This window comes from Fistularia commersonii, chromosome 14, assembly GCF_037954325.1.
Source record: "Fistularia commersonii isolate RoL2024-O1a breed Wild chromosome 14, RoL_Fcom_v1.0, whole genome shotgun sequence".
In the NCBI taxonomy this organism is placed as follows: Eukaryota; Metazoa; Chordata; class Actinopteri; order Syngnathiformes; family Fistulariidae; genus Fistularia; species Fistularia commersonii.
Window position 1 is genome coordinate 13282391 of NC_141297.1, and position 492565 is coordinate 13774955.

The window sequence follows — 492565 nt, forward strand, 5'->3', positions numbered from 1 at the left end:
TGTCAGTGGTGCTAAGTGAGTCTCCTCAGAATTACTCGCTCCATCATCTGAGTTGTTCTGCCTTAGCAACAAGAAAAAAAAAAGAAACAGGTTCCAATATTCCAGTTGATTTGCCATGTTTTTATTTGACACCTTAAAGCCTTTAATTCAACTGCCAAAACATACAGTAGTTTGCTGGTATACTTTATTTTATGTAGTAAACACTTACAGTATATCTTGATTGAATGAGGTGGATAATTACTATAATTTTGTTTATTATGGATGTATTTATTTTCATTTTGTATTTTTTTTCTTCTGTTTATTCTTTCAAGTACAGATTCAACACAGGTGCATTGTGACATTTGAAAGTACTGAAAGGAAAGCATTTAAATAGCTACATCTTCACTCAGCAAAGGCACATGAAGATAGGAAACAATCACTATATTCAGGACACTGGTGGTTGAGGGCTGGACCTCTCAGTTGAGACTTCAGAATTTTTCCAAGGGTAAAGGAGGTGAAGGGAGGCAGTGGATTGTGGCATCTTAGCTCTTAGAGATCCCTTCAACTCCAAGATGTATCTTTTTTTTAGTGCACTTTTTGCCATTACTCTTATCACATTTCTTTGCTGTTGAAGGAAACCTATGCGCTCCTCTTCAAACTTACTTCACCACACAAAACTGAAAGCAATCACTGTCTTCCTCCTGAGCAGCTGCAGCAGTTTGGCACCTTCTGCTCAATCATCAGGTTCCAGCGCTCCGCTCAGCCCGCAAGATGTAGCACTGTGGAGCCGACAGTATCCTGCTGGTGATCCCATGCAAACAGCGGTTTCTTACTGCTGCATGCATGGAGCCAGACAATGGCGAATAATCAGCTCGCTTCTACAGGCGCTAAATACGAGGGAAGGAAATGATGTGCACTGCGTTGCTTGCACTGTGGTCGATGTTACAAAGGCACACAGTTTGGATATCAGTGAGGGAAAATTTAGTTAGCAGAGCAAAACAAAAAGCAGAAGAGAGAAGATGATACAAAGAGTAGGGTTTTTTGGAGGTAAATAATTGGATGTGGCGATCCCTGAAGGAACCAGCTGAAAGGAAAAGAAGAAGCTAAATGCAGAGTGAGAAGCAGTGAGAAGTGGTTGGCGTGGGCTTCTTAAATCCAGTTTAATAAGTGATTAGGAGTAGATTTAAACAAACTTAGGTGGAGGATTAAGCTGTTTTATAAACTGAACGTCGTTTTCAAAGAACAATATTAAAACAATTATGGCTTGAAGGTCAACCCGAAGAGGGAGATCCAGAGCAGTATTATCAATTAATTTGAACCTTGCAGGGCTTGGAAGTTGTTTATAAATAAATATTCTCAGTGAATAAATAAAGAACGTCTTAGATGAAAACAAAATGCAAGACTTTTATCCAAGTGGAAACACTCATAACTGCCAGATAGATAAAGGGTAGTTTTCCATCCGTGATGGAAATAAAGAAATGACCTCAAATTTAAGAGGTCAGACAGAGATGTAACATCATGCATACATGGTTCTGCTTTTTCAGCGAATCTGTAGTTCTTCATATTTATTTTAGTGACATTACTCTCAGGAAAACTCTCGCTGGTTGCAATCAGAGGCTCACCCTACCACTTTTGTTATTTTATCCTCATATTTAGCATAGGTTGTGTCCAATGTTTATTTAAGTACTTTTTTTGCAGAAAATACCAGAGACACGGTAAGTGTGGTATTTCAAGCTATACATCATCATTTGATTAATCATTAAAATAAAGCTCTGTAGATGGCCAGTATTTCAGCTTTTTTTACAGCCCCAAACATGTGCTCACACATGATCCTCTTAATATCAACACAGAATCTGGTGTTGAGGGACTCCACAAAGTTTCACATTGTGGGAAATAGCGTTCTTTTCATCTTTTCCCTCTGTAAACATCATCAGATTGTGCATCCTCTCTCTGGGCAATGGGACACCTGTGATGCATCATATGTATTTACATATCACTGCTCCCTTAAATCAGTACCCTGCTTGCTAAAAATAAATACCTCAGAGCCAGACGAATGAAGGAAAATGGATATCAAGTCTTGAAATAAACACATATACTAGGGCAGGGTGGAGGGGAGAGGCAGGCGCCGCTCGCAGTGCTCTGTGTTGCATGGGAAGACCCCCCAGAGGCCGAGGGCATCTGGAAAAAGGGGAAAGAACATCAGGCCCCGTCTGTTGAAAATGCACGCTCAGATGAGGATTGAGCATAAATATTTCCACCAAGAGAAATGGGAGAATGTTATCACATGGCAAGGGTTTATACACATACACTCAGCACACACATGCTTGAAAATGCATACAGTGTGGCATGCATTTACACAGAGTAAACAGATGGATGTCATTAGCTGTACCTGGTAACATGAGGTTTGTTATATCATACAAATATGTTTAGAAAGTTAACGTTGGAGTTAAATTCATTTCCACACAGCTGTATATGTAAAATGTAATTCTTCCACAAGTTTGTTCCATGCTTCAAAGTACTGCGCAAGACAAACAGAAATACTCGAGTACTTTGATGTGTGTCTGATTTTTTTGCTGAAAAGAAAGTCTAATCGCCACAGCAGAATCGCATTTGATACACGTGGAATGGCTGAGGTAGAATATATCTTCACAAAAAGTCCATTCTCAATTATTATGACCTGGAAGCCTGATTGTATTTGCCGAACATTTGATCAAAATAAGCTTCAAAGTTCATGTGGAATTTAAAACAGTCCTGCTTCTTAGCAAGAGGACAATTCGATTGAAATCAGTGAACATGAAAACAGTCAAATTCCACACTGTTTAATTAAGCGTCCTTATCCAATATGTAATAAATGCCCTTGTAAAAATGAATTTTGCTATTAGAAAATCCTTTTTTAGTCCCGAGGTGGGGTCAAGTGCATGTTTGTTTCGTAACTGTCACTAAAACCAGTCGTCAGGAAACAATTCAATGATTCCACATGAGATTTTCAATCAAGTTTGTTTATTCAGTTGGAGGTCTGTGCACAAAAAGCAAAAACACAGGAAGAAGTATTCAAACTGGTAGGTAAAGGGCAGAGCCCAGAAATCCAGAAGCACAGGCCGCAAAAAATGAAGAACAAAACCAAAAAAAAAAAAAAAACATGAGGGGGAACATACTGGAACCCAGATACTTATTTACAACTGGAAAAGGCTCAGGCTGGCGTCCTTGTGTCGGCCCTGATTGCTGGTGATCCGGAGAGTGGACTTCAGTGAGTGACAGCCAGTTTGTGGAGTGCGCAAAGTGGGGAAACAGGACAGCTGCAAAGATATAAGTCCAGGTAAGAGAATCTGCAGAATGTGACAAAAGATACCATATATAGGATATTGGGATTTAGATCTGAAGTGGATGCGTGACAAGCATCCAACCTAAAAATTACTTCACTTAAAAAAATATCAACTATATAATGGCTTTCCAAATTTAAAATGGCAAGTTAAATCTAGACTAATTATTGAAAGTCATTCCAACTTAGTTAAAAGTTCTTCAACGCTTATTTTTCAGACACAGAAAAACTTCAGGCTTTACAAAATGTGACAGATTCATTCAACATATTTGAGTCCTTTTATATAATAAAATTAGATTTAATCATGTTTGTCAAGTTATTAGATACTAGGCTGTTCAAAGGCTTGTCTATAAAATTCTTGAGCATTTAATTACATTTACCAGGAGGAAAAAGACAGCAGTTAACAGACCACTGGATTGTCCCACATCATTACTGTTGCCCATTGCCTTTGTCTGAGACAATAAGATGTAATGAGTTATTTATCCATGGAAAAGATACAACAACAACACCATCACAGCACTGTTTTTGAAAAGCTCTACACCAAGTCAGAACTAAGAGAATATTTGTCTCTCCAAGGCTACCCAATTTCACTTATCTCACTGAGATAAGTACCATCCACATTTATACAAAGCGCCACATGCTGGCAATGGGGCTTGAGGTTCTTCACATCTTTCAAACAACATAATCTATCATGTGTGAATTGTTGAAGCAACAAGTGATAAGTATGGAACAATGTCATGATTATCAACTTGATACAGACTGTAGAACAGTGGTCTGACCAGAGAGGAATGAAAAATGAACAATGATGTTTCTGCAGTCAGTCACAGGAAATTCATGCTGAAAGAGACGAAAGAAGGACAGACGTGTCAAGTTAGAGCAAAGTTAGATGATAAAATAACTGAAAATCCTTGTTTGGGACTAACTTCACTTGTTTTAACAAGCTCTTACCTACAGTTGGAACCAAAGTCATTTGTTAGCACAAACCCCTTATGTTGGCATTCGGGGCTGTTAAATTTTCCATCACACAACAGACATTGATAATTGCAGAGTGCCGATATTCTATTATTTTTTTGTAAATTTCAACAAATAAAAAAAGTTGAATGTTATAATATCAGGGGAAATGCTATAGTTAAAAGTTTATGTATTTAGATTGTCTGTGATCATCTCCAGTATGATACAATCAAATACAGAGTTGGCCTTGTCTTGTTCTCATCTTTATCTTCAAGGAATCTCTTCTATTTTGGTGCAGCTACAATCAAATAATAGATAAATCATCTATCATTAATAATTAAATCATTATGAAGGTATGGAATGAACAGGAAGGGTACATGGCTTGAGTGAAATGAAATAAGTTAGGGTTTTGGTATCAGCTTTTAATTACCTGCTCTGATCAACAAGAAAAAAAACAACAAAAAACAAAACAAAACATGGAAACAAAAGGATCAGTCTCATGGGCATAGTACTATCCCCAAGCTGAAAATAAAACATTGGTCTAATATAAAGGTAACCCCCAATAAACAGGTAACCCCTTGTACACAGGGGAGCAGGAACACTGCAATCCCCATGTTCTGTCTTTTCATTTGACATGATTGTTAGGTGGTTATGGGTGAAATCCCCTTTATCTGACTCTGTGTTCTGGAGACAAAAATACTCAAGCATTCATATTTACAACACTTGGACATTGTACGTTTTCGTCTGACTACTCCATAATCATAGCAAATTTAATCAACTGCAAAGATTGTTACAACCATTCACCTCTTTTTACATTCATGGCACAGAATATTTTAATGCTTGAATTCTGCAATGGCAACATTCTGCATTTTGTTAGATCTCACAAAATGCTTCATAAATGATATGTACAGTTGGGCACAGAAGCGGGCCGTATTTGGACAGTGACACAAGTTTTGTCATTTTAGCTGTTTACGTAAACCTATTCAGGATACAATTGATAATCAATATGGGCTTAAAGTGCAGACTCTCGGCTGTAATTGAGAGTATTCACATTCACATTGGAGCAAGGGTTTAGGAATTACAGCTCTTTAATATGTAGCTGCCTCTTTTTCAAGGGACCAATAGTAACTGGACAACTGACTCGGAAGGCTCCTCCCTCGGTAACCTGTCAGCAATTAAGCACTTAAGAGGTCTGGAGTTGACTCCAGGTGTGGCATTTGAAGAAAAACCCCTTCACAACATCCACTCAAGTGAAGAGCACGCTCCAGGAAGTAGGTGCATCCATATCTAAGTCTACCATAAAGAGAAGACTTCAGTAGAGTAAATACAAAGGATTCACCATAAGGTGCAAACCATTAATCAGCCTCAAAAATAGAAAGGCCAGGGATTGACTTTGCAAAAAAACACCTGAAGAAGCCAGTTCTGGAACAGCATTCTTTGGAACATGAGACCAAGATCAACCTGTACCAGAATGATGGGAAGAAGAAAGTTTGGGGAAAAATTGGAACAGCTCATGAGCCAAAGAACACCACATCTTCTGTTAAACATAGTAGAGACAGTGTGATGGCACGGGGTCACTTGTGTTTCTTGATGATGTGACAAAAGACAGGAGCAGCCTGATGAATTCTGAAGTGTATAGGGATATACTTTCTGCTCGGATTTAGTCAAATGATGCAAAGTTGTGCTTCACAGTACAGATGGACGACAATGATCAGACACGTATTGCAAAAGCAGCCCCGGAGTTTTTTAAAGCGAAGGAGTGGCCATGGCCGAGTCACCAGATCTCAACCCAATCGAGCATGCATTTCACTTGCTCAAGACAAAATTTAAGGCAGAAAGACCCAAAAAACAAGCAACAACTGAAGTCAGCTGCAGTAAAGGCCTGGCAAAATGTCACAAAGGAGGAAACCCAGTGTTTGATCATGTCCATGAGTTCCAGACCTCGGGTCGGCAAAGGATTCTCAACAAAATATTGAAAAGTGATATTTTACCTTGGGTTATGTTTATTTGTCCAATTACTTTTGAGCCCCTGAAATGATGAGCATTTTTAAGAAAATAGCTACAATTCCTACATTTATAATCATATATTTTTGTTCAATCCCTTGAATTATAACTTAAAGTCTGCATTTCAGTTCTGTTGTAGTTGTTTCATTTCAAATCCAATGTGGTGGCACTTAGAGACCAATCATGAAGATTGTGTCTCTTTCCAAACATTTCTGGGCCTATTTATGATATAGGAAACACATAGTGCAGTGGAAGGAAGTGGCTAAAACATTAGATAAAACCAGTTGGTGTAAATCATTTTTGTTTGAATTAATCCAAATTATTTGGACCTGGTCAACCAAACCTTAGTAAGAAAGAATTACTCAGTTGACCTTCAGTTAGTGCTAATGTTTAGATGAATTCTGCAACTGCCAGAAAATTGATTTGTGCTCCTTCAGCCATGATGAATCATGTTTCCTATATCTAAAACCATTAGAGAAGATTTGGGCATAATACAATTGTAGCAAGTCATATCATAGATGTTGTCTTAATTTTCCAACCTTTTGTTGTGTCATTTCAAATTTTTTTTGTCATTAATTTTAAATGTACAAACATTGACAAACATGAGCTTTGAGGCGGCATGGTGCAGCGGGTAATGTGATTTTCCTCGGAACTAAACATTCCTGGTTCAACTCCTGGTTTCTCCTAGTGTGTCAAAATGTTGTTGAGCAGGACACTGAACCCCTAACTGGTGCCCCTAGATGGCAGCCAACTGCTCATGGTTCATCCATGATGGATGGAAATGCAAAGAAATTTGAAATGAAGTATAAATAATTATTAAATTGCTTGTCACAAAATGACTTTTTCTTTTAGCTTTTGAATATGTAACAAAGCTTACAATGAATACGATTTTTCTGTTCTTTTCTCTAGATTTTCAACTAACTGAAAATGAAAAATAATGACAAGCACTTGATCTGTTTAAAGCTTTCTACTTCATTCACCATTTGGAAAAGGCCCTGATATTACTAACTCTACTAATAGTACAAAGGAAGAGATGTATAAGGTAGAATATACTTAAACTCAAAGTAAAACTCTGTGACACAGGGAATGAGAACAGCATTCTGAAATACAGTAGTATCCTGCAGGGATAGAAGCTGCACATAGTATCATGAGGATTCTTGAAGGCCCTCATGGGCACAAGAAGATATGAAAGCCTCGGCAGCAGCCCCCGCTGTCACCCCCCACCCTTCCTCCAGGTCCATATTGCCCTGCTGCTGTCTCTGCTGCAGAAAGAGATGTACCTATTGTCCCTGGCATCCCAATCACAGCCCATATACCGGTGCCTGGGCCAAGCACACAAAGTGCTGCCTTGAAGGGACATAAACTGCTGCAGCAGAAGCTGCAACAGTTAAACAGATTTTCATAGCCCTGCCCTTTTGCCTGATCTCAAATAACAGCATTCCTACAGCAGCCAGAAACAGCTGAGGAAGTAAAACTCAAACGAAAATACCCTGTATTATAAGGCTAGTTGTGTTTATGGTTGCTGGTGGCTGTGCAGCAACAACCCACCCTCCTGCAACGTAAAATATATCATACAACAAAATCAATGGCAAAGTAATGGTGCTATGTATGAGGCTATGCACAGGTTGATGCAACTTCACACCTAAAAGGAAGAGTCAATGGCATTATGAGAATCAATGTGACTTTTGTCAAAAAGATTATTATAAATCAAATTCATTCCTCATCTGGTACAAAAAATATACACACATGCATAACAAGAGATCATAAAAGATGACCTTTAAATTTAGCAGGCACAGAAGGATTCTTAGAACCACAACTGCTGCAAAAAACCATATTGAGATACTAATGTTTAAAGTTGCAGTTCGAAACAAATGCAGAAGTCAAACCCAGACCACAACCAGTTACAGTGACAACCATGAGTCACACCGGCCCAGCCAAAAACCATTGCCTCTCCCAACGCTGCTTCACCATGCTTTTTAATTATATGGTATTATCCTAATTCTCCAGTTTAGGTAACATTAAAGATATTTGTAGTGAATGTCCTGCATTTTGTTTTTATATTGTAATTTCAGGAATTCTCAAGCATCCCTATCCACCTGGTATTCATGGTGCATGATGTAGTTCTTTGACTGGCCCATGAAAAACTGGTGAGCAGCCAGAAGCTCTGAGACCTAAAGCGCAACGATTGAAGTCCATCCCAGAAGGAGATTGCCTGAAGCTCATACCGGCGGACTCATAGCAAAGCTGGTAATAACTGCCGTCAGACCTAAACACGCAAATACAAATCTCGGTGAAAACACTGTTCACGTGATAGTGGTAGACGTAATATTTTGTGAAACAACAAGCATAGTTTTAAAAAATTGTAAAGGTTGTGTATACTGTATCAGTGGCTGAGTTAAGCAAATTTTATAATATTGGATTTCTTTTCACCTACATATGAGAAGCATTTGGCCTGAATCTGGGAACAGTGACATATAAACCTTTTTGCGTTTTGACTGAATCAATTTTATCGGGGCCCAATCAACAAGACCTGAGTAAGGAAAAGTTACCCAGTAGACCTCTGGTCAGTGCTGATGTTCAGAGGAATAATGCTCTGCAGCTTCAGGAGAATTGCTTTTTCCTTCTTTATCCTAGGATTTTTCCCATATCGAAAACCTTTAGAGAAGCATGCAATAAATCCTTTCTGTTTCATGATATGCAATCAAAATTTATGCTGTTTTTTACTTTTGCTTGTATAACAATGAATTACAATGCTCTTTTCTTTTCTTTACATTTTAATTAACTCAAAATCAAATCAAAATTTTGACATCTGTTTAAGCTGTTTGAAGTTTTGACAAGGCCCTGATACCACTAACTCTGGCATGTTTCTTTAAAAATGAATAGTCCTCATTCTGGGAAGGATTGGACTTCTTTTTTTTTAATTCTCACTATGTTCTTGTTGCACTTGCTTGCCCTCCCATCCTCTCTTGCAAAAGTGCCCTCTCTCCTTGCCTCTGACACAACAAACATCTTGCAATTATCATTACATTGACACAAATTGTAGAATTAAACAGCACAAACCCAAACACAGTGCTATTTATGTTAAAAAGTTGATCCTGGCACAGTATGAAGCCTAATCTTTAAAAACATAGTCTTTTCCAGGATAAATCCTTATGTGGCTAAGCAATGCTTATGTGGCAGATGAAGTACTTAATGTCAGATGCAACATTATTTTTCGAAGTATCTACTCACTGGAAGTATGCCATATGTTCATGCTCCTGCTCCAAGGGTAATGTTATCAAGTGACTAATGAGTGACTACTCCTGCAAGTGATGTCTGTCTGTGAGAATATATAGAGAAAATACAATCAAAACTCATGCTAACTTAAAGGTTTTTTGTTAGATATAAACTAAAGCGAAAGGTCAATTCTTCTCCATTCGGTTTTTACCTTCAGAGGTCGCCACAGTGAATCAACCTTCTCCGTCTAATTCGATTCTCTGTATCCTCCTCTCTCATACCAACTACCTTCATATCCTCTCACACTACGTCCATAAACCTTCTCGTTGGTCTTCCTCTCGACCTCCTGCCTGGCAGCTCCAATTCCAGCGTCCGTCCTCCAGTATATTCACTATCCCTCCTCTGTACATGACCGAACCATCTCAGTCTGGCTTCTCTGACCTTCTCTCCAAAACATCTAACATGTGTTCTCTGATAGTTTCATTCCTGATCCTATCCATCCTGGTCACTCCTTGAGAGAACCGTAGCATCTTCATCTCTGCGACCTCCAACTCTCCCTCCTGTCTTGGTCATTGTAACTTTTTCAAAGTCATACAGCATCACTGGTCTCACCGCTGTCTTGTACACCTTTCCTTTCATTCTGGCTGATAATCTTCTATCTCATAGGACCCCTGACACTTTTCTCCACCCATTCCAACCTGCTTGAACCCGTCTCTTCACCTATTTTCCACACTCTAAAGCCAAAGGTCAATAATGCCTGTATTTAACCAAGAAGTTAATCTCAAGCAAAGTCAGAATTTTTACCCGTAAGATTATATTATCATAAATACTTTTACTGCTCCCTCACTTTCGTACTCTAATCCTGCACTAAACCTCTCCCATGTGATTGCAACATCAGCTGTGGCCCACAAGCTAATTTGTATTTGAAAGCCTTGCATGACAAAAAATTAAGTCAACCAGCTGCCATGTCCATTCTGCATTATGGTTTATCCTGTTGAAAGATTTGAAATGAAATAAGAGGTAAATCACCTTCTATAAATCCCCAGTTACATTTTTCCATGTGTGAGGATAAGCAGTAAAACCAATTCATTAAAACAAAATGTTTTTTTCACCCTTTTTCTTCAAAAACATTACGCATGCTAGACTCACGTCCGTGTCTAAGATTACGTGACAATTTCTACACTGTTTCTTTTTCTGTTTACACCACCTGAAGTCAATCTGTTTATTCCACTTGTTTGACTTAACTGAAATAAACAATATCTTTTTTGATTGCTAATATAACAAACCATGGTGTGTTTGCTGGCCTCTTAATAGTCTCAAAGTACTAATGTAAAAAATCTGGATGTGAGCGTCATCCTCTTATATCATTTTTATACATTTAAATGGGAAATAGTCTGTTAAAAAAACAAATCATGACACGTGTGTTTAGATTCAAAGGAAGCCACTGGTGTCTGATTCATTCATTGTTTGTGAAGTGGCTCATAGATTGAAGCAACAGATTATAGCTCAAATACCTTTCCTCTTATATCTATCTGCATTTCATTACCTGCCACCCAAAAAACAGAGATGAAAAAAGTTAGTTTAAATTAACCCTAATGCTGGCAAGTTGAATGGAAATCTTACAAGCTTTTCTTTCAATCAGGTATGTTGGTTTTGAACAGAGTACATGCCAAACTGGAAGTTCAGCATTTTGTAATTAAAATTCCTCAGCGATTTAAAAGCAACCAACTGTAATCATGTTTTAAACTTAACACCCTAATCTTTCTTACATTTCAAAATATAGACATGGACTTTTTAATGCAAGTTTTATATGAAAACCTATAAATTCCACCTTTCATTGTTTAACATTTAATGTTTTTTTAATAAATATTCACCACAATCAAAAAGTCTGTGTTACTTTTTTAGTAACCCAATCTATGAAGAAAAAACTTCACACACATTCATGCTAAGGCGACATATTTGATTACTTTAATACCAATGTGTTGGCATTCTGTGACATGTGTTGACGTCTTCATTCTTTCCAAAAGTATGACAATAAACAATTTATAGATACATAGATATATTACATAAGTGTGTGTGTGTGTGTGTGTGTGTGTGTGTGTGTGTGTGTGTGTGTGTGTGTGTGTGTGTGTGTGTGTGTGTGTGTGTGTGTGTGTGTGTGTGTGTATGTGTGTGTTTGTGAATGTTATGAACTTTGTTTGTAATAGCTCTTTTGCTTTCCTGTCCAAAAAGTAATCATGGTGCATGACGTAGTTCTCCAACTGATCCATGAGCAGTCTGTCGGCAGCCAGAAGCTCCAGGGCCTGAGGCATAGTGATGGCCATTCCCAAAGCATGCACAAATTGTGCTCAGCCATAATTGCACAAGTGCAAATCTCTTAGATATGCTGTCTGTGAGTGGGTGCAGGGGGTAAATGGACAAACACACAGTAAACATACTGGAGAAGACACAGGGGGGTGGTATTGCGCTGCTGTTGTGCACCAGAAAACAACAGAATACTGTAAATGTTAAATTAACACTTCTTTTGAGTAATAGATAGATAACTTTATTTTTTACTATATCTATTGTCAAGCGAAAAATTGTTCTTACTCTGTCAGGGTTAGTTTCCTGCTTCTTATGCAAAACTTGACAATTAACATTCACATAGTCTTGTATGACTACAAAAGGGACTCTCAATGCATTTTTTTGCAGTTAATTGAATTTGCATATGAAAACAATACGAATAAATAATTCCAAACCCCAAGTGAATAAAAAAAAAGCAACAACACGCAATATTAAGAACAAATGTCATCTACCGAACTTGAGTAGAGATCTGTAAGAAGCCAGTGAGTAATTAAGCAGCAAACTAAACATTGAAAAAAAAAAACAAATTTAAACAAGAAAAATGTGTCAAGGACATTGTGAGACCACAGCAGAAAGATTTTCAAAGCCTTCAGAGCATGTGGCCTCTGGTCACTGGCCCAGTCACTCATGGTTAATGTGTACACAAATAGGACGTTACCATGTGAATAATGAGCTAACTTTAACAAAGACAGCTCACGATGGAAAGATGGTTATAGTTTCGTGAAAAATAATCTTGAGGCACCTACATTCTACTTGCTGAAGGAAACCTTCATGGCTGAAATATTTTGGATGTTAAATTCAAAGCTATGGATTCTGGGGCTGGTGCCACACTTGGCACTGACAATGGCCAAGACCTCAGGCTTGTTCAGAGCCAGTAAGCTCATCTCCATTCAACAATCCAGTGGAGGGGACACACCTGCTCATTCACATTACTGTGGTCTGCATTGTTGCTGGTCCAGAAAACGGCAGAAGAGGTCATCATGGCTTCAGATGCCCTTGAACCTTCCAGCTGCTAAGAACCACTTTACTACTCAGAACCTTTACTGAGGTCTAACTGGGATCTGAGCATTTCCTGTTCCTGAGACTGTCCAAACTGACATCCGCTTTTAGTTCCAGAAGTGCAGTCATTTCAATTTCCACAGCCTGTTACAATAGCCATGATTGAGGATTCCTCAAAATATATGATGAAACTGCATCCTTTCCACAGGATGAAATGGAGGTTTTCGGCCTCCATTAGTTCATATATGAAAATTGATCCACTTAAACTGCTTTTTCATTAAGCAGAGCCTTCATTTCAATTATGTGGCTTAGCTGTTGAATCGCTTAATTCTACCTGTAACATGAAATGATATCAACAGAGGGCACTGTCAATTTTTCTACCTTAGTTATACGTACATCCAAGTGTCTTGAAGTACATGACACTTGGTTTTGTATGTGTGTGTGTGTGTGTGTGTGTGTGTGTGTGTGTGTGTGCTGTGAATTGTGTGTGTAGTGAAATGAAATGAATTACGATTAATGATAATGAAATCATTGTGGGATTAGTTTTAGTTTTTATTATTTTAATAGTCCCAATCTCTGGTACACAGACAGAAATCTTTATTAGAAACCAAAGTCCAAAGAAAGCCCGCTGTAGAATGGCTATACTATAATTTCAAAAAGAGCCATGTTCAGGTTTGCCCAAAAGTGCTTTAATAATCAAGTGTTCAAATGTTTTGAAATAATGGATGGAATGGATTTTCAGTTATTGTACTGATCATACAGGAGTGTCCTGTAACTGTCACAGATTGGGATCTTGTCGTAATGCGCGTGAGAAGATTCAAGATTCAAAGTGTTTATTGTCCTACATACAGCATGGAAACTTGTTTCCCCATACAATGAAATACTTACTTTGCTATCCGCAGTGCATTTGGCCGGCATGCAACTGTGGAGTGAGCAAACACGTCTGCCACGTAGGGCGCCATGTTGTGTAAGAAAAGAGAGGAAAGAGGGAGGACAAGGGGGAAAGAGAGGGAAAAAAGCCAATCCCAAACTCGGCTCTTGTAGGGGGATGCAGTGTGGGATTAGGAAAAAAACACCTCAGCACATAAGCAACATAATAGGCCATTACAAATAAGACATTACAACAGTACTCAAGACTTGCATGTGTGGGAGGGGGGAGGATGTGGGGTTGGGGGTGGCCAGGTGTTGCAGCACAGACACTGGAGGCCATGCACGCTGCCCAACAGAGGTACTCGCACTGGCCTCAGTATGGGTTCGGGCTGACACTGTAATTTTCCATCTGCCTAAAGCCTTTCTGGCTCTCCTGGTGGTATTGATCCAATCGTCCGAATAAGGTGGTCAATTTCCATCCAGCCGAGTTGTCAACTTCTCCAAGTTGGCACCCATCCTTGAAAAACGTCCTGTCGACACCAGTGCTCACCTAGCATTTGAGTCTGAGTGTTGACAGCCCTGCAAATTCCGTCAAAAGTTTTGATAAATCAGGAAGCTTCTCGCTCTAAACAGCAGCATACCCCGCTATCATAATTCCAATTATGTGGTATGTCTTCAGCGTCCTCCACAGAATGGATCAACAGGCACACAATCCTCCATTTCCCCAGGATTCCAATGTGTATCTGGCTGTAAACATTACCCCGGGGAGAGGGGGTTCAATTTTACCTCGTCTTCTCATCGAGAAAATATGGTCATATACGTTAAAAGACAAGTTGATCAATTCCATTATGGTTTTCTGACAAAATGTGATGAGAGGCTCTGATGGTTTAGACAGAAACAGCACAAGACAAAGATCAGCAAGCAGGGCAGATAAGGGAAAGGAAGGGAGAGAGAGAAGCACCTGCTTTCAGTGAGAGCCAAAAGAAAAGACAAGTGAAAAGGTATGTTCATTAAAAGCAAAACACAAGCTGAAGTCTCCAAAGCAGTCAGCAAAGTGCAGAGTACAGGATAGGGTCACAAGGAAAACACTCCACGGAACAATACTGAGTTGCTGATACCAAGTTGCTCAGATAGCTGCTGATCGGCTTAAGGTCAGTGTTCTTGGGTGAGTCAAAGAGGCAGGGCAGCAGAAAAAGTACATAGACCAGGTGAGACTGTGACAGGTGTTATCATAACATCTCAAATAAAACAAAATTAATTAATCAATATGAAAATACAAACAATTTGACATAAAGTATTGAGGGCTGTAATGGAGGCCTATTCACATACAGTGATGGGTAAAAAAAAATATGTCTAAAATTGAAATGCTGCCAAGGTGGTGAAGTACTTAAATAATAACCTTTCACATTTTGAAGACTATCAGTTATCTGTGTGAAAAGGGGCAACTTGACAAAAATTGTATCTGTTCAGTTCAAAAGACTGAAGGGCACAAAAAATATGTCTTGATGGTGCGGCAGTTCAATACATAGTCTTTTTTTAATAAATCTGAAGCGCAGAGATGGACTGCATCAATTGAACATGGTCAACATGCCCTCAGAGAGTACTGACAAATATCCACTGCTTTTGTTTGTTTTTTTCTCATATTAACACACTGACTAACCCTATTTTTCCTAAATTGTATGCATTTTCTGAATAGTGCCTGGATGCCAATAGCTAAACTGTGACTGTGATCTTTATTTAATGCTTTGTTCTGCCATTTGCATGTCGTGCTGTGATTAAGGTCTACAATGTGATCAGTCAGATAAATACATTTATTAAGTTATGGTTTCTCACCTCTTGATTTTTTCATTGATAATTCCTTTGTTGATATATTGTCTAAGAAATAGTCTTTATTAAAACATAAATATGAAGGAGGTGCAGAGAATCAGCTATTTACTGTCAACATAGCCATGTCCACGTGTCTTCGCTGTGTGTGTAAAACCAGTTTCCCATATTTACTGTTCATCCAAACACACCTTGATTCACACTGAGAAAATATTGATGCACACTGTGAATTTCTTTTTAAAACCAGTGCCTCCTAAGAATGAAACTATATGCACTACCATGTTGGAACCTGAAAAAATAGAGTCCTGATAACATTTAGTTCGTGGTTGTTAACATATGTGAACATAACACTGTCATCTTGTGCATATTTAGACTATCAGCAACAACCCCCATTGGGTTATGACTTCCTGGTAGAATTTCAGACTGTCCCATCCAAAGGAATGTGGTTCTACGAATCCGCCTCTTACCATTCAAGTTAAGGTAAAGGCTGCTGCTGGTGCTTCGTTTCTCTTCATATTGCTCACTTTTTTTGTCTCTTCTGTTGTTGCTCAGCAGGAGAAAGAGAGAGAAGAGGAGAGAGGGAAAGCTTAAATAGGATGGACAAAAGGTTTGCATGAGAGAAAGATTGGAAGAGAAAAAGGAATTCTAATCATGTCTCTGTCCAAACCAGTGGAAATGCTCACTTATGAGCTGACATGTCCTATTTGCCTACAGCTCTATTCTGATCCGCTTGCTCTTCCCTGTGGACACAACTATTGCCGAGCGTGTATCTTCAAGACCACAGACATGACTGGGACAATGCCTTCACGGTGCCCAGAGTGTCGTGAAGAGTACCAAGGTATGGGCTCCCTGCAGAGAAACTTCAAACTTAGCAACATTATCGAAGGATACCGAGTGACAGCGCCGACGCTTGACAAGCCTCAAGAGACTCTGCAGAATGTGGAGGTTTACTGCGAACATTGTATAGATGAACAATGTTTGGCTGTGAAGACCTGCCTGAAGTGTGAGGTGTCTCTTTGCTCCAGACACCTTCAGCGACACCATGAGAAGGATTCATTCAAGAGTCACTCTCTGGTGGAACCCCTACTTGAACTAGGGATGAAGGTGTGCGAAATCCACCAGCGACCTCTTGATTACTTCTGCTCAAGTGACATGACCTTGTTGTGCAGTCTGTGCTTCACGGAGGGCCTTCATAATGATCATGACGTTCTCACCTTCAGCGTGGCTGAAGAGGAGATGAGGCGAGCACTGGAGACCCGCAACAAGGTAGACTTTCTAGTTCTATGAACAATAGTATTGTTTGTTTGCTGCAAACTGAACATTACTGGCTGGCAATCTCTCTTGTTGTCCTATAAAAATTATTGTTACATAAGATGTTTGTTATCTATGAACTTGAAAGTGATCATCACTAGTAGTGCATATTTACACAATAATTAATTTGAATAGTGTAAGACCATTTACGATGATAGGAAGTTTTTCATTTCAGCAAAATGGTCAGAATCCATTTTCCCTTGACTGTATCACTGATGTCAGTGAATGTCAATGTTCTTTCTGTAAGAGTGAAACTAAACTACACCTCATATGGCTGTTGCTGCGTTTCATCAGAACATTTTATTTCCTTATGTTTCAAAGAGACAGACATCTATCTATTGTGCTTTTTCTTTGTTTGTTTGTTTATTTTATTTTGACATCTATATTTCTCTATCATCACACCGGCTATATACCGGTTCTTGAAAATGGCTTCTGAATGCAATTTGGAAAGCAATGAAAAATTATGAAAATGTCAATTAAAGAAGTTTATATTGCCGCAGGGGGATGATAAGCTTATCAGCCATTTGATTCTGTGTCATGTGGCTCACTGAACCAACTAAGACAAGAATTCTCTTTCATGAGATCATTGCCCTCTGACTGGTTTAGTGAGGTGTCACAGTCACGTACAGGCTGCTCTAAATACATCTCTAATGAAGAATGTATTGCTCAAAAAAGGCTTGTCAACTTTCAGACTGCACTGTATAACCATCCAATGCCTTTGTACCTCCTTCATTTAGGTTCACAACTTAAAAACTGCATTTGTTTTCCTGTCGCTACAAGAAAAGAAGGGAAGCTATTGTACAAAACAAGTGTGTACTAATTAAATTCCTGTTTGCAGGTGATTTCCAACAAGTTGCAGATGACAGGGTGTCTCCTGCAGAAGACAGTAGATGATCAGGGGGCATCTGACGCTATTGGAGACAAGCTAGTCAACAGGGCTGTGACACTGGTGGATAGAATGGCTGAACTGCTGAACAGGTATTCTGCTGCACAAACACTAGCACTGACACAGCCTTATAATGCCCTCTAGGGGTGGGGAGGGTGCACATATTTGCTTGAACGTGCTTCTAAATGTACGGTTGTAGAAATTGAAATGGTAAAATTCATTTTTTTTAATAACTGTATTGAGAAGATACCCCAATGCTCAATATACAGATTCCAAGGGTTTCTGTGCGAAATATGTATCAGAGGAGGGCAATGCATGTCCAAAGTCAATCTTGATCTTGGTTTAGGGGTTTGAGGTTTTGATAAAAGGAACTTAAGGTGAAACCTCTGCTAAATCAGCAACCCACCCTCAAATTTGCTTAAATTAGAGACAAATATGAAAGCTAGGTTGTTGTTCATACTTGACTGTACCAGACTTCCAGCAATACTCAAAGAGCAGGACTGTGCAGGCAGTTGTTTGTATTAAATTGCATATGTGACATGCACCAAAAAATGTCCTTGTCAGTCTGCCAGAAAAGGTTTTAGTCTTTCATGAGGAAATGAATTATTAAAAAAATGTGTTACATAATACCGAGGTGATGCCTGTACTTTGAAGAAGTCATAAAATTATGAAATAATATGTTGGACATTTACTGGTTTTGGTTAACCCTTCTTTGGACATGACATGGACTTGCTGTGTTCAGGTACAAGGAGAAATTAAATGCATTGCTGGAGGAAGAGCAAAGCCAGCGCAAGAAGAGCTGGCAACTGGAACTGAGTATGCTGGAGAAACAACAGCAGAAGCTGCTAATGGCCCAACAATATGCCAAGCAGGCCCTTAATATTACTGACCCTTGCACCTTTATACACAGGTATATTCATTTCCTCTCATTTTTTTAATACAATTAGAATAAATCACAATGAACCAATGAAATAAATCAAGCTGTCACCCTAAAACTGTTCAAGGGGAATTTCAGATAAGATAAAAGCCCCTGTATTTATCTCAAGTATTCCCAGACTTTGTAAACACTTACCCTCTTAAACCCAAGACCTCAAATGGTGGGTAAAGAATATCATTTGAACCAAACATATGGAAAGGTATTTTATTTTGGATGAACTTCTATTCATATAATCTCTACAATCATCGTTGTTGGAATTATTTGATTTCTCAAACTAATGTTATGAACTAAAGCCACATCTTGTGAACCCCTAATATTAATTATACTGAATGATGTTTAGTTACAACCAAGACTACAAATATATCAAAGTGGACATAAAAGGTTGAGGGATTTCCATATTCATTACTACTTCTATCACTATTGTAACCTGTTTTTTCTGTTAAATTTGCATTGAAAACTATCCTCTACAGATTCCTTCATCACTCCTGTCAAACGTCATCTGCCTCCTGCTACTTTTTAATTCTTATCTTTTGTATCAAGCGCGTATATTTTCTTTCTTAGTTATTACCGTGTACACATTTCAGCAATCCACACCAGTAGCTTGCTTAGCACGAAGCCTTACCACGTCAGTTTGGTGTTACTCTTATTACTCAGAATCGAGGATAAACTGAATCAAATGAACTGCCCAGAGTACGCTATTACTTCCCATTCCATATTCCATGATATATTTCTGGACCATCAAAAAACCTGTTCTACAAAAATCTATTTAGATTCAAGAATGAACTGATCAGGATATTGAGATCAAATGATAAAGTTCATGGTAATTATGACCTCACATCTGTCATATTTTCAACTCTTGTCTCCAGGTTCGTGGTGATTGAACAGAAAATGAGAGAGGCTGCCTCTGCTGCTGTTCCATCCAACATCCCAATGAAGCCTCCAATCAACACCAAGCAACTCCATGCAAGGCTCAAAACCAAAGACTTCAGCTCAGAAATAACCCACCTCTTGGATTCTCTCAGAATCATCCTGAATCCTCTAGATCTCACCTTCAGTGCTTCCACAGCCCATCCCAACTTGATTGTCTCCAATGATCTTCACACAATCAAGTATAGCGCTGCCAAGCAGTCTTATCCTGACCACCCAGAGCGCTTTACAAGTGCACCACAGGTCCTTTGTACCCAGGGGTTCTCCAATGGAGAGCATGTATGGGTAGTGGAAGTGGGGGCCAACAGCATGTGGTCACTGGGTGTGTGTTACAAGAGCATCCCTCGCCGTGGTGACCACAGCCGTCTGGGTCACAATTCTGTGTCCTGGCGACTTCAGTGGAAAAATGGTAAGCTGACCGTGTGCCAGTCATCTTCCAATGCCGCTCTCGGGGAAATGACACCCCCTCCGACAAAGATTGAGATTGCGCTGGACTATGAAGGGGGAACTCTAACATTCCACAGCACCAAAGGGCGTAGGGAGCACCTCCACACATTCAGAGCTGCGTTCAGGGAGCCAGTTTACCCTGCTTTCAGCATTCACTCAAATACATCAGAGTCTTGGATCACACTGCAAAGTGGCATTTAAAGGCAGCCATTAATTATATATATTGTGTAACAATATGCATATAAATATGAAAATATTTTATTCATATCCAATGGTATTAATGCTATGGTTATAACCCAAGTAATCAGATACAAAATCAAAATAAATATACCAAAACTTTATATCACATTTTGTAAGCATTGTATTTTCTACTGCCTCAACAATAAAAAGTATAGATTTGAAAATGACATGATTTAAGTGCTTGGAAAGGAAAAGCGACCAAATGTTAATCATAAAACGCTGTAATATTTCTATGGCTTTTTTGATCCAGCATCCCACACGACTCTAGCTGTAGGATGAATAAATGGATGCCTGAGGGTTTTTTTTGGTCTCCTCTTTTACAAAGTCATTGTTCACTCTGAATGCTGTACTGAAATCATCATGTAATTTAAAATGAGGTTTTAACAAAACGCTTGATATATTTTTGTCATTTCTGTCAGATTATTACAAATCGATAAGTTCATTGTTTGTTTTTATTTTTCTTTGTTTCCTATCACACAACTTTAAATTTGTTTTCGTTTTCACATTATGTTTTACTTGTGTTATCTATACTACCATGTACTGAGTTTGAATCCTAAAATGACTTGTAGAAAAGGGTCAGTATTTTGTGTTTGTATGAAAATAAACTGTGATGGATTTTCAGGTGAATACTGACAAATTGTCATAATTGCCCTGATGGTATTTTTGCTGGGGAAGTTGTTGGGAGTATTATGGGTTGCGGGGTGTTACAGGCTGGCACATCTGACATCCTGATTGAAAAGGGGCTCCAGTAAGGTTGCCAGGTTAGCTTCTAAATATGTAACTACTTGTAATTCACCCAAATATAATGCGGTTATCCTTTCAAGTTAAATGTGAATTGCTGAATTAGTAGTTTATTACAACTAAAAATCAATAATATCATATTAAATTAACCTAATCGGGAGCCAAGCAAGATTTTCTTATTTTTTTCCATCATATTAATTCAATGGAATAAAAATTGAATTGGGGGATAACGGTTGGGGCTGGCAACCCCAGTCCAATCTGTCACAGATTTCTGTCATTGGTCTTAGGACGCAATATCCTATTTTACGTTTTTAAAATAAATGTTAAACGGCAACAATACGCTATACGAGCCATTACAAAAGTCCAGAAGAGATGGGTTCGGGAGAAAGTACGACCAGAAAAGTGTCATTCGGTGTGGACGATGAGGACCGAGTCAGGATTCTTCGTGGAGTCAAGGTAACGGTTGATGCTAATGTAGCTAGCGTTCATGATCAGCCAAGCTAGTGGTCAATGTAACCGTGGTTGCTGCTTTACTAGCTGATAAAATGTAGCTGTGAAGAAATAATGGACCCTAACAGTCCCACAGGAAATAACGTCAGGTGATATGACTTGTGCGATGTGCAGAGATACGAGGGTTGGGGCAGGTTCATGTACGACTCAGGGCAGGGTGCCCTTTTCTATGTGCCAGACTCCAAATGCATCATAATGTATGTGGGCTTACGTTTTGCATAATGATAAAGAGTATCTGAGAAATGATTAACACAGTTTTGAATTGCTCGGTGACTTGTGGTATATTCGGGTTACTTTGCATCCATCGTGCAGCGATGGCTATATCTAAAAGTACACTTTTTTCACGCTACTCTTCTAACGTAGCATTTGGCAAGAGCCCTGAGTACCCTGCAGGTAAGAGCTGAAACCGATCGTCATGTATGTGACTGTCTTCATAGTGCTTGCTTTTTGCAATTAATATATTTCAGACCTGTAAAAAAGAAGGTATAAACAGATGAATTATAGTTGTAAGGAGAATGAATATCCGGTTTGAGATTAATTTCAAGATTTCAAATAGAGATGTCATTCAGGTGTCAGAAAACGTCAATATTATTATTAATATTTTAAAATTATTATTAATGCTATTATTGTTGTTGTCATTGTTGTTGTTGTCATCGTTGTGGTTGTTGTGAAAGAGGTAGTAGAATAAGTTGTGTTGGTATTCAACACCTCTATTTTGATTAACCAGTGAAGTGAATTTAAAGCAGCATTTGATGTAGACAAAAAAACAGGATTTCCATCTATGCAAGACTCTCTGTCACGATGTAAACAACAGAACAGAGACAGTGGGAGTTAAACCAAGGGAAGCAAATACTTCAGGAATATAGATTGAGATGAGTTAAGTCTTTTGACATTTGGTACCTTTGCTTTTGTTATTCTGACAAGGCTTTGCATCCATAAAATTGTTCTATTGCTGAAACACACTGTCATTATATCATCACCATTGTTACAAGCAATGTATGCCAACTACCTTGATGCATTCCAAAATGAAGTCAGGAGTTAAGTATTTAGCTCATACAGGCAAATGATAATTAAAGATAGCAACACTTTTAATGCTGCCAAAGAACTGCATTTTGAGAGTCATGTCATATCTCATGTATATATGTGTATGCTTCTCTGTGTATGGGAACACTATCCATAGTGCATAATAATGTTATTTAAATGTCTGTAAAAGCTGATGTCCCACTGATTGTTTTATGAACCAGCCCTGCCTACAGATCCACATGTGAGTCATAGAAACAGTGAGTCAGATGCTGGCTGTGGTTTTGGGTGTAGCTGTGTTCAACCATTTCCCCGAACTCAGACATGTAAGGATCACAGAGTCAAGCGCCACTGATCCGCCTTGGCTGATTCATGTGTTTTACTGCAGGCCAAAGTGAGCCTGGAATTCGCAGCACAGCAAAGAAACTGAAAGTTTCATTTTTCTTCTGAGTAAAGGATACAGCGGATGAAATGGCCTACGGTGTGTTTGAAAAAAATATTGTCTTTGTTCCATTACAAATTATGCTATGCTCTCTTTACAGTTTGTCATTGAATTCACTTTTGGATATTTTCATTAAAATGCTGCAAACGTAATGGATCTTACTGGAAGTCAATCAGTCAACTGCTAACTCCACTTTCCACTAACATAATGCTTCTTACCTTCAACAAATCAAACAAACACCATTTTGACACGTGTGCACACACACACACACACACACACACACACACACACACACACACACACACACACACACACGCGCAATAACTCTTTGTTATGTAATAAGAGCACATGTTAGATGTTTTGGAGAGAAGGTTAGAGAAGCCAGACTGAGATAGTTTGGTCATGTACACAAAGGAGGGATAGTGAATATATTGGTAGACGGATGCCTGAATTGGAACTGCCAGGCAAGAGATCTCGGGGAAGACCAAAGATTTATGGACGTAGTGAGAAAGGATATGAAGTTAGTTGGTGTGAGAGGAGTATACAGAGAATCGGGTTAGATGGAAAAAGTTGATTTGCTGTGGCGATCCCTGAAGGGAAAAGCTGAAAGAGGAAGAAGAAGATGTAATAAGAACAATGACACAACTTCACAGCACAATGATTTTTTTAGACTGATGATTTTATTTTTTTGAGAAAGAGAGTTGCAATCGTAGTCACGTATGTTTTTTTAAAAAATAGAAAAAAAAAAAACATTCTGAAGAACTTTTGAGATTATTTTCTACACAACCCCGGGGTACATCTTTTTTATCCTCTAACTAACTGACTTGTGAATGTTCATCTTATTTTCTCTTGTACTGTACATGCTGCAAGCAGTTCTTAAAGTGTAAAGAATGCTTGTAGGACTACAGTACTTTTCATATGGTAAATGATCCAAATCATAGTTTTTCCCACCTTGTGGCATGTAAGAAGACACTAACAAACCCGATGATTTTAAGAACACTGTTGGTTCTATGTTTGTTTGTCTTTGACATTTTAAAATAGGCTGTGTGTCTATGTTTAGCTTTCAGAGGATGTTCTTCAACGGATGAGAGGGGTTGCCAACATCGCTCCTGAACATGTGGCGTCAGCCCCAACAAGTCCTCAGAAAGACCCTGGTATCCTTCTCCAACATTTCTTTCAGACTACTTGGAAGGTGCAGCTTGAGAGGTGTATTTAGATGTTAAGCAGTTTAAATTGATGCAGTCAGGCCTCAATTTAAAATGTAACTAAAAAAGGAAATGTGAGTCAAGCAGTTCAGTCTTTTAAATATCTGCTGATGTGTGAGTGTACTCATCAAATGATGACTGATCACTGGTATTTTCAGTAATGCCACACTGTGTACAAAGTGTAATTTATAATCATTGGACTAGGTTGACACTTGAGTGAGTGTTCCTGAAATTCAACATGTCAATAATGTTATATCCTGTAAATGTCTGCACTGCTATAATGACACTGGGCACCAAGAGTTATGCTAACATTAAGAGCAACAGGTCAGACTTGGGGAGTGCAACACAATATAGTCAGAATAGACAAACTTGCAAATCAGTCACTATTGACTGTTCTTTCAACTGAGGATCATATTTTTCAACTTTTTACCAAAACCCTGAATAAAAGCATTTTTTAGATTGAATTGTTTGATAAAATGTCATTTTAAACTTGTGTTTGCACCTGGCATGTTACTTCACAAAGTAATTGTATGAACCAACATATTGCATTAGGCCGGGAATTACCACACTCAGGGGTCTTGACTCTCAAACTATATCCTTTAGACCCCTATATTTGGTGAAGTGAGCTAATGATTTGAATAATAACAAAAAATGTATTTCAAACAACTGCTGTATTATTGCATATATCCCTAATCACTTCGGCAAATAAACTATTATAGATCTTGTCACGTATACATAATGTGTTATTTTTGAAAATGGTTTCCCAACTCTTTGTTTTCTGTTTTTTCCCACCTCTTGGGGTCAAGGACTGGGATCCTGAGTTACTTCAACTCTATAGTATGTCATGTTTCACCTATGTTTCTGCTCTTTCATCTGGAGGTGCCTCTCCCAATCCTGCCTCGAGCCCCAGACACCAGCTGAACCCCCAACAACCGCCCCAGAAGTTTGCCAACAAACCAACCCAGCAGGCAAAGGAAGAACATAGGAGGTTGGTTTGATTCAATAAATATGGAGGATGACCATAGACCTCTTTTTTAATTTGATGTGCAATCTTGAGAAATGATAACCAGGATATGGGTGATGTGTTTTTTCGCTGCAATGTTGCATAAATTATACCATTTGATTTTGTTCTGTACAGTAAAGTAATTTGATATCGCTCAGGAATTTCTTAAAGGAGCTCCTTCTACACCAAGAATGCTAAAAGCTGCTAGGCAACCTAGCAGAGAATATTCTAATATTTCACTGTGAGAAAAAGAAAAGTTAGACTGTTTGCAGGCTCAAATGGAAGAATGGACATGCCTATTAAGTGGTGTGCTTCTTAAGTAACTTTGGAGCCATGAATTATTTGATAGCACTTGGTATTGAATAACAGGGTAGCACAGTGGAGATTTAATGGAAGAAAAGAAGTGTAGTATATTTATAAATTTCTCGGAAAATCAATCATCAGCATCCTTTAAAAGAGGTTAAAGTAAGACTTTTATTATGATATGAGACTTTTATGGCTCCCTTAATATGAAAGGTGGAATTTAAAGCAGTTTAATCGGTTTAAACCAAAGCAAAGGCAGTGCTATAAAATAAATGTTTACAACAAAGTAATGGTACATTTTTTTTCTTTTTTATTTTGTTATCACTCAAGGCGATTAAAAGCCTTTTTTATTTTTCACTACCATCTGGGATGGTCTTTGTACCTCTCTGGTCTGATGTTTGTTATATGGTGCCCTCTTGTGGGATCAAACGTTAAATGCAATTTGACTTGAAGTGCCGTAACCCTTGCAGGTTTGAACGGCACCATAACACAGAGAAGGAGGACTCATCAAGAGAGGAGATGATTAAAGCAATGACACACACACACCAGGAGGTTGAGAAGACCAAACAACTGGTACACACACACACACACACACACACACACACACACACACACACACACACACACACACACACACACACACACACACACACACACAACACACACAAACACACACACCAGGCATTTCAACGAGGTCACAGATACATTATACAGCCAGAATATCTGGTGGGACAAGCGGGAAAGCAATAAAAAAACTGTCTTGACCATTCATTGTTTTAAATTGCAATTAAAGTTGGTTACAATGCAAACATTTTAACATGTGTACATATTTTACATTGAAATATGTCTCGTCAGTTTTAACGTGGTATGGGTTATGTGAGTCTAACAGCAGAGGGCAGTAGGGACCTGCAAGCTGAAAAGTAAAAGTAGGCAATATATAAAATTAATTAGAGGTTTACTGCTTCTATTACCACTACTACTATTTCTAATACAACTAATAATAACAATTATGATGATGACAATAATAATAATAAATTATCGAAAGTAGATGATATTCATTATAGATGAATATACTGCCCAGCCCTGGTTAAAACATAACATTTTAAAATTGTATTTTTATAGGACATGGATAACCTGATAAGTCAGGTAACTCTTTCTATTTTCAGAAAAAGCCTGCAGAATTGGCAAATCACATTCTTTTGCAAAGTAATCTTGTACTACATAACCCGTTAGGATAAAGACAAGTAGGCTTCGTTGTAGTCAATCGTGATCCCTTATGAATGCCAATGCCACCTCATTTTGTCATGTCACGTAAATAGATTATGTGATATGTCCTTCCACAGGGACACAAAGTGTGAATCGGGAAAGCTTTTCCATTTTTCCCACCGCCTCATTCTGCTCCTTCCTCCAATTACATCCCTGTTCTTTTTTCTGTCAACCTTTTCTGTAGTCTCACTTCTTTCCTTCCTTTAAGTCTTCTCCCCCACCTCTATCTCCACCTGTCTTTCACTCTTTCTATCCCAACCAATCACCCCCGCCCTTGTGCCCTGGAGACTGTATTATCAGTGCAATAAATTGCTCCCTGACTTTCCTGGAGCTGGAGATAGAGAGCTGCTTGCTTGGATGTAGTCGGAGGAGAGGGGAGAGCTTGTTTTACGCACCTTGTTTTCACGTGAGTCCCCCCCTCAACCTCCCACCTGCCTACCCTGTGTGATAAGACATGCTGTAGTGGCTGTCTTATCTGCACTCCAACACACTCCCACTGCTAACAGAACATTGCTGGAGGGACATCGTGAGCCGAATGACCAGTCAGGCAAGACTGGACCTCCTGATGCCTAGGGCTCCTTGTAATTACTATTTTTTGTGCTTTGAATACATATACACATGTACACTTGTGTGGACACGCATGTGAGTGTGGGTGTTTGTTTGGTAAGGTGTACATGTGTGGGTATGTGTATCAAATGTGCACTCCTCTTTAAACACAGATTCTGTTGTTTTCTCGTAGAATCCAAGGCTATGAGGGCTTGTCATCTGAAAGTCCTTATATGATGCAAACACTTGGTATTCTGCAAGACAAGATTGTTGAGATTAACTAAGACATAGCCTAAACATCTGTCTCACACGCTGTTCTCATGGCTCCCCACAGGGTCAGGTCTAGGCAGCTGCAGGACAATCCCACAGATAGCTCGATAAACTATCATAATCGTATCACCAGTGACCTCAAAAGAGACACATTAGGTCAACACTAAGTATAACACAGTTGCAGGGAAACCATAATTAACAGTAGAAAGAAAATTAAGATAAATATTCCAAAATTATATTTCTTCTTGATACAAAAAGTGCTAAAAATCAAATACATTTTACAAAAAAATAAAACACTAATAATGAATTTTGGAGAAAAAAAACGCACCTTGGAACAACCTTTGATAGACAGAGATGTCCAGTATGTGGCATATCACCAGATTGCCCAGCCCTAAATCAGACTTTCTTCTAGCTTAATTGTGTGAAGTTTATTCTTCTTTACAAGTCATAATCATTTACAATGTTGATGTAGACAAAGTGACTGAACATTTTTAGAAGACTTTGGATGAAGAATGAGGAGGAGGTGGGAGTGAAGGAGAAGGTGACTCACATCTCGAGTGGACCGAAGTGCTGAAGAGGAAGAAATCTGTGATGGTAGGAGAGGGAAATGCAGAATATTTTGGCAAATTATTAGGTGATGAAAGGATGTAAGAAAGGAATGTGATCTGTGGAGCTTCTCAATCATCCAGGTCATGGTGAATTCTTGTCAAAATCTTCCTGTCTTGGCAACTGGACTCTTCACTTGAAGACGTTTCACCCCGCATCTGACAAACTTCTTAAACTCTAATGACCTATGGGGAGACCTATATCACTGCCAAGTTTTTGGGCGGGTCTGTGGTGGCTTGTTATGTACATGGAAGAGTTGATCTGCAGAAAGTAGGTGTAAGGGGAGTTGTTATGCTAACAAAGGTGTAGTTCATTGGAACAAAAGAGCAATTTAGTGGGATTATCTGGACTGGAATGTGAAAAGGTAAAGCTAAATAAAAGAATAAAAGCTGTTGGATCGCATGACCTGAGGCTCATGAGGACGTTGCCGTGGGCTGGTTCTGGTGGTGGGTCTTTCCTAGTTGTTTGAAGGGTGCAGATGGGCCTGGTCTGTGCGTGCAAATCCGTCTTGGTATCGATCCCAGAACGGCATTATACATTTGTGAAAGGTTGTGTCTGAGGACCCCTCCTCTGTTAAGAGATGGTTTTTCTGTTTTGCAAAGTTGGCTTCTTTGACTCCTACGGACATTGCTGTCTTCAAACAAATAGCCCTTGTCCTTCAGATGTAGGTGGAGTCCTGTCCTGAAGTGGTGGCTCTCCTGTGTTGGGCCATCCGTTTGTGCAGAGGTAGTTTGGTCTCTCCAATGTAGACATCAAAAGGGTGGTGGGAGTTGAAAAGTAGATACTGGTCAGTGTATGTTCGTTTCCTGTAAATCTTGATTTCCGGGCTTTTGTCCTGTTGGATGTGAACAAAAGGCCAATAAGGGGAGTTGATCAGTCGATCGTGGTGAGGTCAGCTTCTACCTCATTCTTCTTGATCTTGACCCATTTGCCATCTACATACCTGAACCAGTGGGTTGGCAGTGTTCCCCTGAACAAAACCCCTACTCTTGCTCTCAATCTTAGTGGTTTCATACAATTTATTTCATTCTAATTTGTTTGACCATACTGGCAAAGTTCTGCAAATCCGGGATATGGTGTGTGGTGTTGTCAACCAAAGGTGACAATATCTTTGCCACATGTTTTGCGATGTTGTATGTGACAGAGTTGATGCTGCTGACAGTGGGTCTGAGAGGAGCTCCCTCCTTGTGAATCTTTAGGAGTCGGTCGATGCAAGGCATGGTTTCTCCTGGGTACAGTTGATAATGAAGTGTTTTGTCCATGGCCGTATCTTTTTCTAGATGCGGCCAATGAAGTGACCACTTCTTCTTGTATGATTGGTTGGGTCCCATTTCAGGGTTGCATATGTTGTTGTGTCCCTTAGGAGACTGGCCATCTTTGCTTTGTAATCCTTTTTACCCAGAACCACTTTACATCTCCCTTTGTCGGCTGGGAGGGTGGTGACACTCTCGTCTTTCTTAAGTGAGGAGAGCTCCATCTTCTCTTCAGGTGTCAGATTGGACGGGGTTGGTTTGGCACTGGAGAGTGCTGCTGAGACTGAGTTGGATATGCTGAGCTTCTGTATTGGAGATGTGGTTGTTGCGTATTGTTGTTTCCGTTGACGTGATTATAATAATTAATAAGGTCTACTGTTGGGTTCCGATCTGGTGTGACTGCAAAATTTAGACCCTTAGATAGGACGCCAATCTCGTCAGGGTTAAGTTGGCGGTTGGAAAGGTCGTAACCCAGTTCATGTTGTCACTTTTAGTGGTGTTGTCATTGCTGTTCCATGTAAGGGTTGTAATAGAATGAGTTCTGTTTAGTTTCTTCTGGAGAAAGCAGAATTTTCGTCTCTGTTTTTCCTTGCTAATGTTATGTTAAGCTGTCTGTGCCTTCTCTACAAATTTGTTAACCTCGTTCATGACCAAACCAGAAAGGAGTGGCGTTGTTTCTTCCCGTATCTGTGTAAGTTTGATTTCCAGGATGTCTATGATAAAGTATGTCTGTCTTGTCCTTTTTATTTAGAAGCTGTCGTTGGGTTCTCTGAAGGATGCATTCTGCTCTGAGTCCCTTAATAGAGGAAAGTAGACATAGGCTTTTTGGGGTGATCATCTGTTGCCTGCAACAAAGATTGAAGCGCAGATAGTACCTGTTGTCTTCAAGTCTCCTGGCTGTCTTTTCTCTTTTGCGCACAAGTTGATGGGTGGTCGTCCCAACTTGTGCAGCATCATTCAAGATGGCACTGGAAGATGGCAGCCTGTTGCAGCAGTTCCTATTCTTTTACTCTATCTCTTTATTTTCATGAGTTATTTATTTTCCTTTTCACTCTTCTTTCGCGAGTGGGACAAAATGCAGTTTCTCCAGTGCACTGTGTTGTTTACCACAGTGCTACCCCTGCCAGTACTGAGAAAAATGATAAAATACACCCAGGAGGAAGTTCTCCAAATGAGAACAGGAGCTAGACTCCCTGCAGCGCGCATCCCAGAGGAGCTATGGCGGTACACCCGCCGGGGGAGGAAAGCCGATGCAAAGGTGAGGGAGCGGATCGAGAGGGACGGGAGATGCAAGTTCTTTCTACCCTCGGTCATCATGGGGAACATGAGGTCACTCGCCAACAAATCCGACAAACTGGCAGACCTTGTTGACAGCCAGCATGTCTACGGGGAATGTAGCATGCTGTGCTCCACAGAGACCTGGCTACAGGTGGACATACCGGATAGTGCCATTGATCTGCCCAGCTTCATGCTGAAATGCGCGGACTGGTGAGGGGGGCGGAGTGGCAAGAAGAGAGGAGGAGGGCTTGCCATCTTTGTTAACGGGAAATGGTGCAACCCTGGTCATAACACCGTGAAAGTCTCTGCATGCACCCCCGATGTGGAGCTCATGGCGGTAGGACTTTGCGCCTACTACCTCCCACGTGAGTTTTCACACTCCACCCTGGTGCTCGTCTACATTCCACCATCTGCAGCCACAGCCAACGTCGGTGACGTCATCCACCTGGCGATCATGGAACAGCAGACATGGCACCCCAATGCTCTCATCCTGATCAGCAGGGACTTCAACCATGCCCCCCTCACTCCCGCTCTCTCCACCTTCACTCAATACGTAGTCTGTGCAATGAGAGTGAATAAAACCCTGGACCTCCTGTATGCCAACGTGAGGGATGCATAAAACTTTTCCCCTCTCCCCCCTCTGGGCGACTCAGACCATAACCTGGACAGTGCCTATACACTGGTGGTGAAGCAGTAGGTGGCCAGCATCAGGTTTGTGAAGATTAGGTCCAAAGCCACAGAGGAGGCATTGCAGGAGTGCTAAGATGTCACTGACTGGAGCCTTTTGTTCCAATGAATGACACTTCCATTAGCATAAGAACCCTCTTCTGCAGATGAACTTATCCACTTACATAACAAGCCACCATCATGTAGACCCGCCCAAAAACATGGCAGTTTTATTCGGAAGCTCCCCATAGGTCATCAGAACTGAAGACGCTTCCCGGATGAGGGGTGAAATGTCTTCAAGTCCAGTTGCGAAGACAAGAAGAATTTGACAGGAAAGTTTAATGTTTATATGGTTGGTGAAAACCAACCATATAAAGAATTCAGCTGACAAATTACAATACAATGCCCATATTAGCAAAAAAAGTCCTGACAATAGGCATTGTATTGCATCACCTAAAAAAAGTGAAAAATGTATATGAAAAAGAAACTAGAAACTTCTAAAATCATCAGAAATTTCCCTGACAATAATCAAAATATGAATGGAATAAAGCAACAAAATGCAAATATCAGCCAAAAAAATTTAAAATGAGCAAGAAATTACCCAAAATTCAAACTAAAAATGACATAAATTGTCAAGAAATGATCTGAATATTGGCAGAAATATGCATAGAAGTCACCAAGAAATTAGTAGACAAATAAAAATGTTTACGCAAAATCATCTGGTAAAGTGATAAGGCTGTTGGACAAGATGAATGCTAAAGTAGAACAAGCAGGATGATGAAGGGGGAATGACAGGATGACAGATTCCTGCAGAGGTGGTGCAGGAACAGTGCATCTTCTATTGAAATTAGATCAAAAAGATGAGAGTGAGAGGTAAATGTCATTTGTCAGATATGTCAACATGTAATCTGTAACAAGAGAGAGGAACAGAGGAGGAGCTGTATATTCATGTTCTATGATTAAAGAAATAACTGTTTCAGGAAATTGGAAGGAGGTCTGATTGTTGGGCTCTATAACACAATATCAGAGTGATTTAACTGTAGTTTGTATTTTTTAGATAAAAAATTTATACTTCATTTTATTTTAGATTAAAAGGACAACATCTAGACATGAATGATTCTTTGCTAATTTAGTTGACTGTCTAGTTTTTTAGGAATTAAGAGAAATAGATTATTTCCTTTGGGAAATGTACTTGATTTTTAAATTCATGGAAAAAAAATAAAATTTTCATTCAGCTGGGACAAATATATGTAAGAAAAATATAAATGTATATATCATGATAAAATAATAAAGTTACAAATAATTTTGAAAATGTTCAAGTTAAGACAGTTACACTATTTTTGTATTCATACTTAAGAAGATAACTTTATAGATACCATTTTTGAAAAATTAATATTCTGAAATAAATCTTTCCCATATTGCTGAGCTGTAGCTGGAGCGCAGATTGATGATGAAGGTGCATAGGCCCTCATTTATAAATGTGTGGCTGAGCACGCTGAGGAATCATTGTGGGGTGTCCGGGTAAAAAAAAACTAAAGTATCCTTGAATGTCGAACGGGTGAATTTTCCAAAGGTGACTAAACGCCTCCTGAGCACAAGGGCGCTGTGCTGAGTCACATGTATAAGGGAGGCAGACAATGTGTTGCCTCAGCTATGTGGTTGCCTCCTTTCTTTTCCTCCCTTTCACTCCCTCAGTCATTTCCTCCTGTCTTTTGTCCTTTTCCCAGTGAAGTGCCTCATCACGCCATTCCTTTGGCTCATCATCTTTACAGCCAAGGCCCTTGCCCAGTGTGCTGCGCCCTGTGAATAGTCTTTGTTAATAGCAAATCTTCTGCAGATTAATTTCAGAATGACGGAATGGAAAGAAAGGAAGCAAGTCGGACTATAGGGCTTTTCTGTATTCATAATATATTAAGGGCCTTTCGTGCTGCCTGTTGAATGCAATAAGGGTTAGAAGTTACATTAGCATACGGTAAATTTTGCCTCTGTCCCTGCAGAGCAGTAAGGAATCCTGTTTTATTAGTTACCCTTTAACTTCCACTTCTGGAGCTTCCTCCAGTGCCAATTGCAATCCATACTTTTGCTAGTCTTTAAAAAACTGACGAGAGGAGATGAATCATGTGCCCTGATGGAAAAGAGTAAAAATTGAGGTCCCTGTGTGCAGAAATTTTAGGGTGATACTTAAGCATCAGTATTCAGCTTCAGGCACTGTAACCACTGTCACCCTACTGCTGCTCAGAAAAATGAACAAATTCCTACACTGCAGGGTGATGAGGAAAAAAAATGGAGTGATACACAGAAATCCTTTTAGAGAGATTTTTTTTTTTTCCATTTTGATAGCACTTGTATTCCAATATTGTCCCACAGTACCACTGATCAGACCTCTCAGGCTTGGTATGTATATCTATTCCAGGTAGATAATACTCCTGTTTTTTTTTTAATATAGATTACAATATTTAAACTGCTCTTTGTTGTTGGCTCACATACAGAGAGGGTGTATCCAAATGCTTACTTTTTTGAAGGTACAATACTTGACCACCTTTGGTTCTAACAGGTAGTCTGAAGTCTTCATGAGTGTGTTCAAGGAGGGTTATTAGCAAAGCACTGATAAACAAACCTGAAGGTTTGCTCGCTTTCTCTCTATGAGTGAGGTTCAAAGGTGTACCACCAGGAGGAAAACATGTTCAATTTTAACACTCCAAGACCAATATTTTTTGTGAAGGAAAGTTTAAAAAAGGGAAAGTGTGATTGATGGAGTACACCGCAATGTTGCACCTGGTGTGGTCACTGGCTGTAGATTGCCGCAACCATGTCCTAGTACTCTGGCGTCAGAATGAACTTTGCAATTCTGAAGCTATATAATGATTTTACTCATTACTAGTCTCACCCTACCCTCCCTACATATTAGTTATGTAAATAGGGACTCAAGATGGGAAACAACCTAAATTTAATGTTTTTTGTGACTTATAGCAGAGTCAAAGACTTCACACCTCAGACTTACATGGTCAGAACCAAGCATTTACATCTGAAATAAGTTTTTAACCAAGCATTTGCATCTGAAATAAGTTTTTCAAGAGATAGGCCTCTGACAGGAATTTACCCAAAAACAGCTCCTCAAGACCAACATACAAAGTTGCTCAAGCAGGGTCTGCTACACATCTTGAAAAAATTACCGCTGTCTTGTGTTGAGGGTAGCAATGTGTCACGTTTGAGAGCACGAGCCTCTTCCACATGGCTCCTATTCTGATGTTTTGTACGCACATAAACCAAAATGCTCAAAAACAGACCTCTCTATGCGTTTCCGTCAATCATCACCTAAATCGTGTTTTCAGTCCTTAAAACAAGATATTTTCAAAAACCAGCTTTGCAGTAAGCTTTGATAAATGGATGTTTCCAGTTTTGTATGGCTAAGGAAGACAGACATTTTAGGTCAATTTCTTTTTCTTTTCTGACCATGCCTTGTGTGAGTGCAGCATTGTTTTGCTTGTGACTTCTCAGACTGACAGTTTTTGCATTTGAATTGTCAGAATATAAATTTCACCTCCGATCCTTGATGCCTTGTTGTCAGGCTCTGGCTGGTGTTCGTCTCCCAGTCATCTGCCAACAGGGAAGGTCAAGACACAGGGAGAGTGTCAAGAAATCTCCTGGGGAAAGGTGTGATAAATAGCAACATTTTGTTTTCCTGTAGTTTCTCTCTTTCCATGTCCCTTTACATAGCGAACATGCTTCCCCCTCCCTATGACACTAGATGGCAATAGCAGCTTACTTTACAGTCACTACAGTCTTGCGATATACCACTGAAAACATTCCTCAATTTCTCTCTCTTCATTCCCCTGTTATTCTGTCCTTCACTCTCTCTGTTACGAATGCAGAATATCGAGGTAGATGTCAAGTGTGAAATCCTTGCATTGGATTGCAGAACCAAATGTTACACTGTGGGGTCCCCATGATAATCCAATTTAAATAATCTCTCTCACAACAATGACCTTTCATCCCACTATTGCTATTTGAATCAGAATTAGTTCTAAAGTGTCTGCCTGATAAGGAACATTTCATTCTCATGTTCAAATTACTTGAGTCTTTAAAGGATTAGAACATGCCAAATGCTGTTGATGTTCTTTGTCTCGCCCACTTTTACTGGGATTGTAAAAATATTGCAGTTATTCACAGAGAGGAATTGGTTTTTATTCATATTGGTCACAAAATTAATGACAGGTATTGTGTGTTGTACATTGTGATTGTCCTCATGTGGCGCACAATGAATTCATCTAAGCTCAGAGAAAAGGGTCTACAGTGAAACTGTCTAAGAGCTGGTCTAAAGTTACCCAGCTCAAAAGCAAATGAAATATTGCACACGTCCTGTACCTGAGGTCCTTAGTCTAGAGCTTGTGATATATTCCTGCCACAAGTTTTGAACTTCTGTCTTTTAACCTCTTAGAGATGGTTAATCTTGCTGGGTTACTACACAGGTTATGGAAATGCTGCTCTAGTTTTTTGTTTTTATGATCCTCCTCCCAATTATTATGAAATGAGTCAAAAAGCTGCTGTGGAGAACACTTGTACTGCTGTATCCTTATTATCTGTGCCTTTCATTTCAATTTTTTATACAAATTGAAATGACTATCTTTACTGGTTTAACTACAAATTGAATACCCATCTCAACTTTGCATTCCATTTCATGGTAAACAGAAGTCTCAACACTCTGAATGACATGTATGGCCGTTTTTATTTTCTTTTGAGCCTGAAAAGACATTCACAAAAGTTATACTTTGTTCCCCTTTGAAGTTGTTCCTATAGCTTGTTACCTGTTCAGCTGTAAAGAGAAAGCCTGCGAGAAATGGTAACACTGACTGCTGTAACATTGCAAGATAATTGATATTGACAGAAGTCCTTCTGTGGTTAGTGTCTCAAATTTGCATGTACCTGTCATACTGGCCCAATGAACAATATTCAAAAACACTGAATCGTCTTTGACATATAGTGCCACAGTCATAGGTGTGGTCTGCTTGGTTCTTTGATAGCCTGGAGGAAGACTACCAGTCATACTGTTGAGTTGCTAATGTAAGCTCAGCAGGAGATTTGACTGACCTGCTTAAATGCATTGTCTCTCAGGATTTTTTACATTCTCTGCTTAAGTTTCCTCAGTACGAACTGAGTTGACCCATCATTCAGCTTGCATCGTGGAGTGTCCCGTTACATTTGCATTCACTGCCACCGTGGCTGGTGCCAGTCCAGACTGGTACCTGCAGCTGGCAGATAATTATTCTCAAGCCTGTAGCCATGACATCCGAGGAATACAACACCAACACTGTTTTCGAAGAGACCAAGCACCCAAACAATAAATCATTTAGCTAAATTTTGCAGATATGCCACCTTACGGTTCTGTCTTGAAATTGCCTTTTTCATTTTCATTTTTCTAATTATTCTGATACCACATACCATTAATGCCCGATTAACGTAATCTAGATTTTTATGTAACATTATATAGTGCATCGATGAATGATCATCTCACTTACTCTACTTTCATTGTTTTGAGTAAAATAGAAGGAAATTGTCTCTGTCTACATCTCTCCTGTCTCTTTTTTTGAAAGTCAATAAATGGATTTGATCCAAATAAATTAAACAAAAGATAATTCCTCCTAAACCAAAACAAAAATAGACAAGCTTCCCTTATTTCCATGTAATTCACTTATTGCATTTTGTAAGTTTTTTCTTAATTATAAAATTAAATGGATTTGCAGGGAAATGTAATTAATAGTAGCATAATACACAAATTCCCCCCCCTCCCCCCCAGTGGCTCTAGGGACCCAAGCAACTTTTTGTGTTTATATAACTGCAAACAGTGATACATTATTCACTTTCATGGAATGAAGAAGTCAAATACACATTCACACTGGACTCCACCTATGGATGGTTCACAAACATGTTGGAAATACCCTCACGCTGTGTGTATGCCCCACTTATGTTGTGTTTATTTGTACCCTCAGTTGAAATAAAGAGGCCTCCTGTATATATTTTGTTCACAGGAGGTATTCTGAGAAGCCGTCTTACTAGAATGAGCCAGATGTCTCAGTTTGGAGGAAGTTGCCTCTCTTGTTTGTATTTAAAGAATCTGTTGAATCTACAGCCATGTTTTTTTCCTTCTCTCTAACATGTTGTGGGAGCTGATCAGGTTGGGAAACGGGTGTGAGTGAAACAGCTGTGTTCATGCTTACACACACACACACACACACACACACACACACACACACACACACACACACACACACACACACACACACACACACACTCACGCATGCACACAATAGAAGCAGACTGAGGCAGATGGGGACAAGCTTCATTACAGCGCTACATATAAGCTGGTGAATTGCTTGATGTTTTATCATGTACTTCTCTGACTGCTTATTTAGTCAGACATATGGTAACTTACTGCTGTTAAGCCATTTAGATGAATGAAAAACAGGTTAAATTAGCTGTTTTGCGTAGCACACGGGTTTTGTCTTGAGTTTTAATGGATTTCAACCCTTAATGGAGCTTAAGGAATATCTCTGGATCTATGTAGAGATATTCTTTAACTTTGAATACGTACCTACTAGAGTACCTTACATACACACACACACCCACACATACACACACCCACACACACACACACACACACACACAATCTGACACTGACATGCACTGAGACTCACTTAGATTTGATACACACGGTTAACCAATTAATTATAGTTATTCAAATTGAAGAGGATGTGACAGAAAAAATGTAACTAGATATAAATAAATGAAAATAGACACAAAAAGGGGGTAAAGGGACAAGACACATTTGAAAATGAAGGGCTAGGCAGATGCAGGGGTGGCTGTGGAGGAAAAGAGGTGAATAGCGTGGGTGGAGGTTGTGATGGAGAAGTAGGCAAAGATAAGCCTCCAATTGTATCAATAATTGTGATCTGTAAGAATTAATCTGGTTCTGCATGTAAAGCTATTTGGTTTACTGTCTGTTCAAACATACATATGTAACCACCCAGAAAGTCTTCTGTGTTTGTCTTTAAGAACCCTTGCACTATGGTCATGACATCAGGTTCAAACAACTAGTTTCTCATGTCTTTAAAAACATGCTCAATGTGTGTGATATGCTTTTTTTTTATTTTCCTGGTTTAGTGCTCCACAGTTTTAGCTGCAGAGACTAGAGAAAGGTTGACAATCTGTGAAAGTAGCCTCTTCAATCTTTCCTGAAAATCAATATAAAAAACAGCAGTATATATAGTTTAAAAAAGACGCATGGAAAGCTTATCATGTCTGAGATTTATATAATGAATGACTTTACCATGCTGTCTCTTGAGTAAATTCACCAAGGGGCTCGTAATGAGGAGACACATAATTTCTACTGTGGGGGAGAAAGACACGGCTGGTATTTAATAAATACATTAATAGATGGACTTCAAATTACGAGCAAGCTATTGCCCCCTGAGGAAATACACGTAGGATGTACATGATAATATTCTGTAGCCTTTTTGCTTTATTTTTGGTCTATTAATGCTTTTCTGGTGCGTGTTTGAGTGGCAGCAGCTGGTGTGTTACTCTAAATAATTTCAACCTTTAGATAACATGGAAAAGGGAAAAAGAAAAAGATAAACTTCTGTAATTTAATGTCGTGAGCAGTTTGTGCTGCATCAAGTGAGAAACATGGAATAGGGCAGCCAGTTGTACATGATGGACACACCCATGGAGGCACAGTTGGACAATGATAATTTTGATTTTACCCATATAAAATTGGTTGCATGATAACATGTAAAGACAATGTGAACTGCCAGAGTTGATCAAAACTCCACAATTATTTGACATGTTGCCGGAATTTATGTGACGTGAGGGATTCAGTTTTTCTGAAAAATGTTCTCTAATTCAAGGTCTTGGTAAAAATTTTAGAAACAACTGTCCAAAATCTGTTCAGTTGTTTTTTTAGTTTATGGTCACCACCAGGATATCATTATTCTTTACTAATTTTTGTACCCATCAGTTTAGTCAAACCACTCATCGAAATGTAAATTTAGATGACTTGTAATTGTGATTCCCTGCGATTGACTGGCGACCAGTCCAGGGTGTATCCCTGCCCAATGACAGCTGGGATAGGTTCCAGCATCCCCCGTGACCCTGATTACAAGATGAGCGTCAGAAGATGGACAGATGGATGTAATTGTAATTGTAAATTTGTAAATTGTAAATTTCTTATGATTTCACACTTCTGAACTCCAGTCTATAGGTGTTCCTCGTGCAATACCGTGCTTGTGTTTTTTACTTTAGAGATGTGTCAAAATGCCTGCTGTGAAGACGGTCTGTTCTCTGCAGAGAGAAATACCCCGAATATAGCTCAGGCTTAGTCCAAGCTTGAAAGTCCATTATGACAGCAATGAGCAGACAGACACACAATAAACAAGGTTTGGGTTTGTTCTGAAAATATGTCATGTTTACAGAGCACAGTTCTGTCATTGCATCACTGATGTGCATCTCAGTGATGAAATTGGAAACCTCAAATCATGGGAATCTGTCCAGAGCTGATCGCTTTACCCCAAAAAACATGTTTTAAGATACAATTCGATTTAAAAATAAAAAAAAAATGCACTTAATTTAGAACAATAGCCCTGCCATCAGCTGGTGACCAGTCCAGGATGTATCCTCCCTCTTGCCCAATGAAAGTTGGGATAGGCTCCAGCATCTCTGTGACCCTATGAACAGGATAAGCAGTAGATAATGATTGAAAGAATTAATTTATACAGTTCATTTTTAATTGATGCAGTGTTGCAATGTTTTGGTTTTGCATGGTCGATCCCAGTGAAACGTGTTCTCATTACATGTAACATAATATATTGCAACAAATAAAGACATGAATCACGATTGTCAGTGAATAGATGGGACAGTGAATGTAAAATATTTAAAACTATTGATGAGTGGGATGGCATAGGGAAGAAGAAAGTGGATCAGTTGCCTATATCATCGTTCTTCTTTGTATAGCTGCTTGCTTGAAATTATCTGTCAGATTAGTCTTGAGAGGTAATTTATTGCCTTGCTTGAAGCTATGTGTTAAATAAATATAGGCAAGTAAATAAAGGGGTAGAAGGAGGTAATGGGAGTACCGACTGCTGCTGTTATCTGATTGAAACATGGCAGACACACTGCCCACAGGGTAAGAGAGAGCTGCATGAGTGTGTATATTCATAAGCGTTTATGTATCAATATCATCTTACAATACAGTACAGTTGTGTCAAATTTGCTTCATACCCATGTGTTTTTTATTTCAAGATCCCCCTCACCCATTCAAAAGCCTTGTAACATGAGCTAACATATGCTTTACCTTCAATGTAAATGAGTCGCCATTCAATCCCTGTTTATTTAACTCTACAGTTGTCATGGCTCTTCATCAGCTCTACCTCTGATCAATAGCAATTAAACCCAAGACCAGGGTGGGCACGTTAATTTCTACAGTTTTCGGGAGCATGCGCCTTCTGTGGTAGCTTCTGCACTTATGAATTATTCCATTCATAAAAAAGTTCTGTCTCAATCAAATGATCATCTGGTGCTGAGTTGGAAAAATTAAAGATTTAAAGCCCAACCAACGTTTTCACTGTGGTCATAGCTGCTTATCACCCACTCACCTTTTTAGTACATTTACCAGGTTTCATTTCATTTTGAACACTGGTATGGGCAGCCAAGTATTTTGGCATCCTACAATCAAAAAGGACAAAAGGATCTTATATTTCTGATCCCATTTTTTTTCTTGAACTGTTTTAATTTGCTTGTGATGATACCATTTTTTACGTCTTTGCGAAGTTGGAAACTCATGTCACTCTTTATTTCAAAACATTTACAGCAGATGAAGTCTCATATAGGGAACTAAATCATTTAGAATGTTTGCCAATTTATAACATTTGAGATGTTAATATAATAATTAATATAATTCTGTCAATTCTATTCAAGACATGTCTGACAAGAATCTTTTTACTTGTAAAAATTGTATGACTCATGGACTGTGGATACAGCCATCTCTATTCACAGTATTATTATCATTGAATATCTGCCTTGATGAGAAGATAGACTTAAATATGTTGTTGAGTATAAACTTACAACAACAATATCAAATAACTGCAAATAAACCCCTTTCTTTTCGCATCAAAAAAGACAGTGAAACTTTAATGCCTGAGACAACATCTCAAAATGTGTGTCACTTACCATTTGTGCATTTAAACTTGAAATGGCTTTAATATAACTTTGTTAATGTGGTCTTTCATAGTTTTTGTCATTATCAAAGAGAAATATAATCAGCAGTTTCTAATCAGAAGTGTCTTCTATAGTGTATGACATTCCTTCCCTGAGCATTTTTTTCACATGTAGTAATCATGCATCTATGCTCAACACATGCAAGGATGTCATTGCTTCACATTTCATGCAGACATAATTAATAATTATATGAATTAGAGGTGGTATTGGATCAAGTGTGGTATCATATCTTAATGTTAGGAATAACCTCCTACAATATTTTCATCACTCCATTTATATCAGGCAGGATTAACTATTGAATCCCTGCTCAGTTATATTTGTTAGTTGTATTTTTCCACCTGGTGCAGGCCCATTTTGTCTTCTTGCTGTGGAGTGTAAGATACATTTTGTTTTGCTGCCAGAGATTTGCTAGTCATGTTGTCATCTATTCCTAAAATAGCTTCAGTTAACAAGTGAAACAACATTGCAAAGAATGGGAACTGTCAAAACTTCATGTAGATCAGATTTTGTGCAATGAAATGTTTCCACAGGAAGTGTTCTCAACTCTTGTTCCAGCGTGTTAACTTATCCTCGTTGTTGTTTTGTTTCATCTGTCATTTTTTTTTTTCACAATTCAACCGTAAAATCTGTATTCTTTGTCTATTGCTTGTTCCCTGTTAATATTTCCCCCCTTTCTCACTTACTTTTTGTATACTATATATTCACACACTCTCTCTTTTTGCACCATCTAAATAGATATTTTGCAACTCTACATGTGTATTGAATTTATTAATATGCAAAAATTGCCTTGCCAAATCTCTGCTAAGCTTGCGTCTTGCAGATGCCACCCTCAACTATGCCTTTTCTTAATTGTAATTGTATTACAACAATTGCTCATGTTTGTTGTTAGATTACTGGGTAATCTAGTCATGTTTCTTGCAATTCTTATGTTCTCAGACTAAACACAAACTCCTCCTTAAAAGTTGATAGTAATTTTGTATCCTTGGGTGCTGTGTTTTTGGTAATATTAACAATATCAATATTACAGTATGATTGTAGGTTTGCTTGCTCAGTGTTTCGTGTCAGTCTGACTTCATGTATATTATCTGACCAGATATTTGTTTTTGTGACAAATTTGGTCAAATAAAATAACTTGCTTGCGTCCATCGTTATCCATTGTCTGTGGCGTTTAGTACTAAAGACGTGTTCTGAATTTATAATTAATTATTCAAAGCCATAAGTAGCAACAAGCAAAAAAAAAGTTCCACATAGATATAAAAAAATGTGTATTTTACCACCTGGAGTCTATTTCCTTGTACTGTGGGTTTGAATGATAGATTACAGGACAGTCTTGGCATGCGTCTTACCATGTTTTTGCAGGAAACTCTTTTGCCTCATCCCTCCATGGGTACATATGACTTTAAAAGAATACAATTTGCTATTCCCATGGCAAAGATATTGTAGCCTGAACAATGTGCCGGTTAATTTAGATACATCGGACTGTTTCAGCATCAGTCAAGATTGAGTTGAACCCAATTGCACTGTCTGATATATCACTGCAGTATTCAGGAGTGTAAGCTAGGGCTGCACAACTAAAGTCATGAAATATACAGCTAGTTGTTATGTTCCAAGTTCCATGTCATCTAGCTTGTATGTGAATGACAGACCCTGTGTATTGCCTCCACAGCGCACTTTCTGGATGAACGCATTTGGATTTTCCCTTCCTGCATAGACACTACATCTCTATCTGTGAAGTGAAGTACTGTAGGATTTGATAATGCGCTCAACCAAGAATTCAGCTTCATACACGATTCAAGGGTCATGGTTCAACGCACCCATGATATATAGGATTTTAACCAAGAAATAATGAAAATATTTATGCCCTTTTGTTTGTAGACATTTCATTTCAAGAGTTTGGGATTCTTTGATTCTTTCAGTTTCTGCATCCTTCTCTAAGCATAGCATTTGGAATAAAGAAATTCTTAAAACTTCAAAATGAATTTATATTTTAGCTTTTGATGCAGACCAGTGATCATAATTTAGTTGGCTCTGTGTCTGATCCTCTTTTTCAGCAGACCAGTGTACATTGTGAGATTTTTTTTATCACAATGCAGTGCAGATGCAGCTCTAATTGGTGCCCTATTATATTTTCTCATGGTGCTGATTTCAATCTAAACACATTCAAAGACAGAAGGGCAGAGAGATTCAGACAATGTCAGATTTCCCAACAGAGAGAGAAAAAAAAGAATGATTATCAGCATAGTTGTCTCAGTCAGCCTGTGTGTGTGGGTGTGTGTGTGTACCTGCGTGTGCGCGCTTGCTGCGTCCATGCATCAGGTGAGTGCGTCTGCTTGCGTGTGTAAGTGTAATGTCTTAGCTGGTTGGTTATTATCTACCATAGACTCGTCGGTCCCTGGAGGGACACCCAAAGAGTCCTCTGATTCACTTGCACCCCCTTCTCCCACTGCACATTAAAATGGAGGGCAGAGAAAGGAAGCATTTTATTTTGAATTTCAAGCTATTGTGTTTCTGCTTAATCCCTGTCAAACAGGGACTTGTCTAACATATTATATAAACATACGAACAATTTCAGTCCGGCTTCTCACCTGCATTAACATGCAACAGCTGATGTTTTCGCCCAACCGTGGAAGTGTCTTCCATATCAGAACCTCTTTTGGTTTTTGTCTCTCCTCACTTTAGGTCTGTTTATGATACACAGATGATCAGCCCTGAACTCATTTGGTGTTCAGCAGCCCTGATAATTATGATGAATCTTCCTCCCTGTGTGTTTCTATGTGCGTGTGTGTGCATATGTATGTGTGTTGACTTTCCTTAACTCGCTTTTTCTGTACTGATGATGCTGCCTTTTCCTGCCCTGTTGATATTAGTCAGACGTGGTATTTTAGCTCTTTAAAAATATTGATTGACATCAACTGACTGGACAGACCAGATGTGATTGATGCAGCATAATATAGTAAGCTTAAATTAAACATGACAAGCTGTCATTCTTTGTGACCATCTTTATGTTGCTGTTCATTGTATGGAAAAGTGGACCAGGAAGGTCCATCCTATAGGTCTTCCTTTGAGGATGGCTTTATTATCAATTTAAAAGGAATATAGTCTACTTTTGACCCTTTTTCTTAATTTTTCATTTTTAACGATTTATTTATTTAACACTTTCTTAGCTAAATGCCTTTAATTCTATTCCTGAATATGAGAAAATGCAATTTTGAAATCATGAAAACATTTCCTATCAATATCTAAATTGGAAAACAAAATAAAATAGGATAGGAATGATCAGGATATGACCATTGATAACTTAATCTCAATATAATAGAGGGATACTATTGAAATTTAACATTTGTTAATGCTTATCTCTGACAAACTCATACTACTCTAAATATGGCAGACTAAGTAATCTGGTCACAAAATGTGCTTTTTCAAGGTTGTCTTCTCTAATATATCAGTGTCCGGGTTATGTGACAGTTTTGCAAATTTGTGTATAAGTGACTCCTAAATAATTAGATCAATTTTCCATCTGAGGTAGCAGTTGAAAACTTCACATCCCAGCCGTCCCTTTGGCATCCCTGGCTTTAAGCTGAATCATTAATCCTTGCCATTCGCTGATGAATGTATTTAAGAGGGCAGGTGACTAGTATTAAAAACAAAGCAAATATCTATAGTTCAGTGTTGACATATTGGCAGGCCTTCTCAAATATTCTGCTATGAAGGTAAAAACCTTATAAATGGCATGATAAGCATTTGCTTGCAAATGGTTGAAGTTAAACACAATTAAAAATGTATTTTAACATCATACATTGCAAACAGATCTCGAGTAAATATGATATTGTCGACTCACGTGATATTTCCAGAGATAGGGCACTAAAGTTCAGGAAAAGACTGGACATTTTTGCTAAATATGTCGATAACTACAATTTTTTCTCATTATCCTTTAAAAGTCAAGACTTTCTGAGGCTTAGTTCATGCCAGATGAGCAGTGTGAAGGACCTTTAATATTTTTTTTTAATTTTTTTGATTTTTTGCACTGTATTATTATTAAATCTAGGTCATCCTTCACATCAGTTGTTTAGAGGGAAGCTGCAACAAGGTGTGGTACTCAGCCTGTGTTTTGTGAACCAACCCTTCAGTATAAGGGTGAGAAGCCATCGACAGAAATTTCATTTTTGAGTGAAAGATTCTTATATATTGCAGACAACATCTTCACGGTATCGGAACAACCCCAGGCAGCTGGAGGTCATGTCAGTGTCTGGTCTGGGCCGTTGGCAGTTTTTCAGTGTCAGTATTACAATGCACAGAAGGGACACAAAATAAACAAACCACTGGAGTCATGGACAGGAAGAGGGCTTGGTGTGATTTATTAAAAAATACTCCATTATCTGCAGAGGTATTTTTTGGTCCTTCCCTTAAGCCTCATCAGGTCAGACATCTACCTATTCTAAATTTAAAACTAATATCTTCTGAGATAATTTGTGTTATATATATATTTTTTATATTTAGAAGTAGCTTGTCTGTCAACTGCGGCCCAGCCCCAAATGAGGACAGGTACTACACAACTGTAATCTCTCAAACACTGAGCGCTTTTCGGTGAAATAAGAGTTTGGTTTATTGAGTGGTTTCATGGTTTCAATATCCAATATGCTAATTTTTGGCATTCTGTATTTTACTCTCCTCCCCTTTTTTTTTTTTTACTGGGGTTCCAATGTGTCTCCAGTGTTTTCCATTTTCCAGTATTCCAACCTCCTGCATGTTATAGACTGTGGGAGGAAAATGGTGGGTGAGCAAACTCAACACAGAAAAGCCCCCTGTGGGAATTGAACCAAGGGTCCTTTGTAATGTGGAAACCTTAACCACTGTGCTGCCCAATGATAGTTGTACATAAATATACTGTCAGCACAAAAAATATGCTCCCATATTTATATTCAGTCAACAATAATACAGAGCACATTTTGCTACATTCGTTAAATCTAAATGAAAATCAGTGCTTGATATTTATCTGTTTTTTGAGTAGAAATGTAAATTTTCGATGGATACTTCAACTCTCCGGCTTGGGTTTTGCATGAAATAATTCTAAGAGAAGGGTACTTCAGCTTCTTTGGGAATTTCTAACACTAAAGATTGAGCTGCATTTTTATATTATTTGTGATTCTCTCTCTCCCTGCTTCTTTTTCTATCTGCTTTTTTCTCATTTGCTCTCTTTCCTCTCCCTTCTTTTCAAAATGTCTAGTCTGCAGATGAGCTAGAGATGATGGTAAGCTTTATCATAACATTCAAAATGTGCTTTTCTTCACTTCTTTATCCATCCACCTGTTATACAGTACATATCTGTGTGTGTGTGTGTTGTGTGTGTGTGTGTGTGTGTGTGTGTGTGTGTGTGTGTGTGTATGTGTGTGTGTGTGTAAAATTATATTTGTCTACACATACACAAACAAATGCATACTTTCTGGTTTATTTGTGACATGATATTCACCAGGTAAAGCAGATATGGCCGTTTGTATGTCAGTCAAAATGTACTTATTAAATTAACTTATTTAATTTTTAATTATTTTTTGAGAACTTTGAAGTACAACATGTCAGTCAATCCTATCTCAATTTCCTCACACATACAATCCAAAAGCCTGCTAGGGCGAGTCGCTTGATTAATCAGCCCAACAATGTTGTTGGAGATGTTCTCTTGTATGGGACTTGAGGTCTCGAGTTGGGTTGGTTTTGAAAGTCCTGGTGTACAATTGCGCCAAGACTAAATTTGTGAATTGGCACCTATAGCTTTTATACTAGATCAGTCAAGGCCTGGTTTGCCAACAATTGGCAGTGGTGCATATTACCTACCTTCAGGATACCAGTGACAATTGGTCTACCGTGGGTCAAAGAAGGAGAGGAGGAAGGTGAGTTCAGAAGCAGAGAACAAAGGAAAGGCAAGAGTTGGTTGATATGCTGAGAGAGGAGGTGGCTATACTCTGTGTCCAGGAAGTCCAACTGGAGTGGAGAGGTGGCATGGACAGGAACTTAGGGGCAGATTTTAGGTTGCCATGGTACTGAAAGGAAGAGAACTGTAGTAGAAATGATCTTTAAGGTATGGTTTTTAGGACTGTTAGTTGGGATTGGAGGAGAAGGAAAATTCTCAATTGAGTAAGAGAGTGGTGAACAGTGCAGGTTTCATTGGACATGATGGGGCAGGCAATAGAGTTGATGAAGAAGTGATGGGCAGACAGTATCCAGGATAGGAGTCGGGGGACGGATGCTGTTGAGGTTTGAAAAACTCTGGATTATGCATGTGTTGGAGACTAACTACTCCTGGATGGCGATTTAGTTGTTTTCTTGCATGGGGTTGGGTTGGGGGATGACCACCTGGCACCTCCAATGTTACACCTCATCAGTTGTGCGCCCCTGCCTCATTGGGTATGTTGGCCTTTTATCACAATCTACCCTCAGCCGAGGCTGACCCAGTGCAGGCTGATTGGGCATGGGATATGAAACATAAAATTATATTGGAAGAAGGGAGAAATTATTTCAGGTTTTTTGTTTGAGTCAGATGGTAAATTTTGACCTGGTTTTCACCCTGCTTAACATCCTGATTTTAATTAATTTTGGTTATGACTGAAAAAGTAAACCTTCATTATGTTGAGAAAATGTCTAAATATTTTCTACTTTTACCTGTTCCATGTCCCTTCCAACAATTTTTTGCTCTCCTCTACATTCCCCGTCAGTAGATATGTCCCTTTGTTTAAGGTTATACACATAAATAACACTCTCAATTCACTATTGATACACATTGTGAAACCTGGAAAGTACATCTTTCATCCTTGCTCCCTGCCTCTTTTATCTTTTTTCTCCTCTATTCTTATCATGAAGTACTTTCCATTTCCTCCATCCACAAAGTAGCTCTTTTACACATGCTCTCTTTTATTTTTTACAGTTTTCTGTTGCACAGTGTGTTTACATGTGCATGTGTGCGCCCACTTGGCTGAACTCAAACACTAAGCTGTTTTTTTTTTTCGTTAACATGCACTCATTAGTCACCTAGTCCTAAATAAATTCCTAAAATATAATTCCTGCAGTGATTTGTCCGCTGGCATAAGCAAGGATAGGTGGGACTCTAAATGGGAGGCAGGTGACATGAAGATTTTCAAACAGAAGCAGTTTCTCAATTGTGACATTTTATATTTCTTCATCATGGGGTGCCGCACTAACACAGAATGGTCAAAGAGTGTCTTTTTTTGTCTCAGTCCAGTAGAGAGTCATCCCCTGAAACATATAGAACACTTAACAGATCAGATATACCTTTTTAGGTATGTGAATAAGAGCAATTAAATACTGTCAATAGAAATGCAAACATTACATCCTTGTGGACATAATTAAGCCCTTTCTATCAGTACCCATGATCCCCTTTATTTTTTTTTGTCCTGAATTGTTTATAATGATCATCCATGTGAGTTTTGACTGTTTCCGGGTATCAGTGTGTTTGGTAATTTGTTCTGCTGAATGGTAAAGGTCCAAATATTTTTTTCCTCAAGTGACATGTAGACATAATCTGGATTCATGTGGGAAATTTTCTCAATACAGGAAGAAGATACTACTTTTAATAGCATGATACACACAGAATACATACAAAATGAAGAGCCTCATATATAATATACCAAAATAGAGGCACACCTAGCTAAAGGGATTTTGTGTTTAATTGGGACTTGGCTTTTAATTTAATTTTACAGCAAGTGTGTGCACAGAGCAAGCTGCCTGTTAATGATGCTGGAATAAGTATTAATGATTCTGAATATGTTGAATCATCCAGCAGGCAGGCTGTCTGAACATTTAGTTAATTTATTGATATCTACATTATATCCCTCTTTAGTTTGTCAGCACTCCTTGTGGGTGCAGCTGCTCACAGAGTTGGAATGATTAATTGTCATTCAGTCATCATTTGTTTGTGATCAGACCCACATATGATTGTGCTGCCAAGAAACAGCATCCTCAGGTAGAAGATCATTCGAGGTACAAATTTAGTCTTATGATAATGCAGGAGGGTCTCTATGATTGAGTGTTGGAAATGATGACAAGTCTTAGCACAGTTTGATTCCATTACATGAGGCAGCCATTTTTCCTTACTTTCTTCTTCTTTTCACCAACTGAATCTCAGTTGTTCCACAGCAGCTTGTAAAAGAAAAAAAAATATTACTAGCAGTATATTTACAGTGTGGGAATCCTGCCCTGTGAATGTGCACCTTTAAACAATGCAGTCATTTGGCATTTTCCCCTGTGGAGCTAGAATGTTCTCAGGCTTTCCAATTGCCTCTGCCCAAACTATTTTGTGTTACTAGCTTCTCATTTCCATTTAACATTGTGCAATCATGTTTGAATTCAGTTCTACATTGTTTATACAGTTTGCATTTTTCTTCAGTACTGAGTAATCAAATAATTCTATGACTGCACAGGATACTTAAAAGCATTATTTTTAACATTTGCATTAGCCTGAAGAAATAGTACATTATGTCAAAAGTGAAAACTGTTTGAAAACGCAGTCAGCCCTTGCCCTCATTTTTACAACATGCCTGATCGGAAAGTCAGTTGGGTCTGTGACTTGCCTATGCAGTATTTTATTTGCCCCAGGCAAGTTGATAGATGACATGGAAAATGTAAATACTTATCCAATTAATTCAAGTTCATCCCAAGTGCATGTAGACAATTTTGAACAAGAGCTAGCTGGATGCTAGTGGGGTGTATCAGCATATCATTTCTATCATATTCTGTATCATCAGGGAAAAGATATACAGAGTTTTGAGAATGACACAACCATAGAAACATCTGGCAAACACCTAAAAACCCTGAAGGAACAGACATTGTGGAAGTGTCTTTCTCAAAACTTTTGGCCATGACTGTAGACTTTGTTACAAGGAGGATCTTTTCACATTAATCAATGAGAGTGAAAAATTTCTTTGAGGTCAAAAAATGATTAATTATTGTGTACAAGCATGTTCTGTGACATCACAAATGGCTTGAAAGGAAGTGCTGGTATAAGTGCATAATGGCATTGTGAAGACTCAATTCTTGCATGTTTCAGTGATCATATATTCTCTCATAAAGTATAAAGAATGGGTTTTATAAGATGATGGATAGATCAAACTTTTTTTTTGTCTCCCAGTGATACAAAAAAGAAAAGAAAAACAAAAAACAGAAAGAAACAAGCACAAACACACACTTTCCATACACAATATTTGACATGCCTCCATACATGTGAAGGAAACTTCAAAATTCAAGAACATTATTCTAATTAAATCTGATTTTATAAAGATGTATGTAATGCATCTCATGTGTCGACATTTTCACAGAATTGCTCATTGTTGATATGTATTTTCACCTTAGTTTTAATATGACAAGAATTGTTGAAGCCTCTGTAGACTTCACCAATCTTAACATATGCAGCCTTAATCCACTCTCCCCTATGTGTGTGTGTGTGTGTATGTGTGTGTGTGTGTGTGTGTGTGTGTGTGTGTGTGTGTGTCTCCTGCAGGTTCAGCAGCTACAAAAGAAAGATTCACAGCTGAAAGCACTGGATGCCTTCTACAAGGACCAACTGGCACAACTGGAGAAGATGGTACTTTTGCATTAAAACATTTGTGGAAAGAATGCAAATATTCATTAGAGACTTTCATAGACTCACAAAGTCATCAAAGAGCAACTCACACTGATGTAAGCAGACCCAAATGTGTCCAAAGTAACTTTAAATAGCCTTTGTACTGGAATTACATGCACAGAATAGTCAAAAACACCCCTACATATCTGTATCTGCAAATATATAAAGGGAGCAAGGGTTTTATCCAGCCTGTGAATCTCCAGAGAGCTCTTACATGTGCTTTCATTGCCTCTCATCCTTCAATCTTTCATCTGTCTGCTGGCATTTACAAGGCAGCCAAACCTTGGTCTTGTATAAGGCGTCACTAGCCGCGGTGACGACTGGTGGGCTCCCTGAAGGAGGGGCTCCCTCTATGTTCCCCTACTTTCCAGCATATTGCTATAAGATTTGGATTATGCACAATTTAAGAATACAAGTATCGTCCCATAATGTACCAAGCAGGTTTCATGCCAGTCACATTTCTGACAATATGTTCTTCACAAATGCCAAAAATTTATTTATTTATTTATTTATTTGTGGTGAAAGGTAGCTGTGTGGAGCACTTACTGTTCAGTGGTCCATCTTCAACAAAGACAGCGGTTGACTACATATTTTGATTAAGTGACCAGATAATTATTTTGGTGCAATAAGCATGATGTATATTATGATCTTTCTACAACATTTCTCAACAATGAACTTTAGCGAAGCAATACATTTTGAGTCTTAACAAGACTGGCCCAGCAACACACACGCAGAGGCATTAAACAACTTATACCGACTTTTAGTTAAGTAAGTTTCATCCAAAACACCTGGTGGTTATTCATCATCCTAAATAATAATGGCAGCTGGAGCCGACAGTGCAGGAGAGAAGCTACTCTGCTTCATCACATTAATAATAATGTAGTGCCTCCTCCTCTTTTTCACAGTCTCATGAAGGCTGTGTGATAAAGAAATAGACGATGAGTATCTGTATGTAATGATTTTAGTGTATACATGCATCATTGCAATGTAAACATTCTCCGCTTATATTTGCAAATTTGTTGTCATATTGATATCTAATATGATAATGTATTTTTTATATTTTATCTAGAGCACAGCAATATGCCATGTGAAATTCAACAAGGGTGTTGCTAATACATAAAGAAATTATCAAAGAACTAATTTGACTTAAAATTGGCTCCAAAAATATATAAGCAAAAACACAAGGCAAACAAACAGGAAACTCTTAGAAAAGGCAAATAAATGGTAAACACTTCCATTCATAACATAAGGCAAGAATCAGAATCAGAATGTCTTTATTACCAAACATACAATGTACACAGAAATTTGTCCGAGTAGAACAGTGCTATATAACAGGAAATTTAAAATTGAGGAAATTAGATATAAGAAAACTAAGTTTAAGAAGAAGAAAGGGGCAACATAGCGCAAGAGGTTACAGTGATTGTTCTTGGAACTTAACATTTCTGGTTTGATTCCTAGCTCCTCCTAGCCTGCCAAGTGTTGTTGAGCAAGACACTGAACCCCTAACTGCTCCTCTGGTCCCGCTAAGTGGCTGCCAACGGCTCATGGTTCATCCATGATGGATTCAATGCAGAAAGGAATTTCTTGCAAGGGATTAATAAAAGTATAATGAAAAATAAAATTAAATTAAATAGAAATGGGACTCACCAATAGTTAACTTAGTTAACTTGGCAATAAAAAGAATAAGTTGTGCTTTTGAGAATATATACAATCAAGAACAAGATAAATTGTAAATCAATTGTAATTAAAATTGTGCATTTAAAAGATTACTAATTTCATTTCAAGCTTGTTTATTTTGATTAATTTTTCCTCTTTGAAAGGGGTTTCCTTGATAAATTATTTGGATAAATCTGTAGTTTTAAATTAGCCTTTTTGTTCACATTTATACAGTCTGCTGAATAGTACAGCTTTCTGAAAAATGCTATTTCTCCTCTCACCTCTATACTCTATATAATGCTGTTTGTCATTAAATATTTCCAAAATTAGCATTTGTTTTGGCTTTCTAAACTGAACACCAAAATGGAGAGAATCCTGAGACCCCCATGAGGCTGCACATGGAATAACAAAAGCAGGGGGAGTCATATGGCCAAATGACAACAGCCACATCCCCCACCTGTATCTAGCCCCCCCCCCCCCTCCATAGGTGTTTGTGAGATGGGGGGCAAGAAAAGTGTAGTGGTGAAAAGCTCCAGCAGTCTTCCAGTTGGCAAATCATTAGTTTATCAGATGAAGGTATTACTTATTCATCCTTATCGCCCACATCCACAGTGTTTACCAGATGGAAGACCTAAACATCCTGAAAAGCAGGTTATCTGCATTCTGGTTTTGTTATGCACTTTGTTAATTCATACTCAAGTACTCCCTAATCCCTGCAATTGGTAATGAGTACAGGATTATTTATTTATCTTTCTATTCATTCGCACTGAATGGTAAGTATTGGGCAATGGGTAATTTGGAAACGGCATAGCAGTGTCAAAGCGGGTTTGTCTTTGATTGTTGTCCCAATGGTTGAGAGACGTGGTACATGAACGTGTGCATGTGGGTTAGTTGGGAGGGGACTGTGTGTTGCGTCTGCCATAAGCTAACATAAGCGGATAGAGTTCTCTGTGGCCACTGACTCGAGCAATAGGCTTTTTTCTGTTTGGTTAAATCTGAACTTTGAGGATTGTGAAACTATGCATGTCCAATCCAGGGTAGAAGTAAAGAAAGACAGACTTTCTTTACTTCCCTCTTCTCTCTATCCGTGTCTCTTGCCATTTTTTCTGCATCTCCTTTGTGAACTTCATATGTTCTTTCTTTCTCTCCTCTTTGCTTTTTTACTGTTTTGCAGTTTTTTTAATAATGTAAACCTCATTCTTTTTTAGTCATTCTCTCTGTCCTCCTTGATTTGTTTTTATTAGTTTGAACTGAATAATTAACTGTAATAAATTTGCCACAACAGTTTCTCATCCAGTGTTGGCACACACACACACACACACACACACAAACACACACACACACACACACACACTCACACACACACACACACACACACACAAAGGTCATAAAATGAGATTCCAGGTTATTTGTGAAAGCCTCATTACTAACAGGCTGTGGTTGCAGAGCCAGTTGAAGACTGGCAGGCTGGCATTCCGGTGGCAGAAGCAGTGTTTGCTGTTGGCCCCAGGATGTTTGGAGACGGACCACTATGTGGATTCTTGTGCAACACTGAGTGAGTGAGAGAGAGAGAAAGAGAGGGAGAGACAGAGACAGCGACAGAGAGCACCATGTGTGGCGTGTGTGTGTGTGTGTTTTGCATTTTTTGTGTAAATCCAGGTGCACTATGTGTACCCTTCATATGAATGTATGAATCTTGGTCAATATGCAGGGCTCAGTGTGTGTGCCAACTGCTGCAACCTAGTTTATTCTGTTTGACTGTTTAAAATTCCCATAATGCATACGCTTATTTCCATATAGTTCAAATAGTTAACACATTCTTTACTTGCTTTATTATGATGGAGTCTGACCCTTTTCAGTAATGTATGTTTGTGAGCGGATGTGTACCTTTTAAGATTTTTGTCAGTTTTCTGCTAAACTTATTCAGTTTCTCTATAACAACTTGCAGGAATTTAGCACAAACTTCCAATTTGGGTATAGAGCTGTCAATAAATGTCTTACATCTGAGTTTGTACTCAAATAATCAAATGAAATTTTTAAGAGTTTGAAAAAGTCAAATATGTAAAATTCTCAAGGGCTAATGTCAGTGGATTTTCATATAATATGAAAGGAGGTTGCATATAATTTTAATCTTTATTAAGCAAATATTTCAGTATTGACGCACAAAATAAAGTGGCACAGCAGTAAGCGCTTCAGCCTCACAGCATGAGGTACCATGGTTTGAGTCCCATAGGGGCCTTTCTGTATGGAGCTTGCATGCTCTCCTCGTGTCTGCAAGGTCCAGGGTATACCTCGCCTCTCTCTCAATGACAGCTGGGACAGGCTACAGCATCTCCGCGACCCAGAGTGCAGGATAAGCGGTAGATAGTGGATGGATGAATTTATTTCTCCAATATAATGGAATATATGTGTTTGGATGAGTATTTTTCTTTTTGTTTTGGCAATTTAGACATCTTTTTTTGGCTAGTCATCTGATGGATGCAAAATCATTGTTATGTCTCACACTGACTTACACTCATCTTTCTTATAGTCAGTGCTGCAGGGGAACATAGTTACAACATTGATGAATGTGAGTGACAAATATCAGCCTAATTCCTATTTTTCTGTCTCTTTGAGACACTGTGCAGTTGTAGAAGAGTATAGTATCATGCTGCTGGAAATAAAGTGAACAGAAGGAGATAATAATCCCTGCCTAAGTCTGACAGTTTGCGTGACATGCTGTCTGCAGGGCCTCCATGTACCACAACAGAAATATCTGTGCACCAAACCCACGAGCATAAAAGCTGCTACTCTCCAAATAGTAAGATTGCACTACCTTTGTTCATGGCTAAACAGAGCGGCAGAGGACTGCTATAAGACAGCAGGTGTGCCCAAGCGCTTTTACGTCCAAAATTTGATGTGCATTTATGACTATTTTTTAACTTTCCAGTACCTTCATATTCTGCCAACTGCCTACAGTTTTAATTAGTTAAGCTTTCAAGAGTGTGACACCAGACAACTAGCACCAAATGTTTCAATTTTTATGAATATCGGTGTCCATGCCCGGCGTTTATGAGGTGTTAAGCAGGTTTTTTTTTTTTATCTTAGGTATGCAAGATCATGGCACATATATGCCATGGCATTTTTTGACACTGATCATTGTTGCACACCACCTTTAACATATTACCGGTAGTTTCTCATATGAGGCTGGTATGTGCAATGATCAGTGTGCTTAAAATATTGTGCTACACACTCCACTTTTTTGCCGTATTGCATTTTCTTAAGGAATACACTTTAGGCTGAATAGACATCGAGTCAAAGTTTACTGCTTTCATCCAGTGAAAAACGATCAGCTCAGTATGCTGCTGTGAGTTCTCAGAAACTGTGAGTTCTCTGCTGATTAGATAAGCTTGTTAGCAGTTCCTCTGAGGCTGGAGACATTTTGAGGAGAAGTTTAATAATGCGTTAAGTTTACTAAACATTGTAGACATGGCTAATATTGCAGTTGCCTCATTATTTTGTAATTTGAAGTGTTTGTGTAAAGCCTTTAACAGAATTAAATACTTTCCAGACAGCTGAATGATTTTTGAAGATGAGGTGTCTCGGTGAAAATGCTGTTATATGGAGGAGACATAGTGCATCTTAAGACAGTGGGATCAATTTTATGAAGCCTTTTTTTTAGCATTGAGCATGTATCAATATTAGGTGTTAAATGCATTTATACTTTGCAGTTTTATTTAGATACCCGCCACTCATGATGAGGATATCTGAAGGAACATTCTTATATTTATGGGTCTAATATATGTCCTTTATGATTATAAATCCATCGTTTCTTTAAAAATAGATTAAAAAAAAAATATGCATGAATCTGACTCAGGGTCAGTGGCTTTCTGCCTCGACCAAATGAGCTGAGAGAGACAGTGATCTGAGGCAGGGGAAAGAGGAGTAGGGATATGAATGATGAAACTATACCATGGTGCAATTTTCAATAAGTAATGAAAATAAAGTACTGGTTAGATGTAATCAAGCAAAATTATTACTTGTAAAATGACACAAATACAGTCAGACAGTTGGATTCTGATCATGCCATCGCTCAACGGGGTATAATACGAGAATATAAATAATACGTAGAGTAAACCGTTTTAAAGAAGATAAGGATGAAAATAAGTGCTTGGATTTTGGATTTTTGATTGAAGTCTAGACTGAATAAAGCTTGTGAAAATATCATGCTAACAAGCACTAAAATGATGACGTGTGGCCACTGTGCTGCTGTCTATTTATTTTTGTACTTCAGACTCTGTCAGCTAAAACTGAGGGGTGTTCAAGCTAAAGGATTAAGGTTATTACTGACATCAAGCTTGTGGTTAATGATGTTGGACCCTGTGTAAAGCTCACACAGTATGTCATTTAAAATTGCCTGTTAGGAACTACAAACCTTGGTTACAAGATAGCAAAGTTACTTGCAATTTATACTGTATTAACTACAACCTTGCTTTTTACATTTTACCTATAACAACATGAAGACACATGTAGAGAAAAAAAAGTAGAAGTGGCATAATGTTGGAATCCTGGCAGAATGATATCAAATATATAATGATTTACTGCTTATTTTGGATTCATTAATGTGTAAGTATAAGACCTCACAAATATTCTTGGCCAAATCTAGTCAAGTATTTAAACCCACATATTCTTAGAGGGATTAGTCAAACCTTTTTTTAGACAGGTTTGACAGCCCTAAAAGTAGAATGTATTTATCTAAGCAAATGTAGCCTACATTATGAATCATAGTCACATCCCTCAAAGGAGACACTCATGAAGTACACACAAATATCCCTACATAGAATCTTATAGTTTGACTTCACATAAAATTCTCTGTGGCTCTGTGAGTATCTTTGCAACTATTGGGTTGGATAAATTTACCAAAGAATGACAAGAGAAAGAGATCGATATCAATGCGGCAATCTGAGATCATAAAATGTTAGTTGAATCAGACAAGTAACTGTCAGCAATACAAAATAGGCAGATGTTAAGTTTAACAAAAGTGAATTCCTTTTAAGGACTAAAGAAACTGTTGATGAACACATAATAGAAACAAAAAAACCTTCAATTTTTTTCATTTGCATACAGTTGCAAAGTAAACAATTTTCTGTCTCTACAAATGCTTGGTAATTGATCTATCAAGCTCTTACTGAGCTGCCCATTTTTATATCTACTTTAATCTCTTTTTCATACAACTATTCCATCAGTCGTATTGAAGATTCACATGCTTTATGCATCCTCTTTAGTTTACTATGGCTCAAAAGTCTTTACATTTAATGATTCAGGTGTCTGTGTTAATCAAGAAGGGCATGATTACACTGAAAAAAGGGCATTGTACTCTAAGGGATATTACAGAAATTGTAAGGCCATATCAACAATTTTGTAAATTCCAGATGGTCAGAGAATGCTAAGACCAAAAAACTAGCTGTTAAGAAAGTGTCCTTTGGAAAAAAGAAGCAAACAGAATTCAGAAGGCAAAGGTGTAAATTCTTAGCAAAGGACCCCCCCCCCAATAAATAAATAAATGAAATAAATAAATGAAATGAAAAAATCACAATGAACCAAACATGATTGGTGTTTATTTATTTATTCATACTCACCCCAATTTTTTTGTATTGTATGACCACAGACACCAAGCTATTTTGTTTGATGAATCTAGTCATGAGCTGGGTGGTTTTCAGGCTGTATTCAAATGATTGATTCATTCTACTCTAATCATTCTTTTTAAGACCTTAAAACACTTGATAGCCTTAACTTTGACACTTTATATTTTATCGTACTTCTTATTCTCCCTCCTACCTACTATTATCTATTATTGTTATGTTTTGCTTGAAACTCTGGCACAACAATTTCCTTCGGGATAAATAAAGCTGTTCTTATCTTATCTAATCTTATCTTATCTTATCTTATCTTTTCTTATCTTATCTTATCTTATCTTATCTTATCTTATCTTATCTTATCTTATCTTATCTTATCTTATCTTATGACCTGCACTTATAGCAGTAGTTTTCATGTAGAAGACAAAAGGAAGTGTTTTACAAACGGTAAGTTATTGAACAACTCTTTATTCTATATCAGGGGTTGGGAACCTTTTTGACTGGGTGAGCCATAAAAGCCAAATATTTCTAAATATATTTCACCGAGAGCCATACAGTATTTTTAAAGTATAATAAATGAAATATGTCTTACTTTTGATGCGACTTCTGGTGTGGAAAGGATTTGTTCGAAGTGCCGCTTGATATTTGACCGTTTCATTGATGCAATTTTATCATAACATATTACACATACCGCAGATCCAAATGCAAATTCCTCTGTCCACGCAGCCTGGAATGCACGGTAATCATCGTCTTTTTTTCTTTTTGCCATCTTTTCCGTTTCAAGGGTGTACACGGATAAACTAGTTGGCTATCTGATAAAATTTATTTCTTCCCCTTCACAATGACCCGGACATGCTCGGAATCCAATAGTTCCCGACCTAATTCACGGTGAATCGTGAAATTTATCTTCAAAACTTATTTCATGTTTACTTTAAAATGACACTGTATTATGAAGAAATATCACAAGTATTCTAAAATCAGTTCCAAACTGAATTTTTCTTTTTCAACTCAAAATTGCCTGGGAGCCATATGCTGTCACCGGAAGAGCCATAGGTTCCCAACCCCTGTTCTATGTCATGCATCTTTTTGCAGTTAATCCCAGTTCCAGTTTTAAGATGAATAGATTTAGCTATAAAACTTTTTACAATTTGTATCTTCTTTACAGATGACTGTAACCTGTTTCTTCTGTATGCAAGTCACCCAGAGGAAAGTCAACAGATGCATAAACCCCTCTAGTTTCCTGCATTAAATGAAATGTATTGATATTAATTTGGATTAGTTGTTTACTGTAAATTTAGTATTGAATTAAGTAATTTGTGAATTTTTGAATGACTTAACAGCTTCAAACCCGCTCATAACTGTTGAAATAAAAACAATCTGCCAGTACGTCGTATCTGATAATGAAGCAGTTTGCATTCCCCGAGCCAATGCTAACATCACAGATATTATCTGTGGGTCACCCGGCAGGTCATAAATCAGACCTTTTAGTGATTAGGATTAGGGCTTTATCACTTATTTATCACAATTCAAAGGTCACAATACAGCATCATCTGAGTTCATGGCAATTCAGTTCATATTTTGCTATGCAGTAAACTTCTGCTATATTTATACAGACATTTAAAATGAAAACATGCAATGTCCTTGTAAAGTGAGGCCACAGGTTTCTGGTGTTTGCTGAATATTTTTTCAGTATGACAAAAGTGACAAACTTCCTTTTTTTTCCATTTACATAATGAGTCCTTGTTTTGGCACTGAAACATGATGTACGGCACAAATATTTTGCATTATTCATTATGTAAGACAGTATGTTTCATTGAACACTGTAGTTTACAATGTAATTATTTCTTTTTTTTCACCTTTCTCCTCAACACAGATTCTGAACCACAGGTGTCGTATAAATCGCAGTGACGTTAAAGTGATTTGATGTATCTAATGAACAAATATGGGGAGCTGTTAAATTAATATAATAATGTCAATAAAATTATTATAAAGACTATTGAAAAATCAATGACATTGAAATGCCATTCTGATGATATTTCAAAGTCCTTACAATACTGACCACGTTAAACTTTGTGTTGTGAATAAGGAGATTCCTCATCCTGCGGCTCACAACAGCCAACCAATGAGTTTAACTAGTTTGGGTTTAGCTTAAGGATATATGCAAATAAATCCATGTCTGTATGAAGGTTTATCTAAATATGGTTTCAATATATATAGTTCTTTCACTCCCTGTGGACTTAAAGCATTTTACACTAGATTACATTCATCCATTCACACACACTCATACCTCTTGGATGGAAGCAGAGCTGTCATGCAAGGTGCTGATCAGGCCATAGAGACAAGCTGGGTTTCAGTGACTGCTCGATACAAACATGGTGCACAAACCATAATTTCACACAGCAATCAAGCAATATGTTGGGACTAGATGAGTGTCACATAGGAGCTGTAATAGGATTATCTTAGGTATATTCCAACCAGGTTTTTCCTGTTTTTACACTTTTTCTTTTCTCATATCCAGTGTCTACTTCAGATGCACTGTGGACTAAGGTTCATATTAGTGGCAAAACACGAGGTTGTCTCCCTTACTACTTACACATACATATTGTACACACAGTTTACATGAAGAGGACCATTCCATCCATTCCATCCTGATTTATCAGGAAAAATCCTTGCACACATGAAAAGACACAACTACACACATACATATCTTTTCCCCTTTTTCCTCATTCTTCTTACATTCTGAAATGTATTGAATTCCTTTTTTTTATGTTTTTTTTACACCCCTCCAAGCATTTCCTTTCCCTACTCTCTTTCCATGCCATTCTGCCTCTCAGCTGGTAAGGTTTGCTGGTTAAATATTTGGAGGGGATGCTGGATTCAGGAAGGCCTAAGCCAGGAGGATCAGCAGAGGAGAGGCTGCAGTTGTTGTGGATTAGCTGCTTGTGTTTTTTCTTTCTCTCTTTGTTTTTCCTCACTTTTTAAAATAATATTATTGCCTGCTTGCTGAGGGTTTGGTGCTTCCTTAGAAGGGGGCAAAGTCAGAAATTGAATTGTCTTGTAAAAGTAATACAGGCAGTTACTGCTGATCTTTAGGAATGATAAAAGAAACATATCTAACTTAACTGCATTACTGGATAATAATTCCCTAAATTGTTTCTTTCATATTTGTGAAAAATACTATGATGTTTATCTGTACATTGTTTTGCTGTAAAGATTTTGTTCAGGTAAATATAAGAAACAATTTAAAGTTGCAGATTCTACCCAACAGCTCAAGATTGAGATTGACTCATCGAGGAAAATTTAGACAGAGAAACCAAATTATAAATGAATCAATAAGCTTGATAACATTATACTAATAACTACCGTACTCTGAAGTTTCCTAGGTCTGATACTAATGTCTCACTTGAAATATCTGTAATTATTTAATATTTATCATGATTAGCAAATTAAGTACTTTTTCTCCCTTTGATAGAAATATGTCATACTAGGCATGGTGGTTCAGTGGTGAGGGCTTCCGTCTCACAGCAAGAAGGTTCTTGGTTTCCAAAAGGGGCCTTTCTGTGTGGAGTTTGCATGTTTACCACATGTTTGCATGGGTTTCCCCTGGGTTCCCCAGTTTTCTTGTACGATCCAAAAAAACATGGAGAAGGTTAATTTGAGACCCTAAATTGCACAAGTTTGTGAATGAGAGATTGAATTGAATAGTAGTATGTCACGATATATGGCTCTCTATGTCATCTGGCAACTGGTCCAAGATAAACCACTTTCACCCAATGACAGCAGGGATAGGCTCCTGCCCCCACATGGCCTTGACTGCAAAATAAGCATCATCCTGCAGATAATGAATTAATGAATTAATCAATGTCACACTGTCTGCTTAATTGTTGAAAACCATTTCAAATACATAATGTACAGTGCTTTTCAGTGCAGTGACGAGTTGTAGATGGAACCTAATACCTCAATGTTATTATATTTGGTCTAATTTTGACAAAATAAATTAATCAAGTAGTGGATGGATGCCATCGATGTATGACCCATCTGTGCCTGAAAGTGTGTATATGGCTTGCTGTCATCACACTTTAAATTTTGATGTTGTATTGAAAGAGTTCTTTTTAGGATGCATTTGTTTGGTTTGATTTGAGGTTTCGGGATAGATTTCGAAAGCAGCCTTTCTGTGTGGTGTTCATGTCGTCCCAGTGTCTGTCTGGCTTCTTTCAGAGTTCTTTTGTTTTGTCCCACAGTCCAAACATATGCTGTTGTTTAACTGATAATGCTGTATGTACAGATTTCCCCATGGGGATTAATAAAGCTAAAATTATTATCATTATCATTATTGTTATTGTTATTATTGTTATTAGAGGTGCAGGGAGGCTGGAGCCTGTCCCAGCTGTCATTGGGTGAGAGATGGGTTTTAATGTTGACCGGTTGCCAGTTGATCATAGGGCCACACATAGAGACAAACAACAACTTAATCTCATTCACACATCCAGCCAATTTTTCCAAATTACCTTCTGCATGTTTTTGGACTGTGGGAAGAAACAGGAGAACCCAGAGGAAACCCCTGCAGACACAGAGAAAAAATAAAAACTCTACAAAGGAAGCCCCCCTGTGGGAGTCAAACCAAGGTCCTTCATGCTATGAGAGGGAACAGCTAACCACCGTGCCGCTCAAATCCATGCATGTGCGGGGGGAAATTCAACATACCAAATCACTGGCTGCTCAAAAAAAGATAATACTTTGTTTGTGTCATTGTGCAGAATTTGGAGAGATACGTACAGAGCAAAAAGCAGTTCAACAAAGCTGCCACGAAGACAGAGGCAAGTGTGAGGTAAGAGATTGACACACTAAAACACATATCCTTAAACTATATTGCAGGTTTAAACTTTAAGCCATATTATTCCCTCAGGAAACGCATCCACCAACTAATATATTCTCACAGGCCTAGGGACAGCAGACTATTAGTGATAGACAAGGATCTGCTCTTTTCCTTTTTTTATATTGAATCTGTGTATTTGCTTGAGCAAACCTGACCATTATGATAAGAATTTTAATTGGCTCCTCCAGTTAAAGTTAAACAATAACTCCTTTCCCATCCCTTCCTCTCATTGTAAACTTAAATGAGCCACAGCCATGGAAAGGTAGCTAATTACTGCCGCTAGAGTGTGGGAGTCACCTCACGTTAGAAACCAGGCCATGACTTGGTATAAAATTTTGTATCACACCAGTAAGTGGACATCACTTCTACTAGACAAGTGACAAGATAATGAATGGAAATATTGAATAAATGAGTAGCAAAAAAAAAGGCATCCACACCCTGGCGCTTGGGGATTAATTTTCAGGTCATAGAATCCAGGAGTTTCAGTCACAGGACTTTCTCAAATAGCTTCTGTTTCAGTGGGAGTAGTTAAAGTAACATTTTCTTTTACATTTGTGAGAACATTTTCAGTACGCAAGGTTGGAAGATGCTGTGGACATTATGTATTTGATGTTTGAGGGGCTTGTGTATTAACTACATATGAAGAAGATAGTTTCAAGATAATTTTTCAGGATATTTACAAGGAGTCATATTTGTGCCAATGTTCGGAGTTTTGCTGAACAATATTTTGTGAACAAGATCTGTTTTGTGCAGGTTATCAACCCCGTGCTTCTATAGAGCTCACTCAGCTTTGCCTCTACACTCGCTTAAGCTGACAGTGTTACAAATATGTCACGACTTTAACCAGTCACTGACCTCAACAAAGTCAACAGGGTTAACAGCTTTGTATCCCATCAGTTTGCTTATAAAACAGCACAAGGATTATGGGAATTTCTCATGAATGATTTTCGGTGCTCGGTCCGGCTACAGAAGTACATGGTTAGGCTAGCTATTTTAGACAATGTCCTCTGCATCAGAGCCACATGTAAGTAGTTTGATTCCCCTAATCCTCCCAGTTGTGGAAGCAGCCTGTCTCCATACAAGGCAGCCAAGCAGGATGGCTTTCTCCAAATCAGTGATTGGTTGGAATTGTGAACTGTTGTAATGCTGTGCCAGGCAGGCAGACAGTGTTTAGAGAGGCACACACCAAAGGGAAACTGTTCAGCTTGAAGTGGAAATGTTGAGCAAGCGTAAAGCCAGAGATGGGCTTGGTCAAAGCAGATTTTTGCACACACATAAATGATTTTTGCATGCAAAATTATGATACTGCACAATCAGATAAGGGGTTTTATTACAACTCCATTGACTGAGATTGGCAGTGCAGTATGTGCTTCAGCTGATACTGAGTAGTAAATACAGTCCACTGATAATTTCAGTGGGCAGGATATTATTAAAAAACTGTATTAATCCCAGTTTAAAATAGATAAAGCTTTGAGAGTTCAACAGTGCAGATATCAGAGGCACTGGTCTACTGAACAGGGTTCCCATGGGTCCTAAAATGCCTTAAAGGCATTGAATTCATTTATCCAAATATCTCTAAATAATTGATATGATCACTTACTTTACAATTCACCCGAAGCATATCTTTTAATCTTTTGAGTGTCTGGGCTTCTGTGAACAGATACACTGTTTAGCAGCATTCTAGTATCGCACAAAACAGAGATGGTTTGGGAACACGATGGAAAGCCGAGTTGTGTCCTTTGAATTTGTCACCCTCTGAAGAGATGAGCAAAGTCCCTAATAGGAGAAGTGATCTTGAACTTAGACTATTTGTTTTTTTCAACACATTTATCAGCAGTTTTAGACCATTGGGACACCAGATTTACATGTTTACTGAACCAAGATCTTTCCCCTTTAAAGAAATTCACTCTCACAACACTTCATCATGATCATATGCTGAAGTTTGGATTTGACCTGTTGGAGTAAATAAGTTTGGATTAGCTTATTTGTGAAAATATGCATTGGTTATTTCTCTACAATGCAAGTAAAAGCTAACAAGTCTCAACATGTGAAACTGCTCTTACTTTGCATACAGTTTCAAGAAGCTGAGCTTGTCACCTTGGTCATCAAAGGTCAACTTAAATTGGATTTTTTTTCTGTCATTCTTATCTGGAGGACTCTTGCAATGATGTAGAAAAAATGACATGGTTAGATAAGGCATCTTTGGGAGAAGTGAATGTATAGTATCCACAAAGGGAAGAGTTCATGACTGAATGACTGACCCCTGGAGTGACAAGAGCACTTCATTGAGCACTTCATTGTATGGAAATGATGTAAATAGAAAAAAATGTATTGGCAAAATCAACCACTGAATGAAGAATGAGTGCCCAGACTTCAGTTATATACTCTATATATACACACACCCACTCTAAACCGTCTTAAGCCTGTAGCTCCGAGCTTGCCCAGATATATGCACAAATATACAAGTTATTTTGCTTTGTAGTTAGTGCACCATTTACACAGTACTCTAAAGAGACTTAACTCTTTTCAGCATTTCCGAAAATTGCTAGCATGCTTTTAATCTACAGTGATTCTAAAGACCAGGTTATTTTACCCTTGGGGGAAAATTGTACTGTAATACCTCTAATCCTCTGGTTGTGGGGATGATGTGTATGAATATTTCCATGTGTGTGTATAAGGAGGATATTTTAAATCCATAAGTATTTTATCAAGGAAGATAAAACCATTCAACCTTCCAAAGCCACAGTAAGTTCATGGTCAATTATATGCTCCTCTTACATGTTCATGAAATTACACTTTCTCTCACTCTGCAATCCAGTCTAACCTAAACCTCCTGGGAATCCAGCAGGGTTATTCTAATGAATGGATTATGGGTGAGGTTAGGGTGTTTATTTTGTGAGAAAAGGAGTTTTTTCTCTCTCCCTGCTTACAATTCACCCAACAGTTCACAACACTGAACTCTTAAAAAAAACATTTACAAAATGTAGGTACATTAGTTCTATTAAGATGAGCTTTGATTTTACATTTTATAATCTGTAAATAATGAAATTCATCAAAGTATGACATTCCCAATGATCATGGAGAGCTAATTGTCTGCACTTGATAGATTCTTATATATAATGTATGTACGGCAGCTGCTGTTTAGAAAGTACAAAGCAATTTGTGGGAAACTCCAGACACTGCTTTCATGTTTTAGTGGTTCAAGTAAACTTTCTGTCAAGTAACCACACAGAGTAGTGTGTACCAGCCACCCCATATATAGGCAGACACTATAATTCAGAAAAGACTATGGAGAGAAAAAGTTCCCTTTTGAAAGAATTATGGGCAATTAAAAAAAAAAAAAAAAAGAAACTAGAAAATTTAAAAATTAAATTGGTGCTCTACCTTGAGGGAAGATTGCCTTTTTCCATTCACTGGATCCCCATAACACTGTGCAGGGAGTGACTCATAACTCAAGGTTAGGTTCGAGTTGTTCTCTAAAAAACAAATAATGACAATAATGATGAAAATAAATAGTCAAAAGATAGAATTGACAACCTTTCTTTATGTTTAATCAGCTTTTAGTCCTCTATAAAATACCTCCCAAAAATATTTCCTGACCAAATTTCAACATACGAAACCTTCCAGAATCAATTGTCTAGCATTTTCCTTATCAGTGAATTTAGTGCTTAGTCTTAAATGTGCTAATAATCGAGTGTGGCTATGTGTTCAGGAAACAAATGTAAGTCCCCTGCAGACCTTGTTGTGTCCATGGAGTGTGCGCATGACAGAGAGAGAACAAGGGAGAGATGAAATGAGATGGAGGGTTGAGAGAGATATAGTGATGGGCTGAGAGAGAGGATGGCGAAGGACTAGTAGCATTCTAAAATGTCAAATGCCAGTGGAGCATGATAAAACAACTTCAATGACCTCCCTATCATTGTATTTGTCATTCTTTCACTGCCTCTCTCTCTTTCGCCCTGTGACTTTTTCTCTGGCTTTCTCTATCCAAGCCTTCAGATTTGCCAGCACAATTGTACATACCGTTCATACATACCAGATATTTGCTGCATACTGTATTGTTATTTCCACTCCGGATGAAGTTAAAATCAACAATAAGCCTGTAATGGTCATTTAACAAGTATTTCTGGCAAGATGGATACAGGGTCTGCAAAATGCGATGGCAAATTACGCTGACAAGGTTACATATATATATATATATATATATATATATATTTATACCAAACAGCCAAGTATCATTATCTTTTTCCTTTTTTAGAATTTGTTTTCTATATTTATTCCTCTCTACTTTGTCACCAACTATTCCTGAATGCCTTTTTTCCCAAACAAGTTTGTTTCGCGCTTAATTCTCCGTTATAATTATCTAACAACATATGTGATTTAAAATTCAGGGCTTTAAACCAGTCTTTCCTAGCTGAACATGGCACTGTGTGGCCATTTCAAGAGAACAGAAATGATAAGGCTGTGAGCTGAGGAGAGGAAGAAGTTGCCTCGGGACCATGGTTCTTTCTCGTTACAAATGGTTCCCCCTTGTGCCCAAATTGCTTGACAGTGCAGGTCGCAGCTGCATTTGCATTTTTGACCTAGGGGAATATTTTCAATTAACTTTGTCTTTCCTGATCAATCACAGGGAATAAATGTTAAAAAATGATTTCTTTGTCTTTTAAGACTTTCAAATGAACTCTTTTGAAATTGTTTTGAGAAATATATATATTTTTTATCTTAGTATATTAAATGTCTCAGATTTTTCTGTCTATCTATCTATTTATTTATTTATTTTTCAAAATAAAATTGTGTTTAGACTCACTGCTGTAAGCATGCGAACCACCTCTCTTTTCTCCTGTTACCAAACTGCTTATATAATTACTTAGTGGTCCCGGTTTGTCATCAAGCTGTATTTACATTATAAGAACACCCAGCATTCTGTCAAGACACAGCCCATAGTGTTGATTCCCTCTAACATCACCCTTCTCACATAGCTAAACACATTACAGTTTGGAACTGAAAGTCTCTCTTATTCTTACTCAGGAACAGCAAAGCATTTTGACGTCATTTTCTAATCATATCATCACCTACTAATTAATTTCTTTTCTCATGGATCTTTTTAATTCTATTTTACATGACCATTTTGGTCATGGAATCAATTATTTATTTCAATGTACAATAATTAACAACATGAAAGTTTGAGTCTGATGTTCCACATCCACAACCTTTGTGGTCTTTTGCTTTCTCAGTCCCAACTTCCCTGTAACATTTTCAAGGTATCATGTTTGGAAAGAAGGTATACTTGCAAATAAATAATTACATCAAGCAAGTAAACCAGGTGTAACATTACAAAGAGTACATTTTTATTACATTAAATTTATTTTGGATGAAACCATCTCCAGTTTTTTGGGAATTGGTTGAGTGTCACATTTGCCACTTCTATTGGTTATCAGTCACAAGTGAAGGGAGGGGGGACTCCTCAGCAGGCCCTTTTTGGCAGCGCACAGATCTGCAGGGATTTCCAAACCTGCCTAATGACTGCTTAGCCGTAGGATGTTTGCATTTGCCAAGTTGACAAGGTTTACCATACAGTGGATTTACAGACAGGTTGAGACAGACATGAAGGTTGAGCAGTTATCTTTTTAGTCCAGGTACATTTTGTAGGGGGGAGGGTGAAGAAGACCACTACTTCTCCAGAGCTGAAGGTAATAAATTGAATGTAAGATGGAGACAGAAGAGCAAGATGGCCACGTCAAACTACTCAGGTCAGTACTGGAGAAACTTTAACAAGGCCAGTTGTCTGTTACAGTAGTAGTGGAACTGGGCTTAATAGCTAGCTGTTGTCAGATCCCCTGGCCTCACAGATCACTCAGCAGTTAGACTGGAAGCGTTGACAAGACAAGTCCAGAATCCAAGTTGAAAGCTGGCAGTTGGAGGTAATTGCTCTGTGTTTCCAATAGAAAGGAAATCACGGAAGGGGGTGTCAGTGATGAGTAAGCTGGTGTAGGGTTAGAAGGGGGTGTCATCACTGAAGAGTAATTTTAAAATTATATGACTATTGGTATTCTCATGTCCATTGTTTGCTTCTTGAAATGGACAATTTAGAGGGGTATATCTCACTGCAATAAGTCATCCTGCCTAAGCAGTCAGAAACCAGTTTGCATTTTATGTTTACTAGATAATAGGCAACAAATTTATTCTCCAGTTTGGTTGATTTACGCTGTAATGTCGGTACAGCTTTATAAAATCTATAAATGAGGAGCTATCAAACTGCAGTGATGTTGCCCTTGATTTTATGAGGGACAGTGATGAGATGTTTTATGTTTCAAACATTGTCACAGTGGTGCACTGCGGCTCAAATCCTGGAAATGATAAAGACAGAAAAGAGGTATCATGAGAGCAATGTAGCAGTGGATGCAGAGGTTGAGGAAGGGGAATGGGGGACATAATGGAGGATAGATGAAGATGATGTCCCATTATTACATGGATTTGGATTTATTTTGCAGTTTCATACACGGGTGGCTGATGAAAAAAAGTAAGGTGACAGATAACAAAAGAAGGCATGATGATGATGATGATGATGATGATGATGATGATAGAAATATATATGTATATTTATTTCTATTTCACTTTCAAGGGATAGGACTCATCAAATTAATTGCCATGTTTGTTTTTACTGCAAGACCTCACAAAAATTATGTATAATGTTTCTGAGCCATGATGCAAAGTACAATACATACAATCTGGCTGGTCAGGTGCTGTGATAACCGGGTGTGGGTCTTTAATAACTTGGCAGGGAATGGAAGCTGAGCTATATGCTTTGCAGATCTGTGCTTAAACTGTGCATTGTTCCATATTGATTTTCTTCCATATAGAAACCAATGTCAACGTTTCAATTTCGATGTTATTTCATTGAAGTTTGTGGTGGCAGATCCAGCTATATCAATAGTGTCAGTTTTAGTGTTGATACTTTGTTTGTTCAAGTTAGATTGTTTTCTAACCAAAATCCAACCCCTTCTAGATGTCCACTTAATCATCCACCAAACCTCACCTGCTATCATCTTTGATATAGATATAGTATTAGCTTTTAAGCCCAACTTTGTCTTCTAACATTAACCTTATATTCAGTTTAAAATGAAGTGCAGCCAATAATCAAAATCTATGTGACTTCTGGTGCAGCTGGCTCTTGCAGCCAGCCCTACAGTATTCTTGGTTCCAGTTTCCAGTCAATTTTACAATGCAGTATTTCGTATTCTTTGACAGATGATTGAATTCAATATATTTTCAGAATCAGAATCTCTTTAATGGCCAAATGTAAAATGTATACAGGAATTTGGCATAGTATGTTAGTGCCTTGTAGCAGGAGATACACAAGTTTGTGTATACATACATAAAACTTGGGACCATTGAGAGGAATGAAGTATTCTACTCCAATGCATTTTGAAAGACAAAGTGGAACCAGAGTACATATATGACCCTACCTGCTGGTTACAGGTACGATAGGACTAGAGAGATGGGAGAGGACAAATGAATAAGCGTGCAGATACAAGATAGGGGGAAGAGAGGATATGTGCCCTCAGTCAATTGAAAAGCTGTCAGGGTACAGGTGCATACAAGCTACAAGCTAGAGATAAGAGGCAACTCTGTCTCTCGAGCTGTTTTCCTCTTCACCTACCCTGCCCTCCCTCCCTTGTTATCATCTCTCTTTCTCTTTACTTCAGCACAGCCCCCCACCCTTATTAATCAAACCCGTAATGGTAAAGTAATCTGGTCAGGAATTCCAACCCTCCAACTTGTCAAATTCTATTTCCTGCTGAAATAGATAAGGTTGGACCTGTTTACCTCGCAGTCATCTGTCCACCCTGCAGAGTGTTCTTGAAGTAAAACAAGAGCTCTTTTCTTTCTTCTCTGCAGAATAACTATTTCTCTGAAGTGCTAAATTGCAATAAGGATTATTTGACAGTTGTTGGTTAAACCTCTAATACATGCACTTGCTCTAAGGCATAAGTATTTCCTAGATGGATGGGCAATTATTTCTGAAAATATATTTACTGTTGATATGTAAGATTCATCACCAAATAACCATCATTCCCAAATAATCCTGACCCATATGACCCAAAAGAAGATGATATCCAGGGTCAAGTTTTTAAGAAGGATATTTATCATCACATCTGCTCTTGTATGGGAAATCACATGTCTGATATTGAACTCAACTTACTTACTTTTATTGTACGTTTTCCACAAATCGTTCTGTGAAATTTTTTTTTCAAATTGTTAATGAAAGGGACATATTTGAAGAAAGAGCAGAGGACTCTGAAAGTTCTGAAGGCAATGTTTTCCAATTACTCGATGAACTCCAGTTTGTCATTTATTTATCTCTGATTCTCGGATAATTACTCAAGGTACTTGATCATTTCTGAAACATTTTCTTCATAATTTTAAGGCTGTACAATTTTAATTAAACATCTGTAAATGCTTTTGAGTGCATTTGCCTAATGACAAACTACCAATATTCTATTTGAATCTTGTCACAGGAAAAGAAATATAGTGAAGGAATAATTGTGATCTGTGTGGAGAGTGATAGTCTTTTCACAGTTTTTGTTGTGAAACGAATCATGATGTGAAGTAGTTGTTTGCTGATACATATATTTTATCTGCTGAAAACACTGACACAGAATGGTGAGTGATGTGTTATTACTGTTTCTTGACTTACAGAAGTGACTTCTGCTCTTTATGAGCTTTACCCGAGACTCCGTGATGTCATTGTTTCAGCCAAGAAGTAGATCCAGTGTTTGACGACTCTACTAATGCGTGATAAAGCAGGCTGAGTTATTGCATGGGTCGTAAAGAAATGTATAAAAATAGGAAACATATTGTTAAATCAATGTGAGCTTACATGCTTTGTTCTCTCAGCGCTAGCAAGGAAATTACGTTAAAGGGAGGTTTGGGGAGCAGAGAGAAACATGCAACAAAGGTATGCATTTGGATTTAAACTAGATTAAAACCAGTAGCATAATTAAATAATTCCCTTTTGCATAATGCAGTTTAATGAAGAACATTTTTAAATAGTTTACTCACATAAAGACTAACCAGATGTCATTTAATTAAAATTATAGACTTGTAAGTAAGATGTTTTCACAAGCACAGTGATTCACACACATTTCTGAGCATGTATTGTTGCCCTGAAGTCAGTCAAAGTATTAGATTATATTTTCTTTCTTCCAGCACAGTGAGATGTTTACAAGATTTTCTAATTACTTGCCTGAAACGCAGTAGATACAAATACTTTGTAGTTGACAGGATAGAAATAAAATGGCATGTAGGACAATCAGTGCTTCATATGTAAAGCCAAAGCCATTAAGTAAAACACAAATCCCGTCACTCTAACACTGAGAGAGGCATGGTTTAGAGTTGATAAAGGCATCTCCCTTATCAGTCTTGTAGCTTCGCCATAAGGCTTTTGTAGTTGGTGGCATTTTTTTTGTGTCTTTTCCATTTTCCAATTTCTGTGCTTTCATTTTTATTTTCTATTTCTCTTTGTCTCCTTAAGCTGATCTGCATGGTCCAGAAGTCTGAGCCCTCGATGTTCTGTCTGCCTTCACTGTTGGAGATTAAAAATAATGTGCAGCACCATTAATTAAGCAACTAATCTTACTGTTTGTTGTGTTTTTTAATGTAAAAAAAAGAAAAAGAAACAGATGCATGTCCTGCTAGCACAGAATGAAATTCATTTTTTTAAAATGGCATCACTCATCATTTTGGACTTTCAGTTTAGCATAGTATGAGGATTGAGCTTTTGCTTTGCCGCTGATGAGTGAATTTTAGCCTTCATGCGTCTTGAATAAGCCCCAAATGCTATCAGGAGTCTTTTGGTTTCTTGATGAGTGCCATTTATTTCAAATTAAAGTAGAGTTCCTTATCTTTGATAGCCTCAAAAAGAGAGAGAAAGAGATAAAGATTGCTTTGGTGTCCTTCTCTCTATGCTGTAAATGTAATGAGAGCAGAAAAAAGTCGAGGGAGTTTAGGTGTGTGTGAGAAATGTAAGAAATTAGGCTGAACTGGAGAGAGACCGACACACCAAAAATGAAAGACGACAGATTAGACAGGCTGGATAAACTATTGGATTACTGTTGCTTGCTTGTGTGTGTGTGTGTGTGTGTGTGTGTGTGTGTGTGTGTGTGTGTGTGTGTGTGTGTGTGTGTGTGTGTGCGTGCATGCGTGCGTGCGTGCGTGCGAGCGCGCGCACCTAAATGTGTCAATATGCATATGCTGTAACTGAAAGGCAAGAATCAGGTCTCTGCGAATCAAAGCCAAAATGAACCTTTAATTTGGCACTCAATTAAATTTGGTGTCAAATGCTCTTTCCAGATTAATGTGTTGGCATATTGAGAGGTCCATTTGTGTATGTGCACAAATTGTCTCTTCTGTCATCATGTTTACTATGTGCCTAAATGCATGAGTGTGTGCATTTGTGTATGTGTATTATTATTATTTGTGTATTATGCTCCTCTGTACCTGTGTGGGCATCCATAACTTGCTTGTCTTTGCTTCAATCAGTCAGACTCCATTACAAAGGAGCACCCAGGCTGCAAGCCTGTCATAGTTAACAATCACACTGATAGACAGACAAAGACCAATTATAACACAACCCACATATCAAATTAAGTATGGCTAATTGAATCTCTCAAAGTACACTTTTCTGTTGTATTTGATCAGAATGATCCTGCCCACTCAATTAAAGGTGATTTAGCTCTAACTGCACGATATGCAGTGAAGCACACACCTTACGTTGTTAATAAGGTTGTAGTGGTTGTGGGTGAGACTGGGGAAATATGCAGCCTCTTTATTCTGTGACTAAATTTAACACTTTATTTCCTTAATGTACTTGTCTAACTATTTCAGATCTCACAATACTGAAGGTGTATGCCCTGGACTGCAAACCCAGATTCTGTCCTGTTACAAGGAGAACCAAGAGCAGACTCTAAGGTGTGCTGACCTAGCAAAGCAATACATGAGGTGTATTGATGCAGCAAGGAAGGTATGTGCTCTCTTAATTCTGCAATGGCCTAGAAAAAATCTATATTATGAATGGAAATAATTGTTGAGCACTCAAAAGAAGCTCTTTTGACTGCTTGTACTGGTCAAACATGTGGGGTCTTGCTAGATGTTTGTGCTTGAGCAATACAATAATACTACCAGTCGCTTTGATTTTGGGTTTACTCTGGTTAATTTTTGACAGTGTTTCTTTTTAGTTTTTCATTAGTTCTTGTTTGTTCCCTGACTTTTCAAAGCCACACAACTTCTGAGAAAAAATGGGCAGGTTGGTAGCAGTTATGCAGGTTTTGTTCTATTTATTCATCTTTTTTTTTTCCTCATTTTGGAAATTCAAATTGTTGAACTTCAATGGGGCACATAACATGTTGCTCAGATGCATTGCCGATGAAAAAGATCAGTGAAAAAATCTTCATTCCTCTGCTCCTCATAAAAATATCATTGGAGGAGAATGAAAAGCCCTAATACCTCCCCACCCTCCAACAGAGTGATGCTTTCTATACAGCTTTGCAAGGCGAGGTGGGTCAGAGCAAAAAAGTCATAGAGCTGTGAGGCAGAAGACTTCTCTGGGAGACGCAGTGAGACACAATTTTTCAGACACAATACTTAAACACATGACTACTGTTTGGTGTATAGAGTGGATATACAGTATATCATCACTCACCTGTTGGGCAGAAGACTCCAGTTTGGAAATTTTTAAGATAGTAGCCAGGACTAGTATAGAGTGCGTACCTAAAATTAAAAACATTTCTTCAGCATATTGGGTCAGTAGATTTAATCATCACTATCATAGTGTTACATGAATTAACATGCACAAAGAAAACTTAACAGTAGGAAAGTGAAAGAAATTCTTAAACAGTTTTACTATTGATAATCTCTGGCGCCCCTCACCTTTTGTTAGCAACTTTAATGGCTTAACCATCAGTTTCCCTCCTTTGTGATGAAATGTAGTTAACCTTGACTAAGTACCATCATCATCTGATTTGTTTTGTTCTAAAGATGATATTGATCTCATTCAAGTTTATTTTTTGACTGTAATAGGAAGAGAAATATGAAAAGGCAGTAAATCGTGACCTTGTGATGAAGGTGTGAGATGTCCTGAAACAGACACACACACACACACACACACACACACACGCACACACACACGCACGCATACACACACACATTGTATATAAAATCTGTAGTCCAAAGGCCATTAACTTAGCACACAAGGGTTCACTCTGTCCACTGCTGAAAAATAAAATACATTGTCTATCTTTTGTTTTTTTCTCTTAATGATTTTACCTATAATCAGTGACTTCTGAGATCTGTGTCATTATTAGTGTCTCAACTCCCTCCGTACAGAGCTAAGAAACAACACTAAAGCAAATCTTGGATAATTTTGAATGTTTGTGGTTTTCCTCCTGAAGCCAAATTAGATGAAACTGTTCAAACTAAAATGATACAATTTTACATCATAAAAGGGATTTGAGACTTAACAATCCAACTAAGACGGGAATATGTTATTATTTTCAGAGCAGTGCTGTGTGATGTAAATGAAGGCAATTCCTTTTTCATTCGCATCTTCTCAACATTATTGTGGAGGAGTTAAGTACAAAAAAGCCAGTTGATGGGATTTTGACTGCTGTCACTGGGTTTTATGCAGAGAAAATTCTTGTCATTAGAAACTACTTTTTCAGTGAGTGTCTGATGTAATGGTATGAAATCCAAGTTCCCCAGAACTACCTAGCTTGGTCTGCTACCTTTACTGAAAAAGCCCCCTTTTGGAAACCTAATTCTGTTCTCCTTTCACACCTGTTGTGTTAAGGTAGCTAGTGAGTTATTTTTCCCCTCTTGTTTTTGGATGATTGAAAATTATTAGTTACAGTAATGCTTTAATTAAATGTTTTTATATTTGGTACTTTAAGAGTAGGTGACCAATGGGAATAGATTAAATCAAGTTTTAGTGAATCTTACTGCAGGGAGTCATGAGAAAAAAATAACAGATATTGGGGCTTGTTGACTGTTGTCTTTTCTTTCCACTTTTGTCTTTATGAGTCAACTGAGGTTGAAAACTGAGTGATCTTGTCTCTTTCTTTTTCGCATTTACCTTTATATTTCCCCCCAGTTACTTATTCATGCACTCTGTAAAAATCTGTCCTTTGTACTCTGGTTTTCAGCATTTCCCATTACTCATTTGGACCTACTGTTGTATTATTCAAAAGCAGAGACATGGTCCTCAAGTATATGCATCACTGCATCAGCTTTAAGGTACAACTTCACAAAGAAACTTTGAGAGAATGTGTGAGAAGCATCAGTTAAAGAACTGAATAATGGAAAGTTACAGTTTCAAAGTTTAGAGGGGGCCTTTAAAGGTGAAGCTGCTTAACCTGTAGCTGAGCAGCTAAATGCCTGGCTTCTTTTTGCGGTGCCTTCCCTGGCATACATTAATACAGCATGAGGCAATCAGTTTGCTGACAAATACAGTAACTGTCATGCTTCAACTCTCTAGTGTAGGTTGATGCCATTTCCTTCGCAAAATTATATTATGTGTATATTATGTCCATGTGCAGACATGCATTATTGCCTGACAAGAACCTTGTATTAGATATTTAAGGAGTCTATCGCTTTTTGTGGAATTATTTGGTGGTAATAATGACTTTTCCAGAGTTTATGTAATTGTAAACAAAATCATAAGGACAATAACACTGGCAATAACTTGTAAGATTTCAGCAAAGTTGGACTAAAAATTAGATTGACATTACATGAAAATCAACATAAAAATGAACATATATGTTCAAAACAAAAAGTAATGGAAATTCATCATAAAAATTAAATGTAAAAGAACCTGTACAAGATTAAATGCCAATTAATGTGAAAAATCCACAGTTAACTAATGACTAGGACTAAATAAAACAACCAATTGTCCATATAATTGAAAGAATAATAAATACAATTAAAAAAGGTTGCCTTAAATTGAGCCATGTGCTCAGGTACTGTTCTGTTAAATTGTGTTTATTATTTGCCATGTAGGACAAAATTGACTTTCTATTTTTAAGTGGATTTATTTAAAAGTGGCTTATGATATGTATTTTTGTGTCCTCATTTCCCAGCAGTAATCTCTACTTTCATTAGTAGCTGCTTTTTTGTTTTTTACTGGAACATGCAGAAAGAAAGCACTCCTACACCCATAAGACTTTTTTGTATTCTTATATTTCTATAGTGAAAAAGCTTGGTGCCCCTATAAGGATGTGGGTACGGGGTGTCTGAAAGTTTCTTGTGCGCATTAGCTGATGTGAGATAACGAGGAGTGAAGTGAAGACTCTTTGAAGACTGTCTTAAAAAGAGAACAGCAGATCATACATAAAATGTAACGTGTGTGTTTGTGTATGTGCGCGTGAGTGTGTGTGTGGGTGTGTGTGTTTGTGTGTGTGTGAATAGCTTGCTATATCGCAGTCTGCTTTAACCTACACATCAAGGTCTTTCTGCTTGATAAGCCCCCAAGGCATCTCCCTGGCTTTCACCCCATCAATTTGAAAGTTTATAAAGTTCTTCCTCCATTTTGTGCTTTTTAAAAGCTGCCACAGTTAGTGACAGCATGGTGGTAGCATGGGTTTCTACTGCTCGTTCGAGTCACTCTGTGGCCAAATTCCCGGTTTACTGAGTTACCTAATATTATTTGAAGTATAACATCTGAAATTTGACATGCTTATTTAAGGACTTAAGATTATGTTATCCCTTAAAACCCATCAATCAATTGTCCACTGGCAGCATGTTTGGATTCATAAGGTTTTCATTTCTTTTTCTAAGCCTGAACGGTATCTAAGAGTTACTAAACTAAACTGCTTAGCACTCATAATATCCATATTGGATACAGTGCTTGCTGATACTGTTGATTCATAGCTTGTTATAGAAAGCTAGGAACAAGTCACAACAATTAGCAGTTAAGATTTAGTTGTAATTATGTAATGTAAGTTAGAATGTAATTATGTAATCATGTAAATTACATTTTATGGAAAAAAAAAGTTATAGGTCATTCTGCATGACACTAACTAACTAGTAGCATGGATGGAGATAACAGAGTGATGGTTTTGTGCCTTAATGCAGTTGACTAAATACTCAGAGACACTGTGATGTTAGAGTTTCTCATCCATTTCTCATTCGGGGACGTCGTGGGGCAGGAGGTAGAGTAATGGTCTTTGGAACTGAACATTCTTGGTCTGATTTCCGGCTCCTCCTAGTGTGTCGAAGTGCTGATGAGCAAGACACTGAACTACTAACTGCTCCCCTGGTGCTGGTCAACGACAGGCTACCCCTCATGGTTCATCCGTAATGGGTTAATTGCCGAAAACAAATTTCCCCACAGGGATTAATAAACAAAGGATAATTTATTATTACTAATTATTTGTCTTTTGAGGTAGCTTGACAGCAAGGAAGAGATTGAAAGTCTAATTTTGGGCTTGTTTGTGCCATTTTTTCACCTGTTTGGGCATATACATGTAACCTGATTTTTTAGTTGTTCATCAGTCTGTGTTTTTTAGTTGCAGTGTTGTTTGACATGAGTGATTAATTGAATTGTTTGGCCCCGGCACACTTGGCAGCACTAGTTAACTGGAAACACAGCACTCTCCAAAACACCACCCCCGTCTTTTCAGCATGGAGTGCAAATGGTGCTTCTTGACAGCATGTGACAGGTTAAGGAATCAAGGAATGAAGGAATGAACAAAGCGATGGTAGCTCTCTTTGAAATTGAAGTTCTTGTCCACTAGCTGATTGCTGATGGCATGGTCATCAACGATACATTCATATAGGCGTTTCCCCATCACTATACTCTGTACATCTGCCCTGAAACTCAGGGCAGATGAAGTGTTTTGAGTGTGGTGGGGATGTGGCCCGCAAATGAATGGCTTGTCCACATAGGAAACTGGAATTAGAGGGGGATCTGCTCACTGATGGCGGAACAGTGGTAGCATAGGTTGCCAACCCGGCTGGGGGAACTACTCTTGCCACGCCAATGAATATGCTGCCACCAAGCCAAATGCTGCTGAGCCCACCAGTGCCACATATCCAGTGAAACTAAGTCCTGGGCCTAAAAATAAGGTGTAAAGTGAGGAGTTACTGAAACCCCCCTTTTCATCGTAGAGCAGGATGTATCTTCCTTGAAAGCAGCAGAAGCGGGAAAAATTCGAAAGTGTTTCAAGATTTACGAATGATATAACTACTGTGGATAAGTTTGGGTTGGAAAACCAGATAAGCGAAGGATATAAGATGGGGTATGGCTCTGAGGTCAGATACTATTTTGTTTTGTGGAAGCAATAAGGACATGAAAGATCTTTACTCCTTAAAGGGCATTAAGGACTTTTAGACCTCCGATAAGAAGTTGAAGTTATTGATTACTTTTGTGTCAGAATATTTGAATTTATCAATGTCCCGAGCAAACTGGCAAATCCCAACCCTTTTGATAGAATGAAGCAATACCATTTAAAAACACATTACAGTTTCAAGGAAGTCAATGACAGGCAAAACTGCAAGGCAAGTTATTGAAAATCTTGAAAATTGAATCAAAAGTAGTGAGGAAGGACTGGGTGGAGAGCCAGATGTTGTCCAGAGTCCTTGCTGAAAGACACCAAACTTGAACTTGGCTCATTTCTCCAGGAGACGACAAAGGGAGCTCTGGTCAGGTCCCATTTTCTCCAAGGATATGGATGTCCCAAGTTCCTTTTATTTCAACCTCGAGAAATCTACCGCTTAGCGAATGCTAATACTTAGTTCTGAGTTACCTGGAGGCAGAGTCGGTTTCTACACTGACCTGTTTGGGGCAGTAGACTGTGATGTGGGAGCTACACAGATCTACTGAGGGACCTACTGACTCAGCCAGAAAGAGGGAACTGCTCTGGACAAGGAACTGACTTTTTAGGAACTTACCACTCACCAAATAGCTGCATTTGTTGACTTTTTAAACTGACAACCTGGGGGACTTTATTTCAGCTTGGGCATCACGTAGTATTTTGTGTTACATAAAAAAAACATGGTGAGTTGATGCTCTATTTTGAAGTTGATAACTGTGCCACTGAGCTAAACTAAGCGTTTTACGTTTTCCTTTAATGTGTCTTGTTTCATCCCAGTGTTTTAATAAAGGGATTTTTAAAACTCAAACTCTTTTTTTCTTTTAGTCTTTACAGTCCCTTTGAGTTTACTGTTTGATATCAGCATAAGCTTGATTGCTGTTCATGACCTCCAAATCTTCATTCTCACAATTTCCTTTCTGCCTTTATAATATCATGAAGTATGGAAGTGGCAGATAACTCTTATTATTCATTTTAAATTATTTAAAATGTAAATATTTGAGTTCAACAAACCATGGGGAAATGTCGCTGCTGTGATAATTCTACTGTGTCTGTTTAATAAAGCCAGATTTGGTTTCTGCCTCATCTGTAATGCATGATTTTATCTTAAAGAAAGTCACTGTGCTATGAGCCAGGGGAGAATGTGTTTTCCCTTTTGTTTTCATCTCCACCATAAGCAAAGCTGCTGATTGATGTGTTCTGTTTTAAGTTGGACTAGCCTGGACTGTGCAGAGACAGTAAGCCTGCTTTTTTAATCAGCATTAAGAATAGTAGATAAATAGCCATTACAAAATAACATTCCATACATTTAATCCTCCAGTATTAGATGAATGAAAAAATAATCTGTTCGAAAAAGCTATGGTTCTGGCTTTGATTTTGTTTTCTTATCAAGCATAAAACAAAACTCTGTGATGTTTTGTGATCAGCTGTGTAGGGGGTCAAAGGAATGGCCTGCACATCAGGATTGTCTTCCAGCTGGGTTAAACTACAGTCTTCATGTGTTTCTCTGTACATGCATGTGTGCTTGGTAGCAAATGAGGGCAGGATCCCCCAGACCCTGCAGAGATGCAACAAACAACCTCTATTCATTATCCTCTGGGAGGCTTGGTTTGACGGGGGCAGTGCAAGATGTAACACATACACTGGCCACACACTCTGTGGGATTCTCTAGTCATTCATCTGTGCTTTCAGATGCAAAGGCATGCAGCACAAACATACTTGCACTGCCTGGATGCTCAGTGCGATTTTAAGTAATTTAGCACCAATCTCAGAGAGACCCTGGCTGTGATGCTTTTCACTGTCAGAGGTTCAGCTCACAAAATGGAGAGATGAAACACCAGACAGACTGAAAAATTAGAGTAAGAAAAGAATTTTGTTAAGTGGAGGTTTAGAAAATGTGAGTGCAGACATACAGGTATAGGACTGACATGACTTAGGAATGAAAAGAACCTGAAAGAAACACAAAAAAACAGTTTGTCTTCTTTGAATCAGCTCAGTGACAGTTTACATCATAAACTGATTGAAGAAATTTGTTGTTACAGAAATTCACAAAAGAATGCCCTGTTTGGGGGCCTCTATGAATATATTACAAAGTGCATGTACAGGATAGTGGTTAAAAATCATATCCTAAATAATTTCTCAGACTTTGTTTTTGTGTGTGTGTGTGTGTGTGTGTGTGTGTGTGTGTGTGTGTGTGTATATACTCTCACTTACCTCTACTTTGCAGGCACTGATCTCATTCAGATTGCCTTGGGTATACAAGATGTAGTCCTGCTCCTACCTCCGCTGTTATAAGTTACTCTATGTTTTTGTCTTTTTTGGGAAAATGTATTCAATACAGCCATTTTCATTCTTTTTAAAAAGTCTACCACCATCTGTCCCTCTGCGTTCCTATCCTGGATACCAAGCCTGCCCATCACTTCTTTATCACCTCTGTTGCCTGCACCAACATTACAATTGAAGTCTGCACCAATTGCCACTCTCTCTTTTCTGGGGATATTCTTCATCAATTCATCTAACTCATCCCACCTGTGGAGCATAGCCACTAACAACATTTAACATCACACGTTCAATTTCAAGTTTCAGACTCATAAGTCTATTCGACATTCTTTTCACCAGCATCATGTTGACCAACTGTCTACCTTTTCCTGTCATTGCCCCAATATTCAAAGTCCCTACTCTCAGTCCCAGACTCTTGCCTTTCTTCTTCTCTCTCTGCTTCCGAACATGCCTTCCTCCTCTCATTTTGATGCAAAGTAGACCTATTCCCATTGGTATCCTGTAGGTTACCAGTTCCATTGGTGGTCGTTGTTAACCTGGACCTCGACTGATCCGGTATGAGATTCTTAGATTAAATTTGAATATTTGGTTTTGGCACAATATTTACGCCAGATGCCCTTCCTGACACAACTCTCTGCATTTATCTGGGCTTGGGACCAGCTCAGGGAGACACTTGGCCCGTGCCCCCCCGTAAGGCTGGGAAATTCTGGCAAACAATGTGATATTTCAATATCAATTTGTTGTGTTTTACTTATGTTAAATGTGTTTTACTTGAAATACAGTAACTCTCAAGAACATCTCTCAAAAAAATTACTGTTCAATCATTTTGTTATTTGTCTTATAATGTTATATTACTACTGATTTCTAAATTGCAGCAACAGATGAAGGTAGATCTGCTGCAAGACTAAAATCTGAGCAGCCACTTGAGACCTGGAACTTTAGATGTAGTTATTTTCCTTTTTGGAGAGGCCAAAGGGTGCTCACTCACTCACATCCAGATCTTTACTGTGCGGCACAGAAATAGCCTGCTTTGGGAGTTACCTACTATTACCATTTTTTTTTAACTACCAGACAGATTACAGAAGAGATGGACAGAAAGTTAGATTAGACAAGAAAAAAAAAGGGGGGGGCGGTTTGCTGTATAGTGATGATCAGAGAAAGTCATTCTCCAACTTTTTCGTTGCAGTCTCTGGGCAGCTTCTTTCATCTCGGAACTTGTGTATTTCCTTTTCTGTCCGAGTTTTCTGTATCATTCTTCCTTTTTTATCATTTGTGTTTTACTTTGGAATGTAAAAAAAAAATCAAATAACAATGTATGTCAGTCTTTCGATTCAGCATTCAAATCCTCCAGGATGTCAGACTTTCACTGGATCAAATCTACAAACTCTCAATACAAAGGTTTCCTATTATGTAGTGATAGCATTAGAGTACTGAGAATACATTGGAATTTAGCTGGGTCAAGGAAAGTACAGTAATGATGCACCTGAGTTTTAGGCCCTGCACATACGTCTTTCAGGAAATTACTGGTGCACTGGGGAAAACAAATGATACAGAAATAATAATAAAGAAAGAAGCTATGACTTCTTAAAACTTGCTGACACTGGTTTGCTGAAAAGATCTGTTCAATTATTTTCCAAATAAGCAGGCAAATCAGTACTGCTGTAATTGGCTGTGACCTTGCAGAAAGGAAAATTCAAAGACCTAAATAAAATAATTCTCTGAAGTATCAAACAACAAAAGCCAGTAAACATGTGCTATTTTTTTTTTCACATGTGGTTAAAGGCTGTCGTTTCTCTGTGGTCTCAGTTTAGGTTGCAATTCATTCAATTCAGTTGTATATGCCTCATTTTTACTCCTGTTTTAACTGCTTGATTTTACATCCCATGTCAGATTAAAATTTCAGAATGATGCAATATCAACCTCGGCGATGGACAGTATTTTACATCAAAGAGACGGTGGTCTGACATGTCTGGATTATGCTGTTATGTCATTTGTGTTCGGACCAAGAATAAGAATATTATCCGAAGATTCAGCATCAAGTGAGGCTGTGAGAGGGACTTTCATTGTCTGCAAATTACAGCTTTTTCACAGTCAGGCAAGCATAGATTTTTTTTTTCTTCTTTTTCATTGTTTTTATATCTTTAAAGGAAAACTTTAGATGCCCATTTCTAACCGATTCTTTCTATGACATATTTGTCTTTACTGATAATTTTACTCTGTTTATTATTGATTTTGTTTTCACACAAAAATGTTCCCTTTTAAAAGACTTTGATTCTTTTCAGAACACATAAATAAGAAGGCAGGGATAGAGAAAAAGGTTCATGAGTTTTGTATGCATTGTCAAAGAAAGACCCTATTGACAATAATGATAGTAAATACTGATAGTAAATCTTTCAGTTGCCAATCTGAATGCATGCTGACTTTCACAAAGCCGCTAAATCACAGCAGTACACCAGCTAATATTGATTTATTTCTGTTTGTATCTTCACTTTTATCTTACATTGAACAGGAGTCATGCTGGTACAAAGATCACATGGACCCAGTTTCTCTGTCTGCTGATGACAATATAGACACACAAGCTGAGAATAACATAAAGAAAGCACCAACCTCAAGGAATTGTGTTTAAGTTTAAAAATAGGAAACAGCAGGAAATAAGTTGACAAAGAAAAATTAATGTAAACTTGACATATCATTAGCAAAAGAAAGAAATGTGTGGAAAAGGTAGACACAATCAAGAACATTTTCAAGTAGTCAAAAAAAGCTTGGACAACACAATCGTGACGTTGAAGCAATGTGGATGAAAATAATTAAGAATAGGTGGTGGACAGTTGAAGAAAGTTGAGAAGATGATAAAATGTGAGATAAAGCACTGGTGTGAAAAGGATGGAAATACATTCATAGTGATTAGGGCAGGCACTGAAAATATTAGGGGTAATATTAGGAGTGTTGAAGGCGTAAAGAGATGAGGGAGAACATCCGAGTACTGGGAGATGAAAATGGAGAAAGAGACGATGGTTGGATACCGCAAGGAGAGAAGAGGTTACAGAGGATGAGTTACAGATGGACAGAAGATGTAAAGATGCAGAGACACAGAGAGAGTTGCCTGGCCCCACAGCAGTCAGCACTAATGAAGAAGAATGAGGGGATTGAGCTGCTTGCTAGACCTGCTACTGACCACACACATACACAGAACATCTCACACACACTTTCACTTGAGTATCCACTCATTTTTTTACACAAAATTTATGAAGCAAAAAATAGTCAAACTGCCTGGATGTGCATGAGTACATATATCCTCCAAACCAGGCTTATAGTCACAGCTTCTAAATTGATGCAGGTGGCTTTAATTGGTACTAAAGTCATGCTGAGTTTTCCATGTCCTTTTTAAAAGCCTAGAACTCTTCTACAAGGTTGACATACCACATTCCAAATTTCACATTTTTAAATCCTTTGACACTATTTGTGACTCTCTGCTGTAACCACTGTGACTTTCTACCCAGAGGAGAAAACAAGAATATAACGTTCTTGCTTGTCAATTTTACATTGTTTTTCAAAGGTGTTGAATTGATTTCTGGAGCTGTTAATCATTTGAGACAGGTTTGTCAGTTTCTTGTTTTTTTGCCCAACCCGAGTTGCGTTTGCGTCTCATTAGCTGTGACAGCCTACGTACGAGTAAGGAGAAAAAGAGACTTTAAAGGAGCCTTGAACTTTTAGTCTCCGTACCCCCAGCTCACTCTGTTGAATACAAGTTGAGATTTATTGCAATTCATTCCATAATGCTGCAGACTTTTTTTTTTCTCATCAATATAATGTTCCTGTTTGTGGTGACCTGTCCTTGCAAATAAAATATATTTTTTTTACAAATTTGACAATGCCACTGTGTGGGCTTACATAGAAAGTGCTGAATACATCTACGTTGTCACTTGCACTAGCAAAAAAATAATAAGACAGCAAAAAAATGTCAGATTTAGTCAAACACACATTTATAGCAGAGAATTATGCTTCATTATATTATATGTGAAGGGTCTCTACTGCTTGCTGAGTGACAAGTCTTGTACTTGAGGCCAGACAAATACAGATTCATGATTAAAATTGTATAAATGTATGATGCAAAAAAAAAAAAAAAAAAAACTATGCTCTTATGCCACAGTAAAAAGATTGCAATATGCATGACCTTCTTTTATAGAACCAATACTTGTGAAATTATCAGGATCTGACAAAGCCAGTCTGGTCTGGTGAAGACTGATGAAATGATGAGGCCCATCTGATGATAATCCTAAAAATGCAATATGTGGGCAAAACAGGGAAGAGTGTATATGAAAGAATGTTGCCGTTATCTTATCTAAAGAAAGATTGCTCCATCCAGCCACTTTGTGCACTGGCAGATCACATCCAGCTCGTGTCTATCCTAAGCCTGACTGTGATGACCGTCTAACTTGTTCATTCTTGTGACCCTTGCTGCTTCCCTGTGTTTTCATGATGTTTTAGACATCAAGAACAGTTGTACCAACTGTATCAAACTCGAAGTTTGTATCCTTACACTTACTTGTTGCTAATTCCACACTAGCTCCTTCCTTGTATTGCTGAGGCAAAAGGAACCTCGCCCTGATGATGACACTCTAACAATTCAAACTAAATGGTTTTCAATTAGCCATCAGTCCATAGAAAAGCCAGGCATCATATTAAAATCATTGCCCTCCTGCATCCTAGGTCCTGCTGTGGATATTTCCAGAATTTTTTTTTGAAGGAGTACCTAAACAGTTTCCCGGGATTTTCAAGATTTGGCTATGTGATAATTAAGCAGTTTCAATTTGTCATCTTCTTTTCGTCTTCTTCTCCTTTTGGCTTTTCCCTTCATTGGTCGCCACAGCACATCGACCTTCTCCATCTAACCCTGTTCTCTGTATCCTTCTGTCCCACACAACAACCTTCATATCCTCTTTCACTATGTCCATAAATCTTCCCTTTGGTCTTCCTCTAGACTTCCTGCCTGGCAGCTCCAATTCCAGCATCCATCTACCAATATATTCATTGTCCCTCCTTACATGACCGAATCATCTCAGTCTGGCTTCTCTGACCTTCTCTCCAGAACATCTTAAACATCCACCATGTGCTGTTCCTCTGATACTCATTCCTGATCCTATCCAACATGGTTACTCCCAAAGATAACCTTAGCATCTTCATCTCTGCAACCTCTAGCTCTGCCTCCTGTTTTTTCATCATTGTTACTGTATCTAAGCCATACCGCATTGCTGTTTTTTACCACTGTCTGTCTTGTACACCTTTCCTTTCATTCTGGCTGATAGTCTTCTATAGCATAGTACTCCTGACACTTTTCTCCACCCATTCCAACCTGCTTGAACCCATCTCTTTACCTTTTCCACACTCTCTGCCTCTCTGGACTGTTGACCCTAACTACCCGAAATCCTCCAACTTTTTGATCTCCACTGCCTTGAGCCTCACCATTCCACCCAGGTTCATCTCATTCATACACATATACTCTGTCTTGCTATGACCAACCTTCATTCCTCTCCTTTCCAGAGTATACCTCCACCTCTCTAGATTTTCCTCAACCTGTTCTCTGCTCTCACTTCAGATCATAATGTCATCTGCAAACATCAATTTGTCAACAAAGCAACAAAATAAAAAGCCTTACCAATAGTAAGCCTAGCCTTGCTGCTCAGTTATTGCTCGTGGGGGGCGGTCTCTAAATTTTTTCTGAACAGCAGTGGGATTGTGTTTGTCTGTCAGATTTTCAGTCTGCAAGTTTCTTTGTTTGGGCCTGAGTGAAGTAGTCCTGCACACCTTCTGGATGTTTAATGTTCAGCAGCAAAACCCGTGCATCTCAAACTTTAAACTTGTTTATCTCTTGTATTTCTTTGACATGGCGCATGAGCTGGGGCCTGACAGCTGAAAAGTGTTGACCTGAAATCTAATAAAGGCTGTTGAAACATAAATAAAAATATAAAAGAAATGTCAGCCCTTTATTGTCATTAATTTGTAGTGACGCTAAGTGCTAGGTAGTACCTCAACTGGAAAGCAAATAGTCACCAACACATTTATACACAATATTCATCCTCAAGATAAATACAAATATCAAATCTTTGTTGACATTGTTGAATTTCGCTGTCTGTAGTTGATGTTTCACCTCTGATTTGCCTTGTGTTTTTTTTTTAACTAAATTTAACTCAATTCATTTAACTACACTCACAAAAACATCTTATGGTACAGACTAGACTTCTCTCAGAGCACCTTAGAAGCAAGCAAAAAAGAAAAGAATGAAAAGCTAAGTTCTTCTCTATCCTAATAATGGCTGGTTCCTCTGCTATATCTGGTCTCGATGGCATTCCCTTGCTGGTCCCAAAAATCCATGTAGATTAACCAAACTCTGATCAGAATGAGCCTGGAAATTCCATATGTTGAATTATTTGTTGAGGTTAATATGAGGAACGTAGCTTGTCACATACGCTGTTCTCATGGCACTCCTCAGGGTCAGGTCCAGGCACCTGCAGAACATTCCCACACATAGTTGATAAACTATCAACGTCCAGCGAATCTTGTCCTAACAGGGACATATTGGAATGACACAAAGTACATCACAGTTAGAGCAGGCGAACAATGATTAACTGCAAGGCTAAAATTCCAGTAGAGAGAAAAGCTTACACCAATATTCCACAAAATACAAATTTTAATTTTGTCAGATTATCTATTTTTTGCTGTTTTAAGGTGGTGATGTTGCCATTGACGTGTGTTCATTTTTTTAGTCTTTTCTCATTGTTAATTTCTGTTCTTTCATCTGTCAATTTCTTTGTGATTCCTGCTTTTCTTTTACATCATCAGCTATCATCTTGTGTGTATGTTCCTCCAAAACTGTTTTTTCAATACTGCATCTTCCATTCCATTTTCCCTCCTATCTGTTTTTCTTTTTCTTTTTCTTTTTCTAAACCCCCTATTCTTTTCCTCAGCCACTTCCTTCATTTCTCTCTACTCCACAATTTAGTTATTGATTTCATTTTCATACTCTTAGCAGTTGTCCTCTATCTCAAACCATCAGTTGACGTTGGCTATTTCGCCTTTGTTGTTTGTCTGCCTTGTACTGTGTCTTCTTTTTGTGATATACATTCTCAGTGATGTGATGTATTACGGCTGGCTGTGCTTTTTACCTTTTTACCACTCAGACTTTTAAGTGTCGCAAAAAATGTGTTCAGACGAAAGGCAGACGGCTTTCAAAGAAAACTGCACCAAAGAAATCTTTGAAAAGAAACAATCGTAATCTACCTCCCCTTGTTGCAAAATCAATGAAGTAAACAAACAAACAAGAATTTTAACTCCTGGCACTCATGTGAACTTTCAGGGTTTGAAGGGTTCTTTATCGTAAATGTTTTTTTTTTATTTTATCAACCAACATTGTACCAGATATTAGCAGCTCTATTGATGAACAGGTTTCTGAATCAAAACTCTTTAACTTGATTCATGTCCGTTCATTCTTCATGAAAATGTAATGAAAATCAAAAAGATGTATTCATGGAATTCAAACAGGAATTGAAATATCTATTTATCAAAAGGTAAAAGGACAGGGAGCTGTGGCGAAGTATCAGTAAATATTTTCTCCTTGGAGCAGCCAAAACCATGTCAAAGTACTAGCTCACTAAGGTTCCACAAATTTATGACGTTTGTGAGTTTTCATTCAAGCAAAAGCTATTTTTCCCCTTTGTTCCTACAGTTTATTGTTTGAGACCCTCTGTTTGTCATTTCAGAGTGATGCTGTTGTTGAACAATGGCATTTTCAATGGGCTCAGTGATAGTTATGAAGCCACATATATAATCACATTATGATTAGTAATCATACAAACTTTAAAAAAAAAATCAAATTTAAGCAACTCTAGAATTTTTAGTTTATTGTTTGTAGCAGACCAATTATGTCTTATCTTAAGCTTACTATTTAGGAGGGAATGCCAACCAGAAATTACGCATCAAATGCTCAGTGATTAGTGGCAAGAACTTAGACAGCTAGCATGGCAGTACAAGCAGACATAGGGAGGAAGAAAAAGGCAAAGCTAGCAGACCTCTGCAACAGCTGAAGGAGGAATCCCCGACGCTTTGTCAAGTTGAATGTCACAGGAAGAGGGGAAAGAAGAGAGCCAAGAAGTGTGCTGCCCTTGTTGCAAGCCCTTCAACTTCACCAAGAACATGGTGGGAAACTGGCCTGCACCCAAGAAGAGGTTGACAAGTATCACATAGCAGTCTACAGTGACAATGCAAGGGAGCAGGATTTTGGCCACTGAAGCACCCTGATCACCCCAGCAGAACCCACATCAGCATTTTACATCAGGGACCCAATCCTGAGAGACGTTGAGGGAGTTGACAGAGCAGCTAGATCCAGCTCCAGTTTAGTTACAAACACTATTAATTCTATAGAGGTCCAGAGTTTGGGCTTCAGCAGGTAGGCTTTCAATACAAGCTTGAGTTAAGCCAATGGAGGAATCTAAAACCACAATAGACCAAGAGAGGAGAGAGAAAATTAACCGAGATCCAAAGGTCACGGAAGTGTCAGTTTATCACTGTTTCTTCTCTTTGATGACAAATATCTAATAGAATGAGAAAAAGTAGAGAGCCTTAGTTGACAGTGTACAATAACAAAGTGCATGATCAGTTTTCAATACTCAGGGCTGCTGTGCTTTGTCAGAATCAACCACCAGTCAGCCATAGCATATTGATCACGCACCTGATACCGTGGGGGGTCCCCCATTTGCCACCAAAATACTAGATATCTTTGAGGCATGGATTCTATCACCGCTCTGTCATGGACAATGGACATTGTGACCAGTCTGCAACAACATAGCTCTGTACATGAATGTTTTCCTCTCTTTGATTAATTTTGGAATGTAATGGCCACTGGAGGCCAGGACAATAGCTGTAGTTTTAGATGTACTGTCTGAATTATGTGATGTGGGAGCTTTAATGACAATTGCTCCTGCGATCTGATATCAATGCTTATTAAAACCCAGCTGAAGCAGTTACTATTTGCCTGCCGTTGCAGTGACTTGAAACTGGAAAAAGTTGATTCAAGCGTGACAACATAGTTTTGGAGTTGAGTGACCAAAAGAACACTAGGTGACAACACATGAGCCATATGAGTAAAAAGAAGAGAAAGACCGCATCATTTGCCACCAACTTTTCAGCGAAACACAAAAAAGTAAATTGTATTCCCGTCATAGTCACATCAACAAAAAAATGGCGTTTCCCACAAAAGTGCCTCGCAAAGGATGTCGCTGAAGAGGATTTGACATGTTTTCTGAGAATGTGACAACAAACTGAATGCATCTGGCTTGACAAGTCATTACAAATTACTACTTGTGATCACTTTTCCTCAGTGAGAAATAAGGGTACTCACCACTACCTCCAGAGAGAGGCATTTTCAACAAACTTTGTATGTCTCCCTGTAATCTGACCTTTTGGATTGCCACTATAGCCAGTGGCTTGCGCCAGTGGACCTCCCGCTCATTCCTTCTTTTCTACACTCTCTGCATGGGGCCCCAATTGTAATTCAACAAAGCCTTACATTGTGTTCCATTGAAAGCTACCACAGCTACAGAAACAGTTTACATGCACAACTCAGTTTTTCTATTCCTTTTTTATGATTATTGTTATATATTTTTTTATTTTACTGGGTGCATTGCACACCAATATTCCTGTCACCTTTTTTTTTTTTTACACACGCTCCGGCATGCTCAGGAAGAGGTTTTGTGGAACCACGGTCCCCAGCTGTGATAAGAGAGGACAACAGCAGGGTTTTCACTGGCTTTTGTTGGCTCAAAGCAGCCACAACATTATCGGAGTGGTCCACTTTGTACCAGCCTCCCTTTGTCACTCAATCCATCTGTCTCTTGATCTTGTCTTTCTTTTTCAGTGTTGAGACCTGCCTCTTTTTTGCGATTGCACCAGAATTCAGACCCTGTTCTGCGCAAGGGACTGTTTTTTTTTCTTTTCTACCCTTTTGTAAATAAATGAGTAAATACCATTGCGTTATAGTTTACTCCCAGTTTGGTTGGCATGTTTACTTTCCTATGAAATTTTTTTATAGGATTATATTTTTGATCATAGGAAGTACCGAACACCAGTAATACATTGTGCTTACAAAAATAGTGTGCCATTGTGCATGAGTATTTGTGACTATGTACAGTATGTGAGCTTGCTTGTGTGTGTACATGGGTTCATAGGTATAATGGAGAGAGTGCCCGTGGTCAGGGAAAAATGTTCTTCTCTGTCCGTTCCATCCAAGTAATGCAGTTCACTAAAGCTCAACCAGTGGTAGTTAAAGGATAATTACAGCCTCAGTGTCATTCAGTTGAGTTCAGTTGTCTATTTCATGTCTATGGTTTGCATATTTGCCTCCTCTCTGAGTTGCTGTATTGCTGTGAAACTTGCATTGAATTTTCCTTATTCTTTACAATTAGTTTCCCCAACAGAAAGGGATCATTGTGTATCTTAAATTACAGTAAAGAGCTATAAAATATCCAGCTTCACTTTCTTAGAAATCAACAATAATCAGCTGTGAGTAATGCAAATGTGAAATATCATCAACTTCAAAGTTCCCTGCTGTTATTTTCCTGTTATAGTACAGTAATAGACATATATATATCATATATATCATATATGATATATATATCATATATATATATATGATTATGATATTGAAATTCACGAGTATGATATTTCATATCAGTGATATTAAATTCATTTGTTAAAGTCTTGACTATGAACTTGCAGAAATCACAAAAACAGTCTTTTACAATGTCCTTTTTCTTATGCTCTGTGATTTAGTTTATTGATAGCAACCTATAAAAAAAGTCATAAAAAATGTACACAACTTTGGAAAAAGAAAACATTAAATTCACTGTTTCTGTGATATACTGTTTTTGTTTTTTTACAAAAAGATAGATCTAGAAATACTGATAATGAATTCAATTACTATGATTACATTGATTTGTGAAGGAGAGCAAACTGTAGTAAACGAATAGGACTGCTGTGTTTGACAGACTTTGCCAAAATATGGAGACCAAATTGTGTTTTAAAAAGCCTCCGGGAATTTAGAGAAAAAACTGGACTGCCTGGCAAGTGGAAAATAATAATTTAGCTTCTTATAAATCTTACATAACATATTTGTTGTTTCCAACCTCATAGGTACTGGGATTTGCCACTGCTTTCTGTTTTCCTCATTCTTAATTGAAAGTATTTGAATTTTTGACTGCTGGCTGGACAAACAAGCACTTCTTGTTAGGCTCTGAGGGATTCTGATGGCAATTTATTTCTTGCATGCAAAAACGAATAAATAAATCAATAAGGAAAATTAATTACTTGCTTCCCCATTGACTTTAACATTGATACCTGATTATTTAGATAATCTCAAATGAATTAGTGGTAGTGGGCAAAGCTTTGCAGTGCATATTCTCTCCCCTTTGTTGCACCAGCGGAGTGGTGAGGCCTATCAACCACTGAGTCTGGGAGCTCCAATTGCCTGCCAGTCATCAGATAAAATGGATTTCCAATTGTCTCAAGGCTCCCTGGCTAGGTCAGATGCAACAGAGAACAGGCAGACTTCTGCCTCTCCTCTGCTTCTCCTGACTTACTGTTTGTTATTTGTTTTTCTTATTCCATCGCCTACTGTGTTCTGGCCATGTCTCCACTGTTCTTTCTCTACCCACCTCACAGATTCTCTGTTCTGATGTTTCAGAGACACGTCAGTTGGAAGCAGCCGCATTGCAATAGCCCCGATAAGAGTATCTTCTCTGACTCTGTACAGAACGCTGTATCTTTCATGCTCTGCAAAGACTTTTTGTAGGAAAAGAATTTAGGGGACATTACTTCATTGGTGTGTTTGTATTAAAGTTGTGAGATGTTGCCTTTCCAAACACTCAAGGAGAAATCTGAAAATCAATTCAAAGTCAAAATATTATTACAGGTATTTCATTTCACTGCTTGTTTTATCACATTAACACAAGTCTAAATTGCCTCTGCCTGCTGTCCAAGTGATAGTAATAGAAAATGGTCACACAATTTCGAGAATATTCGTTTTATTTTAGCTGCTAACTTAAAAAGGGTCGATATGATTTCAAAACTTTGGACTGAATCAGGCCGTGTATGCACTGCTTTTATTTATTCATATATTCAACAATGAGCATCCTCCCAGTTTTTCAAACCTAAAGATTTTTGGTTCCCCTCTTGCATCATAAGATATCGCTCAGCTATTTGCACAGTTTCACATTTGAACCCCATTTTCACAGTCATGATTGGAGTGGAAGACTGTTGCTCAGCATGCACACTCAAGATTCTGGAAAATATTTGGCTTTTCTATTGGATATGATGCTCTTGAATGCAAATGTGAGCTGTACTAAATAGAAGATGACAATCTTGGATGATAGCTTCAACACAACTATTCTTCCTAACAATGTCATAGAGACAGCCTTCATCATGTTGTGCCATTAAAAGATGGCCAGAGACAAAAGTCTGACTGTCAGAAATTGGAACACTTTAATGGCCCCAGTTACCAACCAGCCGATAGTCATGAAGTATGAACTAATACACTGATCAATGAGACCTGTTACATTTAAGATGCTAAAAAGCATGTCTTGATGGGTTTGCATTTATGGTGCGTTTACATTTCTGTTAACAATTTGCGTCTCAATTTACCGTATGAGGATAAAAGAACGGTGACATTTGGATAAGATTACTTCTTGAATGAGGAGATATTAAGAGCAGAAGAATGGAACACTTTGGAAAGTAAAATAGTGGAGTGAGAATTGAGGAGAACACAGAAGAGGGTAATCATATTGATCACCCTGCTTTGAATTTCTTTGTGGTTATATGTGAACCTGCCCACCTCAAACACTCATATATCCAATGTGCATATGTTTATACACAGTCTTTCAGCCAATTGGCTTCAAGTTAATGTGCCCCAAACATTTGTCGATATGTCCAGACCTCTGTGTTCTATGGGTGCTGTGGTACTTTGGCACCAGGTGTCTATGCTGCCAAGGCACTGAAAACCACGATACACGAAATGATTTTGAAAGATTCATTAATTCATTTAGCAGAATTTCACTTGACCTCATAGCTTGAGCCACATTAATATACTGCACATGGCGATTGCAAGTTCTTGTTGAGCAAGAGCACTGCAAGATCAGACACCAGAGTACAAGGCTTTCAGATATTTGGATTATGCCATCGGAGCAGTATTCAGTAAACTTGTATATTTTTGGATTTTTTCCCTAACATACATGGGCAGTGGGTTTTCAGTGCTGTATTTCTTTAAAAGTCAAACAAAGAAGGGTTTTGTGTGTTTAAAGGTTTTCCTGACTTTTAATCTGCATGATAGGAAGAAAATAACTTAATAATTTCTTGATTCTATTACGAAGGGCTGGTTTGTGATTTGCATAACCCATCTTGTCAGGTCTGACGATGGCTAATACTTTATCTGTCTTAGTTATGGGCTTCATAGCTTCCTTTCATGAGGGAGACAAAAATTGCCACAGTGGGTAAATATAGTTGTTTGATAAAACAACAATTATTCCTTTTAGACATAGACATCCAAGTACAAATACTATTGCTACTACCACTACTAGTACCTATGATAATAATAATAACAATAAAACTACTACTACTGATAATAATAATAATAATGATAATAATAATAATAATAATAATAATAATAATAATGATAATAATGATAATAATAATGATAATAATAATAACAACAACAATAGTAATAATATTCTACCGTCTGTCCATCCATCCATCCTCTACCGCGTATTCTGCACTCATGGTGGCGAGGGATGCTGGAGCCCATCCGAGCTGTCATTGGGCAAGAGATGGGGTACACTCTTGACCGGTTGCCAGTCAATTGCAGGGCCAATAATAATAATAATTATAATGAAAAATATTCTATATTGTATATCAATTCTCATGATTTGGTGTCAGATTTGCTGTATTTTAACTGCCAATTTGTTTTATATAGATGTCATTTAAAGTGTGATCAAACCAGTCTGTGCTATTGAAATAGACTCCATTTCACATAAACTGACAGCACATTCTGAAGCCCTCTTATCTCAGAGATTCAGACACACATAATTTGTGAGTCACTCTCTATGCATATACATGAGTATTGTGTGTGATACTGTGTGACTGATGAAGAAGTCCAACTTAGGTCCATCCATGTTTCTCAGGCACAACAACTATCTCATGAAGCTTCATATTGCTGACTTTGACATAGAAGAAAGGTACCTAACACGGAACAGCAATGCACAACCAGTCTCACTAACAAGCTGCTATAAATCCCTCTTTTTGTGTCATTATGTTAGCCTTCTCCTCAATGTTTGTCAAAACGGATCTTCAAGTTGTCAAAGTTCTGTTCAAAGTGAAGGACTGCGACTTCGGTTGACAGATAGTCATGATATCAGAATCATCGTACAGTGTTTTTAGTGTTAATTCATCTCACCCATTTAATGAAAGGGCACATGACCTGAGTGATTTAGACAAGGTTGGAGCCTTTGTTGTCTCAGCTGCTGTGATGGTCTCAGTGACAAAGGGTTTCAAGAACCTTACTGATCTGTGTTTGAAAGTTGGACATTTCTCTCCTTGGATAAGTAGACCTTGCCGTTATCAAAGACAAAATGGGCTAACCTCTGAGGTCACAATGTCTTATGATTGGCATGACAGTACAGTGGTTAGGGCTTCTGCCTCATAACAAGAATATTGAAAGTGAATTCCCAACAGGGGAGCTTTCTTGGTTCTCCTGATTCCTCCCACAGCCCAAAACCATACAGTAGGTTTATTGGAAACCTCTCACCCTACGCTTTTCCTGACTATATGATAGGTGCAATAGACCGCAAGTGAAATAACTTTTTTCATCTCCTTGTTTCCTGTTCATACTTTTACTCAATATTTAAAATGAATCAATAAAATATTTTTTTATTATTATCTATTATAATCATAGTTATTCCAATTAGTTTATACAACCATTATTATTGTTGTTGCTGAAATCAGCAATAGCATTACATGTCACTGTCTGCATCATTTTCACCCTAACCCACTCAACCATTTTTATTTCAGCAATCATTTTGGACGTCTAAAGTATTACTATATAAATTGGGCCAGTACATGATCTACTTTGGAACAAGCTTAAAGTTGATGCTTTATCACCAATAAATGGACACCAGTCTGGGCCGGTATAGACTTGTCTTTTCATTATGAGACTCTCCATGTGCTGTGGCAGGATGAGGAATGACATTGGAGACGAAGGCAAGTTTAAACTTTTTTCCTTAACTCCTGAACCAAAGCTAACAAGTCCTGTCAGGTGAGAGGCACTGCCCGTAGTGTCCACCACAAAGCCAACCCCCGAACTCCGAAAAGGCACTCCTGGAAACAAATCAGTCTCTCACTGACGACTTGAGCTGCCTGCCGTAACGGTTGCGTTGTCTCCAAGCCAAATCAGCAGGAGAAACAGAACGTTGAACCTGTGGAGGCACTGCCGGGACCTTGAAGGAAGGTGACCCCGACAGGGAACCTGGGCCAGAAACACTACTTTATCCTCCACCCTGTGCGCCGGTCTCAGCCTGTCCAGTATTATCCGCCCCCTATGCCTGCCCATATCAAGTACAAACCCTTAGGGCTAGTCTCAAAAGCCCAAGATCGGAGAAATCTATATGGGGCTTGGAGATGTGAGCAGTGAGCATCATGCCGCCAAGAAACATAATGAGTTGACATGAGCTAGGCACAAAAAGCCAGTGTAAACAGTGGTGAATTAGGCTTGGAACGCGAGCACTGTTGGGCAAAAAATCTCACACTTTCGGTCACCACCCACAGTTCGTGTCCATAGGTGAGGGTGGGAATGTAGATCGACTGGTAAATTCAGAGCTTCGCCTTCTGGCTCGGCTCCCTCTTCATCACGACAGACAGGTACAGAGTCCGCATCACTGCTGATGCTTCACCAATCGGCCTGTTGATCTCCCGCTCCATCCTTCCCTCACTCCTGAAGGACCTCTTCCCCGACCAGGAGTGGGCATTCCACCCATTTCAGGTTGAGCACCATTGTCTCGGATGTGGAGGTGGTGATCATCATCCCAGCCGCTTCACATTTGTCTGAGAACCGTTCCAGTGAGAGCTGGAAGTCATGGCCTGATGAAGCCAACAGAACCACATCATCTGCAAAAAGCAGAGACTCGATCCTGCAACCACCAATCCACCATCCCCTCGTCGGCCTGGTTGCGCCTAGAAATTCTGTCCATAAAAGGTATGAACAGAATCAGTGACAAAGGGCAGCCCTGACAGAGTCCAACTCTCACCGGAAATGGGTCCGACTTACGACTGGCAATGCGGACCAAGCTCCAATACTGATCACACATGGACCAAAGAGCCCGTATGTCAGGGTTTATCACCCCATACTCCCGGAGCACCCCCCACAGGATTGTCCGTGGGACACAGTCGAATGTCTTCTCCAGATCCACAAAACACATGTCGACTTGTTGGGCAAACTCCCATGCCCCCTCGAGCCTGCCGAGGATATAGAGCTGGTCCACTATTCAACGATCAGGTTGAAAACCACACTACTCCTTCTGAATCCGAGGTTCAACAACTCGGCAGACTCTCTTCTCCAGCACCACTGAATAGACCTTGCCAGGGAGGCTGAGGAGTGTGATCCCCTGTAGTTGGAGCACACCCTCCAACTTCACACCCTCCAACCACACACCCTCCAACTACACCACAGTGGTCTGCCAGTCCAGCGGCACTGACCCCAACTCTCACGCTATGCGGCAGGGGCGTGTCAGCCCGGACAGCCCTATAGTATCCAGAGCCTTAAGGAAACCAGGGCGAACATTATCCACCCCTGGGGCCCTGCTACTGAAGAACTTTGTGACTGCTTCAGCAACTTCATCCCCGGAAATAGGTGTTTCTACTCCAGAGTCCCCCAGCTCTGCTTCCTCATTGGAAGGCATTTCAATGGGGTTGAGGAGGTCTTGGAAGTATGCCTGCCACCGATCTACAACATATCGAGTTGAGGTCAGCAGCGTCCCGCTCCAACTGTACACAGTGTTAACAAAGCACTGCTTGGTCCTCCTGAGCCGCCGGATGGTGGATCAGAATCTCCTTGATGTCCACCGGAAGTCGTTCTCCATGGTCTCCCCAAACTCCTCCCATGCCTGAGTTTTTCCCTCAGCAACCACCGAAACTGCATGCCGCTTGGCCTGCTAGTACATGTCAGCTGTCTCTGGAGCCTCACAAGTCAGAAAGGCCTGATAGGACTCCTTCTTTAGTTTGACAGCATCCCTCACTGTTGGAGTCCACCAGTGGGCTCGAGGGTTGCCTGACAGGCACCAACCACCTTCTGTCCACAGCACCAGTCTGCCGGCTCTACAATGGAAGCACAGAACATGGCCTATTCGGCCTTAATGTCCCCTGCTTCCCTCGGGACATGGTTGTAGTTGTGCTGGACGTGGGAGTTGAAACTCCTTCTGAGAGGGGACTCTGCTAGACGTCCCCAGCAGACCTTCATGTTACATTTGGGTCTGCCGGGTCTGACCAGCATTCTCCCCTACCATTGGAGCCAATAACAAAACAGTGCTCGGATCGAGGGGGGGCTTTCCTCCTGGTCATGCCCTTCCAAGTTGCACTGTCGTTGTATCATCCCAGTAGAGCGAGGAAGTCCCCGGTAGGAGCGCTCTCTAGCAGGGACACCAAGAAGTGTAGGTAAACTGAACTGTTGTTGGGTGCAAAGCCACAAACAACAGTCAGAACCCGTCCCCCCACCTGAAGGCAGAGGGAGGCTACCCTCTTGTCCACTGGGTTGAACCCCAACGTGCAGGTGCCGAGACGGGGGGCAATCAATATGCCCTCACCTGCCCAGTGCCTCTCACCAGGGGCAACTCCAGAATAAAAAAAGAGTCCAGCCCCTCACGAGGGGCCTGGTTCCAGATCCCACACTGCGCATTGAGGTGAGTCTGACTATATCCAGTCAGAATCTCTCAGCCTCGCACACCAGCTCAGGCTCCCTCCCTGCCAGAGAGGTAACATTCCATGTTCCAAGAGCCAACTTCTGCACCCGAGGATCGGACCCCCAAGGTCTCCCGGATCTGTTTGCCTTGGGTGACCCTTCCAGGGACATAAAGCCCCCGACAACATAGCTCCCAGGATCACTGGGATGCGCAAACCCCTCCACCACGGTAAGGTGGCAGCTCACGGAGGCGTCACTTCCTGGCTATTGTTAGTGTGTAACTCAACAGCAGTGCACAAGTCTATCCCTTCCAATGTTTAATGAAAATACAAAACTACTGAGAAAAACTGCCCTGCAAGCTATTTCATGGGTCTTTTAGATGGATAGAAGGCAACAGACCTTGATGATCTATTAAGATATTACAGTTAGATTTCTTCCTAATGTTCAGCTGTGCCACTCCTAAAAATAATAACGGGAACTGTAGCCTGAAAGAAATGTAAATAAATGGCAGCCAGCAGACTGTAGAAACTGTGGTGTATTCTACATGTCTCAAGTGAGGGTATTTTTTGGAGGTTTGGATTTTGTTTTTAACTGATCATAATGAGGAGTGGTTGTGTGGAGCTGTTTTCATTCTCCCTCAGTGAAAGTGTTAGATCCGATGTCTTTGAGCTATGCATCTTTTGTGTGTCCACCCTGACCACTTTGAGTAGGAAATTTCTAAACCCATCATCATGTGTTTGGCTGACATCAAATGGTAAACGAGATTTTTTCTGTCTTATGTCTTCATCCTGATAATGGTCTATATGATCTCTGATAGTATAATTTCATTATCGCGGAAAACAATCCAATTGATGAGAGAAGATCAATTCACTGTAATGATGCCTTGGGCAGATTGTGTCATACGGCATATACCGGTACACACAAATACACCCACTGTCTAATGACTCTGTAGCTGTCATATAATTATAGTTTAGTTTAATCAAAAGGCAGCCCCTAGTTAAGGGCAGAAATAAGAATACATTTAGCAAATGGATATCAAAACACAGACATAAAATTCAGTCATTTATACAAGTTTTTGTACTCCTACTGTAAATTACTTCACCCTAGTTTTTCTTAACATGCATGTATCATTATTATCTCCCCGCATATCAACATTTACCAAATTTGTCATGAGCAGAGGATATTATCCAAAGCCTGTTACGTTAAGTGGAGCAGAGCTGAGTGTTGAAACAAAATTTTCTTACTAGAATCAAGGCAGCGATGACATTTAAATTAACATCTGGTCATTCTGATGCTGAGACTGAGGAGATACACAGGATTTATGAAACCTTAGCAAACTCTCAGAGGTGATAGTGATGATAATGTTGGCAGTCTTGACAGTGATGATGATGATGTGAAGTCAATATTCACTCTTCCAGGGTGATTATTTTCTCTTACTTCGTAAAGGATTGCTGACCGGCAATATAACAATTCATATGTGACAGTCTTTCCAATGTCAAGTTGTGCATATGTCATATTTGTTTTTATTTTACCAAATCACTTACTTGAGGTTGAAAATTACGCTCAGTCCAACCCTCACATCTCTTGCACTATTTTGAATTGCAGCCTTTTATTGTCAATACTGAGGTTGTTGCTTTAACTATTGATTTTATGCCCCTGCCAATGGCAAACGTGAGCACACATCATCATGAATCATAAATATGGTATCTTCAAAAGCACTGTGAGGGGAATTTCTTCAGCAATGACACTTCTGTTTATTGCTTGGCACCCTTGATATTCGGAGGATTCACAAACTGCATCATAAACGAAAACCTCACTAAAAAGAGCTTTGTTAACCTTCGGGATAGATAAGAAAATAAAGAATAAAATAAAGGCTGCTGTGTGTTCCTCTTGGCAATAACAGAAAGGAGTTACAGCCAGAAGTTAAGTCCTACAGTTCTGATTGGTGCGACTGGTGGTTTAGACCTGCATAAACAGGCTGAACTTGCTCAATTCCCTCCATTACTGAGATAATCCCTGCCGTAAAAGCATTTCAATTGTCATGATGTGACATGAGAGTCAATTTATTCTATTCTTTTTTTGTCTCTTCTTTCACACAGAACTTACTGGTCAACCATGGATGAAGAGCAGCTGGAGAACTACTGATGAAGGCTTTACATTGGCTTTAAGATTGGCGACTGTCAGCGTCCTTGTTTGAATCATAAGGGAGTTAATTTGCTGTTAAGTTTGCGTTGTTTTCAAAACTTTACTAGTACGTTTTTTATTTGCAGCATCTGTTCAAGTTACTCTGAAAGAAAGGAGATGCTTGGTCTGAGTCGCTGCACTTTGGATTCAGTCATTTACAAGATCGGAGGAAGGCATTTCTAATGACTGAGCTGTAAAGATGCTTTCAGGCTCATCCATCCAACAGCTGAATGTGAAGTATGCTTTTAGTCCAAAACTTTTGTTAAAATGAAAAGGAAAAAAAAAAAACGATTTCAGGTGTTTGCTGAATTAAGTTGACTGAAAGAATAGCTTTTTGAGGTTGATTGGTTTTACATTTTTTGGATTCTGTATGTATTGTTTAAACACACAGGAAACAGCATAAGTTACCTGACTATGACCTTTATTCATCAAACGTTACATATCATTTGACTATATTAAACCATTCCTATTCATTCAGTATTTTAAATGTATTTATTTATTTATTATTGTACTAAAGAGCTGTTCATGGAGTGGGTGTTAAAACACAGTCTGCATTGCCAGTAATGAAAGGGCTGCCATAACACCCAACCCTGGAACCTGTCAGGATGTTCTGACAGTTGTATTTTTAGTGATAATGTCCGTGGACAATATTTTTTTCAGGAAAGATGTGTTTGCACAGCCTTATTTTACCAGGTGGTTTGATCCTCACGGTGCTTTTTTCCACAGCATCACAAGCTTCAAGTCTTGATAAAATGGTTCTGAAGAGTTGGCCGGCTGCACTATTGTCGGGGGAAAACCACCTTCTTCAGCACATTCAGAAAATATTATACATTGGGACAATAATTATTGAAAAATCGATCTGGATATTTAACTTTAAAAATATTCATTTTAACATTCAAAGTTGCAGAATAATGGAGGATCTGAAATACATCAGTAGAAAAACATAGCTGACAGCGATCTGTTGCATTAGATAATTGATGATGGATGGTTATGGAACTGGATATCAGTCACTATTCATATGTAAATTAACATAATTTAAATAAGTCAAGGTCACTATGGTCTTTTGCAGATAGGAAATATACACTCAAAGTATTAGGAGGCAATTTTTCAGTAATTGATTTAATAAAGATGCATGTCTATTTTATCACGAAAGGCCTAGAAAAGTAGGGGGAAAATTCTAAATTGTCTAAAGGCAAAGAAAAATTTAAATCAAATAAAATTAAAGTCGCATTGTATTTGGCCTTTGCAGTGATAAACTTGTAAAATGCAAGAGCTGGGTTTGGGTGGGCATCCAAATATTTCTATTTAATATTTCAAAATCAGTGCATGAGAAAGATCTTAGACAAATGGTTGAGACAGTGGGTTCTAGATTTCAGGACTAAGAAAGTTCTGAGGTAAACAGAGTATAGTTGTGCTTTATAGATGTAAAACACTTTTTTGTAAAACAAGGGGAATACACTATGTCATAGTGGTTAATGATTACCGGTACTTGGTTTTGAGTCATATAAACCTTGTCAGTTATCCAGCCTTTTTCCCAAGGAATTGTGTGATCATATGATGACCGACCTGTGTGATTGTTAGAGGTCCTGACTGGCTACCAACAGCAAGGATTCTCGGTTCTGTTTGTACAGCAGCGGAACCAGTCAGAAGTTCCATTGAAACCTAAAGATGACGGGTGGTGGAAAAGATGGTCCAATCTGCTGTGAAAAAGACTTGCTTATTTCCCTTTTTGTTTCAAAGCCAAAAAGACATGATGTTTTTCTGTGACAAATAAAAACCTAGTGGAGAGGAAAGCTGCCAACAGCTTTGATTCAATAACACTATTATTCTTCTTTTAGTAGTATTAGTAGTAGTTAATTAACTGGTTGTTATGAAAGGTTAAATTTCAAAATTTAGACATAATCAGCTCTAAATACTGCACCTTTTCCTATCGTTTCTATTCAAACTATACAGAAAAAAATAATGCTTGTGAAAGGTTGAATAATAGTCTCCATGACTGGACGCCTGCAGTTTTCCAGAGTTCCTGGGCCTCACCAGGAAAATTCCACTGAATTCAAAAACATCAAAAAAAAAAACCATCAACATCCATTTGTGAATGCGAATAAACAACTGGCTTAAATGCCATCCGCTGTGCGAGCATGTGTGTGGTCAACTCCTTTTTGAGAAGTAAAGAAAGCTTAAGGAGTTTACATTCAGCCCGATTGACATGGCCTTTGAGCAGCGTCAAGGTGTGCACATGTATGCATGAACTTACTTGACTGACTTGACCTGACAAGTTTTCATTAAGAGGCTCCATTCTCCGTGCTCGGGGTAACTTCTAGCCAACTTGTAGCTTTAACTGCTTTGGCGAGGGGTTGGTAATTGGCTGCTGTTCCTTACCCCACACACTCCTGCTCCTACACGCACACACACACACACACACACACCCAGATGCTCAAGCACACGCTAACACACTATTTGGACACCGGCGGCCAATCTTAATAAAAGAAATGACACGGTGTCTTGGAGGGAAGATGCTGGCACGCAGATGTTGCCACGGTAACGTCGGCGAGCGAGGTGCCGGGAGCTGGGAAGGCGGCAGGTTAGAGGAAGAGAAGTGATGAAGGCGCACGGCGCATTCAAATGCGTCCTCGCTCTCTCCCTGTTGATCCCGTGTCATACCCAATTACCACTGTGGTGAGGGAGTGGGGGTGTGCACGGGGGGCGGGGGGTCGGGGTAGGGAGGTGGGGGAGAGGCCTTGTAGAGAGATTATAGAAAGAGCGGTAGAGAAAAAAAGGACTATTTTGGTGGCAGCTCTGCGTGTACAGAGGTAAACACCCGTGCCCGTCATTAAGATTGTGACAGGAATGGTTCTGTGCAGCAGGAAGGATAGGTCAGCATGCATCGCAGAAGTGAGCGACTAAAAACGCACACAGACACACACGCACACCAGGGAAATCAATGGGTCTTTGTGTTATCTCTCCCCTTCATCAGATGATCAGAAACACTGACGTCTATTAGTCTGACACTCCATCTGCTCAACCTGTCTGTGTGTGTGTGAGTGTGTGTGTGTGTCTGCTCTGCAGAGGCCTTCCTCACTACATCCAGATTAAAGACTTCCACCTCGCTAATGCCATTAGAGGGATGAGAGACGGAGAGAAGGCGTTTCAGGGGAGGAGAGGGAGAGAGGGAAGGAGGGCAGGGAGAGAATCGTCTTCTTAACCTCTGTTGTCTGCCGGAGCCTCAGAATGTGCTGCGGGAGAACGATTTAATCCCTTTGTAGTTGCCCAGATTAATCCTCCAATTTATCACCGGCTTCTTATTTTTTCTGCCGGTCTGCGCTGTCATTTTCTTTCCCTTGTCATCCCTCTCCTCATCCCTCTTTTCTTTCTCTGTAATGCGTCTGGTACTGAGTGGCTTAATGCTACATAATGTGGCGACCTCCCTTTATCTGCCTATTGTCATTTTTTGCCTGGACAAAGGGTTCTTATTATGACGATTCAGTCAAGCTAAAATGGTACAGTGGTATGTGTGTGTGTGTGTGTGTGTGTGTGTGCGAGCAGGCATGCACATTGTTGGGGTTTCAGAACAGGGGAATAAGTCCAGTGAAAAAGCATTACACTGGATTTCAAAAGAACATTTTGTACAACAACCTCAACATGTAAGATTTGTGGCCTTTGTACAGCTTTTCAATTTGTACCAGATTTGGGAATCAAAGAATACCTCAGTGAAACAATAATAAGGGGCGTCAGTTTATAAGAATTAGGTGACGTGGCAACCCAATCTCTTGAGTTGTGCAAACTCAGACACATGTCTATGGCAAAGAAATCAGTTCTGTTTTTATGTGCATAGCAATGATGCCAAAATGGCTTTTACTGATATTTTACAATTTTATTTACAATTTCATTTAATTTTCTGACAATAATGTGATTTATTGCCACACCAAAACACATATACTGGTAATTTGAAGGTCATCACTCACACGCATTTTGGAATGTTGCTGACAGATATATTTTTCCATCTTGTGCTCTGTGTCTTTCATGCTTGACTTAAATTTGCAGAGAAAAAAAGCCTAGTCGCTGACATATTTGGTAAATATGTAGAGTTTATGGTCAGCGTTAGTTTGTAGAGGTTTTGCTCAAGGCAGGCTGGAAGGAGGCCCGCTCAACGATGACATCACAATTGAGCTTGTTGTGTTTCATTATTTTTAAACTGCGAGGGAAACACCCAGGACATTGTTGTTCTCACTTGTTAGCACAGGACACGTAGGAACCAAAAGACTGCGGACAAAGTCCTCTCTCAGTGACGTATCGCTGAGACGTCTTTTACTGGGTGTTTAACATGTTCTCAGGTAATTAAAAGCTCTGTGGAACATAGCCATTCTGATTTGTTTTTTCTTAATTATCACTTTGTAATGCAGATCCGTTTGATGGAAGTGAACCAAATCAGAAATATTGAACTGCTTCCCCCCCAGACTCAAAAGATCCAGAAAAAACACATGGTTTTGTTATTATTGTTCTGCACTTTCTGCATAGTGCACTGTGTAGAAATCCTGGAACAGTGGAGACATGTATCACACCCTCAGATCTGTCAGGATCAGTCACCTCTAAGCATGTGATGGACAGATGAGTGAACAGAGACCATCCTTCAGCTACGATCCTTGTCAAACGTTAACAAACCGTCCGTTGTTGGATGATGAAACAACGTCAGAGTATTTACGCCTGCACTGGCTGTCAGGTGGCTTTCACATTGTGAGGCAAAAATGTATGACCTGCTTGGCTCCCAATAAATGTTGTTTTGCAGTGTCCAGCTGCCTTGTTAAAACTGAACAAATGTCTCTGCTGAGTGTTTCTGGCTGAAAGGATGATGCCTCTAGAACCACATGCAGCACAACAGGGTCTCTCAGCTTCCATTAGTGCATGCGTTTTGTGATCTTTCTGTCTGCTCATTTAAATAACCAAATACAAAGGATGCAACAGATTAAATGTTTCACTGCAGAAAAATCAACACAGCAGTGTCTTGGTTTCAGAATGACTGTCTGTGTCTTAATTCAATTTTAATTTGGTCAGCAGCATTTTTAACACTGAATGATAAAAAGTTTAAAGTGCACTCAGAGAAAGCAGAGGCGATGGAGGAGGTTTGATTCTTCAGCGAAATGAAGAGAGTGTGTTGAAAATTCAATAAAATTGACACAAACAGCCCATATACTGACTTCAATAACAGCATAGCCAATGTCTTCATACTCCATTCTTAACTGAGCAGAGGATGAGGGACAGGAAAGCAGCTTTTTACTCAAAGTAATTACTCAGAAAGTAGCGATGGGCTATGCCACAATGAAAAACACACAATTTTGTGTTCCCCCTAAGAAATGATATATCTTGAGATTCTGTTTTGCAGGTGATCATTTAAGAATAATAGCAGAAATGGCCGCAGGATGTAGAAGTGAGGCGACTATGTTGGTTTATATGAAGTTTAGACCGCATCACCCGCTCCAGGTATGATGACATCCTTTGTTGTCCCTGTAAATGTGCATTTTGGGGAAAAAAACAACCACAAAATAAAGTTTGCATTTAAATTAAAGATATGGATGACATAATCCCTGTTCTATAGACATTTTTCAATTTATTTCTCACAGCCTCGAAAGAACAAAATGTTAGCTTTTGGCATCCAAAGTATGAAATAATGTTCAAATTTAGTTTCATCTTTAAGCCCTAGAGACTGGAAAGAAGTTTAAAGCTCTGGCAAAATGTCTCGTGTCCAACTCTGTGTTCACAGTGGCAATGTATAATCCCATTTTGTCTGTTTGCCTGCTCCTTCATCTGACAGTTAAAAATTGTGTCGCTGTTATTCTTGGCTTTTTATACATTTTGATTTTTTTACAGGTTTTACAAACCGCTGGATAAATAGTATATGTTGTTTGTTGATGTGAGAGAAGAGGATACAGAGGATAGGGTTAGAAGTTGATTTGCTTTGGCGACCCCTGAAGGGAGAAGAATAGAATAATGATGAAACAAAAGAATAATAGATCAGCATCACTACTTACAGTATGTGTGTGTGTGATACAGCCCATAAGAGTTCTTAACATAGCAAAATCATTGGCAAGTTTCACAGTCCAGCTGAATGGCTCTGGCTACCATTTTTATACCTGTTACATTTGTTTTTCTCAGAATATCCTCACATTGCCTTGGATAAACAGATTCAAGAGGAACAATCTTCTCCCCTATTTGGCTGGTTACTAAGGTGATTAGTCCAAATGGATGTTCAGATGACAGCAAGATGAAAAAACATAAAAAACAATCGGTGACAATACGAACATCATTCAAAGATTTTCAACTACACACAACAGGAGCTGCCTATTACAACAGGAGGAGGGTTCATTAAAAGGGAACATATAATTCATCCATCTATCCATCATCTGCCGCTTATCCTGCACTCAGGGTTGTGGGGGATGATGGAACCCATCCCAGCTGTCGTCTGGGGACAGGCGGGGTACACCCTGGACTGGTCCCCAGTCAATCGCAGGACCACATATGTATACAAACAATCATTCTCTCTGTCATTCATTCATTCACCCTCCCCCCCAAAAAGTCCTATCTAATCTATTTAACATCTAATGTTTGGTGAAAAATACTGAGAATGTGATAGGCATTTATTTGCTCTCATGGATTATTTATTTTTCTTTTATCGATCCATCCATCAATTATCTCCCGCTTTCCCTGCACCAGGGTTGCAGAAATGCTGAAGCTTATTCCAGCTGTCAGTGGGAGAGGCGAGGTACATCCTGGACTAGTCGCCATTCAATCTCAAGGCCACATATACAGACAGACTCTCTCGTTCAGTCATCTGGGTAATTAATTCAATTTATTTCTATTAACCTCTTGCATACTTTGGTATTGTTTTTGCTTGGTTTTGTCCTAGACAGAAGACAGACAAAGGACCAGACACTTACCCCTCTTAACAAAGGTAATAAAAAATATATAGGGAATTGCAAATCAATCAGTCTAATAAATTAGTGATATGCTTGGTTTGTTCTTTTCTTTTTTCAAAATGAATTCATTTGCATCAGCCTCTGGTTACATCAGCAATCATCACGACAAGTGACAGAAACCCGAACCACTTGAAATCACAATGTCATCAGCAGGTCCATTTAGTTGCTGTTCTAAAGGTTTCTATCTTCTAGAGACACTGCCCTTAGCTCAGCTTCTTTTGTGCCTTTTTAATGACACACCGGCTTCCATTAAGGCTCATAAACACTCAAATAGAACAAGGTATTTCGCAGGGTCCTGTACACCAGAAAAGCCCAGCCAGAGCTCATGCAAGCAGCTTCTATTCAGCCTAAGTGGCGGTGAAGTGCAGGAAATTTCTGCTGGACTTTTTCACAGTTGTACCCCCTGATCCCCAACCACTCATCTTTCCCTGCGCAGAAGTTAGCTCCTTTGTATATAAGGTATAAATTGGACATAAATGTTTGAAAATCTCTTCTCAGTTAAGAAAAAACAGGCTTCCTTAATTTGAAAATCAGTGCTATTATCTGGAGCCTCTGAAGGCGAACATGCAATTAAATAAAACAATGCAGACAACACAACAGGAAGAACTGCAGACTTGGAATCTGTAAACAATCTCAGCGTGACTTTTTTTCAATCAATGCAAGAGGATCACTCATTTAAAGCATTTTTGTGTCACTTTAACTTTAATATGGATTGCTGTAAAAACAGATTGGATTCCATCAGTCAGAATGATGTTTACCGAGTGTTTTGTCTTACTATTCAATCATGATCCTGAATGAATAAATGAGGCCCCCTTATCCTTGCATTTCCAAAGATTCACATTTTGCTTTTTTAATAAGCCTTGGAACTTATATAAAATCTATCTGCATTTACTTTTTCCTCCAGCAGGTCATAATAGAGGAATTTCACATTCAGAAAAAATAAATAAATAATGCTATTTTTCTACTTGTTTCAGTCTTACCATATAAAACAATGCATTGTCAGAGTTAAGCATTGAAGGAATAAATTTTATTTGGGCTGCTTGAAAAAGGGGGTTTATAAGCATGATCTCATTCATGTATTCATTCATTTCCAATTCCATGACCATGACTGGTCACATGTCAATCACAGGGTCACATACAGCGACGTAAAAGCATACACACTCTTATTCATATGTCTGACAATTTTGTTTGTCTCCTGAGAAAATTGCTCCAATATACCTCAAGTTTTGTAGTTGTAGTTTTTAGTTTTGCAGTTTTGTAAGAAACTTGAAATGTGCTTCACAAACACAGAAAACACATACAGACAGATTCTTGATATTAAAGTATTAGACATTTTGTGTCCAGCAGGTTAAATGTGATCTATAACTTTGATACAATCTTGACTTGCAAATATGAGAGTTGCGGCGGTGGCCCTGCAGGATCTTTGGACACCTTCTGCTTGGAACAGCCTCTGCTTTAAAAGGATAGAGGTGTTTTAGTTTTACTACAGAAACCCCTCTGTTCAGGTAAATGTGGCATCACTGGATAATAGTTTATTTTTTCAATACTTTCTTTTTCTTCGAAGTTTCACGTTGTTTATCATTTCAAAAGCTTCACAGGCTTGCAGACAATCTACAAAGTTTAGATGTTAACATACTGAGTGATTCTGTAAATAACTGTGAAATGTCATGTCTTATCAATGTTAGTGCTTCACAGACTCAGCTGCAAGACCACATGAGCCTCACAGCACCAAATGACGGCAGTGCATTGTTGATGCCTCGACGATGAGGTGACACTGTTTTAAGATACTGTGATTCTGCTCTGGGTCTTCGGGCATTTTACTGTTACACGGACCGAATGCTTCTTGGACTGTCAGAATAATCCCCTCATCACTGCAAAATCCTCCATCAGAGAGTTTTTCCTTTCTGATGAAAGTGCTTCTGCATATGCCTGCATATCAGAATAAATATCCATATAACTAGAACTTTAGCCTAGATCTTTAACCTTTATCTATCTATTTATCTATCTATCTATCTATCTATCTATCTATCTATCTATCTATCTATCTATCTATCTATCTATCTATCTATCTATCTATCCATCTATCTATCTATCTATCTATCTATCTATCTATCTATCTATCTATCTATCTATCTATCTATCTATCTATCTATCTATCTATCTATCTATCTATCTATCTATCTATCTATCTATCTATCTATCCAGTGACGTGCAATCAGTAGAGACAGGGGAGGCCAGGCCTCACCTGTCATCATGGAAAGAAAAAAATGCAAAATGAAAAAATGAATTAAATGGTTATATTTATTCAGTGATTTGTACTATAAAGTTATTTTCCACGTAGCTTCACCATTTTTAGTTTTTTTTTTTCAAAATCGCTAAAAAAATTCACATTTACCGTCTAAATATGAAGAAGACACTTACGATGTCAAAGCAGCCAGCTGAGCCCATTGTGGATTGCACAATGAGTATGTTAACTATGCTGGCATGCTATGCACTAAGACTGTATTGCTGCCTCTATGGATGTCACTATTAAAAAAACACTTTTAATATATGAACTAAATTTCCATAGTTTAGCTGATGTGTCTAATGTTTTTCGTCAACAACTGTTACGTGTTTCCTGTAATCATAAAACGACTGCGAAGAGACATTAAGTGAGGCAGGCAGTGACGGTGCCTCATGATGGGGGGGCACTGGTGATCCCAGGGATCCTTCTTACTACTCGGCAACAGAATAAGAGAATTAGCAATAGCAAGCTACTGTAAACAGTGAGCAAGTCAAGTGCAGACATCCAGTTATTTTTCCCCGATCTCATCGGGCTGTATAGCTCACAAACGGGGAGGGATGGATGTAAATCTCCTGGGCAGCTTCTCAACTTTTTGTCCCAGAAGGATCTCATTCAAACTGTTCCTGATGCGACAAAGTTGCTCCGGCCGGTGCTCACCGTACCGGCTAAGACAGCATCGGTGGAGCGCTTATTATCGGCACTGAAAAGACTCAAAACATACAGTCGGAACAGGACCGATCAAGGACGACTGTCTTCATTGGCATTGAGACAGAGAGACTTTTAAAACTGAAGAAAGATAAAGAAGGCTTCTACGAGGAAGTTATCGATGCTTCAGAAGGAGCGGCGCATGGACTTCATTTATTAGTAAAGGTAAGAGATAAAAACGTTTTTTTTACATGTGCTTTTTTCTATGCAACAGTTTGTATATGTACAGAATGCTGATATGATATTTTAATCAAAACACGTCAACTGCTGCCAATAAAATGGTGAATAAGTTACTCTGTAGTTTTCAAATGTTTGTAAATCTGACTGTCATGACGTCATTGCCTCACCAACCATGAACCTGATAGATAGACTATCTATCTATCTATCTATCTATCTATCTATCTATCTATCTATCTATCTATCTATCTATCTATCTATCTATCTATCTATCTGCTTCTAATCATTGACTGCATTATATCTGACTGTCAGAGCGGTAACCTCATATTTTGGATGGAATTGTTGCATTGCCGACTATGTTGAAGGTGTCGTTTTGTGTGTGAACAAGAAATAGTTTCTGAATAGTTGAAACTGCCATGCTGTTGTGTGAGCTACTCACGTTCACAAGTCCCTGCGCCTTTACATCATCTGATCAGATATCACAGGTGAAAAAGGCAAGTTGAACAGATAATTGCTGTGTGAAACAACTCAGCTCTGTTCTCTACCATGACAACCGGTGCACACCTCATTACAGAGCAAGGCTTTGCGTTGCATCACGTCATTACATGTGCACATGTGTGGGAGGATATGTGTTGGAATTGGGTGGAACAAAGACATAGTATCAAAAAAAAAAAAAGGGTAGGAGGTCATATTGTAGATAAAACCTGTTCTACATGGTCATTAACAATGTCTGTCTGTCCTGAACATCAAGTCCGACTCATGTCATTCACTTTGTGAATCTGGTTTCGGATGTAGATCGCTGATCATGTGTCATCCTAATTATTGTTCTGCAGGTTCCTTCTGATTAGAATATGCCTGATAAGCCCCAACCCGTTTCATGTTCACTTCACAATCTTCATAAAAAGCCATACACAATCCAAGGGCTCATCTTTTTTCAGTTAAAAGTTCAATGTATGCTTTATCAAAAGCAGTTCAAGTGAACCTCTTAAAACAATATGTTCATTGTTTGCTTAGCCGAAGCTCTTTGAAAGCTCCACTAATAGTATCATGTGGCTTGTGGGCCAGGCGCCATCAGTAGGAGAGGATGACCCATCCTCACAGCGTCATGGCTTGCTGATGAAAACTGCTCTGAGTTCTTGTGATTCTAAGAAATTAATCATTCTGATTCCACCAGCAATGCCTGTTTTGGTTTTCTTTTATCTTTTACTCTGCAAGTCTGTATTTTTGATTTAAGCCACAGTTTGTTATTCTCGAGGTGTAACTGTACACAAAAATTTGGTTTGTTATGTACCCTGGCTTTAAGGTCATGCTTTGGTATATTATCAGTGCAACTGGGTCAAGAAACAAAAAATGGTTCTGATTATCTTAAATTTTGAAAAAATTCGGTCATTTCTCAGCAAGCCTCTGCTAAATTTGCCAAACGAATGGAATTCAATAAAAAAAAAAAATATTCATAATAAATTAACAATCATTTAAAAATGCAGCGTTTAGAAAATTATCCCTATATCCCTATCATTACTTATAATGTGATTGGATTCAATTGAAAAGTGTGAGGCCTTTGTTTCCCCATTGTTGACCATCTCTCTCTCTGTTCTCTGATCATCTGCTCAGCGTTCATTGGTTTCACCTTTGTCTTGATAGTGCACTACTTCATGTGTATATAATCATCTCCCCTTCCTCCAATTCTCTGCTAGGTCATCAGGTTTGTCATGTTGGCAATGTGAAGGTCCTTGCGTTGCATGTTTACTGTGTCCTCGTTGTTCGCTGTGAGTCCAGTGTTTGCAGAATTCCAGTGTAGACTTGGATGTCATACAGAGGTTTGAGTTGGTGACTCTTTTCATCCCACCACATTCAGACAAACTGAGAAGGCCAGAATGACACGAAACGGCTTCAGTTCAATCATCAAAATAAATGAATGGACAAAAGGTTTCATTGTTCATCGTCTAAGGATATCTTCAATGATTCAAACAAAGTTTAAAAAAGGGTTGGGAGGCTACAATATGTTAATTTGACTACAGGCAACCACACGATAATGCAGGAAATAACCATACAGGACTGTCTTAGGAAATTAGAATATTGTGATAAAGTTCTTTATCTTCTGTAATGCAATTAAAAAAACAAAAATTACTTTTTCATGATATTCTAATATTTTGAGATAGGATTTTTGAGTTTTCTTAAGAAGTAAGCCATAATCAGCAATATTAAAGTAATAAAAGGCTAGCAATATTTCAGTTGATTTGTAATGAATCCAGAATGTATGATATTTTTGTTTTTGTAATTGCATTACAGAAGATAAAGAACTTTATCACAATATTCTAATTTTCTGAGACAGTCCTGTATATTAAACAAAACAAAAAAGAAAATTGAACGAGGACCTTTATGTGCTATTCATCTGTTTCAGATACTGTAACAAAAAGGTTGTGGAGATCCTTACTCATGTACTGCGACACACTGATTTCTGGAAAATCAATAAAAGATGTCTCTTGTCTCAACATAAATGAAGGTATATAAATGCTTGCATGCTCTGGGTACAGAACTAATCTGATTGGATAGTGGATAAAGAGCTGTTGTGCGTCTCAGCTCCCTTCAGAAATACCTCAGGATGTCCTCAGTTATTCGTTTTGACGCCTCATAATGGCTGCGGCAGATTTCATATTTTTCAAGGTAACACAGGCAACACCGTTCTTTGTCTGACGACCATTATGGAGACTAACAAATGCCCAGTGTCAGAAACCCTTCAAAATGTTCATCATTAAATGACCGGCTTCAGCAAGCACGGCCCGATCCTTGACTTCTCCAATGTCTCTGGCTCACACTGTGAATGTGTGACCCTGCGTCCACCGAGGACAGCTGATCACAATTGCATGCACTTTATCCTTGTGAGAAGCACTCTCCTAAATATGTTCTGGCAGGGTCTGTTGATTCTGCAATGACTCTCCAGGGTTGCTGGGCCTGTCCAAGCAGAAACACTTTTTCCCCGTCACTGTGTTATTGAAGCTTAAGAGATATTGTCAACTCTGGTGCCACTTTCTGCACAGGGATTGAAATCCAGAGAAAGCTGCTGTTGAAGGCACTGGATTTGCATATGATTAGTTACATTGAGTTACGGCAAGGAGGACTGTCCAAAAATGTTTTCATTTAACTAGGAAAGACAAAACTGTACTGATTCCAAGCTTTTAAATAAGGTGGCCAAGTGATTTGCTGTATTTACTGAGGTTTCACTTTTCATCAGTGTGAAATTTCAATATCTTGATACCTAGATCAACAGATTTGTAATATTCAATATAATATTGATATATGAATGAATGAAGGAAGGCTATAACATTAATATCAAAAAATGTTTTCATTCCATTATTTTTTAATTTTTAAATATAGCAATACAGTAATCCGTTTGCATTTTGTATTGCATTTCTATCGTATGTTACTGATTATTGAATTATTTGAACACCTTTAACATTGAGGTTTACATTTTATCTGCGTAAGTATTGTATGAATCACAAGATCACAAGAATCATGACCTGGCTATTCTGACCATATTTACAACTGATGGGCATCAAGCAGACTTTGCCATTTGCTAAAAATAAGAATAGGAATAAGAACAACTTTATTTATACTGAAGGAAATGTGAATCCTCACAGAGGATTCAGGAACACGACAGGATGAAGTCACAGCAACGGCGCCGTGGTATTATTGGAAATTAGTTACAGTCCATCATGTATCATTAATTGTCTTTTTTCTTGTTTTACACTGCAGTCAGCTAGGTGGAAATTCACATCCGTAATAGGCTTACTGACCACCCAGGAGGAAAGGAGGGCGAGGAGGTCATCTGCTCACTGGTAATGTGTTCAAACTGTTTCTTTCAGACAGAAGCTTTGCCTACAGTGATCGTGACTATCTTGATGTTTGTGTGACATAATGAGAAAGGCAAGGGAATCAGGAATGGAAAGACACAAGCACTCTTTAAACCCCTTTACAAGTTAGATCTAACACAACAGCAGCCCAGCCTACACATGTGTCGCTTTTCCAGTAAGTCCTTTTATACTGAGAGAAAGAGTAAGAAAAGAATGGCTGAGTTTGGTCAGCGGCAGAGCAATCTGAAGCAAAACAATCCAACAGACCAGCAGTTGCTTCTGTGCTTGCCATCCATATCCCTATCAGCTGACTCCTCTCCCTTGTGGAAACAGACCGACACGTTGCCCCCTTTGTTAGAGCTTGCCCTTTTCTCCAGTTATTTTATTTTATAAAGGAGTCTTTTAGCCTCATATGCATTAAAACAAACCTCTGCAGGCTTATTTTATTGAACTGTGATAGGAAATCAGCTAGGGAGTAGAAAAGGAGTAACACTTAATCATTCATGAATTCAGGTATGAATTAAAATCTTACTTATCACTGAATTTACACATAGATTCATCCCTAACAAGAAAGTGGAAGCATTTCATGAGAACCAAACAGTTTACCAATAAGTTGGTGGTCTTTCTCTCCGAAACAAAGGTCTTCGCAGAGATTCAGACCCTCCTGAAGATATTCAGGAGTTTTGGAGGTGATAGGACCATAAACTGACATAACTGATTGACTATAGAAATACATTCAAGAGGAAAATAATGATAAACCAGAGTTAGTGATGCACATCTGAAGCTTATTCAAATGATGCTATAATGGATTTGAAAATGTGTATTTAGCTCCTTTTCACCTTTTTTCCTGTAAGGAATTTACTATCAGTGGGAGCAGGGGAATTTAGGGGTAAAAATTAAAATAGGGTATAAACTAATTGGTTCCAAGGAATACATTGGACAGTGGCAGTGGCTTTGGATAGCTTTGGTAAGCTCCGGCAAATTGTTTGCTTTCTTTTGCTGTCAGAAGATGCATGAGTAGTGAAAAACAGCCCTATTTTATACCTGTTGCTAAGAGCAATGACACGATTGAATTAAATAGGTGTTGATGAGAGGCGTGGACATCTGTAGTCTTTATTTTTTAGTTTTAAAGGTTAGGGTGACAGGTACAGAAATTATGTTGTAGGTTATATTTCATCTGTGAAATATTTCTATATATAGAACGTTATATGTTGTTCTGTATAATGAAGCATAAAGTTAAGATAGAATATTCATAAGTGTTGTTGAAAATAAACTAAACATGTCATGAATTGAGATAAAAAAGTGATGATTAGATATTATTCGCTCTAACCTCTCACTCCAGCTATCACAACTAAAAACATTAAAAGCCCTATTTAATAGTATCACTTTGTGTATTTACTGGTTGCAGGTTTGGCTGATGATAAAATAAAATAAATAAATATGAATAAAAATGAATGAACGATGATGTGAAAAAATGAAATAAATAGTAATATGGATATATATATATTCTTTTTAATCTTACTATTTTTTTATTTATTTATTTTTTTCCTCCGAATAGCTATAGCCATGGAAATTAATTATAAATGTTCACAAAAGATTCAAGACTGGAGTGTGAGCATTGAATACAATGCTCTACAATCCAATATTCAATAGTTAATCATAAAAAGTAAGAAATATGAATTCTAAGTATTTTCCTTTTTTTCTTCTTGCGGTTGATGTGTCCCCCTTCCCATTATAACCACAGCCATCTGCGCGCAATGTTGGACTGATTAGCGAATTTTCTTCAAATGTACTATTTTCCTCGGGCAGTTAAATCACCGTAATTGCTTTAAGGATTAGTAAATCACAGTGCTTGTGCTAAATTTATCAATTAGCTTTTTCTCCACCCTGTATCCCACACACCATGCCGGAAAACGTCTGTATTTTACACTCAATGAGACTAGGGAATTCATTTGACTTAAAAAGAACAGAATATATGTCGTATATATTCCCAAATTCAAGTTCAGTTGGACCTTTAGTCATAGGTGAGAAAGGTGTCAGGAAAAATGTCTGAACCAAACAAACAGTAAAAGGCCTTTCACTTTGACAACACAGTGGTCAGATAATGTTAGGTTATGTCTCAGCTTTCAAGTACGACACAAATGGTGGTGAGACTGAAGTATAAGATGGGTGAGAAAAAGATAAGTTAAACCTCTACAGTCAAATGATAATTGTCACATCATCACAGTTAATCTACACAATTCTTTCGTCCCACGATCTGTGTTTACACATCCTGTAAATGTTTCTTATGTGACATGATCAGTACAAAATGTGTAATCATTGGGGTGCTGTGTTTATATGATAGTGCATGCAGCTTGTGAAACCTGCTATGTAATATATTTATGGTGCCAACAACCTGACTGGGTCAAATTTAATAAGACAATCGTTGAATAGAGTCTCTGCTCACCTATACCCTAAAAATCCATTATTAACAGTGAGCCAGGGGCCAGAACGTCTATTTATTTGCTACCAGCCATTCTCATACCCCCTCAAACTGCCCCCTGGACATGTCATTATTTACCCAATTATAACAAGACTGCATTTTTCATACTCCAACATCTACAGCTGTCCAACCAAGCCCTATTTAATGATGTATGACAGTATCTGCTTTGCCTCCCCCTATAGTACTCTGACTGACACACAAGTACTTGACACAATTCTGAGAGAAAGAACTCTCCAGCTGTATTTCTCAGACTCTATGTAAATGTGTGTATAATTTGTGCATTAGTGTGCGTATGTGTGTGTGTATGATTGTCTGTGTGCATAATGCAAGTGTACGTGTGCATGTGTGAGTGTGTAGTGGAGGTTTCACTGTTCTCTGTGTCCGCGAAAAGAACATACACACATACACATGCTCACACAATGCTCTAGGTGAAGATAAATATTTTAAAAATTGCCTGGATCCTCTTAAACTGTTAATCATCTTAGGCTTTACTGTGTTAAAACCCCATTTCAGACAAATATGCAAAATTAGGTTTTTGAAATAAAAGCCCTCTGGCAGTGTGGTATCCACTTCGGCCTCCTAAACTTCTGGGGGCAGCTTAATTGGGTCTACATCTTATTAAAACCTCATTGCATTTCTCTCTTGCTTTACAGGAGATTGCTATGGCAACAGGCCAGTGGGTAACGGCAGTGTAAGTCACAATTAGAGATATAAGAAAATATTTCTTCAAGCTGGAAACAACAAATCAACTTCAAAATCAAACTAAAGAGCATCCTTTTTTTGATTAATGTGTGAGAAATGTGTGAAAGGTTCCTCAATAGTAATGTCAATAATTTTAAAAAGTTTTGAATCACGTAATTTTATACTGGTCCAGTCATGGAATATAGCCCAAGGGAGCAAATTAAAGTCCTATTCAAATTTTTTCATCCAAAAATGTTGTTTTTAATGAATTTTCAGGATCAAGTTCTGCACAGTTATATCAAAAACTGGGAATGAAATGAACAAATATTCTCACACATATTTTAAAGATATTTTAATGATCAAAACTCCAGACATACACTTCAAGGGAACCCAATTCTACTCATCTTCCATAACATCTGACCAGAAAAGTTGCCATAGAATTTTAATTTTATTTATTTATTTATCTTACTTAAAATCTCAGACTTATCAATCAATGTTGAGGTTAAATCCTGCAACACAGATTTGGCAGACGGCACTTTCTTTCACATCAATAAAATACAGCGCAATTTTTTTTCCTGGGATACAGAATATGGCTTTTATTACTTGTGTATTGAAAGCCCCCCTAAAGCCAGAGAGGATATGTGATGATGTGAGAAGTTTCGTGCTAATTCATGCTTTTTTTTTTTTTTTTGCTTGTGTTGCCAAGCTATCTTTGGTAAAGAATTGGTAAAAAATTGTTGGCGGTAAAGGCTTTCAAATGACATTGTTTCTTAATATATAAATAAAGCTTTGAGGGATTAGCCACCCAATACTTAATATAAACTTAATATAAAGTTTGCCCAAGTCAGGCAACCTAAACTCCAATGCTTCATCAGCAATGATCCCTTTGTTTGAGAAGTCCCTCTGAGTTAACAAAGTACTTTACTCAGACATGAACATTTTGTAAATGTATACTCATCCCAATACCAAAAATATATTTTTCCACCAAACAGTTGGCACCAGACACTAGAATAGTTATCAAGTCTGTGTGCATTTTCACAAACAGAAACATGTATATGTGTTCTTTGTGAGATTCACAAAGCAATGAGTGCGTGTGATTCTGTTTTATAAATCCAAATCATTCTGTATTTGTTCACACGTACACAAGAACGACATCCACTCCCAGAAAACAACTATAAACAGAGGTCGATATGTTCCTAATGAGCTGATTTCCACACGAATCGTCATTGCCATTCATTTATTCCGCACACATGCAAGTGCAAGGGAACTGAGAAAGTACACGGTGAGAAAATTACAGTTAGAGAATTTCAGGAGTAATAACTTTTGGGGTTCTCAGTAGCGACAACGCTGACAACATAATTTCTGAAGGATAAAAAAAAAAAAAAGTAAATAAAAAAAAAAAAAAATTCAGTCAGTGCTGTCCTCTCAATTCGGGGTAAAGTAACAAACCAAAAAATAAAGGAATGCACACACATTTGAAAGTTAGCTGTTAATTTCCTAATGCTATTTCAGGTTCCAGCGCAGTGCTGCCGTCTCTGCTGTGATTACCAATAGTCGATGATATATAATGTATAATGTGATATACAATGGATTTAACAACTATGAATCAAACACAATGCATGAAAATGCATTACAGACACACTTTCCAATATAGCACAACATGCGATTGGAAAATGAGGCAACACTTTTAATAATATAATCATGGGGTGTAGGTTTTCCAATGATACAACCATTTTCCATTTCCTCTTTGCCTGCCCATACATTTATGTACACATAGATGAAGAGTTTGTTAGAATATTAATTATTTTACAATACCCGAGAAAAAAAAAACAAGATAAATTTGTACCCCTCAGTTAAATCACAGGGTTTGTAGACATTGGTTACAACAGACCAAACTTTTCTCAGGCATTGGTTTGATTGCAACTAATCAGAGTAACCAAACTGAATCAGAAGACTGTAACAGATGATGTGCTGTCAACAAATTCTATCTAGAAATCCAGAAAATACACATTTCTTCTTTGAAGGATTACAGTATTTTTCTATTTGTGTTTTAAAACCATCTGTACTGTATGGGTGTTTTAATTCCCCTCTGGCAAATGCCGCAGGTTTTTCTTTACAAAACAGCCTTATTGGTGTTTGGCAATTCCTTCCTGCTTAGAAATTTGTTCGTCCTCTCAGTAAACCCCACTGGCTGATATTACAGATTGTGATTGGCCTGGAATTTGCAAATTGCGTGACTCAAAATAAGGTTAGGTTTCAAGACAGACAGAACAGATATTTACACATTTGGACTAGACAAAAACAGCAGATTTATTTCTAAACCATCTACCCTGCATACAGGGTTGGGGTTTGCTGGAGCCAATCTTAGCTGACATTGTGCAAGAGTCAGGGTTTAACCTGGACCAGTTGCCTCTCCATCAGAGGTTCACATAGTGAGCCATCTGACCATTCACCCAGTGTGTGAGTGGACTGTGGGAGGAAACCAGAGATTCCAGAAGGAACCCACTGAGGCACTCACACAGATATGATTCAGACAGATATATTATTTGTTTTTGTTTCTGCATGAAATAGCATTATCATGAAGGGTCAGGGTTTAGAGTTTTAGTCTTTGAGGCTCAAACACTCTGGGCATTTTTTGAGTCCCACTGTGAGCAGCAACAATAATATTAAAACAGTCGAGAGAAAAACCATATGACCATAAAAACATGACTAGAATGATGTTCATATAGGGGACTCCGGCCATATATTGTGTCAATATATGACATGTACATGTGTACCTGCTGCAGAGCTCTTCATCACATCACAAAATTACAAACAAAAACTGAAATGTATCTAAAATATATAACTCAGTGACAATCCGCTTAGCTTCATTTAGCAGCTGTTTATGGAAACCAGCGTGCACATACACAAGATTAGTTCATGTGGAAACGATAGATGGCAGTCTTGTCTTTATGGTACAGCCTAGACACGCACACACACGCACGCACGCACGCACGCACGCCCACACACACACACACACGCACGCGCGCGCGCACACACACACCTTTGCGCACACATGCACGTGCACACAGACTATCACGAATTTGTCTTTCCTACCTGAAACTTTCTTATTTAAAAAACTGCAAATAAATCATGAAAAAATTACTGAAAAGGAGAATATTTTTGAATGAATTAAAGACTTTAACCTCAAGAAAAAATAATCTAGCTGATTAAAGGAAGTACTCACCATCCGAAAGTACTAAGGCATGCAGACATAATAACTTACCTGAGGCATCAAGTGGTCATTAATAACACCAGAATAAATTGCAGGGAACACATTTGAATTGCAATTACTAATTGATAAATTTGATTTTTTTTTCCTAATATATACCTTTTTCCTCCTCAAGGAACAGAGAGCTTGGAACAGAGAGAAACTCTCCTTATTTGTATGTGCTGCATTTAACTGTGCCACCTCACTGTTGTGGGATTTGATCAGATCCCTTATTACCAATCTGCTGCCCCTCTATACATTATTCATATTGATCTGACAGCAACTGAAAATGGTGCCTGGGGCTGCCAGAGGAGGCACGGAAAGAGTGGAATAGGCAGAGAGAGAGAGGGCGGACAAAGGTAGTGAAAGTAGATGGGAGGACAGAGACCAGTGGAGAGGTGAGAAACAAAACAGAGGAGGGTCAGAAAAGGTAGAGAAAAGGTAGAACTGGAAAGGATGAAAAAAAACTAAAGAGTGGGGGTTCGTGGAGGGAATGAGGGATTTGCTTAAAAGAGAGAAGGAGACAGGGTGCAGCAAAGGAAGAGTGGGAAGGTGATGTTGGTGGGAAGTCAGGAGGGGAAGAATGGAGAGAGGAAGAGATTGTGAAAAGAAGGGATTTGAAGAGGAAAAGGGAAGCAGAGCAGATGCCAGATATGGAGCACTGCTTCACTAATCTGTGCCTGTCATGCTCCGCATATGAAAGACCAAGTGATGACCACTGTGATTCACTACACTGGCAAACCAGCCAGTGGCCACAATTATGTGTGTGTGTGTGTGTGTGTGTATGTGTGTGTGTGTTTTTTTTTGACTCTCCGTTCAAAAAGGAGGGCTCTTTTAAACAGCAGATTTGCTCTGACATGATTCATGACCTGCCTCTGGGGGAGAACAACAGGGGGAAACACACATCTACAACCAAATGCTTAAAATGTAATGCTGTTCACCAAATGAGATACAATTTTTTTTTTCATACATTTTGTACCATGAAGGACTTTGGTCCAATGCAGCTTGAGCTATCCTTATAATCAAGCGGAAACTATTTCATTCATTTTCTCACTGAAGTCGATCACAGATGACAACATGTGTGACTGGATCTGGACCCGTAAGAACACGGTTACTATTGAGACACACACAAAAATACATACATGAGTTGGAAACATGTATACTGTCCAGGTTTGATTTATAAGTATACACACAAAAACTACAGCTGCGACTCACACCTCTCAAGCTTTGTATGTGTGTTTCGTGTGTGTGTATGTGCATTGTTACTGCCTCTTGTCAAATAGACTCCATAGCAGCATGTGGGGTGGAAAAAAAATTAGAACATCATTGGTGGAACAGGTAAGAGTGGGAGTTGTGCGTGTTGCAGAGAGCGATATTGTCCAGGTTTGATGGACTTTAATACAGGAGACAGGGTTTTAAACCGTTTGACTATTTTTTTGCTCACCATCATTCACCATTTTAATCCTCTTCTCTGTCCATCAACAGTGTTAATCCCAGTTTTCTTCAATCTGGGGCCAATTCTCCACACACAGCCTATAATTTGGAAAGATTGATAGGGGCAGAAATTAGATCGGTTGATCCTGTATTGAGAGAGAACCCTTTAGCCTCAACTGCTTGGTTTTGGGGGAAAAAAAAAAAAAAAAACTGCTTGGTTTTGCCACTAACATTGTCAGATTGTGTAAATTAGTGTTTAACATTGTAAAATAATCATCAAAAATATGATTGTTTTAGTTACAGAGTTCATTTTGTGCCAGTTGTGTTTATTAAAGGGGCAATATTTACCCCTTACAGTATCTTATAAATGATTCTCAAGGAGATAATATATACATTTCTATTTTATGTACTTTTATTTTTAGTCTTGAATATGTTATGCTTCTGCTTTTCTTGAATTATTTTAGGTGCTCTGCTAAATTTTGTAGTGATGTTGATGAAATCACATTTTCAATCTCATGGATAGTACATTTTTTTACATAGGAGAACAAAGGCTCAAAGGAGCTCAAGGCTTTGCAAATGAAACAGAACAAATGAAATGCAAAACCTATGGATTATCACTTTTATAAGGGCTGCTGGAAGGAGTTTTCCAAAGCCGCAGCCCAAGATAACTGCAGGCTTTCGACAGAGTTATTAATACCAATGAGTCAGTGGGTTCTGACTAAATGTTTTTATACTTTTGTGGCCAATATCAATATTATTTTATGAAAAAAAAAATTGAATAATCAAAGTGTTTCAAACAACTGAATGAACAGTGATGGCCTCTCCTGAATTAAAACCAGCTGTGCTTATTCTTATTAAAGGCTGACAATTCAGTTCGAGTTCATTGCCCTTTTACTTGTTATGAATTATTAATTGTAATTAATCTGATACACTTGAAGATTACATCCTTGCAGTTACTCTTAATTTGATTTTAAAATAACATTGGAAATCTAGTGCCAATAATGTCTATCCGTCCATCCATCCATCCATCCATCCATCCATCCATTACCTATCCCATATCCTACACTTAGGGTCACAGGGGATGCTGGAGCCTATCCAAGTTGTCCACCCTTTACTGGTCGCCAGTCAATTCAGGGCCACATATAGAGACAAGAGGCAAACAACCTATCACTCTCTCATTCACAGAATGTAATTTTCCAAATTTTTTTGTGCTAAGACTGTATCATTGCCAATCTGCAGCAATGACAATTTCCTGACTTCTTGCATGGTGCTTTATTCTTGTTGGATGCTCTAGACTTTACATTATTAAAAAAGTCAAAATATGAAACACTCAACTTTGATGGGTCAAGTAAGTGCATAATAATAAACAAAGCCAGAGTGAATGCTGAAAAACAGCAAGAAATTGTCAAGAAAACCCCCGAAGCCAACAGCGTACCATGATGCGGGGTCACAGCCAGGACATTTTTAGAATAACTCATACCACATTACAACCAGCAATGCGGACCATGTCCTGGCACCGATAAGTTGAGTCCACAAAAGGACTGAACTGCCTGTATTACAGGGTTTGGTATCTCATTCTCCCGCAGCACCCTCAAGGACACTCCCGAGGTTATAGAGCTGGTCCATGTTTCCACAGCTAGGACCTGGATCAGAGGTTCAATGACCCTCCTTTCCAGTGCCCCTGAGTAGACATTTCCAGGGAAGCCAAAGAGTGTGATCCCCTTTGTGTTGGAGCACACACTCCGATCACCACCCCAGTCTGCCAATCCAGTTTCCCAGTGGCGCTGTTCCCACCTTTAACGTGATGCTGTGGAGCCGTGTCAGAGAGAACAGTCCCAGAGCCATGATGGGCCCGCCCCGAGGAGCTTTCTGACTACCTTGGAAACAACTTCTTATTTTCCTTTGGGTTTTTCCCTTTAGGGGTCGCCACAGTGAATCAACTTTCTCCATCTAACCCTATTCTGTGTGTCCTCCTCTCTCACACCAACTCACTTCATATCCTCTCTCACTACATCCATAAATCTTCTCTTTGGTCTCCCTCAGGACCTCCTGCCTGGTAGCTCCAATTCCAGCATCCATCTACCGATATATTCACTATCCCTCCTCTGAACGTGGACGAACCATCTCAGTCTGGCTTCTCTGACCTTTTCTTCAAAACTTCTGACATGTGCTCTCCCTCTGATGGACTCATTCCTGATTCTATCCATTCTATCCTTGGCACTTTCAAAGAGAACCTCAACATCTTCATCTCTGACGTCTTTTCGTCATTGTCAATATTTGTAGATCACACAGCATTGCTGGTCTTACCACAGCATGTGTACACTTTTCCTTTCATTCTGGCTGATAGTCCTCTATTGCATAGTACCCCTGACACTTTTCTCCACCCATTCCAAGCTGCTTGGACCCATTTCTTTCCATCCATTCTGCACTCTCTGCTGTTCTGGTACAATGACCCCTAAATACTTGAAATCCTCCAACTTCTACTCCCTGTAGCCACACCGTTTCACCCAGGGTCCTCTCATTCACACACACACACACACACACACACACACACACACAAGGTTTTCCTCACTGTAATCTGCAAACATCATGGTCCATGGATTCCTGTCTTACATCGTCTGTCAGTCTGTCCATCACCACTGCAAACAAGAAAGGGCTCAGAGCAGATCCCTGATGAAGCCCAACCTCTACCTTGAACTTCTCTGTTACACCTACAACACAGCTCACCACTGTCTCATAGCTAGCATACATGTCCTGCACCAGCCTACCATACTTCTCTACCACTCCAGACTTCTATATCCAATACCAGAGTTCCTTTCTTGGCACCCTGTCATATGCTTTTTCTAGGTCTACAAAAGCGCAATGAAGCTCCCTTGGCATAACCTATACTGCTGTTCAAAAATGCTGACTTCTACTCTCAGTCTAGTTTCTACTACTTTTTCCCATAACTTCATTGTATGGCTCATCAACTTTATCCCTCTATAACTGGTGCAATTTTGCACATCCCCCTTATTCTTAAAAATGGCCACCATCACACTTCCTCTCCAATTCCTCAGGCATTTCTCACTCTAAGATCCTGTTGAGTAATCTAGCAAGAAACTCTTCCGCTGCCTCTCCTCAACACTTTCATACATCCACAGGACCATCATATATGATCAGGACCAACTGCCTTTCCTCCCTTCATCCTCTTCAATAACTTTCTCACTTCACTTTAACTAATCTCTGCTACTTTGTGATCTACAATAGTCACCTCCTCTACCCTTCCCTCTCTTTCATTTTCCTCATTAATTTCTTCTACAGCGCACCCTGGCCTTTTATCGTTTCCCACATTGCTTCCTCCATGACGGCGCCAGGATTTTGTTCATCCTGGGCCTCCTTTCAGGCAAGACCCAAACATAGGCTGAGCCCCAGTTCCAGGACCTATCCTGCTTTGGTTGCACCTTCAAGGAATTCTTACAGGAGTTCAAGCTGACCTTCGGCCAGGATCCTGCCCATACTGCCCAATCCCCAAAATCAGGGTCAACGAACTGTTTCCGACTTCCCGTTGAGTTTAGGACATTTGCTGCTGCGTCTGGGTGGAACTCTCCCTTGCTGAAGAACGCCTTTTTTCATGGCAACAACGAATCCTTGAAGGATAAATTAACCCCCTTGGGAGGTTAGCCAAATTTAGCCAAAAACCCTAACCATTCTCCTCCCAGCTCTTCCCTCCATCAAAGACACAGATACACCACTCTCAGTCCAGAACCAATGCAGGTCGGTTGGACCCACCTGTCTCCGGGGGAGCGGCAGTGGCAAATACTATCCAACCAGTGCCCCTACTGCGGATCCTCTGATCATTTTGTAGCCTCCTGTCCTGTTTGGACAAAGAGAGTGTTTGCAAGAAGATGCAGGAAGGTTGGTAGGCCAGCTCAGAACAGGTACCTCTCCTCGACTCATGCCCCCTGCTCCTCCTGTTCTTACAGCGACACTCTCGATCTCACTGCACTCATTGACTCTTGTTGCAGGCAGAATCTGATTGATCACTCTCTGGTCCAGCAGTCCAACAATGACACCATACCTCTATCCACACCATTGAATGTTAATGCTTAATGGCAAGCTCAAAGATACTCAGCAGGTGCTGAGTATCTGGTGCTAATCCGGACTGATCGAAAAAACCTAGCTTGCCCACAGTCAGCCAAGCGTCTTAATTCTCGCCAATCCCACTGGTCTCTTTTCTTTTCACAGTTCAACCTCTCCATCTCGTATGGTCCAGGTGCCCAAAACACGAAGCATCATGCTTTTTCCCGTCAGTTCTCCTCAGATGACACTGACAAGACTCCAGCTTCCATCCGTCTGCCCAACTGCACTGTTGGGGCTCTCTTGGATCATTGAAGATGTCGTCAACCAGGTGCACCAGATGGAACCAGACCCTGGCACTGATCCACTTGGCAAGACATGCATCCCCACCTCAGTCTGGACTTGTCTTATCCACTGGGCCCACTCTTCTAGGTTTTCTACCCATCCTGATATCAGCCGAACCATTGCCCGAATAAACCGTCTCTTCTGGTGGCCGTCCGTCTAGAAGGACGTCAAGGACTAGGTTCTAGCATGTCCGGTCTGGACCTGTAACAAGACTGCCCACTGATCACCCCCAGGACTCAACCTCTGACCATTCCAAAGAGACCCTGGTCAAATATATCGCCATTGAGTTTGTCACTGGTCTTCCCCTCTCTAATGGGATGACCACCATCCTCACCATCGTGGACCAGTTCTCCAAGGCGTATCAACTCGTTCCCCTCAGAAAGATCCCCTTAACCCTTCAGACAACTCAACTACTTGTCGAGCACGTTTAAATTTGAATATATTTTAGCATATTTGAATATTCTCACAATTCGTACATCTCCACTGCCACCGTTCTGTCCCCATTCAAGGGCTCCCTGGGTTACCAACCACCACTCTTTCCCACAGGTGAGCGAGAGATTGCTGCCACTTCAGTCCAACACCACATCTGTTGCTGCAGGTACATCTGGTCCACTGCCCTGGCTACGCTGCAGTGCACCTCCAAGCAAAATCGTTGGTTTGCTTACCGCAGGCAGACTCCTGCTCCCGTCTATTCGCCTGGGCAAAGAGTCTGGCTCTCTTCTCACAATATTCCCTGAAATCCACTCACGGAAGTTGGCCTTGAGATTTATTGGCCCATTTGACGTAGAATGCGTATTCAGCCCCTCTGCAATGTCCCTCAGCCTGCCTCCTAGCCTCCGGGTTCACCCTACCTTCCATGTATCCCAGGTCAAGCCTGTCCATGTTAGCACCTTGCAAACTTCATACTTACTGTACTGTAAAATGTTTTGACCCAAAAGTGACTTTCTTGAAACTAAAGGTTGAAATCCTTTAATTTCCACAGACCATCTTTCATGCTTAGATTGTTCTCATTTTCTGTCCTCCAAGCTGGATCCATGGTAGTTGTGTACATGTAAAAATGCCATTGCTCATGGTTGTTACACTGACTAATAGGCAGTTTTTTCTTCATAGCTTTCTGTGCAAAGAACCTTATCTTTTCAACTTGTTGACTTCTGATGTGTCTTGTGGAGGTGGACCCCAAAGGCAATTAGCAACACAAGAGAAATAAATAAAAACAAAGAAAGTAAGTACAACCAAGTGACTTTAAACAACTCGAAAGTTCAAACAGGCAAACCTAACTGACATTTGACATAAAATATAACTTCACTAATCACACAGGAGCTGATTGGGAAAGGAGCCAATGACCACTGAACATGGCACACAAGGGTTGGTTTTCAAAATAAAACAAACAACCTTGGTCCAAAAATTAAAAAAAAAAAAAAAAAAAAAATTGTTGTGATATTGGAATTCCATGCTACCACTGAGTATTCAAAAAGTATTCAAACAGGATTTTGCAACTGCCAACCCATCTGAAAGTGCTGAAATACAGTAGATGTCTGGTGTTGGGGAAGGTCAGTGTTATGTTTCGGTGTGTGTACGGACCCATATGCGACACCAGATGCCTCACCAACAGAGAGGGTTCAAGAATTATTTATGGTCTAGCAACAGATGAACAGTTACTCGAAAAACAGGGCAAGAGCAGGAGGCCTTGTCTGGTGCTGGCACCTGGAAGAGGGTAGACAGCTCGTCGCTATGGTGTGGAGGGGTGATTCTCCTCCACCTTAAGGGACAGCTTCAGCATGGGAGTCAGGTTTTTCACTGGATGTGTTTGGGTGCCTTGCCCAACTAGCCCAACAATGTTGTTAACAGAATCTAATTTCCAAAATGGCAGAAAAACCATGAAATCTGGCAATGCAGACTGTTCTTACAGTGAAGTTTCAGTATAGAATCCAGCTGTTAGCAAGCAGAGGATGGTAGCAAGGGATGCAGCAAGAAATGTTTATGCAGCAAGAAAATATCCACATTGAAGATAGTAGTGGTGCCAATTGAAACCACCACAAAAAAAAATTATGTTTTACATTAGGATAAACCCCACAGTGATGTTGAAAAACTTATAAGGATGAAATGTTTCAAACACAGAAAGCAGAGTAGCACTTGCCATTGTGCTTCACCATCTGACATTTAGGTGAAGTAGTTGTCGCATAACTGAGTGTCTCCACAGCAGCATGAGGAATTGTTTGTAGGAAACAAGTCCCTTCAAAAGAGAAGCATTTACCTCCCAAATGAAAAGATCCAGACTGTAACTAAAGACATTTGGGGTCAAATGTTTGAGCAGGAGTCACAGTGAGGCAGCAGCAGTGGCAGTCCTTGGATTGTGCCTTCCAGCAGCAGAAGGAGACCAAGAGTCATCTTTTATTTACGAAGTAAGAGCTGTAATAGTAGTCTGGATGGAAGCAGAGAGAATATCCTTCATCAAACTAAGAGGAAGATCTTCAGTCTGAGCAACTAAAAATTAACAGCAAGTCTACTTATCGGTCTTTGAAGAGATGAACAGTATGTAATGCTTCATATGGCGTGTGTGTGTGTGTGTGTGTGTGTGTGTGTGTGTGTGTGTGTGTGTGTGTGTGTGTGTGTGTGTGTGTGTGTGTGTGTGTGTGTGTGTGTGTGTGTGTGTGTGTGTGTGTGTCAGGCTTTCCTCCTGGTGTAGGGACATAAATATGCTTAAACATTATGCAGACGCCTTTTTTTTAGGGGGCAAGAAGCAAATCACTCTGCGATAAATCACCACCACCTTTGGTCGTACAGTATTAGATTTTACCTGATTCGTTACAACAACATTACCCAGTCCTTACCAATAACTACTATCATGACCTATGATGATTTATCAGTGATACATTATTTCAGAGTGTGGCTTGGTGACACAGTGTTTAGCATTTCTGCCTCACAGCCAGAAGGGCGTTGGTTCGATTCCAAAAGCGGACCTTTTCTGTGTTGACTTTGCATTCTCTCTCCATGTCGGTTTCCCCCCACAGTAGCCGGAGTAGAATAAGCAGCAGACAATGGATTTTTTTTAATGTTCAGATTCTTTAAAAATTCCTGGAAAAAAAATTATAATATTACCTAATGTTTGATATACAAGCAGATATTGTTCTATATTCATCTTGAATGTCTAATCTAATTTGTGCTTTTTTTAATAGAAATAACCTGGCCTTGGATATTGTTGTTTTCCCACTTCAGGCTGTACTTGCTCTGTTTGGTTCACAAAGCAAAATGCCAGTTATGTTTAAATTTTGCAACGTTTGTTGAGGCACATTTTCCCCAACGTCCAAAATCCAGTCTTAAACCCCCTGCTCAACCCCTATGATCTCTGTCCCCACATGCTACACTTCCAGTTTCTTCTTGCACAAAGTTGAGGATCACTCTGGTGTAAATGAGGGCATTGTTCCAGAAGGGGAAGACTGGCTCTGTGGAGAGGATTATCTATTGGTGTTGAGCTGCTGGATTCACTTCCTTCTGGTGTATGAGCTGGTCAGTGAGCTGCATCGCTGTAGTTGTTATTGTTTTTGCAGACAGAGGGGAATGGCTGGCAAAAAAAGGAAGTGAATACCACACAAAGTTCTGGAAAGACATAGGATAACATGTGAGGAAACTTGGCCAAATCTTTAATATTTAATTTTGTTTGGAAGGAACGAAAAGATAAGGTTGATAGGTTGGATAGAGAATCACTCGATCTGCAGAAACTGTTGTTGGATGCAGGTTCTAATGGAATGAGAAAAATGATTAGATATGCATTTTTAAAATAAAGCTTAACTTGCATCAGAAACCCAAGGACAGATATCTTCTGATATCTTCTCATAAGCAGCAGATGACCAAAGGCAGATGTTTAGTCTGACGCTTGGGGAAGAATATGACTCAGTGAAAGGTGAAATCTTAGTAAAGGTGCCAGACCATGTAATCTTCCATATGGCAAACAAAGAGCTTACATGATATATATATGAGATGAGATGAGATGAAAAGCAAAACAATCAAGAAAAGGTCACAATTGATGAATTCCAATGGATAATACCTGGGCTTAATGCAGTTTTACCTACCTGTCTTATTAACACAATATGAAAGCTAAACTGTTTCTTCTTCCTTCATCTATTTACCAAATCTATTATCTGTGTCTGTTGACAAAACATAAGCTAAATAAATAGCAAATCATATATGGTATCAGACCACAGTACCTTGAGATTTGGTTCAAATACTGACTCACAGTCAACAGTACTTCTGTAAGTGCTATATGTGAATATGACAGCTCTGGTAAAAGGAATCCCTTCAGAGTTGGGGTTTGATTGGGGGGCTGTTTTGAACAAGTGTCAGTCCTTGACCCTTCTAGATTAGGTGCTGGGTACAAATGGGTATGTTGGTAGGTGGTTGTTGACTTAGATACAGTGGGGCAAAAAAATGTTTGATACACTGCTGATTTTTCAGCTTTTCCCATTTGCAAAGGTCTGTTATTTTTAGGTACTATTAGGTACTTAAAAGTACTCTTCAACTGTAGTCTTCAACTGTGAGTTACACAATCTAAAACAAAAACATTGTATGATTTTTAAGTAATTAATTTGCTTTTTATTGCATGACTTAAGTATTTGATTCATCTGATAAAACAGAACTTAATATTTGGTAAAGAAACCTTTGTTGGCAATTACAGAGATCAGGCGTTTCCTGTTGTTCTTGACTAGGTTTGCACACACTGCAGCAGGGATTTTGGGCCACTCCTCCATAAAGATCTTCTCCAGACCCTTAAGGTTTCAGGGCAGTGGCTGGGGAATAGTGACTTTCAGCTCCCTCTAAAAATCTTTGGGTTCAGGTCTGGAGACTGGCTAGGTCACTCCAGGACCTTAAAAACTTGGCATCCCATTCCCTTTGCAGAAAAGCATCCATGAAGAATGATATTTTCCCCTCCACGCTTCATGGTTGGGGTGGTATTCCTGGGGTTGTACTTCTCCTTCTTCTTCCTCCAAACACGGCAAGTGGAGTGTACACCAAAAAGCTCTATTTTAGTCTCGTCAGACAACATGACCATCTTCCATTCCTCCTCTGGATCATCCAGATGGTCATTGGCAAACTTCATATGGGCCTGGACATGTGCTGAATTGAGCAGGGGGACCTTGCATGCGCTGCGGGATTTTAATCCATGATGGTTTAGTGTGTTACTAATGGTTTTCTTTGAGACTGTGGTCCCAGCTGTCTTCAGGTCATTGACCAGGTTCAGCCATGAAGTTTAATATTGTAGTTTAATACTAATTTTAACATTGTTAAAATTTACAGATACTCGGATTTAGTTGGAAATGGAAATGTAGTGATTTTAGATGCAATATCAGACAGGCATCAATGTTGACATCATACAGTCTTAAAATTTCATCCAGTGCAAGTGTTAGTTTTATAAAGAATTTGAGAATGTTTTTTTCTTAGTTTTGCTAAGGGACATTCTGACATTTGAAATTATAGTTGTCATAACAAATGAAAAAAAAAACATCAACCAAATATTGACATATCAAAACTGGTGGCTATGTGCCTCTAGGGAATTCTTGATTTAGCAGTAAAAAGCCTACAATAATTGTAAAAAGATATTTTATGTCCGAACGGTCAACTTCAGTTTTCTAAAAAAATATGCCACCCGGGAACATCTTGAGAGAATAATGGTTAGTTTTATTTATTCAAAAACATCTTGGTTTCTTTAAAAGTCAACAATATTTACTGTTGCTTGAATCTGTAAAAAACATGTACATAAAAACTGAAAGTGCACTTGACAATTCCTATAGATCATTACGTACTACGCCAGGGAATTGCAAATATATTTCGGCTGTTGTAGCTTAACAAGTTGCAGTACGAAGCAATGTCTTATACGTTATTTACTTTATCTTGTCCTGTGCAGATAACCCATTTCATTTTTTTAAGGACCATTAGAGACAGAATCAAAGACTGACCACAATCTGTGTTGTGTACACTCAGGCAAGAACAGCAATAGAACAGCTGTAAGAAACAACAAAAGCAATCATTATGGGAAGCTAACATCACTATCATTACTATGTTTTTTAATTCATATGCTATCAGTAGGAGCAGCTGCAGCGGTCTAATGCTGACAGGCAGCCACTGTTGTCCCAAGAAGAAATGAAAATGGAGAATTCCAATTATAATACTATGGGATTTAAAAGTGAACAGTTGTCCTAAAGTAGGAAGTTTTACAGTGGACTGCCAGATCCAGAGATACCCAGGACATTGTTAAAGTATATGAACTGTTACACGCTGGTAATGTTGGGCCCTCTTTGCTCCTCTCTGGAGAAGTAAGAAGAAAAACACGTGCAATCAGGAACTGATTATCAATTAATGTCAACAATGTATGCAAAACTGGTAATAACTATATTTGAAAAAAGAATTAAAAAAAAAAAAAAAAAGAATATTAAGAACAAAGAAGTAATAAAGTGAACACAGTTTATGAAATGGAAACTTATCAAATAAGTGATTTGAAATAAATATGGAAAATATAGACCAAGAGAAAAGATCCTAATATAGTGCACTGTGTTTGCATTTAATGTTTGCTGACTGACTGACTGAAATGCTGCTGAATTTTTCCCTCCATCTCTCCAGCCTGTCAGCGTTTTGACCGGGGCTGCTTCAGGTACTGAACTCTGCTGACACTGATGGTTGCACCATGCACATCCCAGGCACTCAGGCTGAAAACTCAACCTGGCATTTTCCTGGAGCTGAATGGGAGACAGGGGAGACAGAGCACTCTCGCACTGACAGGCAGGTCCAGAGCTTTACTTATGACAGAGTCATATCAAGGAAACCAGTGGCCGTAAAAATCCTGAGGAGCTAATGGTGCTTGGAAACAATTACAGCAAAAATGTATTCTCAATCTTTGCTCTAAACTGCTCATGTCCTCAATTTCTCTTGCATTGGAAGATATTATGATTTTCATTTGCAATAAGCAAATAGATCTTCTCCAGGCAGGAGGTGTGTGAAATCATCTTGTTTGATGGATCATGAAAAAAAACCTGCAAGCCGTTTGATCGCACGAGACTTGACACATTCTCCGAGGGAAGAAACCATTCAGTTTGATGTACAATTTCCTCTGTAACTAAAAATAAACAAAGAAGGGAGAACTGTTTAAGAAAGAAAAGTAACTTTACTGAAAGTAAGGAAAACTGAAAGCCTTAATCATAAAACTGTGTTTGCCAGCCAGCCATTCAAGGTCATGCACCGTATAGAAAAAAAATTACATTTATAATTATACTTCCTACAAATGTTCCATATGTACCTCACCTTCTCATTTCAGTTTGAGTCCGTTTTTGTGATTTTACTGAAGGAAGTATGGACTTTTCAGCAACATCTCAGAAGTTGATCCCCTCTGTTCATTGTCTTTCTTCTTTTTGGGGGGGTCATACTGAAGACCAAGCCAAACTGTGTCATAACAAGACCGCCCTGATTGAGTTAAAGTAAGGGGTCACAAAATCAGTTTTTGATTGTCTTGATTGAGAAATCAAGCAAAAGATGAACAACCTGGAACTGCAGCGCAGCGATCATTGATCACCGCCATTATCCAAACTGACAAGCGTCAAGCCCCACCTTACAGCTTTTAGAAGGCAGTTTTGAGTTCTCTACACCATAAAAGTCAGCACAAAATATATTCCAGATGTATTATTCCTGTTGCCAGATTTTACATTTCTCAGTCAGACATTTCTGTAAAATAAATCACCTTCATGTTGTTTTGAAACTAAATTATACAAGGGGAAATTGAATGTTAGTTACTCTTGGGGTGAATATGTCCAGGGATGAAGCTGTGCTTGTGAAGTTTAGTGAGGGATGCTAGATTTAAAGAAAGGCTTATTCCAGTGAAGTCAGCTATATATCCTTTGTTTTGGGGAAAGAACTCACAAAGTTTCCATTTCCTAAAGCCAAAATAAAGGTAACATAGACCTGTGACCCCAAAATCCCTAAAGCTGGTTCAAATATTTTGACGATGCATAAATGGACTCAAATGCATTTCCAGACATGTTCTACAGTGTAGTAGAGGTGATGGGGCAAGCGGGGGAAACAGGATCGGCACTTATTTTACCCCTGGGGGAGACTTCAGGTCTGGGTTAGGTGTCAGGAGAACACGTGTGAGATACATTGGCTTTTACTGGTTGCCACATGTTAAGATGAGACAGCAAGGCTGAGTCAGAGATGAAGGAGGAAAATGCGACTTTTTTCTATCTCTGAACAGGTGACCAAGCTGACAAACTCGACCAAGACAATTGTATATTCAGTCATCCGGGCATAAGAGCTGGCCTTGGTTGTCGTAAACTGTGACCCAGCAGTAAGTTGACCCCACACCTAACCCTCTAGACATAAATAGTGTCAGTCACCCAGTGATCTTTAGCGTTCACCTTCACATGCAATTTGACAAGTTGGGACTGGAAAGGCCCGGTGTTTATGATGGTCTGGCTGAACACTGTGGATGGGAAAGGATGCCATTAGACTAGTTTACATTACAGTACAGCATTCATTGATTCATTATCTACTGCTTATCCTGCACTTTGGGTTGCGGGGATGTTGGAGCATACCGCGGGTGTCATCGGGCGATAGGCAAGGTACCCCCTAGACCAGTCGCCGTTCAATTCTAGGACCACATATAGAGACAAACAACCATTCACTCTGTCGTCATTCATTCATTCATTGTCTATTCTTCTTGTAGTAAGGGTTCCAGGGATGCTCGCACCTATCCTAGTTGTGATTGGGCAAGAGGCTGGTAAACCCTGGACTTGATCCTAAGGAAACCCAGAAAGACACAGTTAGAAAACTGTACACAAGCCTGTTTGGATTCAATCAGGAATCTTCTTGCAGTGAAGGAGAACTGTTAATTTAATATTTGACACATTTTTGAAATCTAATTTGATATTTTGGAAGTCAACTCATGTACAACCTTTGGACAAAATTCCCCACTTTCATGATTCTTTCTTTTTAATATATAACAATACATGCCCATACTGAATTTACCAGCTCATTTTGATAGATGAAAAGTAAATCTCTTATCTATGAAAGTTCATGGTAGTTTCATGAACTAAATCAGGTTCTGAGGGTCAGGCCAAATTTATTTCACCTAATTCCTGAAGGCTAAAATCAACACAGTGTATTCACAGTGTGAACAGATAAACCCTTATCACCTGGTTTATATTGCAATCTTTATTTTTTTCATTGACATAAATAAAGAGGCTGCAAGATCCCTTGTACAATTCCCACAGGGAGCCTTTCTGTGTGGAGTTTGCATCTTCTCCCTCTGTCTGTGTGTGTTACCTTTGGATTCTCCAGAACATCCAGAATGTGGGAATGGCTGTTTGTTGTTTGTATGTGGCCCTGCAATCAACTGGCGACCAGTCCCTTTGACCCTAAGTGGAGGATAAGTGGTAGACAATGAATGACAAATATAAGTCTAATGAACTTGATGCTGAAAGAAAAAAATCTGCTCAATAGACAAAATCTTCAGCCAGACAGGTCCTTTAACTTTTATTTTATGAATTAGAAGATCTCTGAGTCATTGCTTTACTTCATATTTCATATTTTCCTTTTCCCTTTCCTTTTTCAAGACTTTCAAGTTAGTGCTGATCTTCCATTTTCATCTCCTCCTTTCCATGTTTGGTGTGGATTCTCTCTTTGTCTTTAACTTCAAACCCTCCTGCCTCTCCTGCACCCGATTTGGTCTTCCAGCACACCATCTCTCAGGAGTTAATCACAGCATCTCCATCTTGCCACAGGGGAAATCTCCATCACTACTCCTTACTTCATCTGGAATTAATGCAGGATGTTGCAGAAGGGTGGGAAGAATCTGAGCTGCCAAGAATGGATATTAGCACTTGTAGAGGGCAGAGAGAGAGAAGTATGTACAGTACATTCACTCAGTACAGTGCATCAATGCAAAATGGCACAGTACTGTAGTAATTCAATTCAGCAGTTTAAGAGAAAATATTACAGCATTTGGATGTGGAAGTTCTTTTCACAAGCAGCCATGGTGCTTTTAGAAAGGGAAAGAAATGGTGGCAACGCACAGAGGGCAGAATCTAGAAATTCATGTAAAGGCTTTCAGAAAAGCTGAAAGAGTGAATCAATGTAAAATGTAATAAATGTATGGGGTTGTCAATTTACATGTGTATGTACAAAGATAGAAAGTGTAAGGAAGAAGGTTAAATTTCAGCTATTTGGCCTTCTCCTTCTAACTTTTTCTTTTAATAATTTAGAAGCACAACCACTAGTCTTTTTCTTTTCCTTTCGCCTTTTCCCTTCAGGGATCGTCACGGCAAATCAACCTTCTCCATCTAACCCTATTCTCTGTATCCTCCTCTCTTACACCAACTACCTTTATATTCTCCCTCACTACGTCCATAAAACTTGTCTTTGGTCTTCCTCGAGACCTCCTGCCTGGCAGCTCCAACGCCAGCATCCCTCTACCAATACAATCACTATCCGTCCTCTGTACATGACCGAACCATCTCAGTCTGGCTTCTTTGACCTTATCTCTAAAAGATCTGTCCCTCTGATAGACGCATTCCTGATCCTATCCATCCAGGTCACCCCAAAAGAGAAACTTAGCATCTCCATCTAGGCGACCTCCAGCTCTGCCTCCTGTCTTTTCATCATTGTTAGTGTGTCTAGGCCTTACAGCATTGCTGTTTTTCACCACCCCCTGTCTTGTACACCTTTCCCTTCATTCTGGCTGATAGTCTTCTATTGCATAGTACCCCTGACACTTTTCTCCACCCATTCCAACCTACTTGAACCAATCTCTTCACCTCTTTTCCACACTCTCCATTGTACTGGACTATATACCCCACACACCTTGAATACCTGAATTCCTCCAACTTCTTGATCGCCACTCACTGTAGCCTCACGGTTTCACCCAGGTTCCTCTCATTCACACACATATACTCTGTCTTGCTTCGACTAACTTTCATTCCTCTCCTTTCCAGCTCATACCTCTACCTCTCTAGATTTTTCTCAACCTGTTCTATGCTCTCACTACAGATCACAATGTCATCTGCAAACATTATGGTCTATGTTACCCCTACAGCACACCACACCACTGTCTCAGACTTAGCATACATGTCCTGCACGAGTTGAAGATACTTCTCTGCCACTCCAGATTTCCTCAGACAATATCAGAGCTCTTCTCTTGGCACCCTGTCATAAGCTTTTTCTAGATCTACAAAAACAAAATGCAGCACCCTCTGGCCATCTCTGTACTTTTCTATTAGCATTCTTAAAGTAAATACTGCATCTGTAGTACTTTTTCAAGGAATGAAGCCATACTGCTGTTCACAAATGCTTACTTCTGCTCTCAGTCTAGTTTCCACTATTCTTTCCCATAATGTCATTGCTCATCAATTTTATCCCTCTATAGTTGCCGCAATTCAGCACATCCCCCCTTACTCTTAACACCTCGCACCATCACGCTTCGTCTCCATTCTTCAGGCACTCTCACTCTCTAAAATCCTGATGAATAATCGAGTCAGAAAATCTACCACTGCCTCTCCTTGACACTTTCACAGCTTCACGGGTATATCATCAGGACCACCTGCTTTTCCAGTCTTCATCCTCTTCAATGCCTTCCTCACTTCACTATTACTAATTTGTGCTACTTTGTGGTCTACGATAGTCACCCCTTCTAACCTTGCCTCTCTTTCATTTTCCCCATTCATCAGCTCTTCAAAGTACTATTTCCATCTTCCCATCACTCTTCTAGCATCTGTCAATGCGTTTCCCTCTTTAACCTTAATCACACGGACCTGTTATACATCCTTTCCATCATTATTTCTCTGTTTCACCAACCTGTATAGATCATTCTCACCCTCCTTACTATCCAACCGAGCATACAAGTTATCATACGCCCTTTGTTTTGCCTTTGCTACCTCTATCTTTACCTTACGTTGTATCACCCTGTACTCCTGTCTGTTCTCTTCAGTCCTCTCGGTGTCACACTTCTTCTTTGCTAACCACTTTCTCTGTATATACTCCTGTACTTCCTCATTCCACCACCAAGTCTCCTTATCTACTTTCCTTCCAGATGACACACCAAGCACTCTTCTACCTGTCTCCCTGATAACAATAGCTGTTGTGGTCCAATCATCTGGAAGCTCACCCTGACCACCCAGACCCTTTCTTAACTCCTCCCTGAAAACCATACAACACTCCTCCCTTTTCAGCTGCCACCCCTTTGTCGTCTTCATCTTCCTTGTCACCAGTCATCCTACAAACCACCATCCCACACTGTCTGGCTACACTCCCACCTACAACTACTTTGCAGCCACTGATCTCTTTCAGGTTACCTCGTCTATACAAGATGTAGTCTACCTGCTGCTCCTACCTCTGCTCTAAGTACCTCTGCTCATAAGTTAACCTATGTTCCTGTTTTTTTGGAAAAAGGTGTTCACTACATTCATTCCCTCCTTTTTGCAACACAATATATCCACCTTCCTTTTCTGCATCATGTCGACCAACTCTTGACTTTTTCTTGTCATAGTCCCGATATTCAAAGTCCCTACTCTCAGTCCCAGACTCTTGGCTTTCCTCTTCTCTCTCTGCTTCCGAACATGCCATCCTCCTATCCTTCTTTGACCTATTGTAGCCCAGTTTCCATTGGTACAGTGTAGGTCATCCGTACCAATGATGATCATTGTTAGCCTTGGCCTCCACTGATTTGGTATGAGATTATTAGGCTTGATTTGCATGTTTAGTTATAGCAAATGTTTTATGCAAAAGATTACTCCTGACACAACCCACTGTATTCATCCAGGCTTGGGACCACCTCAGGGGGACACTGGCCTGTGCCCCCCCTGTGGCTGGCTCAGGGAAACACTGGCCCGTGGTGCACTCAGGCTGAATTAATTTATAAGACAAATTAAGAGGCTGAATTATACCTAAATTGTTAGGGTTTGCCTTACAGCAGTCATGCACTGAGGACACAGTAATGGGCGGTCTGTTGCTGGACAATAAGTAAACTTGTTTTTTCTAACCCTCTCGATTGACGCAGTGTCTGGAGTTGCATTGGGGTTCGTATACACACTGTGAAACGTAACAAATCTTGACTATCAAATGGTAAACAGTTTTCAGAACAAAGGTAAGGGATATCATGGGATATCACTTTAATTTTATTTCCACATGCCCATAAGCCCAGTATTCTTCATCTGAGAAGCCAGGAAGATGATCATGGTCTTATTTTTATTGTGGTGATGCTTTTTCAGAACAGACAATTGCATTCACAGGCTTTTTGAAAATAAAACCTTAAACTTTTAGTGTCAGTGATGTAGCTTCAGGGAGGCACAAGTCAATGTCCCTCTGATCTGGTCCCAAGTCCAAACAAATACAAAGGATTGTATCAGGAAGGGCATCCGGCATAAAACTTGTGTCAAAACAAGATATGTGAACCGAATCAATGAATCTCACACTGCATTAGTCAAGACCCAGGTTAACAACGACGGCCACTGATGCCGATAATCTACAGGGTACCACTGGAAATCGGGCAACTGTGGGTTGAAGGAGAGGAGGGAGGCATGTGCAGAAGCAGGAAGAGAAGAGGAAAGGCAAGAGTCTAGGGCTGATATTGGGGACTTTAAATATTCGAATGTTGACAGGAAAAGCTAGAGAGTTGGTTTACATGATGCAGAGACGATGGTGGTAGACTTTGCAAAAATGATGGAAATAGCTGTCGTGAATACTTTTTTTTCCCAGAAAAGGCAGGTACATAGTGTAACTTATAAGAGCGGTGATGGAATGAGGAAGTACAGGAGTATATACAGAGAAAGTGGTTAGCAAAGAAGAAGTGTGACACTTAGAGGACTGAAGAGAACAGACAGGCGTACAGGGTGATACAACGTAAGGTAAAGATAGAGGTAGCAAAGGCAAAACAAAGGGCGTATGATAACTTGTATGCTCGGTTGGATAGTAAGGAGGGTTAGAATGATCTATACAGGTTGGTGAAACAGAGAGATAATGATGGAAAGGATGTACAACAGGTCCGTATGATGTGGTTTTCAGGGAGGAGTTGAGAAAGGCTCTCGGTGGTCAGGGAAGGAAAGACATAATGGAGACCCGGTGGTGGAATGAAGAACTGCAGGAGTATATCCAGAGAAAGTTGTTTGAAAAGAATTGGGGCACTGAGGGGACTGAAGAGAATAGACAGGAGGTAGAGGAGGTAGAGATAGAGGTTTCAAAGGGCAAACAAAGGTAGGAGAGAATGATTTTTATAGGCTGGTAAAACAGAGAGATGAAGATCGAAAGGATGTACAGCATGTTTGGGTGTTTTAGAATAGAGAGGGAAATGTATTGACAGATTTAGAAACGATGTGATGAAGAGATGGAAAGAATACTTTTAAGAGCACATGAATGATGAAAATGAAAGAGAGGGAAGGCTAGAAGAGATGACTATTGCGGACCACGAAATAGTAGAGATTAGTAAAGGTGAAGTGAGGATGGCATTGAAGAGGATGAAGAGTGGGAAGACAGTTTGCACTTGCCATACAATGAAGTTATGGAAAAGAGTAGTGAAAACTAGACTGTGAGCAGAAGTCAGCATTCGTGAGCAGCAGTATGGTTATGCCCAGAAAGATGCAGTCTATGCTTTGAGAACGCTCGTAATGAAGTACAGAGATGGCCAGAGGGAGCTGCATTGTGCTTTCGTAGACCACGAAAAAGCATACAAGGGAATGCTAAGAGAGAGCAGAGATGAAGATATTGAGGTTCTCTTTGGGAGTGATGAGGATGTTTGTTGTTTTGGAGATAAGGTCAAAGAGGCCAGTTTGAGATGATTCGGTCATCTACAGAGGAGGGATAGTAAATATATTGGTAGAGGGATGCTGGGATTGGAGCTGCGAGACAGGATGTCTATAGGAAGACCAAAGAGTAGAGTTATTGATGTATTGAAAGAGGACATGAAGTTAGTCTGTGTGAGAAGAGGATACAGAGAATAGGGTTAGACATTTTTTACATTTTTATTGTTGACTTTTTGTCCCTTGCCCTTTGCACCTCATCATTTATTTGAGAAAAACAAACAAAAAAAAAAACTCAAGTCATGCATTTGGGTTTTTATACCTGCTCAGTCGTGTCAATTGGACTGTGGCCTAGGCCTGAGAGAACAGAAAGCAAGTACATGTTCATTTTCAAAAGAGGTTGGACTAATTTTCAAAACTAAAGAGGAAATTGGTGTGCAGATTAACGAGTGTCTTAGATGTACCTGATTCGATGGTATGTCACATACTCAAAACAATTCCCAAGTGTGGTTACAAAAATGTTTAAGCAAGAAAAAGGCTGGGTAGACAATGATGTTAAATGGATATAACAGCCCAGTGGAGGTTCTACATCATCCAGGTCATGGTGAATTCTTGTCAAAATATGTTTGTTGTGGCAACTGGACTTGAATTTCTTCACTTAAAGATAATTTCACCCTTCATCCAAGAGGCTTCTTCAGTTGGAATGACCTGTAAGGAGTTTCTGAATGTAATCGCCAGGGTTTAGGGTGGGCCTAGGTTATGGTGGCTAGTTATTTAGATAGAAGAGTTGATGGCAGAAACTAGGTCTAAGGGGGCTGTCAGACTGACAAGGTCTTGTTCGCTGGGGACAAAGGAGCAACTTTGTGGGATTATCTGGATTGGAATGTGAAAAGCTAAAGCAAAGTAAAGCAAGCATGTAACTTCCACATGAGCCTGTGGAGGTTACATGTGGTTCTGGTGGGGAATCTTTCTTGGTTGTTCGAATGTTGCAGATGGGCCTTCTCTGTGTGTGCAAATCCGTTTTGGTATTGATCCCAGTACACTGTTATTTGTTTGTGAAAGGTTATGTCAGAGGCCCCCTCTTCTGTTCAAAAAAATTTTTTTTTTTTTTTGGACAAAGGTGGCTTCTTAGACCCCTTTCTTGGTTAATCTATCTTCTCTGGCTAGAATACAGACATTGCTGTCTTCAAACGAATGGCCCTTGTCCTTCAGGTGTAGGTAGACTGCAGAGTGTTGTCCTGAAGTGGTGGCTCTCCTGTGTTGGGCCATCCATTTTTCCAGAGGTTGTTTGGTCTCCCTGATGTAGACACCATCACAATCCTCAGTGCAAGTGACAGCATACACCACATCCTGGACCTTGTGCCTGGTTGTTTTGTCCTTGGGGTTAACCAGCTTTTGTCTCAGGGTGATATGGGGTTTGAAATTTACCAGTATATGGTGTTTGTTGCACACCCTTTAGAGTTCTTCCAAAACACCAGCAACATATGGTATGGTGATATTCTTTTGTTTGCTGTTTTCCTCCTGTTCTATGTTCCTGCATCTAGTTGTTTCCGATACGGCAAAGGCCCAATTAGGGGAGCCACAGGATCTTTCGGATTTCCTAATAGGCTGTACCTCGGTCCCGCTGCCTTTGGCAGTTGGTGAGATGTTCTTGGCCCAGCGGTGTAGAGTTCTGATTGCTCACAGTTTGTGCTTAAGGGGGTGGTGTGAGTCGAAAAGTAAATACTGGTTGCTGTGTGTTGGTTTCCTGTAAATCTTGATGTCATCAAGATGTATATTGTCATTTGATTGGGACAGACAAGGTCCGTTCAATAGATTGTTTCTCAGATAATGAAGGATTCAATAGTTAACTGGTTTGATTAGCACTGGCGCTTTAAGCCTGACAGTATTTTCATTAAATCCTGCTTGCAGAAAAAAAGAAAATAGGATTTCTCATGCTTATGGATGTTAATTATGTTGCTCGTAAGTACTTTTTTGCCTCTCAGTAAAATTCATACAGGCTGTCACAAATGTTGCTAGATGACTGCAACAACTCCTTTTCTAATAAAAGGAGTTCTTTTTTTTTTGCAATAGTGGTGCTGATTTGTAGACAAAACTGTTAAGATAATTTGCAGTCATTCAAATAATACTTTACAATAAAAGTAGTTTGTTTGTCCGTTGTGAGTGATATCAAACTGCTCACAAGCCTGCAAAGATATTTCCCAGGTTGAGGCCTTTTTGTCTGTTCTGAATATGCGTTTTTCAAAATTGTGTTCCCAGGTTTGTTTTGAGTGAATGAGAATGTTCTTTACCAGCTCTATACCATAGTGTTGTGGCACACAGCACATCGTACCAGATTTTGTCTCCCAATCTACCTGGAGAGTTTTCCCTGATATCATGTTTTTTGAGTCACTTTGAAAAAATATTGGTTGTCAATCATAACTCACACAGTCACAATACACATCATAAGATGAGGTCACAGCCCACATTATGAACACTCAACTTAGTTGTAATGTCAAAAATGTACGTAATGCTTGGAAAGACTCAACAGTCTTTCCAGTATCAGACCAGTAGTATTTGAGAACTCTGTTGATGCTGCAACCTCTCCTATATAGTTGTATGCAGCATCTTTAAAGTATTGTTTGCCGGAACAGTCTGTCTACCTTTTCACTGCTCAAGCGGACTAGAACTGAGCTTGACCCACATAATCAGATACAGGATGAATAATGAAAGCACTAACCCCAACCTAGCCATCCGCAGAGACAGCAGCCAACCTTTAGACCCGTCAAGGATCCTGTCAGCCAGCAAGCCCACCAATGCAGCTGACTTCAAGATCAACAAGCAGGCCTGTTGGTCAGAAATCCAGTCAGTCAAGCACTTCTTTCCGAGCGACACCACTCTCTCTTCACCCTCACTTGTCTGCAACACACCCCTGTGACCCCCCTGTACCGACCTTCACCAGCCACACTCCCACCCAGCACACCCCCATTTTCCCTTGTCTTCATCTTCCTCATGTGGAAAAAGGGCAAGCCTGTCAGAATAGTTTAGCCACAATGCATTGTTTTCTCTGAGGCACAAACAGGGTCAACTGACCCTGACTGTGTATTTACTGTCGGGAAGGAGAAGGGGAGATTCATGACCAAGAAGCTAACACTGAACCGCAGTGGAGTGGAACCAAAAGGAGTATTTCATAATCCAGATTTGTTCCTTTAATTTTAGGCCTTATTGACACTAGTTGTAAAGAACAGTTACAGAGTTACCGAATTAGATGAAACACTGAATAATGCATGGGTATAACAAAATGGGTGGGGGTGGGGTAAAAACGCATTACATTTAGGTCATAAATACTACTGGCACAATGAAAATTCCTTTCATGACTTCTGTACAAGACCGATAACTTTTTACACTGAGTGTGAAAGGGTACAACTAGAATTTATGTTCGGTCAATTTACTTATTAGTGCCAGGGCCGTTCAACAAGGATGTAAATGCTATTTTCATGTCAGCTTTCATCGTATGGTTCTGCCGTGTATCACAACTGCTATATCCTGTTTTCAGTCGTTGGGTTTCTGTCGTGCAATAAGTTTGGCAAAAATATGCATTAAATGAGGTTCCAGAGATAGTTTTAGTTCTTGTAGAGAGCTGGAGGATTGTGCAAAGACAAGTCACTTCCTTTTGTTTGTCTGGGTTGATGTGTATTTAACAATGATAAAGACTAATATTTGTGATACTGTCCTGGCCACATAAAAGAATGTGCTTCTTTCCTTAATCTTACAAAAAAATGAATGCAGCATGTCTATTTGTATATATTATTCATACCATACTGTATATATCATGTCTATACACTATGCTTATATCTTGTCTATTTATAATCCTGTGCATACTCCAGGCTGGGAGCTCTTACTGCAAAATGTCAACGTGCCTGCAAAATGACAATTAAAAATCTTGTATCTTGAATCTTGACAAAACTGATCAATTGCCATTTGATCACTTTGCAAGTAAATATTATTTGTATGCTTTTAGAGCGAGGTTGAGTGTGAGTATAAATATGAATGCGAATATAAATACAGATTATTAATCTTTAGATTTTTCAGAAATTGTGGGCTATGTATTAATTTTTAGCAATGAGCCAGGTTGAGGCATCATAATAATTTTATTAGGCAAAATAACTATTGTGTTTGATTCAATTAGAACTAAGGAAGTTTTTCCCCTACTTGCCAAAGCAGCATTACACGACATGAACATCATTAACAAGCAATGCAACTAACAATGTTCAAGGTTCAAAAGGTGGCGTTTTTTAAAATTCTATCTTTGATCAAATCTATAAAAAAAAACACAAGAACTCTAAATATTATCTCATTTCTTTTACTAATATTGAATTGTATAGAAAATATGGCTTCCTTTGAATTAATGGTCATTACCTAAAGCACTGTACTTCCTATTGGCACTGACCTGTGGCCATATTCTGATCAATGTGAACTGTGAATGTATTATTACAGGTAATGCACCATTGGATAGAAATTGCTCCTTCTTTGACTCCAGGAAGGAGGAAGTCAGAGGTTTAAGTGGGGTGGCTCTTAAACTTGTCTGGTTTGTATAGTTATGATTTGAATCAGTTCAAATTTACTTCATAGTTTGAAAAAGTGCCCAAGTACAAAAACATGGAATATTTAGATAGTATCTATCTTCCCATCTAAAATGGATGGGAAGAGCCTAAAGATTTTGTGCTTTTACAATCTTAAAAAACTCTCAGATTTAGAGATAAAAAATACTCCGGAATTGTTATATAACATCGATTACCTTTCGCATCCTTCAATGTCAAAATTCAGCTTCTGAAGATAGCTCTAATCCTGATATGTCATAACTGAGGGCAATTTTATTACTGTGATGGCTAATAATAAACACACTGCAGCTTAATTCTCTGTCCAACGTGCAATTGATTCTGTGCATCCGGCCATGCCGTGGCGCTAAACCGAGCTCAAGTCAGGCACATCGTAGTTAAATTGCATAAGAGGCTGAGCTGCCTTTTGGGCGAATTAAGCCCCTCTGTTTCCCTGCTGCTGACTTCCCCAATCCTTCCCTGCCTTGTTCACACTGTATCCTCCTACATACTCTTCCTTATGGTCCATCAATTGCTCTGTCCTGCTTGTAGCACTTTCTTTCCCTGATGCTGCCCGTCCCCTCCCTCCCCTTGTACAGTATGTACCCACACCAAGCCGTGCTAGGCTGGCTAGGCCTGCCTGCGCGCTGTGATAGCAACAGCTTTAATAAAAACACTGTTTGGGGGATGAGAATTGAATTTCATACTTGGACGCCTCAAAACTACATGTGTTTCTTTTTAATAAAGTAAGAAGTGTGAGCAGAGTGAGAGAGAATGAGAGCAGAGCAGAGCAGAAGCACTCAGCCAACAGAAGATAGGCAAAGGCTTTTCTCATTCCTCCTCTCATTCCTGCTTCCTTAAGCTTGGCCGTGTGCTTGTTGCACCAGGGGAGGATGGGGCATCTGCGTCGTCAATCAGAACATTTCCACACCTTTTAAAGATAAGGTTGAGTGTAGAACTATTTCATAAACAAGCTTTTAGATTTGTTCCTCTCTTCTTCTCATTTAATCTTACAACCAATTAGACCTGTTGAATCAAGTCTTCCACTGTCATTTTGTGTGCATTTTACTTAGTTCAGTAAGAAACGTAGTCTTTGTAAGGTTAATAGCTTGGAAACAATTGCAACATTATCTTTCATAAATATAATCTTCCCTTCTGGCTGCATTTTTTGCTTTTACAGCTGGGTCATAAATCTGTTGTAACGGGAAATAGACTCTCATGACGAAATGGGGACAACTATTCCAATAAATAGGAGTAAATATTGATCAGTCTCCTTGTTCTTTCCATTCTAAGATGTAAAAACCTATCATCTGACAATATCTGCTGTGATAACTACATGTCAAAAAATGTCCATGCATCAAAATGCTGATTGTTTGTTGAATTGCCATGAAATGCTATGTGTGTCAACCTTGTTTTGGTGGAGAAGCAATGTAAAAAACACATACACACATGCTTAGAAAACAAATTATCAGTTGCTTGCAAATGTCACTCAACTGCATCATGCCATCAAAATGCATTAAGCTGCAAAATGCATTCACCGTTTTGACCAAGAAATCGTTTTCATATCACAACTGAGTCTTTGCCCTTACCCAGTGGCTAAACAGTCAGGGCTCTGCGATTTATGCTTTTTCATCAGAACTGAAAAATACGTGTAAATAAACATGATACTGCCCTTCCTCCTTGTAATTAAAACAGGGTGGATTTATTTAAAATGCCTAACTTGTGTAGCCTGGCAACCAGAGAAGTTATTTCCCATGCAGATTAAATGGACCTGGTCCTATTCATTTCAATTATCAATTTTTGTGTTTTCTTGTGAATTCTGAGTTCACCACAATCAGTCTCTTGAGCAATACTAAATTTAAAAGAGAAGAGATAAAAAGTACTAATGGGGAAAATGCAAATACATGTGCCAATGTATTAAATTGACTTTGGATGGTATTTTTATGAAGTATGTTGTCGCCTACATTTTTCTTCACAATGACTAAACTGCATCAGATTGCAGTTCAAATGCATCCAAATGAATGTTTGCTAGGCAGCTGTTCGTCACATTCTTTGGTCATCTAAAGTGATAGTGACAGGATTATAACAAGACATGAGCAATGATGCCCTGTCTAAATTGAAATAATGGCAAGAAAAAGCCAAGACCTTTCTGTCATTTGACACTAAATGCTCAATTCATTGCAATAGTTATGGGAAATACTATGAAGTTTAAAAATGAGGTGTATTCACGATAAGTAATTATCAGTAGTATTAAGGCAGTATTAACATGCCTTACAGAACTAGAAGTTTGCCTTCTTTAGCAAATCTACAGCAAGATGGATGCAACTGGGTCTTGAGCTAGGGAACAATTGAAAATGTCACATCCAACTTTTTTGTGTTGAAACTTTAAAAGACAATGATTTAAAGAATAGAAATTGGCTCAGTTGGTAGAAGGGGTTTCTCCGCATCTAAAAGTTGGTGGCTTATCCTGGCTGCATGGCAAAGAGTTTTTGGGCAGTATTTTGACCCCTTAGTTGCTCCAAATGGAAGCTAGTGCTCTGGAACGCAGAAGGCAGCTCTTCCGGTGTGTGTGTGTGTGTGTGTTTGTGTGTGTGTGTGTGTGTGTGTGTGTGTGCATGTGTGTGTGTGTGCGTGCGTGTGTGTTTGTGTGTGAATAGGTGACTAAATTAATGTAATTCAGTGTAAAGTACTTCGAAACTACAAGGTGATGGAAGTGCTACATAAGTGGAAACAATTTACCATTTACAACTGCGAACAACTGTGCAAACAAAAGCTACAAATCTCATTCTGTGCCAGTGGAGTCAAAGGGAACTAATGTTCTGACCCTTTAATCCTCTAAAAAACAAACTGCAAAATAATAATTGTAACATTAAAAGTGCTTTACGATGCACAGGAAATGGATGCCCAGAGCAATATTACATTTTTAATCCCATCTTATGAACCCTGCAGGTAAGCACAAAAAAATCAATGGCAACACCTACTCAATTTGAAGGACTGTTATAAAGACTACTACAAAGCATCTATCCACCTTTTCATTGTATCCATTAAGGATTGTCTTCACTCTTTGAGTCAAGTTGACTGGCATGTACAATAAATGTAGGTCCAACCACAACTCGTAACCACTCTAGATTTTACCATAGTCTTACATGACAGGGAAACAGACTAACTGTCTGCCATAATGAAACATAGACAGAAGACCCTTAGAGATTTAAAGTGGCATCAATTCAGTTGTGCAAACCGCTCAATTATAACACATACCAGCACATAACGCTGTGTTAAGAGGTCATGGTCATTACAAACTTTTTCTGGTTAGATCATTTTGATACAATGATGAACTGAAATATCTAACCAAATGCCTTGGGGGCTTGGATGACCCAACCATCTGCAGAGACTTGAAAACATGTAGCATAATCCTTATGTGGCAAAAAAAAAAATTATCTCATGCATGAATAACACTCATACAGACAGAAAGACCATTAATTGCTCCTGGAGATTGTGTCTCTTTGGTGTTATTCATCACTGATGTAATACAAAGGAGAAAAAGTGGCTGAGATGAAGCATGTTTTAGAGGAAAATGGGTTAACACATAGAGAGAGAGAGTACACTGAACTTTGTGAGCCTCTGAAGAAGAAGAAACAAGACAAACTATTGATAGCAGGGGAATTCATTCTTACAGCTTTGAAAGCATCTTTCAAAATGCTCTGCTTACATTAAATGATGATCTATAAAATTTTCATCTGAATGCTGGTCTGCATCTCCCCACATTTTGATTAAATAATGTAACAAACAGCATCTACACAATGAGAAATATTGGAACTATCTCAATGGAAAGGCCCTGATGAGATCTGCTATGAGATTGTGTCTTGAGTGATTCATTTGAACACCCATAAAAATATTGCTTCACTAATTCCCCTACCACCACCATATTTTAGCTGTGTTTTTGTCAATTTTACCTGCATTTCTCTCCTTTTGTTGAAGTTGCTCTGTCACACATGGATATTTTCAACTGTCAATCGAAGTGAATGCTCCTGTGGCTCAGCAGTGATATTGTATGGGTTCCTGTTTGAAGCACTCTCTCTCTTTCTTTATTTTGCTCTGTCAAATAGCATCCCAAATATTACAACAGGGATTAAACCAAAAGACATTGAGATCAATAGGTTGCTTTATCTATATAGTCTTGAGCAAAAATAGGCTTGATGTTTGAGGCCTCTGTTTGAGCAAAACCATGCAATATATCCAAATTTGGATTGTATCATGAATAGAAACCGGCGTGTAAAACTTAAGACTTTCAATATTCTAATATTCCAAGTCTCACTGACAATTGGAATATTTTCGGGCTTGCTTTTTTATCATAAGTTTGAAAAGTCATATGAGTTCTATTAAAATGGCATAGTGTTTTCCAGACTGTAGATCTAAGTTTCGTTAATGCTTTAAAAAAAAAATCTAACTTATATACATTATAATTTTTTGTATGTACTTTTTTTCAGAAAAGACAGAAACATAGGGTAACTTAAAAGGGTGGAGATAGGAGCACGCAGGTAGACTACATCTTCTATAGACGAGGTAACCCAAAAGAGATCAGTGACTTCAAAGTAGTTGTAGGTGTGAGCATAGCCAGATGCACAGGATGGCGGTTTGTAGGATGACTCTGGTGACAAGGAAGATGAAGAGGACAAAGGTAGAGAAGAGGACAAAGTGGAGGAGTTGAGAAAGGCTCTGGGTGGTCAGGGAGAGCTTCCACATGATTGGACAACGACAATTGGTACTATCAAGGAGACAGGTAGGAGAGTACCTGGTGTGTCATCTGGAAGGAAAGTAGATAAGGAGACTTGGTGGTGGAATGAGGAAGTGCAGGAGCATATACAGAGAAAGCGGTTAGCAAAGAAGAAGTGGAACACTGAGAGGACTGAAGAGAACAGACAGGAGTACAGGGTGATTCAATGTAAGGTAAAGATAAAGGTAGTAAAGGCAAAACAAAGGGTACACGTAGACCTGTATGCTCGGTTGGGCAGTAAGGTGGGAGAGAATGATCTATACAGGTTGGTAAAACAGAGAGATAATGATGGAAAGGATGTACAACAGGTCTGGGTGATTAAGGATAGAGAGGGAAATGTATTGGCAGATGCTAGAAGAGTGATGGGAAGATGGAAAGAGAACTTTGAAGAACTGATGAATGGGGATAATGAAAGAGAGGCAAGGTTAGAAGAGGTGACTATTGTAGACCACAAAGTAGCAGAGATTAGTAAAAGTGAAGTGAGGAAGGGATTGAAGAGGATGAAGAGTGGAAAGGCACTTGGCCCTGATGATATACCTGTGGAGTTGTGAAAGTGTCTTGGAGAGGCAAGGGTAGAGTTTCTGACTAGATTATTTAACATGATCTTAGAGAGTGAAAAGATGCCTGAAGAACAGAGATGAAATGTGAAATGAATGTTGCCTATTCTTAAGAATAATGGGGATGTGCAGGATTGGACCAACTATAGAGGGATGAAGTTGATGAGCAATACTATGAAGTTATTGGAAAAAAGTAGTGGAAACTAGACCGAGAGCAGAAGTCGGCATTTGTGAACAGCAGTATGGCTTCATTCCTTGAAAAAGTACTACAGATGCAGTATTTGCTTTAAGAATGCTAACAGAGAAGTACAGGGAAGGCCAGAGGGAGCTGCATTTTGTTTTTGTAGACCTAGAAAGAGCATATGACAGGGTGCCAAGAGAAGAGCTCTGATATTGTCTGAGGAAGTCTGGAGTGGCAGAGAAGTATGTTAGACTGGTGCAGGACATGTATGCTAGCTGTGAGACAGTGGTGTGCTGTGCTTTAGGGGTAACAGAGAAGTTGAAGGTGGAGGTGGGACTCCATCAGGGATTAGCTCTGAGCCCCTACTTGTTTGCAGTGGTGATGGACAGGCTGGCAGATGAGGTTAGACAAGAATCTCCATGGACCATGATATTTGCAGATGACATTATGATCTGTAGTGAGAGCAGAGAACAGGTTAAGGAAAATCTCGAGAGGTAGAGGTATGAGCTGGAAAGTAGAGGAATGAAAGTTAGTCGCAGCAAGACAGAGTGTATGTGTGTGACTGAGAAGAACCCGAGCGGAGCGGTGAGGCTACAGGGAGTGGAGATCAAAGAAGTAGGAGGATTTCAGGTACTTGGGGTCAGAGCAACGGAGAGTGTGAAAAACAGGTGAAGAGACGGGTTCCAGCAGGTTGGAATGGGTGAAGAAAAGTGTCAGGGATACAATGCAATAGAAGACGGATGGTGGTAGACGGATGCTGGAATTGGAGCTGCCAGACAGGAGGTCTTGAGGAAGACCAAAGAAAAGATTTATGGGCATCGCGAGAGGATACAGAGAATAGAAGTTGATGGAGAAGGTTGATGTGCTGTGGCGACCCTTGAAGGGAAAAGACGAAAGGAGAAGAAGAAGAAGAAGAAAAGTCCCAATATTCAAAGTCCCCAATCTCAGCCCCGGACTCTTGTGAGCCGATTAGCGTCATAGCCCACAAGTTTTCTTTAGCGCATGCAGGAAACATATAACAAAAGAGAATTGCCATGACAGGATGATTCTAGAAGAGAGAAATTACGAAACTGAGTGTAGGTGTGTATTTCTGTATGTCTGGGATATCAGGTTATCATAGGAACATGCAGGCTTTAATAGAAAATGGCTGTGTTGTCTCCCACTGAATTTGAAATGTGGTGCAGGAAAACAGTTTTTAAAGGTTGCATGCCATCTCAGGCAGGAAAAAAAAAACCTCTTAGCCTGAATGTGCACTTCTGCGTGCACACACACACACACGTACACGTTCATAAACACACTATTTCTCTTGACTGTCCTTTTCACCATTGACCAAGACATCGGAGATGGATGAATAAATGAATGAAATGTGGTGTGATTTTAGCAACAACAAAAAACAGGGAGAAGATGAAGATGAGCCAAATTAAATAGAGGACGACAGTAAGCATAGGAATATTAGGAGATAGGATAGGAACAAGAGTAAGTGATTGTGAAAAGAGAGAAGGAAAAAGGAAAACGCTGAAAAATTGCAAATGCTCACTTGCAGCCTTGACTGACAGCCCAATCATCTTACCAGCACATCTTGAGGCGATGCCTGGCTGACTGTTATTAATTGAAATGTAATTGGAGGAGGGGGGGCATGCTCACATCTTATCCACATCAGAGCAATTAATAACACATTCACTCTCCTCCTCTCTCTTTTTTCCTTTCCTTACCACTTTTTCCCTGCTGATATTTCCAATGGTGACTAGAAATAAGAGAGGATGGAAGAAATAATTGAAAAGGGATAATTCCAAGAGGGGTGCTGGGGGAGAATGATAGAATTGGGTAAGGGGAATAATGTGTGCAACAATTCAGGAGGGCTGCCCAGGAGGGGATTCTTTTTCTTATTTTTTTTCAATTCTGTGAGGCATTTGAAATGGCTAAATATCTTGCTGCCGTCTTACGTCCAGTGCAGAGAAAGTGGGAAGAAATTAGGGTGAAGGGTTGCTGTGTTGGCCAAAGTACTTATCCGGGCTTTGGCAGCTCCACATACCCTAAAGTGTTGTTAATGTTGTATATTGTGTGGAAAGGTACATCGTACAATCTCAGGTGGATCAGTCTCATGATAAAGTTCGCCAGAGTGAATGAGCTTTAATGCCAATTTTAAACTTCAAATTCTCCCACGTTGTCTTATAGGAAATGATTAGTTCGCCCACAAATAAAACTTGGTTCATTATCTGATGCCTTTTGTGGTACACGTGAACTAGAGGATTAGTAGCATACCCGCCATTAGGGGTCATTTAAATCAAATAAGTGGAACAGCACAAAGAGCCTCTGTAAACAATTATTGTCCTTCTTCAACACATTTCATTTCAATAGAATGGCACAGGAGTTTGGCGTTTAGCACAAACAGCACAACTGCTCTGGGTTAACAAGGTCTTTCTATGTGAAGTTTACATGTCCTCCCTATACCGGCCTGGGTTCTTTTATGACCTGTATGTTCCTCCCACGGTACAAATACATGAGGTCAGTTTAATAAACTGTTCAATGTTCTTAGATGTATGTGTGTCCAGTGACTTGGCTGTGAGAAAAGAGTAGATTCAAAGGTACAACTGATCTGACCTGGGTGAAACCCTAGATCAATTGCAAATGCTGACTGCAGGTCATTTGACATAATTTTGCCCACAAAGCACTGTGGAGTTATACAACAAAACAGTGATGCAGATTCCAAATAAACAAATGATCCTGAAAAAAATGTAAGGAAAAGTATCCAAGTGTCTTAAGGGTCCTTGAATGGAAGTTAACTTGAAAACATATTGTAACATGTTGCCGTGAGACTTGCGTGAGAGTCCTCCCAGCATGCTTTGTTTTGGCAGTTACAAGCCTCCAATAGGGATTCCTCTACTGTATTTGCCCACTGCAACCCTGACTTACAACATTATCATATATGCCCCATTTCAGAAATATTAAGTGCATTAGTTGAACTCTCAAGTTATTTGCAAGCTTAGGCACTGAAATGGTATTAGAAGTTTACTTTTATTGTGGTTGTTCTCCTTTCATTCCTTGTTGCTTTGGCATAAAAAAGTAGTTTTTGATATAAAGTCACCTACATTGAGAAGGATAAATATAAAAACAAACTGAGAATGCTCTCCTAGAATTACTTCTTTATAATGTAAAGACCACTTTGATAAGACAAGCAATTGTGATAGCAATTTGAAGTGAAATGGCAGTGAGAGGTGCACAGAGGTACATTGAAATGCTGAACCTATTTTCAAGTCCTGCTTATGTCTATGCTGCCTTGGCCCTCCTTATTCACTCCAGTTCTGAAACCTTGGTGTGTGAATTTAATTTGAAATATGTTTGAAAAAGATGTGGGCGACTGAAAGACAGGACTCTTTGCATGTATCTCAGCAGATCAGAGTGGAGTTTCAAAAATACTTTTTCCAGCTAATTTAGTACAGTAAATAAACAGGTTTCTGAGGGAGGTCACTTTAAATCTTAACTGAAAATAAAAGAAGCTCTATTTGTAATGTGTGTGTGAGCACTAAGGATTTGTGAAGACAGAATACTTTTGTGAGGGTCCTGGAAAATGAAATGTGTAACCTTGGAAAAAAGTTAGGATGATTCAGTCTTTCCTAATTTCTGGTCTTTCTATTTGCCAAATCAATATTTACTCTCTCTCATAATTAGAAGGCACCTTTTCATAATTTCAAGAGATTGAAAGATTGTCCAGGGAAAAAAAACAAAATATAATTAATGGAGAAGAGTGGGGAAAGAGCAAGACATTTGTACTTATTGAAGTCACCTTCAGTAAAAAAACAAAACAAATGTATTTTCCTGCTGTTTCCCACAGTTAAAAGTTTGCTGTTCATTTTGGTAAATTGAGGATTCTAGGAGGTGGTAGGTTATACTTTATTATTAATATTAATTAAAAAACCAAACGAAAACAACAACACCAAAAAGTTTCCGTATTATATCAAATATTCCAGGTCAAATATCATAGACCTGCGTGATATAATGTGATAACATTACAAATCATGTTGCTTTTGTGTATCACAGATGGTTTTGCAAACCAACATAGAAAACTGAGCAAATAGTCTTCGTTAGGTGGAAAAACCTCCTATTCCTGGTGTGTAAATGTGGACAGAAGTTTTGAAAGGAAATGCTGAGGCTACCAGTGTCCCCATTATGTGAAAAAGGGATGTGTTGTGTCAGCTTTGCTGGACGTCAGGGTGTTACAGCTAACAGATTAATGGGTCAAGTCAAAATTTATTAAAATTGCACCAATTCATAAAAGAGTTGTTTCATTACACTTTACATGTTAAGTAATTCTAGACCATGCTATTTAAAATTATTTAATTTTCCCCCATGAGCAGAAACTTGGTGACAGCGGCAAGGAAAAATTGCCTTATACCTGGCAGAAACCTCGGCCAGATTTGAGCACAATGTGTGCAGCCTTCTGTGTGGATGTCATTGCGTGGATGTCACAATATTGCTAATTTAAATTGGTAAGGATTTGCGGAAATGGCACTGATACTGCCTAAATAAAAAATAAAAATTGTTGTGCATGTATTGTAAATTAGTTAGAGATACAACATTGGTGGAGTGATAGACACAGTATGGTATTTTCAATTACATTTTGAGTTAGATCTGCAGATAGGTTCTGTTATAACAGAGTACAATTATCAAAAAAAAAAAACCATCCAAGACATGTGAAACTTATATTCTCAATAAAAGATGACTAAAATACAACAGGATATTAACAAGGAGTCACATGTTTAACTGATCATTAATCAGCTGACGATTTTTACATCCCGGGCACACAAAGTGCACTTTGTCATTACTAACACAACACTCCTGTTTATTCCCTGTTTCTTTTGAATTTTTTCTCGTTATTGTTTATTGTTGTGTAATAATTTCATCCATCCATTACTCCAGTCCCAGCTTTCATTGGGGTTACACCCTGGACTGGTCACCAGTCAGAAGCAGGGCCACATATAGAGACAAACGACCATTCACTCTGTCATTCACATCTGGGCAATTATTAATGTATTCCATTTCCAAATTCCATATTCCAAAACCCATACGGAAAGATTCCATTCAGGGTCCTTCATGTTGTGAGGCGGAGGTGCTGCGCCCTTGTGCTGCCTGTGATTTAATTAAATAAGATATGTATTAAATCATGTAAATAACATTTATTTCAATTGCCTCCATAGCAGGTCTCCTCTTTTTTTTCAACTTTTTTTAATCATATATATTTAAAAAAAAACTTTCTATGAAACCAATAACTTTATAACATATATTGATTTTAATTCATATGATTTCATCCCGTTCAGTGTCAAAAAGATCATAGTGCTGTGAGACGTGAAGTGGGATTGCAAACATTACATTACATTACAATTATTTGGCAGACGCTTTTATCCAAAGCGACTTACAAAAAGTACAATTCAGTTCCCGAAGATCCAAAGTACCCGTAGTCGGAAGTCAGAAGTGACCACTCAACTAATTGGCCACCTCAGGGCCATATACAAACATACATTCATTTCATCGTTACTTTTATTTTTATTTATTTATTCTTTTGTAAAAAAAAAAAATTGTAAAAATTTGCAAAATGTAGTGCTGCAAAGACTTGAGCCTGAGACACCCTCATAGTACAGACCATCAGAGTAGACAGAAAACAGAGTATTCCATTATTAAAATGATTGAAGCTGTGCATTTCTGCTCGTCATTCAGCTACATATTTATTTATTAATAGTTTTGTCAACACTAGTTAAAGTGATTTTGCTGAATAGTCTGTAAATCCTTATATCCTATATGTATCTTTGATGTCTTATCTGCATGAATCTTTTGCTAAATGCTCCAAGCTTCATGTAGCCTTTCTAAAAGTAACGGATAGAGATGTTTCTAATGTTTAATAGTTATATGCCTACCATGGTGCTTGAAGGGGGAAACTCCGTTGACTTTGGATTTGTGTGTCTATCACTTAGTTTCAGCTAAAGCCACAGACTCGGCCCATATCGTAATATTCTAAATTATTCACCCTCGCCCCATTATTTATGGAGGTTCAAGGTCTCAACACCAACTTTAAACACTAGCCCACTCTACAATCCTTTATTTTCATTCCAATTCACTTCTGCCTCACTGGCATGAAAGCAAGAAGCAAGTGATGCTGATGTCATCTAATAATAGCATGGGTCGTTTTATAATCACAAGACTACAATTAACTTGAAATACACAATAAAGTACGTTGTCTTCAGCAATAACATCATATGAAAGCTTCTCTGGAATCTTGCCATTTGATCTTCCTCCTTTTTGACCCCCCTCATCAAATTTTACCTGCAAAGCATCACGTTTCATTAATGCTGCATTTTCCCCTTCAGTGACAGAAATAATGCAAAATCTAACTGTGACATGAATGAGAAACCTGTGATAATTTCCTTTGTCATTTACACATTCAACATTTTCTTCGGCTTCATGATGATATTTTTCCCTGAGACTTGCTGCCATGCAAGTTATTGCCTATAAACATTCGTTGTTTATTGTTTATAGGCATAGGAATTTGTATTAAGCATTTGGGTTCAAGTTGTAAGTTCCACAAATAAGTGGTTAAAGACTCGAAAGACTTTTGGATGCTTGTGTGTTGCCAGGGCAACAGAAACTACATGCAAAATTCAAGGCCAGTGAGAATGCATGTGAATTTCAGAGCTCAGCAGCTCATTTACAGGAGAATCTACTTTGAAGTTTGGATTTACTTCATGGTGCAGCAGAAAGATGTCACATGTAAAACGTGTTTGTGGCAATGGCCTTGGTGCCAAAGAGTGTATATCAGCGGCAAAGACCAAGGCTGTTGGAATGGGAGTCTACATGCTGCAACTGATGAATTGAAATTGCTGGGTTGGATGCAGGCGAAACAGCATAACATCGACTGCTTCAGCAATGAATGCAACTTCTTTGACAAACAGATGCAGAAGCTCTGTTACACTAGAGAAATGGCTCTGCAGGCACTTTACTTTAGCACTTCTGTCTGCCCCACTGTTGACCATATTTAATTAATTTTAATTTTTGAAATGGAGGAGGTTTTATGCTCACAGATCTATGGTTCTATGCCTTTTTGAATGCGTTTTATTCACTATTCAAAGCAAAAAGAGAATCTCAACTCTTTGTAAATTCATGTATTTTCTTCCAACTACAAGTAACATATCTCATTTCACCCAGACACCTAGGTAGTTCTTTAGCCTGTTTCTAAAGTGGTATGTAAGCTGACCTTCAGTTGGTTTATTGAGGTTTGCCAAAAACACACCCATGAATTAATATAGGGACCAGGAATAACCCCTCTTACTGGGTAAGTAGTGCAACCGTGATGTATTGCACCCTTAGACTAACACAATATGATTTTGCCAAGGCTTGAGTTTCTGAAAATATACTGCTTTAATTGCTTCGATCAATGTTCTTTGGGTATTCAAGGCAAAAAGATTGTCCTCACCTACAAGGACTTTGTTATGAGTAAATGTTGGGGATCGACAGGTACTGCATCCGGCACAGGCGGTAGCATTTTGCAATTTTTGTTGCAGCTGAGAGGTTCCAATCTGGGGCATATTTAAGTTTAATTGGGCAAAACTCTTAATCTCAGTTTCACATATGATGGTTAATAGAGTGCATCACTCCCACTCCTTTTTATGAACTAACGATACACTCCAGGCGTGACGTCATTGTTGGATGTAACTAGAGGGACAGATTTTCCTGACACTGTACAAACGCTATGAATCCTCCCCCTTCCAATATATCTCTTGTTTCTTCATTCATCCCCTCCTTCACCAGTCACTTGCTTTTTGCACCAAACACAATATTCTTCCATGTCTGTCAAATCCTGTCCTCCCAATCTCACCTGCATTATCTTCGCCCCCATCTTTACTCACAATTACGCCTCCCCCTTTTTTGCTCTTTTTCTGTCATTCTTCTGCGTCTCGCCTTCTGCTGTTTTTTCTCATATTCGTGTCTTATTCTTTCCTTTCATTTTGCTTCTCACACAACCCTGATCTCTGATCCCCCCTTCATCTCTTTTGTGTGTATCTCTTTCACCAGTACCCCCCCATCTCCGGGTCTCACTTGTCATTTACGCCTCCTCAGTGAGTACTATTACAGCATCACTTTGCATTTAGATAACCATCGCCTCGCCACCCCAAATTGGTGCGGAGAGCGGGTGGGGTGGGAAAAGGGGGTGGGGGTTGGTTTGAAGGGGAGTTGGGGAAGGGGGGGAAGTGGAAGGATTGGCCCTGGAGGGATGATATCAAGGTTCAAACTGAATTCTTCCCTGAGAAATAATTGCAGATGCTGAGGCTTTTGCACATAGTGACCTTCATATGGAATTTTTAGGGTGAAATGTAAACCAACAATTCAAGCATGAACAAACCTGCAAATTTGATCTGTAGGTTTTCCCATTAAACACCCGCTCTGTCACCATCCCTTTCACCAGAATTATGTCAAAACAAGTTGCACTATAATATCTGTATCATGGCAAATTATTTAAAACAGAGGAGCAATAAATGTGAATTTGGTGAAAAAAGTCCCCTCTTTTATCTGCTTGTGTAGCTCACGCTGTGTGTGTGATATGAACGCAAGCCAAAAATTAGTTTGCTGCTGAGTTCTTCTATATACTTTCATCCATACAAATTTATATGGATGAAACATAGGCAATATCTTATCAGTGCAGAGCTGCAGTTCGTTGACAATCACTCTTGAGGAATTCCTTCCAGCTGAAATTTCCAAATGAACTTTTAATCTCAACATTGAAATAGATGATCTGATGGCATTTATGTTTATATGCAGTAAAGTGTGTAATTAGAATAAATGTTTTAGAGTCTCTTGCAGCCTTGGTCCTTATTTCAACTCAGTGAGCCACAAGAATAAAGTGTATTTGGAATCAAAAAGAAACCTTTCATTAAAATATTTTCCCTCTAGCTGTTGTTTAATTCTGCAAAGCCAGAACTGCAATCCAGCTTGACTAATTTGCATTGTCGGTGTCATATGTGTTAAATCTCATTAATACTGATTGGGAAGTGTATAAGGTTAAATAAGCATTCTGTAGTCAAGATACATGGACATACAGTTTTCAGCCTTTTCTTTGGTCGAAGAAAAATACGACATTGAGAAAGAGCCCGACTACAAGCACAGACATCACATTTCTCTGTAGCCTTCAAGCTCAAGTCAAACAAAGATAAAACTATTGATAAATATTGGCTGCTGAGACCCAGATGATGAGAAAAAGACTTGTTAATATGTTAATATACCAGTGGCACAACTGTTCAATATGGTACATGAAATTTCATTTTGGTTTTGAAAAAAATACACAATTAAGGCTGAAACTGTGTGACTGATCAGTTCCTTAGGGCTGTGTTAAGACCCTGCAAGAACACAAAATTTGTCATATCAGAATTCTTAAATATGATTTTATACATGAGAGGAGGGACTGGGTTGTTTAATATTCTTGTCAAAAGACATCAAATTTCAAGACAGAAGAGTCTGAAGCGTTTCTTCAGTATTAAACACCGTTCATTCTGATTTACACCACCCTTGCCTGCATAGCCATTCAAAGGCAGTTATCCCTGGCTGGGTTTAATGCTAGGACTGAGGACACTAGGGTAAAAAAAATGCATACTCTGTCTCTGGGGACACTTTTATAAATATGAGATGGCTGGTGTTGTCAAACTGGGTTGGGCACTCTGGACTGCTCATTTACTATAAATAATGAACAAAGCACATGGGTCTTTTACTGGGAAAAAATGCCGGTGCTGGACTTCCGATGAAATTAAGTAGCTGCGTGTTTATTTTCACTTTTTTTTTTTGTTGGTATTATAGCAGAGACATGTATTCTGCTACTCGGACTGGTTGTTTTATTATCCATTCCTTAACTCTGATTCATTGTAGGTTTGGCCACTTGTTTCGACAGCAGTGTTAAGTGATTATTTATGACCTGAGGCATACTGTTCCAAACAAATCCACTCTCAAAGTGCAGCAGTGTTCATGCTACACTTTGCAATTTAGTGAACTTGTGTCAAAAATCATGTGACTCAAGTCCACATCTGTGCTATGCATATTAAGATTGAAAAAGCATTTTCATAACATAGTAAGATTTGATTGAGGTTGCATTGTACAAAAACAAAACAAGAAAAAGATCACAAGCACATAGGGAAGGCCCTCTTCAGATTGCCAGCACAAAATCATTTTGTCTTCGTCTATCAAGACCGCATCCGAATTAATGATAGAATGTTGTAGACTGCCAAAAAAGTAAAATTCAGATCGAAATTTTCTGCATACTCTGAATTTATGATTTCAGAATGTGTTCTCTGTCTCTCACACAGAAACACTTCCAGCAAAAATTCCAGAGTGATAGAATTGATGTTACCATGTAGCCATGCCAATTTAGCTAAACATCACAACTGAACATGGACAGTAGGACATTACAGAGAACAGCGTCAATTATGTAGTCTTTGACATCTCGGCTGTTTGGATGGTCTGATAATGAATCCCCACTGGGATGCTTCCTTGACCATCATGTCCTGCCTCATCAATATATCGTCAGAAGTTATTCATGTTGACATTACCACCATTGCAGAACCTGGACTATTTCTAAACACAACAAATGTGATCTATTGCTTGCAAATAACACAGAGAAAAATCGGATTTTAATATTTAACTTATTAACATACAGAGTTTACATGGCCAAAATGCAGCCTCAGGGCGGCACTGACCAGTGTCTCCCCTAGCTGGCCTCGGTGGGGCACGGAGCAGTGTCTCCCCGAGCCAGTCCTAAGCCCGGATAAATGCGGAGGGTTGCGTCAGGAAGGGCATCTGGTGTAAAACCTTTGCCAAACCTAAACATGCGCATCAACCATAATAACCAGATCATACCGGATCAGTCAAGGCCTGGGTTAACAATGACCGCCATTGGTACTGATGACCTAGAGGGAATCAATGGAAACTGGGCTACTGTAGATCAAAGAAGGAGAGGAAGAGGGCGTGTTTGGAAGCAGAGAGAGAAGAAGAAAGGCAAGAGTCTGAGTCTGAGAGTATGGACTTCGAATATTGTGGAAAGGTAGAGACTTGGTAGACCTGATGCAGAGAAGGAAGGCGGATATACCGAGTGTCCAGGAGACCAGGTGGAAAAGTAGTAAGGCTTAGAAGCTGAGGAACAGGCTTTAAGTTGTACTATCATGGTACTGACAAGAAGAGAAATGGATTAGGCGTTATCTTGAAGGAGGAGTTTGTTAGGGATGTTCTGGAGGTGAAAATAATGTCAGATAGACTTATGAAACTGGAAATTGAAGCTGTGATGCTCAATGCTGTTAGTGGCTATGCTCCGCTGGTGGGATGTGAGTTTGAGGGGAAGGAGAAGTTCTGGAATGAGTTAGATGAAGTGATGCAGAATATCCCCTGAGATGAGAGAGTAGTAATTGGTGCAGACTGCAATGGACATGTTGGTGCAGGCAATAGAGGGGTTGAAGAAGTGATGGGTAGATTTGGTAAACACTATAGGAATGCAGACAGATGGTGGTAGATTTTGCAAATGGATTGAAATGGCTTTAGTGAACATTTTTTTCCAGAAACGACAGGAACATGGGGTAACTTATAAGAGTGGCAGTCGGAGCACGTAGGTAGACTGCATCTTGTATAGACGAGGTAACCTGAAAGAGATCAGTGACTGCAAAGTAGTTGTAGGTGAGAGTGTAGCCAGACAGCATAGGATGGTGGTTTGTAGGATGTCTCTGGTGACAAGGAAGATGAAGAGGACAAAGGCAGAACAGAGGACAAAGTAGTGGAAGATTCAAATGGAGGAGTGTTTTATGGTTTTCAGGAAGGAGTTAAGAAAGGGTCTGGGTGGTCAGGGTGAGCTTCCAGATGATTGGACAACAACAGCTAGTGTTATCAGGGGACAGGTAGAAGAGTGCTTGGTGTGTCATCTGGAAGGAAAGTAGATAGAAAGTAGACTTGGTGGTGGAATGAGGAAGTGAAGGAGTGTATACAGAGAAAGCGGTTAGCAAAGAAGAAGTGGGACACTGAGAGGACTGAAGAGAACGCACAGGAGTACAGGGAGATACAACGTAAGGTAAAGATAGAGGTAGCAAAGGTAAAACAAAGGGAGTACAAAGACCTGTATGTTTGGTTGGATAGTAAGGAGGGAGAGAATGATCTATTAAGGTTGGCAAAACAGAGAGATAAAGATAGAAAGGATGTACAACAGGTCCGAGTGATTAAGGAAAGAAAGGCAAATGTATTGAAGGATGCTAGAAGAGTGATGGGAAGATGGAAAGAGTATTGTATAGGGAAATTTGGAGTGGCAGAGAAGTATGTTAGACTGGTGCAGGACATGTATGCTGTGAGACAGTGGCTCTGTAGGGGTAACAGAGAACTTAAAGGTGCAGGTGGGGCTCCATCAGGGATCAGCTCTGAGCCCCTTCTTGTTTGCAGTGGTGATGGGCAGGCTAACAGATGAGGTTAGACAGGAATCCCTTTAGACCATGATGTTTGCAGATGAAACAGAGAAAAGGGCTAGATGGAGAAAGTTGATGGAGGAAGTTGATGCACTCTGGCGACCCCTGAAGGGAAAAACCGAAAGGATAAAAAGAAGTTTAAGTGGCCAAAGTGAACCTTAACTATATTATCCAGATTTAGGTCCCTTCTGTTTGTGTGACTGTAGCCTATAGCTATAAAAAAGGCATCATTAATTCATACAACCAATATAAAGGTAAGATTATATATCACTATTTGATGACCTATGTGGAGAAAAGTCTCAAACTGTGCTTCAGTAGAGTCTTGGTCAAAGGAACATGTCTGATCAGAGCAAATAATGAACTCAGAGAGCAGGAAACTGTGCTGCTGAAATGAACACCATCTTTCCCCTCAAATTCATTTTTCCTCTCTCTTGGACGCAGTGTGAACAAAGCCAATTTCTTTGCTTTCACTCTTTCGATCATTTATTTGTGCCAATTTGTGCCACATGTACAGTTTCAAAGGTTGAAGGCCCCAAGCTTGCAGTAGCTTTAGTCCTTGCTGCTGATCATCACTGGCTAAGCTGTAATTAGAGATGCATCCAGAAGAGACAAAACGGAGTCGCCCTGAAGAGGTCTGGCCTTTTAGCCATTTGTGGCTGTGTGTGGTTACACCTGTGAGCAGTGTGCGTGGGCCTGCATTATGGGTGTGATGGAGATCAAGCAGGGACAAACCAGTACTAAGAAGCCTGGCTGTCCTTTGAGCTTCTTCACTAAAATAGTTTTTGCCACCCACTCTCTGTCTTTTCTTTTTCTTTCAGTCGCTCTGATTACCAGCATATACTCCCTTCCCTCTTTTTCTCATCTTCCCCTCCTGTCCTGCTTATGTCTTTTTTTCCCCCATCAACAGTGCTTTTCTCGCTGTTAGTAATGGCTGCTGCATTTGCTCACAGAATGAGTCAAACATCACAGGGATTGCTCTGATTTTTGTCTGTGATTAAAAAAAAAAAAAAGAAAATAATCCCAATAAATGAAACAAACTAATATTTAGCCCAAAGATAGGAAGAGAAAAAAATATATTCAGAACTCATCTCCAGAGAGTAAAATTGTTAGTCGATTTGATTTGTCTCTAAAATCTTAAAAAAAAAACCAAAAAAACACTTTCTTAAATTGTCTAATTACCTTCTTTTTCAGGCTGCTGTCTGTGGAGATTTTAATTATGATTTGGCATCAGCCAACCTTTATTGGATGAAATGGATACTATTGATCAAGGCTCTGCTGGAAGGTAGTGGAGATGGAGACAGATTAGAAGAAAATCGGACGACAAGGAAAGGAGAGATGGTGGAAGTGGTCAAACATTTTTATTCACACCAAGCTCAGCTACTTGCTGAAAAACCAAACACATGTCAAAGCAGAAGATTCACAGCTCTGCCTAATTATCAAAAAAGTAATAGTCCAACAGAACATTTACATTCAAATGGAACTAATAGGATTGACGGTTCCTCCGCTAGCTATCTTAGAGTTCAGCTTCCTGTTTGAAAAACCCTTTGCCATTTGATTTGACTTATGTATTACTGAAAATAAAATCAAAATGATGCAGTGTAGTTGTGGGAAAGGATTTCACAAGACCAATAGAATATCACTGTCAGTCGTATTGTAAGGAAATATTTTTATATAAATACCCGCAACATTTTTAATAATTGCAGATAACGCCAACTAACGCCAACTATTATAGCCAGATCTCTATTATATCAGATCTCATTAGATGCTCACCTCTTGTGTTTATCTTTATTTTTCTTTTACTTTGTAGCACTTTAAGAGCCACAACTTTTCTCATTGTTTTAGAGAGAAAATAGATACTGTTGCAGTCAATAACTACAAAAAAAATGTATTGAAAAAAATAAGAATTTTTGTTTTGATGTCCACACCTCTGTTTTGAAAGATCATCTTTCATCCACAGCTGCACAGCGGTGCAGTTCCCTGTGGTTGCCTCACAGAGGACTCACACAGTGAATCCACTGGGTGTCAAGGTCCTTCCTGTGTGGTGCATGTTCCCCTTTTGGCTTCTTGGTTTCTCCAAGGCCCTCCAGTGTCCACCTGCTGTCCAAATATAAAACTTGCAGTAATGTTATGACTCTGTTCCTAGTTGTGATGATAAAAGGTTGTCTGTCTCAATACCTGTATGTGGCCCAGTAATTGACAGGTGACCATTCGGGGTTAAACCGTGCCTTTTTCACAAAGACAGGTTCCTGCCCCCCTGCTGTACAGGGTTTTTCGTTTTAAACTCGAGACTTCACATTTTCAGGTACGTTAACTACTGAAGTTGAAGTTTGTTTACCCCTTAAAGTTCATGAACTTCTCCAGCAGAATGGCTCTATTGATGCCACAATTGTGTTTGGACAGTTTTCAGTTTTGAACTTTATTAACATGAGGTGTTTGGGTTGGTACTGTTTGCAAAATCTTTTTTCCTCTGTCATCTCCTACTCCCTGTTCATGATATTATTCCTTTAAAAAAGGAAAAGCATCATTTCTTTGTTTCCTACTCCCTTGGTGTTTACCTGTGACATCGTAGGTATGTTCTTGAGACCTGCCCATTAGTATTTCTACCATTCAGCTTCCTCCCCGTTTCTGTCTCCTGAAAGCACTTGGTTCACTTTGGTTCTGCCTGTTCAAATTTTTATGTCTGTGGAGTTCCCAGTCATCCAGGTCATGGTGAATTCCTGTTGTAACCTTCTTGTCGTGGCAACTGGACTTGAATTTCTTCACTTGAAGATGTTTACCCCTCATCCGAGAGGCTTCTTCAGTTCAAACCTGCTGCTTAAGGTGTTCTTTTCCTTCCGCAAGATAATATGGCTCCGCAATAAACAGCTGCCAATGATCAGTGAGTGTTAATACATTATCTCATCAATGAAAAGCAACGTACTTCCAAAGATAGCATGTTCTGACTGCCAATAAAAATAACCAGAGTCTGAATGTTTAAAATTCGTTCCATCAAAATACTGAAAGCAACCTGCAGCATGAAACATAGTGTTTGATAAATAAGTTGTGCTTGGAGTTACTTCTTTATTTCACTTTAAGTATCCATTATGGCTGATAAAATGAACACAGTGAACACAGATTTTTTTTTTTATTTCATTACTTCAGCTTCCCCACAAATTCCCAGCAATGGTTGGATTGTCCCTTAATACCCAACATCTTACTGGTTGCCAAGAAACTGACCTGAAATTCTCCCACTAAAGATGAGTCATTGTTGTCTGCAGTCAGTATATTAAGGTATAGTTTCTGTATTGAACACTATTTCTAAGAGGAGAGGGGTTAAAGATACAAACCTGTGTCCAGAGCAGGACTAGAGTGTCTCAAATTTGTTGTAGCTCACTTGACCAGCACATGTAATTAATTTTTGAAACTGTGATTTTTTTTTCTTCTTGATTGACTCAAATCCCAAGGAAAAATATGTGTTTTTTTGTCAACAGGAAAATACATCAAATGAATGTTGAATGAATAGAATAAATTTGTGTTTGGTGACTGGTCTGAGAAAACAAAAAAATCAAATTGCTTATTCAAATCATTTGCAATGGAGGAAAAGATTGAGAGTTCAGAAACTCTTTTGAATCAAGGAATTTACAAGTAGACATAGAGAGATATTTTTCAGGAACGCTTATGCAAGCAAATGTACCCAAAAACGTATTATGTTGCTGCATCTTGCAAGATGCTATTTTGTTCCGTTTGGATTTATTCCATTTCAGTTTAATAAAAAGACTGGTGGCTGATATTATAGCAGTCTCTACTCACTGTCATTTCCATTTAGTGGTGTAATTGTAAATAAATACTTGGTTGTGTACCCTCCAGTCAGTGATTATGATGACGCACACACAAATATAGTTATGTCTCATGTTTTCCTCCATTTCCTTTACCTTATTTTCATAACTCAAAAGAAAGTAAACTATGATTTATTGTCACCCCAAGATGTGGTAAACCTAATGAATCAACAATTTTAACTTTCACATGAAACGGAAGCTTTTCAACAAACACAAATCGTTACTGGAACATTTAGTTTAATGCAGAGTGTAATTGATAGAGATTCGAGCCGTACATGCAGAGTGAAGCAGGTGTGGTTGACTGGGAGTTTCTGGAATGAGAAATTAACCATGAGAGTTGTACTGCCATACTGGAGCCACATAGCAGTATGTGAGGTAGCGGTGGTAGACTTATACTGTACAGGCGCCTATATACTGTACAGGACTGTCTCAGAAACTTAGAATATTGTGATAAAGTTCTTTATCTTCTGTAATGCAATTAAAAAAAACAAAAATGTCATACATTCTTGATTCATGACAAATCAACTGAAGTATTGCAAGCCTTTTATTATTTCAATATTGCTGATTATGGCTTACATCTTAAGAAAACTCCAAAGTCCTATCTCAAAATGTTAGAATATCATGAAAAAGTATTTTTTTGTTTTTTTAAGTTGCATTACAGAAGATAAAGACCTTTATCACAATATCCTAATTTTCTGAGACAGTCCTGCATGAACAGTGAACAATAAGAGCGACTCTATCACCTGTATAGCCACATCTTTAATGTAGGCATAGCTACAACCCAGTCACCCAGGCTGGAAACTCTCGTGATCATGAACTTGGGCATGAATAATAATATTTTCAGATTCACCATAAGATGACAAAGGTGAGGGACCGAGGATAAGAGGAATGTGAAATGGGAGTGCAGAACTTGGGTAAACACTCTCATCCTTCATGGGACAAAGAAATTACTCTTTAATCGTAACAGTTTAATCCCCTTAATCATTTTTAGTATTCTTCAAATGCTTTTATTCAATATATTTCTTATGGCTGGCTGGTGTCTTACCTGTTTACTCATGTAGGTCATATCATGGTTTTCTGTTCTTGTTGAGACAGCCCATAGAAACCAAAAAGCAAAATGCTCAGTATGTCTCCAAGGTAGCAGAAGAAGAAGAGATGTTGAATTGTTACTGTAGTAATGTCACTCTTTCATTTTATTCATCTGGGAAGGATTCTACTTTTAAGTCTACAGTTGAATAAAGAACAGGGGACAGGCATGGGATAATGCTGCCTCCAACGCTGGTCTCAGTTTATTGTCTGTTCATAGGCAATGTAAACCTCACAAGTGAGAAATTCTCGCATCATATGCAGGAATGGAAATGTCAAAAGCAAAAGAGTTGTAGCCTATTGGCTGAACTATGGTCTTCACTGCGTTACAGTAAAATTCAAAAAAACTGGAAACCAATGATGATCTATCTATCTATCTATCTATCTATCTATCTATCTATCTATCTATCTATCTATCTATCTATCTATCTATCTATCTATCTATCTATCTATCTATCTATCTATCTATCTATCTATCTATCTATCTATCTATCTATCTATCTATCTATCTATCTATCTATCTATCTATCTATCTATCTATCTATCTCTCTATCTCTCTATCTCTCTCTCTCTCCATATATATATATATAATGCATTTATTTATTTACTTATACATATATATATATGTATATATACAATTTATTTATTTATTTATTTATTTTCCATCAGTTGAAGAATGGAAACTGAAAAATTCAAGTTGGTTATCTTGAATAAGAGTTATAAATTGCTAAATTTATCTGACATGTTGCATCTGTTACTAATTTGCTCAGCATATTTTTTTGTGAATTTAGTTTAAAAAGCAAAATACAATGTTTCTTCTGACACAGTCTTTTCTGAGCTTTCAAGTCAAAATTTCTTGTCACTTAAACTTTTTAAAATTTTGATTTTGCCATCTGCTTCAGTCCTACGAGGTACGAGACATTCCTTCTGTCTTTTAGTCTATTTAGAATCTATTTTCAAAGGGCCAAATTCATTTGATACTTTTTTCCATCTTCAAGATTCTTTGAGGCAAACGATTTTTTGAATTGAGAAGGAAAAGTTGATGTATCAGAGTGAAATGCTGCACTAAATTAGCCAGCCACAGCATCCAATGGTCTTTGGTGAATCATCAGACAAGGCCATTGATGCCGATACAGATGATTTATCAAGTTTCAAGGGAGCTGACCTTCAGCAGTGAATACTCTGAATGAATAGGCGTGAGCACAAGCACACACACACACATTCACACTGCGGTGGTAATAATAATACAAGAGCGACAGTCAAACTGAATAGGAGGAACGTTTCGAGAAGATCACCTCACCCTGCTATTCTCCTGTCAAGGATCATGAGAAACCCGGTACCGGGTCCAATGCTGCCACCTATGCGCGCCACGCGGCACTGCGTTTGGCCAGCCGTTTTACGCATTGGCACAACTAGGCGGCGCACTACTCCTCGTCTTCTCTCTCTCTCTCTCTCTCTCTTTCACTCGCTCTCCCTCTCCTTCTCTGCCAGGGGATGCCGGAGTCTGACCGCAGTTTCCCTCTCATTCATGCTGAGCGCTGCTCTCCTGTGCGCAGGAAACTGCAGAGCTGAGCTTTGGACGCGGAGCCGCCGCCGCCGCCGCCGCTGCTGCTGCTTGTCGAGCCCGCCGGGAATGGACTGGTCTTCTGCTACTACGCAGACATCTTTAAAGCATGCCAAGCAGGACAAACGAGGAGGACACTAAGATCGGTAAGTACATCTAAACTTTTTTTTTTTTTTTTGCAGCGGTTGTTCATCATCACGGAGCTTTTTTTTTTCTCTCCCCTCCCCTCGCATGACATTCCTCTCCTCCGAATCTTCCTTTCCTTCCCCTCTTTGTTTTCCCCGCCGATATTCTTCTTACTGTTTGACAACATGAACTTGACTGAAGGGAATAATCCTTTTTAAACCTTTGTTTTTGCGTGTCAAACTACCCTGCCGTGGTGTTGCTCACGCAGGGCGAAGTAGCCAGACTCACGCCGCGGATGGGGACGGACTGTCTTCCTCCTCACTTCACATCACTTCTTTCAAACAGAACTATTGAAGTTGTTGAGGATGAAGGATTACCTCTCTGCACTGATAGAAACTGCAAAATCTGTCCCGAAACAGGGTTTTTTAGATTGTGAACCCGTCCAGGTCACCTTAGGTCCAAATGTCCAACATAAAGGATTTTGGTTGATTTGAGATCACCATTAGGCTGCATTAAAAATAATGCGTTAGTGATACAATAACCACTGACAGGATGGATGTTAGGATGTTCTGTGAGATCAGGATTAGTAAAAATAAAAATGGTGCAATATAACTTTTACTTTTAACTGTATTTTACTTTAAGAGAAAACATCTCCCTTGTAAACTACACTTTTAGGCAATAGTTTGAAAGCGTGTGGGGACCTGTCGCGCACACATCTGGATGCAACATATGCAATGGAGTTTTTCCTGTAAACCTATGAGTTTAGGTGCTCCCACCCCCAGATATGGATATCTCAGTGCACGTCAGAGTATGTGATTGTAAGAATGTATGTTTGTGTATGTATGTGTGTGTGTGTCTACGGGTTTACGCCCTCTCCTCACTGCCCACACACACATAGAAACAAACATTCTCACACTCACACACACACAGAATCATCATTTTGGTGTCACATCCTCGTGCTCTGACAGTTTTGTGTCACCTTATGAATTTTTGACTTGAAATGCGTAGGTGAGGCAGACAGGCAAATTTTGAGCGACTACTGCTGCCAAAAGACCGGTTCGGCTGCCAAGTACATTGAACATTGAAAACAATCTTCTGAGGTTCTGTGTGTGTGTGCGTGTGTGTGTGTGCATTTGTGTCTGTGCGCTTGTGTACGTTAATGTGTGAGTGTGTGCGCATGTTAGAGTCACTGCATGCTCTGAACCCCCTCTCATCTCGTTCTCTCTCCCTTCTTATCTCTCCTGGGTTAAGTTGTGAAGATATGTGTACGTGTGTGAGTGTGTGTTCGTGACGATGAGAGCGCTTGGGATGAGATGCAAGGAGATTTAAGGGGAAGAAAGTCTGCCTCTCTCTTAAGTGTGTGCGTGTGTCATGACATGCCTTTGCTTGGATGCATGGATAAGACAGAAAGCCTAAGCATCACCTCCACTACGGGGCTCAGACGTGACATCCAAAGTGACTGCATGCACAATGTGGTAAAGCATATAGCATACAGTGATATATTCACTGCAGCGCGCATTAGTTCCTGTTACATCGGTTGACACGAAGTGATTATATTCAAATCCAACTGATGACGGTGAAGCTTGTGTTTTTACCTGCCTGCAACCTAATTACCTGGTTTATTCTTGGAATCATCTCTTTTTTTCTGATTGTGTATCCAGTATAATGTGGACAATGTGTGTATACTATAAAAATTTTTTAGCATTTTAGGAGGGAGGTTTTAAATGATGGGCAGCCTCGCAGCAAGAAGGACCCTGTTTCGATTCCTTCAAGGGGACCTTTCTGTGTGGAGTTTGCACGTTTTCCCCATATCTGCATGGGTGTCCTCTGGGTTCCTCTGGGTCCAAAACCATGCAGCAGGTTAATTGGAAAACGTGGGAAAATTTCCCTGAACGAGTGAGCGAGTGAATGATTGTCTTTCTGTATATGTGGGATTGGCAACCAGTCCAGGGTGTACCCCCGCTCTCACCCGATGACAGCTGGGATAGACTCCAGCATCCCCTGTGACCCTGAGTGCAGGATAAGTGGCAAGCAATGGATGAATGGATGGATGGTTTGGAAAGATGTCTTTTAAATTATGGTTGTATCACGGTTTTCTGCAGTATCTGCATCACAGAGTGCAACATCTTATTATAGAAACTAACAGCGTGTTGGTGAACATGGTAGCGTTCTAATAACTTCCACTGATAGATCTGCGTCAGCAGTTTAATTTGATTTTGAATTGTAAACATATTTCTGTAAAACACAATTGATGATATAGATGTATTTCGCTGAACATGGATCAGGGTTATTTAGGAGCTGACATCCTCTTAGACATCTTTTCACTCAAGTTGCTGTGGAAGTTTCTTGACAGTGACGCTTTGTTGTCACAAATTCAGCAACTGTCATAGTTAGTGTGTATGTGTGTGTATGTGTGTGTATGTGTGTGTTAGTGTGTGTTAGTGTGTGTGTGAGGAAGAGAGAGAGAGAGACAAAGAGAGAGAGAGCGAGAGGAGGAGGTTGGTGCTCCAGGACCTTGTCTGAGCAGAGAGCCACAGACAATCAACGTTGCCCCGCGGTGTGTGGGTGCGTGTGCCTGTGTGTGGGTGTGCGTGCTTGTTGAGCTGCTTCATACCTCCATTGCTTGTAATAAATAAACAGGGAGAGAAAGATGCAATAGAATGACAAAGCAGCACAGTTGTGAAGCAGTTTTGACTCACCTAGAGGAAGTGTGTGTAATTGGATGTAATAAATACACTGTTTAGCTGAGGGTGCCTTCAGAGGCTACATTTAAATGTTCAAGCAGCCCTGGCGGGAGCAGAAGCAGCAACTCAGCCATGATAGATACACACTCTCTCCTACTGGGCTGCTGACAAGTGGACTATTGGCTCATATCACATGGCAGAACACATTTTTTTTACTTAAACAAAACAAAATGTTCATGCATACGAATCAGTGTCTAGATCAGATAATGCAGTGCTGATTAGATAATATGAATCCATAAATCTGTAATGTAGTCAGAAAGTTTTGTGAGTGTTACCTTTTTCACACAATTATTAAAGGCTTTTATGTCACAAAATTAGAAATGAAGTGTGAAGCTACAGTCGGAATGTGTCAGGTAGATCGCTAATCAGGACTAAGAGTGGTCACTGTAACTTAGACCTTTGAGAAATGAAGTGTACATAAGTGTACAGCTGTAAAGTTTGTCAAATTTTTATATATCTATCGATTTATTTATTTATTTGTTTGTTTGTTTGTCTGTCTGTCTGTCTTTCTGTCTGTCTGTCTGTCTATTAAGAATGTATTTATATTTAATTTCTTGAGTGTAGTACAGCTTCTTACACTTGTGGGCAGGTTATTGCAGAATAGGACGTATGAAGATGGTTAAACATCTCAAGGAGGTTCTTGGGATTACTTGAACCTATGGAAAATATGAATCTAACATCACGCTTTATGGCTATTAAATTGGTTCTTGGCTGTCAACAAGACTATGAGGGATTTCAATAATTTCAGGTCAGATGTTAAGATATTTACCCACTTAAAACAGGCAAGAAGATAGAGGGACAATAGCAGGAAGTCTATTATTATTAGCAGCTTTAGAGATTTGATAACCCCTCAAGTACAATACAGTAGTCATTCATTTTTTATCATTTCATATTTGTTTCTGCTTGATTTTACCAAATCAGTATGCTTGACACCACTGAGGCTTGGCCACTTTGTCAGTATTTTCTTTTAATTAATTAATTAATTTTATTTTTGGGCCTGCTACAAAGTGTTTACAAATCCTAAATTCAAAACGGAGTGAGTAAAATAAAAGTGGGGACTGATGTGGGGTGGCAAGAGTGGGACAGCGTTGGAGCTTTTAAGTTTCCCTTTGATGCAGCCTCTGCAGTGAAAGGTTAAGGCAGATTAAAAAGGGCAGGCAGATTAAAATATTTCGTGTTGTAAGGGAAGAGACACTGATGCTGCACAGATGTGACAGGTAACTGCAAGACAGAGGTGGCAGCTAAAAATAGGACTTATGTAGAATTGTTTGATTGTCATTAGCATTCACTGTTGGATTTTTTTTTTTTAGAGGAGCGGCATGTGAGTGGGTGAGGGAGTTATTTCCATGTGAGATAATTCTGCTGTTGTTTTGTCAGCAATTAAAAGAATTTCAACATCCCATTTTCTTCCGCTGCCGCAGACTCTACAGCTTGTGTTTGTTGTCCCAAATGACTAATTTCTGCCTTATATCATGTGCTGCCTGAACAGTCAAGGCAGCAAAATAATATGCGTCTGTGTGTGTGTGTGTGTGTGTGTTTGTGTGTGTGTGTGTGTGTGTGTGTGGTAGCCATTTTTGATGTGTATCCAAACTAAGCCACATTGCTGAACTTTTATGTGTTTCTTTTGCAGCATTAGTCCAATTAGCCTATCAAATCACAAAAGGTGAGCAGTTATTAGAAGCATGAACATAAAGGAGTGAAATCATTAAGTTAGTTGGTAAGAGAAAAGAGGATACAAAGAATAGGGATAGATGGAGGAGGTTGAGTCGCTGAAGCGATCTCTGAAGGGAAAAGCCGAAATGACAAGAAGAAGAACTAAATCAAATGCAATTCCAAAGGGGCCACAAGCCAGTATTCTCCTCGAGTTGGTCCCAAGCCTGGATAAATGCAGATGGTTTTACAGAGAAGGGCATCGTCCCTAAAGATATATGCCAGACCAAACATGTGAATCAAGCCTTTGACTGTCATATTAGACCTGTCGAGACTTGGGGTGACAACCACCAGGGATAGTTATTCTTTCCTGGTTGAGAAGTTGAGGAGGAGTTATCTTGAAGGAGGAGTTTGTTGGGAATGTTCTGGGAATAAAGAGTGTTGGAAGGATGAGTCTGTAGCCCGATATTGAGGTTGTGTGAAGCTTGTCAAAATCTTCTCATAACAACTGGACTTCATTTTCTTCCCTTGAAGATGTTTCACCAGTCATCCGAGAGTCCGAGAGGTTTCTTCAGTTCGAATGGGCTGTGGCAAATTTCCAAGAAGAAGTTAATAGAAGATTCTAACAAGAATTGACCATGACCTGGATGATTGAGAACGTCAATAGACACGAGGGTGTGTGATGTACGGTTTTATTAGTGGTTATGCCCCACAGGAAGGTTGTGCATTAGAAGAGAAGGGAAATTCTGGAGCCAGTTAGATGATGTAATGCAGACATTTCCAGAGTGGCGAGAGAGTGGGAATTGGTGATGACTTCAATGGACATGTTGGTGCAGGCAACAGAAGTGATCAGTATGTGATGAGCAGGGACAGATGCCTGTGGACTGTACAAAAAAGATGGAAATGGCTGTAGTGAATACTTTTCTCTCTGAAGATACTCAACTGGACTGCATCTTAAATAGCTGATGTAATCTGAAGTAGATCGGTGAATGCAAAGTAGTGGTAGATGAGAATATAGCTAGACAGCACAGCATAGGGGTGTGTGGGATGATTCTGGTGGCAAGGCAGAAAAAAAGGACAGACAGCAAAGAACAGAACAGTGGAAGCTGTGTGGTTTTAAGGGCAGAGTTGACACAGCGATGGTCAGAAGGGAACTTCCAGATCACAGGACAACTGGAGCTAATGTGATCAGGGGGACAGGGAGGACAGAACTTAGTGTTTCATCTGGAAAGAAAGTAGATAAGTAGACAACTTGGCGGAATGAGGAAATGAACTACCATGCACAGAAAAAGAGGTTAGCTAAGAAACAGTGGGATACTGAGAGGACTGAAGGCATTTGATCCGAGTACCAGGAGATGCAGCATAAGGTGAAGGAGTGGCAAAAAGTGGCAAAAGCAAAGGGCATACGATGACTTGTATGCTTGGTTGAACAGTAAGGAGGGAGAGACTGTTAAACAGAGGGATAGAGATGGGAAGGATGTGCAGCAGATTTGGGTGATTATAGGTAGAGAGGGAAATGTATTGACAGGTCCCAGAAGTGTGATTGTGTGATTGGGCAGTTGGTCCTGATAATATGGCTGTTGAGATATGGAAGGGTCTGGAGAGTCTGGAGTTGGCAGTAGCGTATTTGATTAGGATGTTCATGTGGATTTTAGAGAGAGAGAGGATGCCTGACGAATGGAGATGTTTGATTTTGCCAATTCTTAAGAACAAACAACCTGCAGAATTATGGTAACTATAGAGGAATAAAGTTGATGATCCATTCAGTTGAGATATGGGAAAGAGTAGTGTCAGCTAGGCCGAGAGCAGAGGTGAGTGCTTGTAAGCAGCAGTATGGTTTTATGCTAAGAAAGAGTTCTACAGATGCAGTATTTGCTTTGGGAATGTTGGTAGAAAAAGCGGAGGAAGCTGCATTTTGCCTTTTAAGATTTACAAAAAGCAAAGGGCAGAGAGAGAACTGTGGTACTGTATGAGGAAATCTAGAGTGGCGGAGAAGTATGTTAGAGTGGTGCAGGACATTTAGGAGAGCTACCGTAGGTGAGACAAAGGAGGTGGAACAATATGAGGGATCAGCTTGTATGCCCTGGAAAGGAATGGAGGTTAGCCACAGCAATATTATGTGTGTGAATGGGAGGATCCAAGTAGAACATTGAGGCAAGGAGTAGAGTTAAAGCAAGTTTGGTTTGAGAAAAATGTCAGGTGTGATGTAGGAGAAGAGTATTCGCCTGAATAAATGGAAAGGTTTACAAGACTGTGGTGAAATCAGCGATGCTTTATGCTTTGGAGACTATGTCACTGAGGAAACAACCGGACACAGAGCGTAGATGAAAATGCTGATGTTCTCTGAGATTGAGGATGAATAGGAGTCCATCTTAGCGACAACACCTTAGATATTTTGGAGATAAAGTCAGAGAAGCCAAATTGAGATGGTTCGGACATGTGCAGAGGACAGGTAGTGAATATACTTATAGAAAGATGCTGAGGTTGGAATGGCAGGCAGGAGTACTGGAGACAGATCAAAGAGGAGATTTTGGGATGGAGTGAAAGAGGATATGGAGTTAGTCTGTTTGGGAGAAGAGGATACAGAGAAGGTTAGATGAATGCAGATGCTTTGCTGTAGGGACCACTGAGTGGAGGGAAAAGGAAAAGAATCAAATCTTTACCACTGGATATATTTTCACAAATTACAATTACAAATTACAAATTAAAAATTGCAGTGTTGTGGGAGTGATGAAATCAAGATAGCCTGAAAATATTGGAGAGAAGGGATTAGGAGAAACAGATGGCTGATCTTGGTCATCAGTGGCTGCAGTGACCCCTCAGGGTACTGAAATACCAGTTTCAGTACCCTGAAGGGTCACCATGCTACTAAGTACCAAAAAGGACTTGTTTTACATTGAACGACTGTTTGGAACAGCTCTGTTCTACGGATCTAGTTGTTTGCCGTGTCCTTTCTTACCATAAATCTCTGTCCCCAGGCAAGTCCTCGTGGCCAGGTGCCATATTTTGCAGAGAGCAGTCTAAATACTCTAAAGGTGAAATTGTGTATCATGATGACATAAAAATACACACCACATGTTTGTTTTAAAAAGATCCCTCTGAGGATTGTAGCTTTCAATAAGTGATATTAAAAGGACAAGATAGGGTAAGGATTTGGCCTTGTAGGGGCTCCTAATGGAGCTTTTTTCTTTAAAGTCTCCTTTTGAGGCATTTTTTTATTTTATTCTGTGAAGTGGAATGTCAAAATAAGATGTAGACAAGGATGGAACTCATATGATGCATTTAACTTGCCAATGTTCACCCTGGAGAAGGAAGGAAAGATGTCTAAATGGCAGAGGGTGGGTAAGAGTAAGTTGCATACTCAGTGATAAAGCAAATAATTATTAAGTACTAATGTGTGAAATGGAAATTAAGTGGATTTCTTTCACCTGGAAGAAGTAATGGAAAAACTTAAGTCAAGAGGAAGTAGTTGACTGATTTCATCAATTCGGTCATATATTAGTGGTGTATCTTTGAAGCAGAACAAAGGCATCGGTGCACAATGAAATCCAGCAAACACTATGAAATACTAGTGTCATATTGGCTCTGGCCTCTATTGTTTCCTTCTGTCAGGCTGAGGAGTAGGACAGGAAGAAAAATAACCACACGTAAAATGCTGCCGAAACGTTCACAAGGGACAATATCTGAGGAAGGGTTTAAAAAGATGAGAAATTGAAGGAAATGAGAATGGACGAAAAGAGAGCCATGAGCAGCGAACCAAAGAGATACTGACAATGTGACTCAGAGGGAAAGTGGAGGGATAGATGTTGTTTTTCAGACTGATTAGGTGTAAAAAAAAAAAGTGAAGACAGATGGACCTGTCCCTGCTACTTTTCGTTCCCAGGATGTTGTTAAAAGGACGGCTGCTAAGCTCACGTCAGTTTTTTTTTATGAGGTCCAGCACAATGTTTTTTCTTTTTTTTTTTTGCTGCTTGGTTATGAACCCTATCAACTTAGTGTACTTTGCAATAATTTCAAGGGTCTTTTTAAAGTTCTTATATCATTAATTTCAAGTAGTAGAAGGAAATGCAGTACCTTACTGAAAACAGTAACAGTAAGTCTAGGCTCAGCTGAAGCCCCATCATTTGACATAATACCTCCAGATGTTTCAGATAAGCCTGTCTGTAAAGATAGAAATATTGACAAAATGAAATAGTCGTTGGTAAAGATTTTAATTTTTGCTACATTAAAAATTAGTCCTGACTTTTCTTAAATGGTGACTGAAGAAATAAGAGCAATTACAAGGCTGTGTGTGCTGATGATTAAATATGATGTAAATTCATAATTGTTTTTTCCAATCACGCCGAATCGTGTTTGCAATGTGCTTCATTGTAAAGGTCAAGTCATTTTATATGCTTCCCCTCACTGTGATTAATATCTCATGAGTAATTCAACCAAGGAAGAGAGATGTAAATTTAGGCGCAAATTGCGTCTGTAGGGCTCTGAGGGTTAAGGCAGCAATAAACATACTTTATGATTTCTGTCTCTTGCCAAAAATGTCATGTACATTTTGATGGCTCATTGTTTCCAAGATGAAAAACTTGATTTATATTGATGAGTAAGAGTTTTCAGTTTAACTGCCCTAAAACAATGTTTTTTTTCTCCTTTTTCACTTTTGATTAGGCGCTTTAATAAGTAATTTCAAAGTACATTTTTACTTAGAACCCGTCCTTGAAATTTTCTGGCATTGATATATATATAAGGGCTGTCAAAGCATTGCATTTTTAATCAGATTAATCACAGGGCTGCTGTGTATTGATATAATGAGAATTAATATCCATTCATTATTAGTGTCATTTTAAGCAGGCAAAGTCACATACACACAGACACACACACACACACACACACACACACACACACAGACCACATGCTTTTTTTCCTTTTTTCAAATTAAAGAACAGATTTAGTGTCCAGATTGCAAAATTCCAAAAAATTAAAACATAAAACCGTATTTTTTCTTTTCTTTTTTTAATGAAAGTATCCATTTTATTGTTGCTCCCTTTTATCCAGCTGTTGAGACAGAGTTGAGTCAGTTATTTACGATAAGTTGGGCATCAGGGTCATTGAAGCACTTGCAGAGGATTCCGTAACTTATGCAAGCTTTTTGTTGATGTGGTACTTGAAGTTGGATGTTTTTTGGTGTAATGGAAACCCCCGTTTTTTGTTTTCTTTTTTCCCATCAAGAGAGTCAATGTCTTTAAAATCATTAATCTTTATTGAGTTGGGTCTGTCAGCAAATCGCATTGAAGTGCTAATGAAATTGCAATTGTCAGATTTTGAGTTATTGTATGCTGAGTGTATCATTTAAAATGGATTTATATTCATAATGGTAACTTGAGTTTCATAATCACATGAAGCCAGGACTTACTGTTTAATTTCGACATCTCTGAAACACCCCCAAAACAAAACAATATTGATTTCCATTGGAGCAGTCATCAATATGAAGAGCAATCCCAATAGAAAAAATAAAGATAAAATATCAAAATGAGCAAAACCGTGCTTTTGTGTCGTTAGTGCTTCGTGTCTTGCCAGTTTGGATGCTAGGGAAAGTTAAGTACAGACAGCAGCATTGATCCTGTGTTTTCCACATTTTGGCAAGGCATCCTGGCAGGTCCCACTTGGCCCTGCTGCAAGGAAACTGCAGCGAAATGACAGGAATGACTGTCAGTGCAGAAATGCTGAGTCAGTGAACACAGTGACACTCCTCTCATCATCCCACACACAACCACCCTTACTAACACACACAAGAACTGAGGTTCATTTCATTTTGTTGAGTGCCCGGTCCAACACAGACTTGTGTGTGTGATAGAGAGATGACTGTCTTTGAGAAAGAGGATTAGAAAGGTATGGGCAGAGTGTCCTCATGGGCCTCTTGGCTTGCAGCATGAATATTATATCCTTTAGGTTCAATATATGAAGAAAAAACAAATACCGACACTGTCTCTTGGTGCAGAGAGACTGTTGTCTTTGGTTTAACAAATCCACATTCTTCTGTTTTTGAAATTTTATCAGGAAATGAAAGCCTTAGTCCCACTCCATGGTTACGGACTTTTTGTCTACTGTGACAAATAGATCCTTCTCATGTTGAAAAACAGACCCTCTAAGCTCAGTTTAAGCCACCTAAACTGAAAATTGGACTCTGCTCTTTCTTCTTTGAAATTCTCTTGCATTCTGTCTTAAAGGAGAATAGAGCTGGAGGATATGGTTGATCAAACACAGAAATGGTGTAGTGTTTATAGTAAATGCTTCCATTCTGCCACAACAAAGCAAGCCTCTGGGTCAAAAAGATGTTAAAATTCATTTAAGGCACCTTAAGCTTTCCTGTTTGTGAGCTGTGGTACTCAGGCATATCCTTGGCTGATGCATTACCTCACCTGTTTCTTCCCTTATGGGATCATGATGTATAGGCAATGCAGAATGGAAATTTACCTTTTAAAAGATGCAAAAGGTTGCTGATGGACCAAAATTGGAGAGAAAGTGTTGTGTGTCAGAAGCAGCATTGACACAATTACAGGACAGCTTTTGTCTAGTGAGATGAATTTACCCAATGACCTCTGCCTAATAGGACTGCCTGTTATTAGGTTTTTTGGCCTATTTCTTTTTCCTTTCTCTGCCTCCTTTCTACCATTTTTGGATATTGTACATCATTTTGTCTGTTATTCTCTCCTCGTCTCTTTATTATACTTTACTTGCTCTATTTCAGTGCTGAGTGTGGAGCATATTACATACATAATATCTTTCATTCAACTGGGCATCTTTTTTCACCATGGTTGTTCATGCATGATGTCCATCGTCGTACTTCTCCAGGACAGAGTTGCATATAATTGTGTCAGCCTGTCATTAGCACAATTTGAATTTTTAGGTTGGGAGTTTGCAAAATTAAAATTTTGAAAGAATGTTACACACATACAACAGAGACCATTCTTATCGCAGCTAATAATTAATGCAGAGCGAACAGAGTGGTATGCTCAGACGTACCACTGGAGCAAAACTCATACAAATCTAAAATAAATAGATCAATCAAAACAATAGTAAAACAAACACATTTTGATACACTGCCATCAAGCTACTGTGCTAAAGGGTTTGTCAGTTGGATAAGGATATTCTTTTTGGTTCCGTGTATTCCTCTCACGAAACAACTGTGATTAAATAACAACCAAGTCATTTTTATTGGTTGTTGTATGAATGGGTTTGTGTTGAAACTAATGTTGGACAGCTGTTCAACAGCCATTAATGTTATCAGCCAGCAGGTTGTTTAATTTAAGACAGAATCATTGACAGGTATTTTGTTTTTGATACCACAATATTTTTATTTTATTTTATTAAATTTTTTCATCCTCTAACACATTTAATCTGGAAAAGGATCTGTCTTTTTAGATTTTTTTATGACTTGTCCTAAGTAGCCCCAATATCAGCAACATTTTTTTTTTTTTCTATAAAAATAATCAAGCATGTGATGCAGTGAGAGGGATGTTAAAATATTCCCTTGAGTGTTGAGGTAAAATGTTTACAGGTGTTTATTTTATTCCCAGTTATAGTGGATGTCTAGATGGCCGTCTACATGTAAACTCCACAAGCTGCTGATATTGCTGGCCGAGCATCATTTGCTCCAGCAGTTAGGCTGTTCCATTTCAGGTGAACAGTGAACCTGTTTAAAAGAAAAAACACTATAATCAATTGGATGATAAGTGTGTTTCCAGCATCTAGACAATTTGACTGTTAAGGAAAGAAGCATGTTTTTTTTTTTTTCTCCAAAAGAGCGTGGTGTTGCTAAATACATAAGTTTGCTGCAGACCCAGAATTAGTTAGTGGTTCAATCCCTGATATTCATATGAGTTATTGGACATCAAAATGACTTGGTTCTGGTTTAGCACTCCAACAACATGGTTTTTTTTACGCTAACCACACACAGCATTCTACTCTAAAGTAGTCTGCAGTTCTATGACCATCACATATTGCAACAGTAAAACCTCTTAAGCTCGATGACCACAAAGGAAATTTTGGCCTCGGACCACAGCCCTTTAGTCCATGCGACAAAATATAACTTAGTGCTTTGCATCATCTTCTGCCATTGAAGCATACCTTTTCATGCTTTCAGACTCCCCTTATCCTACTGTCAGTCACATCACCTGCACTTTTGGCTATTGCGCCATAATATGACTATTTTATCACTCCTTTTCTCACTGTCTGACTACTCTTATTGGTTTAAGATATCTCAGCAGGCTTACTTAATGAGGCTTTGCTGCAGGCAGCTACCTCTCTCTAATGAGAGAAATTGAGCCATTCACTGCATACATACAATCTTTTGCCCTGTGTGTGTGTGTGTTCTTTGCACTCTCTCTGCACAGCACACGGTCTTTCTCCCTCTCATTCTTTCTGTGTCTGCATACGCAGTTGGTGTGTCTTTGTATGTGGTTTAAAGAAAAATGTGGGCATGGGTTTGAGTCAGCGTGTTTCTGTGGGGAGCCACGAGGTTTGTTTTTGTGTGTGTGTGTGTGTGTGTGTGTGTGTGTGAGTAGGGCCGTGAGTGACTCCTCAAACACTATTTCAGTTTTTTTTTCCTTTAGTAAACCTGAGGAAGCTGAACAGATTCTGTGGCTGTTGAACACAACATTTCATTTTCCCTACTGTGTGCTGATGGAGTTGACTGGTTCACCGATGTACTCCTGCAGGAATTCAACTCATGTTTCTTCTTCTGTGGTGTCACAATATAAATTTCTACATCTCTGTGTGTTTCTCTACCTATATATATGTATACACGCACACACAGACACACTGTGGATATATATGTATATGTATATGTGTGTGTGTGTATATATATATATCCTATAAATAAATAAATATATATATATATATCCTATATATAAATATATACATATATATGTGTGTATATACAGTGGGGAAAACAAGTATTTGATACACTACTGATTTTTCACTTTTTCCACTTACAAAGGATGTAAAGGGCTGTGATTTTTATTATAGGTACTCTTCAACTGTGAGTGACAGAATCTGAAACAAAAATCCAGAAAATGACATTGTATGATTTTTAAATAAATAATTAGCTTCTTATTGCATGACATAGGTCTATGATCACCTAACAACCAGTAAGAATGGCAGCCCTCACAGTTTTTATTAATTCTAATTACTTTATAAGACCTTTAAGAAGCCCTCCTGTTCTCTACTCATTACCTAAATGAACTGAACCAGTTTGAACTCCTTGCATGTATAAAAGAAACCTGTCCACACAATCAATCAAACAAACTCCAACCTCTCCACAATGGCTAAGACCAGAGAGCTGTGTAAAGACATCAGGGATAAAATTGTAGACCTGCACAAGGCTTGGAGGGGCTACAGGACAACAGGCAAGCAGCTTGTTGAGAAGGCAACAACTATTGGCACGATTATTAGATAATGGAAGAAGTTCAAGATGGCGGTCAATTTCCCTCAGTCTGGGGGTCCATGCAATATCTCACCTGGGGCATCAATGATCGTGAGGAAGGTGAGGGAACAGCCGAGAACTACCCGGCTGGACCTGGTCAATGACCCAAGGAAACCATCATGGATCAGGTCCCACTGCTCAAGCCTGAGGTTTGTCAGTGACCATCTGGATGATCCAGAGGAGGAATGGAAGAAGGTCATGTGGTCTGATGAGACAAAATAGTTTTTTTTTCTAAACTCCACTCACCATGTTTGGAGGAAGAAGAAGGATGAGTACAACCCCAAGAATACAATTCCAACTGTGAAGCATGGAGATGGAAACATCATTCTTTGGGGATGCTTTTCTGCAAAGGGGATAGGATGACAGCACCGTATTTAGGGGAGGATGGGTGGGGCCATGTATCGCACAATCTTGGCGAACAACCTCCTTCCCTCAGTAAGTGGCCTTGAAGCTGGGTTGTGGCTGGGTCTTCCAGCATGACAATGACCCAAAACACACATCTGGGTCAACTAAGGAGTGGCTCTGTAAGAAGCATCTCAAGGTCCTGGAGTGGCCTAGCCAGTCTCCAGACCTGAACCCAATAAAAAATCTTTGGAGGGAGCTGAAAGTCCATATTGCCCAACCACTGCCCCAAAATCTTAAGGATCTGGAGAAGATCTGTATGGAGGAGTGGGCCAAAATCCCTGCTGCAGTGTGTACACCCCTTGTCAAGAACTAAAGGAAATGTCTGATTACTGTATTAGCCAACAGGTTTCTGCGCCAAATACTAAGTTATGTTTTTCTGATGTATCAAATACTTGTCATGCGATAAAATACAAAATAAATCACTTAAAAATCATACAATATGTTTTTCTGGAATTTTTGTTTAAGATTCCGTCACTCACAGTTGAAGAGTACCTAGGATTAAAATTACAGACCTCTACATGCTTTGTAAGTGGGAAAAGCTGAAAATTCAGCAGTGTATGAAATACTTGTTCTCCCCACTGTATTTGGTATAGTTGTTTTCCTGTTTTTGTTTGTGCGGTTTATTTATTTATTTTCCCTAATCAGCAGTCTCATAATTTTCAGAAACGGTGAAATGCTGCAATCAATTTTTGGCTTAAAGCACCTGATAACTTTGTGTTGATTAACTGACTGACGAGCCACAGACTTAATGAAGGCAAAGGATAGACTATCCTGGATTTGAAACTGTACAGCCAGTGCAGAGGTGGTTTAAATATGCTTTTTCTAAGGGCTGGCAGTGAGCAGCTCGGATAGTAGAGACAAACACAAGTTTGTGCTGAAGTCCATTAGAAGTCGTGTGAATTTATTTATCATATTCATTTCAGTGATGACATTTTCTGAGTTCTTAAGGTTTTATTTGAAATATATAATTTTAATGATTCGATTTTTCATAAAATAATCAATTAAACATCCTTTTAATAGAGTCATTAATAGTATACGGCTGCTATACCCCTGACCCTTCTGTCTGATGAAGGTAAGATAAATTCTGGTTCCTCAAGATTGTAACTGTCTTACCGATAAACCTGAGGCTACATAAATGAGAACATGACTTTACACTGGCTGTGTAGGCTAAGGAACTATAACTATATTTACCTGCTAAAGGTCTCTACAAATTAGTTGCCAAATAATAAATAAAATAATTATTACAGCCGGTGCTAATCACATCAATTTCTTATAACCCAAATTTTTTCTTTCTTTTTGTACATCGAAAAGACCTATGAGAGCAGAGATCTAATGGGCTTAGTTCTAAACCTTTGAGGAAACTCAACATTTCAGAAAAAATAACATTACAGTCAGATGTGTTCATTTCCATGAATTAACTAATAAACTAATGTTTAGCTATATATCTTTGCAATGGTGGATTCCAAGTCATTTCCGTAGGGAATGTAAACATACTGATTAGATATTTTCTCACATGTAGACTTTTCATGTCACCTATTACAATACATATACATGCCTGCGTTGCCCAAAACAATCAGTAGACCAATATGTTTTGGAATTATGTAGATGAAGTTGAAAATTATGCGACAAAAAGTAGATTTTTACGAACACTGAGACAAGAAAAGCCTTTGACACCTTAACGCTGTGGATCACTGCCCTTTCACATTGCCTATTGAAATTTCAAATGAAAAATGCGAGTATATGCATGAAAATCAGATATTAGCGGATAATATCAGCCTGCCAGCCTTTCATTTTCTAATAACTAATATCTTTTTCCTAGATAAAAACACTGTCCTATTTGCACTATCTTCCCAAAATCCTGAAAGAAATTGAGCTGTAATAAGAAATGTAACTGAAATCATTCATCACTGTCTGCTCAGATGTTGTAGTACATCAGCATTTTACCACCAAACACAGTTTGACTGTGTTGTATATCAGTGTGCTCATGTTTATGCTATATCCATGTCACTGTCACTGTGTATAATGAGTCTATTCCACACGTCTGATGTTTTGCCACAGCAGCAGAGGGGATTACTCTTGAGGCTACTGAGAGAAAGAGGGAGCAAAAAAGCATAAAAAAAGAGTTTGAATTGACCGTAAAGCTCTGCCACTCTGAAGGGATTAGAAGGGGTTAAACTGCAGGGCGCGATAAAGACTGGTATTTCTCTGTCACACACTTTGCTGCTGCTGTGAACAGGTCGGCGCCTGTGAGTGTGTGTGTGTGCGAGAGATGTACAAACACCCTGACCTACACAAACCACATTGTCGAGCTTGCAGACATGTGTATGTGTGTGTTTGGGGCTGTCTGTGCTTGTATGCTTTTGATGAAGCATGTGTGTGTGAATGTGCATGTGTGAGTGACCTATAACTATCATGGGGCAGGCAGGCAGTTCCAGAGCAGAGCAGCAGGGGATTACTGATGGGTTTTTCTCTGCATGCAGATGCTCAGAAGTGGAAAAAAAGATGTTGCATGGCAAGAAACACAGTGGAGGGAAAAGCAGGAAGAGAGATAGTGTGTGTGTTTGTGTGTGTGTGTGCATTTAATAGAAAGAGGGAAGGCTGTGTGAGTGTTGGTCCCTGCGCCATTTAAGAGTGACTTACTAGCTTATTTGGTCATCACTGGTGTTGTGCATGTGAAGATTGATCGTAAAAGTAGATTTATGGAGAAAGACATTCCAAGTTAACTCTTGCTTTTACAGTTAAATTATGATTCTTGGGCCACAAAATCACATTATTTTAACACCACGCAAAGAAAATCTTCAGTCTGGTTATGTTTGGTTCAAAATTGAACACTTTTTCTATCATACCTGCATGTCTCGTGTCATATCTTCATGACGACTAAGTCAGAAAATGTTTGCTAATTTTGCTGATTTTTCTCATTTGATGATCGATAAGTCCAATTTCAATGTGCCTACTCAACAATAGAACAGCGATACAAGTCATATTCAAAAGATCATCTTGTCATATTGTAATAGGGGTTCATTTTTGTCTTCTGTAAATGTGTTTACTACTGTGGTGTGGTATTTTAAATGTCTATACAGGTGACAACTTGATACAGTGACCATATGTTGGGAACCTGCAAGGTCACAATGTTTCAAATGAAAATTCCATATCAGTAGAAATAGTACTCTTTTTAAATTATGAAAAAGAACACATGGCCAAAGCTGATTGAACTCTCAAACAGCCGATTCAAGTTTTGTCCCCTGTGTCATGGCCTCCATGTTTGGTTTCTGGAAATGATTATAGTGCCAGACAGTCCAATCAGATAAAACTTAAAGAGCGACCACAGACAGTCATGGGCAGGGGTGAGAGGTCGCATTCCATTCTCTCTGATTGGATCCACTTTTCACACTGTTTCAGTGTAAACTGTCGCAGCTGTGTGAGGACACAATGAAGGCTGATGGATTGTAACAATTTCAAGAAGACGCTTGAATGGTGATGTGTCACTGATAGTCACATGCATAATGTGCACTTTATTCCCTTTTGATCATTCACATTCTACATCTGCTGTGGTTTATGACCAGCCAGAGTTTGCAGGACATACAGCATTTGTTCTCTATGTCCCTTACTTGCCAAAATGAACCATACCAGGGTAAGTCTGGACAAGGCTAATAGACCAATGGATTTTGATATGTTTGTCCTGGTTCAGTGTTCCTGGCACTTTGCTTCATGCTTGGAGTCACAGCACATTTTTTCCACATTTTGCAGGCTGGAAAACAAGAGGCTACTGGGCCAGAATCAGGCTGGGGTGTTCACTAGTGTGTGAACATACGCACACACACACAAGCAAGCCCGCACACATGCATACAAGGGCACACTGACACACACACACACAGGATATAAATGTCACATTAGAATCCATGTTACTTTTCAGGGTGTCTTATGTGTCTCTTTGAGTGTCTTAGAAACAAAACTATTGACTTTTTGGAAAGTGTCTGTCGGTAAGGCTTAACCATGAGAGAGGAGCCCCCTTGTTGAATTTTTTGAGTAGATTATGTGTTAACACATATGGTTGCTCATGACCTGCATACATAAGGTATGCCTGTTGGTGCTGTCCATGATAATGACAGTTAAAGACAGATTTTTTTTTTTTCGGAAAGCTCTGGCTAGATCAATTCTTCTTCTCTGCTCAAACATCTGGCTGTGTGTGTATGTGTGTGTGTGTGCATGGGTGTGCACTTAGGCCATTTAGCCACTCTAAAGGTCCCTGAGGGAAATGAACTGAGTTGGTGGGTTGGGGGGCGGCAGCTCAGCCAGATTAACAGATTTCAGCAACCTAAATGGACCTTGTTTTCACAATCTTTGGAGCTTCACTTCTTGTTTTCACACACAGTCATGCACTCAAGATTAGAATTGATATAATGAACAGCCCTAGTGTCTGTCACGGTTTACACTGTTAATCTTTAGGATATGTTATTTTGGGCAGATGTTGCTAATTCAGCGTGTTACATCCATCTTGCAAACCTGAATTCTTCTCCTTGGAATTCTCTCTTTTCAGCATGTTGTTGACATGGCATGATGTTTTCATGGGAAATATATCACCCTTGATTTTCTAGGCATTTATGGACCATTGCCTTGAATAATGACCATAATATGTTGATAATGACCATAATAATATGACCTATTTGTTCAATTTTAAGGAGAATGTATTTACATACCTTCTCTGTTTCTTGACCTTCTTTCTATTATTGAGTTAGTCTTTTGTTTTAAAAACATGGCATAATGTTCTGTGACAAATTTCCTACTTTGTACTTTGCACTTTTCTCTCTTCAAGCAAAAAATACTGGTCTGGTTGCCTGATTAACTCTTTTTAGATGGAAGCAGGGCTTTCAACTAGAAAGTGGTGACATTAAATGTGTTGATAGTTTTCTGTGCTCAGTGACAGAAATGTTCAAAAAGCTTATGGAGACAGGCAGAAGCAAATAAACATACTAAGCCTGTGAGGAGATAGTTGGCAAATGCCAAGCTCCAGAAAGTGGAAAAAGTGATGCATAATTTGATTGAAAAGTTTCCAAAATACTTGAAACTTAGGTTGCAAGGCTAACGGTGGAAGCGAATATTTCTCTTTCACTGGCAACAGCACCATATATACAGTACATTCTGTAAATCACAATATGGCCCCTTGTTTTGTGCCAAAAATATCCTGGCAAATGAAACCAAGACATCTTGCCAAGGCAGAACTGCTTTATGTGGAGACGTGTTTACTTGATCTACAAACTATTTAGAAAAGAGTGTAATATATACTTTACTGGGATGTTCGGCTTGAATGCGTGGATTAATTTTGTGCTTCGAAGGTCATTTTCAACAACTTCATGCCACAGCTGTTTTGAGGTTGGATTTCATTTGCTTTTCTACTTCATTTGGCGATATTCAAAAACATGAAAATGATTAAGCAATCACTCAGTCGCTATCTCTATCGTAAATTATGCATTTTCAATCATATGAAATTTGAATGCTTATTGTTGCCTATCTATATTCACTTTTTGAACATACTGTATGTTACAAATTTAAGTGTCAGTTTTCTTTAGTTTTAGTTAACAAGATTGCTTAGTCACACTGGAGCACAAAGAAAAAAAAATCGTAGAAAAAAATTGCGATTAAATAAGCTATGTAGGTTCACATTCTTTCAAAACTGCTATGAATGACATGCGTGAATTGGTTTAGACCCTCATAGGCTACTGATGAAGGACTTTTTTCTCAGAACAGCAGGGGTAGACCTAAAAAATACGGCCTCCAACTAAGTACTGACAAGGTTGTATTTCTTTGCCATTAGAATCCGGATTAGCTTCCTCATACTTTTTTGGGCTCAGTTGGAGAGGATACCTCTGCTATGGGCAACTTCCTCTGCCATGCCTTTGATTTGGTTTCACATTCATTAGTATGGGATCAGGGACATAAGGGGCAAGAGTGCTTTGAAGCTATTACTGACCAGCAGCCTGTTTACTGCTTCTACATGTTCTTTTCTTCAAGATCCCATAGGACAACTTGATTATGCCCGTAATGTGATGTATTTCTTGTCCAAACTGTATGACGGACCATGACATTAGACACGGAGCGATCACAATGTTGTGGCAGAGATCAGTGACACGGCCTGATTAAGTAGCTAGAGAGGTGTGACTGCTGGAAAAATAGAGGCTAGTGAGTCCATTAGTTAGACAAGTCCAGCATGCGGTCAACACTGAAAATTGAATTAACAATTTCCAAAATTCTTCAAGCTCCATTTCCAAAGACCTTTAAAACTGTATGACCATTGGTCATAAAATGATTTTATGGCCAAATATGAGAGTTAATGACTTTTCAAGATGGACTTAATAACCTTTTGAACACCCCAGAAAATCTTATCTGTGTATTTCAGCATCCCCTGAGTTAGGGATAGACAGTACGTTTACAGTATAAGATTGCTGCCTTGGAGATCATCCATCGAGACAGCTTTCTCTTCCTCCTTCTCCCGTCCAGAGATTTCTGTGCTCTCACGCCCTTTCTGACCCTCAGGCCCAGGGGTGTCCCCTCCAGCATGCCTGAAGGAAGATAGTTTAACAGCAGCATCAGGGGGACTGCTCCTCCGACTGAAACACAGTCTGACTGAATATTTATCCAGCAGCAGCAGGTCTCTGTCTTTGGTTGGATGATATGACACTGTTATTTGACTGTGGAACAGTAACTTAATTTTCCGATGTGCCCTTAGTATGAGTTTCACTGATGTTAGTACCACCTGAGGGGGTGGTTTTCAACGGCATGTAGCTACCATCACACTCTTTTACCACCTGGAATATGAGGTTTTAACTAAGGTATAATCTTTAAATCCGTTTTAGTTAAAATTTATAGCACATATTTAATATTTAAATAGGTACATGGTGCCACTTGATGCCAGCAAGGTAGAGTTGAGGTAGAGTTGGACCTTTTCAGGTTGAAAACGGACTCAAAATAACTCTCATAGCTCTACTGCCAATATTTAGAAGACACTTTCTTCAAGCAGTGGGACAGGAAAAAGGAGACTTTAATTTTTATGCAAGACAACGCTCCATCACATGCATCAAAGTACTCTACTGCGTGGCTGGCCAGTAAAAGCCTTAAAGATGAAAAACTAATGACATGGCCCCCTTCTTCACCTGACTTAAACCCTATTTTGAACTTTTGGGCCCTTCTGAAGCAGGAAATTGACAGAGAAGGTACAAAGTACACCTATCTGATCTGTGTCTGGGAGCTATGGTTGTCGCTGTACACAAAGTTGATTCTGACCAGATCAAGAAACTGACTCCTTATATGGAAGGCTTATGACTGTTATTGAAAAGAAGGGTGAGTTTATTAGTCATTGAGATTTTTTATTTTTTGAAATTTCAGAAATGTTTATCGTATTTGTAAACTTTGAGTGTGTTTTATTCTCACTTTAACATTTAAAAATAAACAAGGTAGATGGGAAAATCTTTGTTTTTCATTTAGTTGCATAATAATTCTGCACACTAATAGTTGCCTAATAATGGTGTACATATAGGTATCCTTTAATAAAGCCAAAACTTCACTTTTACTACTTAAATGTTCAGGTTTGAGAGTTTGTAAAAATTTTGGATTGACCAAGAGCACTGTAGCTCCATAATAATAAAATAAATCGTCAAAAAAAAACTTACTTAATATTCATGTACGCAGTGTATGATTGGAAATCTATGGTGCATTCCAATGAACAGCTAACATATTGGTTTTGGGATAATTCGCCCATTGCTTGAATATCAATCCGCACTATTGACCAAGTTTCAGTTGATATAACACACATAAACACTTTATACTTACAGCAATCTGGAGGTTAAGATTTTTATTACTGACACCATAAAAAAACCAAACTGTTACTTTAATTGGTGGGACTTCAAGTTTATATGGAGGCACGAGTGTGTTTGGACTTGGAAAGGACGAAAAAAAATTCCCAATTTCTTTCTCTTTAAGACATCTGTTTGAATTTACTGGTAAAACCATGTGTTTGTAGTGCTGTGATCTCAGTAAGTTTATCTCCCTGCCGTCCTGTCCTTAAAACAATTTAATGTCTTCAGGCAATAATCAGTTTATAAAAAAAAAAAAAAAGTGCTATAGGATGAGTAGAACACATGCAGGATGGCTCAGTTTGTCCCCCGTCTGGCCTTGCACCGTGGGTGGAATGCTGTCCGTTGCAAGACATGATAATCAGAACCAGATTCTGGAAACCAGAATTCTGTCCAATTGCAATTAGACCAAAGTGACGCCTCAAGAATGTGCCCTTTTCCTCCGTCTGTAACCTCATGTCAGAGATGTAGATCCAGATTTGATTAGCAATGGAATTGGAAGAGTTTCTTCGGTGCTTTTACGTCTCACCCCCTTGAGTAAAGGCAAATTAGACTTTCAGACCCCTATTTTACAATATATTGTCCCAAAGAAAGAGGTCTGTTGTTGCTTTAGGTTCAATGTGACTAATATTAATTCAATATGTCTCAAATGTAGATTGGGATGTCGCTGGTGTTGAGAGTGACAGAAAGTAGGAGAGACATTTATATGTTTAAGTGAAAACATTTCAACAGAATTGAATTATGTTAAATTGAGTTTTTCTCAATTCTAGTGCAGTGCCCTTGGACCCCCTTCCTTCCCCCTGGAGCACCTGGGTCTTATTGGAACCACTTTGACAAGTGCTCCATTAGAATATATTTAGACAGGAAGCCAGGCAGGGTTGCAGTATTCTCTGTGGATGCTGATCAAATAGCAGAGCACAGAAATTTATGTTTCAACATTTATTCAAGGAAGTGTAGGTGTTTTTCAGATTTTGTAACCTTTACAGAAGGGTGTTGCTTGAAGCTTTTCTTAAACAAAAGGTTATATGGAAGGAGGCTCCCCCTCGAGGCAAACCGTTTATGCTGTGGGAATCAGACAATGAAGTACAAATAATTCAAGCATAGGCTTTTAATGGTTTGATGGAATGTAGTCATGACTTCCAGGGAACAAACATTCAATCCCAGTGAAAAGGTATCATTGAGCTTGTTTGTTTGTGTGGGTGTGTTTGTGTGTGTGTGTGTTCCAGGCAACTGACTCCTTGCTTAGTGTTTATAAAACAGCATGGTTTTAGTTCAAATAGAAGCCTTAATAACATTAACTTTAGATTACTAAGGATTTATGGCCACCTGTCTTCCATGAAGGACTTTCTTGCAGAAAGTGTTCAAGGGATATTTTGCAAGCTTTCAAGACACGATTCATTTCTTGTATGAACAAAGATTATTGATTATTTTTAAGGTGCTAGTGGACCATAGCATTGCCAACCAGAGGGCTAGATCACCATATTGTCATAGCATTAAATGTAGTTTTGTTTTGTAGTTCTAACTACATTGGTCGTCTTTATTACTGCATTTTTTTTTACTGTTATGCAATTAGGATGGGAATTACACTGACAAAGGAAACATTTGAAAACAGGAGAAAAGAAGAAGGAGAAAAAGGATCAAATAATCACTTTTTATTCAAAGAGTGCCACAGTGTATGGGATTGGGGGATTAAAATTGTTAAATTATTCTTCTGTTATTATAGATTAATAATTATATACATACATATATATATATATCAGCGTTCCTTTGTTCCATTTTATGCAAGTGGTTATCAAAAATTTGTTGTACAGAACAAATTGAGGCAGATTCCTTTTAGTAATGGTTTTAGTGAAAAATCTTTTAGAGGTGTGTGGATTCAATCTGTCAGGGAGATGAAGGGTTAAGATGTGTGACAGGTTAAACATTCTGGATTTAGACAAGGTCTTCTTCATTTATTTTGAACTTCTGTGTGCTCTTTAATAAGAACTTTCATTTATTTTAAATATGCAAATGTAGCCTTTTCAGGCAGATTGATATGCATGGAGTGTGTTTGTGTGCATGTTTGTGTGTGTGTGTGTGACTTTATCAGGGTCCTCTGTTCATTAGTCCTGTGTAATTGTATTAGCAGTGTTGCTTGCGGGGCGGGAAGAAAATACTTGTGTGCAAAGGTTACATCAGAGTAGAGATGACATGCAGATAGATGACACACATGTTCATACCCAGTGTTCGAGAGATGTTGGAACCAACAAATATGCACACACACACTGTCTGCCGCAGTCAGGGCAAGTGAATCCACAGGCAAGGGTCGTAGATATAGTGCTGGGTTCGTGTCTCCTTGTGCGTTTCGATCCTCTTCAAGTCTGTGCACACCTTGTCGGCAGAGCCTCTGCCAGCTGGGTTAGTTTTAAAGCTGCATTTCTTTATCAGGATTTTCAGCTGGTCCTTGTATTGCCAGATGAGACCAGCAGAGTGGCGGCCAAGATGTAACTGGCTATAGAGAACTTTCTGTGGCAGGTGATCTTTGGGCATCCTGATGACATGGCCAACCCTGCGGCGCTTGTGCTTGCCGACTGTGGCCTCGATACTGACGCAGTTGGTCTTGCAGAGTATCTCCATGTGGGGTACGTGGCCCCTCCAGGATATAGCCAGGATGCATCACAGGCATCTGATATGGAAGGCCTCGAGCTAGTGTTAGTACTTATGTGTGGAGGTTGAGGTGTTTGTTCTGAAAAATCCACCGTCTGAGTCGCCCAGAAGAAGATGATGCTTGCTTAATCTAGTTTTGAAAATCCCTTTCCATGCTGTGGTCACTGGAGAGGAAGCTACTGAGGTATTGAAAAGATTCTGTAATTGCAAAGGGCTGGTCTGAGATGGTGAAGGTCGGTGGGTGGCACATTACCTCGGTCTTTGCTAAATTTACAGAGACACCCAGTCTGCCATAGCTGGTGAGTGGGCCACAACTGCACAGTCGTCTGCATACTGTAGCTTGATGGTGTGCTTGGAGGTTACTTTCGTGATAGCCTGAAGCCTTCTGATGTTAAAAGTTTTGAGGTCCACTGTAATTCCACTGTCTTTCTTGTTTTTTTTGTTTTTTTTTGCATAGCAGCAGTGTCACAGATAGCAGGAAGATATTAAAGTACTGGAGCAAGGACACATCTCTGACGCACACCAGTGCAGACCCTGAAAGAGGCAGTTTCCTGGCCTCCAGTCGTGACACGTGCCATCATCCAAGTGTGGAACTGTTAAAAGATTGTAACAAATTTTCTTGTAGTAGACGGTGTTGAAAGCCTTTGATAGGTCAATGAATGCCATGAAGAGGTCCTGATTTTGTTCTCTGAATTTCTTCTGAAATTGCCTTGCTGTAAAGACCATGTCCTCAGTGCCTCTGTTCTTTCTGAATCCACTCTGTGATTCAGGCAACAGCTGCTGTGATGTTATCCACTAGTCTGTGCGGCATGAATTTGGCCAGGGCGGCAACTGCAAGGAATTGAAATGCGATGGCTGTTGCCACAAATGGATTTATCTCCTTTGCCTTTGTATATGGTGATGTTTGCTTCCCTCCACTGTTGAGGGACTTTCTTGCTGCCAGACTTCTGCAATAAAGAGGTAGAGAGTGCGAGTGCAGAGGTATCTTCCATATTTGGAGATCTCTGCCGGGATGTTATCAGGGCCAGGGGCCTTGTTGTTGCTCAGTGATCTAACTGCATGTATAACCTCCTCCAAGGTTGGTGGGAGATCGAGGTCTTCATTAGTAGGGTGGTCAGGTAACTCATCCAACACTACGGTGTCTGTTGGGGAGGGCTGGTTCAGGGGGGGTTTTGCTCTTGATGATGAGCCTATGGTCTTTGAGGAGGGTTGTACCATCAGAAGCCTTGTTACCATGTGTGCCACGAGGAGGCCTGGCAGGAGTCTTGGTGATGGAGAGGCTTTGTACTGGCAGAAGAAGACTTATGTAGGAGTTGCTTCATCATTCACCACAAGGGCTAGCCAGCCGCAGGTCTGAAAGCGAGAGGTATCAAGCAGACATGAAGAAGGCTTGCACCTTCCTGCTAGCTACTGCACTTGATGCATCAGAACACACACACACACACACACACACACATACACAAAGCTCAGGCTGTATCTGCCCTGTGGCATGCATATTGTAGGTATTCGTGTGCGTAGGTGTGTGAAAGCCCAAATCAAGTGGCAGTGTTTAATCAAGTGTTATTTGCTTCCTCTGTAGGCTTGGCATCTACATTTATGCAGCAGATACACAGTTACATTATCTGGTGGGTGTCAGTGTGCATTTGCATGCATGTGTATGCTCTTATTCTGCTTCTTGTTTTGTTTTTTACATAGAATTTCATCTTATAATCAGATGAGTGACAGAATACAGAAGGATGTGCTTCAGAAATATAGCAGTTAACACATAATTGCTCTGGTGAGAGATTAGAGGAATGAACAGAAAGTAACCTGAAAATAACAGCTCTGTATTCTCCAGTCAATGGCTTACCTGATCAAGTAAGCCATTTCTTGTCTGTATTAAAACACTTAAAATACAATTGCATGATTGTGTATATATAGTTTATGCAAACATTTTTGGATAATGTCCACATTGTTAGGTTGATCTCCTTCCTGTAGTGGGTGGGTTGCAGAGCTAGGTGGTGAGCCCCAGCTGTTGAAGTTTGTTGATAAGCTGTTGCAGGATCGTATTGAACACTGATCTGAAGTGCAGGAACAACATTCTCACAGAAGTCTGTGGTGTCCAGGTGGGTAAGAACTGGGTGGAGAGCCAAGTGGATTGCATCCTCTGTGAACCCTCATTGGCCCGGTATGCACACTGGAAGTAGTCTAGGATAGGGGGAAGGATGGGTTTGATCCAGTATATGTCATTACAAGTCACTCAAAGTACTTCATGGTGATCAGAGTCAGTGCTACTGGGCGATAGTCATTGTAATTGGGTGTGGCAGGTTATTTGGTAGGATGATGGTGGACTTGAAACGTAATGGAACAGCCGACTGCCTCAGGGAAATGTCAAAGACGTCCGTAAAGATATTCTTAAGTTTCTGCGTGCAGTCCTTCAGTCCTTCAGCATCCAACCAGATGTTGTCTGGGCCTGCTGCCTTGCAGGTGTTGATGGTAGAGAGTGTTCTCTTTTCACTGGCAGCAGACAGTTGCAGGGCTTGGTCATGGGGAGGCGTGGGGTCTTCTTTGGATGTGTGTCCTTTTGTGCCTTAAACCGTCTAAAGAAGCTGTTGAGGTTGTTTCGCAGAGAGGTGTTGTCGCCGCAGAGCTGTGGCACAGGTTTGTAGTCCGTGAGGGTCTGGGTACTTTGAAGCAGCAAGTTATATTATTGATGTAGTTGTGGTTGGCTTTCCCTGATGCCACATGACAGGTAGGCTCTCGGTGCTCTCAGGCCAGTTTCATATCGGAAGGCTTTGTCTCTGGCCCTCAGCAGCATGTGAATGTCACCTGTCAGCCATGGCTTCAAGTTAGCTCAGGTGATGATGGTCTTTGCTCCTGAGTGGAATTCTTTAAGGTAAGAGTTCATAGCACACTTATCTCATGCTAGATGAAATCATTGCAGCGTTTGCCAGTCATCAATGCATCCTACAAGGGGTTTACAGTCCAACAACTGGGAAGTGCCTCCCTCGTTTTCCTTCATGGACCGGAGGAATTGACTTTCTCAAAATGTATGATATTTTTCCCAAACACCTTGATTTTATTTGCAAAAATAATTTATTTATGTATGAAGGGCTGATATACTCAGTGGCGATTGTTTAGTCCCGTTATTATTGGACAACTTGCCCGTTTGTATGCCTGCTATGGAGATTTTTTGAGGGTTTCTACCCTTTGTACTTCAGAGTGGAAGCAGTTTAATTAGCAGCAGTGTGATTATTTGTAACAGCTTAAAGGCAATGCTGAATTTTATTTGTGTCTTGTTGGTTGTGCCATTGTTTTTCCTTCAACCATATTCATATGTGTTGTTGTAGTGTGGAGTGTTTTTTTTCTCAACATGAAACAAGATATACAATTATTATTGCATTTTTAATGTTTAGTTATTAGTTAGTTATGTATTTTGTTTACTAGAGAAGCATCCAAGCCCTCTATTTCTTTTTGATTGCAGAGAATCTTTGCATTTCGTCATTTTTCTTGATTGCTAATTGATTGTTTGCTATTGGTTACTCCTTCGTCATTATTCTGTGGACCAAATTGTTGTTACAGGGTAGTGATTTGCGCATATTGTTTGATCAGCTGCATTCCATTCAACATGAAATGAACACATAATGTTTAAAAACAAAGGGACATCTGTGTCTTAGTGTCTTGTGTGTTGTAGCTGTGATGCTACACTGTAATTTGAGGAATATGACTAGGATATCATGCAGTATATCACACGTGCACAAACTTCCGCCATCCACAAAGCAGTATGAGTTTCAAGTGGTTGTCAGTATCCCCCAAGAGTCAGAGAGAGTGAGCAGCCATAAAAATTATCCAGCATTTGGCTCATGGCTGCTATTAACATTTTACTCTTGTACTTCACAGCCAAAGGATTTTTATTGTGATTAATCAGAAAGAGTTACTTTACCCTTGTAGAACCTCTTTAAAAGATTAAGACATGCTGTGTGTGTGTTCATAGCAGCAGTAGCAGCACTGAGGACCTACTAGTCCACTCCATCATATTAGGATGATACACGGAAGGTAAGCTCAATGTCAAAGTAAGCTGCTTATCGACAAATGTGTCAGTTAAATAGTAATTGTAAGCTTTGGCTGACAAAAAAAGGTCTGATTCAACCAAATATTTAGATAAACAAGTACTTTCATTTTCACTCATGTATTTATAGAGGACCACTGTCATAATTATTTGATTAAAGTTTTGGTTATCATTAATTGTGTGTTCCAGCTCTCTAGGATCAGGGCAACGTCAGATTGTAATGCCAGAAGGTGTCATTTTTTGAAATGGCTAACATTTATTGACATTGAAGGGACACATTTGGGGGGCATATCAAAGGGGTCTGATCATTTTTCACAAAATATAGGAAAAATGGTGAATGTCCTCCAAAGAACTGAATGGTAGGGAATACATGCAAATGCTATGCAAGAATAATGATGCCATTTCAAGTAACAGGTGGTAATATTGACAAGTAGTGCAAAGTAGGAAATCAGATAATGTAAATGTGAAGCAACAAATGTCAGTGTCACCGCACACTCACACTAACATCGTCTGAAGCATCCAGCAGGCGGTCAATTTCAATGAAGGCTGATGACAAAGGACCTCAGATGTCTCATTAGCAGCAATGAGTTGAAGATACTAACATTATGTAAATGAGCAAAACCAATTGCAGGCTGGTTCCTAGCAAACAGTTTTACATTGATAGTTGAAGATAAACTGCTCCTTGCAGTCTTTGGTTCCCTAGTGCTTTTCGACCGGCTACAGTATGTCACACTGTTTGTATCCCCATTGTATGAGCCTCTCTGATATTTGCCAGAACTTAACCAGTGGCCTACCTAATTTATTTTTTACCTAAATTGAGCCTTGAGTATCTGGAAGCTGTAAAAATATGTCCTATATAAAGGCATCCTCAACTTGTTAGGCATTTCTTAAAGTAAAAATTGTTGAATGGATAGTCCAAGCTTCCAGGTGAAGTTGCCTGCAAACCCAGCCCAATAGAAGTTTTAGCTAGTTTTATCCTTGCCCACATAGTAATACATAATCTGTTTACTTTCTTGAGCATCCCCATTACTTTGCATTATGCTTGCACTAGACAATAACATTTCTATTTGGTGCTCAGACACCATCGGATAATAAAAAATATCATTAAACTAGCTCCACTCAGTCACAAGCAGAACAGGTGTCACCAAATCAGTGTGTTTACATCCTCCTAATGTCGACTGAGTATTTGCACTGACAGCCCAGTTTATAGCTGCTGTTATAGCAGTGCTGTGACAATAAAAGAGGCTAGTATTGCAGCAGGATGATAAAGATAGAAGGTGATATTGTTCTTGCCTTCAGACATGAAACTAAAGCTTGCACTTGCTTTGCCATCCATTCATACACAGACATTCAGCAACGGTAGGGACCCCTGGATTTCTTTTGTCCTTGTGACAGGGTTTGTATACTCTGTCATTTTTTTCTCTTTGCATGTCCGCGCCAACACACTGATTTTTATGCAGTCTTCCCACTTTGACTTGCACTCAATTGGGTGTGCAGTTTTTTTTTCTTTTTTTGTTTTGTTTTCCTTCTTTCTATCTTGCCATCATCCATTGCTAACTCCCTCTCATTTTCTTAAACTGCAAAATTGCCATTCTATGGTTGTGAGTCAGCTATGATTATCTACGCCAAATTCCCCGATAAAGAACTGTGTTTCTGGGCCTATTCACGTGCTAAAAGCCCACTCTGAATGCCTTTAGCTGCAGGGTCCCCTGTATAAACACACATATGCACATGCAGTGATTTCAACACCCATCATGGGAACAATAAGTTCACAGCAATTTCTCATTTTTAATGTTGTGTCAACAAATGTAAGTCACTCTCTCTCATACAAAACATATGCACACACTATTGAACTACCACCAAGAGCATTTTTTTAACATTTAAACAAATGTGGCTAAGAATAAGATAATAGTAATGAGTTACTGGATAAGGAGAGAAATCATGGTCAAACATTTATAACTTGCAATTGTCAGCATAAAACCACATGTCATTTGTAAACTTTATTTTAAGCTTTTACTTTGAGGTAAATGACTTATATAAGAGTTTGCTGGTTTGATTATTTCTACCTTTAGACAGAATCACAGCAATACTTATTCGACATACATGAAAAATACATTTATATATAATGAATTTTGGGCCCGAGAAGTAAAAGGTGAAAGTGTTTAATAATGCCACGGACCCCTCCCTCACCTTAGATATTGCTGCAGATAATGTTGGTAGCCAGCTGCAATCTACTAAAAATACATCCCCATTCTATTTTTTGACAAAACCCACATCCATTTACAAAATAAGCTTAAGCTGGGCATTAAGTCAGTCATAAAATTGCCAAGTATCAAGGTGATTTCCAAAATAAAACACCATACAGACATTTAATTTTATAACACAAAGGCATGGTTGTGGGAGCCGCTGGCAAAAGGCCATGAATCCACTCGTCAGTAGAAAGTAACTGGAATCAACTCTAATAATCTAAAGTAGGGAATTGTAATACAACACATGAATTGAAACAGTTAATATAATTTAAATTCAAAAATCATTCTTCTCATGATAGAACAGAGCAGATGGGGAAATAAAAGAAATTTAATAAAATAAAGTATGTGCAGACAGAGAGCAATGGGAAAATTGGGTTAAATATGAATCTGAAGCAGAGGATGGAGGATGATAAAAATATTATGTTGTCATACAGGATATTACACTTGTTGGGTTCTCCCTCCACGGCCTTGGCTTTTTTAGTCCTTTTATGTCTTACCGTAGCCCAAAAAACTTCAGTCACCTCAATGAAACATTTTTTAGGTTTTCCTCAATGAACCGAATGTGAATGCCAGAGCACATGCTTGTACTGCATGTCTTTCTGTGTGGCTTTGTGATTGACATGAAGAATCATTGATGCGGTTAATGAAATAAATAACAGGAAATAGGAGTGTAGAATACAGGTTTCTTTTGACCTGAATTTTGGGGGTCTGTTGTTCTTGAAGTTGGAGAACAGATGTGTTTTTTTTTTGAATGGCTGGGAGATTCATCCCGCAATTATACAGCCCAGTTTAAAATTGTGAGTTCAACATGTAACCATGAATAGATTCAATCCTTCTACATGGTCTGACCAATTTGTCAGAAGCTATTAAACCCCCACCCTTACTATTAGCCTTTCTGTTGTTTTTGTTTATTTCTACTTGTGTGCAATTACTTTGAATGAGTGCCATGCCTTTACCGTCCTCCTGTTATTTAGAGGAGAAATAGGAGTGGTGGAAAACACACACACACATGCGCACACACACACACAAACATACTCCCAGGTAATGGAACTAAAAATTTGGCTCAACAAAGAGCTGGCAACACTTCCATGGACAAATGCTGCTATTGACATTTTCTGCAGATAAGAAATTCAGACAAAGCCATCATCTTTTGAACAACACTGATAACATGAATTATATGTATTTGTATTGTAGGTAAGTAGGTGGAGAGTTTCTGTGCTCATCTGGTGTAGAGAATGGCTTACTAACAGTCCTACACAAACATCAAACAAATTTACGATGCGGTAACCAACATTTTCTTTTTAAAGTATTTCAAACACAATATTTGAACCAAACTAAGGTATCATTAAGGCCTTTTCAAGCTTGTATGCCCCCCCAAATATTTCTGGACATTTACTGACTTGAAATTCAAATTATATCGTTATCATTGCTCTATTTATCAAATGTTTAAGTTATTTTATGATTTTAAGTTAAAAATGCGCATATATTCAGTCAATTCCAGGGCCTTAAATTGGCATATACAACCACTCACTGTTACACACACCAATGACAGTTCAGATTCTTTTAATAATCTATTTTATGGTCTGTGGGAGTAAAAAGGGAGAGAAAACCCATTCAGGCACAGGGAGAGCATGCAAGCTCCAAAGAGGAAGGGATCACAGGGAATGGAACCATGAAGTTTGTTGCTAATGAGGAGTGCTCACAATTCCACCACTATTTATGTTAATATATATTTTTTTTTGTTTTTTTTTGGGTTGAACTTCAAAAGTGAGGTGCGTATTAAATTCCAGTCCTATTTTACAGTAACCATGCTATGCAAGTATGCAATTCTGGCCATGGCATTTTGGTAACTTCAGTGAGGCTGTTTAACTTCCACAAATGACTTTATTGCTTCTGGTGTTTTGAGTCAGGATCATGGCTGACCCTATGACATTATAGGCCTACTTCTATAAAATTACTTGCCAATATTTTCATTGAGTTGATGACATTACAAATCAGACACACAACTAAAGAGCCGACCATGTCACATTTTGCGCGAGTGTTATTTTTGTGTAATTTAATACCACAAGCACATGTTTTACCTTCTACTTTCACTGAAATAGGGGAGATGGACTTGTGGTGAGTTATTGCCGAAAGAATTGCAGCTCAAGTGACTTGTCCTTCACAGGGTGTGAACATAAGCATACTACAGCTGTCAGGATTTTGCGTTATCTGAAAAAGCCTTGAATCCCTCGACTCTGGAGAGCTTGGAGACAGAATGAGCGTATTGTGGAGGAGTCTCAGTCAGATTACGAAATGATTAAGGCTCAGCCACTCAGCTCAGATCTTCACTGCTCAGTCTGAATGAGTGATGAATGACTTTTCCCTGCCGATTTGTGTGTGTGTGTGTGTGTGTGTGTGTGTGTGTGTGTGTGTGTGTGTGTGTGTGTGTGTGTGTGTGTGTGTGTGTGTGTGTGTGTGTGTGTGTGTGTGTGTGTGTGTGTGTGTGTGTGTGTGTGTGTGTGTGTGTGTGTGTTAGAATTTAGGCTGTCTGTGCATATCTGAATGTTGTTTTAGGTTGCATTTGTGTGTCTGTGGCTTTGTGCTTTCAAATATATGCATACTTCCCATGTGTATGAGCTCTTTCATTACGAAATAGAACTGCGTAATTATTTCCTCTCCAATAATCCTTCTTGTTGTACAAAAGAGTGGGTGTGTGGGTTCTTTGTTTGATAATGAGGCATTTCTGAATGAAAGACAGTCCCATAACTGTGAAAGGCTGATGTTAATCTGGCAACCATCTACCGATTTCTTTACGACTATGCACGTGTTGGTGGGTGAGCTCTTGCAGCTGTCTTGAGAGTCATTATGTCAGTTGTGGAATGCTACTGTAAATTACTGCATACAACATACCTCACTCAATCACTCACTCACTGATCAACAGACAGATAGATAGACACATACACAAACACACACACCAATTCTGATTGTCATTGATAGCATTTATTTATTTTGTCACATGCTCACATAACCTACAGGACACAATTTTTTTTCCCCCGTCTATGCCGGACTTGCTGCTGACAATTTTAACGTATCCCTTTGTCATTTGCATCTAAGAGACATCTAATATTATATGGCTAGTTTGTTTTTTCTCCCTGTAGCTGGAGGGTGTCCACCAACTGCAGTTGTATAACTCCTCAGTCTCCCCTGGAATAGTCTATTCGGGGGTGCTGGAGGGGAGGGTCTGACAGGTTGTTGAACTTCGGATTAAGGAGGAGTAACGTGGTTGTCGTCCTGGCTGTGAAACAGTGGACCAGCTTTTCACCCTCAGCTTGGTCCTTGAGGGCACATGGGAGTTTGCCCAACCAGCCTTTATGTGTTTTGTGGACCTGGAGGAGGCATTCGACTGTGCCTTGTGGGAAATCCTGTGGGGGAGTATTAGGCACAGAACACTAATACAGGCTGTTTGGTCCGTGTATGATCAGTGCAAGAGCATGATCTGCATTGCTGATTGTAAGTCAGACTCATTTCTGGTGAGGGTTGGTCTCTGCCAGGGCTGCCCTATGTCACAGATTCTGTTCGTAACTTTCATTGACAGAATTTCTAGGCAAAGCCAGGGTATTGTGTTGGATATCAAGTTTGGTGACTTCAGGATTGGGTCTCTACCTTTTGCGAATCATTTTTGGTTCTGTTGGCTTCAGCGAAACATGATCTCCAGCTCTTGCTCTAGGGGTTTGCAGCTGAATGTGAAGTTGTCGGAATGAGGATCAGTACCTCCGAATCTGAGACCATGGTTCTCAGCTGGAAGCGGGTGGAGTGCCCACTTCGGGTTGGGGAGGAGGTCCTGCCTCAAGTGGCGAAGTTCAGGTATCTTCTTCACGAGGTGCTGAAATGAGCTTTCTCTGCAGGACTCTGCTTTGGAGATTGGGTGAGGAGCTCGGATATCTGGGAAGGGCTCAGAGTAGAGTTGCAGCTCCTCCACATGAAGAAGAGTCAGATGTGGTGGAGGAGGCATCTGGTTAGGGTGCCTCCTGGAGAAACCCTTGGTCAGGTGCTCTGTGCATGCCCAATGGGGAGGAGGCCCAAGGGGAGACCCAGCTCGACTATGTCTCTTAGCTGGCCTGGGATTGCCTCAGCCCCCCCGAAGGAACTGAACCAAATGGTCAGGGAGAGGGAAGTCTTGGTCTCTGTTTCGGCAGCTGCCCTTGCGACTCGATCCCAGAAGAGCTGTTGACAATGGATGGATGGAGTATATATATATATATTACTGTTGTATCTGTTTTCTTTTCTATTTTGTCTGTGATTTGTATCCATTTTTGTTATATCCTATCACTTTCCATACATGATGTAATATCCTGTTTTGTCTCCTGCATGCTTTTTGACATTTCCTGTCCCATTTTTAGGAGGGTTTTGTGTTGAAAATCTTATTTTGGCTGCAGGCAGAGAAATAATCTTGTGATAGGAAAACTAAGACATAGCAACTTCAATTTCCTTCACTCTACCTCCGTACTATATGTTGTGTGAATGGCAAATTGAGGAACAGCTTTCCAAGGACCATCTTTGCTCTTAGTTCACCCTAGTTTCCCACTGCATTCTGTGACCCCATCTTTAAATGATCAACCTTTTTTTTTTGTTTTTGAGCACCAGAAATTATACAGCCCTGACAGTGTTACTAGCATTGCATCCTTTTTCTACCTGTAGATTAAATGAAAGCACACTTGGTGTGCAGTCAGTGGACAGGCATCTGAGGTGTTAACATCTTGTGGTGGACACAAGGGGCTGTCCCGATAGGACTGATGTTTGGGGTTTGGTTTATGTCCCTGGTGTAATCTGTTTCCTTGTTTTGGTTCAGGAATTAAGGACTAAAGTTTAAACCTGCTCTCGTCTCCGTTTTATTCCTCATGAAGGACATTGGTGACCCCATTTTGAACATGTCTGACTCAGGCACAATGTGTGAATCCACTTCGGTAACCTCGCACCAACTCCCACAGCTGGCTGTTTTCTCCGTGGTGGTGAAGATTCCGGAGTTCTTGCAGAGCAACTCGGCCTCCTGGTTCCAACATGTGGAAGTGCTTTTTCACCTGTGTGGACTAGCGGTACACACGGCGTGCCATGTAGCTGTTGCCCGATGAGGTCGATCCATCTCCCTTAAACAACTCCTGCTCTGGAGATACAATGTATGTGCTTGGCACAGGGGGATTAAAGTGGCTGTCCTTAGAACCGAAGATTCCTGGTTTGATTCCCGGTTCCTCCTAGCCTGTTGAAGTGTTGTTGAGCAACACATTGAACCCCTAACTGTTTCCCTGGTGCTATTCCTTAGCTGCCTTCTGCTCATGGTTCATCCATTAAGGGTTAAATGCAGCGGTCAAACCTCGCTGTTGTGCTGATGTTGTGCTCTATGTATCACTGTATGTGAGAAAGGCATTTCTTCTCCTTCCTTCAGGGACCCTGACAGTGCCTCCACAGGTTCAGTGTTCTGTTTCTCCTGCAGTTTTGGCTGGAGGATGACGCAGTCATTATAGCAGGCTGCTGCCATAATGCTATGTGAGAGACTACGGTAATTTATTTCCAGCAGTCCCTTCTGGGTATTAGGGGAAGGGGGCTGTGTGGTGGATACTAGGGGCAGTGCCTCTCACCTGATAGGATTGTATCGGGGGGGTGTGGTTTACTCCCTTGGTGTTTTCTGGATCAATGTGTTTTCTTGTTAGTTTTGGTTCAGGAGTTCAGGAATAAAGTTTGAAACTGCCTTTGTCAAAGTTCTTATTACTCATCCCTCCACAATCTGACATTTACTGTTTTTCTTGATTGAGGATTAGATCAGTATTAAAGATTTGTGATCTCAGCAGGACTGATGAGTTGCATCTCGTTGTAGTCATGGCCTGCTTCATTAATCACATCAAAATAATGGCTCTAAATGAATGTTTTTTTTGCATAAAAACCCCAACTCCCCACTCCCGACTGTATATCTCATCAATGAGGACTCATTTCCTGAAAAAAAGAGACAAATGTATTTGACAGACCTAATAATTGGAGATGGAGGCCGAAACCTGATATAGGAAAAGTAAAAAGAAAAATGGCTTCATGGCTTTATTGATAATGTTTATCTGGAACTGTTATATATAGGAGCTATCACACGGATTTCAAAATCTGACGCAGGGAGAAAAAAAATACAAATCCAACCTGTTAAGGGGAATTTGCAGTTCATGTCTCTTTCCACTCGAATCAGGTTTTGGATCTGTTGTCTCTACTCATATTTGATAGTAATCTCCTCACATTCAAGTATCTGTCTGCTTATCAGTCACTGTTCTTACATTTCTGCCACTCTCCTCTGTGATTTGAACATTGCTGACCGTCAAATGCAAAGGGCCTGGGTCCTAAGAACATAAAGGAATAGATCAGAGGAATTATAAATAGATTTGTTTGTGGTCCTGTCTCTAAATATACAATATTTCATCTTAATTCAATTGGATTTTGAAGTCTTTTGTGTTGATCTCTAATATTTCTCATGCTGCTGATCATGTGTACAGAGCTTAAGGGTGCCTTCATGTGATCAGTCTGAGATCTGACTGAATGAAAGCCAGTGTTTTGAAATGAATGTCAGGACTCTAAGGCTTGTTAAAGCGCTTTGATCAGATAGATCATGATCTGCCTGGATTTGCTAAGTTACTGGCAAACACAGTTCAAGTTCATACAACATTAACTTGAAACCACATTGGTTTTACAAATCCCACTGATCCAAGGTTCAACACCGTCCTTGACTTGAGAATATTGATTATGCTTGTGATTATGTATTAGGCTCATATGTTTTAATTAATAGGGTCAGAAAGAAAGTTGTTCTGGCCCATGAATGCCATTTTCTCACTCGTTGCATTTCTGCTGGAAAAAAAGGTGGTAAAATGGAAAGCCTGTATGTATGTATGTATGTATATATATATGTACACACACACACACACACACACACACACACACACACACACACACACACACACAGTGGAATAAAAAAGTATTTAGTCAGCCACCAATTGTGCAAGTTTGCCCACTCAAAAAGATGATAGAGGCCTGTAATTTTCACTGTAGGTACACTCCAACTATGTGAGACAGAATGCAAAAAATATCCAGGAAATTAGTGTCCATTTTTTAAATAATTTGTTTGCAAATTATGGTGGAAAATAAGTAATTGGTAAAGAACAAAAGTTCATCTCAATACTTTCTTATATGCCCTTTGCTGGCAATGACAGAGGTCAATGTTTTCTGTAAGTCTTCACAAGGCTTTCACACACTGTTGCTGTTATTTTGGCCCATTCCTCTGTGCAGATCTCATCTAGAGCAGTCATGTTTTGGGGCTGTTGCTGTGCAACACGGATTTTCAATTCCCTCCAAGGATTTTCTATGGGGTTGAGATTTGGAGACTGGCTAGGCCACTCCAGGACCTTGAAATGCTTCTTACGAAGCCACTCCTTTGTTGCCCGGGTGGTGTGTTTGTGATCATTGTCATGCTGAAAGACCAGCCACGATTCATCTTCACTACCCTTGCTGATGGAAGGAGGTTTTCACTCAGAATCTCACGATACATGGCCCGGTTCATTTTTTCCTTTACACAGATCAGTTGTCCTGGTCCTTTTGCAATAACACAGCCCCAAAGCATGATGTTTCCATTGCCATGCTTCACAGTAGGTATGGTGTTATTCGGATGCAACGCAGCATTCTTTCTCCAAAAGACACGACAAGTTCAGTTTTACCAGAAAGCTCTATTTTGGTTTCAACTGACCATACGACATTCTCCCAATCCTCTTCTGGATCATTCAAATGCTCTCTAGCAAACTTCAGATGAGTCTGGATATGTACTGGCTTAAGCAGGGGGACATGTCTGGTACTGCAGCATTTGACTTCTTGGCGGTGTAGTATGTTGTTGATGGTAGCCTTTGTTACTTTGTTCCCAGCTCTCTGCAGGTAATTCAGAAGGTCCCCCTGTGTGGTTCTGGGATTTTTGCTCTCTGTTCTTGTGATCATTTTGACCCCACGGGGTGAGCTCTTGCGTGGAACCCCAGATTGCGAGAGATTATCAGTGGTCTTCTATGTCTTCCATTTTCTAATAATTGCTTACCTATTGCAGATTCAGGCTTCCCAGCCTAGTGCAGGTCTACAGTTTTGTTTCTGGTGTCCTTTGACAGCTTTTTGGTCTTGGCCACAGTGGAGTTTGGAGTATGACTGTTTGAGGTTGTGGATAGGTGTCTTATATTTTGATAATCAGTTCAAACAGGTGCCATTAATACAGGTAACATATGTAGGACTGAGGCGCCTCTTGCAAAAGAAGTTACATGTCTTTGAGAGACAGAAATATTGTTTGTTTGTAGGTGACCAAATACTTATTTTCCACCATAATTTGCAAATAAAATCTTTAAAAATCAGATAATGGATCCTTCTGGATTTTTTTTTTTCGCATTCTGGCTCTCATAGTTGAAGTGTTCCTATGATGAAAATTACAGGCCTCTATAATCTTTTTAAGTGGGAGAACTTGCGAAGCTGGTGGCTTATTAAAAACTTTTTGCCCCACTGTATGAGTGTGTTTTGTACTCAGTTTATGTATGGGCTGATGTGTATGAGAGTTGTTAGTATACACAGGATGCTCACACATGTCCACAGAGTGGATCCAGCAAGCATGGATGTAAGCTCAAAGCTCAGGAAATGCTGTGTATAAATTTGCTTAAGTGTTTGAGATCTGTGACAGTGTGTGCAATCAGTCTGCCAACAGCAATGAATCAGTGTTGAATGGACCTTGAATACTGACTGCTTCAAATGGACTTTGGTAGTTAGTTTGTCAAACAGACCTGAGCATGCTACATCATCTTATGGGATATTGTCTTTAAAGATAATGTTTAGCATCTTGCTAGAAGACTGCTAAAATCAGCCTTTCATAGATATATAGGTATCATAAGCGAGGGCTACATATGCAGTAAATGCACCCACAACACAAATACAACTTGAATACGTAGATTTTATTCATTTGAATTATAATCTGAGCACCACGACAAAGCGTGTTTGTACCCATTAGATCAGCTCCAATTTTGTCTTTTCATCTGTTTTTATTTCTATATCAATAAACTCAACTATCTTCTGCATTTGATCTAATTCAGGTTTTTAAGACTTTTAAGTCTTGTTTTCCAGTTCAGAGATGTCTCCTTCTCTCCTTTCATTTTGATATTTGTCACAGCTTAGTCAAACAGTTCCTTGCATCATTGACTCACAGCTCCTCTGGCTACAAGAGCTGGGAGACCAGAGCGGCATGTGTGTGCTGCTGGATTTTGACAGAAACATTGCAAAACATTACTGAAAATGCAGCAGAAGTAGCCAGTTGTTTTTTATGTTAATGGGACCCTTTATTTTTGCCTGCATGCTGCTTAAAGACAAATATGTATATATGTCAAATAATCATGAGAATACGTAGTGAGTACATTTTTTGTGCTATTTCACTTAAATTGTTTTATGTGATTGTGATGTCCGTGCATGGTCATTAACATACTTGTTTTGATTTTTTTGATTAATTTCATTTGAATGTGATTTTGTGTGTAGGGTGGGGGCTGGGGGGGGGCATTGCTTGAGCTGTTATGTGTGTGAAGGTGTAAAAATGCTTCTGACTACCTCCTGCATGTGTGTGCTGTGTGTTTACTCCTTGCCCCGGGTTGGAAGATTCAAACAGTAGCTGTATTGTCCTGATGGGATAGGGTGCATCATCATCTGGGCCACTGTAATCATGGTTGGCCAGGGGAAGAAAGATACCATTGAAAACAAGTGAAGTGTTTGAGGCAAAAAGGGTGAGGAACAATGTTACATCTAAGTGGTGCAATTGCGCACTGCTCGCACACTCTCAGAGCACAAGAAAACCTATCCGGCGTAGTGAGCGCACTGCAAATGAATTAGATATACAAACTTTTTTCTGTATCATTTTGCTGCGTAACTCAGTGAATGACAGGTGTCCAGCCAGTAATATGAAACAATGCAATTACGCTACGCAGCCAATCACGGCATTGACAGTACTTGCCCACATGCTCTGTCCATACCTACTATATAACAAATAATAACAGTGTGGCGGAGTTAAGTGATGCTAATGCTAACCCCTTATCATGGGCGAAATGAGCGGGCAGTGAGTGTGGTAAGTCCACCCAATGAACCAAAGTAAAAAAGAAATGCGATTCTTGTATTATTTATTTATTTATTTATTTATTTATTTATTTTCTTTTTCGAGTGAGAAAGATCTGCTCTGAAAAACATGCAGTGAAGCTAAAGTAGTAAGCGAGTTTTCTGATGGAAAATATAGACTAAATATAGACTAAATGGAAGCTATGATCCCAGGTATGTGTGGCCTCAGTGTGTACGTCTAATGTTGCTCACAGAGGTCCTCAGTGTGCTCAGCAAGAGTGTCTGTATGCCCAGATATATGAAAAATTTGAGGGAATATTGGTCAGGAATATGACTAAATGGAGGCAGCAAGCTAAATGACAAATGAAGAGCATTTGTTCTGTTTAGGCTAATGTGTAAAACCAGATACGTCGTAAGTGTTGTACTGTAACTATAGTGTTAAATTCTTTCAAACAGTTTTCTTTTCTGTTTTTGCAGCTGAGCACGCAGTGTAATACGATTGTTCGTCTTGCTAGTTCCCCTAGAATGTCCTTATGAAACTCTAATATTTTTCTCTCAACTCTTTGTTCATGTGCTTGTTAACATGAGCATACCTCCAAAACGAAATGGACTTTCATAACTGGGACATTAGTCTACATGTTGACTTAGTCCTCAGCCCTGGTCATGGTGCTGTGCCAGAAAAATCAAGTTCTAGCGTGCTCACATGGCAAACTTCACAAAAAATTTTTTTTTTCAAAAAGTTGTTGAGAAAATTAAAAGAGATGGCAGTGATTGCTTAAACATTTAATTAGTTTGAGACTGCCAGTCTGCGAAATAGAATCATTTGCCTCATATAATTAAATTTATTGCCTTTTGTTTGTATTTTAGCTGCACAGGTTGCACTAAATAAAAGCTCTCTCTCTCTCTCTCTCTCCTTGCAAAAGGAAGGCATTTGAGTTTATTACAAAATTATGAGAATAATGGCAGTCTGTGATGAATGACCACCAGGAGGCCGGAGATGTTTTCTCTGTACATTTTGGAATAGGCCTTGGTCAGATATAGACAAAATAATAGAGGGAATGAATGGGCAGATGGAATGTAAAATAGATAGATGGCTTATTGCCTGTACCAGAGACCGAGGATCATTAGATATAAATTCTGAATCTCTATTTTGTGTCATCATTTGTGGAGCAACATTTCAGTAAGACAAAAGAACAGTTAGGTAATGTGTTGAATATGGAGGTGCAGAATTAAAGGTAGACTATGTCTAAATCAACTTGATTTACTATATACGAAGCCCTATTGCAACTCTAATAATTTAACATGAAACAATTTCTCTCTGGTCGGTTTGACTTCACATAATTCTCATCTTTTTTACATTTTTACATCCTATTTCACTTTATCTTCACCACCTATATATTGACAGTCTAATATGGAGCAGAAGAATCTTTTGTGCTGTCTCACTGTCTCTTCACTTATATTGAGTCTCCCCTTCCCCTTTTCTTTTCTCTGATGGAGGGTTCCTGTATTCCTCTGCTCTCCCTTTAGTAAATATACTATAGGATATTCCCTGCAGCACTGCATGTAATTTATGGATGCTTGCTGGCTTTACCCCACTACTTATCAGCACTGTGTGTGTTTTGGTTTACGTGCTATGTGAGGATATCCTCTTACATGTTGGTTGAGTATCTATGCTTGGTTTAAGTATGCCTCGATTTGTTTCCACAGGCATACAAGTGTGCTTTTCATGCATATTCGAGGTGACTATATATTTTTGTGGACACTTTGTCTGCTGGATCCTTCAATACCATCAGACAATCGATACACACAGGAGGAATGTTTGGCCCTGTTCCTCTTTTAAAAGATGCACTCCACAAAGTGGTTAGAATCACGATTCAAGAAGTCAATAAAAAGCCGGTAGTGCCCTCATTTGTTTCTTTGGACTCCAGCATTGAAGGACTCTGGCTTTGGGCAAATATTGAGTGGCCTGTCATTTTGATACAAACAAATGAATCCTTGTCTGTTCTGAGGAAGTGCAACACTTGAATCAATGAATGTTTTCTGAAATTTTGCTTTGTTTCTCATTCACAGAGCTGTTGGCAGACAAGGCTGGAGAACACAGAATGAGGTTATAGAGGGAACAGCAGAGAAGGAGGAAAAGGAGAAAGGAGTGGAGTACTTGGAAAGTCTCTTTTTGTCACTTCTTTGTGACACTGCACAAGCACTGACTAACCCTGTTACGCCTTACTCACTAAAAAACACGTTCACACCCCCCCCTTTGCTCTTCACCATGCCCTCCTGCATCCTCTCGCTCATCCTCCCCATCTCCCTCCTTTTCCTTTCCCTGTCTGTGGCCTCCTCCACTCTCCTCTCCTTCTCACCACCAGAAGGAGGCCTTACACATTTGGTGGTTCACAATAAAACCGGTGAGGTTTACCTTGGCGCCGTGAACTGGATCTACAAGTTGTCAAGCAACCTCACCAAGCTTCGCAGTCATGTCACCGGCCCAGTTACAGACAACCCTCGATGTTACCCTCCACCTGGTGTCCAGTCTTGCCCCCATGAGCTTGTGCAGACTTCCAATGTCAATAAACTCTTGCTACTTGACGCTGCCCACAATCGCTTAATTGCCTGTGGGAGTACTTCCCAGGGAATTTGCCAGTTTCTTCGTCTGGATGACTTGTTCAAGCTTGGCGAGCCTCACCACCGCAAAGAGCATTATCTATCCAGTGTTGCTGAAGCTGGCACCATGTCAGGTGTTGTGATTCCACCAGATCTTTTCAGTGGTGGCGGTGGGAAACTTTTTGTGGGCACTCCCATCGATGGGAAATCAGAGTACTTCCCGACACTGTCAAGCCGCAAGTTAATGTCCAACGAGGAGAATGCCGACATGTTCAGCTTCGTCTACCAGGATGAGTTTGTCTCCTCTCAGCTCAAGATTCCCTCCGACACACTTTCCAAATTCCCTGCATTTGACATCTACTACATATATGGTTTCAATAGTGAGCAGTTTGTGTATTACCTCACATTACAGCTTGACACCCAGCTGACCTCACCTGATGCAAGCAGTGAACAGTTCTTTACCTCCAAAATTGTCCGCCTATGTGTCGATGACCCCAAATTCTACTCCTATGTTGAGTTCCCTATTGGCTGCACAAAGGATGGAGTGGAGTATCGCTTAGTTCAGGATGCTTATTTGGCTCGACCAGGGACACGTTTGGCTCGTTCGCTTGGCATTCAGGAGCAAGAAGAGGTTCTTTTAACAGTATTTGCACAGGGTCAGAAGAACAGAGCCAAACCGCCCAAGGAGTCAGCTTTGTGTCTGTTCACAATGAAACGGATAAAGGAGAAGATTAAAGAAAGAATTCAGTCGTGCTACAGAGGAGAGGGGAAACTCTCCTTGCCCTGGCTGCTTAACAAGGAGCTGGCCTGCATCAACTCGGTGAGTGTTTGATCATGATTGATTTATGGCTCAGGGATAAGTTTGCAGGCAGCGCAGTGGCACTTCTGCCTCACAGCACGAAGGACCCTGGTTTGATTCTGAGAGGGACCTGTGTGAGGTTTGCATGTTCTCCCTGTGTCTGCATGTGTTTCCTCCTGGGTTCTCTTGTTTCCTCCCGCAGTCCAAAAAGATGCAGCAGGTTAATTGGAAAAAATGAGAAAATTGCCCAGATGTCTGAATGTGTGAATAAGAGAGTGAATGGTTGTGTGGCTGTAGATGTGGCCCTGCGACTGACTGATGATCAGTCCAGGGTGTACCCCGCCTCCTGCCTGATTGCAATTGGCGAAAGGCTCCAGCATCCCCCGTAACCTTTAGTAGGATAAGAAGTAGGTAATGGATGGATGGATAAGTTTGCATGTGTTTATCAACAGCTTTGAAATTTCTGGACCAACTAGACTTTCTTGTGTGTTAGTGTTGATATTAGTTAATATAAGTTGCCTTCAGTGTTCAAACTATATGTGTTTGAATGTGAAACAACATTCACTCTACATGTCTAAATAAGGCCCTGTGAATAAGGATGCTATAATATATTACTGGGCAGTGTAAAACATATTGTGCAATTTTTGCAAGTACTGATATCTTAGACATCAAATCACTGCTATCACCGTTCATTTTGAGGTTCAACACTCTGGTAACTTATACAACATTTGTTCAGTGTAACATCCTTATTGTCTTGTGTTGGCTCAGCCCTGAGTGGCGTTATCTTTTTGCTCAGCAGTTATACATTTTTTTATATTTACAGCTGTACACTTACATATTCTAATATCTGTTAGTGGTATCAGTGCTGGAATCCACACAAATGTATCGGGAAAAAAAATCCAAATCAAATAAAGAAAAAACCTATAGTACCATAAATTCTGTGAAACAGCATTTAAAAAGGGTTTTCCAAAATTTTCCACGTAACGATTTATAAATGAGGTATGCGTCCTTAGGTGAAATTTCGCATTTTTTTCAACGCTCCAGGGAAGCCCATATAGAGATCATTATCAGTCAACGCTCCTACCAAGCTTCACCACTGAAAACCTTGTCTAATGATGTGTATTAATGTGAGGAAACTCAAAGAAATTAGAAGATATAATAAAGAACTCAATAGAAGGAATAATTCATTCTACTCTCAAGTTGCAGTTTCCTTGTTTTCCTTTTTCCTCACAGATGATATTCCCTATGGGTACATGAGAAATGTGTGCATGTGCATGTACGTCTGTATGTGCTTGTCTATGTGCTATGTCGCTCAAACACATACACACACACACACACCAAGACAGAGATACACACACACTGAGACGGACAGACACCCACACACACACACACACACACACACACACACACACACACACAAGGCCTTGTATCCTCATGAATAATTCACCTGGTCTCACCTTCTGTTATGCAGTCCGTGCTCCATAACAACCTGCCATAAATCTCCGGACCACTCTCCACCTCTCTGTCTCCATCTTTTCTTTTTGTCTCTCCTCCGACTCTTTTGCTTCCAGTTTCATAATTTGCGGAAAGATTCATTTCATTTTTCTAAACCCGTTCTCACTTTCCTTCCTCTTTTATCCTCATCTCCCCTCCATCTTCTCTCACTCCCAAACTCTGTGTCCCCTGACCTCTTCTGTCATTAATGTTGTAAACTTTAACACATTTCAGTTTTACAATCCTGTTTCCTTCGCCCCACTTTGCCCTTCTTCCCTCCCATCCTTCGCGCTGCAATCCCTTGGTCTTCGGCTGTCTCTTGCTGCCCTCTTCTTGACTTCCCACTGAGTGATGAGGAATAGAGTGACTTAGTGTGTAAAGCCAGCACCTGGATGTGATCTGAAAACACAATGTGGGTGAACAGATGATACAATGAAAGAGAGGAGCTGAGTGATGAGGAATGAAAGGGCATTGTGTGAGACGGCTAGACTTTGAAGAGGGCATGAGGACAGAAAATTAGTGATGGGGCAGTGGCCTTTTGTGTTTACAATGGCAGCTGCAGAGGCCAAATTTGCTCTCTTAATGTGTCATTGGTCATTTATTGGTGATATTTGTTCTTGGGGTTCAGTGGAATAGTACCATTCTGTTTTATATTTTCCTTGGAAGCGTCATGGCTCATAAAAGGCAATAAGCTCATTGACTCTGACACAATGCTTCCAGTGGTATACAAGTAGCATGGGGCCTTGTAGTGTACGGTATATGCTTGCGATTATGCTAATGAGCATACAGTTACATGATTGTCCTTTATAGCCATCTGTCGCCGTGCCTGTGATCAATCAAGGTCGTGTCAGCAGGAACCACTCCGGGACACTACTGAGATTAATTTATCAATGCCTGGTACAGACAAGTTCAGTGTTTCCGGAACCATGACAGCTTGTTGTCTGTGAAAGTGTCAGGTGGGAACTTTCATACAAAATAATTTGTTAAGACAAGGTCAGGTCAGTCTGAGACATTCATCCCTACATGGAACTTCATCATAGTGCATGGCAATACATGAAAATTGTCAAGGACTTACTTTTTTAACTTACTGTTGTTAAAAGAACTGTCAAACTGTAATAAACCGCAAACTCGGTAGTGAATTGTTACCTATTTGAATCAGAATTTTTTTACTGAGCTAAAAATTGTCAAGCCTCTTGCAACTGGTTCATAGCACTGGTTTATTACATTGTAGTCTTGTGCAAGTTAAAGTCTTTCGGTGTTTTACACATTGTCCTGGCTATTACCTCAGTGTAGTCAGTGCTGTAATAGATATGATTCAAGTATTTACTTTTCAGAAAGCTGCAAAGTTTCATCTTCATGAGTAACAGTGTGCACAGCCATCTTGGTTTTTTCCTCTGCAAATATCTCATCTAATTATTTTATTACAGATGCACAACTTGAAAAATAGTTAAACAATTGGTTTTTGCAATCTTAGATATCTGTTGGTCACCAGTGTTGTCTTTATGTTGGTCAGCTTCCAAATGTAATGTTGTGTAATTCGTTATCATCTAATGTTTGATCACACAGTAATGTTCTACTTATCATGATGGGGGAAACAAGTCCTATTAATCACACATAACTTGTAAAAAATAGACATACTCTTTATTTCTTATTTCTTTCTCTATTAATCCAAAATTGATTCTAGTGCTATAAGGAACCACAATTATTAAAGCTATAAATATATCATAGATGTAAACTTTGAATAATCAAACGGTCAAATGATATAGTAATAATGTATTGACACATTGCACATTTTAGGTGTCTCCCATATACCATGAGGACAATATTGTCAGTCACATAACAAACGTTTGTGGTGGTAAAGTGTCTTGACCTCTGAGCTTTACAGTCTTGTCAGTGAGGCATTCACGGGGGGGTTGTCCATGATGTTGAAGCATTCAAAGATGTCAAGTCTCAAGAATGAATAAATAAGTTCATTATGCAGGACAGAGCTGGTCAGGGTAATCTATTTTTTTGGCACTTCCACTTTCTGAAAGTCACTTTTAGCCAACTTCAGAATTCCTCAACTAGTCAAGTTTATTGTAAGATATTTATACCCCTGAATAACCTCCACATCTGTACCATGAAAGTGGGAAATAAAAACACATGGCACTTTAGTGTTGCATTTTGAAATGACTACCAAAATAAGGATAACAAAGACACAGGAAAAAGGCTTTCAGGAGAGGAGGACAACATGTTTTACTTGGGAATTAGTACTGCAGTGAATGACCGAATTGTGTAATGTATCAGAATTAGCACTGAAGAAAAACGTTGGTACTTTATCCCAAAAACAACAGATTATGAAAAGTATTTGGAGTTTGAGCCTTGAAACGAGGTTTATTCAAGAGCAAATTCCTTTGTGAATGACTTATAGCTCTTGCGCATCTGAAACTGCAGCGTGACTAACAGCTAAAGGATATCACAGTCATAATTGTGTAATATGTGTTGTGATACTATTTACTGCAAGAATTTGTCATGTGACGAGCTTGAGCCAATTCTGTGCAAAATATGGTTCTTTTACAAAAAACACACTGCCCTTTTAGTCTCCCATCAGTTACATCTCATGACGTAGTCTTTTTTTTTCCTTACAGATTTGCCAGGGCTATCATTCAACTTACCGATATTAAGATTTCATTTCGAAACGTTACCTATTTTATTGTTAAAAAAAAACCAAACCTTTCACCATCAATCAAGATACAGGTTCATATCCTTGGGCGACTATTTTCTTCCACATCTCTATGCCGTTACGGATGTGGCTTGAACTGCAGGACCCTCCCTTAGCTTCTTAATGTTCCCTCATTATCGTGGAGACTGGTGTTGGTCTTCTGGGAGTTAAACTGAGTAGTGGGTGACCTTCGCCGACTGTGGGCTTCCGTCCAGCTCTTCAGCTCTGCAAGCAGGCCAACTCTGCTTGGCTACAGCCTCAGAATGACTAATGAGACTTATTCAGACACAGAAAGATACTATCCTCCGTGTGTGTGTGTGTGTGTGTGTGTGTGTGTGTGTGTGTGTGTGTGTGTGTGTGTGTGTGTGTGTGTGTGTGTGTGTGTGTGTGTGTGTGTGTGTGTGTGTGTGTGTGTGTGTGTGTGTGTGTGTGTGTGTGTGTGTGTGTGTGTTTGGACTCACTTTATCTCCTCTACCTATGTGTTAGCTGCTTCTCCGCTAAAACTCATTTGTTTGTGTGCTTTTGTGTGTGTGTGTGTGTGTGTGTATTTGCATACACGCCTCTTATCCTGGGCTTTTAAAGGGAAGGAACTAAACAAAGGTGAGAAGAACAAACAGAAGTAAATGGGCTGATAATAAGAGAGAGACTGTGTGCGCATGCATGTGCTCCTGGATTGTCTGCAAAAAACACTTGGAGGGAAAATTGCCTGCAATAACAGAAAGCAAGGGTACTCTCCTGTTGTTATTTCCCTATCTGTCTTTCATTCCTTCTTTTCTTCTGACTCACTGTGTGCCCTTGCTCTATCTATTTTTCTCCGAGTGCAATGGTGTATATTAATATTTATCGGTGTTGATCACAGCTCGCCAGCATTATTGTCTATTTTTGTGATGTTTTGCATTTAGTCTTCCAGGCAGCTGCTGACTCGTGTGCATGTCAGTGTTTGTTTGTGTCTCTTCATTTTAACTTCATTCACCCTTCTCATCTCTCTATTGTATCTTCAGTCTCATTACCGTTTGCTTGTGCCTCAATGGATGGATCACCCACAGTGCATCATGCTCAGGGCCTCCTGGATGGGGACTATAGCCGTTCCTGAGGCTGTGCTTTGATCATACAGGCTCATATTTCCCTTGAGATTCAAAGCTGATAAGTTGTATTCATGTAGTGTTGGAAATACTGTTTTATTCACGGACAAGTGGATTGGGTTCTGTATGATGCAAAAGGCTGAACTTGGCACAAATTCTGATTATCTGCGTTAATAACTCACTCTAACACATTTTAATCTTTCAGAATTAATGATTGACCAAATTTTAAATATCTAAAATAAGTTCCATATCCGGTAAAGTAGTGTTCAAGTATTGACATTTTTTAGAAGGTATTATTGAGGTTATTTTTATTTATATTTTTCATTTTCCAGCACCATAGATAAATGATAAACTGTTTTGTTTTTGTGACTCATTCTAAAATAACTTAATACATCCCACTTATTGTTTTATAGGCTTTTTATTATGTACATATCTTTAATGTTTTCTCCCTTCTGATGAAGTATTTTTGGTTTCTTTTTTGCTGATGGCATATGCCAAACTTGATTGGTTGCCCAGTCATAGCCATTCGTTGTTTGAGGTGTTTCACCTACAGCAAAGTTGGCTTGATAGATGTCTTGCTATCCATGAAGGGCAGCCTGCAAGACATATAGAGTATGAATATTGGATCCAAGTGTGTATTGAAATAACTTTGAGGGAAATTTAGTAAGTTCATGGAAAATCATTCATGTTTATCAAATGCAAAGCATTAAGACATAAAGTACTGAAATTTCTAAACCATATTTGGAAAATTTTGTCCGGAAAATTCTATTCTATTCTATTCTAAAAGTGTTATCTATGTTTTGTTGGGTGGCGGAGAAGAAAAATGTCCAACAACTGATTTTTTTTCCCCTCTATTGTTTCAGTAGCTGTTGGAGACAGCCACAAAACTTATTTTTGGAAGTGTTTCATATCATTCAGCCACTCTCCAATGTGCTATCTAAGCTGAATGACAAGCAAATATGATACTGAGGCAGATGTAGACTCAGCAGGACAATTCAGACAGAGAGATTTCCATGACTTAAAAGTTATGGTTTGGACACGAGATCTGGCACCGACAAGTAAATGGTACTTTGCAAGTCATTTGTAAGACTGCTTCGTATTCATGAAAGTTATACAAAATGCATCATACTTAAACCCTTTTGCATTTAGGGGACCATGAGTCCATAAAAATGTACAACAGTTTACACAGCTTTTCCTTATTTCATGGTTCTAGTGAAATGTACACCTTTGGAAAAAAATTGTATCCTCCACATTGCTTTATTATTTTTTTGTTATTGTTTTCTTCTTTCTTTTTTCAAATTTTTTCAAATGTTGTTTAAGTTATCCTTATCCATTTGACCATCCTATTTATTGAGCTTCAGTGAAGTAGGAGACTGGAGTGTCTGAAGTGCCTAAATGGAGTGAAAGTATGCCAAGTTTAAAAAGAAAAAGGATCAGAGGTATTTGTAGAGAAGGTGCTCTCAGACATGAGTCTTGAGTAGTATTGAAGGGAGAAAGTACCAAACTACTGATTGCATTTTTTTTTTTAAATCCATTCCACTTCTGCCTGCCAGAGAAACCAGAACACTCCAGACTGAGTGTTCCTGTTTATTGGGACGGCAGTTCCAGAAGACAATCCTTTAGAAGAATGTGATTGTGGAGAGGCAGCACACACACACACACACACCTGTGTCGTTGAATTTTTGTAGCTAGATGCAGACCCACAGGTCACATTGTAGGCTCATATTAGTGTCTTTGATTTGGTTTGGGTGGCTGTCGAAGTTCAATGAACAACCAAATGACATATGCCCTTTTAGGTTGATGGAAAACCCGATTAGATACTGCATTTCGGGCCATTCGTGGTTTCAGAAAAAAAAAACTGTGAGATTCTCAAAAAAAGCATGATAGTGGAGATGTAGTTGCTTTGTGACCTACTAGTAAGGTGCGATTTAATTATACAGTTAGAGGTATATTTAGACTGACATAGTAGACAGTTGCAATCCTGAAACGATCATGCAGTTATACTAACCACTTTGAAGAAGAGAAAATATAATTCAGTTACCTTTTGTGTAGAATGACTACAGCTCTGCTCATTATTATGATGCTCTTAGCATTGTTCTTATCTAAGATATTGTCAATTATTAATAGAGCTTTCTAAATGCAGCCTCAAAGGAGGCACATGCGAGTGTTCGCCTTGTGCTGGTCTCAGGTCTGTGTAAATGGAGAAGGCTATGTCAGGAAGGGCACTGCTGTAAAACCTATGCCAAATGAGAAATGCTAATCAATTTAATGACTTTCATACTGGATCAGTCAAGGTGCAAGTTAGGAGGGACTGCCATAGGTGATGTTAAACTACAGGGTGCTGATGGTAGAGGAGAGGATGATGGTATGTCTGTTGGCAGAGAGAAAAAGGAAAGACTCTCGGACTGAGGGAAGGGACTTTCAATGTTGAGACTGAGCATGCTGAGATCGGAGTTGCCAGGCAGGAGGCCAAGAGGAAGACCAGGGATGAGAGAGGACATGAAGTCAGTTGGTGTAAGAGACCAGGATGCATGGGAGAAGGTTTGGTGAGGGCAGATGATTTGCTGTGGTGACCACTGAAGGGAATAATCAAAGACAGATAAAAAGAGCATTCTAAACTAACATTTTGTGTAGTGTATGCTTTTGTACCTGATGGAGCAAAATCTATTGCATTTACTCCCCAATGGTAGTATTGATGGGGAAAAAGTCAGTGCCGATCAAGATACTGTTTTATTCTTCATTTGCTCTATTTGCATCTTATTTAGTGTGTTTTTTTATTCATGCCACGGATTTTGATATGACCACCCTGGTAAATAGGAAGATCCAGCTCATCAATTATATTAATTGAACAGTATTTTTAGAAAGAAACAAAGCAACAACAAACGATCAAACAAACAAACAAACAATAATCTGTCTTTAAACATTACTGAATCTTAGACAACCTTTATGTATAGCCGAAGTAAATGAGGGGTTTATATATGATCCTTTTTTGATGGAGTAACTTGAATTAACCTGGGACAAGACGCTTACTGCTCTACATGTATGGGGCAATGTGTGTTTGTGAACTGTTGAATGAGGCAACATTACAATCTGCACTGAATGCTGTTAATTTGCAACGTCAGTCAGGAGAATATAAAGAGAGCTCATGCATAACCATTTTAGTGCATAGCAGCTAAAAAGGGATATGCTGAAATACAGAGATTTATTGTTATACGGCCATTAATCATGATTCCAGCATTTTTTGCAAACTCATTTTGGGTGAAATACAGTAATTTGCTGATATTGTCACAGATGAATTGATAGCCTAGAAAGTGTGAGAGTTCAATCTTTATCGGTTCCGTTAAAAGTGACAGTTGGTTTCCTGAGAATCAGTTCTCTTATCCTGCAACTATGTCTCTTCTTAACTTAGAAACTGAAGTTGCTGTAATGTTTGTGAGAACAATTAAATTTGTCTTGAACAGAACATTTTCTGTGTGGGAATTCCATCTGAACATATGAACTCTCTGAATCCTCACACATTCCTTTATGTTTTTTGAGAAAATCAACAAAACAACACTTTTATCATAGTTGTAATATCTTTACATTTCCATTTTGCAATTTCACAAATAGTCTTCAGTGGCCAAAAAGAAGGAATGAATGAATCACAATTTGACCTTAGTTCAAAACAATGCAAACCCTCTGCATTAGAGGAAAGACATGTGGAAGATGATTTACTCAATCTAAATATTGAAAACAAAACCTAATTTAACTCTAATATATTCTGTGGCCCCTGTAATTACTTTATTTAGATTACCAGTGTGATAAAAGCTGTACTAAATTAAACATGAAATTATGTTGACTTAATTAGATTTAAATGTCTTTCCTTTAAGCTTATCAAGGTAAAATCTGTCATATCTTTATTTAATTTTAGTTTTATTTTTCCTTTCTATGTGCAGGTTTTATCATTTCATTTTTGAAATCTACAAATTATAAGCCATAAACACTAAAGTGTATTCTGCTTTTTTCTAAACCTCATCTCCAGACAAAAAGCACTGTTACAGATAAGGGAGGGTATTCAAATGCAGCAATGTGACATTGTTTCAAGTTACTGTCATGAATATCAAAATATGGAGCTATGAAAGTAAAACTCTCATCCTTTAAGTCAAACTTTCTCATATTTCACACCACAGGTATGACTGAGTGACTTGTAAAGATGGATGCACTGCAATAAATACATGCAGCGCCGCAGCAAGCTGCTTTCAGATGCTGTCTACAGCTCATTGGAGGAAACACTTTTTGATGAGGTGCGGTTTTCTCCAGTGCCTCTCGAGACATTTTGATGCATGACACAGCAGAATGTTACAAACCTCCAAGCATTTTAATGACTTCCGGTGTAACACTTTCCCCTCATATATTTTGGTCTTATGATGTTGTCTATGTTGCGAGCGGAAATCACGTGATCCTATTTCTTTGAAATCTTCCTAATGTATAATGAATTCTGAATAGGGGGATTTTTCAGATCAAGCTACTGTACTGGATCGTGCTTGGATTAATTTACTGCACAGTGGTGTTCATTGTTAACACCGGCACATGACAAAATGGATTAATTGCCTGCTTTAGGCTCGTGAGAGTGTCAGCTAGTGGAAGGATTGGGGGCATTTTGGAGTTTGGGGCTACTTAGTGTTAATACTGCAAAAGCTGGACCTGAAGTGACCTTTTATTTATTCAATTATTTTGAACCCAATTGTTAAACAGAAAAATTTGACTTGACACTGAACAGGACACTAATGCAGTTTATAAACCTCTGTGTGAGACTGCCACGTTTGAAAACAACTCTAATTCAGTCAAGCAGAGAGAGGCTTTGAATCTGACATGACTGACTAACTGGTATATCAATTCACTGAACACTCAGCTTGCTTCTTTGTCATTGAAAATGTGATATCAAAACTCTTTTTTTCTGTGTATGGATTTCATATTTAGTGAAGAAGAGCAAACACAGTTCAAATTCACAGAACAATCTATTATAAGTTGACCACAGAGCAATGACAGTGTGGGATCTAATGGGCATTTTTGGTGGGTGAGCTTTTTTTTGTATCTCTACTAGTAAGAAAGTCTAATTAAATTTTCCAATAGTTTCTTAACTAGGTCAAAAAGCCAATGATTTCCTTTCTTTACTCAAACTGGAAAAGGGGAAAAAAGAGGGAAGTAATCTGCTGCACACTCAAACTGCTGACCTGCAGCATCTAATGAAGAGTGTAATTATTTATTGATGGCTATTTATAATGTGTTGGTGCAAGCATGTGTTTGTGTGGGTTTGTGACATACATGGGTATATGCATCTGTGTTTGTGCAAACACATTGGGCCATTCATCATCTTGCACATCTCTTTATTTAATTATTTATGTGAATATAAATGAACTTGTGTGTGTGTGCGTGTGTGAGCATGTTTATAACGCAATGTCTGTTTAGAAAAACACATACCTTCTGGGTCCGAAAGTTGAAGCTCATGACGACGTGCTTTAGAATTTTCTTTAACTGGTTTGCACAGAGACACAGTTGTTTGCAATAAGAAGTCAGATCATTCAGAAATCTCTGTGTATTTTTCATTTTATTTATTACTTTAGTAAACATTTACAGTACTATGGCTTTTACAATGTGAAAAAAAGAACCAAATCCCCCATCCTAAAACTCCCTGATAACAAACTCAGACACACAGGCTTCACGATACATGCTGGCAGATAAAATAAAAACAAGCACTTGTGCACTAAATATAAAATATAATGTAAATATTAATTATTTATAATTTAAAAATTATTTATTTATATCTATTATATAAATATTGAAATATTTGATCGGTTTTCTCTTTTACTCTCATGTCGGCCACCAAAAATGCCAGTATCTTTTAGGCCCCAGTTCTGATTCACTTTCCTCCTGTGAAAATGTACCTTGGAATACAGTCTCAACAAAAGTTTTCTGCATGGCAAAAATGTGCCTGCATTAATTATTTAGTTTGCTGTATCTGCTTTATGCAAAGAGAACTTTTTCAAGGATTGTATATGAAGATAATTTAGACTAAACATTAACCAGAGCTAAAATTTTAATGCCAGTGGATAGCCTCACTCTGTGAATGTTAGCACACACCTAGGAGCTATTAACTTTTTGCTACTTCATCATCCTGTCACACTGCAACTGCTGGGCAATCTCAGGCAACAATGTTCAGATAGTAGTATACGTTGTGCCATGTTGGATGTTTTCTAACCGCACTAATGAGTCACATCTCTTATATACAACTGAAAGTAGCTCGAATTGAGGGCCATCTTAAATAAATAATAATAGTAATCTATTTCCAGCTTTTATGAAGAGTTTGAGGAGGATTTCCCTTGCTGTGAAACGGTTTCTTAGAGGAAAATAGATGGTTGTGCTTTACAGCATTGCTTTATTGTGATTGACAATGCAGTTGTCTGGCAGCCTGCTGTCATACTAACTCAGCAATCTCCTCTCAAATATGGTTTGGTTGCAAAAACTAAAGTCTCAAGAAATAAAAAAAAGGAAAAAGGAAAAAACCCTCAGTGCTTTGCTACATACTAGGACTCTACAAAGCCAAAGAAAATTCACCCTCACTTTTTATGTCTATATACAGTATAAATAAGACCCATGGCATGGTCTGAGTAAATGTGCGGAGCTTAATTAAATGAGGCTTTTTACTGGACTGTATATTGTCATTTCCATTTCTTGATATTCATTGCTGCATCTCTATACCTTTGTGTGTACAAATGCTCAGCACACATTACTATGTGTTGGTTTTGCGCATGCCTCCTTCAGCGTACAGCAGGACAGCATTTTACAGGCTGAGATGTCGGGTGAATTTCTGCAGTGGTCTGTTATAATTGGATTATAGCTGTCTGGGAAGGCTTTACTTCAGATTACACAGATTATAGTCTGCAGTGCTGAGATGGGCAGCATGGCTTTAACAGCCTCATTTGGCTTATGATACATAGAGTATTCAGCAAATGTAATGTTTGCCTATATAGATTAAATGTAGGTCAAATATCACAAATGCGTCCACATAACCCAAAGTGTCACACTATCTGCTAATTCAAACGATTAAGATGTAAAGTTATAATTGGAAGAATATTGTTGCCAAAGATACTTTTGTAGGAGATGAAATGACTAATTTTGTTCAATCCAACCTATGTAACTTAAACTGTTGAACAAAGATGCATTTTCTCTGATAATTGCAGACAATATTGAGGAAAAATGAAAATACCTATTTATTCATTAAAGATTCATGTTTAATGAATTAGTATGCAGTGTGTGTGTGTGTGTGTATGCACACACACACATACACACATACCCAAAGACAGTATGTTTATTGAAGGTGCCACTAGCAGTGGAAGAAGGAATCACTTACGATTTTTTGAGTGCCAGCAAAGGTTGACGGAATATATTTACAGGCAAAAGGTCGATTAAACTTTAGGTAGCACAAAGACTGTTTTGGGAGACCGAAACAGTGTGCAGTTATCTTCTGTTGTTGAGAATCCACAAGCGCCATGACTATTTGTGTTCTCCGTCAGGTGTTTTGTTGTCTGTTATTGCATTTGTTAAGGTTTTTCCAGGTGTGCATAATCCAACTCCTGGAAAATAAAATCAATGAAAAAAACATACATATAATTTTGATAGAATTCTTTGATAGTACACCAATGCAGCAGACATCATTTTAGTGCTATATATATTGTGCACAATTATTAGGCAAGTTGTATTTTTGAGGATTCATTTTGTAATTGTGTAACTATAGTGTTCTTGGTCAATCAAAAATGTTAACGAACCCTCAAACCTGAACATTTGAGTTGTAAAAGTGAAGTTTTCGCTTTCTTAAGAGAATATCTATTTACACAATTATGAGACAAATATTCGTGTGCAGAGTTATTACGCAACACATAAAGTGAGAATAATAAACAAACTCAAAATTTACATATAAACATTTCTGAAATGTCAAAAAACAGAAACCAAACAGTTAGCTTCCCGGACACAGCTCAGATAGGTGTACTTTTTACCTTCTCTGTAAATTTCCTGTTTAAGAAGAGCCAAAAAATTCTCAACAGGGATTAAGTCAGGTGAAGAAGGGGACCATGTCATTAGATTTTTATCTTTAAGGCATTTACAGGCCAGCCACGCAGTTGGGTACATTGATACCCCTGATGGAGCGTTGTCTTGCATAAAAATCAAAGTCTCTTAAAAGATGCAGACTTTTTCCTGTACCACTGCTTGACGCCAGTGTCTTCTCAATATTGGCAGTAGGTCTGAGAGTTGATTTTGAGTCCATTTTCAACCTGAAAAGGTCCACCAAGCTCATCTTTAATAATACCTGCTTATACCAGTAACCCTCCTTGGTGGCGTCTGAGTCGAAGTGGACCTCTGCGTCCGTTACTGATCCAACCACGGGGCCGTCCATCCGGTCTGTCAACAGTCACTCTCCTCTCATCAGTCCACAAAACCTTTGAAAAATCTGTCTTCTGATATTTCTTTGCCCATTTTTGACGTTTCAACCTATGTGTCTTGTTCAGAGGTGGTTAGGTTTCAGCCTTTCTTACTTTGGCCATGTCTCTGAGAATTTTTGACTTTTCAGAGTCAGTGAAATCCCTTTTTGGAGCGTTTTTTCCAGAGGAGAAGGATCTGCCTAATAAGTATGCACACCTTGATATAGGGTGTTGATCTCCTTCGGCCACACCATCCCTCATAACACATTTATAATCACCTCATATGCATTAAATCCAATAAGCATTCAAGTTTATACAGCTTGCAGTTAAATTATCGATACAATTATGGATGATATGGTCAAAATAATCACTTGCCTAATAATTGTGCACACAGTGTAGTTCAACCAGGAGAACAGCTGCTTAAACATAGAATATGAATCATTGAAAGACTAATACATGTACCTTGTAAAATATTCTTTAGGATCTTTGCATTAACTCAAGGCATCAGACATGATAGACTTTTCTTAAAATTTAGATGCCTCACTAACTTAAATTGCTGCATTCTAGAAAGACTCAAGAAATGCATTCTTCATTCCAGGGTGTTTCGGTTTAAGGATATATATATATATATATATATAGACTCCAAATAAGTTTGTAAGGTGTATATTTTGACTTTAAAATTGAAAACAACCAGTGGCACGTTGAGTTACAGTAGAAAGACAGCAAAGGAAAACACACTTTTACAAGAAACAGAATGTTCATTACTTCTGTCTTCTGTGCCAGAAGAAGTGACCTGCCAAACTGTAGCTTTCCATGTGGAATTAGTCACTTAATGGCTGGATGTGGCGTGAAGCGAGTTAGTGTTCCATAGTGGCACATTAACCCATATGACCAACTGACACTGGAGGGCTGAAACCAAGCAATCTCTTCACACTCATCTCCACGGTATTCCTCTACATCTTTTTTTTTTTTGTGTTTGCCGCACATCTTAATGAAACCATGACCCAGAAAAGTCTCCCAGAGGAGATATAGTCTTGCCATTTGTCGAGACTGAGAGGGATAAACAGCATAAAATTTTGCTTTTGGAATTAACTGCTGCAGCATTTAAAACGTTAGGTGCTTGTTTAAACTGAGCAATTAAACTAATTATTCGGGTAGTGCTTTAAAGTGATTTAAAGTCTATTGAGTGTGACAAATACTGCAGCTGATGAGGCATAGATCTCTGTGTAGAAGGAATGAAGATAGGGGAAGGGATGAATTTTGAGAGAGAAGTTAGACAAATGATAAATCAAATGAATTTGACTGTGCCCGAAAGGATGGTTTAATGAGAAGGGGAGGCGGAGGAAAGACAAAAAGGGCTCTGGCTAATCATATATGCATTTTGTGCGTTACATGAAGTCAATAACAGTCATCTCCCATTTACCTTGAGGCCAGGTGCTCACTAAACTTTAACATTTATTTAAATTATAGATTAATCAAGTTAGAGATATGAGGCTTACTGGTGGGTATTAAGAAAAAAAAAATCTTCATTTGTCTTTTTAATTCTGTTGTCCCCAGATAGTCAGTCCAGTATTTTTACGGCAGGAACATAGTTGCACACGTGGGAAAGTTTACCATTACCGATAGCACAACAAAGCTTCTGATGTGTGGATCTCTCGGGAGATTTAAGTAACAGTTAGGTTACTCAGCTTCAAGATTGGAGTTAAATGTTGACATTGTAACAGTTCATCATTGTATAACATCCCAGTCCAGCACAGTTTTAGGTAGATAGTCTGCATATTTGAAAAATCTGCACATCTTGGCAGACCTCCTCCAATCAGGAGGTAGAAGGAAACTGGAAAGGACAGAGGGCTTAAAAAATGCAAGTAGATATTATATAGTTCAAATATAGGTAGAGAATAACTAAACTTATGGAGCAAAGAAACTTTGTGGAACAGATCTAGCTTAAAAATAAAATAAATGTCTATCTCTTGGCACTCCAGCTATTCAGCTGACTCTGACCTGTGCGACTGGAGTCTCTCTCACTCCTTCTTGCCCGCAGCTTGTCGTTCCACCAGAGCAAATCTCCCTGCTGTTAGGCTTTCCCTCCATCTCAAATTTAATACTCCTCATTTCATCCAAGCCAAAACAACAGATGCTGAAATGACAAAAGTTTCATCCTGCCATTCTTGAACCAACAGTTTCCTATCATCTGAGTGGTTAAAAAAAAACAATTTTTTTTTTTTTTTTTTTTTTTTTTTTTTGCGTCCTGGAGTTGAATTCTACATGGCACCATGAGTTTCGTAGTTATTACAGGGTGAGAGAATAACAAAATAAAATTAACACAGATGTAGAGTGTTTTTTGAAGATAATACCAACAACTTCATTCCTTTTGAGAGGGGGAGAGGCAAACTCACTGAGCCGAGGCCATTGTTGGAATTCCGTAACTGGTTAGAGCATTTTGTATCAATGTGAAAATAAATAGATAAGTCAGTGAGCAGTTAAAATCCAAACCCTTCCTATATCCTACTTAGGGTGTAACTGGTAAATACATTGTAATATAGCCACTCCAATGTATCATATACAAATCCTCTCTAATTTATGTCAGAAGAATGCTGATAATTGTTCGCCAAAATCGATGCATTTCTAATCACCATAACAGACTTTGTATATGAAAAAGAGGTATAAGCCATGTCTCTGTTCAGTGTGTTGAGTTTTTTTAAGCAATGTTGCTTGAGTAGGCCTTGCTTGGCAGGTAATTGACAGTCTGTGCAAAATGTCAAGACTAATTGTAAAAAATAAGGTTTGGCATCATTTATCACAGGGAAGAGTATTTGTTGAACGAGTAGATTTGAACTAGTAGAAAGAGAGTAAATAGGCTACTAGCGAAATGACCCATTTTTATTCTTATTCTCTCTGATCGAGCTGTTTGCTCCATATCTGGGTGACAGATAAGAAAAGTTTAGATAAATAGCTTGCTATTTCAGGAATATTTTGTTTATTCCCCGATGCTACTCTTTCTCAGGCAAATAGCTATCAGGTTCAAATACTGATCATGATACTACCTTTATTTGATCATTTTGTCAAATTTAGTAATTTTTGTGAGACAGTATTGCTGCCATACTTATCCTTTTAATGTAATTTCTTTTTATATTAATACCCACTGGCAATTACTAATCAGTAGAATTATTTTATTTACATTTTATTAACATTCTCTGACTTATATAATGTCCCTTTGCTTTCTTATAACTAATGTTCACAACATGACAAGCATATTTAGTTCTTACATGCCACCTACATACAAAGTGTAACTTTGATGTGGTTAGAATTCCAGCAGAATGCATGATATCAAAAGTCATCACAAGTTAGGTGCAGTCCTATGATCAGTATTAGTAGTCACAGTTGATCCATATCTTTGGCTCCACAATTGAAATGCATTCTATAAGTGCCGCCATAAATTACAATATTTTTTTGATTAGTTTTTCATCCCAGCTTATATTAGACTGATCAATGTCATCCCACATTTTAAATGCAGTGATAAATACCTACATGAGATCTAGGAAGCCAGCCATGCATTTCTGACCGCCACCCTTACAGTATTAAACATATTGAATACATTAATGGAAATAGATGAATTCTGTGTGTGTATGTCTGTTTGTGACAGCATACATTTCAGTTTTGTTGCCATTCAGGTAGACTGCACTGTTGTCAATTGTGTTTTTCTATTTCTGCTCTTTATGTTCCCTGTTTTGCTTAAAACTCTTGTTCTCTTAAGAGCTCACAAAGAACATTCATGCATAAAGTTGAAAAGACGCGTCTATGTTAATGTGTATAAGCAGGTCAAGGCCTGAAGTGGCCCAGTCTGTCTGACAGATGTTTAAAATTCCCACCACGCCCCCTGTTGTCATACACACTTACACACACATGAAAGTACACACTTCTTTCGTCTCTCTCATGCACACTGACAAAAATCTATGTGCACTGACAAACACACACACACACAAATTTGCTCATTAACAGCCAATTAGAGAACAGCTCTTGGCTCACTAGGGGAAAGTAAAGGCCAGTCAGTGCTGTTTTCCACTTCCAATGCCAAGTCACAACAAAAATCTGGACTCAGGCCAGTGTTTGTGTGTGTGTGTGTGTGTGTGTGTGTGTGTGTGTGTGTGTGTGCATGAAAGCTTGTGAGTATATTGACAATGACTTCATCGCAAGTTAGGTAGTCCACTCAGTTCCCCCATCTTTATTTGAAAAAACCCACACTCAGACATATGCACACTAACCCCAACATAATTAAATGTATTTTTCAGCCCTGCAAGTCTTGTTGTTCATTGCATCAGTCAAAGTACGTGGTGAAACTGTTCACTATCATTCTCACCGCTATCATTCTCATAAGGGATGGCGATAAGACATACTGTGCTTAACAGGCAAACATACACACACTCACAAACAGAATACACATTTAATACTCTCCATGGAATAGAAGCAATGGTTGTTCACCTTAGTTTCTGATACCTTTACATCTGTTGTGAGAATTAAAAAAAAAAGATAATCATCAATAATATAATTATCAACACACTTTGAGGTGATTTATGTTACATGTTATGGGAAGAGCCCACAAAGTTGTTGTGCTTCATTAGACTGCCTCTGATACTGTAAAGAACACATTTTACATGTTCATCATTTTTATACCTAATGTGCTTGCTTGTTTTTAAAATTCTGGGCAGTTTGTGTAATTTTGTCATATTCTAGGCACCACTTTAAAGGAACAGAAAAGCATAAAAAATAAATTGGAACCCATAGCAACAGCAAATAGAAGTGATCTGGTGTGACAGCTGTGTCATCTCACCTACAATAAAGTGGATGTCATTCATATACCACTGAACAGACAAAGTGAAGTTACTAATGTACAGTATATGCCATTATCTTCATGCACCATATGACAAGCTTTAGTATATATTCTATATTTCAGAATATCTTATCTGAACAAAAGTTATTCTTTACTGAATGCTTGCTCCATATGTGAACCCACTTTTTATTAGAAAATGTTTAGGACTACACAGTCTCATGAAAAAAAGTTCTAAGTTTGCCATTTTTGGCAATGACAGGAGTAGAGGGCAAACATTTACAGGTGTACAATATAGGTGCACCCAAATCCTGTAAAGACGAGAATGATACTATCTGGACATGTTATTGTTTAGACAGACAAATACGAAAACGTCATGCCCATGAATCCAGATTGCCATTTATTTCCCAATTGTTTGTCTGATTTTGTACCAATACTAATTTAATATTAATGTTTAAAGCCTTATCATCTGCCATAGCCACAATGCACATAATCCATCTTGCAATGAAGTTGGTTAAAATGCATCTCAATTGTTTTTCTTTTTTTTCTTTTTTTAAGTTATTCCTCTCTGCTGGCTTATCCAATGGTCATTTAATCTCTAACACACTGCAACTTTTTAATCTGCATTGCAGTTTTGTTGCATTGAACATATTAAAGATAACAAACAGATGAAGTCCAAAGCCTCTTATCATAAGTTTTCACGTTTTGAGCCGTTTTAAGTTGAACAGCTGTAGGTCAACCATTCAGACAAAAAAGAGCTGGTCGCTGTCATGACTAGTTCAAATGTTGTACAGTATTTTATGAAATAAGGCGTTTTAAGGTGTTCGCAACCATGCAAATTGTTTCCATAGCTCCCTTCATCAAGTTAATCTTACACAAATGCACAGATATAATATCTCTCTGAAAATCACATTTGGAGATTACAACAAAGTCCATAAAAATAATGTCAATGAAATAAAATATTTAGAATGATTAAGTACAAAAATGAAAGCCCAACTATAGAGGGAGGCCAAGCTGTTACATAGTGGTTTGTACGGGCTGGAGCTGGAGGTGGTGGAATTACTAATGGTCTCCTAGTGTAGCATCCTCTGAAACCACAGCATGGTCTTTGTAGCAGGCGACCCATTGGACTCAATGGGAACTCTGTCTGAGTCTTCCACTTGAAGCTCATTAGTGGTGACAAGTGTGTTGTTGACCCTTAGTTGTTTCCTTAAGTCCCTCCTGCTCCTCTCTTCCCCTTTTCTACGAACTCCTTTCCCTTCATCCCACTTACCCCACACTTTCCCTCATCCCCCGATAATCATTACCCAGCCAGAGTTAGGCAGGGCTTTGTGTGTGTGTGTCAATGTGCAAGAGGCACAGAGTGTAAGCTAGTGCCTGTTCACAGCATAAGGCTTTGGCAAGGACACACCAGGGAACTCTGTCCTTGTCTAACCTGAGGAAATCACGCAAAGAAATGCTTCATGCGGTATCTTGATTGCAAAGTTTGTCTATTAATGATAATGGCCACAGATCCAGTCAGCAAAGGGGGCTGGGTTGAAAAAAGTTCATCAAGCCATTAACAAATTACTACAGCTCACTATCTGTTATGAATGGACTGGTCCATAGATTGACATAGTACTTTTTATAACTTGTTATAACCTTGAACTTACTGAATCAGAAGTCTACAATAAGCAAATTATGATTAAATCATTCCCAAATTAATGCCATGAGTCAGATTAACTTCTGAAATTGAATATTTGTTCTACTTTTCAAAGATATTTTGGACTTAAGTTTAGTTAAATTAATCTAAGAAAACATTTATAGATGTTTTAATGCATGAGCACGGCAGATATTTGAAATATCCTGAAACCAATCACCTAATATAGTAAAGCCACAGTCAAATTAGTTAAACCTAATAAAACCTCTTATATGGCATAGAGGCTGGTACAGGATTAAACAAGTATAGCAGCTGTTGTAGAACAAAGACACAATATGGTGGTTCAGACAAAATCATGACGTGAAACTAAAGCTGATGTGTAGCGGGATAGTTGCTGACGGGTGGTCAGTGCAGAAAGTGAGGTTGCAGAACAAGTGACACCTTACATCATAGGAATTGTGAGTGTTAGAAACTAGCCGCTGTTCTGTCACATGTTTAAACTTCTTCAGGCATAGGCATCCTTATGTCAGAGCTATTTTGTAGACAAAAAAACAGGCAGGTTGAAGAAATTCTGAAAATTGCAGCAGCACCAATTTTACATCCGTCTTCAAAACCTCATTCGTACCAACTGCGGCAGAGAAAAACTCAAGTGCTCTGAGGAAAAATGAGCTTCCTTGAATGGCATGATTTAGTTCGGCCAGAGGTGTCTTTGTGAAAGACCTGCAGCCAAGGAACCATTCTTCCAAACTGGAAGCAAAAAGCTGATTAATTCTGACAGAAAAGACCTTGGGTACATTTGGGTGCAGACACAGTGTTGTGAGCTGATATATTTTCAGTATATGGCTTTAAGACTTAAAGAAACAGATTAAGAACATACATTTTTGTTTGTGGAGAGAAATGGGGTAGGCTGGAGGTCCTTTGCAGGCTTTTAGCTATATTTGGTCACTACCTGCAACTGTCACTCACATCACTTAAATCCTGTTCTCATTTAGCAGTTTAGCTATATTTATAGCTTAACTGTTGTTGTCTCGGTCCTTTTAAATGTCTCTATTGTTATTGTTTAATGTCTTTTGATACCTGTCCTCTGCCTTGTGCTGCTACGACACCCAAATTTCCCCGATGGGGAACAATAAAGTATTGTAATATAATTTCAGAAGTTAATGAATGATTTCTCAGTAAGTCTCAGTAATAACTCTGGATCAACCACTTCAAACTTCTGGTGTTGAATGAACATACGCACAAACATTTTGCATTCAACTACTTAAAAAAATCTGTTTTTAGAGTCTACTTTTAGGTACATTTTTTTCAAGACTGAGATTTTTGTTAATGTTGTGAATTGGCTGTACATAATAGGCCTTGCACTTCAGAGACTTTATGCAAAGCTGCTCAACTAAACCCTTTATTTGAAGGAGCTATTTTGCCGAAGGGTCAAACTCACATTTGAATCTCTGAGTTTATGCAACTGGGTTCAGGTTTCAAACGGGATTTGCAAAGTAGCACAGCTTGGTAACATGGCTCTTAGCATTCAAACAAATAGGGAGTTATCAAATGATTATTTTTTGCTTCCCAGATGAGGTTCTTCTGTTGTTTCCAAACCACTTGCTGAACATGCTACAGTGTCTCCTCAATGAGTTGCTTTAGGGGAATAATAGAATGTGCAGACTGTCAGAATTGAATGTCTACAAGGCGCACAACAGCTAGCAGATGTCAGGTCTGTGTGAGGCCACATTTGTCTGCAGTGAAAACACATCGACTGAATGCTCCACTGTGCCTCAATCTGAGATGTTGACTCTATGGTAATGATGCAAGTCAGGCTAAACATAACAAACCATTAGCATCCTCAGCATGCTGGCAAAAGTGCTTGGAAGATTGCTATCTCACTTCTTTGTATACTGGATAGACAGTGGGAATGTAGATTAGTTTACAAGTCCATGTCACACTACATACATAAATGAAAGTTGACTGATGTTAGTAGTGGCTCCTGTTAAACAATTTATAATCAAATCATGCGGCTTTCTCTGGAATGTATTCAGAAAGTAGTGTATTTCTGAAATTTGGATTTTGTATCCTCCCTCCTGTCTCTATTTTTTATTTCTGTCTTTGTCATGTCTGCATTACTTCACTTGTCTCCCTCTTTCCTGTCTTTAGTTGATATTGTTCTGCTCTGTTTATCATTCTTCTGTCTTATTGAATGACCAGGTCAGCATGTTTTTACTTATAATGCAATACATATATAAATAACCTCAATAAAAATGTGTATGGAATCTGTTCCTTTCTCCCTCTTTGAATGTACATTGCCCTGAGCAGTCCCTTTACATCTGGTCCCTATCAGAATAGCCTGACTGTCATACTCTGTGATGGATAAAGAAATACTTGCTTCTCTTTAGGCAAGTGATGGTATGTTGATATAGCGGGTGAACAAGGATCTAGTAGTTTGTAAATTATAATACAGTACCGGGCATATACAGTATATGCTTTTTTGATAAATATACGTTGTCTGATGGATCATGCTCTTCTCAGGTGGAGGAATTCCCCTGTAGTGAGTCAGAGATAAAATTAGAGAATATGCTGCTGGCACGTCTCTTTCTCTGACATCTAATGGTTGGCAAGATTGACAGGATAAGATCCAGGCACTCCTCATGGAGGAGGTGAACACATGTCAGAGCTGCAATGACAGCAGAGAAAGAACTTTTCAAGTTGACAGCAAATAGATGATTGACAAAACATCGCCCGGGTCAGGTTGCGGGCAGCTGAAAACGATTTGGGGAATTTAGTGCTTGTGACACAGACCCAAATTGTGGCAGTGAACAAAATGCATTTTGCTTCTCAATATTATTTCAGTCTGATTACATGCATAGTGACTCCCAACACAAAATAAATGAGCTCACCGAAATTAACTGGATGGTAGCCGTTTGTCAAATTGAATGATTCGGTCTTCTGACTTTTGAAAGGAAGAGCTATCTTTGACAAGACAAATACTTTTAATACAGCTATTGTCAATGTCACAGCTTTTGATGGCACATACCACATCTTTGCAGGTGTTGTTAAAATTATTTTTTAGCTTTGAAATGACAGTTGGGTCAGTAGTCCCCCACAGTTATATGCTGTATTGCTGCTTACATAATTTTTTGTACATTTTGCGAACCAGATCATACATTTCCATTAACTGATCTTTTTTATTTAATCGGAAAAAAGAACTTAAGTTGTAAATTTTGATATCAGATTGACTACAAACTATTTGCGTATCTTACCGATCCATCCATTTTGTCCTACAATTTCACCACAAGCCCATTTTGACTGAAATTTCTGATTTGTATCAGAGACTAGACACTTTTGATAGTAAGGATCAGGTGTGTTGGATGAATAGCACCTCGCCAATAAATACATTACTAAGAATAGATCCAGTTGAAATGGTGAGGACAGTGATCTCCCCTATATGCTTATTGAAGACATTAACTTTAACCATGGCAGGTAGCAGAGAGGCTCCATGCTGCTCCTCATCTGTCTTGCTTACACTTTTACTTTGTCCAGCTTAGAGGTATTGAGGGATTGGTTGGCTTGCTTGGAGAAGGGACAAAAATGAAAATATGAGAGTGATTGGGCATTTTCATTTGCAGTACAGTGTGCTCAGTCATGCTTGCGCATGTGCTTGGGTTCACTACATACCGGTCTTCCTGTGTGAGCGTCTTACCAGGGAAATCTAGACACTGCTGATTTTATCTGCTACACGTGTCAAAAGCAGGAGAATCCCCTGATGTGCACATTTCTGTCAAACACTTTAATGTCATGCTTATTACCCATGCACTCTCTCTCTCTCTCACACACACACACACACACACACCAAATTTGCTGTGACATATCAATATATCACTGTGACGATGTACATATCTAAGACATTTTGATAACAATATGCTAATTTGACCTATCATTTTCTCTGTAATTTCTCTGTAATCTGTTCTCCCATGTTCATTCCAACTCTGCTGTGCATGCTTTTCTCTTATAAGACACTAAACTACCACATTAATACATAAATAAAAGCAATATCTCAAACAGTTTGTAAGCAACTGTTCAGACATCAAAACCATGCTGAGATCCTTAATTGCCCAATTTGACTTTATATACTACACCTAGTTTATTGAAGCTGATATTGGTCATTGTTTAGACTTTTGTTGTGGATGTTGTTTACACAAATATCACAAGCTCACATTTTCTGTCAACAAATGTCACAAAGATAAAATGCTACTTCTGCCAATAAAGGCCGCTTTCAACACCACTCCTCACTAAATCTGCAACATCTTGGCTTCCCTCCAGCACAATAAAATGTCTACTAAGCACCAGGGAGATCGAAAGCCTCCTCCATCTTAAAGAATTAATGTCAGTTTAACGAGAAAAGGGACTTAAAAGTGTTAATGGTGGAGTTAATGACTTTCTCTTTCTATCCCTCACTACCCAGCCGCTGCAGATAGACGATAATTTCTGTGGCCAAGACTTCAACCAGCCTCTAGGGGGCACCACGGCCATCGAGGGCATTCCACTTTACGTGGACAAGGATGACGGCATGACCTCTGTTGCAGCCTATGACTATCGTGGACACACAGTTGCTTTCACCGGTACACGCAGTGGGCGAATGAAAAAGGTAGGACAATTTTGTGTGTGTTTGATTAACATGCCCCTCTCAATGAAATCAGAATAAATTGAATCGGTAGTTGAAGGAGGTTCTGTCTGCCAGTGTAAATTGTCTGAATTTGGGTGTGTTTGCTTTTGTAACAAAGCCCAGAGATATTTTAAGACAATGTAGCTTGATAAAGTGGGGCTTTTTAGGTTTTATCTTGGGAGAGTTGTTTTGTAATCTAGTCACAAGATTGTCTAGAGCAAAGGAGTGTTTCTGAGTGGATAGGTGAGTGGGTATTTATTCTTAATGTGTCTTATGAGTCATATGTATATAGTGGTCACACGCGAATAGCGTGATCTGCATGTGAGTGTCTATGATTGCTTGCCAGCTGTTTTTTTCTTGTTCTTGCCAATAGATGTGTCAAATCAGTCATTTACCACACACAATGGTTAATTGGCCATTATGGTCAGCAGACATACAACAAAACAGTCCTTCTGTCGGTCTTGTATCTAGTTTTATTGGATACGTGTTTGTGTGCTCTTCAAGTACCCATGTAGAGTAGACCACATGTTGTGTGTGCCAACCAGCTGCTCCTTCATCTGAGGTCTAACTGAGTGGCCTCTGTGTTATTTATTTTTTTATTTTTTCTTAATTTTTCTCCTCAGCATGACATCTCTATATGAGATAGACTGTGTGCTGTAGTCTGAATAAATCAGCAATACAAAATACAAGAAGAGCTTCCGTGCATACGGCCACATTTATTACTTTAAATTGGCATTTGTTTTTATGAAGATAGTGGCTTCACTCTATTAGAGGGATGCTTTATTTCAAAAAGGTTACATTTCCTTTGAAATGTTTTCATTTCAGGTTAAATTTAAGTGAGACGCTTTTTGAAATATTCAGCAGCCTTAGTTTGACAATCAGTCCTGTGTATTTCTTTAGTCAATGGAATATTTGTTGCTGTAATATTGCTGTCAACTGCTTTTATAAACTAAATGACAATATGCTCCATACAAAAATACACAGACACATACATAAACACACACACACACACACACACACACACACACACACACACACCGCCTTAAACAACTTCCTGTCTCTGGTGTTTTGCTAAGTCGACTGAAACCTAGCCCAGTAGTCCTTGTGCCTGACCCCTGGGCTGTGGTGTGTGCGGATAGATGATTTGTGTATGTGTGTGGGGTCAGCAGATCCTGGATGATATCCCGCTCATTGGAATCCCATTTCCCCTTAGAAGCCGTGTCTTCCTGTGCTCGGAGATCGGGGGAGGAAGGTGAATATGGAGGTGGTGGCTGCTAGCAGCCATATACAAATCAATGTAGATACTGCAGTAACTTTCAGTCATCTACATGTGCGGAAAACTGTCAAGACAGGAAACCAACCGCAATGAATCATCAATGATGCAATCTGCAGCATCCTCACAAACTTTTCATCTATTGGTGCCTGCTAATGCTATCTTGCAAAATGATTAGATGCGATTTTAGATTACATCTTTCTGCTTCAAAGACAGCTTTCAAATCACAGATCAAGATTTGCACGGAGCATTTGCATTTGGAAGGAGGATGGAAGACCATATTGGGGCGGCGTGGGGCTGGAGGTAGAGCAATCGTCTCATTCCTGGTCCGATTCCTGGCTCCTCCTGGTGTGCCGAAGTGTTGTTGACCGCTCCCCTGGAGCTGTTGGATGACATGCCTACTGTTCATGGTTCATCCATGGGTTAATTGCAGAGAACACATTTCCCCAAGGGGATTAATAAAGGATAAATTATAATTAGGTCTTGATTTAAAAGAAGAATGAAACGTAACTGCACACTGAGACGATACATGACAGTCAACATATTCTCTGCCCAAGAGACAACAGGACTTCAAGATCTAGGGTTGTTTCACCTTGCTACAGCATGTTTTGTCACCTTAAAGTGACAAGACTGCATTTTGATTCCCTCAAGGGAGTGAAAACACTCTGAGATGCAAGCTCTGTCTGTAAATGAAGTGGATTTTTGTCATTTTACCTGTTTGAACTTCAGACAGATGGAGAGAGTTGCTGATTATTTTTAAGTGCTTTGTAAAAGGGATGTTTGAACATTTTGTGGTTATACTGCATTCCAGGGTTTGACATCCACATCTAACAGCCCAATTTTGAAAACTTGGTTTGACATTCAACTGTATCTTTAGGGGTTGTTTTTAGTGACATTATTGTGGATGCAGGCCAAGATTGGTGAGCTTAGATTTAACCTCTACTGTTCAGTGTTTTTACAGTGTTTTTCACAGTGGCTTTGAGTCAAATATATTCAGGCATCAAGTATCAAACTAGCTCTTCAAATCATTTACCTCTGCTCACAAGCAATTTTTTATTCTCTAAAATTCTGAGCTTTTCTGGTTCTATCACACATATGCCACGATTACATGTAGCAAACAAATCAGGTCCATTTTCTATCTATGAATGACACTGTTGTTTACAGATGATAATTCTGCGAGGAAGTAGAGACAATGACATTTGATGGAGCTTGATATTTATTTATATATTTCTCTATTTCTATCTTTATTCTTTTATCATTTTATATGATGTGACATTTTTGTATATGGGACTAATTGAAAGTCTCATAACCGTAAGGTGCCCTCATACCAACGCAATTCACTAATGAATTTGATGTGAACACTATCCCCATCAGTGCTGCTGTTTGACATATTTGTATGAGGTAGCATGCAGTTCTGGCAAACATGAGCCTCCGTCCTTGAAGTTAAAGCCACCAGTCACACGCCTGCCATAAAGGAACTGTCCGTGTGGGATATGTGCTGTTCTTCTTCCTCAGTAGTTCAAAGCCTTTGATGATTGCAGATTTTATGCCAGGGTACATCAATTTGTTGGAAGACAAGGTATACGTAGCAGGGGAACCAGTAGTTTTTATCAAAATGAAACTGCACGGCGAATTGCCTTCTGAGTCATACGCCAAAAACACTCTAAAAATGCCTCCTTAGATCTTGGTAAAAACCTGCAAATCATTTCATTCATTTTATTCATTCTGCCCTTTTGTCTACCTGCTACAACAAGGTACTCTAGCTGTATCGGGCAAGATGAAACAAAACTCTCAACAGCCTGAAGTATTTCCAGATTTTAGAAACAAACAAAAAAAAACATCAGGCTAGACAGAGAACGGTAGATATACTCTGAAACAGCGAATAGGTGTGTAGTGGATGAGTAGGAAATGGTTTCATGTCATTTCATCATTTCACTGATAGCAGCAAATCCAATTACTTTTCCCTTTCCTTTCTATCTTGGAAGATGGCCTGAGTGACAGGACATGTTGAAGTACAGCACTGCTGAGGTAACTGTGCCAACTGGTTGATTGACGCCAGGCTGGGGGAGACAAGTAAGACATTGAGACTTGGTGAGGTCCTGAGGTGAACCTGGAGTTCATCCTCCCTGGTGCTCAGATTGTGACTGTCTCCTACAAATCGCTATCAGGCCCATCTCTTCTTATGGTCTTTGCTGCTTGTTTGTCAAATCTATAACATAAATCATCCCATTAACTCTATCTTTTTTCTTTACTTTCACTTTGCTAATAACACAACAAACTGTCGGTAATGACACTTTTGCAATACAGTGATCCCTCGCTATAATGCGGTTTCGCTACTTTTCACGGTTTCGCTACTTCACGGATTTGCATCGTGCATTGTGTTCTGCATTCTGATTGGCTAAAAAGTCACTCCGCTTCTTCCTACCTTTGCGTCAATAACATTGCAGTTTAATATGTACTCGTACGTAAAACAGCTTGCCAAATTTACGTTACATCCGTGCAAATGCTCTTGTAATTTCGAGTTTCTCTAAAACCCATAATGTTGACAAAACGCTCTGGACCGACAAAAGCACCTGCGGCAGGGCCCAATAGTGTATCACCTCCCAAGGAAATTTATATTTTGGTTCATCCTCAGCTGTCCAGATGTTGTCCGGGAGTCATTCTTTCCGTTACTCACTTCACCCTTGGTTGAAGTCAGTTTCAATTGTGTTATTTCCGTCACATCTTTGACGATGATTCCATTTAAATAGATTTATGAAGTTTGTAGAATTGAAGCCGAATACTTGAATAGTTTTTATTTTATATATACTGTGGATGTCTGACCACATGGGGAACAAATGAAAAGTTGGATGTATTCCGTCATTAACTCTTTGGTCAAAAAACAAAAACAAACAAACAAAAATATTTATAATTAAGCCTTCCAGCTACTTTGTGATAGAATGTTCATCATGAGGCTAAACATTTTTACATGTGATAACAAAAAAAAAAAATGGATATCTGTATAATTCTGTCTGCAGTTCAGGTTTGTCAGTAAGGCAAATGAGTTTTAAATGTTGAATTCTGAATGATTATCTAACCATTCTGATATAATTCAACATGTTTCCTTTGAGGGATGTAAGGAAAACAGAAAGCTACAGATGGATCATATAAATGTTTGCCAAAGTACAGTGCCTCAGCTTGTGACAACAATCAAATCTGCAACCACCACTCAGTTAATGTGGGTGCGAGGCGAAATATCTTAGCTGTATGCCTGCTGTTATGGCAGGAAAGTGTTGAAATACTGCAATCTATTTAGCTTTCAAGCAGCCAATAGCCATACTATTCTGCTGAATTAGTGAAATCTCATGTTTTCAGCCTATGACAGGTCCTATAATCTCATACGGTTTCACCTTTTAAGTCACTGTAAATATTGTACATCAGGGATTTTTCCTCTGGTTGACTTTTCAAATGATGACGTGTTGAGTTCTTGAGTTCACATGTCCGATCTACCGAAATGAGCAGTGATGTATAAAGTTTCACGCCACTTCCTGATGGTATGTTGGTGTTAAAGTTATTATGCATGAATGCGTGCAAGCAATAAAATAACATAATATATTCATCCTGTCTTGGTGAAAGTTTATATATAGTCTTGTGTTGATGCAGTTTGTAAAGTGGCCATTTAGTGTCTCGAACCACAAAACTTTTTGAATTTGTGTGTGTGTGTGCGTGTGCGTGTGCGTGTGCGTGTGTGTGTGTGTGTGTGTGTGTGTGTGAAAAGTAAAATTACATTTGAAATTTACTCAGTGAGTCAATGATTGTCATCTTAAATCAATGCAGCAAATATGCCGGGGTTTTCCTCACTCACTATTTGCTGCCATATTTTATATTGTTGTTTTTCTTAAAGCATTCCTTGTTGATTTTGTCCTGGCATGGCAATTGATATTTTAATTACTATTCAAATTAATTTAATATCGACAATGGAGGATAAGTAGAATGTTGATATGTTTTCTCAAAAACGTCTGTGAAAGATATTTCTCATCTTATCTGATGCGCAATCTGTTTGGGATGGTTTTGCATCTATTGGCTGTGGAAGCTCAGCAGTAAAACTATCTGTCAGAATGATTAAGCCTAATAAGGGAACATGAGATGGGAGGTAATTTAGCATGTGAATGCTAATTAGTACTAGTATTTAAAGTGGCAGGCTGTGATTGAAGCAGCGCATCGGCTGCACAGTCTGGTTAAATGGCAAAAAACACCAGGCTGATCGTGATGATTGATAATGTTTGGTCTGGCTGTGGGTGGTTTTCCTGCTTGTATATGAACCTGTGTAAAAATTATTACAACTGTGCAAACTAATTTACTTACATTATTAGAGGTAAGTGGAAAGAGTGTGGATACATTACATTATATGTAACTATGTCTGTACATTGTTATAGTGCGACCTTCCTTGTGGAAGCTGGAATAGAAATTGAGTTCAGACCAATTTACAAGTCTTCAACGGGTAGTGGAAGGCTGTTGGTTGAAACTGTGTTTGACTGAATTATCATCCAATTCTCCTCATCAGTACTTCTCTGCACTTATGGTACACTCCGCAAGTCTTACTGTCTTCTTGTCTACCAACCTCTCTCTACTTCCTCTTGCTGTCTATGTCACCTTTAGTTTTCTCTCTCGCTCTCTTTCTATTCCCACCGCCCTCCGTTGCCCAGAAAAATAAAATAAACACATGAAAATAAATATGAACAAGGTGCAGCTTCCTCAAAAGGCATTTTTAATGGTCTTTAAGAAAGGGCCAGAGTTAGATGCCAGATAAGAAAAATTGAAAAGATTAGTGTCTCTGAGTAATTTAAGTATATATATATGTTTGTGTGTGTGTATATGTATATATAGAGAACTCAACTATGTATATACATATACGTGTGTGTGTGTGTGTGTGTGTGTGTGTGTGTGTGTGTGTGTGTGTGTGTGTGTGTGTGTGTGTGTGTGTGTGTGAGAGAGAGAGAGAGAGAGAGAGAGAGAGAGAGAGAGAGAGAGAGAGAGAGAGAGAGAGAGAGAGAGAGAGAGAGAGAGAGAGAGAGAGAGAGAGAGAGAGAGAGAGAGAGAGAGAGAGAGAGAGAGAGAGAGAGAGAGAGAGAGAATGTGTGTATACAAAAACTGTATTAATATCTGTGTATGCTTATATTCCCTTTGGAAGATTCTTGGGATACTACCTTTGTAATCCTCACCTTAACAAGATGAGGTAATTTTCTTTGCAAATCTTAGCATATTAGGGCCGAGTGACTGTAAGACCAAAAATTATTTAAATATTCTAATTATTTCAGAACTTCATGAACTCTGCTTTTGAAAAGCAACTGGGACCCATTCTTGGAGGACAGGAGGACATTCTTGGAATGTGTGGTGACCAAATCAACAGCCATGTTGTTCCAAGTCATGGAAACATGGTGCCAAAAATGTTGGCCCAACTCTTGCATTTTAGCGGCATGTAGTCTTTTACTTTATGAAATGTGCAACAAACAGAGGCAGGGACCTTGGCAGACTGTTTAAAATACCATTTGAACCAAAAACCAGAGAATGTGTGCAGTACATACAGACTAATGTAATGTATACATCACTGCATTCCCCTTGTGCAATTTGACTGCATTTTAAATTTTGAAGACAGACTCTCTCTGGCAGTAAAGGGCAAACAGTTCTTAGCGCTGAGAGTAATGTAAATGATAATAGCAGCCTCCTCTGGGATGCAGACTTTTTTCAGTCAGTCACTGCTAATGTGCCATTGTGGTTGTGGGTTCAATTCCCAGGTGGGCTATCACTGCATACTTATTACCCCCTATGTCCTTGAGCAGGGCATTATCTCATCTGTCCCTGTGGAGGAATATGGTACAGTGTTAATGGATGGATGATGTGCATGGTGAGCTAGATGGATATATTAGTGAGTTAATGAATCTTTGATAAGGTGGAACGGGAAGGGTAGGGGAGATCACGGCAAGAACTCTCATACATGACATGTTTAATTCAGGCTTCTCATATCTACAATGTGATGATTTGGAAGCGTGATTTGACGCTCTTTATTTAAGTCATTTTAAATGATTCACTTGTTCGTAAGCTACCTTGAACACTTGACCCGAAAGAAATACACAGCAGGGGATTCATTTATCTGAAATTTTCTCCCGTTTTATAAGTTAAATTGAACTATTGTATATTTTGTGGATATTGTTGTATGTCAGCTGAAGATATTTTTTATCAACTTACCCTACTTTTCTAATATTAGCTGGAACTGTCAACCCCTTGGGCTCCTTTTCAATTTTCAGTCTGACATTGCCAATCACCGGTGACCGACATAAATGCCTGAATCTGATGTAATTTCAAAATGACACTGATGTGGTAAGGACAGCAAAAAATCCTTTCTGATTTAGATAAACGTAGTCAGAGCAGAGTGGGGTTTGGATTGCAGCTCTTTCCACTTTTTACTTGAAACAGCCCCGATACAAGCTTCTGTCTCATCTGTTAATCCTGTTATCACTGCTATACTATACTCTACTATACAGCTCGACATGCGTCAGAAAAACAACCAAAAAACCACAAATAAAATCAAAAACCTCCTACCAGGAACAAGGAAATGGTATAGTAAATCAACGTAGTTCTCAGTCAGAATTTTCAGTATCATTTTACTAATTCTCTGTTTTTTTGACATGATTTAAGTGTGCGACAACGTCATATATGATTGAAATTCCAGATTTGTCTTCTGTTTCTTACATCTGATTATGAACAACTGCAGCCTTAGACCCATCAATTATTAATGTTCTCCTTTTGTATGGTATTCAATGATCCGTACTTCGACCAATAAACTACAGAACCATGTCCCGAGGCCAGAGAAGTCAACTGACCTTAGTGGACTGGACAGATGTCATGTCTGGACTACGACTACTATACTTCTACCTGATGTCATCCAGGATGTTCTTCCCTCACTATGGCACATTTCAGTTTATAAATACAGCATATACAGAGGGAAAGTACTGTCTGGGGGAGTGCAGAAATCTGGGCTCTCTTATAGATATGTATCTCAACAACCTTGCATGCAGGGTGTCTGGCTGTGAGGGCATATTTGGTCACAAGTACAGACAAACAACAGATACACAGTCATTCAGCAGCAGCCAGCAATGTAGTCAGGCAGCTGTTACGCTGATGACCAGCGTTAGGTGCCAGTGGCCTCATTCAAGCTGGCTAAACCCTGCACATCACAACATGTGTTTGCACAGATACAAGAGGTGGTGGGCAGTTGTGTATCTTTGCATCTGGAGCACGACTGCCTGTTGGGGGTAGCTGTGTTTTGTGTGTAGTATGTTCACGGGTTGGTGTGTACATTCATTCACCTCTGTGCAGGTGTATTTGTAAAATGGTGAAGTACACAGACATCAAGAACACGCCACACCGTGTGTGTGTGTGTGTGTGTGTGTGTGTGTGTGTGTGTGTGTGTGTGTGTGTGTGTGTGTGTGTGTGTGTGTGTGTGTGTGTGTGTGTGTGTGTGTGTGCGTGTTGTTAGAACTAACATAAAGCAGAAAATGCTGCCTGTGCGTATGTTTATATGTACGTGTTTGTCTGATTAGTAGGAAATAAGGATGCCGCTTTTACATTTTATTAGAAGACACTTGCAGGAAAGAGAATAGACTGTGTGTGTGTGTGTGTGTGTGTGTGTGTGTGTGTGTGTGTGTGTGTGTGTGTGTGTGTGTGTGTGTGTGATCAACCATGTGCAACAGGCCTGCAGATGTTTATTTGAGCTTGTTTGTTTAAATGTGGGTATCACTCATTGAATGATACTGATCTGTAGATCATGCAAAATCTCATACTCTTTGTGTCTGTTCACATATGCAGCAGCTGTGCTTTCCTCATGTAGATTTTTGAGCTGCCTACCTGATGCCATGGCAGCTGCTACACCAAGGCACCAATACACAGACACACACGCTTGCATGCATGCACGCACACACACAAACGTGCCAATGCTTTTTTGTGTATGTGGTGCAGAGGAAGAGAAAGGGGCAGCTGCAGTGTAAATCCTTTCTCAACTGTTCCTCTAGACTGCCCCATCTGTCTGTCCATTAACACAAACACACATACACTAATACATACACAGGGTCCTTCTGTCACCTTATCAAACGCACATGGCGTACTTCATCCTCATTCAGTTATGTCGTGACAATGATTTGTTTCCTCTCATGTGAAAGATACTTGTGTGTTAACCATTTAATGATCCTCAAAATTCTTTAACAATCAAACCAACAGTCTTGATACAAGATTTCTTGTGTAACTGTGTTGACTGATATATCATACTTGTTTAAAGACAATAAGCAAAAAAGCAAATAAATCCAGCCCCTCACTGGGATTGAGAACCATCCAATGGCAAATGCAACCCATAGTTTGACAGAAAAGGAGAAAGAACAGGAAATGCAAATGTAATTTTCATCTAAGATTATAGTGGGATAGTCTGCAATTTCATTTGTCTTCATTTCAGTTTGTGTTACGTTCTGTCTCGCTTTGACTTTGAGCTAGTAATTGTATGAAAAAAGGTTCAGAAGTATGTTTGGTGCATATCTGGAGATTTTCTGACTCAAAGTTGCTGCCATATTTCTATGGCATATTTCATATTTCTTCCTCTACATGAAGTCATCATTTCATTTTTCCCCAAAGATTTAATTTCACCTGCTACCTAGGATTTTTTTTTTTATATTCATGTATATTATTAATGAAATGTTATCATGCCGGTTGCCTTGCAGATAGCTTTTTTACATTTCTATCAATGAAAACTTGTTTAATGTAATTGGTTTCTGTCCAGTCATTGTCCTTGTCTGTGTGTATTAGTCTAATTCCCGGCCTGCCTGTCAGTTTGGCACAAGGACAGCACCCCATGTTAATGAGGGAGAAAGGTGGAGAGAGAGAGGGTCAGACAAATACTTAAAGTTGGCTGCGGTCAAGAGGATGTATGAGATAGAAAATAAGACGGTTGAGAGTGAGACAGAGAGCATTGTCCCTGATTATTTCTATGATATTGATTGTCTGCTCTCTAGAAACTTCCTGATTTCTGATTTGGACTCTTGTGAGCATCCTGATTGCATCAGTGAACATCTAATGCATCAAGTGGCCTCTGCAATCAAGGACAATGACCCTTCACTCCACATATACCATCTCCTTCATTTCTCATAAATGCATGTGCGTTTGCTCGCACACACACACACACACACACACACACACACACACACACAAACGCATACACATGGTTACTTTCTTCTATAATAAAGTCTTGAATGTATACGATCAGACTGCATTAATGATGTGTTTTGGTTCTACAGTCTTCTGTCATCATTGTGATCCATCATTGTTTAAAATACGATGATGTATTCACTGATGTTTGCTAGAGAGCAGGTATTTAATTGTACACGTTCACAAATCATATTTGTAGATTGCTTGATACATCTCCAGCTTCAGCAATTGTCATGCAAAATGGAATGTAGTTACAACAGTATAAGAACAATACATTTTGAGGGTGCCAAGTTTAAGGAACTACTCACTCCAGTGTTACATACACTATATAGAGTGAGTAGTCCCATATATATATCATTTTGAAAGCTTAGAGTTTTTCTTGCCTAATTTAATTGAGCTCTGCCTGATCAACTAATACTGCTGTGCAGATAAGCATAACCTTTATCTTCTTTTTTTCGCTTTTGCACCTTCTTCTCTATGCCACCTCCATTAAATGTTCAACTCCCTTTCCTTGCCCTTCCTCAGTGGTCTCTATTCTCCGCACACTGCAAAGGAGTAAATGAAAAAAATCCAGATTATTGTTTTTCCGGGATTAAATTTGAAAAATGATTAATGTAAATTAAGACAGATGGGTGCAAAGATAAGAGAACTTACAGGCAGAAAACTATCGAGCCAATATATGCTGGTTGATCGTGAGACAAAGACTCAACCAGGGCTGATGCTCCACCATCTGGTGTGTGCATGCATGCATACCTAACTGTGTGTGTGTGTGTGTCAGTGTGTGTGTACATGTTTGTGTTCGTGTGTGTATTTCAGGTGTGAGATGAGTTGGGCAGCTTCCATTGTGTCTTTACACTATGAAGAGAATGACCAAGACTGGTGTCAAAGTTGTAGTCTAGGACACACTTGGTATACAACACACACAAAGTACACGTTCCATCGCTCTGCACCCTTTTTGGTTTCAGTATGAAGTGTGCAAAGCATTCAGGTGATAGGTCTTTGTTGCGTTTGCACATCTAGGGAAGATGGTACCTGTGTTGGTGCATGTGTATGTGTTTGTATACATATGATTAAGGGACATATGCAGGAATGAATACTGTGTGTGTGTGTATGTGTGTGTGAGTGAGTGTGTGTGTGTGGGGGGGGGGGTTCTGAGCTTTTCTGTAATTGAAGAGTACAGTGACTTGGCAGACTGCCTGATGTTACAGTCTTACAGAGGGACAATAGAGGAAGAAAATGATAAGTGGGGTTGGGGTGGGGGTGGGGGGGGATCCAAAAGGGAAATGAGGATGAGTTGCAGAATCCAATGATGGGTGAGGCTTGGATAGAGAATGGGGGCAGAATATAAGGAGGAAGGATAGAGAGTAGGGATGAATGGGAATGGGCTGACGACTGAAAGAATGAGACAGTAACAACAGAACTAATGGAGTTAGTGTTTTCCCAATGGATCATAATGCAAGAAAATTACATTCCAGATACCACTTCATATGTTTGGAGTCATAGTTCTAAACGGCTTTGATATTATTTGATGAGAACATTCCTCTTAGTCTTTTTATTAAAACTTAATTGACTGGACACATATCTTCCCCTCTCCAGCTGCTACACACTCAAAACAATATGTTTATCAGAGCAGTGGCTTTATGGATTTATGCAGTGTAATTGTAACATCCTGATTTTTCTAAACATTATTTTTCTTTTGTACTTGACATTGTATAGAAGTTGTTAGTTAAGGCTTTGTGTGTTTCATGGAGTAACCTACACACACACACACACACAAACACACACACACACACAACTGCAAACGCACTAAAACTTGCTTATTAATACTTGAAAATGAAAATGCCTAATCCACTTAGTCTTGTCACCCGCGTGTGTGTGTGTGTGTGTGTGTGCGTGTGTGTGCGTGTGTGTATGTGGCTGTGCATATGTGTTAAGTGATTCAGTCTAATGCTCTCACCATCTCCTAAACTCAGCTCGACTTATTAAGCTCTTTAAGATCATCAGGCCCTCAACTTGGCGTATCTTTTCCCCCATTTTCCTGCTAGTCTTTAAACTCATATCCCAATCGTTTCATACTGTAGATCAGACAACAATATGTACCTTATGTTAACTTCACTGTGCTCAAATAAAAAAAAAAGTACATTTTGCCTTGAGAATACTTTGGATATAATATTCCGTTTATTTCTCTCCTGCGTCTCATAAATTAATATTACTATCCATTTCATTACATTTGAGCTCCAAACTGTCTATATACATTACATATTTGTTGTACATTTTATATATGGTCGATTTATTTTTGTGCAAACACATGAGCACAAAGCAAAGAAGCAAAATGGGTAGCATTTGAGGCCTATTCAGAACCCTCCACCGATCAGGCTAAGCGGTGATGTTAATCTGCCAGATTACATCAGATTACAATGCTCTTGGGATATCTGAATTGGATATAGCACAGTAATGGAGAGTAGAATAATGAAAGGGAGAGAATGGACTGGATGAAAGGATCAAGAATGGATAAAACAATAATTGTTTGAAATCCTTTTACTGACATAAACCTTTTATTGAGTTGAAGTCTTGGTTCTATTGTTTGTCAGTCAAAGTTTAGGTTCAGATGAAATGGACGTAATATTGAATCCAATCTGAAATGAGTGCGGAGAATTTCCATGCTTGGAAATTCACAGTACATAAGTACGTTTGTAGTTGTAATTTTGGGATGAATAAATATTGAGTTGTTGTTTTCTCTGAAATCCACCTCACCTTTATAAACCAACATTGACATGTGCTCTACAAAGCCTTTTTAATGAATAGCAGGTAACTTTGTATAATCAGTGTAATCAGATCAGCTCGGTCTAGATGTCAGTCTGTATGTCTATCTATCTGTTTGTCTATATTTTTTATGTTTACAAAAAATGTGACTGCATGATTTTCATCCCATTTCACAAATTTTGTTTACAATTTGATGTGGGTAGGTGGTTGTGCGAATGAGTGTGTTGAATGTCTGTATTCTGACCTTGCATCACGACATTTAATCGATGAGTTCTTGAAGCGAGGTGGTAAATGAAACCGGGAGACCCTTGAGACGACAGAGTAGGTTAGTGGATCACGTGGCTGTCTGATTCTGGACATTGTAACAGATGACTTCCTCACAAAGCTGAAAACAGAGTCCCCCATGGAACCACAGTTAAGATAAAAGAGCATGATAATAACACTTCAGTCTCAAATTACTCCTAGTAGTAGTGCTACTGTTAATAATATTGAATGGATTTAGCCATTTCATGTAACCACCAAAAGTTCCCACAGTAAGGGTCATAGACATCATGCATGTACTCAAGCGGAGTGACAAATACTTTGTTAGTGGCTTTAAGCTGGTATATGTTTGGGGAATAATATTCGGATGGTTTATGATCAATAAACTTTGGTTTTATTACAATTCTCCACATACTCCTTGGGGGCCCACTGCTACTTTTATATATACACCCCCTGGTGTCCCAAGGGCCTACTTAGTAACGTGGTGGAGATTGGAGAATACTCATGTTATTAGAATAGCATGGGATTTACAGGCCTATTGAAAGAGGAAAGTCATCTAGTTAATTAACACAGAAAAGAGACTACCTTGCCTTTCTTTTGTAAACTAAAAGCCTTCACCTTTTTAAGGACTTTTAAAGGGACATCATTTCGCAGGGGCTCAGTTCTGGCTCAGTTGGTCAAGCAGCAGCTCCTCCAATAGGAAGCCTGGCAGCTCGATTCATGGCTCCTTTTTGCATGCGAAGGTGTCCTTGGGCAAGACACTTAACCCTCAGTTGCTCCTAATTGGTCAAGTCAATGCCTTGAATAGTACCTCTGCTGCCACCGTTGTGTGAATTTGTGTGTGAATGGGTAATGTGAGGTCTAGTGTAAAGTGCTTTGAAACCACAAGGTGATGAAAGCACTGTATAAGTGGAGTCCATTTACCATGTACAGTTGCTGAGCTGTTGATGAAAAGTAGAGGACACTGATAAAACAACTATATATATACATATGTATGTATGTATGTATGTATATATATATATGTGTGTGTGTGTGTGTATATATATACACATATGTATATATATATATATATATGTAGGTATATGTGCATATATACATATGTATATAAATGTAAATGTATGTATATGTATACACACACACACACATATATATATATATATATATATATATATATATACTATGTTTCCTCTTGGATGTGACTGTGAGATGCGTGATAAAGACCATGGGCCATTGTAACTGTTGAAAGAGGGATAGCTATGTGTTGGTTGTTTGGTTTTATCTGTACAATGTTGTAATTAAAGTTGTAAGTGGAGTAGATGGCCAGTGGAATGGGCTTCATCCATTGTCATGTGTTCTGTGACTTCTAAATAAAAGGCTGACTGAGCAATAGTTTTGCCTCATCTAAAGAGAAATACCCACAGGTCACTACTTTGTTGTTAGAAGTGGGATCAGAATTAGGATTCTGCATGAATTCAGCAGCGTCATATCTGTGGTGGAGGAGGATATAGTAAAAATCTCATCTTGTGACCTCCTCAAATACATCAGGAGCATCTTACTGGGTGCATCAAGCACTTCCTGTCTTGTACTGTGAAATCAATGGGAGACATAGCAAAACATACCTCAGTATTATATCAACACAGAGTTTTGGCTTTTGATCTGTCCATATGGCGAGGCAGAAGTATTGTTTGGTCAATCTTGTATTTCATACACAAACAACAGAAAAATGGCCAAATCCAACTGAACTGCCCATCTATTTCACTCACAGTTTAAACACTAACATTTAAAAACTAGTTTACAACATAAGACACGCATAACTGTACAAACCCTAACACAGCAAACTGTCTTTCAACAGTTCTAGAAGTCCCATTTGTCTGTATCCCACATCCCAGAGTCCTTGACTCATTTACATACCTCACCCCTCGGCCAATCACAATCCAGAGGCTGCCTGGGATGTCCCAATATTTAGGTCTGACAATTGTCATGGGTTTAATGTTCATTAATTCCATATCAGTAACTTTGAGCCCTCAGCAGGTATGGTGTTGAAACTGTCAGCGAGTGTTCCACTACCTAAGTGACAAGATATCCTTGTTTTCTACTTCTGGCTTTCTTCTTGCCAGCTTTGCTGACCGAGAGTCTTTGGAAGCTTGTAGGAGGAATCATTCTGCGTATAAAAAGTGTGTCAAATCAAAATAATGTTCAAATTGATTTTTTAATTTTATAATGCTTCATATGATAACTTCAACGGACACGTCACAGTAGTATACTTTTCAAACCATTTTTTTCTTCATGGGCTTTGTCTCTTTTGTTCCTTTAATTCAGTATTTTTATACTCATCAGAAAACTTAAAACTTGCCTCCGTCATTAAAATGCTCACAATAAAGATAAACAATAGCATGAGTTTACTTGTAATTAAATAACTTATCCATTTATTTGGTTATTCAACGGAACTATTATACACATATTAGATATTGAAGTATTGTACACATATTTGAAATATGCGAGGGGTTCATAGCAATAGTCTGATTGAGGTTTTGAGGTGAGAGCACAGAGGAGTGCGTGCGTGTGCGTGTGTGCGTGCATGATGTGTGAGCATATGTGTGTGTTGTGGAGGATTAGGGATGAGAGGGCTCTCCACATCCTCCACTATCAGCCCAGTCTGCACATCAGCCAATTCTTTCTGTCTCTCACTCTCTCTCTCCCTCCTCTTTTTCTTCCTCATCTTTTTTTCTCATCCTCTGTCATTCCTTCTCTTCTTCTGCCAGACAGATGACAGAATGTGGAGAGTGGGATTATGGAGGAGAAATAGTAGGAGACAGAAGGATAACAGGTTCTTGGACAGCATTCTCTTGCATAGTTTATGAGCTTTCAGAAATATGTGGGCACCCAAACATCACACACATATGTAATGTTTAGTTTTATAACCACCGTCATTCATTTGTTGCTGTAACAGCCCTGCTCTTCTGGGAAGAATTCATGCTAGATGCTGGAGCCTGGTTGATTATGTTGCATTTCTGTATTAATTTGATCCCAAAGGTGTTGAGGTCAGTGCTCCGTGCAGGTCATGGTCTTCCGACGCACTGTGCAGGTCACAGTCTATGAAGGACTTGCCATACTAATTCCAATCATTAAAAATGTGCTGAAAGTTGTTTTAAGTTCCCATCTTGTTGAAATCTAGTAGCTTGCTAGCTTACACCTTGGGGTTACTATTGTAGTAGGAGGTGACTAAAATTACTTTGAAATAATGTTACTTTTTGATGCAGCATGCTGTAAGATCTGCTGAGGAGAAGGCCATCCTTTCATGTTTATTACTTTATTTGCCCCCTAGGGGCAATCAGGGGGCACATGGGGTAGCATTAAAATCAGAGAAAGGATCCAGCACTTATAAAGAAACTGTACAACTGTATAATAGACTGTAAATGTAGACAAACAGTTGCACAACATATCTGCACATCTGTACAATGGCCAGAGAGAAAACTACACCTTTGTGATGAGCTGAACAGCTATACAACAAAATTAGCAGAGTTACACTTATTACCTTAGCTTCCTGAGCAGGTATTGTCGCTGATGAGGCTGTCAAAGCCAGTGCCCAGTTATATGTACTCCTCTGTTTCTACCAGTTCCCCCTGGATGGATGTGTTGACTGCCTCAGCCAGCTTTATCTGCTGTAGATGGTCCCTACCATATCCTTGGTCCTACCCATGTTCTGCTGGAAGCAGGAAGTTATGTACCACTGTGCGGAGTCCCTGTGAGTTGCAACATGGTGGATTACCATGCCAGGCAGTATGGACAGGAGAACAGTGTCATCAATGAATTTCACCAGGTGCAAGTTCGGATGGGTGGAGCAGCAATCATCTGTATAGAGGTTGAAGAGCAGGGATGACAGGATGCAGCCTTGTGGTGAACCGATGAAGAGGTTGTCAGAGAATGTGTTGTTAACCAGCGCCTCCGCTGACCTGTTGGTAGGGAAGCTGATGTTCCACTAGATGAGTTGATGGTTGAGGTGGAAACAGGTCATCAGCTTCTTGACCATTATATGGGGTTGCAGGGCATTGAAGGCGGATGAGAAGTGTGAACACTGGAGCCTGAAGGAGTTGTGGGGGTTTTCCAGGTTTTTTTTTTTTTTTTGATTGAGTCAGTGATGAATATATTAGCATTATCCACCCTTCTGGCTGTGCAGTAGGCAAATTGTAGAGGACCGACCAGGGGTTCAGTTAGTTTCAAGATTCAAAGAGTTAATTGTCACATGTACAGTTTAGAAACGTGTTTCCCTGTACAGTGAAATTTTCTACTTTGCTGAGTGCAGTGGATTTTGATATGTGCTGATAGTAAGAGTGGAAACATTATTATAAATATAATTATAGATATGAATATGATCAGTGCAATAGAACAGTGGCAGTGCAATAAGACATTTGAGTGCAGCTTGGTGTGTAACTCACAAAGTTCAAGTGCAAGGATGAGTGCAATTCAAGTGGGCAGTAGACTTTACATGTGCAAGAAGAATAAGTGTCAGCTGTTTAAGTCTGTAGGAGTGTGCATAGTCCATGTTGGGGCTGGGCGTGGTCCTTGGCAATGGAGGCAGCTCTCCTTTGGACTCTGCGGTGGTAGATGCTCTGCAGAGAAGGCTGTGGGGTTCTGTTGATCCTCTTTGCCGTCTTTACCACTTGCCCAGGCGTCTGCGGTCCAGAGCAGTGGTGCTGCTGCACCACACAGTGATGCAGCTGGTCAGAAGCTGCTGAGGATCTTAGGCAACATGCCAAGACTCCTCAGCCTCCTCAGGAAGTACAGCTGCTCTTGAGCCCTCCTGACCGTCTGCATGGTGTTGGGGGACCAGGTGAGGCCCTCACTTATGTGGACACGCAAGTATTTGAAGCTGCTCACCCTCTCAACCTGAAGACCTTGGAGCAGGTGTGCCCAATATGTCGATCGCGATCTACCGGTCGATTAGATCGCATGGCATTAAAACGTAGACGTCAGTCGATCCACCTCACTATGAAATTTGTCTCTTGACTGAGAGTTGGTCTGTCCAATCTGACCTTTTCTGACATAGGCGTCCCTGCGCATGTGCACATAGCGGCGCGTTCTAGCAAGCTAGCGAGTTAGCCTCCAATTTATGTCCCCTGAACTTATGGATATAAAAATGAGTGGGGGAGCTGAACCAAGTAAAAAGACTGAAGCATATCACTTCCATACTGAATGGGAGGTGGACTTTTTATTTTTACTATGTCCTTTTAAAAGGGTGTTTGCCTCATCTGCCAGTCTGCCATCGCTATAACAAAAAAGGGAAATGTGGAGCGGCATTTTCAGACTGTTCAAAAAAACTACGACACTTCCCTCCGAACAGAGAGCTGAGGAGGAGAAAGGTGAAGGAACTAAAATCCCAGCTGCCAGGGCAGCCGTGATTTTTCTCACAGGTAACTTCAACTATGCTGCTGACTCCATTCAAGTCATCAGGATGAGGTATTTACCAAAAAAGCACTCTGTTGTAGTGTGCCATAAGGATTCATGCAGTTATACAAGATCCACAAACATTTATAGTGTTAAGTCTACTCAGTAGATATATAAATACATATATATTTAGCATTTTTAGTGGCGGTAGATCATTTTCACATGGTCATTTGAAAAGTAACTCACAAGGTGAAAAAGGGTGGGCATCCCTGCCTTGGAGAAACAGTGTGTGATGAGGTCTCCTCTCCTTCCTCATGTCCACTATCATCTCCTTGGTCTTGTGTGTTTTGCTCTGGTGTTACTCTGGTGATGTGAGGTTTTACGATTCCCTCATTGGCTTTCATCACCAGAGAGGCGAGAGCCACAGACCCGAGGTCATTCAGGACCTTTGTGGTACCCTTGTTTGGGACAGGAATCACTGTTGAGTGCTTTCACTTTTGGGGCACTTTGCTGGAGGCGAGAGAGGTTTTGAAAAGGAGTTAGAATTCTCCTCCCAACTGCTCGGTGCTTATGGGACTGTCTGCAGATCCTGTCTGGTCCAGGCACTGTGTTGATCTTAGTTTTCAAAAGGACTCAAGGGCTCTCTCAGCTGAGAGCTGTTGTCATTATCATATAGGGTGCAGAAGGAGTTGAGGCCATTGGAAAGTGATGATTGGTGTGCCCTGAGATCTGGATTCTTGAGATACACATATTTGTCTTTGCATATTGGCTATTCGTGTGTTTTATACCTATTGTCATTAAAAAATGAATTATTTATATTCAAGACATCTGCTGTGTTTTAGTTGCATTTATATTCAAGTATATTCAACCTACTACTCATGTTCATTGTTGTTGTGAAGAAAAAAAAAACAAAAAAAAAACCACCACCAGCAAAAGAATAATACAATAGTGGTCCATCCCCAAGGCTAAAACTTGTAGACTGGGTTCAAAGGCAAAGCAAAGTTTCACTTTTGGAGTGTATGGACCTCAGGGAACACCGGGGTCAAAGAGCCCCAGAGAGGAAATTTAATAAAGAAAGAAATGAAGGGGAAGCTGAGGAATGGGGTGAGGGGTTGTGTTTGATTGATTGTTTCCTGTCTGTGCCCAGGTCTGCTCTCTGCATTCTCTCATCCCCGGTAACTCTGGCCTCTTTAGTGTCTATTTATTGGAAAAACCATTGCCATGCAGCTGATGAATGATAGAAAATGACAAAAATATAATCATCTGAGGCATCTGGACATGCAGCAGTAAGAGCAGCAAAACAATCACAAACATAAAAACCCTCATCGAGACAATGCAGGGACCACTGTTTGTGCATCTCTTTTATGTCCCTTTTTGACCCCATCCCCACTAGAGGCAAAGAAGATAATAAAGACATTTCTTATATAGCCAGTTTCAAAACATGGAGCAGAGACACATGCCATTGCAAGTCTGATGTCAGTCCTACTGACACTCACACACAGATCAGTCTCCTGCTGTTACTGTGAGAAAATAACTAAAAGACTGATCATAAAGATCAAATCATCAGCTACATTTTAATTACAAATGACAATGGCACAATGGCAGTGGTAAATCCAGATTTGTCTGTGTTGAATGGAGAGAGAATGCAAGAGCTTTTGGTTGGGCTTTCTTCTGTCTTGTTTGAAGGCATTGCTGTGAAGTGGAGTGATAACGGCTTATCGGATCAGGGATCGCTGGATAATAAAAACCCTTGTTTGATTTCTACACCCATACTCCACAAATATGATTACTCCTTATTGTTCCTTGCCAACATCACATTATAGCACATTGCATCTCAATAAATTAATTTGCATAATGCTGGTAAGCCACAGTGGCTGCAAAGGGGATGTATTGAGCTAAGACACTATTTTCCTATCTGTAAAATGCCTCTAATCCAGTTAAAGTCCTATAAACTTTTGAAAGGATATCATTGTCTCATGTCTTTTTATAGTAACCTAAAGAATGAGTTAGGATTTTGGCAAGCCTTTTATTGAATCTTTTATTTTTTTGTACGCTTGTGTGTGCACTCATATAAGAACCATGCTGTCTCTTGTACACCAGGCAAAAGTCTAAGGAACAGAGGCTATCAGTGTTTCTTGACCACACTGACATTCACCAGCTGCCTGAAGTGTGATTGTGTGAGTGTGTGTTTGTGTGTATGGGTGTATGAGAAAGAGTGAGTGTATGACAGCCAGAGAGTGAGAGAGCTCATGCACATGTATACATGGGTGCATGAGTGTTACGCAGTTCTCTGAACTCTTGACCTTGCGCTGAACTTCATTTTGATTCAACAAACATCACAGTGAGGCTGCGAGGAACATTAGCTAATTACAGCTGGACTGCTTATTGGCTTTCTGTCCCCAGAGCTTCTGTGCACATGCATGGGAATGTGTATGAAGTCTTTGGTGCGATTCCCAGGCAGCATGGTCTAGACAGGCATGATCAGAGTGCTATTTCTCCTGGAACAGTTGCTCAACTGCTGTAGTAGAAGTGTCGACAGAATTAAAGCCAGCTTCCAACTTGACAGTCTTTTACTCCACATTTGAACAACAAATGTTGACCTTGACCTATTTCGCTGAAACTTTCTAACTTTAGAAAAAAGTAATTTCCTTAAGATATAATTTTAAGGTATGTCACTTTTAATCATACCTGTGACAGAGGTGTAGAGAATAAAAACATTGGCTCAATTGTTACTTAAAGACATGTCAACCTAATGAAATGTCATTAAGTATTATTTTCTTGTTGCCTCGGTAAGTTACTTCTTTCAATCTTTAGAGAGACTAATACACTGTTAGGTGTATTTTATGGTACAGTATGTGTTCAATAAAGTGAACCTGTGTGAGATATCCAATCCATCTTCAACATAAAAAAATGTCTGGTCTGTTTGTTTGTCATACTGTATATTGTTTTATGTAGTGGATTATTGCCATTGACAACATTCAAATACGCTTCACGTTTGCATTACTGAAGTGTGTATATATATATATATATATCTATAATTCAAACTATTATAGTAATGCCTTTAGTATTATTGATTGTGATTATTAAGCAATGCAAAGTCTTGCAACTTTAAAAATATACTCTGTATCACAAAGCTGGCACATCGGCCACAAATCTATATAAGAAATATGTTGATGCCCTAGAAGATAATTTGTTTTGCACTAGAAATTACTTGATAGAATAAGAAAAAGGAAAGTGCACGAATCAAATAAGTGGTTTACCAAACTGTTAAAATTATATCACTATCAACATGGTTTGAAAAGAACATCGCTTGCGATTGAAATAAGGTTTGCCTCAATAGAAATAAAGTGCCTGAATCATTGAAAACAAACCAGTGGGCATGAAACAAGAATCCATGTGGAGTTATTATCTTTTTACTTTGTAAAGTGTTTAGGTTCAGCTCAAATGTGAGGAAATATTTTGTCTGTCAGCTTTTTCCTGCTTGGAGTGTAAGGACCCTATTAGAGGGAGCAAATTGATGTAAAAGGTTGAACAAGTCAGCATTAAAAAGAAGAAAATAACTTTCCTCTATGTGACTTTTAAAGCAGCATTTGGATTTGGCAAGAAAAGGGAACACACGGCAAGTTTCACCCAAGTGATACATGCTTGCTCACATAATGACTCCTTCCGATTCTCACTATTCTGTCCTTTCTTTATACAGGTATGAATATTGTATTTGTATCCTTTATAGCTGATACATGAAATTCAATAGGATTCAATAGCATTATGAGTCAAATGCATTGAAGATTAGTATAAGCTCATACTGGAGTTCATTATGCTTTGTGTACATATAGAAGGGTTGTTGTATTCTCTCTGCTTTTTTAATAACAATAATTTATACAGTTGTTTTTTCATTTTCTCTCTGTTAAACAGATCCAGTTACTTTGGCATTATTTTTTTGAAAAAGTGGCTGCTGCCAAGTCCTATTTATACCTTATGTCGCACTGACCTGACCTATTCCTTCAAGGAGATCCAGAAATCTTTCACGGAATATTGCATATTTTATCCATTTAAGGAAGTTCTGATGAGTGAGCATTCAAGGATAGAAGCCTATTTTGTCCTAACATTATTTGTGTGCGGGCAGCACAGTGGCACAGTGGTTTGCGCTTCGGCCTCACAGTGCGAAGGACCTTGCTGTGTGGAGTTTGCATGTCTGCGTGGGTTTCCTCAGAGATTCCCAGTTTCCTCCCACATACCAAAAACATGCAATTGGAAAAATTTGGGAAAATTGTGATTGTTTGTTCGCTATGTATATGGCCCCGCTATTGACTGGCGACCAGTCCAAGGTGTACCCCATGTCTCGCTCAAAGACAGCTGGGATAGGCTTCAGCATGCCCCGCATGTACAGGGCGCACTCAGGGTCGCACATTCATGTGCTTGCTGGAGGTGAAATTAACATCCCTGTTGCTAACATAATTATCCTCTAGCCATGTGGCCAAGGAGTTAACACAAATCCACACACGCCTAAAGTCATACACATACATACATATTCTTACACAGACACACACACACACATTTACTCACGGTGTACCATGCCAGGCCACATTGGCTTTTTCACTGAGTGCACTGGTTTGGATACCCAACAGAAAATGACAACACCAGAATATCACTCCAGGCTTCCCATGTCAACACTAGCAGATGCAACATTAAATCAAGCCATGGAAAGTCACCAAGCGGAATCGCTGGTCAGCATCCCAGATCCACTGTGACACTGCTATGGACACTTAAGAGTCTACTAATAGGCACTGAGACTGAGGTCATTTTAAGAGACATTTAATGCAATGTATTCAGTTCAGACCAATGTTGAATTACATGTGAAGCGACATATACTGAGTCAGTATCCACACAAGGCGGCTACTTGTTCTAAATGTTTTGTGGTTTTTTCCCGCCTCTGGAAATGTCATGATCATCTTCATAAAGTTTATTAATAAAGCACTTTTAAAAGCAGGAGCGGGACTAGTGCTGCACACTGGGCAGGGTAGAACAAACAACATAAAACAAACAGTTAGTCAATAAAAGCAAGAATATCAGGTAAAGAACAGGAGGACACGGACAACAATAATAGGAAAAATAGGAAAAAAGAAAAATAGATTCATTCTGTAAGATCATGTCTGGTCAAAGGCCAGGGAGTAGAAGTAAGTTTGAAGACTGGTCATAAAAGCTGATCATTAAGGTGCCTGCCTAAGGCACAGAGGCAAGTTATGCCATACTGTGGGAGCAACAGTTGAAATGGCTCCGTTCTGTCCGACCTTACGTATTAACCTGGGTTCCTCTAGGAGCAGCGTCAGCTGATCTGAGGGATGAAGCAGGAGTATAGAGTTGGAGCAGCTCAGAGGAATAATGTGGGGCTGTTTAAAAATTTCAAATAAATAAAATAGTTTCAAAATGGACTCTTAAAAGGCACAGGCAGCCAGTGGAATGAGACCAGGATGGATGTGATGTGCTCTCTCTTCTATGAACTAGTTAAAAGCTGTGTGACTGAATTTGAACAAGCTGCAAGCAGGAGAGCGTACTGGGTGACATACAGTGTGCTGCAGTAATCCCCCCGGGATGAAATAAAGGCATGGACTATTCTTTCTAGATACTGCCTGGGAAGGATGGGTTTAAGTTTTGTAAGATGCCATAAATGAAAGAAACTGAACTTCACCAAAATCAAACATAAAACCAAGATTATTTATTTTGGGCTTTGCATAAGGAGCCGAGGGGTGTAGACTAATGGGGGGTAGGGCAGGGGCTCACAAGGCAAACAATTTTCTCAAAGATTTTTTGAGAGAAAGTGCAACTTATAAATAGGCCTAAAGTTTGCTAACATCATGTGATCCAGGCCAGGTTTCTTTAATAAGTGCTTCACAACTGTATGTTTTGAGTCCGATGGAACCATACTAGGTAGAATTATTATAAATTATTAATATATTATAATCTTGAGAAACAACTTCCATATATTCGATAAAAACCTCTTCAAAATTCAAAAGTAGGACTGCACCACAGGGGGAGCCTAAGGTCTTAATATGGTGACTGGCATCCTCTAGTGCACAGGCACAAACTGGTTAAAACAGCTGAACATGGGACAATGACAGAGAAATTGGATGTAGATCTAAATGATGGCCCTGGTGGAGGCCTTCTTGTGTGTAAAAAAAAAAAAAAGAACAGAAATTTATCACATAATTCACTGGGGGCTTCAACAAAGGGAGTGTCCAAGGGATTAAGGACATGATCAATCGTATTGAATAACACCTGTTGATTCTGTCGTTGGGTTGAAATTAAGCTGGGGATATGTGTACCCTCTTTCCTCCTGGATAGTGATTTGATAAAGACACCAGCGGTCTTTTAAAATCTGCCGAGACCTGTAGCTTGATGCAGCTTTTAATGTCAAGCAGACAGTTTAGCTGTGGTGGCTGATGATGAGCTCATTACCACCTCTGTGGATGACCTACTTACATAAAAGTACTATCATGTGAGGTTCAAGTTTTTGAACCCTTACATCAGATAATGAATCATTTGATTTTTCAGAGCCACGACTGAGGTCTTCGTCCTAGAAATAAGCCACATCAACTTTATAATGCTCATCTCTGTTCCGACCTATGATTTTATTTACATTTAATCTGTGAGAAGCAAAGTTAAATCCCCAAGCATTTTCTGTTGTCAGTGACTGACATTGGTTGAATGTCAACTTTCACATGCATGTTGAATGAACCACATTTGATCATCTTGTTCTTTTGAAACTCTTAGTTATGATGAATATTGCAAAAGTATTTATACTCAGCTATCACTGAAAAACTGGAGACATAGAAGTATGCTTCAATCAGTTGTTAGGGATACTGCAAATTAGATGGGAGGGTAATTACACATTAATGAGCATAGGGCTCAATCAATTATGTAGGAAAGTTGCCTATATATTTTTCTTTATGAATATTAATTTTATTTACTAACATTTTGCATAAATATCACTGGTTAAAAATCAATGGTGTCGAAGACCCTGCTGCACAGATGGTCTTATCAACCCTCCTTACCCTCCAAGGATGACATGAGGTAAAATACAGTATATCAGGATATGTTTATGGTTGTAACAAGTTTCTCTAAATTTTTTTAGCTTAGGCACAAACAACTGATTTAACGGACGAGGAAATTATCCCTTGAATGAAACAACATATTGTAGTCCTGATAGTTCCAAATCTTCTAGATTACAGTGCAGATGTGAGATTTTGTGGATTTTAAGCAGTTTATCGTCATTATTGAAATGCCTATGTATACTGGTCTTACATCATGGGACTAAAGACTTAGGATTTTGAAAGACTCGTGTAAAATTATCAACTCACACCAGGTCACATCTAAAGACTAGTTTTTGGAGTTTAAAGTCTTCATTCTAGTCTAAGACTGAGACTTTCTTTAGACTGTGGGTCTCACTTCTTAAGACATTGAAAGATTTTAAAAAGGCTAGTGGGAATCTACAACTAGATTCTTTCAGCAATTTTTTTGCCACTATGCAATGTTTTCACAGGGTATTTGCAGAGCCTCTGAAATTTCAGTCCAGGAATCTGAATATCAATCATAGAAACTTTATTTGTATGAATTATTATCATTAAAAAAATATTATTATTATTACTATTGTTATTGCTTTACTATCTCCACTTGCTCTTGATATGTTGGCAGAGTTGACATACAAGCTGGGCTGATCTGCCCACAGCTCCACTGCCCTTTCTTGATGCTCCAAAATAATTGGGCTGTCCTTTTCCAGTACCGTTTATCCATACTGCAAACAAATCCATCTCTGCCACCAATACCTCTCTGGCAATTGTTTGTCTACCAGGTTTCGTTTTTCGTGTTTTCTTGGAGCACATCTATTAGTTTTTGATTCAGTCTTTATGGTGACATAACCCTAAGACCTGGGATAATCTCAAACATGTTTGTTATAGATATAAGCCCAAAGACTAGGAAATGAGCTAAAACTGAACTAAGACTTGAGACTACCAGCCAACCCTCAATGACCGAGATGACAGGAGTACGCTTCAGCTCCAGTAAAACTCCTCTATAACTCTTAAGATTTCTCACCAACTTCCAGTTTTAAGTTGACTGGAAAATCGTAAGGCCAATATAAGTTGTTGAAAAAATGTTAGGTGGTCAAAAAAGGCAGAAGAAAATTATTGGTGAGTAATAGTCATGCTCAGCCATTTGTTGTACGGAAAGAAACGACAAATGTGTTTGTTAAAATCCATTGCAAATTCTGCAAAAAGTCACCTGATATCAATCAGGTAATCACCAGTAGTAGAGACATAATAGTTGTCAGCCAATCTGCTCTGTCCCTCTCTCTTTTTGTGCTTTTTACTTTTTCTTAATTATTTTATTTATTCAATTTTTCTTATCTTCCCTGATTTATCTCCAACATCAGTTTCAGGCGAATAATTTCAGGCGTAATATTTGCGCTTCGGAGTATTCAATGATTCCTGAAATAGAAACACGTGGACGCTTTGTTGGTTCTATTAATTGGTGACATGGAGACAGTAACAAAGGCAGACACAGACTAATATGATGGCAATCATTTCTATCACCAGTCACCCTAAGTTGAAGTCTGAATGCTGATGCATATAGAAAATATAAAAGAGACACACTCCTGCTTTTGTTCATATCCTCATCATCCACTGAGGTGGCGTGGCTCAGGGGCTAGAGTGGTCATCCTTGGAGGTGAACATTCCTGGTTTGATTCTCATGCTCCTCCAAGCCTATCCAAGTGTTATTGAGCAATACACTGAACCCCTAACACCCCCCTTGGCACCTCTAAAAGGCTGCCAACTGCTCATGGTTCATCCATGATGGGTTGAATGCAGAAAAGTAATTTCCCACAAGGGATTAAAAAAGTATAATAAAAAGATTAATTAAAAAAAAACGATAAAACATACCTGACATAGATCGAGACTCATTTATGTGTTTGAGAGCTGCTCCACGTGCCAGTATGGTAAATGTGTATGATAGGGGAAGGCTCCCGTTTGCTTGTGATTCCAGTATACAGCATGCTGCGCCCTCTAATCCTTCTTCCTAATTTTGGTGTCATTTGCAGTGAGTAGTGTGGCACTGTACAATTTAGCTGAGATTAAGCATATCCTGCCATTCAGCTTTCTTCTCTATCTGATAGATCAGTGTGTTATTATGACACTCTCTGTTCTTTGTATTCTTTTTTTAACCAATTTCATCCTGGAGAGTTTGCTGAGCACTCATGTTCTATTATGACATCTTTCTGCACTTCTTCTCCACAAATGTTGAAGAAGTGTATCATCAGCATTGATACTAATGTGGGCCACTGAGTAGCAGTTAAGTGGATAATAAAGGAAGCCTGGAAGGACCTTTTCTGTGCATGATTTCACCTAAAGTGTACTCTCTATTTGAAGTACTTGCAAATCTACAGGGAATTCAGCTGCTTCATGTTCAGAGATAGGTGTCTAGCAGGCTGGGTCATACCGCTATGATTTACGGACACTCTTGAATAGAACACATTTCTCTCTTGATAGCAAAAACTTTCAGTGCAACCAGTCAGAATAAATGCAGATTTTTTTCAGTTTGCCATCACAATTAATTCCACTGTTCTAAAATCTTAGTGTTCAGCCACAGATTAGATTTTCCAAAACAGTAGCCCATTTATTTTTCCGTTTCAAGGGGGTATGGATGATTGCATCATTGCAGCCCTTAGCAAACATGAAAGAGGGTATAATGCTGCAATGAAAAAAAAAAAACAAAAGAAAACAAAAAAAACACTGTTTGTGTGTAGGAAAAGACATACATGTCAATCTGGAACCATAATCATATACCTGAAGATTCTACGGGCATTGAACAACTTTTTCTAAAAGTTCTATTGGTTAAGTCTTCAAATTCTATGAAGTATTGAATTGAAGCCAGTGATACATATTAAGTTTGTCCAGTGCTCAACAAGTGGTTCATTATTCAAAAATAATTCATTGACATTTGCGAAAAGTCTCATGAATTTATAATATTTCATTTTTCTAACGCTTTTACTCCCCCTGTTAAGTAAAATCTTGAGTATCTGTTTCCTCAGCATTAGGGCTTTGTAGCAGTCCTGTACAGTGATGGAAAATTTGTCCCCGAGCAAAGTGAACAAATTGGAAACTGAAACTGAGCAGTCTCATGTTTGAAGGGAAGCGTGACTTCACAGCTCCCCTCTGTCCTGGCCATGTTTTGCTCAATCTGTGAGGGATTTGGATGTGGCCATGGGGTGCCAAAGACAGGGGCAAATCAACATGTGCTGGGGGCAACAGAAGGGGTGTGTGTGTGTGTGTGTGCATGCGTGCATACGCGGATGTGTACAGGCGCTAATCTGCTACAAGGGGGTCCAAAAGGATTAGTATAATCAGGGGTTTTTGAAGACCCTTCCTAGTCACCCACTGTGCTTCACCTCCTTATCCCGTCATCCCTCTGCCACTTGGCTCTCCATCCACCTCCTCATCCTTCCCTCACCCTCCCTAACCCCCTTCATTTCCCGATCCCTCCTCTTATCCCTCTATCTCTCCCTCAAGCTTTTTACCGCCACTCAATTCCTTAGTCTCACCCCACATTTTCATTCATCCCTCCGACCTCATCCTCTTACACTTATCCTTATCATTACCTTCTTCGTTGTAGGCTTTTAGCTCTGCAGCTTGGAATTACAAGCTTCTCCCTGGGTTGGAGTGTGGCTCTGAGATACTCAGCATCAAAGTTTTGCCGGCTGGGTTAAAAACGTCCAATATCCTGGGTAAAAACCGGCTGACCGCATCAGAGCAAAGTGCCAGCAAAAGCAATTTAGAGTGAAGGAGGTATCAGGTTTTTGTGGGCCAATTCAAGGTGCAGAGGTTTCTGAAGCACTGATACCCAGCCACAACTAGAAGATAATCACAGACAAACACCAAGCACATACAAATGTGAAAACTCTTGTGCTTTCCAAATATATATATTTCCAAATATACTTTCCAAACCAAGTTGAATTGAGTCTTTGAAGACTTTGATGTCATTGCTTTATTTATATGTATGTACCACCCAACCCCCCTTTATGCCTGATTGCTAGAGTGTTTTGTGTATACTTTTGTCTTGGCACTATCTGTTGGATAGATTGGACGGATTGTGAAGCTCGGAGTGAAACATAGTGGTAGTGCAGATTTTACCTGACTGTGGGATGTTTGATGCTGAAATAGTGAATGTATTTTTACACTACATGACATCATGATAGTGGAGTGAAGTTATACTCTGTTCTTTCACATTCAATAAAGTAGCCAGTGTTCTCTTCCTTCAGTCTGCATATAACGCCTTAAATGATCCAATTTACCCCGTTGCCTGTCTCATTTATCTTCCTCCTTCTGTCATCCTCCTTTTTATTTCCAACTGGTTCCCCTGTACAGTAACTCACACTCTTCACAGTTAGCCCCATCTACTTATCTTCACCCTTTCCAAAGGTCATTACACGCACAGCCTGTTCTGCCCGATTAAAATTGAAGCCTATGGAAGAGAAGATGAGCTGCAACATATCTGCCAGCCACCCACCTTATCAGACACACACATGCAGGTGTAGACACACACGCGTGCACGCACACACAAGCATGGACACACTTGCACACATGCATGTCGACACAATTGCGTGCCCATGGTGACAACAGAGTGAAATATGTATACCCTTGATGGGTGTAAATACAAAACAGATAACCCTGCACACCTGGGTAGATCAGTTAACACATACACCCCACATGCAGAAACTCAGAAAAATAAATACAGACTTGGAGTGGATAGGGTCATGAAAGTCTGCACCAGCTCAAAAGACGTGTGGGAAAATAATAAAAAATGAAGAACTTGTTCAAGAGTGGGTAAGAAAATAAGTGTTTTTAGAGGAAGGAGGAGTCTATGAAAAGGAGGAGGAGGCATGGAGAAAAGGATAGCAGGCCTTAGAATATACTTGGCATAAACTTGAACACACTAGGGAGGAATAAAGGAAGGGGGTGTTTTTCTTCCTTATTTAGGTTTATTTTGAGGGAAAAAAAAAGAGTTGGAGGGCATTAAGAGGAACGCCATAGGAAAAGGATTTGGCTGCAAGTCATGCCGGAGCCTTGGTGAATACAGATGAGTTATAATTCAGCAATATAAAAGGGCCGAATGGACTTTTGCCCACCCACTCTGCCACCCTGTCAATATCCCGAACAGGAAAAGAAAAGAAAAAAGAAAACAAGAAAATGAACAATGTAGCACAGACTGGTGCAACAAATTTGAATTCACTGGTTACACAAGTCTTCCTTCATTTTATTTGCACTGGCTAATGCTGGTCCTCCATGGTTTTTAAGCTGGCACTGGAGTTTGGTTACATACCTTAGGTCTTTCATTGCTTGTGGATTCAAAAATATAGAATGTTTATCCTCTTCTTTTCCTTTCCTTTTTTCAACTTCAGGGGTCACCACAGTGAATCAACCTTCTCCATCTAACCCTATTCTCTGTTTCCACCTCTCTCACACCGACTACCTTCATATCCTCTCTCACTACATCCATAAATCTTCTCTTTGATCTTCCTCTAGACCTCCTGCCTGGCAGCTCCAATTCCAGCATCCGTCTACTAATATATTCACTATCACTCCTCCATACATGTCCGAACCATCTCAGTCTGGCTTCTCAGACCTTCTCTCCAAAACGTCTAACATGGGCTATCCCTCCAATGGATTCATTCTTGATCCTATCCATCTTCATCTCTGCGACCTCCAGCTCTGCCTCCTGTCTTTTTGCCAATTTCACTGTTTCTAGACCATACAACATCGCTTGTCTCACCACTGTCTTGTACACCTTTCCTTTCCTTCTGGCTGATAGTCTTCTATTGCATAGTACACCTGACACTTTTCTCCACCCTTTCCAACGTGCCTGAACCCATTTCTTTACCTCTTTTCCACACTTTCTGTTGCTCTGGACTGTTGACACTAAATACTTGAAATCCTTACATTCATCATTTTGCTAAATTTATGACTTGTGATAGTTACCATGTTCATAACTGTAATCCATATGTTAAAGTTTTGTGATCATCTTTATAAGGTGCAATAAACAGTATCTCACTTATTAATAAAATCTGTGATGCCTTATAATCCATGGTATTAATCTTGTGTTGTCTTTAATAGAAGCCTGTTCCCTCAAATAACTAGTGCAGGCAGTGAGCTAAATCCAACTGCTTGGAATAACCTGCAGGACTACTTTTTTCCTGTGGGCTATTTCAATCTTTCATTTCATTTTATTTTGCTACCACATTTTATTGTTTCAGCTTGCTCATTTAATTGTGCTTTCATCCATCCGTTTATTTTTCATTTATTCATATATCTTAACATGTTGATCATTTCACTTATTACCTTTTTGTTTCTATTCCAGTGGGCTATCCAGGCTCTTACTTGTTTGTGTTTTTGCTCAGTTATATTACAAATGAAGTCTCAACCTCAATATTCCAGCATCTCAATATCGGTTTTGAGCTGAATCGAATCTAATCTCCCTTGGCAGTTAAACCCCACCCCATCCTGATTGTGGTTTGTGCATATCAAGTTTTTGGAGCGGGTCAAAGTGTTTTGTGTTTGGTTTTTCACAAGTAGATCGGCCATTTGTAAACCTCTCCACAAATGCTTTCACACAGATTTCAATTTCTCCATAAAGCCTACTTCAGCGGTACAGCTGCCTTCTGATCACAAGGTCCCTTCTAAGGCTTTAACACTTGGTGACCCCCTGGGCTTTTGACTCGAATGATGAAATGAGAATATGCTTTTTCGGAGCATGCTCTCATTTGGAGAGACACTGAGTCCCGTACAATAGTCTTGCAGGTGGATTTTAACAGCTGACACTTCTTTTTATTTACATCGTGTTCAATGTAAGACTCAATATTTCTGTACATTCCTATCTTAAGTAGCTTAATCTCTAATGACTGTCAATACTGTACTCTCTAAATAAATACCAGTTTGAAAGAAAAGAAAAAAAATTAAAGCAGTTACCAAAGTACAGAGAATACAAAGAATAGACAATTCTTATGACGGTCATCCCCATCCCCAATAACAGTTTCAATAATATTGTATATTGTTGTATATTGGTTTTGCTATGTCTTGATCCTTTCTGATGTTTAACTCAGTTGGTTGCCAAGGCACCAGCTTATCAATCAATATCTTTTTCATGTCAGGCATAAAACACAACTGTTTTGGGTTACTGGATAATTATTTGGGGCTTTGAGTTGTTGTGGCATCTTTCTTTCCTCGATTGAACACATTACATCAACGTGCATTAGCATCATCAAACACCAGTCAGGATATTTAGGAGCAATTGAAGTGACAGTTGAATGTAAACTGCACTGCAGAGGAAGCAGGAAGTGTCGCATACTATTGATTGACATTCAGTAATGAAGTGCAAGGAAGTAAATCAGCTGAGCTAGGTGGAAACATGAGGGTATGTAACTGGGTTGTCAGCTGATGTGGTTTTGGATCAGCTGATAAAGCAGGGTTTCAAACTATGTGGAATGGAAAGTCCTGCAAGCCCTGCTAAAAAAAAAAAAAGTTTCATAAGTAAGAGAACAGTGTCATTTTGTCATGGACATGTTCACACTCAGTTTGCAATCGATGGAGTTACATTCACTTTTTAGTAAACTGCAGACATAAGGTAGTTATTGTCAGACCTATATTTTCGCCTTTATTTTCTGTTCTATAGTATATATAAAATTAGTTAGGATGAAGAACAGAAGTGGATAAGTAAATAAGATAATAAAAGACACTTGGTGTCAAGGTTTAAAAAAACATAAGTACATACATATAGATGGATTGATAGATAGATGGATTGATGAATTCAGTGAAAAATAAAAGTTCTGAGGAATTAAAGTCTTTGTCAAGTACTGTAACAACCACCATCATGGTAACCTCTACATCTGTGTTGAACCTGTGAAGGGCTGAAGACAGACCCATACTGGCAGATTGTGCTGTTTTGCAGGGTTAGTCCTCCACCATGCCGGCAGCATGCCCAGCCCGTTGTGTCACCTGCTCCTAGCGTATTAAAGGGCCAAGAGCCCCTTGCTGAGTTCCCACTTGGAAGCATTGTTACGTGTGAAAGTTGAGCTGCATAATTAAGAGCCCTAAGATTTAAATGAAAAAAAAAAAAAAACACTTTTCTGCAGAGTGAATACATTGCTCTCTCTCTCTCTTTCTCTTTCTTTCTTTCTCTCTCTCCTCATTAAGTCGAGGTGCCCGAGCTGTCCTTCCAGAAATATAATTGAAAGCGGGAGAAAGGCAAATGTTGCTTTAATCTCATTTGCAGGGAAACAATGGACTTGGGACTTTACTAAATTCATAAAAGTGGCTTTAATGCAATGAAATCTAATGAGGTAATTTGCAATAAAGCAAAAAGGTGTCCTGCTGTGTGTAGGCACATGCACACACATACAACCTTGCATGTTTGAGAAGGTAGACACACAGCTAGTAGTAAAGTGAATTTCACATTGTTATTGTGACTGGAAGACATTTCAGTCAGACAGGAGTTTTCCTTTGTATTACGTGTAATGTAAGTGCGTGTTGTCTGTGTAGGACTGCCGAGACATGCTGCTCGTGTGATATTGAGTCACTTTTACAGCTACATTTAGCTGCAGAAACCCAAGAGGCATGGTTCACAAGTATTGACTCAAAGCTATCCATTGACATTTCAACAGGCTTGAGCTTGGCTCTTCACAGGAAATACAACCGTGCAGACACACATTGCATCTGTGTGGAATGATGCTATTGATCAGGCACAGATGGGATTAGGTCTTTAAAAATTATGATGACAGTAAAATGATCATAAAAGTTATTTACTGCTTCATCTGTCTTAGTTCCTTATACTTGTATTGACTGCATCTGGAGTAGTTAACATCACTTTCAGGACGGACACAGACTCCAAATGTTGTTCGGGGTCGCTTAATGTCTACAGCTCAGCAATCCAGACAGCATGTCTTTTTTTCACGTCGTAAGAAAGACAAGACAATGAAGCTACTGTGATTTAGATTAAGGTTTTATGTAATTAGTGTAATGAGAGAAAGAAAAAAAAAATCCTGCACAGAGCTGGAAGTGTAGTAGGAAATTTATTCCATAAAATCACAGTCTTTTTTGGTGATATGGTGAGCCAACAGATAATATGCATGCAAGATCTATATATCCTGTAATTGTACCTGGTGACTTGTAGCTATTCAACAATTGTCTGTGTTGTTTTAGATTGTACAACATTTCATGTTGTATAATCAAAAGTTAACATAGCAGGGGAAGTTTTGTCTTTGCTATTAACTTGCTAACTGCACCTGAATTGAACCTCAGTGATCAATTTGCCAGTGTCAGAGGTTTGTTGGCAATGAGGTAAAAGTTTTACCAAGGCATTGGCTTCCATCTCATAAGCTATGTGTCACCACTTTCTGAAGGGTACTGAAACATTAAGAGATAAAAAAAAAAAGTTTGGTGAAACTGTGAAGAGTACTGCTGATCAAATTCCAGCATTAATCACAGTCAACGATAATATAAAGAAAAGTGATTCAATTCGTCCATGTGACTAAAGCTATTCAGCCTTGAAATCTGTAGCACAGAGGGAAAGATTAAAAGGTAACAGGACATTAGGAATTACATCAAAATGATTCTGTACATCTTTGTATATAAATGTATAAAAATGAAAGTGGCATATAACTCTATCAAATTAAGCACACAATCAGAAATGTTATGGAATTAGCTGCCAGAATGTTTAACAAAAATACTTTTGAAATTTGGATTAAAATTGTAAACTAATGGATGTATTGGTTGTAAATACATGTTTAGGCTTTTTAGTGAGCCCAATTCAAAAATAAAATAATTCAAAACAACTCATTATCATTCTGACAAGATAGATAAAAAGGTTTATAAGGTCTGTGGATACAACTTGTCAAAAATGACTGCTTTAATTAAATATCAAATGATGATGCCGTACATGTTGGCTCATTGCAGTGTCAGAAACAAATCAGCTATTTGTCTGATGATAATCAATATCTGGGAAAGCAGTTCAATACTGCTTACGATCTGTTGGAGGACATCTAAATTCAGTTACTTTACGGCACTTGAGTCATTCAACATGGTAACTTTGGACTGATGCACTGAGTGTATTCATATAGATTACTATTAGTATGATAAATGAAGCTTCGCTTTTGTTTTGCTTATATGCCAAGACACTTAAGTAACTCATCTGTTCTTTGTACAAAACTTTGTTACATCTATTAGATAATTATTCAAATCAAACAGAGTGCTCAAATTGAAAGTATTGATTGCATCTTGCATTCAATACTTAGTCAGTAACTCAAAATAATATCACTCTGATGGATAGTATGACAAGCTAGCATTGATGTTGTTTTCTGTGCATGTATTTTACGTCAAATAGTAATGGGGACTTGATTTTTTTTTTTCTTATTTCACTATGCTTGAAGATATTGTATGTTATGATTATATGCCATTCCCCTCCACTTCAAACTCTTCTACTGGTGACTTTCAATAACTGAAATAGTTAATTTGGTTCCCATACTTTCAGATCTTTATCCTTTCAAGTCCACACATCACCTAATTTTGTGGTGCCATACTGCTATTCTGCTACTTGGCAACAACAACAGTCTAAGTGCAGTGTCACTCAACATCAGAAGCCGTGAACCCGAAAGAGGGATGGAACTGGATCGGATGAGTGAAAGGGATGAGAAAAGAGGGGGGATATTAGAGATGGAGACATGGATGAGACAGAAGATGGGTAAACAAGATTCAGAGAAGAAGGAATGAATGGGTGTGCAGGCTGCTGAAGCAGGTAGGAAGACTGACAGAAAGGAGATTGAATAAGGGATGGGGAAAGCATGAGGGAAAACGAGTGAGAGAAAGAGGGAGGGCTCTGGTTAAGTGGAACTGCGGTAGAGAAGGGGGCAACAGAAAGCTTGACGCTTGCAGCTTTACAGCAGCAGGGTTGGTGGCTAAACCCCGCCAGGGCACCATCGATCACACATGACCGTGAACTAAAAAGGCCTTGTGCTCAACACAGCATACCGAAACTCCCACAACCCATTTAGAGTTACTTAATGACATGGGATGTTTTTGGCTGTGTTATAACCCCTTACACATTACATTTGAAAATCATAAATTAATGAACTTGTGATGCATGTATTCCGTTCTATCATCGAACAGGAAATATGATCATGAAGTTTTGAAATCCCATTACACAATGATGAAATGTTTTTTGACATGTTAAAATTCTATTTTGTCAAACAGTTTTTATTATTTCAATTATTTCATTAACTAACTTGGGGCTATAGCCGGTAATGCAGACAATAGTCTCCATAAGTCAATGAGAAAATAATCAATTAACATCTAAATGAATAAATATTGTTCATGTACCTGCATTTATCAGAACTGACACATTCTCTCGTCTTAGCCTGTGTCAGATAACCACGCATTTGGCACCCCTTTCTCGTCTATTTTTTGGGGCGCTGCGTCAGTGAAGGAATGCAGTTTCTCATATACAACTGAAAGATGTGGAAAATACACTCTGCTTGTATTTAGGTCAGGTTTAGATATAAATGCAGATGTTGATGTAGAGATGACACTCCAGGTTCATTGAAAAATTCCATGAAAGGTATGTCTAATGCGGGGAAGTGTCTATTTGCAGCTGCAGTGTTAGTGGATGAACACCTTGGCTACATTGATGTAGCCATGATGCTCCAGGGTCAAAAAAAAATTGAGAAAAGGGTTCTAATACACAAATTTCCCCCTGGGGATAGATGAAATATTCATTCATTCATTCGTTAATGCATTGATATGTGACACTAAGGAACCCTTCCCCATTCGTCAAGCTATTGACCCATTGGGTCATGAGAGTGGGTTCTCAGTCATTGCAATGATTCCTGCAGGTTAAGGTGGATTTGAATTATAATGTTATCAAACGCGGTCATACCTGGGCCTTTGTATTTCCATAATGAAGGGGTTCTTCCTCAAATTCTATTGACTTTAATTTCATCATGGCCCACCATTACAAGTTCAGTATGCCTCTTTTTTTCTAAACATGGCTCGCCAAAAGTATTTCTTAAACCAGTAGATGCTCTGTGTATTTTCAATTAGATCTAATGATATACAGTAATCTTTGTCTCAAAATTAAATATCCTTTCCAGCCGACATCAGCCAGCCCTCCAGGCTCCATTAGCCATGAGATGAGGTAAGGACAGGTCATATTATCTTGACGGAGGTGAATCACCTTCCCACCAGCCCTATAGGGTTAATAACAGTTTCATCTTGGGAATGGGATGCTGTATTATGAGGATATGTGCATCTTTCCAGTGCATAGATGAGATGTGTGTGTGTGTGTGTGTGTGTGTGTGTGTGTGTGTGTGTGTGTGTGTGTGTGTGTGTGTGTGTGTGTGTGTGTGTGTGTGTGTGTGTGTGTGTGTGTGTGTGTGTGTGTGTGTGTGTGTGTGTGTGTGTGTGTGTGTGTGCATGCGTGTGCATGTGTATACATATTTTCAGTGGGAGTGAGGTTCAGCCAGGCAGTAACAGAAGCCCACCCAGTAAATGTATAGCTTAGTGGGAAGCCATACCAGATCAGGCAGTTTTATTGTTATAGCTGCCTAAAATCCAAAGAATGCCTATCAGAGGGGTTTATAGTCTGTTACAAGATATAAAATACAACTTCAGTGGACACTAAGGTGAAAAGTTGTCATAAAAGCAAGGAACATACAGAGGTAACCAAGCACCAATAAAAAAAGGTTATAATACTAAGCTTTTTTATGACTAAAAATGAATAAATTTGCAGAGTGGGCTGGTTTTCACCTTTAATGTAGACATTTACTGAGGAATCACAGCAATACAAATAACCTTTTATCAAATTTTATTAAAATTGTTTAAAACATAAATGAAACAAGCAAAAAAGACAAACACCAAAAGGATGTCCCTTATAAAGAAGCTCATGCAATAAGTGCTAAATATAGTAAATTGGAATTATACTGGCAATTGTCATCTTTAAGTGTATTTAATATTATCTTGAGAAATGAAAATAAATTAATTAGTTCAGTATTATACATTTATATCTTCTTATTTTCTCTTCAGGGTCGCCACAGTGAATCAACTTTGGAATCAACTGTTATTCTCTGTATCCTCTTCTCTCACACCAACAAACCTCATATCCTCTCTCACTACGCCCATAAATTTTCTCTTTGGTCTTAGTCTAGACCTCCTGCCTGACAGCTCCAATTCCGCCATCAATCTACCAATATATTCACTCATTCAATATATTCCTTCCTCTGCACATGACTGAACCATCTCGGTCTGGCTTCTCTGACCTTCTTACCAAAACATCTAACATGTGTTGTACCTCTAATGGACTCATTCCTGACCCTGACCCTGATCCATTCTCGTCACTATCAAAGAAAACCTCAACATCTCCATCTCTGCGACCTCCAGCTCTGCCTCCTGTCTTTTCCTCAGTGTCACTATTTCTAAACCACTGTCTTGTACATCTTTCCTTTCATTCTGGCCGATAGTCTTCCATCACAGTACCCATGACACGTTTTTCCATTTATTCCAATGTGCTTGGACCCGCTTCTTTTAATCTTTTCCACACTCTCCATTGCTCTGGACTGTTGACCCAAAGTACTTGAAATCCTCCACCTTCCTTATCTCCACTCCCTGTAGCCTCACCATTCTGCCCGGGTTCCTCTCATTCAAATACACATATTCTGTCTTGCTGGGACTAACCTTCATTCCTCTCCTCTTCAGAGCAAACCTCTACCTCAAGATTTTCCTCAACCTGTTCCCTGCTCACACTACAGATCACAATGTGATCTGCAAACATTATGGTCCATGGAGATTCCTGTCTAACCTCATCTGTCAGCCTGCCCATCACCACTGCAAATAAGAAGGGGCTCAGAGGTGATCCCTGATGCAGTCTCACCTCCACCTTAAACTTCTCTGTTACACCTACAGCCCCCCTCACCACTGATTCATAGCTAGCATAAATGTCCTGTACCAGTCCAACATATGTCTCTGCCACCCCAGACTCCTGAATACCACAGTTCCTCTCTCGGCACCCTTTTGTATACTTTTTCTAGCCAGAAACTGTACTGTTGCCTCTCCTAGACACTCCCATACCTCCACAGGTATATCATCAGGACCAAGTGCCTTTCCACTCTTTATCCTTTTCAATGCCTTCCTCACTTCACTTATACTAATCTCTGCTACTTTGTGGTCTACAATAGTCATCTCTTCTACTCTTCCCTCTCTTCATCTAGCTCATTCATCAGCTCTTCAAAGAACTCTTTCCATCTTCCCATCACTCTTTTAGCATCTGTCAATACATTTCCCTCTCCATCCTTAATCACCCGGACCTGTTTTACATCCTTTCCATCTTTATCTCTCTTTTTCACCAACCTGTAGAGATCATTCTCTATCTCCCTTCTGTCCAACCGAGTATACAAGTCATTGTACACCCTTTGTTTTGCCTTTGCTACCTCTAGCTTTACCTTACACTCTATCTCCTAGCACTTTGTCTGTTCTCTTCATTCCTCTCAGTGTCCATCTTCACCTTTGCTAACTTTGCTCTTTGTATACACTCCTACATATCCTGATTCCACCACCAATTCTCCTTATTGACTTTCCATCCAGATGGTACACCAAGTGCTCTCTTACCTGTCTCCTTGATCCCATTAGCTGTAGTTGTCCAGTCATCTGAAAGCTTGAAGCACTCCTCCCTATACAGCTTCCACCACTTTGTCCTCTGCTCTGCCCTTGTCCTCTTGATCTTCCTTGTCACCAGAGTCATCCTACAAACCACCATCCAATGCTGTCTGGCTACACTTTCAGCTATCACTACTTTGCTGTCACTGATCTCTTTCAAATTACCTTGTCTATACTAGATGTATTCTACCTGCGTGCTCCTACCTTCGCTCTTATAAGTTAACCTACGTTCCTGCCTTTTCTCAAAAAAAAAAAGTATTCACTACAGCCATTTCCATCCTTTTTGCAAAGTCTACTACTACATACATATATACATAGTTTTGTTCTGTTTTAGATTGTCCTGACTCTTCCTACTGTTTAGTTACCTGCAAATCTTCGTTTGAAACAGATCATCAGCTGAACACCATTAGATCCAGACATGTTGCAAGAAGTTGTACAGTAGAACAAACCAGATTCCCCCCCCCTGATTTGTCCACATGTAAAATTATCATAATTCTGATTTGTGTAAAAAAAAGTGAAATGCAAGTAAGTACTCAATAAAACACAATATTGATCATCGATATTCAATGGTCATTGTGTCATTTCTGGCATCAGTCCTATATCATTCCCAAATCACTTTCCACTTACATTACTAAGCTGTACCTTTAACAGATGATGTGAATGTTAATAACATTTACACGACACAGTTCAAGTGACCCAATTAAGATTTGTTTTCTCCCATGTGGCACTGATCAGATATGGATAATGAACAAACATGTATCAGATCCATTTCAGGTCGTTTTCATTAGAGGAAATTAATCTGATCTTACTTGGTAATCTGCAACTCTGGCATATCGTCTAAGCAGACAGGCGGATATTGCCTGTCAGTGTAAGTCACACATCAATGGAAACGGGATGGCTTTGTATATTAAGTGTAAAGTTTAGAAACTCTTTCTAGTTTCTGCACCCATTGCAGAATTACCAGCCATTTGATTTATTTATGAACTATATTATTGTAAATTTGTTTTTGGTAGCACTGCCGTCACTTTGTTTTCTGGGTTGATAGGCAAACCTCAGCGTTTCTTTTGTTTCTTTATCTTTTGTCCATGTACTTCATGGGTAAACATTGATAAGTTTATTTTCTGGAAGCTGGAGATCAGATAATCTGCACTAAGCATCAAATCATTGGGCTTGAAAATCAGTTTGGTAGAATAAAATTTTGACCTCACTGCTTTCAAGTTCCTGACTATGGTTGATCCACACATCAACAGACTCCCCTGCAGACACATACCTCAAACACTTATATGAAGTGACATTAATGGAGCGTTCCATAATCTCCTCCATCCATCCATCAGTAATGGGCTGCACTATTAATCCAGCTCATACAAAAGAGAGGGTATCTGTAGTCATCCCAGTCATAGCAATTCTTCACAAGGTTTGTAATAACCATTCACTGGGGTAATCTATGCTGTGATGAGTCTGGTCCCAGTCAGCCTTGACCCCTCTGACATCGCAGCTGATGATGATGTCATTTCCTCAAATAGGCCCCTTGTCTAGAAGTGTGTTTTGTGAGATGACTGCTCATGAGTAGAGGTCAAAGCTCTGATGTCATCTGACCGTCCTGGCACGCCGATTGAATCCAATGACCAGAGAGAGATAAGGCAAGAGTTGAGTGAGCCACTGTGTGTTTACTCTTACAGGAGTTAGAACCAGATGCTGTTGTTAGCAGGCTTCATGTCTTCTGAGCTCTTTCTTTGAGTGTGTTCTTGGTAGGAGTACCAGGCGTACTGGATTCCTCACTTTCCACAGCAGCTTTTTAATCTTCAAATTAATGCGGAGACCCTCCATCTGCGCAATTTCGCACACATTCTCTGGGTGCTTTACTGGAAATGCTTGCAATGCTAAAACAGGACGTGACAAAGTATAGCAAAATGTTTCTTACAGAGGTACATTATTACTACATTTCACTCTACACACATGCTGCAAGAACTGCTGATTCCTCCCATTGCAGCCCCCCTCTTCCCCCCCAACAATGGTTTTTGTGCTACTTGTTTTCAGGGGTCAGTCTGCTTCACGCTCTGTTGTGTCTTCTTAATGAGTGCTCTGTAGTGCTGGTGATGCGCAAAACACCTCCCAGCCTGCCGAATAGGATTTACCCAGATTTGAAGCCAACATCAATCTCCATAATATGTCTTCAGCAAAGGACTCCTGCCAAATAATATCTAATTGAAGCGGAGCTGGGGTTTATTAAAGAAGGCCATTATTAATGGGAACATTTACAGATTTAATGAAAGGGAAATGTAATGCAAATCCAATGCAATTCCCATTACATAGTCTGTAGCTAATATTTAAGAAGGTTTAAGATTAAAATATTTTAGAAAGACAAAAAGAAATGTGTCACTGATGAGACTTATTAACTGTCATCACACTCTAGTCATGGAATTTTTGAGTTCTGGAATTTGGTTTTTAATTTTTAACTCTCGCTGTAAGATCATCTGTTTGGTTGTTTGTAGTCTTTAAGTTGTTGAATAACATCACGTTTGTTTTTTATGTAACTTTCTCTGTTCAACACTTTGACTTCATTTCTCCTAGCAAGCTTATGATTGATTCATTTAGGTCCATTTGCCTCCACCCACACCAGTTTCCTTTCATTGGATTTATTTTTGGGTATATCTTCAACTCCACATGTTGAATGCAGCCTCAGGGGGGCACGGAGCAGTCCCAAGCCCAGATAAATGCAGAGGGTTGCGTCAGGAAGGACATCTGGCGTAAAACTTTTGCCAAAACCAAACATGTGAATCAGCCATAATAACCAAATCATACCGGATCAGTCAAGGACTGGGTTAACAACGACTGCCATTGTACCGATGACCTACAGGGTACCAGTGGAAATTGGGCGACTGTAGGTCAAAGAAGGAGAGAAGCAAGGCGTGTCCAGAGGCAGAGAGAGAAGAGGAAAGGAACAAACCTGGGATTGAGAGTAGGGACTTTGAATATCGGGACTATCACAGGAAAAGGTTGAAACTTGGTTGACATGATGCAGAGAAGGAAGGTGGATATACTGTGTGTCCAGGAGACCAGGTGGAAAGGTAGTAAAGCTGGAAGCTTAGGAGCAGGCTTTAAGTTGTAGTATCATGGTACTGACAAGAAGAGAAATGGGGTAGGAGTTATCTTGAAGGAGGAGTTTGCTAGGAACGTTCTGGAGGTGCTAGTATGTTGGATAGACTTATGAGTCTGAAACTGGAAATTGAAGGTGTGATGCTCAATGCTGTTAGTGGCTATGCCCCACTGGTGGGATGTGAAATTTAAGAGAAGGAGAAGTTCTGGATTGACTTAGGTGAAGTGATGCAGGATATTCCCAGAAATAAGACAGTAGTAATTGGTGCAGACTTCAATGGACATGTTGGTGAAGGCAATAGAGGGGGTGAAGAAGTGATGGGCTGATTTGGTATACAGGATAGGAATGCAAAGGGACAGATGGTGATATATTTAGCATGGAAATGGCTGTAGTGAATACCTTTTTCCAGAAAATAAACAGAAACATAGGGGAACTTATAAGAGCGAGGTAGGAGCATGCAGGTAGACTACATCTTGTATAGACGAGGTAACCTGAAAGAGATCAGTGATTGCAAAGTAGTTGTAGGTGAGAGTGTAGCCAGGCAGTATAGGATGCTGGTTTGTAGGATGACTCTGGTGACTAGGAAGATAAAGGGGACAAAGGCAGAGCAGAGGACAAAGTGGGGGAAGCTGAAAAGGGAGGAGTGTTGTATGGTTTTCAGGGAGGAGTTGAGAAAGGCTCTGGGTGGTCAGGGAGAGCTTCCAGATGATTGGACAACAACAACTAGTGTTATCAGGGAGACAGATACGTAGATAAGGACACTTGGTGGTGGAGGTATGCTCTGGAAAGGAGAGACTATCGGCCAGAATTAAATGAAAGGTGTACAAGACAGTGATGAGATCAGCGATGCTGTATGGCCTTGAAACAGTTACAAGGACAAAAAGACAGGATGCAGAACTAGAGATTGCCGAGATGAAGATGTTGAGGTTCTCAGGGAGTGACCAGGATGGATAGGATCAGGAATGAGTCTATCAGAGAACAACACATGTTAGATATTTCGAAAGAAAGTCAGAGAAGCCAGACTGAGATGGTTCAGTCATGTTCAAAGGAGGGATAGTGAATATATTGGTAGACGGATGGTGGAATTGGAGCTGCCAAGCAAGAGGTCGCGAGGAAGACCAAAGAGAAGATTTATGAGATTTATGAGTGAGAGAGGATATGAAGGTAGTTGGTATGAGAGAGGACACAGAGAATAGGGTTCGATGGAGAAAGTTGATTCGCTGTGGCAATCCCTGAAGGGCAAAGCCGAAAGAAGAATTCAACTCCACACCTTGCATTTTCTAACACAAATTAATTAAACAATTATATACAATTAACATGAGTGGAAAAAATGTATATATATATATATATAAACTGTAAGTTTAAGTTACATAGAGGATGGTTCTCCAGAGCTTGATGCGAGTTTACCTGATGTTGCAAGCACAACATCTAAAGTTTGCTTTATCATTTCAATTTAAACAGATATATGTTATATTTAAGTCATTAATACATTTTACCTTGAATAATAACTTAGTACTTTGCTTTTGTAAGTAGTTTGTTTGTACCACTATTTATAAAACATGTACACCTCAGTGAAATTTTGTTGATCCATAAGGGCAACAGAGGAGCACCTGCAATTGAGGTCAGTTTGAACATAAGTAAGTTATTTGAATTCAATTAATGAGAAATAAATCTCCTTTTTTGGAATTAACCCAACTAGATATATTGTAACCAAATGTTTTCAGCTCTGAGAGGGATGCCAACGACTGTGAGTCGTCATATCTACATTAAACTATGTATTACACTTCATATACTGAGATGTAGTCTCTGAATATTTTGCCTTTTTTCCGACTTTGGTTGCATTGCACGGGCAATGGAGGATTCAAGTTGTGAGCATTTTTACTGTTTTATTTTCCTATGCACTAATTTATTGATACATCAAGTCTTGAGAAGTGCCCTTCTGTCAGTTTTCCACTGTTAAATGCACAATGCACTTTATTCTTGCCAGCGTACGTAGCTTGCAGAATATTTTTCCATTCCCTTTTCCTCCATCCTTCAGCTTTGCACTTCCAGGGGTTTCCCCTCTGCTGAGCGGCATCAGTTTGTTTCCACTGCAGTACAACAATAGCCTGTTAGCTCCATATGCAGCCACACATTTTTCTGTCAACCCATCCCAAGAATAAAACTACACCATTGTCTATATTTTATTAACCTCTTAGTCAATCTTTAATGAGCAACGTGTCTTTCTTCCCTTACAAGCCTCTCAGCTTGTTTATTTTCCATGCAAAATTAACTTTTTTTTTTCTTTCTTAAAGGAGCTCATTGACTCTGGAAAACAGGTCCATTCAACACTGCACTATTCATCTATTTTTTTTTTCTACAGGGATTAATATGCAAAAAATAAATAAATAACCAAATAAATAATTGAATCTGTTAAGGATAGAATTTCATATTAAAAAAATTGATTTGCCCTTCCTCTGCATCATTCTGCGTTTCCCTGACACTGTTTTGTACATGTAACAAAATTGATGACTACCTAATAGCATATGTTAGAACTGTTAGTGCAAATTTCATAAGTAAAATGAAAGATTATGGGGTGTAAAAAAGATGATGTGGCTAGGACAAGACATCTGCACTTTTCATGAGATATTTTGCCTGACACACCTTTTGGTGATGTTGGCAAGTAACATCATGCTTGAAAGACTTGATGCATCGAGGCATTTTAATAAAGATTAGTACATATGCTCTACATTGTGTCTGATCATGTTTTGTGTATGTGTATGTCAGTGCACATACACTTATAGTTCGGGGTTAAGATTGACAATGGGGCCATTGATTCATGTAGCAGCTGTGATCAGTTAAAGCCAGAGACAGAATGTGTGTGTGCGTGCGTGTCTGCACGTGTGTGTGCTTACCATCGGTGTCAGTGTGGTGCCAATGTAACTGCTGGATGGTTGCACCTCACTAATCATGACATCATGGTTTCCACTGGGTCGTTTCCATCCCTCCTCATTCTGTCTGTCGCCTTCCTTCTGACTACCTATCTGTCTCCACTGGTCCTGAGCTTCTTGTCTCTCCAGGGTAAAACTTCCTGCACTTTAAACCCCATATTTTACCTCTTCCTCCTCACTTTTTGTCAATTTGTTGTATGTAACGATTTCCTGTTTCTCTGAAATGGTATATGTTTGTCCACTGAGAAGGCATTGTGTTTCAAGTGGATAGAAGAGCCATGAGAAATTAAACTGACCTGAAGGGGAAAGAAGGAAGTGGGGATCAAGGCACTGAGAGCTGGGCTGGTGTCTCTGATTGCCTGGCACAAAGCGCTGTGAGGCCCACCCACAGCATTTAACACAGCCACATTCCTCCTGAGTTTACACTCATATGCACATGTTGACACATACACACACGCTTGCGCACGTATATAACTTGCACAATGACAGTCCGCTAAATGGAAAAATAATAATAAATAACTTAGCATTATTCAATAAGATACAACAGGAACCTTACACACACACACACACTATATAAATGTGTGTATATATGTGTATTTATATAATTCAAGCAATTTATTTCTTATATTAGTTTTCCATTCATTATAAATTAAGCATGCATGTTCTGCAGTTAAATACTCGCTAACTTCCTGTGCCTGTTTTATGTGGAATAGATTTTATGCTAATAAGGATCAGGAATAATGCTGGAAATGATGTGGAGGCCCCCAGTCTCCCCAGGAGGAATTACCAAACTCCGCACAACAGACCGTTGTGAGGGAGGAATATGACTTAATTCTCAAGGGAAGACTGCAGGTGGATGTTTGGGTGGTAGACATATGAGATGAGCGTCAGCGGCAGACAGACTGTGAGAGTGAACTCGAGAGTGGACTGCAGTGAGCCGAGGTAGTGAGTCGACTCACCACTTGCCTGCAGGATTTGCTTTATTATAGATGCGTTAGCTTGCCAGTCATTTGAAAGCAGCTTTTTTTTTGCAACACATTTTCTATATCTGTATATTGATCAAGGAAACCATTGGACTTTGTTTCAAGCAAACAATTTAACACTGACTTTCTTAGGTCATATAATGATGAAGATCACACATACAGGCCCATAAAACCATATTAATAACTTAAGTTCTTTCTGGGTCACATATAGCGAGCTCCTCATGCAGCCCACAGTCTCATCCAAATGACAACAGTCACTTTTCCAACAGCCTACATTTGAACTGATGCCTTTTTATTCGCATCCCCTGAGCTTTGAAAGAGGGTTCCGGGGTATGACAGCATCTCAGCCCTGGGTTAGTGCTCAGTCAGCTAACAGGAAGCTGACAGAACCTTGGCTCTGTCACTGAGGAGGCGGTGGAAGGTTTTGGAATCGCGAAAAGCACCCCAAGGTGTATACTAGAACTTCTGTCATAAATTTGTCTCCCCTGAATTTGTAGCCTGTCATCTTCATTTCAAAACTACTCTACTCTCTTCCCTCCAGATCTTCCCATTTCCCCCACTTTCTTATGTCTGCTGCCTTTTTTTTTTTTTTTTTTTGCATTGAACTGCAGCAACAGCTTTCACTAGATAAACAAATGTATTTAGTTTTACATTGATTTATTTACTTTTGTGTCTATCTACCCATAGTTGCTTGAAATGTAGACTCTTCCAGCAATGTGAATCAGGAAATGAAAAATAGTTGGTTACACATTTTCCCAATAATGACATTTATTGGTTTATTTGTTTATATTTTGTCTGATAGATATTTCTAGGGAACTTGTTTGAAACTACCGAATACATTTGAAATTCTCACTTGATTGAACACTAGAGGCTAATTTCAAACACATTCATATAATTTCACATTATTTGTGCTGGTGGGTTACTTCCTTTAAAGTAGTTTTTTTTTTTGGACCGTATGTGCTTTTGTCATCCAAAAAATTTATGCAACAAGATAAATATCTGCCAGATATTAGAAAGTTCAAAGTCATGTTGTAACAGAACTCCATGACTGAATTTGCTGTTTCTTCAACACATCAAGTGTTGTTGGTTTTCATTTATTGCTTCCAATACACTTGACAGTTTGAAAAAATATTCTATCCTAACTATTGTTGTTTTATTCTCCGATTTGCTTTTTTCTGCTCATGCAAACCATCTGTAAAATATTACATTTCAACATTTATTCTTCAGTGAACCACAGAATTAAAACCTGGTAAAACCAGCAAAACTCGTACATACACACTTGATGGATTTCAGTTCTATGTGTGTGTGTTTTGGGTTGAGTGGGCAAACTGTCATTTTGAAACATTGTTACATTGCAATAACACTGTTTTCTCACACCACTAACTCTGCCAACTGACTCTTGACTGACATCTTGACCAAATGGACACATGCCTGCTCTTTGAGCTTGCTTCTCAGTTTGTCCTACTCTGTTCTTATTGAACAGAGTAGCATCCCTCAGTCTTCACTCAGGAGTTAGTGGAATCCAATCAATAATGGTAGGGTTAGGGTTCGTAAGAATATTTAGCCGGAACTAGATTCTACTTATGATCACTCGCACAGAAATAAGCAGCTGGTTGAGAAATTGTTTTTTGAGTTTTGGAACATTTTTTCCCCTCATTTTTTTTCTTTCTATGATGCATTCCTTTTTTGTTTTGAATATTTGTGCTTAGTAACACTTAGTGCTTAGATAACTTTTGCACATATACGCAGACACACACACAAAGGTGTGCCCGCGGACACACGCACACACAATTTTTACTGTCAATATGTTGTGACAATTGTTCTCTATCATAATATTACTTCTGAGCCATAAAAAATTTCCCATTGCTATTTATTGTGCTTTTTTTTGGCTCTAAAAGCTATTATGGAGACATTTGCCTGCAATGAAAGCAGGTAAGTCTGTATAGCTGCTTGTGCAATAGCCTTTACCTAATAAAAGCTATCAAAAAGAGACAGTCTGTTATTTATTCATTCTGGTTGTTCTTGTTCACGCTACATATCAGGTTGCACTGAAACTCTCACCTGTAATTTGCTCACTTGTTCTTATGGATGGTCCTCAATTCCTCGTGTCCTTCCTTTGCTTCTTCAATCATTCATACATTCACTGAAATCTCATTACTACATGATTGAAAATTAAATTGGGGCACGCACAATTGATGTTTAAAAGTAAATCCTGCTGATTGGTTTAGGGGCACATTGCGGCTCCACCTCTTCTCACCTCATTACTTGCCTGTGTCAACCATTCCACGAATCATCAATCTTTCACCCCACATCCTTTCCTCACCTGTTGTGTTTATCTTCCAAATGAATAAATGTTAAAGCAGTAAGAGAGAGGAAAAAAGCCAGGGAACCGATTATCTTTTCCTTCTTCTCCTTTTGGCCTTTCCCTTCAGGGGTCGCCGCAGCGAATCAACCTTCTCCATCCAACCCTATTCTCTGTATCCTCCTCTCTCACACCAACTACCTTCATACTCTCTCTCTCTACATCCATAAATCTTCTCCTTGGTCTACTTCAAGACCTCCTGTCTGGCAGCTCCAATTCCAGCATCCGTCTACCAATATATTCACCATAGGCAACCGATTATGAATACAGAAAATAAGTAGGGTGACAGACTGCCTTCGGGGGAAAGTAAAAGAGGAGAAGGACAGAAGAGCTAAGAGAAATTTTGCAGGAGAAAAATAAATGACTAAAAAAAAAAAAAGCATTAGATGCATTTGAAGGCACATAGAAATCTGTGCCTGCGGGTGTGTTTGGTTTGGTAAAGGGTGTGCGCTGGGTGGGTGGGTGTTTGTTTGTGGAATGCAAGCTATACTACCAGCTGTGAACTGTACAGTGGAGAAGCAAAGCTCCATATCCATAAATGCACCTACAACAATAATGAGGGAATGAAATCTCACAGCTTACAGTCATGTAGCGTCTTCATGCAGGAGCTGCAGTTTACAGCTGGGCATTATTTGCAATGAAGCTACAGTAAATAAAAAGGTGTGTAAACCTGCGGCAGTCAGGCAGCGATTACATTTGCACGAAACAATAGATTTATATTTTGCCCTTGAACAAATCTATGGTTTGACTGCAATGTTCACCATGAATATACATTATAGAGATTTTTATCATCTTGAAAAGGCTGTTAAAGGTTAGTAAACATCATTATACACGTATAAAAGTGATAAGAAGAGTTTACACTGCAAAACTTGTTGCTGAAGACCCTAACCAATGAAACTTTAAAACATTGAATTAGATATAATTGCTAAGAATTATTAGTTAAGGTTATTGGTGTATAGAGTGGCATACATTTGTAGGTTTGGAGGTAAATGAATTTTCATAAATGCTTTTCATAAATGTGTGTGTGTGTGTGTGTGTGTGTGTGTGTGTGTGTGTGTGTGTGTGTGTGGTGTGGTGTGGTATTTGAGGTGTGTGTGTGTGTGTGTGGTATGGTGTGGTGTTTGAGGTAGGTGTGTGTGTGTGTGTGTGTGTGTGTGTGTGTGTGTGTGTGTGTGTGTGTGTGTGTGTGTGTGTGTGTGTGTGTGTGTGTGTGTGTGTGTGTGTGTGTGCATGAGAGAGAGAGACTTAAACCGCTAAGCATGGTAACAAGATTACCAGTCATGGGAAACGTGATGCATGCTTGTGTGTTGGTGTGTAATACCACCAGTGTTCTGCTGTTGTGCAGTGGTTTTCAAAGCGCTCAAACCACTGAGGTATTTGTCTTTTTTTTTCCCTCAGGTTGTTTGCTTGGTTTGTTTAGTTTGATTTTGAAAGTGGCCCTCTCAGGCTTTCTTCAAGCTTGGTGAACATTTGTCTGGTTCCACACCTTTGAATTATATCCACCACTCCAGTTTGTTGAACCAATCAGTATTGTATTCTGCAGAATGTCTTTTAGCAATCCAACATCCTAAATAATACTTTTTTTCATCCCCAAATTGAAAATCGGGATCCTGGCTACATTCATTAAAATTAAGCCGCGAAGAGGTATCTCAAGAGGTGGTGACGCACTTGTGCTATTTGCTAACACGCACACTATCATTGCAGATACTTGACACTAACCTATTATAAATATCATCACCTCATGGCTTGAAATGTCTCAATATCCCATTTTCCGTTTTCCATCAGCCCTGGTACATGAAGGTAATACTGATCATATGAACATATGGAGGGGTACCGCTGCTTTACAGATTTTACCGATTTTAAATTTCCACTCTTGGTAGCCTGTCTCCCACATGAGCAGTAGAGGGAGCGGTTTCTATTCAACTCCAGCATTTTGCAGAGACATACAACTGGGAAGCAAACAATGCTTTGTGTTCTCCCGCCTCTACTGTCAAAAAGACTACCCGATGTTTGGGGAAAGCGATATAACAGAGGATGATTGTCAGCGCTGCGGCAGTACAAGGAGTAACATTAAACCATTTCCACAGACCACACATTTCTGTCATAGATCAAAACTCGATTTTCCTTTGGAAATAATACTTTATGATTATATAAAGTCTAGATAATTAAAGAGACCATGTTTGCAAATGTAATGATCTATTGAGTCCTCACAGGACAAATTGTGTGACCGTACTATGAAGATATTTGATCATCTCTCCCTGTTCAATCATTGATCTTATCTGAGAGAGTGAAAACTGTCATCCTTAGATAACTTTTTCTAATATACTATATCTTGTTCAAAATCTAATTGGACATTAACAGATGTCAACCGGGGGTTATTTTTATTTGTTTCACATAAAACTGTTGAACAATCCAATAGGAAAAAAGTCACTTCACAATTTTGATCGTGTCATAAACAAGCTTTATTTCAAAGAGGTCTTATTTGAAATATTCATAAATTATATGTAATATGATTTTTGTAGGAGAAGAATTGAGAAAAATGTAATTCTCCCAGTACACCAGATGTCTATTTTCTACATGTGAGATGTTACTCAGCAGTACTTTATGCTAATCAAATGATCTGCTGCCTTGTCTCACTTACATTTGTTGCCCTAGTAAATACTGTGAACAATAGTGAGCGTAGTCGGCGGAGTATTTCTACAATCTAGCTTTCCCCTTTGTGACTAATCAGATTCATTAAAATAATGCAAATTACTTCTCATGAGCAACTTTAGAACTACTTGTCCTCAGAGAGTAAATTCTGTTTCCCAATTCTGAGGTACGGTGCCCAATTACATAAAACCCAACAAGCTAAGGTTGCCCTTAAGATTCCCTTCTTGCAGAGAAGAGTTTTCTTGTGTCAAAACAAAATTTGTATCAGCAAGTATTAACCTCCACTCATGAATTAATGTGAGATATAGTTTACCACTTTATCTACTTCTTCATTCTATTATTTATTTGAGACTACATTTACCATGAATTTTTGTTGGTTTTTTCTTGACCATGTCTATTGCATTAACAGGGTTGTTACATTCACTATGAATGATTTCCTTTCTCAAGTCTTAAAATTTGTCAAATGCAAAAAAGGTACAGTTGCAAAATGCACATGACACTGTAGTTGAAAAGACAATAATCAGGAAAGAATTTAAAATAAAAATCTATTTGGTAATACAGTTAGCTAGATTTAAGTGACCACTGTGTACCCATGGATTTATTGTTTAATAACGGTTTCTAACTTTTTAATATGTTCTTTTTGGGGGAAAAAAATAAATAAAAATTCAATTCTGAATGCTGTAAAATACCAGAAGAAATCCAGGTTAGCATGAAATGTGTTATGACAATAATTAGATGCAAGGGAAATATATCACAGGCTTTGTGCGCCCTCATAATAAATTAACTTAAGATAGTTCATGCAACAAACCCAGGCAACGATGACAGATGTTTTGTAGATTTCACGGGGAACTTTAATTTTATTTTAAAATTTGGAGGTTCAAAATCTATTTTGGTTATCAAGGAAGATGATTCGAGGAAGCATAACACTACTAAGAGGGATTTTCATAAAAAAAATAAAAAATAAAAAAAAAATCACTAATTTACTGCAAAATATTGACCATTTCACATTTTTGAATTGAAAATCACCTCTACCATGAATTTTAAAATGAGTGCAAAATCAGCAATAAAATCCTATGACACTTTGTTTTTATGTCAGCAGCTGATATCTATCTTATCAAACCTGGTGTTTGTTACACAAAGAAATGGTGTCCTATTCCATCTGCTCTTACACTCATTACACTGATGGGCTGTAAATTTATCTCTCTGGATCTCTCTCTTTCTCTGACGCTCACACACACACACACACACACACACACACACACACACACACGAGGCCTATTAAGGGAATTAATTGACAAATAAGTTTCAGCCTATGTAAACCCAATGGAATATTGTCAGAAGATGGTTCAAAAATGCACACCCACACACAGAAACACACACCCACACATGAGCATGCACATGTAGCCAAATAAAACAAGTCATGATATCATGTATACTCACAACCAACACATTCCGTCTCTCATTAAACACACATACTAAAATGGCACAAGAATAACTAATGAACCAAAATTGAACGATTACTGTGTGCGCACGTGCATATGTGCTTACATGCTACAATTGTGTGCACAAGCTGTGCAACTGTGGCTTGCACCTTTATAGTTTTCTGTTCAGTCGAGGAAACAGAGGAGACTATGCCCTGGTATTTGTGTGTGTGTGTGTGTGTGTGTGTGTGTTGGCAATCATTGTACCCTCAAAGTACATTCTGCTGCAGACCACTAAATCCCTCCCTGTCCTTCCCCTGGTCTTCCTCATGCTTTTTCTCTGTATTCTCTCTTATCTCACTGGCCATCATCCTCTCATTCAGATCCAGCTTCCAACTGTCAGCATCCCTCCTCTTTTCATTCCCCCTCACCCCCTCCCCACCCTCTGTTTTTCCGTTGTGCCTAAAAGGTAGAAATTTGTCCCAGAGGGTTCAACCTCTTTCCTTTGAGTGTTTCTTTTTGGTAGAGCTGTGCAGCTACAAGTGGAAATCGATCTGTGTTTGGTTTAAGAGGGCTTAGGGCTGATTTTGGCATTAAATAGATGAATGAAGATTTGAAGTAAGATAAGATATGTTTAGAGGATCTTCATTTAAACACTTACCCTTTCACTTCAGTCTGAATCCCCTATCTTATTATGCCCCATAGCTGTCTACGCACCAGATCTAAAATATGGTTTCCTGGTCAGGGATCTTTATTTTTTATGCTAAAAGGGCTACAGGGTCTGTCCCACCCCTGGCTCTCCTCACTACTCCAGCTTACATCACTATCTCTACTACTGTGATACTTCCATGCAGACACATGGCAATGACACCACCAGGGGAGTGTGTTATTGTCTCCCACCGTATGGTTGTTTTAAAAGGCAATTTGAAGCTCCGCTGGCTCTATAATTAGCTGTGAGCCTCCAGAGGAGGGTGGGAAAAAATGGCTTATCATCTCTCCTTTGTAATTACACATCTGAGGATGGCAACAGACACACACTTAAGCAGGCATAACTGCGGAGTTTAAGGTGTCTTTGTGTTGTTACATTTTTGTTTGCGACATGGGTCATGCAATCAAGCGCCCTGTATGTTTCACAGAAGAAAGTAGCATCTTCTATTTTTTATTTTTTATTTTTGGCTTACCAATGTGATTGTGGCATTGAGGATGGATGACGGGACAGCAGGTGAAGAGCACTGCTACATGTCCCATCCTGGTTCTACAGCAGAAACTGATGTACAAAGGAGGACAAGGCAGGATCATTAATCCACCTGCCCTCGACCCCCCCACCCCCCATTGCTGAAACAGGGGAACTCAGGGAACATGCAGGAATAGGAACTGGGATGTGGCAGGGTAGTTGGGAAAACTCAAATTAATCACTTTTTTTTTCTCTCTGGGTTCCTCAATTAATCCTGGTACAATTACCAAGCTCCTCCTAGCAAGTGTTGAGCAAGACACTGAACCCCTAGATTCACTCCCAGCACAGCTTAGTGGCTGCCCACTGCTCATGGTTCTTCCATGATGGGTTAAATGCAGTGCACAAATTTAACAGAGGTTTTGCCATATATACAACACAATGTAACTGTCCTGTAACTACTTCTTCTTCCTCTTCTTCCTCCAATATCAAGCTGTCTCAGCAAAGACAGCAAGTTCTTGCTATGTAATATTCTTTATATTCGTAATCCACCAACATCCTTTTATCTCTCTTAGCTTTTATTCCACTCTTTATCTCACCTTTTCAAAATAAAATTGACTCCACTAAAAGCAAAGAAAATAATGGGTATTTTAAGGATTATTTTAGAGTCAACTTGAGACTTATTAGAATAACGTGGGGGATTGATCTCAATGCCTGGTTTGTAATATCAAAACGAATGGAGGACCATAAACAATACATCATTTTTTGAGCCACTTTGTAAATTTATGATACCAACAAACCAATTAAGAATGAATCCATATTTAGACTTTAAGAAAAGAAGTAGTTAAATGGACCGCTGCCCTGTTTTGTAGCTGGGAGAAATAAATGAATAAAGTCAAGACAATATGGCTCTGCATTATTGGGGTCATGCAGTTGCACTGAATTGTGTCTTTTTGATAAGTTGGACAAACAATGGAGAGAAAAAGAAAACATGGTTTGAAGCCCCACTGAGGATCTATGCCATTCCCTGTCGAGGGGAGGAAGCAGTAGAGATCAAGCTCTTTTCCAAGCACAATCTGTATTTTGTTTCTTTATTTTGAACGGAAGCATGCAGCGGTCCTGTACCAACACCTAGATCGGCTGACAATGAGATACTTCCAGATGAGAAAATGCAATTTGTTAAATGCATGTTTTCATTTTTGTGGGATATAGTGTACATCACAATGTACAATATTATCTAAAATATAAAAATAACTTAATCTTCCAGTGCTTCTAAGTATTTTTGGATTCTGTAGCTTAGAAAAATGTCATGTACATGAACCCTTAATTTTATGGACATATAGGGTGACCCTTTGCACATAATCATGCCTTAATGAACAAATTATCCAATTTTCTGCTACTAGAGTGTTATACCCTCTTGCAGAACAGAACTTTCACACAATGTGGCCTAAAGGATTTTAATCAGTCACCGGAGTCTCATTATACCAATTTTTCCCTGTAATGGCACAAGTCATCAGCTGCTGCTATTTCTCGAAAGCTTTTATCTCATTCTAGTCCAGATGACGTGACATGCTGGTTCCATGTCTTCTCAAACTCTGTTCAAAGAATCAGATTCCAGGCTGCGTTGACGCAACATGTCAAAACTGTGACAGAGGCAACATCAGCTGGACAGCAGTGATGAAAAAATTGTAACTACTTTATGTTTTTTTCCAATTCATGTTATCACTCCTACAACACAATAAAGTTATTCATAACATCTTCCTTCTCTATAATTGCTTTCCATAAGGGGGCTACCACTTTTCAAGTATATTAAACCTATGAATAATGCACTATTATATGTTTATTTTAAACCTGTGCTTGCGTGTGCATGTACACGTATTATTATGATAAGATAGTAACCTCTGAAGCAAGGCTATCCAAAATGTTTCACTCCCATCAGTTTCTCTCTCTCTCTTTTCCTCTGCCTTTCAGAATTAATAATTGTGGCAGCAGCCCAGAGAAGGACAGAAAGCGAGAGAGACATTTATCATTTGTTTAATGGACGTTCACCCCCTTGACCGCACTGAGACATTGTTTTCCTTATTTAGTTCATTGGGGCCCACAGCTGATAATTTACAAGCAGTATATCTTTAATAATGACTTGTCTCCTTCCTGGGGTGGGCCACGCTGCTGTTTACACACAAATAGAGGGACACATATTAAATGTTCAGCCAGCATTGAGGTCTTGACTGCTCTCTGTCAAAGTCAACAATCATACATACACACATACACACACAAATAGATACACACATACACACTAAAGGGGTGGCATTGATGAAGTATCCTTTTCTCCTGGTGTTTGCTCCAGTCAGGCTGATCAAAGGGAGTAGTATAGAGTGTGAGTGTGCATGTGTGTGTGTGTGTGTGTAGCCTCTATTGGATTTCAACCTCAAAATGATTTCCTTTTCCTTTAAATTCAAACTCTGTTTACCTTGAAGACAGCTGTACGGTGGTCCTTAAGGCCCACACCTTTCTGCTCTTGACAAATTGAGCCAGTTTAGCAGCAGTTTCACTTCTCACTGCAGGGCAAACACACACACACACACACACACACACACACGAGCATGCACCAACGCCTACACACACACCTACACAAGATGCTGGGTTGCATTGTACGTGCAAGTGCATTCTGCTTGGCTGCTCATGTGTGTTAGCTGGGCCGGTACATCAAGGGAAGAGCAAGTGACAAGTTGAAGAAAGAGTGGGTGAAAGAGGGACAGATGGATGGAGAAAAACACAGTGGGAGAGAGCGCGCACGAGAGAAACAAACATCTCAAATGTTCTCAGGAGTGACTGAGGAAAAAAAAAGAAAAACCAACAAAAAAAAAAAAAAAACATTAACAAAAAAAAAACATGGCACCAGATGAGAAACTAAATGAGTAGTCAAAGCTGTCTATATGCAAACATAGGCACTCAAATACACATATTGCAAAGTCAAAAGATGAGAATATGTCCTCAGTTGTCCCCATCTTGCTGCTGTCAAGATAACTATTATGGTTGTAGTGTTAAAACAATTGGGGGTGTTGCTGTTATATTTGTGTACAAGAATTAATCCTCTGTCCTCATTTAATTTAAATATCAACTTGATTTAATAGATTATTTTTTTTTAGTTTTGACAAGCACCAGAATCACAAGATTTGCACAGTGAATTGACAATCTTGGAAACACAGGGAAAACCCTGAAATCCAAGCAGATACGGTAATGGTAAAGGAGAAATGTCTAGTAGCCTGCTAATCAACGAGCTATCTTTATTTTTGTATTTCGATCAAAACTTTTCCAATCCTGTCCTTAATCTGACTAAATCCTTTTGCAGTATTAAGCCTGGAATGACAGGAGTGAACGTGGCTGCTAGAACAGGTCTACCTCATATGGTGCACATCTGGACAATGTTGAATCCAACTTGGTAAAATTTGGAAGACATCTTTCAGTAGCACCTGCCAGAACACTGGCAGGTGCTACTTTCTTTGTCACAAGAAGTAGGTGTTTGGTTGTGTGAGAAATTGTATCTTGAGCTCAATCAGTGGAGAAATTGAAGAGGCAAAGTCATGCTTTGAGTAATGAGTACATAAGCTCAGGTTACAAATCTTAGCTCATGGTTTGTCAAATGAGGATAGAGTTTAGAATAAGACTCAGATCTTGGAAGCCAAATAGAGGCTTGTGCTGAGTTCTGGCTTATAAGCAAAGTATGGCTAAACATCAGTGATTGTGGTATTTTAAAACTAAATATTTTTGGGTATGACCTTGTTTCACTCTCAGCAACTGGCGTTGGACAGATGTTTTTGCTTGTTTGTTTATTTTCATGTTTCAAACATTTAACATTCTTAAAATTGGCCATGAGTGCCTACACTTCCATGCTTTACCTATGTGTTAAACTAATAGTAATATTATAATTTCAAGAGATACCGGTAAAAACAGTGGTACGTGTGACTCCTCATTGATACGTTACTACATGTTAAGTAATTCAACAGTCAAAGGTCAAGTGATATTTTTCTCAACACCGCTCCCTGTCGTTTTTGTTGAATTTTTTTTCTCATTCTTTCCCTTGTCTTCCTTTCGAAGGTGGATAAGGGTTGCCTGGATTTTAATGGACATAAGTTATGGTTTGATATGGTGATAATTTCCCCTCAGCTGTTTCAACCAGAGAAATATGATGTAAAAAAAAATGTAAACAACCGGCGGATACTATGTCAGACCTTGATACACAGAGGCATGCCTTTGGCCTGCTTACAAATAAGGTCTACTTTCCTCGAATTTTCCATCCAGCGACCACACTATTACAAGACATTCAGCAGAGGCGTGTGGTTGTCATTAGCTTCACACTGGCCTCAGCCTACAGGATCTGCCTTAGGGAAGAATGTGGAGCTGCTGTTTTAGCACACAGCCAGATCTACTTTTATCAGAGCTTTGCTCAGTGTGACAGATCGGTGTGGGCCTGATGGGGACAGGAGCCTCACAAAACTATCTGTTCAAGCAATTTAATCCAAATTGCCATCATCTGACACGATTCCACTTCATATAAATGCAAATCAATCAATTTCAAAATTGCCAACAAATAAGAACTGTTTCGTTACAATTACACTTGTTACCAGAGTAGGCAAAATGGCATTGATTTAAGGCCACTTTTCTGATCCTACTCTGGTAGATGACCTGATGTACAGTGTAAGAGCCTAAGAGATTAATGTAGAAGGACGAGATGATAAGAAAGAAAAAAAAAACACTTTATTGTCCAATTCAGTTACGCATCCAGCACATCAGTGGAATTTCACCACTGCATTTAACCCATCATGGATGAACCATGAGCAGAAGGCATGAGTAGAGCCATTGGAGCAGTTGGGGGTTCAGTGTCTTCCTTTACGACACTTTGACTGGCTAGGAGGAACATGAGAATTACAGGAATCAAACCAGTAATATTAATTTTCAAGACAAGTGCTCTAACACCCTGAGCCATGCGCCCCATAAGCAGAAATCAGAATCAGAAAGTCTTTCATTGCCATATATTTTTTTTTCTAATGCAATGAAATTGCTGTGGATTGTTGGAATAATCATTAAATAAAAAAAGGGAATCAGAACAAGTGGAATTGGTGATCCAAAGGAGCAAGTGGTACAAAGTAGTGTAAAAGTAAATAAAAAAGACCACTTTGTAAGAAAACAAAGTGAGATTATGTTAACCAGGGGGCACATATTTTGACTGATAGAGGGTTCCATTAGCATTAGAAAGCTCTCCTTATCCGTGGTCAAGTCCATCAGGCTTGTGAAAAGTAAGAGGCCTTATGCCTACAAAAATTACACACTTATAAAACCATACTACTATGGCTTGTGCTGTCACTCTGTTTGATTATCTGACTATCAGCTTCTGCACCAACGCATGTAAATTCCATTACTTGAATATAAAGAGCAGTTTTCTGTAATTTACAAAGTTGCTCTAAAGTGATGTTTTATAGCTACTATTCCTAGATATGGATGTAAGCCAGAGATACATTGACATTTTTGAAGCTCTTAGTATGAGTTTAAATGAGAAATTAAAGGAGTGCTAATGGTGCTAGTAACACATGCCATGAGTCTGGGCTGGAGGAACAGCATCAGGATAATTCAAAGTACTGTCATGCTGTATGAGTTTTTTGAGGTTTTTTTGTTTTTTTTTGAGGGTATGAAATTGGTAATTCAGTATATTTTCATAAATTTGATGCTCCACTCAGCAAATACATTTACTAAATTTAAAGCCAAAAATATCAACATTTTCTGTCCAATGACAGTGAAGGTCTCCGCCAGTTTGGTTTCCAGCACTGTGTATATGATTCCATTCATCATAATGAACCCAGGGTTTGTTTATGTCAAGAAAACAAACAAACAAACAAACAAACAAACAAAAACAGACAAACAAAATGGCTTTTCAAAAAAATGACTGTCTGTACGAATCCGTATTTGTTGTTCTAGAATAAACAAAGTATCAAAGGACAAATGTACTTTAGATGGGCTGTATCTCAACAATGTCACTACCCGTCAAATTTTTATAGACTTTCGCAAGCTATTTAGGGTTGCTGGGCGTGAACGTGATTCATAGAAGCACCTTATTTATGCTATTTAGCTAATTAAGCAAGCTTCCCATATACCTATGGAGAATTTTAATATCCATTTTTATTCAATTTATATATATATACTCACACAACAATTGTTTTTACAATCAGGGTATTTTGTGTGTGTGTGTGTTAATGAAAGAAAAACCCACAATGGTCTCTGAAATACCTTGAAACTGACAAAAGTAAAAAATACTAAAAATTACCCAGTGAAACCAATTAAAAATTAACCAGAATGTACTGCATATATGTGTCGTCCTTGTCTACATGTGCATGCACGTGTGCCACCTGAGGATGACCCCTGTGGTGAAAGTGAAGCAAAGAATGATGATTAATTTCACCCAAGAGTAGCCTGTCTCGCTGAAATGGCACCTACAAGGAGCGCAAGTGTGTGTGTGTGTGTGTGTGTGTGTGTGTGTGTGTGTGTGTGTGTGTGTGTGTGTGTGTGTGTGTGTGTGTGTGTGTGTGTGTGTGTGTGTGTGATGTAGACGCTGTTGTCAGCAGGTATGCAATGATACTTTGGATGCCCTCCAGTCAGGGTCAGATACACTCACATACACATCCACAGAAATGACCATCTTATAAATTGCCACTTATACAGTTTTAAGTCTCTCTCTCACTCTCTCTCTCTCTCTCTCTCTAGTACTAAGTTGCATCATCTATTTTTCATTAAATGCATTTATAATATTTGCTCACCCTTTGACATGGCTCCAAGAGACGGAATCCTGGAGAGATATTAACACCATGAGAACATAGTCATTTCTATTAGCGACCACACACGCACACACACACACACACCAATCTCATTAGGAAAATATCTTATGCCCTCTATCCTCAAAGAGCTAGTTGAACATGTTGGACTTGTTCATTGCTCACCTTTGCTAGACATTTAAAAAATCATACTCAGAGAGAATTACTAGCAAGCCTATCACACTGCTCCTATATTGAGCTGCCCCCTCCTCTCTTTAACTTTATTCAACTATGTTATTATCTACAATTGTGCACACACACCTCTGTGTGCACTGTGTGTGCACAAAGGTACCTGTCTGTTGGGTGAAACAAGCAGCAGAAAAAGAATGACTAAACGGAAATCCCAAGGGGGGATAAAAGTGGAAAGGTGTGATGAAATGAAAGGGGGTGATGTGAATGCACTGAAGAAGTAAATTGAGTTCTACTCCAATCACAAATGAATGAGGTTAAATAAGACAAGAGAAAGAAAAGGGAGACAGGTGAGACGAAGTAGGCACATAAAACCGGAATAAACTGGATGACAAAGCAACTAGAAAAGGTGAGAAAATGAAGACAAAAAAAGTGCAAAGAAAAGGAAACAATATATAATGTCCTGTTTTCTTGCTGTACCTGACCCAGAATTGCGATCGGTGCATGAACCCTGTGTGGTATTAATCACAGCAGTACTTCAGCCAAACCTCATTACTTGTCTTTGTTCATGTTTATTACCTCGTCCTCCTCTATACACTCCCGACACACTTGCTCGCACACACAGAGCATCCGTGTTCCCAGCCTCCCACCTTGATGCTATCTCATCTGTCTCCATCATCATTACTACGTCTTCCTGTTGTTTCAAATCCACTTACTGCATCTTTCTGGTGTTTCAAAGCAATCCCGAATGTTTGCTTACTGCCTCATGACTATAATGGGTCCAATAAAAAAACACATTGGTTGATAATAAAATCCTAAAGGACTTTTTGATAAAAAAAATATATAATAAATTAAGGTGGCATACTACTTTTTCCAGCAATATCTGTTCGTAATTTAACAACCCCGGGCTAATTTCATTAGTATTTGCTATTGATTAACCATTGAAGAGAATAAATTAGAAACATAATGGACATCAAAAAGTTAATCATAGCCATCGGAAAATCCAGCAACCATTGTCATCGCTTTACAAAGTGATGCTATGCGATTTCCTACCTGCTAGCCCCCACTGAGCTGTGGAGCATTATTTCTTGTTTGTATGTCAACTTAATGTTACAAATTGATTTTTTTTTCATCTCATCTTTATAATCTAAATTAAAAAAAAGAAAAATCAGAATAATTGAATTCCTGATTATAGTGCCCACAATTATGGTGTTTGATAGCAGCTAAAAAAAATAAAGAAATAAGTAAATGGATAAATAAATCAGTGTAGTGCAGTTGCGTCCGTGGGCACGTAACACTGTAGTATTGTCTCAGTCTTGTCACTAAGATAGTTACTTCAATGTCTACTTGTGGAGTTAGCATGATCACGAGAGTTACAGTGTCCTTGATAATCTTCTCTGAGGTTTATAATGAGCCTTATCCCAGGAGGAAGGGGGAGACAGTGTGCTGTGAGGGGCTGGCAAGCGGGACAGCAAGAGAGGTGACAATGCAGGCCAGATCTCCAAACCCCTAACTTGTCATGAAAAGTCACCTTTTATTTCTTCTATCGTCCAAACTTTTTGTGTTTGCATAGAATTGTGAAACACATGGAAAACTGCGCTGTTAAAAAAAAGGTCAAACATAAGATACTTTTCTTTTTGCTACCCATTCGTATTCATCAGAGTTTGTCAGCATGATGAAGACCACCTTTGGCGAACAAAACAAAAATAAAGGAAAATCACAGATCCAAATAGAGCTTTTCTGTCTAATGTTTCCACTATACCATTGTCTTGCAGATTTCTGGGGAAGTTGGCCTGCTTACATAAATACATACATATATGGTTGGTAAATTCTAAAAGGCTCACTTTTGGTTTTCTCTACTAATGATAACATATCATAAGATAGGCCATTTTTCTTTATCACATCTAACATGCAAGCACATATCACCTCTACTTTTATCATAAGTTGTACTAGTTTTGGGTGGTTGCGGCACAGTTGGTTGAGTGGGTGTCTAGTCAATTGGGAGGCTTGTAGTTTATTTCCATTGTTCAACCCACTTGGTCATACAATATGCCATAAGAGACCTTATTTTGTACCATATGGCTTGGCAGAACTGCTGTATCCTGCTTTTTGAGAATTCCCACAACTTTTCCTGATCCTGGTATACATCCGCCCCACAGCCATTGCAGCCTCAGCATCAGAGCATATCAAATCCACACTTGACAGATTTGGGCAAATCTCACCTGATGCCCCAAAATTCATTATGAGTGATTTCCGTCGCTGCTCACTGAACAAAGCTCTCAAAGAATTCCAACAGTATGTCAACTGTAAACCCCGTTTGGGGAATACACTTAAACTTTTCGGATCTGTTCCTGATGCCTACAAAGCTGACCCCCTACTACTGTTGCTGGCCACCACTCCATCCTGCTTGCTCCAGTCTATGCACCGTTGGTAAGGAAAGCAGGTAGAATAACTAAGATTATCATGCAGTGGCCGCAAGACAGCATTGATAGGCTTCAGGGATGCTTTGAATCCATGGATTGGGATAATCTTATATCCGCATCCGAGGATATCAGCGAGTAGGTGGTGGAGACTGTCTCATCCTACATTTCCTTCAGTGTGAACAATGTCGTCCTCAACAAAAAGGCACCATGCTTGCCAACAACAAACCCTGTAAAGAGCTAAAGAAGATTCTAAATAAGAAAAAAATAATCTTCTTCACCTGCACTGAAGCTGGGAAGGAGGAGGTAAATAAGGCGGTCAAACAAGCCAAGGTGTGTTATAAGAACCAGGTAGAGTGAACCTTTGCACAAGGGGACCTCTGCTCAGCTTGGCAGGGGATCGAAAATATGGCCTCGGTGAACACTGCTTCCCCCAGTTATTCACCCATTTGAATCACAGGGAGTTACCCAACATCATTCACCAATTACCTCAATTGCCAGATAGCAGATCCCAGATAGAGACCTTAGTCTCCACTCTCAAACCGGACTGCCCCGCTTTTGTCTTTGACTCTGAGGAGGTGGTTTGAGCCCTTAGGAGAACTGGGGTCTCCAGAGCACCCGGTCCAGACAGGATCTGTAGATGTACCCTCAAGCACTGTGCTGAGCAGCTGGGAGGTGTTTTTCATCTCCTTTGCCATAACTCCCTTATCTGCAGCACAATGTCCCAGATGTGGAAACACTCAACAGTGATTCTCATCCCAAAAAAGGCGACCCCTAAGGCACTGAATGACCTCAGGCCAGTGGCTCTTACCTTACTGGAGAAAATTGTAAAAACTCACATCACCAGAGTAACTGAACCCCTGGTTGATCTTGTTTCCACTTCAACCAATGGGTCATTCAGTAGGTCATCAGCTTCCTCACCAACAGATCCCAGAGGGTGCTGGTGAATAACGTCCTCTCTGACACCCTCTTCACCTCCACCAGCTCACCTCAAGACTGCATCCTGTCTCCCCTGCTCATTGTCCTCTACACTGACGACTGCGGACTTTGTCAACCTCCTGAGGTTTTCCTCCAACACTGAGGCGATCATCAAGAAATGTTACCAGTGGTAGTACCTGCTCAGGAAACTGAGGTCATTTGAGGCTAGCAGCACAATCCTAACCATGTTCTATTATGCCTTCACTGAGAACGTAATGACCTTTTCCTTCCCCTGCTGGTTCTGTTCCATCACCCACCATGACAGGAATCAAATCACCTTGGTCAGCTCCAAAATAATTGGCCAACCCCTCAGACATCTATTTCACTTCCATGGCAGCCAAATTTTAAAAACAGCCAAAAAGATCCCCGCAGATCAGTCCCACATCTTACACCCAGCCCTCTAGTGGCTCCCCACAAGTTGCAGACTCCACTGACCCACCTGCAAAACCCAGAGAAGGGAAAGCTTCGTCCCCAGAGTCATCCAGCTCCCCAGTTCCTAGCAAGTTCTGCACTGAAGAAGCCTCTCGCATGAGGAGTGAAAAGTCTAGTTGCCGCGACAAGAAGTTTTCGACAAGAAATAATAATTATAACTTTAGTGAGATGGCTACTGCTGGTATTTTAGCTAACAAAGGTCAATTCCTGGCTTGGGTGTAAATAGTGATTTTGCCCATTGCTCAAAATATCTGAAATGCATGGCAAGGTCTTTCAGACATTTCAGATGGCCATTTAACAAAAACAGATTGAGAAAATGAATGTAGAGCTGTCTGCCTCACAAGATGAAAATAGAATAAAAAAAAGAAAAAAAAGAAAAAAAAAAAGCATCCGGTAATTGTCTAGATATGGCTTTAAACTGTAGCAATACGATTAGAAGCAGCAACATTGACTAAGACTCCTGAATTCCATTTGCCTTCATAGAAGATCTTCATTAATCTGTATTAGGGTATTTGTGATTGTAATGCATACATTTATTTGCAAGGAAGGTAATTATAAGGCATTTGAAATCAGGCCACTTTGTTAATGTCATTTTTCTTTAGTAATTCTGGCTTGTTTCGTGATAGCAGATTTTTGATAAGACTTTATTTTGCCATGTAAGTGAAATTCTATTAGCAAACGTTGTGTCCCTTTCTGACCACAGGAAGAGAGATAGAGTTGCTACCTGATTTATACCAAAGCTATCCACCGTCTATAGCAGACAGATAACATCAATCTAAGCAGAATCTAAGACAAGAGAACAGGTGGCTCTGCAAAATACATACTTTGAACACTGAAAAAGAATGCTTTTCTGTTTATTTCACCACAGCAGTTCATTTGAGAGACTGTGCTTTTTGGACAATGTTTGGGAGAGTTAATAATTATGAAAAATATATGGGGGATCTGAGGGGGGTATAGTTTTTAAAATGAAGTAATTGTTGTGACTGTATATGTCAGTGAGTAGTTTTCACAAATAAAGCAAACCAACTGAATAGATAGAAAAGTACATTTCATTTCAAAATATATTGTACACTAATATATATCTGAAATATATCTGAAATAAAATAATAGTTATAGTAAATGGTGAATGGAAGTCCCCAACCTGAGAGCAATAAGATGCCAGTGATGAGATTTATAAAATCAGAGGGCCACCTATCCCACCTATTTGTGTTTCGTTTTGACTGCAGACAGACACTGACCTGGCAAATCCAGTGTGTGTCCATAGTGATACTCAACATTTCTCACTGTAAACAATACAATACTCTAAAAATATTTATGGCCTATCAATACCCCAAAAGAAGCTTACTTTAACAATACTGCCAAAGTAAATGTCTAACCACTTGTTGTTATACATCAAAGTATGATGTCATTTAACAAATTATCATGACACTAGGTTAAACTAGATCGATAGATTTATGTTACCAATTCCATTTTGGTTACTTTTAAAAAGGGTATTCTAGGAGAGCATAGCAAAGTTGCTCATGCTTTTAAGTATGTTTAAGTTTCATAACTCCTGCGGTGTTAAAGTCACAGAAGGAGTTCACAACCCCTTGGGCTGGTAGTCTAGATGTGAAGCTCCGCTCACCTAGTACAGTCTGCTGTCCCCTCTGTGCCAGCTGACCTGGAAACTCACACCAACTGCCCTTAGCCGCAAGCTGTAGGGCACATTGCCCTTCCTGCTCTGTACCTCCACATAGTCCTGAACTTTCTGTTAGTGAGTCCGTGACCCCGGCATTGTAGCAGGGTCTGGGAAGTTAAAGAAATGTTTTTCTTTGCGCAAGTGTGTGTTGGTCAAGAGAAATAGCAAACATTTACAAACAAGACATTTTATCTATAAAAGCTCTGTAAGACATTTGCTGAAATCTTTGGATGACAAACTGTAAATTAACAAAGTACAATTCACTCATAGTTAGACATTCACATAAATGCTACTTTCTGCACTGTCATAAACATTAAATTAAATCCAGATATATATGCTTTTTTCTTCACTTAGATTAAAATAATGAGATTTTAAACTTGAATTATCCAGTTGAGCAATATTGCAAAGCTGAGTTGTCAAAGCATTTGACCCTTTAAATAACAGAAGTACGCACAGTGATGACAGGGTGTGTTGAACCTTCTCTGTGAAGAAAGAATATGGAAACTATGGTAGTGATTTGGCAGATAATGACTGCAGAGCCTGTGGAGACTGAAAAGGAGAAGATAGATGACAGGATGAGTGTTGACGACAGAAAGAGTAAGACAGCAAGTGGTTTACCAGTTAAAGGATTGTCAGATCATGGATTCGCAAATGCGATGGGAAAAATTAATTGAACACATACTTAGTTGCATCACATATAGAAACATACATCCGAAAGATGATGTAGTCAGCCAAAATAAGTATCGAGTGTGATACTTAACTCTAAAATATAACTGTTTCTCTTGTGTCCGTTTCATCAAGAAACATTTCTGCATATTACATATTACGACTGGTAACAAATTGTGTGCTTTTTTAAACTGACCATTACTGATCAAAAATATTCTGCAGCTGTTGATTTTTATTAAGTTTCCAGAATCTGTATTTGAATTTCTTCATACGTTTTTTTTTTTTTTTTTACTTAAAACTATCTGCAGTATTGAGACTACATTTCATTTATTAGTTTTTTTTATGTTTCTCTCTCTCTCTCTCTCACTCTCTAGGAATAATTCCCCCTTAAGTGCGCGATAAATCATAAGACTGTGATTTGTTTTGCCTCTAGATCCTCGTCAACTCGATTTCCCAGCCTTCCTTATTGTACGAAAATGTGGTGGTGAGTGATGGCAGCCCTGTCCTGAGAGATCTGCTCTTCAGCCCAAATCATCAGTACCTGTACGCCCTCACTGATAAACAGGTGAGACATGAACACACTCACACACAAATGCACACACACACACCAACACAGTAATATAATCTACCAACATGTGAGATTCTGCACAGGCCATTATGTCGCTAACACTTAACACCCCTGAGGAAATTATGTTGAAGTATCAATAGCTATTGTGTGATTCTTTGAGTGAGTGGAAATGCATGCGTGTTTTTGTGTGTGTGCTTGTTAGTGTGTGTGTGTGTGTGTGTGTGTGTTATTTTCCCATGTACCCTTCCCTTCAAAAACTCTTGCAACAAAATGGGCCTAGTCCTTTGTGACTGTCTTTGTTATGACTTAAATGTTATAGGGCTTTCTCAGTAGACAAATAGATAAACAGATGAATAGATATGGATGAAATACATATAGATGAGTAGACAAATAAGTAAATAGATGGATGGATAGAATAAGTTTGATGTTGAAATGAAGACATTTTCAGAACGTCTTGGCAATATCTGCTCATTATTATTGTCACTATTATGTTGTGTGTGTTTTTTTTTTGTTCAATTTATAGCATTTTCTTACTGTCTTCTCATTTTCCATACTGACCTCATCTGACAGGTATTATGTACAATAAAATCTTAGTGTCCTTCCTATCTGAGTCATTTTTATCGCAAAATGACTTCATCCAAGTGAGTTTGATGTTGCAGTTGGTAAAGCAGAGTCATTTCCTCTCCACTTTTCTTCCTCTCCGTCCTCTACCTGCAATATTGTCTTATCTCATAGCAGCTAATGACTCTAGTGTGATAACCTTCACCAAGACTTTCCGGGGTATGTAGACAGTAACTGCTTTGTGAGCGCCGTGCAATTTAGCAGCGATTAGGCATAATTGACTACCATGTGTCAGAATGAGCATGGAGAGGAAGAGTGGCATAATTGATACAAATGGACATTGTTGGTGTTGATACGGGACTTGGGAGGTATGTCACATCCATCAAGAATTGAAGTGGAGGGCTAAGCAGATATTTGTGAGAAATATACAATACAATGAAATAAAATGGTACCACACATTGGGTTTCCATTTACTTTAATAGAAGAAGCACCGGTGCTAGTCTCTGCAGTGATATTTCTGCAAGTTTGTCCAATCTTAACTCTAAAACTGTAAACAATTCTAAAAAATAGCAATATAATATATATATGTAATATTAATGCAGGGCAGACATTATGCAACCTTTAAGTACTATATGAACATGTCAACACTCACCTCAATACTTAAGCGATAATGCTGATTAGATTTTTATTATACTACTACTGTTACTAGTGCGAGCATTACTCAGCAGCTCGAGCATGGTAGAGAAAGATTGAAGTCATTGCTGTAAGTCTTTGCAATGTTTCCCTTTTTATATCCTTATTTTTATATTAAAGATATAGCCTATCGCCCCAGGACAGTCATGTTTAATTTATGAATTTGGTGTTATATTTTTGATGAGCACTGATATATTGGTTACAGGGCTGTGGATGTTAGTGCAGTAACTATGGAGATGATGAACCTCATGAAAAGGAAAATAATTCTTTGTTGAGATGAGTCATAGTGACAGTTATATTTTAGTAAATGAGTGCAGGGAAGAAGTGCTCATGGCTTACTTCACCACAGTGGAGAAGTGACATCTTCATTAGACAATATTTTAAAAATTGTGTAGTTACTTAGATGCACTACACTACTGAATGATTTTTTTTTCTCTAATTGTGTTGTTAAGCAAATCAAATCTAGTGATTTAAAAACTTCATGAGTTGATTTTTATGCTTTTTATGTTGCTTTTTGCATGATTGGATATTATTTGGTATATCTTGCAATTTGATCAGACCAATATTCGATTTTAGCCTTCAATTGAATACACTACAATAAACTAACTTTTTAGTCTCATATCTTAAAAATTTAAATGGAATGTAGTATATGTTAAGAGAAACACTTGTTATAAGGACATGAAACAATATAGACAGTGGACAATACAGAGGCCTGACACAGTGAGTTCACAAGGACAACAAATTATCGTCGTCTTCATCTCTTTTCGGCTTTTCCCTTCAGGGGTTGCCACAACGAATCAACCTTCTTCATCTAACCCTATTCTCTGTATCCTCTTCTCCCACACCAACTATATCCTCTCTCACTACGTCCATAAATCTCCTCTTTGGTCTTTCTTGAGACCTCCTGCCTGGCAACTCCAATTCCAGCATCCGTCTACCAGTATATTCACTATCCCTCCTCTCCTCAAAACATCTAACATATGCTTTTCCACTGATAGACTAATTCCTGATCCTATCCATCCTGGTCACTCCCAAAGAGAACCGTAGCATCTTCATCTCTGCAACCTCTAGCTCTGCTCTAGGTCTGCTTTGACATGGATGATATTTTTTAACAACGGTTGGCCAAAGCAATCACTTATTTATATCAGCCATTTTTTTGTGGGATCCTGAATCTCCCACTGGCTTAGATATTTGTTGAGTACAACTATAACTACTATATGTGTATGTAAAGACAGGAGAGATAAGGTGATTGTTAGAAGGTGTCTTGACCAGCAAGGGTGGAATCTATGATTCAATGTAGTAGTTGTTTTTAACAGTTGGCCATAGATTTGGTCTTAATATTCGCACTCAAAAAAAAAAGATAAAAGAAAAATATATGTTAAGAATTGATATGATATTAACCATTCATATCAGCTACTCTTATGGTGTTCTTTTATGCCTTATACCTTTGCTCTATTGCCATTTTTTTTAAACTTGATAGCCTTCTTTTTTTTATTTCCCTTTGAAAATCAGAATCAAACTCTTTATCTGATTACAAAGGATGAAATTACCATCTTATAAAAGCAGATAAAGGTGGTTTATTTACAGAGCTTGGAAAATTGGAAGCACTGACAGTTCAGTTGCAGAATGACACAGAAAGAAGTGAGGGAAGGAATGGGTGGGTGGAAAGTGGAGAGGCTGTATTTGGTTGTTTTTTTGTTTTTCTTTTTTTTTTTTCCTCATAATGTTTTTGCCTCATCTTATCTACACTCAAGGGCCTCAACAATTCTGTCTCACTTAACGTAAGAGTTATTGGCGTAACTTTTCTCCCAGTAGTGGCTTAAAACAGCGTATACTGGAATAAAGATCCCTACTCGGCTGCTGAACTTGTATTCCAGATGATCAGGGGCCAGAGTGTGCAGGGAAGCTCAGTGGATGCTGATGAAAAGCAATATCCCAGCCAGAGGCTGTCCAGACTAATAAATGATTTGCAATGGTTTAAGGGTTGCTGACCAAGCCCTTTGGCGTCTACAAGTTTTTGTAAGCCAAACACATCCCAGGAAAAATGTTTTCTCTGGACTCAGCAGATGTTTTGGCCAGAGAGTAATGAGACTCATAGGCTGGCCTTGCGTGTTCAGTTAATTTGAGGCACGTGTAGATTTAAACTTGTGCCCGTTTTGTATACCTCTTCTTTTCCTTTCGGCTACTCCCTTCAGGGGTTGTCATAGCGAATCAACCTGAATCATCCAACCCTATTTTCTGTATCCTCTTCTCTCACACCAACAAACTTCATGTCCTTTTTTACTACATCTATAAATCTTCTCTTTAGTCCTCCTCTAGTCTGCAAATTTTATAAAAAATAACAGATGAATTACTTTGTGGACTACTCTTCAGGCTGCTTTATAGTGTTTCATCGTTCATTCATTGACATAAACACTGATGTCATATGCGTCTATTGATATCGCAAAACTATCCTATACATCCTCTGTCTATCTGGGTCCACTATGTTACCATGTCTGTGCTGTAGGAAAGCCATGCTTTTTGAAAAATTTTCTGGGATAGATGTTCTCAAGCTCGCCATTTTTATCGTTCCCTTCCAGTTTTCATCTTGCCACCATAGTGCTTTGTAAGGTCTGCACCTCTATAGGGACATCTGCTGTATGCTTAAATAAAGAGCTAGAATCCTTGACCGGTCAAAGAAAACAGAACAAAGCACCAAATGGGCACTGCATATGTGCCTTTTAAAAGCTTTGGAAAATTGGAGTTGGGGTCTACTGCCCATTTGGTGCTTTGTTCTGTTACCCTCAAAGTAAAATTTGAGCCTGGTTCTTGAGGTGCTCCTCAAAATGTCCCTAGTTTCATTTTGTGGGCTCATAAAGATCCTCAGCTTATGGGATATTGATGCTTCCCTAAGGTTGACATGTACAACACACATATTTTGTTAAATAAACACTGGAGGGTGCAGTATAGGTACAAATAACTGCATACTATATATAAGGATTGACATGCCCTTTCCAAAGTGTCTCTGCGCAATCATTTCCACACTAGCTTTTCCTGTGGTCAGAGGTCTGCTTAGCTTTTCAGTCCTTTGGTTAGAAATTGATTTTTTTTCAATAGTTATTAGTGAATTAAATCATTCTTGCAGTAACAAAAACACTCAACACCGTGACCTAAATATCCACATGTCAAGCTTGTATTGTAATTGTGGTTTGCAGCACAGACTGATAGACACACAACCTTTCCAATAGTCGTAACAGAATAGACCATGCTTGCAAAATCAGACGGAGTGATTCTCATGGTAGATGTCAGTGCAAAAACTGATACAAATATTTTCCACATCAGGAATGGTATCAGACATCTAAACATAAAGAGATAAAATAAATGAATTGTGTATGTAAGAACCAAAGCCATCTTTTGATTTGATTTTTTATTTATTTATCTTACATCTTAGCTATCATCATTTGCAAATATGGGAGACTGTAGATCGGCTCAGTAAAAATAGAAAAAGAAATGTAGAAGATATATTGATATTTGTTTTGCTATTCATTTATTACTTTTCATATCTAAAAAAAATGCCCTTTCAAACTTTCAAGGTCTTGATCCTAGAATTTTCCTCTAAATGTGTATCTAAATGATGGGGGATATGTTTCACTGTGAGTGGGATTTCAAACAAAGTGCTATTTGTGATGTCGGGCTAGCTAGAAGGGTCCAAGCCAGTTAAAAATAAGAAAAGAAAAAAAAAAGGCCACTGTCTCCAGGGATTGTATGGAGGAAAGCAATTACTTTTGATTTCTGTATAGACACTCACCTTCCTAAGCCCCAAAATATGTTATGGCATTCTTATTTGAATATTAAGGTACACATATATAACTTCCATGTTTTATACATGCGTTTGGAGTCACAATCTTGTACCTTTTTCCAACCAACCATTTGGAGATTATGATTTTAATCTTGACCACCTTCTGGAAAACACCCAGGCCTCCAGCAGTTCTTAGTCATCTGTTTGGCCCTGGTCATTAAAAAAACAAAACAAAGCAAAACAAAGACCTTCTTTTGCTCCATAGCACAATGTGGCTGTCTGCTATGGTCGGGAAAATTGATTGGTGCAACGAGACTCAACCATATGTTGACGTCTCAAATCAGAACAATGGAATAAAATACATCAATGACATTGCTAAAATCTTACATTGAAATTATAGAAGATCACCATGATTGATGTTAAAATGTTAAAAAGATTATCTTACCTGGGACCCTAAAAATGATGAAGGGCCCTTCAGTCCACAGCAGGCCACTTGAAATACTGTTCTACAGTATAGAATTTCTTGGATGAGCATTTTGAGATGTCTGGTATACAATCACACTGTTTGTCCCCTTCCTCCTCCACACCCTTCCCTCCTTCTCTCCTCCTTGTTGAATAATAGAAATGCCAAGTGATGAGTGCTCAAACATCAAAAAGCCCATTTCCAAGCTTGACAGAGCAATTTACCTTTCCCCATATTCGCTCACACACATAATTAAAAGTGGTGGATTGGACTGCAGCATATAGACGGCGTATCTGTATAGCAGAAGAGACTCGCATATAGTACAAGCATACACACACAGTGCCAGGACACATAAAACTGCCTGATTCAGTGCAAGAGAGGAGCATTTTCGATTAGCAAGGGATGGATTTACACATGGCTGTCTTTGTGAGTCAGACACACACACACACACACACACACACACACACACACACACACACACATACACACACACAATGTATAAATTGCTCACTGAAACTTTTGGATGTTTTCTCTCTCTTTATGTAAAAGAAAATGTGACACTAATAAAACATGAAAAATGGCACTAAATCAATTTTATCATTGCAGTTGTTTCCCTTTTATGCGTTCAAATGACCTGATCTAATAAGACCAGTAAAAAGATTTGCCATCCTGTCATTGTCCTTAGTTGATGTCACTGAAATGCTTCTTTAGACATCCTTTATGTCCTCATGGATGAAATCACCTAATTGTTTTGAAGTAAGTGAGTAAGTGAATTTGAGCTTGTAGTGTATTTATTTTTACACTACCTTTGAACCAATTATTTAATTATCATAGTTACTAGCCTTGGCTTTATGTTCACTGTTTTCTTGGATTTCTTTTTGACTATGATCAATCTTGAGCTATTTTTGTTTATTTTCCTGTTTCCGTAGTTGAAGAACATTGCTGCTGGATTGCATTGTCCAGCTTTAAATCTTTAGTATATTGAAGAATAACCACCAGGTATCCACAACTGACCTCCCTGGGCAAGTTCTGGGCTCTTTCTAGTAAACAATTCTTTAAGGTGACCTGTTGGCATTAATTACTTTTCCAGTTTCTCCATGAGGCCGTTCAGACTGATGATGTGCCTCTGAGTATCGATTTAGCTGCAGTATAGAAATATCCCAAGATGTACTTCACTCCACCGTGGAGAAACCCTACCCCTGGCACCATATTAGAGAGGGTTCATATTCAATTCACTCAGCATTTATTGCTCTTGGAGGTCAAGAAAAAAAAAGACTGTTATGGGCTCCTTCAAAAGCAGTTTCTTTGGTGTGCTTCCAAATTTGAAGCTGTGAAAAAAAGTTAGTGAAAACAGGGACCAGAGACAAATTAAAGAAGACATAATTTACTGGAAGTGTCCTTGGCAATGTCATAATGAGCTAGTGGTAAAAGCAGACTTGTCAGAATGTGACGTAACTTAATGTAAAGTAAAGTCGAGATGAAAGAGGTGAGAAAACACAGTTTTAGTGGTTAATGGTGAAATTATTTGCACAGTTTGAATAATATGAAAAATAGTCAGTGCTTCAGACAATTTGTCAGGTACCGTATTTTCCAAACTATAAGGCGCACCTAAAAGCCATTAACCCTCTCAAAAACTGACAGTGTGCCTTATAATCTGGTGTGCCTTATATATGGATCAATATTGAGCCGCAACAGGTCTTACAACTACTGGGAGCAGCCCCCGACTCAGTTTTTTCCCGTAGAAGAAGTAACGCGCGGTGCATGCTGGGATGTATGACTTCGCAAAGCGTGCATTTTCACTTCCCTTTGTGTGTGTGTGTGTGTGTGTAAAGACCCCAAAAAGGCTCCTTTCAAGAGACACGCTTACGACTCAGAGTTCAAACTCAAGGCTATCTGTCACGCAGTAGAACATGGGAATAGAGCAGCAGCGAGAGAATTCAACATTAACGAAACAATGGTGTGGAAGTTGAGGGAGCAACAAGATGACCTGTGCCAAGTAAAGAAGACCAAACAGTGTTTCTGAGGGAACAAACTGAGATGGCCACAAACTTGAACAGCGGGTTGTTGAACTGAGAGCAGCAAGTACAAGTGTCACCACAGTCACTATTCGAATGAAGGCTATAGCGCAAGCATGCAAACCTAACATTAAGGAATTAAGAGGTGATCCTTCTTGGTGCTTTTGTTTTATGAAAAGCTTTGAACTGACAAATGGAGTTGGAAATACACTGTTCTCAAAGAAGGCGCCGCAAATACTGGTAAGAGCTACCGGTACGTATGGTACCGCATTGTGAATGCACTAACTTGAACGGAGTTGTCAGAACATTGGTTTATTTTCTATTAATAAAGTTTGACTGACTTATCTGACTGTCTTGTTGACATTCCCCTTAACGCAGCTTCATCTAGTGGATACATAGCGCAACCCCAGCCACTAAAGTAGCTTCTATTCTATGCGCCTTATAATGTGGTGCGCCTTATACATGAAAAAAAAATTTAAAAATAGGCCATTCATTGAAGGTGCGCCTTATAATCCGGTGCGCCTTATAGTGCGGAAAATACGTTAGATTAGCTTCTTGAACAATGAATTCAAGTAGAATTACATATAGTTACGGTTCAATGAAGATGTACGCAACAAGACTTTCAGTGCAGATGCCGTCGCTTTATTCACAACACTTTACTTGGCACAACCGTACTTGACGCTACTCATTTCTCAAATCTTCCCACACCTCACTCCCATTGATCTCTCCCCCCGCCTCTCTCCCCCAATCACAGGAGTGTATCTTATATGATAAGCCAGCTGTCCAGTAATCAGCAAAAGGGCTGGCAAGTGACAGGTCGACAGCCTATAGCTTTTTATCCGGGATCACTACACTACCCCCCATTACAAATTTCCTAGGCCCGAGGGACATACAAAGCTTTCCACCAGCCCCCCAATATGTCAGTGATCAGTTCTCCAGGCATACAAATCACAAACAACAGGAACAACTCAAAACAAAATGTTTTCTTTTTTATTTTAAACTAGGAGGGCCTAAGTAGGCCACTCCAAGGATGTTGTTGCATTCTTGCAACAGCATCCTGTACACTACTTTCCCCAGACGCTATAGGACTCTACAAGGCTCCACCCAAAGGCTGTCCAGCTTCGGGCACCAGCCCTTCTTGCGCCAAGGACTGTACATCCAGACCAACTCTCCAGCATGAAAGTGTTTCCCCTGCACCCTCACATCATAGTTCTATTTTTGCCTCACACCAGCCCTCTGCTGTTGCTGTCAAGCAAAACTGTGTGCTGTGTTCAGGCGGTACTGAAGCCTCCTGGCATACTCAGGACCTTGCGGGTGTGTCCACAGAATCTGGAAACTGCTGGAGCGGTGCATGAGACCGGCCTGGGGGGCCCTTGTGGGCAGTGTAGGGGTCACAGCGGCTACAGAAATCCTCCATGTCCCTCCTTCTCCAACAGCAGTAGAATCCCTGGCGGAGAGTTTCTGTAACCCCAAAGTGTCCAGGCCCTCCGTCTCTATGCACAGCCTTGAGCCCCCCTTCCTGCGGGCCCCTGGTGACCACCACCTGCCATCTCTTCTCCCCTTTTGCAGGCTCTTTCTATGCCCACTACAACAAGCAATGGTGCAGATGGAGCATTTCACACATGGCCCACAGCCCTCACATCATCACATCCTTTGGTGGTTGTGGAGAACGCTGCCACCTCTTCCCATGGTGGCTGCTGCTGTTCCTCCACCCATTGTAGAACAGGCCTCAGATCCACATCCTGACCCTGTTGTTGTCTTCACACTGCCATGTCCACCATCCCCAACCCCAAGCAAAGGGGCACCTCCGCTTGCCACCCAGAAGGACCCCTCTTCCTCCTCCTCAGCCCGCAGCTCCCTCTCTCCCTCTCACTCGATGGCGGCCAGGCCAAGTTGACCTTGGGGCTGGAAGGGTGATTGATCAAAAAGACACCTGAAACGGGGGTCTGGGGACAGGTTGAAGAGCGACAGTCTCCATGGCATTCATCATAGGACAAACAGGGTTGTATCCCGAACAACCCTGGGAAACAATGTGATCACTGGACCTTCCCAAAAGTTCACTGTCCCTCCAGGAGATCGAACTGGCAGTCTGCAGCCCTCAGAAAGTCCAAACCAAGCACCACAGCTACCCAAGCTGGGTGATCGCTCTTCCCCCCACCCTCTCAGGCAGCATGTCCCTGCCCTTAATAGGAGCCAGCTCTCCTGTGACCATGCGTAGACACACCCTGGTGGCCTCGAACAGTGTCCCCTCCAGTACCACGTCCAGCCTCACCACAGTCACTTTGGACCCTGTATCCACCAGTGCTGAATAAGGTACTCCCTCCATGGTGATGGGGATGTAACAAGACGCGTCTGCAGAGGCCCGTCCCACCATGACAACTAGCTCCCAGTCCAAACAACCAAAGAGCCTTGCTTCTGGATAGGGCAGTGTCTGACTCCCCCGGCCTTCCTGTCGGGCCCCCCTCTTTGGCGGTTGGGAATGTGGTGATTGTGTTCCTGGTGGGGCTGCCGTCATGGTCCCAGTACTCCCCTCTATGGGGGCCCTGCCATTTCCCGGAGTCTGACGTGAGCTGTGGCACTCTCTGACCAAATGTCCAGGATGGCCACACCTCCAGCAGACCCTGGGCTCCAGGCTCGTCCAACGTATTGGCTGTAATGCCATAGCCTTCAACAGCTCCATTACCTCATTAACCCATGCCGGTCTCCCCATCCAAGGGGCTCGCCAATGCAGCCCTTATGGCAGTAGGACTCCCCTCTCTATGCCATCTCCAAGACTACCTGTAGGGTCTGGGGTTGCTGTAACTGCACCTGGAGATGTAGCTCTGTAAGGCAAAGAGCTCTAATAAACTGGTCATGGGCCAGCTCCAGTTGTACAGCTATAGGCCCGCCATGTCAGGCTATCTATGCCGTTAGCCAAAACCCGCAGTGGCTTGCTATACTTCCTGCCCCAATTGCTCAGCTTGTTACGCAGGAGGCCTGGTTATACACCCTGTCTGAAATGCTTCTGTAGGGCCCCCACCAAGGGAGGGACAGTGCATCGTCCTTGAGACATAGAGCCAGCTGCAATGCTTTCCTCTCCAGCCATACTCAACCATACACTTTGCTCCACAACACTCTCCCTGCTCACTTCTTGAATCTTCTCATTTCCCAACCACATTGATCCCTCCCCTGCCTCTCTCCCCCAATCATCAGACCGCATCCTATATGAAAAGCCTGCTGTCCAGTGATCAGCGAAGGGCCGGCGAGTGACAGGTTGACAGCCTGGAGCTTTTATTCTGTGGTTGCTTCAATATATAGCATTTGATATGAATGCTGGCTTGTTGGGGTAGTTATTTCACCGATGCACTGTGGAGCAGTGGAACAATTAGTGCTCTGATTATGCGTATTATAAAATCTCAAACTATCAAACTCTTCCATGTGAATTCTGGTCAACAACTGTATACAAGATTGTGTAACCTTAGAATGCTGTTTAAAACTGCATTCAATCAAATCTAGGTATGATGTTTGTGGTGCAACGACATGGGTATCAGTTTTGTTCCTCGTGTGCCATTTAGTGTTTCCTAATTCAGAGCCCAAGCAAAAATGCACCATTTTCTTTCATTTCAAAAATATTAAACTCATTTAGATTTTCATATTACTCGGATGGGAATAATGAAGAATATGTCATTTATTTTACTAAATTGATAAGTTAGTGCAAGTGTCATTGCAGTTTTGACAGTTTAAATAAAGAATAATATCTTCTATATTTATATATAATAGTGTTTTTTTTTATATAGATATATAGTGTTATATAGTGTATATTTATATATAGTGTTATATAGTGTATATTTATATATAATAGTGTTTTATATATATCCATCTACCATGTCCTGATCGCACTATACCTACTGAAACCTCTCTCCTGACATGTGATAGAGCCGTCTGACTGTCAAAGTAGTGAGAAGAAGGATTGGCTGATCATGCTGTGATTTGTTAACATTGAAACAGACAGAAAACAAGAGAGTGAGACATCTTAATGTGGGGGAGAACAGTGGTGGGACTTGGATTTGGAACACAAAGCTGTGTTAAAATTTTCTGTTTAAAACAAAGAATATAAGGAATTAAAGTTTATCTGGTCTTTTAATGAGACAGACTCAGGCTAAATGACTTATGTGAAGATTAATGTTGGATAAAATGCAATTTTAGCCGAGTTGACGATATAAATAAATAAAGGTAGACATAAAGAATTAATTATTAGATTTGTCAAACATGTGACCAAAATGGAATACAAAAAATTACAACAAAAAAAAAAAAAAACCAACAAAACTAACAAAAACAGAACTTCCCATCATATATGCTTAAAGATTTGTTTATTTGTTTATATTAAAGCCCCTGAAAATGTGTTCAGAGTCTATCTCCATTCATTCCCATTGTTGGGGTTTGACTAATTCCTGCCACTGATCAGAGAGATTTAGAAAACAAGAATGTACTCCTCAAGAATAATGATGGAGAGATCCTCTCTTCTGAAGAACCATATTTTTTCCCTGTCCCCCTCCTCCAAGGTTGTGTCTGTCTGTGTCGACTTGTGATGTATGGCTTCATTTGCAGTGTTTTTCTGTGTGTCCAGCCAAATTCAAGACAGATGAGAGCATAACCATGGGACAGGGAAGGAGAAGAAGTTGAAAGTAAAGGGAAAAAAAAAGAAAATAAGTAAAATAAGAAAAAAAAAAAACTATGATGGGGAAATGCATGTTTTCTTCATGTGCCATGGTTTTGAAAATGCTGCTTCTTACTTTTTTGATCTTTAACAGAGCATGCAGTTTGAGGAGAATAAGTAGAAAAGTCAAATAAAAAATGGGAAACTTCAGAGTCATGTTTCATACCTACTCCACATACTTTGTTGACAGACACAAGTTGGTTGGTATCAGAAAGAGCTCAGGTGTCCTGCGTGTAAGTGTTTTGTGGGAATGGCACTGTAAGATATGGTTGCGACTAAAGACTGCAGTTTTCTGTCACAGATTCAGACACAATTTCACAAGACACTAACATTCATTGATTTGGTTTTAAACAAGTGTCAGCAAATGTTCATCAAAGTAATAGAGTGAGTATGTGAGCAGGGACCCCTGTAGAGTTGTATATTACATCAACATGCTGAGGTTTATGTAGTATGTTAACCTAAATATGCATTTTGGAAACATAATCCTATTTCCATAAATGTGTCAGCATGTGTTTAAGTGTATATGTGTGTGTGTGTGTGTATGTATGTGCGTGTGTTGTGTATGTATCTATTGTGGCTTGTGCACTAAGCCATCAATCAGCCAATTGCAGGTTGATAGCGTCTTAGATTTTGTCTCCCATTTTATACAGATGGCACAATTACAGTCGGGCCTATAGCTAGGATATGTGGGCCCCATATGAGGAATGAAACATCACTTGCAATTACATTTGTGCTTCTTCCTCATCCCTCCTCCTCTGCATTCATAGCTCCAACCACCCTTCTCTTATCTGCCACTAGGCAAATTAAGACCCTCTCTATCATGACCTAAATGAAAGTCTCATTTGTAGCTGTTATTTATTTGTAGTTAAGTTCCATGTCATTTCCTCTCCCTCAGAAAAGTAAGAGGATTTTTCTGGCCACAGATCCAGGCTATTATTGTTTATAGGGCTAAAACTAATGATTTAAATGGACATTTCCTCCCTCTGTGATTTCATTCTGTATATCACCCTCTTGCTGGTGTCCTTATTCTTGTGTCCTTTCCACTCCCCTTCCTCAACTATCCACAGATGAATGTGTTTCCTCTGCAGCAGCAAATAGGCCACAGATGAAAATGCCATAGTTGATATAAATAGGTGGTGGGTACTTACTTTCTGTCACACACACAGAGACCCACGTATGCACACACAGCCACCTCAGTAAGACAAAGAGTCTTTGGCTGAGTAGCTCCTGTTTCCCATCCCATTATCTGTTTTCTAAAACTCAATAATTGAACCGTTCAATTGGAATACATCATCCACCACACTATCACAAACACCCATTGAATAAACTTCTCTCCAATGCAGTTGTGTTTGAGTGTGACATGTTTTTTTTCCCTTCTCAACCGTCTCCTTCTATCAGATAGACTGTATTATTATTAAGGTGGCATTTGTCCAGGCACAAGTAATAACTGCAATTTGCCGCTATTTGGTGTCCTATAAGTGTCCTGGGCATGGTAACAGTAGTATTATAATGGTTATCAGACACAGGTTACTATTATCATGCAATGAATCTGCTGTAAGTTATAGTGTTCAATTGTGCTCCAGAGTGACACAAAGGGAGAGGTACATTGTAATGGTGAAAAGGAAGAAGAATCTGTATCAAGCTGAGATGCATTATTAGTATAGAACCTTTCATGTGATGAAGCTAAAAATATTGAGGGCATATCTTTATTTTTCTGAGCAGCATTCCTTTTTCTTGATATTTGGGGATTTTTTTATACATATATATATATATATCAAAATAAAATAAAAATATTTTCATTCATTCCAAGGAACCTTCTTATATGCAATCTTGACTTGTGCTTATTAAGTCTGATATAAAAACAATATTCTGACTCAACTACTTTAAAGTGACTGTTGGTTAAGACTTCACATTTCAAATGCAAATTCACCAAAAAGCTTCATAACTCACAGCAATCACACAAATACTAAAAAATGTAAAATATACACATGCTTCAGTAAGCAAAAAGTTTTTGCAATAACAAATCCCAAAAATTCAACTGTGTTTATTAATATGACATTATTTAATAATGGGGTACATGCATCAGCTGATTGGGAATGGTGAGCAAGGTGTATGTTTAGACACAATTTCATACTGGCACCCTGACAAACTAATCGAACTGCCTCATGGTACAACAAATTGAGTACAAAATGCTTTATTGAACCTAAGCTTGGGATGCAGATCCTGGCACAGCTCTGTGCAGGAGGGTGTCAGAGATTGCTGTGGGAGTCTTGAGTCATCATGATGGATGGAGGAGTGAAAATGATGAGTTTTCCAACAAACAAAGGCGTGATGTTCTATCCAAAATGAGTGTGCTGATATGATAAAAGATATTCAATGTAAAAAGGAGTATGGAGCTTTTTTTTGAAGGAATAGGAACAAAAAAAAATACATATTTGCATATGATTAATTATGAAGCCCAAGACATGTAGAAAAGTGATGTACTATGTGTAGGATGAGAAGTAAGAAAGGTTTAAGGAGGTTGGTTTTTGTCTTTGAAGGACAGAAAATGTGTCTAAAGCATTGACTATGTAGTGAATAAAAGACTTGAGACTGAGTAAAGTGTATATGAATATCTTGTAACTATGCGTTTGTTCAAATGGCCACTTTCAGTATTTGCAAAATAAAGTCTTAGAGTTTTTAAGTTAACTGCTGAACAGGGCCATGTTTCATTTGATTTGACTTTAACTCAACAACCAGCAGTTTCTGATCCCAATCACTAGTATTATCTTTGCAGGAGTAGGGAATGGTTTAGGCTGTTAGGTAGTCAAGCTGCCAATCTGTCTGCTGTCTGGTTTTCTCCATTTCCACAAAGACCTGGTTTGCAATGCCTCAAAGGGTGGCTTTAGACCTAAAGTAAGGCCCAGAAATATTTGGACAGTGACACAAGTTTTGTTATTTTAGCTGTTTATGAAAACATATTCAGGATACAGTTATATAATCAAAATGGGCTTAAATTGCAGACTCTTAGCTCTAATTTAAGAGTATTCTCATCCAAATTGGAGTAAGGGGTTTAGGAATTACAGCTTTTTAAAACATAGCCGCCTCTATTTCAAGGGACCAAAAGTAATTGAACAACTGACTCAGAAGGCTGCAAAAAATAAAAACTAGGCTGCATGAGCTCTTCCCTCAGTAACCTGTCATCAATTAAGCGGTTAAAAAATCTGGAGTTGATTCCAGGTGTGGCGTTTGCATTTGGAAGCTGTTGCTGTGAACACACAACATGCGGTCAAAGGAGCTCTCAATGGAGGTGAAACAGACCATCCTGAGGCTGGAAAAAAGAAGAAATCAATCAGAGAGATAGCAGAAATGATAGAATTGGCCAAAGCAAAAGTTTGGTACATTCTTAAGGAAAAAAATAAGAAAATGGGGAAGAAAAACCCCTTCACAACATCCACTCAAGTGAAGAACACTCTCCAGGAAGTAGGTGTATCAGTATCTAAGTCTACCATAAAGAGAAGACTTAATGAGACTAAATACAAAGGATTCACCACATGATGCAAACCATTAATCAGCCTCAAAAATAGAAAGGCCAGAATTGACTGCCAAAAATCACTTGAAGAAGCCAATCCAGTTCTGGAACAGCGTTCTTAGGACAGATGAGATTAAGATCAACCTGTGCCAGAATGATGGGAAAAAGAAATTTTGAGAAGAATTGGATCAGCTCATGATCCAAAGCACACCACATCTTCTGTAAAACATAGTAGCGGCAGTGTGACAGCATGGGCATGCAAGGCTTCCAATGGCACTGGGTCACTTGTGTGTATTGATGATGTGACAAAAGACAGAAGCCAAAGGAATTCTGAAGTGTATAGGGATATACTTTATGCTCAGATTCAGCCAAATGCAACAAGGTTGATTGGACGACGCTTGAGAGTGCAGATGGACAATTATCCAAAACATACTGAAAAGCAACCCAGGAGTTTTTTAAAGAAAAGAAGTGGAATATTCTGCAATGGACGAGTCAATTACCAGATCTCAACCCGATTGAGCATGCATTTCACTCACTCAAGACAAAACTTAAGGCAGAAAGACCCACAAACAATTGAAGACAGCTGCAGTAAAGGCCTGGCAAAATAGCACAAAGGAGGAAACCCAGCGTTTGTTGATGCCCGTGGGTTCCAGACTACAAGCACCGATTACCTGGAAAGGATTCTCAACGAAATATTAAAAAGTAAAAATATACTTAGGCTGATGTTTATTTCTCCAATTACTTTTGAGCCCCTAAAATGAGGAGCGTTCGTATAAAAATAGCTACAATTCTTACATGTTTAATTATATATTTTTGTTCAACCCCTTGAATTAAACCTTAAAGTCTGCCCTTCAATTTTGTTGTAGTTGTTTCATTCTCAAATCCAATGTGGTGGCATGCAGAGACCAATCATGATGATTGTCTCGCTGTCCATATATTTCTGGGCCTAACTGCATATCAAAGGGGGCTGGGACTATCAACATTTTTAGTCCTGTATGAACCAAAATAATAAATGTGAAAGGTAAATGTTATCTGGGTCAATATGAACATAGGCTATTGTATAATGTTTTATCCAAAATGTTTGTTATTGGGATTAGACCTTCAGATCAACTGTTAGAAATATGAGCAATCTGAGAGAGAGGGAGATTGCCTGAGGCAGTTACCTGTCCTGATGTCCATGTGTCACTGGCAAATCAAATCCAGCAGGTTGAGATAAAACACATGGATGCCAATTAACTTGTAGTTTAAGAGAGAACTGAGAAAAGAGTATGTCTGTGTGTGCACGGGTATGTGTGTGCATGCACGTTTACAATCAGACTGAAGCATGTACCTGTACTTTTAAAGGATAATACATCAACTTGAGATTATCTTACAAGACGGGTGATATTCAAGGTAAGTCATTCTTCCTGATAATTATTCACACAGAAGGGAGAAACACAAAGATTGCAGAAAATGCAGGCAGCAGCAGAAATCATTTTATGATATCTGAAAAGACCACAATCTTTGGAAAAAGACTTCTAAAATGATGATTCCTATGAGTTTCACTGTCTCCCCTGATGTTCAGATACTTCTTTGGTTATGGTGCAAAAGGCAGGTAAATTTGGACAGCTTTGTTTGATGTCCGTGTTAATACCCCCGTTCCCACATTTCCCTACAGTAATTATTGAAGTTTCATCTTATCTTAGACATGCAGACACACAGATGGCAGCCAGTAGAGATTTAGCAGACAAAAGGCGTAATCCTCGATGTTTATCTCAGTGGTTTTAAGTACAATGGCATATTCTTTGCATGGAACTCACAGACATTGAGCAAACACAGTCCTCGTATGTATGAGTGAGGACCCATGTGAGAGCAGTTTTGACTTAAATAGAGAGTGATAAAAAATGTGCTTCAAGGTCAAGCATTTCCCGTACACTTATTTGATCATTCTAACTCACAGACTCAATAGGCAATTTTGAATGCTTGCATTTCTGGAGAGGAAATATGCTGGAGGTTCATACAAAGCATATAGAGAACATGTGTTTTTGTTTATACCTTTTCCTTTTCCCTCCAGGGGTTGCAACAGCAAATCAAACTCCTCCATCTAACCCTACTCTCTGTATCCACCTCTCTAACACCAACTTACATCATGCCCTCTTTCACTATAGCCATAAATCTTATCTTTGGTCTTCCCCTAGACTAACTGTCTGGAAGTTCCAACCCCAACATTCTTCTACAAATATATTCACTATCCCTCCTCTGTACACAATCAAACCATCTCAGCCTGGCCTCTCTGACCTTAACTCCAAAACATCTAACATGTCGTGCCCCTCTGATAAAATCATTCCTGATCCTAGCCATCCTTGTCACTCCCAAAGAGAACCTCGGCATATTCATCTCTGCTACCTGTGGCTCTGCTTCCTGCCTTTTCGTCAATGCAGTTATCTCCAAACCAGACAGCAACCCTGACCTCATAACTGTCTTGAACATCTTTTGTTTCATTCTGGCTGATATTCCTTTATCACATATCACCCCTGAAACTTTTCTTCACCCATTCAAACCTGCTTGAAGTCGTTCCCTCACCTCCTTTTCACAGTCTCCATTGCTCTGGACTGTTGACCCTAAGTAGTTAAAATTCTACACCTTCTTTATCTCCATATCCTGTAGCCTCACCGTTCCACTTGAGTCCCTGTCATTCACACACATATATTCAGTCTTGCTATGACTAACCTTCATTCCTCTCCTCTCCAGCGCATACCTCCACCTCTCTAGATTTTCTGTAACCTGTTCCCTGCTCTCACTACAGATCACAATATCATCTGCAAACATGGTCCATGGAGATTCCTGTCTAACCTCATCTGTCAGCCTTTCCATCATCAATGTAAACAAGAAGTGGTTGAGCTGATCCCTGATGTAGTCATTAACCTCAGCTCAGGCAACATCAACTTCAAGAACTTTTAGTACCAATTATATGCATTCAATGTGATGCATGAATATTATGCGTACTTGTGTCAAATCGGTAGACTGGTTAAAACATTGTGCATTTTTTCTCACATTTATTTGTGTGTAGAAATGTGATAGCCTCTCTGAACACATCCACATCGAGTTCATACCAACACAACTACCAGCTAAACAGATACAGTGGCTTGGTGTGCCCTAATGATTACATTTATGAGCTTACAGCATTCCATTTTTATTGTTTATATCCTAGTTTCATGAACATTGTATTTAAAAGAGAGAAGAAAATGGTCACAGTGTGTTCTCACACAAAGCAAAGAAAAAAATATATTAAAAAATTAATTTCTTGGCTGTCCTTCCTACAACACTGCTTTAGATAGAAGACATTCTTTATCTTAATTAAATGGAGGCCATAGGTTTTATTCTATGATTCATTTGAATGGAGCACTTCCAAATTTCAAATAGCTGGATCTAGTCATAACTCACCACCATAAAGTAGTGGCTCAGAATTTTTAACTCAAAGGCTCTGAGAAACAAAAGTCAGAACATTATTTGTTTCTGGCTATCTGTATGCTTTTCATTTTATTCATTTTAATTGGTATCTGGGTTGGGAATTGTAATTGAAACTGGTTATATTAATCTGGGCTGTATGCTTCTTAAGCAATTTTAACATAACCAGATTATCTGTAGAAAAGGGAAAATGTATCTAGAATTGCACAGCTGAAGATATACCAAATTCTCTTAGGTCAATTGTGCAAAGCTCAAGTTAATGCCAAAATTTTAATGATATAACCTAAGATAAATTATCATTAGAAAAGACAGAATATTATCCTCCTGATGGAAGGGATTGCAAATATAACATATGTTATTATTTGGAGGACATTGTCTTTTTAATGTATTGGAGTTCATGAAATGTTTTCAAATATCTATCTATCTATCTATCTATCTATCTATCTATCTATCTATCTATCTATCTATCTATCTTGGAATATGTAATTGTATGTCTTTATGGATCAGCATGAGCAAAATTTATGTAGATGGACATGTTTTAAAGATAAGGAGCACACAGGGCCTTGTCTCTTTTTGCCTCCATTTCCAGCTTTGAGGGTTGGTGATTTCTGAGTTACCATTGAAGGATGAGTTAAGAGCTCGCCTCCTATTTGGTATTAGAATGTACAATTTCTTATGTATTTAAGAGCTGGAGACAGGACAGAGTATCAAAGTAAAATGTTTGTCAGACTTTGTCATGTGTTAACATGTTGTTTCCAACACGTCCCCCTCATAGCTTTCAATGCATGCAGTGATATGGAGTTATAAGCAGGACCCCCAGAGCTGTTTATGTCTGATAGTCACAGTGGGTTTGTTCCCTTAATCTCATGTTCCAGACTCAAGACACCTTCGGTACATCCTGTTTACACCAGCCATATATAGTGGGAGTTGGAGGAGTTTTTTTTTTGGGCAACATTAACCAGGTGTTTGTCCTTGTGTGTGTGTTGTCAGGTCACTCGTGTACCGGTTGAAAACTGTGAACAGTATGACTCCTGCGGAGCCTGCTTGGGATCAGGAGATCCACACTGTGGGTGGTGTGTGCTGCATAATGTGTAAGTATATTACTTAATTTTCTGCAAAACAGTTTGTATGCGAGTTTTCTCTCTACTATTTACTCTCTCTCTCTCTCTCGCTCTCTCTATCTATCTATCTCTATATATATAATTGCAGAGATGGGCAGCTTTGTCCATTGGATTTGAGAAACTGCAAGATTTTTTTAAGTTTTAAATTTAAATTTTGGTGAAATATTGCTGCCCTTGTAAATTTTAACTTTTATTCAAGCTACATTGCCTGAGTTACAAAGAGGAAGACTCAAAATTTGAATGGTTTATAAGAGGTTATGTTTGACAATTTTCCCTATTTTGCCTCTTGTTATGGGAAATAACTGACAATTAGGTGCCCCGAACACATAATGTGCAACCAAATTACAGACATTGATTCGGGTCTGAGAAAAAAAAGTATATAATCTTGCAACAATGTTTGACCTTCTTTTGATAGTATCTGTAAAGGATGTGTGTTGGTCAAGTCCTCTTTGGATGAGGGAAAGAAAAAAAAAAACATCAAATTTTCTTTCCCACAGCTGAATGGATTACTGTATTTTTTAACCTTAGTGAAATATTTCTTAAGATGAAATTCTGCTCTCCAAACGCACCGCGTTGCTTTGGTGCTTGCATCCCTGTGACTATTTGTATTAACCTTACAACCTTACATTAGAGTTCTGTAGGTGTGTAAAAATATTGTCATAACATCAGTGTCATCAGTCAATATAATAACACTGCACAAAACTCAGCAAATTTGATTTGCAAGTCATTCAGTGGTTGACTAACTTAACGTGAAGCCTTTCAGTTTTGCACTTCAACTGCATCAATATTAAGAATACATTTAAGGCCTCTGTCAGTGTCCATGGATCATTACTTCTGAGGATTATTGTCAAAATTGATTTTAGTCAGTTGTATGTTTTCCAGTTTTCTTTCCTCACTTGGGAGCACCAACCACCATGTAGAATGATGCCATTCGACTGAAGAAATGTATCCTTGGGGGACAGGATATATCAGGGTAGGGGGTGATAAAGTGAGGCTCTAAAGCCCGTGGTGCTCACTTAAATTGTTGAGACTGGATGGTGGTTGTCACCAGGTCGTCAGGCATCTGACGAATTCGCCAGTGAAGCTGAAGCATGAATGAAACAGCTGGTGCAAATCGGATGAGTAAACCATGATTGCGTCTGAACTAATGCCTCGCTCTACATGTTTATTTACCTATTTATTTCATTTTATTTTTATATTTTTAATCATCACACTAAACTGATGTTAAACAGCCATGTAAGTATTAATCAGTGTTTTGCTGAACAGGAAGGGAACTTTTTTTTTTTTGTTTTCTACAATGTTCGTAACAGAACGGTGTTTAGGTAGCACAATGGTTATGTGTGTGCAGTAATGCCAGATATCCATCAGCACTTAGCAATGTCAACAATCTATTGTAAAAATCTATCCATGAAACCTCCAAAAATAGATTACCAATTTTTAAGTCTCTTCAGACAAAGACAGGTGACAGAGTATGAAGTTTTAAAGTCTGAAAGAAAAAAATATATTTCCGTGTATGTTCTCCTTCAGGTCATGGTCAATCATTGCACCTGGATTTAGATTTCCTCCTTGTAGTCTTTTTACCTCTCATCTGAGAGGTTTCTTCAATTATTCAAAACAATAGTCAATAAAAAACTAAACAATTGTAAATGTAAAGATACACATTTCATTTAAAGGAATCTTGGATATTAACTTAAACAAACCAGGAAAGAAGTTCAAAGTTCAAAGTTTCAAGATTAGCAATGAATTGTCTATAAAAATAGATTAAATTATCTATCCATCCATTTTATACTGCTTATCTGAGATTGGGTCGCGGGGACATCATCCGAAGCAAAGAGGCCCGGACTTCCCTCGCCGCCACTTAGTCCAGCTCTCCCGGGAGGATCCTAAGACGTTCCCAGGCCAGCCTATAGACATGGTTGCTCCAGCGTGTCCTGGGTCTTCCCTAGGGCCTCCTCCCAGTTGGACATGCCCCGAATACCTCACCAGGGAGGTATTCAGGTGGCATCCTAACCAGATGCCCAAGCCACCTCAGCTAAGGGGAGGGATCCTCCCTTGTAGTTGGAGCACACTCTCAGAACCCCTTTTTCATCATCACCCCATTCTGCCAATCCAGCACACTGCCCCCGCCTTCCAAGTGATGCTGCAGAGGCATCGGTAACTTCAGTTGCAGAAATAGGAGAGTCCACCCTAAAAGCCCCAACTCTGCTTCCTCGTTGGAAGGTGTCATTGGGATCAGGGAGACCCTGAAAGTATTCCTTCCATTGATCCACTATGTTCTGGTGTTGAGGTCAACAGCCCACGATCTCCAATGTACACAGTGTTGATGGTTTACTGCTTCCCACTCCTGACTCGCTGGATGGTGGACCAGAATCTCCTTGGCACCTTCCAAAAGTTATTCTGCATCGCCTCACCAAATTCCTCCCATGCCCGAGTATTTGCTTCGGCAACCATCACAGCTGCGTGCCACTCAGCTGCCTCGAGAGCTCCACGGTCCAGATAAGCACTCTAGGACTCCTTTTTCAGCTTCACACCATCCCTCACTGCTCAGTTCCACCAACAGGTTCAGGGGTGAACACTTTGACAGGCACCGACCACCTTGTGGCCACAGCTCCAGTCTGCCACCCCAACAATGGAGGCACGGAGAATGGCTCACTCAGGCTCGGACTCAATGTCCCTTGCCTCCCAATGGACAAAGCTCTGCTGGAGGTAGAGGTTAAAATTCTTTCCAACAGAGGACTCTGTCAGACGTTCCCAACAGACTCTCACAATGTGTTTGGGTCTGCCAGGTCTAAACAGCGTCCTCCCCTCTATTGGAACCAGCTCACCACCAGGGGGTAATCAGACAGCTCTGCCCCTGTCTTCACCCGAGTCTCTAGAACATGTGAACTGAAGTGTCTCAGTGACACAGTCTCAAAGTTGATCATTGAACTGTGGCCTCAAGTGTGTTGGTGCCTGGTGCACATTTGCACACCTTACGTTTGGACATAGTCTTCATTAAAGCACAAATGAGCACAGAAGACCAGTAATAGAACACCGCTTGGATTCACTTCGGGCAGACCGTTCTTCCAAATCATGCCTTTCCATGTCTGTCACTGCCCACCTGAGTGTTGAAACCCTTCAGTAATATGAGCAAGTCCCCGATAAGAGTGATATCTAGCAGCACCACCAGGGACCCAAAAAAAGGGGGGTAGTCTGAACTGCTGCATAGTCACAAACAACAGCCCACACTGAAGGCAGAAGGAGGGTACTCTCTCTTCCACTAGGTTAAACCCTAACATTCAGGCACGGAGAAGGGGGCGGGCAATCAATATCCACAGACCTGCCTGGCGCCACTCGCTGGGGGCAACTCCAGAGTGGAAAAGACAGCAACCCCTCTCGAGAGGCCCAGAGCCTGAGCTGTGAGTCAACGTTAGTGTTACTACATATAGCTGGAACCTCTCAGCCTCCTGCACTACCTCAGGCTCCTTCCCTGCCCGAGATGTGGCAATCTATGTTCCTAGAGTCAACTTCTGCAACACTGGATTGGACCGTTAAGGTCCTCCGCTCTGGCCACCACCCAACTCACATTGCTCCCAATCCCCATGGCACCTACAATTGGCGGTGAGCCCAAGGGCAATTGGGCTCAAATGATAAAACTAATTATTATTATTTGGAACATGTTGTATGTAGTATTGGTAGTATTAGTATTCATATTTATAAATACTAAAAATAAATAAGAGAGGAATTATTAGCTAAATGAGAATAGTGAAAAGGTGTATTTCAGCCTAGCTAGATTTAAGTCTAACATTTCTGAATGTGCCCAGAAGCAAATTGGCCTGAGGCTTTTCAAAAATTACTTTCAATATATCACTAATCCCATAATGTTTTCCCTCCAAAACATCCTGGGGTATTAACTTGGGATGGAATGAGGACATTTCCTTGACAAGTTAGGAGCAGTCATGCATGACATTGTGATGGCTTGACTTAATACTTCCACCACAGATGAAAATGTATTAATTTATTTATTTTATCACCTCTTAAACAGGATCGAATTAATATTTAGTGCAAAACAAATATGTTTCCTCCTCTATAGATGTTCAAGGAAGGACCGCTGTGAACGAGCCGATGAGCCACAACGCTTCACCACTAGATCGGAGCAGTGTGTCCGACTCTCAGTCCAACCTGACACCATTTCCGTCGCTATGTCGGAAGTGCAGGTACCATTTATATCTGTTAATGCTTTGTGCAGGCCCAATTTTTGTGCCATACAATGTGAATGACTAAAATTATAGATTGATATAGGCTGGAAAGTAGTTGTGAATAACAGATCAGTGTCTGTTCTAGCGAATTATGCTACAATCACTGACTTCCTGGTTCTGTTTCAAGCCACTGATCCAAGTGGTTTTGTTGTTTTGAGTAAAATAAATTCTCATTGCCTCAGTAACCAAGCACATTGGAATTCACTTGTGTCCTCTCAGTTGGTTCTTCAGACCCAAAACGTGCCCAGCCTGTCAGCTGGAGTTAACTGCTCTTTTGAGGACTACATCGAAACGGAGGGAAGGATCTACAGTGGACGGATCTACTGTCTGTCTCCCTCTAGAAAAGAGGTTGCCCCCATCACACAAGACCAGGGTAAACAAGAAGAAATATTTTAACAAATTTGAAATACAAATGTAATGTAATACTACAACTCTAAAGATCAGTGCAATTGTTTAATCATGCTTTTTTTTAATTGCTCTCATGCCTAACATTCTCTCTGACATACCTTACCAAAGTAGGTGGTGTTATAGGCACAGGCTTTAAGGTGATAGTCAGCAATTCACCCCTCTAAAGCATACTGAAAGGCCTAGCTGAGCCATTTCCTCTACTAAATAACTTCTCCACAATTCTATTGATTCAGCTGGAGGCTCTACTTACCTCCCAGCAGAAACACTGTGGCTCTAAAATGTCAGCTATGCCAGAACTGACAAGTAACACCCTAAAATGAGGCTGTTAACATTTCATAATACATTGCCAAGGATTTGGCATTATTCTTGGTTCATGGCACATTTTCTGCACACTTACGGAAGGTGAGAAATGTCAGTGGTGCACTTTTGAAATACAAGAAGGCTGTTGAAAGAAAAAAAAAACAAAAAAAACAAAGACAAATTATTAAATACAGGTGATGTTGGATTTTGACTTGTAGGTGACCAACGTGTAATAAAGCTATATCTGAAGTCAAAGGAGACGGGGAAGAAGTTTGCCAGCGTGGATTTTGTCTTCTATAACTGCAGTGTCCATCAATCGTAAGTTTTGTATTTTTTTAATAAAATTGAGAAAAAGAAGAAGAAAAAAACTGTCTGAGATTTGCACCACTGCTCTGGATTTCATTCATTATTAGAAGTAGAAGAGAAAGTCTAATAAGCTTAATGCAATTTTGCATCCCTCATCCAGCTGCTGAAAAGCATTGATCAATTAAGAGTGGTTGTGGTTCCAAGGCAATAGTGGTAAAATATTGGCCTGCAAATAACTGCTGTAATAGAGAATGCAAAGACCAATGTGTGACCTCAGTTAATTAATTATTCAATGTATTCAATCCTCTTTACAAATCAATTAGTTAATTAAATTTCAAGCAATGATGGGACTATTCGTGAGTGGAAATAAGGAATCAATTCCTAACTTGTGCAAGATCTTGGGGGGCAGCCAAGCTTGGGGAGCCAAAACATGTCAAATCATGTTCCTTGGAAAGTAATTATCCATATTAAAGCCATGGAACATTTTCCATTATCATCAGTTCATATTCACTTTGTGTCTGTGTCTTTCTATCTACAACAGCAGCTTATATTCCCTTTACATTCAGTTTAATAAGAACAAATCGTTTGTATCATTCCCTAATGATTCTTCCCTAATAGCCATTATCTCATTTTATATAGAGGTGCACATGTGTATGTGTCTATGTTGGACTCATTCTTGAATATGTATGTATTTATGTATGTACAGACAGACAGACAGATAATTTCCTTAAGGAATACCAACATTATGCTCGTTAAAATTGTCAAAAATGCCTAATTACTGAAAATAACTAAATGAGTAAAGTACGACCATGACTCTGGACAAGAAAGAACGTCAATTCTGTCCATAAAAGTTATGAACGGAATTAGTGACAAAGGGCATTCCTGGCGTAGACCAACCCTGATTTGAAACATCTCCAATGCAGATCGTGCTCTGACACCTATCATACAAGGACCGAACAGCCTGTATTACAGGGCAAGATACCCTATATTCCTTGAGCAGGATTTCACAGGATTTCTTGCAGGATATGGTTGAATGGCTTCTTCAGGTCCACAAAACACAAAGTCTACAGTCTATAGTCTGAGGGTACAGAGCTGGTCCGCTGTTTCATGAGCTGGACAAAATCTACCCTGCTTTTCATGGATCTGAGGTTCAACGATCCGGCCTCCTTCCTCTCCAGCACCCCTGACTAGACTATTCCAGGGAGGCTGAGATCAACTCTGCTCCTTCATTGGAAGGTGTATAGTTGGGATTCAGGAGTCCTTGGAAATATTCTTTCCATCAATCCACAACGTCCTGAGTCGAGGTCAGCATGCCACCATCAAGACTGTACACAGTGTTTCTGCCTCCCCTCCTGAGTCATTCTCCATGACCTCACTGCACTTTCTCCCACACCTGAGTTTTTGCCTCAGCAACCACTCCCAGTACCTGTCAATTGCCTCTGGAGCCCCATAGGCCACAAAGGTTTGGTAGGACTCCTTCTTCTACTTGACAGCATCCCTCACTGCTGGAGTTCGCCAATGGATTCGGGGCTACCGGTTGACTGTTGTCGACCGCCTTACAGCCACAGCACACCTTTATATCTGAATATGGTGTTTGTAATGGACAGTCCATGATGAGCACAGATGTCCAGTAGCAAAACAACACTCGTGGTCAGATCGAGTGGGGATTCCTCCCAATCAAGTTTCCAGGTCGCACTGTTGCTTCTCACATAAGAGTTGAAGTCCCCTTATAAGACGAGGAAGTCCCTGACATTAGTGGGCTCCTGCAGTCCTTCAAGGAACTCCGAAAAGGGTGGAATGACTGAACTACTGTTAGGTGCATAGACACACACAACAGTCACAACCCATCCCCTACCCCTCCGGGAAAGGGAGATGGGTTGGAGGAGGGAGGCCACTGGGATGAATCTCAACATACAAACCACCAAGGGCCCCTACTCTTTTTTTCATTATTGGGGTCTTCGTGACATGCTTTTTCTGGTCCCTCATCCAGGACCTGTTTGTCTTGGACGACCCTACCAAAGGCATAAAGCCCCGTCAACTTAGCTCCTAGAATTACTGGAAAGCACAGACCCCTTAACAATGATGAGGTGGCAGCTTGAGGAGGGGCTGAGTTAAGCATGAACATGTACAAATTTTAATGCAAGTAATGGAAAAAATTATCAAGGTCACTTAGTGCATTTATCTATACAAAATCTATAGCTACGAACACTGGCAGGTCTCTTTAGGAGAGACTGTCAGGTTGCAAGGATTATAGCCACACTGTGTATGAATTGTATTTTTCTCTTTTCATGAAAGGAAGGCTTTGTTGTTTCTTTCATTGTAAACAGCATGGAGCAAACCGAGCAGAACCAAGAATGAAAAAATAATTTCTTAATTGATCTGTCGTGTTAAATAAAGGTTCAATGAACATAGATAAACCGTCATTCTATTATGACTCTCGGCTGCTACCCCAACTTTGCTGAGAAGGAGTCATTGACTTATTTTCAGTGTATATTCTCTTCTAATTGACACAGACCTGTTTCTCCGAATAAGGTATTCATGCTTCATATGGATACTCCTGAAACAAAAATGCACCTGTGGCCTTTCGAAAGATACCTCGTCTTAATGTATAAAGGTTGCCATATTTTTTTCCCAAAAACTAAATCAAAAGATTATATTCATACTAATTAGAGCCAAATAATCCCTAATAGCAAAGTGTGTCATAGTTAAGGAAGGGATGCCTGACCCAAATGCAAGGACACTCGGGGGAGGTAGCTTGTCTTTAACAGGTTTATTTGGTGAGGAAGGTGAATGGGTAGCGGTGCTTGGACCAGGTTGTCTCAGGAACAAGGAGCTGGCACAGAAGAGTGCCAGGGGTCATAGGAACTAGAAGCTGGTGAGGAAGCACAAGTCACAGAATACAAGGGGTAATGAACTAGCAAGGAACAATCAACAATCTAGCATCAAAGGGCTGGCAGCAGGCTCCTCTTACCCTCTGCGTGACGAGGCCTGATGAGCTGCAGATGGGCTGGCACAACAAAGCTGGAATCATTCAACTGGTCAATCAGGCTCACTGGTACCGGGGGCTGCACCCAGAGCCCGAGCTCTGGATCCCAACATCACCCTCTCCCAACAGTCGCCACTTGGCAGTCCAGAGGGTCAAGATGGACGGGAAGAGTGGTAGTGCAATATGAGGGACAGATCTAAGATGAGGGAGTGAGGCAATCAAGAGCAGTCCTCGGTCCTCCTTGAGTGTGAGGCAAAACTGCCTTCACACTTGGAAGGAGAACTGGGGTCCATGGTTGGACAAAATTCCTTGGGGGATGCCGTGGAGGCGGAAAACGTACTTGACTCGCAGTTTAGTTGTTCAAAGAGCTGAGGGGAGCTTCCTGAGGGGAACGAGGTGACACACCTTAGAGAGCCGATCCATGATTGTAAGTATGGTGGTAAGGATGGTGGTCATCTTCTCAGACGGGGGAAGGCCAATGACGAAGTTGATGGTGATGTTTTATCAGGGTCTCTTCGTAATGGTGAGAGGTTGATTGCTGGTTTGATCATTAGGGGTTCACTGGGGGGTGGGGGGGGGTAGTGACGAGGAGGAGAGAGAGCCTTGCATTTGCTAAAGACTTGCCGGAGCTCATAATATTCTTCGGGGACAAGAGACAAGTCAACCAGGTCAGCCTCTTTCGGGTTAGCGGGAGATAAACTTGGCGGAATGGCACTCTACGGGCAGCAGGATAGGCAGTTAGAGGACCACAATTTGATTCTGCACTCAGATCAGTTAAGGTGCGAGTTGTGGTGTTGTAGCCACCTGAAGCCAAGGACGATGGGTGAGTGCAATGTGGGGAAGACGTAGAAGGATATTTCCTCCCAGAGGTTTCGGGAAATTACATACTCTAAGGACTTGGTGTTGCGGGTGATCCGGGGTAAGGATCTTCTGTTTTGGGCAAAATTGTTCAATGGCATGGACAGAAGTATGGTTTCAATGTTGGACTGCAGGACCAGTGAGTGACCGATCAGAAGTTGCTCGCAACCAGATTTAATGTGTGCAGTGAGGCAGAGTGTGTTGCTGTTAAAAACAAGAGTTGCAGGGAGCATGAGTCAAGAAGAGGTACCTATTCTGAGGTTGCCCAGCCTCCCTGCATCTTCTTGCAGACACTCTCTTCTTGGACGAACAGGACAAGAGGCAACAAAATACCCAGAGGATCCGTAGTGCAGGCATTGGTTGCAACATATTTGCTGCGGCCGTTACTCCGGGGACAGGCCCGTCTGACCAAACTGCATTGGTTCTGGATTCGGGTCGGTGTGACCCAAATGCAATGACTCTCAGGAGGTAGGGCGTCTTAAGGGGTTTATTTGATGAGGAAGGTGAATGGGAAGCTGTGCTGGGACCGAGTTGTCTCAGGAATAAGGAGTTGGTAAGAAGAGGCGTCAGGAGTTACAGAAACTAAGAGCTGGCAAGGAGAGGTGTCAAAGGGACTAGAAGCTGGTGAGGAAGCGCAAGACAAAGAATGCTGGGGGTAATGAACTAGCAAGTCAGAACCAGCAATCCCCCAGAGCTTTAGCCCCAGATCCCAACAAAGTGGAACAAAACATGCATAAAAACAAGAGCTAGGATCCCAGGATGTTAACCTGCTTGTGACTTGTCCCTTAGAGACTTTTTTTTTTTTTTTTTTACATCAGCGATAATTGTACTCAGTAATCATTGAAATTAATCAAGCCCCTGTTGATGGCTTGCAAAAGATTGGTTTAAAGTGCATTGTATATTAAAAAAAAAATGCAGATGTTGGATGTTTTATAGAACAAGAAGGAAATAACATGGCACATTGTGTTTAAACATGGTGACATCTAAACAATATCCAACAGTAAAATTCTATTAGCCTTTTTTTAACTATACATTAATTTACTTTTTTTTTCAGAACACAGTCTCCGATAAATTATATCCCCCTGCCATAAGGACTTATATGTAAAATTATTAATTCTACTTTAATTCCAAAACCATAACTTATAGGAATACCACTCCAGTGTGCCAGACTCTCAGCAGTTGTTAAGCGTGAATAGTGCCCAAAGTCGAAACTTTAGATTTAAAAGATTAACTGATTACAGAAGTGTCCTTTGTCACATAGTGTCACCATTTACTATGTTGTTTTTTTAAGTTAATAGTTGTTCTCATTAATTTTCTTTTTTTGCTCTTGATTTCCTTTTTTTCTACTTAAATGAAAGATTTGAAAAATAAAAAGTCAAACCAATGCACTAATAACCGCTTTATAAGCAAATGAGAAACCTCCCAAGTAATCATATTTTCACATTATGTACAAGCATTGGCTGTAAATGTGAGATGTGTCACCCTTACAAATTATTATATTTTCTTTTATATGTCTGCATTCTTGTTTTATCAGGTAAATGCAATGTCAGTGTGCATTACCTTTGTGTAGCCACCTTAGCTACTTTCGAATTGAGGTACACCCACATTTGCAGCCTACTCTCTACAAAAAAAAAAAAAACAGTTGCAGAATAGATGCAGTTCTGCATTTGCTCTGGAATTTTAACATTGTAGTAAATGTGATGCTCACTTTAAGGTAGGGCATTGAACTCTCAACTCTCTGTAATGTAACAGATGTTATACATGGCAACTAGCTCCAATATCAAAATAAAGCAAGAGGGGAAATTTACACTCAATCATGCAATTTTATAATTTTGCTTGTGAATCCACTGGCGGCGTGCTTTACACCACTGCATCAAACGCTTTTGAGTGCACTTGGTGATGCGCGGCTTGGATGCAGCTGCTCGGCCATGGAAACCCATTCTACGAAGCTCCCTGCACACTGTGTTTAAGCTAATCTGAAGGCCAAATTGAGTTTGGAAGTCTGTAGTGATTGAAAAGAAAGTTGGCCTCAACGTTTGCTGACCCCACTCCATTTGTTTACGTGGCCTACCACTTGGCTGTGTTGCTATCATTCCCAAACACTTCAATGTTCTTAAAATACAGCTGACCGATGACTGTGGAATATTTAGGATGAGGGAAATTTGATGGGATTTGTTGCACAGGTGGCATCCTACCACAGTTCCACGATCGAATTCACTGAGCTCCTGAGAGCAATCCATTCTTTCACAAATGCTTGCAAAAAACTGTCTGCATGCCTAGGTGCTTGATTTTATCCACCTGTGGCCATGGAGGCAATTGGAACACCTGATTCTGATTATTTGGATGGGTGAGTGAATACTTTTGGCCATATAGTGTATCTCCAAAACCAGTAACAATAGAAACAAAGCAAAGCTTGAATGTGTCTGGTTTTTACTGGTCACACTGGAAAAATATTGGAAGGTTGGTGAATATGTCAATTGTTCTAGTGTCAATCAGGGCGCTGAATCTAGTTCCTGTCTGTAAAAGGTACCAACAGTTCAAATAAAATCTTAAGGCAGCTAAAAACTGATGAAAGGAGCAAAATAGGAATCATTTATTTTGACCAAAAACTTAGATCTCCCACATTTTAAGCTCCTAAAAAAATGAGTGAAATATACCTTCCCAGGTCTTCGACTCTTTTGCCTCTGATTGTTCCCTTGAGCCATCTCACCCACCTTTCTCTTTTCTACTTATTACTTCTTTTTATCTCTCCTTCCACTGACCACGGCAGCTCTTAGAGATCCTCTTCAATCTCCCCCTTTCTCGCTTTCCTTGCCTTACTCTCGTTCATCAAGCCCATTTATTGCTTGTTCTCTGCTTTTGGCTCTGCATATATCTGCATAGTAATAGGCCGTTAATTAGCTCTATAGCTGTGGGGTCTGTGTGGAGCTGGTCATAATGGAGTGGGCTTGGAGAGATCTCACCTGGGCCACTTCTCTGGGCCTCCAGGCCAAGTTCAATGGCTTTGTCTATGCGTATCTGTGAGTAGTTTGTTGAATGTGAGCTAAAGAGCATACACCCTGCATGTGTGTGTTTGTGTGTGTGTGTGTGTGCATGCAGCAGGTGTTTTATCATTTGTGTGTATTTACTGTATCTTCTGTACTCTGATTAAGCAGCCCACCTAGCCCTCCTCTATGCTGCATAAACAGGCGCACTGCTGTTTAAGCTTTTGATGTTGGGTTGGCTGCCCCCCCCCTCCCCCGCCCCCTAGGACTCCTGCAGGGTTGCAAAAGTACAGTCAAGTTATTACCACAGCAGATGTAACATAAACCCGCAATTATGCACCACTCCCCGTTCTGCCATCACCTTCCAACTTTGAATGTTTGACCCCGCCTGTAGGAGGTCTAGTGCAAGACGGCAGTTCTCCACGGCAGATAATGGAGTTTCCCCCTCCTATGGGCGTGGTGGGTGGATGAGAGAGTACAGACTTGTAGCAACACACACATATCTGTACCTCTGTACAAACAGAACTGCCTGGGGGCAGACATCCAGACAGGGTTTGTGTGCAGCCACAAAAAGCATTGCGCAACACTTTCAGATGTGGATGCAGCACCAGGCCTCACAAAGCCTTTTCCCATCCAGGCACACAGACAGGTGCACGCACAGATTTGGCACAGTATATTACGCTGTTAGCTATTTATCTAGGCTGTTGCAATATTAGGCATTTGAATTGAAAATATGTTTTGGAATAGTTTAATTGAGAATGTGGCGGGAGTGATGCATCTTTTAAAAAGTAGAAGAGAAACAGGAGGGATGGGAAATCCTGGACGTGAGAGAAGGGAAATCAGCTTTACTTAGAGCTGAAGAGGAAAGACAAAAGACATATAAAGCAGAGTGTTAACTAATGAGAGTTAGAGAGCAACTGCATCCATTGTGGCAGGGATACTGCACCCCACACAGCTGAAAAGTTAGTGTCCTACTCTCAGACCACCATGTCCATTAGAATATGAAAAGGGTGAAATCTATTCAGTGATAAGAATCACTCGAGGGGGAGGACCAGCCCACACTCTGGCCCCCCAGGAAGATCTTGCATGTGCAGACCAGATAGCTCTGGCCCTGTCCCATTAATAAATCAACCTCACATCACAATTATATCTTTTTGAGATGAGATGAGATGAGATGAGATGAGATGTACTTTAATGATTCCATGCTTGGGAAATTGTTTTTTTCTCTTACACCGATAAGCTCTCAATTTTTCTTACAAATGCCGAATCTTGATTTTTAGATTTAAGAGCTACAAGGGGTTTTAATAGTCTGGTTGAAGCCATTGCCTGCACTCTGTTCAAAGCATATGTAGCAACAGAGGCATGAGAAGGTTAGATTTATTGAGATTGGGGCAACGGATGTGTGCGCGGGCAGAAATAGTTCTTTCACTCGGTAAATAGAATTATAATACAACAATGGATATATGAATAAATCAAATCTTGAAAAAGTCAGATGAGATGACTCAAATTCAAATTCAAAAAATCTTTATTTGTCCCCTGGGCACAATTGCAAGACCAAAGGTCAAATTTGCTTAATAGCATTGGGCATTACAAAGTGGAATTGGAATTGCCAGGCAGGAGGTCTAGAGGAAGACCAAAGAGAAGATTTATGGACGTAGTGAGAGAGAATATGAAGTTGGTTGGTGTGAGAGAGGAGGATGCAGATACGCGGAAGAAGACAAAGATTGTGCATTACAAAGGTGATCATTTTGGGAAAGAAAAATACCAAATGTCGCAAAGTTTAGTGAGTACAGTAGAATACAGACAAAATCTTGCAGTCAAAAACCTTTAACTTCCTATTCCACTGAAATAGATGCATATTATTACTTGAATCCAACAGATTCAGTCAGTCAGACAGCTAACTGTAAATTCATTTCAGTAAAATGAATTTCTATTCAGATCATACTACATAAACTGATTCATGAATAACAGTTAACCTAATAGTTAACCTAGTACAATTATTAAACCCCCCTTAAACAATTAATATTGAAATAAGTTAATAAAAAAACAATAAGATGAAAAACAAACAAGCCAAAAATAAATCTTGTCAGAGAAACATGTGACTTAACCACCAACACTATCCTCTACCTATTACCAGCAATGATCAATTTAAAATAAATCATTTAACTGGTTAATTATTATGCCTTGCCAGCTAATTACATACCCATTCTAATGTCTTGTTGTTTGGGCATGCATTTATACAATGTGTAAAATTCGGAGTCGGTATTCTGTTTTCATGGTTGAAAAACAGGGAAGAAATATTGTAATTTTTTACTACCGAATAAAAAAATCACTCAGTTATAGTCCAAGCACTTCATTTAAAGGACATGCAGCTCATGCCATTAAGGCGTGCATAAGGATGTGAAAAACAGTCTCTAAGAATTCTTACCAGTCAGTAGAATGCAAAAGATGACAATTTTAATAACTTAGACTTACTTTTGGAGCATCGTCTTAAAAGTTAGTGAAGTAGCTGGGAACTTAGAAGAGTATGCTGGACAAATCAAGTTTTCCCTCTGATTATGATAAAATTGTGCTTTAACCAACTGAAGTCAAAAAGAGTGGAATATTGCTCGAGAAGTTGCACTATTGCATGCCTTCGGTTGTTTGGAAGTACTGAAAGTTTGCAACAGGTAATTAATGAATAAATAAAAAAAAATAATTACATAAATGAATATTGTATACTCATATATTACTGAACTTTTTAAGGTTTGATTTAGCGTATGCATGAAGGGTGTGGAATGTGGGTGGACTGTTACTTCCGAGGTTGCTCAATCTCTTATTCCACGTCAGAGAAAGATTAATGTACTGAGTGGGCCAGCTTTAGATGTGACTCTGCGTACTGCACATCTGTGTATCTGGCAATGTCTTTACATGCAGGCTGATGTTGGGAGTCAATTTAAGGCCACCCAGGGAAAGGAGAGGCAAAATCCAATCCACTGTAAAGTATCTGAGTGTAATTCTAATCACAAACACAGTCCAAATTTCCCCATTTAATATCAACTTCAAGGTAACATCTTTGGTTGCAGTTGTGGGTGTAACATGTATGTGAAATAAGTGTGACTTGACTTAATTAAACTGGAGTTTTAGATGAACAGACCGTGCTTTTAAACATGGTATTGACAAGATGCTATAATATCCTATAATGAGTGTTAGGCTCCTGTTCAGAAACTTTGGTTCCTTAGTTGTATAAATTAATGGTGTATGCTTTTCTTGGATATTTCGTATATCTATCAGTTGATCACACAACCCAGTTCTTTTCATGTCTAAATGCTATTCATGCAAGCACAATATCAAAAAATATATAGATTTTAAACAGAGTACCTATAATTCATTTACAGCATTTCAAAGACCAGAAATGTAATAAATTTTCAGATTAAATCCATTCAAAAATGTAAAAAAAAAGAATACAGGTATATATTCATATATACATATATATATATGTGTGTGTGTGTGTGTGTGTGTGTGTGTGTGTATACAGTGCATATATATAATTTGTCAGTATCATTAATACAAAATAATACAATATACATTGAACTGTATAGATATCCATTCGTACAGATTTGCATGCACATCAACAGCTTTGTTCCATCGATCGAGACGTGCTAGAACAAAAGCTTGGAGTAGATGAAAATGCATTTGACCTGGCTCTGTTGCTAGGCCTTGTTAAATAGCAGGGGATTTTATTGACTAGATTGCAGCAGTGCACTTACCCATGCCAGTAGTCCAGGCATTGACAGCTCTACTGTCGGACAAGTCTCCACTGCCCAGGTGACCCAGAGGAAGGCTATGATGTCAACACGGGTGACAGCTCATGCGTGTAATTGTGTCCTACTCTGTGTGTGTGTGTGTTCATGAATGAGCATAGACACACTTTAGCTTTCGCACTCACGTCATTGGAGGAAAGAAATCAATAAACCCCAGGGTTAATAGTGAGAAGGAACTGGCTCACCAGCTCTACTAACAAACATCAGGCTGTTAGCATAACCTCAGCCCCCCATTCTCCCAATGGAAATCCCCTGACATCGATTCTAAACCTAATGCTGCTCTTTGGTTTGGTCTCAGTAGCTCATTGCTGGTTATTGTGCCCTCTTTTATCACCCTGTCTCTTCTGAAGGAGTGATTTAGTAGTTAACTCTTAAAAATCTGAATAAACCAAGTACAGATAGACAAGGACAGATCATGGCTTGGACTGCAATCCAATTTAAAGTTAGTCTTTCCAACAGAAAGGTGGCTTTGTGAGCTAACCAATTGTCTTTCAGTCTGAGGACCCAGCTTTGATTCCAACTCTTGGCTATGTAGTGTGGTGCAGTAGACTATTGATGCAATATATTTTCTATTTGACTTATGTAACGTTTTCACATGAAATTAACTAATAATAAATAATAAATATCTGATGTTCAATTAAGACTGATAATTATACTGTCACTGATACAGCATAGATAATGCTGCTGAGAATAGCCTGACAAATGGTATAGGTTCCATTTTCAGTTACGGGTCAAATAGTGAAGGATTTAAAGTACAATGTGGTGTATTGTATAATATAAGACGTGTACACCAATCAGCATAATTTGAATTTAAAGTTTTTATTTAATTTAAATAAAAACAGGACACAATGAAATAAAAGATATCCCAATGTATTGATTATCTATTCCGCGGGCACAGTGTCAGGGACCGATTGGGGCTTTCTGAATAACGCATTTGGATATTTTTGGACTGTGGAAGAAAAGCCAAAGATCATGCTAATTGGCAAGTAGCATGATCACTTTGACTGATGAAAGAGTAATTTCCAACTGATCTGCCAAAGCTCAACCACCACGTTGAGTCCATGGGTCTGTATAGTGGATCCATTCATTGTTGAAATTGTCAAAAAAGTAGTCTTGTCATAGCTCAACTTAAAATTAATCTGCAGTCATACAGTAGTGCCTTCGTGTGGTTATTTGAAGGCTCAATTTGGGCAAACCAAAGATTTGGGTTTTCGGACAAAGAATCGTGGTGTTATGAGGCTAGTGTTGAACGGTGTGCATGTCCTTTTCCCTTGTTTTATCTTGTATTCAAAATTTGAGTAAAACACAACTACCACGACTACCACTACTACTACTACTACTACTACTACTACTACTACTACTACTAATAATAATAATAGAAAGCATAGTGGCACTGTGGTTAGCAAGGAGTCCACCTCACAACAAGATTGGATTTTCACAGGGGGCCTTTGTGTGTGGAGTTTGCGTGCTCTCCTCCTGCATGGGTTTCCTCTGGCTTTTCTAGTTTCCTTCCACAATCCAAAACAATGCAGAATGTTAGTTTGAGATCCAAAATCTCCCAGATATATGAATGAGAGAGTGAATGGTTGTTTGTCTCTATATATGGCCCTGCGTGTGGTCTGACTGGTGGCCGGTTCAGGGAGTACCCCACCTCTTGCCCAGTGAGAGCTGGGATAGGCTCCAGCAACCCTGTGATCCTGACTGCAGATTAAGCGGTTGCTGATGAAAGAATGAATTGATAATAACAATAGAAATAATAATAATAATATCAACAATAGTTTTAATTATAACAAGTACATTTATAAAGGACTTTTCAACAATTTGCAGCACAAACGAAAAGAAGAAGTTAAAGTAGGACAGACAAGGTCCTCTAATTATGTAGGTATGCAGGGGGGCTAGAGGGGGCTAGCATGATTTCGGACTATCGGAGGAAACCAGAGAACTGGGAGGAGACCTAAGTTTGTGACATGCTTTGCAATTGTTTTTTTCTGTTGATGCCCAAAAAATATCTATATGCTCTTCTTTGTTATTTTTTCACAAATTCCATGGTGCACAAGAACATTGACAGTCCAAAGCAATAATGCTCACTTAATTCTAGAGTTACAGCTTGACAATGTGCAGGAAAGACAGTGTGTGGGATGCATTGTAGGTGGCCTTATTGAGAGCAATGACAGTAATAGACTGCCAGCTTATAAATCATGCTTACCTTTCATTCTTTGGCTACTTGAATGAGTTCAGTTTGGGTTTGGTAAGGATTCCCAAAACTATGAGAGAGAACAAAATATATATCCACCTTTTAGAGATACAGTCCTTATTATAAGCTAATTTTTCTGATTTCTTACTGATGCACTGAAATCATTAATTTGTTTATACTACAATCAATGATCCTAAATTCTTCATGAAAAAAAAGAAAAAACAATTATGGATCCTTTTTTTTTTTTTTTTTTTTTTTTTTTTTTTCATTTACTTTGTCCCCATTAAAGAACTCTCAGAAGAGGCAGTTGGTGGGTAGATTATTGTTTCTAATCGCTGTTTGACAGAAAGCAGAGCTGGATTTAATGCAGCACTGATTCAGCAGAAACTGTGACAGACATATTCTAATGTTTTTCATGGGGGGAATATAAAACAAATTTATATGTGGCACAGAAGATTTTTTTTTGCCCTGTTGAACTACAAGATACACTATTCCATCTGAATCCAGTCTTTATGTTTTCACACAACCCTTCCTCTCATCCTTAATTAATTTACTAATTTCTCTATTTTTAACTCTTCACCACAAAAGCCTTGTTTTCACAGAGTAATCAATGTCTGAATGTATATGTATTCATTTCACTTCCTGAACTCTTTGGAAGAAAAAAAAAAAGAAATGCTGTAGAAAAATAGGCTTATCTTGGTCTGCCAGCTTAGTTCTCCTTAAGCCTTCAAGCATGGAGAATAAGAGGAGAGGAGTGGATTCTTTCCTTCTCTCTCTCAGCTCTTTTCATCACCTATTCTCACTGAGAGCTGTAATTAAGTCTTAATATACACGACGACAGTGACACTTGTCATTTCAATGTCATTTTTCCTGATTTGGCCATAAACATTTGATGTTATGTGACTATTTTGATGCATGTCCACATAGAGACTGTCAGGTTGGGATATGCCTCCCTGTCAAAGGTTTTCTTTTGATCTGTATTTGATTTGCATAGCTTTTTTTTGTTTTGTTTTGTTTTACTTGGCGACAGTTCTCCCGAAGCATATTGCATCTAATCTATAATGAATCCAGGCCATGCTAGCTGGGATTCCATCAGTGCAAATTATTTGCTTTTATAGGTTATCTAGTGTTTATTTTAATTATAATGAACAGTTGGGAAGTCAAGATTGAAAATAGCCAATATGTGTTCAGCGTCACCCTGTTGCCCTGTCCATAATGTTGCTGTAAAAACCTTTAGTTTAGTATGTTGCACACTGAATACTGTACGGCAAAAGCGTTTTCTGTATTAGCTTGGTTGACAAGCTTGATGAGGCTTATCACTTTGACAGTAACTTATCCATTTCTGTATGAACATATGTTCTGCAATCGATAAACTTTATTCCTATTTACTTTTCTAATAATTTATGTATGAGCTGTTTATTTCTAAGCATGATGTTGTTGTTGCATCAGAAAACATTATGAAGCCTGAAAAACCAAAAACCATATCAAAACAAGAAAAAAAATCGAAAATGGCCAGAATGCAGCAGAATATGCTTTGTATTTTTGGACTCTACTGTGCAGGTAGACATTACTACCCAAATTTTAATCATGCCAAATGTGTTGAATAATGAAACGCCAAACCTTCTCTTATCATCAAGGATGTCTATTTTTGGGTTGAATATAACTTTAGCGTGAATTTAAAGTAAAATAATCTCATTTACCAGGTGAAGGTGTTAAAATGAAATTAAAAGTTTAAAGCTAAAAATGTTAATCCCACCTTTTGCCTTGCTTTGTCTTTCACACTCCTTAGGTGTTTGTCATGTGTTAATGGAAAGTTCCCCTGTCACTGGTGCAAATACCGTCACATGTGCACGCAGGATGCCAGCGACTGCTCCTTTCAGGAGGGACGAGTCAACACCTCAGAGGTGAGGTTTTCACAAGCACACAGAAGTTTTACTACTTACATATGATTACTTACCACCTTGAAACGAAGGAATGTATTAATACATATATTGAGATCAATGCCAGTGCATGGTCAAATCTGTTGTTTATATTCTGATTCTAAATGTACAGCCCTCTACCATTTGGAGTGTGCTTGCAAATTATTCCAGCTGGCAGCCATTGCAGCGCAGTTTATTCACTTATAAACAAGTTTAGATGAATGATTTTGCAAATAGCAATGCACTCTACCACTTCAAATAATGTATTTGCATGAAAACACTCATCCACCTCTGTCTTGCTTACTCTTACTGTCTCACATGCAGAAAGAAATGCAAAGAAACAGGAGTCTTCAGAAAGTTGCCCTTCATGCAACAGTACATCACCAATTTCCATTTCATGCAAACTTTCAAAATACCCTAACAAGGCAATTTCGGATATTTTACATTTTTTTTTTATGTCGTCCGGCAGCAGAGGTAGAAAGAGGTAAATATCCTTTTGACAGGGTGACGAAAGATTACAGAGACAAAGGCGAGTTCAAACTTTATTTCTCAAGACCTTAACCAAAACTGACAAATGTAAAAACTTGCACTAGAAACACCTGGTTTGTATACCACGTCCCAGGGTCCCAGTTCTGTAGGGTGAGAGGCACCGCCCCTAGTGTTTGTCACATTCTAACATTTTTTTAACTTTTAATTATATCTGATTTTATTTTCAGTCATTAACCATCTTTTTTACAAAGCAGTAATTTTCAAATACACACACACACACACACACACACACATACATATACACACAGACACACGCATATATAGATGTGTGTGTATGTATATATATAAATATGCATATACATATACATACATATGTAATATAACTACTGTGGCTAATGTAATGAGGCTGATATGGGTCTCCATGCTGTGTCTGGGCTTCATGTGATATATTTGCTATTCATATTACATCAATAATGACATTAAATACTATATTAGAAACTGTAATGCTGCTACTATCACTACTGCTAACACCACTACTACTACTGCTAATAATAAAAGTAACCAAATACATATACTAACCATTTTTCCTCCTCTCATTGTTTTGACCCAATAAATAAATGATGTAAATTAATCATTTTTTTAATTTATCTTTTAGTTTCTACCTGAACTACTCAGAGCTGTGATCTTCTAGTTAGTAGATGTTTTTTTTTTGTTTTTTTTTTTACGCATAAGTAAGAGTTATATCATTATCTAAACTGGAGTTAAAAACGGTGTCCCACATACATTATAAATTAACACATACACAATCAACTACGGATCAAAGTAAGGTCTCTTACACAATTGACAATTGACCTGTACTTACTCCTCTGTCTCTCTCTAGACAACAAATTAAAACATAGAAATATGTGAGGCTTGTGATTAAGTCCGTCTGTGATCATGTGTTCCACTTTTTAAATTTATACGGTAGCAATATCTTTGTTTTAGAGACCATTAAAGTAGAGAGAGCATTTACAAACTCTTTTTTATTAGAAGTCATAATTGATTAAACATAAACAAAGTTCCCGTAAGGATGTATGGTCTTCGAGCTGGCTCGCGTATGCATACACATGCACACATACCTACACAAACTCACGTGTGCGCCCGCACACACACACACACACACAGGACTGTGAAAATGAGGCGTGACTGGAATTATTATTAGCTGGAAAACATCCAAGCTTCAAACGAGTCAACATTAAAATTTTTGATACACTCCAAATGTATCCTTATGCTCTGGCTCTGTCAATGAGCAGATTTCATTTCCAAGCAACACACACACATGCACTTTTGCCAACAGCAGTGGTTTTGTCGTCACACATTTATTTTCTGATTCTGTTGAAATGTGCCGGTGCACAGTCCCTGCTGAAAGCAATATTGCCCATCTCTGCTGCTTGGAAGTTTTCCCCTGTGTCATTAGCAGTCGGTTGCCAAAGTGATTGAATTCACACTACACTGGTTATCTTCCCAAAGGCATTTGTCTTGTTCCTTGAAGCTGACTTCATATTTGATGAAATTCAAAGCATTTGTAAATCTATGATACAGGTAAATTAGAAACAAACGATGATATGCACTTTCCTCAGCAGTGTGTAAACAGATAACCAAGAATGTACACTTTTTTTTTTTTGCGTTAAAGTAAATTTAATTCTCCACTGTCACTTTCCGGATATGTAAATATATATAAATCAGCTGTGTTGTGACAGCAGATAAAGAGAGAGGCACATTAGAGGCGACCAGGCAGAAAATTGCCAGAGTTGGAGAAATATTCGAACAGGCCATCAGCAGAAATGTGCATAAATACAAACAATGAGAGAATCAAACACCAGGACAAACAAAGCACAGAGACAAACAGATTTTCCTTGCTCCAGTGATTCTGCATTGGGCTTGTGGAGCTGCCAGGGGTTGTTTCAAATGACTTCATTCGGATTGGAGAATATAGGCAAAATTGAATAGTAATAAAACACATGAATGTAATAGAAAAAAACTTATTATTTAATACGTATTTATTGTCTCATCTACAAGCCTTTCTGTTTATTCATTTAATTGATTGAAACTTGCTTACTCGTTAATTAAGCTGTTCATTCACATATTTTACGGATGATAATTAATCTCCCAAAACCGAGTTAATGAAGGAGATGACTGACAGCAAAGATCACAAAATTGCAGGCGCTTTGATTATATATTTTTTTTTGTTTCTTTTGTTTTCTTTGTTTGTTTGTTTGTTTTAATTGTATAGCTGATTAAAACTTTTCATGTTTTTTTCCATAAGATTTTCTTCATTCCAACAATTATATCCATCAGCCGTATGCTGAAAAATGTGCGGAGAATTATTCATCCATTGTCAAATTTGTCATCATTGGCAGTCATTGCAATCATGGCATTCAATCATATCATTGGCACAAAGTCAAGAATAGCGATAGTTTGGCAAAGAGAGGTGGGGGGGCAGGGTATGTTTGAATATTGCTTTGAAATAGTCACAACTACCCTAAGTGGAAGACTTCAAGTATCTCAGGGTCTTATTCACAATAGAGGGAGGGATGGAGTGGGAAATCAACAGGCGGATCGGTGCAATATCTGCAGTGATGCGAACTCTGTACCGTTCTATCGCTGTGAATTTACCGGTCGATCTCCGTTCCTACCCTCACCTACGGTCACGAGCTGTGGGTAGTGACCAAAAAGAATGAGATTGCAGATGCAAGAGGCCCAAATGCGTTTCCTCTGCAGGGTGGCCGGCTCTCCCTTAGAGATAGGGTGAGAAGTTTGGCCATCTGGGAGGGGCTCAGAGTACAGTCACTGCTCCTCAGCATAGAGAGGAATCAGATGAGGTCCTCCTGGACGCATCCCGGGGGAGTTATTCTGGGCATGTCCATGTGGGAGGAAACTATGAGGAAGACCCAGGACACGCTGGAGTGGCTGTGTCTCTAGGCTGGCCTGGGAACACCTTGGGATCTCCCCAGAAAAGCTGGACCATGTGGCTGTGGCGAGGGAAGTCTGGGCCTCTCTGCCCACGACCTGACCTCAGATAAACAGGGGAAGATGGATGGATGGATAGTTACAACTTGTATTTTCGATATGGATCCACTCTGAAATTGGACATTACTATTCAAAATATAATCATGCCAAATGTGTTAAAAAATGAAACATAAAGCAATGTGAAAAATAAAGGCAGAGAGCACGGCAACCTATTCTATAATATTTATATGATATGTCGTTTTTGAGCAAAAGTCTAGTGTTACTAAATTGAACGGATTGTTTAAGAGTAAATCATTGTTCAATAACCATCCATGTTTACAGGTTATATATATTTTAATCAAATATAACTTATATAATAAGCCGTATAGCCATCAAACAGGCAGCACTCCATGCCAGTTGCACACCATTGTCAGATAGATGTCAGGTTAAGTTCCCACTTTGTGGAAAATCAAATTCACATTAAAATGCAATGCTTGATTTCCCACTGGATTTTAGTAGGTTAACAACACAATGTTAATACGCCAGTGGTATAATATAATTAGTTTTGTATAGTATCATACAATAATTATGAATTGTATATATGTATATAAATATATATCATATATATTGTCTTTTCCAGCATTTTTATTTTATTTTTATATTTTGATCTAACACTCCTGGCAATGTACCCATTTTAGGTTACACATTATAAAGGTTTTATGCTAAGGTTTTCCATTGGGTTAATTGAGAAAATTGAAATGGTAATTATACATATATATATATATATATATATATATATATATATATATATATATATATATTCACAATTTGATACTTGTCATACCTTCACTTTCATCTGTTATGGAATCCACTGTGTATTACACTCCAGGAACTATATTTGAGTCATATTTCAGTAGCAATATATTCCACCCTTATGGGGGAGCAAATATATACATATATATAGTTTGAAACTTGTGTTATTTTTTTGAATTGTGGTAAGGAAAAGTGAAGCATCTACAGGCAATTTAAATATTCATTAACATATTCTCAGAGTGAAGTCACATCAAAATATCTGCTCATTATGAGCCAGAAGTTGTTCACCATCAGCCACTCAGAAACATTTCATTTTACAAGTGAAGCACTGACCTTTTCATTGTGTGAGCTTGCACCTCAGAAAGTCTCCTCTTTATTCCCTTTTCTTTTTCTTTCTGTCTTGCCATTATTCATTGTCTTTTATGCTTGCTTGCTTACTTGCTCACTCGCCCAGTTGCATGTTGTCTTTGTCTGTATTTCTTCCATATTTCTCAAAGTTTTTTTTCCAATGCCTTCATCTTCCCTCTCTCCTTTTCATTCATATCATTAATGTCATTTATCTTTTTCTCCTCTCCCTGTGGTTGCATGACTGCGTTCCATTCACTAATGTACAACAGCTCCATACTGCTTTGCTGTTCCACAGGGGATTGAACCCTTGGCTTTTGTAGCTCAGCCTCATTGATAATCACTAATGGGCTCCAGATGATCAGCAGGTGATTGTAGAACTATGGATCAGCCTTGGCTATTGTACTGTTAATTAAAAGATGTGTCACTGTGGTGTGTGTGCTGGCTAGTTGGTCATATCTTTCTGTCACTATGCTACACACACACACATATATATATACATGCACACACATACAAACACAAGCCACAAGTCACCCCTCTCTTTGCCCACTGCCTAATAGTGTCACTGTCCCTTACCCTCCCAACTCTCACAATCACCACATCAGGTCAATTAAAAAAAGCCCAGCACCATCTCTGTCTGCCTGCCAGCCAAACGTTTCACAGTTTCGCTCCATTGTTGGTCTTCACTGGAATTTGGGCAGCCCAGAGCTACACAGCTCTGAGGCTCTGAGTCTGGCACTGGGCGAGTTTCCCCTCTCCCTCTGGGTCTGTCCATGGCAGAGGGGAGCTGCCTGCTAGACTCGGCTGTGTGTACACATGCCCATGCGTGTTAATTATTCAAGATGTATTAAAGCTTAAAGACGTATCTCCAGATGCTTCTCTGATCGTCAGCTTGTTTAATGGAGAGAGGCAGATGAGATGAGGAACGCAAGGTGGAGTGCCCACAATAAAGCAGGAGGGAAGGGGGGTAGTATTGGCCTAGTTGTTAGGACAGTTGTACGAAGGAAACTTCATAAGAAGACCAGTTTCTCTTTCATCAAACTGAGTTTACAAAAAGCACATAATGTCTCCATCTGTGAGTGCAGTAAATGAATCAATTATAACAATTGAATTGAATGAATTATTACAATTCCCATCATCCAGGTATGCCAATCAGCCTGTGATGGTTACTTTCATTTTTCTCACTGGTGACAAATTCATCTTTACACTCTATTCAACATGACAGAAGGAGGGTCTATAATCTAAATCAAACCTTTAATACATGTAAAAGCTACACAAAGGCTGGGTTTATTTACATGTGGAGTTCATAGGTGGTCATGGTCGATAACATGATATGTTGTGGGTCTGTATTTTAAGATTTTGGACAAATCACCAGTTAAAATAAGGTCTTATAGATATTGCCATTTAATCATCTACATCTAGATATACGAGAACATTCGATCAAACTATTCACGGGTTTGTGAAATTTAAATATATAGTATTGTGCTGTATATCGTGCCTCAACCAGCTTTCGTGAAACAGTTCTAATGAAGTTATTTAGAAAAACAATGCATCACATTTGTCATATTTAACAAAAGGAGCTTGGGATCACTTCTAACACTGATGTGTCCTGTAAAAGATCTTCATTTACATACTAGCCGCCACCTGGATTCTTTACATGACCCTTGACCTCAGTTTTTCACACTTAAACCGTACTATATGGCCTCAACCGTCCCTGTGTAATGTTCAACTGACTTAAACTTTCAACAAGTGCAGGCAGAGGAAAGGTTGTTCCACACAGGAGGTGATGAACTTGCAGGGCATCTTTCATCTGGAGACATTTCTATGCATTACTTTCTTAAAGGACTGTGTTATGAGAACATGTTGCTGTTGTAGTTGTTGGATTGATTTAAAGTTTAGAATAATTGAGCTTGGCATGAAAAACATGAAGGACATTGGGGAGATGAAGTTGTCTGATAGCAGAAGAAAAAAAAAAGGAAAATTCAGAGGGATAAGAAAAAAAAAACAAGAAATAGGAATAGTGCTTGTAAAAAAAAGATTGAAGGAGCTGCTTTAACAAAGGAAATAGTGAGTGGATAGAATGAGGAGAGGCATGCTGGATCGGGATGATGTTTAACCATTCAGGAGATGAAAGATACTTGAGGGTTATAACACCGTCCATGTCCCATGTTTCCTCAGTCTCTGCTTAATAATTCCATGTCATTTAGTTAATGCCATCTGCCCTACTTTCTTCTTTCCTATCTGCTGGTGTAAATCATTCAATGCATCCATTTTATTTTTCCTTTTTATGTAGTTCTTTTGTATGCAGAGTAGAGTGAGGAAATCTTCATTGACATTTAGGAATTGTGTACTTGTTTTCTTATAATCAGCAGCAACATGAAGACAGGAACATTTTCTGTCAAATAGACAGTCACATAAATCCATGAAAAAAAAAAAAAAAAACAGGTTTCTCAATTGTGTATTTTCAATCCTAATGACACTTCCCTGTGTTACTCCTCATCTGACCCCACTTTTCCCTCAAGCTCAGCGCTTAATAACTCAATTTGCTCCTGCTCCGAAAGCACAAGAGTAATCATACTGTATGCGGGAAATGAGTTTTGGAAGAGTTTTGATGATGCTTGGGGTCTCAGTAGATGAATTTTATGGCCATCTAACTGATGAGTCACTGCACTCAGAAGGAGGGTAGACGAATTAACAGGAGTACCACTACTTTTCAGTCTTGTGATATGATTTTCCTTATTTTATTGAGACTCCCCCGGCCAAGAAAGTGGACCAGATGGGTCAAACACGTTAGTTGTGAAATCAGCCTTGTCCAGGCATGTCAGTTACAAATCCCTTCGGTTGGTACTACATTGCAGGAAAGGAGATGGGATAGGATTGCGGTTTGATTCGGGTGGTCAGTCTTTGTTAAATGTCACTCCAGTTTTGTGGAGTGGTATCATATGGATGATTTGAAAATGAATAGCATCATTTTTCTGACATTGTTTTGAAGTTTGTCATCTATGTATTCCATACCTGAGGGAATTCATTCAACAGAAACCCTTTTCAAGTACTTTTACAATGGTTTTATCTGAGATATGGTGCGACTTCAGATTTGCCTCTGTACATTTTGTGATTTTAATATGCTTGGAATGTCATTCACCTATAGAAAATGTGTTTGGGCTTGATTACCCATAATGACTCCTTCAAGTAATCAAATAGCTATCAGAGTCAGAGGAACTTTATTTGTCTCCAAGGCACAATTAGAGAGCTTAGCTATGGGCCTAAGGCAAAAAGCAAAAATGAAGGGAGGACAGCATTACAATGGCTTTGTAATCTTGAAAGGGATAAAATATTCTCACATTACACTGATAGAGTCTCCTTTCTTTCCATAGTTTTGACTTATTTTGACCTATGATAATATTTGTGGTCCAAATGTGAATATCTTTAAGGTATTAGATAAAGTGCTTCATTCAGCCATTTCTGTATTTTTGCAGTTCACATCAATCTTGGAAAAACACAACCCAAGCCATTTGAAACCGCCCATCTCTTCGTTATGCTCCACCATTCTGACAACACTTTTCCTTTTAAAATTGTTGGCATCAGCCTATTTTTTTTCCCATTTTTGCAGATGTCATTAGTGTGATTCAAGTTTAGTAAATCCAGGGAATGTTTTTCACTCTAATACTTGATGAAGTGCAGAAAAAAGATCACATTCCTTATGTTACAATATTGTCACAAAATTGAAAAGCAATGGGATAGGTGTGAAATGATTTCTCATGAGACATGATGAAAGTGTGAAATAAGTTGCTGAAAAATGATTAAGGAATACAAGACAAATCATGTTTGCAAATCCAGACAAAATGAGGTTATCTATCAGATTAGCTTTTACTGAATTCAAAATATCATACCTGCTCATTAGTATCAGCACCTCAATTTGCAGCAGTATAAACTTTATTTTTGTCTGTTTTATCATTGCCACTCTGCTTCTTTCACTGAACATCCCCCATGGAGCCGAGCTGATGGGAGTGGGTGGACACTCCAAAAGGCTTTTGGCAGAGTTCAAAGTGTCTTTCATTCAAAAGAGAAACTCTAGAAGCTCCTTGGCTGGTGCAAAGGATGTCTGCCTGCCCTCAGTCCCTATACCTGAGAGAACAAAGAGGGTTCATTTGAGCAAAGGCAATGCTTTTTTTTTCTTCTTTTTTTGAAAGATGTGCAGGAAATGTGTCACAAATGTAGAATTACATATGAAATATATTTTGCAAAGACAACCAGTGGCTTTCATCACTGTATCTAAATCCTAGCTACCTCCACCTCTTGTTTTAGCAATGATGCCTTTTATAATGATTTGCTTTTTCACAAAAAATACACCCCAACTCGTGTAGTCTAACAACTGGGGAGTCAGTGCTTCTCTGGGTATTTATGGTGACCTTGAAAAGTTGGCTAGTCTTTAGTTGGGTCATAGACATCTTTATAATTCATTGGGTCATATTCTAAAAAAGATTTCCGGCTTTTTGTTTGGTTTCCATATGACAAGGAACATGCTTTCTGTGCATTATTTCATCTCATAACAGCTACACTGTGCAATATTTCATCTCATCTCATAACTGCTACATTATAATGTTAAGACACTTATAGGTTTATCACTGCTAACTAAGACACTTTATAGTTTCACTGAAACACTTTATAGTTTATAGTTTATTTTTATTTCTAATTCTGCCTTTCTTTTATTATTTATTACTGTTTTATATTCTGTAACTCTGGCACTGCAATTTCCTTCGGGATTAATAAAGTTGTTCTTATTCTTATTCTTATTCTTTCCTTTTCTGCATGAAACACAATGTAAAAGTGTAATTCCTGCCGGGTCAAAGAAGGAAGTGTAAAAGGTTTACTTTCACTGGGCCACCCTGAATAGCTTATCTTTCATGTATCTTTTGTGTCCCCCTCTGACACTTGCACAAACGCACAACCTAACTGTTTTTTTAGAAGCTTCCATCGATCCAATGGCTGATGCTTATCAGCGACATCCTCCTCTTTGACCATCCGGGTCTGATAGCATTCAGATAGACACACAATCAGGCTGGGGCATCAGAGATTACAAACTGCTATTCTAATGGAGATGTGTGAGGAGGTCTATACAGTCAATTGAGTGGAGGTCTTTCCCAGCAGCCATGGTATCTTTGCTGCGGCTTAATTGCATATCTGAAGGGACATTGTTGGAAATAGGCAGAACTCTCTCAAAAGTTCAGTTTTAGGTTTCTGGTTATTTAAACATGATAAAAACATGAAACAGTTTAGCAAGAGTAGACTTTCATATTTTTCTTTATTTTTTGTTATGTTTTATTTGGAGGATATAGTAGGCCAGAGTTGGCAATGAACGACCCATAAACTCACTCCTTAAACCAAATATTTGAAACACTAAAATTAAATCATCTTCTTCTCCTTTTGTCTTTTCCTGTCGTGTTCATCTTCCAGATGAATTAATGTAAAAGCAGTAAGAGAGAGGAAAAAAGCCAGGAAACAGATTATCTTTTTCTTTTTCTTTCAGCTTTTCCCTCCAGGGGTCACCACAGCAAAACAAACTTTCTCTGTCTAACCCTATTCTCTGTATCCTCCTTTCTTGCACAAACTACCTGCATATCCTCTCTCACTACATCCATAAATCTTCTCCTTGGTCTTCTTCGAGACCTCCTGCCTGGCAGCTCCAATTCCAGTATCCAACTATCCCTCCTCTATATATGACCAAACCATCTCAGTCTGGCTTCTCTGACCTTCTCTCCAAAACATTTAACATGTGCCATTCCTATGATACTCATTCTTGATCCTATCCATCCTGGTTACTCCCAAAGAGAACCTTAGCATCTTCATCTCTGTGACCCCTAGCTCTGCCTCCTGTGTTTTCGTCTTTGTCCCTGCTTCAAAGCAATATAGCATCGCTGGTCTCATCACTGTCTTGTACACCTTTCCTTTCATTCTAGCTGATAGTTTTCTATTGCATAGTGCCCCTGACAATTTTCTCCACCCATTCCAACCTGCTTGAACCCATCTCTTCAACTCTTTTCCACATTCTCTGCTGCTCTGGACTGTTGACCCCAAGTACTTGAAATCCTCCAACTTCTTGAACTCCGCTCCCTGTAGCCTCACCGTTCCACGCAGGTTCCTCTTATTCATACACATATACTTTGTCTTAATGCCATTAACCTTCATTCCTCTCCTTTCCAGAGCATACCTCCACCTCTCTAGTTTTTCCTCAACATGTTATCTGCTCTCACTACAGATCACAATGTGTTCTGCAAACATCATGGTCCTAAGAGATTCCTGTCTAACCTCATCTGTCAGCCTGTCCATCACCACTGCGAACAAGAAGGGGCTAAGAGCTGATCCCTGATGGAGTTCCACCTCCACCTTGAACTTCTCTATTACCCTTACAGCACACCTCACCACTGTCTCACAGCTAGCATACATGTCCTGCACCAGTCTAACGTACTTCTCTGCCACTCCAGAGTTCCTCATACAATACCAGTGTTCCTCTCTTGGCACCCTGTCATATGCTTTTTCTAGGTCTACAAAAACATAATACAACTCCCCTGGCCTTCCCTGTACTTAGCGTTAGTAGTCTTTTAGGCATGAAGCCATACCGCTGTTCACATATGCTGACTTCTGATCTCAGTCTAGTTTCCAGTACTCTTTCCCATAACGTCATTGGATGGCTCATGAACTTTATCCCTCTGTAGTTGCTGCAATTTTGCACACCCCCCTTATTCTTGAAAATGGGCACCATCACACTTTGTCTCCATTCTTCAGGCATCTTCTAACTCTCTAAGATCCTGTTGAATAATCTTGTCAGAAACTCTACCACTGCATCTCCTTAACACTTCCACAGGTATGTCATCAGGACCATCTGCCTTTCCACTCTTTATCCTCCTCAATGCCCTCCTCACATCACTTTTACTAATCTGTGCTACTTTGTGGTCTACAATAGTAACCTCTTCTACTCTTGCCTCTTTCATTTTCCACATTCATTAGGTCTTCAAAGTTCTCGTTGCAGCTTCTCATCACTCTTCTAGCATCTGTCAATTCATTTCCCTCTCTATCCTTAATCACCCGGAGCTGTTGTATATCCTTTCCATATTTAACGCTCTGTTTCGCCCACCTGTATAGATCACTCTCTCCTTCCTTACTGTCCAACCGAGCATGCAAGTTACCGCAAGCCCTTTCTTTGCCTTTGCTACTTTTAAGTTTACCTCATACTGTATCTCCCTGTACTCCTGTCTGTTCTCTTCGACCCTTTCAGCGTCCTAATTCTTCTTTGCTGACCGCTTTCTCTGTGTATACTCCTGCACTTCCGCATTCCACCTCTAAGTCTCCTTATCTACTTCCTTTGTAGATGACACACCAAGTACCCTCCTACCTGTCTCCCTAATTACATTAGCTGTTGTTGTCCATTAGCTGTCGTTGTCCTGTCGTTGTCATTTCGACACCCAGGGCCTTTCTCAACTCCTCTCTGGAAACTATACAACACTCCTCCCTTTGCCTTGGTACTCTTGATCTTCCTTGTCACCAGAGTCATCCTACATTCTAGCAGGCAAACCATGAAAAAAGTGTGAATTATTGTCCAAAAAATACAGTATACTGTGGTCTTTTACATGCTTAACAGTAACCACTACACCATCATGTCCAGCAATAGAACTATCAAAGATTTACACTATTTACGTGTTTTTTTTAAATTTAATCTTATCAAAAGAGCTATTGTTTAATTATGGTGGCCCCTTAGAAGTAACAGATTGTAGAGTGGGATGGATTTGAATGCATTGTTAAGGGCGAGGTTCGAGGTATTTGTAGAGAACAATAGATCACTCTACATTTTTGAGTCCACCCTGAGGCTTGATGGAGGAGACAGGACTCAAAGTAATTACAGAACGCCACACAGAGAAACTCAGAAAACAAGCGAAAAGCAACTGCTGGGAACTTCTGAATTCTAATAACCCCAGGCTAGCATCTGAAAAAAGTCCATTAGGTCCTGCGTTGCCCACAAAATACTATTACTTATATTCATGTAGTATCACACACAATCTGCATACCGAACATTATTGCTCAACTGCAGGGAGGCCCACTTGTGCATTGGGTTTTGGCCCTGCTGCTTCTCTAATGGACATTTCTTTAAGCTTGGCCTTTGTGTGACCCCCTTTTCTTTTCTTTTTTACATTATACAATCTACAACTATCACTGCATAGGCAGTTGATAGGGGGATGGTATAATGTTTAACAACTTTGGGTATAGAAGAAATAACGATCTGTCATAGTTTGGAATGAGGAAGCTTCCCATTTGGCATTGACTTAGTATTCTAGTTTATAAGAGAAAAACAAAAAGATAAAGGGAAAAATGTGAAAATGGGGAGAAAGACATATCTGAAAAGGATTAGCATTTTTTAGATGTTAGATAAAACCGTAAGACCGTTCTGTGTTGACTGAAAAGGGAGAGCTATTAGGATTAATAGCATGTGCCAATATTGTGCTTTTCGCAATGTGTGTGTGTCACCATGTCAGATTTATTCTCTAAGGGGATAACTATATTAGAGTCTAACCTGAGACATTGCTCAACAGATGAATCTTCCTCTGCCTCCTGGGAGATGTGGTCATCATATCAGGTCCTGTGGCTGTGTGTGCATACGCGTGTTTAAGTCGTGGTCGATGGGGTCTCAACCCCTCCTCTCTGAAACGGTTCATTGGACTGAAACACTAATCCACAGGGACCCTCTACACTAGGTTTACCCCCGACACACACCGACTTCCAACTTTCTCATCAATCATAGGACAAAACAGTCAGTGAGGTGGCCTCATGGGTGACAGCCTCAACTCTGACCATCACCTTTGATGTTATGATTCCTCAGAAGTAGTGGACTGAAGTTTCAGGGTAATTGTTTACATTGTGGATGAGTAAATATTGAAACACAACAGTTTGACTGCAATAGTCATTTAATTTAAATGAACAGAAAAAGCACAAAACAGTTGGGGGTAATGAAGGTTGAAATTGTTAGCCATGGCTTTGGTGTTAGAAATTCTCACAATGATCAACATGTCTTCAAACAATGAAAAGTGGTTTATTTTGTTTTTTTTAGGGGATGGGGCTTACAAGTATCTTCTCAGAGTTTATTATCAGTTAAACACAGCATTTAAAATCTGCAAATTCCCATGTGTCTATATCTAGATATTACACCATTGTATAATTTGCTTTTGTAAGTGAATGGTATGTGAATCTCAAGCCACTTTATCAATAGAACATACAGTTTTAGGATAGTACATATTGCCTTTATCAGAGCAAGTGAATAGGGAGCTGTGCTGGGACCAGGTTTTCTCCTGGGGGGATGTCACAGGATCTAGAAGCTGGTGAGGAAGCACAAGACAAAGAATGCAAGGGGTAATGAACTCGCGAGGAAGACCCAACAATCTGGCACCAAAGGTGTTGGATAGCAGGCTCCTCTTATCCTCCGCTTGACAAGGCCTGATCAGCCGTATGTGTGCCGGCACCCCCAGCTGAATTAATTCCCCTATTCAATCAAGCTCACTGGTGCTGGGGGCTGAAGCCAGAGCCCAAGCCAAGCATTGTTCTGCTGATACCCGAATGGGCAGAAAACTTGGAAGAGTGGGGCCAGTGGATAAGATGAGAGCAGACCGAGGTGGGGACCCGGGCGGTCCAGAGCTGGGGTCTGGTTGCGTCTGAAGCGCCTTGTTAATGACCTCCTCAATGTCCCTGGGAAGAGCCCAACAGTGCAGTCAGGTGCAGGATGGGAGCCGGGGTCTTGCTGGCGTCGTCTGCTGAGAACTGGCGGACATCTGGTTTAGAGTTTTGGGCACCTGGGTGATAAGAGGTTGAACAGGGAAAAGAAGAGACCAACAGGATTTACATGAGTTGAGGGTGAGCTAACATATCAAGAGGTGGCAAGGGCCTGGGAAACTGGCGGAGCAGAGGGGACCTCTGTTGGAGGAGGAGAAGGACTAGGGTGAAGACCCAGGAGTAGCTGAGTAGTAGTGTTCTCTTGTTGTAAGCTGAGGTATCTAAGAACAGCGTCGCAGGAGTGAACAAGAGAACTCTGCTCAGCAACAGCTCTCCAGATAGCGTCCGCTGGGTCAGAATGGCCAGATTGTACATATTGTTTTTACCAAAGCAAGTGGAAACAAGTATACCATAGTTAGTGCAGTATGAAGTTTAGTAATGCTTGTACGTTCAGTTAGGGAATTCCAAAGTATTGATTGAAAATCTTTTCTGGTAATTTAATTCACTATTTATTCTTTCATTCATTCTTTTTTGACTGGACTAATTTTTTTGAGTCATAGTTGAGGAAGGTGTGCCTGACCCAAATGCAAAGACACTCGGGAGGGAGGGTATCCTAAGGGGTTCATTTGCCAAGGAAGATGAATGGGGAGCTTTGCTGGGACTGGGTTGTCTCCTGGGGGATGTCACAGGGGTCTCAGGAACAAGGAGGTGTCAAGGAGAGCCGTCAGGAGTTACATGAACTAGGAGCTGGCAAGGGGAGATGTGGAAAATCAGGAACTAGGGGCTGGTGAGGAAGTGCAAGACAAAGAATGCAGGGGGGGCGGCACCCCCAGATGGAATCATTCATCTGGTCAATCAGGCTCACTGGTCAGTTCAATTTACAGTTGATAATTTGAAGCAATAATGAAGCCAACAATAGCAGTGCCAAGTTAACATTTTTGGGTCCAGAAGTCCTGTCAACTAGTGAGATCCAGAAAATGCAGCTTATTTGCCTGAGTCTAGAGTTTTGAATGGAGCTTTTTTTTCTTCTCTGTTATTTTACGGGTTTCAGTAATGATCAGGGCTCAGCAATCACACATTAACAGTATGTTTACTGTTCTTGAGCAAAACACACATCATCCCAGATCTTTTTTAGAATTGTGTTGTGGCAATGTATTTTTATTACAAGCTTAAATTCATTTGTAAATCCAACATGTTCCGAATATATAGCTTTTGGTTTTAAGTCAAGGTAAAATCTTTAGGCCCATAGTTGCCTCAAGCAAGTGACATTAGAGAGCAGGATTTTCTAAATTTGGAGTATCATTGACAAAGTCAGGGCCATTCCGCTAAAGGCTCACCTTTACCACTTTGAGCGCAGTGTATGTGTATTTTGGCCCAGAGGCAACTGTAAAACATTGCACAAAAATCAGATTGTACTAACGTGCAGCAGAGGGCCAGAGGGCACGATTTAGCTCTGAATCAATGTGTAGTATATGTGTGAGGCTACATATGAAAGTGCTGTGTACATAGTCTAAATGTATCCTGTGTGTATCTGTATAGACCATGTAAGACATGCAGTTAGGCCCAGAAATATTTGGACAGTGACACAAGTTTTGTTATTTTAGCTCTTTACAAAAATGTATCAAGGATACAATTATATAATCAATATGGGCTTAAAGTGCAGAATATCAGCTGTAATTTGAGAGTATTCACATCCAAATTGGATCAAAGGTTTAGGAATTACAGCTCTTTATTACGTAGCCACCTCGTGACTCCTCCCTCAGTAACCTGTCATCAATTAAGCAGTTAAAGGGCCTGGAGTTGATTCCAGGTGTAGTGTTTGTATTTTGAAGATGTTGCTGTGAAAACACAACATGAGGTTAAAGGAGGCGCTCAATGGGGGTGAGCCTGACCATCCTGAGGCTGAAAAAAAGAAGAAATCCTTTAGAGAGATAGCAGAAATGTTAGGAGTGGCCAAAGCAACAGTTTGGTACATACTGAGGGAAAAAAAAGAGTCCACTGGTGTGCTTGGGAACTCAAAAAGGCCGAGGCGTCCATGGAAGACAAGAGTGGTGGATGGTCACGGAATCTTCACAACATCCACTCAAGTGAAGAAATAGGTGTATCAGTATCTAAGTCTACCATAAAGAGATGATTTCATGAGAGTAAATAAAAAGGATTCACCACAAGGTGCAAACCATCAATCAGCCTCAAAAATAGAAGGGCAAGAATTGACTTTGCCAAAAAACACCTGTAGAAGACAGCCCAGTTCTGGGAGATCAGCCTGTACCAGAATGATGGCAAGAAGAAAGTTTGGAGAAAAATTGGAGCAGCTCATGAGCCAAAGCACCCCACATCTTCTGTAAAAGATGGTGGAGGCAGTGTGATGGCATGGGCATGTATGGTTTTCAATGGCACTGGGTCACTTGTGTTTGTTGATGTGACAGAAGCAAAAAGTGCTTCACAGTACAGATGGACAATGATCCAAAATATACTGCAAAAGCAACCCAGGAGTTTTTTAAAGCAAAGAAGTGGAATATTCTGCAGTGGCTGAGTCAATCACCAGATCTCAACCCAATCGAGCATGCATTGCACTTGTTCAAGACAGCTGCAGTAAAGGCCTGGCAAAGCATCACAAAGGAAGAAACCCAGCATTTGTTGATGTCTATGGGTTCCCGACTTCAGGCAGTCATTTCCTGGAAGGGATTCTCAACAAAAGTAACATTTCACTTTGGCTTATGTTTATTTGTCCAATTACTTTTGAGCCCCTGAAATGAGGAGCATTTGTATAAAAATAGCTAAAATTCCAATGTGTTTAATCTCATATTTTTGTTCAACCCCTTGAATTAAACCTTAAAGTCTGCACTTCAATTCCGTTGTAGTTGTTTCATTTGAAATCCAATATGGTGCCAATGAGAGTCCAAATCATGAAGATTGCATCATTGTCCAAATATTTCTGGGCTTAACTGTAGTTTGAATAGAAATAAGTGCTTTGTATCACTGTCATGTAGCAGAACTCCACCCTTGCCTCATATTTGCTGGACATTCGACCCCCTCTGGTCTCATCCCCTGCTTTAATAAATGAGTAAATGACTCCCAGGACCTCTAGCTGACCTTCATGATCAACTCCCCATTTTTTCTTGCTTGCCCCAACCTCACTTTTCCTCAGCCAGTAATTTATCTCTGTTGCCCCCCCCCCATCATTCCAGTGAAATTTTTATCTTAAGAATGTGTTTTGTATGGATGAGCAATGCCAGTGTATCTGTCTTGACTGTTATAGTAAGATCTCTGATAACCATCTGTGGATGTTATGGATTATTTGCGGGATACTTTCTTAACTGAACATAGATAAGTTAAGGTCAAAAACTGAGGCAACAAGAAACTGAGAAAAGACAACTCGTGCAAAGGAAGTAGAAAGAAACGGCAATGGTGAAAAAGTGGGATATAAAGAATCCCCCAGGTAAAACAGATTGCTGTGTCTCATTGTGTTGCTTTTCTCCTCTATCTGATGCAGACTCAGCTCTGACACCTGTCACCACTCCTAATGAAATAGCTCCCACAATCCTCTGTTGCAAAGTCTTTTGTTACCCAATTCCTTTGTATGTGCTTGTGTCATTGTGAGGCTTTGTGCTACACGTGTACGTTCCGAGCAGATTACTGAATATGTTTGCACCTGTGTGTTATGCATGTCACAAATTCCCTCAGGTTTAGCCTTTTTTTGACTTTTGCTTCAATTATATGAAAGTCTATAAACAAAAATATGTGCATATACATAGTTGATGCAACTGGGACCAAACTGTTCAAGGGGAGTGATGCAGATGTGGCTCTGACCACTTATGGAGGAACATATAAAAGTGGTGTGTGTGGGTGTGTGAGTGTGTGTTTGCTCCCATCACAATTGGAACAGATGCTTCAGTGCAGTACTTTGACATTGAAAAAAAATGCTACTTCAGATTGCACACACACACACACACACACACGCATACACACATATCCACTTTACTTTTTTCCATCCTTTAGCTGTATTTTCAATTTTACTATAGGCTAGAAGCAGTTCATTAGTTGTCTGTCTCCATCTGTGCGTAGTTACAACTTAAACCGTCAGCCTCACTAATTGTCAGTCTGCTTCACTGGGCTTGGTGGCACTGATTTGATGCTCGCCCTGTCTCTTTCCCTTTTCTCTCCTCCTTCACTTTCTCTTTCCTGCCCACATCAGCACATTCACATCATGTCAGGTTCTTCAAAAATATGATCTCCCCTCTGCGTAATACCTATCATGTAAGTAATGGTTCGAGTAATTCCCTCAGGGTTCATTATGATTCACATTTGAGGGATCTATCAGCAAATGTCATTATTTAGAAAGAGCTGCACTTTAAGATAAAAAAAAAAAAAAAAAAACAGATTTGAAAAACAAAATTAGAAAATGGCACCTGGCTTCTTGTACAAGTTGGAAATCAGTACATCATATTTAGTTCATCAATGAGTTCAAAGTTAATAATATGAAAGTCACATTGTTTTGCCTAAAATGGAAAAATAAAAAAGCATCCCTTGATCAGCCTAATTTTGCATGGCGATTTTATTTGCGCTTTTCATGAACTACCGTAATTGTTGAAAATTAAGTCTTATTTGACAAAAAGCAAAATTTTGAAAAGCATTTGTTTGTATCTCAGTGATTTCCAACTGAACAGTAGTTGTATTCAATGTTAAACAACAGTTTCATAAGAAGATGAGATTAAGGGTCTTCCCTATTCTTTCCTTAGCAGTCATTTTAGCTCAGTAATCTGAGCAAATGTTGTCCAGTGTCCATGAAAGTTACATGTGACAGAAAGGCAAATATAGATAAGCACATTCAGTGGCAAGCAACATGTTGTTTTGGGGTTTTTTTTTCCCATCAGGTGCCACTTTGAATTTTGCTGCTATTTAATGCCAATCATAGGATGAAAATTATACCTAAGGAATTCATCATACCATCAGTTGTCAAGCTTGTCAAAAGATCTTCTCTTTTCGTGTTTTTCCCCTCAGTGGTCGCCACAGCAAAACAACCTTCTCCATCTAACCCGATTCTCTGTATCCTACACTCTCACACCAGCTACCTTCATCTCCTCTCCGTCCATAAATCTTCACCTTGGTCTTCCTTGAGGCCTCCTGCCTGGCAGCTCCAATTCCAGCATCCGTCTACCAATATTTTCACTATTCCTCCTCTGTACATGACCAACCATCTCAGTCTGGCCTCTCTGACCTTCTCTCCAAAACATCTAACATGTGCTGTTCTCCTGACTGACTCATTTCTGATCCTATCCATCCTGGTCACTCCCAAAGAGAACCTTAGCATCTTCATCCTTGGACCTCTAGCTCTGCCTCCTGTCTTTTCATCTTTGTAACTGTTTTTAGGCCATGCATCATTACTGCTCTCACCAGTCCTGTACACCTTTCCTTTCATTCTGGCTGATAGTTTTCTATTGCATAGTACCCCTGACACTTTTTTCCACCCATTGCAACCTGCTTGAACCTGTCTCTTCAACTCTTTTTCACGCACTCCACTGTTCTGGACTGTTGACCCCAAGTACCTGAAATCCTCCAACTTCTTGATCTCCGCTCCCTGTAGCCCCATCGTTCTACCCAGGTTCCCCTTATTCATACACATATATTCTATCTCAATGCAACTAGCTTTCATTCCTCTCCAGTGCATACCTCCAGCTCTCTAGATTTTCCTCAACCTCTTCTCTGCTCTCACTACAGATCACATTGTGTTCTGCAAACATCGTGGTCGATTAAAAATTCCTGTCTAAGCTCATCTGTCAGCCTGTCCATCACCACTGCAAACAAGAAGGGGCTGATGGAGTCCCACCTCCACATTGAACTTCTCTGTTACCCTTACTACATACCACACCACTGTCACACAGTTAGCATACATGTCCTGAACCAGTCAAACACACTTATCAGCCACTCCAGCTTTCCTCATACGATACCAGAGTTTCCTTTCTTAGCACCCTTTCATATGCTTTTTCTAGGTCTACAAAAACACAATACAGCTCCCCTGGCCTTCTCTGTACTTTGCATTAGCATTCTCAAAGCAAATAATGCATCTGTAGTACTCTTAGGCATGAAGCCATACTGCTGTTCACAAATGCTGACTTCTGATCTCAGTCTAGTTTCCAGTACTCTTTCCCATAACGTCATTAGATGGCTCCTGAACTTTATCCCTCTATAGTTGCTGCAATTCTGCACATCCCCCTTATTCTTAAAAATGGGCACCATCACACTTTGTCTCCATTCTTCAGGCATCTTCTAACTTTCTAAGATCCTGTTGAATAATCTAGTAAATAATCAGAAACTCTACCGCTGCAACTCCTTGATACTTCAACACCTCCACAGGTATACATCAAGACCAACTGCCTTTCCACTCTTCGCCTTTGGGGAATGCAAGTGCAAATATTGACTGATATATTAACCTACATCATTTGTTTTTAAAACTCTAACGCTATATTGGATATTCAATAGTCACACATGTAATAATCCTATTCGCAGGGAGGGAAAGTAGAAGAAGTGAGGTGTCATCAAATGTTTCAGAATCACTGGTCTATATCTTTTAAATTTTAACTGCAGACTGCCAATATATTCAATTAAACACAAAAATGCATGTCCATCTAACTTCCATGTAAAACACATTCACACTCACACACGCAGACATACACAGACAGTGCCAGTCTTGTCACCCGGGAGAGTAGTGTCTCCAGATGCTATTATATCCAAACCTTTCCTTCCCTCATCCTCTTTGCCATTCCCAGACCAATCTGCAAGTCATTACGGATGCTCCATTAGACAGTTCCTCAGCACCTCTCGGCAGACAACCAGGCTGCTGCTGTGCCTAGACTTTAGGTATTCATTCATGATTAAATTGAACACAGTTCCCACTGATTTATCATCTCTAATAAAAAGATTAAAAAAATAAATAAAAAAAAACTTTTGCTCTCCTTAAGGGAAAATAAGTTTGCTTAATGGTGCTTCAAGTGCATTACAGAGTAATTAATAAACTCTATGTTCGTATTTGTTTGGCTTTTCGGATTGTTTACTACATTTCTGAATATCAAGCACACTGTAGTGAATATGACTACTTCCATGGGTAATTGGGTTTTATTGTCTTGCAAATATTGTTTGATACACTCGATGAGAAATAGAGACTGTATTATTTACATATTTACACATTTTCCACACATAATTTATCAAGAGATGTATGAAAGACGATCACTCATGGATGCCAAAAAATTATATTATCTGGGCATGTTTTCTCTGACATTTTTGTTTGCATCAATTGGATTGTCCCAAAAATCAAAGAGCTAGAAAAATTGAAACAGATATGGAAGCAGCATGATATTGATTGATTGATTTGTTTCTGATCAGCTGCCGCGAGGAAAGGTTGATTTAAGAAGATATTTCAAAACTAGAATTCACCAGTGACAGACAAAATTATTAAAGTTTTATTTATTGATATATGAGATTACATATGGAAACCTTGGAGAACATTGCATCGCTGTGCCTTTGTTTCAGTGTCACTTTGATGGAGAAAACCGGTGATTTTATTTAAGTCATTAATGCAGTGTTAAGCAACATAGGTGTAATGAATGAACAACAGAAAGATCCAACTAATTGTAGTTACCTCTCAGCTTCCTCTGTAATCCATCAGGCTGTGGCTGTTTTACATGTTTATAAAGGTCTCTGGCTATTAGATTTTTATTCACACAAAATTAGATAGGGTACATTTAGTGTATTTTTTAGTTTATGTCTCTGTTTTAAGTATGCTGCATTTTTACCGGTTCCCGGTTAATTCTTAATAAGTGACTTCTACATTCAGTTTTGAATGGTTGATAAAAAGTGCGTTAGTGTTGATCATTTGTTGCTGAAGTTTCAAGATAAGGCAATACTATCCCTTAACGGAACAATTTGAGAGAGCTCCTGGGTGGTCAGGAAGTGCTTCCAGATGACTGGACAACTCCAACTACTGTGATCAGGATGACGTGGGAGAGTTCTTGGTGTGTCATCTGGAACAAAAAAAGAAAAGGAAACTTAGTGGAGGAATTTGGAAGAGCAAGAGTGTTTGCAGAGAAAGAAGTGGTACACTGAGGGGACTGAAGAGGGTGATTGACTGATTTATACAGGTTGACAAACAGAGATAGTGATGGGTAGGACATGCAACAAGTTAGGGCGATTAAGGATAGTAAAGGAAATAATGGACAAGAGACAGAAGTGGAATAGGAAAACAGAAAGAGGACATTTAGGAGTTGATGAATATGGAAAATGAGAGCGAACAAAGAGTAGAGGAGGTGACTCTTTTTGACTACAAAGTAGCAGAGATTAGTAAAGTTGAAGTCAGTGGGGCATTGGAGATTATACAACAAGAAGTGTGATGTGCCGATCTTGTATGAGATGTGCAGAACTCTGGTAGGTACAGAGGAATAAAGCTGATGAGCCATAAGGCATAGTCATGAAAAATTAGAGAAAGCTAGAATGAGGAAGGAGTTGAGCATTTGTGAACAGCAGTATGGTTTTATAGGAAGAAAGTATTACAGATGCACCGTTTGCTTTGAGAATATCAATAGAGAAGGCTCACAGGGAGTTGCATTGTGCTTTTGTAAATCTAGAAAAAGCATACAGTTGTGAGGAAGTATTGAGTGGTGGAGAACATGTACGAGAGCTGTAAGAAAGTGGTCAAATTTACAATGGGTGTGACAGAGATCAAGGTGGAGTTGGGCCTGAATTAGGGATCAGCTCTGAGCCTCTCCTGGTTTTCTATGGTGATGACAGATGAGGTAAGAAAAGAATTACCATGGACCACGATGTTTGCTGATGACATTGTGATCTGTAGTGAGATAAGGGGGCAGGTGGAAGGAAATCTGGAGAGGTGGAGGCATGCCCTGGAAATGAGAGGAATGAAGGTTAGCCACTGCAGAACAGAGTATATGTGTATGACGGACCAAAGTAGAACAGCGAGATGAAGAAGGGGGAGAATTTAATTACTTGGTCTAACAGTCCCTAGCGTAAAAGTGTGGCAAAAAAGTAAAGTAAATAGTGCAGGCAGTTTGGAATGGGTGGAGAAACTTGTTAGGTGTGAAGTGAGATAAGCTAGTATCAGCCAGATTGAAAGGAAAGGTGTACAAAACGTTTGTTTAGCAATGTTGTTTGGTTCAAGATAAGATACTTGTCGAAGTCCTCTTGCAAAATCTTCTTGTCCTGTTGAGTCATGCAGAATTGAAGGTGGTTCTGGTTGCTCCATTCAACAGAACTCCTCTATGCCACTCCTCATCCTCAGGGTAAATACATCAAAATATGGAAGAGTCATCAGATAACTTTTGGTGGGTAGACGTAGCAGGAGCGGGAGATGTTGATGGGGACAAAAGCAGAACCTTCAGCAGAGATGTAAGTGGGTGAAGAGGTGGGGGATGGGAGCTCAGATCACTGAGCTCACTGTGGTCATGTCAAACCTGTTGAAGAATAGGTTTAGCTCTGCTCTTTGACTCCTTAGATACAATGGCATTGAGAAAATGATAGAAGGCAGAGTTGGACGTGACAGATATGATAATTTTGAAATTCTGCTTGGAAGTAAAGGATGGAAAGGATCAGGGATGAGTCAGAGGGATAGTGCATATGAGATAGTTTGAACATGTACAGAGGATAGAATGTGAATATTTGTAGTAGAAGGATGCTGAGACTGGAAGTGACTGCTAGGAGGTCGATAGGAAGACCAAAGAGGAGATTTATGGATGGAGTGAGAGACGGCATGAAGTTAGTTGGTGTGATAGAGGAGGATGCAGAGGATAGCGTTAGAGGGAGGCAAATTATTGGCTGTGGTGACCCTTGAAGTGGGCAGTCTGAAGAAAAATTAGAATATTTGAGCCCAGAATTACAAATTATTCCCCAGAATAAAGATACGCCCCTATGAGTAGGACCATTTCTATTATCTTTACACGACCAATACAACAGGGTTACAAGCAGTACAGCAACACAAAAATTCCATGACTACAACTACAAACTGTTCATGAGATATGTGTCTGCCAATCTCAATCACTGATAAACTTTCTTTCATAAAAGTAGAATTATCCAAAAAATATTTTGTGAAAGTCATTTTATAGCAGGGAATAAACATGCATTTGCAGGATATTTATTATTTCATACCTGTAATTGTTTATTTACTACATCCATCTTGTGCTAGATGACACTACATTCACATCTAGCTGACTTGATTCAACTTAATTCAAATCAATGAAGGTGCAAAGTAACTGTAATGCATGTAAAGCAGTCTATTCTTCTATTTATAGATGGTGACCTGTCATAGTGGCTTTTCTTTTCCTTTCTTTACTCTGCTCAAAACATTCCAGGTGCATAATTTAGGTTTCCGGTCACAACCCAACCTCTAAATTTTTATTTTCCTCAACTCCAGGAGTGTCCTCAGATCCTGCCCTCCACTCAGATCTATATCCCTGCTGGAGTTATGAGGCCGATAACACTGCTGGCCCAGAACCTGCCCCAACCACAGTCTGGACAAAGGAACTATGAATGTATCTTCCATATCCAAGGGAACACACACAGCGTTCCTGCTCTTAGGTTCAACAGCACCAGCATCCAGTGTCAGAAGACCACGGTAAGACACATGTGTTGTTCACCATACACTAAGCTTTGGAGTTAAGATGCAGCAGGGTAAGCGGACTAAATACCCTGAAAAGACTGCTTAAATCTGAATTTCCATGGTGGTCAAAGGCCTTGTTATTGACTGATAACAGTCTTAGCAAGTCCTCATCAACTACCTGGATCTCCCAGCTGTCACATTTTTCATAAGGTGCTCTATACATGAGAGTCAGACCCCTGTAACAATTTTGCTTTTGGTCAGCGGTGTAAGTTACTTGCTTAGCAAAGACTTTGGGGAGGAAGTTACAGTACTAGTCACTTCCTCTTCATCGCCACTCCTGATTCCTGTTCTTACACTTCTGTCAAACCATCAAAGCAAATGGTCCATTTTAGGATTATTAATGTCTCCGCAACCACTCAGGTCACTAGACAGACAGAAGGCATTTTAATGATGCAAATTATGACTTACTTAATGGGACATATGATTAACATGCATGATGCAATCCATGGCTACAATAGCCACTTCTTACCGCTGAATGGCAGCTGAAGCGAATGTGCTGCCTTTTTTTTTTGCTCCAACTTGTCACACAATTGTCAGAGGCCCCAGGTCTTTTAGCTGTTAACTGCATTATTGGTTGGTACTAGAACATGCTGCTCATTTTTTCAGCCATTTGCAGTTTTCTATTCTCTAACCCAGTCACTCACTTTCTCCCTTCAAAGGGAGAGAATCACTGTCAGCATTGCAAGCCTGGAAGTTGTTCTACCTCTGATGTTGAACACTAACATGAAAAGTAGCTCTAGGGCAATTGGACTGACAGTTCTTTTGTGTTTCGGAAAGGTAATTTGTTCATATTTAGTCAGTTGTGTTTCCATAATTACTCCATGCTAGTCAGTGTTCTTTGAGATTCAGGGTGACCTGACTACTGTTGAAAAGAATGAGCTGCAGAAATGATAATTGCTGTTCAGGAAGTGTTTTTTTTTTCTTTTTTTTTATACCAACGTGTCTAATTTGATGGAAAATGTCATTGCAAAACAAGTCAAGCTTTTGCCAATGACTTGCCTTTTCAGTTTAGGCTTGCTGCAATGTGTGTGTTCTGTGTACTGAGAGAGTGGTTTAACACAAAATAGTTTGAAGCTGCAGATGAATGTTATTTATGTATCTATTTATTTATCTGTTTATAATTTTTCCGTTTGTGGAGCTGCAGAAAGAAAACACTTAAAATCAAAAAAACATCAGCAGTAATTCCTGGAAATAGTAGTGTGCAGTTTATATCCCCCTGCCCGTGATACAGTCATTCATTATAACACCAATACTACTGCTCAGAGTTGCTGAGGCAGGAGACCTTCCTCAGCTAATCTCTCATTCACTGGCAGGCTGACTGCACGTGAATAAGAGCATGTGCACACAAACATACACAGAAATGCACCACTCTTGGCTGTACTTAAACATTTCATAAAGTCTCTGTGTTTTCTTTGCCAGAAAGCAGTAAACCTACAGAACTCAGTACAACTTTGCAGCTGTTTATAAACCCAGACTTGGGGAAATTGAGTGTGTAGGTGCTTATGTGAGACACACACACACACACACACACACACACACAGAAACCCCTTCTGTCCCCTACCCACCCCCTCTTTGTCAGGTGGGACTGTGATAGATCCAATTAAGGGAGCTGTAGATAAAATGATGATGAATGGCTGTGGTGTTAAAGACTGACAGACTCAAACATACTCGAACAGACACACACACACACACACACACACACACACACACACACACACATATAGACACAGGAATTCACAAATGGGAAATTACTGGAATAAATAGACTACTATTAAAATTGAAAATAAAGCAAGGGAACAGATAATGACAATGCAACAAATGTGATGGAGGAAATAGACAAGTGGAAGTCTGATCTAGACAGAGGGAAGGAAAGAGATTAAAAACAGCAAACAGAATTCAAATAAACAAATAGCAAGTGCCAGATGGCAAGAGAATAACTGCGTTAAATTAAGTAATGTAAAAGGATGCTGAAATTACAGGAAATTACAAATTCCTGCAAAAATGAAACTGCCGATGTAAACCAATGGAACAGCAGGGAGTGGTAACAAAACTATTCAGCCGTACCAAGCAGATTTCCTAATACACCATAGTAAGGCCAGAAAACACTTCAGGTGTCCAAAACTCGATGTCTATTTCACATTTACCCTTTAGTGGAAACATCAAAGAAGAAAATCACTTACCGGAGCACTTGAAGAAAAACATGATATCCTGGAGCAGCAACTTCATTATATTCTTGTTCAATATTTTCAAATTTTATTGTATTGGAGTTGTTATGTTCGTGTGGTCCTAGAGCCTACTTGAATTTAAAAGAAACCATTCAACTGAATATTAAAGGATCTTCGAGATAAGTATAGCTAATGTGCATCAAAAATGTTACAATTTCTTTGAACATCCTAACATAAGATCATACCTCATTATCCCTTAAGAGATTATGTCGGATGAAGAGTGTGAAACTATGAACTATTAAGAAAAAATTGCACTGACTTTTAAAAGTAATCCTCTGAATGATAGCAGCCCCTGTGCAACATTATGAAATGTGGCTTTTTTGTTCCATCATTTTGCAATGGGAGAAATGATATGATTTCATATGTAATATGATTAAATGTAATAGGATTTCCAACATTCAATAAGATATTTTTGAGCTGATTCATATTTTCTACCTATCTTCAACTGAAAACATAAACTCATCACCAATTCTACTACTACCACTAATACTGCTACGACCATACTACTACTACGACTACTACTGCTACTATGACTAATAATATAATAACAATAGTTTGTAGCAACAGTAAAAGAAAAAAAAAATCTACTGTGGAGGACCAGTATGTAAAGAATAATGATTGCCAATCAGCATGAATGTAACATTACTATATGTATTTTCAGCAGCGGTGTGCGGATCTGCATCACAGCTGGCTGCAACTGGGACAGTAGAGTGTAATAAATCACAGAGAAAATTAGCCAGCAGTAGATGTTCACTCATCCATTCAATCTCACTGTCTCTTTGTGCATTATTTAGCCTCCTGGCAACACTGAAAAATTGAACCTGCATATCCAAATACACTGGGGACCCGCAGTCGGGAGGGATGCATGCTGGGGTTAAAAAGAAACTGCAAAGGTTCAACACAAAACTCGCCATCCCCCCAACACACACACATACACAACATCCCCAAAGACTTTGTAGCCCAACAGGAAGTAGACATATGGAGATTCTCCACATGATATTCTTCCTAATCATGTGGATCAGATATAGACTGTGGCATCAGCAACAACCAGCAACCTGCTTTACAAGATTTATTACACCAAGACATAAGCTATCAAACACTGCATTAGTGTATGTTCATATGTTTTTATATGTGTCTTGGAACTTTAAACTGTTAGATTTGGCCTGTATATTGGCCCAATTGCAAGTCACCTAAAAAGTTGTAAGGTAATATATTATGATAATTGGACTTGGTATCTGAGCTTCCGGTAACCATTTAACACAAATAAAAGTATGCACTTGTCCCCAGGATAATCCTGACATTAAACTATAGTGTCAACAAATAAGCCATCATTCAATAAAACCATGACATAAAAGAAGGACGATACCTCTAAACCACGAGTCAAACTCAAGGCCCGCGGGCTAAATGTGGCCCGCCACATCATTATGTGTGGCCTGCAAGAAAGTCTTTAAAGATCTGATTGTCTTAAAATAAAAAAGTCAAACATAAACTTCATTCCCACAATTTATACCGATCATGTTACTCACAAAGTGACGGAGTCCCACCATTAGATCGCAGTGTATCAATGCACCTTAAATGCCCGAAATGTCCAGGATAGAGGCTGTTTCGAGAAAGATGACAATGCATATGTAACATTTTGGATTTGAATGAGCCATAAATTCCGAGTTATTTAACTTTATGGAGTAGCTACATTTACTTTACATTACATTTTGTTACATGTTTGTTACATGTGGCCCTTTGAGGGCAACCGTTACGCTGATGTGAAGATGAAAATGAGTTTGACACCCCTGCTCTAAACCTTTCGTTGAATGTAGTGATCTTATTACATGTATGAAACTATCCTTATGAACAATATTCATATTGTTTGTTTGATTTCAAATTAATTGATATAAATAGAAGTATGCAAGTAATCTATGCTTTTGAATCTCATGAAAAAAATGAAATTGATTATTTTGTGTATGTTTGTGATTCCAGTGAAAACTAACAAACCCAAGTATCCTTCAAAATGACCAATTATTGTTTGAAGGGGTGACCCGCATACAGCACGAGCGTACACAGTACAGCAAACACTCCCCCATTTTTTTGCGACCAAGTCACCCCCTCCCCAGTCAGCATTGAGGGGGTTTTCTTCACACACACACACACACACACACACACACACACACACACACACACACACACACACACACACACACACACACACACACACACACACACACACACACACACACACACACGAATGTGCAAACAGTATGCATATCTACTTATACAATCTGTTGAGACATACAATCCATGGAGACTATTCATGTAGCAAGAGAATAAACGAGTGTGAGAGCAGATAATGAATGAACCCGAGCCAGGCGGTTGTGTTACTGTAATTAGGCCAGGGACGGCTTTGTGCTCACCTTGTACTTTTTACACTGTCTTTCTTGGTCTCTCCTCTTGTCACCTCACCTCCTTCTCTCTCTCCTCCCTCCCTTGTCCCCTCTCATTGACTTACCTCCTACCCTTTCTTATCACTTTCTTGTTTCAACTCGTCTTTATACTATACCCTCTAGTCCTATTTGTCCCACTGCTTTTCCCATGTCTTCTTGTCTTTCTTGCTGAGTTGTCAACTCTTGACTGTCTTTTGCCCTCCATTGCTGCCCTCATCTTCATCCTTCTGCTTGGACATATATTTCCCTGTTTCTAATCCATTTGCAATTCACGTATATTCTCTTTAGCAGGATCTGCATTGCAGTTCTCAGTCCAAGGTGAGGGGCTGGAGCCTGTGCTAGTGCTTTAAATGCATGCTAATTGGTTAGGTTGAACCAGGGTTAGAGCAAAAATGTATGATGAATGGTTTGACCAACTTCAACATGACAGTATGACAATGTATGTTAGTAGGGTGGTTCAGGAAAACCTGAAAGGATGATTTAATTGAAATGTAATTGGTCAGGTTAGGGCGGACTCAAGACTACTATTATGGTCAAGTTGGGCCTGGCTGATGATTCATTCATTAAACAACTACTACTCGAAAATAGTAATGATAATAATAATAATAATGCGTAGATTGCATGTTACGAGTGAAATTGCCACAAACCGTCAATCAAAATTAGAGTGCCCTTTAGACCGCAGCTTCTTTTGATGTTGCTGCTTCAATTTGGCTCACTTGAACTATGATGGTCCCAAGTCAGTCATCAAGTAATTTCTGCTGGTGGGATCTCGGATTGAATTTTGAGAAACCTTACCTGCTTCATAATCTTCATAATCTTTCCCCGCTTCTTATACTTCCTTCTAATGTCCAGCTCTATACTCCCCTGTGCTCCCCTTAGGGGCCCCCACTATGAGTAGCTCAGGTAGATTAATTACATGCTGCGACATGGAGGAGTGGCCCACAGGCTTCAGTAATGACTCTGATTACTCATCTCCAGCAGCTCCAGGCACTGAGCGAAGGGGAGTCAGGATGACTAGCCAGGAGTGGGGCTTCACAGTAGGAGAAGAACAACTTTTTTTTTTCCCTTCACCACAGAGGTCCACCTCTGCAGAACTTTTAACAGCACTAGTGGTACCACTCTGAGATCAAAGCTTTGCATGCTGATAGTCGATTGCTGAAATGTTGAGGTCCATATGTGAAAAAAAGTACCCAAGGGACATCGAAGTCATCAGTTTCTAGGTGTTGAATCCGCACAGAAGTGCAAATACTGCAATCAGTCATTCAAACAAGCTGCAGGCCAGCAAAGCAAGAACTCAAGTCCACTAGAGAAATTATTTGTAGAAGAAATTTACTTAAGGCTGACAGGCTGACCCATTAGGATGCCTTGGAGACAAAAACAAAATTAAATGTATGGAATTTGAAAAACTTGAATGGTAAACAAAACAAAAGGCAGTGACAGTTGTGCATTAAACCAATAAAGATGTTTTTACTTTTGCAAAAAAAGTAATTTTTAAACACCCTTCAGCTAATAACATGGGAGTAACAGTGAGGTGAAACTGGACTTGCTGCATATATCGTCAGAATCCTGATACCTTCTTTAAGGAAAGCATGTAATCTACGCATAATGATAATAATAATAATAATAATAATAATAATATAACAATGATAATAATAATAATAGTAATAATAATGTGATATTTAAGTTTTTCAACATAAATTAACATTGTCTGAAGACTGATGACTATTTTAATGCTTTCTCAAAACTGGATCAATTAATATATTAGGATTCGTTTTTTGATTGAGGTTGTCTTTTGGACTAAAGGTAACGTTTTGATGTGTACAAATTGTAATTGTAGATTTTTTTTCTTCAGGATTAAAGTCAAAGCATTTAGCCTGTGATGGTCTTCTTTCAGTATAGAGTTATTCAATCATTTTTTTATTTTATTTTTTATTATTAAAGGATCAAAGAGTGTAAATGGCCACAGAAGTGTTCTTAAATTTAATTAATCTTGATTCTAGGGTCAATATAGTTATTCATGCTAGTTTTAACTGATTAATTGATTAACTTGTTTATTTATTTATTTAGAGAGTGTCTAATTTTAAATAGTCACGCTATGATATTTTATTTTTTTGTATTCAATCAAAATAATTTCCATTCAATAATCTCAATGCTGAAGGTGAAATCCCTGGCTGTGACCTCTGACAAATATCACTGCATCCATGGGAACACTTGCTGATAAGCAAAAGCTAACTTATGGCAAAATGCCCAAATCCCACACTCTTTAATTCAGGTTATAAAAGGTCAAAGTGGGATTAAAACTGCTGACCAACAAGAGCTATTGGATAAATGATTGGACTGTCTGCATAAACAATCCCACAATGTGATTATACATAATTTGTTCATCTGCCAAGGTTGTCTTCATTGTTCTTCTCTTCATTTTAGTTTAGTTAATTCTATTGTTACATATTTTATTTCTTTTTCATTGTCCATCCATCCACTATCTACCACTTATCGGTCTGGGCTGTGGGGCTGCTGGAGCCCATCCCAGTTATCACAGGGCGAGAGACGAATTACGTCCTAGACCGGTCGGCAGTCGATTGCAGGGCAACATATGGAAAACCAACCATTCACTCTCTCATTCACATACCTTGTCAATTCTTACAGTGTATTCCATCTAACCTTCTGCATGTTTTTGGACTGTGGGAAGAAACCGAAGAGCCTGGATGAAACCAATGTAGACACGGGGGGAACATGCAAACTTTGCACAGAGAGTCCCCCTGTGGGAATTGAACCGATATCCCTCATGCTGTGAGGAAAAAGCGCCAACAACTGTGCCCCCTGTATTCCATTTTGTTTAATTTTATTGAATTCTTTTTTTTAATTATGCTTTATCTATTTATTGGTGCCTAATTGCTTTCTGTGTAAACTGCCCTCCTTCACACATTGTAAAAAGTAATATAAAACTGTAATATTGTAATATAAGCTAGTATATCTCCAAACTTCACCACCCAAGGTTCCAATAAACAATAACAGCAGCATCAAAATGTCGGCTATGATGTAAAAGCAGAGTCTTCCATTGTAATTTTTTCTTGTTGTTGTTTATTGCATTCCTTTCTTGAAGAGGTTTTGTTTCTTATGTTTTTGAGTAACAAGCTGCATTTATGCCTTTTACTGTATAATCACGTCTATTTAATGGGCCCATACTGATATAATTTGTGGTGTTTTCAAAAATGTAACAGTAAAAATATCCATTCATTTTCATTGATTGCCCAGGAAATAATAGCTGCACAGAGTGTTACTTGTTTAACTACACACAAGTTCCTTATTGTTTCAGCCTCATCCTCCTTATGGCTGTGTCCTTTTCCATTCCATACTGACTTACCCTTTTGTAGCGTAGAATCAGGCAACAAATGTGTCTCTTACTTCACAGCTTCCCCCAGGATGAGAGTTAGAGAGTGGGCACTGCACAGTGTGACAGGATGTCATGGCGTGGTGTGTGTCTGCATGTTAAACTGTGTGACAGTATGAATAAAGCATGATGTGGCAGGCAGCAGAGTGGGCAGGGACTGACAAGAGAACAAGTTGGCCCAGTGTTTTGGTGATGGCAGACAAGTGGAAACCCTTAAAGTTTAATGGGGGCCAAACCACACGGAGCAAAGTAGTAGTATTTGTGTGGGTCCAGTTGCTTCTCCAGGCATGGTAGCTGCCACACACAACCTTTAACTAGTGGGACATGATGAGGATTTTTATGCAGCCAACGGCCTACCTCAAATGTGATGGATGAAGATCACGTCGGAGTTGTGGGAAGGGAATACGAGCAATCAGGGTTTCTTTTGTGGTGAACAATATGTTGGTCAAATCCCCTAGAATCCTGTGGTCGCATTAGTTGGTCTTCAACTTAGTTGCTTACATTCTCAATAGAGACTACTGACTTTCTTCTAAGGCGTCTCACAAAGTCTTAATTTCTTATATTCACACTTTTTTTTTTTCCTATGGCTGTTATTTTAGTCTCATTTTCTCTTTAGACACTACCCTGAATCCTTTACCAAACATAGTTAGCGTAGAGTAAAGCTGTGATAAAATGGATCACAGTAGTGTGTCTTCTTTGACAGTGGACAGCTGCAGGCCTTTAACACTCAATGCTGCAGGCTATTTTTTGTTCTAAAGTTGCACAGGATTTTAATTCCTTAGCAAAGATTTCACTTGTTCCACAAACCCGTAGACACGGAGTCAGCTACTAACCTCAAAGGGTTTATTAAGTGTATAGACAATGGAAATACTAACGTGCAACACACTTTTGTACACTGGCAAAGCTGTGGAGAATATCTGCTACACATAATATTTTCTTCTTCCTACCCTTTCGGCTTTTCCCCTCAGGGGTCGCCACAGCAAATCAACCTCCTCCATCTAACCTTATTCTCTGTATCCTCTTCTCTCACACCAACTAACTTAATGTTCTTCAACACTTGAATTAATTAATTAATTTATAAGTTTCTATTTTTCCACTAATATATGATCCACAAGAAAAGCCTTCTTTTCCAGTTGGAATCAAACTACCTATTTTTTTTAAAAGAAAAATGTTTTTTTCATGAATTCTTTCTCAGAAGTGTATAGAAATAATAAACCTAATTCCTTATCAACCACAAAAAAGGAAATCAAACTACTGAAGATATATCAGCATTAGAAAAATAAAAACATGGGCAAATAAATCATTAAAAAAAAAAAATTCCCAAGTCGCATTGTATTTAAAATGGTATTTGATATGAATGTTTCTCGCTTTTCAGTGCTGAAGATATTCCTGGCACTGAGGCAGAAGTACTTAAATCCAGTTTTATTTGCAAGAGGGACCCCATAGCATCTCCCAAGGCTCAGAAGAAGAGGGGGGGTAGGCGGTACCTTTAAGAAATGATATGCAATAGAGAGCTGACTCTCAAGAATCAAAATGAAAAATGTAAATTAAATAAGAAGATGAAAAATACACATTTAATTATCAAATGTAACTAGAAAACTATAGAAATCTATAGAGAACTATATCCTTGGAAGTAGAATAGCTATTACTTGTGGCTTTACTTAAATTAAACTGACTTTGCCAAGAGGAGTATTTTCATGTAATACCTTCCCAATTCTTGTGACACAGATGTAATTCTAAAGCAACTGTAGATAAAATGTAAAGCAAGACAATTTGGAAAAATTGAATCAGACATGAAAGCCATGTTTTTGTTTGTGGTGGAATTAGCTGCTCCTTTTTAATTGACACTAAGTGACCCTAGCCAGCAGGAAACAGCTAAGTGGTTCACAAATTATCTTTTTTCCACAAAAATAATGTTAAGATTTGCCTGAAATTTTTTCTAACCCTGACACTCCTGACAGTTTTCACTGACAGCCAAAAAGAGATGTAGCAGGATGCTCTAATGACCCTGAAACTTTTATAAAAGCTTGACACTGCAGAATGCCCGCTGTAAATATTGGTGTCTTTCAAGTGCGATCCTGTCCAGTCCCAAATACATATGCTTTTCTGAACAAGGACAGTCTTTGAAACGTAATAGAATTTTTGCAAAAGTTGTCCGCATTTTTAAAAACTAAAACAGTTGGCCTATTTAGAGGGAGTTCTATCAGTTGTACACAAACATTGCTAACATCACTTTTTACACTCAAGTGACAATATATCTTTAATCTTTATACATGTACTTTGTCATTATTTAATTTCTCATTGTATTCATTTATTAACAGTATTTTCAATCCCAGTTCAAACTGATGAAGGAACAATCATTTGATACATACATTACTGTGATTAGAAAGTTTAGTTAATTTAAAAAATGCAAATAAAAATGCAAATGCACTATATTTTGTATCATGACATCTCTTAAGTGTAGACATGAAATAAGTAAATGTATGACTGGATAAGTAATGCTGACAGTGCAAGCGCTGCTAATAAGATGAGTGAATGTCTAGCTATCAATGTGTTTTTAACAGAATTTAATTTCAAAGAGGAGCCAAGGTTCATTTTGGGCTAAGCTGGTCGTGCAAATTTTGAGTTACTTCAAGAGTCTTGATCTTAAAATATGCAAATTTGTGTAAGTTGCAGAAAATGCAACGTGGCAGTAAATATGTTTGCCAGCAGGTAGACTGTTATTCAAAACATTTATCTCTGTGCAGGAAATCGTGGGGGAATCAAATTGAGTATGGTGGCAAGTTTGGTATTGAGTTGAGGTGAATTAGAAAACAAGTTGGAAGTTTTGTACCCGCATCATAAGTGTGTGTGTCTGTCTGGGCTTACAACTTTCATCGCCCACACAGGATGGTCAAGCCCTGTCTGCCAAATCCAGTGTGTCAGGAAGCAAATTGGAAATGCCAATTTCACTTTGCACTCTTCCCTATCTTATCTCCCGTTCCCCCTCATCCTGCCACTGAGCTCATGTCCACATGAAGAAGGGACCAGCTCACCATTTTTGCCTTCGCCTCTCTTTTCCGCCCCTGTTTTTCTCATCTTTCTAACAAACCATCACTTCCATCCCTCATATATTTCCTTTTCTCTTGTTTCTCATCTCCCTGATACTCTGTCCATTGCATCTCTCCTCTTCTCTATTCTTCTCTCCTATCCTCTCCTTAACCATGCTTAACCTGCATAAGCACATTTGCAGAATTACAGTGTCTTACAAATCAAATCAGCACATGTCATCCAAATTAACTCTGTTCTGACTTGCTGCTTGTCTTTCTTTGTGTATGTCTGTGTTTGTGTGTGTGTATATGTGTGTGTGTGTGTGTGTGGGGTCTTTCAGTATGACTACGAGGGCAGTGACATCAGTGACCTACCAGTTGACCTCTCTGTAGTATGGAATGGAAACTTTGTTATTGACAACCCATTCAACATACAAGGTAAAGCACTTTCCATTTTCTAAACTTTCTCTCTCCCTTTTCCTCTCTCATCTGAGTCACGGTCGACCTCACTGGCTTGATGGCCCGACAGAAATGTGAATTGGTCCTGCTTGTTTATCTGTCTGTAATGATTTCTAGTGAGAAGCACAAAACTGAGAGCACTTTTCATCCCCTTCACCAGATATCTTTAATTTTATTTCTGACAGACGTCAAGGGAAAAGGAGGAAACTATTCTTCTCTTGAGTATAAGAGGGGAGGTGATTGATGGTTTGTGAAGGTAAAAAACAAACATCTAACATATGAATTAATAGGGATAGATGTCAGAGAGGTGGATAAACAAATGAAGAAACTTCTGGGCATAAGGATGAGGGGTGGATGATAAAAGCAGCACGTAATGGCAGTGCTTGATGAGAATGAAGTGAAAGATGGAGAAAAACAGAAAATGACATGGGGGACAGCATTTATTATTTTTAATCACTATTGTGCATGAAGTGGAAAACAAGCACCAATTCTAAATTCTTAATCAAGTGCAATACATCGGGTAGGGGAAGCTAATGATTTTAGACGTCCCATTACACCAGGTAATACAAGTGTTGCTCTCAAGTGTGTCACACAGTCATTTGTTTCAAATTTGCATGACTGGAGTCAGATTAATCCTCCCACTCAGTTCTTGTCTCATTTTTTCTGCTTCACTCATTTTAGCGCTATAGACGGAAAAAATGCACATTTCAATCTCATGCCCATTGTGTTCTGTCTGACCTAATTTTGATAAAAGTCTGACATACAGTTGATTTTGGAGATTGCTTAGAAATTAGTTGCTTATCAACCATAACCAAATTATTCAGTTTGTGTGATTTTATTTAAATGCCTTTAAGGTTTTCTGTGTGTTATGAAAAATCCTCTCAGTGGATTAAAATACTGATTTTGGCTTGTGCTGAGAAGTAAATGCCAAACTCATTATAGTCATTACAAATAATTACACATCTATGCAATCAGATGGACAGTTTTCTATAATGCAATATGCATTTTAAGAGTGGTTAAGTGGTCCATCAGAAATGAGAAGTTCTAGCTTTCATTAAGTCTCGAATCCAATTAATTGTTTTATTAGCAGTTATTTGGTGAGACAAAACTTTTGCTTAACTTTAAATAAAGACTGCTTAAAATGAAGGAATGAATAGAATATGTGATAAAAAACTAAAGTATGCAGCTTGATTTCTGTATTTTGGCATTAACATTTTGTGATAGCCTGGCTCAACTGTCATTAGCAGCTGACTTGTTTAATTTTGATGATGTATTGCATATTTTGGCAGCATCGAGAAGAGGAACATACCATTCATTATAAGGATTGAAGGGTAACCTACCTTTTTGTCAAAACTGTCTAACCATAATGGATATAGGAGACACAGGATTTTGCTCATTTAAAGCAGCTACTTAAGAACTGAAATTTGTCAGAAAAAATACAAAAATAAATAACAGCAAGGCATAGGATGTAAGTGTTTTTGTTAAATGGTATGAAATCATGAAACAATCGATCTGGAGAGTATTGATTATACACAGTATATGCTTACACAAAGTCCGACCTCCAAAAACTTTAATATGCATGTATGGAAGTACAGTATATGTAAAATAGATCAGATCCAATGTGAAAACGGTTGGATTGTCCATGGAACATTCACAAAGGCACTTTTTAAAGCAAATTGCTTCCCAGTCATCATGCCAATGTTTGTTTATAATGTCTTGGTGAAAAAAAAAAAAATGAATGACCACATTAAAAGATTTTCATGAAAGATGGCAAATCAAGATTTGACGATCAACTGACAGTCTGTGAGTTTTGGATATTGACTAACAAAATCAGCACAGCCCAATTGATGGTGTCAGTTAGGATTTATGTGTTATTTTAATGAAGTCGTTATGATTTCTCCCAGCATTTTGTAAAATCAACTAATTTGCTCACACTACCTCTCTTTCCCATTGGAAAGATATCAAAATAAAAACTTGTGAGAAATTTTCAAGATTATGAAGTGAAAGATGTACTGAGGGTCCTTCAACATCCAAGGTTCTGTGAGCTGCTATCATTCCTTTTGTGGGGCTTTTTTGAAGAAGGCAGTTAAAGTTTACTGAAGTAAAAGCTTCTTCTGTGAAAGATAAGTGAAAGTTGGACCATGAAGTAAAATTGGAATGGATAAAGAAGAAGAAGAAAAAGCCAAGAAATGATATTTCCCTCCAGACTTTTTTCTTTTCTTTTTGGATTTTCCCTTCAGGGGTCGCCACAGTGAATCAGTCTTCTCCATCTAACCCTGTTCTCTGTATCCTCCTCTCTCACACCAACTACCTTCATATCGTATCTCACTACGTCCATAAATCTTCTCTTTGGTCTTCCTCTCAAACTCCTGCCTGGCAGCTCCAATTCCAGCATCCGTCTACCAATATTTTCACTATCCCTCCTCTGTACATGACCGAAGCATCTCAGTCTGGCTTCTCTGACTTTCCCTCCAAAACATCTAACATGTGCTGTTCCTCTGATAGACTCATTCCTGATCCTATCCATCCTGGTCACTCCCAAAGAGAACTTTAACATCTTCTTCTCTACAACCTCTAGCTCTGACTCCTGTTTTTTTTTGTCATTCTAACTGCTTGTTGTCCAGTCATTTGGACACCTGGGGCCTTTCTCAATTCCTCCCTGAAAAGCATACAGCACTCCTCCCTTTTCAGCTTCCAACACTTTGTCTTCTGCTTTGCCTTTGTCCTCTTGATCTTCCTTGTCACCAAAGTAATCCTACAAACCACCATCCTATATAGTCTACCTGCATGATCCTACCTTCGTTCTTATAAGTTCCTGTCTTTCTGAGAAAAAAAAGGATTTATTACAGCCATTCCCATCTTTTTTGCAAAGTGTACCACCATTTGTTCCTCTGCGTTCCCATCCTTGATACCAAACCTGCCCATCACTTCCTAATCACCTCTCTTGCCTGACTCAACATGTCCATTGCAGTCTGCAACAATTACCACTCTCTCATCTCTGGGGATATTCTGCATCACTTCATCTAACTCATTCCAGAACTTCTCCTTTTCTAACTCACATCCCACCTGTGGGGCATAGTCTCTAATAACATTGAGCGTCACACCTTCAATTTCCAGTTTCAGACTCATAAGTCCATCTGACAATCTTTGACATTCTTCTATCTGTCACCTCCAGACAAACTCCTCCTTCAAGATAACTCCTACTCCATTTCCCTTCCTGTCAGTACCATGGTAGGACAACTTAAAACCCAATCCCAAGCTTCTAGCCTTATTACCTTTCCACATGGTCTCCTGGACACACAGCATATCAACATTCCCTCTCAGCATCATTTCAACCAACTCTCCCTTTCCTGTCATCGTCCCAATATTCAAACTCCCTATTCTCAGTCCCAAGCCCTTGATTATATTTTTCTCTCTCTCTGCTTCCGATGACGCTTCCCCTCCTCTCCTTCTTCAACATAAAGTAGCCCAATTTCTATTGGTACCCTTTAGGGTAGTGGTACCAATGGCAGTCGTTAGCCCGGGACTCGACCGATCCAATATGAGAGTCTTAGGTTGGATTCGCATATTCTGTTTTGGCACAAGATTTAGGACGGATGCCCTTCCTGATGCAACCCTCTGCATTTGCCCGGGCTTGGGACTAGCTCAGGGAGACACTGGCTTGTACCCCCCTAAAGCTGCGTTTATATGTCACTTCAGATGTTTAATTGATATGCATCATTCGCCAAGCACATGAGTCATCATATTGATGCCTATATTACTTTGTATGTTTTTTTAGCATCCAAAAAGAGGGGCTTAAATTTATTTCATGCATTTTCTTTTAACAGTCCAGACATGTTAAAGAAGCTGCCAATGACATTGGAATTAATGTGTATCAACACCTTTCTCTGAACCCAGTAGATAATATGATTATTTTTGCTAACTCCTCACAGAATACCCATTATGAGTCAAAAACACGCATTATGGAAATGCCCTCAGTTATATAAACCTCATAAAGACCTTCTCATCCCCTTTCCTTCCTCCTTGTTGCTCTCAATCCACTATTAATCCCTCCCCGCTCATCCTGTCTTTCTCCTCGTGAACTGGAGCTGCATCATCCTTCGGAGGCAGAGCCACTTGGCACCAGCCCAGCTTTGTCCCAATGTAAAGTGAAGATGTTAATGTTAATTAAATCATTCATTTAGTTCAGATTAATTAGCATCATGCTACTTTTAAGCTTAGCCATGGCTAATCAGATTACGAGGAGTGAAGGCCGAGGCGGGCAGATGGATATGAAAGAAGCTCACTTTGAAGTCCAGCCCGCCGTCTGCCTGAAGAGGAGGAGATTCTGTCTTGCTTGGTTTTACTTGGTTCTGCAGTTCAGTTTATTCAATCTGTTTACAAGATTGAACACTGTAGACTAGGATATTTTAAATTGAGATAATAAATGTAAAAAAATAATAAAAAAAGTAGTTACATAAATACATTTTATCTAATTTTTTTTTTTTTACTTATTTATTCTTTTACTGAGACACTTATGGTCTTGCTGGCTCTGTCTGCCTCTCAGCCTCATCTTTGAATTAAAACAATCCTTGTTACTAATCAGCGTGCTCAAATTTATCCTGCCCCTTCTGCCTGCTTCCTTTCATCTCCCTCTTATTCCTCTTCTCAGGTGTTTGAGGTTATTATTCATGTTTTACTTGTTTGTTTTTTTCCACTGAGTGGAAAAACAGCATCAGTCTTAGTAGTGATAATCACAATGAAGGTTTTTAGGTAACTTTCGGTTATGCCATATAACCTCAGGATGTCAAACACATTCACATAAATCCCTTTTTTTCTGAATTTAAAGAGCTTATTGTTAATTGCATACATTTAGATAAAAAATAACTAACTATTAATTTATTTATTTGAACAGAAATCACGGACTAGCAATTGAAACTGCCATACCAATTCAAAGATATTTTTATACCAAATTTACTTAAAATCACCCCCTAAAAATATCATGTTGCAAAGACATTCAAATTAAATGGGAAGACTTTCCTAGGCTCTTTTTGCCTCAAAGAAAAAAAAAAAACACTTTTTTTTTTTCTTAATTGGACACGTCAAGATCTTTTCCCGTTGATTCATAAGGGAATCTTAGTTATAATCTACTTCTTTTGAAAGTGCTTAGAACTACTGCAAAAGAAAGTTCTACACTTTATGTCAAAGGACCCTTATGACCAAACACCATACTCTTTGTAATGCCCACTTTAAATTCCTGCTATATTCATTTTGCAATATCAATACCCTTCAAAATGTATATGACAACTTCCACACATAGCTCCTGGTAACTTGTCCCTCCTCAGGAAATAGTACATGCAATTTCCATTTGAATTTCAGTTTCACTTTTTCCATATGTAAGACTGTGTTTGTTTTTAAGTGGTGAAAATCTTTTGCCACAAGGATCCATATATCCTGACGGAGATTTCTTTGTTTATGTGTGCATGTACATAGAATAGAATTTAAACAAACCGGTGAGAAACCTTCTCAATGAATCAAGTTACCTTTTTGGCTGGTGTTGCTTGTGTGTCAGAGTTCATGATGCAGGTTTGAATTTTCAAAAGAGCCAAACTTTGGAATACTCAAAAGTGTATAGAATAGAAGGGTTTATATTTTTTGTCCATGTTATGACATTGTCACAATATTGACAGCCAATCTAAGTTACCACATCATCCAGACTCACCAGGTGTTTTAGGAATGTCATAATACTTGTTTTTTTTTTTGTTTTTTTTTTTTTGTTTTGTTTCCTGACCAGCGCACCTTTACAAATGCAGGGCACTGCGGGACAGCTGCGGTATGTGCCTGAAGGCAGACCCCCGCTTTGAATGTGGTTGGTGCGTCCAGGACAAGAAGTGTTCACTCAGGCAGGAATGTGCCATCGCAGGAAATTCTCACCTGCCTCTGCAGCTGGCTGAAGGCGGAGGGTGGATGCATGCCACATCTGGAAACAGCCGCTGCACTCATCCTAAGATCACTAAGGTGAGTGTTTGAGCCAAAAGGACAACCTGCTACCAGCTATCTGAAATTCAATCAGAATTGATTTCACACCTTGGTTCAGCACTTTAAAGTATATTTTCTAAAAGCCTCTTTCGCACAAATTTGGAAAGATAACCCTTAACACATACTGAAGCAGCATCTGTGTCTCCTGTTAAGGTTAATTTGGATGGGTAGCCAGGCAGACAACAGGAGAGCACATCTGAGTCTGATGTCCTTGCACAGAGAAACAAATGTGTTCCACATCACAGGGAAGTTCATCTTTGTAGAGGAGATCATATCACGAGGACAGGGTTTTTCATAAGCCATTGCTTCACAACATGGTGTTACACTGTTTATTGGAATGATCGAATTGAAAATGGCAAAACACAGCAGCTAGAATATCAAATGCTAATTCATAAATTGCATCCAATATGCATTAAAAGTTTCTGAAGCATGTTATTGTGGGTAGTTATCCTGCTTTTTTTTAAATTTATGTCTTAATCAGTCACCTCTAGTTGATATGGCAATCACAGTCATCTGCCCTCTATCTTTTAATGGCTGCTGTTTGTCATATATTTTATTGAATCATTAAGCTATCTGTGTTACATCAATTGTTTAATTACTGGAAATAAAAGGATATAGTTTATTTTCTGTCTTACCACATCACCCTTACTACATCAGTCTTTAACAAATAAAGATGTCAGCTGCAATAAATTAATGGTAATAAATCATTTGAATCGGAGTATAATAAGAACAGCAACTGTATAACTGATATATAACTGAGGCATGTTAGGACACATTTACTGCTCTGCGTTAACTGCTGGCTTAAATAGTAGAGTCAAAATAAAAACTTATCGCTGACATCTGTTTTTCACTTGTGGCTATTTTAAGCACATACAAACCATCGGCCATTCTAATAATACCTGGATTTTTACAAATTGAAGATAAAGTAGCAAAACTTTTTTTTTAAATTATTTCCTTTGACAAGTTATTTAATTAATTCAATTGCTTAAGCAAAACGCATGAATTCAAGAAGCTGCAAACAATGATAGATGTTCAAATTTCTCTTTATATTGCAACCACACAAATTTCTCAGATGAACTGAAGGCACAATCAATCCAGACAGAAGTCCAGAGTTGGCAACAACTAAAGACTCTCTTCTAATTAAAACTTGTTAAAATTATCTGGTTTTGAAATCAATTGCAAAGGAGAGCAGCAGAGCATTGTCGAACACAGCATTGCAACTTCTTCAGGTTTATGTATGGGGATGTATGTGTTTCGGAACTGCTCGACCTTGATTGCCCATTGCATCAGCTTTCCTGCCCGCAGCCCCTGTGGTTATGCAAAAAGGTCTATGCGTTCTTTAGCTAAAACCAAAGCTGCTCGATTTTGCCACCAAGCCATTGCAGTACACATGTTGAGACTTTGCTGTTGCTCTTGGGCTGCGAAATAGGATTATTACAAGCTGTTACATCAAACAGGTACTCAAAAAAGACATTTATTTATTTTTCCGCTTATTTATTTATTTGTTTATTTTTTGCATTTACATTTTTATGTCACTCTCTCTCAATATCACTGTAGCTGGCCCAACACCAGAATAGTGTCAGGTTCATTTACTGCTTCGCAGATGTACTCACGTCTTCATTTATTTTGCAGGTATTCCAGATAACACTTAAGATGTTTTATTGTGTTAATGTCTTTCCCACTGGATGTCGGTTAATGTTATCATCTTGATGGCACTGCTACATTAGATATCTGATATATTCAAGCACTGTAGTCTGATTTTTGTTATTGAGTATAATTGCATTTAACTATAGTGGAACAGAGCAGTGTGACTCTAATTCTTGACCTCAAAGAAATGATAAAATCATTGATGTTGTAATTGAAACATTATCAATTTCAATTTCAGATAATGCTGGTAAATGTGTTTGTAAGTAGCTAAAGGTAGAAATAAAGAAAGGTATGCGATGAAAGCAACTCCTTTGCTTTGAAAATATCATGTACTTGCCTTGGTTGCATCAGTTCTTGCCATATTACCTTTAAACAATCAGAAAAATAGAGTTGTTGTGATGATCTGGCTGGCAGAGACTGGTTGTGGACAGTCCAAAAATGCACTGCTAATACATTTTTTGTGTTTTCAAATTAACATCGCCAGACCGTCTATACTTGTTACATTGTGTGTGTCTGAGAGGGAAAGTGCCATGTAAATGTTAAAGGGAGTGTCAATGGGAGGATTGCAGATTGATGTTTTTCTTATTTTGATAACAGCAGAAGTGGGCTGAGATAGGGAGTAATAAATGCTTCCAGTTTTGACAGCTGAATCCACCCACTGCAATAATGCTATAATAATAAATGTCTGTTCTATCGATGCATGGATTAATTTTGCCCTCTTCATTCAGTTTACATAACCATACAATAAAGATGACCTAACCAAAGTAAAAATGCATTGTGCTTAAACAGTTATGAATTTGTTAACTGTGTCATGTCAATGTAACCACATGCAAGACATACAGAAATTTGGAAAATCAGCACTTTTCATCTGGAGATTGTGTGAAGAAATGATAGATGAATAGGGTGTATCCAGTGGCACCCTGTCAGTTAGAAGAACACAAGTGTGAGGTTAGTAATGAATTACAGTTATTAGCCATCTTTGTGCCCTACCTGCAGGGAAAGTAGAAAGTGTCATACAGTGACAGCGTCATGCAGTGCTGGCAGTGGCCCCAAACATAAAACAAGAAAATCAGCTGAGATGCTTGACATCTTTAACGACAGTAGAATCTGTTTCCACTGAATCCACTTTTGAGAAAATATTGTTTTGGTTCCATATTTTTTTCTAATATTTTAAAACCATTTTAAAACCAATATTTTAAAACCATCTGGGAGTATTTTTTTTTCAGGTACAATTCTCAAGGATGAAAACACATTGTACATTGTGTATGTTGCAAATTACACTCCTATACACAGTTTGTCTTGCAAGGCCATATCTGAATCCCTATATTTCCTGACCTTGTGAATGACTAATCTTTTTTTCTTCTTTTTAATTCTAATAGCTGCCATATTATCTCTCATTGTGTATAATTGGTTGACACTGAGACTGCAACAAAGTCAACATGCGTGAGGAGTAACACTAAAATTTGTCCGACCCTTGGCTTTCTGGCCAAAATAAGTAGCTCACAACAGTTGAGATAAAAGTGTGATTAAGAGACAGTAAATTATCTTTCCTTTTTGTGAGTGAAAGGCTCCAATTGTTAATTTCAGTGTCTGACAGCGTCACAGAAAGGATCCCAGAGACAGGAGCTCAACTAACAACAGCCATCATTCACTGATATAATGTCTCCTCACTTTCAGAAGGTGTGGTTGAGTAAAGTTTTTTTTTCTTTTTCTTCATCTGATTGTTATCCAGTTGTGCATACTAATGAAGTAACTTTGTGTCATAACTAAACCTTCACACTGTCCTACAGGTTTCGTTCAGGTAAATTGTTGAAGGAACAAAAACAAAAGCAGCTATACTTTTCCAGGCACTTCGTAGAACAAGGACTGTTGGAAAGGATAGCCATTAAAAATACACATGGGTTTGAGTGTCTCTGTAGAAAATGGATATATAAAGGCTTCATGTAATTTTGTTCTCAAATAAATTATACATATATTTTTTCCTTTTTTTTGTATATAATTCAAAGTTTTTGGATATCCTTAACCCCAAATGTATTCCCGTTCTGTTCTCCTCTTTTCTTCCACACAATGTACTTTGAGAATAAGACCAAAAGAAGGGTGGGGGGGATTCAAAACAGTTGGTGCAGAGGATTAATTTTCTGCTCTTTGCTTAGTATTGGAGGGAACTAAATAGTATTGGCCCTTTCAACCCCAACTCATGGGATAATGGGCTCTAGGCTGAAAAATATTGAAATTAACCTTTAAAATGGGCACAGGGTGAAGGCAGCCCCTATTTGAATTGTCGTTTGCATAGAAAGAATTCTGAGCTGTATCTACAAAATTGCTCAGCATAGTGAATAGTTGAGTCTGTGGGGTTTAGTCAAAATAGTATTCACTGAGTCATTAGAGATTTGTTGTAGGAAACTGAAATATTTGCCCAAGAACAGCAACTGAGAATGCATCATCGAACTGGATAATGGATTTGTAACAGCATTGCCATTCATTCGAGCTATTAGCAGATGAGTTCCAGGATTTTGTGCTATGGGACCTGTAGCTTGCAGCTTTTGTAAACTTCTACACATAAACAGCAATTTCATCATTTGAAAGAAAGCTAATATGGTTATTTGGTTGTATTACTTTTGTCACATATTTGTATTTTGACAGTTATGGGTTTCGTCATTTATGCGCATATAAGGGCCTTTTTGATCTGTTGGATGTTTTTACTTGCCATTGCAGGACCAGTGGTGGTTATGTACACGGATGCATTAATGTTGTGTCAAATTGCTGTAAAGTGAATCCAAAGCAGCTTCAGGTCACATTTCAACATTGTGGTTCGATTCCGCATGCCGAGAAGCACAGTGAGCACAGGTAACCTTGTCATGTGGTTCCTTATTTTTCTACGTACCATCAGTCCCTCAGACTGTCATAGAAATCCTCTGTCAGTTGTCAGGAGAGGAGGAGAGAAATTATGATTTATAACCATCATATTTTGGGTTATGTAGAACAGAAGTACTAGACATCATATTGGCTGTTATTGCTTAATGTAATTCCCTTGTTGCATCAAGAATTTTAAGCATTTTGGTTGGGATTGAAGCCCTTATTGTATTTAGTAAGCCAGTTCAAATCCCTTTTTTTTTCTCTTACTGCTCCTTCAATCTGTTGTTTTAAGGTAAGCTTAGATAATCTGTCCTCCTCCAGAATCCATCATGGTGCTGCTGATGAACCCATTAGATGGGAAACACTGGTCAAGGGAGACAACAAGGAGCGCTGCAGTTATATGTTAATAAATTTTGTCAGTTACCATTAATCTGAATTATTACAAACTCCAGTAATAATGTCATACCGTTGAAGCCACAGAATGATATATGGCCATGTGGAGGCACAAATATATGTGAGGGGTAATAACAGAATTTATTCACCCCAGAGATGCAGGTAAGTAAATGTGGTCATGACTGACCTGATCTCTGGCTCTGTTTATCCTGTAAAGTTCAGACTCTAATACATTGACTGAACTAAAAGATCCATCGTAATTACAACTCATTAAATGAATGTGGAAATGTTTTTGTGATTGCGAATAAATAAATAAATGAAAAAGAAAAAACTGGATGCTATGGTGGTATTGTAGTTAGCAGAGTAAAAAGCTTCCAGTGCAAATCCAATGGCTGATAAGGCCCCTCTGTGAATCTTGAATGCATAACCAGTCCCTCTGTGGGTTCTTTCTGTTTTCTTTGTATGTGGCCTTTGACCAACTGGACACACAAGTCCTTTCAAACAACAATAGATTGTCTCCACCTATATTACAGCCCTGTGTAAAGGATATAGATGGTGTACTGGTATTGCATGAATGAGTGAATGACAAGTTGGAACACAACACACAAGACTTCCTTGCTAAGGACCACTAAAATGTTTTCTTACAATTGGATATGTATGAGTGTTTTCCCACCCTTAAAATGACTGAACAACTTTATTGGACAGCTCAGAAGAATACAATGGAACCAGGTAAAATAGGTTCTGATGAAAATCCATAATGTCAAGACTTTAAGTCCTGGAGGCTGGTTCAGTAATTCAGGTACCATTTGACCTATAATTACTATATTATTATAGGGGACAGTAAATGATGGGGGAGTTATTCCTGCCATAGCAATATAAAATGATCCATTAAATGTCTAGATTAAATGAGTGGCCCTTGAAGTGGCAAAATACAAAATATGCATGCCATTTTATGGACTACTATGCGTGGTAAGTGATGAGTGTTGAGTGACACTTTCTGTTATACTTTTGTTTTTTTTCACTAGTTCCTTTTTGAAAGCTTCCCCCAAATGAGTTTGGTAATCCCCTTAATACAACTTTTCCTTCTCCTTCTGTTGCCTCTATGTTTCTGGCTCAGCCAGTGTTTATATCCCAGGGCTTGGCAGCTTACTTGACATTGTGCTTTGTGGTATCATAGCTTCATTCATCCAAAATCATTCAAATGCCCATTTCCACATCCTGATCTGCTGTCCACATTGTACCCTAGAGCACAATGACAACTTACTCCGGTCAGTGTTTACCAGCTGCTTGTGTTTGTGGAACCAAAGTGTTGGGACTCTGATGTCGCCTTAGGATCCAATGTGAGTCAGCTTCCAAATAGTCGGCAATATCCTGCCCAGCCAGAAGGCTCCTGCCTGGTCTCTCCAGCAACTGTGTGATTCAGTCGAGGTTTTTTTTGGCTTTTTCAATTTTTTTTTTTTTTTTTTTGTAATTTGTATGTTTGCAGCAAGATTTCCTCCCGCTTTCCCGATTTTCGTGTTATTGCTCAGTCAAATCTTCTTAAATTAGAGGGGAATTCTGGTTATTTTTAAGGTTTATCTTACTATATTATATAGTTTGTTTTTTCTGCAAAGTTTTGGCAATTTTATTTAATTTGAATCTTTAGATTATTATTCAGGCATTTGAGATTGTTTGGTTACACTTAAGATGCGGTTCTGTGCAAATTTGGGTATAGATAAGGTTAACTCATTATTATGATGGAAATAATGCTGCCCTGCATTCTCTCAAATCATGATGCACAAAATGCTGCCTTATTGAACTTAATATTACTTAAGTAGTGTTTCAGTGTCAACCAATGACAATGGCCACCAAAAATATATCTCTCTGTAGTAACCTAATGTAAGCAAATGCATTGTTTCTTTAGTCCAACACTTAATGCTTGTTTGACATGACAAATAAGTGTCTTATTTTTACAACTGGATTTTTTTCTTCTGAGATACATTAACATGCGGGTCTTTGACACCACGATTCAGTTAATAAACAGACTCGGGCGAATACAAAAAAAGCGTAGTAAAACTGTTATATTTGTTGCACATGAATTGATTGTATAATCTGTTTGCCTTGGCACCTGGATTTAGACACATTGCCAAACATTGCAAAAGATCCAGGCATGAACAGTGAATGAGGCATTTAAGTCAACTAAATTAATTGTACTTGATATCGACATCATTTTGTTTTTCTATCAATAAGGTTGTTTTCCTTTGACTGTAATAATATTATAGGACTTATCAGGACTTATAGGACTTGTATATTAGAAATATTCACTTGTTCCTGTGGTATTCATCTTTTTTAATGTTTTCTGAACTGTAGTCCTTTATCAAAAATGTGTGATGCAATTAAACTCTCTGCAAAAATCTGACATTTAGTCATATGTGTCTTAAAAAACAGATCTTTTACGGCTCAAATGAGTCCCCACCATTGGGAGCATTGCGTATTAGCTGTGGTATAACAGCAGTACTGTTTCTCCATACTGCTTGCTAAGGTAGCGTTTCCACCGTGCTCTGTCTGCTCAGCCAAGCATCACAGGGAACAGGGCACAGGATAGATTACACATAATTACCTCGTGATGCTTGTTAGGGATTATAGGTATGTGAGTTTTTGTCCACGGTACAGTGTGTGTTGGTGGCGGCCACCGTCCATCAGTCACCATATTTGTTTTGTCACACCACACCTGTCCCCGTTACGCGTCATAATCTGGCTAGATAAATCACATTACGTTCGGCAGCCCAACTCAGAGTTGCACCACCAGAGCCCAGTGTGGAAGCCAAGCCGGTGCAATAAGTTTCAATTAAGGCCCTATGTGATGCCACTTTGGTTCTGTGTGTCGGCGCAAGTTGTTTTTACAGCTTCTCTTTATCCCATTTTCATTGTTTTGCTATGGTAAGTGGGGGATTATTCTTCATTAGAACTTGAACTACTTGAGGTTTGCAATTCTTGTATATGTAGGCCTGTCTGGTGTTTGTTTTTACATGCATGTGTATATTAATGTGATGCATTAGTGCAAGGTCATGTAACATTTTCAGGATTTAAAGGAGAATTCTGGAAATATTTGGGGATTTTTTTTTGGTCATTGCTGCTGCTGTCATCCCTTTCTCACAGTTGTTTCCAGAGACGGGGCCCCGTCAGGGGGGAACTAGGGTAACAATCCTCGGGGAAAACCTTGGTCTGCAGTTCAAAGACATCCAAATGGGCGTGAGGTTGGGCAAGGTGCCCTGTGTGCCCATAGAGGAAGAGTACTTGAGTGCAGAGAGGTAACACAAACACAAACACACACTCACACACACACACAAAAGGCTGATTACACTTTGAAAAGGGCACTGAGTTATGTGTGTGTACACTATACAGAAACAGATGAATGCATTAGCACACACCTATAGACAGCAACTGTCTCCTACAGTCACACACAAATAGAAACAAGCAATACCTTTCTCATCTTTACCAATCAAACTACATAAAAATGTCAACCAGGAGATATTTGTATATAGGTGCCTATGTTACACTTGATTATAATATACCATCTGTTGTTCCCCTCCATTACTTCCTACATATGCTCTTTCCTTTATTTTTATCATCCCTTCATCCTGACATTTATTCCTCTGCAGGGTCCTACACGGCTGAGGAATTGAGTTCAGCTAGATCAAGCAATATCTCTGTAGTGCAGTTAGTTGGGAAATGATGCATGCTGAGCTTGAGGATATCTCTATTCAAATATTATATACACATCTGTTATTCTGCACATTACTCTTGACATTCCTTCCCAGCTTTTCATGTGTCTAGGACATGTTGTTTATTGTAATCATTGTTTTTACACATGTTGTAACGTCCCTGAAACATGGATTTTTTTTTTTTTGTTTATTCATATTTTCTTTACTCAAACAGAAAATAAGAATATGTCAAGTTTGAAAGCATCTCACAAGCTATAGTACTTGGCAATTAAGACAGTAAATTTCGCAAGAATTACCTGATTATAATTGTCATTGGCCCGTAGAAATAATACAAATAAAATGAGATTTTGTGATCTTTACACTTTACCCTCTGCAGCTCAAAATGTTAGCTCAAAATGTTAATCCAACGGCACTCTTCTTTCTATATCTTTGTCTACATCAACAGAATAGTGTGTTTGCTGAATGATGCAATGAGCTACCGTGTACAGGAGGCCCAAGTCGAGGTTTGCGTTAGAGACTGTGTCAATGACTACAGAGCTCTATCACCCAGACCTTTTACTTTTGTGGTAAGAATACTTTAAGGCTTTTGGGAAAAAAAGTGCACTGTATGTTTATATTCTCCCTGTGTTAGGACAAACGGCGACTAAATTTGACTAAAAATTACTAAACTGGTAATAACCAATGGCCTAGTGATGGTATTTGATCTGAGAGAGTAAAATATTTAGACAAAGAGTCTCAATGTCACTTTTTGACAAGCTGGGTTAACATAAAGTATAAGAAGTCAGTTTCCCTCGAGGCTTTGGTTTTGAACCCCACCAAATCATTGTATCTGTACCTACAGTTACACCCTTAGAGAAACTTGTTGCGGAACAGTTGCATTCAGACAGCTCCACGCCGACTCTTGTTAAATCTTGTTAAACAATGGTTTCAAATGAATGATATAATGAAATTATAAAAACCCTGAAATCCAGTTGCTGAGTCTCTGTTGAAACTGGTGTTTGGTGTGTCTGAAGAGGATCGTCCCACTATTCAACCACTCAGACAAACACAAAAAAAATCATTAAGCATATTCAAAATCAGTTTGTTTTACTTTCCATTTTTGTTAAACTTACTTACAATCACATCTTTTGTCCAGACACCGTATTTCACCCGTATCCAGCCTTCTCAGGGACCCATTTCTGGAGGCACCCGGGTCACCATTGAAGGGAGTAACTTAAATGCTGGCAGCTACGTTTCTGTCAGCATCGGGCCTCAGCCCTGCTATTTCAAAAGGTAAGACCTTTTATTCCACTCTGTCAGTTTTATTTCAAGTTGAACTACAAAAGAGACTGGATGTTGTACAAAAGAGGCACTTGATAATAAAAAAAAATGTCAGTGGAGATATATGAAATATTGTGAATGCATATTACATGGATACGTGTGTTATCAGGTGTTGTTTATTTTCTCTGTATATATAAACATTATTTTTCATTCAATCGCATGTCGGCACTCACAAGGGCTTTAACAAATCTCTTGTGGAGAAAACATTCCCAGTTATAACCACAGTTGCCCGTATGTCAAATACATGGATTAGCCCCCCTTAGTTAATCTCTACTGAAGCAACTGTATGCTAGCTTTGATGTCACAGCAGACATTTCCGTGTTGCAGCCGCTTCACAGTAATCCAGCAGATTCCATTACACCACAACTGCTCAACACCTTAACTGTGTGACTGTTTGAGCCCTCATATTAAACTTGCAGGGGAAAGTATTCTTTCTGAATGTGGTTACTATGGTAACAAGCTAAAGGGTGGGAGGTGGAAATTGTAGTTTCTCTGTCCTTCTCACTTGCTCGGTCACTCTCTCTGAGTTGTGTTATGTGAAAGCACAATAACAAGCAAGTTCAAATTTTACACATCACACATACACATATGCACTCACACACACACCATACACACACACACATGTATACTCAAACAACTGTGCTGTCACTCTTCTTCAAGTGTTACTGACTACTGTGCCATACAAGCGGTTGCAAATCTCAATTTTCACTGTCTTTTAGAGGGATGAAACAAAAAAAAAGAACAAAAACACAATACAAACAAATAAAAAATAAATGTCTGGACAGATAACCTGAAACATTAAATAAATGGCATTACGACTACTCTTTTGGATCATAATTTTTAATATAACATCATCATTCCTGCTAAGCATCATCATACTTGTTTTACTGGTTACCTTATCTGCTTTAATCTGAAGTAGAACCCTTAAATAGAATGACAAGGTTACAGAGTTCAAGTGGCTTTTATAGGCAGAAAATAAAGACTAAGCAAACGATCTGTTTATGCATTTTAACTCAGCATTCACAGAATATATTTCTTTATTTGATTTCACTTTGTGACTGCTTTCTAATTCATTTTCAGTTGTCCCATGTGTTAATTCTCATCTGTCCAATTTTTCCTGTATTTACTTCCCGGATCCATCAGGACTCCAAGTGTCCTTCTAAAACCTTGTGATATTACAATTTACGTATAAACATAATACTGTCATAGAGCTGTATTATTGTTTTACACTTACTCGATTGATTTTAGACTGAAGCCACTATATAACATCTTGTAAGTTTACACTCAGATTATTGTCCATATGGTTTTGTGTGTCGAAACAGGAGAAATGCCCGTGAAATAGTGTGTGTCACGCCAGCTGGACTGTCACCAGGAAGTGCATCAGTCTTTGTGGACATTGATGACGCTGAGCTCAGAAACCCAGAGGTCAAGTTTAATTACACAGAAGACCCGACTGTGCTGAGGATTGAGCCTGACTGGAGCATTGCCAGGTAAGCTTTCATATTATGTAATATTTTACCTTAAAGGATTGTTGTTATTTATTCAGCGGCATTTGAGTCAAGCTGCAATTTGGGTGTTTGCTGTTTAGTTGCACCCAGACTGAGACCTCTTGATATTTGATAACTTGTCATCTTTCAAAATTACAGTTTGGTTTGAGACTCAAGGTACTCTAAAGAAACTGATGCATTTCATTTGGGGGGAATGTCAACTTTCTCGTGACCATGTGGACAAATAGCCAAGAGGTCCAGGAGAAGTCTTGATAGAAGCTCAGTGTAAGAACTTAACCAGCCATGCTGTCTCCTGCCATTTTTTTTAAGAGCCTTGACAGACTACAGGCGGAATATCCAGGATGGCTTTTAGCCTTCAGCTCAGACTTAGGACCAAACCATAGTAAGGATATTCAGTGCAAATTAAAATTAGCATACTTAAATGCCTTATGAATGCTCCGACATCATGTGGATAGAGGTAAATTGACAACTATGGATTTTTTTCTTCAACGTATAGCATATTTTTCCATGCAGGACATAAGATACAGTGAGGGCTTGTCAAATTATATACACCATCATGTAATGGTTGAAATCAGTGGGAATCTAAGGTGTCAACTGATTATATCATTATCATTATATCATTATATATCATTATATCATTAAGTAAATGATATAATGCTTTTATTTATTTTCTTGTTTTTTTTCTTGTTTTTTTCTTGCTAGAGCCAATGTAATTTTTGCTGAAACTCACCCCTCTGCCACTTGATATGTGGTGTAGAGTTTTATGCACTTATTTATACATGCATTTTTTTTTTCAAATAATTTCTGAAAAGAGAAGTGTAGATATTGTTTCAATTATAAGTGCATATGACATTTTTGGTATTTCAGTCTTTGTGCTGCAATGTTTTTTTTATTTTTATCAACCGCAGCCATGGCCATTATTTGGCCAAGGCTGCCATGTACAGAAACTTTGAAGGTCCTGTCAGAAAACCAGACTGAAAAGCAGTGATTCAACTGACAATATTAATATAATTTTTGCTTCATGTGACCAGCAGTGGAAACAATCCAAGGCAGTAAGACATGAAAAAAGCTTAAAAATATTTGCTCTACTAATGGAATTCAAAGTGAGTGCAACTCTATTTAGTGCAGCTTGTACAGGTCGGCCAGTATCCAGACCTAAGTTCATTTTTCGACCGACACCGATGTTGCATTGTGTATAAACATGTCCTTTGGAAGTGGGCTGTTGACAGAGATTTCATGGTTGTTCTGGAGTGGTTTTGACAAATGGTCCAGTTTGAAGAACATTCTTATTCAAAAAATCTGACTATCTTTCTGTCCAAGCACCCTCAGTAATATTCGGTGTGTTCAATCAATATATCGTTTCCCCCAAACTTTATTCAAAGAAGTGTGAAGGGGACATATATTTTTCCTGTTTTGTCCTTCTTTCACTCTCATGCCTTCAAGTTATTCTCCTTGTTGCTTTATTTCCTGCGGTGATTCATCAGTAAATGGTGGCAGATAGATGCAGAGCTTGTTAGAGAAGGGCGCTGATGAATCCTGCCCTCTTCCTTTAGCCAAGCAAGACTGGGTGAGAAGCGTCTAAGGCCCAATCACTGCCCAGCATTCCCGCTGTGACGTTTTTCTTTGTGTGTGTACAACTCTGTGTACCGTTGGTACTGTCTGTACCATTCTGCTTAGGGAAGCTAACTTGGTGATGATGTTCCCACATAAAGGAACATGCATGCACAGACTCATCCCACCGATTTGCAGAATCCCTGATATCCAGGCAAAGATGTACAGCATAGCTGTGTAGTTGCCTCATTTCCAGAAAAGTTTCATTTAGCAGATACTTTTCATTGAATTTCCGCTGCCAATATGTCATATGTGGGCTAAGGTAGAAAGCATGAAAAACTAATGGGATGTGATATCATATTTGTTCATATCTGCCTCATTGTCTTTCTGTGTCCAAACACAAATGTTCTTTCAGAGCATCGTCATCATGCTCAAATGGAATGGAAGACATTGAGAGATGAGGTGTCATTAAGGGGAGACAAGGCATTTTGAAATAAGTCAATGAGGAGTACTCATCCAAGATACCATGGATAGTTATTGTGTCAAAAGTAGAGTTAAAATACACAGTATACGATCTTATTTTTAGTGATAGTAATATTAATAATTGCATCAGTAATCATTGCTCTATTGTTGTCAGTCTCTAGTGGGGGAAAAAAAATCATGTTTATCCTGCATTCCGGGTCACGGGGGATGGGAAACATCAATCATGTTTCCTACTGGGAAACATGATTGATGAATGATAAATCAGTTTGGCTGGAATTGTACAATGTCTGAGAAGTAAACCAAGGCACATACAGTTATATACATTGTTTCAAATGATCGCACCAGACATCAGGCCGAATGAAAATCCTCATTATTTTAACAGTATTTCGCTTCATTCAAAACTGAATGAGAAGAATAAAAATTCAAAATAATTCAAAAGGCATTAGACTATCTTGAAATGATTGCGTGTGTCCTAAATATCTGCCTTCATATTATAAACCATTCTTTTTATTTAAATGGTTGCAAACAGTGGTTGAAGTAAATTAGTTGTCATGTCAAAATTGATGAGTGACAAAATATATGATCAGAAGGAATCCATCCATCCATCCATCCATCCATCCATCCATCCATCCATCTATCCATCCATCCATCCATCTATCCATCCATCCATCCATTCATCCATATATACGTTATCTACTGTTTTTCCTGCACTAATGTCACAGTAATGCTGAAGCCTATCCTAGCTGTCATACAGCTGGAGGCTGGGTACACCATGGACCTGTCACCAGTTGATCCAAGGGCCACATATTTGTACAGATAACTATTCAATTTTTCATTCACATATCTTTGCAATTTTTCCAATTTATTCCAAGTGATCTCCTGTGTGCTTTTGGACTATGGGAGTAAAGTGGAGAACCCGCACAGAAAAGGGGAGAACATGCAAGCTCAGAAACTCATTTGTGCTGTGAGGCCCTAAATGATCAAAATTAAAATTTAATTTTAAATGTTGGTGTATTTTAGCCTTGAATGTAAGTAGGTATTTTTCAAACTGCCAAAATGTATTGCTCCTAAATTAAGGGCACATTTCTAGATACATCTCCCTATTATTAAATTATGAAAGCAGGACTAGTGGCACTAAAGATTGATAAAGATTATGTTTCAAATATGCTGACATAAAGTCATGCAACTGAAATATTTAGCAGTCATTCAGTGGAGAGTATTTGAGAAAGGAGAGGTATAAAAAAACAAAATACAGACAACTGAAATAGAAAGTAAAAAGAGACTGGGTAGCAGAGGGTATGACAAAGGGAAATCCTATCGGCATAGGTTGGATTTCCCCTGTGTTCCAAAGGGTGTATTCTGATTTTCTCACTATTTCTTGATGCATGCAACTGAGCTAAAGAGCCTGACTTGGACAAAAAGAGGAGAAATAGTGGAAGAGGGACTCAGCTCAAATATGCATCAACCTGAGGAGGAAGGAGTTAGAGTATAAGCATTGTTATTAAAAGATTGTTGAGCTCAGCCCCATGACACATGTGACAACCACATACCTGTACTCATTTTTAAGAACAAGCACATGTAAATGTGCCACCAGCTCCATCTCTCCCTTGCTAATCAGGCACTTCCTTGTCTCTCTTTCAGAAAGCATAGCAACTTCAATGTGCACCACTAATCTGCTTTGTGAGCACTTTTTATGATCACAAGGTACATTTACAGTTATACTTAAACTTGTGAGGCTGTGCCTTAATAGTTAATTTGATTTACAATATCATCTTCTTATTTTCACCAACAATGTCTCATGTATTCATGTTAACACTAGTCCCCAACATGGAGCTAGGAAGCTCTTTAAAGACTGTTAAGTCTGCTTTATTGACCTTTTAACAGATATTCACAACCAGTTATTATAAGACAAGCTATCACGTCTGTGGTATAAACCTTTGTGGAATGCTGTTAATACCCGCCAACTCCCATCCCTTTCCTTTTCTTTTTTTTATTTTTATTTTTTTGCCTTCATGCTTTGTAAATGTATGCTTTGTAAAGTTTTGTCACATCCCAAGGAGGTCCTCTGAAAAGTGACTAGCTGAGCAAGAGTTGAGGCTATCAGTGAAGTTGATGATTAGTTGAAAGAGAGTCGGTCATTGTTCAATGTTCTACGTTCAACATAAAGAGGCAATTCTCCTGCTGCATTACTTCTAAAGAGTAAAATCCCACAGCTCGCAACAATATTTAACACACACACACACACACACACACACACACACACACACACACACACATATAAATATGTATATGTGTTATACATATACAGTATAACCTAAGACCTTGTACAAGTGTATCGTTAGTAATTAGGATAGGCATGTCCTAAACAAACACATTTGAAAACGTGTAATGTAAAGTTAGTGAAGCATATTTGAGCAACATTATGCTTAAGAGGATAGATGTCTTGATTTTCTTGTTTTTTTGATGTGTTGTCTTATAGTCATAGAAACTTTAGAATAAGGTATGTCTTTATTATAATTTATTTCTTCTTATTAATCATTACACAGTTTCAAAACAAGCTGGCAAATAATCCAATAGTGTAAGCCCTTGCAGAAACTCATCTTCAAAATAATTTGCATTCATAGTGGAATTAAATTATAATGGGAAGAGTTGAGACTGAAGTTGCACAATGTTACGACTTCTACTAACTATTATTAATTACACTCTGCTCAACAGAACCAGCTTGAATTGTACAATGCGATTCTGGCAAATTATGGCTGGGTTTCATGGCAGTCAGCCAGAGAGAATTGAAGTGTCTGAATTACAAGGCTCTAACTGACAAGAATACAGTATCACAGAGGGTGAACATGAATAGTGTTTGGCATTAGACAGCAAATGATCACCCAATGGAATAAGCTTGCGGTATAAAAGGCTTGATGCCCACAACCCCAGCTCCATGGGCATCATTCACACATTTGGTTGATTATATTATCCATGGAGTAGTATGGAAATAGTTGCAATAAGATCTATTTCTAAAGACTGTAATGGTCAATTTGCCAACAGAAAACCTTTACAAATTGAGAGGCCATTCTTGTATTGTCTATCAACAATGCAAGTGATGGAACCTCTACCTTTATCATTTGTTCCCTCTTCCCCACACATCTTTACGGATTAGAGTGAGAGATGTATGTCTGGTGGGATCAAGCCAGTCTTTACATCCAACATATTAAGAGGCTATGCCTCTGTTTTATATCACCATATCACTTATTCTTTGGTTGGTGTGTGTACACTAAGTCATTCTGGATAAGTGTCAGATTACTGTCCTGAATGAAAAAGATACTTGCATATTACAGAACTCAGTGTAATACAGCGCTATTCACCATGGGCAATACCATCCCTTTCAGCTCTTACACCAAACTAGATTTAGACCCAATGATGAAGTATTAACCAGCACATTGGTGAATGGGCATATTGTTGTGACAGAACTGTTGCTACTGCGCCTGCCCAGAGGGCCACAATGACACTCGGCAAGTGAGACAAATATCAACAGTGAGTGTATTTTGAGATTGCAACCCATCAGCTGTGATCCAGGTCAGTGGATGATTTGGCAAACTTGAAAAAATCAACTCAGGCAAATATCACCACAAGACAATTGACAGTATGAATTTGGTTTATCGACAGGATCTTTCTTTTTACATCAAATGCCAGACCATCATTACTCATGGAGAGATTATGATTAAACATGGACATACTGTCTGTATGAATTTATGTATTAATTCATTCAGACATTAATTTCATATTTGTTTCAGCTAGTGGATACAGATCAGCTGTAAGTTTATTTTAGTTCTATTCCCCTGATTCAAGTGTAATTAAGTCAAATCATTTCCGGCAATCCACATTTCACCAAAATGTATCTGGGACCAGAAGTTAGATCCTATTATTAGCAGGAAAACATTTTTGTAATTATTCCAATTGCAAATATTACAAAGACCCTGAATTGTAGAGCTTTGCAGTCAAATCTCACATGCATCTAAACTGCAGCACAGCTCTTTTACAACTCTAAAATAAGTCAAGGTTATGTGTTCTCCTATAATATTAGATATTGGCAAGTATTTTAAAGCCTAGTTTAGCAGTATACATCATCTGAGAGTCGAATAGCCTCACAAAAAAGAAAATGTTATGCAACAACTTACTTCAATTTACAATTACCAAAATATGGGATATGCCATTTGGAAGTTACTTGAAAAGATGACAGGAAGCAGAGCTGGAGATAGCAGAGATGAAGATGTTGAGGTTCCGTTTGTGAGTGACAAGGATGGATAGGATCAGGAATGAGTCTATCCGAGGGACAGCACATGTTAGATGTTTATGAGATAAGGTCAGAGAAGCCATACTGAGATGGTTCTGTCATGTACAGAGGAGGGATGGTGAATAAATTTGTAGAAGGATGCTGGGGCTGGAACTGCTAGGCAGGAGGTCTAGAAGAAGACCAAAGAGAAGATGTATGGATGTAGTGAAAGGGAATATGGAGTTTGTTGGCGTGAGATTCAGAGAATAGGGCTAGATGGCGGAGGTTGGTTCACTTTTGCGACCCCTAAAGGGAGGGGGAGAGAGAAGAAAAATACTGTAGTCAGACTGTAAATTAGCTTTAATTTTCTCAAAGTTTATGGTCCTCCTGAGCCTCTTTGGATTGGATCAATAACAGGTACCAGACACCAGATATGAATGAGGACATATCTATATATGTACATATGTCCTCAATCATCAAATTCTGAAAGAATCAATATGCTGTCCCCTTATGTTGGCAACAAAGAGGCGAGAGAGTTCCTTCCGGAATACTCACTGAAAATGGGAATGGGGATTTATCCTTCTTCTGGCACCCTAATATACTGGATCCAGTCCAGTCACCCCCAGCTGCCCAGAGTGAGCACCATCATATAAACTTTGGATAGTGTTGTGGAAGTACATGGAGTATCTCTCTGAATCTTTCTCCTTTTTTCGCTAAATGGTTCAGTCTCTCTTTCGCCTTATTCTCTGGTACTTTAACCCATATGTATGCTTCCCACATGGATATTCTTTCCAGATGTGTCATCCCTCAGTGCAAAAAATCCCTCTACAATCAGACTTCCTTATCAGCTTCCGCATGGTTAAGTTCAGCTTTTCTCCACACTTTAATACAACACCTGCACAGATAGGGTCCCCAGCTACACATGTTTTGCTGCAAATTCCGGTGTTAATCATACTCCCCAGCACCATCTTTAATGTTGAACGAATTAGCAAATGTTTCTCTATCTAGCAAGTTGTGGTGATGGAGATGTTTTTTTTGTGATCTGTTGTTTCAGTATAATGTATATAAAACAATGTTAAGCGTTGATGGAAATGCACGACAGAAAAAGATACATGGGAATCTGTTAATATGTTCTGAAAATATTGATGTGTTTCTTTTAATGTTAATTTGGAGCTGAAACCAAAAATGCTGAAAAGTATTTTAGTTTCTAGTGCAATACTTTATCATTTTGCTGTTTGGCTAAGCAGGGAAGATTCATACTGCATTCTGTAAATTCACATCTGTCAATGAAACTCTGCTCAGGTGTCTTTATACAGTCACACAGGTGACACAAATAGATATGTGTGGCTGACCCCGAGTATTTCTTCTTCACAAACCTTACAGCGGTGGAACTTTACTGACTGTGAGTGGGACCAACCTGGCAACCATCCGAGAACCAAAGATTAGGGCCAAGTATGGACAAGCCGAATCTTTTCATGTGAGTATAGCTGTGAAGCAATTAAACTCTTCTAAGACTAGCAAACATTTACGACCACTTTACTTTCTCAAAAAGTTAGATTTACTGATGTTAGAGCTAGATATTGGCATGATGAAAGTAGGTGATGAAACATGTTTCAAAAAAGTCGTACAAAATATAGTGCAGCACATAAAAATACAAATTGACAAACATCCCAGTTTGTAACACTTAATGACCAAAACACAAACACACACATACATCTGTGATAGACTAGTGACCAGTCCAGGGTGTACCTCTCACCCGATGACAGCTGGGATAGGCTCCAGTATCCCCTGAATGCAGGATAAGCTGCAGAAGATGGATGGATGGATTGACATACATATATATGTAAATATAGCCTGTGATGCATTATCATCAGCAGATCTGTCTATGTGGTGGTCAGAAAGGTCTCACACTGCACTGTATAATGACGTGAATTGATCAATATAGTCTATGGAGGTTAAGGTTGTAAACTTGCACCACTCTCATTGCGTAGTTGGCAAGCCAGCATATTGTTGTTGTAACTCATATGTTTCCTACAGATTTCAGAAAGGCCCACAGGCCACAACAGAGCAGCTATAGTTCAAGCTGAAGATCCCTTAACTCAGTCAAAAGGCCAAAGTTGTGATTTTAACATCATTACTGTATCAGTATTTAATGTTGTCTCATGTGTGAACAAAATGGAATTTTCAATAAACTGTGGCAGGCCTAGTGTTGGCACATTAAAGCTCACTTTCCCCGATAACAATTCCCAAACACACCCTGCCAAAGATGCAGCGTACATAATTCAAACTGAAACATGCATCAAGTGTCGAATGCACGCAGTTCAGGCAAACTTTTCTGAGGAGACACATACACAGAGGCGCAGACAGCTACTTCTGCAGAAAGTGGCAGACAGTCTGTTTCTGTGTGTTGATCACGTTCCCTCTCTCCTCAGCAATCGTTCTTACCTCTTCCGCAGGCCTTTTCAAATGTCACTGTGCCACATGAGTATTTGTGTCACAAATAGAAAGAGGCAGCATGAGAGAGTGTGTGACTGACAGAAAAAAGGCAAAGGAATGCTTTTTGGGGGGTAAAGTAGAGGGAAAAGAAAACTAAAATCAAATACAAAATGTAAAGTTCCTTTGAAGAGTTTCATTGATCCTATCGATCCTATTTGCAAAGCAGCAGGGTGATTGTCATTGTGACTTACCGCTTGTTAAGGGATTTCTGTGAGATAAAGAACTAAACTTTGTGCAGAAAGTACTAAGACACTCAAAAAAAAACACATCAAGCCTCTGTTTATTCAGGCAAATGATGCAACCCTCACAGCCCGCTTTCAAACACTAACTTTATCCAGCTGATTCTTTAGTCCATATCAGATGTACTTTACTGCCAGTTTAAACCATAAAAGTCTTTCACTGTGTCGCTGCATCTACAAGGCCATTGTTTTTCCTTTGTTTGCAGAGCTCAATGTTCTATTTATGTATGTAAACATTTTTTGACTCTGTGGATTAATTGTATCCTCCTTTGGTGTGTACATGATGTAATGAGATGATTCAAATTTAAAGAATTAATGCTTGAATTGCATTGTATTATCCAGGCAAATTCCTATGTCCTGGGTATTCTATACCCAGTCCATTGAAACGCCATCATCAGCTGATTTGTTTCACTAAATTGTGCAGCTGAATGGACTTTGCAGCAAATGGAGGATAGAGAGGTTGTAGGTCTACCTGTATGTCCCTTTGTTTAAAATAACAAAAATAGATCTCCACCACAGTGTTTAATAGCACAGTTTTTTAGGTTTCTTGAAGTGTTATTGGAGAACAAGTACAGGCACCCCATGTTTAAATATGATATGATATTTTTGAACGCTATCCTTCACAAAATGTTGATGCTGATACTTTTTCTGTTGTTGTTTTTTAAGATAAGATAAGATAAGATAAGATAAGATAAGATAAGATGAGAACAACTTTATTTATCCCGAAGGAAATTGTTGTGCCAGAGTTTCAAGCAAAAACAATAATAGATAATAGTAGGAAGGAGGGAGAATAAGAAATACAATAAAATATAAATTGTCAAGGTTAAGGCTATCAAGTTTTTTGCCTGATTTATACATGAGCAATCTATTTTCAAATGCATAATATGTGTAAATTCACATGTTTTTTGAATGTGATTGACTGGTTCACCAAACACGACTAACACAGGCATGAATGTGTCTCCTCTCTCGTTATTAGAACTGCACCGTTTATAACAACTCTGTCATGGTGTGTCTGGCTCCATCTGTGGCAAATTCCGAGCTGGGTTTCTCAGAGACTGGCACAGGCCCTGATGAGATTGGGTTTTACATGGACAATGTGAATGCTCTAGTGGTGGTCAACGAGACTTTCAGCTATTTCCCCGATCCTGTGTTTGAACCGTTAAGTTCTTCTGGAATTCTGGAGCTTAAACCCACCTCACCGCTGATACTCAAGGTGAGAACTTTGAGATTCTTTGTATGCTTGTTTGTTTGTTTGTCAATCAGGATTTTTATTAAATATGTATATATTGAGGTTACTTTTAATTAATTAACCAACACTGATCATATCTGATTTTTTTTTATCTCAAATCATTATTTTTATCAGCTACTTGGGCTCTTTGTTCTTTTCTTGTGTGTGACTATAAAGCTTGAGAGCTTCAAGCCCTCATGTCAGAATTATGTTGAAAAAGCAATGCCTTTAAAACTGCTTATGCTATACTTTTTTTTGTCTTATACTGTCTTATAAATTATCAATGTTTAGATTAATGGCACGTCATTTCTTCTGTTGTTCTTCACTCCCTCAAACATTCTCACTCATGCATCCTGTTTTTTATTCAATCTTTGCATGTGCATTGGCTAATCTGTATGATAGTGGGAGAAAGTGGGTCCTGTCTGGAAACCTTCCTCATTCCAAACCCAAATCCCATTTAGCTTGTTTTTCCTCACACAGCTCTATGTGCACTTGTATTTAATTATTCAAAAAGAGACCAAAAGCATCATAAAATCTCATGTGGATCCAAAAAGTACTAAATGGAATAACTGATATGTGAACAGTTTGCTCTACCAGTTGTATTCATATTTACATGGGATTTCTTTGTTTTGGACACACTGTTGTTTTCAATTTGATCGTCAGATTTTTATGTCTCAACCTGATTTCCCCTTCCAACTAAAATATGATGGTAGCCTCTATACACTATTCAACAGTATTATCTATTGAAATTTTACATTTGTAAATTAATAAATCTACCAATGTGTAACTCCTTTACCAGGTTACAATAGTCCTTTATTGGACTATTATGATTGTAATGGTCTATTGTATTGAATGATTCTAGTTCTTTTTTTTTCTTTTTTAATGGTTAATAGTGGGAGACACCTCCTGTTTGCTTCTTGTTTTTTTTGTTTTTTTGTTTTGTTTTCCTATTGCAAAGACTTTATAAGCTCAGATGAGTTTTTGAAGTTTGAAGAAGACTGCAGTCCTCCCAGACATGATGACCAGTTTGGGATTGTTGTGAACAGGGAAAAGGCCTGGTTCACTTCAAAAGAGAGAAAATATCCTCTGTTGGTTAGTTTTTGGATTAATTTGGCTTGCTTTTGGTCACAGCCAGGTCCACACTGGCACAATTTTAAAAATGGGTAAACAGGTCGCACATATCTGTGTGTTGGTCCTGTTCAATCTAAGGCTGGGCAGGTAATGCTTGAGAATAATGCACCAGCTCTTCTTAATAGTACTTCATCTGCATGCCAGCATCAAAAATGAAATAAGTGGGCACTGACTGACATTGAGCATCCTGATGACACATTTCCTCCATCGTTTTAGGTAGGCATTACCAAATGCACAGTAAGGATGCATGATGCATGCATTCTGCATTATCTATCAAGATCAAGTCTGGCAGCTGTCACTCACCACTGAAGATCTTTAATGGCCAGGTGACATTAGGCAGCAGCCTTAGATGCTTACCATGCCTGACCTGTTTTCAACAGTGAAGTGTGCTGTATTGTATTTGAGCATTTCCACTTTCAGGACTAAGAGTCTTGATAATAGGCCATCAAGGTTGAATTCCATCGCAGTCAATCTTTTTTTTTTTTTTTTTTCCTAATCACTATAAAACCCAGAGGGACCACATGTATGAACACTGTGCCCAGTCATTACAATGTCCTCTGTTTAAGCCAAGCAACATTCAACATGAAAAGGCTGACAATGTTCCCCTTCTGCACTGTCCAAGAGATCTTATTGTTAGAATTTATTTTTGCAACACTTGCTCGCATCACAATACTCATACTCACATTGCAAAATTTCATTCATTATACCAGTTATAGGAGTAATGGGATACAAAACCAAATCCAACTGCTTCACCGTGGTTGTCCCTTCAAAACAAAAAAAAAATTATTACGAGCCAGTCTGCTCTAATTTTTGGTGCTGTAAATTATTAATTTATGTTACCCACATTGCCACCCTTGAAGAAGACTAAACTCAAACACATTATTTTTTAATCGTTATTTTATTATGGCATAGTGAGCAAAAGACTAATAAATTCAAAACACAGTACAAATATGAAATATAAAAAGTGTTTTCTTAAAGTGCTTGACTTCATATTTGTAGATCAAGGTGCTCAGGGGTTAGACAAAATAAAAAAAATTGGTAAGGATAGACTATCTTGCCATTTTTGCAGAGGGTTTTTCTGGACTTTTTGTGTTTTAGAGATCTGATAGATCCCAGTAAGTCACTTTCCCAAGTATGGAGTCAGTGATGGGTCCTTTGGTGATGGTTCTGCTAAGGTTAGCCTGGATCAAAGTCAGAATCTGAGTTTTAAGGCTTCTGTTGTCCTTAGATAACAGATTTAACCCGAGAATATTTAAGTATCATGATATATTTGATATTAGATTTGTTTGGTTTGTTTTGTGTTTGATTTGATTTTTATTTTGGGGTGCTTGTAGTTACAAAAACATGTTTTCTTTTTTTAATTTTGAGTTATGACTTCGGAGGAAGAATTGATGCCATAAGTCACGATTGAATGCAGTATCTAGATGTCAGTACCTTCCATCCATTTTCTGGTGACTTATTTGTAGCCTGAAGTCCTCTTAAAGAACGGGCTACTCAATTTGTGTAGTTCTCTTTCAGTGCTGGAAGGGGTGTGTGGAAACACACTGGCACATGGTCCAGGAGTCTTGGATCATTATTGGTTTTCATGTTAATTAACAGTGATTGGACATAAGCATATGAAGTTAATTTGCAATATCTGAGTGGTGCACAGTTGTCATTTTGTTATCTCATGGAGTTCATGTGAAATATTAAATCAAATTGTGATTGCTTGGGAAACGGAGTGACCGTTTCCAACAGGACATGGTATTACCTGTCTAAAATTAACTGGAATCACCTGCGGCTCAATGACTAGGAATAACTTGAGGTAAAAAAAAACAAATTTCTCAAGAGCACATGATTTCTCCACTGCCTGCAGTTTGCATATGCTTTGAAATAATTAATCTCGTGATTTTTCACATTTTACACTATGAGGGGTAAATATAACAATTTAATTTAACATAACATTGATTTCACATTAGCACCAAATACAGCAATAAGTGCTTTTTCTCTGTGGCTTGACTATCTCCCGTGTTATCCCAGTGAGTGTGTGGCCCTACTTTCATAAAGATATTGAAAGCTGCGAAACTGTCCTAATTTATTTCTTAAGTGATAATTTATTAGCAAAGTGCCTTTCAGTAATTGCCAAATCTCCTGCTTGGCTTGTTGGTGGAACTGCCTACAAATTTGAAGCGCTGATGAAATGGGCAGGGATGCAATTTTGGGGGTTGGGAGGCATCGGTATATTTCTCATAGATGCATGCCTTGCACTCTGCACACAATTAATCTCTGGTGCTTTAGTTTACAGAGGAAATAAAAAGGGAAAAAAATAGTCTAAGAGATGAGTTTGTTGCTTGTGTTTTTAAGCATGTGTCCCTACTTGGCAGTTCTTTAGTGTTTTTGACTGAACCATGTGGGGCTGCACATCGATTGCATGCCTGGGTTTAACTATGTGTGCATATTTACATGATTGTGCTGGTGTATGCGTGTGCTTGTGTATATCCTTAAGAAGAAACAGGATGTGTTTGCAGAACAGTGCCCTGCGACAGCGTGCAGAGACAATGGGATTTGAAAATGGAATGTGTCTCAGTGGCCTACTGCTAAACCAGCAGGAGATGCTGAAACCACCTCCTCTCTTTCCTTTTTTCCACCTATCTTGCTCACCCACCAGCTCTTCTCATGCAGTTCTTTCTTACTTTAGAGCACCTACCTTTCATCCTTCACTCACTAGTTCTTAATCTTTTCTCTGCTTTTACCACTCCACACAATGACCCCTAATGTTTTCCTGGTGTGTTTCCTGTCTGCCTTTTTTTCTTCGTCTTAAGTATCCGTCCTGTTGACTTCTGATATTTAAATGAAAAACAGGAAATGAAACTGATACATTCTGACTATTATTCATCTTAGTGCTTAGTGCTATTATTCATCTTAGTGCATCATAATATCTGAGTATGATGCAAAATATTATTTAACATTTATTTTACATTTCTAAAAATGTTAATTTAAATGTTAAGTATATTGTGATTGATAAAACCTGGTTATTTGTCACTGAAATCTATACAAATGTATTTATTGATTTTTAACTTCTTTTTTTTTATTGAACACATGCTAAGTTAGATATTTTCATTCTAATGACAAATATTGTTAACTCACATTGACTAGTTGCTTCATTACTTAAGGGTTTGTAAGCAGGCAATATCAAATGATGTCTTTCAGATTCAAGGATATTAAATAATTGGACCTAAATGGCTAAGAGCAGTGTTGTAATTACATGTTGAAGCTATTATATTCAAACCAAAATATGTTTGCACACCATTTTCTTTACCCAAATGGGAGACAAAGGATATCTTTTTATCCCACAAAGTGATCTTTTAAAATCAAATTGAATCACAATATTAAGGCTCTTATCTAAATCTTAATGTTTTAAGCAAGAAGAGCACAGCTTGAGTCTGTTGGTTCTAGTTAGAAGGAAGTTCAATTAAATAGTCAGATATGGTCAAGAATTAATCTTTTTTGTATTCTTATTAGATTAAGAAGGGTGAACTATATGGACTACAAAAAGTCCCATTCTTGCTTCAGGAGAGGGTATAGATTCATAAGCAATTAATCACAAATATATCTCCACAACAGAGTAAAGTAATTATCTTATATGTGTAAACTGAATAAGCATAATGGCGAAGCTGGTCATTGACCATTTATGCATTTGATAATCTTTAATACAAGATGGGTTATGGTAGTGGAGATAAGTCTAACATTTGTTTTCCTGGTCAAAGGGTCGTAACCTCATACCAGCTGCCCCAGGCAACAATCGTCTGAACTACACGGTGCTGATTGGAGAAACTCCCTGCATCCTCACCCTGTCTGAGAGCCAGCTGCTGTGTGAATGGCCCAACCTCACTGGACAGCACAAAGTCACGGTCAGATCATCTCTCTGTGCTGCTTTATCCTTGCCTATGACCCTATTTTGCTCTAAGTCAATGAATTGCAGCGTTCCTTTTCCACCAGGTTTTGAATCCTAAATAACCTTTGTTTCAGGCTGCAGCTCCTTAAATCAACTTTTTATTTTACCTCCTCAAATCCTTTAAATCATTTAGCTACTTTTAATCCAAATACTTATAGGTTTAGTTTTCCAAACTTACAAACAAACTGGTTCCAGGAAGGAATAAAGGGGAAGGGTTAAGTTTGTTTGTTTGTTTTTTTTCCTTTGTTTTGGTCTCTTTCCCAGGGGCTGGGGTATTTGGGGTGGGGGGGTTTTAATAAATAAATACATATAGACAAGTGAAGAAATCTATTACACAAAGGAACTGCCAAAATAGGAATATATCTGACCTCTTAATAGAAAAAACTCAGCTTGTCTTGTCCCCTCATTATGGCTACATATGTTTAATGAACTATATGAAAAATCAAAATATTCATGAACTGATACTAGTTGAATATATGTGTTTAAGACACACAATATTGTTAAATGTGTAATGTAAATACATTGATATACAGTATGGATTCTACAGATGACTGGTATTTCCCTTGAGACTCAGCTAATTCCCGTCTTTGCATTTCATCATAATATTTCAGCTGATTTCATTGTCACTGAGTTTTGACCCTACGTACAGAAGGACAATGGGTTCTTACAGCAGAGTAATATCAGGAAAAAAATGTATATATAAAATTTGCATTTAAGTTAAAATTTCTCTCATTTGAAAACAGTGTGATTGAAATTTGGGTTGTGTAGATGGTACCAGCCTGAGGGCTGAAATGTGTGTAATTGTCGATTAATGGCTGCACACTCAATATCTCTCTCTCTCTCTCTCTCTCTCTCTCTCTCTCTATATATATATATATATATATATATATACATATATATATATATATTTTTTTTTTTTTTCTGGGGAAAACACACATTCATTAAGTTGTGCACATGTAAGGTCACATATGCTGGGGCTTTGTTTCCACTCCCACCATTATCAAGGAATTGACTGTTTACAGTGTCTGTAGCTATAATTCACCACATGTATCTGGAAGCCATCATCATTGCACAATTTCAGCTGCCACTGTTTGATGACAGTGGGATGATCAATTGTTAATCTTCATATTTAAAGAGACTTAAATAGTGATTTGCAGGATGTGATAGCTCAAACATAAGTTACATGACACGTTTCATCACTCAAAAACAACTTAGAAAGACATAAATGATCCTTTGACTGATATTTTACCAAGGACTGTCTAGACTCCAGAATTAACACATACCACAACAAGCCTAACCAAATTAAGCATTGTCTACTCGAACCAGACAGGTGACTTTGTGCCTTGGCTCAAAAATGTGTCTGAGTAAGTTAATGTTGATTCTTGCACCTGGTCTGCCATATTTACATTATATTAATATTAATGAATATAACAATATTCTAGTCTGATAAATCTCTTACCCCAGAGTTACCTTAACAATGCTGTAGAGTTATGGGAATAAATCTGTCTTCCTTCTGAACGGTTCCCTTTGACAGGTCCAGCATATGCTCCATTGTGGTTGTAAAGTTAGACAGCTGTAAAATATTTAGCTTTGAAGCTCTCTGGCATTCAGACATCCTGGTCCTGAAAATTAGGGACTAAACATTTAGTGTATTCTCACATAAACATATCCTTTAATTTCTTGAGGTCTGTGAAGTTTGTGATGTATATGTTAAAAAAAAGCAACCATTAACATATTTATTTATTACTTATCATCAAGCACACAAGACTATGTGGTCTTGAGGCAGTCAAAGGTGGCATTGGAAGAGAATTGTGCACGAGTTGCCAGTTGATCACAGGGGCCACATATAGAGACATGCAACTGTTCACTCTGTCATTCATTATTACTGACATTTACAGACCTAAATTAACCCAATGCTTGTTTTGGTCAGTGGGAGGAAACCAGGGAGAGAACCCATTCGGACACAGGAAACACAAACGCTTATAATGACTCAAGCCAAAGTCCTCAACCTTTATCCTCCAACCCAGGTATAAATATACTAATCTTAATCTGTAAAATCATCGGTAAAACATATAGCACCATAGGATGTCTAACAAGGACTCATCCACAATTATATAGACTATATGAATGTCATCTGTTTTTTATTGGCTAAGGAGTACAAGACCGTAGGGTTGTTGAGCAACACAATAATATATGATTCTATATTATAATAATGTAAGGCTGACCTCATTTTAAGTATTTTTTACTGTTGACACAAGTACTATTGTATGCTGCTAAAAGACTTTTCTACCTTTGAGATAATGACATTTTTCATTTTTTGCCCATTTCATTTTGAACTATATTATTCCCAGTTTACTACAATATTTTACTGCTGAAGGACTGAGAAGTTATTTAGGTAAAATATAGTATTCCCATAAGAAAGCCCCATCAAGTAGAGTTGTATTATGTATCAGTGAAAATACAAAGATATAGCATTGTATTGAGGATATCCTCATGATGACACTAATTACATAACGTGAAGCCTTTCTCTTAACTCTAATCCCAGAAACATTCTAATTTGTTAATTTTGTCTAAACTATCAAACCCTTGCATTTTTAGGGTATTTTTAGGACAAAGGATGTCTAAATTATTCTGTATTTTGTAAGTGCACTATGACAAACTGCAGGGCATGTATGCTAGCTGAGAGACAGTGGTGAGGTGTGCTGTGGGGTAACAGAAAAGACCAAGGTGGAGGTGGAACTTCATCAGCAATCAGCTCTGAGCCACCTCTTCTTTGCCGTGGTGATGGACAGGCTGACAGATAAGGTTAGACAGGAATCTCCATGGACCATGATGTTTGCAGATGACATTGTGATCTGTAGAGAGAGCAGAGAATAGGTTGAGGAAAATCTAGAGAAGTGGAGGTATGCTCTGGAAAGGAGAGGAATGAAGGTTAGTTGCAGCAAGACACAGTATATTTGTGTGAATGAGAGGAACCCAGGTAGAACGTTGAGGCTGCTGGGAGTGGAGATCAAGAAGTTGGAGGATTTCAGGTACTTGGGGTCAACAGCCCAGAGCAGCGGACAGTGTGGAAAAGAGGTGAAGAGACAGGTTCAAGCAGGTTGGAATGGGTGGAGAAAATTGTCAGGGGTACATAGGAGGCTATCAGCCAAAATGAAAGGTGTACAATACAGACCAACGATGCTCTATGGCCTAGAAACAGTGACAATGACAAAAAGACGTGAGGCAGAGCTGGAGATTGCACAGATGAAGATGTTGAGATTCTCTTTGGGGTTGACGAGAATGGATAGACTCAGTAATAAGTCTATCAGAGGAATAGCACAAGAGGAACAGCACATGACTGAGATGGTTTCGTCATGTACAGAGGAGGGATAGTGAATGCTGATAGACTGATGCTGGAATTGGAGCTGCCAGGCAGGAGGTCTCGAGGAAGACCAAGGAGGGGATTTATGGACCTAGTGAGAGAGGATATGAAGGTAGTTGGTGTGAGATCAGAGGATACAGAGAATAGGGTTAGATGGAGAGAGTTGATTCGCTGTGGCGATCCCTAAAGGGAAAAGCCGAAAAGGAAGGAAGAAGAAGTATGAGAAACTGCTTTTTTAAAATCTATTATTATTATTATTATTATTATTATTATTATTATTATTATTATTATTGTTATTTTCTCCTAGATAACAACTGCATTCATGTTTTCTATGTCACTTGTGTTACTCATGTAACACATTTTACAAACATTAACATGCCACCAAGTGCATTTATGTGTTGCTCACAAGTACAGCCTACAGCCACCGACCAGCTTCAGTTGTCAAGAGTGTTGAGCTGTCGACGGGCTGCAGACAAAATCTCTGATTCACTCTGACTGGAGCAGACTTTCAAAATCACCATGCAGCTCCTGGAGCATCAGTACTGAGGAAGGTCAAACTTTACCCGGACGACATATAACGTATCTGTTTTTTTCTGAATATTCTGTCAGTGTAGCGTTCCCTCCACCCTCCATACTCCTTCTAAACTTATCACCAGTCCTCTGACAGTTGTTCCACTGTATCTTTGACATTTCCTTGCCCCTAGCTGCATCCAGTATACCTAGAAAGTAATTGACAGCACATCCATCTAATTCAAGATGATAGCTCTGAGCCAGCTCTAAGTTGGAACTCTTTTTTTTTTTTATCTGAACAGAATGTCATGTTGAATATCAAAGTGATGCAATGTGTTGGCGTGGGTGGTGGAGTTAGTCCTTCGTCTGACAATAGCCGAACAAAAAATAGAGCTGTCTGTTCCTATCTCTTCTGTTTTGTCTGTTACATCCATTCTTGTGTGTGTGTGTGTGTGTGTGTGTGAGAGAGAGAGAGAGAGAGAGAGAGAGAGAGAGAGAGAGAGAGCGAGAGAGAGAGAGAGAGAGAGAGATAATTCATTGGTGTTTATGTGTCCATCTTTGTTTTGTGTGTTGCGCCCTGTGCTGCAGATGGGGACACAGCTGCAGCACAATAATATTCCCCATGTACAATGACCTACATACGGGGGACCCCAATGGGTGTCCAGATACACTTAGCTTGGAGCTCATGTGTGTTTCTAGTGTCCATGTGTGGGTGTACAGTAAAGAAGCAGCATGCATGTCACCCTGGCTTTGTTAGTCCTTTCACATACTCAGCTATGTGTTGGCAGCTGTGCCCCTCCCTTGGGTGCTTCAAAGGAACTTATTCATTGTTTTGCCCTTCAGCTTTTTAAGTTTCTCTAGCAGTCCTTCAGTCAGTCAGGAGAGTAAAAATAGACAGCGCAAAATCAAAAAGCCTGTAAACTGAATTCTGTACTCATGGCTTTTGAGGATATTGAATCTTTCAGTCTGGCAAATTATATAGAAAATAATTTTGCTGACATAAAAGGGGGAAAAATGCAGCCCCGTATCTTCACATCTTATTCAGTAATAATTTACAGTTGGTACCCTCTTGCATCTCAGTCCGGAAAACGTGAATTAATCAATACATCTGCCATTTCCCAACATACATTAGTGATTTTCTATTTCCACTTCCAATGAAGCGATTGCCTTGGCAGTGTTTCTGTTAGATATGTAAGTAACCCTGTTTTTTTCCACTAAAATTCTTTCTAACAATGTGATCTGGAGGAAGTTTTTACTGGTTTCCTTAATTTCTTTTGTGCCAAAGTGCTCTATTTTCCATAAGCCCCACAGTAAAGGATGCTATCCCTGTTCTTTTCTTCATTGCAGTTGGAAGCTAGCTATAAGACTTACTTAAAAGCAAAACATGAAAACTGATAGTCTATGGCATTTGTTCCAAATGTTCTTTAAATAAAATAAAACCAATTCTACAAATGCTCCCTAAAATCCCTTTATTCATGTTTTAACTTATGGATCAGATTCATTCTAAATTTCAAAGCAAAAAAAAATAGCCAGAGAAACATTCATCAGACTATAGGTGGTATCTATATAATAGTAAACCAACATTTTAAATGCTTGTTTACAGAATCTGTAGACCAAAAAGCATTTCAAAAGATGATTACAAATGACTGTTTTCATGTCTCAGTTTCTGTATTACTTTGTTATTTTAAAGTGTGTGCTTACAACTGTGAAATGGAAGAATATCTTTCAGAAAAAACTGTGAGCCTTCTGACACACATTTAGGAAATTACGAAACTTAATAATACATAATGCTACGGATAAAAACAAAATGATAAAAATCTGCTCTTTTTCCCGACACAAGACTCTCTCCCATGCTACAACCCCATATCCCTGCCAATTGCCCCTTTGGGACAAATAAAGTTTTTCTGATTCTGATTTTGATCCTGATTCTGATATCTTATGGAACTAGGCCATAGTATTACTGTGTTTCCAGATGTCCCATGTATTTATTCTGTGTCCAGTTCCGGCACCTTTGTGTATTTCACCCAAAACATTCCTGTTTTTCCCTCACTTTGCACATGCCATCCTACCCCAAGCATAGCTGGCTCCTTTGATGATGATCGATAGAAGGAAAATAAATGAATCATATGACAAATGCAAAATGTATGAGGAGGGGATTCAGATCACCACTGACTGGCTGTCTGATCTGTCGTATCTCAAAATAAATATACTACATCCTTCTATCCATCCATCCATCTTCCCCCACTTATCCAAAGTTGGATTGCAGGGGCAGCAGCTGGAGCAGTGAGGCCCAGACCCCCGCCCCCCGGCACATAGCCAGCTCATCTTGGGGGACCTCAGGGTGTTCCCAGGCCAGCCTGGAGACATAGTGTCTCCAGCGTGTCCTGGGTCTTCCCCGTGGTCTCCTCCCAGATGGACATGCCCGGAATACCTACTCCCGGGAGGCGTCCAGGAGGCATCCTGACCAGATGCCCGAGCAACCTCATCTGACTCCTCTCTATGTGGAGGAGCAGCGGATCTACTCCGAGCTCCTCCCGGATGACCAAACTTCACACGCTATCTCTAAGGGAGAGTCCGGCGATCCTGCGGAGAAACTCATTTCGGCCACTTGTATCTGCAATCTTGTTCTTTAGGTGTCTACCCACAGCTCGTGACCATAGGTTAGGGCAGGAACGTAGATCGACCCATAAATTGAGAGCTTTGCCTTCTGGCTAATCTCCGGCTTCATCACGACAGACCGGTACAGAGTCCACATCACTGCAGACACCGTATCAATTGACTTGTTGATCTCCCACTCCATCCTTCCTTCACTTTTGAACAAGACCCCAAGATACTTGAACTCCACTTGGGGCAGGACCTTTTCCCAACCTGAAGTGGGCATTTCACCGGTTTCCGGTTGAGCACCATGGTCTTGGATTTGGAGGAGCTGATGCTTATTCTGGCCATTTCATACTCGGCTGCAAACTGTCCCCGTGAGAGCTGGAGATCATGTCCTGATGAAGCCATCATCTGCGAAAAGCAGAGACTCGATCCTGCGGCCATTAAATCGGGTCCTCTCGACGCCTTGGCTGAGCCTAGAAATTCTGTCCAAAAAAGTTATGAACAGAATCAGTGACAAAGGGCAGCCCTGGCGGAGCCCAAATCTCCCCAGAAATGGGTCCGATCTCATCCACCCCTGGGCTGCTCCACCACTGCAACTTCAGCAACTTTAGCCCCGGAAATAGGTCCGCTCCAGAGTCCCCCGGCTCAGCGTCCACATTGGAAGGTGTTTCAATGGGGTTGAAGAGGTTTTGGAAGTATTTCCGGTACCATTCTACAACATCTCAAGTTGAGGTCAGCAGCGTCTCACTCCCAATGTACACAGTGTTAACAGAGTGCTCCCTCCCCCCCCTGAGCTGCCGGACGGTGGACCACAATCTCCTCGACACCCACCGGAAGTTGTTCTCCACAGTCTCTCCAAACTCCTCCCACGCCCAAGTTTTTGCCTCGGGAGTTAAATCTCCTTCTGACAGGGCACTCTGCTAGATGTTCCTAGCAGACCCTTATGTACGTTTGGGTCTGCCAAGTCTGACCTGCATCCTCCCTCACCATCGGTGCCAGCTCACCAGCAGGTGATGATCAATTGACAGCACCGCCCCTCTCTTTACCCGAGTGTCAAGGACATGCGGCTCTAACTCCAACGATACGTGGCTGCAAGTCTGACAATGCGACCACAACGTCGATCAAAGGACTGTGGCCTAAAGTGCGTTGGTGCCAGGTGCACAGATGGACACTTTTGTGCCTGAACATGGTTTTTGTTATGGACAATCCATAACGAGCACAGAAGTCCAATACCAAATACCAAGGGAAGGTAAACTGAACTGTTGATTGGTGCATAGCCACAAACAACAGTAGAGTCGTCTCTCAACTCCAGAGTAAAAAAGAGTCTAACCCCTCTCGAGAGGCCTGGTTCCAGACCCACATCGCGGTGAGTCTAACTATATCTAGTCAGAATCTCTCACTCAAGCACACCAGCTCGGGCTCCTTCAGCTCCAGAGAGGTGACATTCCATGTTCCAAGAGCAAGCTTCTGCAGCCAAGGATCGGACCACCAAGTTCTCCCACTCCGGCCACTGCCCAGCTCACACTGTACCCAACCCCCCTGGCCCTTCCTGTTGGTGGTGAGCCCAGGGGAAGAGGGACCCATGTCAATCCTTCAGGCTGTGCCTGGCCGAGTCCCATGGGAGAAGGCCCGGCCACCAGGCGCTCGCCATCAAGCCCCATCCCAATGCAAGGGAAAACTGGATCCAAAGTTTATGTTCTTCATGAGGGTCTTCTGAGTCGTGTTTCGTCTGGTCCCTCACCTGAGACCTGCTTGCCTTAGTTGACCCTTCCAGAGGCATAAAGTTAACATAGCTCCAAGGATCACTGGGACACACGAACCCCTCCACCAGGCTAAGGTGGCAGCTCAAGGAGCTGCTCAAGAGTTTTATCAATACATCTCAAACATTCAATTCCGTACACTTCAAATTGCCAGTTTGAGCAAGTCAAGAGATTAAAACTTTAGCTTAATGACAAATGTTAATTAATGAATTTCCCCAGCAACTCCTCTGTAACGGTATTATGTCCACACAGCTTTTTGGCAGTCTTATCTCATACAAGCCTCCCTTCAGTGTCTATCAGAATCAGTATCAGAATCTCTTTAATCGCCTAATGTACAATGCACAGAGGAATTTGCCATGGTATGACAGCGCCCTTGAGCAACTCTACAGTTTCAAAAAAATGTGTACGTATATGCTACAATGTTATTGATCAAACAATCTCTGTTTTATTCTCTTTTTCTTTCCTGATCTCACTTTGTTAATGTTGAAATTAGGTGCATGTACAAAACTTCAATGTGTATGTGTGTTTGTGTGTGTGTGTGTGTGTGCGCGCGCGTGCGTGTGCGTGTGCGCGGATGATTTAACAGTCTGTTGATGGAATGCACTTTGCATTGTTACATCACTCTGTATAGTAACACAATCAAAAAGATGGTAAAATATTATTTTATTCAGTCACCTTAATGTAGTTTCTTTCTCAAAATGTTGAGGTCTGCTCCCTGAAGACCACCAAATGGGTTAATGGCTAACAATTATGTTCAAAGCAGTTCAGGTAATGCAAAACTCAGCGATTGTCAAAAATCGTTTTTATAATAAGACCTGGAGGGTTAAATGGGCAATGATTCTTGAGATAAGAAAATGGGTCAACCAACTTCTCTTTCATCTGACCACCAACTTTGAGTCTCTTCAAAACCCTCCTAGTCTCCTGTCAAACCATCTGAAGGAATGATTGCCTTCTGAAATTTCTTTTAACCACGCTACTGGTTGAGATGCTAAGAAAATGTTGTCATGGAAAATAAATAAAATATTATAGCAATTTAATTTCTCTTTGGATAACGTACACAGCTGCTCAATTGCTTGTAACAGAAGGGAGCGGTTATTTTAAACAGCTCTCTAGTGAATAACTTTGTAACTGTATAAATAAAACAGGGCATACCAGGCACTTTTTTATTCATTTTCCCCAATGATAATTAAAATCTGGTGTGTATTTAGATCCGTGCTGGAGGGTTTGAGTACTCCCCAGGCACTCTCCACATCTACTCAGACAGCCTACTGACGCTGCCTGCCATCATCGGCATTGGAGGGGGTGGTGGGATGCTCCTTTTGGTCATCATCGCTGTTCTGATCGCCTATAAAAGGAAATCAAGGGATGCAGACCGAACACTGAAACGTCTCCAGCTCCAGATGGACAATTTGGAATCCAGAGTGGCACTGGAATGTAAAGAAGGTAGGCACTTGTATGTTCTCTGCCCTCCTCATTCTCTAATCAAAATTCATCAGAGTTCATCATTTGACAAATGAAGTGAGTTAGTCTTTTGTTTCCAATATTCTGGCTGAAAAGAAGTGACTGTTGATACCAATCACCCTGACATGACTCAGACGTCCAAGAAATACAGCATGTATTCAATTGTATCTGTGGTGATGTTAAGTCCTCAATATAGATATCTTTTTTTAAATTTTATCATCAAACTGTGTCATCATTGTGCATGAATTGGCTGATAGAATTTATACTTACTCTTTACAGCAGAGGAATAGGGGATTTTCCTGTAGGGGAAAAGTTGGCTTTTTAAAAATTAAGTGAATAACACATCTGTATTATAAATAATTCTGGCTCCAGCTACTGTTAGGTTCAGTAAAACAACCCCCTTCATCTATCTAGAATTTTAAGGTGAAATGATCCCTGCCAGACACCACTTGGGCATGTATGCAAAATGTCCAATAATTGAGAAGTTAGTTAGGAGGAGAAAAATATTTAAATAGGAAAATTAGTAGTTCCCCAACCCATGGCTCCCATTCCTGCTGGCCTTTACAGACATGAATAGGTATGTGGGTGGAGGAAGAGATGACAGGTTGGTCCTGAGTGACGGGGGATGTTCGGTTCATTCATGTGAGAGAAGAGGATTTTTTTTTCCTTATACTGAATATCCAAACTAGCAGATTAGCCATCAAGGCTTCCTGGTTACACATTAGAAATGACATAGACTTCAAGACAGGTGTATCTTATCTACTTTGTAGATTTATTAATTTACCATATGTAATGTAAAATGTGGCCTGGAACTGAAAAAAGCCTTTCAGATTTTCAGCATTTAAAAGAAAAGTTAAATTATGGTTAAAGGCTAATATCATGACTATAAGCATTGATATATAGATAAATACATACATATATATATATATATATATATATATATATATATATATATATGTGTTATCTAAATAAATGAATGAATTATTTGATCCCTATTTCTGTATTTTAATGACAGTGTATTCCATCATTACTTGGGCTTAGCAGGCAAAATGTCTTTCCCGTAGTTTTAGGTTCTATTGAATGAAACCAGGTGAGCCTTTTCTAAAGATGATTTCCTAATGTATGTAATGACTGATGATTCGTTTTGTTGCAGTTCGCAAAGGCGGTTTTATGTTCCTTATTAAGAATTAATTCAGGATAGGAAAAGTGAAAACAAGCACATTTGAATAGTTTTTGAGCCTATAGAGTAAATACTTATCTTTTCTTTCTCCTACGCCTTCTCTCTTTCTTTCTCTCTTTCCTTTCTTCCCTTGTTCTTTATTTGTAGGTATTTGCCTTTCTTTCACCTTGACTTGTTATAATCTGCTTTTTTATCCTCCACTTCTGTCACTTCTCTCCTTCGCTCTCTAGACTTGTATTTCCTCACAATTTTTCTTATCAGTCTCCCCTTATCCATTTCTTTTCAGCCCAAATCTTTGCTCCTCTCAGTTTCATTTTTCATTTTATCATTTGTAGTCATTTTTGGACACGAAAAGACTGTAATTTTTGGTTTAATTGTTGTACGACCCCTAGCTGCATATCTCAAAACTAAAACTGGGGTAGTGGGCTGTTGTGACTGCAAATTAAAGTATTTTCTTTAAAATATGAGACTAAAATTGCTTTTAGATGTCAGATGCCATTTATTACCTCTGTTAGCCTTGTTTGTCATCATAGCTGTTCTTTATTCCACAGCTCTGTAATCTAACAGATAAAAGAGGTACTCAAACTGAAATTACATCTTGTTTGCATTGTGCAGCCACTCCCATATTTGTCACTGGCAGCATCCTCTTCCGTAACATATTGTATATCCTGTTTAAAATGCAGATGCCATACTGTCCAACTTTAAGCCACATCTTTTGGTGTAGTTTCTACTGTTGCCATATGAGCACAGAATCATTTTGGAGTATCATGTAATGAATTAAATAACTTTCTTTTCATAAGGACTACAGATCACCTCTGATACAGGTTAATCGTATCAACATGATACACCCCGTGTCCTCTCAATTACGCAAGTTCAGTAATAATATGAATATTTGGTTGTGATTTTATGATTGTCAGAAGGTATACAAACCTGAGAATAGCATAGCCTGAAGCTCCTTTGGAGCCAGGCTAAGGAATTTCATTAAATTAGCAACAGTATAACAACCTGAATAACTGTAGCTAGAAAGCTAACACTTTTTAATACCTGTAAGCTGGGATGTAGTATAATATCATTGATGGATGCATAATAATTCACTCTGAAATTAATGCATTAACATAAAAAAATTAAAAGAAATAAAACAATAAAATGAAATCAAAAAAAATCTGACCAAAATATCACTTATATTTCATGTTGTTCTTTTTTCACAAAGGTTTACTTTTTAATTTTAATTGCATAACTGAGATCATTGATCAGCCTCACAGATCTTGGGGTTATTTTAAAATTGATTTGGCAGAATTGAGGTTATACAAACCCTTGCTGGTCAGATTCAGACACAAGGGAAGACTTTCACCTTATCAAAATGTCCCGTAGCTAAAGTAATTGTTTTTTTCTGAAGTATGCATGTTCTGTTATTTGTTAGAATTCCCATGAACTGTTTCATGGTTATATGCCACTTATTCACTTGCAAAAACTGTCAACCATTCAAATTTTCTGCTTTATGTTCTTTTTAGGAGGTTATTTGATACAATACTATTATGGAAGATGAGCAGAAACTCTGTTTGTGCTTGTCTTTTCTTTTTTTCAAGTCAGTATGCATTACAATAGCTAGATAAAACACGGTTTTTAGTTCCATGGTCACTCTGATGGAGTTGCTGTCACAGGACATAAATGTTGTCTGCCACTCTGGCTGTGATCATCAATATGAAGAGACATCAAGTGCAAGTGCACAAGGATGACAGTGCAGCCACTAAAGCATTGAAGGACAAGATCTCACTACAGAATGTAAAAGGGGCTGAATGCTGACAGGGAGACTTGAAATATGTAAGCTGCAGCTCTCGATTTGATCTGCAGAAACTCCCACTTTCCAGGATATTTAACATGAAATGTTATATAAAATGAAATATAACAAGGGGAAGGATTTTACAGCTACTATATGAAACCATAGATCATCACTACATGTCTAAATATTCAATTTTAATGGATGATGCAAGACCCACTCATTTCATAAAACTCCATGACAGAGTCCACCATGGGCCAAGGAGTACTGCATACAATTTTGAGTGGCGATTCATTTTACTTTGAGCAGACAAACTGCATTGCTTGATGCACATCTGCACCCTGTGCTTTGCCCCTTGGTCTGTGGGCTAATAAATATATGTTTAATTGTGTGTCCTTAAGAGGTTTAAGTCAGTCCAAATACCTTGTTGATGGTGATTTACATAATAGATAATTGCTATCTATCAGCATCTTGGCTTTTACTCAACTTGCATGGTCACATGATATACCTTTTCACCATCCTATCTTGTTCCATAATTGTCCTCCAATAAACGACAAAATAGAAGACAAAGTTACAATAAAATCATAAAGGGATTATTTGTCAGTTTTGGTGTGTCTGTGATGTCAAAGGACAATACCGACATGAACTCCAGCACACTACATCTCTACAACAACAAACCATTTCAACCAACTGCCTGATCAAAAAACACACAAAAAAAAACATGCTGATCAAATCCTTTCATCCCCCTCCCATAGCTTTTGCAGAGCTCCAGACCGACATCCATGAGCTGACCCAGGAGCTAGATGGAGCTGGGATTCCCTTTCTCGACTACAGGACTTACGCAATGAGAGTCTTGTTTCCAGGCATTGAGGACCACCCTGTGCTCAAGGAGATGGAGGTACGGGTCAGTACACCAAACAAGTTTCCGACTGAAAAATACTAACCAACACTAATCATACTCGACTGATGTAATGAAGTAACATTAGATAGAAACTTCCATTATCTGCTTGTGAAGACTTGCATTTTCATTTTATATTAAGATAAATGTTTGCAGAGGAAATGATACACCCTTTTCCATTCCCTTCTAGACTTCTTATTCCTGACAGAAAATAACCATTTGCTTAACTGTTAAAAAAGTGTGCCCTGTAAAATGGAAAGACCACACAGAAAGATTATGTGACACTTTCCTTGAACAGTTGTAATGTTAACAATCAATTTGCCAGTCCATCTTAATAGCTTTATACATCATTAGTGAGACACAGAAAATGCAACATACGCTGCTCTTTTCAAAGCTAGAAATTTTGAAAACTTCAAAAAGCTAGGTTTTGTTATCAAGAGTTATCATGAAGATGTACAATGCTGTGCGGGTCCATTGGATTCAATTAAAATGCTAACGTTTTAGTACCAATGAATAATTTGGTTGACCTTTTATAACTTCATTTATTCATACTTAACTGGAGAATGAATTTTGTCTGGTTAAAAAGAAAGTTCTCATGGGACTTACTAAGGTCTGTCTTTTTATAAATTTGCTCTTGCTAAAATGTATAGTATAGATGATTACAGAACCACAAGGTGGAATATTACTAGGGTATATAGAAATTCCCATTGTGGTTCTAAAAAAGTGTTTGGCTCTATTTTGAACAAAATCAAATGGATGTTGCGATGACTTTAAATAATCAAAGATGTAGCCAAATCTCCTGTATTCTTTAAAAGACAATGACCTAAGGGTTCACAAAGGTTGTCCTATGTCCCATCATTAATTAATAGATGTGTTTTTCAAAAATCACTAACAAACCAGTTGGGGAGTCATTATCAATAAACTATAAAATGAAGAACCACAGAGTGACTATTAAGCAAGCATTAATTAAACTCTATTATACAAGTTTTAAAAACATAAATCGACAAGGAACTGAGGCAACTCATTCATGAGGTCCCAGTCAAATCAACATAGTGACATTAGTCAGCCAATTCTTCCTCTGTGAACAACTCACATTAAAACAAAATTGGCAGTTGCACTCTGGCTTTTATTTGACTCTTCATTTTAGCTTATCGCAGTTCTCTTTGTAAATAGCTGAATTAAATATGCTTTTCCCATACTTATACAGATTGAAAAGAATCGAGAAACATAATCAGAATCAGAATATTCTTTATTGTTATTGCATGACACAATGAGATTTGAATGCTACTGGAGTAGAGAGCAAATGAAGGAAAAAACAAAGCCATGTGCTACACAATACAATAAATAATGAGTGAAAAGAGATGACATAATGAATTGAAGTGTGCTTTCTGACAAAGAGAAGAATAAAAAATTGCGTATTCTGTTTGCATCAGAAAACTGGTTGCTCTCATAAATAGAGAAGTGTAAATGCAGAGATGTGTAATTTGATGTTTCGAGCTGGGTCACGCTTATTGACATTTTAGAGCTAAACTGTAAAAGTGTAAGAAGAGGATCCAGCATCACATCCTTGTTTTTGTGTGTCTCTGAAACCGGTTGAGTAGAGCATGCCGGCAACTGATGCTTCATAAAGCCTGCAAGGTTTTTTTTAAATACAGATAGTACTGCATATCAAGAATATTTCATGTTCAGTGCTACAATCTCTGTGCAGCATTGAACAATCTGTGTGTGAGCAACACACCTGCCAAAAAAGATTGAGTGAACAGTTGCCAAGTGAAGAACACTCGCATTTAAATGTGTACCCCTTTATTCTATATCTTTTTTTTCAAGTTCCTTGAGCAAGTTTCTGGAAGTTTTAAATGGATTTTTATACGTGAAGTCGGAAAATTGACATGGTACCTTTCTGAATTTGACATGATGCTCTGAGTCACTCTGTGGTGAGTTTTGGATCAACTCAACAGTATTGGAAAATAAGAAGCTGGATTCTGAGCATTTTTTTTACTTTTCACTAATTAAAATTTTGCATACACTAACTTACAGTCTATTCTCAATATAGTATGTAAGAACTGTCTTGAGTTTTATGAGCTCCCCTGTAATCTGCTTCAGAATCAATTGTAGTCTAAAATCACAGCCAGTCACATGGCTATTTTAATTCAAAATGAATCTGGTTTTCCAAAAAAAAAATGTCCTAAGCTTTTGTGGATGACTTTAAATTCATTTTCAGTGAGTTACAGATGGCTTTAGTGAGGACAACTCAAATCGCCAAACTTGCTAAGTGTTAATATATGTAGTCAGCCTTCCTTTATCTCCGTGATCTAACATTTTTACTATATGCCAAACCTCTGAATACCTACCAGGGATGCTAGTCTCGTAGGTATGATGTCTACTTCTTCAAACTCCTAAAAGAGCAACTGTACCTTCAGTCTACCAGAGTCCACGAAACTTAGATATAATGTTTTTTTATGCATTTTATAGTTCGTCTAGACTTCCTTCCCTCTGTATTTCCCCAGGGATTGATGGCGTAATCCAATGGCCTGTGTAAACTAATGCCAGTAGCTTTATTGCTCTGTGTGACTTCTCTCCCCCCTTAGCCAGAGAGTCACACCAAACACCTGCTCTGACCTCTCACACACTGAATCCAGAATATGCACATTTGCAGTCTTGAAGATGTGTGGTTGAGCTGTTTTTAAGTCAATCATTGAAATGCAATTAGGAATCTGTATTTACATGCATCTCCACCTGTCTCTCCTTCCTGTACTCTCTCATTTTCTCCCCGTCCTTTCAAACACACACCCGGTATATCTCAGTCAACAATAGCCCCGGAGGCCCTGGAATCTTATTTAGCACTTTAGAAAGAGGTCCAGGCACTTTACTGTGGCACAACAGAGGAAAGAGAGAATAGATTTCGCACCAGTACCAAAACAATAATGTTAGAGAGCAAGGTGGAAATAGTGTTTATGTGTGCATCTACAAGAAACACACAGGGAGCAAGATGAATTAAAATGGAAGAGGACCATTGACATGAAAGAGTCAACAGCAAGTGTGAGGGAGAGAATTAGAGTTGGGATGAAGGCTTGATGAGGAAGCAACAGAGAGGCATCCTCAGTATGTTTAGTATGTTATTGATGAATTGCGTGTCAGCTATTGGAACAAGCAAGAGCCACCTCTGTCACTAATAATGCGCACACACAGACAGACACACACACACACATACAGCTGCAACTCCCCAATGCGCTCCTTCTTTTTTCTGTCTCCTACGTGCAGTGGTTGTATGTATGCGGTTTACCCGAAATTTGCATGAGCGCTTTCCTTTCAAGTAATAAAGATGTTCTGCCGAAGCAGAAACTTGATAGTCAAATTCGAACATTTGTTTGTTATTATGTTAAATTTGTCTACCTGGAAAAGATCATATTTTGGTATTAAAGATGCACTAACAAAGACATAATACCAGACGGAGTAAGTGAACTTTTCAAAGCCGATGAATAAAAGGATCTTTTTTTTAAGTCATAATCGAGATTGAGGAAAAATTATCTGCTGAAATCCTTTTGAAAGAAATACACAACAGTGCAGGGAGAAAAAAAAATTGCTGTTCAGTTTGACCTTGCAGTTTATAGCTTCATCATAAGGCAAAAGTAAAAATTTTTCAGAATTTTTCTTGCCTGTGTCAAATGTCTGCCTTTTGAGCTTGACCTCTTGGATCTCTTGCTGCAAAATCAGATTCGGGTAAGAATAGGTCTGAGGCACGTAAATGTCATGCCCCCTTTCACATAGTGTACTTTATGATAGGGAGCAAATCGCCATGTTTTAATATTATTCTGCAATATCATATCCAAATACTACAAAATTTGTTTCCTTCCTTTGATTCTAAGTAAATGCCATATATAGAATACATTGTGTTGTTTTATATGGTTCGTGTTGAAGTCAAACCAGGGCCAACCTCTACCGTCAATAAAAAAATAAAAAATACATAGCTTAAGACAATTTAATGTCATGTTTTGTGTAATTTGCTTTACTGAGGGTATTAGTTTTAATAATTTCTTTGTCTTTGTCTCTTTTCATTCAGGTCCAGGCAAATGTTGAGAAAGCGCTGACATTGTTCGGACAACTGCTGACAAAGAAGCATTTCCTATTAACCTTCATCAGAACCCTGGAATCACAGAGGTCTCCGAAATTAATAGTTGCAAGAATTTACTTAAAATAAAAATATATATGTAAAATGTAGGAAGAGATCCACATTGATGTAATTAGGCGTTCTGGTCCAAAACATTCTCTGAAATACACAAAATAAAAAAATGTGTCTATTACACCATTGATTTTCAATTACACTAAAATATATACTGTGCGAATATATTATTATATCATTATTATATTATTAATATTTATTAGTTTTATAGATAGACAGGCAGACAGACAGATAGATAGATAGATAGATAGATAGATAGATAGAGAGAGAGAGAGAGAGAGAGAGAGAGATTTCCTTTCTTATAAATCATTAAAACTGTCTTTTCAAGGCATGTTTTTGTAACTCTGTTAAATTTGACTAATATGACATAAAACTGTACTTTGCTTTATATTAGGACAAAAAAGACAAATTGATAAGAAGAGTGAAAACATTTTAGCAGCTCTAAAATGATGCTGAAGCACTTAGCCAAATGGTTAATGGTAAAACAGTGCTGTAACACCAGATAAAATGTGCATTACCATTAAAATAAAGTGTTATGAGGTCAAAAGTACACATTTATTTTGAAGACCGGCATCAGGCATTAATCAGCACAAGCTTTTGTGGAATTTGTTTGTATCCCACATTGTTAACAGCTTCAATGTATTTCCAGATCATTTTCAATGCGGGATCGAGGCAACGTGGCGTCTCTAATCATGACGGCCCTGCAGGGGGAGATGGAGTATGCTACGGGGGTTCTGAAGCAGCTGCTGTCTGACCTAATAGACAGAAACTTGGAGAGCAAAAACCATCCCAAACTGCTGCTGCGTAGGTGAGAGCAACCTCGAAAGACCAGGAAGCCCCCCCTACCAAACCATAAACTTAAGAATTTAAAAATTTAGTCAGAACCGGGTGATAAAGATTGCATGTACCATTGCAATATTTTTACCAACTCCAAAGTTGTTACTCAATGGGACACCTGGCATGATTTTATGACTGCCTTTTCTCAGGTCAATTTAAAGCATATCAATCTCTGCCCGGAGGAGAATGTCATTTTCTCTTTTGCTGCGCATTTTTTTAGATTAAATCAGGTCAAAGTTTGTTAGGTTAAAAACAAAAAAGTGAACCCTTTCTATTTTCTTGTACACACAGAACGGAGTCAGTTGCTGAGAAAATGCTGACCAACTGGTTTACATTCCTTCTCTACAAGTTCCTGAAGGTATTTAAGGCATTTTCTTGCTCTGCCGCATTTAGTGTGGTCTTGACTCAAGTCAGTTAAGTCCCTTTAAGCAACATTTCTTTTTCGTTTCTTTTAATTAACGTCTCTTTTCAAACATCTTACTCTCCTATTTTACAATATTCTTTTTGTGAGTCAAGATTTCTGTCAATCTAAGGGGCCTTACCTCCTCCTCTGATCCCTGTCCTCTGTGTAGAGTCTGTTGTCATTATTCAGCTGTTAGTCTCCTTGTCGCCTTTAGATTAACAGTCACTTCACCATAGGTCCTGTTGTCAGTCATGTTATCCCAGTGTGCTACCAATGACATAACTGTCATCCTCTGCTCTGCCCCTCACTCCCTGAATACTACAACTGTAATACTGGATGTTGACATCACCTGCCATGTCAGCTACAGAAACATAGGGAGATGATTTACTTACGTGCATAGTGAAGCCATTTATGTGATAAATTATCAATTTTTAAAGGAAATGTTTCAACAACTTTTAGCCCCTCCATTTCTTTGCTTATTTCTTTGTAATGCAGAGCATGTTAATGGGATCTTTTTCCATGTTTTACCTCAAACTGTAAGTTAAGTGCGATATGAAAAACAGTCATAGCTGATTGTTAGAAATATAAGACTCAGTCTAACATTCAAACAGAGTCAGCCATTAGTATATTCCTAAAATTTAAATGTTACCATGTAATTAGGGAGCTTTAATGAAGCCAGTGTGTGGAATAAGGGCATATTACATCGACAAGCATGCTCTGACTAACCAACAAAGGGGAGAGCTGGAGCCAAAGCAGAACAGTGAAATGTATGCACTTGGGGCCAATTATGTGGGCTGCTGCTAACGATGATTTTTTTTTTAAGGCACACAAAGTATAGGTGGGAGAGGGGAGAGGGTTTACTTCATAGAGAGCCAGGAAGGAGGAGAGGAAGGGGCTAAAGGTGGGCGTCAGAGGTGGCGGCTGTTGAATAGAAAAGAGCGGACATGACAATTAGGAGTTAAGAAGAAAGGGGAGGATACGGACAAGGGGGAGGGAGGCCGGAGGTGGTGCGAGATAAATAGGATGGGGATATGCATAGAGGTGTCGGGGACGTAATAAGAGAAGAAAGAAGAGGAAGGCTCTGGATGAATTAATAAAAAAACATGTTATCAAAGGAGACATGACAGAACACCGGTTATGAATGAGAAATGATAGTGATACAAAATACGAGGAAATCTGACGTTTTTTTGGCTCATGGTCGAGATCGGAGGGGGGCACATTTTAGCAGAAGATGAGCTGATGAGTGAAAAAGAGAGTGGGGTATAACCAAGTTAAAGATAAAGATAAAATGTTGAACAAGGTTTCTTGGGGGTTTGAGATTTTTATGATATGAGCATTCTGTTCATAGTGATTGGCTGTGGCTATGAAATAGACTTCATACAAATAGACATCAACAAATACATAAATAAGTATGTTATACTGTTTCTCTCAAGAATAGCATGAAACTGTGTGATTTAATATCATATTCTTAATCTCAAGTAGGTAAAGGAAGGATTATACTGACTCAATGTATAGGGCATATTTTGAAAAAGGCAAGACTAAATAAGAAGAGTTGGAAAAGAAAGAACATGTTCATTTGTGTATTGTAAAGAAATGTTAGTTGCTGAGAATGCTTGAATGTGTCCCAGATGTTAATGTACTGTTCCTTATTCCACATCAGTCTTGAAGCATCGCAGGGTCATTCTTTGAGCTTATTCATTTGATTGCGCCAAAGCTACAAAACATCTTCACTGGCTTCCCTAAACTGCGACCTGTTCAGATAGGAGTGTTTTCCGCATGGCCAAGTGATGGCTAATGATTCTGTTGATTGGTCAGTGTCTCAAGACCCTATTACAATAGCTGCTGAATGTAGCAATATTGTTTTGGCGTTATATAGCAGCAAAAAATGAGACAGACAGAATTGGGGCAATGCTGTGTGTCCACTTATTATATTATAAGGCACTTTGGACAACTTCTGATGTGCAGTCACCTATACATATTATAAAACTATAGGCTGCAATTTTGGGGGACATGTCTAGTCACAAACAAAAATTACAAAAATGTATAACACCTTGTGCTATGCTTTGAAATAAATAGTAGGACTTTGCCATTTCCAATTACATGGGATGTGTCTAACTCCATCCTGGTGTTTCAGAATTACATTTTCAGAATCAACCTGCCACTGACCCTATATTTCATTTAGCAACCTCCAACCATTCTATTTCTGGTATATATGTTGTTGAACTCCTCCTTGGCTATGTGATACAACAGCAACCTCCCTTTAAGCATGGTCAGTGGAAATGATCACACTGATGATGATGATGATGATGAGGGGTTGCTTAAAGGGAAGTTTACACAAGAGATTTTTAATGGGCCATAAGACAGGCAAGCTCTGTTCTTTGGGCGAATAGTTATAAGTACATTTTACAGAATTTTTGAGTGCATTTTGCTGTTAAACACAGAGTTACTCATAGGACAGGATTTTTATCTGTGGGGTTCTAATTCACCTGGAGTGGAACATAACATTGATTTTATGGCTGGCGCCAACATCTGAACAACAAACTTTATGTTTTTTCCTATTATCCACACCATGGTTTGGACAAGGTTTCACACTTTGTAATTTGGGGTCAGATCAAAATAGAAAGTCCAAAAGGATGACTCAAACAAGGCATGGATGAAAATGGTCAAACATTCCCATACACATACTGCTTGAATTTGTTAGACATTCCAATTGATAGCTTCTTTTGGGCTACTTTCTCTCTAGAAGCCTAAATTACTTGCTTCTGATGTGGAACCCTCCATTTTGGGTCTGCAGAGTGTTCCTTTGCTGGTCATGAAAAGGTCATATTGCTGAATTAATTCTGTTACAATGGAACCCATCAACTCTATATGATGCTGTTGTGTTTATGAGTGTTGCCTCATCAGTGGGATGCCATTTTTATTCACATTGTGGTGTAGATTCATACCAGCATTCTTAATAAGTTCAGTAAAATACCAAAATGCGATTACAGGGTCATTTTAATGGTGATATTGTGGAACATGTGATTTCTGAAACATGGCAAAGTAGGAAACATTCACAAAATCTGGTTACAATCATAAAAGTTATGAGACATAAACCATGGAATAGAATTTAAGTCTTACTTAAATTGGCTTTGTAGCTGATGAAATTACAGAAATAGATGTTCAAAGGGCACCAATACACAAACTGAGAATTTACTGAATAGTTCCCCCTTGTCATGGTGGCTGTCTCCACTGTGGCTATAAATACTTAAAAAAAAAAAAACATTTTTTGTGCTTTGTTTTCCCTTTCAGTTGCATCATTTTGCGAGATGGATTATTTTCCGACGTTACATATGTTATGATAGTTCCAGTGTTCAGCCATTTCCATAACTGTTTTTGAAGATCTGATAGTAAAACACTATAAAGCAAATTCTGATTTTGCTCTTCACGGTATGATAGCACAATTAAACTCACATTGAAATAACAAGTGTGACTGTGGCTTCATTCACATCCATAATGATTGTTTTTGATTGGTTTCATGCTCATGCTGCTTCAATAGACTTTGTGAAATAGAGGCAATTGATGGAGAGAGGGTGTCACCATAAAATGAACACGAGCTGATCACACTGCAAACACATTTAATCGTTCCATTTTCAGTCTTTGGTTTTGAGAATTACATATCCACTTTTGGCGTGTTGGAAGTGTTGGAAGCTTAATTTGAATGTTTTTTTCTTGAGTGTAAGATGTAGATTGTCGAAGTTCTGAAAGGTTTTCTTATCACAGCATTAATTCTGTTTGCTGACTGGTGTCCCTTACCGGCTGGTTTGACAAACACCTGTGTATGCGGTCAGATCATTCCAAGATCTGTAATTGATCAGCAGTTATGAGGTTATTTGGCACAGTGACATATTTCCAATGACTGACATTTCCTAAAGTATGGCTTTTAAAGATTGAATCAACCCAATAGCAAGGAAACTGTGAAACAGACAGAGGTGGTGTCATTGCCAAACACAGATAGGTAAGTAGTACAAACAGTGATTTGCATCTGTGTCAGTAAACTAAACTTTAAACCACTGTTAGAAAGGCAAGTACTATATTTTTCAACAACCAATGGGTATATAGCTGGAAAACTCTTAATGGAGTAAACTGTTTTAAAGTTAACTGTGAAAGTGAACCGTATGTTCTGGTACCACATATCACTAAGACTTGGTAGCGGTATGCACTACCAGGAAGATGGGATGGGAGAGCTATAAGATCTGTATTTAAGTTCAATGCAAAATCAGTAGGAGAATAAACAGTTGTGTTTTTTGTTATTTTGTTAAATGTTAACGATATAAAACAGTTCTGAAAAGAAACTGCTTATGACCTAATGATTGGAGATTTCACTCAGCAGCACAAGTGCGCATACAAGTCTACTTCCGAAGCACAGTGGTCAGCCATCGGGTTCAGTGCATATGATTAAATGTACTGGGGCGTTTATACACAACTGGTTCACATACTTCAAGAAACACTGCTTGTGCTGGGACAGGGACAGCAATAAATTACATCAACAAAACTCCACGTATTCCTGTGGCAGGCCTACAGGTAGCCAACAGTAAAATATTGAAATTATTTGATTTATTTTCATTTTGACTTTGCTACTTTAAAATCCATAAAAGAAAGGAGATGAAGGTTTTGGGAAAAGTATATATATATATATATATATATATATATATATATATATATATATATATATATATATTTTTTTTTTTTTTTTTTTTTTTTCGATATTCATTTTTTATATTTTCTTTACCTCTTACTCTATCCTATCCTGTACTCAAGGTTACAGGGGGGATGGAACGTATCCTAAGCACATCATGGACCAGTCAGCAGTCAATCACAGGACCGCACATAGAGACATACAACTATTCAATATCTCATTGACATACCTGGGAAATTTAGGGTCTCCAATTCACTTACGGATGTTTTTGAACTGTGGGAGGACACCAGAGAACCCAGATGAAACACATGCAGATCCTGAGAGAATATGCAAACTCCACACAGAAAGGCCCTCTGTCAGAATTAAAACAGGACCCCTCTTTCTGGTTCCAGCATAATCACAGACCACTCTGCCAACATGCTGTCTTATTTATTAATTCTATCTATTTACCTATTATTTTACCAATCTCAATAAGTATCAAGCTTTGAGTGTAAAGCAGACATTTCAAACAATAACTAATGTGCAGATTGTAGGTTAATTACTGGCAGTAAACTGTTGTTTGCTTTCTTTGAAAAAAATTCCCATAAGATTCCATCATTATCATGGAAAACCTAGTATTAAAAATGATCTGATTGTCAGGAATAACAGCAAAAATTGAAAAAAATACAGGGAGAGGAAAAAAAACTCTAACCCTTAATGAATTTTATTGATCATAAAGCTTAAGCAAATGCCTTGGTGTTACAGTTCCGTGGCCCTGAAGGATTTATTTTTGATTTCTCCAAGAGAAAGGAGATGGAGACTATGTTAGACATTTTATTCTTGCATTTTGAGCAGTTCCATCAGGCAATTGATCGACATCCATATGTCTTCTTTGATTGTTGGGAGTTGAATTCAGAGTGATGGCAGTAGTTTATCTCTTGCAATCCAGAATATTTCCATTTTGCAGTAAGCATTTGGACATATGACACAGGTATAGTCGGTAAAATGTATTCGATCTCCATTCTATTTATTCAACCAGCACTCTAGGGTCCGGCACATTGAACAATGTTGGCCACCAAAATATAATAGGGCCAATTCATTTTAAAGATTACAGTGGTGCTAATATATTGAATTAGCTGTTGTGAAAAAGGCATGTGGCATGTTTTTTTTTAGTTTTTCTTTCCCTCAGGTTTCATTTAATATTATTTTATACATCAAATAAGTAATCTTCCCCCCATGGTTGAAAGGTTTAGGTTAAGGTTTGGCTTCAAAACTCTGGATATAACTAAGTCCTATTGGCTTTGCAGATGTTTTCATGGCACACTTTCTGTGTCTCCACCCTGACCAGGAATGTGCTGGGGAGCCCCTCTTCATGCTTTATTGTGCCATCAAGCAGCAGATGGAGAAAGGACCTATAGACGCCATAACTGGAGAAGCCCGCTATTCCCTCAGTGAGGACAAGCTCATCAGGCAGCAGATTGACTACAAAACACTGGTTAGACAACTTGCTATGACTTTAGGCAGGTTTCTGTCCACTTTTGGGTGACTCACTGCACAAGTTGCAGTTCTACAATGCTGGATTTTTTTTTAAAAGCACACTAATTAGCTGTAAAAATGTGTGAGCCACATCTCTTTAATTGGCCAGGGGTCTGCTGTGGGGGAGGACTTTCATCCAGGGTAAACATGAGGCTTCAGCACCATTTGTGTTTGGAGGGAATGTGTGAACTATTGGCCAGCGTTTTTCACTTACTCTCTTTCCAAAACAAAGCTATTCAAGTTTGGAATGGAAATATACAGACAAACATACTTGTCAGCAGGATCTGCTACATTTTTTTTTTTGATCTACACCCAAATGCACATGATGACTTATTCCGCTATACCCGCTAAAAAACATCAGAGGAAACTTTTAAAATAGCTACACTTTCATTTCAAATGCGTCAGATCCAAAATTTCAATCGTTGTCAAAATTTGGTGATTTGCTTCAATACAGGTTATGTTGTCTTCCCTTCTTCCCACCTGTTTCCCTGCCAGACTCTGCACTGTGTGAACCCAGAGAATGAGAATGCCTCGGAGGTGACAGTCAAGTGTCTAAACTGTGACACCATCACTCAGGTCAAAGAGAAGCTGCTTGATGCTGTGTACAAGGGCAGCCCCTACTCACAAAGGCCCAAGGCTTCAGATATGGACCTTGGTGAGCCCTTTCCTGTTTTCTACGTTTAACAATAAAATCGTCAACAATGTACTTTCACTGGACACATAAAAAAAAGCCAGATATTGATAAGAATCATATACCGTATGGCTGTTTTTTTCCCAGTAAATAAGTAAACATAGATACAAATAAACATATACGTAAATATCCCGAGCTAACAGTTATGTAGTTGCTGAATTTCATGTTAGGAAACCTCATTGCAGCTCAAGGCCTGCACGAGAATCATTCTACACACACATATATATATTGCTGGGTTACAGAAACCAGGAAATTTAATCTGAATGGTTGAAGATAAGAAGCATCCTTGCAATGAACATGTCATAGGTTCCCATTGCCCTTATATATAATGTATGCAGAAACATTGTCGTATTTATCATAGGTTAACAACAGTTAATCTCTGACAGTGACAAACATTTAATATACAGTTCAAAACTGTCACAGTTTAGCATGTGATCAAGGGAATGTCTTCAATGATTAATATTCTAATGGTGGCCAGTGTTAACAGCCAATGGCATGGCTTGTTTGTCTTTAATACTAAGGCGATACACACTAAAGCAGCGGTCGGGAACCTATATGGCTCTTTCAGTAACGGCATATGGCTATCAGATCGCCAACTAGTTTATCTGCGTCAACCCTAACAACAGAAAAGATGGCGAAAAAAAAAAAGATGATGATTACCGTGCAATCCTGGCTGAGTGGACAGAGGAATTTGCATTTGCATCTACTATGGTTTTTATGGCTCTTCCAGTCAAAAAGGTTCCCGACCCCTGCGCTAAAGCGTGACACGATTCACATTGGTTTTTCCATAAATATATATAAACCCATTAGCATGCTTTGATGATGAACATTACCATTGAATGAATACTGAAATCTATATAAAGTTAAATATTGCCTCATGGATTGCATTAATGGGTATTACAACAATAGTGCACAATTTTAGCAATAACTTAGCATGAAATGACCTGAAAACAGCTTTTAACTTTATTTATCTTATCTTAAAGATATTTTTTATCTCACTGAGAAGTTAGTTTACTGACTATTTAATGGGCATGATAAATCTATTTATTGGCCTAGTCCATGCTCATTTTTGCTTTTATTTCAATTAAAAGAAGTAGACAGTATTGTATAATGATCATTTTAATATACATCTCTCAATTCTGTGCCAAATGCACTCTGAATTATCAAGACCTGCATTACCCTGACGTTGACTCACTTGGTTTGAAATAATAAAATAAAGGTTGATCAAATGAACCACGTCTGACCCAGGTTGAGAGTGTTATTAACATAGCAAGAGAGCAAAACAGAATGGATATTAAAAGCGTTCACACAATTTAAATCAATTCTACACAAGGCCGTCAGAGCTGCAGAGTCCACTGGTAACTCCTTGTCAGATTGTTGCCACAAGCGACTTCCATAATAACTGTAATGTCACTTAACTCATGAGAGATGACAGATGATAAGCATTCATAAACAACTAAATTGATAGCTGTCCCTCCCTCCAAGGCCAAATGCACACAAACTCTGTGTTCATATTTTATTCATTATACTAAACCTGGTTTGCTCTTCCTGAAGAATGGCGTCAAGGTCGGATGGCTAGAATCATTCTGCAGGATGAAGATGTCACAACTAAGATCGACAATGACTGGAAAAGACTCAACACACTGGCTCATTATCAGGTACTCAAAAGCAAAGTTCACTTTGGATATGTGATGCATAAAGATATTTTTTGCAGTGCATGTGTGTTGGTGTTTTGATTTGCAGGTAACAGATGGTTCAGTGATTGCCCTTGTGCCAAAGCAGAACTCTGCCTATAATATCTCCAACTCCTCCACCTTCACCAAGAGCCTCAGCAGATACGGTACCCATACTCCTATTGAGCTGATTTAAACTCACTCCAACAAAGATGCCAATTTCTCACTGCTTACCTACCTTTCACACTCTCCCCCTCCCTTCCTCTTTCATTTGCTGTGTCTCTTTGTTTATCATGGCCATGATTGGCCTCCATTCTCTCTCCTTTATTTGCCCCCTTTGAGTGAATAGCAATCCCTTTTATCCAGTGCTATCACCTCAGGCCAAGGCTATTGCACGGCTATTTCTAAGCAGTCTCTAAATGAGAGGCATAAAAGACGACACCTCAGCCCCCATCTGACAGAGTGAAAGAGGGAAAGACAGAGGACACTTGGCAGGCAGTGACAGACAAAGGCTCAGCATCAATATGCTACACTTCAGTGGAAAATTAAACCGTTTAGAAAATAAATTACTTTTCATACCAATAGTAAACAGGTTGCAAAGGGGTGATGTAGGCATTATTTTATCTGACGTATTTTTTCTGATTCTGAGGCGAGATTTTGTGTCTGCCCCCATTTTTCTCTCACTATCTCTTCTTCCTCTCTCTCTCTCTCTCTCTGTCTGTTTCTCAATTTATGTATTTGAGTTTCGGTACTAAAATAAAGAAGAAAATATTGAAATTCCTCACAACGCTATAATTTTTATTCAATCTAAAAACAGTAGGCATTGCAGTAGCCAAGCTTAACCTTCAATTATTCAACATTATTGAAATTATCAGAAATACCTGACTGTCTACTACAATGAGTAAATACAATATCTGACATATATTAAAACCCGATCATGTGCAGGGGGACATTTGCAAAATGTTGGAAAATCTGTGAGCATGATGGCTTTGGAGCAGCTCAGGCCCCACTGGCAAAGGCAACAATAGAACTAGAAACCACCTCACTCAGCCTGTTTCACTTCACAAGCTTGAGCATTCCCATTACTCTCAATTTCACCCCCCTCTCATGACCTTTTTTTTCTCCTCTGTCTATTTAGCTACCCTTCAACACACACACGCACACTGTTATGCACACCCATTCCTGTCAACTCCTCCACCCTCCCCTCTCCAGCATCATCTCATCCTCCCCGTTTGCCTCACCTCACTGTTTCTGTCTCGTTCACTATCTCTGCCTCAACGGAACAGTCGTAGATATGCATCTCCTTGCGTCGGTCTAATCAACTTTGACACTCAATCCATGAATAATGAAACAGTTGATGATAGAGAAGGGGAGGGGCAGCGAGGAACAGAGTGAGAGAATGTAAAAGTTTAGAGTATAAAATATATGCATTCTGTAAAGGATTATTATTTATGTACTACTTATGTACTACTACTAATATTACTGTCAAAAAATAAGGTGTTTGTGTTTTAGGGCACATACATGAGACAGTTAGTAGCCTTTTACAGATACCAGTATTTAAGGAAGGGCTATGATGTATTTGTGTATCTACATCCCCAGAAAGTTGAAAGTTAGACACCAGTATTTTGGAAAGTCTCATATGTGAAGACATGCAGACTGACTTTACTTTATGAATGCCCGATAGCAACAATAATTTAAAATGCGTTATGACAGTATCTAAGATCAAAACAACAAATACTCAAATGGGAGGATATAAACCTGAACACGTGTATACTTTGATTTCTTACCCACATAATGTAAAAATTCATCTTCAAATCTTTGCTCCCACTGTCAAACTAAAATGAGATCTCTCTTAACCAACTCTTATCAGTTTGAAGTCCTGCTGATTTTTATCTCAAGCCTTTTCTGCTCTAAAATTGCATTTCAGTGCCACTCACATTGTAGACATATCAACAATAGTAGTCATCGAAATTGTCTTAACATGAACAACATTTTTATGGAGGCCCACAAAGACATGCGCACACAATATCACACACACACGTACGCACACACACACACACACACAGACACACACACACACACACGGACTATACAAACATCACATGCCTAGGCTCTTTGAGAATAAGTGAATAAAGATTTAGTTTAAAAGCCCCACATAAATAAATAAAATAATTAATCGTTAACAAAAGCAATAATAAAATATAATAATAATAATAATAATAATAATAATAATAATAATAATAATAATAATAAAGAAACTTACCACCTCTTTGTCAATACATTATTCTGAATAAGGATTGATGTTTTGACTACAACATCTGTTGTCCATGTTACCTTTTACTCAGTGTCCAGATGCAGCTAGCATCAAGTCTATTGGATTTATTGATATTGTGAATTTCATTCTCCTAAGTGTCAGTACCTACTCCAGATGCCCTGTATTGGTCCCACTCTACTCATAAGGGTAATCACCAGCTTTTCTACCACTGAATCACATTGTTTCTGATGATAGCCGAGATAATTCCTCCAAACAATTGTGCCTTGTGTTTTTTAACACAGAGAGCATGTTGAGGACAGCCAGCAGTCCAGACAGTCTGCGTTCCCGAACACCCATGATCACTCCTGACCTGGAAAGTGGAACCAAATTGTGGCACTTGGTCAAGAACCATGACCATTCAGACCAGAGGGAGGGGGATCGAGGCAGCAAGATGGTCTCAGAGATCTACCTGACCAGGCTGCTGGCTACAAAAGTAAGAAAAATGCAGCTGCAGTTTTGGAAAAAGTGATTCCAGGCGGGGCGAAAAATCCCTCAAGTGGGGAGGCAATAAACTCTTTTAATGGAATCTTTTCAGCAAAAGATTAAGGTAGAATGATCCACTTGGCATGTTTAATGCTCGAGGAAACTAAAACGTTCTCTGAAGGTTCATGAGAAGTATCAAAATGTATTATATTGCATCCTCAAACTCTGAGGTGATAAAAGATCCTGTACAGGGGCCTGGGGGAGGGGTCCGTCAAAAGAATATCCACCATGTAAGCTTTATGTGTCATAAAAGGTGAATAAACGAGGGTCGATGCTGTCGGGTGGCATTGACAAGGTCATTAAAAGTAGCAAATCCACAGGGAAGTAATATGGTAAATGGCAATTTTAGGCATACTCTTTGATGGGCCTAGCCTTGCCCCATATTAGGCAGCAGTGATGCAATGCAGGCCTCTCAGCAGAAGATATGACTTTTTGGAGAATGGCAGTCCTTGATGTTAGCAATGGGGATGCTGCAGACTAGTGAAGAAAGCAATGGAAAACCACTTTGCTATGTCACAATCGGAAATCCCAAGCCAAGGGGCCTATCCATTGTGTGAAGGACGTTCCTCATTTGGTAGGGTTTCTCATATGCCTCAGGTGAATCACGAAAAAAAATCATCAAAAAACTTTATGCTGTAACTCTAATAAGAGTATCATCAGGATTGGAATTCGGAATGGAAGCACACTGTGCAGAATTGAATTAAAGAACGGGAAACAGAATACAGACAGACTCAACATCAATATACTGGGCATAAATTAAACAAGGTGGCTAAACAATGGAGATTCTATGATATAACCTTTAAAAAATTATCTGGGCAGAACATACTAAACATGAAAGGTGTTTACTATGGCTTGTTAGGCTTGTTAATCGATCCTGACATTTTGTGTGTGTGTGTCTTGGTTACTGGATCTTGAGTGATGATTGTGTATATTGTAGGTGTGGAGAAAATCTTTCAACATAGCCATCATAGTAGTGATGTACCTACAGCAGACATCACCAAGAAGGATCCTGATGTCTTTAAGATATTTGAAGATTCCAAATCTCATTGCAAGTTACAGTAAATACAATTACTGTTGATATGGGAGAGCTCAATGCAATTTTGCACATTATCTGAAATGGTAGAACATGGGGCAGTTTGCTAATAAGGGTTATTTGTGCAACGCACCACCAAAGCATGGAAGAGGAGAGACTTTTTAAAATCACATTCTCCCACTGTTACAGCCATTCTGACTATTGCCGCTGCCTCTGAATGAAATGTAAAGTCTAATCAGCGTGCAGTGCCGCTCCATCGGAAAAGCCCCTTTTTGGACAATTTTAGTCAGGTTGAAATCGCCTAAGTTCTCATACAATCTTATGTGAAATCTTTTTTTTTTTTTTTTAAAAAGGCATGTCGGTGCATTCTTTGTGGGTTCCGGGAGGACGTGCACATACGTGCTTTCGTCATTACGTTACCTGCTCAGGCTTATACAGACATGGTTTTGTCACACGGACAATGGTCAAGATGATGGAAAATTCCCAGAAGATCTGAGCAAGTCCATCTTCATTGCAATTCCAAAGAAAATCTGGTTCTGTGTACTGCAATCAGCATCGGAACAATCAGTGATATGAGCCATATCAGAACGATAACCCTCAGAAATTTCGTCCTCAGAGCAAGATGTGGGATAACACGTAAAAACACGTGGAAAAGAACAAGTTTGGATTTGTTAAAGATACAGGCATTGGGAATGCCATTTGTGATTTGAGAACCATCACGGCAAAAAGAGGGGAATTGCAGAAAGATATTGTAAATATTTTTGATTTATTGATTATAAAAAAAGTCTTAATAAAGTGAGACACAAGGACCTGTTTAAGATATTTGCAAACTCGACAGGACTGGTAACAATATCCTTTTGCTGTCAAGCTTGTATTGGAGCCAGTCTGTGTGCATTAGGTGTAAGACAGGTTGTGTAATGTCTCTGGATAAGTTTTCTACTATTACTGTGAATCTCAAAACACTCGAAGAGGTGTTAAAAAGTTGGAAAGTAAAATACCCTAAACTTGTGATATACAAACGACACAGTTTTACTGGCAGAATAAGTAGATGACCTTCAAAGACTCCTTATTGTAGTGCTTACAGATAGTTTGCGGAGCGGATTATCAATAAACTACTAGGAGACAGAATGTACGGTTGTTTTAAAGACAAAAAAATCTACAAAATGTAACCTTTGATTATTCTGCAGGTTTCTTTTTTCATTTACATTGGTGGCAGTGTCACAAGTGACTCAAGACACTGAGAATGAGATCAAGAGGATTGCAGTAACAAAATAAGCTTTCTCCAAACTAGAGAACATTCCTAGGAATGGGACACGAAATATGAGTACCAGAATGTGTTTACTGAACTGTTTATCAGCCAGAGACTCTTGGTAAACAACATATGACATGAAAAGTTATTTAGAGAGTTGTGAAATCTGCTTCTTAAGGCAAATGTTTAGGATTGTCTGGGCAGATGATGTGAGCAATGAGGTTGTGCTATGAAAGGCTGTAAAAGATCTGAAGCTAATATGCAGGATAAGGAACAAGCCGATGTTTTTGGGTTTTTTTTGAGACATGGTGGGAGAGGACTTAGAGAAACCTGGGATTGGCAGGAAATTTCAGGGAAAAAGGAGCAGAGAAAGGAAATAGATTATGTGGATGACCAGTCTTCCATCCATTCATCCATCTATCCATCTTCTCCTACTTATCCGGAGTCAGGTCAGCGGGGGCAGCAACCGGAGCAGCCACATAGTCCAGCTCCTAAGGGGGAACTCCGAGGCGTTCCCAGGCCAGTATAGAGACGTAGTCTCTCCAGCGTGTCCTGGGTCTTCCCCATGGTCTCCTCCCCTCCTCCTCTCTTCCTGTGTCCAGGAGGCATCCTGACCAGATGCCCGAGCCACCTCATCTGACTCCTCTCTATGCGGAGGAGCAGCGGCTCTACTCCGAGTTCCTCCCAGATGACCCAACTTCTCACCCTATCTCTAAACAAGAGTCTGGCCGCCCTGTGGAGGAAACTAATTTCGGCCTCTTGTATCTGCAATCTAGTTCTTTCAGTCACTACCCGCAGCTCGTGATCATAGGTGAGGGTGGGAATGTAGATTGACCGATAAATTGAGAGCTTCGCCTTCCATCTCAGCTCCCTATTAACCGCGACGCTTCAGACCCTGCACCGATCCGCCTGCGATCTCCCGCTCCATCCCAGCGTCACTCGTGAACAACACCCCGAGATCACCCCAGAGGTCTGAACACTTACTCAGAGAAAGGACTTGTAAAAACGTCATTATTACTCTATATTACCCTATCACAAAAGTCTTATTTATAATGATCCTTACAGAAGACAAAGACACTGCTAATATTGTATTGCCAGTGTTATGGAATGCATATGCACATGCAATGGCTTCAAAGTTCTCTTATAGAAATGTAATATTTTGATGTTATGAAATCAGTATTTTAAATCACAAGGTGTTAAAGCAATACATAGCAAAATGAATTTCACAACATGAGGAAAGTGGCGCAGTCCAAATAATGGATCCTAATTACTAATATAATGATGATTCTTTCTTCCAAAACAAAGGTTTTCTTGAATTCCTGTATGATAAGGTCCATTTAAAACACCTTTATTTACCTTTCTAATATTTTTTAATGAATGAGATCTGGTCCAGTTCAAATTGGTATTCTCCATCAATTTTGAGCTAAATCTTTAAATCCTCAAACAAAAAAAAGTGTTAAGCACCACACTTGCACGCACAGACCTACGCAAATCCTTAAAAGAACTGAACGTACTGTCTTTTCTACTGTGCCTTGTCCTTTTTCAGATTTAAAAACAAAGGGGTGATAGAGGGGGTATGGCAATGGGCCTAAAGACATCTATGGTTTCCTTTTCCACTGATGGTATGGAAAAAAATAAATGATGGAAGTTAGGTTTGTGGCCTATGGTCCAGAGGGACTGATACTGGAGATGTCAGGAGACATGAGTATGTTATGGGATTTGTCTGTGTATAAATAAGAGTAGCAGATTCAGTTTAAAAGCTCATCTAGTTTTATCTTTGACTGTATGTCTGCCCAGGCTTCTCATCTCTTCATATCTCTTGAGCAGTTGGTCCTCTTGCATTTCAGAACAACTGACTTAAGATAATCCCTGGACATTTCTCTATGATAAATTTTGTCGGATAACAAATGTGTTTTCAGAAGAATGAATTTAGTCGCAGTTAATGCAATTATGCTAAAGCATTTTCATCGGGGGATGTACTGAAATGCTGGAGTTCTTGTTTGTGATTCTGGGATGTTCAGTGAGGTGAACAGGAGCAGTCACAGTGCCAGAGTTGTAACTATGATTCCCCACTGGACCCACACAGGCTAAAAGTCTATATGTGTATATGTCTTTCAGGCGTAGATGATACAGGTGCTCTCATGCTTCATTGTTTTGTTAGAAAACATCATCCTCCAATTTTAACTTGATATTTGGATCTAAAAGATTCTTCTTTCCTCATTATCACTGGGTTTGAAATGAAAAGATGTGGCTGGGGTCAAAATCAGGATCATAAACAGGAATAAGTTTGCCTATAACATCACATAACAAATCGTGGAAGCTGCTTTATTAAATCAGAATAGAAGTTTCATTTCAGATCCGAACCCTTGTTCCTCTGCTTTTGTGATCCATAACATTAATCTTTTTTTGCTTTTTGTCTGACTACTGGGATGTTGGTGCTGCTTTCAATCAGATGCTCAGCTTGCATGCAAGTGCAAATCAGAATCAGAATCACAAAAAAAACTTTACTTGTCCCCAAGGGGCAATTGGGGGTCACATGGGGCAGCAGCATCAAATTGACTGCCTGTCAGCCCTGGCTTCTCATCTCTGCATATCTCTTGAGCGTTTGTTCCTGTTGCATTTCAGAACAGCTGACTTAAGACGATCCCTGAACATTTCTCTATAATAATGTTGTCAGATATCAAATGTGTTTTAATGAGAATAAATTTAGCTGCATTTAATGCAATTATTCTTAAGCATAATATACAAAATTTACTGAATTCCTGCACCCTCTGGGATCTGTTGGTGAGGAAATTAATGATCTACTGGATGAGCTGGTGGTTGAGTTAGAGACGGGTCGGTCATCAGCTTCTCTGCCAGTATGTACACTTGCAGAGTGTTAAAAGCTGAGGAGAAGTCATCGAAAAGGAGCCTGGCTGGGGTGTGGGGCGTTTCCAGGTTTCTGTGTATGGAATCAGTGAGGAAGATCTTGGCATCATCCACCCCTCTCCGAGCCATATAAGCAAATTGAAGAGGATCAATCAGGGGTTCAGTTACTCTGGTGATGTGAATTTTTACAATTTTCTCAATGGCCTCCATTACCAGTGAGGTGAGAGCCACTGTTCTAAGGTCGTTCAGGGCTTTAGGGGGCCTCTTTTTGGGGATGGGAATCACTGTTGAGTGAACCCACATCTGGGGCACAGTGCTGCAGGACAGATTGTTATGGAAAGGAAGATGAAAACTTCCCCCAGCTGCTCAGTAGAATGTTTAAGGGTATGTCCACAGATCCCGTCTTGACCAGGTGCTGTGGTCGATGATGAATATTCCCAGGCTGCATCTGATTGGATACTCTTTCAGCGGTCTAATTTTGAATTTTAAACCACAAACTGAGATGACAACATGTCTGTAAAGCTTTTACACGTTGACCCAAAGAAATAAAATAAGATAAGATAAGATAAGATAAGATAACCTACATTGATCCCCATTGGGCAAATTCCATTGTCACAGCAGCGAAACAGTTATAATGTCAAAAAAAAAAAAAAAAAAAAAAAGATGTTACCACATATGTAACACAAAGCCTGTTTGCTCAATTCACAAGACACCAGAGGTGTAGAATGAATCATGATCCATTGGACACACTCATTGTTACTTAAAAATGTATGGAAAACAATAATACCACAGTAGCTGATTACGGTTCTTCATATAGTTTATTGTCATTCCACTGCTCCTTCTTTGCTTTCAGGGTACATTACAGAAGTTTGTTGATGACCTATTTGAGACCATCTTCAGCACTGCGCACAGGGGAAGTGCCCTGCCACTCGCTATTAAGTACATGTTTGACTTCCTGGATGAGCAAGCCGACAAGCATTCCATCACAGACTATGACGTACGACATACCTGGAAGAGCAACTGGTGAGTACAGAAATATTCTTCCTCTCCTTTTGTGAATGAATTATTTGAAAATGACAAATTATCCAAATTCAGAACCAGACAACATAATCCAACTCATAAACTTCTATGTATACTTTCCCACTTGTAACCTAAAATAACTTCTAAGAGATTTTAGATTACTAGAATGAAAAGGAAATACCTTATAAAAGAAAAAACCCAATAAATCTACTGAGACTTCATTGTCTTGTTAACATCATAGTCTCCTCCAAATAACATGCTCACCATCATCCTGCGTACCTTTCCTTTAATTCTTGCTGATACTCTAAGCCCACATTACCCCCGGCACATTTCTCCAACCATTCTAACCAGCTTGTGCATGTTACTTACTTAACCTCTTTTCCACATTCTCAATTAATTTGGCTTGTTGACCCTTTCTACATTGATTAAAATCCTTCACCTTCTTTATCTTTACTTCCTTTTACATGGCTATTCTACTTGGATCCATCTCATTCACAACATATGTAGTATACACAGTATACAGCAGTATACTTTCTTTTTAGTCCTGACAAAAGGCTCTGCATATATCTAGTGAACACTTGAGAACACTTGCCTTTCGCCCCCTTGGGGATGCATTATAGAGAAACGTGTTTTGTGAAAATCATTAAACATTATTCATATAATTCTCGAAAAAACAAGCTCAGTTTTAATGGTTTATTTTATTTTTTCATGAATTCATTCATCAATGCATTAATTTATTGATTCATTCATTCATAACTTTTAAAACACTGCAACCAGTGATAAACATTTACATACCTCCTGCTGCTGTATTTTAACTCTGTAGGGACTACAGATATTCCATGTTAGAACAAATCTGCCTGTCCACCTTTAAAACCATTTAACACAAGCCTGCTTATTGAGTATTGCTTTCTTAATGAACAACTAAGAACTACTTTTACATCACTCTATACATCAATGAATAAATCATTTTTACACTTCACATGAATTAATGCTGCTTTTCAAAAAGTGCACTTTTGTGTTTTCCCTTCTTGCAGTCTTCCTTTGAGGTTTTGGGTAAATGTGATCAAGAACCCACAGTTTGTCTTTGACATCCACAAGAACAGCATCACGGATGCCTGTCTGTCTGTGGTGGCCCAGACCTTCATGGACTCCTGTTCAACGTCAGAACACAAATTAGGAAAAGACTCACCTTCAAATAAACTCCTCTATGCTAAAGACATCCCCAACTACAAGAATTGGGTAGAGAGGTATGTCAAAGTTAAATCCATACTAAAAGGAAATCAGACAAGTACGGTAAAGTAAAAAAAAGACAAAAAAACACAAACTCCTTGATGGTAAGATCATGTAGTCATTGTATGAAAGTACTATCTCATAAGAACAGAAAAAGACGACTATTTCTTATCTCACTTTTAGGGTCAGTCTGCTAAAGTAACTGCAATGTCATGTTGCGATAACTAGTTCTCATCTGCATCTTCTTGCTCTTGGCTTATTCATGTCAAACAAAATAAAAAAAGTATGTGCTCTCTCAATTAATCATCGAGTAGAAAAGTCAAGCCAAGAAACAAAAGAAACAGGTAAAAATTTGATTTACAGCATCTATGACATTATTTTCCTAAATCAAGGCTCTTAAATTACGCTTCATGATTGATATTTTGCCACAACCTGTGTGCAGTAAACCTTTCTGATATTGAGACAACTATTCTTCAAGTAGAATGCATCTGCTTTTATTTTTAATACAACTCAACAGTGTAACCTCTTATTTAAATAAATAGATTTGTCGATAGATACATAAAGAAGTAAAGTCATATCCTGACTCACACAAATTAGAAACATGATCTAAGGGAGGGAGGGAGGGATCATACTTTGAAAATCCTTCAAATATTTTTGGCATTTTTTTCTGACATTGACAAAAAAATGGAAATTGAGATGAATATAAATATGTATTGAAATAATGAAGGTGATAGCTGAGTACAACAACAATGGTAAAAAATGACTTCTTAGCATTTCTGGAGTAGTTTTTGGGCCTGAACCCAGTCAGCCAAACAAGCAGGATTGCCTTGATCAAAGTCCAGAAAAAAAAAAAAAGATTGTAGAAAAAAAGGGGGTATAATGAAACAAAAGCGAGGTTTGATTTTAGGAGCAGATACAAGAGCTATTCACAAATCTATGTCCTCTTACTGAAAAACCTCGAAAAGGACACCCAGATCTCAGTTCTCTGAGAAATTATGATGCTCATCATCTCATTGATCAGCTTACAATTAAGCTTACAATTCTAGTCTTTTTGGCAGGATTGTGACATTTACAAAATAAGAAAACTAAGAGGATGAAACAGATAAAGTTAACAGCTATAGAACAGAACTGATATCATATCATATCTTGGCCCCAGAGCTGTTCATGAGCCAATGAAGGCCTTTGGTTGTATTTTTGCCCTATTTCAAATAGTATCACTTACAGTGAAGAAAAGAAAGTATGAATCTGTGATGAAGGAATCTTCATGTTTTTTTCACACTGTCCCTTAGTTTGGGCTCATTTTAGGGGGAATATAAATGGAATTTTATGCAAATATCTGCTTGTCTTTTCCTCCAGATATTATTCGGACATATCTCGTATGCCAGCCATCAGCGATCAGGACATGAGTGCCTACCTAGCAGAGCAGTCACGTCTCAACCTCAGCCAGTTCAACAGCATGTCTGCACTGCACGAGATCTACTCTTACATCATCAAATACAAAGATGAGGTGAGAACTATGTATGGACAACAACATAAAGGAGCGCATGGTGTCGGAATTACTCTGTGACGGGCTAGAGGTAATTTTCACTGAAGTGCAATGGTAAGCCACCCAGATTTGCACAGCACTGAGAGATGTTATCACCATTAGGGTCCACATTAAGGCAAGAGCTAAACACATTATGAAGCTAATGGAGCTTCATTACATTTATGTATTTTTACTTTCTCTCCTTGGGCCCTGTATGCAAGTTGCTCAAGACTGGTGACTGCTTAAAATTAAATCATGTGTATGTGCTCGGGTGTGTATGTGCAAGACAACCTTCCATAATAGATTTCTTCACTATGCACCTTACTCTATCTATTAAGAATATACATACGCAAACTAAAATGACAGCGAAATACCCCCTCCTAACTATTTGATCTCTTATAACCTCCAGATCTTCTTTGTCTTCTATTCCCTTGTCTTTATTTTCCCTCTCTTGATTCACGATGGTTCAAATTCTGCCATTCGAACTTAAACATCCTCCTCCTTGCTCCTAATGGAGAGCGATATGATATACTCAACCTCTGCTTCCACCCACTTTATCATGTTTTTTTTTCCTTTGGTGAAAGAGAAGTTGTCTCAGCCGCTTTCCTTCCCCTCATGCTTCCTCTCAAACCCTCCTCTACAGCAGTATTACAGTGGTTATGTTGCCTGCTTGCAGCTGGCCGCTTTTCAAGCCACTGCTCCCCTTCATTACAGACTATTATACTGATGCAGGCAACTGCTAGGTCCCCGACATCTCTTACTTGTTTCCTGACCTTACACCACATAGAAATGTACAATTGCTGATACAGTAAAGACAAAGAAGTACAGAAACCCACTAATAGATTCAAGAGCAAAAACAAGCTTACATACACTTTACAATATGCATTCTTAGTTGACAGTGAGAGGACATTTTCTATTGCCTGCCTATATAGGACTATTGCATTAACTCAAATTTGTCACCATGACAGTTTTCAGAGCATGTGAGTCTTTTTTAGTAAGTGGTGTCTATTTAGTTTCTTTTTTTTTCAACTAAGTCACTGTTATGTCAATGTAATTTCTCAAAAATCACTTCAAATTTGAAATATCACCCAAGTCTACCCTAAATCCCACACCAGATTGACACACCAGAGTATCTAACGCATTTGATTATGATAAATAAACTATTGTGCAATATTCTACTCTACCCTCACTCAGGGCAACATTTGTGGTGCAGTGAGTGGAGCTAGAATCAGTTAATAGCAATAACTAACAATTATCAATGATGATTAGTAATCAAAGTTCTTGCAATATCATTAACCCAGTAATGATATCAACCTTCATTCGGAGGGCACAACCACCAAAACTGGAAAATTACTAATAAGTGGAACACAGTCTCAGGAAGGGATTTATCAAAATGTCAATAATTAACAATAATGATATTCTAGACTAGTAAGGTGTAAGTTCAAGCACTAACCCTGTCACAATATGCACCCACAAAATACCAGGAATCTCTCCTTTTAAAATATTATAAAGTTTATTAAACAGCCCGAATTGTGTGTGTGTGTGTGTGTGTGTGTGTGTGTGTGTGTGTGTGTGTGTGTGTGTGTGTGTGTGTGTGTGTGTGTGTGTGTGTGTGTGTGTGTGTGTGTGTGTGTGTGTAAAAAGGAAAAATACTACATATGGCGGCGGTCTGAGAAAAAACTACAAAAATGGCGGCAACTGTAGTCCAAAGGCTACCACCTGGGAGCGACCAAGTGATCGTGGCTGGAAGACACGATGAAATGAATGGGGTGCGAATAGAAAATATCCTGCGTAAATCTACGTGGATGTGCGTTCGTGTTAGGAATAAAAAAGCGGAGAGAGAATTAGACGAGCAGCAATGACGCCAAGTCAGCAAGGTAAAAATCGCGATGGCATGGGAATACAGTGATCTCCCAAGGCACGACAGGAAAACAGCAATTACAATTACATAAATAACTGATCAGTGACTCATGCTTGCCCAGATACTAATACTAGCCTCTTTTAGTGAGTCGATTAGTGATACGATGTTCCGGGGACGGAAGGACCAGTTCCAATGACGGTCGCGTCGGTTGATTTGTGGTTCCCGGCAGAAGTGAGGTGTCCTCTGGAGGAATCACCGGGAACGAGAGGCGGCTGGCGATCTGGAACCACGGTGATCTCTTGAAGGTCTTCGGGTGTAGTCTGCCGGTAGTCGAGTCGGGACGTCGAGCTTGGAACCACGGTCCGGATCGACGGAGGAAAAACGTTTTTTTGCGTCTATCTACGGCCACCTCCTGTGCGCCAGAGTGTTGTTTTGGTTCAGAATGTACGCTTATATACAGGTTGATGAGGTCACGGTGTGTGTACCTCGTTGCTGTCCAATGGGTGATGGCGCTGAGTCGAGCCCCTCTTGTAGTTGGCGGCCTCTCTTATCTCTCGCCATCGCAATGTGCACCGGGGTTAACGGAAAGGTGAGGATAAGTTTATTGCAGCGTGGGGAGTCGATCCTTAGAACCAAGGATTTGATTCCCTGTGTGTTCCACGCGTGGTTGTTTAGTTGCATAAATGAGTTTGATTAACAGGAAATGGTTTTCTGTTATAAGTCTGTACTTGAGGCACAACAAAACAATGATGAATAATTCATTATACTTTCCTCACATGTCCTCTCTTTAAAGTGGACACAAAATATTTTGAGAGATTTTTTTACATGCTTGCAGAAACAAGTAAGATAGGTCCTTGGTTTCTTTTTGTGTGTGCATAATAGTTGAGAAAATTTTAAGTAGAAAATCCTTAAATAACAGCCTGGCATCACATCAGTATTTCTGAAAAACCATTCACGTTAAAAAAACAACATCCATAAATCTCCTCTTTGGTCCTCCTTTAGGCCTCCTGCCTGGCAGCTCATACCGTCTCAGTCTGGCCACTTTGATTGTATCCACCAAACATCTTACTTGTACTGTCCCAACGATGGACTTATTCCTGATGGTACCCTTCTTTGTCTCTCTCAATGAGAACCTCAGCATTTTCGTTTCTTCTACCTCCAGCTCTGCTTCTAATCATGTCCTCGATGTCACTGTCTCTAAACCAGGTGTCTTTTCTGGGCTCACCACCAGCCTGTAGACCTTTCCTGTCATTCTTGCTGATACTCTTAGCCCACATTTTCCCTGGCATGTTTCTCCAACCATTCTAACCTGCTTGTACATGTTACTTCCTTCACCTCTTTTCCATATTCACCGTTGATTTGGACTGTTGACCATTAGTACATAGACTATAATCCTTTACCTTCTTTATCCTTTACCTTCTTTATCCTTTACCTCCTTCCTACTATTATCTATTATTGTTATGTTTTTGCTTGAAACTCTGGCACAACAATTTCCTTCAGGATAAATAAAGTTGTTCTCTCATCTCTCTTTCTCTACTTCCTTTTTCCTGCAGTTATACTTTATTCTTCTCTTTTCTAGAGCATACCTCCATTTCTTTGGATTTTCTACTGAATACAATTTTCTTCAACATTGTCAAAGCAAATAATGCATCTGCGGTACTCTTTCTTGGAATGAAACCATACTGCTGCTCACAACACTACTATTTTCAGTGTAGCGTACACTGCTCTTTCTAATAACATCATACATTTCCTCATAAACTGAAACCTCTGTAGTTACCGCAACTTCCTTCTTTAAAGACTCCATATTTTCTTAAAATTCAATACTAGAACACTTCTCCACTTCTTAGACATCCTCTTAGACTGTTTACACCTCCACAGACGTATCAAGTATATCATACTAACCACCTTTCCACTCATCCTCTTAAATTCCCTCTTCACATAACATGCAATACTCTTTGTTACTTTGTGGTCAACAACGATTATCCTTTGCTTATACGCCTTGTTTTCTGTCACTTTCCTCATTCATCTAATCATCAAAGTAAACTTTCTCTGCACACTTCTGGCACCTGTCAAGACACCAGAAGTGTGCGTCAGAAGTGCCAGAATTGTTGCTTCTCTATCCTTAATCACCTGAACCTGCTGCACATCCTTTCCATCTCTATCTCTGTTTTCCCAACGTGTATAAATCACTATCCAAGCTCGTGTACAATTCATTTGCCCTTTGTTAAAATTTGCCACTTTTACCTGAACCTTACACTTCTTCTCCCTGTACACTTGTCTACCCTTTTCAGACCCCTCAGCGTCCCTTATTTTCTTTGCTAACCTCTTTCTCTGTATAAAATCCTGAACTTCCTTACATACACCACCGTTTGTTGATGGCTACACTTTCACCTACCACTACTTTGTAGCCAGTGATCCCCAATCACATCAGCTGCACAAGATGAAGTCTACCTGTAAGATCCTACTATATACTCCATTCTTATAAGCTACCCAGTGGTCCCACTCCCATCCATTTTGCAAGGTATCACTCCATCATTCCTTCTACATTCCTATCCTGGATATCAAACATACCCATCTCTTCTTTATCACCCTTGTTGCCAGCAACAACATGTGCTTTGAAGGCTGAACCAACATACCCCCTTAGGGGATACTTGCCATCACTTCACCTGACTCATGCCAGAATTTCCCTTCCTCATCTTGTTCCCATCCATCCTATGGGGCTTAACCCCTAACAACAGTGGACGTCATATCTTCAGTTTCTGGCTTCAACAATGCTAACAAACCTTCAAAAAATAACTCCTTTTTTGGTTTCTCTTCCTGTCAATACCAGGATACAACAGCTTAAATTCTGCCCCTAAGCCTCTAGCCTTGCAACCTTTCCTCTGCATAAAGCAGTGGAACACATTACTGTATATCCACCTTCCTCCTCTGCATTATATCAATCAACTCTAGCTTTTCCCGTCATTCTTCCAACATTCAGAGTCTCTTTTCTGGGCCTAAGCCTCTTGTCTTCACAGCTTCACAGCTTCTTGCTCTGTTTTGGAAAAGGTTTCCTCCTCTCTTAGTTCGACCCACAATAGCTGACACTGGGGCCCTGTCAGTTTTCAGCACCAATTGTCCTTGTTGTTAATAAGCAAATGGAAGTCTAAGGTTTGATTTACTTATTTATTCTGGAGCAGGTTTTGCATCAGATGCCCTTTGTGACCCTTTGCATTCATCCTGGATTGTCCCCCCCCCCCAGGGCTGCATTATTTTAGTGCTCACAATGACAGGGAGCATAATTAATTTTATACTTTATTAATCCCTCATAGGGAAATTCATTCTCTGCAATTAACCCATCATGGATGAAACATGAGCAGTAGGCTGCCGTCCATCAGCACAAAGGAAGCAGGTGCCTTGCCCAACAACATTAACGCACTTGGAGGGGGCGGGAATTGAACCGGAAATGTTCCAAAGACGATTGCTCTACCTCCTGCACCACACTCACAGTCACATTATCATTTTGCTGAAAAACAAACTGATAGAATTAGATAGTTATCAGCTATATTTCTATGTATCTATGGGTTTTATTGCATTTAACATCAAATGTAGTTTGTATGATTCTATGGAAATTAAAGGAATAATTCTAATGATGATATTGAAATTTGATATTCCTCCATATTTGTTTTCAGATCCTGTCAGCGTTACAGAAGGATGATCAGTCTCGCCGACAGAGACTACGTGGCAAGCTGGAGCAGGTCATTGACACCATGGCCCTTGCAAGCTGAGAGCCAAACACACCTTGGCTAGAGAAGAACTGGCTGACCAACAAGCCTTCCCTGATGATCTTTGACACCCCTCAGCATTTGGAATCTGTTGTTTTCACCCCCACAAACAACTGCAAACTGCAGATGAAAGGACTGCAAGGATGAAAGCCCCATAGCAGCAGAACACTAAAGAGACAGCAGAGTTTGGAGCTAAGGTCCCAGCCAGTCAGCGATCCTTTGTTCATTAGCTCCAAACAGCCAGATCAAGCCAATATGGACTTCAGCTCAGGAGAGCATTTGTTTTCATCAAGGCCCTCATCACATCTACAGCCCATCATGTGCAGCACTTGGTTGTTTTGGAGACAATCAGGATCGGTGCTTGCACAGTGGTGACCAAGCTCATCTGGCAGGATACAGAGCTGTAATGTAAAGGTACAAGCTGCGAGCCCCAAGGTCTCCATGGCCAGAGCTACGGTTCAGACTGTGAGCCAATAAGAATCCAGGTTACCCAACTGATACTTGATCTCTCTAAGGGTTTTTTTTTCCTTTGCAATGCCAGCCTCCAGAGTGAGGTAAGAAGTCAGAGATATCTGCAAAGCAGCAACAGTGGCCAGAAAGCGTCTATGGATTTCTGGTGTTGCTGAGAGACACTTCAGCTAGGTAGATGCTTCCACTGCAGGATAAGAAACTCCTACAGTCCTGACAAACATTCTCTACCAAGAAGAACTCATTGTCAACTGGCAAAGGACATTTTCAATTTCATAATTCAGCTTTTGGTTTATAGAATCCATCTCCTCCAACTGCCTACTCTCCCCAGTGCTGTGCCACTTGTGTTACTGCTGAATTTGCACAACAAAGCTAAATCAAAAGAGAGAAGAGGATATATGAATATATAGAGAGATATATAAATACAAACCTCTTGTTTTTGAAGCAAATGAGAAGTTGAAAAAAATGTTTTCAATTAAATGTACAAAAGATAAGTTTCAGAAATTTCCATGGAGGCTTTGATATTTCAAAGATGAAAATTTACAAAAAAAAAAACAGAGGAACAGTCATCCTGTGCCATGTTTTACTTTGAATGTTGTTTAGTGCAAAGAGACTTCTTTTTGTTAGATGAAATGTGCTACGATGAAAATGTTGTCATGCTTAGTGACCGAAAGTGAGAGTATAAAAATAGGTAAATGGCAAAAAATATATATATATTACGGACGTTTTTGTTTTTAAAATTTCATGAGGTACTGGGGTTACACCTATGCGTCATGTTTGGCTCTCAGAGTAGTGCAAGGACACATGATTTCTGGATTTTACCCATGAGCCACACAGCCTACTGTGCTTTTGTGTTTGTTTTGGAGAAACCAAATACATCTAGGCCTGATCAGTTTACTGGTTTAGCTTGGAAAAAAGTTGTCTGTGGCAGTCAGCCTCATCTTGTGGTAGAACACTACTTTTGAAACAGTAAGCCGTCATCTCAATTGAATGCTGGTAAACGTGGTCTAAAATGTCTCAATCATGTGTTTTAAGGCTTCCCCCTCTTCTGAAAGATTTTACAAGGTGTGACTTCCGAAAGGATGATCAGTTTTGGTGTGCAGATAAAACTACACTGTCATTTTGGGCTTACTTTGGTCTGCAATGAAAACTGTAAAGCTATGGTTCCATTTTTAAAATGTGAATGTGGTTAATGAAAAGATTATGAAATGTAGCTTGATTTATGTGAGTGTTTATGTACCAGTTGAAGGCCTTTCTCTTTTTGTTTCTGTGGTTTTAAAAGGATAAGAAAAAAAGTTAAAATGTTTTCCTGTATGTGCTGCTCTACATTCACTTGCAGTGCTTCAACAACCATGCATTCTCCCATTTTCGATCAATTTTTTTCAAGACTAGATTTCCTGAAGAAGTCTCCCATCCTCTAAAAGCTTGTACTAAACCACCAGACAAGCCACTGATCAGCTCACCTGGGTGAGTGAAATGAAACAACATAGAAACAAAAAAGAACAGTGGCATAAGAAAGCAGGTTCAATGAATCAAAAATACCGTAGCTAAACACACGATAAAGCCACTAAAATATTTTTGGCCTTTTCTGCCATGCTTCCTTAAGTTTTAAACCATCTGACACCAGAGTACTTTCTCTCTGTCCAGTTTGATTGGCATCTACCCTACTTAACCAAGAACTGTCTGACACAGTCCTGACAGCTTTGTTTCAAAATGTACCTCATATGAACCTCTTTCATTTATTTTGCCCCTGTACTAAGAAATATATCAGCCTAATGGAGAAATGTAGGCTTTACCTTCTTGGATATTTCCATCTTGATGATTGTGATTGCAGTGAGAAAATTATTCACAGGTAAATTGGTGTGCGCTGAAACCTGTGCACAACAATAACTTGCCTCTATTGGTTTTGAAGCTAGTTTTTTAAGCCATATTGTGCAAAGCTATTACTGTTTTTTATATGGTAAATTCACAAAATAATGGAGCTACTTTTCAGAAGTTTACAATACTGGTATACTGTGAAGACAAGGTAGAAGCTCCATTTTTTTTGCAATGTTCAGCTGTCTATTGCAGTCCACTAAACAGTGTTCTCAGTAAGTCTCTGTACTTCCTCAATAACAGTAATAAGTATTTTTCCTCCATGCTGAGGAACTATCAAAAAGTCAATAGGGGGATCGCTGAAGGAATCACATTGTCCAGATAAGATGAAAATGATCAACCTAATGTGAAGATTAATTTAATTTAATTGTAGAAAAAAATGATACAAGGCATTAGTAGGTTTTGATAGTCCTGAACTCAATCTTTTTTTTATATCAGCATTTTGTTGACTGTCAATATGACAATAAAAATCAACCATTAAAATCAGTGTGATTTATATAAGCCACAACTTGGCTTGTTTTTTTTTTTTTTCAGGTATGTACCCATTTACACCGCTCTGAAATTATATTGTTCTGTCTTTAGCAAGATGGTATTACAGTTCTAGTTAACAGGGAGTTGTTTCAGCACATCATAACGATATCATGGCATTGCTGGACAAGAAAAAGGCTTTCTTGACTGTTTGCTTGAGAATTTAAAACAAGAACAAATTTGGTTAAGTTTTATAAGCTCTATGTAATACTTGTTAATACAGCCCATGAAATAGATTTTTTAGGAAATTATATGTCTGAAACAAGCCATAAAATCACGGGATCTGTCTTCAGTCAACACCTTTTTGAAAGACCCTTGTTCACGTCACATAAAGAGACAATTGAATGTCCCAATGTGCAGGACACTCATTATTTGCCTCATGGGTTGTTTATGTTCAATGTAAACCAATGCTCCCTTGACTCATTGTACAGGTGTTTCAGTTATGTGAATGGGCAAATCTGCAGTGAACATCATCTATATATTATCATAACATCATATATATATATATATGGAGAGAGCAAGAGATATATAGAGAGAGAGTAGAGCAAGTCTACTTCACTCACAACTTTGAAAGTTACTCACATTTTATAGCACGGTTACAATATAACACAGACATAACTAACATATCCCAATACATAGCACACCCTCTTTCAACACTCCCTTAGTCTATATTCCACACCCAACTGTCCTTTTTTTTTCTCATTTACATATCTCTCCCCTTAGCCAATCACATCCCCAAGGCCGCCAAAGACACCACATTACCCCGTGCGTAAGAGGATTAGGATTAGCATTGTCCCCAGCAATCCATGCATTAACCACAAAGTCCTATTGATGCTTAAGAAGATGACGAATTCTCTGTGCTCTGTCCCTCTGGGCCCCACCACTGATTGGGATGGTGATGGTGCCAGTGGCACATCACCATCAGACTGGTCAGCAGAAAAAGCTAATGACTGGTAGAGCGCCAAGCAGTCTTGGTGGAACAGCTATTTGGTTTCTTCGGCACAGTCGCCCTCTGTGGACCACATCAGACAGTTTATTCAGAACTCCCGCAGTTGCTCACAGAGGCTGTGGTATTTTTCCATTCCCTGTTCCCCCTTTACCTCTGGTTCCAGGGGGGCCCTGAACACCATTTCTACGGAGGTGCACAGCTCATCCACAATTATCATTGTCGCAGAAGTACATTTTGTGGACTCCTGCACCGCCAACAGGACCAGTGGAAGGGGAAGGTCCCTGTTTAGTTGGTGGTTGTCTATAAGGAAGATGGGTAGCCAGGGTCATGTTGAACCATTCCACCAAGCCATTGCATTGGAGTTGAGGTGGACTAAACATTGTCTTCCTGACACCCAGATACTGGCACCCCTCATGGAAAACCATGAAGTCAAATTTTCTCTCCTAATTTAAAGCAGCAAAACATCAGACACCTACCGGTCCATCAGTTTTTGGTAGCTGTATTCATGGTAACAATTCATTCTAATAGGGCCTACCAGCTCTATCTCCCTCACTGAAGGGGCAGGGTCTTGGCACCAATGTTCTATCCTCTGTTCTACCCATACCTCATGTAACTCAAGCTGGTTTGCGCTTCGTTCCATCTGACCGCAATTTCCTATCATTATCATGGGAACAGGGAGAAATGAGTCTAGGGGCAAGGTCTTGGCACCGACATTTAGCTCGCTGCTCCACCTATCGATAACATTGGCCAGGCTGGATCGTGCTTCTTTACATCTGAGATCGTGATTGGTGATCAACACTATTGCCGCTCTCACTTCGACAGAGGCTGTGATTTCTCCAGTTGTCATTCTAATCCTACTTCTAACAGAATAAACTGAAATGTGTTGTGCTTAAGCACTTAAACTTCTGATCTACAGGGTGAAACAGCATAAAAGCCGCTGACCAAAGAGAGTATCCACATCAGCCCATCCCTGACCCATTATTCTCAAAGTTCTCCTGAAATTTGATTCAGTTTAAGTACTCCCCTGTAGGTAGTGGGTGTTTTTTTCTTTTCTGATCAATGGATAAGCTGAGGCAATTGAGTTGTCTCAATTGCTTCTTTGGTAAAGAAATTGTAAAGAGTGATATGAAAAAAAAATGCTATGGTTTAGTTATAAACCAAAAAGAAAGTCTGCAACATTGTGAGATAACACTCACTTGGTTTATGGTGCTTTTGATTCTTTATTTTGCTTCTTGTTTTCTACTCTACTTGATGAGTTAAAAGATGAAAAGACAGAGGACATGCTTTGAAGGTACCACTTCATTTCCCATTCTGTTGCATCTGTGGTATTAAGCTTTTTCCACACAGAAAAAGACAGGAATGCAGCAGAAAAGATAGAACTGTAGAAGGAAGGAGATCTGGGCTGTGATTGACCAAAACAGAACTGTTCATTGTGCCTTGTCAGCTTTGTCTCAGAATTGAAAAACATGTTTTATGCTTTTTTTTCCCACATTGATTGAAATGGGATTCATGATTCAAAATGAGATTAAGGAAGGTGTGGAAAAAAATTTCAGTGATACATTTTATACATTTTATATTTTGACAGCGATAATCTGAGAACATATTTCATGACACACTCTTATTGTTGTTAAGCAAGTTTGAATAAAATAATATCTCAACTGCAAACCTCCTTAGACCTGGAGTCACACCTGCTTAGCTGTCATAACATGTAAAAGATAATTTTCCGCATACACTGAAATACTTTGGGAAACCACCTAACCATGATTTTATAATTTTTGTTCATTTTCAGTCAGTAATACTGTTTAAGTTATATAGGCTAGGATATTTATCATATGTGGATATTTAAGAATGACTTTTTTAGTTTTTTTTCTTCCTGTTTCAGCAGAGGGATGAACACAAAATAGTTTCACATTCCCATCAATTCCCAAATCCATCAATTCACTTCCTTACCCTTGCTGACTTTATTCCTGGTTGGCTGAAACAATCGTGACTCCTTGTCTGTTTCCACAGTATAGTGACTTTTTCCCTTTATTAATGGTTTCAAGAACAAGCACAGAGTCGTGACAGTATTTAGCCTTGAAGAAAGAATTTGATGGAGTTGCGCTTAGATTTATTTGCCTATAATATCTTCAAAAATATGCTGCTTTGTATTTGTACAAATTTCTCATTGAAAGGTATCACTACATATCTGCCAAGTATTCTTGGTTTGGTTTTCAGTGTGTATCATAATGCCACAACCTACATCTCAAACATCCGCCACCAATACACAGAGATGTCACACCTTCTTCTGTCAACTCCATTTTCCTAACCTGCTGAGTTCACTTTGATTGAAGTACATTCCAGAGAAGAAACAGAGGAAACATTTACAAAAAAAGATTAAAGAGAAATTCTGGGATAAAAGAAAGAAAAGACCGGGAGTTTGATACTTTAAGAATTCTGATACCTTTCAGAAGATTTCAGACTTGAAGCTGCTGTGACAGGTTTAGGCTGTTTCACACCCATGTAGATTTACCACTCTCGGATTTTTGCAGATTTATGAAGTGTAAATAGACACGCATCAAGGAGATCTTAGCCCTTTTTTGCTAAATGTGACTCATCTGATGTTTTCATTCCATTACTCTCCCAATATACCCATCAGAGTTTTGAGTATTACAGCTGTAAAAAAGGAGAGAAGGAAAGTTGTAGGCATCGGTTTGACTTCTCCCCCTGTTTTGCCTACAGTGATGCTAATTTGGTCAGTGACAGATTAGAAACAAAATGATAAGCTTTTGATCAGCAGACTTTGCTCCTAGACCCCCCCCACCACCACCACCACCACCACCACCACCACCACCCTCAGTGTGAGGAAATGACTCAGGAAGAAACGAAACTATGTTGACAATCAAGAAGCCATATTTGTTGCGTATCTCAACCAGATGGAAAGACTGGAATTTTTACAGCGACGGCCAGACTGGTGAATACTTAAATTCCTACATCAGTCATACCCCAGCTTTTGCCCAATTGTAGCTGAAATAGCCCCCTTGTGACCTATACTGCAGGACAGGCATTATCGATAATGAATGAAAAATAAACACAATGATAATACTATAAAGTAAATAATAATAATACACAGCATGTTCTTGTCCCCCAAATTCCACCACAATGTCTTGAAGTGTTGTTTATGTTTGACGAATGAATATGATTTAAAGGAGTATATTCGCCTTAGGTTGAAAAACAAATATATCTGAAATCCACTGAAAAGAAGATAATACTTCATTTCAGTGGTTTAGAAAAGATAACAGATGGTGACTATTCTTCAAATGTAATAAAACTTCCCCAAAAACATTTTCTTTAATTCTTCTTACTATCTTGTTACTTTCTGAAAGCCACTTTGTGGGAATTTGACTGCAGAAGGCTCACTGTGGAGTATTTACATGTTTGTTGTGAAAAATTTGATCATTCACAGATATTACCAACAGGACATGAATGCTCAAGCTCATGCATTCACACAGGATGGTTAAAATTCATATTATCATCAACTGGACAGAACTGGCAAATAGGTAAGAATTTCTGTAATTGCTACAAAGTAAGTGATTACAGTAATAGTGTGTGTATGTGTATATGTATAATATAATCATCTTTTTATTCAATAGCTCTTTGGAAAATTGTATGTGTTGCAATTCAGTAATATTTGCATGAGGAGATAGTAACATCCTCTGCTGTTACCTCTCGCCTCTCATATTAAACAGTCCTATATCTCTGTTGCAAAACAATCTCTGATCCTGTCCTCAAATCTCTGTCTGAGATTTTCCATTAGCAGCTGAGAAATGTAACATTTAAATGCTATTCCCTCTTAGGAATCAAAGGATTTGACAGTCAACCCATCAATCAAATTAAAAAATTCAATTTCAAAAACATAAAGAGGAGAGATTTAGACCTCCAGAGAGTATCTGACCTGGATATCACAGACACTTTCTCTTTGTTCTCTATAGAATTGACCTCTCTTTATTACCCTAAGTGTTTTGTCCAATTCTTCCTTCCACCTATGGGGCCTTTTTGAGCTCTGTGACTTGTTTGTTTTTCTACACTCTGAATTTTCTGGTCAATGCCAGACTGATTGTAGCAATGGTATCTATTTTAATTTTTAATTTTTTTCACCTCATCAATCTTGACTTAGTGTTGTCATAAATTCTGTGACACAATTGGAGTACTTGTATAAGAGACTTGAAAAACAAAAAACAAACAAACAAAAAAAAAATATATATATATATATATATTTTTTTTTTTTTTTGTATTTTTATATATATATATATATATATATATATATATATATATATTTCATCTTATGTCCCTTCACGCAGTTGCTTTAAGTCATCCTCTGATGTCACATTTTGTTACAGTTCCTCCTTAGTAAAAGGGCATTTTCTATTGATTGGTAAGTCCTAAAAAGCTGATATTATCTCTGTATTACAGCCAAAAAATGAAAGAAAAAAAATTGTATGGTGGATGGTTCTGGATACCCTCAGAACATAGAAGTGTACAGTGTGGCACAAAAGTATTTAGTCAGCCACCAATTGTGCAAGTTTACCGACTTAAAAAGATGAGAGGCCTATAGGTTTCATCCTAGATACACTTCAACTATGAGAGGCAGAATGAGAAAAAAAATCCAGAAAATTATATTGTCTGATTTTTGTAAATAAGTTATTTGCTAATTATAGTGGAAAATAAGCATTTGGTCATTAGCAAAAGTTTACCTCAATACTTTGTTATTTACCCTTTGTTGACAATGGCAGAGGTCAAGTGTTTTCTGTAAGTCTTCACAAGGTTTTCACAAACTGTTGCTGGTATTTTGGCTCATTCCTCCATGCAGATCTCTTCTAGAGCAGTGATGTATTGGGGCTGTCGCTGGGCAACACGGACTTTCAACTCCCTCCAAAGATTTTCTATGGGGTTGAGTTCTGGAGACTGGCTTGGTCACTCCAGGACCTTGAAATGCTTCTTACCAAGCCACTCCTTTTTTGCCCGGGTGGTGTGTTTTGAATCGTCATGCTGAAAGACCTAGCCATGTTTCATCTTCATTTCCCTTGCTGATGGAAGGTTTTCACTCAAAATGTCACAATACATGGTCCCATTCATTCTTTCCTTTACACGGATCAGTCGTCCAGGTCCCGTTGCAGAAAAATTGCAAAAGCATGATGTTTCCACCCCCATGTTTCACAGTGGGTATGGTGTGATTTGGATGTAACTCAGCATTCTTCTCTGCCACACAGGACAAGTTGAGTAGTTTGTCCCAAAAAGTTCTCTTTTGCTCTCATCTAATTATAGCACATTCTCCCAATCCTCTTCTGGATCATCCAAATGCTCTCTAGCAAACTTCAGACGAGCCTAGACATGTACTGGCTTAAGAAGAGGGACATGTCCGGCACTGCTGGATTTGGGTCCCTGGCGGCCTAGCATGCTACTGATGGTAGCCTTTTTTACTTAGGTCCAAGCTCTGTGCAGGTCATTCACTCGGTCCCCTTATGTCATTCTAAGATTTTTGGTCACTGTCCTTGTGACCATTTTCACCCCACGGGTGAGATCTTGCGTGGAACCCCAGAACAAGGGACATTATCAGTGGTCTTGTGTGTCTTCCATTTTCTAATAATTGCTCCCACAGTTGATTTCTTCAGACCAAGCTGCTTACCTATTGCAGAGTCAGTCTTCCCAGCCCGGTGCAGGTCTACACTTTTTTTTCTGGTGTCCTTTGACAGCTCTTTAGTCTTGGAATTAGGCATGTGACTTTTTGAGGTTGTGGACAGGTGTCTTTTATACTGATAACCAGTTCAAACAGGTGCCATTAATACAGGTAATGTGTGGAGGACAGAGGAGCCTCTTGAAGAAATTACAGGTCTGTGAGAGCCAGAAATCTTGTTTGTTTATAGGTGACCCAATACTTATTTTACCAAGGAATTTACCAATTCATTCATTATAAATTCTACAATGTGATTTTCTGGATTCTTTCCCCCCTTTCTCTCTTATAGTTGAAGTGTACCTATAATGAAAATTACAGGACACCCTCATCATTTTAAGAGGGAGAACTTGTACTACTGGTGGGTGACAAAATATGTTTTTGCCTCACTGTACCTTTGAGTTGTCCACTGAGTCAGCTGTTCCAGAACATGATTTTGATTTTTGATTTTTAATGCCAAAATACCTATATTTTGTATTAACTCAATTCAGAGATCAGAGACACTTTTTGTTCCAGAGAGGTAATTGAGGGGCACAGGGGCTAGCATTGCATCCTAGCTGGCTGTACATCTATAACTGTACTGCAGTACAAATGGCAGTACAGCTATAACTAAGTCCACATCTGCACAATGGGATGAAGAAAAACTACATTTATGCAATGCGCTCTTTATTCATACAATAGATACAACACGAGTAGCATTACACTTGATGGGGGGTGATGAAGGGAGTTTCCAGAGCCGAGGAGTTGGACAGCTTGGGGGCAAAATCTTGGTTTTGCAGCTAAGCCAGTAGAGCCTGTGTCCTGATGGGAGCCACTCAAACGCCAGGGACAATTTTTGGGATGGATCCTATTGGCTGTTCTTGTTGTTTGTCAGTTGTGGAGGTGGGAGACAGATGTAACAGACTGGTTCATGATTTTAGAACAGACCTTGGCAGTGCACTCTGTGGGGTTTCTGTCCTGTAAGGTAATCGAGCAGAAACAGGAGGTAAAGGTCATCATACTCTCAATAAAGGAATGGGATGTGGTCAGGATGGTACTGTCACCAATGACATTTCCTGAGGATCCCCTTAGTGTTTGTCATGATTTCAGAGGTGATCCCTGGCCAAAAAGGCAAACGCAAGAAGACTCAGGAGGCAAGGCGTCTTATGGGGTTTATTTGACAAGAGAGACGGATGGAGAGCTGTGCTGGGTATGGGTTGTTTCTGGGATTGGGTCACGAGGTGAGGAAGGAAAGAAGTTGCAAGGAGAGGCATTGACCCCCAGGAACTAGTGACTGGCAAGGAGAGGCAGTGACTCCTGGGACTATGAACTGGTGAGAAAAGGCAATAGGTAGACTACAGGGATAAGGAACTACCAAGGAACAACCAACAATCTGGCACTGATGGGCTGGCAGCAGGCTCCACCTGACGAGGCCTGATGAGGCACAGCTGTGAACTGCCCCCACCTGATGTCCAAATCAGGTTCTCTAGAGAAGAGAAATGCATCGAAAGCCCCAGCCTCTGATCCCAATTGTTTGAGAACCTCATTGGATGGTCAAAGGCAGTGCCAAGGTATCTATATTCCTTCATTGTTTCACCAACCCTGTTGTGGGGACTTTCGAGGTGTCTAGGAATTGAGTCAGTAATGAAGAAGAGAGAATCAAAAAGGGGCTCTGTTACTATATCGGTGTGGGTTTTTAGGATTCTCTCCATGGCCTTCATCACCAGATAGGTAAGAGAAACTGAGGCTCTGATGACGACTTAGGGCATTCAGGACCTTTGTGATAACCTTTTTGGGACAGGAATCACTGTTGAGTGTTTTCACATCTGGGGCACTGTGCTGCAGGACAGGGGCTTGTGGAAAGGGTGATGGAATACCTCTCCTAGCTGCTCAGCAAAGTGCTTTAGGGTCTGTCTGCAGATGTAATTTTCATATTATTTAGCTTGGATACAGTAAAATGCTTCTTCCAGAGGGTTCAATCTGCTGGGCATAGCCACGAACAACATTGAGTATCACAGCTTCAATTTCAGACTCAAGTATGACATTTTTTTTCACCTCCAGAACATTCCTGACAAACTCCTCCCTCAAGAAAACTCCAACTCAATTTCTCTTGTCAGTACTATGATAGTACAACTTAAAGCATGCTACTAAGCTTCTAGCCTTACAACCTTTCCGCCCAGTCTCCTGGACACAGTATAACCAGTATGACCCTGTAGGTCATCGGTTGCTGTGAACCTGGGCCTTGACTGATCTGGTTATTATGATTGATTCATATGTTTGGTTTTTGGGCCGGGTGCCATTCCTGACGCAACCCTCTGCATTTATCAGGGCTTGGGACAGGCTCAGCTGGGATTGGGTTAATTCTGTCCTCATGAAGCTCCAGTAAATGAAGACCAGCAGGGGAAATAAGATGATAGTGCATAATTGGTGTAGCTTTCAGAGCTTCATCCACCTCCTCTGTTCCCGTTCTATCAATGGTGAATTAAAAAAGTACTATATTTTTAGTGTGTATTGATCTAAATCATAATCGTAATTGCTTTATTCGCCAAGTAATTTTACAACTACAAGGAATTTGTTTAGCCGTGCTCAACAGACATGTAACAGGCAATAAATGAATTAAAAGTGAAATCAGGGTGAGCGTGGCTGGAAAATGGCAAGTTGTTCAATAGAGGTGTCAGTGGGGCTTTATTGATGAGGCAGCTGCTGATGGGAAGAAACTGATTTTGTGGCAGGTAGTTAAGGTCCTGATGAATGGCTTCCTCCTGCAATAGGGAAGTGGTTCAAAAAGTCTCTGTCCTGGGTGAGAGTGCTCACCCATGATCTTGCTTGCGTGAATGTGTAGCTCAGTGTTAGAGCACATGTACATCCCCGGCATCTTCACTGTAAGTAGTTTTGGATAAAATTATCTTCCAAATGACTGTACTCTATTCTATTCCCGTGGATCCTGAAAGCATACAAGTCTTGTAGAGAAGGTAGACTGTACTCTATTCTATTCCCGTGGATCCTGAAAGCATACAAGTCTTGTAGAGAAGGTAGACTACAGCCACTCACCCTCTCTGCAGTGGATGATATACTGCAGTCTACCTTGGTCTCTGGTGGTGGCAGTGGCGTACCAGATGGTGATGGAGGTGTAGAAGTGCAACATAATTTTTTTTGGCAGGTTAAACTTTTACTGTCTGGGGAATAACATCCTTTGCTTGTGAGGAAGCAAATGTTCAGCTCTCACTTGAGGTCCTGAAAGATGATTGTTCCTAGGAAGTGGCAGGACTCCACAGTGCCAGCTGGGGAGTCGCTCAGGATGATGGGGGAGGATGGGGCTGGGTTCTCTCTAAAGTCCACCACCATCTCCAGTCTTCAGAGCATTTAGCTTCAAGTTGTTGTGACTGCCCCAGGTCACTAGATGGTCAATATCCCAACTGCAGGTGGACTCTCACCCACCAGAGATGAGACCAATGAGGTTGGTATTGTCTGCAAACTTCAGGAGCTTCAGTGCAGAGGGGAAGGAACACAGCCTTGGGGTATCTAGTGCTGATGGGCTTATCAAAAGGGAAGCCAAATAAAAAGGAAAAAATGATCTGACCTGAATAAGTCTGCTAGATGAATATTCAAAGCCATGTCTGATTTTTTTTTTTTTTTTTTTTGTTTTGTTTTGTTTTATATTTCTCCTCATTGCATTAGTGTGTGGAGCAAAGAGCCAGAGGAGCCTAAGTACCATTCGGGCAAGTCAGCTCACACCCTGCTGTCGCTGACCAAAACTCCACTTTTAGTATCACATCCATCACTTTTCTTTTTAAAACCTAGCAATTCCACTGAATATGTCTGAGTGTCGATGAAAACAAACAAAAAATGCAGCATGCAAGGAGTGGGAAAAGCAAAGTCAGAATTCATGTTGCTTGTTTTCTCTGCTTGAAATTAATGTCAATCATTACACTTTCTATTTTTATTTATCATTTTTACATATTTTCAATCCATCCCATCCCCCCATGTTCTACCGCTTATCCGGGGTCGGGTTGCAGGGGGCAGCTGAGGAAGCAGAGAAGAGCAGGCTTCCGTCTGTCTGGGGAGGAATTGCCAGGCGTTCCCAGGCTGGCCTACAGACATGGTCCATCAAGTGTGTCCTGGGTCTTGGACATGCCCAGAACGTCTCACTAGGGAGTCGTCCAGGAGGCATCCTCACCAGATGCTAGAGTCACCCATCTGACTCCTTTCCATATGGAGGTGCAGCGACTCTACTCTGAGCTCCTTCCTGATGGCTGAACTCCTAATCTCTAAGGGAGAGCCTGGAGGCCAAACAGAACTCATTTTGGCTGCTTGGATCTGTGACCTTTTTCTTTAGGGCAAGATCCACAGCTTGTGACCATTGGTGATAGGAACGCAGGTCGATCAGGAGTTGATCAGCCAGTTGAGAGGTTCACCTTTTAGTACTGCTCCTTCATCAAGACAAACCAGTGCAGAGTCCGCATCAATGCCACTGATGCACTGATTCGCCTCTCAATCTCCTAGTCCTTTTCTCCCTTGTGAACAAAACCCTGACATACCTGAACTTCTCTACTTGAGGGAGGACTTCTTCCTCAACCTGGAGTGGGCACTCCACCCATTTTCGGCTTAAAACCATGATCATGAGGTGCACATCCCAATCCTGGTCACTTAACATTTGGCTGCGAACTGCTCCAGCGAAAGCAGGAGATCACAGTATGAAACCAACGGAACAAGAACATCCGCAAAAGCAGAGACCCAACCCTAAGGTCACTATCATCCCATCAACCCCTCAACACCCTGGCTGCATCTGGAAATTCTATCAATGAAAGTATTGAACCGAATTGGCGGCGAAGGACAGCCCTGGTGGAGTCCAACCCTCACTGGAAACAAGTCTGACTCACAACTGGCACTATGGACACTTCTCCAGCACCAATCATACAAGGACCGAACAGCCTTCCACAGGTTTTAGACTTTTCCAGGGAGGCAAAGGAGTGTGATTTTCCTGTAGTTGGCGCACACCATTTGAGCCCTGTTTTTAAGGAGGGGGATCACCACCCCAGTTTGCCAATCTAGAGGCACTTCCCATGTCTTCCATATGAGGCTGCAGATGTTTATCAGCAAGGACAGCCTCACCCCCAAGGACCTTTTTGAATACCTTGTCAACTTCAGCCCAGGAAAAAGGGGAGTCCACTCCATAGTTGCCCAACTCTGCTTCCTCATTGGAAGGTGTGTTGTCGGGATTGAGGAGGCCTTGGAAATACTCCTTTCACTCATTCACAATTCCTGTGTTAAGGTCAGCAGCTCCCCCCATCCCCACTGTACTCAGTGTTGACATGGCCATGGCCTTACCGAACTCCTTCCACGCCTTAGCTTTTGCCTTGGTACCCACCACAGCCGCATGCCACTTGGCCTGACGGTACTTGTCAACCTAGGTGAGCGTTGACTCTCTCTCTCTCTCTTTGTGACTGCCATTACTACTGACAGCAGTAGCAATAGATCCATCTGCATTTGTGCCCAACCTTTCCAAATCCCAGATGCCACTCTCTTGCTATCAGAGGACTGGTCAAAACAGAGGGAAATCCAGTTTAAGCTCAGATCCATCCAAGGTTCCTGCCTGGTAAATGTTGGATTATGGTTAATAAATTTATAGCATGTGGTCTAGACCTTCTCTACATGTAAAATATCACGAGACAACTCAGGTGTAAATTTACACTGTAAAAATAATGTTTGACTCAACTGGACTTTGCTCAACTTCAATTATGGACTGAATTTGCATGTTGGGCCACTATGATGTTATTCTAATTTTTGAAACTGTTTTGCTTTTGAAATAATATTTTCATGGCATTTCCCAAAGTTTCAGATGATTAAATCAAAAACAGTCATTTTGATTTGTCGAACCATGAAAAGGACCGGGTTTTACAAAAGATCTCTAACTGGTTGAGCCAGTTAGAGAACTTTGTCCCCAATTGTAATGTTTTCATCCATTCAGTTGGGTTGAGCACCTGTAAATCTCCACCTATCTTTCCCCTGTCCATCGCAACTCAATATAAAGTTTAAGAAAATGCAATAGGAAGGGAAAATGTGTTAATTCGTTCAATCTAAATGTTATGGGGGCAGATCTGTCAAGATGCACTTTTGCATTTTTTTCAGGTTAGTGACGGATTGTGCAACAGAAGTTGACTACCAAGACGACACTGTTATAAGATGAAAGCTCCTGTTGTAAGACGATTAACCAGGATTGAGAGTTGGTTTAAACGAGCGTGTAAATATCTAGCCTGACTTTAGAACCTCGAGGCCCTAGAGTCTAGATGGCTCCAAAAACCCCATGCTGCTTCCAGTACAGCAGTACTGCCTGCAGCCCCAAACAGTAAGTTTTAGAGCAAGTGAGCAGGAGCATGGGGAAGAGGAAGACTGCACCGGAGGATGGGAGTTGATGAGAGGTCAAAAGAGATGAAAGGGGAAGAGGAAGAGTGACGGAAGGAAATGTAGAAGTAAATATGCCTGTGGGGGAAGGGAGCTGAGGGGTCTGTGATGACTAGTGTGTCTGGTGAGGTTTGTTCTCCTCTGTCAGTTCTCGCGAGCATCCATCCATCCTGCTGCGCCACAAAGAAAGATGAAAGTGTGAGGATCGCTCACTGGCTACTGAGGAAAGGTGAAGTGAGCTCCTGCAGGCATGGTGAGGAGTACAGCAAGCAGGGGGTAATAGTTGGTGAAAATAGCCTGAACTGCACTACAAGCTGAATATCTAGTGCCACATTTGTTTTCCACTGGCTCTGGTGGTTTGTTATTTGCTGTTTGCCATAGCAGCACTTACAATAAGACTGAGTATTATAAGAACTTCCACATGGGTGCTAGTTCAGAAACCATTGATCTTGGTGGCTGCAATTAAAATCATTTCAGCTATGTATTTCAGAACAACATTTTCTAATATTTTTTTCATCAAGAGTTAGCAGTGAAAAGTATAGGCCCTCAGTAAACTACATCCATGTGCACAATGTAAGGAACAAACAAAGCCGATACTTGAAAGATGTTAACAAAAACAAACTCTAAATTATTTGATAAGCTCAATTGAATAGACAAAAAAAGGAAATATTGTTGTATCAGTGACTTTCAGCAAAATTACTGATTATACTGTGCTGTGAGTTTGATATATAATAAATGAAATGCATTGATTCTGTATTTTAATACACTGCAGGCTCTTGTTCATATTTATCTGTAACTACCTGGAAGATGTGTGTGGAAAAACATCTATGCATACCAGTCAGAGCCAGTTTTTCTATGTAATCTTCAAACAATTAGCCTCCAAGTGCAAAGTACAGAGCAAATTTGGTATTTTGATGTATAGCATTTTTCACATGACTGAAATGAAGAGGTGCCATTTGTCCAAGGGACTCACAAGTAAACAAATACGTTAGTCTCTGGATACTTTGATTAGCCAAAGCACATACACAAATCAACTCTGCATAGTAGAACCAAGACATTGCTGAAATGGTGTGTTCATAAACGTTGATAAAGACTCATTAAAATGTGTTCAAGTTGTACAAGATAAACTTTTGAATGACTCAATTAGCTTCAAATAGTTTTCCATTTTGCTACTTTTAGTCACTTGAGTGAAGAAAATACGTAGATCATCGTTTCAGATTTGGTGGAAATTTAGAGGCTTGTTTACATTTCCCCTTTTGCCACTTTTGAGCACCTTAGACAAACTCTGTATGGAAAATAATATTTATTGTCCTTTTCGAACCACACCCACATACTAGACTGAGATTATACCCAATGTCACATGAAAACTGTGTCCAGACATTGTGACCTGGTCAAATGATCCCCACCGCTGTGCTGTAAACCAGTACTCGACTGTGGACCATTTGGTACCAGTACCAAAGAAGGACTAGAGTTGTTTGAAACTAAATGTGTTTTTCTTTGTAGGGGTATGTCATTTTAAAAAGTCAAACCAACCCTCATTAAAATGGCCAGCTAACAAATGCCTCTTGAGAGCTTTTTTTTTAAATGGAAGAAGGAGCCAAAAGAAAGAGTGCTGGCTAAAATAACTGCATTTAAAAGACACACAAACAACCCGCCCCCGAGTAGGTGAAAAAGTGGTCCGTGATGAAAGTGGTCCATGGCACTAAAAAGGTTGGACTTATCAGTGATATATAATAGGTAAGTTGATTTATCAGTGTATCTTTTATTGTGCATGGCAGTCTTTGCGTAAAAGCAGACAGAAGAGCCATTGCAAGGTAAAATGAAGGATTTATGGGGGGATTAAAAGGTATTATTTTTGGAGAGATAATAGCTGCTGCTGGCCTGAGAGTTGGCTCATGAAGGAAGTGGATTTCTTTGAACTAGATGAGCTGACAGGAAGGTAGGTAAGCAGGAAAGCAGACTGATGGAGACTAGCAGTGTAGGCTGAAATGTCAACATTGGAGACAGCAATGGCAGGATCTTCTGGACATCGAGAGCCTTAGATAAAATTTGAACAGCTCATGGAACAATATAACCAAGTGTATACCTTTCTTAGTAGCTAAGATCAATAGCACACAGGTAGGCTGAGAATGTGTTCTTAAATAAAAGACAAGCAGCAGAATTCCAAAGAAGCCAAAGAAAAGCTGTTTTTCAAAAAATTATCTGCACTTCAAAGGAAGTACAATCATACTTTTAGCTTCTACATTTGATAGACAAGTGGAAAAAAAAGGCTGCTTCTTAAGGACGAACCTATTTTAATTTTCCTATTTTAAGTGGCACAATAGATAATTCCTAAAGGAATTCTCCAGGGTTCAAGTACATGGCTGTCAAAGCGAAATGATTCTATGAATAACATAGATTGGTCAATATCTTGTTAATAACATACAAAGGATTGATTCAGAGAATAATTATCTACTCATCTCAGTGCAGTTATTCACTTGTGACCCTGACAGGTCATATATTAACCAGTTCTGTTCATTGTCTGTTCTTCATTATTTAAGATTCAAGTAAATCGCACACACACGTTTAACTACAGCATACCCAAAACGATGCTGAGATTCCTCACTATATATATTTATTTATTGTTGAATTAGGATGTGTAAGTGGGGTAAGTCTGCACATGGTCTTCTCATTTCCCTTACTAATTCATGAGACTGCTTTAGATAGTTTTCTTTAATGGCTTTACATTTCTTTTTATGATTTTTAATTAACTGACAACATATGACGTTTTGTTTTGAGTGATTGTAGAAACAACATTGCAGTTGAACTGTGAACTGAGTGTCTGACCGTCACCAAATTAGATCTGTGCACTCTAGGTTTCCTGAGAGCCAAGTGGCAGCATCCTTTTTAGTATCTTATAAATCTGTGCTGAAAGCAAGGGTGATGAAGCTGTGTTGGGGCATCAGCGCAGTAGAAAATATTTGCTGATGAGTGGCACGCTAGCTTCTGCAGCACTCTCTAGCTTCAAACTAGCAGAGCAGAAATGACTTGTGGTTTTCCAGAAACATTCCCCTGGGCCATCAAAATTTCTGACATTTGAAAAGATAAGAGTGGAACTTGTATGGAAGCTGATTTATTCTCTTTCCCTCTCAAAATTGAGGTACTAAAATTAGTTTTGTTTATGACAAATACAAAGTAAATTTTAATGATTGGATTGCAAAAAAAAGTGCAAAGGTCTGGGCATCTAAACAATTTGACCATATAACCCTGTCGAGGAAAAGCTCCTCTTCTAGCCAAAAAAATGTTCAAATTACAATTTTCATTCTGAAGAAAAAAACAAGTCTACACAGTAAACTGCCATGAATAATTTGCTCCCCTCCTGGCATGAATATACATTTAGAAAGATGACTTTTACATTTTGCTTATTAAACTTGCTATTGCCTTGAGATAACCAATAAAATGCATTTGGTGAATCATTGTGGAGACTTGGAGGAAAGTACCAGAAACAGGAACTATTGAATTCCATTTATTTGTTATAATGGAAGTGTTTTGTTTTCTTTTATTTAGTCACTCAGCAGCAATTCAAGTTTGTTTTTTTCCCCCTTAATAGTGAGAGTTCACCGTACAAATATTTTACTACTCTTTCACAGAAACTAATATAAACAGCTACAATGAACAGAAAGAGGACTCAAGTAAAATTTTATTGCTGAAGAAAATCAATCATGAATCGCAGGATATTCGGGATACACTCTGTTTACCTTCCAGATTGAGATTATTCACCCTACTGAGAAACACACTAAAAATGTGAAACAAACAAAACATAGGATTATATTTTACAGCTATATAGTGTTAAACATCAGGTGAGAACATCTTCCTCCAGGCAGGTGCTTGCCATTAAATAGTTCATTAAGTATATCATCAAAATCCCAAATTTTCAAAGTACTAAACTGCTGTTATAATGCTGGGCTTTTTTATTCTTCTTGTTTCTTTTTCTAACATTAAAACATTTTAAATCATCATTCCATCCATCATTCCAATCAAACATCTTCTCAATTTGACAGATTGTGACATCTGAGACTATTCTTGATGGTCTAAAAATACCTCGTCTTTTTTTTTTTTTCTCTTTCCTTTCAGAAATAGAGTTACCGTTTTAAGAACCCTTGTCACTGTATCTGCCAAGGGGTGCAAGAGGCGTTTTCATTCACAATCATTGCAGAGTAATTCACACCAAAGTAGGGCAGCCAGAGGAGCATGTTGCTTGAGATGAATTCACTGCATCAGACAAGGTCAAGGCACCAAGGGTCTGCATGTGTCGCATTGATTATCAGGCAGCCGGCACTGCGGCACAACCATCCGGCATAACAGACTCTTGGACTGCAAACTACACAAATAGAGACAGATAGGAGAAGCACTGTGTGGTACTTAGCAGATAGGTGTGGCTGTCAAATACTGTGGGTAAAACTCCCAGGTCTGACAGACAAAAGCAAACTAAACATTAGGAGAGTAGACAGCTCGTCTTTGCGCTAAAGAGATTGCGGGCATAGAGGTTGAGGCATGCAGACAGGTAGAGAGGAGGAAGGGGATACTGATAGTAAGACTGGTAATTGGTAGATTCTGATTACAAATTCATGTACTGTATTTTCCGCACAATGAGGTGCATCGGATTATATGGCGCACCTTCAATGAATGGCCTATTTTAAAATTGTTTTCATATATAAAGCGCACCGCATTATAAGGCGCATTGAATAGAAACTACTGTAGTGGCTGGGGTTGTATTATGTATCCACTTAATGAAGCTGCACTAAAGGGAATGTCAACAAAACAGTCAGATAAGTCAGTCAGACAAACTTCATTAATAGAATACAAACCCACATTCTGACAACTCCGTTCACTCCCAAAACAAGTTAGTGCAATCACAATACGGTACCGTACATACTGGTAGGTCTTACCAGTATTTGCGCCGCCTTTGTTGAAAACAATGTTTTTCCTAAACCATTTGCGAAAGTTCAAAGCTTTTCATAAAACGAAAGCACCAAGAGGGATCGTCTCTAAATTCATTGACGTTCATGTCGCTTGCTAGTGCTGTTGCCTTCATCCAAATAGTGACTGTAGAGACGCTTCTACTTGCTGCTCTCTGTTCAACAACCCACTGTTCGAGTTTGTCCTCCAACTGTGACCATCTGGCTTTGTTTCCTCGGAAACTCTGTTTAGTCTTCTTTACTTGGCGCAGGTCATCTTGTTGCTTCCTCCACTCCCGTACCACTGATTCATCAATGTTGAATTCTCTTCGGTGCTGCTCTATTCCTGTGTTCTACTGCGTGACTGATCGCCTTGAGTTTGAACTCTGTGTTGTAAGTGTGTCTCTTGAAAGGTGCCATTTTGTGGTCTTTATACACACACACTAGTGATGTGGGACTGGAATTCCCTTTGCCGTTTTTACCGCTGCTACTTCGGCAACGCCCTTGACTACGGTAGCCATAATTAACCAATATTGATCCATATATAAGGCGCATTGGATTATAAGGCGCACTGTTGGTCCAGACACCCGAGCCACCTCATCTCAGCAATTCTACTCTGAGCCCCTCCCGGATTGGGAAGGGAGAGTCTGGCCAGCCTGCAGCGAGACCAATCTCCCACTCCATCCTTCCCTCACTGAATGAGACTCCAAGATATTTGAACTCCTCCACTTGCGGTGGGACCTCTTTCCCCTTTTCAAAAATTAGGAAAACCATCCTGGTCTGCCAGTCCAGCGGCACTGTCCCTGACGTTCATGCAATATTGCAAAGCCATGTCAGCCAGGACAGCCCAACAACATCCAGAGCCTTGAGGAACCCAGCACGGACCTCATCCACCCCTGGGGCCCACCCCACCCCTTTTTGACCGCTTCCGCATCTTCAGCCCTGGAACTAGGTCTGACCATGCCAGAGTTCTCCGCCTACTGCTTCCCCCTCCTGAGCTGCAAGATGTTTGACCAGAATCTCCTCAAAACCCATGAGAAGTTGCTCTCCATGATCTCTCTGAACTCATTCCATGCTCGAGACCACCGAAGCTGAATGCCGCTTGGCATGCCAGTACCTGTCAGCTGCCGCAGTGCCCCACATACCAGAAAGGCACGATAGGACTCCTTCATTTTGACAGCATCCCTCACTGCTGGAGTCCACATGCAGGTTTGAGGGTTGCCGTCTGCCTTATGGCTGTGGTGCCAATCTACCACTTCAAAAATGGAAGCGTAGAACATGGCCTATTCAGACCCAATGTCCCCCTCCTCTGTCTGTAGTTCTGCCACCAGTGAGAGTTGAAACTCCTAATAGGAAAGAGTCCCCTATCACCCCTAACATGTGGGTCTGCCAGGTCTAACCTGCATCCTCCCCGGCTATTGGAGCCAGCTCAGCACCAGTTGGTGGTCAGTTGACAGCTCCAACCCTCTCTTCACTTGAGTGTCCAGGACAAGCAGCTGCAAGTCCGATGACACGACCACAAGATTGATCAAAGAACTGTGGCCGAAGGTGTGTTGGTGCCAAGTGCACATACGGACACCTTTGTGCTCCAGAGTAAAACTATGTATGCTGTGCTTGAAGATGAGTCCGACTATATTTAGTGGGAATTTCTCACCCTCTTGCAGCAGCTTGGGCTCCTTTCCCACCAGATAGGTAACGATATTCCATGTTCCAAAAGCCACCTTCTGGAGCTGAGGGTTGGACCGCCAAAATCCCCCTGCTCTGGCCACCGGTAGGCTCGCACTGCACCCGACCCCCTTGTCATTTCCTATGGGTGGTGAACCCAGGGGAAGAGGGACCCATGTTGTTCTTTGGGCTGTTCCCAGCTGAGCCTCATGGGTGCAGGCATGAAGGGAAAACATGGGTCCCTCTTCCTCTAGGCCCTGAGTCCCCTAACAGAAGGATTATCAAACCCCCCCCTCGGCCCACATACATTTTTTTTGCTATTGTCACTCTATTTATATTGTCGTTAAGTTCTGGTTGTGTATTTTTCATCCTAACTGTTCCTTGATGTTGTCCATTGTTATCCCTGTTGTTGTTTTCTGCTGCCTATTTATCTGCTCTCTACTTATTCCTGGATGTTTTGTTTTCTTCTGTCTTCTGTCTTTCTATTTATATTTATATATATATTTTTCATATTTATCCTTTTTTTGACTTTATTGCTGTTACGCTGCTGTGACAAAGGAATTTCCCCTATGGGGATCAATAAAGTTTATCTTATCTTAACAACATAGCTCCTAGGATCACTGGGACATGCAAAGCCCTCCACCATGATAAGGTGTCAGCTGAAGGTATGCCTTTTCAGAAGATAAGACAGGGTTTCCTGGATGTTGTAAGCTTTGATAAGCAAGCATTGATAGCTATTTTTCAAATAAAATTGTGTTACTCCCTTGAAGGAATCACTCAGTCACTTGGTTGTGTACAGTAACTTTATTGCTATAAATACTCATAGCATTTACTGAAATGTGTCATTTGTTACATTAGAAGTGACTTGACACCCATAGTCCTGACTGTAGGTCATTGCATAGCCCTACCCATTGGCCTCAAGTACAAAAGTACCACTGTCTTACAAATCATAGGTACAGTAGCAAGCTACTGATATTTGGTGCGTGTCTGATGGACCAGAACTGGACCATCACTGTTCCATTTGTGGACTGAATCTTTTTTGGTTCATCTTCATTTCACTAAACATTTGCTGTGCATATCCTCTCGAATCATTATCCAGGCTGTGGTTGAATATGCTTTCCAAGAAACGTATATACTGTAAATGATACAGGCTAAAACACAGTTAAGTTATCCCCTTCATATTTAATGCTTGGTTACTGCTGTATCAGATGAAACCAGTAAAACTTTTAACAGAATTTAAATAATGGCAAGCACAGACATTAAACTAAAGTGGGATAACCCCCCCCCCCCCCCCCCCTACTTGAGATTGCTAATAGATTTTTCAAAATCAACAGTGCAAAATCCATATACTTATTCTGTAGCAGTGCTTTAACTCTGAGGTCATAATTTTTTCATTGTCTTAACATGATAATTTATAAATTCTTCAATGCCTGAGGAGACTTTGAAGGAGACTGGCTAAGAAGAGTTCGGGGAAAAAAAAAAAAAAAAAAAAAAAACAAGATCCAATTGCACTTGTGATGGCAAAAGTGGCTTTTCAAATTAATGGTTTGGAAGTGGCAAAGTATATTTAAAGTAATTTTCAGTCACTGCATTAAGTGATTTCAGCTCTGGTTTATTGTATGTGAAAATTGTTGAATAAATAAACACACTGCACATTCAAAAACAATGTGCTTAATTATTCATAGTGTAGCACCATTAATTGATGATGTTGAACACACAAAGTCCATTAAGCTACACTGTCTCAACAAGCGGGTAAATGCCATCTTAATACTTACTGAATATTGAGGTGTGGAAAAAGCAACTTGTTTTTCCTTTTCTCTTCTCTCTCCTAAGCCTGTGTTAAAGTAACCTTGAATCACCCTCAATCATCACACAATAGAATTTGAAAAATAAATTGTGGTGGTAACAAAATGTTTTGAAATGTTACGGCAGCAGAAAAAAGTTAAAGTGAAAATATATCCAAAAACATACCTCATTTGTAAATGAAAGTCTCAGGACATGTATTCAACATTTAAAGGTGGTGTGGCTCAGGGGGTTAGGATGATCATCTTGGAAAAGAACATCCCTGGTTCTGTTCCTGTGCTCCTGCAAGCCTCTTGAAATGTTGTTGAGCTGCCAAAAAAACACTAAGTGGCTGCCACCTGCTCATGGTTCATCCATGATGTGCATGCACTTGGATGGAATGTGTGCAGCGTAGACAACTTCATTCATCCAAGTGTCTGTCAAAATGCTAGGAGGAAATACAAGTACTCTGATAATGAGATAAAGTTTGCTTATAGCATTTCCTTTTTTTAACTAGAAACTAGAAGGTGGAAAAAAAATCATAATAACCCATAATAAGGTGAAAAGTAAAATGTGATGGCAGGACAGTAGGGGGATTTCGACAATTAATGACTGATTCAAAGAAAATAATAAGGATTTAGAAGGTTAACCTCCAAAATGGAAGCAGAAAGATCATTATTTCTCAATGATATGCTTGTCTGGACAGTGATGGTAATACAAATGATAGATGAAACTTGTTTCCACTCCTTTTTTTGCATTATTGCAGCCCCAAAGTTAACAAATAATCACCATTCAAGATCTTATTAATCACAGGAGAGGAAAGTGAAACAGCAATCAGTAACAGCACCCAGATGAAATCTGAAAAGAGCATGTTTAAAATGTAGGTGGCCATGAGGAGAATAATGAAGTCTAGCGTTTTAGAAGCGACGGCCTGCCAGGTGAATGAGAGTGTGTGGACAGTAAGTTCAGAAAACCTTGTGCTTTTTTCTGTGCAGCTTTCGCTCTAACAAACTGACACCACAACCTCCATGCATTTTTCATGACCTGTGTTGGCCAACACTCTTTCTTGGTCCGTCTCTTGCCTTTTCTCTCCTTCTCACAGTTACAGGCACAGATGCCCATGCACCATCAAGCATTTTTCACTCTCAACTAAGCTATATCCCAAAACTCTCAAAAAAACAGCAGTTTCACCAATTCCCTCAGTAATGTGAACTGGTGTTTCATTCTAAGGAGACAGTGTTGGAGAGATGACATTGAAGTGGGTAAGAGAAAGTAGAAAATAAGAAATCAATCTAAAATTAAGACTAAAAGGCACCCTTTTAACTTTAGAATGTTGACACTGAACATGTAATGCACTGCAATTTAACTTATTCATCCATAAAGCAGATGTTTTGAGACTGTTTATTATTAAAAAGCAAACAGTAATCTGAGCTTAAGATACATAAAATCTTTTTTAAAAAGTGAAAGATGACCGAAATGATGAAGTCAAAAAAAATTTGGATTTCTCCTCTTTACTTTATTCCTACATAAATTAATACAAGCATGGAAGGAGATAATTTAGTGAAATATCAGTGTGTGTGTTTGGTTGATGTTTTGATTAATCAAATAAATAACTAAACATCCATCCATCCATCAATCCATCAATCGTCTGCCACTTATCCTGTACTCAGGGTCACGGGGATGCTGGAGCCCATCCCAGCCATCATCTTGCGTCAGTGGAACATCCGGCTACTTCCTCCTGTCGATACACCATGGTTCAACGTTTGGCTGAAGATGCCTGTTGCCAGAGCTGCCTTACTGTTCCAAGGCCAAAAACCTCCTCTGCATTGTTGGATGTAGCCCACTACGCCAACATGGAGGACTGCAGATTAGGCCTGTGTCACAGCTTGTGTTGTAGCCTGTTGCTAAAGGTCAGTGTTCTGCCACTGTGAAGTCCCACGCTGCTGAGGCATTTTGGAAGTCCAAGGCACGTCCTCATGTGAGAGCCCACTAGGCTCTCTAGTCGATTAACATGTCTGAGTGAGATCTCCATGACCAGCAGCCACAACCATAAGGTGTAACAGCCCAAACTGGAGACAGCAGAGCTTCAGTTTTCCTTAGCGTGTGGTGTTAATCTGCCTGTGGAACAGTTGTTTCAATTGCTGGGTGCCATTGAGGGAGAGTTATACCACTGTTCGAGGCTCCTGATGGGCTTCTCCTCAATTGTTGGGATTTGTTCACCACTGATGTGGAATGGCTTGGCTGTAAGTTGTCTTTTTATGATGGAGATGCTGCGAGATTTGCTTTGCTTGAGTTCCAATCTTGCCCACTGGGTGTTTTCTAAGGAGAGGAAGATGGAGGCCACTCTTAATTCTGTCAACCTACCGCTACCCATGACGTATGACCATCTCCATCGCCATGATGAATGCCAGCGGGGAAATGGTATAAACTCTCTGGCCCTTGTAGAAACTAGCACAAGTTTTTGCTTGCCTCACCATCATATTTGCAACAGTTTCGGAAGGTTCATACTCTATCAACTCTGCTATCCCATCTGCTATACCTGCCGCACTATCCTTACTTATCCGTTCACCAGCTAATAGCACCTGTCTCAGTCATTGGTCTTTTACTGTTCCTTTCTACCTCAATTGGCTCACTCACTTGACTCACCTGCCCCCCCCAGCCTTGTATCAGTGTGTTCATTACTACAACCTTCAGTCATTTGTACTCTCTCGCCTTTTTCCTGTTCCACTCTTACCTCACCCATTTCTCCCCACTACTCTCAACACACCTCACCTCCCTCAGTGCGGACACGTCCCGATCACATGATCCTCTTCACCACAGCCAGAGCAATTCATGGTCAAAAACAAAAATGTAATTAAAGTCATTGACATCATTATTGTTATTAAGAATCAGAAGCTGTTATCGCCGATGTTTCAGAAGTAAAGTATTATATCCATAAGGGATCTTTATAACCTGT

At 39.2% G+C, this 492565-nt stretch overlaps 3 protein-coding genes across 11 annotated transcripts; all 3 read left to right on the plus strand.

Moving 5' to 3' along the window:
* The first annotated feature begins 15967 nt into the window (after positions 1 to 15967).
* On the plus strand, positions 15968 to 20880 carry LOC147227337 (E3 ubiquitin/ISG15 ligase TRIM25). Of its 2 annotated transcripts, XM_086159132.1 has the most exons (5): positions 15968 to 15985; positions 16058 to 16771; positions 17655 to 17794; positions 18445 to 18612; positions 19506 to 20880. In XM_086159132.1, exons 2-5 carry the CDS (start codon positions 16157 to 16159, stop codon positions 20212 to 20214), a joined length of 1632 nt encoding a protein of 543 aa, XP_086015258.1. In that variant the 5' UTR covers positions 15968 to 15985; positions 16058 to 16156; the 3' UTR covers positions 20215 to 20880. The 2 variants fall into 2 exon arrangements, with proteins under 2 accessions (XP_086015258.1, XP_086015257.1); XM_086159131.1 differs by having other exon boundaries at positions 15976 to 16771.
* A 313-nt stretch (positions 20881 to 21193) lies between these two features.
* LOC147227338 (MICOS complex subunit mic25a-like) lies at positions 21194 to 104007 on the plus strand. Of its 4 annotated transcripts, none has more exons than XM_086159426.1 (9): positions 21194 to 21450; positions 24027 to 24120; positions 25051 to 25159; positions 25948 to 26050; positions 46856 to 46879; positions 51134 to 51217; positions 63285 to 63355; positions 74291 to 74426; positions 102133 to 104007. In XM_086159426.1, the coding sequence occupies exons 1-9, from the start codon at positions 21367 to 21369 to the stop codon at positions 102154 to 102156; spliced, it is 729 nt and encodes a 242-aa protein (XP_086015552.1). In that variant the 5' UTR covers positions 21194 to 21366; the 3' UTR covers positions 102157 to 104007. The 4 variants fall into 4 exon arrangements, with proteins under 4 accessions (XP_086015552.1, XP_086015553.1, XP_086015555.1 ...); XM_086159429.1 differs by lacking the exon at positions 21194 to 21450 and adding an exon at positions 21754 to 21897; XM_086159428.1 differs by lacking the exon at positions 21194 to 21450 and adding an exon at positions 22869 to 23005.
* Positions 104008 to 172252: 68245 nt separating this feature from the next.
* On the plus strand, positions 172253 to 471361 carry LOC147227339 (plexin-A1-like). 5 transcript variants are annotated; one of them, XM_086158939.1, is made up of 34 exons: positions 172253 to 172382; positions 215616 to 216966; positions 241596 to 241778; positions 310662 to 310793; positions 330951 to 331051; positions 335154 to 335277; positions 335539 to 335692; positions 336246 to 336345; positions 350948 to 351062; positions 375880 to 376080; positions 387547 to 387643; positions 393438 to 393661; positions 401717 to 401868; positions 402728 to 402848; positions 403418 to 403554; positions 404925 to 405092; positions 412795 to 412888; positions 415123 to 415359; positions 420252 to 420395; positions 429883 to 430117; positions 433848 to 433996; positions 438051 to 438148; positions 438820 to 438978; positions 439299 to 439365; positions 445416 to 445562; positions 446099 to 446258; positions 447849 to 447952; positions 448038 to 448134; positions 450378 to 450428; positions 450524 to 450714; positions 456768 to 456937; positions 457969 to 458181; positions 459521 to 459671; positions 465222 to 471361. In XM_086158939.1, exons 2-34 carry the CDS (start codon positions 215815 to 215817, stop codon positions 465315 to 465317), a joined length of 5724 nt encoding a protein of 1907 aa, XP_086015065.1. In that variant the 5' UTR covers positions 172253 to 172382; positions 215616 to 215814; the 3' UTR covers positions 465318 to 471361. The 5 variants fall into 5 exon arrangements, with proteins under 5 accessions (XP_086015065.1, XP_086015068.1, XP_086015067.1 ...); XM_086158942.1 differs by having other exon boundaries at positions 450384 to 450428; XM_086158941.1 differs by having other exon boundaries at positions 433848 to 433990.
* The last annotated feature ends 21204 nt before the right edge of the window (positions 471362 to 492565 follow it).

What these genes read in the sequence shown, in the direction of transcription:
- LOC147227337 (XM_086159132.1), top strand. Translation starts at nt 16,157, where the DNA reads ATGTCTCTGTCCAAACCAGTGGAAATGCTCACTTATGAGCTGACATGT. An exon ending in CACTGGAGACCCGCAACAAG is followed by an intron (nt 16,772 to 17,654) that starts GTAGACTTTCTA and finishes TCCTGTTTGCAG; the next exon opens with GTGATTTCCAACAAGTTGCA. An exon ending in CCTTGCACCTTTATACACAG is followed by an intron (nt 18,613 to 19,505) that starts GTATATTCATTT and finishes TCTTGTCTCCAG; the next exon opens with GTTCGTGGTGATTGAACAGA.
- LOC147227338 (XM_086159426.1), top strand. Translation starts at nt 21,367, where the DNA reads ATGGGTTCGGGAGAAAGTACGACCAGAAAAGTGTCATTCGGTGTGGAC. An exon ending in AAGTCCTCAGAAAGACCCTG is followed by an intron (nt 24,121 to 25,050) that starts GTATCCTTCTCC and finishes TTTCATCTGGAG; the next exon opens with GTGCCTCTCCCAATCCTGCC. An exon ending in TGGCACAACTGGAGAAGATG is followed by an intron (nt 51,218 to 63,284) that starts GTACTTTTGCAT and finishes GTCATTGTGCAG; the next exon opens with AATTTGGAGAGATACGTACA.
- LOC147227339 (XM_086158939.1), top strand. Translation starts at nt 215,815, where the DNA reads ATGCCCTCCTGCATCCTCTCGCTCATCCTCCCCATCTCCCTCCTTTTC. An exon ending in CCCCATCACACAAGACCAGG is followed by an intron (nt 335,693 to 336,245) that starts GTAAACAAGAAG and finishes TTTGACTTGTAG; the next exon opens with GTGACCAACGTGTAATAAAG. An exon ending in CAAGAGCCTCAGCAGATACG is followed by an intron (nt 448,135 to 450,377) that starts GTACCCATACTC and finishes CATTCTCCTAAG; the next exon opens with TGTCAGTACCTACTCCAGAT.